The following is a 576,716-nucleotide window of genomic DNA, read 5'->3' as shown; positions in this document are numbered from 1 at the left end:
ATGACTTGCTGTATAATTCTATTTATATGACATTCCTGAAATGACAAAATTATGGAAATGGAAAACAGAATAGTAGCTGCAAAGGATTAAGAAGGGGAGGCAGAAGGGAAGTGGGCGTAACCATAAAGGAACAACAGGATGGTCCTCTTGGTGATGGCATGTGGAATGACGGAATGATGAAATGGTCGGTATTGCGACTGTATCTACGTCAGCTTCCTGGCTTTGTGATATTGTACTAAAGTTTTGCAACATGTTACCGTTACATAGGGTCTCTATCATTTCTTACAACTGCATGGGAATCAACAATTGTCTCAAAATAAAGATTTTAATTAGAAATAAACAAAAATACATTCAAAATGCAACTTAATGAAGCGGGTGCTCTCCACTGTGAAGAAGGCACCTCCGCACGTTGTGACATTGGAAGAAGCAGTGACTGACATGGGGGAGCTTGGGGACGTGTGTGTGATCACAGCTGCACCTTTAGGAACGGCGTGACCTTCAGCTCGTCACTGCCCTGCTTTGGGTGTCGCCCCTTTTCATGTGAGAGATGAAAGAACTCATGATTTTAAAAGGCTCCAAAATCTTCCAAACTGTTTTCCTTCCACGTTGGAAGCACCATCTAGGCATCTGTGCTTGTTGATGTCATAAGCAACGCTCCTTCATGAGGCACAAGAGGACAAGGGGCAGAGCCTGCCTCTGCTCTTCTGCCTTATTGGTCTGTGTTCATTAATTGCAGCTTAAGCCGCATGAGGGTCTGGTCATTGTCTGATTTGTTCCCTGCTGGTTCTCCAGGCCCTAGCACGGGGCGCAGCCTACAGGACTTGCTCAATGACATCCAATGGTCCAGCGTGCCAGCCAGACGGCCAATCCAAGGCGGAGGGCTCAACCACTCTCGGGAGAGCCTCCCTGCGCCTGTGTGTTGCCCATCGGTTCCTGTCTAATTTCTCCCAGCACCAGACAACGAGTGCACCAACCAGTCACGGCTGAATGAAAAGGGCACACACACAGGTGAACACGGCGAGTCCTGGAGTAGCACAGCCATGCTGGTCACACCCTTTCACCCCCAGGTCCCCCCCAAGGCTCAATGCCCACTTAGAGGTTCATTCTCCACCTGTGTACTCGTCCCCGTGGTTCCCAGGTGTCAGCCCTTCTCACTTCCCATCGAGCTGCCCTCCCCTTTTTAAGGCAAAGTCCAATATTTACCATAGTATTTCTGGATTAGTCAGAATTCTCCAGAAAAAACAGTATCAACAGCACATAGTTGTAGATATAGGTATATAGATACGGATACAGATACAGATATATAAGAGGGGATCTGTTATAGGAATTAGCTCACATGATCATGGAGAGTGAGAAATCCCACAGTCTGCTGTCTGCAGGCTGGGGAACCAGGAAAGCCGGTGGTATAATTCAGTCCAAGTGGAAGACCGGGCAGCTGGGGCAGCTGATGCCCGAGGGCAAGAGAAGACGGGTGTCTCAGCTCAAGCAAAGAGCAGCTTCACTCTTCCTCCGCCTGTTTGTTCTCCTCAAGTCTCAAGGGATTGGATGACGCCCACCTGCATTGGGAGGATGATCGGTCCTCAGTCCTTCAGATGCTCACATCTGTTTGGGAAACACCCTCCCAGACACACCCAGAAATAATGTCTTACCAGCTATCTGCGCATCCCCTAGCCCAGTGAAGCTGACGTGTAAGGTTACCCATCACAATTTCTTGAGGTATGAAGAATTTAAGATGCCTTTGTGACTGTTAGTATTTTTTTTTAGGTTTTGATATAGATGAGTATTATTTTTTATTTTTTAAATTGAAATGTAGTTGCTGTACAATATTATATGTTACAGATGTACAATATAGTGATTAATAATTTCTAAAGGTTATGCTCCATTTATAGTTACTATAAAATATTGGCTATATTCCCCATGCTGTACAATATATCCTTGTACCTTATTTTATACCTAATAGTTTGTACCTTTTACTCTCCTGCCCCTACATTGCCCTCTTCTCCTTTTTAATTATGATTTTAAAAATTATCGTTCCTGTGTTGGCTGTTTGGTTACAAACTTGTGAAGTTTTTTGCGTTTGGATCACGCGCCCCTGTGGATTCTCACGCCCACTGCGGCGTGAAGCTTGCGGCCCTCCGCAGTCCACAGCACAGACCGGCGCATCTGACTCCAGCCAGCCTGAGATGCTCCCCAGCGTGACGGCTGAGTGCTTGCCGTGGGCTGCGCCTTCTTCCCATCCGTCTGCTGTACAGGCTCCTGTGGGCCCGTACACACTGTCCTTGCCCACGGGTTGAAGAGCTGAACCCACACGGGTTAATTACTAGCCAGGGTTCTAGGATGGGCAGAAGCGAGAGTCAGAGCCCTTGCTCTTGACTCCCATGTTTTCCCGTCTCGGTTTTTAACACACACACACGCACATGCACGCACACACACACACACACACACACACACACCCCCGAAGCTGTGAAAGCTTCAACCACATGCAGCCCTTCACGGGTTTGCACGTGGATGTTACCTGTGCCCGAAGAGCACGCTGGTTCTTATCTGTACTCACACCGTGACCCAGGGATCAAGGGTGAAGACACAGGACCTCGTTTGAGTGTAATACATCTCTGTCACCCACAGGAGGACCCTGAGGGCCCGTGCACCAGGACGTCTGCAGGCAGGCGAGCTTGCTCCCAGCCTGGAACTGAGAGCCACGGAGGGGGCCGTCCTCCAGCCCTGACCGGCAGAGGAGGCCCAAGCCGTCGTTCCTCAGAGGCACAACCGGGTGGCCGCCAGCTCTGCGGCCACAGCGTCCCATCAGGGCAGGGCCTGAGGCGCCTCGTCACTTGGAGAGGAAACGTACGTTTGGGTGTCCTCCTCAGCTGTCACACCCTCCAGGTCTGAGGCAGGAGGCGGACGGTTCTGCCTGGTCCCATCCCCACAGCATCTGGAGGATGAATGGCTCTCTTCTCCACCATTCAAGCTTCCAAGGCAAAGCTCGGTCAGCCAACACGGCCTTGCGTGGTTGGGTCCAGCTGGGAGAGGCGACGTCCAGCCCGTGGTGGTGGTGGGTTGGGTCGCCCAGTGGTGTCCTCAGGACCAGCTTCTGCTGTTTTCCTGGGAATCGAAACCCCAGAGCGCCCGTCTGGTTCATCAGTCTCCCGCAGGGTGACCCCCTCCAGGAAGAGTGCCTGCCAGATGTCCCTGCCAGCTCTTCTTGAGAACACACACCCAGAGCCTGTGCACGTGTGCACTCACATGTGCACACACACACGCATTAATCAGAGCTCTGTCTCCATTATCTCCTTGACCTCACGCCAAAGCTGCCTGATCAAGGCGGTTCCCATCGCATGAGGACCGCGGATGCTTTCCGAGGGCTGGGAAGGTTTCGTCAGTTGGGTTCCTTCCAGCATGAGTCACTGCCCGCCTCTTCTCTGTAATTAGTGTTCTGGGAGTTGCTGGTGTAACTCTGGTGAAGTCTAGAGAAATTAATCAAAGTGTATCTTACACTTGAAATGCAGTCAGAGCCACCATCCGGCCAAATCCCCCGGCACTGGCACACAGACAGCTCGAGCTTCCCTCCTCTCCGCTTTTTGAAAATTAGTTTGTAATTTCCCACGTGCTCAGCTTGCCTCCTCTGTTGGTCTAGCACTTTCCTCTTCAGTATTTTGTTCTGGGAGGTTTTTTTTCATTGTTTTCCCAACCACAGCAATTTCTCAACCCACTGCATACCATCCATCTCAATAAAACGGTTCTCACGGAACCTGGGCCCGGGAGGACCTGGGCACAGGCCTCTCCTTGGACTCGGCTCCAGTGTGTCCATCCGTGCATGTGGGTGCGGCCCACGTTTGTGGCCACATCGGATCCGGGACAGAGGAGGTCCCCGTCAACTGCCAAGCGAGACTTGCGCCCCCTGCTGACCCCGAGCCATGCTCTAGCCTCCAGGTGCCAGAACGTGGGGGGTTTCTAGCGTGATGACTACGCTGTCCGAAAAAAATAGCCCATTTCACTGGAGAGACTGAAACACAAGCAGACAATGGCCAGGCCATCCACGTATGCAAACAGAACCCTGACCCACAACCTGCTGTGACCAGCCCAGGAAACCAACCCCTTCTCTGCAGTAACCAGCCCAGGAAGGCAGCTGCTGTAAGTCGGACTCTACTATATAGGAAATCAGACAACTGTCTCTAGGAACCAGGAAGTGAAACAATAACCCCTGTAACAATTGGCCCCAAACAACCAGGACATGATTAATAACTGGCAGCATCTCTCCTATACTGTGGGGTCTCTCGAACTCAGTCTCTAATGTTTTGGGAGGCAAGCTGTGGCTTTGTAGGAGACCTTACTTGGTGGCACGGGGCCGGAAAGAGAGGACTCGGGCTCCCCAAGCCCCCCGCACGGCACATAGGACCACTGTGTCCCGAGCCCCAGCCCTGGCCCCAGCCCTTCCTGCATTTCACAGGCTCAGCTCACCTGCCTGTCACCTGCCTGTGCTCAGTCTACTCCCCCTTCAGGGATGGCCTCCTGCTTTCCCACCTGGCCACTCCTTATACCTTACAAGACAGGCTTAGTACCCCCTCCTCCAGGAAGCCTGCCTGTGCTCGGCGGGGCTCCACACCTCTCATGTGTCCACAGCCCCTGCGCACTCCTGCACCTGGGCAAGGACTCTGTACCTGAAGCCCTTCTCCCCCTCCAGGTAAGGATTGCATCCACCCACTCGGCGCCTGCACCCTCAGCCCCATCAGGTCCGGGCCCAGCAGGCATCCATCCACGGAGGTCGAATTACACGAAATGACTCACCCGCCAGGGGAGACGGTACAGCTTTCACACAGGGGACGGGCCACGGTTCAACCTGCAGATACAACTCGGTGTGGTGGACAGAGAGATACAGCGGGAAGAAAAGAGAGATGTTCTTACTGGGAGCCAGGCGAGCCCCAGGGGCTGGCACAGGGCAGGGCAGGGCGCAGAATCCGGAGTCATCAAGGACCTGGTCCTCGTCCCGAGCCAGACTCCATGTGACCTCCAGATTTCTACACAAAATGGCCCGAAACTGTCTTCATGCTTCGGTGCTTAAAGGGTGAACTTTGCCAGGTGTCTTGAGAAGGATTTCTGGGACCCAGGGCATGACTGGGAGGGTGTGAGCAGAGGGGTTGACACACCAGGTCACTCCTGAGAGTGAAAGGGTAAAATAACGATTACACGGGGCCAACGGACGAAGACTGAAGTCCTGGCCACTCACCTATTGGACCACCTCAGTGGACAGGTGAGCTGCTCTCTGTGGAGTTGTTTTTATTCCCTTTTTATTATTCTGCAGTTTGGAGAGCCTGGTGTTGTTTTTTATTATTATTTTTATTTTATTTTATTTATTTACTCAGGCTGCACCGGGTCTTAGTTGCGGCATGCAGGACCTAGTTCTCTGACCAGGGATCGAACCCCAGGCCCCCTGCATTGGGAGCAAGGATTCTTACTCAATGGACCACCAGGGAAGTACCCCCTGTGGAGTTAAATTAACTATGGGAACGGTTAAAAAATAAACTCTAGGGCTTCCCTGGTGGCGCAGTGGCTGAGAGTCCGCCTGCCGATGCAGTGGACTCGGGTTCGTGCCCCGGTCCGGGAGGATCCCACATGCGGAGCGGCTGGGCCCGTGAGCCATGGCCGCTGAGCCTGCGCGTCCAGGGCCTGTGCTCCGCGGCGGGAGGGGCCGCAACAGTGAGGGGCCCGCGTACCGCAAAAAAAAAAAAAACCTTGGGTATTTTCCCAATTTTGCTTGAAAAAGGAAGCAAGATGTACCCGCTGGTCTCTCATACTCTCTCTAAATAATAATCTTGCACCTTAGATCTTCTTCTGGTTTTCTTACCCCATGATATGTACCTGAAAGAATGTCCAGAAACTAATGACATACCATGAAAATGACTGGTCCTTGAAAGGGTGAGATCAACAAGGTGACCCATCAGATAAAGGCTCCGGGGGCTTGTGACCTTTTCTTATTCTAGAGCTGTGCGTGGTTCTCTGCCACGGGGCATTTTTTCCCCTGGGGACATTTGGCAGTATCGGGACGCGTATTAGGTCGTCCCATCTCGGGGGTGTTGCCAGTCGTAGATGCTACTCAACACCCTACGGGGCACAGGGCGGCCCTCACAGCAAAACATGATGTCAGTAGTGCAGAGGCGGAGGAACCCTGTTCTAGGTTAATTCCAAATATCCTCTCATTTGTTTTGCTTGGATGAGCTCTTGGCTTTAGTGACTGATTTCAGCTTTTTCCATATTCAGATACGCTTATTTCCACTCTCCATACAATGTATGTTTGTTTCTACTAATATGATCTGTTGCCATTTTTATTACTTTCCCTACAATTTCCTTCAACCCTTTTGAGATCACAGATTGTAGACCCAGCGTGATCATTTTCTTTGGTTGATAGAGAAGGCATCACAAGCCCTCCAACTGCTGCTACGGCCATAACCTTCTATTTTACACGCAATTTTTTTCAGTATCTTCCAACTTAAGAAGTCGGACTGTATTTTTCTACATGTATAGTTTTATTAATTCTTCATTTCCTCGTGGATCCACTTGCTCCCGATGAAAGTGTCTTTCATCCCCACGTGGCCGGGTGCCGTGTTTGCATTTTTGTGCTAATGTGTGTTTCAGCGTCTGCGGCCAGCGAAGGGAGTGTGTGCTCTGGCCTCTGTGCTTGCCGATGTGCTGTGTGTCCTCGCGTCCATCAGCTGGGGGGTGGTCTTGCCCTATCTCACTTTTCCTGAACATCTATTCGTTCTCCCCCAGCAGTTACCTTCACGTGGATGCTATGAGACCACGTGTAATGGGCAGAGACAGTGTTTCCAATCTCCATCCGCTCTGACCAGGTCCCACCCAGGTCATGCGCACCCCTCCTGGGCCACGCCGCGGGCCCCGTCTACCTGGGCCTACACCTAGGCCAGCCCTCCTTTCTCAACCCAGGTCAGGGTCCTGTCGGGAGCAAAGACGGGGCCCTGATACAGGATGGGGACAGCCATGTCGATGCCCTAGAAAGCAGGCAGGCTCCGGATTCCCGAAGAAGCAGCCACTCCTCCCTGTTAACCACGAGTGCTTGTCTGTGGCTGAAGAGGACACGGCGGCTTCTGCCTGCAGAGACAGCACGGCCCCCCAGGCCCTTCCCCCCAGCGTCGCCAGAGCAGTAAGTAGATTCAAGTCGCAATGTCACCTGACCAGGGCCATGGAACTTGGCCAACAAGACCCACAGGTGCCGGGAGGGCACCGTGGGAGCTAGACCACAGGGTGGATGCTGGAGAGCAAGCGTAGTGACAGGAGGGGACTGGGAGAAGCCCCTGGCAGCCGTGCTCTTGCAGAGGCTGGAGAAACCCTGGTCCTGACGATGTTGGAGACGAGCCAGGGGCATCAAAGGAGCCTGAGGCCCGCAAAGCCACCCGGGAGCCGCGCTGCACCGAAGACAGAAGGCACGTGCACCTGCTGGTGGGGCCCCAGCGTCACTGAGCTGGGGGGACTGTCCTCTGGGGGCCTGGGTGATGGGGGCAGAAGTTCAGAGCTGGGGCCCCAGATCGCTGTGGGGATGGCAGAATCCTGGGAGGTCAGAAGCTGGGGACACAAATACGTGGTGAGTGGGAAGTCAGAGCTGCACTGAGAGCTGCAGGCACAGGATGGCTGGGAGAACGTGACGCCTCCAGGCAAGACAGATGGGCAGCCATTGCGCGTTTCCTACAAGTCACCGCCCCTTGCCCGGCTTATGGGGTGTAGGTGGGGAGCCCCGCACATTCGAATAGTAAAGCTTAAAGCTGAGAATCGGAGGAGGGCGAGAGACGGCAGATCCCACCCGACCCGGCTTTGCAGCCTGGCGCCTCCACTGTCCTGGCTGGGCTGCCCTGGTGTCCACTCTGAGCCTCAGTTTCCTCATCAGAACACGGAGATAATAATAACGGCAACCCAACCTTCCTACATACTTGTTGCGAGAGGCATTCTCAGTGCTCCTGGGGACTGTATGATGTGGCCCCAGGGCAAAGACACACCCCAGGGCAGCATTAGGCCAGCTGCTTCAGGTCCACGCCCTCCAGAATCCTGACTATAAATGTCCCTGGGCATTGTCTTCCCAGAGAACAAAAGCCCCTTCCAAGTGTTTATTCTAACGTGAGCCCCTTCTAATGTGAGGTCTACTCTCTGGCAGGAATTGACCTCCTACCACCCAGCCGGGGTGCAGGCTGCAAGCTCCCAGCTCCACAGCTGGGAAAGAGGAGAAATGTCCCAGACGGTGGCTTTCCCTCTATGAAAATTTTGTTCTTGTCCTGGACCTTCCTTGTAATAAGCCTCGGGAAATTCCCAGAGATAGCGCTCTCCCACTAGGCATTAGTGCAAAACCTGGATGTCACTGAAGGTTTTGCAGGGAAAGGCAGAGGGAGGGATTCCTCCAGTCTTCCCAGTGGCGAGTTCCTGATCCCCTGCCTGCCTCGCTCTCCAGAGCCACCATCAGGAGGGCCCCTTCCTTCCCTCCCTCCTTGAGTCTGAGATTTGCTGCTTACGGGCCCTGTAATATGGCTCTGCCTCAACCCTGCAAAACCCTGGAGGAACCTCACCAGCCCCCTTAAAACAGCGGCTTATTGTTACCGGTCACTGGTGCTGAGGTTGCCCCGGTTTCTCACCGCCCACCCAAGCTGGTTATCGGTGTGTTCCCACCAGCTGCATTAACTATGTCCCCTGAGAAAAGGTTGGGTAGATACCACTTTCTCCATCTTGACACAGAAATGGGTAAAACAGACACGCGACAAGCTTAGGTGTCTCGCTGAGGGTTGAACAGTAGTGTCTCCCCAGATTCATGTCAACACAGAACCAGACCGCGACAGGGTCTTTGCAGATGCAGTTAAGGTAAGAATGTTGAAATAAGGTTATCCTGGATGTAGGTTGGGTCCTACATCCAGTAAACCGTGTCCTTACAAGAAGAGGCTAGGACACAGACACGGAGGGAAGGCCACGTGAAGAAAAGGCAGAAACTGGAAAGATGCAACCACAAGGCAAGGAACGAACGGCCAGAAGTTGGAGGAGGCAGGGAAGGACCCTCCCCTGGAGCCACGGGAGGGAGCGTGGCCCTGCCCACACCTGGACTGGGGGCTCTGGCCTCCCGGCTGGGAGACGATACATTTCTGCTGTTTTAAGACCCCTGGTTTGTGGTCACTGGTTACAGCAGCCCCAGGAAACGAATATCCGTGCACACGAGCGAACAAAGAGAACAGACAGTGCTGCTGAGGTCGGGACCCTCTTGCCCGTGAGGGTCACCTTGGTGATGTCCCAGGTTCACCCCTGCACTCTTGACACTTGTGGACCCAAACTGTCTCCCAGTGGACGACACAAGAAACAGCTCACTCTCCTTCCGTGACCTGACCGTTCTGAGCGTGCCCTTCGTTGTCACCTAAATGTCTGCAGGTTTAACTCTGGGTGCCTTGCAAGCCCGCCCACGCCATGCCCAGCAGGTGCTCGGCCGAGCCCAGGAAGGGTTGGTGCCTGGAGGCTCCACCCCTCGGCAAGGCGGGAGGAGCTGGACAACCTTCCCGGCGTGAGGCAGGGACAGAAAATCTTGCAGTCCAGCACTGCCCCAGAGAACCTTCCGGATCACCCTCCACCAGCCACTCAGTGGTAACTTCCCGGGTCTTTGACCCTGCGTTCCACAGCTTCCCCACCCCGGCAGGCAGCCTTCAGGGAGGTTTGCAGTGACTGTTTCTTTCTATCTCTCTGTGGCTACTAAAAGGACTTTGGCAATGGGAGGTCCCTCAGAAACACTAGCTGTCGCTGGGACAGGGTGATTTTCCCTAGCAATCTGGGTGCAGTATCCCCTCGGGGGCTGAGCACCTGGGGGGCGTCTGGCCAGCTCCCACAGATGCTGCCGCCGATTGGAACCTCGTGGGTTTTGCCCAGGATGCAGGCTTCCACCAGAGCCGCCATCTGCGGGACGAGGGTCCCCGCCTCCCAGGTGGCTGCAGGGGCAGACCTCCACCGCACTTCTCCGGCCCCTCTGCAGCCTGAATCACTTCGTTTCTCTTTCCTCTCAGATCAGCCCTATGGCTGAAATCCTGGCGGCCACTTCTTTCAGGTCCTTTTCCTGTCGTAAAAGGCATCCCTGTTTCGTACAAACTTTGTTTCCGGCGATGTTAAAGAACACAGTAAAAAAGTACCTTCCTTTAAAAAAAAAGTCAAAAGTAAGAATCGGCCCTAATTCCCCACCAGGGAGAAGGCCCCGAGCCCTTCCTGGAACATTACCTGCTCTCATCTTTCCTCTAGGGTTGGGTCAGTGTCTTCTCCAAGAGGCATGGCGTACGCATCCTGGGCTCACACTTTGGCCATGATCTGGTCCCTGGAGCCCCGGGGACCCTGAGATCGGCTTCCCTCCCAGCCTGTCCGGGCCTCGCTTGGGTGTGCAGGTTGGTTGGGCCCCTCGAGGGCTCCATGGGTGGGCACTTGGAAGGTCTCTTTACTGCAGTTATGGGGGTGCACTGTCTGGAGGTGCTGCATGGGGGATCCCAGTAAATGGTCCCAGGCGGCAGGCATATCCACGCTCCTCCCAGCCAGGGCCCAAGTTTCAGAACCTGCCCCTCACCCTGTCCTTTGTCCCTGTGCCCACCTGCCCAGGATAGCAGAGGGCACTCCCCACTCTGGCATTTGAGGCTTTGTGCCCTTCTGGTCCCAAAGGCGCTGATTTAAGCAGATGACTTCACTGACACCCCTTGGACTTTGGAACACCTCTGTCCTCTCTGATTAATCCTGCAGGGGTCCCGGGAAGCAAAACGACCCTGTGGAAAGCCTGCTGACCTTGGAGGCAAGGAGCTGAATGGTTACCCCACAGATTAGTTCTCTGCTTAGGACAAGTTCATTAACCTATCGGACTCTCAGGTTTTTCATCTGGGATGCGGGGTGAAGCCTAAAGTTAACCTGGTGGAGGGCCTTCCCTGCCTCCCACTGAAATAGTGATGAAAGTTCACAAAAACACTAAAACCGTCTGGCTGCACTAGAAACTTTGTATATGTTTTGAGGTAAGGATAGAGCTCATTTTTTTGTGTGTAGATACCCAATGGTTCCAGCATCCTTGCTTAAAGACTGTCTTTTCTTCCAATGAATTATCTTGGCTTCTCTTGAAAATTAAATGACCATATCTGCTCGAGCCTTTTTCTAGATTCTCTTCTGTTCTATGTATCTGTATGGTCATCTGTATGCCGATGTCACAGTCTCGATTTCTGTGGTTTTATTGAAAGCCTTGAAATGAGGTGGTGTGAATCCTTCAACTCTGTCCTTTTTACCTTTTTTCAAAATTATTTGGGCTATTGTAGGTCCTTTGTACTTTTTATATAAATAGAAAATCAGCTTTGTGATTTCTACCCCCAAAACATCTGCTTGAGTTTTTATTGGGGTTGCATTAGATCATTGATCAGTTTGAGGAGAACTGACATCTCAACAGTACTGAATCTTCTGATTCAGGAACAGGATATAACATTCCACTAAGATAGATCTCCTTGGGCTTCCCTGGAGGTGCAGTGGTTGAGAGTCCGCCTGCCGATGCAGGGGATGTGGGTTCGTGCCCCGGTCCGGGAAGATCCCACATGCCGCGGAGCGGCTGCGCCCGTGAGCCATGGCCGCTGAGCCTGCGCGTCCGGAGCCTGTTGCTCCACAACGGGAGAGGCCACAACAGTGAAAGGCCCGCGTACCACAAAAAAAAAGATAGATCTCCTTTAACTCGTGAATATTTTCTGCTTTTTATCACACCAGTCTTGCACATTTTTTTGTTAAATGTATTCATAGTATTTCATATTTTATGCTCTTGTAAGTGGCACTATTTTTTTAAATTTTCAATTCCCATTTGATTCTCAATAGTGTACAGAAATGCAATTGATTTTTGAACACTGATCTGCTATTTTGCAACCTGCCAAACTTACTTCTTACTTCTGGTAGCTCTGTTATAGATCTTTTAGGATTTTCTATATAGACAACCTTTTCACGTGTGCATATAGACGGTTCTTCTTCTTTCTTTCCCATCAGTATGAGTTTCATTTCTTTCGATTGCCTCGTTGCCATGGTGGAGCCCCCAGAGCATGTTAAACAGCAGTGTGAGAGCAGACTTTCTTGCCTGGTTCCTGATCACAGAAAGAAAGCATTCTATTTTCTTACCATAAATGATGTTAGCCATGGATTTTTAGTAAATCTCATTTGTTGAGTTGAAAAGTTCTTTGCTATTCCTAGTTTTCTGGTTTTAAAAAAATCATAAGTACACGCTAAGTTTTGTCAGATGCTTTCTCTGCATCTATTGAGATGTGACTTTGGTGGGTCCTTCCTGGCACCCTCCTCTGGTGACCTGCTCTCCTCCACTAACTAACCAGCCCCTCCCCTGCCCAGATTTGGTCAGAGGGGTCTGTGTGATGTGGGGCAATTGCCTGACCTATTGAATCTGAACCCGGGCAAGGGCCTACATTTCCCAGTGGGTGACTCTTCAGAACAGACCTGTCCCAATCAAGGCCCCAGGCTGTGGGCAGGTGCAGCCCCTGATAGATACCTCTGGGGCTGGAGGGCAATGGGCGGAAAGCCTGACTCAAACCAAAGGCTGATTCCCTGTGCCCTCAACAAGGACAGAGCCACTCAAAGCGGAAGTCCTTGGGCTGAAGGGGATTTTCCTGGACCCTGCCTGAGCCCCCAGGAGCTGTTTTCCCCCTTTGCAAATAAAACCAGGGCACTCACCCATCTGGGGTGGGAAAACATCCCGGACCCCTCCTGCAAGGAAGCCTGCTTTTAATAATGAATCCAGGAACCATCAGCCCCTCAGGCACCAGCATTTCCCAGCCAGACACCTGTAAAAGGGGAGGCGTGGCTAGTGATGTGCTCACTGGGGGCGTTACGAAGGGGTGGCAGAAACATTGATGACTTCTGTTTCCTACCTTCCTTCTTTCATCCCTCAATCGATATCAAATAATACATTCTTGCTAAGAAAGAATCTGGGAAAAGCAGAGAAAACATCACTAGGGTTATCAGGTACTGAAAATAGGTCTTATCTCATCTAATTAAGCAAAAACAATTGGCCAGGATGTGTCCTTAGCTGGGGAGAAGGCAGCTTTAAGCAGCTCTGGAGTGTGGATGAAACGGGCTGATTCTGCTAAATGCAGCTGAAGTCTGGTCCAGGAAGCCCCACTTGTTTAAGTTATGTTTGTGGTAGATGACTTCATCAGGTGTGATCACTCGCCCCTCCTTCCTGGCAGACACACTGCTGCCTTCAGGTGTGAGTGCGTGTCCTGTGCCCCACCCAACCTGCTCACACCAGCCCTCTTCCTCCTGGTCCACAGCCAGGACGATGGGGGTCCTGGAAAGGGGCCGCCTCACTCAGCCTGGGTCCTGGGCTGTGAAGACACACAGAGGAGCCTGAGCAAGAAATGAGAGCTGTGAGCATTTTGGGCTCATTTGTTATGCGGCTTAACCCAGCAGAAGCTGACGAATACCACTCTGGAAACACCGTGGATAAATGTTTCACATGATTTTTTTCAGATGGGGTATTTGTTCCTTAATGAGATAGTTAAAACATATTTTCCATACATTGGATTAAAATGTATTCTGACTTCAGTTAATTGTTACCTTATCCGTTTTAGAAAATTCTTCAATTTTTCTATCTTATATTAGCAAAAGGTTAAAAGAATAGTCCAGGTGTCAGGCCAATTCTTTTTGGCAATACATATCTTTCCTTTATTAAATACATAGAAAAAGTTTGAGCACAATTTGTGAGAAAATGTTCCTTTTTTTTTGCTTAATAATTATCAATATTTAAATCATATTTATATAATTTTGATCATTAGTAATTAATATTAACTGCAATGATATTTTAATCTACAAGAAAAAAGTTTTAATACTTAGAGCTTCATGGTCATAGGAAAAAACGTATTTTTAATTTACAATATATGTAAGTATCTTCATTTGTGATAGGATTAATAGGAAACAAAATAATAACAGGGTGATCTGTAAGAGGCTTTCAAGCATGAGAATATGCTATATTAAGATAGACATTGGTGGAGGAAATGGAAAAGAATTACGGGTTAAAGAAGAAAAAGGAAACATGCACATTTTCTGATAGGTAGAGCTTATTATGTATTTTCTAAGTTGATATTAGTAAGGGATTCGTTATGTCATTTACATTCTAATGAGTACGTTTGAAAGAGAAAAGCAGCAGTTTTTGCTTAAATCTATTATTTATAATATCCTGGAAATTATAGGCTTTGAAACTTTTTAATACCTCACCAAAATTTTTAGATGTCAACTTAAAACGTATGAGGGGTACCCAGTTTCTCCAAAATCTTTCAGAGGAAAGTTTGAGGACCACGGATCCACAGCTTGCCTGTCCACTCCAGAAAGAAAGACCCCAGTGAGCCAGCCTTTAACCCTTTGAAAACTTGACCCCCTGAGTCACAGTCTGGAATCTGGCCCTGAACCCTCGGAGACAGTGAAATGCACTGAGAGGTGGAAGGAGGGCGCCCAGAGGAGGTTTCAGCATCCTTGGGGACCATCCTTTCTCCTGGAAGCCACGGCGGGCTCCTTCCCTTCTTCCCCATCCTCTGCCCGCATCATCTTACTGACATTTCCTTGTTTGAAACCCTTCCGCAGTTTTCCCCTTGCCCTCCTGATGGAGATGCATTCCTTAGTTTGGACCGCAGCCCTTTCCCACTGTGCTTTGCATATCCCTAAAGGCTTGTCTTCCACCACCCCACGTAGGTGACATTCAGAGTGGACAGTAGGAGGAGTCAGCCAAGGCCACGAGGGAAGGAAGGATGCACAGCCTAGAGGGTGAGGAATAGGCTGATGGGGACACGAGGGGCAGATGCAGACAGGGAGGCGGGCTGGGTCCCCGAGGGCAGAGGACCAGAGAGTCGGCACCACCGCTGCCGCCTCCAGGGCTTCATGGTGCCTCCTGGCCCCATCACTTTGCAACTTCCTGTCTGCCCATTCAGTGTCCCACGAGGGCTGACGTTCTTACTGCCACACATGCATTAAACAAAACCCCTCTGTGCTTGATGTGAAATGAAACTTTCTTGCCAAAAAATATATATATATTTTTTTTTGACTAATGAACTTTAGAATCATCAGAATTCTCCTTGTGTCTTTCTCCCTGAACCCACTGGGACCTAAATTCAAATAGTAGAAAATCTACTGGTTAATTTGGGGGAATTTTTGTATTTTCAATATGGAGTCTTCCACTTATGGACAGGGATGCCTCTCCTTTCCTTCGAGTGTCCTGCTGGCTCACAACAAAGTACTGTGATTCTATTCACAAAGGTCTTGCACATTTCTTATTACTATCTTCTTGCCTTTTTCTGTCCACGGTGGACAGATTTTTAGCTCCTACCTGTTCAAATGTTTACTGAGTCAGCAAGTGAGTTTGCACATCCTTGGCACTGGGTGTTCTCATGAGAAGATGCTATTTTATCATTCCAATCATTTAACTGATTCTTTCACCTCTTAATACGGAAAGGACGTAATTTGCCCACATTCTATAAAGGGCTGATGGAAAGGACACAGTTATAGGTCTCTCTTTTCCTCTGTGCTGGCTTCAAATAAGACAATTAAAAGTTTTCTTTCTCAGCTCTGTTTTGCAACCTGTAACCTTTTCTTCTCTGTTTCTTTTCATGTTTCATTTTCTTGCCATTAGGAAGTAAATCTGTGGCTTATCCCGCACAGAATACATGCCAGACATTCCTTCCAGGCCCCGGGCCCTGCTGGCAGTCTCCTGACCTCCGCTTCTTGGCCGGAACCAGGGATGGGACTTCAAACCTTTCACAGTTCCAGCTACGATCGGAACACCCAGGTGTCTGAGAAACAAAATGAAAAAATATTTTGGCGACCTGTCCCCCCCTTCCTTCACTTCCCACGAAAGGCAGGGAGGCCTCCCCATCTCCCAGCGAGCATGGCTTGGGAGGTTAAGTCAGACCATGGTGGGAAAGTGCTTTGGACATCAGCTGTGACGCATCTGTGTCCTGATTCTAATATACGGACGGGACCACCGACCTCTGGTGCCCTTAACCCCAAATGCATCCTTCATGATCCTCCCAGGTGACCCATCTATCACACAGTGGACCCGAGCCTGGATCCCACCTAAGACCCCAGGGTAGGGCCCATCCCAGCCCTGCCGGTCAGGATCCCCGAGATCAGCCCCTGCCCGGCTCTCCAGCCTCATGTCTCACCACCACCAGCCCGCCGTCACCTCCACGCTCCCCGCTGTGTCCCCACTGCCTGCAACACCCTCCCACACGCTGGTCCTTGTAGAGCTGACTTCGACCCCCAGACCCCTGTGGGGGCCAGGCCGAGCCCCTCACCCAGGCTTCTGCAGGCTCAGCACACCCCCCTCTTTGCCCCGAGCCTTCTCCATTGCCGTCACCAGTGGGCGGTAGGCAGCGTCGCTCCCGTTGGACAGGGCTTGTCCACCTCTTGTTGTAACCACAGTGCCCACACGCGGTGGAGGTTGCTGACGCCTACTGAGCGTGTGCACAAGTGCTCTCACTGTGTAGAATCCTCTGGGTCATCTGAGCATAAATGAGGACCAGCAGAGCACCCCCTAACCGCCCTGTACCCTGACTGCACCTGCCCAGCAGATGGGGACAGCCCACGGCGGGACTCAAGGCCCAGGACCACCTAGCTCCCAGCTCACACTAGGGTGTGGCCTTGGACCAATTTGGTCTAGAGCCTTCTCCACCCTCCCCCGCTGAGAATCCAGGGTTCCCACACTTACCATGCTACCTCCAACCAGGACTCACAGATTTCTAATCCCATTCATCTGACAAACCTGCAGTGCATTGAATGGTGGCCCCCCAAAAAGAGGTGTCCAAGTCCTAACCTCCGGTATGTGACCATGTTTGGAGAAAGGGTCTTTGCAAATAGGATTAGTTAAGCCCCTCGAGATGAGATTATCTCGGTGTAACTGGATGGGCCCTAAATCCAATGACAAGTAACCGTATCAGAAGAGAAGAAGCGGAGGAGAGACCAGCGAGGGTGGCCTGGTGAGGTGCGAGGCAGAGACGGAGCGACGCATCTAAGGACTGCCCGCCAGAAGCCGGAGAGAGGCGAGGAAGCATCCTTCCCGGGGCCTCTGGAGGGGTCACGGCCCTGCTGACACTTTGATTTCGAGCTTCTGGCCTCCAGAACTGTGAGAAAATAAATTTCTGTTGTTTTAAGCCACCCGGTTTGTGGTCATTCGTTACAGCAGCCCCAGGAAACTAATACGTGGACCCTCTGTGGTCCTGGCCTGCCACCTCTCCTCCCCGTCCTGCTGGTCGCCTTCCTCCACGGTGAGGGACCCACATCCAAACCCCAACGTCCCTCCCCAGATTTCCACATGGTGGCTTCCTTCCCACCGAGGCCCACCGGCCCGCCCCGGCCAAGATGCAGCCCACCTGCACTCCCTCACCTGCTCTGCTTTGCCTCTGTCCCCAGCACTCACCACCCTCTAGGTCACTGGTGCCCTTTGCTGGCGAGCCGACCCCCTTCACCCACCAGAACGCAGTTCCACCGGGACACGGACCTTGATCTGTGTTGGTTTCTTCACTGATGCGTCCCGAGCACCTGGAACAAAGCCTAGCTCATAGTAGGTGCACAGTAAACACTGGTGAATGAATGAATGAGAAGTCCAAGGGCAAAGAAGCAGGCTCTCGTGGGAGAAGCCAGAGGGAGAGGAAGGGCAGTCTAGTGGTTGGGGGCTGAAGCCCCCGACGTGCTGGGTCGCGGCAATGCTCTCCGACGGCACTGAGGGCTATCACCCCTCCTCGGCCCGCGTGAGGCTCCTGGAACCTCCGGCTCACTCAGATCAGACGTTCTTCATGTGCAGAGGAAAGCCTGCCCCCTTTACTAAATATCCCCTTGTTTTCGTGTGGATCCGTTTCAAATATTAAGTGTAATAGCAGATGGGGAGGCATGTGATATTTTCTCAGTAAATACCGATCGGGGCTGGGATCGGCTTCCATGCCAGCTGACCTGCAAGTGGAAGGGCCCCAAGGGCTCTTTATGGCTAAAATAATGTGTTGTAAATTTTTGGTGCTCACTGCAGTCGGAGCTCTGTCTTCCCCCTGCTCTGCTCTCCATCCCATTAATTACTTCAGTGGAGGAAGCCAGTTCAGGACTCCCACCAAGGTGATTTAACTTACAGGGTTGCTCCTCAGTATTTGGTATTCGGGAAGGTGTTTTTCTTATCCACAGCACCTCCCCTCTGAAGCCAAGAAATTCCTTAGAAGGGGAAGGCAGGGGAGTGAGGGAGAAGCCACATCTGGGGAAGCGCCTTGGAGTCACAGAGGCAGGCAAAGCGCCCGGGTGTCCAAGAGCACTACCTGCCCACTCCGAGCCCCGCAGGGCCAGGCTCCGTGCTAAATGCGGGAAGGGGCAGGGGGCACGGTGCCTTAATCCTCCTGGAGGGGCCGTGGGAGGGCACCATGACAGCCCCAGCATAAAATTAGGAGACAAGCTTGAAGAGGCTGAGACCCGCATCACTGAGTGGCCAGCCACGATGCGGCCCCAACTTCCCGTGGTGCCGAGGGGACAGCTGCGGGCCCTGGGCAGCCCCGGTGAGCCCCGCACGACTCCCGCTTGTCGCCACCCTCCAGGGTCTTTTGGGCTCCTGCAGGCAAGACCACCTTTGCAAAGGACCATAAGCTTGCCCGCGTCAGCTGGGTCCTGAGCCCCGGGACAGGCAGGAGGCTGTCATCAGCCCTCGGTGGCTGGCTCTTTGTTTAATTAAGTGTTCCCGAGGCCACCCAGGGTGCTTCGAGCCCCCAGCTCTGGGCTGTGCTTTCCAGAGCTACAACTGCTGCTGGGAGATGATTAGAAAATCCACCCGGATTGAAATAATGTCCCGTATTTCATCATGGAGATCGTGATTGCAGTCACTGTTCAAACATCTTGTCTTCACCTAAAGCTGGGGGTGTCGGCTCCTTGGATGCGGGCCCACGGGGCTCTGCTGTGTTGTTTCCAAGTTCTCTCTCTAACCCGCTCCGGTCTGTGGCCTCTGGCCCCAGGGTTCCCCCTCCGAATCCCCGTCACCTCCCCCCACCGATGGGCCCCGTTCTCGGCACTTTCTCACCAGTTGGCGTTTTCTTTCCTCTGCGGCTTCCTGAGCTGAGATTTGTGTTACGTACACGTGGACTTGCTCACGGTTGGTGCTCGGAGCCCGTGACGGGCTTACGAAGACATGTGATTGTATGTCTATCTCTCTCGTCTACCTCCCATCCCCCGCCAGCACCACTAAAATAACTAGATGTTTCCACTCTTCCCAACCACAGAAGGCTTTATACTCACCGACTCCCAGGCAAGCCTCTCAGCCTCTCTGCACACACTCGCATACACTCAAAGTCCGGGCAAGTGTTTTTTTAAACCCACTGACCTACATTCTCCTATCACGCAGCCATCCAATGGAGAATGGATCCAGCAGCTATGCTGCCAACAGAAACACGCTTCTCAGGGCGCCCGCTCTGCCCTCGCTCAGCGTGGCTCTGCCCAGCCTTCCTCACCGTCTCTGCCTGCACAGCCAGGCACCTTCGAGGCTGGGCTCCTGGGACACCTCCTCCATGAGGTCCTCCTGGATTCCCGGGGGCAGACCACCTCCCTTTTCCCACTGCAGGGCCTTTAGACCCAGCTCGGCCCCAAGCCTGTGGTACGTGTTCATCTCCATAAATATTTGGTGAATTTAATCGCTTACGTTGAAGAGGCCCGGCTGGCAGGGGAAATCCTTATGCCTCTCTCCTCCTGGGTTGAAGGTTCTAGGGCAGATTCAGCATTCAAGGTGAGGGACAGACCCTTTGGCGTTGTAGGGTGTGGTAGGGAAGGCCAACACCCCAGCGCTCTTGTCCATTGTGGGTGTGGGTCCTGGGTGGGGGACGCCAGACCCACGAGCTCCCGCTGCCTCATTTCTAGTGGGGAAAAGAAGTCTTTAGTTTATGCACATATTGTAAGGTTTTATGTGCACGTAAAATGATGACTTGGGGTGAGCATTACCTGAGGAAATGCTTACCAGATCGGCAGGGGGCAGCTAGCCACTCCGGGCCCCTCTCCGTACGTGACCTCGGGGCCTCCCCCACCTCCACGGAGCCTCGGTCTCCTCACCTGCACAAGGGGATACTCGCTCCTGCCCTGTTTCCCTCTCAGGGTGGTTGTGAGGACCGGATAAGATGGTGTGTGAGAAAGCACCTTGACCACGGGAAGTCCCTACAAATAGGGGGCCTCGTGCTTCCAAGCCGCCATCCGCAGACCTTAGGGCGAAGGAGGGTCATCTTGAAGTCCTCACTGCCCTCCCCTCTGTGGGTCTGCACATTCAGGAAAGGGGGGGACACTCGCGGCCCCTCCGACATAAAACCACAGTGGTCGCTTCTCGCCTTCAGGCTCAGCCTGGAGGCTGGGGCTGAAGGCCCTCGGTCAACCCTCTGGCAGCGCCACCCTGAGGGCCCTGCAGGACACAGCCTGTGGGCCGGGCCCCCTTTGTCTTACCCAAGTCTGGCGTCCAGCCCGAGCTGTAATTCGCGCCGCCGCTGAAGCCCGACCATCTGACCTCCCAGTTCCTTCTCAAAATACCCCTGACAGCTCCCTGGATGAAAATGCAATGGCACTAAATGAAAATTTATGGGACAAGGCCTTCCAGGAAAGAGTCGGGGCTGTGGTGAGTTTGTTTAAAAGTGAATTCATCAAACTGGGGCCTGACGGGCCACCTCTGCCGCCCTGGCCCTGACCCTGGGGAGGGGGACCCCAGGCTGCAGCCACAGGCCCCAGCGGCAGCCCAGGGGCCCCCGTTTCCTGGATCCCCAAGGAAAGGTGGGATCCTCCCCAGGTTCCTGGCCGCCCAGAGGCCCCGGGCCGCGTCCAGCTTCCTCCCTGCATTCCTGCTCCTTCGGCCTCGTCTCCCCAGACCTTTCCCCGGCAGAAATGTCCTCCTCGGGTGCCTCTACCCAGAGGGCCCCGCTCCTGGGAGGGCAGCAGCCCGTTCCTCGAGGACCCCATGGAGGTGCCGCACCTCCAGGAACTGCTTCTCACCTTGTCATCAATTCTCCACGATTCTGCAAGACAGTGAAGCCGCCTCCCAGAAATCACAGGCAGAGTGGGTCCCACAGGGACTCTGGACCTGAAAAAAGAGAGAGAGAAGCAGTGCATCTGGTAAACTGTCCTCGCGTTTGTGACCCACCACGGGGCTGAGTGCACGTGCTCACGTGCGCACGCACGCAGACACAGAAACACACAAGTTCCTGGTGAAAGAGGAGCCCTTCCAGACCCGAGGGCAGATTGCTCAGAGAATGAATGATTTGGACTGACAGGTGCCACATTTCCTTGATAAAGTTAAGAATGTTCAATAATGTGGAAAATCAGAAAAGGATTCCGCAGGATTCATTCCAATGACCGGAACACGGCGTGGACTTGGACATCCTGGGCGGAGGGTCCCAGCTTGTCCCCTCCCCTCCCCTCCTGTCTTTCCTTCTCCTCTACTTTTGGGGCTTTTCCACTTTGTTCCTTTGCCTCCTGCCTCTGCCTCTGGTACCGGGTGTGGGGAGGGGCTCCTGGTCGCCTCCATTCTCGGGATCTTCATGCCACCCCCCAGTACCCCAGTCATGCCAGGACCCAGTTAATCAGATGCCACCAGAACACACAAAAGATGTCAGCGGGCGGGCCTCGCCTCACCTGGGGAGGCCGTGCAGTGGGCAAGGGGCAGGGAGCGGCCGAGTCTGGAACCCCGGGCTCCCGCGTCCTCCTGGGCAGCCGGCAGGACACTCGGCCACGGCTGTCCAAGCTGGACTCTCCTATGCCACCTGGTGGCTGTCATCTGCAACTGTGGCCGGCCTCGCACTGCCCGAGGTGCCGACCCTGTGGGCCGCTTCCAGGTCTGCGAGGCTGACCTGGGCTCCCCTGCTTACCCCAGTCTGGGCAGTATTGCCCGCACACCCCCAGCTGCCGACAGAGGCTGTGTGGCTCTTCTGTGGCCGGGGTGGAGCCCCCTGCCTTTAGATGGTGGGCAGGGACTCTCTTGCCCCCAAGGTTAAAGCTGTCCTGTCTGCCCCAAAAGGCGCCCTCTCTTTCCACCGTCTTGCTGGTCCTGGGTGCCCTGTCCTACTCGGCACCCTGACGTGTCTCAGGCTCCACACTGAGCAAATCAGAGGCCTGCAAAACCTGGAGCGCCTGACAGACCCCCGCCCAGTGCACACCCTGAGCCCTCATCGCCCCTACAACCATTCCCCAGAGCCAGACAGCACGCATGCCCCTGGCCTCCCATCCACCTAGGAAGACCCCAGAGAGACAGAGTGACTTCCATCCCATCTTTACTCAAAAATCTTAGTCTCGATCAGCAGCCCCAAGATGCCATCCACATGGCTCCTGCCAGGCCCAACCAGCGTCCGTGCGCACAGCATTCCTGACACGAGTCCCCTGATGACCCTGGCCCTCCATGGTCTTTGCTGCACATCATGTGTTTCAGGAACTTGCAGGCTGTGCACTGCACACCCCACGGGTCCCTGGCGCCTGGCACGGCCCTTGTGCCCTGGGGGCCAGCGAGCGTGCCATTAGTCCATGCCTGACCCAGAGCCCACCGGCCTCTGCTCCCAGAGCTTGACGGCCACGCCCCTCCTGTAGGACAGCGACCTCAAGGCCCCGCAGCCTCGCCCAGGACAGCTGGAGGGGCTGGGTCAGGTTCCAGTGGGACCACAGTGGGTACAGACCTCCTGCCAAGGCTGGAGGCAAGTGAGGAGAAGCCCCCTGCCTGGTGCAAAGCTGAGGACGGCCCTGTGCTCACCCACAGCCCGCCCCCTCCTGTCCACACAGACCAGGCCAGGGTCACAAAGCCCCTGCAGTCTGCCCTCCCCGGGGACCATGAGCTTCGTGTGAGGCTGTCAGCTGACTCTTGGTGTCCAGCAGCCCTTGTGTCCCTGACCCCAGAGTCCAGAGAAGGAGCGTGCAAACCCCAGCAGACGCAGCTCCCAGGACCCCTTTGTCGCCCTAGGAGCGGGGAGGATGAGAGGTCAGGGCGTGGGGAGTGGAGCGGTTGCCCAGCACCCATGACCCCAGGACCCCCCTCAGACCCCATAACCTTGCAGCCTGAGTTTCCTGTCTGGGGAGGACTCCTTCACCCTAGCCTGGTCCCTGGAAGGTGGAAAAGCCCCCAGCCCCTGTGTGCACGCCCCATGCTGCGGAGACACAAGGAGACCAAAGCAGGGCTGTACTAAGCTCCCTGTGGGTTTTGTTCACAGCTCACGACAGCTGCGGGTCATGTGGCAGGGGGCGGGATGACTGTGCCTTCTGTAGACAGCAGTGGAGAAGGTAAGGTGAGAACACCTGGCCAGCAGGCAACCCCAGATCCTGCACAGCCCCCAACCATGAAGGTGTCAGGGGCTGCACCTACGGACATCTCAGCAAGGATGTCCCACCACACCACCTGGGGAATGAGAGCTCAGAACAAGCTGGGTGTCCAGGCGAAAGGCAACCCTCCCTGTGGCCCCTCTGTGGGCCCAGGGGTCTGCCTTCCTGGGACCAGGAGCACGCATGCCCCTTCCCTGTGTCCGGTGGTTGGGTTGGGGCGGGCGGCCAGTACTCATCCTTGGCCATCACAGCCCTTGGCACGGCCGGTTCTGTGCAGATGGAGGGCCCTTAAGCTGCTAACCCCACGACTTCCTCTCCCCTAAGAGCACCTTGGAGAGGACCACCCTGGCCATGTGGCAGCTTTCCACTCTCTTACTCCAGGGAAGAGGAAAGGACGGCCACGATTCCCTCCCTTCCAGAAGATGTCCACAGCCCACTCATCTCCAGACGCCTTTAAGTTCCCTAGATCAGTGTTCTCTTTCTTTAATTTAAAAGAGAGAGAGAGAATTTCAGCGGTTACACCAGGGGCGGTTTGCCTTGGGTATGTGTGTGCATACACCACATGGCATGAGACTCTCACAAGTCCTGTAGCAAATATTGGGTTGGCCAAAAAGTTCATTTGGTTAATGAATACATTGTTCAATAAAGTTCTTGGTGAAAATGAAAAACGTGTCTTTTATTTCTACTTAAAACCAAAAGAACTTTTTGGCCACAACCCAATATACCTGTGTGACTTTGCCCAGTCCAGTATTTTGCCAACTGGTATGATCCTGGAACCATTTTCAAATACTACTTATGAGCCTCCCACTAAGCTAGAGATTCATGGAACTAGGGAGACCAACTCCTTCATCTCAGGACTTGGCCCAGGACCTGCTGATTTTAGCAGTAAAATTTCTGTGTTCTAGAAAAACCCAATCTCAGGCAAACCAGGACAGCTGGTCAACCTACACGGAACCCACTTTGGGAAATTATTTCCCACTCTGACAAATGATTCCCACAGAATATTCCATTTGATTCTTCCTTCCCCTTCAGACACTTTAAATAAACAAATAAATAAAAGGACAGAAACACAGGATGACAGCTCTGGACTACTGACTGCAGCCGAAAGACCCCCAAATCAGGAGGAGGGAGTGGAAGGGGAGTAGGGGTGGAGTGGGGTGGTCACCCATTATCATCAGGAAGGGAGTGCCCCTGCAGGAGATGTGGGCCTCCGTCAGAAGCCTCGGTGACCCTGTCCAGACACTGAAAGATTCCTGGATCCCCCAAAGGCCAAATAATTCATGAGGCTTATATTTCATTTGAGACTTCATAGTTATTAATTGGAAAAACATCTCCTCTGCCAGGAGGAAAGGGACGAGAACTTTCTCCTCCTCCTTCTCCCCCTCCGAGCAGCTTGGCAAGGAGCTGCACTCCATCCCGTCCTGGTCCCTGGGGCCCATCTCTGTAGCTGAGGAGGCAGAGCTCTGTGCCCAGGTCACATCACAAAGGAATCACCTTGGCCTCTTGCAGCCCCTGCCATCGATGCCTCTGACCTGTGCCATGTCCAGCGTGGAAGTGCGGTGGTGAAATAAATCTTTCTATTAGACACGCTGACCTACTTTTTTAACTTCATATTTATTGCACTCATAGCACAACAGTAAGGTGGAAAAACATTTAATTTAAAAACACCCACAGTTCTCTCCACCCTAACAAATTGTATTCATTTTTCTCTCTGCCCTTCTGGCGATTGTACATGCACATATATAATTGTTCCAAAGTTATAACTATGGTGCAAATAGGAGTTTGCACTTTGCTTTTTCAATAAACACATCCTAAAAAGTTCTCCATGCTACTCTTAGTCTTCATAATTACTTCAGAGAATGGGTACGTGCCATGCCAGTGAGACAATGCAGGGTCCTTGAGCTACCCTTTCCCCTAACTCAGACTTCGGGATTGATTCTAGTTTTTTACTCTATGACTAATGTTGTAATGAGCATTGTTGCACATAGAGCCTTTCCTCCGTCTGGATTATTTACTGACATCAGTATCTAACAATGAAATTTGGATCCGCTACCATATGGCGTCGCAGACTCCTTTGAACACCCCGAAGACGGAATGGCATTATTTATTAGTGTGGCTGAGCGCAAGAGGACGACACACGGATTTTGTTTATGTTCTCCTTTTTATAAGCACAAATGACTACGTAAGCCATATGCAAAACCGAGAATAATTGCAGAGTGATGTCTGTGGGAACATCAGCACAAGGACCTCTGAACATTTTTGGTATAAAAGCTATGAGAACGCTGGCAAAATTGTCAAAATCAATGCTTTCAGAACTCTGGAAATTAACCAAAGACCTGCAACAATCTAGGGGGCATTTATGCAAGAACATAGCTGAATCTCAGTAAGAACAGAGAACTTGGTGGCATTTTCAATTGCCCTGTTCCTATCTCCCTTGTCCCAGCTCTGTGGTAGCTTTGAAAGTCAATAGTCCCACAACCCCATGAAAACCGTAGCCTGGCAGCTACTGCAGGTGGCAAGATTGAGTTGGAGCTCTTCCAGAGCCCCATTCCCTGAGAACTGTCATCACTCAGCCTGTTTATTGCAGTTTCCTGGAAAATGGTAATAGTTTATCATCACAACAACCTGAGGCGGTGATAACAATTAGGACAAACAATAAGATGACGGAAAAACGTACAAAGAAGAGCTGGAGAGAGAGAAGTTCAGAACGGGGCTTGGAAAAACTCTGACATGTTCCTGGGAATCTGAAGGCCACATGCGTGTGCAGGGTTGTGTGCACACTCAGAGCTGTGCACATGCCCAGGAGAGACCTGACAAGGACTTAGTTCTCATCCCTGGCTGCACTGAGGCTCTGTGCAAGCAGGAAGTGAAGTCTTATGCAGTGTGTAACCTGCTTGCCTGAGAATTGAAAGATTGCCCCCAACACACAGAGTCCCTCGAAGAAGGCTGTGAGATGTATTGGTTCCAGGAACTTAAGAAAACCTCTGTCCAATCATGAGCCGCCCTCTAAGCTAACTGAGCACAGGCTTCAGTGGTCACACGTGATAAAGAATATGGAATTAGCTCAGGAAAGTCGCAAAACAAGCAAATAGAAACACAAACCCTGAGGAGGAGATTTTAATTTCTGGAATTGCCATATTATATTATTTAAAACTTCAGTTTTTAACAACAAAAAAGTATCAGGCAAGCAAAGAAACAAATAAGTATGACCAATACAGAGGAGTAAAGGCAGCCAATAGAAATCGCCCTTGAGGAAGCCCAGATGTTGGACTTACTAGACTAAGAATTGAAGTCAGCTATTTTAGACATGTTTAAAAAACTAAAGGAAACCATGTGTAAAGAACTAAAAGAAAATATGAGAACTTGGTCTCACGAAAACACAAGACCAATAAAGAACTACAAAGTATTTAAAAAAGAAGAACCTCATAAAAATTCTGTAATTGAAAAGTACAACTGAAACACAGCACATTTAGGCTATAAGCAGAAAGAATCAACCAGCTTGGAGATAGGTCAATAAAGTTTTTCTGGTCTGAGGACAGAAAGAATAAAAGAATGAAGAAAAATGAACAGCGCCTCAGCGACCTAAGGAACGCTATCAAGCATAACATTTGCATACTGGGAGTTCCTGAAGAAAAGGAGAAGGAAAAGGGGCGGAAAGAACCCTTGAAAAACAATGTGCAGAGCTTCTAAACTTGATGACAACCCTCCGCCTACACATCTGTGAAGCTTAATTAACTCTAAGTAGGTTAAACTGAGAAAGATCCACACCTAGCCACGTCATAATAAAAGTGTCAACGCCAAAGATAAAGAGGAATCTTGAAAGCAGTCATAAAGGATCAACTCATCACAGGCATGGGACCCTCGACAAGAGTGACAGCTGATTTCACATCAAATACCATAGAAGCCAGAAGGCATTAGGGTGATACACTCAATGTGCTGAAAGGAGACTGTCAACCAAGAATTCTATATTCAGCAAAACTAACCTTCAAAAATGAGAAAAAAATAAGACATTCCTAGATAGAAAAAATTAATAGAACTTTTCACTCACAGAACCGCCTACAAAAAACACTAAAGGAAATTATTCAGGTTAAAATGATAGGACAACACACAGTATCTGAAATCCACATGAAAAAATAAACACCAATAAAGGTAACTACATCAGAAAATATAAAAGATGGTATGCATGTATCTTTCTTTGTAACTGTTTTTTTCTATCTTAAAAACAACTGTGTACAACAATAATTATCTGCATTACTGTATGAATAGGTAATTTGTATGAGAATCATAGCATAAAGGAAGGAGAAAGTAATGGTTCTATGTAAGAGCAAAGTTTTTGTATACTATTAAAATTAAGTTTGTAGTAACCTGAACTAGATTGCTATACATTAAGATGTTAATGTAATCCTCAGTGTAACCACTAATAAAATACCTCAAAAATATACACTAAAAGAAATGGTAAAAGAATTAAAATGGTACACAGAAAAACACCTCTTTAATACATGAAAGAAGGCAGAAATAGAGAAACAAAAAAGACATTAGACATATAGAGAAGGATGGCAAAACAAATCAATGGGAAAAGAATAGTCATTCCAACAAATGGTGCTGGGACAATTGGATAGTCACAAGCAGGAGAATAAAATTGTACCCCTACCTCATACCATATACAAAAAAAATTACTAAAAATGGATTAGCTTAAATGTAAGAGCTAAAATTATAAAGCATTTAGAAGAAAATACAGGTGTAAATCTTCATGACTTTGGATTAGGCAAGGGTTTCTTAGATATGACACCAAAAGCACAAGCAACCAAAGAAAACAATACACAAACTGGACTTCATCAAAATTTAAAACTTTTGTGATTTAAAGCACCCTATTAATAAAGTTAAAATGCAGCCCGCAGAATGGGAGAAAATATTAGCAAATCATCTATCTGATAAGGGACTAGTATCTAGAATATATAAGGAATTCTTGCAACTCAACAACAAAGACAAATAACAAATTTAAAAAGTGCAAAAGGTCTGAATATACATTTCTCCAAAGAAGATATACAAATGGTCAATAAGCATATGAAAAGATGTTCAACATCATAAGTCATTTAGGAAATGCAAACAAAATCACAATGAGATACCATACCTACTAGGGGGGCTATATCAAAAAGATGGACACTAACAAGTACTGACGAGGATGTGGAGAAATTGGAACCTTCATATGCAGCCAGTGCGAAGGTAAAGTGACGCAGGTACTTTGGAAAACAGTTTGGAAGCTCCTCAGAATGTTAAACATATAGTTACCATATGACCCAGACAAATTCCACTCCTATGTATATACCCAACAGAAATGAAAACATGTACATATTAAAGCTTGCACATGTATGTTCATAGCAGCATTAATCATACTAGCCAAAGAGTGAAAACAACCCAATTTCCCATCAATTGATGAACAGAAATATAAAATGTGGCATATCCATACAATGGGATATTATTATTTTTTTAACATTTTTATGGGAGTATAATTGCTTTACAATGGTGTGTTAGTTTCTGCTTTATAACAAAATGAATCAGTTATACATATACATATATCCCCCTATCTCTTCCCTCTTGCGTCTCCCTCCCTCCCACCCTCCCTATCCCACCCCTCCAGGCGGTCACAAAGCACCGAGCTGATCTCCCTGTGCTATGCGACTGCTTCCCACTAGCTATCTATTTTACATTTGGTAGTGTATATATGTCCACATATACACTACCACTCTCTCACTTTGTCCCAGCTTACCCTTCCCTCTCTGGGATATTATTCAGCCATAAAAAGGATGATGTACTGATAACATGCCACCACATGGATAAGCCTCAAAAACATTATACAAAATGAAACAAGCCAGACACAAAAGGCCACATACTGTGATGCCATTTATATAAAATACCCAGAATAGGAAAATCCAGAGGCAGAACTTAGATTAGTAATTGTCAGGGACTGGGGGAGGTGGAAGGTGAGTGTAACTACTAATGAGTATGAGGCTTCTTTTTCAAGTGATGGGAATGTTCTGGGATTAGATAGGAGTGATGGTTGCACAACTTTCTGAATATACTTAAAAACCACAGAATTGTGCAATGGATGGGTGAAAACATTATGTACAGTATGATCTCATTTGGGTAGAAAATGCGTTTGTGTATTATACATATTTAGAAAAATGTGGAAGGATATAACAAACTACTAACAGTGGCAATTTCTAGGTGATGGGAATATAAGGTTTCCGTTTACTTATTTTTGTTTTCTAACTTTCTACAATAAGCATACACTGTATAAGAAAAAGAGAGAGATTAGTTCTAATAAAAAAAACAAATGTAATGGCAAAAAATAACTGCAAAGCTAATTCCTATGTCACCAAGAAATAGGGCATTGTCAGCCCCTGGAAGCCTTTCCTAATTACAACCTCCTCCATCCACCCACCTGTTAGGGTGGCCACTGTCCTAACTTTTGCAAAGACCATCCCTTGCTTTTCTGTTTGTTCCCAAACATGTACAGTTTCACCTGGTTTTGAACCGTATATTAATGGAATTGTATCGTATGTACTTTTTTGGTTCTTGCCCCTTTAGCGCATCATGTGTGTGTGTTCCTCTATATTGTTGCATGTAACTATAGTTCATTGAGTGTTTTACCTACTGAATGAATATACCAAAATTTATGTATCCATTATACACTGAAGGACATTTGGGGTAATTATGAGGAATACTGCTCTGAAAATTCTGGAACAACCTCCTAGGACCCATGGGCACACGTTTCTCTAGGGCATATAGGGAGTGACACAGCAGTTCACAAGGATGCATAGCCTCAATAGTGGGCCACACCCTCAGTGACATCTGGCATTGTTGGGCTTGTTTCTGTCAGTCTGGTGGGTGTGTGGCGGTATCTCACTGTGGTTTAAATTGGATTTTTCTGACCACTGAGGAAGTAGAGCACATTCTCATCAATTTATTGGCATTTGAATGTCTTCCTTTATGAAGTGCCTCTTAAGAATTTTGCTCACTTTTGTCTCCTGGGCTCTCTGGTTTTTAGTATTATTACTTCGTAGAAATTCTTTATGTATCCCGCATACGAGCCCTTTGTGAATTGTGTGTGTGGCTCCTGGGCATATATCCAGAGAAAACTCTAATTCGAAAAGATACATCACCCCATTGTTCATAGCAGCACTGTTTACAATAGCCAAGACATGGAAGAAACCTAAATATCCGTCAACAGATGAATGGATAAGGAAGATGTGGCACATATATACAGTGGAATACTACTCAGCCATAAAAAAGAGGGAAATAATGTCATCTGTAGCAACATGGATGGACCTAGAGAATATCGTACTAAGTGAAGTAAGTCAGAGAAAGACAAATATATGATATCACTTAAATGTGGAATCTAAAAAAATGATACAGCTGAACTTATTTACAAAACAGAAATAGACTCGCAGACAGAAAAAAGGCTTATGGTTACCAAAGGCGAAAGTGGGAGAGGGATAAATTGGGAATTGGGGATTAACAGATACACACTACCATATATAAAGTGGATAAACAACAAGGGCCTACTGTATAGCACAGGGAACTCTATTCAACATCTTGTAATAACCTATAATGGAAAAGAATCTGAAAAAGAATAGATAGATATAACGGAATCACTTTGCTGTACACCTAAAACACTGTAAATCAGCTCTACTTCAGTTTAAACAATTATGTGTGTGGCACAGATCGTGTCACTCTGTGGCTTGTCTTTTCACTCCCTTAGTGACATCTTATGATAAAGTAGAAGGGCCTACATTTATTGTAGAGCAATATAACTATCTTTGCCTTAAGTTAGTTCTTCCTGTGTCTTATTTAAGAAATAATTTCCTACTCCAAGGTCATGAAGATAATTCCCCTATCATCCTCCGAAAATTTTATAGTTCATCTTTTGTTTTTAGCTTATAATCTATCTGGAATCGATTTTTGTGTATGACGTGAGGTAGGGGGTCTATCTAGTTACTAGGGCAATGTAACAAATTATCCCCAAACTTTGTGGAGTAAAACAATCATATATTATGGGCCCAGATTTTGTGGGTAAGGAATTCATAAAGAGCCAGCAGAAAAAGATTTTCCATGTCTTGTTTCGTTTGACGTCCTGCAGTGTCTGGGTTTGGAGGAACTTTGGAAGGCTGAAAGCTGGAACCATCTGAGGCTCATTCACTCACGTATCTTGCATTTGATGCTAGAGCTGGAGATCTCAGTTTCCCTTCACATGGGGTGGGTTTTTTCTCCATACTGGCTAGTTCTGGCTTCCTCTCAGCGTGGTGGCTGGGTATCAAAGGTGAGCATACTGACAATGAGAGAGCGACAGCCGAGTGGGTGTTGTGTTGTCTATAATGACCGAGCCTCAGCAGCGCCCCCTAGAGAAGCTTCTGCACATGCTGTGGGTCAGGGTAATTACCAAGGTGTGCCCTGGTCCAAGGGAAGAGAACATAGACCCAGCTCTCAATGGAGGAGTGTCAATGTACCATGGAAAGAAGAGCATGTGGGGTGGGAGGTATATCGGTGCAACCATCTTAGAAAAATGGCATCAGCTCCACTGTTTCATGTGACTCTTCAGTTGTCCCAGGACTGTTTACGGAAAAGTTCATCCTTTTCTCAATTATCTGAAATGCCACTTCTTGCACATACCAAGGATGGGAGGTTCTGTTTGGAGATGTTGCCGTCTATTCCATTGATCTATTTATCCATCCCTAGACCAGTATTACACTATATTCATTATTATTGCTTTATAATAAGTATGGATATTTTCATAAGGCAAGTACCCACTGTGTGGTTGTTTCTTCAAAAATGTATTTTTCTTGACTCTTAGTGCTTTCATATATATTTTAGTGTTATTTGGTGTCAAATTCCACAACCCCCGCCCCCCCCCCCAAAAAAAAACTATGGACATTTTTATTGGGATTGCCTGAAATCTACATTACCTATTTAGGAAGAATTTACATCTTTACATGTTAAGTATTTCAGATCCGTGAGCATAATATATGCTTCCATTTATTTATATCTTTTAAAAAATGTCTTTGTAAAAAATTCTAGTTTTCCTCCATAAAATTCTTTTGCATTTTAAACTTGTTCCTAAGAATATCACTTTAAAAATGCTATTTAGAAATGCATCTCTTTCTGTGTCTTTTTCTAGAAATGTATGTAGGTAGAAACGTAATTGATTTTTGTATATTGATTTTATATCCAGCAAATTTGTTAGATTCTTATTAATTCTAATAAATTTATCTTAGATTCTTTTGTGTGCTTTAGGTATGAAATCATAACGTCTGTGAGTTAGCAGTTTTGTCTCTCTTTTTTTTTTTTTCAGTACGCGGGCCTCTCACCGCTGTGGCCTCTCCCGTTGCGGAGCACAGGCTCTGGACGTGCAGGCTCAGTGGCCATGGCTCACGGGCCCAGCCGCTCCGCGGCATGTGGGATCTTCCCGGACCGGAGCACGAACCCGTGTCCCCTGCATCGGCAGGCGGACTCTCAACCACTGCGCCACCAAGGAAGCCCCAGTTTTGTCTCTTGACTTTCAGTCCTCTTATTGCTTGTCTATTCCTGGCTTTACCACACTGGCTAGGACTCCCAGGTCAACGCTGACCAGGAGTGAAGGGAGAGAGCGTTTTTGCCTTCTTCCTGATCTTAAGGAAGAGGTTTTCATTTTTTCATTATTAAGAATGATGTTTAAATATAGGTCATCTTGTTATCACGTTAGATTTTTCCCTTCTATTCCTAGTTTGCTAAAGGTTTTTAATGGATGCTGGATTTTACCACAACTGTTTTCTAGACTATGATGTGGTCATCTGTCTCCTTTAGTCTGCTCATTAATTTTCTATGTTAAACTTTACCTTAGTGAAATAAGCCTACCTTGGTATTCCCATTTCAAAATGGTGACTCCTAAGGACACTGTCCAGAGCTCAGTGTCTCTGCCCAGGTAGGCGTTCCCCCCCATGGCTGCCTCAGCCTACCTGAGGATGCTCTCCAAGAAATGCCTTGGTATATCTGTCAGGGTTCTCCAGAGAAATACAACCAGTACAGTGTGAGGCTGACAAGTCCCAGGGTCTGCAGGGTGAGAAGATGAGCTGGAGCCCCAGGACAGCCAATGATGTAAGTCCCAGTCTGAAGGCTGGTAGGTTCAAGTCCCAGGAACAGTCAGTCAAAGGCGTGGGGGAAAATGTTACCAAGTCCAAGCTTGTACTGCTCGTCCCACGACAGGCCAGTAAATCTAGATATGATTTGTTGGGGCAAGGAATAGTGACTTTATTCAGAAAGTCAGCAGACCAAGAAGATGGTGGACTGGTGTCCCAAAGAACCGTCTTACCTGAGTTAGATTTCAGGCTTCTTTTATATTAAAACGGGAGGGAATGTTGTTGGTTGTTGTGAACTTCTTGGTGTTGGAATCCTTTGTTCTTGCAGCTGTCCAGGTAGGCCAGGTCATGATGTTCCTGTAAACCTCCAACAAGACAAATGCTATTCTCTGTTCCGCAACTTTTTGTCTCTATATAGATGGGAAAGTGTTATACCTTTAAAGGTCAGAGCCTTGAGAATGGGTTATTCTGTATATGTCAGGCTATAGGCAACATTCTTAAATTGTAACAAGAGCAATAGAATACAATGGTTAAAGTAAAAGAAACAGACCCAATATGGAGTCAGATTTGTTCTTCTCTATTACAGAAATGATGCTCCAGTTTGAAAGCAGTCAGGCAAGAGAAATTCCATCTTTGCGAGAGAGGGTCAACCATCTTTTTCCTATTCGGGCCTTCAACTGATTGGATGAGGCCCACCCACATTAGGCAGGGCAGTCTGCTTGACTCAGCCTATTGATTTAAATGTTAAGCTCACTGAAAACACTTTCCCAGAAATCCCCAGAATAATGTTTTATCGAATATCTGGGCAGACCATAGCCTAGTCGAGTCGGCACACAACATTAAGCATGATGACCAGGCAGTTACGTTTACTGCAATTGTTTTCTGACCTGTCAACTCTGCTCTTAGATGAGCCCCCCAGATGCTGTTATTTTTAGCCAATTGGTCCCCCTGTTTCCTCAGAGCACTCTCTCCTGTGGAAATAAACAAAGACCACCCAAATGAAAACAGTAAAGGCTGGCTCTAGCAAGACAGTCAACCAGTGCCACCTGGGTTTGGCAGGGACTCACAGCAGGCAGAGGACTGGGGAAGCTTTATGGTGGACAGAGGGATGGCCCCCGAGCACACTGCTCAGAGGCTGGGGGCCTGGGAAAGTAAGAGTGGGCCAACTACAGGTGGGGCGTCCCATGTCATTGGTCGGGGTGCATAGTTGGCTTCCTCTGGTTGGTCTTAATTTTGAAGCAGGGACAAAAATTAGGAAAGCTGTCAGTTATTAACCCCATCCTGGTCATTTTGGGCTGATTGTTACAGGGGTGGTGGTTTCACTGCCTGAATTGTCACTAGAGACGGAGGTCTGACTCCCTAAGGTACTTGTGGATGGCAGGATGGTTTTTGTAGAGAAGGTGTTGGTTGCCTGGGCTGGTTGCTGCAGGTTGTGGGTCAGAGTTCTGTTTTCATATATGGACGGTCAGGCCATCGTCTGCTTCTATAATCAGCCTGTCGCTCCTTCACAGGTAACTAAGGAAAGCACAGAGCCCACTTGGCATCCAGCCTGGTTTATGGGTGTTTAGCTGTAAAATTAAGTCAGGATCAGGCATCTGACTCAAAGGTGGGGAAGATAAGTACTAAGTGATCCATATTGGCTTAAATGTTTGTCACGTGACTTCCAAAAAAGGGCCTGGATGATTTGAAGATAGGAACTTTGGTTAGGGAAATAATATTTTAAAATAATGTAGCTTGAAGTTTGAGGAAACCAAATATTCAAGGTCTCTCACTTCCTGAAGTACGCTTTAATGTGTTATATCTCCATCGTGACACCAACATTCACTTTTTTTTGGCGGGGGAGGAAAGCTGCTTTTCCTAAAAACAAAAGTACAGGAATTGCTGAGACTGGTACAATTCAGGTAAATGAGTACGTACTTAACCACGATTTAAAAATACATATTTTGATTTGTGCAAACAGTTTTCATCTTCGGTTCTTTTCTAAACGTCACACAGCATTTTTCTACAGATGTGGATTGAGTTCATTCAGGTTAGCTTTCATCAAACTTTCCTGGAGTGTATCAGCCCAGAAAAGTCCCCTCCAGGACGCTTCAGAGGTACCTCCAGAGCAGTAATCAGGGGTAAAGCTTAATTAGAGAGCGGTGTCTCCAGAGAAACTTCCAGAGAGGGCAACTTCATCCCCTCTCATGGCAAATAAACACGGCTCCAGGGGGCCTTTCCTTCCATATCATCCTCTCTTTGCGGCGACTGCTTGGGAGTTATTTCTATGTACGTGAGTTTAAGAAGATGTATGTACGTAGAGGTGACATCACATCTGGAGTGACCGGCGTTTCTAAGGCCAGGTTTATGAGTTTAGTGCCTTGCAAGCCAGCTACCTTCATACCAGAAAAAATGAAGTCAGCCTCTGAGCCTCTGACTCCCCAGCCCCAAGCATTTCATAACAACAGGCGGTCCAGTCGGGCGGACCTTGTGAGAAACATACGGACAGAAACTTTCCATCCAGAAACTGAGCAGGAATGCGGGGGATCTGGGCAGCCTGTCCCTGACCTTCGGGCATGAGGCCCCACCACGGAGTCTGGGCCCAGAAGTTAACCTCCATAGGCGGGGGCAGCCCTGGGGTGCGGTGCTCAGAGCCCATGTGTTCCTCTGGAGAGGGTCTTGGCTTTCCTGCTCTCATCTCCACTGTGGGAGCCACATCTGGGGCTTCTCCACCACACCCACCAAATGACGGGACCCTGGAGCCTGTTCCTAAGGGGCTCACCAGGGGCCGGCCAGGGGCTGGGCTCCAGGAGACGCTCTTGCTCCAAGAACTACTGTGTTTTGCCCTGTGCTCCTTCAAGCATTTTCCTACAAATTTGGATTGAGTTCATTCAGGTTAGCAAATATGGATTTTCTAATTTAACTCTCCTCTCTCCCACTTCCACCAAATGTTAGCGCCCAGGGGCCCTCCTATGGCTGTCGCGTAGGTCATCATCTGAAGTCACCTGTGTCACACCAGGAGCTCAGGTGGGGGCCCAGGGGATGACCCCCCCAACCCTAATCATTCCCCCCTCTGATGAAAACAGCGTGAGGAAGGGCCCCGCTCTGGCGCACCTGCACTCCCCCGCCTGCAGTGCAATAGTGGGCACCTTGACCGCTTACTAGCAAACCTGCAGGGACTCCAAGCACACGGTCCCTGGGGAGCCAGGGTGCCCCCCAGGTGTGCGGAAGGCTGCCTGCCACGGGGCCTCAATGGGACTCCAGCCCAAAGGGGGCCATTAGGGACAATGTTCCTGGGAAGCTTCTAGGACCCAGGACACGGTCCACAGCCTTGCACTTTGGACCCCCTAGAAATGTCAGTCCTCCCCACAGCCTTCCCGCTGCCCACTGCCCTCACCTCTGCCATCGCCGCCACCCTTACCTCCTCCCCTGGCCTGCGGTCCCAGCTCAGCCCCCTCGGGGCCCTTCCCCTCGGGACTTAAATACAAGCCCCTCCCATTAAAACAGCAGGTGGGGGACAGGGGGCGGTGGGCGGTGTCTGGCAGTGGTCAGCCTGCCCAGCTGGTGGGAGGTGCAGGAAAAGGGGCCTTGAATGGGCCCACCAGGTAATTATTCCGGAGGGCGTCCTCGGCTGGCCCCGCCTGACACCACGCGCTCTCACTCGGGACAGGTGGCCCTGCAAAGCCCTGGCCACGTGGGCTGTGCACAGGGTCCAGTCTCTGCAGGTACATGTGCAGGTGCGCCTCCCTTCTCCGTGATCCAGATGGGCTCAGGTTACCCCAAAAGCCCCAATTAAAGAGGACCTCAGGTAATTTAGGGAAAAACGCTGGCTTGGGCCACATGGGATGCGCCCCATGCAAGGGCAAGGGGCGGGGTCAGGCGAGGGGTGGAACCTGAGGCTGGTGAAGGGCGGGGCCAGGGTGAGGGGGCGGGGGTGGGGCGGACCTGGGGGGTGGGCCCACACGCAGGGCACCTGACCAGCAACGAGCGTGGTGTATCCAGGAGTCTCCCCCAAGGACCCCTTTTGGACTCCTGTGCCGCGGGGTCAGCAGCTGGTTCCACGTTTGTCCTTCTGAGTAGGAAGCCAAGCGCTCGGTCGTCTCTATGCCACGCCCTGCGTCCCCCTGACTGCCCAGCCCCAGGCTCAGGGCAGGTGAGGTTTGGAGTCGAGCTGAGTGGAGGCGGGCACAACCCCGAGAAACCCTCTCGTGCGCAGCAGGGCCTGCCGTGACACTGGCACCTGCACCACTTTCCAGGTGTACCTGGGGACTGTCACCTGGGCGGGACCAGGAAGAGGGAAGCAGACCATTTGGCGACGCCTCCGAGGCCCACGCCTCGTGCTTTAGCTCCCACTGGGCTTCAGAGCCGCATGATCACCTTGAGGCGGCGCTGCCTGTCCCTCTGGGGAGACCACGCCTCATCTGCCTGGTTTCTGCGGTGGAGTCGCGGGCAGGCCGGGCCCACAGAGCAGCTGATCTCTGAGATCCCCCAGCCCCTCTGATCTTGTGAAATGTGTGTCCGCTTTAAGTGCAAGAAGAGCCCAAAGATTAATTAACATGCAGGCCGCTCCAACCACCCTATATGGTCCCCACCATCACCAGGGCCCCCCTGAGCAATGGGAGAGGCAGGGCTCTATTGAAACCTAATTTGGCAACCTAAAATACAAGGTGAAGCTGATGTCTTAGCTTGTCCAGTGGAGAGACGGTCAAAACAAAACAAAAACCCCAAACAAAATAGATTTTGCAACTGGACGAGGAAGCAGCCTGTAAGTGCCCAACAAGGGTCTAATTAGAGACTTCAAGTGGAGTTCTGCAGATGAATTATTTACAGTTCTTCAAAGGGCAATGATGATAATAATAACCTTCGCAATTCCAAAATTAAGCTTGTTATGCTCTTTTCCTCTGCTCCAGAAACTCTCTGAGGTCTGTCATCAAGCAAAACGTGAGGAGTGAAGCCAGCTCTCCCTCAGGGGTGACACCCGTGGGCCAGCGCTGGGCCCGCTCTGCGCTGCCATCCCTCCTCCCCCCACCTGGGGGGACCAGTGCAGCCCGCGTTCGAAAGGGAAAGCTGCATAAGTGTCCTCTGTCCCCACCCCCTCACCCCCCGTTTCTTCTGGGACTTAAGGATGGTCTGCTTGTTCATTCAGGACTCAAAAAGTTGTAGAGGCTCAAAGAAGAAACCAAAGTCTCTATTCCCATCAGAGAGAGACCCTGGAACTGCCAAATTTAAAACAAAATAACAACACAGCTGTTATGAAAAAGTCACCAAAAAGTGAATGGCGACTGACCGCGTCTTCTTGGGCCTGTAGCGGCAGCTGTCTGACTGGAAATTAAGGGTTTGTCTGTTTAGGATGCACAGCTGCAGAGTTGAGGCTTCAGGGGGGTGGGAACTCCTGGCTCATCCTGATAGACACCTCCCGGGGCTGCAGAGCGTTCTCTGGTCCCCAAAGGGTAACCTCGCCCTCCCTGCAGCGGTGAGGAGACCCTGCCACGCATACCTCAGGCCTGCGGCCACGCCTGTCCCGTTGGCTCCCTCATCCCCCATCCTCAACCCACTTGCACCCGGAGCTTGTGTGGGGCAGGCCTCTGGCTGCCAGCAACAGACTCTCACTACCCCCCGCGTCAGCCCAGGGTCGCCTTCATACGCTCGAGAACCTCCCACGATGGCACAGAAGCCTCTGGCAGGAGGAACTAGGGCCATCTCGCCAGTTCAAGCCAGAAAACCTGATGGGCCTGTGATGGGCCCCACTTGGGGCATGCACCCTTGCCTGTGTCCTGCCCCTGGGGCAGTGAGATGGTACCACGGATGGGGATGGCCCTGTCCTGCCCAGGCCATGCAGACGGCTGGGGGCTGCTGAGGAGGCGGGCATAGCACAGCCCCGGGGGAGCTGCAGCTGCACAGTGTGCCCACCTCCAGCATTATGCCAGGCCCAGCACTCCTGTCTTTTGCTGGTTCTTTCTCCCCCTTTCCCTGGGAATCCCCACCACACAGCATCTTTCCACCCAAGGTCCCTAAGTCAGCCTTAGGCTGGCCGCACACACCCTGCTCTCCCCAGCCACACTCACCTGTGCAGGATCCAGGGTTAACCTCAGTGGAACCTCACCATTTCCCTCTCTTGCTACCACTCTGCCCTCTGCCCCAGTGGTGACCCTGCACATGTGGATCTGCCCCCTGAGCAGGTGGGTGCGGACACTGACTTTTGGGATCAGTTTCTCCGGCTCTCGCCACTCATGCCACCTGTCATCCTCGGACAGCCCCCACCGACCCGAGGGAGAAGGACATCTCCCAGAGGACGCCTCCTCTCCCCAACCATTCTGCACTCGTCTCTTTGAACTGCCTGTCCTAAATGCTGTTGTCTTCACATCTTCTCTTTGCAGTGGTGTCCCCTTGGTGTGGCCGCACTGTGGCCCCTAAGTTAGAGAAGGTCCCCTTCTGCCCCTCCCTCCCAGAAGCCATGGAGGTAACGGCGGTGATAAAGGTGAAGGATGTGATGACCACAGGACAACGTGGATGATGGCTCGTGAAGCGATATCCAGAAAACATAGGAAATGAGGTATGTTTACGTGATGACCATGGTGTATGGAAGCTATGTACTCCTGTGGACAGGAATTGGGACAAAACATGAAAACCGTTAAGTGAAGGTGCTACGTTTGTTTCCTTCCAAAATATATATGGTGAAACCCTAATGCCCAGTGTGATGGTGTTAGGAGGTGGGGCCCTTGGAGATGCTTAAGCCTTGAGGGTGGAGACCTCCGGAATGGGATTAGTGCCCTTATAAAAATGGTTCAGAGAGCTCCCTGCTCCTTCAGTGTGTGAGGACACAGTGAGAAGGAGCTGGCTGAACAAGGAGTCGGGCCCCCACCAGAACCTGACTGCTGGTGCCTTGGTCTCAGACTTCCCAGCCTTCAAGATGGTGAGTGATGAATTCCTGTCGTTTGTAAGCCACCCGTCAGTGGCATTTATTATAGCAACCAAAATGGACGACTACAGAGAGTTTTCTATTTTCAATGCCATTATTGTTGTTATAATGTTGTTTGCACAAAATAAAAATCATCTCTTGGCTCTGATCTGTCGCTGGTGGGTGTTGTTCTCTCACATATCAACACCGAGCAGCTGGCACTGGTTTATTTTCTGTTTGTTTTCTGGTTTTGTTAGTTTTTTCAATAGAAACCCCAGGCCTGTCAGAGGATAACCCAGAAAACCAGCTTTAATTCCAAACCCATAAGGGCAGGAAGAGTGGACTCAGCAGCTACCATGGGTCCCAGGTCTGCAGGGAACCAACATGGGGACACCTCAGTGACTCTGGAACCCTCTGCAGTGAGATGGATTCCAGATGGCTGGGCATCCATCACTTTCAGCATCAAAACTGTGTTGGATTTTGATGGAAAACTTCCTTTCAAAAGGGAATTTTTTTGCTTCCCACCTCTTAAGGGAAGCAAACTAAGCAGTATCCTTTTCTCCGAGGACTCAAGGTCGCCAGCATGAGCACAAGTCCTCTATAGGACCGAGACCCAGCACCACCATGACCTCAGGCCTCAGTTGATGGGGATTCACCCAAGACCTTGGGAGACGTTGGGTGCTGGGCGCCCTGGCAGGGAGCTTCCTGAATTTTTCTCTCTGAATCAGTATCGCAAAGTAGAGACGTTTGTTGAAGCGGGGTGATGGGTAAGTGGAGGTTTGTGGTATTCCCTACTTTTTACATGTTTGGAATTTTTCATAATAAAAAATCTTAATTCTTTTTCCTGTTTTGTGTCGTTTTTCCTGCCTTCTAGGGAGAACTGTGGTGTCAGGCTGGTCAGATGTCACTTGCTGCTGTTTCCAGCATATTCTCCTTCAAACTTGCTTCTCCTCCTCAATCAGGAGGCGGCAACCTGGATATTCACATCTGTGAGCATCTCACAGGCTCGGCCTGAAAGAGGGACTGGCTCTTGCTGCCTGGACTTTCTTCCATCTCCCCAAGGGCGTTTCCTGGTTCGCCAGGATTCCAGCTGGGTGAGGTGTCCTTAAACTTCCTTCCTCACCCTAGGAGGGAGGGATGGAGAAAAGGGAGTGAAGTCAGCAAAGTTCAAAATGTCCTAGAAAAGAATACATGTGGCTTTTTCTTTAGAACCGTGGGTGGGAAAAGGCTTTCTGGCCATGACTAAAAATCCAGATACAATGAAAGAAAACATGTTCTTAAAGAAAAGAGGAGTTGAAAAGATAAATAGCAAACTGAGGGAAAATATTCACAACATATATCACAGATAACGGGCCAATATCCCTGATGTATAAAGAACTCTTAAAACTCCCCAGGAAAAGAAGCCACAGATCTGGTGGAGCAATGAGCAAAAACATAAACAGATCATTCAGAAGAAGATAAACAGCCCTTAATCACAGGAAAAGATGTTCCACTTTACCCATGATTAACTAAAACAATAATTAAAATGACACTAGCTACCATTTCTCATCTATCAGACTGGCAAAAAAAAAAAAAGTGAAGATCTTGATAATATACACTGTGGGCGATGAGGCTGTGGGGAAACAGACATTCATGCATTGTTGGTAGGACTGCACACTGGGGTACCCTTCTGCAGGAGACATGGCAATATCTAACAGAACTATACCTTATTCCAGGAATTTACCCCAAAGATATACCCCAACTACACAAAAATACATTTATACAAAGTTATTTAATATAGGAGCGCCATTATATTTTTTGCTTTTATAATTACAAAACATTGGAAACAACCTAAATGCCACATAGGAAATGTTTTGAAGAAACATCTGTACAGTAGTTCCGTGCAGCTGGGGAAAGAACGAGGAAGATCGTACGGACAGACACGGAGCAGGTGTCAAAGGTGTTGAGTGATAAAAGCAAAGTGCAAAGCAGTGTACGTAGTATGCTAACTTCTGTGTGAAAGATAAAAGGAAATACAAAAAATACCTATCCTTATTTTTGCAAAAAGAAACCAAAATAAGACAGAAACAAATGAAATCAGTTTCCTAAAGGGCGCTTGGGCTGTGGGGGTGGGATCAGGAAGGATCCAGGCTTCTCTGAGGATACCATATCCTTTTGGCATAGTTTTTGACTTTTGGAATCAAGTTAAGTTTTCTACATATTCAAAAAATTAAATTAAGTCAATAAAGAAGGAAGGAAACAACTTAAAATTGTATGCAAACAGACAAAGGAATTGCCAGGCCAATTAAGGCCTATTCCAGAGCTGGCCCCGCATCATTTCTGCCATATTCTATTCAGACAAATGAATCCAACTGCACATCATATCGCTGACATAACAGTGGCAGATTGTATTTTCCAGAGATGACTGTGACCTTCTCCCTCACCCCACAAACCCTTCTGTGATGGACCCTGACGTGGCCCCTATCAAGAGGCGGCATCTATTTGTCCACCACCTTGGAAAGGCGAGGTTCCTGTGATTATTTGGATGAACAGACTATGGCAGAAGTGATGCTGGGCCAGCTCCGGAATAGGCCTTAATTGGCCTGGCAGCCTCCACTTCCTCTCTCAGAGCCCCGAGACTCCATATAAGAAATCTAGGCTCCTGTGCTGGAGAATCAGGCCATGAGGAGGGGCCCTGAGGGACCAGATGTGTGAGTGATGAGGCTGTCTTGGACATCCAGCCCAGGTGGACCCTAGCCTCAGCCCCTATCTGGCAGAAGGGCTACCAGATAGGGACTAGTTCCCTATGTAGCTGAAAATTCACCTGGCAGCCTCCACTTTCTCCCTCTTAGAGGGCTGAGCTGCTATGTGAGAGGGGCCGGTAGACAGTATATGCCTGTGTTCACCTGAATCACTGAAGCCACCTTGGACAGACAGCCGGGTTGAGTCGTTGGATGACGCCAACCTCAACCTCTAATTGACCACCTGCAGCAGAAACCTCAAGCCAGAATCACTCAGCTGAATACCTGCAATTCACAGAACTGCCAGGGACAGTAATAAAACATTGTAAAGCCTCTAAGCTTTGGGTGGTCTGTTATAGGGCTGCAGACGATCAGAACAATAACCGCATAGACGGGGAAAGAAAGAACTTATTTAAGTAACTTTTGAGGATAACCTCAGTCTAAAGAGAAAAAGATATTTTTGCTGGGTATAAATCTTGAACATTACTCAGGACAGTTATTGTTGAAACTGTTTCGTATGTATTCTATATTTGTGTAAATGAGTAATTATACTGAAATTGTGGGGAAAGGCAGGAACAAATGTGGAACAGTAGAAGGCAAAGAAGAGCTCTGTGGTGTTGGACTTACACGGAAGTGTCAGAGTGAGATCATGATTTTATTTTGTTTTTATTTTTTTAACATCTTTATTGGAGTATAATTGTTTTACAATGGTGTGCTAGTTTCTGCGTTATAACAAAGTGAATCAGCTATACATATACATATATTTCCATATCTCCTCCCTCTTGCGTCTCCCTCCCACCCTCCCTATCCCACCCTGCTAGGTGGTCAAATCACCGAGCTGATCTCCCTGTTCTATATGGCTGCTTCCCACTAGCTATCTATTTTACATTTGGTAGTGTATATATGTCCATGCCACTGTCTCACTTCTTCCCAGCTTACCCTTCCCCCTCCCCATATCCTCAAGTCCATTCTCTAGTAGGTCTGTGTCTTTATTCCCATCTTGCCCCTAGGTTCTTCATGACCTTTTTTTTTTATTTTTTTAGATTCCATATATGTTAGCAAACAGTATTTCTCTTTCTCTTTCTGACTTACTTCACTCTGTATGACAGACTCTAGGTCCATCCAGCTCCCTACAAATAACTCAGTGTTGTTTTTTTTTATGTCTGAGTAATATTCCATTGTATATATGTGCCACATCTTCTTTATCCATTCATTTGTTGATGGACACTTAGGTTGCTTCCATGTCCTGGCTTTTGTAAATAGAGCTGCAATGAACATTGTGGTACATGACTCTTTTTGAACTATGGTTTTCTCTGGGTATATGCTCAGTAGTGGGATTGCTGGGTCATATGGTAGCTCTATTTTTAGTTTTTTAAGGAACCTCCATACTGTTCTCTATAGTGACTGTATCAATTTACATTCCCACCAACAGTGCAAGAGGATTCCCTTATCTCCACGCCCTCTCCAGCATTTGTTGTTTGTAGATTTTCTGATGATGGCCATTCCAACTGGTGTGAGGTGATACCTCATTGTAGTTATGATTTGCATTTCTCTAGTGATTAGTGATGTTGAGCATTCTTTCATGTGTTTGTTGGCAATTTGTATATCTCCTGTGGAGAAATGTCTATTTAGGTCTTCTGCCCATTTTTGGATTGGATTGGTTTTTTTAATTTTGACTTTGAGCTGCATGAGCTGCTTGTAAATTTTGGAGATTAATCCTTTGTCGGTTGCTTCATTTACAAATATTTTCTCCCATTCTGAGGGTTGTCTTTTCGTCTTGTTTATGTTTTCCTTTGCTGTGCGAAAGCTTTTAAGTTTCATTAGGTCCCATTTGTTTACTTTTGTTTTTATTTCCATTTCTTTAGGAGGTGGATCAGAAAAGGATCCTGCTGTGATTTATGTCATAGAGTGTTCTGCCTATATTTTCCTCTAAGAGTTTTATAGAATCTGGCCTTACAAGTAGGTCTTTAATCCATTTTGAGTTTATTCTTGTGCATGGTGTTAGGGAGTGTTCTAATTTCATTCTTTTACATGTAGCTGGCCAGTTTTCCCAGCACCACTTATTGAAGAGGCTGTGTTTTCTCCATTGTATATTCTTGCCTCCTTTATCAAAGATAAGGTGACCATATGTGCGTGGGTTTATCTCTGGGCTTTCTATCCTATTCCATTGATGTATATTTCTGTTTTTGTGCCAGTACCACACTGTCTTGATTACTGTAGCTTTGTAGTATAGTCTGAAGTCAGGGAGCCTGATTCCTCCAGCTTCATTTTTCTTTCTCAAGATTGCTTTGGCTATTTGGGGTCTTTTTTGTTTCCATACAAATTGTGAAATTTTTTGTTCTAGTTCTGTGAAAAATGCCATTGGTAGTTTGATAGGGATTGCATTGAATCTGTAGATTGCTTTGGGTAGTAGAGTCATTTTCATAATGTTGATTCTTCCAATCCAAAAACATGGTATATCTCTCCATCTGTTTGTGTCATCTTTAATTTCTTTCATCAGTGTCTTATAATTTTCTGCATACAGGTCTTTTGTCTCCTTAGGTAGGTTTATTCCTAGGTATTTTATTCTTTTGTTGCAATGGTAAATGAGAGTGTTTCCTTAATTTCTCTTTCAGATTTTTCATCATTAGTGTATAGGAATGCAAGAGATTTCTGTGCATTAATTTTGTATCCTGCTACTTTATCAAATTCATTGTTTAGTTCTAATAGTTTTCTGGTAGCATCTTTAGGATTCTCTGTGTATAGTATCATGTCATCTGAAAACAGTGACAGCTTTACTTCTTCTTTTCTGATTTGGATTCCTTTTATTTCCTTTTCTTCTCTGATTGCTGTGGCTAAAACTTCCAAAACTATGTTGAATAATAATGGTGAGAGTGGACAGCCTTGTCTTAATCCTGATCTTAGAGGTAATGGTTTCAGTTTTTCACCATTGAGAATGATGTTGGTTGTGGGTTTGTCATATATGGCCTTTATTATGTTGAGGCAAGTTCCCTCTATGCTTACTTTCTGGAGAGTTTTTATCATAAATGGGTGTTGAATTTTGTCAAAAACTTTTCTGCATCTATTGAGATGATCATATGGTTTTTCTCCTTTAATTTGTTAATATGGTGTATCACATTGATTGATTTGTATATATCGAAGAATCCTTGCATTCCTGGGATAAACCCAACTTGATCATGGTGTATGATCCTTTTAATGTGCTGTTGGATTCTGTTTGCTAGTATTTTGTTGAGGATTTTTGCGTCTATGTTCATCAGTGATATTGGCCTGGAGTTTTCTTTCTTTGTGACAGCCTTGTCTGGTTTTGGTATCAGGGTGATGGTGGCCTCGTAGAATGAGTTTGGGAGTGTTCCTCCCTCTGTTATATTTTGGAAGAGTTTGAGAAGGATAGGTGTTAGCTCTTCTCTAAATGTTTGGTAGAATATGCCTGTGAAGCCATCTGGTCCTGGGCTTTTGCTTGTTGGAAGATTTTTAATCACAGTTTCAATTTCAGTGCTTGTGATTGGTCTGTTCATATTTTCTATTTCTTCCTGATTCAGTCTTGGCAGGTTGTGCCTTTCTAAGAATTTGTCCATTTCTTCCAGGTTGTCCATTTTATTGGCATGGAGTTGCTTGTAGTAATCTCTCATGATCTTTTGTATTTCTGCAGTGTCAGTTGTTACTTCTCCTTTTTCATTTCTAATTCTATTGATTTGAGTCTTCTCCCTTTTTTTCTTGATGAGTCTGGCTAATGGTTTATCAATTTTTTTTATCTTCTCAAAGAGCCAGCTTTTAGTTTTATTGATCTTTGCTGTTGTTTCCTTCATTTCTTTTTCACTTATTTCTGATCTGATCTTTATGATTTCTTTCCTTCTGCTAACTTTGGGGTTTTTGGTTCTTTCTCTAATTGCTTTAGGTGTAAATTTAGGTTGTTTATTTGAGATGTTTCTTGAGGTAGGATTGTATTGTTATAAACTTCCCTCTTAGAACTGCTTTTGCTGAATCCCATAGGTTTTGCTTCATTGTGTTTTCACTGTCATTTGTTTCTAGGTGTTTTTTGATTTCCTCTTTGATTTCTTCAGTGGAGATCATGATTTTAAAATGTGTGTGTGTGTTTCCTTTTTCGTATCAGTGTCTTGGCTCTGTACACTGCAAAGGCCTAGAAACAGTGACTCCCATCAGCAATAAGCACACTAGCACTCAGACTTTGTCCCTAACTGCCATCCATTCTCCAATGAAATCAACGAGGTTTCCCTGGGGAAAAGTTTGATTCCAGGACTGAAGCAAACCAGATGAGCCTAGAAAGTCTTGTTCTGCCAGCAGGTTAAAAACGGCTCAAAATATGATGAAAGTGGAGTAGAAGGAAGGGGCTCCCACTGCTTGAATCTGAGACACTTTGAGCATGAAGATGAATACTGACAGCAAAGCACTATAATGCATTACGTTTTTAAAGAGAGTGAGAGAGAGAGAGAGAGAGAGAGAGAGAGAGGGAGACCAAGTTTCCATATTAATTTTAGAAAGCAAACCAACGAGAAGGGAAATTTCCTCTCTACAGTAGAATATCAATGAATAAATGTGGAAGGAATGGCAAGAATTAGGAAATCATAGTTTTGCAATCAATATAGTAGTGAATGATTCATGCAAGAGTCATAAGTGGATGCTAAGACCACTGAATCAGAGAATATTAGGAAATAGTTTATTTCCGTCAGTTCAATGTACCCCCCACAGGCTATGAACTACTAAGGGGAAAATGTCTTTTCATAGTGGGGAAATCTGGAAATGCCCCCGACCAGGTGATTGAGGTCCATCATTGACCATGGGACAAGGTGAGTTCACCTGTGTCCTGAAGTGATGCACTGAGGACACACCAATCGTGTTGTTTCCTTGCCAAAAACGCTAAACACACATCAAATCATAAAGAAACCATCAAACAAACCCAAGTTGAAGGACATTCTACAACATGGCTGACCTATACTCTTCAAAAATGTCAATGATAGAAAACAAAGGACACGTGTTCACAGCAGCATTATTCACAAGAGCCAGAAGGTGGAAGCCCCCCAGGTGGGCCCACCCAGCTCTTTGCTGCCCTTGGGAGGCTGATGGATGCTGACAGCTTTAGAGGGACACCTGCAGATCTCAGCTCCTTCTGTCGCTGATGAGCACCCTGTGTGTCTGTTTAGAGCTTCACACCCTCACAGCCCCCAGGGAGGAACGAGAACAGTGAGGCTGAATTTCAGAGGAGGGGGTCTGCCCAAGGTTGAGACATCTACCCAGTGAGTGATGGGGCTGGCTCTGCAATCAGTCTCTGAAACCCCCAAACCTCCTCCTCCACCCCATTCCTCCAGGTTGGAGATCAGAGCTGGCATCGGAGCAGAGACCCAGGGCCCCAGGCTGCCCTCCCCATCTCCCTGCAGGTTGGCAGGAAGGCAGGGAGGCAGCCTGGAGTGGCGAGTGTGTTCCCGGTGCTTCAAGAGACTGCTTCCTCCTAGGCCTGGCCAATGTCAGCCCTCCAAAGATTGCCTGGTGGCTCTAATGTTGCTGAGGGCATCTGTGGGGTCTGCTCCCAGGGGTACCTGCACATCCCTACACAGGGGAAGTTGAGTGACCTGGGTTCCCTGGGAGCAGGACATGCCCCTGGGTTCCTTTTCCTAAAAACACTGTAATAAGGAAGAACAAATCTGACTCCATGTTGGATCTATTTTTTTTACTTTAACCTTTGTGCTCTGTTGCCTGGGCTTAGTCCTGCTGGCTCTGCAACTTTTGTACAAGAATGTTGCCTAAAGCCTGAAATATACAGGATAGCCTGTTCTCAAGGCTCTGACCTTTCAAGTATAACACTTTCCATTCATATAGCGATACAAAGTTGCAGAACAGAGAATAACATTTGTCTTGTGAGAGGTTTACAGGTACATCACAACCTGACCTACCTGGGCAGCTGCAAGAACAAAGGATTCCTACACCAAGAGGTCTGCAACAACCAGCCACATCTCCTCCCCTTTTAGTATAAAAGAATCTGAATTCTAACTTGGGTAAGATGGTTCTTTGGGACACTAGCCCACCGTCTTCTTGGTCTGCTGGCTTTCCAGATAAAGTCGCTATTCCTTGTCCCAACAACTCATCTCACGATTTATTGGCCTGTTGTGCGGCGAGCAGCAAGAGCTTGGAGTCGGAAACAACACCACACTGGGAAAGCTGTCACTTGTCTGTTTGTCCCCTGCTCTGCGGTCCCTGGTCCCCTCCAGGTCAGAGAGCTGCAGCCTGCACCCCTCCCCCCCCATGTCCCCTGTTTGTCACCTCTGCAGGCTCAGCACAGGCTGTTTGCAGGCTCCTCACCTGCTCCGGGGGCTCTGCTTCAGCAGGCTTTCATCAGTGGTCCAGCGAGAGCTTCTTCCTGGGGTGCTGGGCTGAATTCCTTTTAAGGACAAAACGGGAGAAATGTGGTATAAGAATAGAAGATGGCAAAGTGCTGGTGCCCAGAGGCTTCCTGGCTGCCTTGTAAAAACCATGCCAGCCTCTTGGCAGACTCGCCAGGGCCCGGAGGCTCGACGTTCTACCACATTTAATAGTAAGAATTTCTGAACTCACAGATCATCCGTGGCTAGCTGATTGATTTCCAAAGCTAGCTGTTTCGGTCAACGTGCACAGCAAGGAGATTTCATAACATTCCTATTGTTTTGGAAAGGGCCCACTTGACCGTTCTGCAGCCTAAAATTAACACTCGGAGAGCTCAAAAGCTCTGTTACTTTTCTCCTCCAACCCTGAAGCTTTGGTGGGCTTTTCTACCAAGGCCCCGTGCTTAGACCTGGAGCCCCGTGCGGCTGGAGTTCCCGGAGGACCCTGCAGGAAAGCACTTCTCTCATCTATACCCAGTGCCTTTGGAATTCTCTAGTAACACCAAAGAGATTAACACTGTTAATCGCATCCTGGACCCAAAACTGCTGCCCTTGGCTACAGAACAACAAAGTGAGAGTAATTGATGGAGGGCCAGAGACTTAGGGAAACAAGCACTGGTTAAATGAAGGCGGAGAGGACCCTTCCTGAGGGCCACGGGACCTCCTCCTCCCAGGATGGCCTGTGACTGTTCCCGACACCCGGCTGCAAAGGCACAGGAAGGGGTTCACCGTGCCTTTAAGCCAAAGGCTGGAAGCATTTGTGAACTTCGAGCAATTAAATGCCAAAACCTTGGGCTTCCCTGGTGGCGCAGTGGTTGAGAGTCCGCCTGCCGATGCAGGGGACATGGGTTCGTGCCCCGGTCCGGGAAGATCCCACATGCCACGGAGCGGCTGGGCCCATGAGCCATGGCCGCTGAGCCTGCACGTCCGGAGCCTGTGCTCCGCAACGGGAGAGGCCACAGCAGTGAGAGACCCGCGTACCGCAAAACAAACAAACAAACAAACAAAATGGCAAAACCTCCCATGAAGGCAGGAGCCCTGGAAGGGAAGACAGTTCAGTCACAGTTAAGGGAGGAGGTGGGAGGAGCCAGGCCCTCTGCGTTCGGGGGGTCACCTGCTTTAACTTCACCAGAGCTGGACGTGCTGTCGGCTTCGGGGGGGGGGGGGAAGGGCCGGCGGTGGGGGGGCCCTGGCAGCACGTCCCCACGAAAGAGCAGCCCCTGTGTGCGTGTGCATGCTCCCCACCAAAGCAGCCAAGGCGTGGCTTTATGTTTTTAAAATAGGTATTTAAAAATATTAGATTATTTAAGTGCTGTGTATCTTCTAAGCGTAGCCATTGTCCAAGTGTGAGGAGGAGAAGAATCTGGCTGTGGGTTCTGAGAAGTGGAGGCCGAGAGGGAGGAAGGCCCCAGAAGAGAGAAATCATGTGACTGTGTGACGGCGGAGCTGGGAAGTGGTGGTCTTGGCTGGCTCTGAGGCCACCCAGCTTCCCGATCCCCAAATTAGCTCCATCCCCCCCGTGTCTGCACGATGCTTGCGCACACGGGGCTCCTCAAGCAGGTGGGGAAGGGGTTCCCATTACAAGAAGAGAATGAAGTCGAGAGATTAAATCCTGGTCAAGGTCACAGGCTAAAAGCTGGAGGAGCCAGAATAACAGTCAAGCCCGGCGCCTCCAGGCCCTGGGCTCCTGCACCGGCACCCGGCTTCCAGGAACCCTGAGCTGCTGTGAGGCCATGAAAAGGGGAGTAACTTTTGCAGTCCCCTGCCCGCCAGGCAGCCCCACCCTGAGCCCCCAGGGGATGCATTAAGTGTGATACTGAGATCCTGAAGGGACCAGGCCTGCTGTTTGCTGCCCTCGTTCCTGTCTGGGAGCAAAGACGAGCCCCAGTTACCAAGATAACGAGGTTCCGTGCCGAGCCGGAGGCACACAGGCGGTTGGAGAAGAGACAGGGCTCCGGGTCGGGGGAGACCTCTCAGAGGACTGACGGTCACCCAGGACACGCTTGCTTGCCACTCGCTGGGGGGACTCCTGGGTCAGGCCCTGGCCGCCGCAGACGGCCCTTCTCCCCGGCCTGCAGTCTCCACACGCGGCCTCCGTCTGTGTTTTGCCTTTGCTGTGCTCAGCTTCTGATGTGTATCTTGAGGTCTTACTCCCTCATGAAGGTCTGATGGCCTCTGTTGTGACCCACTATGTGATGTCCCCTTCGAGCAGAGCTCTCAGGCCAGGCCAGGCCAGTGGTCATGCTGGTCCAGGTGGCCGTAGCCGGTGTGATTCTGTCATGGGGCCAACACCCTCGGGAGGAAGATTTGGGCCCGGTGGGCCCCCAGAAGGAATAGAGTGGGTGCTCTGACCTCCTCTGAGGGTGACCTTCAGAGGTCAGCGGGAGGAACAGGAAGGGGGGCAAACCTCCCGAAGTGCCAGGCCCCATGGGGTGAAAGAGCACGTTGGTGCACGAATGCTGGTTCTTAGGTGCGCGTTCAGCCTTCGGACCGGCCGGGCTCCCTTTCTGCGTGGTGGCCCTGGTTGTCACTGTGGGGTGAGCTGTTGCTGTTCACAATCCTTTGCTTCTCCTCTCCAAGGTGAGTTAGGGGGTCCCCCTGCTGACCTCAGGAGCCCTGGTGACTTGCTCCGGCCAGTGACATGTGGGCGGTGACATCGGACCCTTCTGGGCAGAAGTGCTCAGAGTCAGCCTGTGGTTCTGGGTGTCTCTGTCCAGCAACGGCGCAGGTAGAGGCCACTCTGACTCCCTGGGTCCTGGTCCCAGGGCCAGGATGACAGGCAGCGGGCTGCCACCTGCCAAAGCAGGTGCGGAGGCTGGCTGAGAGTCAAGCCTTGGGGTCTCAGCATGACTTGGCCCATCCTGTCCGAGGGCCTGCGAAGGTCTTGCCTTAAACTGAACTGTCTTACTACTGATCCATCAGTTTTCTTTCATTTGTGTTTGCTTTATATCCTTCTGTCATTCATTTTTTTGGCCTGTCTCCGTCATTTGTTTTATGTGTATCTTTGTAAGAGGCATTTAGCCACATTTGGGGGAGAGAGATTTAGTCCTATAGTCTCCAGCCTTTATGCATGAGTTTAATCCCTTTTATTTACAGTGAATACTAAATTCATAGAATTATTTCTCCCATTTTATGTGCTATTTCATGTACTGTGAATTTCCTTTGCTTTCTTTGATTTTTTCTGCCTCTTCCAGGCGTCGGGATGTCTTTTGAATCCTTCTTTTCTTCTCTGCAGTGGTGTGGAGGCTATAGGTTTTTTTTCCAGGCTTGTACTGACTACCGTTTATTTTCCGTCTACATTCCTAACTCTAACTTTTTTCTAGTGAAGTCTAAAGTATTTACATCTTTCTGAACAAGGAAAGAGATTTGATATCTTTTACTGTATCTTTGTCATTATGATTGTTTACAAATGCAAAATGTATTGAATAGTAGTCTTACAATGAACAGTTCATTTTTTCAAATTGATGAATTTATTTATTCTTGGCTGCGCTGGGTCTTCGTTGCTGCGCGTGGGCTTCCTCTAGTTGCGGCGAGCGGGGGCTACACTTCATTGCAGTGTGTGGGCTTCTCATTGCGGTGGCTTCTGTTGTTACAGAGCACGGGCTCTAGGTGAGTGGGCTTCAGTAGTTTTGGTGCACGGGCTCAGTAGTTGTGGCACATGGGCTTAGTTGCTCCGCAGCATGTGGGATCTTCCCATACCAGGGCTCGAACCCCTGTCACCTGCATTGGCAGGCAGATTCTCAACAACTGCACCACCAGGGAAGTCCCAACAGTTCATTTTCTGGATGTACCCCACAATGTACAGCAGAGATAGATGAAGGTCCGTTTTATTCTCCAGCTCGATTCTCAGAGGGGGCTGCAGTCTGAGGACTTGCATGTCTTTTCAGTCTTGGCTCATTCTTGGTGTCTTTTCAAATAGGACCTCTCCTCTCTTCCTCCTGCTCTCCCCTCCCTGAGCTCCTCTCCTCTGGCCAGAACTGCCCAGCCACGCCTGCATGGCTCTGAGCTGCTCTTTCATGTTGGGTGACCTCTGAACCTCTCTTTTTCTGAGATGCATTCTTGGTGAATCCCTTGCATCCGTCTTCCAGTTCACCTACTATCTCTCTGACTGCGTTTAACTGGGTTTTATTCCATCTACTGGCTTCTTCTCTATTTTGGTGACCATCTTTTCCATTTCCACGTTTCTAGGTAGATCTTTTCCATTTCTATCCGTTCAGATCTTTTTTTTGTTTCTGCCAATTTTTTTGTTTATAGCTTATTGCCGTTCATAGGCTGTTGCTTTTCGAGATGTTAACCATCTACCTGGAGATTGCTCTAATGTTTTCATTTGATAGGGGATGAGTTTGTGGATTTTACTTGGCTACTTGGGGGTGGGGTGTGCTAGTTATTTCAACAGATTTGTGCATGTGGGTTTCCAGATGCATCTTGAGTAGAAGGAGGTTTCCTCTCTCCTCTGTCTCTCACTCCCCCACCTCTGTCTACATATCTCCTTCTCTCTCCACCCTTCCTCCTTCTCTCCCTATCCATGCCTCAGCCCACCCACACTCAATCCTGTCTGCCTAGAGGTTCTACAGGTTTCCGCCCAGCCTCCGGGGACACCCTCCCTGACACAGGTCTCACATCACTGGCTCTGGGCTCTCATCCACCTGAGCACTGAGTATATCACAGGCGCAGGTGGTCTCCACCCACGTTCTCTATATGCTTCCTGACCTTGGGTCCTCACCTCTATAGAAAGTAGTCAACTGGAACTTTCTTTCCGCTTCCTCTTATGGGTGGGGGGGTTCTGAGCAGTGGGCCAGCCTCTGTCTTCCCACCGTCCCCCCGCCCAGGTGGGGCTCTTTCAGTCACTGTTACTATCTCTGCTGATTCTGAATCTGAAGCCCAGTGCACACCCAGCCCGCACCCCACTCACTGCTTTACGCCTTCTGTTTCTGCCTCTGGGATGTTTGTCTTGTTTACAGTGTGGCTGTGACTTTTAAAAATGTGTTTTATCTGTGGTTGCTATGGATTTGGAGCAGAGAAGAGGCCTCAAAACACCAGCTTACAATGTCATGCTGTCCAGAAATCCGGGAGGTTCATTTCTGTATCTTCTTATGTCAACTTAAGCCCAACTTTGAGCCCCACCCTATGGGGCTGGCAGAAAATGCAACCCCTCCCCTCCCCTCCCAGGGTCACTCCAGAATTATAAGGCTTCCACGGTGCCCAGAAGAGCCTGGAGAGCCTTTAGTGATCGTCTGCTGTGGAGGCCCCTCACCGACGTCCTTCTCCTGCGCTCGGGTTAGCAGCTGTTCCTCTGCCGTGCTTTGCGCTCAGGAATCCTCACCAAAACCCACAGTGCCTGGGTTTAGCCTCCCCGGGGGCACAGCCTGGCCGGCCCGGCCCCTTCCTGGACTCTTCTCCTGGGCTCTGCTCAGATCCTGGGCCCTCGAGACTGCCAATGTCTCTCCTCTTCCAAATCTCAGGGACTCGCTTTCTCCCTCCCACTCAGCCTCCGGGATTAGGGCTTCATGAAATGGGTTTAGGTTTTTATAAAAGACAGAAAGAGCCTTTGGCTTCAAGCTGCTTTGGCTTTCTGCCTGGAAAAAAAAATCCCTGGGGCAAAAAAATTACAAAGAGCTGAGTGATATGCTTGAAATAGGATGAAGATGAGAAATACAGAAAGCAAATAAGGATTAATATCCCCCCCAAAAATATGGCGTGTCTATGAATTTTACGGCTCATTGAAGCTTATGTCTGTAAGAGACGAATGTCCTACAAGAGCCGGTGATGAATGAATGAGCTGTCTTTCTGAGAATTGACAACTCTTGGGGAAAGGTCTGACAGGCACCCAGTCGGGGAAGCTCAGGAATGTGTAGGGCTGCAGCCCGCCCGGCTGAGCTGGATCTGAAGGCATCACCTCATTGCAACCTCACTTATTAATGCCTCCTCACAGCAATGACGAAATGACCAACAAAATGACAAAATGGTGACGGACTTTTTAAAAAATTCTGTTTAGTAAGTGGGGGAGTACCTTTATATGGTTTAGAATGCTTGTCTTCAAAACAGTATTTTTTTTAGAAGTTTGTCTCTGAAAAAGGTAAGCTTCAGTCATCTGAGAAATTCTTGGAAACACCAGCAATGCAGGTGTCACTGCATCTATCCTGTGGCCTCATAGCATTGCTGTACATTCCCCTCACTAACTCGCTGGGGACCCCTTGGCAAACCCCTTCCTTTCATACTCCACTGGATTCATCTGTAAGGTACAGAGGAGTAGTGGGGTGAACAGAGTCACCTCCAAGAGCTGTGTCCACCAGCAGCATCAGAATGTGACCTTAGTTGGAATAAGGGCCTTTGTAGATATAATTAAGGTAAGGATCGCAAGATGAAATCCTCCTGGTTTCAGGTGGGCCCTAAATCCAATGATGAGAGTCCTCAGAAGAGAAGAGAGGAACAAGGACACAAAGGAACAGGGAGAAGACCATGTGAAGAGCTGGAGCGACGCCCTACAAGCCGAAGGGTCCCCCTGAATTGCCAGCAGCTTCTGTGAGCTGGAGAGAGGCCCAGAGTGGCTTATCCCCAGAGCCTCCAGAGGGAACCAACCCTGCCATGACTGTAATTTTGGACTTCCAACCTCCAGAACTGTGGGAGCATCAATTTCTGTTACGGTGGCCCTAGAAAACTAAGACTGGAGGTTGACCTAAATAGTCTTAAAGGGTCCTCTCGGATCCTCAGTCTGTAAGTAGGAAATGGGGTCGTACTTGGGGAACACCTCTGAGGGACCTTGCACAAAGCTTGCTGTTATCATCAGCTCATCTTATCTTGGTTCTTTTTATTTAGCTCTCCATGTGACTTTATTTATTTTTTAATTTTTATTTTATATTGGACTATAGTTGATTTATAGTGTTGTGTTAATTTCAGGTGTACAGCAAAGTGGTTCTGTTATACACATATCTATTCTTTTTCAAATTCTTTTCCCATTTAGGTATTACAGAATATTGTGCAGAGTTACCTGTGCTATACAGTAGGTCCTTGTTGATTATCTATTTTAAATACAGTAGTGTGTGTATATCAATCCAAAACTCCCAATATATCTCTCCCCCAAACCTTTCCCCTTTGGTAACCGTAAGTTTGTTTTCTAAGTCTGTGAGTCTGTTTCTATTTTGTAAACAAGTCCATTTGTACCATTTTTTAAAATATTCTGCATATAAGCGGTATATGAATTTGTCTTTCTCTGTCTGACTTACTTCACTTAGTATGATAATCTCCAGGTCCATCCATGTTGCTGCAAATGGCATTATTCCATTCCTTTTTAATGGCTGAGTAATATCCCATTGTGTATATACACCACATTTTCTTTATCCATTAGGTTGCTTCCATGTTTTGGCTATTATAAACAGTGCTGCTATGAACATTGGGGCGCATGTATCTTTCAGATTAGAGCTTTTGTCTTTTCCTGATATATGCCCAGTAGTGGGATTGCTGGATCATATGGTAATTCTACGTTTAGTTTTTTAAGTAACCTCCATACTGTTCTCCATAGTGGCTGTACCAGTTTACATTCTCATCAACAGTGCAAGAGGGTTCCCTTTTCTCCACACCCTCTCCAGCATTTACTGTTTGTAGACTTTCTGATGATGGCCATCTGACTGGTGTGAGGTGATACCTCATTGTGGTTTTGATTTGCATTTCTCTAATGATTAGTGTTGCTGAGCTGGCTTGGAGAAGAGGCTGCCCTTGCTAAGCTGCTGCCCCAGAAGGCTGAGCTTCAGCCAGTTAAGCTCATAAAGAGAAATGGCTGCAGGTTTTGAGGACATTCAACCAGGAAAAGGGGAGAATTATGGGTTGTGGTAAGTGACCTCACGTGGTTGAAATCTTCTCGTTTGGAAAAGAGATTCATCTTATCTTCAGGAGTCCAGAGGAAGTACTAGAAAAGGGGTCAGATTCCAGTTCAATACAATACAATCTCTTATCTGGGAGGGGGCTGTCCTGCAGGAAGTCCAGGGCCCTCTGCCAGAGGGTGGGAGGGGTCTCAGGCTGCTGGAAGGGGTTGGACCAGATGAACTTGAGGCCCTTGAATCTGAGCTTCTGGAAGCCTGTGTCCCTTGGGCTGTTAGATTCCATCAACACTAATGCAATCTCATGAAATCAGAAACCTCCAGCAGGCAGGGCCCATGAATCTGCATTTTTGCCAAGAGTGCTAGCATCACCCTGGCTGTGGAGACCCGGGGCCAGTGACTGGGCGTTCCCTGAGATGGACACACCCTGACCAAAGCCAGCTGCAACTCCAGGGGCTGCCCCAGCAGAGGACCACCCCGGGACCACGTCCCCACACTCGAGAGCCCCTCACCTTCCACAGCTCAGGTACCGTGCCATCCCTTCAGTGATGCCCTGGTCAGTCACAGGTGGATCCCCCATCTCTTCCGGTTCTGACTTTTGACCAGTTCCCTGTAACCAATGCCATGTTCTCCTCATCCCATTTTTCTAGAACCCACCTCCTTTAGGCAGACTTCCCCAGCTGCTCTCCCGTCTCTGCTTCTCTCTAACTTTGCGAGTTATTTCGTTACTTCCTTGAATCTATCAGCTTTTGTAAAGATGCGTCTTTGCTGGTTTGTTACCTGGTCGTTCTCTGTGTCTCGTGCTTGAGTGAAAGCTGCCCGGGAGCAGGAACTGTCTCTATCTTCTGTGTTCTCACAGCTCCGGTCCTTCACACGGCGTCCCGACACAGAGCAGGTGCTTTCATTAGAACTGGTTTACTGCAGGCGGCAGGAATCCGCTGGGATTGCCCTGGCTCCACCATGCACAGCTTTGTTCCTACAGGCCGGAGCTCCTGGGATTGCCCTGGCTCCACCGTGCACAGCTTTGTTCTTGCAGGCCGGAGCTCTGGGAGCAATCGTCCAGAATGCTTGGGAGCTTCGCTCCACGTGGTCACTGGGGACCCAGGCTGCTTCCTCTCTGCTCCAGTGTTGCCAGGCAACCTTCATGGCCTAAGACAGCTGTCCAAGCTCTGACTAGTCTGCCCCTGTGCTGGCCGGCAGGAAAGGGAAAGGGAAGGTTTAGGGCCGAGGCAATTCCCTGAGGACACCTCTCAGAAGGTGACATCACATGCCCATTCACAGCCGCCGGCCAGGCCCTAGTCACAGAGCCCTGCGGGGATGCACGTGAGGCCGCAAAGTGTGGTTTTATCGCAGGCAGCCATGCGTGTGGCTGAAAAAGATTTCATTTCTAGGAAATACGGTACAACTGGCAGCCTCTGCAGTGGGACTCCGCGATTACTTCTTGAAGGAATCACTGAATCGGAGCCCGTGCTGGACCGGTAGAATTTTTTGGCTCCATATTCTTCATTCGTCTGGGAGGGTCTGCTGTTGATCACAGTTGGTCCCTCTGCACGTGCCTTGTCTACACCAGGGGATGGCAGACTCCTGAGAACAGAGGTGGCTTCTCTCTCTCCTCTAGTATGTCCTTTCTGCCCTCACCCCTCTTTCTGTCCCCACCGTGCCGGGCCCAGTGCCTGCACACAGCGCACACAGTAGGTGGCTGCAGATATCACGCGCTGGTGATGATGGTGGAGGGACGGTGCTCACGGCGGGAGAGCATCGGCCTTGAATGGCTCCAGATGTGCTCTTACTGTCCTGTAAAGTCCCGGATAAATACACTGGAGAAACAGGGCAGGGCCGCTGTCACAGTCCACTCAGGAAAGGACTTCTATATCCTGGCAACAGTGCCCCATTAATCACTGCATCAATAAACAGACGCTCGGGTAGAGACAGAAACACCACCAATCTCAGTTCTTGTTGGTAAATAAGGGCAGTGTGGCCCCCTGGGCCCTGGGCAAACCCTCTCTGGTTACAGAATGATCCATCTTCTTTGCTCTGGCCCATGACTCTGTGTTCATCTTCCCCACAGCCATCTCCTCCCTACTCTTCATGAATCAAATACTTTTTTACAAACAGACTTCTCCGTTTGCCCTGAAGAGGATTTGTTACTCCATTATAACAGGCTTGGATGGGAGCACATTTAAACTGTTATTGCCTAGGGCTTCCCTGGTGGTACAGTGGTTAAGAATCCGCCTGCCCATGCGGGGGACACGGGTTCGATCCCTGGTCCGGGAAGATCTCACATACTGCGGAGCAACTAAGCCCATGCGCCCCAACTACTGAGCCTGCGCTCTAGAGCCCACGAGCCACAACTACTGAGCCCGTGCTCCTAGAGCCCGTGCTCCACAACAAGAGAGGCCACCGCAATGAGAACCCTGCGCACGACAGCGAAGAGTAGCCGCCACTCGCCACAACTAGAGTAAGCCCGCGCACTGCAACCGAAGCAGCCAAAAAAAAAAAAAAAAACACTTTTATTGCCTATATGGATAATGTGTATGTATTTTTTTTAATCTCCACAATAAGGAGCTCTGCATGCTTGGCCCCGAGTTCCCTGGTTCTCTGGGCTCCTGGGGGCCCCACCTCCGCCGCTCCATCCTGCCCCCCAGGCAGTACCTCAGCCTGTGCCCATCGATGGCAATCCCTCCACTGTCTTTCTGGTGTCTTTCTGATGCCAGGGGCAATCCAGGTGTCCACGTGACCGGACTCAGCACGCATCCCGGAATTCCTGCTTTGTTCAGCAAATGATGGTGAGCCTCTGTTACAGGTCAGGCACGGCGCTGGGCCCTTGGACACAGCAGTACCCACACTGGAGGTGGCCTCTGCCCTCCTGGGTCTCACAGTCCAGTGGGGAGGACCGATGCTCCCCAAACAAGACACAGAGATGTAGGGGAATTTGAATGGGGCTGACTGCTTGTTGGGGGGGTGCATCTGAGACTAGGGGTGGGGTGGGGGGAAGGCCTTCCGAGGAGATGACCCCGCATCTGAGGCCTGAAGGTGTTAACGAGATGAAGGGCCCTGGGGTCGGGGTGGGAGCAGTGCTGTGGGGCTCTCAGGGGAGGCGGGCAGCAGCAGGCTGAGGTGTCTGTGGGTGGCTGGCGGGGGCGTCCCGTGGGCACTTCCTAGTTTACTCTGGGTCATCAGAAGCCGCCAGGGGATTAGCAAGCAGGGGGGACGAACAAGAGCCAGCCGGCATGTGTCCAGTGTCCAGCGGTACAGCTCAGAGAACCGTCACGAGAAAGCGGGTTCCAGGCAGAAAGCGGAGGGGTGGGAAGGCCCAGAAGAGCCCAGGATGGAAGGCAGCACAGCGGGCAGACCTGAGACCCCCACGGACCCCGAAGGGAGCATCAGGGCGGGGAGGGAAACCGCCTGCTTCACGGCTGTCCTCGGCGTCTCTGGGAGCCCAGCCGCGGTGCACCTGCCACGCATCCTTGCTCTCCGCTGGTCCCAGGGCGTCTCCTGAACGTGTACGGCAGGCTGGGGGGCATCATTTTGTGCTTGGAGGGCTACTAATCAGCTTCCAGCCGCCCCTTATGCGAAGAAGACAGACAAAGAAGGGCCTGGGTCTCTGGGACAATGTGCTTCTCCACACTCCACCCACTTGATAGGTGTAAAACTACATTTCACGGCTTTTGCTCCGAGTTCTCGAGACCCCCTGGGCTTTTTACATCTCTCACTCTCTGAAGGGGAGAATGACACCCTGCGTAAGCGAGCAGGCTCTGGGTTCAAACCCGCCTTCCCGCCAGCACCTCAGTCTGCTCATCTGTGAGGAGGGTTAACAGGCCGTCCCTCCCAGGGCAGCCGTGGGTCAGGGGGTCTGGCACGTGGGATTCCAGCCGTGGTACCTGGCCTGGGCCGTGACAGAGCTTAGCTCCAAGTGTCAATGTTGTCCTTTTTTATTGGAGTGCGCTTTTGAATCAGTTTTCAGAGCCAAATATGGATTGAGCACAGTGCCCTTTGTCTATCATAGATTTTGCAAATAATTTCGGTTTTTAGGTTGCCAGTTTTTTCTAATGTATGCTTTATTATTATTTTTTTTTGTAAATTGAGATATAATGGACATATATTAGCTTGCCGGGTTTTATTTATTTATTTTTCTGGCTGCACCAGGCTGTAGTTGCGGCATGTGGGCTCTTTTAGTTGCGGCACGCAGGATCTAGTTCCCTGACCAGGGATTGAACCCCAGGCCCCCTGAATTGGGAGCACGGAGTCTTAGTCACTGGACCACAAGGGAAGTCCCTAGCATGCCAGTTTTAATTTCTTTAGATATAAGGGAGTTTGTTTGTTTTTATATAATCGAATATAAGGGGTCCTTTCCTTTAGAGAAAATCTTAGAAAGGATTTTCTTACTTGATATCAGGTCCGTGTTCACATACATTTGTTCGAGTTGTTTTAGGGTTTAAGACCGTTTGTTGAATGAATCACCTTCTTTATTAGTCTATCAAATACTAAATTCAGACATGTTATGATCCATATCTGGACTTTCTTGGGCGTTTTAGAGTTGCTTCCTTCTAACTGTGCACTACTACCACACAGTTTAATTATTATAGTTTCACAGTATATTTTAATAGATTTCAAATTTCTATTCTCCAATTATCCTAACTTTAAACAAAGCTGTCGCTCCTCCTTTCAATTTTTCATTCCAGTGGGCAATGAGCATCATTCAGAAGTATTTTATAAGTTTCCCTCAGGAAAATAAAAGAAAGAAAGAAAAAAGTTCTATAACATTTTAATTGAAATTTAATTAAACATATAGATCAAGAAACTTGGAGGAATTTATACCTTTACAATAAAGACTTTTTATATCTAAGAATGTGATATGTTTCTCCACTTATTAAATTTTTCTTTCATATCTTTCATAAAAATGGTGTGGTCTCCTTCTTATAAGACCTATATGTTTCTAATGGAATGAATTCCTACTTTCAAAATATTTTGTTGCTCTTGTCAATATAATTTTTTGATTATTATAAAATATTTCCCGGTGTAAGAAAGCAAATGATTTTCACATATTCCATATGTAACATACTAAACTGTCTCATAGGTTGTAACACCTTTCAGATCATTTTTTGGATCTCCTTCAGACAGCTAAATCGTCATCGAGTGGTGATTATTTTCTCCTCTACTTTTTCCTATTTAGGCTGCTTTATTTTTCTTGTCTTATTGTGTTGGCTAAGATTCCAGAACATACTCATGGACAGGCATGGGCACTCATGTCCCGTTCCTGACTTTAACAGAAAACTTCTAATAAGTTCCACATATTAAATGTGATATTGTTTATTGGTACAATATATACTTTCTTGATTAGATTAGGAAAGAATTCATTGATGTTAACTAGACTTGCTGTGATCATCATTTCTCAGTACATACAAATACTGAATCATTAGGTTGTTTTTCAAAAAAGAAAAAGAGGTACATCCCTGGAGGTCCAGTGGTTAAGACTCTGTGCTCCCAGTGCAGGTGGCACGGGTTCGATCCCTGGTCAGAGAACTAAGATCCCGCATGACGTGGCCAAAAAAAAGGAAAAAAAGAAAAACAAAGACTCCATTTATTCCTGGTTTTCTAAGAACTTCCATATTAATACCTGTATCCACTCAGAATGTTTCAACAGCAAGTAACAGAATATATGACTAATAATTTCTTAAATAAACGGGAGCTTATTTTCTTAGATGGAGTACTTAGGTGCTAAACCCTGTGAGATATTTTTATATCTTTGTATATCTTTCACTCTGATGACAAAATAATATCACTGCTGGGAACAGGGGTTCCTGGGTCATGGTCCCTTTGCTCTGATATCTGTCAATGCTGCTCCACTGTTGTTAGCATCTAGTGCTGTATCAGATGAGATGTCTCACACTGTCCTGACTGCTTTGCTTTTTTAGGTAACCTATTCTTTTTGATTGAAAATTTGTTGGATTATTTTCCTTTATGGAGAAACCCTAGAATTTGTCATTTTTATTCATATATATTTAGGTAAAGTTTGCATACAACAAAATCGACCCATTTTAATTATACATGTCAATGATTTCTGATAAGTTTACGCATCACATATTCATTAAAATTTCCATTACAATCCCCTGGCCCCTGACAATGACTGGTCTGCTTTCTGTTACTATAGATTCGATGTGCTGTTTCTAGAAATTTCATATAAATGAAATAATACCATATGTTTGCAGAGTCTGTAACTTTTCACATGATACAGCACAGATTATGTTTTTTCTCACCGGTCGAGCCTGGAACTGATGAACCCTTAATTGTGTAGCCTCCAGACTTTCCTCAACTCAGAGTTTTCCAATGTTTAGCTGTTGCCTTTCTCCCACCTGCTATTTTTCTCTACTTCTAGAACTTCTATGGTTCTTGCATTAGACCTCCTGCTCTATCTTCCAAGTCACTCGTATTTTCCTTTGTTGCATCTCTTTATCTTTCCACTTTGTCTGTTGAGATATTTCTTGTCCTTGTCTCCCAGGGCCACTCATTTAGGTCTGCAACACAATCTCTTCTTTAATCAATCTGCTGGAGGTTTACATTTTGAATTGTGTTTTTAAGCTTCTGGCATTCTTTTCAGTGCTGGGATTTGGATCTTCTACATGTAAACTTGGCTTGCAGGTGCCCATCTGACTATTCTCACTGCTCTGTTTTGCTTTGTCACATTTTCGGACGGTTCACCCTGAGAGTCTTCTCTCTGGTAGCTAGGGTCTCCCTCCCACCCTATTCCATCCTCCCTCACCCCATCCGCATACAGGCCACTCTTTGTTTTTTCCCTCTGTCAGAAATTTGGGGCTCAGATCTGCTGCTGGAATAGCTTTAATATCCAACTGGTAGAAAAAGCAAAGGAATCTCCCATCCTGTGGCTCTCAGCCCCTCCTGAGCCACCCTGGAGGAGCTCTCTTTGCCCCCTCACTTCATGGGTAGAGAAGACCCAATACACTCATTCAGCTCCTGGATGCGCTGCATGAGACCCTTTTTCTCAGGTGAGCTGCCCTCAGACCCTCAGTTCTCCCCCAGGGCTCTGACTCTGCCAATGCTAAACACTCCGTCCCCAGGGGGTTAGTGTGCCCACCCACCTCACAGCTCAAAGGCCCAGGCCCAGCGGCCACTGCTCTCTGCAGAGGAGCTGGGAGAAAAAGGGGACTCGTTCAGGCCTTAGTCATCCCTGAACACCCTCCTAACCTTCCTCTCCACTGTCGGGATGATATGACACCCTTTTCTTTTAAAAAATACAAGTGTTTTCTATTTGCTGACCTTTTCTAGAAGACAAGTAGCTGAAAGCTGTATGCTATTTGTAGATATTTTTGGAAAAATAAACACAGTCTGCCCTTCAAGCTGAAGTTGAAATTTTAGTAAAGAGTGAGAAAAATAGCTTCTTTAGAAAATGGTTCTATGGTGACTGTACTTAGAACAATAATGTTTTGAAATTTTTCCACTGTTACGTAATCTTGAGACTTAATATTTTACATCTACAAAAATTCTTACATCTGAATGCTTTAAAGACTTAAGGACAGGATTTTCTAACCTGTTTGAAAATCTTTCAAATGATGGGATTGAGTGAGATTTAAATCCATTGGCTAAATAATGTAAAAACACAACTCCACCCAATTAATTTACGAGAGCAAAGTATTAACACCAGGGGAGAGGAGCATTCACTAGGCAAAATTTTAACAAAAACCTTTGCATAATTGATGGATGGCATTGAAAATTGATCGCATGATTTAATAAGTAGAGCCAATTAACGCATTATTCCGCTTGTATCTACAGAACTTCGTAAGCAACACAATGAAGTTAGAAACAGACCCTGAATCATGATGTGACAAGCTATTAAACCAGACACGGTCGACAGCACCGCTCACACTGAAGATAAACATTTCTGTGCCGTGTTTCTAAAGCACAGGAGTGCCACCGTCTACGTGTATACAGTAATAAAAAATGTATTGGCCGGGCATCGCACGACTGCCCCTCCCTCAGCTCCAAATCCACGCTTGTTGCTCTGGCTTTGTGATCCTGGGCTGCACCCTGCAAACACATCCCTTTTCCACTGGCTCACGTTAGGCTTTGTCATGCGGGAGCTGTTGGGATGCCATGAGGCTCAGCAGAGGAAGGGGTTTCTCCTCCTGGCCCCAGCGTGTCCTTCCCAGCAGGGCGTGGACACCACCACATGGGGGTTGCCTCCCAGCCGGTCGGCGAGCCCCCTGGAGTGCAGGTCTCCTGGGAATTGCTGTGCCCCCCCGCGCCCCCCCCCCCCGAACGCAGGTTCTCTGATCCCTGCTCTCTTCAGGGCTCTCTCGGGCCCTCGGTAGTTCACCCCATTACCAGATCGTAATTCCTCACAGTAAACTTTCCCTCTCAAATCACTCTGCCGCTGATGTTTCCTGACCAGAGTGAGCTGCTCACCCAGGCCTGGGCAGGGAAAGGCTTAGCAGGGCTGCTCGAGGGGACCTGCAGGGGCTTGGGTGGGTGCTGGCTGGTTTCTTAAGGAGCTTTCTTTCTGTGCACGTGTGGTCTGGTCGGAAAGTGGCTGGGCTCTCACACCAGAGACACAGGTTACACAGACACTCATTGCTTTAGCTTCAGGCGGGGCATGTGCTCTTCCCTTATCTCCGACCGACTTTGGCCCAGTCATTCCACCTCCGCTCCAGGACTCCCCCTTCTCTGCAGCTTTGGCAGGGAATGTGAGCACCGGAGAGCGGGTGCAGGGGGCGGAGCCATGGAGAGAGGGGCCGTGTGGCCGGCAAAGGCTGTTCTGGGCTGCATGGGCCTTTAAAGGGAGCCGGGTGCATGGGGGGCGGGCAGAAGCCGGCAGGAGCCGGGCTCGGGAAGAGTGCACAGGCCACGGGCAGAAAGGGCTGGTGGGCGGAGCTCTGTACACCTGAGCTGGGGCTAAAGGATGAAGCGGCTCTCTAACCCCAGGCCCCCGCGGCCAGCCCTGTGCCGGCCAAGTGCAGGTTCCCCAGGGCTTGGGGAGCGGCCAGAGCGGAGAGGCGGCACAGTAAAGTCCAAGCTCCCGGCAAGGCCCACACCGGGGTCACCTGTGCCCACTGCGGGGCTGGGCTGGTCCAGGGCCACCCTCCCTCCCAACTGTAGAAAGAGCGGGAAGACGCAGAGCGGCCGCTGCTGGAGAGCCGACCGCGGGGGAGCCGGGGGCTGCCGCGTCCAGCCGTGCCGGTGAGTACTGACGCTTGGTGCTTGGTGAGGACCCGTAGGTACGGCCAAGTACCTGTAGGTACTGCCAGCTGCTGCGGGGTAGGCTGGGTGCTGCTGGGGACGTGTGGGGACTGCCAGGTACAGGTGGGCACTGCCCGCGGCCATTCGGGGGGGGAGGGGCTTCCAGCATGATTTTAAAGGCAGCTCACTTGTCAGGATGCCAAGCTTGGTCCCAGTAGAAGCAGCTTCGTTCACCCCGTCAGAGACCCGGTGCTGTGCAGGCACCTGAGGCGTCAGCGCCCGGCATCGTGCATCTCCTCAAAGTGGTGCGTCTGAGCGTCACCCAGGGCATTTCAGACACTCTTCTCTGCACCAGATGCCACAGGGAGCACAGTTCTGGTGGACATTCCCCTGAAAGCAGGGGAGGTCAGTCCTTGTTCAAAAGTGCAGGGGAAGCCTTATGCCGCATCCCTGGGAGGCTGCCCCGGCTCACCACGGGGCACCAAAGGTTCTGAGAAGCCCTTCAACCAATACCATAAACCCTTTCGGTGCAGCAAACCTGTGTGAGTAAGAAAACTGTTAACCACCCAGTGGACCAGTGTTTCAGGGAACCCCAGTGAGAAGCCCTGGTTTGGACCATCTCCCTTTCTCAGGGGAGAACAAATCATTTCATATGTTTGGGGAAATTCTTTAGAAGACCGGGCAGTGGAGGGTGATAAGTAGATTCAAAAAGACAGTGGGCATGACGTCATCGGACTGACAGCTCCTTCCCCTGAGCTAGTGCCTTCCTCTAGTATATACAACCGTTCACAATGATTTCACCCATAAAGAGAGGGAGGAGGCAGAGAGAGAGGAGACGCTGTTGAGAAGGTGAGATTGCACGTCCTCGTGGAGAGACCTGATGGCCACGGGAGGGTCGACGGTTCTCTCAAGCCCCGTGTCTTCTCCGGCAACGTCTTCCTCAGGCCCCACCTGCCCGAGTCACACAGGTACCCACGCCAGTTACACAGTCTCGTGTACTCAGTGAGAACCTCACCGTTGCTCTCCCCTCCGCTGGGAAATCTGCCCTTTCCTCTAGTAAAATTCCACATTCAGATTGTTCTCAGGGACCAGAATCAAGTCGGATCTGCCCCCCAGGTCCCCACTCATCCAGCTGCCCCTACCGCTGCCCCGAGCCCAAGCCCTGCCCTCCAGCTGGCTGTCTGGCAGGTGGGGAGTCAGGACGTGTACACCCAGAACATCAACGCCAAGTTCATCACTGTGCAAGACAAAGGGAAATCTGGGGAGGCTGGAGGGAGGATGCCCAGGTGAGCCCGGGATGAGGCGGCCTTGGGCTGGGCCTGGGCTGTGGCCCTTTGGAGATGGCCATTCCCAGCAGAGGGAAGAGGCCTAGCCTGAGGTGGAAGGAGGGTCCCGGGGAGGGGCGGGGGTGGGGAGCCCATGGCAGGGTGGCTGCCGGCTGGAGGACCAATGAAGTTGGAAAGGAGGTTGATGCCCTGGTGATGGTCAGCCGGGCTCAGAACCCACAGCCCCTAGGCTTCCGACCAGGGGGTGACCTGAGGCTGCCCCGGGTTACCCCCCTGGGTCACAGGTTCCTTAAGGTGCTGAGCCTGGTGGGGCGGTGCTCACAGAGCCCCAGCTCCTCCATGTGTCAGGGAAGGACCTTGGTATGGAGAGCGGCCGTTCCTAGCTACTCCTGGGGATGCCACCTTGGGCCGGGGCAAGCCAGCAGGGAGTTGGGGGTCCAGGGAAAACGGGGGGAGTTGGGAGGCTGGAGCAAGCCAGGGGGGAGTTGGGGGTCCAGGGAAACAGGTGAATTGAGTTGGGGGGGTCCGGGGAAACTGGGGGGAGTCGGGGCCCCAGCTCAGAGGTTCTGCGCGACCCATCTGGCCACCCTGCGTTTCCTGATGACGAGGTGAGCCAGCCGCAGACGAGGCTCTGAAGTGACCCCTTTGCCATTTCCTCGCAGGAGCGGCTCTTCCCAGCCGACGCAGGTTAGTTAATCTTGAATCATTTTGATACGGTCAGCGAAGTATTTCCACCTTTGGGATTTGGACGATTCGTAAAAGAGACAGAACTCTCCCCTCTACGAAGAAGAGCTGTGCATTAAGCATTTGACTTATGGGGGCAAATCCAAACATACATAATTTTTCTGCTAAAATTGGGGTTGGAGGAGGAACATACGTGACCTCAAAGTTGCTTTATTTTCTTCCTCAAGGACAGACATTTATTTGGCTTTTTAAAGTCTCTTTTAAAAACTGATGGGAAATGTGTATGTAGGTAAAGCTTCAATGAAAAGTTGAAAAAGGTCGGGGGGTGCGGCATGGAAATAACTCAGATCTCCAGCACTAAAGGAAATTTACACAGCTTGTGGTGTACGCGTGCAAAGGTGTGCCACGCAGTCCTTAGGAAGGACCAGGGTGTTTACTAGAACCCGATAAACAGCGTCATGAAATAATGGTGAACACAAACATACGATACATAGCAGGATAGCCTGGGGCTCTTCAGTCCCTGTGCCGGGACCACGGCAGGTCCTCGGCGTGACCTCAGGGATGACCTTTCTAGTGGGGGCGGGGCACGACACGTGGCTGCGGCTGCCTGTCCCCTGCCGCCCTCAGCAGCTTGTGTGCGTTGACCCTCTCATCAAGGCTTCTCTTTAAGAAATGTGTCCCTCCCTGGGGGAAATGATTTTCAGCCCCTGCTGGCTGGCAGAAAAGCACTGGGCTTGCGGTGCAGAGACCCGAGCTCCAATGTCATGTGACTCGTGACATGGGCTGGGTCACTGCCCCAAGGAGCCTCTGTTCTGGTGTGGCAGTGGGAAATGGTGTTGAGTGCAGGGTCCCAGGGTAGGGACATGTCGCAACCATAGACTGAGGAGCCCCTTCGTGCTGACAGCAGCTTGAGGAATTGGGGGAGGGGCAGCTTGGAGATTCAGGAGACAGGAAGGGTGTCTCTGAGTGGGAGCAGAGGGGCAGATCCAGGCTGTGTCTGGTGCAGAGGGACAAAATGGGTCGAAGGTACCAGACAGAGGCTCGTCGAACTGAACCACACTGGCAGCGGCACTCTCCAGTGACGGCGTGGGGCCCAAGAAGCATGTGGACCTGCTGCTGGGAGTGTGGACTCGGGGATTCAACAAGGCAGAGCGGCCGTCTCTGTGGATTTGAAGTCCGTCCCTCCGGTGAGCATGGCAGGCCTCCAAGCCCTGGCCCTCGGGTTACCGTGATGACCCCGGAAACGGATGTGCAGGGAGGGGATAACTTGTGTCATCTCTGTGCACAGCACCTGCCACACGTGGATGGACGGTAGTGATGCTGTGTCCAGTCCTTAGAGGAAGAGAGACCATAGGCAAGGTGCGTCCTGGGAGGGGCGAGGGTCACAGGTGGCGAAGGGGTGAAGGTGAGTGTTGTCCCCCTTTACCTCTCCCTGCATGGGGCCCCGCACATTCCTCCTCCTGGCACAAGGCTACAGCGCAATCGCAAGCTGACAAGGGTTTTTGTGACCACCTAGAGGGGAGGGATAGGGAGGGTGGGAGGGAGACGCGAGAGGGCGGGGATATGGGGATATATGTATATGTATAGCTGATTCACTTTGTTATACAGCAGAAACTAACACACCATCGTAAAGCAATTATACTCCAATAAAGATGTTAAACAAAATAAAATCAAACAAACCCTGAAACTTCTTTTCCCCCCTCCTCCCTCCCAGCGGAAGAGCCCAGGGCCCTCGCTGAGTCCCTGCAGCCTCCCGCCCGCCCTCCACCTGCCACACGTTGTCTCCCATGCCTTCCCGTGCTTCTCCCCCATCCTCGCTCCCCAAGGGGGCGTCTTGGCCCTGGCCTGGCCTGTTGCTTTTCTGAGAGGATGTCAGAAATCTGGCCACAGGTCCCGGCAGCCTCCCTTGTTGCCTGCCCTGCCGACGCCAGCATCCCTCCCCGTCGCGAACATCTGGCTGTATCTGCAGGGCTGAGTGCAGGCTAGCTTGCATTCCAGGCAACTACCGCCCCAGCCAGGATGGACCCCAGCCCCCAGTACTTGGCCTGACCCTGAAGTTTGGCTGTGGGAGACGCTGCTGCCCACACGCCCACCTCGCCCCATTTATCCCCATCCTGCACGGTTCCCATCCAATCAGACAGCTGCCCTCGACTCTCCAGAGCTGTTGCAGGGCGCCGGAGTCTGTTCAGGCCATGAGGTAATCGCTTGGACGGCAGCTCCAAGTTTGATGCTTGCCAGTATCGACCCTGCAAACAGGTCAGGACATTGCAAGTCTCCCTCGGGAAGCCATCCCTCTGCAGGAGGACTTCCCAGGAGCAAAGGGTGCGGTGGTGGGGGCCCTGCAGAGGGCCTGGGATAGGCCTGAGCTGCGACGGTCACCGGTTGCCCTCCGACGGGCCCCCCCGAGCATTCCGGGAGGGCGCTGGGCCTCAGGGCCTCGGACAGCTCCTGCTGCCCCTCCGGGGTGACCGGGCTGCCCCCGCACCCAGGCTCCCAGAAGGATGTGACCCCGAGCTGAATGGGCCCCCATGGTCGACAGCTTGACCCTCTAAGGGGAGGCGTGAGCGTCCATCGGAGATGAGTGAATCACCACACAGGAGAGGCCGGGGGCCAGATTCAAAACTGGACCGCATATGCCCCCCTGCACCACGTGGGGAGGGGTCAGAGCAGCAGGGCCATGTCTCCAAGTGTCTGTCCGAGCTCTTCCCGGGTCCTGCCTCTCCTAAGGGCACCCCCAGCCCACAAGGAGAAGAAACAGAGACTCAGAGAGACCACCGACCCAGGGATGCTTCCCCAACCAGCAGCCAGGTGAGGCGGGCAGGATGTGCTTCTGCTGTAGACAGGGTGGGGCTGGGGAGGGAGAGGAGGGCGCGCAGGTGGGCGAGGGGATGGAGAGGACAGTGCAGGTTTGGACACACAGCTGTCCTTCCTTGGGGACCCCCACACGGACCCCTCCCTGGGGACAAGCCACCTCCAAAGGCCCAGGATAGGGCTGGGGGACCTGAGGGACCCCTCGCTGTGGGTGCGGGTGAAGGCAGCGCTCACCCCTCCCAGGGAAGCTGAGTGGCCTTTTGGGGATGCCCCCAACCCCCCCCCCCCCCCCCCGCCAAGCTCCATGGGCTTTGATGCAAACATGCATGTCCTGCCGGGAAGGTCACAGCCTCACAGGCACACACGCGCAGTCACACACATGCACACGTGCATACGCGTGCAGTCACATAGGTGTGCACACACACACAGGTGCCCACGCATGTGTGCACTGCCACGGACAACCACATGCATGCACACGTGCTCACACGAGCACGCTCTTCAGAGCGCTACCCTTCCCAGAGAGCAAACCTTTTCAAGTCAGAGCCCCACGCCCACCCGTCCTCCCGCCTTCCCGCCTCCTCCCACTCTGATTTACCGGCCCCGAGGCGGCTCCCCGCAGAGTGTGAGGAAGCCCAGACTTCCCAGATTTCCTCGTGGATTTCACTTCCTTGCCAGAAAAGTTCAGGGTTGGGTCAGATGCTTCCCCGCGGCACCGTGAGCTGAGTGTTCCCAGCCCCCACCTATCCAGGTCTGGGCGTCCCTTTGGGGGAGGCACAGCCTACGAGGGGAGGGTCCCATTGCTGAGGGCAGTGATGACACACCCTGTGTGGTGGCCTCTGTGCAGTGCCACATCCCCTGCGTAGGTTGCAGTGGAGCCCCGGCAGACGCCGAGTGTGGTGGGCAGGGAAGGTGGGGGGCTGTCCATCGGTGAGTCATTCAGCAAACGTTTCTGGAGCCTCTTCTGTGTCAGCCCAGGCTGGATACTGGGCGTGAAGATGGACAGGACAGCATGGCCCTCACCTCGTGGGGCGTGAGGTCTCTGCCTGGACCGCCCGTGCCGGCCCCTGCCTGCCTTTCTCCACAGGGTGGCCGCCCGGGCTCTGTTCTTCCCGCAGCCGGTGGCTCCTTGGGCTGGACGTGTCGTGAGGGCAGGCCCCGCGTCTGCCTCTGCACAGATGTTTGTGGCCCCCAGCACGCTCTGGTCTCAGCAAGCACTGCCGTTCCCAGTGGGAGACTTTTTCCCAGAAAAGTCGTCGGAGGTAGAATCTGAGAGCTCTTTGGTGACAGAGACGATCTCCAGCTGGTTGTGGGTCAGTTGGATTTTGCAGGTGAACTTGGTCAAGCACTATTTAGGGTCCAGCCCCAGCCCTGCCATCACCTCAGCTTAACACTGGTTGTTTTGAATGAACAACATTTTTTCTTATTAAAAAGCAAGATGCATTTATTGTTGAAATTTTAAGAAGCACGATTAGAAAAGCAAAGGAAAACACTCAAATACACTAATAAACTCGCCATGCAGAGGTAAACAATGGGAACTTAAAAATAATTTTTTCTTAATGGTAACTTTTTTTTTTTTTTTTTTGCGGTACGCGGGCTTCTCACACTTGTGGCCTCTCCCGTTGCGGAGCACAGGCTCCGGACGCGCAGGCTCAGCGGCCATGGCTCACGGGCCCAGCCGCTCCGCGGCATGTGGGATCTTTCCGGACCGGGGCACGAACCCGTGTCCCCTGCATCCCAACCACTGCGCCACCCGGGAAGCCCGATGGTAACGTTTTGATGATTACACTTTCAAACTTTTGTCAACATGGAAATCACTAGCTATCCTGACACTCCCTCCATATCATATATTTCTGTAAAACTGACATTTTGTTGGATATTTAACCTGCTTCGTTTTTTTACTAATAGAAGCAAACTCCCTTGTAAGTGGATTGCAGTCCACGTCCTCCGTTATTTCCTTGAGTAATATTCTAGGTGTCGGCGTCACTGGGCTTCTGGTGCCCTTTTCTGTAAACGTCTGGGGTCGCACCAGATGCCCCCCAGCCTCGCATTCACGAGAGGAGGCTGGAACACCTTCGTAAGGTGGGAGGATTATTTTTCCTTATTTTTCAAGGGCTGAGGACTGTATTTCCACAATACACGGCTCATGGCCAAGGCCCTGGTGGGTGATACACCCAGGAAGAGAACCCCTGTCTCCCCAAGAGCAGAGGAAAAAGCGTCCCCTAGAGACAGTGGGCTGTGTCCACATGTCCACCGCCTCCTCCCCGAACCCCAGTGAAATGACGGAAGAGTGCTCGAAATAAGAGCCAGTCCATGGTTAGGCTGGGAAAATCTCCCCTCCCGGGGATGGAGAGGAATTTCTAGAAACAAGAGTGGATGGGACCCACCTGGAGAAGAATTGATCCAAGTTGACCAGCTGACGGTGCCTGGAAGGCAGCTTCTCCGTGAGGCCCAGGAGCCCCAGGAACTACTCCGCGGGGCCCCCCCTGAGCATGGGAGAAGCGGGGCTCAGCGGTCAGACCACACGGGCTGGAATATGGCACGTGGGGAGGCAGGGTGGGTGTGGGGTTTGCACCCCCGGGAGGGCCCTGAGGCTGAGAGCAGAGGGGAGCTGAGCCCCAGGGACTCGAGGGCCACCCACCAGCAGGAAGAGGTGGGCCCACCAGGGGCCGCCTCTCAGAGACCCTCTTTCTGCCTCCATCCCAGGGCCCTCCTCCTATGTCTCAAGGCCGGGGGACGCCCCTCCCTTCTGCCTAATCCGGGGCCCGGTCTCTTCTGGCCCTTGGACAGCTTTTCAGCTTAGACATGGTTTTCTCTGCCATCGATGGCTGTACTTTTTACAAGCTTATAGAAGTCCTCCAGGATTGCTAGTGCGCACAGAGACGTGTAGAGAACAACGGGCTGTGAGGACACGTGGGTGTCGGGCCCAGCTTGGCTCCCGCCCCGGCCCAGTGACTCATGGAGAGCATCGCTGGACCACCCGGAATCTGGTCTTGTCACCGAGGCGACAGCTTCCTGCCTGCCTCCGCGATCGCATGGGAGGGGCGAGGGGGGATGGAGGGGTGCGGCCCTGGGACCCCACCCGCTACCCTCCAGGACCCAGGGACTGACCTATGGTTTGGGGGTTCGTTCCTGCCGCCCACTTTCCTCTCTCTCCTGAAAATATTCCGAATGCAGATGTCCTACGTTTGTGTGCATGTCTAACAAATACAAAAAGCCAAACTTGGGAAGGAAAAACGTTTGAAATCCTACCACTTACAGTTCAGGTTTGCCTTTTTCGTTCACAGACTTTGCTTGAAGCACGTCAGAACCACCAAATCAACCTAACATGTGTCGGCCGATGAGGTCACCCCAAAATAACCGAGTGTGCCCAGCGTTCACCGAGGGAGGCGGGGGGCGGGGCCGTGGAGACACCATCTACTTCCAGCTCGTTCCCTGGGTCAACAAGGGACCGTCACTCGTGGCCAGCCGACGGTGTTATGGGGGGTGGGGAGCACAGCCCTTGGTCCAGAGGCCCCAGTACTGCCCGCAGAGTCAGGAGCCCCGCTCCCCAGAGCCCCACAGCCGTGGCCATGAGCCGTTCACCCTGAGGTTGGACAAAACCAAGAGTAAGCCGTGGGTGCTTCGTCAGCTCTCGTTCTGGCCGTGATATTTCGGTCCCCAGGGGACTGGCGATTTTAAAATGCTGGGGGCTTCCCTGGTGGCGCAGTGGTTGAGAGTCCGCCTGCCGATGCAGGGGACACAGGTTCGTGCCCCGGTCCGGGAAGATCCCACGTGCCGCGGAGCGGCTGGGCCCGTGAGCCATGGCCACTGAGCCTGCGCGTCCGGAGCCTGTGCTCCGCAACGGGAGAGGCCACAACAGTGAGAGGCCCGCGTACCGCAAAAAAAAAAAAAAAACAGAACAAAAAAAAGTATGCTGGTCTTTCATCACATACGGTTTGAGAAACACTCGTTTGAAATACGGTAAATAATAACAGAATCAACCCCAGTAATAGTAACAGTATCACGTGCACTTGAGATGCCCATCTTTGGCAGAGCCTCTACCTCGGTGGGCATAGCGGGCGAAGAAATCCATCTAGCTCATTTCTCGTAGTGTCGTGGAGACGTTGCCCTGAATCAACTGATTCACCGGTAGATAACGCCCCCTCTTGGTTTTATCAATGATGATTTATAAAGACAAATTCGACACTTGGATAAAAAATAACTTTTACATTTCAAAGAACAAGATGACAAACCAGTAGACACGAGTTCTCGAGGGGTACTGGGCGCCTCCTGCCGGGGGCTCCCCTCTGCATGTTCTCCTGTGGTGGGGGTCAAGGCTTCCCTTCTAGGAAGGAGGTGCACTCGCTGTCTGCACCATCCTCCCCTCTTCCCCAAATCTTGTGGCAAAATGACTGTGGAAAGCTGTCAGGTTGGCGCTAAAATATTGGATGGTTTGGATAAGTTGTCTGAGCTGAGACCTGGGTGGCAGGACACTGCAGCCGTGCACTGTGTGGGGAAGCGAGGTCCCCGCGGGGCATCTGGGCAGTGCAAGCAGACAAGGGGAGACCACTTAGGAGATGGGGGCAGACACACTGCTGATGGGGGAGGCTGGCTTGGACAAGGGCAATGGCGGAGATGGAGAGAAAATCTACTTCCAGAAATATTTATGCATCACTCCCCAGTTGTGCAACCCTGTGCCATGACTCTGGGGGGTACAAGATAATTACAAAATGCCATCCTTTCCCAAGAGTATTAGTCTTGTTTCTACGTTAAGTAATTTCTTTCCTTTCCCTCTTTCTTGTTTTAAACCCAAAGCCCAAGAACAATGAACTAAGACCTTAAGGTCTCTGTGGGTCATCCTGGAGGCTTCCAGGGAAAAGGGGCAAAGCTAGTTTCCCTTTTTGCTTTGACTGCTAGGAAGCTCAGAGCCAAATCTGCAACCTCCACCCTCACCCCCAGCAACTGTACAGGGACACAAAGTGTTCATTCTGGACTCTGTTTGGACTCTTGTCTTCATCCTTTTCTCTTATTTATTCCCTTCACCCCGATTTCACTCCCAGCATCCATGTTCTTGGCTTGTAGTGCCAATACAGTCCGGGGAGGGAGGTGGAGACATTGCTCAGGACCCCGTGGCGGCCAGGGTGCTCGATGCTTGAATCCTGTGGGTTGTCACCTAGGTTCGTCCAAATGGCAATTGTCACCAAGCCTGAAGGGCGCTGGGGGCAGGAAAATCCCACCTTTTCTCTACTCCAGCAGCCATACCTGTGGCGGCCGGCGTGGGCCCCGAGGGGAGCCCCGCCCTGGGGGACCCTGTCTGGGCAGGGTTCCTCATCCTCCGTGGAGCAACCAGAGTTCAGAGCCGGGGCGCGGCCGCGCTGTCTTCTCTCAACCCCAAACCCATCCCGGCTGTCGGGCAGGGTTGGGGAACCACCTCTGTGTCTGTGCACTGGGACAGGGCATATATATATATATATATATATATATATATATATATATTTTTTTTTTTTTTTTTTTGCGGTACGCAGGCCTCTCACTGCTGTGGCCTCTCCCGTTGTGGAGCACAGGCTCCGGACGCACAGGCTCAGCGGCCATGGCTCACGGGCCCAGCCGCTCCGCGGCACGTGGGATCCTCCCGGACCGGGGCACGAACCCGCGTCCCCTGCGTCGGCAGGCGGACTCTCGACCACTGCGCCACCAGGGAAGCCCCGAGACAGGGCATATTGATGACTATGAGCTCTTGTCCCTCAGCTCGAACGGGGTCCTGAGGGGAAACCCAGCTCCGGGTGAGGGGACTTTCACCACCAGCGCAGTTTCATCAGAAAACTGATCGGGCCACCCAGAGCCCGCAGGAAGGATGCTCCGCCGCTTCCAGCCCTCGGAGATTGTGTGAGGGACAGACACCCTCATCCTTCCCCGTCACCAGGTCCAGCTTCACGGTCCCAGCAGTGCGTGGTGGCCGGCAGAGAGCGTAGGCTGCCCGGGGTGTCCACAAAGCTGGCCTGCCCTTTAAAGCCTTTCGCCTCCGTGCGTCTATGCCTGGGAGACGGCCGTGTGCATGCACGAGTCTGTCCCTGACCCTGGGTGACGGGGCCTTCCCGCCTGCTCCGGCCCCACTGGTCCTGTGGCCACGGAACACGGCTGCAGCCTCAGCTACACAGGCTAATTCTGGGCCACAGGATCTGAGATGAGAACACATCCTGTAAGACTGAGAAGCTTCACAGTATTTGCTTTCTGGTGTGTTGTTTGGGAACTGGTTTTGTCTCAGCCCCTAACTGAAGCTTTGTAAATGCCCAGGAACTCCTTGGGGTCTTGCTGAGATGCTGTGTCTGTGTGAGGTGTGGTCCCCAATCTCTTGCTGCAGACACACCTATTACAGCTATTGATCTCCACGCCCTGAGGGTACGTTATGTGAGAAGAAATGGGTCCTTAACTGTGGCACAAACCTATAACCTATCGAATAGGAAGAAACCCACGTCTCTAAGTTAATTGCTGGTCATAATATCTTATCTTAAGAATTACGTTTATGATCAACCCTTATAATCATCTCAGATAAATAGAGCAAGTTTTACACAAATAAATGGAGCCATTTCACGGAGACGTTTAATGACTTTTCTCCCTCGACGTTTCCACAGTGAGTCACGTGATGACAAACTGAGTCAAGAGGAATTTTGCTGAATCAGGGCTTTACCCAGATAATATTCATCATGATACAGACCCGTTAACACTCTCAGGCTTTCCCGAAACAAGAGTTTACAGGCAGTTGTAAAAGGCGGCCAGGAAACCCAGACCCCCTGATTGCAGCGTCATTCACCACCACATTCTGAAAGACCTGCTGGCTCCCCCACGGGTGTTGCTCAATACCTACCCCTGCAGCGCCCGGGCCTGCCTGCTCCACGGCCCAGCGGGGAGACGGCTCAGAGGGCCCGGAGCTGCTGCCCAGGGCAGCGTCCCAGCCAGGGTGGCCCACCACCTAGCGCCAGGCCCCCCAAGGGCACCGCCTCTCACAGCTGGCGTCCTGGCCGTGCGAGGTCTGCCCCGCAGTGTCCTGCCGTCGGGCAAGACAGAGGCTCTTCTCGTTACCCTCTTTGACTTCGTCTCCCCGCAGATGGAGAGAGAGACAGGAGGGTTCCGTTGACCAGCTCTGCTCGGGAAACCTGCCGATTTCAGAGCCCCGCGCCGGCCAGGCCTTATCAGCTGATCTTCCACGAAGTGAGGTCCTCCGAGGTCTCCCGGCTCATCTGGAGGGGAGGGGGGAGGGGAAGGACACAGCAGCCTTATGCAGCTTCCTGTGCTTTTCATAAAAGAAAAACATCATCTCCATCTCCATCTGTTTTCTTTTTCAGATAAAATCTATTTTAGGACAGAAGTATGCGCTCCGCTTTACCACGCTCGCCTCCCCAGCGTTTGGACGTGGCCTCCTCTGTGGGTGGCTGCAGCTGCGGCCCGTCTGTCCCTCCAGCGCGCTCAGAGCCGGGCAGGGGGTCAGTCCCAGGGAGCGCGGCCCGCGCAGGCGAGCCCAGGAACGGTCATAAATAAAAGTGCGTGAGCCCTCACAGGTGGCCTGCGCTGTCCAGGGCCCCTGCCCCCAAATCCCCACGGGCTCTGGGACCCCCGTGAGCTCCCAGGGCTTTGTCTGGACTGATGACTCCCCCAGCAGGGGTGTCCCACGGGGCAGCGCCCTGAGGCTGGGAGAGCACCGGGAGCTTCCGATGGGTACCACTTCCTGCACCAGCACATTCAGCTCATGACTCCAGAGCAGAGGAGGTCAGGGGTCAGGGCCTCTGGTGAAACAGACTCTAACTCGCATCACTGTCTTAGGGCTTCTCAGCAAGAGCGATGGGGTCCCTGTAATTCCAGGCCTGAGGTCTGGTGGTTCTTCTGGACCACGATTCTCAGACAGAGGCTGGTCACACACGCAGAGCTTCAGGACGTGTTTGCCTACAGTTGAGGTGGTCACACATCCCAGGGGGCTGGAAGAGAGCTCTGCGTGTGCCCACCCCGGGTGCTCTTCACTGGTGCACCAGGCCCTTTTCCCAGTTACACCATCCCGTCCCCACCACCACGGCCTTGGAGGATCATCGCGCAGCAAACCCTGTCTGCTGGGCTACCATGAACTGAAATCAACCGCAAGCCCTCTGGGTAGCGTGGCCTGAAATCCAGCTGCACTGAGTTGAGGGGCTGAAAGCAAATGTTAAGTCAACGCTGGCGATAGGAAGAAAACTATATAGCTAAATACATGAGAAAAGAAAAAAATTCTTCCAGCCCGTTTTTAGCAACAAGGACACACATTTTCTTAGGCAGTATATTAAGGCATTTCTGGGGTCTTCCCTGGAGGTCGTCAGCCCGCAGGAACACTGGTGTGGGAACAGGAGGGCTGGAGGCCCCGGGGCAAACCCTCCCGGGGAGGCCCCTCCGTCCATTTCTATTCTCGCCCGGAACACACGGAGCCTGACGGCGCCTCACTGAGTTCAAGGGTGATTCAAGGTGGTGTGTTTTGAAATATTGGCAGGACTTTTAGGGCACTAGGAAAAACCAAGAAAAGTAAAAATAACAAAGGGTTTAGACAATAAGTAAAAGTGGCCTGAGCTACCCAGAATAAGTGTCTCTCTCTGATAACGGAAAGAGCTGGAATGCCCCGCCCTGCAGCCCCCGCCAGGCCAGCCTGGGTCTTGGCCTCCGCACAGACACCCAGAGGGCCAGTCACGGGGTAGAAGTTCTCAGCATCATCAGTATGACCTTCCCCGGGGGTGAGAAGAGGATTTTCTCCGGTAGGAAACTGACTCAGTTCAGGACCCACTTCTAGGCCCCGGCGTCAGGAGCGCGTCAGCCCCGCCCCGGCCGCCACCGCCAGCACCTCCGGGTCTGTGTTTCCCCCCAAACTTGGCATTTCTCGACTTCTCAGCCTTGCGCGCAGCCCCACCGCGCCCTGCCCAGCTCCCCACGCGGCCACCGCACGCAGTGAGGTCCTGCCGGCCAGGTGGCCCTCGGGGGTCCTGGCCGGCCGTGTCTGCACATGGTGAGGGTGCCAGGCCACCAGGCCACCAGGCCCAGCCCTCCTCGTCACCCCAGGAGAGTTTTCGTCTTCTAGGATGGCAGTTGGAACCAGATGCTTCTCCAAACGGGGGAAGGGCCACGGCAGGCCCTGGGTGCCGCGCCCCTGCTTTTGTCGGGGGTGGGGGGACCCTGCAGGGCCCAGGGCTGCCCTCAGGCGGGCCCAGGGGCACAGACTCCCAGGTGGGCACAGGCTTGCATGCGGCGGGGCCTGCGGCTCCACCCTCAGGTGTCTTCTCCTGGCCTCTGGGCTCTGTCCCTCCCTGTCCCCTCGCCGGTCCCAGTGTGTCCGGAGCCTCCCAGCTCCAAGCCGGCCCCATGATCGCGCCTGACTCAGCCCTCGGCTCTCTGTTGCCAAACTCTGCTGCTCGTCACTGTGAGCCAGGCTGGGGAAGTCACGGGGACAGGGCTGCCGGTCAGGGCATCGGAAGGCTGTCCTCAGGACGCGGAAGGGGGTGTGCAGGACCTGCAGACTCCGGGCCAGCGGCAGGAGGCAGCGCCCAGAGACAGCGAGCAAGTTCCCCGTGCAGCCCAGCCTGCGCCCCTTGCTCGTCGCCGCCCGCCCCCAGCCTCCTCTCTGCCTGCTGGCCCAGAGCCCGCTTGCCCACATCAGCAACTCTCAGTGCCCCTGCCTTCCCCAGCCAACGGCCCTCCAACCACCCCTTCCTTTGGGAATCATGGGCGAGGGCTTGCCCGGTGCCCACCAAGGTAAGACACACTCACCGTCCTCCAGGAAGTCGTTTCTCAAAGAGAAATGAGCAAATAATTGCAGAGGCTGAGCGACTGCCAAGGTAATGCCACGTGAGCAGGGAAACCTATCATTTGGAGCAGTGCTGCCCACAGACCCCTCTGTGTCCTGTCCCTGCAGCGTCCAGTGTGGCCGCCACTAGCCACATGCCGTGGGGGGCTGAGATGTGGCCTGTGGGACCGAGGAACTGGGTCTTCCATTTAGTGTCACTCCAGTTAATTTGGATTTAAATTAAATAGCCTCATGTAGCCAGTGGCCACCATATGGGACAAAGCAAGCCCTAGGGGATCCGCGGACAATGCCACCAAAACATCAGAATCAAGACGTTTTCAAATACGAGATTAAGAAGTGAACAGCTGTTAAGATGCTGGGAATGCTGCTACTGGAGAGCGCAGCGTCCCTCCTGCCCACACTGCCGGGGTGACCTCACTGAGAGGAAACCTGTCAGATGGGGGTGCCGCTGCGGGAGTAGGCCTTTGCCCCAGACAGGCAAAACCTTCCAGCCAGTGATTAAAGACGGAGCCCCAAACCACTCCAAGGAAGCACCGCACACCTAGAATTTGGAAACCTAAGCACAGACATTCACCCCAATATTACGAAGGGTGTGCGACCATGCCCCGGCCCATCTGGGTGACCTGAAGGTCGAGGAGACCAGATCGAGAGCTGAGAGCTGCCTTCCCTTCATCCTGGCCACGCTGCTCCAGGAGGTCCAAGGTGCGGATCACAGAGGTTTGAGACTGCAGGGTTCAGGAATGCACATCACAGGGTTTGGGATGCAAGGTGCAGGGCGTGGGCACCATTTGGGGCAGGGAGGCATTTATTTAACGAGTAAATGCTTGGTTAATGTCTCCCGGAAGCATTGTTCTGAATAGAATGACTTTGTCAATAAACTTTCATCACCGTCCCCACTTCCTGAAGAGGCGCCACAGCACAGAGGATGAGATCGAGGCCCCTGGGCTCAGAGGTTTCTCCAGGGGCCAGTGTAACCTTGGGCTGTGCTTCCAAAGCCTCACCTGTGAAATGGGGTGGTGACGGTGACACCTGCTCCAGGGCAGGGACAGCACAGGACGAGGGGGTGCTGGCCAGCTCCCCGAGCGTGGTGCACAGGGCTGGGGTGGGGAAGGTCTCCATGAGCCTCCTGTGCCGTGGTGTTTCTACACTGGGGTGCTGCTGAGTCAACAGCAAAGGAAGGGGGTGGTCCCCACGCCTGGATGAGGGGTGCTGCACTGCCAGCAGAGGCCCCCGGGGAGGGACTCCCTCCCCTGCGAGCCTCCACATCTCCCTGGGTGGACTGCGGTGGGGATGAGCTTCCCCTGGGGAGTGAGGCCTGGGCTGTGAGCCCAGCACCTGGGTTTGGAAGCGCCAGACCCTTGTGCTGCAGCACCTCGCATGTGTTCTCTGCTTCCTGGGTAAGGGGTCCCGGCTGGGCAGCCTCCTGGGACCTGGGCCACTTGAGGATGGACTCAGAGCCGGTGAGCCTGAGGTCCAGCTTGGAACATGACACTTGAGCCGTAAGCATCTCATTCTTAATATGGGCTTTCTTCCTCCTGGAAAGACCCAAGTGGTCTTGGTCCCCACCTTGACTCCCCAGGAACACGAAGTCCCCCGTCACCATGAAAAGTGAGACTGGATCTTCTAATTAACTTCTGTAAGCATTCACTCAGCGTTCACTTGACAGAGTCTAGAAAAACTGCAACAGAGGTTATGTTCCGATATTGATCTTACGGAGTCTTCTTTTATAGTTATTTTCATTGAGGTATAATTTTTGCACCATAGAATTCATAAGTGTACAATTCGATAATTTTCAGTAAATTTATAGAGTTGTGCAACCATCACCACAATCCAATTTTAAAACATTTCCATCACCCCAGACCAGAACGTTCTCTCGTGCCTGCTTGCAGCCAGTCTCTGCCCCAACACCTAGCTCCAGGCAAATACTGTTACGTGCTCTGTCACCATAGACTTGCCTCTCTGACGTTTTATATGAATGGACTCATACAATGTTTTTTAATATAATTTTTATTGGATCTATAATTGATTTACAATGTTGTGTTAGTTTCAGGTGTACAGCAAAGTGAATCAGTTATACGTACGCATATATCCACTCTTTTTTAGATTCTTTTCCCATAGAAGTCATTACAGAGTATCGAGGAGAGTTCCCTGTGCTCTGCGTAGGGCCGTATTATTACCCATTTTATATACAGTAGTGTGAATATGTCACCCCCTCATGCAATGCTTTTACTAAGCGTAGTGTCCTTGACATACATCTAGGCTATCATGTATCAGTACTTTGTTCCTTTCATTCCGTTGTACGAATCCACCACATTTCGTTTGTTCAGTCACCAGCTAGTGGACACTTGGATTCTTTTCAGTCTCTTATGAATAATGCCATTTTGAACATTCTCATACAAGTTCTTGTGAGGACCTGTGTTTTCATTTCTTCGGGGTGTTGTATTAGCCTACTTTGGCTGTTATAACAAATACCACAGACCGGGTGGCTTGTAGACAGCAAACATTTATTTCTCACAGTTCTGGAGGCTGGAAGTCCAAGTTCAGGGTGCAGGCAGATTCAGTGTCTGGTGGGGGCCTGCTTCCTGGTTCATAGATGGCTGTCTTCTCGCTGTGTCCACACATGGTGGAGGGGGCCAGGGAGCTCTCTGGGGTCCCTTTTAAAAAGGCACTAATCTCATCATGACCTACCCACCTCCCAAAGCCCCAACTCCTAATACCATCACCTTGGGAGTTAGGATTGCAACATACGAATTTTGTGGGGACTCGAACTTTCAGAAGATGGCGGGTAGATACCTATGGTGACTCAATTCTCAACATTTTGGAGAGCTGCCAACCTGTTTTCCATAGTGGAAGCATTTGACATTCCCACCGGCCATGAACTAGGCTCCCAGTTCCTCCACATTCTGCTCATCGCTTAGGATGGTCTGTCCCTTTGACGGCAGCCGTTCTAGCAGATGTGAAGGGACCACCACTGTGGTTTGGTTGCATTAACCGTCATGTCTAACGAGCCCGAGCAGCTCTTCATGGGCTTCTTAGCCATTTGCACATCTTCTTTGGTGAAACAGCTATTTATGTTTTTCACCCATCTTTAATTGAAGTCTTTATCTTCTTAGGGAATTGTAAAAGTTCTTTATATATCCTGGAGACAAGTCCTTTACCAGATACATAATTTCTAAGTAATTTTTCCCTGTCCGTGGCTTGTCTCTTCCTTTTCGTGATGATGTCTTATGACCTGCAGAAGTTTTTAATCTTGATGAAGTTCAATTTATCACTTTATTTCATAGATCATGCTTTTAGCATCAAGATTAAGCCAAACTCCCAAAGATTTTCTCCTGTGTTTCCTTCCCGGAGTTTTAAGTTAGGTCTACGATCCACTTTGAGTTAATTTTTGTGGATGTTGGGTGATAAGGGCCTAAATTCATCTTTTTTGCCTGTGGATATCCAATTGCCCCAGCACTTTTGTTGAGAAGACTCTTTTCCCTATTGATTTTCCTTAGCACTTTTGATGAAAATGAAGTGACCGTAACTGTAAGCATTTATTCATGAACGCTTAATTTTTGTTCCATTGATCTATGTCTACCCTATGCCAATAGCATATAGCCAGGATTACTGTGGCTTTAGGGAAAGCTTTAAGATCCTCCTTTAAATATAAACTCTCCTTTTGTTCTTCTGTTTCAAAATTGTTTTGGATATTCTGAGTCCTCTGCATTTCCAAGTAAATTTTATGGTCAGTTTGCCAATTTCTACCAAAAAATTCTGCTGGGATATCTGTAAGGTTTAATTGATGATAAATCAATTTAGGGAGAATTAAAATCTTGAGGATCTTGGGTCTTCCAATCCCTAAATATGGACTATTTCTCCAATTTTCTAGATCTTCTTTACTTTCTTTCAGCAATATTTTAGTTTACAATGTAAAAGACTTGCCCTTCCTTTGTTGAATTTATTCCTAAATGTCCGTATTCCTTTTTGACACAATTGTGAATGGAATTATTTTCTTCATTTCATTTTTTATTGTTTGTTGCTAGTATATAGAAATAAAAACATTTTTGTATGTTGATCTTATATCCAGTAACCTTACCGAACTCACTGATTAGATTTATTAGTTTTTGTGGATTCATTAGGATTTCCTATCATGTCATCTTGAATAAAGACAGTTTTACTTCTTCCTTTTAATCCAGATGCATTCAATTTTTTTCTAGCCTTATTTCATAAGCTAGAACCTCTAGGAAAGGTTAAATAAGCATAGAGTGAGTGGACATCCTTGCTTTTCTCCCAATCCTGTGTGGAAAGCATTCAGTCTCCTACCATTAAGTATAATATTTGCTGTAGGATTTTTTAGTATCCTGTATAGAAATGAGGAAGTTTCTTTCTATTCCTAGTTTGTTGAGAATTTTTATCATAAACGGGTTTTGGATTGTGTCAAAGGTTCTGTCTGTGTATATTGAGATGACCATGTGTTTTTTCCCCTTTGTTAATGTGATATATTACTGTGTTGGAAAAACTCACTGCTTCCCTTTACATACTCACACAGAACACTTCTGTGACTAGATGTGTAGGTTTTCCACACTTCAAGCAGTACTGTGACACTAGCTGGGTGTCCTACAACTTAATTCAATTCTGACACTAACCTGAATTAGACCCCACAGGTCGAGGACTCAGTCCTGAAAGACTGACCGCCCCCCCCCCACTTCACATTCCAACTGCAAGTCCAGGTTGTCACCTGTGCTTCTGACCAACTGGTTGTAAATCGGGGCTCACACGACATCCTCCTCAGATACAATAACTTGCTGGGACAGCTCTCGGAACTCAGGGAAACACTTATGTTCACCAGTTTATTATAAAGAACGTGATAAAGGATACAGGTGACTATCCAGAGAGTAGAGATGCCTAGGGCAAGATATGGGGCCCCCATGCCCTCTCCAGGTGGGCCACCCTCCCCATATCTCCACGTGTTCAGCAATTTGGAAATGCTACGAACCCCATACTTTCAGGATTTGTAGGGAGCCTTCATGAACACAGGCATGATCGCTTATTAATGCAATTTCCAGCCCCTCTTCCCTCTCCAGAGAATGGGGCAGGGAGCAGAAAGTAATAAACTTCTGAGCATGGCTTGGTCTTTCTGGTGACCGGCCCCCATTCAAGAGCTACCTCATTAAAACAAAAGATGTGCCTATCATCCAGGAAATTCCAAGGGATTTAAGAGCTCTGTGTCAGACACTTCTATCACTTAGGAAATGACAAGGGTTTGAGGAGCTCTGTGTCAGGAAGTAGGGTCAAAGATCAAAAATTAGCAGGAACCGAGGGTGAAGACCAATTTATATATTTCTTACATTCCGCAATTACATTAATTGATCTTCAAATGTGAAACCAACCTTGCATTCTTGGGATAAATGTCGCTTGGTCATGGTGTAGAATCCTTTCTACATGTTGCTGGATTCAGTTTGCTGATGTCTTGTTAAGGATCTTGGTATCTATGTCAGTGAATGTTATTGGTCTATAGTCTCCTTTCCTTGTGATATCTTTGCTTGGTTTCTATACGAGAGTAATACTGGCCTCATTTCCCAATAGAGTCTATGAGGAATTCGTACGTTTCTTTGTTCAATATTTGATAAGATTCACCAGTGAAGCCATGAGTTTGGGCTTTTTTGTGGGAAGCTCTGTAATTACTAATTCTTTTAAAGAATTTTGCTCTAGAATTATTCAGTATGAGTGAATTTTAACTTTTTTGGGGGGTAATTTCCTTTAAGGTTTTAATGTTGGTGGTATGAAGTGGGGTGTTTTTGAGAAATTATAAACATACAATAAATAAGTAAATAAAAACGACAAATATTCTTTCCCATTAACCAGAATATTATAGTGTTAAAATTTATTCATATTTGTTTCCAATAAAAACCAGGAGAGAAAAGAATTTCAACAATATGCTAATTATGTTGATAAATGAGGGTGAGCTTACAAAATAATGCTGAGTCAATTAAACTAAACACACAAAAAGCACATACGCACTTATGGGAATCACCCAAAATATACGTACCACAGGGATACAGAATAGTGCTGAGGGGTGTTACCAGGAGAAGAGAAAACAGAAAAGCCTTCACAGGAGGTCGTGCAACAATTTTAAATTATCGGGAACCCTAAAGATGAGACAGACATATTTTTTGCATGGCTGATTGGCTGACTCCCAAGACTGTCTGGAAGGTTAGGGGATTTTCAAAAGGCAGACTGGATGTTCCTGTATTTTGAAGTGCGTGGAAGCAGAGCCCTGCTCCAGGAAGGAGGCCTGCTTCAAATGTGTCACTGGTTTGCTCCTCAAGACTTCTGCCAAAGTTTGAAAGTAGCCGGGCAAGAGACTGTAGTATGAAACCTCCAACTGTGGAGGACAGGCTGAATTCCACGTCCACCCCCAAGTCTTTCTGGGCAGGGAAATGGGTTTGTTATCCTCATAGTCCTAAGCTCAGAAGCATCTCCTCTCAAAACACTGCAACCAGAGGTAAACTGAAGCTACCTAAAGCCGTTGTCTAGCCCTGACATACCTTGATTCTTAAGGAGATGTGGTGAACAGAGAAAAGGAGGCACTGTCTCTCGGGAGAAAAGAAACACCCACCTCAGATTTTGTGGTTCCTTTACATACAATGTCCAGAAACAACCACAACTTAGGAAACAGATAAAGAAACAGGAAAATGGCTTCACAATCAAGAGAAAAAACAGCCCATAGAAGCAGACCCTCAGGTAATCTAAAATCAATGGTAGAATTTAGACAAGAAACTTAGTATAACTACAAATAGATGTCCATCCAAATAGATGGACAAATGTATAGAAAATATTGAGAAACTTGAGAAAGGAATTTTCCAAAGCCATAGCAAACTGGGAGGCAAGGAATGGTGAAAAGAGTCAGGATAAAAAAGTTCCAAGGAAACCAACAGTTGCTTGCCTTTCTCCTGCAGCTGGACCTGTGGAACTCTATCCCAGTCCTATTGACGTCCCTGCTTCTGGATGTGAGTGAGGCCTGTCTCCACATTCCTAGAAGCCCTTTGATTCCCAGGATGCTGCAGGTGCACTCACTGCCCCGTTTATGCCTGACCCAACAGGGCTGCCCCATCACCTCTGCCGTGTCCCATCCTGCAATTGAAACAGTCTGGGACCTGGGACTGGGGACCCTTTGCTGCAGGGCTTGCACCTGGACAGATGTCCCCTCTCCTCCAGCAACAAAATACAAAGAAACTATAAGGGACTAAAACTAACTGCACGCATGAGCAGTGGGGACAGATTATGGACAAGGAGATACCAGAAAACCGAAAACCCAACTGCTACTTCTGAAGAGCCGGGAGCAAAAATAAGGTACTAGGAGCAAAAACAGGGTTCTGCACATGCGCCCTGCACTCAACACCACCAAACGGGTGGGCAAACCACCTAAGCTACCCCTCCCACCTCTACGTTCGCCCCATATAAGGAACCAGCTCACGCACCCCTCCCCGCAGGGAGCAGCAAGGGAAGCTGTTACTTGTTTTCTCTCCCCCTCTGCTGCAGCAGGGGCCCCAATAAAGCCTTGCCTGAATTTCTCGTCTGACCTCTGATCAATTTCTATTGATTAAGGAGGCCAAGAACCCGGGTCAGTGATACAATCACATCTATGCCTTCCCCTGGCCAGAGGCTCTTTCCATGGGGCATCTGTGTCCTTCCCTTTTCCTCTCCTTGGCTGAATTCGTCTCCCAGAGAACCAAACTCCTGTTTCATAACAAGCCCAAACTGTATTTCCCATCTGGTTACCACCATGCCCTGGAACACTGCACTTCCCAGAGTCCCTTACAGCTGGCGTTCTGGACTCAGTTTAGGTGCAGCTCCATTGCAAGTGCTCTGGTTGGACTGGAAAGGCAGACGTGGCCACTGCAGGCAAGGCTGGCAAACGTGTGTGTCCTGGTGGCCGGATCCCACGTCCTGGTGTCTGGAGACCAGCTTTGTGGGCACAGAAGGCAAACGTGGTGAGGGTCGTAGCAACGGCGGTGGGTTCCTGGACTCTGGGTCTTGGCTTCAGTGGTGGGACAGCTATATCGCCTGTGTGAGCAGACGCCCACATTCACTGCTCCAGCCCGCAGTGATTTTTAAATCCTTACAGCCTAGGCTGAATCCCTTTCTGCTTCAAATGCCGGAAGTGATTTATTTGAACCTGCAGGTTGCTACATCCCCTGTGAAGAATTGTCTGGAAAATCCCACACTCATTTCTGCTTGCCTACCATCGGCCAAACTTAGTCTCATGGCCACAGCTATCTGGTGGGAAATGGGCATCTGTGGCCCTGAACACAGTCAAGGTTCTGTTTCTAAGGAGGGGATGGGGCAGATGATTTTAAATAGGCAACAAGCCTTGGCCACCGAGTCCCAGCTGGTTCACCCCCTTCTGAGTCTGGTCAGCAGACCCGTGGCCTGAGGGCATCTCTGAGGTCAACCTCAAGGTTTGTCCTCTTGCCTATTCTGTTTTTTTTGGTTTTTTTTTAAAAATCAAAACCTTGAATGAAGACATTCAAAAAGTTGTTTACTAAATGTCCAGGTGGCAAGATCAGTAACAGTTGGAAAATGGAATTGAGAGTCCGGAAAGTGTTGACTGACCGCAATGGGGGCCTGTAACCAGAAGCTGAAATCTTAGGGGATGTGGAGTCGATCCTGCATTTCGTCAATCTCCCGGCAGAGCAGGGTCTGCGGTCGCGGGCTCTCCCTCTGCTGGCTGCCTGGGGACCCGGGCTGGCCAGCAACCCCTTGGGGATCACTTTCCTCACAGCTGCAGGGAGGGGTTTATTGGTTTCGGGGGCTGCCGTAACACATGGCCACAGACTTAGTGGCTTACAGCAATAGGGATTTACTCTCTCACGGTTCTGGAGGCCAGAGGTCCTAGATCAAGCTGTCGCAGGGCCACACGTGTGTGAAAACTCTGAGGGAGGGTCCTTCCTTCCTCTTCAGTTTCTGGTGGCTCCAGGTGGCCGCCTTGCTCCAGTCTCTGCCCGTCTCCACGTGGCCTCCTGGGTGATTCCGCTGTGAGTCTCTTATAGGGACACCTGTCGTCGGATTTGGGGCCCACCCAGTTAATCCGGAATGAGTTCGTGTTGAGATCCTTCATTTAGTTACATCTACAAAGACTGTTTTCTCAAACAGTGTCACAGCTACTGGTTCCATGGAGTACCTTTTTGCTAGCAGCTCACGAAAAGGGGTGTAGATGATAGAATCTGCAGCTGAAGAGGAAAACGTGGCAAGCGCCTGACACAATTCGTACTTGTGCCTAGGACTCCCCCCACCAAGCCTCCGCAGCTCTGTAAAGACTGACTGATCTCCACTATTTGGGGGGCGCCAGTAATACAAAGTTCCACCTTATAAAGTTCTATTTGAAGTTTAGGACTTATTAATAATCGGTGCGAAGAGGCTGTGAGGATTTTAAAGCCTTCTGGCTCCAAAGGAGCTGATGGGGAGCTGCGAGCACCCAGATGGGGCAGAGTCGGCGTCCCCCGCTCTGGAGCCGGCGGGCAGCCCTGGGACCGGAAGCAGCGCTGCGGCTGAAAACCGGGCGCTGGGATTCAGTCTCCCAGCCTCTTGGAGGCCCAGTTTGTCCTTCTGTAAAGACGAACGCCCACTTCTCTGGGCCCTTGCTAGTTTTAATCGAGTCAAATATCAAAATGGGTAGTGTAGCTCCTGGAGTATTGTAAACCCCCAATAAACAGAAGCTCTTACTACAACCATCGGGTTGAAATCATAGACACACAGGGTCCCCGAGGGAAGGCCCGCTTGGGGTCAGGTGTGCAGGGACCAGGCTATTTGCGGATTCTGGGCGCTGGGCGTTCGTCTCCCAGGATGGCGGCCCCGGGGGACCCGTGGGCACGGTGCTCATGCCCCTTGCCGACCTCCCCGGGCTTCCGGCCGCCAGCATCCTGGTTCCCTTCCTCCCTGAGCTGACTGGGCACTGGCCCGGGATCGCGCCCTCCTCCTTGCTGTCCCCAGGGCTCCTGGAGCCCCAGGCTCTGTGGGTGCCTGACTCTGCCCTTCTTTTTCTCACTCCGAGCACATCTCACCCTCCAGCACACAGACAGGTACCTTTTTAGGTGTTGTGTCTGCCTTCCCGTCCCTGCCGGGATGTGAGCCCTGCCACGCACGTCTCTCCTGTCCACCCGACAGGGCCCGGCATGCGGCCGGCACCCGGTACATTCATACAGAGCGAGGGAAGGCAGAATTCACGGCTGAGCAGCGGGGTGACCGGCAACACAGCCGTCATGGGGGCCGGGGCCACCGTCAGCCCTGCGTCTGGAAGAGCGCCCGGGGGGGTCTTGCTGCCCGGAACTCAACGGCTGCTCCCTGGGGTGGTGGGCTCTACCTGGGTCTCCCAGCAGAGCAGGGGACGTTAGGTGAACCCCACCAAAGCACCCTAAGCCTCCCCACCAGGGAGAAGCGTGTCACTTTTTAAGTTGGCTTTTTCCGTGGGATATCGGGGGTGGTTTGTGATGTCTCACAAGCTGCTCCACTGTCACGTCCAGCATCTAACCAGGGTCAGGGCTCAGGTCTGGGGGGCGAGGTGGGGCGGGGAGGGCCGTCTGGGTGGTGCTGCAGTTCCGGGAATCACCACCAGGTGGCGCTGGAAATGGCAAGGCTCCCCCACCCCCACCCCCACGCAGCCTGGGCTGCTGGGAGGGGCGCCCCGTGCACCGCAGCCTCCTCTCCTTTGCGGTGCCCTTCGGTGGTGATGCCTCCCCAGATCTCAGAAAGCCTCCCGTGTTGCTGCCCTCTTGCCCCACGGCCCCCAGCCCCTGGGGGGAGAGAAGCCTTGAGAAAACAGCCCCTCCCCGCCGGCTCCTGGCTGGGACTTCTGCACAGCCATCAGGTTAAGTTAACAGCGTGCGAAAGTGTCTTTCACACTTGGTCAAAGGGACTGGACATATTTAATTACGAAAACCTGTCTGGGGTCGACCTTAATCTCCACGTCCCCAAGGCCCCAGGGCTGCTCTGCTCCCGCAGCCACGCGTTCCGGGGTGGGGGAGGGCGAGGGTCGGGTGGGAGCTGGAGGTCAGCAGAGCCCGACCCAGGGAGGGGCTGTGGCTTCCGGGGGAAGCAGCGGAGAGGGGCTCCCGTCCCTCCAGCACGAGACGGGCCCGGGGGTGTCTTGTAGGCCCCCGTGCCACGCGGTCCGGAAGGGGCCCAACAGACGGCGGCATCGCGTTGCCCCCCAGGAAGGCCTCCTCTCCCCGTGCACCAGTGTTTTCAGGACTCTCTCCAGGGCCTTGCGGGGGTCAGCGTGCCCGTTCCTCTCCTGGCGGCGCAGACACGTGCATCGCTGGCGACCCGGCAGCATCCCGGGTCCTGGATCTCCGCCTGGTTTCCCTGTCTGACCCACAGCAGGGGCTGAGGCACACCCATCCCCGAGGACGGGGCGGGGGGTCCAGGGGCGGTCCCCCACCTGCCTTCCGGTGCTGTCTTGTCAGTACACCCTCCTCTGGCTCACCTCTGGTTTCCCCTTCGTGTCACACAGGCCCGGCCCTCGTCCAGGGGACGTTATCTGACATCCCGCCCCACCCCGGGGCTTGGAGCTCCAAGGCGCAGGGCGGCACCCACCTGTTCCCACCATCAGTCGAGTCCAGCAGGCCCCGCAGGCCGCAGCTGGGTGCCCGTGCTGGCCATGCAGGACGATGTGGGGCAGAGGGTCCCAGGCCGGGTGGGGAGGTGACACTTGTCTTCTGTGCCCCAAATACTCTGTGAACCCCTCCCACCTGTCGCATTCTGCTTGGACCTGGGAACATAGACCCAGGGCCCAGCCCTGTACTCAGGCACCCCTGGAGGGGTGGAGGACGGTCATCACCCTTCCTGTGGGGCTTCCAAGGAGGGGGACAGAGGCTTAGAATCGTCCTGAGATGCGGGGGGCTGCTGAAAGCCCCTTGCCCTTCCCCCAGAGAACACTGCACAAAATGTCAAGGGGGTCCCAAAGCTCCGAAGCCTCCAGATTCCCTGGGGGGACTCCAGGTCAAGAGCCCTGATGTAATGGACCCCCTCAGACGCTAACCCAGCTGTGCCAGTGGCCCCGGCTCTCCCACAAAGGCTCTGCCTGAGTCTCCCGGGGCTATGGTAACAAACTACCAGAAAATTGGGGGCTTCAAACAACCGACATTTATTCCCTCACAGTTTGTAAAGCAGAAGCCGGAAATCGAGGTGCCGGCAGGGCCACACTCCCTCCAAGGCTCTGGGGAGCGTCCTTCCTGCCTCTTCAGCGTCTGGGTCCCGAGCACCCCTCGGCTTGCGGCCGCATCACCCCAGTCTCTGCCTCTGTCTCCACGTGGCTTCTCCTCTGTCTCTGTGCACCTGAACGATCTGGGATGATCTTATCCTGAGATCACTGGTTCCAGGAATTAGGAGGTGGGCATCTCTTTCAGGGACCACCACTCACCCACTGCTGCCTGTCTCAGGTCAGAAGGGGCTGCCCGCCAGGAATGAGTGTCTCCTGGCAAGTGCCGGGCAGTGTCCCGGCCCCACCCAGCTCAGTGCAGGGAGGGGCTGAAGGATGTTTACGACTTGTGTGGAGCATTAGGGGAAGCCGAGCCCAGCCTGCTGGGGCTGCCACGCCACGAACCTGAGCGTCCAGTCCCCTCCCCAGAGGGTCTGGTGCAAGGTCTCCAGGGGAGATCAGAGGGCAGGACTCGGCCAGGGGTCACTGTCCCGACAGAGGAAGAAACGCCACCCTGAGGCTGGAGAACAGCCCCGCCCTCCCAGCCACCTCTGTGTCTCCGGAGAGTATTGGGGGAGGGGAAGGGAAGGCTTCGCAGAGGAAGCGCCACTTAAACTGGGTTTCAGGGGGAGAAGAGGGTCACGGGAAGGTGGGGGAGGGGACGGCCATTCCTGGCGGAGGGCGTAGCAGGGGCCAGGAAGCAGGGCTTGCGCCGTGCCTTCCCGGAGGCCTTCCCGCAAGAGGGGGCAAGGTCCCGAGCTGATGGTCAGGGCAAGCTGGTGCCTGAGATGTTAGTGGGGCTCGTGTGTGAAAGCTTGTTCTGTGCTCAGGGCAGCCACCCAGGCCCCGGGCAGGATCCTCGTTCTTCGGGGCTGCGTGGGCACTTGGATGGGACTCAGGAGGCCCTTCGGCCCAGGCAGCTGACAGCAAGCGGGGTGCCACTCGATGAAGCAGGAGGGCGAGCAGAGGTGCGGGCCGCCTCCCCCGGGCTCAGCTCACCTGTGTGTGCGTGCACGGGACGCCGGGGAGGCCCGTTCTCGGTTCAGCACGCCCTCCTCACCCGCCCCTGCACGGGCGACTCTGTCCTTCCTACCTGAGAGGCTTGACCGAGAGCAAGCGTCTTTCTGCTCTTGTTCTGAGATGTGCATTTGCCTTATTTTCACCTTCCTAAAATGCATCCCCCAGTTGGTACCACACCATATGGCAGTGGCAACGTGGGTTCCCCAGGAAGCAGACCGGTGAGGCTGGATGTACTGGGAGGTGTGGGTGCCTGCACAGAGGGAGGGAGGGAGGGGGCAGGGCCGGGCAGAGGGGGACCCCAAGCTGTGACGAGGCCTCTACAAAGGCCTCAGCCACCCTCCAGCTCTAAGGCTGGACGGCCCTCCACCCTGCCGGCCACTGGGCGAGGGGCTGCCTTCCATGGTCCCCCACGAACGGCCCCTGGTGCGGGCTGCAGGCTGCTGCAGGGCATGGGGACACGGTCCTTCCGTCCCGCAGGCGTCTGGGCGGCACCCATGTCACCTCCCCTCCAAGAACTGAGTTTAACCCCTTTAACTGTGTTGAGCAGCTTGTGAACAAATGATGCTGCAGGACAGAGAAAATACTGTGGGACAGAAACATTGGCGACAGTCTCTTACGGCCGGTCTGTGCTCAGAGCTTTTATACCTCATCGAAGGTGGTCCTTACAGCAGTCTGTGCGACGATCAGGCTGCCCCTCCCTGGACCTTGCGGCTGGGCGTCCTGATGCTCCCCGGTAGCTGGCTTCTCTGGGGTGGGCCCCAGGGTGGGCCCCTCCAGGGGCCTTCTGCACACAGGAGGGTGGGACGGGGATGCCCCTCTGGGCTTGGGGCGGAGCTCAGTGGAACGTGCTAAAAAATACTTTCCCTGCATTTTACGTTTTTCTCCAAACAGCTATCTCATTCCTTGAGGAAACTGCTCTGTGGGACAGAAGTTGGGAAAGATGGCTTTCAAATCAACCTTCATTCATGTAAATGAGGTGAATTCAGAGCACTGTGTACTCCTTTCTATCACAAAAGGGAAAAAGAACCATCCTCAGTGCACTGCTGGCGATGACCCCTTCCCTGTCCTCTTTGGATGCCAAGTTCAAAGGCACAGCTTGGCTTTCTTCATTAGGTTTATGCCGAATACAATGCTTTTTCCACTCTCCAGCCCCAAAAGGCGCGCTCCTCGCGGCGGCCAGCAGTGACGGTCAGCCCAGCCCCGGTGGACACCGCCCACATGCCCAGCACCTAGGTACCAACCGGCTCCCAACTGTTAAATATTTCCAGGTGTTTCCAACTTTTCACTAAAAAATGCTGAAGTGAGCATCTCCACACAGAAAACATTTTCTGTAATTAGATTTATGTCCCTGGGACCGAGTCCCAGGGTGAAATTACCAGGTCAAGGCGAGGTTCTGAGCAAATATTCTCCCGTCTGTCTGTAGCCGTGACCTTCCACCAGCAGCGAGCTGTGAGCGGCCCAGGTCCACACACCCTCCTTTGAATGGACACACGCAGCCCACTCGCACCCACCTCCCGCCAGCGACGCTTCTCTTTCAGTGGGTTTTTAGGTTACTCACGGGGCTTCCTAGTTTTCTGTGTGGTTATTGAACAATTGTGTCTCATCTGGGACTCGTCTGTTCATGATTTTTAAAAGAAAATTTGTATGAGTTCGCATAGATTGTAAACACTGAACCTTTGTTGTATTGGCTTCCTGGTTTGTTTGGTAAGTTCAGTGTCATTGGATTGGAAGGTTTTGTATTTTCTTTAGTCGCATTTATCAACGTTCTTCCTTTGTGATTTCTCATTTCTATCACTTCTTTTCATTACGGAAAAATTCAGAGACAGGAGAGGAGAGTATAATGGAGACGCCCATACTCCTGGCTCATCTCCCTTGACCCTCTCACCCACCTGGTCCCCTACACGTGGTGGGGTAACCGTGCAGACGGCCCTCGTCCTGAGAATCCCACGCTCTGGCTTACGTCCCCAGCCCTGCTTTCAACGAGCACACTCAGTGACTTTCAAACACGTTCAGTCCCGCCATCACTGCAGAGATGAAGATACACACTTGAACCTTCTTTCAAAACAGGTTTACGGCTCCATGTGGTAGATTTGATGCACCTGGATTTATTTTTAATCATTATTTTTTTAATACATTTATTTATTTATTTTTGGCTGCATTGGGTGTTCGTTGCTGTGCGCGGGCTTTCTCTAGTTGCGGCGGGTGGGGGCTACTCTTCGTTGTGGTGCACGAGCTTCTCATTGCGGTGGCTTCTCTTGTTGCGGAGCACGGGCTCTAGCCGCCTGGGCTTCAGTAGTTGTGGCTTGTGGACTCAGTAGCTGCGGCTCGCGGGCTCTAGAGCGCAGGCTCAGTAGTTGTGGTGCACGGGCTTAGTTGCTCCGCGGCACGTGAGATCTTCCCGGACCAGGGCTCGAACCCGTGTCCCCTGCATTGGCAGGCGGATTCTTAACCACTGCGCACCATGGAAGTCCTATTTAGATATATTGATACAAAATGGAAAAGTGGTTTTTCTCTGGACAGTGTAAGTAGTAACTCCAATACAGTGCGTTCACTACATTTGCTAATCTTTTTATTTTGAATTCATAAGAAATAGTTTGCATTTCTACCGCGGGATGGTCCTGAGTTCACACGTCTTATAACATATATTCCTGGACCTTGGCGGGTCTTGCCTCCTACTTGCCTTTCTCCAAGATTTTTTTAAATTTCTACTGGAGTGTAATTGATTTACAATGTTGTGTTAGTTTCTGCTGCATAGCAAAGTGAATTAATTATACATGCACATATATCCACTCCTTTTTAGAGTCTTTTCCCATATAGGTCATTACAGAGTACTGAGTAGAGTTCCCTGTGCTATACCATAGGTCCTTATTAGTTATCTCTTTTATATATAGCAGAGTGTATATATCAATCCCAATCTCCCACTTTATCCCTCCCCTCCCCTTCCCCCCTGATATCCATAAGTTTGTTTTCTACATCTGTGACTCTATTTCTGTTTTGTAAATAAGTTCATTTGTACCATTTTTTTAGATTCCACATATACGTGACATCATACGATATTTGTCCTTCTCTGTCTGACTTACTTCTCTCAGTGTGACAATCTCTAGGTCCCTCCATGTTGCTGCAAATGGCACTATTGCATTCTTTTTTTATGGCTGAGTAATATTCCACTATATCTATGGACCACATCTTCTTTATTCATTCCTCTGCCTTTTCCAAGTTTTGACTGCCATTCCTGGCTGTGAACTGCTCAGGGACTTGTAACCCCAGCTCTACCCCAGGCCACTTTAACTTACTGAGTCCCCACATGAAGGCAAGTGGGGCTGGCATCTTTCTATCAGGGTCTTGGTTTATTTAGGGGGTCCCGGCCTCTTCATTGTCACTGCAGCCCTTCTTCTAGGGGGAAATCACAGGAGTGGAGGGGGAGGGGGAGGGATGGGAGTGGCACAGAAGGGTCGGGGTTACAGCAGGAGGTGGGAGGAGGGCAGACGGAGGAGGAAAGAGGGAGAGGCGTGGATCCCACCCTCCCCATCAGGGCTGGGGGTCAGGCCTGCAAGTCAGAGCTGACCCCACCCTGCCCGGGCAGCCCCCAGCCCCCAGGCCCACCCCCTCCCTGCCAGGGGACACTTTCATCTCCTCCTCTCGGGGCCTCTGAACCCCACCCCTCTACCTCTCCAGTACCTGCCTCCAATGTTCGTTGAAATCTTGACCTGAAGTCGCATCAGCAATTGTGCTGTTAGGAAAGTGCCGTGCGGCAGTAACTACACGTGTCGCTCTGAGAGCGACAACTGAAAATCAGAAACAAGCCAGTTTCTTCTCACACGTCAGGAGCCGCCCCTTGACTATGCGGACAGCAGGGGACTTGAGGGGCCACCTGCACACCTGCTCCTTTTACAGAGGAAACTGAGGTCCCGTGAGGTCAAAGGTCACACCCCCGTTCAAGGCCATCTCTGCCTGACCCCCCTTCCAGGCAAGAGCTCTGGGAAGGTTAGCCGGGAAGGGGGAGGCCTAGAGGGACGTTCTCCTGGGAGGGATGGTGGGCTTTGCCCACACCTGGTCTGCACAAGAACACCTGGGCGCCTAGCATGGGCTCCACACGTGGGGCCTCTTGGGTGGATGACCTGAGCCCCCGGGGCCCACGAGGAGGAAGGGTCTTCTCCTGGCTGGGCTTGTCCAGCAGGGAAACGGGGCACCTGGAGGTGGTGAGGTCCGTCCTTGGAGGCTCCGTGCAGAGGCTGGAGCTGTGGAGTTTCTGGTTCTGAGCGGAGCTGGGAAGCCGGACCCAGGGCGCTCTGTCTCTGGGGATTCTGTCCCTGATCCAATTTCAGCGAGGATGGCTGGGTGGGGGAAGGGAGAAGCCCAGGGCCCCATCCTTTCCCACTGGGGAGGGCAGAGAGTGCAAGGAGGAGTTTGGAGGCATCTGGGGGTGGAGGCCAGGACCCTGCCCTACACCCCATGGTGCCTCCTGTGCAGGGCGCTCCCACGGAGAACGACCGGCCCCAGACGTCCTTGCAACGAGTGTACAAGCCCTGGTCGAGACGCCGCAGTCAACGGTCCCCGTGGTGTCCATCCTGCTCCAGAGTCAGCTGTGGCCTGTGCGTCAGAGTGTGGTCTGGGGAGCAGAAAGTGAGGATTCACACAAGAGGCTTGACGTGAGGACCGTCCTGCGTCCAGGGCCTCGTGCTGCCTCTCGTGGATGTGCAAACTTGGGCAAAGTATTTGAATTTTCTGAGCCTCAGTTTCCTCGTGTGTAAATGGGTGTAACCACATTACCCACCGAACGGTTCCTGGGGGATTAAGTCAATGCAGGCCCTGATCCGTGAGCCCTTGGTGAGGTGGGACCACCACCGAGAGTCCCATGTTGTGTGGGACCCATCGTCTCCAGGCTCAGGGACTCCGGAGGGTGCTCTCTGTTAGAATAACTTACGCCTTCACCTCCTAACTCCTTAAATTTGGATTTCAGACTTTGTCATGACACCGTCTGGGTGGATGTTCGTCTGAAGTGGGCCAGCCTGGGGGGCGATGGTGACAACTCAGGTCACGCCCGTTGGCTCGGCGCTCAGGACGTCGCAAAGCCAAGCTCCGCACTGTGCCCTGGAGATAGGCAGCCACCACGTTTCCCATGGAAATAATGCATTTCACTTGGCAGAACCGTGCAGTCAGCCACACTCCTCCTTTGAGTGAAGCTGAGATGCGATGAGCTCGTGAGAGCTCGCGCTTCAAGCCTCGCGATGGCCGCTTCCCCAGAGCATCTCCCGCTGCAAATGTCTGCGCGGCCGCAGCCAGCAGTTCTTGGAACTGTCAGAACAAGCCTCCTAATGTTGTGGGAACCTCCTTCTCACCAGACTTGGCCCTGGCTAACCCGCTTTCACGATGAGACCCAGAGTGAGAGCAGACAGAAAATACAGTGACCGCCCATGGCTCCTCTCTAAGCCTCTCCTGGTCTCTGACCACACGCCTGGCCGCTGCCCCTCACTCACTTCCCCCTCCCAGGCCGGCGGCTTCTCCTCCCCACCAGCCCCGCGGGGGTCGAAACAAAGCCGGGGGTGTAGCTCCCTTTTGTGGTGCCTCTTCGTCAGCACATCACCCTGAAACCGTGGGAGAGTCAACGACTCCCATGCTCTGGGTGACTTTTCTTCACCGGTGGTGACCCTGAGAGCCCTGGGCTAACGGCTCTTTGAAGCGCCCTCTGTGTTTCTGTGGTGATTCGGGCTAAGCAGCGTCCATCGGCATCACTGCTCCACGTGAGCAAAGTCCCAGGAGGCTTTCCGTCCTGCGTCTCGCCCTGAGCCCCCAGTCCCTGGCCGGCAGGAGCCCACAGCCCTAGCTCTTGGCCTGGCGTCACCTGGTGGCTTACTTTAGGATCCGAGTACCTCTCTGCCCATCAGTATTGGGTGCCACGTCCTCTTCTGGGGATGGAACACGCCGGAGTGATTCCAGGAAGGGTGAAGGGTGAGCGTCTCCGATGTGTTAGGGCACAGTGGTGGCAGCCGCCCTCCTGTTGTCCTTCGTGGGCTGTGCCCACGCAGCCCCCAGCGGCCCCACACCTGACCTCGTACCTTTCCACCGACACAGAGGTCTTTCAGGTAGAGATACTGACCTTGTGGAAAAGCCCCCAGTGCCATGAGGTCGAGGGTACGGTGGTCCTGGCGAGGTTTATGGAGACTGGCCTGGGCTCCGTGGCAGAGGGGCAGTGTCTGTCAACACCCCTTCTCCCTCCTGTAAAAACAGAGCCCGCCTTTCCAGGTTCACCTGCAGGGAAGACTGCACTTCCCAGCCTACCTTGCAGCTAGGGGCAGCCACCTTCTGGCCCCGGGGATTAAGCAGAAATGGTGTGGGCGATGCCCGGGAAGTGTCCCGAGGAGCCATTCTGGGCTCTGGGGCAGGCCCTGGAAGCGCCTAGAAGCACCTGGGAGAGGTGTGGGCTGGCCCAGTGCCACCTGCCATATCCCGCCCCGGCCAGCAGGGATGCAGGGAGGGGAGAACAGGGCGATGTGGGCAGCAGCGCTTCTGGGGGTCTAAAAATGCCACCTCTAACCTGGCCTCCCAGGTCTTGCAGGAAGTGTACTTGTCAAGAAGGGGGTTGCGGGGGGAGAAGATATTTTTATTGAATACCTTTGGAACTTGATTTATAACCTCAACTCACACACGTGAGTCTCCATTTGGACTCTTGCCTCAGGCTCTGCAAGCTCCTGGTGGATGTGGTAGGTCCCCAGGGATCCACCCATGCAGAGATTAGCTGTGTCGTCATGTATCACTTTGTCATGTATTCGACTGTCGGTTACTCGCCTTTGTTTCATCTCCAAGTGGCCTTTATCGATTGGGTCATTTGTAGAGACATGGATGGATCTATAGACTGTCATACAGAGTGAAGTAAGTCAGAAAGACGAAAACAAATATCGTATATTAACACATATATGTGGAACCTAGAAAAATGGTACCGATGAACTGGTTTGCAGGGCAGAAACAGAGACACAGATGTAGAGAACAAACGTATGGACACCAAGGGGGGAAGGTGGCTGTGGTCGGGGGTGGTGGTGGGATGAATTGGGAGATTGGGATTGACATGTATACACTAATATGTATAAAATGGATAACTAATAAAAACCTGCTGTATAAAAAAATAAACAAATTCAAAAATTCAAAAAACCCCCCAAAACTTCATTAGCCTGAAGTCCCGACTCTGATTTCAGAGGGTGACTGAATTCTTGTTGCTATTAAGGATGTGTCAGGAAATATAACACCCTAAAAGTGCACCCAAAAGGTTTAAGTGCGCCAACTTTCTTGGTCTTTTTAACTTGAAATATTAGCTGTGTTTCACGAGAATCAGATTTAAAAGACGCTGAGTACATAGATTAGAAAACGATTTGGTTGCAAACCCGTTTTTTTTATACACTCAAATATCAGATAAAGGGATTTTAATTGGCCTAAGAAACTGGGAACTTTGCACCCATTTTAGTTTTTGTGCACAAATCCCAGTACTTGCATGAATCAAAATGCAGTTTCGTCCCCGTTTTCCAAATTGGAGCTTGCGCCACCGGCAGAGAAATAAAATGTTACTTTTAAATTCAAACCAACGTAGTTTAACACATCAAAGGGTGTATTTTAAACAGGAATATTAAGTGCATTTTAAAATTAAACTTCAAGTCTTATATATTTATTTAAGCCATATAATATTACCCTTTCAACATTGCTTAAAATACTTAGCATGAGTGAGGAACTGAATGGGCAATTTTTCATTTTGTAACTGTAACCTTTCAGTGCTTTTCCTTTTTTTCCTGTAAGCTCTGTAACCAACCGTAAAAAGCAAGCAAGGAAACAAAACAAAAAATGAGACAGTTGGGGGAGCTTCAACTTTGACTGGATATCTGACGACATTAAGGAACGGTCCATTTTTGAAGCAGGATGTGGTATATTGTGTCCTGTTTAAGAAAACAGTCCTTATCTTTGAGGGATGTCTACTGAAATATATACAGGTGGGAGATGTGCTGTCGGGGTTTGCTTCCAAGTCGCCCTGTTCGGGGGGAGAGGTGCAGCCTACACGGATGTGGGAGTGTTTGTAGTGAATGAATAGGTGGGGGACACATAGGGTCTCAGTACTCTTCTTCCTGCTGCTCTCTATTTGGCCAAACTTCTGATCCAATCCATGCTGGTGGGAGTGAAAATCAGTAAACTGCTTTGGGGAGTGACTGTTCTGATTTAACAGAGATGATACCATGCAGGGCCAGCAACTCCTCTTGGAGAGACAGCCCCCATCGATACCCAGTGCAGTGTAATTTGTGGAGGAGAAAAGCCAGCAGCAGCTTACGTGCCTGTCACGTCAAGAGGGCTGGGTTGTGCATGTGGGGGACAGTCATGTAACGAAATAGCACATGGCCCTTGTAATGAATGCCCTAGAGGTGTGTGCACAGAGGAGTTGAGTCCCAATAACACACTATGGGATGAAAAAGGCATTTACCGTAAATACTTGCACCATATGCACTAACTTCTACTTTTATGGAGATAAAATTATGCAGCAAAGATGCAAAAACTTGGACAAGATGTCCACACACCAGTTTCAGGGAAGCGTTTACTCTGGGGAGGGAAGAGAAGGGAAAGGAAGGGAAGGGAAGGGAAGAGCATACTGGGCTGACCTTCATCCTCCATGTCTATTTGTGACGTTTACGGCAAAATGTGACCATGTGCCACATGTGACGTGTGTTGTTTTCTCTCCTCAATGTGGTTGAGGTATTTAATACTTTCAAAAGGCAAAAAATATCAGTGCTTTATAACACATTAAAAAATAATTTTCAGATAAAATGATCCAAAAGATATGTTACAAAAAACCTACAGTGTGATAAAACTGAAGAAAAGCTGCCCTCAGGAATCTCCTTGCCCTAGAGCTGGAAACGCTTTCTCAAGGTTTCTTTTCATTTGCGTCTGTTTTAAAAAAGAGAATTCCTGTTAGAGTAAGAGCCTCTCATTTGGGGTAAATTAATAAATATATCCTCATAAAAATCAGCTTAAGCATGAAAAGGCTCAAGTCACATTGGAGCTCCCTGTCTCTTCACATTGCCTGCATCAGTCAGCTATTGCTGCAATGACACTGCGTAACAAATACCCCCAACTCAGTGACTCCAACTCCTAGTTTCTTGCCTGGGGCAGCTCTGCTTGTGTCTGGAGGTGGCTGTGCTCCACAGGCCTCACCCTGGGGGCTCAGGCAAGGGGGTCAGAGGCCCCTGGGTATTGCAGGCTGTTCCCAGAAAGCAGACCCTGGGTGGAGTCTGGTGAGCACTGTGCTTTTCAAATCGTGTCCTTGGGGTAAACAGCTGAGAAAGGAGAGGAAGGGAACAGGACTTGACAGAGGGAGAGTCCAGCTAGGGGGCAGGCCGACCCCACCAGGAGTAGCTAGAGGGGCCCCTGAGTTGGGCCAAGGGGGCTGGACCCTTAACCCCCCCACCCCCATTATTAGTCACTGGACGTGGGGGCCTGGGAAGGGGTGTGACCATTGGGGAAGTATGGTGGTCACCTGGGGGTGGCAGTGTTGCTGGGGGCCGTGTTTGCTGACTCACGGCCTCAGGGAGAGAGTGCCCGGCTGTGGGGAGGCCGGGCCTCTGGTCCCTTCCCTTCAGCCTCGTTCACCTACGCGGTCATTTCCAGACCAGGATTTTGGGAGAAAATAGTGCAAGGACTTGAATTATTGGACATTTAAGTGAAGACACTCCTGTAGGCCATCTGTACGGGTGGAGGGTGACAGGGCTGCAGATGGGCTGGGTCCTAGGAGCCACCCCCCGGGGTCCCCGGCACAGAGTCAGCGAGGATGAGAGCACACGGCAGAAACCACAGGTGGGAGGGAAAGTAATGCTTTTTATTTACACCACAAGAGTGACAAGTCGTATGATGAGGTACAAACACTGGACTCCGGGTGAAGTGGAGTCGGCCGTCAGGGGAGGACACCTCAGTCGGTGAAAATCCACCCACAGAGAAGGAAACAAGGATGAGAAAACCAAGAACAAAACCTCCAACTCCACTGAGCAAAGGAAAGAACCACTGGGAGGTCCAGACGATCAGAGAACTGATTAAGTTACAGATGAGACGGGTCTCTGCTACCAGCGCGGCGCCTGCATTAGCGCGAACAGGCGTCGGGTGGGACAGGAAGTCGTCACCACTGCGTTTTCCACGACACCGTGAGGAGCTCTTGGGTGAATAGGGCCAACCCCCTCCTGTAGACATAGGGTGACATGCTTGTCACTCTCGTAAATTGGAAAATAGCGCCTCCACTGTGGAGCACACACACCAAAACAACAACAAAAACAAACAGAAACTGTCTGCTTTCTTTTTCCTTCAACAGGAGGCTTTTAATCATGTCAAAGACAGAGTGAGCTGAGCTGGGAAAGCTCTGCTTCGTTACAAGGAAGAAATGGTTTCCTCTCGATGCAAAGTACGATTTGAAACCACAGTGCAGCACAGTTCACGACTGCTGAGTTTAAAGTGAAATCTTAGCCATACGTGATCTAAAAGTCAGGAAAAGTCGGCACAGCTGTGCGGAAACGGCCGCTGGGGCCTCGGGTTCCCCAGCAGAACCGACGGCCACCAGGGCTGGGGGTCGGGGGGCGGCGCTCGCCTTGCCCTGAGCAAGGAGAGAAGGGAAGAAACCAAACAGAACAAATCCCTCTAAATCAACCCGAGGGAGACAGGCAGTTCACTTTGAATTCTGCGTAGTTTCCCTAAAACACTGTTTCCACATAAATACAATAAACTCTATTATTGGTATGTCACAAGTGCTAGATAAACTTTTTTCTTAATATGACAAATGTTTAAGTAGTCCTTTTTATTTTTCTTACATTAAAAAGTACAATTTCTTAAGAATAAGTTCAATAAGATGCAAACGTTCCCCCCTCCCTCACTCTCCTTCAAGGTTTTGTTTCGTTTTACAGAAAAATTCCCATCTTTTGTGTCTGCAAATGTCATGGGAGGGGAACAAAAAGGCATTTCTCTTCTTCCCCAAGCTGCCGCGTTTGGCGTGCAAAATCCATATACGATATAAAGACATGCCGCTCGTAACAGCCCATGCAACCTCGGTGTAGGAAACTTAAAAAAATATATTCATATGTATTTATATATATATTTATATATGTATCAATACCCATAAAACACGTGGGCCAAAAGTCTACAAAAAGAAGAATGGAATGAACGCATGGCTGTGACCAGGAGAGAAGGAATGTTCTGATCGAAAATTAAAAACAAGGAATTCCATTGCAATGCTGCAAAAATCAGACCAGTACAAAACGGTCCTTCCTCTGGAAACAAACTTTGAAAAGAAGTAAAGAAAAACCCAAACACTTTGACAAAGTGGCCCTTCAGAACCGGAGGGGCGGCCAGTCCCAGGGGCTCGGACGGCCGCCTGCTGGTGGGGCTTGGGCACCGCGTGGCGCAGCTGGAAGGCCCAAAGGCAGGGTGACACCACGAGTCCCGGGGCATCACGGGGTTTCCCGCAAAGGGATATAAAGTGCTCACTTGCTGACCCCCGGCCAGTGCCCCCAAGGCCTCTGCAAAGGAACAAAAAGGCCAGAGGTCCAGGGACCACAGAGGGAAGGTGTGAGGGGCCCTCCCTGAGGCGGTGGGCCTGCGGGCACCCCAGGTGGGCCCTCCGCCATCTGCCCTGGACGGCTGGCCGTCGAGAAGGGCTGTGTCTTTAAAGAAAAGAAAAGGCTACACGGTACTGCTTTAAGCACGCCTGTGAAGCTGGAGTGAGCTGACAAATGACAACGTTCCCCCTACCGGGCCTTCCGCAGAGGAAGTCTCTGTTGAATGAGATTAGAAGTAAATCCCCCCAAAGATAACTTGGCCACCAGGGTCCGTGTTACCCACCACCTGTAAAGAATGCCAGATGAGGTGTTCCTCCCCAGGAGCCACGGCTGGCGGGAAGTGGGCAGGCAGCGGAGGGGGGGTGGGGTGGGGGGATCCCCGCAGTAAAAGGGGGCCGAGAAGGCCAGAAAAGCCAGCCGGCTGGGCCCTGCCACCGCTGTGGCCGCTGGGTGGATCCAGCTGCCCGCACACTCCAGCACCCCCTGCCAGCTTGGGCCTCAGGGCAAAAGGCCAGGAGGGGAGAGAACATCAGACGTGTCCCAAGGCCTTCCTGTCCCGCTCTCCACCACCATCCCAAGTCTGACCAACAGCAGCCGGTGGTGACCAAGCCAGTCCAAGGAGCTGGATTCTCTTGGTCCAAGTCCGGCTGCGTCAGAGTCTCTTTCAGAAGCTACCCTGTAAACGTTGCCAAACTTGAGACTTGGCTGGGGGCCCCCGGCTGCGGGCAAGCTGTTCTGCACTCCCTCGACTCAGAACCTGACGGACACTTTGGAATGACACTTGGTGGCTTCAGGTGCTGGAAAATAAGTTACCAGTGAAAAGTGACTTTCAGTTACTGTCAAAAGAGAAAAAGAGCAAAGGCTGGCTGTCCCGGTCAGGAGTCTGCCGTCCCTGCGGGCCCAGGCTCCCTGCAGCCACAGGCTCCGAGCTCCAGGCCTCCCGGCCGGGGCCCTACCATGCGGCTGCAGCAGAAGAACCCAGAGAGGGTGCCGGGCCCCCCAGCCCCACACGTTGCGGACATGCTTACAAGGTCTTTGGAAAAGTGAAATGAAAATTCTATCCTGACCATGTGGTCAGAGAAGTTTAAACAAAAGCTTTGAGAATGCTGACGGCCCATGGTGTCTGGCAAGCCCCCCCAAGTCAGCGCTGCGATGACTCCCGCCCCCTCCCGGGCCCACAACGCGCAGACGGCAAGAAGGGCCCTGCACTCTATGTCCAGCTGAGGGCGGGGCCAGGGGGGCAGACCTCAGACCCTGTGGCACATTTGGTGCTCACTCTGAAAATAAACTCTGTGCTCACTGTACAAAAATAAACAGAATGAAAATAAGAAAGAAAGAAAACACCTTCCAAAGTTAAAAAAAATGTACAAGCAAAAATTCAGAAAGGAAGAAGTTCAGATGTTATTACCATTCAGAAAACCGCTAAATGGTGAGAAAAAATGTAAAATTCACAAAACAATGCTTATTCAGGATCTTTTTGTGAAAAATTCATACAAAATCAACAGCAAATTTATATTCTTTGCTATAAAAACTCATTAGGTACACATGTGCATGGAGGCTTGGAGTGGGAAGGGGCTGGGTCAGAAAATAATTAAAATGAAAGTACAATCTTGCAGGGTAGTTGCCCCGTGGCGAATGTGTGACTGAAAGCTCTCCAATCTGGAGTTCAGAAATACGTGAGCTTCAAACTAGATCCCTTTCCATAAGCACCTTGATAGCTAATTCACAAGTCGTTCATTCGCCAGGGACCTTTACAATTTGCATTTATTATATATATATACTTTTTCTATAAATGCATTATAAATATTTTATCAAGATTTCATAAGAATCAAGTTTCTTAGCTTGGAATACATTGGAATATATATTATACATATATATATTTATTTATACCTAAAATTTAAGCAATACTTCATGCTACTTGCTTTTAATAAAAAGCATTCCGATCGTAACACTGAAAGTGTGCCTAGGACATGCTTCACAACCAAATGGAGATGCTCAATTGTTATATGATGTACGAGAAAAGAACACTTTGGATTCATTTAAAATTTGTTGGACTTCAAAACCCCCAACAGTATTTGCCACTTTTTTGGAACTACCTCCATTTTTCAACAGCAATAAAGTGAAACAGGGTGGCAGGACCTCAGCCCTCCGGAGCTGCTGGCCACGGCCGGGCTGCTCGCGGAGGGCCCGGCCAGCACGCACCGGCCTCTGGTCCCACCGGCCACAGGGAACTGTCCCACCGACTCCTGCTGTTTATTTTTTCTTAAGGCATTGTTCCTCAGACTTCAGAAAACCCAGCCACAAAAATCCATCAGAGCAATAAAAAGAAAGGCACAAACGCGCGTCTTCCACCGGCTTTGAGAAACCGAAGCCAGCTCCCGCGGGCTCACGTTTCTGTCTCGTCCAGTTTCTCTCCTTAAACGCTCGCCCACTCTGTGCCCCACCCCACTGTGCACCGCGGTGTTCGGAGGCCGGCCAGGGCCATGGCGACTTTCTCTTCAAAAGAAATAAGCTACAGGATGAGTTGAGTGGTTTACACGGAGACTGTGGAATTGTGGGAATCACCAAACCGTAAGCACCAGTTTTAATCAAGTTTGCTTTGTGTCGTGAGAGCTTTGATTTCCATTTTCTTTTTCTCGTGTCGGCTAGATCAGCAGCTCTGCCCCGAGCCACCACAGGCTTCCTTCCTCTGCGGCTTCCCTGGGGAGCCCAGAGCGCCTGTTTCCGCGTGTCCCTGTGTCCGCGCGTCCCGGCGTCTGTCCGGGTCCTGGCAGGCAGAGGGCCGCCCGCTGCCGCCGGCCCCGCCGCACCTGCGGGCTCGGAGAAGCCGTGGCAGGACGCAGGGCGACAGCAACTTTTCTCGGCGGAGCTTCAAGACGGAGACAAACGAACAAGAGAACCGCAGCCTCGGGCGCACCTACAGGGGGGGCTCCTCTTCCATGGGCTCCTCGTCGGGCCTGTGGGGCAGCCCCGGGGAGGGGGAGGGGGAGGGGGGAGGGGGAAGGGAGGGGGAAGGGAGGGGGAGGGGAGGGGGAAGGGAGGGGGAAGGGAGGGGGAGGGGAGGGGAGGGGGAGGGGGAGGGGGGAGGGGGAGGGGGGAGGGGAGGGGGAGGGGAGAGGGGGAGGGGGAGGGGGAGGGGGGAGGGGGAGGGGGAGGGGGGAGGGGGAGGGGGAAGGGGGAGGGGGAGGGGAGGGGGAGGGGGAGGGGAGGGGGAGGGGGAGGGGGAGGGTGAGGGGAGGGGGAGGGGGAAGGGGAGGGGAGGGGAGGGGGAGGGGAGGGGAGGGGAGGGGTGCAGGTGCATGGCAGCGGAGGAGAGAAGAGCAGACCGTGCGTGGGCGGAGATCCCCACCCATGAGGGCTGCTGCCACCCCGCTGCCCCGCCCTCGACTCCCAGCTACCCCTGCCACGGTAAGTGTTCTGGGTCCAGACGCCCTTCGAGTGTTTCTGAGGGTCTTGCGCTCTGGAGAGAGGTGGCCATGCCGTCCGGTCCTGGACTAGGGTGGGGACACCTGCCCGCCCTCCCTCCTTCCCTCCCGGCCCTGCTGAGCTTGGCAGGGCCTACGGGGAGAAACCACGTGCATCTGATGGCGCCCAGGAGCAAAGACCTGGGGGGTCCGCAGACCACGTCAGCGCTCACGACAGGGCGGTGCCCACGCTCACCTCTTCTCGGGGGCCTTCACGCCCACAGACAGCGAGGCCATGGCAGTGACAGTCTCGGCCTCTTCGTTCTCGCACTTCTGGGCCTCAACCAGAGAGTAGCCGGCGGTGGAGGCGAGCCTCTGCAGGGAGCGCCAGTACTGGCCTGCGGGAGGGCACGGTTACTCGCTTACGGGGCCGGCCAGCAGCCTCCGCGCCGAGGGGCTCAAGCAGAACCCGTCACTCTCTCCAGAGACGGAAGCCAGGGAATCACCTGGTTACAAACCCACAGAGGCTGGGGCTCTTCGGAAAAGCTTCTGCGTGGCCCGCAGACCCAAGCCCTCCAGAGGCAGCACGTCTGGGATGGGGGCGGCCTCCCAGGAGGGCCCCTCCCTCGGGGTGCCGTGGGGCACTTCCCAACTCCCACCTGGAGCCACCGAGATGACGGGGGCGGGGGCGCAGTGCTGCGAGGGCCGGGGGGTCCAGGCAGCCTCTCCCCCCATCGGGGAGGCTGGGGGGGAATGACCCCGAGGCCCGGAGCTTGAGGCCGCAGCAGGGAAACCCTGGCTTCCACCCACTCACACGGACAGTCTTATGACTGGGTCACCCTGAAGACCCAGGACAAGCAGCTGTGTGATGCGGGCAGGGCAGGAGTCCCTGCTGTGCGCCGGCCTCCTGGGCCCCCAGGCCGGCTGGGAAGGGGGCTGCACCCGGGGCTGGGTCTCTGCAGGCTGAGCGTCTCTGAGCTATGGGGTGGGATCCTCTGGTCCAGGGGTAGGGGCCAGACCCGAGGACACAGGCTCACACGCAAGGCCCAGCCCTGCCAGCTGGGGACCCAGAGCAAGTGACCCCACAGACTCCTTGAGCCTCGGTTCTTTCACCCCCTAAAGCAGAGCCGATGACGTGACTGTAGCAGGTTGTGGGGAAATGAATGGGGGTAAAACGAAGAGTCTCTGCCAGCTCGTTGCCTTCTAGCTGAACGCAAGTCCCTGTCATGTCGGCCTGGGGGAGCAGCTGGCAGTGAGACAGACAGAAGGCCACGGGTGGGAGATGGGGCCACGGAGTCCTCCCTCCTCCCTTGGGTCTCTCCCCCAGGAGGGTCTCCCAGCTGAGCACCGGACCAGGCCACTTACTGTGGATTTCAATGACCTTCTCCATCGACCGGACAGCGTTCGCATTGGGTCTCTGCTGTAAAACCTTTTCTGGGAGAGGATCAAGCTGGAGAAAAAAAGAAGAATACATACTGAATTAATATCAGTATAATCCCCGTGTGTGTTAAGATGGGATGTCCAGAGTCAGCGTCTTTCTGAAGTGTACTTGCTACTGAGCAAACAAAACAGCTTTAAGAAGCCAAATGTGGTTTTGGCATTTCTTACGGAAATTTTTTACAAGACTAGATTTATTTTCCTTAAGGTATTTTTCTTAGGAGGCTATCAGGTATATTTGTGGGTTCCTCTGTGAGCAGAACGACGGATGGTGTCCACAAGTGCCTGGTACAGAAAGGCAGCAACTTGGCCTCCACTGTTGATACCACAGCATAACATCAGGGGAGGCATCATTACTTTTTGGAAATATCAGTTTCAAATCCCCTATAAATAAGGGTTTTACTAAGAGTGCTTGAATATCCCCCATTCAGGGTTTCCTTCCAGTAATGGGGAAAAAGGTAAGCGGAAGGGAGCGCGCAGCACCTCAGCGAGGGAACCTGTGCTCTGCGTTCCTCCGCAAGTCCCGCAGCAGATGTTGTCAGAAGGCACGCACGCGCCCGCCCGTCAGCAGCCACAGAACCGCCCAAAACGTGGGATGAAATAGCTCACAAATACGGGAACAGTGTAAACAACCAGACAAGCCTACAGAACTGGGGGAGACCTGCTGGGTTCTGGGACAAAGCTGGGAAAGCCCGGGGAGGTCAGATAACGGGGGACAGGTCCTGGGTTGTGCACGCCTGGCCGTGATGGCCACCGCCCCGCCAAGGATGAGTGGACAGAGCGGGCGCGCACGGACCACAGGTCCCACCAGTGCTCGAGGGACACGTGTATCCCCAAGCCAGGCCGCCAGTTAGCACTGCCAGTTCACTTCTAGGAAGCATGGATTCCCAATCACAAAAATCACAAGACACACAAGTAAGTGAGCATGAACTTGGGTCAGGAAGAACAGACAAGGTCTCTAATACCTCTCTCCAATAAAAGGAACCAGGCTTCTTGGAGAAATGGCTTGCTCCAGGGCTGGGGCGGGGAAGATGCAGGATGAGCCTGGAGCACCCTGAATGCAGAGGGTAGGGAAGGACCCGCTCAAAGACAAAACAGCGGGCGTGTCAAAGGGACACACGCGGGGCCAAGGGGGAAATGAAGTACGTACAGGTATTGAATTATATCTCAGAATGTAAAATTAATATCCACTAGTCCATACTGGCGTGATAAGTGACTGAGTAAACAAATAAACAGTGAGAAGAGATGGATCTTCCTTAAGAGGGATTCCAAATAACTTATGTGCACACCCTGTCTCTGCGAGGTGGAGCCTGCCACCTGCCACCCTGCCCCCCCGTCCTAGCTGAGCTGTGTGATGTCCATCGAAGAGTCCACGTGGGAAGAGGAAACACGGAAGCTCGCTGCAGACGCCTGACCAGCACACTCTAACTCAGCGCCCACGTCAGCTCCAGCGGAGGTGAACCACATGGACGGCACCACGTGGATGGGAAGGGCGCCCGACCACGGGGTCTTCCTCCTCCAGCCCCTTGTTCCAGTCCAGTCACGAGGGAGAGAATCAGACATTCTACAAAACACCTGGCCAGCCTGCCTCCAAACAGAGGCCAGCCTGCCTCCAAGAATAACAGAAGATTGAGAAAGTGTCATGGCCCAGAGGGGACTAAGGAGAAGGACCCTGAAACAGAAAAAGGGGAAAATGAGTGAAAGCTTCCTCCGTCCTGGAGCTCACTCAACGGCAATGTGCCAGGGTTGGTTTCTCAGCTGTGAGAAACGCCCCATGCTGAGTACGACCGCAATAACAGAGGGAATTATTTGCGGGTCTGCAGGGACACGTGTGCGGCCCTGCAACTTTCCTGTAAATCTGAAAGTATCCCCAAGTGGAAATTTTTTTAAAAAAATGAAGATTTAGATCCTCCAAGACTTTAATTATTGAAATGATCAGCTTTAAACTATAAAGTAAGCATGTTTAATATATTAAAAATAAAAATAAGATACTACTGAATGGTGAAAGGACCAGAGATCACTGAAACTGAAACGGAATATTTGAGAGAAAGCCAAATGGAACTTCTAGAAATGAAAACATAATTTCCTAGAAATTAGGAACACAGTGAGACGAGCTGGAGAGCAAACTGGTAACCTGGAAGCAACAGCTGAAGAAATGAGCCTGAACGGGGCCCAGAGACAAGGGACAGAGGAGGTCAGTGTCCCCACGAGACTGGGGGGTGGGTAACGGACGGTGCCGACGGCCGAGGATTTTCCGTGACTAATAGAGGCATCATCCTCAGTTGCACGTAAAACACAGACGGTTGGACAGGACGTGACACATGACAATGGAATCCAGCCTTACGCTATTTGCCAAAGGACATACCTGGGACACTGGAAGAAGGCTAAAAACCACACATCAGGCACACCCGATAAAGAGGGGCCGGTGCAGCACCTTACGTGTTTGGTACAACACACTTCAGGACAAAAACCATAACCGGACACAAAGAAGGTCACTACACGATGATAAAAATTTCAACTCATCAAAAGGATACAATGATTTAAAATTTGTATATATTTAGTAAAACTGCTTTCAAATGTATGAAGTGAAAGTGGACAGAACTAAAAGGAGAGACGGATAAACGTACCATCCTAGTAGGAGATTTTGACACGTCCTTCTCAGATCACGCAGACAAGCGGACAACAATCAATAGGGAAAACCAAAACATGAACAGCACAGTTAGCAAGGGTGGTTTCGTGGGAATAAATGGAACACTCTGTAAAGCAGACGGGGGACGGAATGTTCTCACATTTAACGGATGTGGAAGCGTCCACACAGACTGACCACGTACTAGCCCGTGAAGCACGTCTCCACAAAGGATGCCTGCCACCCAGACCACCTCTTCTTAGCACAGTGCCATCTGTTAGATACTGAAAACAAAAAGAGAGTCACGAGCCCTCTGGCTGGACATTGTAAACACACCCATCGTGGGTCAAAGAAGAAATCATAACAGAAATTATGAAATGCATAGAAATAAGAAGTAATGAAAATGCCACACACGACGGTGTGTGAGATGCGGCTAAACACGGTGCTGGGGGACATTTAGAACTTCAAGGTACATATTGGAAAGCAAGACTGAGAACTAAGAACTGAATTTAAGAAATGAGCACCAGAGCAGAACAGCCCCAGAGAAAGAAGGTAAGAAAATGCACAGAATGGGGCAGAAATACATTTTGGAAGAAAAGAAGGTACTGTAGCTGGAAGGTGATTCTTCGAAATGACTAATTCAATCGACAAGCTCTGGCAGGGCGGATCAAGAACACGAAAGAGGGCCACAAATAACACACTAGGATAAGAAGCACCACAACTACAGGAATAGCAGAGATGAAAGACAGTGAGAGAACAATATTAATTCTGCCAAAAATTCTGAAAACGTGGCTGATGTGGAAAAACTTCCCGGTAAAATGTAGCCTTCCAAAGTTAATTCAAGAAGGGACCAAAAATGACGAGATCGGCCACTTAGAAGTTTCATCCACAGGGGACCCGGAGCCCGGGAGAGCCCTCCCAGTCAAGGGACAGAGTATTCTGATCCTGCACTCACTCTTCCAGAGAAGAGAGAAAGAGGGGACTCCCAACCTCCACGCGTCCACCTGCCCATCCATCCCCCCATCCCTCCCTCCCTCCATCCAATTCCTCCCCCCAAGAATAAATTGGAAAAAGATGGTCTAATAGAAAAATGGGCAAAAGACACAAAGAGAAAGGCTGGGTGGTCAAGAGACACGTGAAAAGGTGCTTGGCCTCCAGGGCACGAGGACGCGATCCTCTACCACAGCTGGTGCCGTGCCGCCCTGCAGACTGGCAGGGATCAAACGTGAGACACCGTGTCGCTGAGGGTCGTCCCCCACTGCTGAGGGCCCGCAGGACAAAGACCCTGATGCCACCTCGTAAACGTGGGACTCACCCCTCCCTCCACCAGGATCTGCCTCAGAGATGCAGCTGCCCTCCTGTCCCAGGAGACTGCACGGGCGTGACTCTCAGACGACCCGGTGAGTCCGGGGCCAGAGATTCAGCAATGGAGCCTCCTGCTGTGCCCACTGCCGGGCAGCCCCGTGACGACGGGAGTGTCCCCGAGTGCCCTGGCCACCTGAGGCTGAGGGTGATGAGGGGCAGAGCCCAGGCCCCTCACGGGCACGGAGCTGGAGCAGAAAACACACCTTTTAGGTTTGGGGTCCTCACTGCAGCATAACTTGCTGTGTCCTGACTGTTATGGCCCAACTCTAAGAGTCTGCTAGAATTTTAGTTTTATCACTTTTAAGAAAAAACAATTCTTTAAAAAGTAACTCATTCCCAAAATCACCTATCACTTCGAGGCAGAGGGGTGTGTCAGAGCGTGGCACCAGGAATTTTCTCACATTTAAACCCAGGTCCTGCTGTTCCCCGTCCCGGGCGGGGGGGATCCCCACGGCTCATGTCCCCAGCAGAACCCACACGCGGCTGGCGGCTGGCCCTCCTCCCAGCACCCTCTGCCACGGTCACGTCCAGCGAGCACCTCGAGCCCACGTCTGCCCCCTCGCATTTCCACGGCGGCCCCTTGTCTCCAGCCGGCCCCGGGGCTTCGCACGCTCCCAGCCTTGACTTACAGCAAAACGTCCGGGAAGCGGGGAGAATTCACATCTCAAAATATCAAAATCCCCTGCTGCCTGGGATTTTATTCTTTCATTTAATAGATATTACTGAGCAGCCCCGTAAGAACCAACAGGGAACAAAACAGACAAACCTCCCCCTGGCCTCACAGAGTGTCTTTCTAGTGGGAAACACAGAGCAGGGTCCCGGGTCTGCGGGGCGGGCGGGGGTGGGTGGCGATGCTCATGCAGGGGCCCGAGTGGAGACGGCAGGGAAGGGGTGGGGAGAGGAGGTCAGGCGCGCTGAGCGGGGTGGGGGCCGCAGAGTGACGCGGAGCAGAGCGGTGGGCAGCTTGCGGGGAGATCTGAAGGACAGAGAGGCGTCCAGCAGCCCCAGGTGGAGAGCAAACAGGTGGCCGCAGCCCTGCTCGGCCAGAAGGAGCTGGTGGGAAGTCTGGTCCAGGCCGCGTGAGCTCAGAGAGCTGGGCCGTGTGCCCTCGCACGCCCGCCTTTGTCTGGAAGGCGCCAAGCTGGGGAACCTTCGAGGGCCTCCCCTGGGAGAGAAGAGGGGGCCAGCTGTGGACAACGTCGTGTCCCGAGCGACAGACAGGGAGCCCTCAGCCGCCCTGTGGCACGTGTACCTCGTGTGTTGGACGTCAGAACCAAACTGGAAAGGAGGCGTATCCTAAGCTCAACCTTTAAGAAGCCGGCCTCGGGGGAGGTGGGCGAGAAAACACTCGGGGGAACGTCCGAGCTCCAGGGCGAGAAAGCCCTGCACCCTTGGATCGGTCTGGGGCTGCGCTGGTCGTAGCAGGTGTGGAGGTGGCTTCCTGCTCTGTAGTCTACGAGGGCCCACGCCGCAAGTGGGAAGAGTCACGAGGTTACAGCACCAAAGAAAACAGTCCTTAGGATATCCCGGAGGAAGCTAGGCCAGAGTTTGTGTTTTTCAGAATACACAGAACTCCACTTTGCTGGGAGTATCTGGGCCGGCCAGGAAACTGTGAGATGATGTAGGCCCAGGCCCCTGTCCTCAGGTGCACACGCCCCATCGCCCCCTCAGAGCCCCTCGGGGCAGCCACACAGCCGCCGTCCCAGCCCAGCAGTAACCTTCCCGCATCTCACAGCCCCGCTCCAGGTTCAGGCCCCCGGCCACTCCAGCAGGTGCCCCTGCCCTCCTTTCTTCTTAAGGAGACAGAAGATGTCTAGCAGGGCCCCCTGTAGCTCTCCAGCTGACCCACACCCACTGCCCGCAGGCCGGCTCTGCTGACCTGCTCTCCTCTGTGTCCGCGGACCCTCCGGACAGACGCACCTGCAAACTCTCTCCCACGTGAGAGTCAGAGCAGACGGGACCTGTGGGCCGTCCCTACCTGCGCGCCCGCATCTCCCCTCCTCTCTGTGGCCGTTTCCGCGGTCTCACCAGGGCTGTTGCCCAAGGTCCGTTTCCGGTCCTCCTCTTCCGCCCCAGTCCTCTGCCCTCAGCCTCAGTCCCAGCCTTCCTGCTGGCTCCCCTCGGGAGCGGCCGGGGGCCCCGCCTGCTCACTCCCTGTGGCTTCAGTGACCGCCAGCTGCCCACCAGCCCGAGCTCTCCCGTGGGCACTCAGGAAGCACAGCGCCAGCCGGGGCCCAGCGGTGACAGCCTCCCCCTAGAGGCGCCCGCCTTGGGGTTCCCGCAGGGCTGGGAGGTGGGTGCGGTGCCCGTCTGCCGGTTCAGGCTTCACGGCCTCGGCACTTTTAACTGCATCTGGTGACACTGCCAGACTCGGCAATTATCTGGGACCAGTCGGCATCATGTTCTCACAGCCCTTCTAGTGAAAACGCAAAGGCTTATGGACCTGGTCAGGTTGGTTCTCAACACAGTGTTTAAACAGCAAAAATAAACCATAAGGGTCTAAAGGTCGTGACTCCTTTCAATAAGAGGTGGAAGGACTGAGACTCAGCGGACAGTGGAGGGCATGCGCCCAGGACGACATCCCCAGGGCTCGGGAGGCAGGTTCAGGCCCCTCCCCCCAGCTCCTCTGTCCCTGCAGGGGGGCTGCGGTGAGGCAGGCACCCCTCCCGGTGGGGGGGGCCCTCGCCTGCAGAGGGCGCAGGGCAGCTTCTCAAGGGGCGAGCGCCCGTCCTGTGGGAGAGGCGGGGGAGCCAACCAGGGGACAGGCGGCCCACACCCCCGATGCAGCGCAGGCTCTGGCCGGGAAACTCGACTGGCGTGGTGGGTGGCCTGCTCCGCCGTCACGCTCCGGGGAAGCCGCTGGGTGCCACGGCCGACTTAGTCTAGTGACCAAATGTTCACGACACTTTCCGAGATGTGTCAGCCCTGCCCCCATAGCTGAGGGGGTCACAGGCCCGGGTTCCCTCCCCCACTGCAGAGAACATCCTCTGTGTCCTTGCACTGACCTCCGGCCAGCCCACTGCTGGCCCGAGGTCTGTCTCATTGGTATTTTTGTCACTGCTGAAATCCTCTTGAAAGAGGACAAGGCATTAAAAAAAAAACAAAACAACCACAAGGGCCAAGCACTGTGAACACAGGAGTTTCCTGATGCCCGAGCCCCATAGTGAGAGCCCGGCCGTCAGCGCTGGACAAGTGGGGACACGGGCCGGAGCTCAGCGGCCCTGGGAGTTGCCCTGCTGCTGGGTCGGGCAGTCAGCGCCTCATCCCTATTCCCCGTGACCGTGATGGCCAGCCCCCTGTGGGCACGGCTCCCTCGACTTTTAAGGACAGGGGCTCGGGCCCAGCTTCTGAACATTGGTGAGCTCGGGTCTGGGAGACTAGGTGGAGGCGGCTCACTGCCCTCACCTGGGCCACGAACCTGGGCCATGCACCTGGGCCCATGCACCCCGCAGGCGGCCACTGGGTGAGGTGTGCGCCAGTGAGCTGGAGCGAATGAGGGAGGAGAAGCCTGGCGGGCTGGAGGCGGACCATGGGCTCCGCGGCCCCCGTCTCACATACGCAGCTACTGCTGTCGCCCTCCGCACCCTCACAGAGCATGACGACGTGACAAAGGAGAGACATTCCTGCGTGAAAGCCTCTTCCCCAAGGCTGTGGGTCACCTGGCCCCCCGTGACCTTCTCCACTGATCATGAACTTGGGCTGAATGAAAGGGTGGCATTTATCCCTGAAAAGCCACACGATTAAACAGAGAACTGGCCCCAAAGAAACCTTCCCTTGGGGGTGACATGTAATGGCAGAAGTGACTACCCACCTGCCCAGGGCCCCTCCCTGGGCTCTGCCCAGCGGGCTCCCCGCAGGTCTGCACGCACCACGCACTTTGAGTAAGTGACATTTCACTGTCACTGTCACCGAGGGTTGCAAATGGCTTGAAGCTCAAACTGTCCAACACAGTGACTCTGGGAGCAAGGCCGACCTTCAGCCCCAGCCCCGCAGGGGCCCCTCTGCTGTCCCCCCGTGGGCGGCCGGCTCCGGGGGCGGCGCGCCCAGCACAAGCCGCCGTCCGCAGCTGGCTGCCCCGTCATCAGCATCATCAAAGGCCGCGGGGCAGAGGGGTGAAGCGCCGTCCAACTTCCCGGCATTAAAAAGATTTTTAAGAGACCTTGATAAAACTAGCGCGTCCTGCTTTTTGATGTGTTTCAGTAAAAGAACACTTTCTTGCTAGAAGTGCAGGAACAGGCCTAGTTGAAAGCCGGGTTCTCTATTGTTATTATAAAATAACTGGCTCTAAAAATCAAAAGGCTTCAGGATGGTTTGAATATATAAACCAGCTGCCTCCTACTGGTAAAATTTACGGGGGACATTGCTTTAAACGACGAGAGGGAAGGTGAAAAGCCGTGGACGCTTTGGGAAGCAAACGGGTATTTGCTGGGGAATATTCACGCGTGTGGCTAACCAGCCGACCGGGAAGGAGAGATGCCACCAGGACCTTGGATCCAGGACCTGTGACTTAGATTAAAATGAACACCATCCATGACACACAAAGGCTGTCAGGGGAAAACGGAGCCATCCCGGGTGCCCGCCCACCGGAGCCCACTGCCCACACCCCCGTTGCCAGCCAGTGGCCTGTCCTAGTGGACGGCCAGGGAGCCCGTGAGCTCCGGCCCGTGTCCCCACTTGTCCAGCGCTGATGGCCGGGCTCTCACTATGGGGCTCGGGCATCAGGAAACTCCTGTGTTCACAGTGCTTGGATCTTGTGGTTGTTTGTTTGTTTGTTGTTTTAATGCCTTGTCCTCTTTCATCATGAGCCCAGGCTGTGGACAGCCACGGGCAGGTGGCCGCACAGGCAGTGCCTCACAGGGAGCCGGGCCTGCGACTCTGGCTGCGGGTCCTACTCTCGGCCTCCGTGCCGGGGGTCCAGCCCTCCCCATCCGCCCCTGAGCTCGGCCATCGGCGGTGCTGTTCCAGAAAGCACACACCCGTCCTACGGCTGGACTCGGCCACCCCCACTGGGCACCAGGTAACCCTGACCCTGCTGGGAGAACGTCCTTGCGCTTTGCAAACCTGGAGAAGCCCCGCTTCGCCTGATGGGGTGAGGGAGGTGAGTCCCAGGGGTGGCACGAGAGCAGGGCTCACAGCTGTCTCTGGGTGTCCCCGCTTGGGCCCGGAGCCCCCCACGAGGCCCTCTGTGTCTGGAGAGCTTGGGCCCCGGGCACCTCCCTGCTGCAGGCTGGGCCGGTGACCCAGGGCACTTGGCCCGCGCTGCCCAAACACCAGCGGCTCTCTCCTTGGACCTTCATGGTGACACCACAGCACGCAGCAAGAGAAAGCCACGCCGTGGGCGGGCGGGAACCTCCCAGGCTCCTTTGATGGGGTCAGGAGGTTGGTATATGACCCCACGTCCAAAGGCCATGGATGGATTTAAAGTTTCAGGAAGAGCACATTTCTGAAATTCAAGGTGGGACCTACAAATCAGGCCCGTCACGAACTTCAGGTTCCCAGCAGCAACCCCGGCAGCACCTCGCCCGCCCTGTCCCGTCTGCCCGCGGCTGGGAGGCTTCCTCCACCAGGAGTACCGGTGGGCGTGAGAAGCCCCGGCTGGACCGCACGGCGCTCTGGGCTGGAATGCTCCCAGTGGCCCGCCCCCCCTCGAACCCTGAGAAGTGCTCCCTCCTGGTCCAGACCCGACCCCCTGAGCCCGGGCCGTCAGGCCACAGTGCCGAGCCCAGCCCTGGGCGTCTCCCGAGGGTCAGAGCAGCAGGAGAGCCACAGTGAATCGGGGCCCCAGGCCCCGGCCCCCGAGATGGCGTGGTGACTCCTCCCCCAGAACTTGCCTTAGAACGCCCCAGAGACCCGTCCGTCCACGAGCAGGACACCAGTGAAGGCGTTCTCCCCGTAACCCACACGTGAAGCTGAGTGCCTTTGAAAGGCAGATCCTGAACCGTCTTCCCAAGAGAAATGGGCTCTGCCTTTGAAACGGGTCCTGTCTTTCTCCCCACCTCCTTCCGGCCACAACTGGATGGCCTGGTCAGGCGTGTGACAGTCCTCCTAGGTGTGGGCGGCAGAGAGCGCGAACACCGCGGGGACAGCTGAGCAGAGCAGCCCCGGCCCTGAGCTGCGTGGGCCCCGAGCCGCCGTCTCCTGTTCTCCTACCTCGTTTCCCAGCAAAGCAGAGACGCAGGCTTCTGAGGCGTCGCAAATGGCTGTGAGGTCGTGGCCCCCCTCCAGCGCCAGAATGATCCGGCCGCCAGCCAAGCCCATCAGCTGCTTCGTCAGGTACCCGAAACCTGCAAGGGAAACGGGATCCAAGTCGAGGGCAAGGCCGGGCCGTGGCGCTGACACCTGGCAGTGGATCAAAGCGTCCAGGAGTGCATCACATCACGCTGCAGAGACCCAGGGGCTGGCACACGGAGACACCTGATAGAAGCCAGGCCGGACTGTAATCCATTCATTGAAGAATTTGGGTTCGGGATTCTTTCTGATCTCCTTGGGAATAGGAATTACGATTTCGGAGCTTTGATTTCACGATGCCGCAAACCATCCCGTTTGGGGGCGGGGAGGACCCCGGGGGGAGCCCCTCCTCTCTCTCCTGCTGGAACCGCGGAGGCCAGGAGGCAAGAGCAGAGCAGGCAGCTGCTAGGCACAGCCACGTCCACCCCGGAGCCCGAGGGCTTCTGGGCAGCCGACGTGCCAGCACATGCGTGTGAGTGAGCACCAGCTCTCACATCAGCACCACGTGTGCCCCTCCAGGGCTCTCGTACATCCGTGTCTGGGACACCTGGCTTTCATCGATAGCCGCAGTCCTTCCACCGCACCCACGTCATCCTCCCCCGGCAGAAAACGCCCGATGGGTAACGATGTTACCACCCTCGGCCAGAACAGTCTGACGTTTACTAGGGAGCCAGGGAGAACGAGGCTGCGGGACTAGCCCCGTCACAGGCTGGCCGGCGGCAGAGCGGGCCCGACGTCGGGCTCTGCTCCCTGGTACTTCTGCCCTCGGCCCGGTCACCTCGTCAGCCCCTCGCCCCCCCACCCCCGGGCGGTGGACTCCGAGAGGCTGCCCTTTGTTTCCGTCGTTCTCCTCCACGGACCCACGCTCTCCCCTTGCTGGGTGAGGGACAGGCTCTCCTTCACCATCTGCACTGACGGCCAGCACAGGGCCCCCCGGGCCTCGCGTGAGTCACCAGCGCTGCGTCTAGGAGTCCCGTAAGAGCCCCAGGCACCTGGACCACTGCGACCCCCGGGGGGCCGGCAGGGGCGGAGCTTCCATTTCTTCACAATTTGCTGTGACGGAGCAGAAGCAGAGGCCCGGCTACGCCCGTCTTCCCGGGTTTGAGGGTCTCCCTTCCCACCCCCCCCCACCCCACGTGGGAGGACAGGTCTCTCAGGAGCGCTGTGGACCCGGCCGCCGGCTGACAGCGCCAGCACGCGGGCCCCGCACTGGCGGGCTGTACAACCTCACGCCAGCACGACCTCTGGGCAGAGCCCCCCGCGGCGGCTTCCCGGTCTACGTGGGCTGTTCACTCCGCGTTCTGTGGGGGCGCCGGCGTCGTGCTTTTGGTGAGATGTAACATGGAGTTTCCTTCCGCTGCCACTAAAGAGGAAGCCTGGCGTGCCCAGCGCCTCTGACGTCTGATCCCCAAAACACCAGCACCCCCGCCCCATGCTCTTGGTCACCCGCAAACCCGACTTACATTTGGCGGAGAGGTTGTAGCCTCCGAGGGGCGTGGGGTGGCCCTCCACGGCGTCGAAGCCCGACGACACCAGCACCACATCTGGGGCAAACTCATTGGCGATCGGCATGACCACAGTTCTGCGAAGGGCGGGAGGAGGTGACACAGCGTCAGCCGAGGACGCAGCTGGGGAGGGGACTGGACGCCACCAAGGCCAGCCGTCAGGGCCTCGAGGTCACCGCCCAGCACCGGGGACGCAGGGCTGCGTGGCTGAGCGGGGGCTCTCCTTCCACTGCCCCCTCCCCCCCACCAGGCCACACCGCGGCTACGGACGACTGACCAAAGACCCACTGCTCGTGGGCCAGGGGGACGTGTTAGGCTAATTAAAAGAAATCTAACACAGAATCGCTAAAGGGAAAACCGACGACCAAACTTAAGAGCACGGACCGATTAGAAATCTAAACACAGAGCAGCTCAGTGGTCACGTTACATTCGGGAAACAAGCGGAAGGGTCTACCTGAAAGGCGGGGCGAAAGCGTTGTTAACACGATGCCCCGGCGCCCCCAGCTCGCAGCCTAACTGCACCGGCTCGTTCTGTAAATCACGCTTTGGCTGAGACTGGAGAGACCCACGGCAAGTCAAGCGCTCGTGTCCGTGCCCTGAGCCGGCTTCACTGCGTCTGGAAAGCCATCCCTGACTTCCCGTCTCCTTCCTGCCCCATGCGGGTGGGGTGGGCAGATCACGGCACGGGGCCGGGGCTCCAGGGCAGGCCAAGCAGGGGCCACGTGGCTGCCGGCGCTGGCAGCCTCTGTCGACTCGGCCCCCCCATCCCTGGCCGGAGGAGCCTGGGCGTCGCACTGCGTGTGGGAAAGCCCTGCCTGCTGCCCTGAGCCACTGCACAGAGGCGCCGCCCTCGCCCCGCAGCCTCCCCGGCACGTGAGCCCAGCTCGTCACCTCTGAGGCCCCCTCCCACCCCAGGTCTTCAGAGGCCCGCGTGGGAGCGCGTCAGCGCACTGGGCACGGCTGGCGGTCCCGCCACGTGCTGAACTCCAGAGAGCGCCACGGCCACAGGGTGCAAGGCGGCCCGTGAAAGCTCCCACGGGTTCTTGTTCAGCTTTTACTGAAGGGTGAGGCTGCCACTTACGCTGGCAAAGTCAACCCCAGAAGACAACTTTGACCGAAGAAACAAAATGCTCAAGAGACTGACTGTTTCTCCATCCAGGAGGTATTCTGAATGCAACCCTGTTGAGGAATTGCTCTGATTTCAGGTGGTGGAAGGGCCGAGAGCCCCAGAGAGCCACACACAGGTGAAAACCCAGCCGTCCTTCTCTGCAGGATCTGTGGTGCGGAGCCAGGACGCCCCGGCCCGGCTCCAGGGACCATGCACCACCTGGCGCTGGGAGACCCCAGGGGTGCCTCCCAGGGAGCGTCTGTCCTGCGGTGGGTCAGGCGCTGGTCGAGTCTCTGCCATGAAGACCCGCGCCGACCACACGCCTGGCACTTTGCCCACCAAGAAACCCACCTCCGGAAGCAGGGAGCCACGGCCCAGGTGGGCCTTTCGACATCTCCCTGCTTTTATTTTTCTTTCTTCTGAGGCTGCACCCAGTTCAGTTCCCTCCGGAACTGTCTCTGCACAGCCGATAAAAGCAGCTTCAAAGGACCCAGGCTCTGTGCCTCAGGGACCACACCCCGCTTTGGGGGCCCAGGGACACGGCGTGTGACTCTAGACCAGGGGCTGGAAAGCGTTCCTGCCAAGAGCTAGAGAGTATTTCCGTCTTTGGGCCACGTGGTCTCAACACCACCCTTGTCACGGGCAAGCAGCCTCACATGATGCGTGAGCACATCGCCGTGGCTGTGTTCCAATAAAACTTTACTTAAAAAACACATGCTGGGTGGTTGAGAGTCCGCCTGCCGATGCAGGGGACACGGGTTCGTGCCCCGGTCCGGGAAGATCCCACATGCCGCAGGGCGGCTGGGCCCGTGAGCCATGGCCGCTGAGCCTGTGCTCCGCAACGGGAGAGGCCACAACAGTGAGAGGCCCGCGTACTGCAAAAACAAAAACCACATGCTGGGACTCGGCCCATGGGCCGCAGTTTGCCAACCTCGCTCCAGACTCCTGTCATTACAACTCTGGTAAAGTTCTACCACGCATGACAACAGCCCCAGCTTTTAATGTTTCTCTGTGCCACTGGGACGCTGTCACAAACGTTCCCAGAATCTGTAAACACAAAGTAGAGAAGAGCGCCGTCTTTTAAACACAGCATCTGGGTCAGAGCAGGCCTGGAGTACGTGTTAGCAATCCTGCCACGGGGCCGGAAGTGGGGAAATTCCTGGTCCAGGCAGGGAGGAGGGAGAGAATGCCTCGGGGATCCAGGAAGAACTGTCCTCTTTCATCTCCACGCCCAGCAGATGTGGTCTGTCTTCCCAAAGGTACAGGCCACCGTGAGGGCCTGGCGGGGCTCCTCCACAAGGACCTCCATCATTCCAGGGAGGCTGGTTTTCAATTATTTTAACGAAATTCTTGTCACATAAACTTTGTCTTCAGGCCAGAGGCCAGTTTCAGCCGTGGTCTCGGTATGGATTTTAAAGCCAAGACCATTTTTCAGTGAAAACCGCAGACATCTCAATGCAGACACCAGCTCATTCACCAAGAGCTCCGGCAGCCGTTTTGAAGCAAGTTCACGTTGGGGGGGCTTTAGATCTCTGCTTTGAAGTATCGCTGAGCTATTGCATTTCTAATCCCCCCACAAAATTAAAAAAACAGCCCTGTTAGAATCATCATTAAAGGAAGTTAATACCAAGAGGGTCTCTGGTGTCTGTGCTTGGTGTGTGGCTTCACCCCAAAGCCAATCATAACGAATTGTAAAGCGCAGTTGATCCCATGTGTGAGTGTGTGGTAGGGTGTGTGTGTGTGTGTGTGTGTGCGTGCAGGGTGGCAGGTGTGGGTACATCGTCAGGCACGAGTGTAAGCAGCTGAGACAGCTGATGTACGTGTACACACATACTCACTGCCTTTTCCTGATTTGGGACCCTCTAGGTTGTAATCCCAAACACTTGCTGAAGTAAGAAAATCTGAAATGGTGCTGTATGCCAGGCGTGTGCCGAGTGGGTCGCCAGCACTGACTTTCAGTGAGCCCTGAGCCCCGACAAATGTCACCTCCCCTCGACGGGACTTGGCCTCCTTGCAGGTGAGAAGAGGGCTGACGGCGGCCCTCCGGACAATCCCACCGGCCTGCCTTCTAAACCCTGCAGCACCGCCCCACCCAGGACCCTCGTGCCGGAGGGAAGCTGAAAGCGCACCACCAATTACTAGGCTCTGCAGAAGAAATGGGAAACTGGCCTTACATTTTATTTCTAGAATGACATTCTAAGGGACAGCTTAGCCTGAAAATAATAAGATGTGAGTATTTGCTGGAGGTCTTCTCTCAAACCACTGCTTTAAGGTGAGTGTGTCCATGGGGTCCCCTGTGGCCTTCTGCAGGGCAACCGAGGGCAGAGAGGGGTGGGCTGGGAGCTTCCCCGGGTAGCAGACCACTGATCGTCCGCTCACAAGGAGGCGAATGCGCCAACCCCCGAGAGAAGAGGTGGCCGGGTGCAGCCCTCCGAGTGGGAAAGCGGGGAGGAGATGGTTGTAGGGACGAGCAGCGTGTGTCCCAGAGCCTCTGCACCCCTGGGGCTCATGCCGGGGGTGGAGCTCAGGTGGGCAGAGCCGTGCAACCCACATGTGCAGCTGCCCGTCGCCCTCCTGAGGCCTCCTCTGGGCCCAATCCTGGGGCCTCTGCTCCGGACACCACACTGTGCCCGCCCCTCTGTCCTTAGCTCGCCGGCCGGGCCACACCTGCGGCCACGTTGCCACGGGGAAAAGCTGGGCTGGGCGTCCGCTGAGGGGCAGGCTGGGCAATGGGGCGGATGTCTCTGACGAGCCAGTTCCCTCTCCGGGAAGGTGGCAGTGCCAGGTGGTGCTATGGGGCGCTTACAGCTCCCAGAATCGTTTCTTACAAGCCACCCTATAACCTCAGGTGATCAGATTATGGGGCGTACCAACGTGCCGTCTCCAAAACTCACAGTGGAATCTAAACGCAAGAGCTGATTCAATAATCTGCTTCAACTTATAGAAAGAAAGGAACTTTCGATTCATCCCCCAACCAGGGCCCTGCACAAAACCCACCGCACCTGTGGTCCGCACGCACTGGGGGCACAGCCTGGCGTGGCCAGCGGGCCGAGGCGCCGTCTTTGGGGGCTGTGCTCACCCACGCCGGGGCCTCCGCCGGAGCCGGGGTTCAGGCCGGGTCGCTGCCCCTGGGTTCCTGCTGCCCCTCCAAGTGCCCCGGAGGCATGGTCCACACACACTGGCCCCTGGAAGCTTCACCCACACAGGCCTCCTCCCTCACTGCCGTGCTTTTGGCTGGTCTCGCAGTTAAGCATCCCCAGCCGGGAGAGCGCCCGTGAGCTGGAAGCACCAGGCAGAGGCTACCAGCTGTGGCTTTACAGGAGGCTGTGGCCTGGGTGGTGCCTGACAACACCGTTGCAGTAATCACAGCATTCTGATCGTTGAGAACTTCCTTTTGTTGTACGTTGCGCAGGTTCTTGCTTTGAGGGCCACGGCGAGGGCAGGTGCGTTCCCTCTGGGATCTGGGATCTCCGCACACCTGCACGGTGGGCGTGGCCTCTGAGCCTCCCTGCTTTGGGGTCCCCCGCGTCCCTTCAAGACCCCTCTCCACCAGGACCGCCCGGCGAGTGTCCGGAGCACCTGCTCGTCCAGCAGCTGAACTCTGCTGCGAGTCAGAATCAGAACAAAGACGGTGATGACGGAAACTCAGCGGCCCCGGCCTGGCCGTCCGGACGTCGGGACAGAGCTGGACCTGGCGGGCAGGCTGAAACCCGTCCACAGTGGACGCCGTCCCGCTCCTGCCCCTCTAGGCCCGGCCGCCCTTGCCCGCGGCCCCCCTCCCACTCCGGAGCTGCTGCCCCACAGGCCGCGGGTCTCCTCGCACTTGGCTCGCCCCGCCTCCACCTGCTGAGGTGGGGACGCTCCTCCCCCTGCCCCTGCAGCCTCCTGGAAGGGGGGGTCGGTGCATGCCTACTCCAGACCCTAACGTACCCTTGCCCCCACCCGCCCCTGCACTCCAGGTCCCTCCCGTCACCCCCCAGGAGGCCCCGTGCCCGCCCAGCCTCCCACCACCGCCAGGCACCATCCTCGGGCCTTCACACAGGTGGCACGGAGGCTCTCAGAGCACGCAGCCCCCCCCACTGCTCCCTTAGTCCCCCAGCACTCGGCACCCCTTCCCTTTGCGTGCCCCGGGAACGAATGCCAGAGGCGGTGAGCCTGCCGAGGGGCCTGTGACCCACCCAGCCTGAGGAGCGGGGTCTCTGCAGGGCCAGGCGGGACCTCGACGGGGGGCGGCCCACCAGGCACCTCCCGGACCTCTCCCGCCGCCCCACGGGGATGCTCACCTGCCCGCCTGCACCCCCAGCTCCTGTTCCCCAACCAGGTGCTCGGAACCGCAGTCTTCGCTGTCTCTTCTCCCCACAACACTTTCGCTCCCGCACCCAGCACATTCTGTCCCCGCCCCATCCCCCCCCAAGGCTGTCCTTCCTGGGGTGCCAGTGGTCGCCCAGCTGCCACACTGGGAACACGTTCCGGCTTTCTGCGTGAAAATCTGCTAAGGCTGAGGGTCCCGAGCCCCACCTGGAGCCCGCTCCTCCTGGCGTGCCCACCCTCCTCCCACGCCAGTGCCCTGAGACCTTGCTGGACCCCCCGCCCTACTCCCCGTCCCGGCCAGGTGCCCTCAACCTTCCTGGGCTTGCCTAGGCAACCCAGCGTGGTCCCCCGACTCCCAGGACCGAGCCTGTCACCGAGCTGCTGCGAGACTGCTGGTGACCGTGCTGGCCAGGCCCTCGAAGGCTCCAGAACCGTCGGGGTCAGACAGGCGGGTTCCACCGTCAGGCCTGCTCCTGCGGGCACGTCACCCTCCCCGACACCCCATGCCGGCTCTTCCTCCGGGGCCTGGCTGGGAAGCTCCCTCACCTGCGGGCAGGTGTGAGTCCCCCTCCATCATCACATGCTCGCCTCACCTGCTCGGGGCCCTGCCACCCACGAGGACGGTACCGTGTGTGCCCCCTTTTATGCAAGTACAGTGACGGCTTGCTGAACACAGGATTGCAAAACTCTGAGTTTTTAGCTAATATTTTTTTGCTTCTAAAATCACTGCAGAATGTCCTCAGACAAACTCTCTACATAGGAAAAGACGTGGATGCCCTTAAAGAGATATAGAATCGCCTCTAGCAGTTTTCAAGTCAATATCTTCACAGCAGCAAGCGCTGGGCCCTCGGGGCACAACATTTCTGGAACAGATGCGCCATCGTGAATGCAGCCAGCGCCACCAAACTGTACGCTCGCACGTGGTTCAAACAGTATGTTTTATATATATTTTAGCACAACAGAAAAAACCTGTTAAAAAACCCAAAACACACCTTACGCAAGAAACAAAAGAGCCTCGACCTTCGTGCCAGGCTGGAAAGGTCAGGGTAAGTGAAATGAACCTGCCCAGCTGCTCAGTTTAAAGGCAACTCGCACTCACTAAGAGATTAAAGCTTCCACTCTCGAATATCCAGCTTCACCGCCATCTCTGATAACCTTTATGATATCGCATTTAAACCCAAACTACGACCTAAGAGCACGAACAATCCCAGCTCCATCTCTGCACTGCCGGGCGGCAGGTAAGTGAGGGGTTAAGAAAAGTGCATCATTATCTCCTGGCCCGGAGGCCTCAGCCCTGCTCAGCAAACTTCAAAGCCGCTGGCCTGGCTGGTTTGAATTAAGGTTCCCTTTTCTCCTACAAGTCTCCAAGCCCAGGAGAAAGTGCGGCTGCCTCTGGATTTCATTAGGGGCAATTTTCTTATCTCTTCTTCATCTCGGGCTTGATCTCCTGAAATGCAACGAGGCAGGCGTGGGTCTGAGCACAAGGTGCTGCCTCGAAAGCATGAAGGCACGCATGGCCTGGGGCCCCCGGGGAGCGGGGCAGAAGGAGGGAAAACGGATCCTGACCCTCCTTCCCCCATCCGATCGATGCCCAGGGAACCATAAATCGTAAACTTCAAAGTGCTACTTTACATTAAAATCAATAAAAAAAAAATCCTGAAACAATCTTCCTTTTCAAAGAGGCTATCTGAGCTTTACAAAGTTCATTCGATAGGGCGTCATCGTGTACATGCCTGGCAGAAGACTAAAACGGAATGTCAACAGAGACTCAGAGTGAAAGGTCCATCTCAAAGCTGGCGGGGTGGCGGGGTGGGGGGACCTCCAGGACCCGCCTCGCCTGCCCGCTGGGCCGGGTGCGGGCCTTTCCACCCCGATCAGAGTGCCCAGGGCACACTGAGACAGGCCCTGGGAGCCGATCCAGTCGGAACCTGGCCTGAAGGAAGACAGAACCACCGTTTTTATCGCTTTAATCCACAGTTTAAAGAAAGCCCCTCCTTCTCTGCCTTCACCAGAATTCAGCGACACTGGGTCCCCCGAGGCCCCAGAGTTCACTCGGGCTCTATCTATGCCTCTTACACGGAGTCCAGACCCTTTACCTCTAAGGAAGCCCCCTAAGAGGGCCGGTTCTCCTGGGGGAGGTGACAACGTGCTGGTGGTCGGAGGGCATCTCAGGACAGGCAGGGACAACCCCGGCCAGTGATGGTGGGTTCAGATTTCCTAAAGCTGATACTTAACTATGTACATGAGCAGCTTTCAGATGTGGTATCCGTTTGGGGGAGTCCTTCTCCCCTAAATAAGGGAGGGCAAATGTCAACATTACATTACGTCTGATCAAGAGGAAGAACAAACAACAAAATTAAACCACTGAGATCAGAGGAAAAAGTGGTCCAGGCGATGACCGGGGCAGGCCTTCTACGGAGGTGATGGACTCCCATTTGCACAGACCAGTTTCATCGTCGAGCCGTTATTTCTATGAACTAAGCGGTTGGGGAAGAGGCCTCATGTCGGCCGAGCCACCCTTGGGGCCAGGCCTTTGCCTCACCAGACCCGGACACCCACCCGGAGGCCGGGGACCAGGACCCAGTTTCCAGATGAGGGAAGCAGACGCTGCGAGGGGTCACGTGACCCATGACCTCTGCTGCCCCCCGTGCCCCAGCACGAGGCAGGGTCCTCGGCCAAACTTTTACGGGTGTGTCCTCTGCTGGAATCTCACCCGCCAGACACGACACACTTGTGCTTACACGCACACGTGCACACGCACCCACAGACACACACACACAACACAGGCGCACACGTGTCCACACAGAGGCGTGGGCATCACACATACACACACCACACACGCCTGCATGCAGGAAAGGAAGAGCACGTAGTCAAAGAGAAAAGGGAGAAAAGTCCTCTGGAAGCTTCATGGGATTCCAACGCCCGGTGCAGACACGGTGCTTTTAACAAAGACTGAAGGTCTGTCGGCTTCACCACCAAACAGAGCTCCCCTCCTCCCGAGGGGCCCTGGGACCCGCACTTGGGCAGGTGCTGACCCACAGGCCACTTGCTCCTCCTCCAGCAGGAGAAGGAAACCTATGCTCTGAGCACCCACTTCTGGCCACAGGAATCCCTTCAATCCGGCCCAGATCAAAGCAGAAATCACCATTTGATGACAAAGGCAAACACTGTGTTTTACAACATCACCCTGCAGCCGGAGTCTACCGGCCCCGCATAACGTGAAGGAACTGGGATGAATGGGGAGTCGTCTCTCGATTTTTATGTCGATAAAGGAGGGATATTTATTTCTGTTTCCCATTATCTCACAAAAGGTTTTGTGGAAGAAAAATTAGGAGATTATGAGCCCATTCAGATTCGAGCACCCGCTTTTCATTAACCTAACACTTTCTGACACCTTGCCTCGGTCTCCATCACTTTCTTACTGTTAAGACGCGAGACAGATTCCTGTTTTTCATTTAATGCACAAGACAGGAACACTGCAGACAGAAGGTGAGAAGACAGACTTGAAGATGCCACCTTTGGCTTAAAGAGCAAACTGGGAGAAGCCCCAGAGCCCGTTCCTCCAAAACACAGAGACAGAAAGGTTGGTCCCTGCAGGCGCATGCTCACGGCACTGAGGGCCCTGCCCGGGGACTGTGTCAGGCGGGGGGCGGGGGGCGGGTGGGGGCTTGCTCACGAAGGAAGATGAAGGTCAAAGGAAAACAGTAAACCCCGCAAGAGCTGGAGCCACCGTCGGGGAATTCCCGATTGTTCCCCAAATGCCCCATGGGGCAGGAAGCCGGGACTCTTACCTGAAGGCCGCCAAGTACTCTGCGTCTCCCATGGGGGGGTCAAGGCCGCCGGTGAAAGCCATGTTGACGTTGAAGCCCACGCCGGGCCCCGTGCCCACCTGCATGGGGGAGAGAGATGAGCGTCACAGACCATGACCCCGGCGGCCCTGCCGGTGCGCCCCTAGCCCGCCCGGGTCCCCAAGGCCCCGACACACGGCCTTCTACGATGGAGCATTTTCAGAGGCAGGGCCCCCGTCCCCCTCCACGGGTGCAGCGTGTGGGGCTGCCCTGCCCAGGGGAGGGGCCAGCAATGTGCGCCCACAGGGCCCTGCGAGCAAGGCTGTCCTTCCCAACTTCCTTCCCAGAAGGAGACCCAGAGGCAGACGATCCTTTTTCCTTGGGTGGGATTCCCCACTGTCGGGGCCTCTTTGTTCAGAGTGTGGGGCTCTGCTGGGGCATCGGGGTGTCCCACAGGATCCTGACACTCCGGGGTCCACTGTGTGGCACTGGACAGGCGAGAGGACGGCCCCCGCCCGAGGGACAGGACGAAAGGCGTGGCTTGGAGGTGCGCTGTGACTGCACACAGCAGCGCCTCCTGCAGGACAAGGGCACCCCACTCTCACCCGTTCATAAATCCTGCAGTCTGTTTGGATTAGAACCAGAATCCTCTCCTGTTTTCCATCTTTACTTGGAACAAGATAAAGCCCACGTGGGCACACGTGATGGAATCGAGGCTGACGGCTGCCCCCCATCGCCGCTGAGAGCCCTTGCTCTGCATTGCAGGTGTGGCCACACCTGTTCTCACGCCCCCTCCAAGGCCCAGCACGGGATGGAGCCCCGCTCACCTCGTCAGGTGCCCCGCTGCCCGGGAAGAAGTTCCCGTCGTCGTAGCGGTGCAGCGAGATGTACAGCACGCTGGGGTCACTGTAGAAGGCCTGCTGGGTCCCGTTCCCATGGTGCACGTCCTGGAAGGGCGGGGGGGTGGTCAGGGGTGGGGGCTGACTCAGCGCAGGTGCCCTCAGGCCCTGGCTGATGAGCCCTGTAGCTCGGGGCCCTTGGGGCCCTGGGAAGAGAAGGAAGAGGCCCCAGGTGGCATCCTCCTCGCCCGCGCGGCACCCCATGGGGCAGGTTCGGCGGGTGTCTCAGCTTCCCCGGAGGCCGCGATTTTCCAGGCAAAGTCATTTGATTAATTTCTTGTCACAGCCTGGCGGGTGAGGGCCGGGGAGGTCGCTGACCACGGCCGTTCACCTGCTCCGCACCGGACCCTGGGGTACACGGGAGGCCGTCCCCGGGGTGGAGCGATGGGGGTGCCAGGGCCCAAACAGGAACGACAAGCCGCTTCTCCAAATCACAGTGACCACGTGTTGAAACGGGGTGGCCCGCTGCATAGAGCGTGCACGCTTGAGGGCCGCACACGAGTCTGTGATTTTAAACCCCGGGGAACTGCTTAGAATCCTTACCCTACTTATGAGAGCTACCTGTGCTCATCATAGAAAAGTGGAGGGACAGCTGCAAGTGAGGAACCAGCTGGGTCCCACTGAGGCCCACCGCCGCCGAGGGGCGCACACCAGGGCCTTGGCACTCACGCACCACTTGTGCGCTGTTCCACGTGACAGCGGAGCCCTTACACGCGGTTCTGCGACAGCACCAGACGGATCACCCACTTTCCGCAGTGCTTCCGGCACGCCCACCTTCTCCAGCACTCAGCTGTTATACGTGCCCAGCATCTCTGACTGCTCCACAAGGGGCGCTAAAGGAAGGGCCCCCTGGGGCCAAGGCACCGGCTGTGTGAACACCGGGCTCCGCAGTCCACGCTGTGCGGCCGTGGCACCCAAGGGCCCCTTGACCAGTGCCCGCCGCCCGGAGCTTGGGGGTGTCCTGGGCTGTGTTTTGGTGTTTCTCTTCCCAAAGGAGAAGGACTTCGCAGCATAAAAGATAATCCCACCCAATGTATCTGATCTTTTTAACTAGAAAAAATGATGAAATAAATCTTAAATACCAAAGAGAATGTTCCCCCTGCCCCCTTCATATATGGCTTAAAAAAGAAGAAAAAAGTGAACACCTAGAATCCCCATGTCCAGCATAGGACTCCGTATACCTATTTTTGGAGTTCAGTTATTCTATAGCGTTTTTCATAGAGTTTACCTTTGAGGCAGTGCGATTGTCAGATGTGGCCCCTCCCAAGGGAAAATGGGAAGGAGGTTAAACCAGTGTCAATTGGCTCCCCTCTGCAGAAGCAGGGAGGGCCTTTACGCCGGGAGTGACAGTGATGCAAAGCTGCCGCGTTGGCTCGGGGAGGGCGGGCCACACCCTTGATCCCTGTCGAGGCCCAGGCTCCACCCCTTCCCGCACTCCCGCCTCCCAGCGAGGTTTTGCAAGGATTGCCCTTCGGCTGCTGCCCTCGACCACAGGCCTATTTCTAGACCCTTCAGGAGCCGGGTTATTGGCAGGATTGGGTTATTGGCAGGATCGGCTGGCTGAAGCTGTCAAACAGACTCCTAACAGGTTTGGGCTTTTCCTTTCTGCATCTTTGAGGTAGTTTCCAGAAAGGTAAGGCCCCCAAATCCCATGGCCAGTGGAGATGGAAAAGCTCACCTCCGCCTCCCACTGTCTGCGGGGGAGACAAGGACGGGCCACTCACCCAGTCCACCACGAGGGTCTTGGTCACACTCAACCTCTGCTGGAGAAGCTTGGCTGCGACAGCCACGGAATTGAAGTAGCAGAACCCCCTGGCAGGTGAGAATCAGGAGAAATAGAGACAAATTCCGGGCTCTGATTAGTTTTTATTCAACGTGCGATAGAACATTCTAGAATCCCACGAGGGTCTAAGGCGGCGGTTTGGAAACGTTAACTGATGCTGATCACTGACACACACACACGGTCCCTGCGTGCAGGCCGCCAGCGCTCCCAGGGTGAGAGAGTCCCTCTCACTTTATGCCCCAGGACGTCTCCCAGAACACGCACTGACCGACCTGTCAGAGGCACCGAGGCCCACAGACACGGAAGTTACTCATTTGACTTTCTCACTGCGCGTCTTTCCACAGTCTAAGGTGGATAACAGTGATTCTAGAGGGTCTCTGAGAGAACGGGAAAAACGAGCTGAGAAAGTGAGTCAAGTGAAAACGAAAATCTCCTAAACCTGAATTTCCCTTTGCCTGAATCACCAAAGAAAATGAGAAGCCCGGGTGGGTCTGTTTTCGGGCTGTAGGCTGCCCGGCGGGAAGCCTCGCGTCCCAGCAGCCACCGCCTCTCTGGCCGCGCTGGCCCCAGGACTGAACTATGCAGTCTCTAAGAGCCTCCACGGACGTGTCCCTCCATATTCCATCTCGGTCCATCTGCGCCCACCCTTCAGAATATCTGACAGCTCAGAGTCGAATTAGAAAGGTGACCTCAGCGAAATGCTACAATCAGCGCCTGCCCCTCGGTCACGTGGACTGTTCCGGGCCAGGGAGTGACCGCACGGTGGTGACGACAGCTCCCTTTACGGTGAAGGGTCCCTTCCTGAAGCCCGGCCCCGATGTCCTCACTGGGGATTCGAGGCGGCCGAGGGCTCCGCCGTCAATTGGCTGAAAGCCAGGCTCCCGGTCCAGCACCGCCCCCGCGCTTCCTGCTTCTGCCCACAGCTCTGTCTGCACCATCCGTGCTTCACCAGCCGACAAACCAGCGCTCATTCCCCCAGCCACCGCCCGTCCCCTCGTCCTGACGACCTACAACACGGTGTCTGCTGCAGCGGGGCCCGAGGGCGAGCCCCAGACATCATGCTCACTGAGGGTTTTCTGCGTCCACTCCATGCACAACTGCCCGGGTCAAGTCCTGTGGCTGCCCCCGGGCGGCTTCTCCTCGACCAGGACGGACCCTGAATCTGCACGTCAACCCCGCCACCTCGGCCAGCTTCTCATGTGCACGGTCAGGGGTGTCTACAACCCGAAACACAGGCCAGAGAGCTGCCCCCTGTGGTCATGACCTTGGGACTTCTGCCTCGCGGTGCCAAGCCGTGAGCAGGTCAGCTGGAAGGCCACCCGCGAGCAGACCTGAGGCCTGACTGGTAAAGCTCTAGAACGAGGAAGCACCAGAGAACTCCTTCCGGGGCAGCTGAAGTTCCCTCTCCCAGGCCAGACGAGACGACTCCTCTGGACTCGCTTCTGCACACACGGCCTCCCATTCTGCACACCTCCACGCGCCGCCCCCGCATCTCTTCACCGGGACCAACCCTAACCAACTCGAGCTGCACGTACGGTTACGCCCTGCTGGACCGGCCTCTCGGGGACCGTGCACGGGCAGGCTCGAGAATGCCGCAAGTCCCCTGCCTGAGAGTGACCGTGTGTGTACTTACATGGGCGTGCTCTCCTCCGCGTGGTGTCCTGGGGGGCGGACCACGGCAAAGCCATTCTACGCGCGACACCAAAAAGGAGACATGGGGACAAAAGATTGGTTTCAGGTCAGTGAGAAAAGGCAGAGTGTGCGTGAGGACACGGTTTCCAGCTGCCTTCCGGGCGCACAGACGTAGGGCAGGATACAGGGCTGGCTGTGAGCACTTCAAAGACATCTAGGTCCCTTCTCTGAACGAGCCCTGCTGGTTATCACAAATTACTAAGATAAAAGGTGAGTCTGTCCCCGATTTTCTATCTTTGACAGCCTGCTGGCAAGGCTGGGAGCTGCTCAGCTGGGGAAGCAGGGTAGGAGTGGAAGGGGCACCGCGGCCCCCCTCTGATCGTAACCAGCCTCCCCAGGAAGCAGCTTGACGGGAGCCCTGGACGCAGATGAAACGGAGAAGGCTCGGCCGCTGCACAGATGCTGTGCCCTAGTTTGGCCTTAACGTGAATCTCTCTGCTGTCAGTGCAGCTCAGTTCCCAGGGGACTGAGCGAGGCAGAAAACAATCACTAACGCTTAGAAAGAAAATCTCAGAAGCTGGAGAGGAGCTTCAGTCCCCACCCCTGCTTAGGACCCCTGAGTCACTTATGCTTTAAAAGAACCATCTGCAAACCATCCTGCAGCCACCATAATAAAAATGGTTTAGACCGGCACCCCGGGTCTCACAAGCGCAGGAAGCCGTGCGATCGAGGTCTGTAACAGAGACCCATGGGTCGCGGACCATGCTGACCGGGTGTGGGAAGTGTACCCAGCCGGCTGCAGAGACCAGCTCAGGGGGGGACGGGGGGGCACACTTAGTGGGAGCCCCGCCTCGGCACGCTTGGCGCTGCCAACTATCTCCCCTCTCCTGCACAGGACCCAGCGCTGCGGTTCTGCATGGGGACGTGGGCCCCAGGGGTCCCGTGCCCCGGGGGCCTTTGCATAGCAACCCCAAGGCTCTGTGCCCTTCCCGCGGAGCTGAGAGCTGACCGGCGGCGGGCAGCGATGGCGGGTGGCCTTCGGGTACGGTAGCAGGAGGAGGCCCGGGCACACACGTTTGCAGGGAAAAGGAAGCTCCGTGTCAGTGCCCCGAAGAAGCAGTAAAACTTATCAATTTCATTAAACCTCGACGTCTTTCTAACACCCGTGCAAAGAGGTGGGGAGGCGTGCAAATAACCCGCGGGGCTGTCACCTCAACGAAAACGACAGACAGTGGCTGTGTCAGGGGTGGGATTTGAGCTTTCCCGTGAAACCGAGAACTCTGGACAACTTGTATTCGGCCCAGCTCTTCCCAGCACTGAGAAGACCTTCCTGATGAGATGGGCGGTGACATTCATGGTTTCAAAGATTGGTGATGCTTTGGACGCCGTATAATAAAATGTGTCCAGATTTGGAAGACCTACGTGATCCAGTGAGTCCCTATTTCCAAACAACCACGCACTGTGCAAACGTCAGGATAAATGAGCGGCTCCACGTGCGAGGCCGACGGCATTTCTCGCACAGGAGGACAAGCTCGCTGACGCTGTTCTGGGGGCCACACTGTAGCTCATCTTCAAGAAGCTGCCACTTGTTGAATTTTGGCAAAGCGTCAAAGAAGAATGCCCACAATTATCTGGAAAAGCTCTTAAAATACTCCCCATTCCCCAGTTCTGCACCTGCGCGAGGCCAGATTTTCTTCGTGTGCTTCAACTAAAACAACACGTCACCAGACACGGAAGCAGAAGCAGGTGTGAGAGTCCCGCTGAGCGACTAAGCTCTTATCATTATATTTAAATTAATAAATATTTTAAAAGCCTCCGTTTTAAACTCTAGTGAGTGGTCAAGGCTGATGACACAACTCATAAAGACAAAAGCTCTTCGGGATTTTTCAGCCACTGTAAGAACGTAGCATGTTCCCGAGATCGAATTCTTTGAGAAATGCTGTATCATTACACGTGTTTTCACAAGCGTGGGAAAAGTCCCCTTGGGTTCAACAGTGATGACAGAGCTGGGTCCGCCCATACTCCCCATCACAGCCACCAGGTGCCTGTCCAGAGGGGGAGCGAAGCGGGCGGGCTGTCCCTCCCCACCTCCTCCTACCCCCCCACCCCCGGGCTGTGTCCTCCCAGGACCCCTCCCGCTGGTCCGCACTGACCTTCAGTTCCCCTGTGGCCACCTTGAAGACCAGCTCCACCACGCAGCCCACGGCCAGGCGGGCTGCCCCTGACGAGTGGACCTCGTTCCATATGGTGTCACTGTCTACCTGTGAAGACATCAGGCCCGCAATAAGGCCGGCGTCCTTGGTCAGTCACCCCCCCATCGCGGCCAGGTGGCCGTGCAGCCGGGGGCCCCTGTGCTTTGCCTCTAAAACCAGAGCCTGCCATCTCTCCTTGACTAATTACAGAACGTACCCAGCTCACATTCGGGCTTTTTTTTTGAAGACATGCCAAAAAATACTAAACAGAGAAAGAACAGTGCGTGCACCGAAAATAGCACGCCTGCGTTTTTACCCCTTTCTGAGGTGTCATTTCTTTTCTCAATTGCTCCAAAATACTCCATGCTAGGAGTCACGATGTCAAGGTTACCTAGTTCCCTTCTTTTTTTAACTGCAACTGCAGCTGAGTTACACTAACAGTTAGCAAAAGCAAATGTGGCAAGTGTTAGAATTAGAGGTCCCTCCAAATTATGACTTTATTTCTTGCTGAACTGAAGGAGAAGCCCTGCGTGTTTGACAGGAGTCGTTAACAGGGACGGCACGTGGAAGGGTGAGGGGAGGAGAATCCAGGCTCTTGGACACACGCCAGGGGCTCAGCCCAGGGGATAGCACACCTGCCCAGGTAGCTGTTCCCCTTCAAAGAGAAAAACCCGTGTGGGGCACAAACCTGTCAGGTAACGTGTTTGTGTGTTGGTTTATTTACTTACACATTAGATATGTTTTTTAAACTCTAGCTAACGTGGGCAGGAAGGAAGACACAGACTTGACGAGTCGGTTCTGCGGAGGCTGAGTCTCCTGCGGGAGACTGGGGGGCAGGGAGCAGGGGCCCCTGGCTCCAGGTCAAGGGCGCTGCCATCCCCAGGGCAGGGCAGCTGGTGCCTCGGCCACACACACCTGGGACTCGCGTGCCCTTCCTGTGGGTGCCCGAGCCTAGAGAGGGTCTGGGAAACTGTGAGGAATAAGCCCTTCCACCTGCAGCAGAGTCGGCCGGGCCTGGGTGAGACACTCCTTCCCACGGCAACCTCTTCCAAGCGCTGAACGCTTGGGGCCCCGGACACAGAGGCTGAGCCGCAGGTGAGGGCCCGGCACCCCCTCTCCGGCCCAGCCAGGGTCAGCGCCCAGGCCCCTGTCCACCTGACAAAGGCCCTGATCATTACGTGGTGCGGATGGATTTCTTTCAATGAAGTCTTGGGGCTTCATCTTCAAAGCGAGATGATTTAAAATACATTTACGAGCAGCTCGAGCTATTTCCTGAGGAGTGTTATTCCGTGCGGGCTCTTCTCTTCAATGACCAAACCTCTATGTTCTTTAAATAGCTTCCAAATGTCAGCAGAACGCTCTGCACTTAGCGCACTCTCCGCAGCATTAATATTCAACGTTCAAAGACCGGCTTCTGTTCTAAATAATACTGTGCTGTTATTCATTGAAGTAGCCACTCAACTAGAAGATTCTGGACCAGTTGCTTCAGCCGAAGAACCAATTCAATAAAACCAAAGCAAGAGCTGGCAGGAGGGTCCGACCGGTCGCCTGGGCCTCGCGAGAGGCCGCACCCCTGAGCACCAAAGCGGGTTTGGGCAAAACTACGCAGATTACTTCTCCTCCAAATGCAATGATTTGGGTTTCAGGCTAATAACCGGAGCCAGGTGGGGAAAGGGACTGACCCCCCCGTGTGCCCTGAAGGATCTCTGTGCTCTGTTCTCCTCCCGCATGACCCCAGGGTCCACAAGGTCCTGGAACATCGTGTCCAGGGTGAGGGACAGACCCCCAGCCCCACTGCAGTGTCTCCAGAGAACCTGACAGCACTTTCCACTGCTTCGGGGTCTCAGCCCCCCAGCTTCTGGCCACCAGCTCCCCAGGGACCAACGTGGGATGGTCGGACTGGAGCCCCGAGTTCCAGAAGTACGAGGCGGCCCTGCTTGGGGCACCCACAAATACAGAAGCAGGAAACAAGGGAAAGAGCCACGGGCTATACTCCACAATCCCTCCAGCAAAGACGGAGACAAGGTGAAGACGGGGGTGGGGAGACCCCTTACAGAGATTTCAAGTGGACACTCGGGGTGGCCACTCTGAGTGGGCCGTGGACCTTAGAAGCCATGGCACTTGGGGTCCCCAGGGCCTACCAGGGCAGGGCTGGGAGGGAAATGCAATAATCAGGAGGTGAGCAAAACAGAAGTTTCTCTTATTTGGCTTGGGAAAAAAAGGTAAAACCATTTAAAAGCTCCATTACAGAACCTAGATGTAAATTCAAGCAGCTTCGGGGGAAGCAACGCACCCTCTCCTTCCCTGCTTCACCAGCCGACCTGCACCCTCCCAGCCACACCTGGGCCCCTGGGGTCTCCTCTGCTTCCCTGACAACACCCCGGGGGGCTGGCCCCCAGCTCTGGAAGGAGATCCAGAGGCCCAAGAGGGCTGCAGCTGCACCAGCGACATGGCGAGTCCACGCTGAGCCAGGCGGGAGGGCGGGCACTGCGATTCTCTGCCCTCCTATTGGGGCAGTTATAGAAAACAACTGAAAGGGAACGATCCCTTGAGGTGCCCTATGGTTCACACTTCCCACTAATTATTCTGATGGACTCCTCTCTCGACCGGGTTCGACTTGGCGAGATTTTCCACGTCTCTGTGTTCCAGAGCATTTTTGTGTCTGGATGTGGAGGTGGGCGCTGGTAGCCTGCTGGGGGCTGGATCTGGACTTCACACCGGGGAGGGGCCACCTGGCTCAAGGCCCCAGGCCCAGTCCCCATTGCGCTTTCATTTGCCGATTATAAATCCTGCCTCGCAGAGCGTGCTGCTGCAGGGCAGTGCAAAGCCAGCCTTTTCAAGTCTGGCCAAAAATTCGCCCGCATTAAGAGATTGCAGCCTCTTTACGGTACAAAATGCAATAACTCTAGGAGGCCCTGGTGGTGGTATGAACAAACGCCGTTTATGCTCGTTCTGACGGGGTAATTTTCAAAGCAGCGATTTTTGTAAAGACTCAGGAAGAAAACAATTTTGTTTCATTTCCATAACGGAATCCAGACCCCGAGCTTCACCCCGCGCTCTGTCGTTACGCTCACGTTCGGCTGAAGCGCGCTTCCAGCCGAGATGCCTTTGTCGTCCACTAGGTCCTCCGGCCTCTCTGTGACTGAGACCGGCTGCAGCGCTTCCCGGGCTGGGGAGCTCCACGGCTAGCAGACTGGCCAGGAGGGGGCTGGTCCTTGCCCTCACCCTCCCTCATCCAGAGGGCAGCGGGGGGCGGGGGGAACAGCCCCTCCTGATGGAAGGAGCAGCTCTGGCTGCGGAGACCTGGCCTCCGCTGTGCTGAGGTAGGGGTGGGTGCCCAGAGGGGTCCTGCGCCCCCATCCCGGGCAGGGAAAGCCCAAGTTAAATCAAGATGCTGGTTCTCCTGCGTGTCTACCTGCCCAGGTCTGCTCAAGAGCTCCATCTCCCGGAGAAGCAGCTCTACCCCCCTGACGTGGCCCAGAAACCTCACGCCCACGGTCAGAGCCGCACTGGGGGCTTCGGGTTGGAGCTCGGATACGGGATCAACACACACCCCGTGAGGGGATGGATTCACGACCTGAGCCGGGACGAGTGGACTGTTGCTCGGTGGGTCAGACGAGACAGACCCACACACCAGATCCCGTTTCCTAAAGCCAGCCGTGGTGCCAGACGACCTTCCCCGGAGAACGGTGCCCCAGACCCGCCATCAAAACGCTCACAGGCTCACAGGGCCTTTGAAGCCACACGTGTGAGCGGTGGGGCAGCCCCGCCCAGCAGGCCCTGTTTATGGAAAACACCTGGCAACAATTACCTGCTCTGCGGAGAGCAAGGCCGCGATTTCTGTGACCACCAGGACCCTGAGAACAAACAGGACGTTATTTACACATTAAAGAAATACTTACCCCGACACCACCGCAGGGCAGCCTGACAAACACCGATGTTAGCGAGCCTGCAGGGAGAAGGAGAGCCGAGGTCAGGCGGGCAGGGTCACCCAGCGCCCCAGCCTGCAGGGGGCACGGCCTGGCGGTGCCGCAACAGCACTCTGACACTTGTGGAAGATGCACAGTGCGTCCCACGCACGCAGGGGCGAACGGCCCTCAAAGGTACCACTGTATCACCGCGTGACCGGGGGTGGGTCCTGGGCTGAGCGGGCCCAGCCCCTGCGGAGCCCTTGCATTCTCCATGGCAACAGCCCACTCCTCACGGGGTGGGGAGACCACACGGAAGCTTCTGCTTCCAGCCCGAGCTGTGCACCTGGCAGGGAACCACCCTGAGCTCCCTGCCCCCGACACTGGCTCTCAGGGCTGAGCTCTGGCCGCCCTCCCCAGCTGCAAGCAAGAGACAGAGGCCTGGGGTTAAACCCCCGGGTGAGCTCTTTAGACACGAGGGGTCTTTGGGGCTATAACAGCAGCCCTCCCCCATGTACAAGTGTTCCAAGGTCACTAGGACGGTGCACAGCTAAGAAACCACACAGCCTTGAACCTGGCCGTCTAGGAAGGCCTGCCCGAGCCCACGCTGCAGACACAAGGCCCCGTCCCACGAGGCTCAGGCCTGCCTCGGTGACAAGAACGGGAACTGTCTTCTTCCTCAGTGTGATCCGGGTGCTGGCTGATGACTAGCCTAAAACCTGCCTGTCATGCAGGACCAGAGGGCGGCACAGCTGCCCAGCCCCCCCTCCCCGGGCTGGCGGAGTGTGAAGCCCAGGCTCCAGCTGGCCAACCCCCCCTTCAGGAGCTGCCCCCATCCGGGAGAGACTCTCTGTGCAGCCGGGCGCTCCCTGCCCCGCTTCCACCTCGCTCCCACTGCGACCCCCAGGCCTTTCCTGGCAGGTTCCACAGCCCAGCTTGGGAGCCTGCTTTCTGGACCTGGCAGAGCCGGGCCCGGTGCTGGGAGGGCTCACTCCCAACACTGCCCTCTCCCCAACCCGAGCACCAGCTCTGCTTGGGTGGCCATGAGCTGCTCCCGGGGCCCCAGGAAGGAAGCAGGCCTTCGGTCACAGGGTCCAGATGGCTCACCAGGGGAGCAGCCCTGGTGAGGTCTGTGCCCGCCTCATCCCGGCTCCTGGCCTGGACCACACACCGTGGACCCTCCCCGTCATGCCCCATCCCCTCCGAGATGCCCGGATGGTGGGTCCTGCCCCGGGCCTGCCCTGCCTGCGCCCACGGCTCTCCTCCAGGTCACGCCCCCCCAGCCGCCTGCATCCCCGTCTTCTGACTGTGGTTCCCCTGCCGTGCCTTCTGACATCAGTTAAACTGATCCTCGCGGAGCCACGCAGCCTCTGGCCCCATCCCCGTGAGGCTGGGGCCATGCCTGCCTTCTCCTCCTTGTGCCACGACTGCAGGGGAATCAGCGGGTGCGCAGGTGGGTGGAGGGGCCGGCGGGCAGGGAAGTGATGTCCAAGGAGAGCAGCCCTGGGAGGGGCTTGCCAGGCCTGCCTGAGCCCCCCGTGGGCGGTCCTGGGGCCGGAGGGACAGGGTGGGCTGCAGTGCATGGCGGGGGGCGGGGGAGAGGGGAGCCGGCACCACGCTGTCCTGCCACAGATTCACCCGATGGCCTGAATCAGGGAGGGCGGCACCAGCCCCCCGTGCCCCCACTGGCCCTGCCCTTGACACGCGGCAGTGGCTCTAGGTGACCACGGGCTGGGAATGGCTTCAAGATGGTTCTCGTAACACTAACTATTCCAGCACACAGGATCATGATGCTAGGGATGTAAGAGCTTCCCCCCAAAGAATCCAAGCGCCCGTGTGAATCCATGTACATCCATCAGTGTGTGTGTAAATACGAGTGAGAGGGGCTCTGCTGAGACTGGATTCCTGTGTTTGAAATTACAGACTGATGCATTAAAACCATAAATCGTTTGAGTATTTTGATTTTGCTCATTATCCGGCCAGGAAAGACCACAATAATAAAAAAGGTAGAGGATACCCTGAATTCGGACACAAGCCTGTGCTCGGATGGGCAGCAGGGAAACAGGGAAGCTGTCCTGGCCCAGAGCTCCGGAGCGGCCCAGCGGTGGCCTCTCCGCACAGCTGGTCTCCTCCCGGCCTGGCCCCAGCCGCCTCGGCCGAGGCCCCAGTTGGTCAGCGAGTCCCTCCCCCACTGGCGTCCTGTGTTGCGGGGCCACCGCTGCCTAGTCCAGGTCACAAAATGTTCAAGCCGAGAGACGGGGGTCTGACGCTTGAGGGGCACCGTTGCTCTCCCAGTCCTGGCAGGTTAGCCGACAGGCAGGCTGGGATGCCGACGGGCGCGGGGAAGATGCTGGCTTTCTTCCGCCGCTCCTGCTGCTATGCTGTGAGCAGAGGGTCGCCTAGTAACCCTTCACCTGAGCTCGGAGAGGCACTCATGAGGTGCTCTGCAGCCCTGGGTCCGCACTCCTCAGCCACCAGGCCAGCCTCCCTCCCCAGGTCGCTGCCGTCAGAAGATGAACCCTGACTTCCAGGAACACCTAAGGTGGTGAACAGGTAGCCCCCTGCAGCCCGGCCAAGCTGTGTCACTGCCCCACACTCACTACACAGGCCTCTTTGCACAAGGCTTGGAAATTTGTGGATTCAATTAAAGAGGAAGGGAGATCACCCAGTAGTGTTTAAACACCAAATCAGGGCACTGTTAACATCATCAACTCTCACCACGTCTGGAATGGTCAGACTGACATAATGACGCTAGAACAGTCATCAGAAATGTAAATAGGGCTCAAGTGGTAGGAAGGTATCTGCTTGGGCATCCTCACGGCAACGTGAGTAGACTTCACAACACAAAACTCAGTAGGAGAGAAAAAGGAAACAGAATGGGTTATAATACCATTATGGTAAATGGAACACACGCTCACAACACGTGTGTTTGTGACAACACACTTGGCTCATAAAAGAAACACTAAATACACTCCCGCGGCTGCCTATGGGCGGAGCGGGGTCTGAGGTGGTGGACGAACACTTCAACAAAGAAGCCACGAGCAGCAGAGGGGCTTCCAGGGACGGAGATGCTAGAACTGAGGGGGACCCCCCATGTGGTCACGGACACGGCTTGGCGGGAGGAAAGCGCCGTCTCCTGGCTCACCCACCGTTTACTCTTCCCCAAGGACTCCCGGCTCCGGCGTCTCTCTCATTTCCGATCACCCGTCTTAAGCCTAGTTTGGCACCAGACTGGAAGCCTCACCCGTCCTCCTGGCAGGGGACCCGAGCCTCCGTGCCTGCAGGGAGACCATCCTCCCGTCACGCGATCCCCTGCCCCATGGAGCAGCGCACACCCAGGAGACGGGCTTGCAGGACTCCTGGCGGGCTGACCGGGGGAGGGACATGGAGAGTGCGTGGACTCTGGGCCACACGGTGCGCTCAGGGGGAGGCCGGCTGCTCTCCAGGCTGAGGCCCCCGGACGCTCCTGGAGACTGGTGAGGCAGGGTCTACCGGTCCCGGGACCCACGGGCAGCCCCTCCCGTGCGGGAGAACGGTCTAGGAGCCGGGCTCTGCGTCTCCTGGGGGATCCCGGGGCCCTGCCGGACGTGCCGGCCTGAAGACCCTGCACTTGGCCCCCTCGGCCCCTCCCTCCGAGCCCGCTGACCTTCTCCCCCATCCACATCGTCCTCGTCCTTGATGCCTCCTTTCCACAAAGCCCTGCCTGGGCCCAGGCCAGACCCCGTCCTCTGGGCCCGGCCGGCGCTCTGTCTCATTTCTGGACATTCTTGCTCCGATCCACACCCCTCCCTGTGCCTTGGGCCCAGCCTCTGGGCTCTCCCGGGTGTCACCTGTCCTCCGGAGCCCTGGGCCCCTTCCTGGGGGCAGCCGGCTTAGACCTCCCTGCCCTCCCGAGTCCATGACTCTGGGTGCGGGGCCTGGGCACCCCCAACAAGCCCTCTCAGCTCAGAGGACACAGATGCGTTTTGGGGGCGCCAAGTGGAGGACGTTGTACACTCTGAAGAGTCTATTCCGTATCTGTGTCCAGTCTGCATCGTAGACGCCCCTCGGCCGAGGGAGAGAAGAGAGCAGCGTGCCCCCTTCCACAGGGAATGGGGACCCCCTCCTCGGGCCAGTCGCCCCCATACACCTCCTGGTTTCCTGTGTGTTATCCTAACCCACGTGGCCGAGCTTTGGAAAACCAAACTGAGTAGCAGGGACGAACCTCGCTGAGTGAGGACACAGGGCCCTTGGGGGGCAGCAGTTCCCGGGACAGGAGCCGGAGTGTCTACTTCCCTGGAGTCCACGTGTGTCTGCAGAGCAGGGCTCACAACAGCCAGGGCACCTGGCCGGGCCAGGGACCAGGCCCAGGGACCAGGCCCGGGACGTGGCTGTGGGGGGAGCGGCTCTGGAGGTCTTCCTCGGCCCACTGTGACCACTCCCACTCCCGGGGGCGGGCGAAGTGAGCCCCCAGCTGGCCCAGGCAGCAGAGCCTGAGTGAGGAACAGGGGCTGCACGGCCAAGACAAGAGGAGACCCTGGGCAGGCTATCGCGGGCCCTGGTCTGGCCACCGTGGCGGTCCGGCTCGGTGGACACTTTGGTGGAGACAGCCCGACAGGAGGCCTCTCAGCCTCACTGGTCCCGGCTGTCCTGGGGGCTTCCACACGGGGAACGGGCGGCCTCCTGACCTGCCTTCACCATCCTCGGGGGTGCCTCTGTGACTGACATGGCTTCAGTGTTTTTGTCCCCCCAAATTCACATGTTGGAACCCTCACCCTCAATGTGATATTAGGAGGTGGGGCCTTCGGCAGGTGATTAAGCCGCAAAGATGGAGCCCTCGTGAATGGGGTTAGTGCCCTTATAAAAGAGACCCGGGAGAGCTCCCTCACCCCTCCCACCATGAGGACCCAGCAAAAGGCACCGGCTGTGAACCGGCAAGAGGCCCTCACCCACCACGCTGGCACCCTGAGCTCGCATGTCCAGCCTCGGGGCAGGGAGCAAGCCTGGATGCGCCCTGATTCACCCTCATACTTGACCAAGTCTGGCTGGGTGAAAACTTCAGGCTAGAAAGAACCTTCCCCCAGAACGGGCCAGGCGCTGCACTGCTACCGAGGGGCCTGACGTCGTCCTGGTTCCTGGCAGACCTGGCCCCCTCCCTGGAACATCGCAGCACCCTTGCATCTCGTCCCTGTGCTCTGAGATTTCCCAGCGGTGCTCCCTGGCAGGGTTCTCGCGGCCGGCGGCTGGTCCTCCGGTCCTGGGACCTTCTCGTGATCACCCCAGATGCTTTCCTTTCCTTTCCGTGTCCTCCGGAAGCCCCTGCTCCCTGGGCCCTGAGTGCGAGGAACGTTCCTTGGATTTTCTTCTTTTCTCCCGTCTCCTGGTTTCCAGCTCTGGTCACCTTCCTGCTCCACTTTCCGGGACCTTGACTCACCGTTCCTTCCAGCCCCAGAACTCGATTCTGTGACCATGTTTCACTTTCCTCTCTGTTCTGTTTCCTCCCTTCTCTATGGCCCTTGCTCACGTTCTGTGGATGTGGAATCGCCCTCTTTAAGGGTTTTAATGCTGTTCTTGGCTCCCTCTGCAGCGCCCCCTCCGGTCCCCGCACCCACCCAGGAGTCTGGCCTCCGAGCTGCCGCTGAGCACCTTCCCAGGTGCCGATAGTCCTTGGTCTTCTGTCCGTGGCCCAGAGTGAGGACGTAAAGCCAGTGGAAGGTGCGGGGACACGGCGGGGACACGGTGGCCTTCTGAACCATCAGTACCACGTCCAGGACCTTAGGGGGCCATCTGCTGCGGGGCCCCTGATGACAGCTTCCTTTGGGCTAGTCAGTCCCTGAAGGAGGTGCCCATCTCTGCCCGGGGGTAAAGGTCAGTGTGCCGGGAGCCCAGCATGGGGCGGGGGGCGGTGGCCTCACCGTGCTCTATGCCTGTGTCTGTCCCAGCCCAGGGACCCCGTGCCTTTCTGTCCAGGGCTGTGGGGCTGGCAGGGCGTCGGGACGGAGGCCTCTCAGGCCCCTGTGGCCCGGTCCCCTGTCTGAGCCCCGTCTGTCCTGCACCCCGGGGCCAGGGTCCCTGCGGTCACTGTCCCTGGGCTGTCCGAGTCAGCGGGCGGAGTGGGGGGTGTCCGTCCCCGTGCCGCTCTGCAGCCCACTGCCTGGCACCGGCCGTCCAGCCCCCGGTCTCCTGCTCCTTCCCTGCCTCCCAGGTGCGAGGGTTTCTGTCTTTTAAAAGCCCTGTTGCTACACACGACCCCCACTCCCCAGGCCAGAGCCCGAGTGTCTCCTCGCGGCCTCCGCCACCCCAGCTCCCCGCTCTAGGGGGGCTCAGCGCCTACCGGGCGCACAGCAGAGGAGAAGACGTGCTCCCCGGGCACGCGAATGAGCGAAGGGGCGCATGAGTGCCCGGGGAGGGAGCACAGCCGCGCTGCAGGATCCCCAGGAGGGTCAAGCCGGTCCAGTGCAGGGCCGGGCACAGAGATGACCTTCGCAGCACCTGGCACGGAGACCAGAGGAAACAGCGCACAGCCCACCCCTCCCCCCGCCACATCTGGGCCCCAGCGGCTGTGATTCCTAGGCCCCTGCTGCCTGCTTTGGCTCGGCTCAGGGAGGAGCCCCAGGGGGCTTCTCTCCCCAGGGGGCAAAGGCAGGGATGGGGAAGGAAACCCACGGTTGGCGACTGCCCCGGTTCCAGGCGGCTGGGAAGCGGGGGAGGGAATTACCCAGCAGGGGTCCTGCCCGGAGGGGGGCGGGCGCCTGCGCCCAGGAGCCTGGGGGACCCTGCCCTTCTGTCAGACCCCCCCTGCCTTATGGGGAGACTCTCACCACCTCCCAAAGCAGAAGATGCCTGTGAGGAGGTTCCTTCCGTCAGGCCCAGATCCCGCCCCCCCATCTGGGGGGCTGCCTTCCAAAGCCGAAGCCCCTGGCCCCCGGGGAGGAGGGGCCCGGTGTGGGGCGGGGGGCTCGGGTTGCCACGGTGCCCCCCCGAGCCTCGAAGAGCGTCCCCCAGACCGACTCCAGGCCCGGTGCCGGGTGGCCGGGTGGCCTCCAGCAACCCAGCTCTACTATTTGACATTCTGCAAAACCACTGGTTCTCAGCCCATTTTCTCCCCAAGACACCAGACACAAAGCAAGAAACCAACTGCCCACGTGAATGCCGAGCGTGGAAATCTCTCCTCCGGCCCCTCACCTGAGAGCCTGGCCCGGGCACCACGGAGAAGGGGCATCCCTGCCCCAGCTGCCCGCACAGAGCCTGGCGGGCGACACTCGCCTGTGCAGCGGGGGGCATGCAGGTGGGACGGCGGGGCCTCGGGCGAGGGCAGGGCTGGAAACAGCCTCGGCAGTAAAGGTAAAGAGGGTCTTGAAATACCTAGAAGTTTCTTACTGTCCAGTTTCTGCCTGTTGAGGGGGTTTGTGCCGTAGAGCAGGGCGTGCGCCTCTGAGTGCACCGTCTGCAGCTCCTCCAGGGTGGCCTTGCGTCCGCGGATGCACTGCGGGGACAGAACAAGACAGGATACTGCAGGGGTGAGCCTCAGCAGAAAACTGGCACCCAGGAGGAGATGCAATTCTATACGGGCACGAGCGCAAAATTATTCGGTTATTGTGAAATCCAAAGCAAACATCACCTGACGCGACATTTGAGAAAAATATTTAAGAAATATCTTACAGGGTTTGCACTTTAATTGAGACTTGGGAAAACTAAGACTTAAAAAAAGATAATCCCAGCCTTCAACGCGTTAGCCTTCACAGTCACACAACCGATTTGGCATCAAATTACTGCGTTGCTTTCCAACTGGGGGGTCTGGTCTTAAAAGAGAGACGAGCTGCCTGGGGGTGGACCTGCTCTCAGGAAGCGGGGGCCAGACCCCAGCTCCTTGGGCACCTCCGAGCCTTCCCGCGAGCCTGAGACGGCCCGCAGTCGTCTGACACCCCGATCTGCGTGTCCGTCCGCACTTTTCTTCGGTTGGGAAATTCCTCACATCTGGACGCCTCGGCTGTTTTCAGACGTTCTCCAGAAATTATCTTGAGCTGAGCCACATTTACTTAACCTCTGAGAAGGAGGCTGTTTGTGAAGCGGGATTCCAGTTGACACTTCTTTATACTTTCCGAGGGCCAGAGCGACACAGGAAGAGCCAACAGGACCCTGGGGGCCCAGGGGGAGCCCGTGGGCTCGCCGGGCCGGACGCACTCCCGTGCAGCGGCAGGCCAGGAGCTGTGCTCCCCCCGGGAACCTCCAGGGAGGCCCCAGAACCGCTCCTAACGGTACAACAGGCCTCCCAGCGACGCCTGCCGACGCAGGAGCACAGGGCAGGGGAACCGGAGGCCGGCTGTGACCGGGGCTTTGCCGGCCTGGTCTCCTCCTCGTGGAGGGGCCACGAGGCCGCAGAGAAGGTTGTCCACCCCGTGGAGTGAGGGGCGCTGGCCGGGAGGCCTGGGCACCGGGGGGTCGCCTGGTCCCTCTGCTTCTCCTCTGTCAGGGGCCCCTCCAACAACCCGTGTTCCCTCGGCCGAGGGAACATGTGTCACCCTCTGGACCTGCAGGTGCCCCGTGTGGTGAGCGTCCCCGCACGTCGAGGGCACGCCTGGCCCTTCACCCCGGGTCTCCTCGGTACCCGGGGGCCCCTGCGGCCATCGGCGCCGGCCCTCAGTGCCAGGGGGCTGGACGAGCAGCTCGGTCTGCTCCCCTCGCCTCCGTCTCCTGCCTTGAAACTACCCTGGAGGCCCCAGGCCCGAGGGGACCCTCCTGGGGGCGAAGGAAGCGGCGCCTGGGAAGCGGGGTGGGGGTGGGGGGCGGGGGGTGGTGGTGGTCCTGCAGCGGAGGAGGAGGGTGCGTCCGCCAGGGCGATGCTGCCCCCCAGTGGTGCAGCCTCACGGGATCCGGGAGCAGGTGCCCAGGGCTCCAGCCCACAACCTCGGGGTCCCCCTCTTCTCCAGAGGGACTCCAGGACAGGATTCTGGACCCAGGCCCCATGCTTTCCCCTCCAAACACCATGTATCGCCATAAACTGGCAGAGAGATGGGGTCACGCGGGACAACTGACCTCAACTCCTAAATACTGGCTTCTGGGGAAGGGGGGCTGGATGGGGGGCAGAGTGGGGTTCGGGCCACGCCCGCCCTCCAGACGGGCTGCACTGGGCTGTGAAGGACGGACGCGGACGTTCTGCTCATCCACGGGGCTCTAGCTTTCCAGGGCCACGCTGTAGGGCAGCACACGCCACACTGCTCCCCATCCCCGGCTTCACGGGGTTCCCAGTGTGTGGGGAGACAGCAGGCCCCCACTTGGTGGGCACGTGGGGGGCTGGCTGCCACTGTCCTAGAGGGCTCCTGGGAGGGGGTGCCACCTGCCCCGCTCCACGGATGATGATGCTGTGGCGCCCACGGCCTGGAGCTCCCCCCACCCCCCTCCCCGTGCACCCGCACAAACGGTCCTCTGTTTCCTCTCACCCCAGAGCTCAAGACCCTCTTGATGGCCGCATGCCAGGAAATGTCTCTCCCCCATCAGAAGGATGGAGGAGGCTCAGCGGTCCTTCAGCAGAGCCTTCCTGTCCTCACGGGCCTGGGGCCACCGCAACGGTGGGTGGGCAGCGTGAGTCCCAGGCCCCGACGGGCCGGAACACAGGCAGCTCAGCCCGCCTTGTCGGCAGGCAGCGTGGTCCCCTTGCCAGGTGGCAGGGACAGACGTGAGGGCCTGCCGCTCAGAGGGGTAGAGGCAGGGGCAGTGCTGCGCTTGGGAACCAACGCCAAGCAGACCAGACCGGCCCGCGCACCCTCCCTGCCTCGGGGTCCGGAGGCTCCCCACACCCTGGGAGAGGCTCTCGGAAAAAATCAAGTAAGAGAACTTCCAAGGGAAAGCCAACAGGATGACGGATCCCCCGGACCCCGCCCTTGCGGCAGAGGCCCTGGGACGGCCTGGCCGTGTGACCTGGGTGCTGACGGGGAGCCTGGCTAGGGGCTGGCTTCCCAGAGAACAGGAGCGTGCGAGAGGAGGTGCAGGACAGGAGAGCTCGGCATTCCTCCGGAAGCCAGGCCCGTGCGCCCGCCTGCAGGGCCCGTGTCCTCCCCCAGGCCTCCCCCGCTCAAGCCCTGGCTCACTCGCCCGCGTGGGCCGTCCTCCTTGCTGCCCGCGGGGCGGGCCTCACCTCGCATCTGCCTCGAAGGCCGGTCTCCTGCAGCCGGGACCAGATGCTCTGGATGCGGCCGGCGTGCTCGGGGTGGCTGTTGGTGTTCCCACACGTGCACTGGTGTTTCAGCATCAGCGTGTCGTACACGAGGCCTGCGGCAGAGGTGGAGGCGGCCGCCGTCAGACGAGCCCTCGGGGTCCCGGGCAGCTGCCCCCACCCACCGCCTGCTCACGGCACTCGCCAACGGTCAGAGTCCCCGCCACCCAGGGTGTGGAGGGAGCTGAGCGGCCTGCGGTGCGGGGGGGCAGGCGGGGCAGGAAGAACCGAGAAGGCAGGCGGCCCGCCCCCAGGTCTCTCGGCTGTGAGCCCTGTGGCACTCACGTCCAGGGGACTGCGCTGACCCAGAAACAAGGGAGATTTGGGTCCAAAACTCGAGTCTCTCTGTCAGGGGACTTCTCTATCGAGCGGTTCAACCTTGTGGACTGAGATCCGTCCAAGGTTCTTGGGGCCCAGAGGCTCAGTTCTGCCCTCAGAACCTTGCAGAGCAGCTGGGCAGGCGCGTGGAGCTCACATACGCGCTCGCACACACACACGGACGCAAGCACATTTAAAATCACCCTAGAAACGGACGTAAATGGAGGAGTCCAGGAACTCGCACTCACTCCCCAGCTCTGCACTCTCCGCTTGGGACAGCGCTGGAAGCTGTTCAAGCCTGAGGGTGCCCAGCACAGAGCCGGCCCAGCGGCGGGGTCGCCCTCAGGAGGGAAGTGCCGCAGCCTCACCAGCCTGGGCTCCGCCGCAGGGAAGCGGTGGCCCTTCCAGCTGATCAAAGTGACTGATGTCACCTGGCAGCTGCGTGGAAGGTGGTGGAACCTGCATGTCTGGGGGGGGGGGGGCGGGTGGGTGTGGTCACCTTCAGCTTCCACCAGGAGCCCCCCCGTGCCGTGCCCCTCCTGGGGCGGGGGGGGGGGGTCAGCCCCTGGTGACATCTGCCAGGAGGCGGCCCTGTTGTCCCCGACACAGCACAGTCACACACCTGGTCTCCCAGGGTTGGGACAGTGGGAAGGTGGCTGGGTGAGTGGACGCCCTGGCAGCCACTGGCACCTGTCACTAACACCTGCTCGTTCAGGTGGAGAAGGGAGGGAGCGCCAGGCAAAGAGCAGGGGCCGCAGAGTCAGAGGCCCACGGCCGCTCCTTCTCCATGTCTGATGCTGCCAAGTGGAGGCATTAGCACCAGCCTCCGGGGGAACGAGCTTCGAGGTGAGCCTGTTCCTACAGGTCTAGCTGGACACGGCAGTGCCCGAGCCTCCTCGCTCAGTCTCTTAGAAGTTGGGCTAATGGGAGTCAGTCCCCTTGCATTGGAGGGATTCTGGGTCCACCAGCAAAACTGAGCGGTGGGACAGGGGAGAGTGGGGTTGGACTTCTGGTAAAAAAGCAGTAGGACAGGGGCAGGTTTACAGTCAGTGCGCTAACGAGGGTGTGCCTGGTAGCGCGTAACAGATGCACACACACGTCTACGTGGACGGCACGGACGTATGTATGTGCACAGCTTAGAGGCCCATCAGTGCCACGACACGGCCACCCGCCCCTCCACAGCATCGTCGTGGTGATAAAATCGCCTCCTGACGTTTACTGGCCACGATGCCAGGAACTTCAAGGTGATGCCACTGTCATCCCCTTTCACAGACGGGAAACGGCAGCAGAGCCGGCCTGCAGAGTGAGCGGGGAGCGGCCAGCATGCTGGGCAGACGCGCGTGGGCTCGGAAGACGCCAAGAATGGCCGACAGCAGTGCAGGGGCCCCAGAGTCCTGGCTTCGTAAAATGCACAACGTCTGTGTCTACCTGTCGGCCTGGCTACGCGCAGAAACAACCCAGGAGATGTGACCTGAACGCCGACAATGGCTCCTCCGGGGGGCAGGGTTGGGGCACCCGTTAGCTTCTCAGGTTTCCATCACATGTCCTTTTTTTTTTTTTTTAAGTATTTATTTATTTATTTGGCAGCGCCGGTTCTTAGTTGCAGCACGTGGGATCTTAGTTCCCTGACCGAGGATAGAACCCAGGGCCCCTGCCTTGGGAGCGCGGTGTCTTAGCCACTGGACCGCTAGGGAACTCCCATGTGTGCTTTCTTACAGTGAATATGCACTGTTTTATACATTAAAAAAAACTGATAACGAAGACAAACTAAGGAGGTCCATCAACAGAGCAGGGTCCAGCGGCCGGGCCACTGCTGGTGACGTCATGCCGGCCCGCAGGCTCCCTGGTGGGACCGCTGACCGCCCGGGGGCACATCTGACACAGGAGCGTTTCCACTGTGGTCCTGGGGTCTGTCACGGGAGCTGCGCCCTTCTAACAATGGACCTACCTCAGCCAATGGCCAGGGCCTCACACTTTAAAGAGTCACCTGCTGATCCTATTGGTGATACTTGGCAGTTTTCTGGTTTTCCTTCTGAAAAGCAAGAACTTAACTTCTGGAGATACTGACTATGAAAGTTTTCCCTGAATGTGAGCAGTATCCTGAGACCTGACAGAGAGAACACGGCCACGTCTGCACATCCCAGTGTGCAGAAAAACAGGGCGTTTTATGAGAACTGTTTGGAGGAGGATGAAACTGTTGTGTATTTAGATAACTTTACCTTAACGTGCCACCAAGAAGAAACATCCAATGAGTTAGATGAGAACATGTGAGGCGCTATCCCGGCCACCCTCCCGTCCCAGGCGGGGTGGGGCAGGGTGGAGGCTGCCCCGGGAGCAGCCTCGGCCCGACAGAGGCCAGTGCCTCAGACCCTGGTGGATGCCTCACTTGGCTACCGTTCTCAGCCCTGACTTGCAGGGAGCGCCCTTCAGGCGGAGGCAGAGGGTCCTGCCCGCAGACTTCTCCCCGGCCGGGCGGGGCAGTGAGGCAGCACAGGTGGAGGACAGCTCGGTGCAGAGAGCAAGCGTCCAGGGCTGGCCGAGCCCTGCTCTCACGCGATGCGCAAACACCGCACGGGGTCACCTGGGCCTCACAGGCGAGGTCCTGGCCGAGCACTCAGTTCGAGGTCGGGAAGGATGAGAAAGGGCAAGGTCGCTGCCCTGCTGACCGCGGACAGGAAGCCGCCCGGCCCGCGCAGGCCCCGCAGTGACGCCTCCCGCCCCCTCACGTCTGCCCGGGCCACAGCCCCGACCCCCTGCCCCACGTTACCTGTGGTGAACCGCGGCTTGGTCGGGGGCTCCTGCACAGACATGGGGAAGGTGGCGGACGCGGGGGAGGACTGCGCTCGGGACAGAGGCCGGTGGCTGCCGAAGGACACGGGGATGCCGGCCGCCTCCATTGACGCCTGGTAGCTCCTCAGCTGGTGGACCCGTTGCTGCTCCAGGAGGAGGGCTTGCTGGGGGAGAGGAGACAAGAGCCATTTTTGTTGCTTCCAGGCAGCTCCTGCCCCTGGCTGGAGGGCTACGTGTGTCCCCTCCTCCCAAGTCGCTCATCCACCCGGCCCTTGGCCCTCGGGTGGCACCGGGTGGACAGCCTGCGCTGGCCCCGACCAGACCGGACATCCCCGTGGGAAGACAGACCATCAGCGGAGACGCCCGGCGAGTCCGGTCAGGGCTGACAGGGAGGCCCGGCCCAGCCGGGGGGCCGCGGGGGGTCCCTGAGGAGGTGGCACCCAGGGAGGCAGGGCGGCCGGGCAGAGGGTGCTCGGGGCGGGGCTCGGAGGTGTGAAGAAAGGCACTGGCGCAGGAAGCCACGCCGACGGGGCTCGACAGCACTCCCGGCCAGTCTGGTTTCGACCAGGACCACTTGGTCTGCACGCCAGAAACTTGGATGAAAAGCACATCACGGCGGAAATGCGACTTCTTCTCCATCCCCGACCTCTTCCCTCTCCTGGTCTCACACGTCCTCACGCCAGGACGGGAAGGACGGCTGAGGCAGAGACGGCCAGGGCCCAGCGGTCTGGGCGTCAGGGCCGGGGGGTGTGGGTGCACCTCTCCGAGGCTTGGACCCAGAGCGCAATCCCCCGGACCCCACTTTAGCCAAAAATAACCAGAGTAAAAGTGGGTGGGTTAAACACACACTTTACAAGCTCCTTTTTCACAGAAGGTATCTTCCATGTGAAGAACGGGCTTCTGTGAGAATGCCAAAAGGTCCGAAAGCGGGAAGTTTGCAAACCAAAGGGCCTCCGCCGGATGAGACTCTAGGGCTCGGAAGCAGGGAGCCACAGCCCCTCTGCTGAAGCTGGACAGGCCCCCCCATCACCCCTTCCCTGCTCTGGACTCTGAGCCAGCGGACAAGCACACACAGGAAGACGCCACGGGGACCGTGGGCTGCGCGGGAGAGAGGCGCTGCGCCCACGGGGAGGTGGGTGCTGGATCTGGGGTGGAGTCAGGGGAGAGGTGGAGGTACCAGCGGTGCGGGCGGCCGCCCAGCCCCTGCCAGAAGCGCGGGGAGCGGGGGCTTCCTCCCCGGGCGGCCACGGAGGGGAGGGCAGGACACCCTGTTCAGAGGTGCTGGAGAAAGCAGGGCTCCTGGGCGACTGCAGGCTCCACGGCCAGCCCTGCCCTTGTTCCTGGGGGAAACGCTGTCCTTTGGGAAGCGCGGGCCCCGGTGAGCAGCAGACCCCCTGGACGAGGGCCCATGGCTGTGCCGCGGCCCTGGGGGCGGCCTCTGTCCGGGCTCCTGACCTCCTGCCTTTAGGAAGCAGAGTGGAGAGGAGAGAGCCCGGAGCCCCTCCCAGGCGCTTCCTCCCCTTCTGCTGACGGGGCGCCCAGTCTCTCCAGATACGAGCCGCCTACAGAACGTGGTGCCCGTCTTAAGCTGAGACCTGCACGTTGTTGCGTGTGCACCAAGCTCCCCCGAGAGGGGCTCTGCTTGTGGTTCCCCAAAGCACACAGAAAGCAGGTGTTTCTGATAACTGTCTCAGGCTTGGAGTACAACGAGGATAATTTTCCTTAGTGAACGCTGGCCACTTTATCATTGACAAGACACTAGCCCTAAAAAATTGTCGCAACGCCTTCCAATTTCATACGAGCGTACGAACAGCAAGCTGAATTCCAGTTATAATGAGAGGCTGGCTTCCTTCAAAAACGTGCGAGGCCCACGCCCCCCAGCACGGGAACAAGGCCCCAGCTCAGGCCCCGTCACCTGCAGGAGTCTGCACAGCACAAAAGACAGCGGCTTCCTCCTGCTGGGACCTCCCTGTTTTCATTAAGCATTGGTTCCCGTGCACTTTGCAGAGTGGTGTTTAGCGCTGAGGCTGTGGCCCGAGACAGGAGACCGGCTGCCCTCCGAATGACAAATAAGAAAAGCAACACAGCGCCAGCCACCCGCGGTGCCCGCCCTGGCGTGTGGAGCCCGCAGAGAGGGCTGAGCTGCGGCCTGTGCGGGGTCTCCAGAGAAACCTATGAGCTGATCCCGTGTGTCACCTCCCGCCCCAGTCCAGATGCCCCCGGGTGGGCAGACGAGCAGCAGAGGCGCCTGGCCTGGGCTGCCGGGCCAGAGGAGGAGCTTGGCTGGGCAGCCGGCACCAGCAAGGAGGGGGTGGGCAGCAAGGCCCAGCAAGGGCCCAGCAAGGAGGGGGTGGGCAAGCCGGGGCCCTGCACGTCGGGTGCTGAGCTCCAGCACCGATGAAGGACACGATTTGATATCAGATCCCACTCCTCAGATGCCCTGGGCCGGATTCCGACTTGCTGGCCGGCCGCGCTAGCGTTTCCCTGACCTGGCAGTTTTCCTTTTCACTCAAAGTCAATGAATCATCCCTCAGATTTAGTCATCAGTCTTGTGAGTTTGTTCATTGCATGTCAGTGCCAGGGAACCTGACCCGCTCTGGATACCCGGGCCAGGCTGCTGTGCTGCACCTGTAAGGCTGGTCGCTGGTGGCTTCTTGGCCCCCGAGGTCCTGGCTCCTGATCAGATGCCACCCAGCTTTCTGATCAGTTAAAAAACCAGCCTCCCTCCCCACGTTTATGCTGATCCCACCAGCATGTGCATCCGTGTTCAGCTACAGCCTGTGAACCTGAAGGAAAAGCATCCCTAAGGAGTTCAGGGCCTGTGCTTAGCCGGAAAGCAGGCGCGTAAGTGCCCACAGCGGGCAAAGGGCCAGTGGCCCTGGGCGTGACCCGCTATAACACAGACGTCGCACCACACCTCCCTCCCGCATCGCCAGGGAGACGGGGCCTGGGCGGCGGGTGTGGAGGAGGGCACCGCCCCCAGGGCCCGGCCCTGCTCAGCGGGGTCACCTGTCTGAACAGCAGCTCCTGCTCCGTGGGCTGCCGCTGGCCCGGCGCCACGTCGTCCTCGTCGCTCTCAACGGGCTCCTGCTTCACCTGCACCCCGGCCAGCGTGTGCGCCTCCTTCGGCCCTGAGGGCCGGTCCAGGAACGGCTCCTCCAGGAGGGCCTGGTGCTCGCGCAGCTCCTCCTCGGTCTCCTCGGGGTGGCTCTCGGGCTGCCGGGCCGGCTCGCTCGCTTTGGGGATGATCTGCAGCACAGAGGGTGGGGACGGAGCGCGGTGTGACGTGGGGCGAGCGAGATCGCGGGACAGGAGAAGGCTGGTCACAAAGCCCACACCTCAGAAACACCGGGGCCAGCCCCTGAGGGCGCTGGCACACGCGCACGCCCGCACACGCGCACGCACAAAGCCCACACCTCAGAAACACCGGGGCCAGCCTCTGAGGGCGCTGTTACACACACACACACGCACACACACGTATGTGCACACACGCATGCGCACACGCACACACAAAGCCCACACCTCAGAAACACGGGCCAACCTGAGGACGCTGTTACACACACACGCACGCACGCACACCCACCCACACAGACGCGCACACACGCACACGCACACGGGTGGCAGGTGCTGTCCGAGGTGCTGAGAAAGGACACAGCCCGGCATTTGGTACCTGCTCTTAAGCACGTGTGTGCCTGGCACAGCGAAGTGCAATGCAAGTTACAGGTGTGGACCCACGTCCACACCTGGGCGTGAAGAGGGAGGCCTCCTTCCTTCGCGGTCACAGCTGCTGGGAGAAACCTCGCCCGTGCCCCTCCCCTGCCACCTCAAGAACACGCGCGTCCCAGACGCCGTGATGACCCTGCCTGCCAGCCCCCGACGGGGCACACGTGGCTCCCCTGCTCTCCCCTGGCCTCTGCGCCCACTCACGCCTCGCTGTCCGGTCTGCCCTGGGCCTGCTGCCCGGACACCACGCTCCTCAGCAGCGCGGTCCTTTCCCTGCTGAAGGTCCCACACGTCGGTAACCCCCAGACGCAGGTGCCCGGCCCGGGCCTCGCTCCTCATCCCCAGACCCACCGCCCGACGGCCTGGTACGCATCCTGGCTCAGCACGGACCCCCGGGGCACCGGCTCTCGCTGGCCCTCCCCCTTCCGTGCCTGCCCAGCACTGCCCATCTCACGTCTCTGGAGAGCACACTTCTCTCCATCCTCACGCTCTGCTCCCGTCCTGCACCGGGCAGCCTGCATCTCCTGCTAGATCACAGCCACGGCCTTCTGAGGCCCCTGTCCCGTCCACCTCCGTGTGGCAGTGACAGTGGGCTCTCAACGTGCCACCACCCTGTCTAAGCCCCTGCAACTCTTCCTCTCATCCTTACTTTGCTCCTCTGCCGTCGGCCCCGCTCACCCTCCCCTCCACCACGCCATGGCCGTCCTGACATCACTGCAGTTTCCTCCTGACGGGCTCCCCACGGCTTCCCTCCCTCCCGGACGCCCCTGGGCTGACGCCTCGACACCCCTTAGACCTCCAGTCTTCTCCGGGAGGCGTCCTTTGGCCTTCCGGGTGGGGGCTGGGTGATGCTCACCTGCGTCCGCACCCCCAGGCTTTTCCAGCCACAGGAGTCATTGCAGCTCTGCAGCTGCCGTTTACATGGCCGCCTGACCTGCAGCCGTTCAGGTGAGGGTAGGGGCCACTGCTGACTTACCCACGGGGCACGTGGTAATTATCCATTAAACGTTCACCTGAACGACTGGGTAAGTGAATGAGCCGTCCAGGGAGTGGGAGGGTCAAGGTGGAAAGTGAGCAAGGCCAGCAAGGCCAGCACACCGGGGGCCGCAGGACAGCAAGGGCCGGCCCGACAGGGACGAGGCGGGGACCTGGCCCGGCGTGCGGGGGACCAGCAGACGTGCAGCCCAGAAGTAGGCGCTGTGGTCGGCCGGCCCGCCAGGGCCTGGGAGGACAAGGGCCTGCCCTAGCCGCTGCGACGTGGGGGAAGGACAGGGCCATGCAGCAGCAAGGGGGCAGCATGTCCAGGCCCGGGACACTGCAGAGGGAGGGCCGTCCAGGATGGCGCCCTGGGTCTCGGGTGACGAGGCTGCTGTCCTGGGCACGGGGGCCAGAAGACAGACAGGTGCTGGGGGCACAGAGGTCTCGGCCGTGCCCGGCCTGAGGGGAAGTGGTGAGCTGGGAGGAAGCTGAGAAAGAGGAACAGACGCGGGGGCCCCTCCTGTGACGCGGGGCCCCCTCCTGTGACGCGGGGGCCCCTCCTCTGACGCGGGGACCCCTCCTCTGACGCGGGGACTCGGGCACAAGGAATGTCTCAGAGCAAATTAATACCTGAACTGCTTGACTTTCTGTAAACTGTGGAAGAACGTGCCCCAAATTTCAAAGCCCCCGGCCTGAAGGCCGCTCTCCACGCACGATCCGTCCATTCGCCGTGGGGCAGATGTGACTGGTGTCGGGGCTCTAAGGAGACGCGACGCTCTCGAAAGCCCCTGTTTAGGTCCCTGCCATGCGAGAGACCTGCCCTGCAGGGGAGAACGAATCTTGCCACCACTCCTGACTCTGTTTCTAGAAGGAAACCGAGGTCTTCCAGGAAGCCTAGTGTTTTCTCGTCCTGGGCGTTTGTATTTTAAAAAGTCCTTACAGAGCCACCTGTGCCCTCACCCACACCTGGATGCGGTGAAGCCTGGCCCACGAGGGATGGATTCGGGACACCTGTGCCAGTGCTGGTATTCCATTAGCTTGTAACCAGCCAGGGGTCAGCTGTACCCGGCGGGTACCAGGGCTCAGCCCCAGAGGAAGACTGAGCTATAGAGGCCCTCCTCAGCACCTGCCTTACTTTGCTGAGAAAATAGAGTTTTGACTGGGCTAGGGGTTTCTTTTATGTGATCATCCCCTAAGTTGTCTGTAATGAACACTGTAAAGGAAAGCAACCTACGAAAGCCAAGCCGTGGGGACCCCAGGCCCTTTCTTTACACCTGCCCATGGCAGCTTCTCATCAGGAAGTCCCAGTCCAGCCGGAACAAGGTGGCCACAGCTCCGGGAGCAGGTCAGCGCCGCTTCAGCGGAAGGCAATGGGGTGTGAGTGGAGAGGAAGCCGGGGCGGGAGGGTGCTGGCTGGCAGACAGGCTCAAAACCCTAGTAAACCATCCGGCAACCTCACATCCAGGCACTTCGACAGAAGAGGGCGCTGGGCCTCTCCCGGGCCCCGACATGTCCGCAGGTGCCTCGAAACCTCAGCAAATGGCGTTATAAGCCTTGGCTTTAGGACCCACGGGGTCAAAGCTCTCTCGTTTCCGCTGTCCCCCAGGGCCTGGCGCAGAGTCTGATAGGTAACAGGGTGGGGTTTGTGGGAGGTTTATTGAGCGTGGGGCCTGAGAAGGTGGCTGGGGAACAGACCCGGTGAGAGGACGCCACGGCAGAGGGATGGGGAGGGAAACAGGAAGGGGGGACAGCAGCCAGGACGGATATGGGAGTGGCCAAGGCCCCTTGCGATGCGCTGGAGGGCAAGGGTGTGAAAGAATTGGCAACAATGGACAGCGCGGTGGAGGTCAGGGAGAGGGACATGGGGACAGGGACGGGGGGTGGACAGCAGGGGGCGGGCATGGGGCTGGGGGCTCCCAACACCATGGACTTCACCCTCCAGGTGAAGGTCCCGGAGGTGCTTTCTCAGAGCGGGTGGCAACCTCCTCTCCGCTCCGTGGAAAGATCCCAAAGGGTCAGGGGACTGCCTGCAGGGAAATGACCCTTGGGGGCTCAGCCAGGAGGGGGCCGAAGGTCAGCAGAGAGGTGGGTCCTGGCACAGTGAGGGGAGGGCGGGGCAGATGGAAAACGGAAGCGGGGAGCACAGATGCTCCAGGCCAGGCTCGCGGAGGGAGCCCGGGCGGCTGAGGGCCGGGGAGTGGGTACTTCGGGGGAGGTGGGGACGCCACGTGGACAGAGGGGGCAGGAGAGAGGCTCCCGCAGGGGAGGCCGAGGGGGAGGGCGGGGCCCCTGCAGGGGACTTGGAGAAGCAAGGTCTCTGTCGGGAGGGAGGCCGCGCGCCGTGGCCCGAGGGTGGCCTGCAGGGGGGTCACCCGGAGGCTGCGCCTGGTCCTCAGGACGCCAGGCCTGCTCCAGGCCCTACGGCAGGCGGCCCCTGAGTGGGTAAGTATATCCGGGGACGCAGTGGAGGTGGAGGCCCCGGGAGCAGCGACCGAAGGGTAGAGGGTCCTCGTCGTCCGGGAGGAAACGGGGTTGTGACAAAGCTGAGAACATGATCACCGAGGAGACGAGGAGAGCAGCCACGGGAAGGTGCACTGTGGACAGAAGCTCAGTCCTCGCTCTCTTCCGGCATCTTCCTTCCAAATCCAAACCTACAGCGCGGTTTCGAGAACAGTGCAAGACCCTTCACATGCCCTTCGCCTGGACGTCAGCGGACGGCGGCCATGGAAACAGGCAGAGGCGCCTGTCCTTCTGCTGACCCACGGCGGGCTGTCGGGCTGCCGGACCCAGCCGGCAGACGTGTCAGCACGACGCTCTCCCCAGAACCCCGGGGAAACTGTCCACCGTGGGGCTTTGAGGGACGGGCTTAGCAACCGTACCTGCTGTATCTGCTGTGTTCCACAGATGAATTCAGTACCCGTACCCACTGTGTGTTACGTGTGAACTTAGTAACTGTGTATGATCCCGGTGACCTGTATTTAAGTTTCCTCCATTGTTCCAATAACGCCACTCGTGGCCTTTTTGGTCTGATTTGGGTCCAGCTACAGGTGAGAATTTGTCTTCAGGTGTCCTGTACGAGGCTGACATTTCGGGAGAGTCCACGTACTCTGTAAAGTGCCCTGGAGGTGGAGGAGGGCTGCCCCCTCAGGAGAGACGTGGGCGGTGCCCCCCGCGGGGCCCTCGGGTCGGGCGTGTGTCCGTCGGCGTGGAGCCGGGCCGTCAGGGGTTGGGGTGGTGTGATCGTGTTGCCTGCGGACGTCAGTGCGAGGTCTGTGGGCTGTGTTCTACTTCTTTCCATGAATGACGGGCAGAGGGGTTCAAGGGCTGGATGTGCAAGCCTCAGGTTTCCACGTGCGTCCTCTGTCCCGTGTGGTGGGGTTCCTGCCCCCAGCCCGGGCACACTCGCCCTCGCCTCCCAGGTCGGCCTGGGTGAGGAGTGTCCCCGCCCTTCCCCCTGCAGCTTCACTGTCAGGGATCCCAGGGGCACGACCCCCATCCCTGCGGCCCGTCCTGGCAGGGCCTGGCAGGATGCAGCACCTCTCGGGGGGCGGAAACTCCACACTGGGGTGGGGGGGAGGGCTGTCCCTACGTGGCGGCCTCCCTGTGACGCCGAAGGGCCTGCCACACACCTGCCAGGGGTCTTCTCTCAGCAGTGACACCGGTGTGTGTGCAGCCAGTCTCCTTGGGCCATGGCCACAGGCAGAGGTCTGTTTCTCTCCCTGTCCATCTGTGAAACGCAGCTCTGCATCCACAGGCTGGGCCGGTCACTCAGCAGATCTGGCTCCGTGAGAGGAAGGAAGGCTCGCTGCGAGTGAGTGCGACAGCGGAGGTGTCGGCGGTGATGCCGCAGCAGACGGGACAAATGCAGCAGCTCTTTGTCTCCCAAAGACCCTTAGGATCTCGGGAGCACCCTCTCATCGATTAAACGAGAACAGATGTAAGCCACGTTCATAACAAGAAGCTTCTAAAAGCCAGACTAGAGTTCAGGGCCCAGACCTAACTGGTGAGCAGGCCAGTATTTAAAGGGCATTGGGTACACTCACCATTAGACACGCAAACAAACGAGGCCCCGTTTTCGTATTCACAGTGGAGGCTGAACAAGCAGTGAAGCACGCGAGGAATGGCTGCCATCCCGGCGCACGCTGGCCAGGGCTGCAGGGAGCCGCTCGGGGGCCGTCAGGGTACAAGCCCCCGGAGATGAAGGGCAGAAACGTCAGTGCTGGCGGTACTAGATGTGACTGTCAGCTCCCTGAGCATCCCAGGGGAACAGCGTACAAACACTTCAGCCAACTGTCGTTCGCTATGGCAAATCACTCAGAACAAAACCCAGGGGATCAGCCAGCTTCTAACTCCCTCTGTGAAGAAGGCACCACACACGGACAGGTGCTTCCTGTCTCCCTAGAACCTCCTACCCATCCATCACTCGGTCAATGACGTAGTACAATAAGAAGCCGGTTGGGGGCTTCCCTGGTGGCGCAGTGGTTGAGAGTCCGCCTGCCGATGCAGGGGACACGGGTTCGTGCCCCGGTCCGGGAAGATCCTACATGCTGTGGAGCGGCTGGGCCCGTGAGCCATGGCCGCTGAGCCTGCGCGTCCGGAGCCTGTGCTCCGCAACGGGAGAGGCCACAGCAGTGAGAGGCCCGCGTAGCGCAGAAAAAAAAAAAAAAAAAGAAAAGAAGCCCGTCAGTATTAGGAAGGTGACGTGAAGTGCCTTTGACGCTTCTGACACTTGGCGATGCCCCGCTCGTCCACCCTGACCAGGGGCCTTTCCTGCCCGAGTGGGGGGCTGGCTTCAGTGGCCCCTCCCACTACTGACACCTCCCTGTGCTGCCTGGTAGGAAAGCCCGCGCAGCCAAGGGGGCTCCGGGGCAGGGCTGGTGAGCCTGTGTCCCAGCACCTGGTGGGCGGCAGGGGTCTGGGCTTGGCCTGCCCTGAGCGTCTGGCCTCATCCCTGGAGAGGGCAGGGTCCCTCCTCACCTCTCCACCTTGCACCTGCCAGGCACGTCCCACCTGCCGGGCACCTCACCTGCCGGGCACCTCGACACATGACCCTTCCCTCGTCCCTGGGACCCTCCCATCCCTGACCCTTCCATCCCCCAGGGAAGCAGACAGAGGCCTATGCGCACCTGACAAGTGGAGCACAGGTGACCCACCCGAAAGGGGAAATGACGGGTGAGTTTTCACAGGAAGCAGACACGTCCACAATCAGGGCTCGCTGCCCCCGATCCACCAGCGTTCTCACGTTTCCTTCAGAAAATGCCCAAAGTTGCTTCCTATCACCTCAACCTCTTATTTTTTTAACAGCTTTATTGAGATGTAATTCATATAGCATAAAATTCACGCCCTTTAAATTGTATAACACAGTGGTTTTTAGTATGTTTACAGAGTTATGCAACCATCACCATAAGCTGCTTTTAGAACGCTTCCACGCTCTCATAAAGAAGCGTCGCACCCCCAGCCCCTGGTGACCACCAAGCTGCTTTCTGTCTATGGGTCTGCCTGTTCTGGACGTTTCACGTGAATGCAATCACGCACCATGTGTTTATTAGTCTTTTGTGCCTGGTCTTTTTCACTCAGCACCACGTTTTTGGGGTTTACCCACGTGCAGCCTGTGTCGGTGCTTCTTCCCTCTTTGTGGCTGAGCAACGTCCCGTCGTATGGACGTGACACGCTGTTTATCACGCACCATGTGATGGGCATGGGGGCTGCCCCCGGCCCACCCATCCGGAGCAGCGCTGCTGTGAGTGCTTGTGGCCAGGCCCTCGCCCTGAGTTCTCCCGGACAGATGCCCCCGAGCTGCCAGGCAACGTGGTCGCTCCACGGTTAACCTTCGGAGGAACCGCTGGACCACGTTCCGAAGTGGCTCGTCTCCTCTGACAGAAGGAGGCTTCACTTCGAATGTAAGCATTAGAAACAAGCCACTCAGAGCTGCTGCCCCTCCATCCCCATAACCAGCAGGGCCCCGCTAGCCTCGCCGCTGCTTCCCGCCGGAAGGGGGCCCCGAGTGACCGTCCAGACCGTGGAGGGATGCAGACCTCTGGGCGGGAGCCCTTCCGACGAGGCTGCTGCAACAGGTGGGCAGGGCACGAGTGCCAAGGGGCTCAGAACCCGTGCTTTGGGGGCCCCGTGCCTCCGTTGGGGCCTCTCTGCTGCGGGTCTGCTTAAGAGGGTTAAGTGCCCTTAAGAGACCCCAGAGAACCGTGCGGGCCAAGTAGAATAACCCCCCGGGAAAGAGACGCTTCACGCGCACAGCGCGCTGCAGCCGCGCCCAAGCCCGCAGGCCCCACCGCCCGCCGCAGCCCGGCCTCACCTTGCTGAGGTGCAGCTGCGGCTGCTGCAAGTGCTGCTTGTGCTTCTCCAGGAACTGCTGATGCTGCTGCTGGACCACCAGGTGCTGCAGTGCCTGCGCGCTCTGGGGCAGCGGCGCCGACTGCGTGCGGCCCAGCGGGCGGTGCTGCCGCAGCTTGTGCACCGACGGGGACACGCGCTCCGCCCCCACCAGGGGCTGCGCGTGCAGGGGCAGCGCTCCCAGGCCTGCAAGATAGCGGTCTGAAGAGAACACAGGGGGGAGAGGCAGCAGAGGGGAGGGGAGAGGGCCGTTGAGTGACTGTTGGAGGCCGGCCGGTCTGGCACCGCCTCCCTGCAGCCCGCCGGGCCTGCTCTAAGCTTGGGCTTCAGGGCAGAGGCCTTCCATCATCTGGTCCCCGGACAGCCAGGTCCAGGCCGTAAACGAGAATGGTCCCGGCACAAATGCCCTCAGAGGGGCCCCGGTCCGGCTGAGGAAGGGGCCAGGGTTCTGGTGGCTCCAGAGTGTCCTGGAAGAGCAGGCTCCTCCCCGACAGCCCACAGAACCAGGGTCTGAGGATCGGTGGTCCCTAGGGCTCAAACCATCCTAAAGTTCTCTTAAAGCATAGATTTTGTACACACAGAGGGCATTAACACTTTAAAAAATCCTGATGCACATTGCCAAAATCTCTTTCTATGAATTTCTGGAAAGCTTTTGCTACCAGCTGATAGGAAAAGGGCAGCTTGGCTGTACCCGTGCCTGGACTAAGTTTTTCAGTTAAGAATCTATATTGATGGGACAGGGTCTTGTTTGAATCTGTGTTTGAATCTTGTTTTAAAATGCAACCTCTTCACGCAAAACCCAGGAAGGTAAACGTTTTTCCTCCTGTATTGCTTTGTATTCCAACCATCAGTATTTTTTTTTTAATGAGTGTTGATTGATTTTTATTTATTTATTTTTGGCTGCGTTGGGTCTTTGTTGCTGTGCGCGGGCCTTCTCTAGTTGCGGCGAGCGGGGGCTACTCTTTGTTGCGGTGCACGGGCTTCTCATTGCGGTGGCTTCTCTTGTTGCAGAGCATGGGTTCTAGGGCACGTGGGCTTCAGTAGTTGTGGCGCATGCGCTCAGTAGTTGTGGCGCACGGGCTTAGTTGCTCTGCGGCATGTGGGATCTTCCCGGACCAGGGCTCGAACCCATGTTCCCTGCATTGGCAGGCAGATTCTTAACCACTGCGTCACCAGGGAAGTCCCAGTATTTTTTTCTTTCACAAATTGTTGGTTTAGATAGTTTACCATTTTTCCCCAGTTCCATGGGCAAAAGGGTATAACAAACCCATCCCAGGCCACCTGAGTGTCTGTTCCCTGGCACCTGAACAACATTTAAACATCACTCAGGCAGACTATGACCCCAGATCAGGGTGTCTGACCAGGAGAAACAGCAGGTAAACTGAAATGCCAGCTCTTGGCTTCTGCGACGGGGCACCTGCCTGAGGTGGCCCTGCTGACAGGTGGGTGGCTCCTGCCCTCCCCCAGGGTCTCCAAAGCCAGTGGGGCTGTGTCGCTATGTTTAGTCGAGGCTGAGACCCCCGGTGGGTACGGACTCTCAGTCTTTTCCTGGTCCCTTCATGGGGCTATTTTTGAATTAAAAATACTACTTTGTGCCAACAGGAAAAAACCCTCAACCCTAGCAAAACTGTCCCTTGTTACCTTTTCAAAAAGTTAATCAACCACAGTTCCCTAAGCCACCATCTCTTTTTATCCAAACCAGTAGTTTTCTGGAAAGGTAAGTTATCTTAAACTTTACTGTCTGCTTGACTACTAAATTAAAGTGAATAACTCAAAATGCATTCGAGATAGAATAGAATCGTTCTCTCCCCAGCTTTCTAGAAAAGTATTTTTAAAAAGAACGGCATCATCGTAAAGAAGTCTTTCAGAATTCGTCAATTGTTGATGTAGGTATTGTGGGGGATTAAACCATTTCACGGAGATAAGGACACGCCACACAACGCTGCATTTATGGGGTTAAAAGGCTACTTAGTTACTGAAAAGGTCCCTTCTTGGAAAACATCCCTTGTTGTTTTTAAAGCTCCTGTGGGCCCCCAAGGACGAGGGTGTAACAGGTGATGGGACAGCAGAGCCCTGCGCTGGGGTGATCTGGGCCGACCCCACATCATATCCCGCAGAGAAGCTTCTCTCGCTTCTAGAGGAGGGAATACTAATTCCATGGAGATCTGACGTCCGGTTGGACACAGGCTCAGGAACAAGGAGCTCAAGTGGGCCAGCGAGGCTGGGACTCCGGTTCCTGCTGCTGTTGCGGGTTCTCCAGGGCTCCCTTCTCTCTGATCTGGGCCTCCAGCAGCTTGACGACGGCGCAGACGCCTGCCTTCACCGGGCGACGCCTCCCAGAGGACACAGGCCGTGGTTCCCGCGGGGCCGTGGGCGTGCGCTGACAGTGGAGAGGTCTTACACACCCCGACGCCGGCGATGCTTGGGTTGGACACGGAGCTGCCCGGGGCGCAGGCCTTTCGGGCTGGAGCCCAGTTTTGTTCTGCCTCCGTTCCTCACCTCTCACCCCCATCCCACTCACCCCAAATTTGACCCCAGTGCCCCTGGAGGGTAAAACTGTGGGGCTACCACGCTCGGGGACAAATGCAGTGATCAGCATCACTGAAAACTGGACACCCTGACCTTCCAGTAGCAAAGCCATCAGCTGGCAGCTAGCTTCCGGTTCAGAACCTAAAGATGACCCCTTAGATCATTAACGAGAGTTTTTGATGATAACTCAAAAGCAGTTGGTTTTCAGTATATGTTGTAAAACTTTCAAGCACGAGGGCACAGTAAATTAGGATCAAATTCTGTCCTGGATGGCCAGCTGCCTGCAGAGGCCGGCTGGGTTGGGCGGGGGGAGGGCCCAGGCTGCCCCGCCCATAGGGACCTGCTTCTGAGTATTTGTGAAATGATGCGGTTCTAGCTCTGACACTGTCTGTCTGTCCATAGTGACCACCAGCAAGCAGGCAGGTCTGTGGGCCGACCACTGGGGAACCTCAGGGAACCTGCCGGAGGCAAACCTGCAATGACCCTTCCTGACTCTGCTCAGACACCCCTCCTGGCACATGACTCCATTGCAGAAATGTCTACCGTGTACCTTCCAGCACAAAACACCGCGGGGGGTGGCAAGGTCGTAGGAAAGAAAAGCCCAGCGTCTGTTCTCCAGGGGGAAGGAAGCATGCCCAGAAACTGCCTGCAGAGTGCCCGGGAGGAGGGCTGGGGGGCACCGGAGTGGGGCCTGATGCAGAGGAAGGGCTCTGAGAAAAGGGCGGTGGGTGCGGAAGGTGTCGTGCGGGCCCTGCCAGTGCTGGGCGAGCGGCATCCCGCGTGCTGCGCGGGAGGAGAGAGGGAGGCCTACGCAGGCTGCTTCCACGCTGAGAGCTGGGGCTACGCGCCACGCCGGAGCTGTCCGACAGAGCTTCCTGGGCTGACGGAGTGTTCCACGTTCCTACTGCCCCACAGCCAGCGGCCACGTGAGCATCTGATGAGTCGCGTGTGGGACTCCCCGTCAAATCTCTCCCTCTGCTGTTAGCCTTCAGTTTCAATGTGGGTGGCCACACTGGCCCCGCTCTGGACCCTGGCAGGGCTTCCCGGGCCTTCCTACGAGTGTAGGGTGACTCCAGAGATCCCAGGATCAGGGAGGGGGCGGGGAAGGGCCCATGAGACCCCCAGGAAGGACAGACAGGCCAGCAGGGAAGTGAGGGAGAGAGCGAGGTTGAAGGTTAAAAACGATGAAAGACCAAGAGTCACCACCACAACCAGAGCACCTAACAGCTGAGGAGGGAGTGAGGTCAGGGCCACCCCGCTGATCCTCAGGGCTCAGCAGGCCCCTGTAAAAGCCAGGGAGGAAGCTGAACACCCCGCTGGGTGGTGCCTGGACCCGGGGTGATGACCCTACGGCAGGGCCCCCTCATTTCATGGCGAGCCCCACGCACGCCGTCACTCGGAAGGTAACACTCTTACACTGTTGTTGCTAGGCAAATTTCACAGCAACTCTATTTTTTTCTAAATATAACCACCCCTTAGATGGGGCACATTAACAAAAATGTTACTGCTAATAGAAACCCGCTGCCCACCAGAGCCAGCCCTGGGCTTCCATCACGTGTCCGACGACCCGAAGGGCAGACCCATGAGGGGCTGCCAGCCTGCTCTCGGGAAAGTAACCAGGAAGTGTGTCTGATGCTCCTGCTTCCACGCACCTGGCTCTGCGAGTGGACTTGGTCTATCCAGCCACAGCCGGGCATGCGAGGGGCAAGTCCAGAAGTTCTGGGGGGACAAGCCACCCCGCCGTCCCTCCCGGGGAGCCCACGACGGCCTGACGCGGCCTGCAGCATGCTCACCTGTGACGAGGGGCGTCTGCGCGGGCGGCTGCTCCAGGAGGACCACGTGCTGCAGAAGGGAGCTGGGAGTCGCCCCCGAGTCGCGCTCCAGGGGTGCAGTGCCCAGGTAGGAGGTGAGGTGGGTGCCGGGGAAGAGCGAGATGCGTTGCTGGAGGGCCGGGAGGGCCAGTCTCTCGGCCTCCTGCTGGCTGGCCGCCCCCTGGAGAGGCACAACCAGGCTCCCAGGGTCAAGGGCCTGGGACAGCCGCCCCACGCCACTGCCACCCAGACCCGTGGGCACCCACTTACCGCGGAGGGGCCGGTGGCGGGAAGTCCCAGCGTGATGTTGGGCAGGGATGGTGACGTGTACAGGGGCAGCGGGCCCACCGAGCCTTCTCGCGTCACGAGTCTGTGTGCCAGGCTGGTCTGGGGACAGAGCACACAGGGCCATCACACAGGCTCTGCACTGCCAAGCCTGGGTGACACTTGCCAAGGCAAACGACCACAGAAAACACTTGGCGGCAGACCATGCCCAGTTCTGAGATCCCCGGTACAGAAATCTATTAACGAGGACAGCACGGGGGCAAACACGGCATTCAAAGCAGGCTACAAGCACTGCAGCCTGATTCACAATTCTTCACTCTCTTGTTTTGTTCTTATTCAATTCACTCATCGTTGTAAACTATCAGAATAAAATCTAGGACAATATATTTATCATGAGAGGTAGAAACCAGAGAAGAAAGTATTGATTAAAAAAGAAATCCCGGGCTTCCCTGGTGGCGCAGTGGTTGAGAGTCCGCCTGCCGATGCAGGGGACGCGGGTTCGTGCCCCAGTCCGGGAAGATCCCACATGCTGCGGAGTGGCTGGGCCCGTGAGCCATGGCCACTGAGCCTGCATGTCCGGAGCCTGTGCTCCGCAACGGGAGAGGCCACAGCAGTGAGAGGCCCGCGTACCGCAAAAAAAAAAAAAAAAATCCCCTTACATAAAAGGCAAATAATGGTCACAACAAGGTTGGCAACGTATAGTAGAGACAAAGACCAATATATAAAGAACATGCAAATCAAACAAGTAGTGAGAAATGACAAAGAAGAACCCGTATGGAGAAAAAAACTCATAGAAAAAAAATACTCAACATCATCAGTAATCTAAAAACATACCTAAAAATCTAAAAACATTTAAAAACCTATCCAGTTGGCAAAGATTTTCAAAAACGACTACAGCACCTTGACCCAGAGAAACAGAAACACACTGCTGGCTGGCTCATAAATCGGTGTGCTCCTTCTGCAGGACAATTTGGCAATCCGTGTCAAAAGCCTTAAAACCGGATCGAACCTTAAATCCTAAAATCCCACTCCACCCTCAGAATGCACCCTTAGGAGATAAAGCTGGACGCACACAGACTTGGCCACAGGAGCGCTCTCTGCAGCAGCGTCCACGCTGTGCTACAGCGTGTCAGAGGATAAATCCATGAGGGCATGTTTACACATGGGGACGTTCAGGTTGGAAAAATCTTGTTGATGACTTGGGAACTTATTTATCACGTGCGGGTAAGTACCCGTCCCCGAGGACTTGAACTGCTGTCGTATTTCACATCTTTTTGCTTCTAGAATGAAGGTTCTTTGCTAAAAGGACACTGTCCTATTCACACGGTATCCTCCCTCACTAGACGCCCAGTGACGTGTGCAGGGCCAAGGGCACAGGAAGAAGAGGACGAGAAGGTGGTTGCCGTGACGCTAGCTGGTGGTGTCATGGAAAATAACACTAGCGATGGATACCTAACCAGTTCTCTCCTAGCTCTTCTCACAATGGACTATATAATTAAGGATGAGAAACATTTTGGGTGCTTTAAAATTTCACTTTTGCAAGGTTAAAAAAAAACATGAGCTGAAAGTTGTCACAAGTTACTGTAAACAATGGCAGGCTGCCTGTAGCCCCGGCTGGAAAGTCCATCAGAGGACTGGGCGATTACCACCCCAGGGCACGTGCGCAGGTATTCAGTGCTTTGCAGAATTTCCTAGGTGGCTTAATGGTGTCATACTTGGTGTTACTTGGAAACACACACGCACGTGATAAACTCCGTCCTCATGCTCTAAGGGCAGAGCAGGAAGGACCGGCGTTCCTCACCTGGGAGGGAAGTTAGTGCATCTTCCCCAGAGAGATGGCTGCGGCCACCTTTAGTTCATTCATATATTCAATTGTACAGTAATGATTAAAGGGCTACCTTAAAAAGTAGCCCTTTTTCTAGATACAAAAAATATCAGCAAGCTATGATTTAGAGAAAGTGATTGAGATTGGCAAGGAAAGCACGATTTTGTTCCTGGCTTTGTCCAGGAACAAAATAAGCAAACATTTAATGTTTGAAAGTTGTCATTTCCTCTTTATAACCAAGGCTTTTTTTTTTTTTTAAACCTGATTTATTTTTAGAACTAAAGCAGCCTTCTGGGAATTGCCTGGTATGTTGATTTGTCCGCATTTCCGGTGCCGGCCATCTCCATCTGCCCTAGGACGTGCTTCTCAGCTGCCCAGCTGCCCAGGAAGGCCGGGGCCAGGGCAGCGTGCCCTCTGCACGCCCCCGAATCACACTTGGCTTTCGGCATCGGCTGAATGTCTTCCCCTGGGGAGAGGCTGTCCACGGGTCAGGGGAGCCCTGCTTCCTCCATGTAAGCGGGGCGGGGGAGGGGTGGAGGATGCTGAGAGTCCCTCAGTCAAGCAGGGAAAGGGGGCGCCGGGCCAGCGGGCCTCGCTCCCACATGAGCACCCCACCTCACCTCTGGACTGGAGAAGGAGAGCAGACAGAATGGAGCTCTCAGAGAGAATGTCCAGTTCTGACTGTACTTGAAATCCACAAAGGACATCCAATCGCCATCAAACTTTCAAAGACCCGCCGGTTACCAGGAATGTCTAACGCAAAACGTGAAAGCTGCACTCTTCACCTTTCTTGTGAGCCCTCTGACATCTATTAATCCGCAGCAGCTTAATTCACATTAACATGTGATGTGTAAACATTAACACGTAATTTAAACTGGCATCCGCCCAAATAAGGCACCTCTACAGTATGAACCATTAGGTACCTAACTGCCCGTTTTAGATAAAATCAGGCTCTACGACAGCGATTGACAAGCCACACGCAGCATTCACATCTCACTCCAGGGAGCGATTTCTAGGCCAAGTTCTAAGGCTAATTACAGGTAGACCTCAGCTGTGAACTCAGTCTCACAGAGAAGCGTTGTTAAAACTTTTAATAATGTAAACAAGTATTTAAACCGGTAGGTTGAAATGCACAGGTACTAAAAGAAGTAGCACATAAAGGAAAAGAATAAAAGGAAATGGGGATTCGGCAGGCTAGAGGCAGTAGCACAAAATCATTTCCAGCAGTCACCTTAGTTTCCAAAAATCTGCTTATACCTTAAGTGTCTAGAAACTGGAAATGAAAACGGAGTGGACACGTGCGCCTGTGTCCTCCAACTAAGACTTGTCAACCCTCTGGAAGGGCAGGACTCATTTCTAAATATTTAAGGAAGAAAGTAAATACCAGTATTTGATAAATTATAGCCTCCTGTACGTTGGAAGGAACGTAGAAAACCTCATGAGAACCTTGCAGCCAGTAGGACCGTCTGAGCAGAAAGGACACGGCACAGCTGGCTCAGTCCAGGGAAACGAGGTGTGCAGCCGGCTCCCCAGCGGTCGCCCCCGCCCTCGGGCCCCTGATACCGGTCAGCACCTGCCCATCCCAGTGGGCACGGGAGAGACTGGAAGCCGGCCTTCGGGGGGGAGGGTGCCTGGCACAGGGCTGGCACGAGGCAGGAGCGCCAGAGACACTTGTGGGATGAGCCGGGGGAGAGAAAGTGAATAAGGAGGGAAATGAATGCATATGGAGCAAAGGTTCTGGAACCTCCGGCCCGGAACATGGCCCTGACCGAGGTCTGGTCCAGGGCACGACCTGCAGCCAGCCTTGGGGCCCCTCCACCTGGCCGGAGCAGCCCCCCAGAGAGAGCTCTCCCGGAACTCTCTCTGCACCCACATCCCTCCCAACCTGCAGCACCCTGGGGTCTGACCGGCAGAGGTGAGGGTCGCTGACCCTGTGGTCAGAGGCTCCTGGTTCCTGAGATGCTTCTGAAATGCTGCCCCTGACAGTCAAGATTGAAGGGCAGCTGGAAACTGCTCTTTGGAGCCAAAAAACCAGACGTGGACAGGCGCGCTGGGCACTGACCTCAGTCGGGACGCTGGGGACGGCGGGCGCGATCCCATTCTCCGCGCTGGCGTTCCCGGAGCTGTTGTTGGGTGAGCTGGGTGCGGAGCCCGGGGCGCTGCTGCAGGCCGAGTCTGGGGGCGGGAGAGACACCTGTGAGCCTGACTCAGGTCAGGCAAGGACACCGCTTCCCAGGCCCTGAGCTGCGCTGGCCGCCTGTCCTCAGAGCTGCACTTCTGCTTTGAGCTGGCTGACGGCAGAAGTCCCAGCAAGGAAGAACAGGACCACGGCCCCCAACAAGGGCCATGGAGCCAATTCCTTGCTCTGTTTTGCCAGCGACCCCTTGTGAGCTTCGCAAGCCTGTGGCTCGTGGAGGCCCCACCGGCACCTTCTCAGCTGTGCACACTCTCGACTTTATTCCCCTTTTGAAAAGTCTCAAGATGATCGTAAACCCCAGAAAAGGAGACCCTGAACACTTACTGATATTCTAACAACAAAAGGCAAGAAAATACAGAGGCCAAATGACTGTGAACAGGGGAAGGTCAGATTCACTGTACTTGCTTATAGAGCCCCCTCGGTCAACATTTGCTTTGAGCTAATCTTTGCATTTTTCAAACATCCAAGGAAGAGCACAGCTGGTGGCTTCTGTCATTGATTAGGGTTATCTGAAAACCCACCTCAAGATACTCTCCAGGTAGCTGTGACGGGGCGGGGGGTGGCCCCAGCCCACGCATCGGGGCTGGGACCGAGGCGGCCGTGTGTCCCAGCCGGGTCTGCCCCTCAGTTCCAAAGGAGCCACTGTGGCTGTGTGTGCAAACACGTGACGTAACAGGAGGGTCTTGTCTGGCTGAACGCTGTTTATCAATGGCAGCCTCTGGTTAAGACCTTCCAGAGGGAGCCGGCCTGAGCCATTTGCCTTTGCCTCCTGAGTACTCACTGACCACGGGCACTGCTGACCTAAGACTCTGCCCTGATCTGGGCTCCCAGGCTCGAGGAGGGGAGGCCTGGGCCACCTGCCTAAGCTGGCACGCCGAGGGCGCTCAGCAGGCCACCCTCCAGCGCACGAGACCACGGAGCTGCCCGCGGGGCCTGGCCGACTCTGAGACCTGATTCCAGCCGAACTCGGGGTAACAGTGAGAAGGCTGAGGGTGCTGGTGTGGATGGCAGTGCCCATACCCCAGCGCCCAACCCCACAGGCCCGGCTCACGCGGGGAAGGAGACCTGACCCCAGGGGCACACGCACGACCCCCTCAACCCAGGGGACCGTGAGCGCTCTCATCCTCTCCACCGAGCAGCGGTCCCCCTGGGGACACCCTGGCAGCAAGTGACTCTGTCCACTCGAGGGCCCGCCCCGCCCTCCGGGGCACTGATGGTGAACTCAGGCCCCGGCTCCCCTCCCTCCTCCCACCAGATCCAGAGCCTGGTCTCCGCCCAGTGAAGTCCCATTCACACGCGCCCCACCTGACTGGGCTGGCAGGTGTCACACTTCACGCGTGAAGACAGGGCTTGTTTCCCCGACCCCCACGGCAGCCATCCCCCTGCCTCGGACGCCCACATGGTGAGGCCCTCCCCCTTCCTGTAAGCGGGCCTGTGTCAGCAGCATCGGCAGGTACGCTCTCCTAGGTGTGTGTGTGAAAGCACAACAACTTCGGGGGCAATAAAAATATATATATACTATCTCTCCAACTTTTCACCCGTTTTCAACTCGAGAACGTTGATTATTTTTTCATTCCACTTCAAGGAATCTGGTCTAAGAAAATAAATATAAACGCGTAACCGTCACGATATTATTTGTGTCAGCACGATGGAATGCCACTAAAGGTGCCAGCAAGTGTTGTGACTACCGTCAAGGGAGGAGAGGATACGAGTGCACACAGGGCGTGTGACAACTGCACAGAAGAAGGACTGGAAGGAAACATGCTCAGATGCTGACGGCAATTTTCTCTGGACAGTGTTGGAGGGCAGCTGATTCCCTCCTTTGCTTTCCCTGATGGGCACGGCTTTGACGAGGGACTGGGAACAGGCAGAGTGACGCTGCCACGTCCCGGGACCTGTCTCACCATCATCCCAGTGCCACCTCTGGCCCCCGTCTCACCGCCGTCCCCCTGTACCAGCCGGCGGAGCTGCTTCGGCGACGCTGTGCACCTCTCCCGCTCAGGAACCTTCACCACCTCCCCGGTACCCCGGGGGAGGTGCCCCCGCTCTCTCTGGGAGCCTCCCTGCCTGGAACTCCTTATTTTCCAGTCTTGTGGAAAGCCAGCTCTGCTCAGAGCACCCTGCCTCTCCAGCCGCCGGGAGGTGTGCTGGCCGGGAAATCCATCCCTCATCTCCGTGCTGCCTGCATTCACCCGTCGAGCTTCCCCGGGCCCGGCGTGGCCTCCACCGCTGCCCTGCCCCGCTGCCTTCGTGGTGCCCTCTTTGGGTAACACAGCCCAGGGCCAAGCTGGGGCCACGTGTGGTGCGTTAGTTGCCCCACGCGTGACGTCTGGGCTCTGGAGTTAGACTGGAAGCTCCCTGGAGGTGAGCACGCAGCTCACCATTTTGGTGCCCAGCCCGGTCCTGACACAGTCACAGGCTGACAGCACGGACGCCAGAGCCGGCGCTCAGAAAGAAGCCGCCGGGGACTGCGTCCCACCAGAGGCGGGACTGGAAATAGACGCAGGGGCCCGCCGTCCGCGGCCTGGCATCCCCCAGAGAGGCGAGGCCCACGTGTGGTGAGACACACGCTCTAACTCATTCGAGGCCTGAGTCTGAACGGAATCCCCCAGGCAGAGGATCCTGAGGTGACACCCTTCCGTGATCTCTCTACCAGGATGAGCACACGATGACAAAGATGGGCCCCCGGGCATGAGGCCTCAGGCTCCGCTTCACACAAACCCACGAAGTCCAGAGGCAGACCCTCGGACTAGGGGTTTCAGCCCCGGGCTGCGGGACAGGGGTGAGGGCACTCCGGCTCTCATCCCATCCCAGACCCTGGACTCAAATCTGAGGGTGAGGTTACCGGCCCCTCACCAGCACCAGCACCCAGGAGCCCCTCCTCCTTCCCTGGGAACTTGACCCTGAAGGACGCTGCCGAGAGCCCTGGTTTTCCCACCAAACCCTGCACTTGGTGCAAACATGGTCCCGCCCCTCCTGTTACCAGGCCGCCTGAGCAGCCCCTTTGTCCCGTGATTTTAGGGCTGGTGGATGTGCACCCTCTGGAAGTGGGGTGCACGCCCAGGAAGTGAGGTGCGTCCTAGGGACTGGGGTGTGTGTCGGGAAGTGGGGTGCATCCCAGGACGGGGCTCTGCCTGGTGGGTGTGCTCCCCCGAGTCGGCCGCTAGGTGGGGGCCGAGAGCAGTGCGTGAACGGAGACTCGGAAACTCCCAAGCTCCCTCCTCCTTCCCCCGCCCCTGTCCCTCCCACTGTTCCCAGGAAGATTCTCACGCTTTCCAGCGGTTCAGACACTGTTTAATGGGCAGTGGGGCAGGGAGGAAACGTGGCATTCACCACTGAGAGGGCAGGATCAGTTAAAACCCCACCTTCAGAGAAGCCTCCACTTAAAATTCCTGAAAGTCTCCTGTGACGTCAGGAGGTCTGACTGCTCTCACCTGCCCGGCTGGGTCAAGGTCGGCTGGGTCAAGGTCGGGAACAGGACACGCCGTACAGCGATAGGGACGGGCCTGAGACCCCCTGCTGGGGTGCCAACCGTGGCCCTGGGACTCCCGCGGCTGGCACTGCGGGTACAAGAGCCCTTGGGGCAGGGGGCAGGCGGCGATGGGGACATGCGCAGAGGCAGGTTTCGGTGCTGAAGGGACAGCGCACAGGAGAGCCTCTCAGAGGGCAGCCAGGTTTGCACGAACATACCTGTGACATCCAAAGGACGCTTTTTTAGAGCCGTGACCACTGGCCCATCTTTCCTGCGTAACAGGGGGCTGCTCCGTCTTTCAGCCACTTTCTGCTTTAGCCTGGAGCGTAATTTCAGATTGGGTTCAGATGCTGCACGGAAAGGAGACACCATTACAAGCAGGCAGACACAGCTGGGGTCACGGTTATCTCGTGGGCAGTGTAAGAATATGCTCACTGGGTAAATATTAGCTTAACACAGATGCACTGTTCCAGGCTGGAGCAAGGTGGCAACCTGAGGCCTCGGGCAGAAGACGTCCAGCCCCATCCGTCAGTCCAAACACCGACGCAAGTGCACCTGATGCCTTTAGTGAACCGTCTGCGGACAGAGGGTTGCATACATGTTGGAGCGGCACCGCATTTACAAGTAGCTGGGAGGAAACCCGGCCATCGGGGATGGTTTGGGGGCTCTGGGCCACGAATGTTACTATTACCCCTACATTACAGACTTTCCCGTTCACCTGAGAATCACAAATTCCTCCCTCACGTAACAGGCCAGGAGCCAGCTGCCCACTCGAGCTCCCGGCCACTGAGAGGGTGCTAAGGTCAACCCGCCCCGGCGAGAGGCTTAGCCATGCTGCCTGCAGGTGTTCGCCTGACCCCTGGGCACAGGTGCTTAGGCTTGGTTTGGTTTTGGTTAACAGCTCTGCTTGTGTGCGTGGAGCCCTTTGCAAACCCGCATCTTTAAGCCCACGGTGGTCCCAGCCTCTGCGCCTGGAGCCCAGACACTCCCGCCCCCGGGCCAGTCCAGTCCCACACTGGGGGTGGGCCGTCTTGGGAAGACGGCAGCCTCACACAGCCGGGCCCTCCCGGTGGCCTCCAGACACAGGAAGGCAGCTCGGGAGTCCAGGGCAGTGGTGAGACCACCACCCAGGAGACGCGTGTGTTCCGAGGCTTTGCTCAACTACATTCAAGCTTCTGCTACTTGTGGATTTGCAAACTGGAGAGTTTTTACCTTTTGTTTTTGTTTTTAATCAGCTACCCTGCTGTTTTTAATCTTTCTGGAACAGGAAGTTTACTGCTGTCTAGAGCAACAAGCAACATAACCAAATGCCCCCCAGAATCGGACGTAAGCTGGTTTGGGTTATAAGAACCGGGCCATGTGTGTGTCTCACGGCCACTGTGACTCTGCCCTTTGTGGAGCACAGCAGGCAGGGCTGGGGGTCCCAGCTGCCGGGTGACCCTGAAGGAGGCTGGGAGGCAAAGGACGGTTGCTCTGTGGATCTTGGGAAGAGGAGAGAAGCAGGCCCCCTAAACGACGCTCCCCAGAGAAATCAAAGATGGGCAAGGAAGGTGCCAGCCCTTCCCAGAGGCTCAACCTGCTCTGGAGGCGCTGGTTCTGGGAGAGACGCCCTCTGCTTTGCAGCATATTTGTGTATAAAGCAAGGTTCCCGGCAAGACTTTCATGTCGAAAGATGGAGAGGATCCAACTACAGAGCAGCCTTCCCCATGGCTAGAGGATCCACTTCTATTGTCTTTAATACTATTTTTACATTGTGGAGATAACTGTAGATTCACTTTCATTTGTTTCTATTTCTACACTGAGTTTCTTACTTTATCATTATTTAAAAAGAAAAAAGAAAGCCCAAACCCCACCAGACTAACAGGCAAGGAAACAACAACCCTCCTCCTACTAAGATCTCAGCTGAACCGACACAGGGTTTCCACAAACACAGGTCCGGCCCGGGGACGGAAGCCGCTCCTGAGATCCAGGGCGGTGCAGCCCCCACAACAGGGAACGCGCGGCCCCCGGACCCAGTGGGGGCCCCTCTCAGGGGCACTGAGGTCAGGCTGTCTGGAAGCAACACTGCCGTGTCCTGACATCACGCCCAGCAGCGAGTGAGGAAAGCAGAGACTGAGCCGCCAAGGGTGCCCAGCACGTGGCGGGGGCAGCGGCACAGAATTCAGAGAGTTCTGTGTGTGTGTGTGTGTGTGTGTGTGTGTGCGTGTGTGCTCAGAGCTGCCCTTTTCGGAATCCTGAAAGGACAGTGAAGGACGCTTCAAACAAAGGTGAAAGAGCGGAAAGGAGATATCTGAAGAAGAAGCTGAGAAATCTGAAAATTGGGAGTAAAAAGGCCCGACATCAAATTAACAGAAACACCAGGAGAGGACAGAGCAAACGGAGCAGGGAAAAGCACTGGCAAAGTAACTGGAGGTGTGCTGCTGCATCAGAGGAGACCCAGTGCCCAAAAGGGTCAGCGTGGGCTCGCTGTGGCCTGCAGCCCCTCGCCGGGGGGTGTCCGGAGAGGTTTCAGAGCTGCAGGGCCCAAGGGTCTACCTTGTGAGCAGTGTCGGGTTCTGCAGGGCCCACTCCCGGGGCGAGATGAGGACCTGAAAGTCCCGAAGGAAAGTGGCTTCTAGACCCGACCGCATCATGCATCACGTGGGAGCCAGAATGAGTGCATTTACCAGCACGTGAGGACTCAAAAAACTCACATTCCGCGCGCCATTTCTCAGAAAGCTTGGAAGAGCTGCACCACCAAGATGAAGGAGACCACACACAAAGGAGCACGTGGAGTCCAGGGGAGAGAGGCCGAGGCTCCCAGGACACCGTGCAGCGGGGCCCAGGGGCCGCGGGGGGCCTCCGGGCTGCAGCAGAGCTGCGGACTACCTGCCCTGGAAGAGCAGCTCCCCCATCTGTCAAAGCGTGGGGGTGAATTGAAAGCAAGTACAGGGACACATGGGGAATACAGCCAACGTTTTATAGTAACGACAAACGACAAAATATGACCTTTAAAAACTGTCCAGTGTACAATACTGTACATCAACGGTACCTCAACTAAAAAAACAACAACAACCCGGGCACACAGGAAAGTAAGCAAATGAAAGGGCTGGGCAGGGCTGGGCGGGGTGGGGCAGCTGTTCCCCAAGTGAGCCTGCGCGGCTCTTTGATTTACGGACATTTATTTCCCTCGATAACAATAAAAAGAGAACTCTAGAAAGACAAAAGACAGACTAGAATACTAAAATTTTTTGTAGCATACATGACAGAGACAGGATTGGTATGAACGTATAAAGCAACAAGGAAAGAAAAAACAGCTGACAGAAAAGCGATTGGGTGAGCTGCCTTTAAACACTGGACATTTAGGGCCCCTCCCTGTGTGACCGGTATGGTTGCAGACGCTGGGCACAGGGGGTGGGCAAGAGAGACACGGTCTGGCCGGCACCCCTGCTGCCTGTCTCAGGAGCGTCGGCCACCCTGCGCCGTGGGAGCGCGGCAGAGGGGTTCTGCAACACAGCACTCAGCTTACTCCCTGGTAGGGAAGATGGAAAGTAAACAGAGACACCCAAACCCCACTAGCGATGACAGAACTGCTCTTTGAAACATCAGAGACATTGTGACTTCCGCACCCATCACACCTGCTTGAGCGACCCTACGAGTGACGTGGGGGAGGGGCCTCTCCTAAGCGGCTGGCAGGGTCCCGCGTGCTCCGCTCTTCACGCTACGCACACTCATTTGAACTGGCAGCTCCATTTTCAGGAGTCCATCCTACAAAAACAGTGAGCAGAGGGACCTATATTTGTGGGCAAAATAAAAACTAGAAAACTGTTACAACTGCTGTAATCTTCGCATGTTGGGATAATATAGAAAAAGGTGCTGCTCTTGATACACTGAAATGGAGTGGTACCCACGATACAGTGTTAACTGAAAAATAAAGTTGCAGCCAAAGGGCAAAGCAGGTGTTTTTCTTGACAAAGAGACTGTCCGTACACATCATACACACACACACAGACGCACACCCTACACACAGGCATAGACCACATCTGCGCAGAGAGATGCCAAACCCGTAACGGGAGCTGTCTCTGGGGGTAACACGCACGTGTGTGCGCTCTACTTGTGTTCTAATTTGTCGTATGTGCGCCTTCCTTCTGGGATTTTTAATTAACAAAGCACTCTACTTGATGCTTAGGACTGGTATTTTCCTACACCCTCTTTCCTACTCAGTAGTTTCAACAGCGTATTTCAGGTGGCCATCAAGCTCAGGTATGAACAGGGCGTGTCTGAAAAAGATTCGTTCAAGTCTCACTTCTCAAGTGAGGAGGAGTCCAAGTTTGATAGAAATCAAAGTTTGAAGCGAGGCCCTTCTCAGCGTAGACACTGCCTAGTACTTGACCGTACTCGCCATCTCTGCAAGTTTCCTTGGAAAAGCACAACAAAGCCTTTTTGAAAACCTTCTGAGCACTTTCACACCTACTGTTTAATGAGCACAAAGTTGATGGAAGACAACCCAGTACAAAAGCCCCGTGCGGGGGCTGGAAGCAGAGGGGGCCCGGCAGGGCCAGGCACTGTGGAGTGAACCCCCTTCTCTCCGCCCGGGCAGCTCAGAAAGGGCCGATTCCCCGGCCCGGCCCTGAGCAACAGCCGCAGGGCACCTACCACCCTGTACCTGATGCATATAAAAGACACCCAGGCACAACTATGCAGGGTGCGGGCGTTGCCCACCACTGCCCAGGCCACCAGGATGCCACGGGTTCCGCAAACTGCAACAGAACAACACGTGGACCACGCGGCTACCGGCCCCTTCCCACACTGCAGAGACGAGCATCACGTGACAAAGGCGGCTGTGACCTCCTCCCTGCTGACCTCGACCCACGCTACACGTGGACGTAAAATAAACTAGCACAACTACTGTTCAGCTCACCAGGAGGCAGGGAGAGCTTTGCTTGCTCACTGACACATGTGGCCACAGTGCTCAGAGACGCCCCGCTCTCCACCGGCTGCTGCATGCCGCCTTGCCTCCGGTAGACCCTTGTCAGGCGGTGGAGGCCCTGCTGGGGTGCAGGCTGAGGAGTGGGGCCAGGGCCTCTGCAGAGACCTGAGACGGGGCCTCGGTCCACTCTATCTGTACTGGGGTGAAAACCTAGCTTTGCCCTCCACGTGCCCGGGGCCCCTCCCTGGCTGGGCCCCACAGGCGGAACCTGAGGTCCACCCTGGGCCTGGACCCTGCCGTTCACCTCCTCTGGCGGGACTGGAGGAGGCTGAGGACTGTGGCCCGTCCCCCCGCCTGCCATAGCAGCTCAGGGCTCGGCACCCAGGAAGCGCCCGGCCACTGCTCGCTCACTCATCGCAGGGAAGACACAGGCGGGCGGCAGCCGTTGCTTGGGCTCGGGCACGAGGCACCGCCTTGGAGTGAGCGCACCCCCTGCAGGCTAAGTGCCAGGAACCCAGAGGACCCCGGCTTACTGTCCTGTGACTCGGCAAGGCACCCAGCGCGAGTGTCCACCCAGGGGCCACCGCCAGCCCTGAGCTGGTAACAGACACACGGCTCCCTGCAGACCTGGACTCTGTCCCCTGGGGCCGTCAAGGAACCACTGGGACAGCAGTCGCTGACAGCAGGGCCGTAAAGGCTCATTGAGGGGTCTTCAGTGACTGGATTGGGTAAAACGGGCCACAGGTATGCCCCACACTCACTCTACAAACCGGACCCTGCCACCCCCGAGGGAACGCTGACAGGGAAGGGTGGGGGAGGGGCTGGAGGGCGCGGCTCCGTGTCCCTGGTGGCCTCACTGGAGGCTGTGCACACGGTCCACGAGCGGCCAAATCCTCCCTTCTGCTCCTGACCCCCACCCGCCCCCTGACCTGCCCTCTGAGGCAGCAGCCCCACACGGATCCACCCCTGAAGTAGCGGCACTGCTGCCCCATTTCACAGATGTGCAAACTCGCTCGGCGAGGCTGTCTGCCAAGGACGCTGGACGGTGAGGGCCAGGCTGACTGCAGAGCTGTCCCTCGTGAAGCAGGGCGGCTTCAGCCAGCGATGGAGAGAAACCCGTCACGTTTCCCGTGTCTCAGCAACCAACCAGTGTTTCCTGTGAACAGCTGCTTCCCTCGGGGGAAGCTGTGCTCTCCAGAGAGGAAGGGCCCTGAGGGAGGGGGACGGCTCCACCCGGCGGCCAGGAGCCCAGTTCTCCGTGTCCTCCGGAGTCTGCTGCTCCAGGGGCCGTGGGCACCACGCCTGCCACGCCCAGGGCGGGAGGAAGCACGGTGCGCCCAGTGCACCCACTTTACTGATGAGAGACTGAGGCCAGGAGAGCCTCAGGAATCTGTCCTGGGGCACGGAGCTGCAAACCAGGCGGGAGAGCCCGCCAGGCTGCAGGACCAGCGCCCACTCGCGCAGAGCCCTGCCACCCGGCTGCGCCCCCACAGGGCCAGGCTTCCCGGGGCAGGCGCGGCCTTTGTCTCCTCGCCCAGGGCCTTCCCAAGCACAGGCCCCGGCTTCGCTGATTGGAGCGTGGCTGATCTCAGCCCAGGCTCCAGAAGGGGGGCGTGGAGGGCAACCTGGGGGAGCCGGCCGGGGTGCCGACAGACGCCCCTCTCTACGGAGCCCGCAGGCTCTCAGGGTGAAGCCCACGCCCTTCTTGGGGGACCATGGGTGACAGCCGTGCACTCGAACTGGAGAGAAGAGGACAGAAGCTGCACTTTCACCTTGGATGAAACCCCGCCCACGTGGGCAGACGCCTCCCCTCTGACACGGGGGCGGGGTGGGGGGCCTCTGCCAACCCGTTGCACCCTGGGGCCCCTGCCCCCCACACCTGTGCTGGGGTCAAGTCCACGGAGGCTGAGCTGAACTCCCCCTCCCTTCACCTCCGGCTCCCGTTCGGGCTTTGCTACACCACGTGCTCTCCGGGGCGCAGCTCTGCCCCTCGAGAGGCCCCACGCCTTCTGTCCTTAGGACAGAGCGGCAGGGGAGCCTCCGGCCCCCAATACCTCATCCCCAGGGTGAGGAAGCTGCTTTAGAGCGTTTCTGTCCAGAATGGACCAAAATCCTTTGGAGGAAACAAAATTCGTCTTCACGAAGAAAAAGCTGTGTCGCACATTCCCATGCCGTGAAGCAGGCGCCTGGCATCTCCCACGCGGCCCTGTGGCCGTGGGCTCCATCTGCCACCTCTGAGACCAGGGCAGCTGGCCCTCCGCAGCCCAGGCCCTCACTTCTCGGGGGCAAAGCTTCCGGAAACACCTCTCCTCCGGCCCCTGGCCTTCTGGCCGCCCTAACGCACGGCCCACCGCCCATCTGATTTTTCTTAAAAGGCGTTGCCGCTTAAACCACCACCACTAGGAGAAAATCCAAGCGCCCTGGGAGCCCTGCTTGTGTCTGACACGCTTATCCTTCTGGTCCGTGAGGGAACTGCTGACGTAACCTGAGACGCGCACCTGAGGGGCCTCCCAGGACACGGTGAGCTCCCTCCTCGTACAGGTTTCCCTCCCCGCCTGGGACCCCCTCCCCGCCCGCTGCAGCCCCTGCACCGACCTGTCTTTCTGAGAGGAAAGTCATCTTTGGCGTCGTACATGCCCAGGACCGGGTGGCTGTAGGAGACCGACGCCCCGCTCTGGGGCGGGGAGCTCTGGTCCAGGGAGCTGTGCTGCGTCTTCCTGCAGAGAACGGGCAGGACAGAGTCTTAGTGACCCGCACGCACGGGCACACATGGCCGTGCAGAGGGAGCGCGCACGGGAGCCCTGCACAGGTCCCCACGACGCCGGTCCTTCCTCTGACGCGCCAGCCCAGCTCGCAGCCGGCCTCCTGGGCAGACTGGCCTCCTCTCTGGGGCAAGACTGAAACGACACAAAACCAACACTGAACAAGCGAACAGACGCCGACCGCAGCCTCCCCTGCCGGGCCCTCGGCGCCGGGGACAGCAGGCTGGCACGACCGCATGCCCGTGGTCCCGGCGCCTGGGCTCTGCACAGCCTCTTCCTCTCGGGTGTCTCCTGACTGGGTCTGTTCTCAGGCTGGCGGGGGGGGGCGCGGGTTGTCACCACTGGCCACAGAGGGGACGGTCCTCAGGACACAGGGGACAGAGGGAGACAGGTGGGCTCCAGGTGCAAGGGACACAGGCGTGCCGGACGCAGCTGAGACCTGGCGGGGGACTTCGGGGACAGTGCTGGTGACGTCTGGTTCTTGAGGGCAGGAGCCACGTGGGGACTCCCTTCAGCAGAAGTGCCTTTACGGGGACGGTGGTCCCAGCCATCTCCCCTCCCCTGGGGAGGGAGGGGCTGGCGGCAACACCTCTGCCCTGGGAGCTGATTCATGAAATTTACTTGCTTTATGAGGGGCTGGGCACAACACAAAATCCTTGAAATGGCTGGACAGGGGCGGCCGCCAGGAGGAGGCTGAACGTGGGGATCAGACCTCGGGAAGAGGAGGGTGCCGGCCGCGCCTGACCGTCAGCAAACGTTCTGGGGGCGCGGCCGCCTCTGCTCGGCCTCCTGGAGGCTCAGAAGGTGTAATGAATTCTGTGAGTCCCTAAACTGTGTAATCTGCTTAATGACGTGAAACGAATTTGCCAACTTACTTATGTGGAATTTGTTAGACTATTTATTTGAATACACAGTACTCCACATGTACGCACCTGGTGTTATTTGAATTAAGAATGTGAGCACTTAAATGCTTACAGGTGGATGTTTAAATATTTGAGAGCAAACCGGTGCAGAGCACGTGGTGATCACGGAGCCCAATCCCAGGATCCCAGCTGGCAGCATCATGGGAAGCGCCCAGAGAGCCCCGGAGAACCGCCCTGCCAGGCTGTGCACCCCCTCTGCCCAGGGCACAGCACTTCCCAATTGGGACGCATGTCAAGGGGGCCAGGGCCGGGGATCAGGGCCGGACCGGCCACCCTCACTCTGGCTGTGCCCTCTTCGTGTCGTGCCGCCAGGCCTCACCTCGGGGGGCCACCCTTGCACAACCCCATTAGAGGTCTGAGGGCAACTCTCTCTGCATCTGACATCTTCAGGCCGCATCCTCCAGGGAGCATGGCCTTGGCCGGTCCCAAACCTCTCCTTCAGTGCCAAGTTCTAACCTGGGCAAGAGTTCACTTGCTCCTTCATAAGAAACATGGAAAGGCCTGTGTGTGTATTACATGATTTAAAAAAATAGACAATTATGATTAATAAAATATTATAGGTAATAATAACTCTTATAGTTATACTTTAATGGTAGAGTTTGTTTGTAATTAAGCCAGAAGTAGGAGAAGCTATTTGTTTAAGATTTTCTAATAGATTTTCTCTTCTGATTTGATCTCTTGAGTTGCTGTCAGTATTCAAATCCTCACTTTCTTGTCCAGCCTTAAAATGAGCTAGAACAGGAGGCAGCTGGCATGAATCTGCCTGTGTGCTGGCCTGAGAGCTCTCAGCAGACCTGCTCTGCGTCGTCCAAGAGTGTGTGGCCCAGAGTAGGCAGCCGGACTGATCCAGCTGGTACCAGAGCAGATGAACCCAGACGTCAAGAGGGACGCACGTCACGCACAGCAGCCTGGCTTCCCCAAACCGCGCAAAACCGAGGGAAACCAACTCATCACTAGATGCCCCGCGCTCAGGGCTCCCAAGGAAAACACAGGCCACCTGCCCTCCAGGGGTGGGGGGCCACCCGTCCCTCATCACACAGCCCAGGGCTCACACCTGCCCCCAGCAAGCAAGAGTCTGGACGTGTGAGCCAACGCCAAGTCCTGTCCCTGGCTGCATGCACTTACACACACACACACACACACACACACACACACACACACACGCATGCGCGCGCGCGCACACACACACACACACACACACGCATGCGCGCGCGCGCACACACCCGCCCCCCACCCTTGTACCCCGGGGGCAGAACCTGAATTGCCGCTCTCCTGTCTAACTCAGCCCCAACCAGAATCGTCTTCCAGGTTTTCAAGCCTTCATTCCCGCCAGGGGAGGAAGCACAGGCGGGTGTGTCTGCTGTGACCCTGGCTGATGGGAGGGGCACCTTGTCTTAAAGACAATCCTTCCTGATGAAGATGGAAAAACAAATATGCCTTGTTTGCTTTCTAAACGTCCCTCTGATTGTAGTACAGAATAAAGCTAAACACAAGTTCGGCCATTTCAATTCTATCAACCGTTGGCCTTTCCTATTACCTCAGATTTATGCAGGTGATTTAAAATAAATACAACTTGTAATCACTCACACCAGCGCTGTCCAAAGGAAGTAACACCGGCTACATGTGCAATTTAAAATTCTCTCATAGACATGTGCACACGAGCAAAAAGGAAGCAGTGAAATCAACTTCCGTGTTCTCCTTAACCCAATTTATCCCCAATCCTATCGTTTCAACATGTAATCAATCTAAAAAGTATTAATGAAATAGTCCCCGTTCTTTTTTCCCATGAGGCTCTGAGATCCAGCGTGTCTGACATTCACAGCTTGTCTCAATCTGAACAGCTCGCTTCAACGCCCTGGAGCCCACGTGGCTGGTGGCTGCCACACGGACAGCCACCACGGTCTCATACGATGAGCTTAAAGCTGGGGTTTTTCACACATGTACACCATGGAACCAGCACCCAGTAACGATACAGAGCAGCGCCGCCTTCACAGAAGGCCCACTGTCCTCTGGCAAGGGATCTCCACCCCCAGCCCCTGCCGCCTGGCTTCCTGTCACTACAGCTCAGCTGTGCTGACCCTAGAACTGCTGGCAAAGGCATCGCAATGCACAGACGCTGCGTCTTCGACCAAGCTTGATGTTTCTAGGTGTTGGCGGGCAGCCCTGGGCCTCGCTGAGCAGCAGACCAGGGAGCGGGTGCCCCTGTGTTTCACCACTCACCTGCTGGTGGGCACTCAGCTGCTTCCGTTCTCTGGCGATAATGAATAAAGCTGCTATGACCATGGGGACACAAGTCTTTGCCCGGATGGAAGACTTTACTTCTCTTGGAGAAACACCTAGGAGCGTGGCCAGGTCATGGGGTGGGAGTATGTTTACCTTCATAGGAAACTGCCACGGTGGCTGTGCCACTTCAATCCCCACTGGCCACGTGTAGGGGTCCAGGGCCTCCACGCTTTGGCCAACACTGGGTTTGTTCAATTTCAAACCCACTGGGTGTGAGGGGGCACCTTGCTGCGCACTGCATTTCCCGGGTGACTCACCATCTTTTCATGTGCTTACTGACCATTTGCATCTTTATTTTGTGAGGTATCGGGTCACGTCTTTTGCCCATACTTTTTCAGGAGGTTGCCTGTTTTTTTGTTATTGACTTGTAGAAGCTCTTTATATGTTTTGGATCAAGTGCTCTGTCAGATACATGCATGGCGAATATTTTCTTCCTGCCTGCGCCCTGCCTTTTTATTTTCTTAAGGGTGGCTTTCAAAGAGTGAAAGTTTTACATTTTGATTAAGTTTATGTTTTTTGGTTTATGCTTGAAGATTTTAGTGTTTTAAGAAGTCTTTGCCTACCTCTTCCCCAAGGTCATGAAAACTTTTTCCTATGTTTCCTTCTGGAAGTTTTAACAACTTAGCTTTTACGTCAGGTCCATGACATTTAAGCTGACTGTCATGTGTGGCACGAAGCCAGGGTCAAGGTGCGGCTCTTCCCCATCAAGATTGGTTCTTTGCTGGATTGGTTTTCCAGCAAAGTTTTGCCTTTATGCAGCAAGTGAATGTGGTCCATGATCTGGTTTGGTTTTGGGTGACAAAACGAGAAAGGTGCCAAACCCAACACAAACAAACCCATCCCTGGCTGACTCTGCTGAGACAAGTCCTTCCCCACTGCAGCCTGCACAGCCCAGTCCCCCGGGGAAGAGGGAGCTCCCCACGAAACGCTGGACCCGGGCAAGCAAGCCTCCGCCAGGTCTCAGCTGCCCTGCTCACCAGGGAGCGGCGTGTCAGCCCCTTCTGGCACCCTGCCCCCAGGCCTAGCCACCCTGCATGCCCCCACCTGCCCCTTCTCGGCTCCCAGGTGCTCCTTGCTGACCCTCCTCCCCAAAGCCCTTTCTCCCTTCCAACCTCCTGGCACGTGCAGCTCTGCGGAGACCACCCCTCCCCGGCAGCCGCCAGCACTTTCCCATCCTGCAGGCTCCGTCCTCCCCGTCATGTACAAGCACATCATCATGGCCTCTACTCCTGCCAGCCCGAACACCTCGCCCCACCACTCATGGGGTGTCCTGGGCCTCTACTCCTGCCAGTCCGAACACCTCACCCCTCACCCCACCACTCACGGGGTGTCCTGGGCCTCTACTCCTGCCAGCCCGAACACCTCGCCCCACCACTCACGGGGTGTCCTGGCACTGGCCGCCCCGATCTCTTCACATCACTGTGGCCACTGTCAGAGGACCCCAGTGTGGTCAACCATGACCTCTGCTCTCACCACCCAACCTCCTTTGGGCCCACAGCGCTCTTACCGCTGCTCCCAAAGCCCCCCAGCTGGTCTCGCCTCCCCAGGATAGACCCTCTCCTGAAACGGCTCCTGGCATCCGACCCTCGGATCCCATCCCCTCCCCCATGGAGGATCTAGGAGCACCTCCTCACCCCTGCCCTACCGGCTACTCCTGGGTGGTGCCCACATCCTCGCCCACCCGCCCACCCTACCTAACCCACTGCACTGCAGGGCGTCTGCCCGGCAACCTGCCCCAAAGGGGGAAACGGAGCTTTCCCACTGCAACACCCAGGGGGCTGCCACTAGCGGGGGAGACCACGGATCGGCGCCACCACATTGTGGGGTCCCCAGGTGTGCTGCCCCAGAACTCTCCACCGCTCCGGGGCACACGGCTGCTGTGTATGGCTTTTCGGGGACCACCGCTGCCGTCTCTGCTCTGGGCGAGGCGTGCCGCTGGCTGAACGGCAGACAGCCTGCTCGTGTGAGCGCGGCCTGAGGGGCTGCAGACACTCGGAGCAGAGGTGGCCTCGGAACAGAAATGCCCTTCATGTTATACCACGATGACCAGCGTCATCTACTGAAACAAACGGGTTCATTCCAGTGGGATCTGGCGGCGTTTTAGCAGAACTGCTGCCTGTCTGGGGGCTCCAGAAGAGCTACATTCCCCCCAATGAATTAACGATGATCACATTTTCATTTATGAAAACTGCCCTGTGAGGTTTCTTCTAGAACAGAAAAAAGCCCTTGAAAAGTTGTAGAAAAGTAGAGTCAAAGCGAAAATCTGAGGCACCTTTGACCATGGTTTAAAGCCACATAACTTTGTCACTCGCTTCCAACTCGGCATGTGTCGACTGCCAGCCCTGCTGAGCCGCGCACAGGCCCAGAGGAAAGGGCCCCGGCACACGCGCATCCTCGCCACAAAGTGAAAGACCTCTTTGGCTTTCAGTTCTGAGCACGAACAAGGCACTTGGTGGTCTCTGTCCATTAAGCGGGCTCTGGGAGAGGGTTCTTAGTATAAAAACAATGAAAAGACCACAGGTGCTTTTGACTTGCCTGGGAATCAATAACACACCGGGTGGAAATTTGGGAGGTGCCTACGGACGATTTAGACCAGAGTTCCTTTTTAAGAGGTTCTTTCTGTGGCCAAAGAACTGCGTGAGAAGCCAAGAATAATGGTTAGGCACTGGCCCCACGAACGTCTCTTTAAGGTTTGTTTAAAGACAGGCCCCCTCCGCACCTGGACGACGCTGGTCTGACCACATGTGCTGCTGGCTCACGGAGTTTCTAATTCCACGCCCTCCAGGGTGAAGAACTGAGCACCACTCCGGTCTACCCCCAGACCCTGTGCACCCGGGCGCAGGGGAGACCCAGCCCCTCCACTTACCCATACCAGTAGCGAGGGTCACTGGACATGCAGTGGTTCAGGTTCCGGTGGGCCAGCGCCTTCTTTTTATTGAGGACAAACTCCTGCAGCTTCATCTTCACTTCTGTGCTGGCCACAGCACCTGGCGCGGGAGAAAGCAGAGGCGGGTGAGTCGAGGCTCTGCCCCAGGGGACCCTGAACCATGTGCCAGGAAAGGCAGGCAGGGATGGAGAGGGTGGGATTCCCATTCAGGACGCTGCCGACGCCAGAGAGCATCTCCAGGAAAAGAGACGGACAGGAGGGCTTGAAGGAACAGACCTTCCTCCCAGGAGTATTTTACGTAATTGCACCCTATTTAAAATGCAGCACAAAATCCTATTGTAACCTAACACGAACCCACTGCTGAAGGGAGTTCTAATCCTCTTACATAGAAGGAGGTCCTGAATCAGGCAGAGCAGCTGGGTGGTTTCTTTCTCGCTGCAGCAAGAAGGAACAGAGCCTCAGAGAAAAGGTGCCTGCGACCCGTGTGACAGGGGTGAGGCGTGCCTCCCGGGACCTGGGCAGAGGGCAGGGGCAGGGCAGCTGGGGCCCTTTCCAGCCCTGTCAGGGGATGTTCCTGCTCTTTCCAGCCTACAGCCACCTACTGAGACAAAGCGCATTTCACCAAGCCGGACTAAAGCTGAAATCTTGGGTTCTGTGTTTTTTTTCTGGTGGTCGTAGCGGTTGTTCACAGCCCCGTTAGAGAAAACTGGCCAATTTGAGAAACAGACACACACAACTAAAGTCCAAGCCCACCACGCTGACTCAAGGTCTGCCGGCACCTCATGTGTTTTCCTCAGAGCTGCAATCAGACTCCAGGGCACTTCGGACCCATCCTTCCATTAGAGATGGCGGTGAGTGTTTTCCCCGTTGTCACACAGAATTCAAACAGCATTTGTAATGGCGGGAAAACGCTTCACGAGGTGAGCGATGCAGAGTTTCCAAAACCCTTTCCCAACCGGGAGACACTTTTAGACATTTCCTTTTGTTGTTCTTGTTAGAAACCACGTCGTGTCAACATTTATAAGTAAATATCATCCCCCACGCTTAGGATTCTGTCCTCTGAAGAGATGAGCAAAATGCCTGCATCCAACAAAACGATATTAACAGCCCCTGAAGCAGCTTCTAAGTTGTTTTCCAAAATGCCTCTATACATGACCACCAAGTGCAACCCCATTGGCCATAGACCAGGTACCCTGTGTCTCTATCAGTACTCAGGAGCACCACCTGACCCACGTCTCTATCTCTGATAGTATTTGGGAGCACCACCTGACCCTTGTCTATCAGTACTCGGGAGCACCACCTGACCCACGTCTCTATCTCTCATAGTATTTGGGAGCACCACCTGACCCTTGTCTATCAGTACTCGGGAGCACCACCTGACCCACGTCTCTATCTCTCATAGTATCTGGGAGCACCACCTGACCCTTGTCTATCGGTACTCGGGAGCACCACCTGACCCACGTCTCTATCTCTAATAGTATCTGGGAGCACCACCTGACCCTTGTCTATCGGTACTCGGGAGCACCACCTGACCCACGTCTCTATCTCTAATAGTATCTGGGAGCACCACCTGACCCTTGTCTATCGGTACTCGGGAGTACTACCTTCACCCTGTGTCTCTATCTAGTAGTACTCAGGAGCACCACCTGACCCACGTCTCTATCTCTCATAGTATCTGGGAGCACCACCTGACCCACGTCTCTATCTCTGATAGTATCTGGGAGCACCACCTGACCCTTGTCTATCGGTACTCGGGAGTACTACCTTCACCCTGTGTCTCTATCTAGTAGTACTCAGGAGCACCACCTGACCCACGTCTCTATCTCTGATAGTATCTGGGAGCACCACCTGACCCACGTCTCTATCTCTGATAGCACTCAGGAGCACCACCTGACCCTTGTCTATCGGTACTCGGGAGCACTACTTGCTGCAAATGAGAAGACCGCCTGGTTCCCCCTGCCAGGCCCTGACGACCCCGGGGACGTACACTGGTTCTCCTCTCCAGTGATGCACCGTTACGTCCTTGGCTCGCTTTTCTTCCAGAGTCTTCCTGTCGCGTGTGGTGCCGCTGTGGGTCTGTGTGTCCACTTTGGATGTGCAGCCTTCAGTGCGTGTGGCTTTTCCTCAGTGATACATCTACTGGCAGCCGCCACATGCTGGCGCGGTGCATTTAAGCCTCACACGAATGCTACAAGCGCCACGTGGCCCGGGGGGGTGCGCTGAGGGTGGACAGCGCCAGGCGAGGTTGTTCGGATGCTCGGTCTCGCCAGCGTCCCGGCTCCCGGCTCTGCGTTCTGCTTGCACATGCAAGGTCTGTCCTGGTCTCTCACTTCCCTTTAAAATGTGGATTATATTCTGAAGCTGTGAGATAACAGAAAACAGTGGTCTCTGCCCTGGTCCAGGCACAAAGCTCCTAAAACGCTTGCAATTCCCTAAGGGATCAGAGCATGAGAAGCATCTCGTGTTCTCATGGGGCTCCTGGGTGGGTGATGGTCACCAGGAACACCAAGCCTTGACAAGAAGCTTGGCATTCTCAGCTCCACCCTCACGCTCCAGAGTGGGGAGAGGGGCTGTAAGCGGAGCTAGTAATTGATCATATCCACGTGAGGAAGCCTCCACAACACCCCAACTGTACGCAGTTCAGAGAGCTTCCGGGTTGGTGAGCACATCTGCACTGGGAGGGGGACCCCGACCCCACGGAGACAGAGTCTCCTGTGCCTGGGACCCTCCCAGACCTCACCCTCGGTATCTCTTTATCTGGCTGTTCATCTTCCTATGGGACTGAGTCCTGAACCTGCGAGATCTGATGCTTGCTCTGGGGAGATAGTGTCAGAATTGAGTGAAACTGTAGGACACTCACCCGGTGTTGCAGAGAATTGCCTGTTATGGGGAAATCCTACACATGTCTGGTGACCAGAAGTGTCAGGAGTGAAGTGCTCTGTGGGAGCGTGGTGTCTACGTAAGGCTGAAGGAGAAACACAAGACGAGAGCGCTGCGTTTTCCCAGCACTGGAAGGAAAAGACTTAAGTGTTTCCTAATTCAGATGTTCCAGTGCTTGTTTTTACGGCATCTATTCTAGTTTATCCATTGTGATTTTTTTTCCATTTCCTGGAAGCTTTGAATTTGATCTTTTCACTGGTTTGGGAAACAATCAGTTTCATTTTATCCTTGTTTTTCTGGTGTTGGATTTTCATTCATTTAGTGGTTTTCTATTATTTTTCTTTCACATTTCACTCTGATGTATGAAATGAATTTTGGTGTATAAGACTCTACAGATATTTTGAGAAATTGCTCATAAATTGTTAACATCATTAGAGAAATATCTTTCTCGTCACCTTTATCCAATTCCAAACATAACTGTTATCATTCGCGAGTTGAATTTCTGTCTATAAATAGGTCTGCGTTAAAGGCAGCATCCCACTGTGGCCGTTTCATGATGGACTTCAGGGTCAGGCAGAACAAACCCCTCAGGAACAGGGTCCTCCACGCTGCAGAGGGACCTGAACTAGACCAGCCAGGGAAGCACCAGGAAAGTGCCCTAAAGCGAGTCCAGAGCGCATCTGGAAGGGTCCGTCGGGACACACGGGCTTTTGTCTCAGGCCTTCTCGGCGTCCAAGGAGACAACTCATCACCTCTTGAGCAGGGAGGCTTGCCCGAGCTCCATGTGCTATGTGACGTTTACGTGTGGGTGCACCAGCCAGTAGGCAGAGCAGCCCAGACCCAGCGACACCCAGCACGAAGGGCCACGGGAGTGGTGACCAGAGCAGGCGGTGGGAAGTGACTGGAGGTATAAACTCACACCTCCGCTTCTGAGCAAGGCCCCTGGGTTCCCTCCAAATGCAGCCAGGGCTGGACTTGGACCGTCCTGAACACTTTCAGCCTGTCTGTCTCGTCTGAAAAATCACACTCGTGGAAACACTGAAATCTGTGTATAACGTGCCTGACACGCAGCCCCCGGCATTCCTGACGGCCTCTCAGCCCCAGGCGGACACCTGACAAAATACGCAAAGTGTGGACCGTGTCACAACACAAAGTGCCCCCCAACCAGGGAATGGAGGGGGTGGTGCGGGAGGCAGGGAACGGGGCGCACAGAGGGCCCTTTACAGCAGGGAGTGGGCAAGGTAGGTTCAACCCTGCCAGGAAAGAAACGGGAGCCAGATGAGGGGCTTGGTGTCTGGCTCCAGTGAGCTGGCAGTGCGGGGACGGGGCAAGGTCAACGAGGTCAACACGACCCAGAGGGCCCGTCTGAGGAGCTGACCCTCAGGTCCTTCTGAAAGGACCGGAAGGAGTAAATGATGCAAAGCAGGGTTCTCGGGGGGCAGGAGCCGGCAGGCTGGGGGTCAGCTGGCCCGACCTGCTCAGAAAGCCCCCTTGACGTGGAGGCACCCTGCCCTGCAGAGCGAGCCACGCTGAGGAAGAGCTCACTCTCCCTGCTCTGGCCACACCCCAGGCTCACACCATGGGCTCCTGAGCTCCAAGAAGGGACAAGGACAGACGCCCAGTTCCAGCAGGGAGGGCACGTGCACGATAAGTGCACAGACGGGCAAGGGCAGCTGCCCTGTCCGGGGGGACGCTGGCCCATCCCTGGCGGGGGCTGAGGAGGCACTCCAAGGCACCTGCTGGGCTGGGAGGTGGACAGTACCCTTGTCCCCTGGGCCGCCTGCAGGGCCCTCACAGGAGGAGGTGTGCCTGAGGGGTCCCCGCGCGGTCACGGACACACATGGCCCTCAGCCAGCTCTAGGGTGGGTGAGTGCTCCTTGCCAGGCTCTTATGGAGTCAGAAGAAAACAAACCCACGTCCCCACACCCTGACTTCCTTCCCCATAAAATGACCCGGAAGGTTCCTTGACAGGGAGAGAATTCCCAGCGGAAGACGCTGATTCTAATCCTCGTCATTCTAGTTACACACCCGCCTCTCAAAAGACTTCTTCACTTTAAATGAAACTTCCAGCATTAACAAAACACCTTCAGCAGATGAATAAATACCAAATGTTTCCATCTTTACTTAAAAAAATCAATTCCTGTCGATGATCATTTATTCATTTGACAGGCTTTACAGAGAACGTACTGTGTGCCAGCACTGAACCAGCCAGCAGGGCTGGAGGTAAATAAAAGCCCCGGGGAGCGATCAGAGGACGAGCCCTGGAGGGAGCCCAGGAAGGGAAGGGGGATCTGGGCGGGGCCCACCTGCTGGGGACAGAGACCCAGGGGCTCAGCGGCCCCGGAGGCCCTGCAGCATGTGACACCAGACCCGAGTGGGGACACGTCTGCCAGGTTTGCGCCTCTGAGGAACGCGCGACTTCCCCAGCAAACGGGGCAAAGAACTTCTCTTGGGGTCCGGTGTTCCATCTTTTATCTCCACCCTTTTGAGCCATTTTTTAGACAAAGTGAACGACTTCCCTCAAGCAATGGCACCTTCTTCCCCAACAGGCTGTACCTGTAACTAACAGTGAAAAACACGTAGCTGTATGAGTTCCAAACTGCCCAGGGGGCGAAGACTCGTCTTCCGTTGGATTTTTCCTTTCGATATGATTTAAAGACAGTGTATCATGGAGTCTTAAACACGGTTAATTTAAATAAAACTGACTGAAGATGAGTGTTCGTGCTGAACAAGATGAAAATTGCCATAAACTCTAAGAAGTCACTGTTCTACCAAATCAACAGCATTCACTGGTATCGATAAGTACAAGAAGGGGCTTCCCCGGTGGCGCAGTGGTTGAGACTCTGCCTGCCGATGCGGGGGACGCGGGTTCGTGCCCCTGTCCGGGAAGATCCCACGTGCCGCGGAGCGCCTGGGCCCGTGAGCCATGGCTGCTGAGCCTGCACGTCCGGAGCCTGTGCTCCGCAACGGGAGAGGCCACAACAGTGAGAGGCCCGCGTACGGCAAAAAAAAAAAAAAAAAGTACAAGAAAGCTGCAGGATTACTTAAAAGTACAGTAGATGTTCAGTGTAACAAAACTTTTGATTAAATATTCAAAAAGAAATTCATTTTTAAAAAAACCCAAGAAACTAAACAACGGAAGCTCTGCACTGCCTTTTCAAACGCTTACAAAGTGGAGATGCTGAACGCCACACGCGCGCTCCCCGCCCCACGCTCCGTAAGCTGCACAAACAAGACTCTCGTTCATCGGTGAGGCCCCACGCGCTCAGGAGCCCAAGCGGCGTCCAGCGCGCGGCCTGCCAGGCCTGCCTTCTCTCAAGGCCACACTCTGAGGGCTGCACAGCTGACGCAAGCATGCCAAGGACCCAACTGTACACAGTCCGTTATTAATAATAAAACCCGACCAACCCAAACCCACAAGCTGAAAACCGCCAGGGCTGCCACTGGGACCAGCTTGGAGGGGAGCAGAGAACATTCCTTCGCCCCGTCAAGGGCCTGCTCAGCAGGCAGCAGAAGTCGTTTTTTACTTAAACGTGTTTTCTGAAGTCAAATCTTTTCATATTTTGTGAGGCTGAAGACGTTATTTTTATTGGAACTTTCTGGCCAACTAGGAGGAGTTACTGTAGACCAAGCTGGTGAACTGGGGTTTACCGGCACGCCGGGTGCACAGCGACTCGCCGATCCTAGCAATCTAAGCCCTCCATCCTCTGTAAACCGCCATTCCCTCGCTCCAAAGAAAAGCACGTGGACGAGGCACACTGAGGGGAGGGCAAGGAACAGGGGTCGGGCAGGGAGCGGGGCCACGTCAGGGCCAGGTGCGCGGGGCTCAGCAGGTGCGCCTTAGCTCTGGACCCCACGCACCATCCTGCCCGCAGCAGAGCCCCTCCCGAGGGCACCTGTGAGGACCGGGGTGCTGTCGTCCACGGGGCAGCTTCTATGGAAGCCACGGAGGGAGACCACTGAGCCGCCAAGACGCTCAGGCCCCTAACCCGGAGAGAGGACATGGACCCCGACCCTGGTTCTCAGCCTCCATTGCACCTTATAGAGTCGTCCCAGGAGTTTTAGAAATGAGAGCACAGGCACCTGTCCTCTGCTCCAGGTCAGTGCGTCACGACTGGGGGGCTGGTTCCTGACACCGTGTGCTACAGGCTCAGGTGTGGTCAGCGCCCTGGCCGCACCCTCAGCGCAAAGCAAGTGGTGGTGAGACCAGCTTGGCTGTGTGGACCAGCTGGGCAGGTGGCAGGCGGATGCCATGGGAGCCAGCAGGCCAGGGAGTGAGAGCCGTGAGTGTGATGGACCCCACCTGGCACATCAGCCCACTGCGGGGCCGCAAGGTGGCCCACAGACCACGGTGCAAGCAGCCAACCCAAACCTGCAATTCCGCTTCTCCCGATGCCTTTCTGTCCTCGTTTCTGGAATCTCGACTGTGGGCCATCACTGAGCCTGTGCATCACCATCTCACCAAATTGTTGTGATCCAACGAGATGCACCATTCAGATTTAGTAATTACTTTCAAATACTAATAGAAAAATCAGATTTCACGTGGAATAAAAACTCTCTTGACCTGCTTTCTAAATTGAAACTCTATCAGACAGTTGCAGTGAAAATACATTTAAAGTGTATTTATTTCAAGAGTGAAAAGCTGTAGTAACTGTTGGCAAAGCTGTTAATTTTATGTAAAAAAACAACTAAGAACGTACAAATACTGGGTTCAAGAGGGTGGAGTAGAAGGATGTGCGCTCACTACCTCTTGCGAGAGCACTGGTGTCACAACTAACGGCTGAACAATCAACGACAGGAAGACACTGGAACTCACCAGAAAGGATGCCCCACATCCGAAGACAAAGGAGAAGGTGCAGTGAGACGGTAGGAGGGGCGCAATCACAGCAAAATCAAATCCCATAACCGCTGGGTGGGTGAGTTACAAACTGGAGAACACTTATACCACGGAAGTCCACCCACGGGAGAGAAGGTTCTGAGCCCCACGTCAGGCTTCCCAACCTGGGGGTCCGGCAATGGAGGAGGAATTCCCAGAGAATCAGACTTAGAAGGCTAGCGGGATTTGATTGCAGGGCTAACCATTTTCAGTAGTTGAGGATAAAGAATTTTTGAGGTTTTTTGAGGTTAATATGTACTGGTAGGGGGCTTCGCTGGTGGCACAGCGGTTAAGAATCTGCCTGCCAATGCAGGGGACACGGGTTCGAGCCCTGGTCTGGGAAGATCCCACACGCCACGGAGCAACTAAGCCCGTGCGCCACAACTACTGAGCCTGCGCGTCTGGAGCCCGTGCTCCGCGATGGTAGAGGCCGCGACAGTGAGAGGCCCGTGCACTGCGATGAAGAGTGGCCCCCGCTCGCCGCAACTGGAGAAGCCCTCGCGCAGAAACGAAGACCCAACACAGCCAAAATAAATAAGTATGTACTGGTCAAGTGCCTAAAGTTCTAGTTTCACTCACGGGCACAGGCAGAGGAAATCACCATACAGTCACGACATCAAATCCCGACCCAGGAGAGAAACGCATGTCGTGACTTACTGACACGCGGGATTAACAGGGGGCCAGTGCGTTCACCTGAGCTCTGAGGTCTTGGGCAGAAAGGACCAGAGCCTGGGGATGTGAGAGTGGGTTCACTCGCCCCGCCTTAGGTCCTGGGGGTATCGCTGCAAACGACAAACTACCAAAACAAAGGGGCCCAAATACACACGAGGGAGTGTTTGTTCAGCCACAGCCTGGGAGGGACACGGCACCCTGCGGGTGGAACGCCGAACCGCGTCCATCCTTTCGTGCGAGCCCCAGGCGCTCTGCCCGGCGCCGACATGGGGAATTCCGCCTAATTTTCAAAGGGGGAACGGCACCCAGAGGAGTCCCCTGGCTAAGATCCAGTTGGGTGTCTCCTGGAGGATAACAGACCAGGCTGGTGTTTGCACAAGCACGGCCGCAATGGAAAGAAAAAACTGGGGTCAAAGGGCAAATGTGCCACCTGAGAGGTGGGTCATCGCGTCTCCTCTCAGCCCAGGGGCGTCCTAGCAGCTGCCACCTGGTGTTGGGTGCTCACTGACGCCCTCAAAACAAAACAGCTTTGAAGAAGTTAAGGCTGAACACAGGTGAGGCTCACTATGCTTCTGGGGTGCTTTCTGGTTCTTAGTATCTTTTCAGCCCACGAGGAGTCTGCAAACACTCCTGCAAATGCTTAAGTCAAACCCAAAGTGGGGCTGCATGCCCCCTGCAGCTCCCAAGTGAAGACAGAGCTGCGGACCAGCCCTGAGGCTGGGGCGCCCAGAAGCACAGCCCCGGGAGGGACACCAGCCAGGCGGCTCCTGCCCCAGCTCCGCTTCTGGGGCCTGGGCCGCGGGGAGAGCCGCCTGGCGAGGGAGCCCACGCCGCTAACCCGCCGGCTCCGCCACGCACTCACTCTCTTTGCCTTTCTCCTTGTGCTTGAGCTGCTGCAGCTTCTGCTCCCGCTGCTGCTTCGCCAGCTCCTGCTCTTGGCGGTGTCTCTCCAGCTTCCGCTGATGCTCCAGCAGCTCCTGCTGGTGCTTCACGGCCAGCAGCTCCTGCTGTTGCTGCGGGCAGGGAGGGAGGAGACAGAGACGGTCAGAGCCTCGCCCCGAAGCAAGACGACGAGACAGACACACACGCGAGAAGGTCGGCAGAGGGCCAGCCCGTCCCCGCGCCGCTGTGGCCGTGGGGACCTCGCGCCCTGCGCACGGCCCGCATCTCCAAGGAGGTCCCCTCGTTCAGTCTGTCCAGGAAGCAGGGCTGCTCGGGGATGTCTCCTAACCACTCCACGCTAAATGCCAAAAATGAAAATAAAAATGACCGAATCGCTAGAAGAAAATACGCCTGAAGATTTGCACAATCTCATACGTTGGGAATGCCTTTTGGAGAATGACGCAAAAGCGTACGAAATGGTGTGGCAGCTTCGGGAAATTGTTTGGCCCATCCTTACGAGGCTAAACACGCACCCACGCGAGACCCAGCAACCCCACGCCCACGACTGACCCAAGAGACATGGAAACACATCTGCGCAAAGCCCTGCACGGGACTGTGCGTGGCAGCTGTGCGCACGGCAGCCCAGACCGACACACCCCAGACGTCCCTCAGACGTGAACCCAGCGGCAGAAGTGTGTGTCTGCACGTGAGAATCCCACCCGGCAATGAAAAAGAATAAACCGCCCATACGGGAAAAAACACGCATGGGCTGCAAGACAAGCGAAGCGAGCGGGTCCGGCGTCGACAGGGCTGTGGGATACGGGCCAGAGAAGAGTCAACATGCAAAGGGTCTATTCACACGAAGTTCTGGAACAGGAAATCCTAAGACGTGGTGATAAAAATCAGAAGAAGGCAGCTTCTTGGGTGAGGCAGGAAGATGAGGCAGGAGGGAGCTGTGTAGGGTGTGGACTGCCTGACAGAGACGGCATTTGCTCAGATGCTCAGGACTGTCGAAGCGCGGCGGACAGACACTCAAGGCCCGTGCGTTTCATCGTGTGTAAATGATATCACGTATTTTCAGAAATGACATAATTGACAACATAAAAAGTTACCTTCCTAATAAATACTGTAAACAAAATTAAAATGCAAAAGATGAATGAGGAAACCTCTGTGCAGTGTTCGCAGCACAGAGACGGCCGTGGTAAGTTACTAAGGCTACGGTAAGCAGCCCCTAAGAAGGTGAGCAAAAAGACCAAGAGATTCACCAAAAAGCGGTTCAAAATAAATGGGGGACAAGGGCTCAAGCTCACCAGCAATCAAATCCCGCTGTCACTTATCGCCCTGGAAAAGCTGAGAAAGAACGAGCCGGCCAGCGCGGACCAGGGCTGCGGGAAAGGCTCAATTATGCCGACACGCCGGACACCGGTTTTCCTCAAACCTCAACCAGCAAAAGCCCCCGGGGGGTGGTCTGTGCTGCCTCCTCCCGCCCCACGGCTCCTCCATCCCCGTGTCTTCCCCCTCGCTCTCTCTCTCGCTGTCTGTCTCTGTCCCCCTCTCTGCCCATCCCTCTCTCTCGCTGTCTCTGTCCCCCTCTCTGCCCATCCCTCTCTCTCGCTGTCTGTCTCTGTCCCCCTCTCTGCTCATCCCTCTCTCTCTCTCTCTCTCTCTCTCTCGCTGTCTCTGTCCCCCTCTCTGCCTACCCCTCGCTCTCCCTCTCAGTCTGTCTCTGTCCCCCCTCTGCCCATCCCTCTCTCTCTCTCTCTCTCTCTCTCTCTCTCTTGCTGTCTGTCTCTGTCCCCCTCTCTGCCTACCCCTCGCTCTCCCTTTCAGTCTGTCTCTGTCCCCCTCTCTGCCCATCCCTCTCTCTCTCTATCTCTCTCTCTCTCTCTTGCTGTCTGTCTCTGTCCCCCTCTCTGCCTATCCCTCTCTCCCTTTCAGTCTGTCTCTGTCCCCCTCTCTGCCTACCCCTCGCTCTCCCTCTGTCTCCCTGCACCTGCCCCTCGCTCTGCCTGTCTCCCCACCCCTGCCTGCCCCCGCTCTCCAGGGCTCTGGCCACGCGCACTTGCCACCATGGAAGGACCTGAGTGGGGTCAGCCTGGCTGCCCACACCCTCCACCCCGGCCACCTGCACGGAGCCGCCCTCGTCCACGGCACCTTCCAGGGGGCCCCCCGTGTCCCCCTCGCTGCTGGGCGGGGCGGGCCCACCCCCTCCCTGTCCCCGGGTGGAGGGACGGGCTGGGGGGGAGCCAGCAATCTGTCACCCAAGAGGCCCCGGGACTCTCCGTCGAGAACGCTTCACCGACGAGCGAGCTCCCTGTCATGGACCACGCGTGTGAGACACAGCACGACTGAAACAGCTTGTGGCCGCTCCCGGGGACCGCGGCAGACACCTCCCTGCGGCCCCGCTGGCCCACGTGGGAGCCTCCGCAGACGGCATGGCCGGCCTCCCGGCCCTGCTGCAGTGGAAGGGACCTGAGAGCAGGGCCCCTACGGAGCCTGGCGGGCTGGTCAGACCTGTGCCCACACGCGCAGCAGGGGACCCACGGCCCTGCCCACAAGCCCTGCCGCGAAGGGGAGGGGGTTCCTTTCCAGCTGGGACCACAGGGACAGAATGGCAGAGGGGTGGGTGCAGCTAAGCCCAAAACCCGCGCAGGAGGGAGGGAGAGGGAGGCGGCCGCGGACCACCCAGAGGAGCCAGTGTCTGGACCCCACGCAGCAGCTCGCACCTCCCGCGGGTGACTCTGCTCCTCTGCCGTTTCCCAGACTCTGCGTCATGCAGCAGGGCGTGCAGGGGCGTGGCCGCCAGGAGTGGGTACACCCAGCTCAGCACCCACCCGTGGCGTCCCTGCACACTGAGTGCCACTGCTGAGAGCTGTCTGTGGAAAACAAAATTACCTTCCAAAACCCGGCTAATATATTTTGCTAATATATTTCAAAACAGTGATGTTTTCTTCTCTTTTAAAAGGAAAACCGAATGACACCACTGGGAAAGAAGAGTAAATGAGGTGGGGCTAAACCATGTCCCTTGTCATCATTAGTTTTCTTCCAGGAGGCAGTACTCAGAGCTGCACTACCTGCTCTTCTCAGAACAGGGTCGCACACCGAGGAAGGTGCCTCTGCCAGAAGTACTTGTTGATCCGTACGGATTCAGAGAATCCTGCCTGGGGGCCCCATGGCTGTGTCTGTGGGCAAAGGCCCCTAGCGGCTGTCACCAGGCCACTGCCCACCGCTCTGGGATTCCGCCCGCGTGGCCAGCCTCCAGAGGCGGACGACTCAGAGGGCTGCCTGGTCAGGAAGCCAAGGCCATGTCCTGAACAACGGATCTCGGAAGGAAGAACCTCGCCCCCGTGGCATTCCCTGCACCCCCAGATTGCCTTAGGTACAGCCCCGGGTTCCCTTTCAGCTGCTCAGTGCTCATTTAACGTGTAAAGGAGGCGCAGGCAGAAAGGTCTCACGATATTTACTTTTCACCCAGAGCCCAGAAGGAAAGTGAGGTCTCTCAGTTGTCATTACAAAGACACTAGAAACAACTACCCCAGACCCAAGGATTAAAGTTCACAGGAAGACAAAACTCCCAGAAAAACGATATCGTCATTGAGTGTTAATGAAAGGAGCAATTAGAAACCACAACTCTGATTCCCCAAAATGCCCCAGAGCACGACACTGCAGAAGCCTGGCACGGACAGTGCGGAGCCGGGACTGCTGTGGGGACACGGGGCTGCCACGGTGAAGTCCACGTCCACCTGGGACTGGAACCCGGAAGTTCTGTGCATCAAAGGCCCAACGGGCTTGCCGTGTAGGTTTTTCAAAGATGGTCAAGAAATTTCGAAGGCATCACGTGGCCCACGATCTGAGGGGAGTGCAGGGCAGACCCGCCGACCCTCGGAGGTCCCTTCTGATAGAGAGCATCCTCTCCTGGGTGCTCACGTGCTACCTGGCCACGGTTTCTAGGGACCATTTGCGACTAAACCATTCTTCCCTATGGGATCCTCAGAACGGACCCATGTCCATCTTTATCTCACTGGACTCCTGGCTCAGCTCGAAGAGGCACTCTCACTTCAGTGCAGTCAGAACCCCTCTTCTCTCTGGCCTCATGGCACACCAGCCTTATCAGAAGGTCCCCTGGATGGGTCATTCACGTTCCCACCCAAATCTGGATACTCAAATGCCGCAAAGACAAAAAGGCCAGCCATCAACATGCCGGTCAGCAAGAGGAAGGCCGGCATCACAGACACCCGGCACTCTGGACTCTGCGGAAGCTGCGGACTGGACATCGCCGTGTGCGCTGGGGGGAGGGGAGAAGTGATGGGTGAAAGTGGTCAAGGGAGAGCCTGGCCGGCCTCCCCTTCCTCCGCCCTCACCACCCAGTCTCCATTCATGTGACACGCGTTTTCCTCCCAGGTGGGGTGTCTTGGAAGCTGCATCCCCTTGAGACCAGTGGCGGGTCCCCTCCGTCCGCAGGGCATCCTGGCTCCTTCCCTCCATGGGCTCACCACCACCGGGACACACTTCCTGTGGCGGCTCAGGGCTGACTGAACACTCAGGCTGTGTCTGACTCCGTCTTCTCTCTGCAGAGAGCAGGTCTGAGCGAGCCCGTGAGGGTACTGGGCCAGATCAAAGCCAGTGTATTTATCAGCAAGAGCCAGTGAGGAGGAATGAGATAAAAACCATGTTGCAAGCCAACGCAAGAGACGGTTTTCTTTGTAGAACAAACTTCTGCAGCTGCCACCTTTGGAAATACACAAAACGACCCTTCTCTTCTACAACTGCAGGCAGCCTACAGCACAGAGGGCACTGTCAAAGGTGAGCAGGACGCCTTACAAAGCACGGCACTCTCGTGTGCCACGAATGCTTGGTGGCAAAGGAAAAGCCGGGCCCAGCGTGGCAGCCCGAGTGGCCATCAATGCCCCCTGGGGCAGCAGGTCAAACAAGGCCATCCACCTGCCCGTAAACAACTTCCTAGAAACCCAGAGTGCCGGGTTTATGAGCAATTCCTGCCGTAAGCCCGTTAATTAGGCACAGACGGGCTCAGGGATGACGCAGGGCTTCTGGCTGCCACGCGCTTTCCCAGGTACCAGGCTTATGGCAACCTAAGTGCGTCCTGCAGGCTCATTAAAAGTTGCCTCAGGTGACCCGGAAGCCGGGGCCCCAGGTAACATCTCTCCAGCTACCTGGGACAGGTAATAAAGAGAGTAAACATGATGGCCTGGCTCCCAGGGCCATAAAACCAGGTTCCTTTCAATGTTATCCCTTTCCCTTCAAGGAAAAGAGTCACATGCTCAACTAAATAGCTCTTAGAGCTCTCTCCTGTCCATGGAGATGGCACAAATCACACCGACAGACTTTACACACACACACACACACACACACATGTATAAAAATTCAGCCTCACTAGTAAAAAAGGACATGCAAATAAAAGAGTAGAAATCGTTTTTAGTTTTTGCCCATTAGACTGGAAATACCCTGCGAGACCTGGGAAAGGGACATCCAGGCTGAACACAGCTTTGGAAGGAGCAGGAACTCTTCTGGAGGGCGGCCCGGTGAGACGCTTTAGAATGTGTAATGTGCACACAGGCGTTTTCATCTGAAGCGATTTATTCTGAGGAGACCTGCCCGAAGGACGGGGCCTGCGGTCTGGTCCACAAGCAGGAACTGTGGGAGATGAGCCTCCGTCTCCCAGGATGGCACCTGGGACAGACGTGTCAGGACAGGTTCCCGCCGTGCAGTGCGGACGGGGAGGCTGCAGCGCCAGGGTCACAGGATTCAGCCCCGACTCTGGACTCTGTCTGCTTCGGAGCCGCAGCGGGGGTGGCATCCACGCCAGGAGCACCCCCAGCTCCTCGCCCACTCACAGCCCGTGGACCCACGGGCTCCTGGTGCCGGCAGGATGGACCCGTCTAAAACCCCGCCCGGCGCAGGGGTCCTTCACGGGGTGATGAGGATGGTTTGGAACCAGACAGCGGTGACGGTTGTACCATATTGCAAACGTGCTAAATGTCACTGAATTGTACACTTTAAAATGGTCAAGTGATGAGCTTTATGTTATATGAATTTTACCACAATGAAAAAACTGAGTAAGGGAAAAACTAAGTATTTTCCATAAAGAAAAGGAAAAAAACGAGCAGCCACTTCTCTCTGGCTCCGTCGGGTCAGGAGGACCACAGCCCTGAGACTGAGGATGAGCAAGGTCCCCGTGTGTGTGCCCCGGGCCCTCGGGGTCCCTGGACGGCCGCTGGGGACGAAGGCGGAGCCTGGTTCTCCTCCACGCTCCCCGCGTCCTACCTGACGGCCCCAGGAGGGAGCAGCCTGCGTCGGCAAAGGGAACGGGCAAACTCACCTGCGATGAAAATGACCAGAACCCGCTGAGCCCTAGAAAACTACAAAACAGCTCAGGTGGTGATTAAACTGTATCCAGCGCCGACCCTGCCAACAACCTCTTCTAGGAGAAAAAGGCCAGGTCTCTCCACACAGGACCCAGGAAAGGCCTTTTGTCCCTGGGGGAGTCACCTGCCCCGGAGTGCGGCTGCCTGATCTCACACCACAGGAAAGTGGTTACAGGCCTGGAGAGGGCGCCTACCATGCAACCCAAGGGAGACCCCAGCACAGGGAGCAGAGGCCCGGCTTTGCCTAGCTCTCCTGCAAGCCCTCACCCAGGGTCCAGCCTCAGCCACACAACCGCAGTCCATGGCGTGGGCAGGGCCCCTGGCGCACGTGCTGTCACAGACAGCTTTCCAAGATCCCAACATGGTTACAGAAGTTTTGGTCAATGCATGGAAACAAAAAGGGAGGAAACAATTATAATTTGCAGATGACATTACTGTCTACTTAGAGAACATGAAATAACCAATTACAAATTACTTAGGACTAAGAAGAAAATTCTAGACATTGGTTGGCTAACAAATAATAATGAAACCAAGGGCTCTACACGGACAGTGACCAAGTAGAGAATAAAATGAAGAAACATTCTGTTCATAACAGGAGAAAATATATAAAATACCCAAGAATAATTAAATATAAAATCTACAGCCCTTATATGAAGCAAATAAGACAAGACTTTTCGTAAGGACAGAAGAAGCTTCAAATCACAGGTGGTAATTCCACATTCCCGGATTAGACAGTTAACAGTAGAAAGTTACTAGTACATGTCCTGCTGATTTATTAACTTGCGGCAACTTCAATTAAGCTTCCAGAGCAACTCTGGGGGACGTTATGAGAAAGGGTTCTGATGCTCACCTGGAAAAATGAAAGCTCACCCGGAGACAAGCCGAGGGAATTAAAAATGAAGAACAAATGTGTGGGGAGTGGAGACGTGCACGGCCGGATCCTGAAACACCAGCACAGGCTCCTGCTGACACAGGGTGGGGCCGGTACGAGGAACAGAGGGGGCCGGAGGCAGACTCGGCCAGATAAACACGTGCTGATTATGGGACAGAGCTGGCATTTTTTACATCGTTTAGAAAACTACTTTGCTTTGTGAAGGAGGCGAGGCCAAGCAGATAACGGACAAAATATAATGGACGTTGAAATAACGCCAGTTTATAAAGAACACTCATACACTGATGAGAAAAAGGCAAGCACTGCAACAGAAAAACAGCAAAGAAAACGATAATTGGTAGAAGAAATGCAGACAGAATCAAAATAGAACAAGTTCCACGAATGCATCAGACTGCGGGGTCAGCCCTGGCCCCTCTCCTCTGGGAGGGCAGTCACTGATCGGCCAGCCCGCTGGGTGCGGACCGTGGAAGAGGGAAAAGGCGGGGGCGGGTAGCGACCCGCGCAGCAGGCTGTGGGTGGGAGGGAGGGTGCCCTGCAGCGCCCCGCAGAGGCAGCTACCACCTAGGACAGGTCAGCGAGTGCTGGCTGCATGGTTACTGCTGCTTTACTATTCCGCTCTCGGAGTAAGCAAGGGGGGTGTGTGTGTGAGAGACAGAGAGAGACAGGCAGACAGAGACACAGGCATACCCAGGACCTGGTGTAGCTTTTGGAAAGAAACATGGCAAGAAATAAAAGCCACAGAAAAGGACTTATCCTGGGTCAGCAATACCATTTCTGTTTTGTTTAGACAAAGGCATATGATTCATGAACGAGGACACTAAAAACAGAAGAAAAACTGGAAATGACCTTAATGTTCAACTCTTCAACTATTAGCACTTATTTAAATTCATTGGGGTTCATTGTAAGACTACAATAAAACCGTTAAAATCATGCTTTTGAAGTGTATGTAATGGTAAAGGGAAATGTTAACAGTAAATAAAAACCACATGTCAGTATAATCCCAATTCCATAAAACTACAGATACACACACGCACAATGTACACAATACAAGGTTACGGGAATCCACTACAGAATGCAACAGCCGTCCTAGCCAACAGCGCTGGAATCACATCTTCCCTGTGATTTGCAATTATTCGATAATTAACGTTAATGACTGTGGCGATCAGAAAGAGATCATGATGAAAACATCCTTGTAAAAAACGACACTGTCTGGGACGCAAACAGCAGGGCCCTGCTCCTCTCTGGTACACAAGCCTTGGGGAGTCCGGGGGCCCGGGACCTTCCCCCTCCTCCTCCCGTTTACCTACACAGGTGTTCCTCCCGGGGTGCAGGAGGCTCCAGGGAGATCTGTGGGGAGGACGCTGTGAGCAAACGGTTAATGAGGAGGTCAGACGTGTGGGTGAGCGTGGCTGAGTGGACACAGCCATTCACTCCCACTCCTCCCGGAACCACGAAGAGGAACGGCGCTTTTTAGGAGACATGGATTCACAGGAACAAAGCCTGCAGGAAGGACTGGAGAGCAGGTTTGTCATCAGAACTCTGGAGATGAGAGCCGGCAGCACCCCAGAGGCACAGCCCAGACGGCACGGTCAGCGTCGCGTTCTACTCCGAAGTGCTCACCACGTCTCCATCAGTGAAATGGAATACTCGATACATTCCCAATACAAAATTGTCAGTATTTACCAAACAGCAAAAAACCACATTTATGGAAACATCACTGCCGTGGACGGAGGTCAAGGGGCGGCATGCCCGAACCCAGAACCTTCAGAAGGTGGCCAAGGGATTCTGGCTTGCACAGAGGGCTCCCAGCGTGCAGACCCCCAGCCCTGTCCCCTTCCTCCTCTCTTCACGGTGCACCCCGACTTCTCACTGTCCCCCTACCCGAGCCCTCCTCATGTGCACCCGACTCTTGTCAGAATCACTGTTACCACGCCCTCTCCCGCCTTCCCTGGACTACGGTGAGGATCCCTCCTGGAGAAGATGACTGCGTTCCAGGCCGCGTCTGTCACAGCCCTGCAATATCTATTCCTCTGGGTGTATTCCCATACGAGCTCTCACCCTGGCCTTCAGACTTGCCTTGGCCAGCGAGGCAAGAGCATCCATGACTTACGGAGGCTTAAACCACTCTTGCCCTCTTGCTGAGCTTGGAACTCAGAAAGCAGCACATAATCCAGCTGCCAAGCACCAGACTGGAAGTGAGGCTACTGTAGTAAGCACTATATTTGGGGTAGTTTGTTATGCAGCCAAAGCTGACTGAGACACTCATGTAACAGATTCTTTGTGGTCTTATAAAACAGTGGCCATCACCACTCAAGCAGGAAGGGCTTTGTGCTGGCTTATATGCTGTAATTGTTTTCCTTTTTGCAAAAAGCAAATATTTAAACCATTGATCCTGATCTAGAGGTATAACAGATTCATATTTCAGATACTTTGAAATGCAAAAATCATGTTACTACATCATTATACTTAAAGACAGTCTGCAGTACAAGACTGAAACTGTAGCCATGATCACCAGCGTTTGCCCACAGTGAGAAGAGCTTACAGGTTTCTCAAACTGTGGGACTGGATTTGCACTGGAACATAGGGAGCTCAGCCAATAGGAAGGGAGGAAATCGCTAACTCCAGGGAAAGCTAAGAGCTGTATCAGAGGTCATGAAGCCATGGCACGGTGTGTGTCGGCAACAGGCACCCACACAGACACAGGAATGGAGCCCCTGATGGTCCTTTAATCAGAAGGCTGGTCTCAGTATGTGAAGCATCCGAAAAGCGGCAGTGTATGTGGGGGGGGGGGGGGCGGGGATGGAGGGCGGCAGTGTGTGCGTGGGGGGGGGCGGGGATGGAGGGCGAAGGCCTAGTCTCTCCAGCAAGCGGGAAGTAATCACCCCATGGGATCTTTAACGCAAGGACGAAGCAGACCATCTACAAACTTCTACTGGCAGAAGCCGGCAGAGACCTGGGCCTGGGGAGTCAGATGGGAGAGCAGGGAGGGCCAGCTTCTGCTTGTTCACACTGTACTACATTTCCATTAGAAACACTGGAAATAGGGATTCCCTTGATAACATTTTAAAACAATTTAAAATGACACACGACAAACCCCCAAAGCAGCAGATCTAGGTAATGCTACACTTGCCAGGTGATCACCTGGGCTATCCCAGCTGACATACATTTGCCAGGTGATCACCTGGGCTATCCCAGCTGACATACACTTGCCAGGTGATCACCTGGGCTATCCCAGCTGACATACATTTGCCAGGTGATCACCTGGGCTATCCCAGCTGACATACATTTGCCAGGTGATCACCTGGGCTATCCCAGCTGACATACACTTGCCAGGTGATCACCTGGGCTATCCCAGCTGACATACATTTGCCAGGTGATCACCTGGGCCATCCCAGCTGACATACATTTGCCAGGTGATCACCTGGGCCATCCCAGCTGACATACATTTGCCAGGTGATCACCTGGGCTATCCCAGCTGACATACATTTGCCAGGTGATCACCTAGGCTACACCAGCTGACATAAACACCCGGACACCACACTCTCTACTCTCACAGCCCTGGGCCTCAGTGATCATGCTGCCTGGACCCCATTCTGGGGAGAAGAAAACTAACTGTGCAGGACAGAAAGGGGAACGGGGCTCCCGAATCAGCCATGACCAACAAAGACACTGCGTCTAGTACAAGTGCAACACTGAGTGTCGAAACCCTAGGAAAGATCTTCTTTACCCAGGGTTAACAATTTTAGTTACATTTTAAAAATTATTCCCTTTTTAACTATAAAATCCTACTCAAATTCACTGATGATTTAATGACACTAATTCGACTGTGTGCTCCAGAAATCCGTCTGACAAACACCACTGGCAAATGTCACTAACAATATGATACCTTGTGAAGAGCGTAAATCATCAAAGCAGAAGCCGACTGATGGGACGATACAGTTACATCGTTTAAATGGCTTCAGACGAATGATCTCCATTTCAAGTGGAGAAACAACAAACGATTAGAATGCAGAGAGCATGTAACCTTGAGATGCTTCCTGAGCTGCGTCTCTGGGGCTCCCACCATCTCTGGGAGCACCCAGCCTGTGGGTCAGGGGGAGCTCGTCGGGGTACCCCTGACTTCCGAGCCCTCTCTGCACAGTCTGCAGGTGCTGACAGGAGGACCCAGGAGGCAGATTCTGTTCCTTTTCAAAGAGGTGACACAAACTCCTGGAACCCCAGATGAGGAGAGAAACTGGGGGTCAGGGAGAAAAAGCCCCCGCAGGCCGAGGCCCCAGGACAGTGGGAAGCCCGGTCTCACCCTGAGGGGGAAGCACCAACCGGGCTCAGGCAGTGATCCTAATGTTTCTTGCTGATTTGTGCAACCCCTCACACACGAGAGGTCGCTGATGTCGCAATTTCTCATTTTTGTCTTGTAAAAGCTACAGACTCAACCAACACAGACACGAGAACATAAGCAACTAGCATCTTCCTTAACCCTGGTCAGCACAAAACCCACCATCGCCAGTTTCCGGTACAGTCTCTCAATCAGGGGCTGTTTGAGTGAGGACGACGGTGCGAGGGGGAGTGAAAACAGAGAAGTGCAAATCCCGAGTTCCTTCTTCAGCCAGGCGCCGTGCCGGGCCCGCAGATGCCAGAGGTGGGTGGCTGCCTGCTACCAGGTAGGCACGTGGATGGGTGACCTACGGCGGGGAGGGGCACACACAGGGCTCCACCTCCCAAGATGAAGGGCAGTGTGGGCCCCCTGGTCACCAGGAGCCCGATTAAAGGGGGACGTATCTGAGAGGACCGGAAAGACACAAGACTGCAGTGATCCTTCAGGCTTCTGAGATGAGATCAAGATACGGGGCAGTTGGGCTTCCCTGGTGGCGCAGTGGTTGAGAGTCCGCCTGCCGATGCAGGGGACACGGGTTCGTTACCCGGTCCGGGAGGATCCCACATGCCGCGGAGCGGCTGGGCCCGTGAGCCATGGCCGCTGAGCCTACACGTCCGGAGCCTGTGCTCCGCAATGGGAGAGGCCACAACAGTGAGAGGTCCGCGTACCACAAAAAAAAAAAAAAAAAAAAAAAAAAAAAAAAGATACGGGGCAGTGAGGGCCAAAGTCCAAAACGCCGGCTGGCGAGGAGGCGAGGAAGTCCGCTCTGCGTGGGCGAGCAGCGCTACTGGTCGGGAGAGAGCCAAGGATGAGCTTCTAAATTGCTTTTAGGGGTCACAGAAATGTGAGGCTGCAGCTTCAAAGACAAAAGGAAAGGGGCGGCCTGTGGGGGGCTTCTGTCAGTACTGAAAGGCAGGCACCTTGTCGGGCGCTGCTCAGAGCCAGACCCCTCGGGGCGGGGCCTCAGCGGGAAGCCCCAACCCCGTCCCGGCCCCCCCACCCCCACCCCTGCCGCATCCCCGTTTCCCCTGCACCGCACAGAGCAGCAGCAGTGAGCAAGGCGCTGGCTTCCCCACCGGCGCGGCAGGTCCAGGCTGCATCCCACAGCACATCCCACGGGGCTTCCCTCTCCTCCCAACAGCCAGGGGGAGCCGGCGCTTCACATCAGGGGAGCAAAGCGCATCGCGCTCGCTCCCACGGACCCTCGACCACTCCACCCCAAACTCTAGAGCGCTTATTAAACAGCAAAGGACCACGATGGCCGCGGGGGCGTCTCCACGGAGACAGGTGACCTCTCAGGCAGGAGGACTCACTGGCTCAGAACGCTACAAGCAAAGCCATGAGGCCTGGACTTCCAGCAGCTCTGGACAGTGTTCTCTCCTTGGTTTGTCCACTGCCAACCTCAGAAGCCCCACGGGGTCAGGGCAAAAGGCAGCAGTGGCAGCAACAAAACTGCCAAGACCCACGGCCTCGGGTGCAGCTGTCAGCTGGCCAGAGGCAGAAACAGACAGTGCGCGGCTACTCTGCACGGCACCGGGCGCAGGCTAACGAGGAAGCCGAGGCCGGCCTCGGCGACGTCCCGCCGTAGGTGGTGTTGGTCTCCATGGAAAGGGCATCTCAGAAGCATGTGGGCTTTTAATTCTCCAGATCCCTGCTGTCCAATCCAGTAGCCACTAATCACATGTGGCTGCAATGCAGCTGGTCCAAACGGAGATGTGCTCCACGTGTCTTGTCTGCGACGGTTCACTAAGACTTAGCGTGAACGAAACCATTTATATGGATCACAGGTTGAAATAATATTTTAGAAATATGAGGTTAAATAGAATACATTAAAGTTAGTTTACCTGTGCAGCCAGGTTCCCAGTGACCCCAGAGATCCCTGCCTCCTGGTACTCACCCCTTGTCTGGGCCCCTCCTGGGAGGGCTGGTCGTATGACAGTAGAATAAGGGAGCAGGGTTGGGGGCTGTCACTTCCAAGATTTGGCCGGAAGACACCGAGGCCGCCTTCTTGGTCACCTGGATCTTGGGTGTCCACTTTGGGGAAGCTGCTGTTAGAGGCCCACGTGAGGAGGACCTGAGGCCTCCGGCCCACAACCACGGGAGTCAGCTGGGAAGTGGGTCCTGCAGCCCCACCCAGCCCTCAGATGAGCCCACAGCCCTGACTGGCAGCTCAGCAGCACCTCACGAGAGACCCTGAGGCACAGCCAGCAGTGAGGCTGCTCCTGGATTCCTGACGCCCGGAAGCCATCAGCTAGTTCACGTTGGTTATTTTACCCAGCTCAGAGCTTTTGGGTGATTGGTTACATAGCAATAAGTAACTTACACAAGCTGGTTTCTTTGGCTGTTTCAAGGTGGCTATGGAAAATGTAAAATTACCTATATAATTTTAGTATATACACATCTCTATTGGACAGCACTGCTCTCCACGTTCCCAAGTACAGTGAGCATGCGTTATGATCACAGATGTCATAACTGGTCCCTCAACCACATGACGTGACTTCTCTATGCATCACTAATGCGTGTTTCTTTCTAACAGGTTGACTTTTGAAGTCTGAGATCAGATTAAATACATGCAGAGAGTATGTGCCAAAAACAACCTATGTTAGTTTTCTTCTTATTCCATTTAAATTAGAAGTAAATATTAATATCTTTTTCAAATCATAAAGAGTCAGTGGGAAAAATGAAGAGTGGACAGACGAGTCCCAAGAAGAAAATAAAGATGATTGGCAAACACAGGTGTTTCTTCTTGCCGGTAATGTTGCTATTTACGGACACACCTTATCTTTGTGGATGAAGTCAGATGATAAGCACCTCCCCTAATTTAAGCTTCCACAGCCTGACTTTAAGTGCTGTTCCCGCCATTGGCCACATCTGCCCCAATTTACTCAACCAGTGCCCAAGCGCTGGACACGCAGGTATTAACTGCACAGCAAGGAATAGGGCTGTGTGTCAATCTCAGCGCTACCGCTGGTTATCAGGGACGGTCCTCATTAGCACGGGAACCACGGGGCCACAAAGAGCGCGCGGGCTCTGAGGGCTCCCGGGGGCGGATGGCAGGCGACTTACTTTGATGTGCTCATGGAGCTGGGCTTCGTGCTGCCGGGACAGCTGCTCGTGCTGCCTCTGGAACTCGGCGATGAGGATCTGCCTCTGGAGCTGCTGCTTCTGCTTGAGGGCCAGGAGCTCCTGCTGCAGCTGCTGCTCCCGGATGCCGGGCTCCGTCGCGGGCAGCGGAAACTGGTGGTCCAGGCGCAGGTCCATGGGCACCGCCGGGGGGGCCACTGGCAAAGGCAGCGCCGAGGCCACATCCACTGCGGGACAGAGCACAGCACAGAGCGCCGGTCACCTTGGAGCCCCCAGCCCCGCCCACCCTCGCAGAGAGCCGCCGCCAACAGTCGGGGTGCCCACACGCTGAGGGCCACTGTACGCTTTGGACGCCTCTGCACCCCCTCCCTCAACAGGCTCAAAAGGCACGACCCGGAGGCCTTTGAGGTTTCTATCCCTCGGGCCCAAATCAGTGGACGTTTGGACCAGGACACACACTCCTGCAAACTCTCTTCCCTCCACCCGACCCTCCGCGAAGGGGCCCCTGCTCTCTCAAAGGACCTTGCTGCAGCCCCAGCAGCCTTTTCTGACATCCTTTTTGAAAGTCGACGAAGAGAAAAGGCAAGAAAAAGGCTCTAAAGAGCCCTGAACACCCGTAAGTAGAGAGGCAAATTGCCCATGCTTTTCTTCTCCTTCTCACAAAGACACAGAAGAGTTGTATGCAGGGACCACAGGACAGTGTATGCCACTTAAGTGGTCCAGACGGACGCTCCGGACGGGGAGAGCGTTTCCATGGTGAAGCGAGCGCCCTCTGGAAAACAGGTTTACCGGCTGCAGCCAATAAAACGCTCCCCCGGCTCGCCCGCACCGCTTGCGCATCAGGGTTACGTGCTTCTGCGCTGTGCCAGGAAACGGACTGTCTTCACTGCACTGATGTATGGCCGAGAAAGAGCCACAAGTGACTCTGATTAGGAACAGAAGCTGAATCGATCCTAAGGCTTACAAATCAATACCAAACTAAAGTGAGAAAAAGAACGCAGAAAGTGAGCCTTAAATTACGGACCTCACAAAATAACCCGACGTGGGTGCTCCTACCGTGACAGGACAGCGTGTGAAAGGCCGAGGGGCGCCGGCGGGGAGCCCCTTACTTCCTGCGAGGCTCCTGTGCTGCTTCCCCTCCTCGCAGGTGAGCGCCCCGGGCGCTGCTCGTAGAGAGAGGAGGGAAGACAGCCCAGCACCGAGGCCCATGGTCCCTGTCCCTTCCAAAAAGCCCCCCTCACAACTTGCTCTGGGCTCACGCAACGGCACAGACCAGACCCGGGGACCGGAGGCTGGGGCCTCGCCCTCCGGGGGGCTCAGGGCTCCAGTGGGAGCCCAGACTCAACACCCACGGGCCCCGCCAATGCCAGCCCCTCACCACCTGGCACGGGGCCTCATCCTAGCACCTCTGCCTAGACCCTCTGAAGGTCAGGCCTTGCGACAGACACACCTGGCCTCGTCCTGGGGGCTCCCTAAGTGAGCGTGGGCCACTCACAGGCCGGACATAACCCAGTCCCTCAGGAAGTCTGTGCCCCACAGTCCACAGATTCTGGAAAAACAGCCCATAAGTGGAACCACCCCTCAGGAGAGGGCATTTCTGTGGTCACTGCCAGGCGGCAGGTCCCATGCCAACCATCCTTCTGATGAGTGAGGCGAGGTGGGGCGAGGCCCAGGCGAAGCCCTGGGTTCTAACCCCCGAGCTGACTCCCTGAGCCCTGGCGTCCTGGACTAGAACGTGGCCTCACACCTGCAGGGCCGCTCACCTTGGAAGAGTGCAGGGCGCTGCCTGGGGCAGAGCGGGGCCCTGGCTCTGGGGCTGAAGTCACTGTCTCTCCCACCCCCGGGACCAAGCCTTGGCCTCCACCCCAGGCCCCCAGGGCCTGGAGCAGCTTCCATGCAAGGAATGCCTGGGACCTGGCCACAGGGAATGGAGAAAAATCCTCAATATTCAAGCAGTTTCAGAAAATATTTAATTCTCCTCTTTGAAGCCCTAACAAGCCTGGGATAAATACCAGCTGACTGTTTTTCTTCGGTTTCTTCCCCCAACTTTTTAAATGTATGTATTTCTTTTTTTCTAGTGGGGGATGAGGCTTGATGTGTGGCGAGGTCTTTATTTGATATTTACGTGAGAAAAATCTGCACAAATGAACTGTTTCGGTGAACAGGCCTGAGGACCGGTGGATCCCACCAACCTCCACTGCACACCAGCTGGTAAAGACTGGCTTTTATTAATTTCCTTTTTCTTTTTTGTTTTGATCATTTTTATCATGTAATATAAGAAAATGGAAAAAGAGTGCAAACAACACCAGTTGTATAAAACCTCAATCAATATTTTCCCCCATTTGCTTCAGACGTTCTTTTAAGGAACAGAATACTATGGAGGGCGAGGAGGAGGGCTCAGGAAAGAGACTTAGAGAAAAGAGAAAGTGACCTGACGTCTTAAAGGAAATTCAGTTCGTGTTTTTCCTCCTCCGGCGGGGAGAGGTGGTGCGCATCCCCTGCTCTCACTGATGACAGGACTGCACGCTTCCTGAGAAACACTGTAACTGTGAACGATGGCAGGTTTTTCCAGCTCCCTTTCTGCATCCACAGACGGGCTCAAGAAGTTTTTCTATTAACCGGTTAACCTGCCCAGTTCCTTCATGGATTACAGGTGAGTTACTTAGCAGACCTCCTCAGGTTAGTTGGCCTTTGCTTTCTTTTTTTTTTGGTCTGCGTTGGGTCTTTATTGCTACGTGTGGGCTTTTCTCTCTAGTTGTGGCGACCGGGGGCTACTCTTTGCTGCCGTGCGCAGGCTTCTCACTGTGGTGGCTTCTCTTGTTGCGGAGCACGGGCTCAAGACCCGTGGGCTCAGTAGTTGGGGCACACGGGCCCCAGAGCACACGGGCTTCAGTAGTTGGGGCACATGAGCTCAGTAGTTGCGGCGTGTGGGCTCTAGGGCGTGCGGGCTTCAGTAGTTGTGGCGTGCTGGCTCAGTAGCTGTGGCTCACAGGCTCTAGAGCACAGGTTCAGTAGTTGTGGCACATGGGCTTAGTGGCTCCGCGGCATGTGGGATCTTCCCGGACCAGGGCTCGAACCCGTGTCCCCTGCACTGGCAGGTGGATTCTTAACCACTGCGCCACCAGGGAAGTCCCAGTTGGCCTTTGCTTTCTAAGGATAAACCCGACTCTTGGTCTTCCTGGGTTACACACACACACACACACACACACACACACACACACACACACACACACACAAAGAGTCGCTGATGCCTTCAGCCTATGACCGTTTCATTACGCACATTTGAATCCACAGTCACAGGTGAGACTGGCCTGCGGTGTCTCTTACACTCTGCTTGTCTGGTCAGGGAGCGGAATTTTAGCTTAAGGAAATAACCACAGAGAATCTGTGAAATAACCATATTGCCTGCATTTTGTAGCAGTATCATCTCACTTGCCCTGACAGCAGGGGTGGTCAGACGTGGTCCCCGCTCATGTGACGTGCCAAGGTGACCTAAGACACTATGTAGGAAAAAGGCCATCCCCACAATGCTGGGCAGAAGACGACCCATCCACCACTCACTGTCGCACACCCTCTCCCTACTTCTAATTCTTCCTAGGCGGGGTCAGGAGGACCACCAGAAATGTCTAGTAGTTATAACGTCTTCAGAAACTGAACACAGAGCTTCCCTGGTGGCGCAGTGGTTGAGAGTCCGCCTGCCGATGCAGGGGATGCGGGTTCGTGCCCCGGTCCGGGAAGATCCCACATGCCGCGGAGCGGCTGGGCCTGTGAGCCATGGCCGCTGAGCCTGCGCGTCCGGAGCCTGTGCTCCACAATGGGAGAGGCCACAACAATGAGAGGCCCGTGTACTGCAAAAAAAAAAAAAAAAAACAAAAACTGAACATAAAACAACTTTAAGGGATCCTTTTTATTGACTCCAAAAATAAGATGGGCCAAACGTTTCTAAGTGTGCGTTCACGTACTGCGGAAACACTCCTGCTCTGTGCTGGGCACTGGCCTGCGGCAGGTCTGATGTGAAGACAGGCAGGAGGGGGCAGTGGGGCCGATGGAAGGCCTGGGGAAGGGTTCACACCTTCCCCAGGTGTGAGGACGGGGCTGCGTCTCTGAGGCGGGAGGGGCGCTGGGGGTGAAAGAGGTGGGGCGGTGGCCGCAGGGGCAGCGCGGGAGGACTCGAGGAGGGCTGGGCAGGGCCAGGCCCTGGGATGGGGGCAGGGCGGGGAGGGGCGCCACAGCCACCGCCCGCCAGCTGAGCCTCGCTTTGTTTACTGCACCTTTCCTTCGCCTCCTCTGTGTCTGGAGGCGCAGGGAACCTTAGAAGGAACCGCCCCTGGTCATGCCACAGACACCGGAGCGGATGCACCCTGGGGGTGGGCGCGCAGGCTGGCGAGGAGACCCCCCACCCCGGCCAGCCCCTTCTGCCTGCAGTGAACACACAGAAGGGAACAGGGGGGCACGGGGGGCACGTGCTGTCCTCGGCCCAAGGCATCCCTGTTCTCACCACGTTCCCTCCACAGTTACTGTGAGAAAGGGATGCAGGTCCTGCCTGGGTTGACCCTTCTGAGGTTTCACATGAAACTTCATTGCTCTGCTAGAGAAAGTCAAACGCAGAGCAAAGAGAACGCAAAGCTAGACATCCCCTCCGTCAGACGCACCGCGACCAGCTCCCGCCATTTCTTCACCTCTGAAAACAGCACTGCGTTTACAGACACGCAAACCAACACTGCAACTTACACGAGGCCGGGGGGCCCAGGCAGGGTCCTCCTCCCGCTTCGTGCGCCCAGCCTCGGGAAGCCAGGCGGGTGGGGAAGTGGCCGCGCGGTCCCCAGGCCTGGCCTGAGCGCCAGCTGCGGCATCAGACCCACAGTCCCCATTCATTCCCGTCGCTGGCGGGTGCGTCAAACATGACTCGGACTATTTCTGTATCAAAAACTCTCTGAAATGCCATGAGTTCCCAACAGAAGCTGCTGGTGCTTTTGACCCAAAGAGCCCTGAAGAAACAATGAAAGCTTCTCTACTTAAAGAATGCAGCATCAAGACAAAAAAGCCTGTATTCTCATGAATATTTTATGGCAGAGTAGAAAATTGCTTTTATAGGTTGCGCCTTGAGAAACATATTAATACAATCAGACTCATGACGTTAGTAGAAGCACAAAGGCCATATTCAGAGTTTCAGTAAGAAATGGCCAAGCCCGGGCCGTGAGTTATAAGTTCTCAATCAGAAATAGAAAAAATCTGCTAGTCTCTATTTTTTTAAAATAAATGATCAGAAAAAAGGAAGGACACTGTAATTTTCCATTACATGGGTTGGGTCCTCTTTTCATAACACCATTTCATGTCATCATATAGACAGGAAAGAAAGAGAAGGACTATTCTTGAGAAAACAGGGCCGACGTTTAGGGTCTGTTCAAGTAAAGAACGACTCATTCAAATCTAGGGGACAATAAAAGATATTTCATCCACGGAGCCACGGTTTCCCCTTACCATGACGTTTGTCTGTGTGTGTGGTTAGGGAGAGAAAAGACTGCAGGGGGCGGCGGAGGAAGGGAAAGAAAGGGATGGGTAGATAGGAAACGTAGAACTGAGTTCAAAATATTTTCATCTTTTATGGTGAAATGTGTCACACACCCTGGAGAACAGAAGGTTAAGGGTGACACAGTCACCCCCCCCACCTCAACCAGAACCAGAGCATCGCCCTCCGTGCCCCACACGTCACACGCCTGTGCCCCCAGCAACGTTCTGACTTCGTTCAGCATCCCTGCTTTTCTTTCTGGTTATAACATCTACAGATGTATCCCTAAACATGTGTCCTCCACGTGACCGCGGTGAGTGCAGGAGCAGTGGGATGGGAGGTGACAAAGGTTCCCAGGAAAAGACAGAGTCGCAGTTCAGGCTGCCTTCAGCTTCTAGGACAGGTGACAAAAAAGAGCTCTGTCCGGGAGAGGTCAAGAGTGACCCCCGGGAAACCAAGGGCCACCCCCAGTGCAGCACCCGGTGGGGCCGTCTGCGGGCCAGCACTGCCCTGTGTCCTGCCGCTGCTCCACCCAGGCTGTCCTCCAGGTGAGAGGCTCGCAGGAGGCCCCACGGAGAGACCTGCCTCGCCTGGTAAGTAAGGTCCGCACAGGTCAGCCCCCTTCCCACACCCGCCCCAGCGGCTGCTGAGCTCTGGTCCAGCCGGGCGGCCCAGAATCTCCTGCAGAGCCGCCCTCTGAGGCCGGCCCCCTCCCCCTCCCTGGGATCCATCCCACTGGTCTCTGTCCCAGAGTCGATCACCTGATCCCTTTACCCCACTCTTCATTCTTCTTTCTCAGTTCATTCTTTTTCTACAGGAACTCAGGCTCCAAGAGGCATGTGAGGTTTCACGTCCGAAGATGCCTTTACTTCCCTGTCAACGTTATCAGTACCTGGGCTGTGTACAGAATTGCAGCCCGGAAGTCACCTTCTCCAGGGCGGTGAAGGCAGTGATCCACGGCCTTGCTCTCAACACTGTCATGAGAAAAGCACGGAGCGGCTCTGGCTCTGGACCCTTTGTGCTTGCCCTTTCCTCTGGATGTTCAGAAGCCCTTCTCCCTGTCCCCAGTGTTCTGAGATTTGAGAAGCAGGCGGCCTGGTGAGGCTCTTCCCTCCTCCGCCGTGGGGGGCATGCAGCTGGCCTGCTCAGTTTCTCCAGTCGCGGGGAATTTCCCTGAGTTACTGGGTTGGGCAGAAAGTTTGTCTGGGTTTTTCCGTAAGATGTTACGGCTGTTTTGCTCATCTCCTTGTTTCTGTTTCCCCTTCCGAAACTTCCTGGGTGGTAAACCTCCTGGAGCGATGCTCTGATTCTCTCTTTCACTCTCTCCATTTTCCTTTTCTGTGTCTAGCGCTCAGCTTTACTCGAGATTTCCTTAAATGTCTGCTCTAAGCTTTTCACCGAGTTTTGCATATTTTCTGCAGATGTGTCCCTGAGTACGAGTGGAGGCATGAACCCTAGCTGGAAGCTGCGAGCAGAGAGGGGTTCTCAACGCTGAGCTTCGCTGGACGGTGTGGGGAGCTGGCCTTAGTCAGGACGCACCAGGCACCCTGGTTCGAGGCTCAGGCGCCCAGCACAGCGGGGCGTCTGCTTCTCTGCCAGCCTGCGTTCCACCTGGCCCAGCCCCCTTTTGCTCCTGTCCCGGAGGGCAGGACGTGGGGCTGCTCTTCGAGGATGCTGTGGCATCTATCCCCCGGGGCTCTTGGTTGCACTGACAGGAGGCTCGGAATCTGGCTTTTTCTGCCCAAACTGCCAAATCGGTTAAGACTTATGGCTCTCCTTTCCAACTTTCGGACTGCTGGTGATGTTGTTCCCTTTTCTGTTCCCCCAACTTTGTGAGCTGATAACATCTCTCTGGAATATATATTTTTATGTTTTAGGGAAAAATTTCAAAAACACACAAAGGCAGAGAGAACAGTATAATCAACTCCCAAGGATCCATCAGCCACCTGCCACCTCATGGCCAACCTTTTCTTCTCACACCCACCAGCTGCACTTCCTTCTAGATCATCCGGAAGCCTACCAGCCAGCCCAGCATGTTATCCATAAGGCCTTCGGTATCTCTAAATGACCTCTTAAAAAACAGTCGAGGGCTTCCCTGGTGGCGCAGTGGTTGGGAGTCCGCCTGCCGATGCAGGGGACACAGGTTCGTGCCCCAGTCCGGGAAGATCCCACGTGCCGCAGAACAGCTAAACCCGTGAGCCATGGCCGCTGAGCCTGCGCGTCCGGAGCCTGTGCTCCGCAACGGGAGAGGCCACAGCAGTGAGAGGCCCGCGTACCGCAAAACAACAAAACAAAACAAAACAAACACACAGTGGAATACCATCAACCTACCCAGAACAAATTAACAACTCCACGACATTATCAAATAGCCAGAAGGTATTCCCATTTTTTCAGAGAGTCTCATACACATTTTTGAAACTTTATTCAAATCAAAACCCAATTAAGGTCCATTCACTGCAACTGGCTGACATACCCTTTGAATTCTTTTTAATCTAAAGGTCCCCCACCTTCTCCCTCACCCCTGCACCCTCCAGGTGACGGGCTGAAGACACTGGTCACCCGTCCTGTGCTGACTGAGCCTGATGTATAGATTCCCTGGGAGCTGGAAGGGGGTCTGAAGGCCCAGAGGATGCAGCTCTGGTTGCTGTCAGGGCCGCCTCCCTGGAGAGGTCCTGTGCCCCTCGGGCTCCTGTGTTACCGGCAGCTAACGCGCTCACCGATGATGTCTTCATTGTTGTAAACAGGGCTTTTCTAGCTCCATCCACCCCTCTTGATTTGCTAGCTACATTACTTCTACAGTGAGAAAGGGTCCCAAGTCAACTAGCTTGTTATTCTCACAAAGGGTTTTTAGAAGAAAGGCAGGGCGAGCGCTTGATTCTCTTCCTTTATTTGTCAATTTTTAAAAAGAACAAGCTGGCCCTTAGCATGCTCCACGTGTGATCAGGGAGGAGGGTTTTGGTTCTCGGGACCATGGTGAACTAAGTCTCTGTATTCCTGTCCTAAGGCTGCCGTGTCACTGTGAGTCCACAGGCCGCCCGGGAGCAGCTCTCTGTGCAGCTGAGACAAGGTGTCCCGGGCTCTCCCTGCACTTCCTGGGCCACACAAGGAAACAGACGTGTCTCCAAGGATAACTGGGTCCCTTTAGTGGGAAACAGTAGAGACCATCATCTAGGTTTCGGGGTGACATGGTTTATAACGAATATACCTTTACTGGCGCTTTTGTGAATTTCAGAAGTGAGTGAAATTAGATACCCGTGTTCAACCTGTCATCTCACCGTGGAACTCTGGTGCACAATTTATTAAAAACACCATTCAAAAGGGCTGAGCAGTCGCAATCAAGTTCCATTCAAAATACTGATTTATATGCAATATCATTTTCCCCAAAGGTGCTCTTAACTGAATTACAATTATTTAACTGTGTGTGTGTGTGTGTGTGCGCGCGCGCACGCCCGTGCGTGTGTGTGAAAGGGAAATGAGGTACAGAAGTGCTTTTTAATGTAAACATTTAAAAATATTCTGTAGGGAATGTAAAAACACAAGTGACCCCCACTTCAGCTTCTTACGCAGATGAGCACGTATCTCATTTCTTTTTGCCTCCTTCAGATGTATATAAGCAATGCCAAAGAGATAGCTTATGCGAACAACCCACTATCATATAAATTATGCTTGAAACATAAAGATAAAAAATATTATGGTGCAAGAACAGGCTGTTATGTTTTACATTGTTTTGTTTTCAGTTGAGATCAAAATGTAAAGAAAGAAATAAACGTATAATACATGGAAGTATTTATACGTGTACATATAGGAGGGTTTTTTTAATCTGTTCTGGGGCAGGGAGAGAGATGTGACACACGTGGAGTCTATTAAACATAACCCTCTGAGGGCTTCCCTGGTAGCGCAGTGGTTGGGGGTCCGCCTGCTGATGCAGGGGATGCGGGTTCGTGCCCCGGTCTGGGAGGATCCCGTGTGCCACGGAGTGGCTGGGCCCGTGGGCCACGGCCGCTGGGCCTGCGCGTCCGGAGCCTGTGCTCCGCAACGAGAGAGGCCGCGGCAGTGAGAGGCCCGCGTACCGCAAAAAAAAAACAACAAACACATAACCCTCTGAGCTGTGTTTTCTGTGCACGCGGTTTCCTTGAACACATCTAGACGTCAAGAAGGGAGCGGCCCTGGCTTACCCATGCTTCTGCCTTCCAGACAAGAAGGGAGTTGATTCCTCTTCAAAAGCAATGAGAAATATACCGGAGCAGGGCACGGGGTCCTCCAAGCTGGAGGTAGGAGGGGATATCTGGGGCAGGCACACCTCCCCCCGCTTCCTCCAGGTCAGTAAAAACATCACGACGGGATCACAGTCCTGTGGGCTGCTGGCCTGGGCTCACTCAACGTGTGAACAGGCACACTGTAGGATATGGATGGATACCAGCGTTATCCCCATTTGACAGGTGGCGAAACGGAAGTTCGGGGACTCTAAGTGACTTGCTCGAGGCCACACAGCAAATGTCACCGGCAGACTCCAAAATGGATGCTAACCACAGGTACCCCAACAGTGACACAAGGCAGAGCAGGGAGAGCTGGGGGCCCGCAGGTCACCCTGGGGTGGTGGTTCTCATCTCAGGCTGGGCGGCGGCAGCAGCTTGGGGACTTGGAAACAACAGGGCCCGCGCCCTGCTCAGCTACAGTGCACGGCGACCCTGGGGACTCCAGCAGCTCTCGGGCGATCAGGACCCCCTGCGGCCCGAGAACCACCCCCCCGCTCCGGAGCTCTGAGAGCGCCTCCCACACCAGCGGGCCTGCTGACCCCTGGCCTCCACGCCCACGGCTCCGGCTTTGGACTCCATCCTGACCACAGGCCGGGTGTCCCCCACGATCGCCGGCTCACTCTAGCACCCTGCAGTCCAGTGCTGTCCATGGGAGAAAACTCTACTTTTCCTGAAGAGCTCCTGGGGCTGGGGCAGCCACAGGAATCAGCTCTGCGAGCTTCTTCTCACGGCCGAGACAATGGCCCCAAAGGCACAGCCAGGCCGGGTCTGCACCACCCAACGGGCACCAGGAAACAGGTGGAAAAGCACAGCCGCGCCACACGCGGCCTGCTGAGCAGAGGCAGAGACCGAAAATCCCAGAAATCTTATCTTCACTGCTAAAAAGATAAAGCCACCGTGAACGCCAGGGTGATGTTTCACACCAGTCTCTTCACCTAAGTCAGATTTCACCAGCACCCACTCATACCACGCCCCCGAGCGACAAGTTTTCAAAGTGCTTCTCCCTGGCAGAGAGTCTAAGGCCATCAATACCCTGACGCCTGGCCTCCCAGTCAGTGCCTCCACCAGGGGGGTCTTTCCTACAGCCACTTTGATCCTCCCTAGAGGTCCCCGCTGGGCTGCCCTGAGTGTCCGCAGACACCAGCGAGAACACCACAAGGCACCATGGGGGTAGCAGAGCGGGAGGGGGGACTGTTCGTGGAAACCAGCTCTGCGGCCTCCACTTCCAGGCACCAGGGAGGTGTTTCCAAGGAAAGCTAGTGAGAGAAATCCAGTCCAGGCCCCCTGCGTCAGCGGCTCCTGGGGCCCGCGGCACACAGACCTGGTCCCTCAAACATCCAGTGTGGGTCAGAGCGCGAGGACACGATCACACACGCAGCAGGGGGGCGGGGCCGGTGCGAGTTCAAATCCTACCAGGGGACCAGCAGGCGCGTGGCCGGGGCCGTGCGTGTGGCCCAGTGTCCATCACGGGGCCAGGATGCAGCCTCGAGCCTGGAGGCCTCTGTCGCAGGGGCCGCGCAAACGCAGGGAGAAGAGCCCAGGGCGGCTGACACAGCCGGATGGGCATCCAGGCAAGGCGGGCGGAGCTGAGCCCATCTTGCCTCCCGGGCTCCTGAACACCTTTCCCCCAAAAGTGGGCCCAGAAAGTGCTTTTCACCGAGGGTGGTGAAGACCCAAGGTGAAGCCTTGCGGTCAGGATGCGGGAGAGACCCCCAGAAGGGCGCCAGCTCACCCTCAGCATCCCCACAAGTGACAACTGAAGACAGAGGTCACGGACATGTGTGAGGACACGTGCCCACGGCGCCCGGGCTCTGGCTCCCGGCAGCCCAGACGTGAGGCCCCAGAGAACAAGCCCGCTGCCCTCTGCCACCAGCACTGTCCGCTCTGCAGTCCGCAGGGCGCCAAGCCCTGCCCTGGAGGGTCCAGCCCTCGGGCCGCTCAGCCCTACAGAAGCTTCCAGGAGCTCCCACAGAGCGAGGAGAAGAGGGGAGGAGACCCGGGCCCGGCGTCAGGTTGGATCAGCCAGCGCTACAGCCTTGCCCTCCCAGGCCGCAGGGCCCACAGGGCCCACCGGGCAGACTGCCCTCTGCCCCCAGAACACGAGGACGGGATCCCGGAGTGTCACCGTCTGAGGGAAGCGCGCTTCGCTCGCAGGCACGGGGCAGCAGCAGGGGCCGGCGACCTAAGGACGAAAATTCTCCTTCTCACGTGAACAGGAACTTCCCTTTGTGATGATCAGGTTAATTTTAGCAAAATCAACTGTAGATTCATAAAGGATAAAAACAGAGGGCTGAACGTGCTCAGATACTGGAAGACTCCATTTTGGTCCTTAACCAGAAGTGAAGGTGCCTGATGGGAAACCTTGGTAACGAGGGATCACGATGTGAGGACCCCAAAGGGAAGGAGCTGCAGCCTCTTCTCCCTCTCCTAGAAATACAAACCCACAAGCGTCCTTTGGGTCCTAGGCTGGAAACCCCGTCAACTGAAACAGACTTGGGGTTTGCAAACAAACAGACTGGAGCTGACAGTCCCAGGACCGTCTGCAAAGGGCAGGCAGTGTGGTCACCCGCGTGGAGGACAGTGGCCTAAACACTGGGAGGAAAAGGAAAGACGGGAGCCGTCCTCCATCCTCCCTGGCTGTGACCCCGTGGGGGGGCCTCACCCAGATCTCCGCACCCCTCTAACGCCAGGAGCGCAGAGTCAGGCCTGCAGGGAGCAGCCCGCCGCCTGCCCGTTTCCAGTGGCGCTGGCCCGGCCCCGGCCCGGCCTCCGCTCCGCCAACTTGCTGTGTTCACAGCAGCACAGGTGAGGGGTCCCTGGGTGCCCGCAGACACGGAGCCAAAACGGATTCTCAGCTTCAGGTGTTGTGAACAGGACGCAGAGACACGCCAGCTTTATGAGGCACCGAAGAACGAGAATGCGTCTACTTAATGCAGAGGGAGAAACAGGGCCTCCTCAAGGCCGGGTGCTGATCCCACAGCAGCGGCTGACAAGGAGTTAGGTCAGATCTTCCCCCCTCCCACACTCGCTTCTCTTCCTTTGTCAAAGAAATAAAAAGCTCTTTGTAGGATAGGAGCACATAGGGAAGAGAAGTAAGACACCAGGGCAGAATCTAGGTGATGTCAATGTTTCTGTTTAAATCAGACCGTCATTTCAGTGAGGCCCCTGCTCCTCTCCTTTCTCACTCACTGCACCCCACACCAGCCCCCCCATCCTCCAGCCCAGCTCCCCAACCCAGCAGGGAGGTCAGAGCTGCAATTCAGGCCCGGTGTCGGTTCCAAAGTGTGGGCCCCCGACTGACTGTGAAGGTCAGAGGTCAGACCTCAGAGGCAGCATCTGAAGACAGATGGCTGAGCATTTCCAGGACTGGTGGGAGACAGGGAAGGCACAACCAAGCGGGGAGACAAACCAATAACAGCAACAATCAAGACAATTTCAAAGTGGAACCACAGACACTAGAGAGAAAGGTCAGCAGACCCTGAGGACGAGTGAGGCTGCCCGACAAGGGACGCACAGAAACAGCCAGAAAACAGTGAACCAGCTCTGAGCGTGCAGAGACACCTGCCAAGCTAGAACTATGTGCTCGGGGAAACTGCGATCAAGGTTGAATGCAGGGGCTTCCCTGGTGGCGCAGTGGTTGAGAGTCCGCCTGCCGATGCAGGGGACACGGGTTCGACCCTGGTCCGGGAAGATCCCACATGCCGCGGAGCGGCTGGGCCCGTGTGCCACAACTACTGAGCCTGCGCTCTAGAGCCCCCGAGCCACAACCACTGAACCTGTGTGCCACAACTACTGAGCCTGCACTCTAGAGCCCGTGAGCCACAACTACTGAAGCCCGTGTGCCTAGAGCCTGTGCTCCACAAGAAGAGAAGCCACCGCACTGAGAAGCCCACGCACCGCAACTTAGAGTAGCCCCCGCTCGCCGCAGCTAGAGAAAGCCTGTGCGCAACGAAGACCCAACGCAGCCAAAAATAAATAAATAAAATAAAGTTTAAAAAAATTATATATATATAAAAAAAAGAGTGAATGCAGAACATGCACAGATGGAGGCAGATCAAAGACCAAGACAGGTTACAGACTCGCCGACAAGCCTTTGGTTAAGAGAAAAGCCCACAGAGCGTCTGAGATGAGGGAGAGAAGATGAGTGCAGAGTGTGACAAACCTGAAGCTGAGTCCAGACAAACAGGCAGGAGACGGGGAAGAGCATCTAACTTGGGAGCTGAACTGACAGTGAAAACCGTGGCTGGTGGGGAGGGAGGAGAGCATCCGGGGGCCCCGGGACACCTGCCCGCCGTGGGCGCCGGCGTAACGGTTCACACTTAACTGCTGGGGACAGAGGGGAGGCCTCCCAAAGCAGTGGCTGGGCACGGCAAGATCAATAAAGAGATTTTAAGGAGAAAACAAGACACGTGGCTGCTAACCTCCCCCCACCCCACTCCCGAGTTGGGTCCTCCTGGTGGACGTAGACAACTGCATCTAGAGTCGGGCCCAAAATAATCATACCTGAATCGGATCAAACCTCCAGCTCTAACCACCAACGTACAGGAAACACAGGCAACAGAGGTCCATTTTAAATGACAAGACGGGGATGAAATCAAGCAGAACCTAGAACACAGGGAAACCCTACAGGACAAACAACCCAGTATCTTCAGAGATAAACTGCAAAGGTCAAAAAAGGGAGGGGAGACACAGATGAACTGGAGACAGACCAGTCACCATGCATGAGCATTAAATGGACCCCAAGTCAAACAGTGAACTAAAGAAGCACATGTTTTATTAAACACCATCAGGGTGAATGGATAAAGAGGACGTGGTATTTAAATACAGCGGAATATTAACCATAAGAAAGAATAAAATCTTGACATTTGTGAAAACACGGATGGACCTAGAGGGTGTTACTATGCTAAATGAAATAAGTCAGACAGAGAAAGGCAAAAATACCGTATGACTTCACATATGTGAAATCTAAAAAACAAAACAAATGAACAAACATAACAGAAAGAGATTCACAGATACAAGAACAGACTGGTGGGTGCAAGAGGGGAGGGAGTTAGGGACGTGAGGGAAACAGGTGAGGGAGTCACGGGTCTGAACTTCCAGGTTCAAAATGAACAGGTCACAGGGTTGTAACGTACAGCACAGGGAACAGAGTCAGCAAGACTGCAATATCTTTCTATGGTGGCAGATGGTGACATCTTTTAATGCCTAGAAATACCGAAACGCTATGTGGTGTACCTGGAACCGACACAGTGCTGTATGTCGATTTCACTTCAATTAAAACACACACACACACACACACACACACACACACACCAGGGACATATAAATACTAGGTGAACATTAAATAAAATTTAAGAATTGCTGACCTTGTTTAAACATGAAAATGGCATTGTACTTACGTTGAAAACAAAGAGTCCCTACCTTTCAGGGAGACAGGTAGGTACTGGGATAGTTACAGATGATATGATACAATGAGTGGAATTTGATTCAAAATGACTGTGAGGGTAGAGGTGGAGGGGTGAGGTGGGACACAGATAAAACACAGCTGGGCACGACCCGACCCTGCTACGTTCGCTGATAAGAACCTGAGGGCTCCTTCTACGAGCCTCTCCACTTTTAAGTGTGTCTAAGATTTTTTATGATACAAAGTTAAAAAAAATTTTTAATTACATTTCTAAATATCTTCTGTGTCAAAGAAGAAATCCTAACAATCACTTAAAAATAATTAGAATCGAAAGATAATGGAAAAAGTACATATAATAAGTTGAAAGGTTCTGCTCTTACTATACTTAGAGGAAAACTGATAACCTTAAACGATTATATTTGACAATAATGAGGATACAATTAGTAAGCTAGACAGATGTATCTTCAGAAAAAACACTAGAACGAATCCTAGGAAAACAGAGGGAAGGAGATAATAAACACATAAGTAAATGGAAAATGTTCATTACACTCACACATACCAACACAATAAGAAATTGGTTCTGCGAAAAGACCAACAAAATAGATAACCTTCCAAGAAGAGTGATTTAGAAAATGAGAGAAAAGCACAAACTTAAAACATTAGGAATTTAAAAGGTCACCAAAGTTCAGATATGGCAGAAATTGAAAAGACTTGAACAACTTCAGGCCAATCAATTTTAAAACCTACATAAAATAGATACATTTCTAGAAAAACATAACTTTTCCAAGTTGACAAAAAATAGAAAATACAGCAACTCTATAATCATAAACTAAAGTGAAACAATACTTGAAAATCTTTCCACACAGATCATATTAGAGACAGTATTATCAACCTTTGGACTAACTGATCATTCAATTTTAAACAAAACTTTAAAGAGAACAGAGAAATAAAGAGAACTCCCGGCTCGTCCTGTGAGGCTAGTGCAAAACCTTGCTACAAATACCAAAGACAGTATAAAAAAGAAAAATTACAGTCCTGGTCATGAATATAGCCACAAAATTCCCAAATGAACTATTAGCAAGCTTGATCCAGCAGTCCATAAAAAAGATAATAGACTAAAATAAGCAGTATTTTAAAATGAACAATGCAACATCTACATAGAACATCTATAAATGTAATTCACTGAATTAATCATGAGCATCATCATAATAGAAATAAGTACAATATAAAATCCAACAACTATAAAAGCCCTTAGCAAACTACGAATAAAAGAGAATTTCTTTAACCTGAAAAAAGGGATCTATTAAAAAAACACGGCAGACTGGCGCCGGGGCGCTCGTTTAGCGTGCGCGCCCTAAGCTTTGGGGCTGAGCTAGCGTCTTGGGTTTTCTCTTATTTCTCCTTGCTTTTTGACTTTCTCCGGTCGCTGGTGTCTCCGATTTTCGATATGCCGTCTTCTTTGCTGGGCTCGGCAATGCCGGCTTCCACGTCACAGCCCTGCAGGAAGCTTTGGAAAATGCCGAGTGGCTCATGGACCATCAGTTGCAAGGAGACCGCGTGTACCCAGACCTTTCCCATCTGCTCATGGGGTCTGCCCCAAATAATCCCACTGTTTCTGGCATGTCAGATATGGTTTATCCCCTACAAGGACCTGGTTTGCTGTCAGCACCCAACCTGCCAGAGATCAGTTCCACTCGAAGAGTTCCTCTCCCACCTGAACTTGTTGAACAGTTTGGACGTATCCTATTACTTTGTATGTCCTGTTACTTTGTATGTAACTCTTTAAAAAATTTAAAAATTGGTATCCTCATTATTATAATTCTAGTTTTGTGTTTAATTAGTGTATTGTGTGTAAGTTCATATAAGGGTTTTATTTAAAATGCATTTAAGTATGTGGGTAGTTTGCCACGTGCCTAGAATATTTCATGTAAAATTGAATGTTGAAAATTGTCACATTTTAATTGTTTGGGGACACTGAGGAGAATAAATTGCTTACAAGCAACTCTGCATTTTTAGATGATATATGGCAAGGCATTACTTTCTAATTAAGTGCTATACAGGGAATTTCTTAACTACCACGCTTTTTCAGTTCAAAGACCCATGATTTTTGTTTTTATTTTTTCCTGTATTTTAACATTTTAAAACTGCGTAGTGGCTCTGAAAATGTTTAAAACAAATCTGCAAGTTTCTGGTGTGTTTTTATACTTACTGGTGTCTTAGAATTGAAGTTTATAAGTTATTGTATTTCTAAGGATTACAGCAAGAATTTGTATCTAAAGCTATAAGAAACTGAAGTATTGATACTAATGCCATCTTCACAGACTGAGAAGTTAGATGAGTTTTCTTATCCCCTAAAAATTAGATTTTATTTGTTTTTCTTAAAGGGTGGCATACCCTATAAAAGGACTATGTTTATAGTTCTTTGCTAGGAAGCTTTTCTGAAGAGCAGCCTGTAACTCTCATAATAAAGACATCGAGATGCTATACAGAAGTGTAGCCTGAGACTTTTAGAAGTATGTTCATCTGTTCAGGGGGAAAGGGTTTCATATTTCAAAACAGTGTGATTTAGAAAAAAAAGAAATGACAAGTTAGGGAAAACGCTTATAAAATAAATAGAAAAACTAGTAAAATCTAATCTATATGTTCCCTAAAATTTTCATTGTTTCTCTGAGACTTTGTAAAATAGTGTTATTAAATAAATAATACATCCTATCATAGACTCAAAAAAAACCCCGCAGCAAATATTGCTTTTAATGGCGAACCTTGACCGAGACAAGATTTTCCAGGCAACACCACCGCAGAGGAGCTGGCTGATAGGCGAATAATGCAAGCAGAGAGGCAAGACACACCACCACGCCTCACAGACGCTGTGATCAAAATATAGAACCCTTCTCCCGTTAAAAAACAAAAAAGAATTACAGAGAAGTTAATGAGGTCATTTAACAAAGTGCTGGGTAAGGTCAACATACAGAAAAACCCACCTACATTTCAATATTAATGCAACAAGTAGAGAATCCCAGTATTTTAAAAAGTACAAAGTGCCAAGAATTATATGTAACAAAAGATAGAAGAGACCTTTATGGATAAAAAATTATAAAAGATTACTGATAGATATTTTAAATGACCGAAGGACAAGAAGACTTACTACCATAAAGATATCAGTTCTCTTCAAACTGATGTATTTCGTGAACTTGAGAAGGTGATTCTCAAACGATATAGGAGAACAAGACTGAAGCAGTCAGAGCAGTCCTGAAGAAGATGGTGTGAGTCCTCCGCACATGACTATGGGAAAGACGGGGTATCCCATGTTTCTTACGGAAAGAAGATGGAACTCATTCCTATTCACACTGTACACCAAAATTAATTCCACATGGATTAACACTCGAATGTGAAAAAGGCAAAAGTTTAAAACTTTTTGAAGACACTCTTTGGAAAATATCCTCATGACCTTGGAAAGAAAAACTCAAGATCCAAAACGTGCTCACCACAAAAGAAACAACCGATCGCTCTGACTACATTTACATTAAGAATTTCTGCTCAAAGGCAGAAATAGAAACACAGATGTAGAGAACAAACGTATGGACACCAAGGGGGGAAATCGGGGGCAGGGGGGGTGGGGGTGGGATGAATTGGGAGATTGGGATTGACAATATATACACTAATAGGTATAAAATAGATAATAGGAACCTGCTGTATAAAAAAATAATAAAATAAGATTTGAAAAAAAAAGAATTTCTGCTCATTAGACACTGTTTAAAAGTGAAAGCCTGAGTCCTGAAGAAGGTGGTCCACACTGTATATAACTGACAAAGTACCTGACAAAGGACTTGGCTCTGTAACATATACGTAACTCCTACAAGTCAGTACAAGAAAGATCGAAGAAAAATGGCAAAAAGGACAAGTAGGCTTTTCACAGAAGAAGGGCTCTTAGTGGCTGAAAAAAAATAGGTTAAAATGCAGGACCCCATCAGTAATGCAGGAGAGGCAATCAGACCACTGTGAAATGGGAGACGGACATCCACCCCCTTCTGGAGCTATCAAGTGTCGGAAAGGCTACGGATGAGGATGGACTTTCTGGAAACTCATCAGCTTTCTCTTATAATGCTGAAGCTTGGTCCTATGACCCACTCCCAGGCATACCCACGCTTGAAAAATGCCTGCCTGTGTGTACCAAGAGCACACCCACGCCTGCCTGTGTGTCCCAGGCATACCCACACAAGAAAAATGCCTGCCTGTGCGTACCAAGAGAATAGTGCAAGAACTGTCATTACAGCACTACTAACTGGAAACAGCCCAGAGAGCCGTCAACAGGTCAGCTGCGGGATATTAAGAGTGTGTAAGTGTATTTAGCAGCGAAAATGAATGATTTACAGCTAAAAAAGAAATGATGTCATGAGTCTTGGAAACAATACTGAATTTTTTTAAAAAAAGCAAGCGGCAGAAGGCTGTATCTGTATGATGACACTTTAAAAATCTCAGAAAAATAAACCTAAACAGGATGCTGTCTAAGGAAGCAGACATATATGGCAAAGTCGTTTCTAAAAGAAAGTAAGTTAAAAAAAAAAAAAAAAACTCCACTGCATCCCTAAATAAATAAATAAATGAAAGCAAGTCAGTGACAAACACAAAACTGAAAACAGGTTTCTGCTAGTGGCGAATGGCCGACTGCACATCCCGGCACTCATTACTGGGCCTGGGAGGAAAAGGGCCGCGTGTGTGTGGCTGGCAATGGGGGTGCCCCCTTGGGGGAGATGAGCCCAGTGGAAACCAGCCCAAGACAACGTCTCTCTCCACTTTTCACCACGTGTGATCATAAAGGACCCAACGACAGTCCGCAATTCTATCGCCCTGACTTCTTAGGAACAGAGGGCGTTCAGCAGGCCCGTTTACACAATGGTCACCAGGATTCCTAGCTGGAAGGAGGCTGGGCCAAGGGGCTGGAACCTCCCCAGTGGAAACCAACCCTTGTTCGTGGAGGCTTGGAAGGAGGCACAAGACAGGGCACATTCCTTTAATGCCTTATGTTGCACTAACCCCATCACAGAACCTTTAAATCACATTCCGCAAGTACCGAAACTCCTTTATAAAATACTTAAATACATCCTCAAGAAAAGGGGCAGGCATTGGCTGTTAAGATCTATTTATACATTTCTTAAAAGGAGGAGATGAAGAAATCGTAACTGCTACATAATTAGGAATTAGAAACACGACTGCATGATGAAACCCTCTAGCTTTAATCCCCTAAAACCACTTGCTCCCAAAATAAGTCATTAAAATTCCACTTTACATTGACCTACTCAAAACGAATTTTAAGTGGAAATTCTTGACAGAAGGAAATATACTGTTTCTTCCATCTTTTTTTTAATGGTATAAACACGGAATTGGTGCCCTCACAATACAGAATCACTAAGGAGCACGAGATCCAGCTTCCTGGAAGCCGGAAATAATTAAGGAAAGCTCTGTCCTCCCTGAGGGCCCGGCCTTGCTGCTTCTCCCAGAGGGCTCAAAGTCCCTTTTCCAAGAGTGACAGCCCCCGGGGACCGTCCAGGGGCCCCGACAATCCCCCCCAGTGGGTGTGCAGTGAAGATGAATAAGGAAACTGAGAGCACTGAGCCTTCACACGAAAGAAACCGCAAGGCTATCGCTGTCTGCATTTGCTGAACTTGGACGACGGGCTCACGGCCAGCTCCTGGAGACTCCAGTCCTGTGGCTCCGTCTGAAGGAAGGGCTGGGTCTCTAACCCCAGTCACTCAGCAGCTAAAGCTACAAAAACAGCTTTCAATCCAGGCAGGGACTTCTGCCCCTTGGCGTTTATTGAGCTGTGGGACGCTCCTCGGCCCCTGACACATTCCCCAGAATCTGGCATCTTAAAACATCTTCGAGGACTTTTCTTTCAAATACAAGCAAAGGAAACCCCCCCGAACAAGCAGGCAGAAGGTGGTGACAGCGAGCATCGCGGACTGGCCCTGTGGGGAGCAGGTACGTTCTCTGTGGCACCAGATTCAGGGTGAAGATAAAACGCGGTCCCTTCCCCTCAGCACGGGATTTCACCACATCGTTGCACAGGGTCTGGGGTCCTTTTGAACAACATCTCCTTTGCAGATGAAGCGTGCTCGTGAAGACTTCGAAAGTTCCTCCGGGGCCGGTGAGGACGTGGGGAGACAGCTTTCATTGTTTCGTGGGTGTTTTAACTTTGCAGCCCAGCAACCAGTGGGTTCAAAAAGAAATGGATGAAAGTGATTGTGAACTGGGGTGTTTAAACTCTCTGGAGTGTTATGTGGAGTCCAATTAATCTTCAACTTAAACTGTGAAAGTACAAATTTAAAGGGTCTCTACACTCACCACCTCCTGGCTCAGCTGAGGCTGGGGTTCATTCTCGACATTCAAAGAGCTGCATGTTGTGAAGGACACAGCCTGACGGCGCCCAACCCACCCCCTCCCTCCGAAACTTCCACCCCAGGGACAGCAAAAAGACATCAATCTTTCCCCCAAGCCCCGTCCCTCAAGGAGACCACAGCCATAGGGTTCTTGAAGCTGGGAAGGGACCTGGCTGACCAGGGACTTCTGAGGCTGGGGAAGGTCAGGGTCCAGTCACCTCTGGCCACCACAGCCCGCCCGCCACACACGGGGACTGTTGCTTACCACCCCCCAGAGAAGCTCCCCGCTGAGGGCAGGAGCTGGGTGCCGGCCTAAAACGGGGCACTCCAAGCTGATTCACCGAGGGTTGGCGCGGGGGCCAGGCAGGGACCCGCAGGAAGGAGTTGAGAGGGTGCTGTCCGGGTAAAAGGATCAGGCCAAGACGAAGGACAGCAGGTCTCGGCTTCTGAGACACTAGGAAACGGCGAGGCCCTGCCCATCAACTGGGCAGGGAGGCAGCCAGTCCGTCAGCCCTGCTGGCTTGTGGGAGACTCACCGTGAGCTGTGGGCCAGCCCTGAACGTGAAGACGGAGCAGCCAACCAAAACAAGGCTCCACAAGCCTTCCCGTGCTCACCGTCTGCTGCCCCTCACCTGCCCCCGAGAAGGCAGGGGCGTTCACGTGGCTCCCTGTGGCCCCCCAGAACCCAGAGCAGTGCCAGGAAGAGGGAGGTGGCCGTGAGCCTGGGGGGGTGACCGGGGCGAGGGAGGGCCTGGCCCTGCTCACCAGCCCCCGAGCCGTACAAGGACTTCCTGCCAAGCTGGGGCCGGGCGGGGGAGGGGCCCATGGCCACTGCATCACAGACAGATGCCGCTCACCTGGCCCAGACGCTGCGGACTCAGCCAGGGGGAGTTTAGAAAGAACACATGCTACTGGAAAATCCAAGTCGACAGTACCGGCCAAGCGCAAGCATGTGAGAAAGCACAAGGTGAGAATGAGGGGCCGGCCACCCGCTGCCTGCTCTCTGAAGCTGGCTACCAGATCAACCCCACCCAGGGGCCCAACTCTCCGGAAGAAGGTCCCCCTCAGGCAAGCCCCCTGCTGCAGCTGCAGCCGCTGGGTCCTGGAGACCATCTATTTCTCCTCCGAAGAGCCAGGACAAGACAAGAGCCCCAGACCAGCCTGGCCAACCAAAGCAGGAAGAGAGCCCCGACCGGCCGGCCGGCTGACCGGACCAGTGTCCTCCTACAGCGCTCTCACCGAGGGGCCACACTGCAGCTGCACCGGCTCCACAATGGCGGTCAGAGTCACTAGATCTTAGCTCATCAGAACCCACCGTGAATAAACAAGAGTGGAGCAGCCTCTCTGGAAGGCAATTTGGGGATGTGCATGAAAATCCCTAAATAAATATTTACACCCTTGACTCCACTCATAAAAATTATGATCTGTCCACAGCAGGCACCCAAATTTATTTTAGATACATAATCCTAATTGTTCAAACGGTCAAATGCATAAACTCTTAAGTATTTACATATACTTCTGATTATGTTCTGTATAGTTTATGCATTTCGGTTAGGACCACATTATGCACAGTTTCACCTTAGCGGTCATGTGAACACTTCCCACATCACTGAATACAGAAATACACATATATGTTTATGTTTATATTTATATATACACACATGTACATATATATGTAATATTTATACTGAAAATTCCGTTCAAGAACAAAAATGGAATGTTCTCATTGACTTTCCTAGAGGAGAAAAGAAAAAAGGGAAAAGTTTCCAAAACACGTTGGCTCTAAATGATTAGATTGTACTCACACCGCCCTGAGAATAAACAGTACTGATGACATGGCATTTGCTGAGCACTCACACCTGCGCATCCCGGGCGCCTGGACAGGGCAGTGCCAGGCTGCCCCGGTCGAGGTGCTCTGACGCCCACACGTGCTGCGCCCCCGCCCACCGATAGTCAAGCCTTCTGAAGGTGAAGGCTCCCTTAGTCTGGTTCTTAAATTTGATGGGTCTCCTCAGCAGGGGCAGAGCCTGCACGTGAAGCAAGGTCTGTCCGGGCACCTACATCCTCAACAATTTCTAAATGTCACCATCCCTGGTTTGGCAGAAGAGGAGTAAGCAGCAAGACTTGTTTAAACAGGGGCTCCATTTCAGGCCGTTTTCCCCTAGCCCTGGCACGTCATCCCCGTGAGGGGGTCACTGAAAGCTCTCCTCATAAAAATGGAACCCCTTGGCCACCTTGAGGACTTGGGGGCAACCACCAGACAACCCCGAGGCCATGGCAGAGACCAGGCACATCCTCAGCCAGGGTCACTGGCCTCAGAGCGGGGACGGGAACACACCTCTGTGGCCCTGGAGGCCGAGACCAGCCCAGTACTGGCAGGTGGAGGGTTCCCAGCAGCCGACAGCATCACTGCGAAGAGCAAGGGGTCGTGCCCTCCCCTCAGTGAGGACCAAAGTGATGCGATCTTTAGACCCTATTGGTAGAAACCTTAGGCTGAACTTAAAATTCCTTACATTTTAAAAGGAAAGTCATAAAACAAACCAAGAGGTGGGAGAAGAAACTTAACGTATTCATTTTCTCACCCTTCTTAGTGGTCAACAATTACCATTTTAAGGTTAAGAAATCAGTAAATGATAGGTAGTAAGCATATTATTATATGTTACAAAGAGAATAACCTGAACTCAGAATAACACTGCAACTAACAAAATCAGAAAGCGAGCAAGAGCAAAGAGGCCAGAGATCCTGCAGTTTGCTAATGATCTGAGCTCTCATGAGGGACTCACAAACACTGCCAAAAGTTGCCATATCAAGAAACAGCCATAGAGCTAAATATAGGGGCTTATAAACGGTCCCGGAGTAAGATGTGGAAAGAGGACACGGCCTCCCAAGTGACCAAAAGGACAACACAACTACTGACACTAAACCAAAGAAAAGGCCGGAAAACCCACAAACAAGAAGCCCAGAACCAGAAGCGCTGAATACAGAAAACAGAACATCAAAACTGGATGAAAAGCTTAGAACTAAACACATCTGTTGTGTCACCAAATGTAAATGGGATCTGTTCACACAAAGGTGATCAGATTAGGTAAAAAACAAAACGGAACAGTTACTGTCTACATAGAAAGCAACCAGAACACAACGGGCAAACAGTAACCGAAAGAAATCTGAGGTCAAACTATCAGTACCACAAAGATTAAATCTAAAGCAAATGCTACACAAGATAAGGGCCATTTCACATGTATAAGGTACGCAATTCACCTTAGACAAGAGTGTCCTGGAGATGTGTGCTTTCTAATAAAAGACAACACAGAGAATGCAGAGAAATAAGAAGAAAGGGACAGACACACAGAACTAGCCGGTGATGTGAACTTGCTGTGGTACACCTGACAACAGTGTCATGCGAGGATTTAAAAAATATGACGAACGCTTCAGCTAAGCTACACTTCAAATGCTGCACGATGAAAGAATTTATGCTTTCTTTTTCGGACCCCCCCACAAAACATTTACGAAAACCAATGCCACATAAACACAGAAAGTTTCCAAATACATACACAAATGCCCAACATACAGGCCACGATCCCTGAGCACACGGCAACAGAGTCAGAAATGAATAAAACCAGAAGAAAAACAGAAGTCCAACTACAGGAAAGCAGAACACCTTTCTCCTGAATACTCCAAATCCAAAATGAAAGTGAAGAACCTTTATGAAGATAATGAGCACATCACCTACTGAAAATTTCAGAAACTGCTTACAGTGAGCTCAGAGACTTAATCCATAGTCTTGTGCACTTAAGTAATTTTTTTAAAAAGTAACTGAAACAAATAAATTAAGTATTGGACTCAAAGAGTTAGAAAAAGAACTCAAAAATTAAGCCCTATGTTGTTCAAGAAAAAAGAGGAAGAAGATAATAAAGCTTAAAAAAATTAAAGGAGTTACAGAGTCAGGAAACAGGAAATCCATGGAATGGCTAAAACCCGCCATGGAACGAAGCTTGCCTGTGCTTCCTGGGGGCAAAAACACAGGGATGACAGTTGAAGGAGGCTTCACAAACAAAACGAGAAAAACCCTTCCGTTATGAAAATCTTCAAAGACACACAAAATCAGAGAGGGCTATCGCGAACACCCTCGTATACAGCTTTAACAAGTAATCAAGATTTTGTTTCCTCTATTAACATCCATTTTGGGGGTAACTGCATGGAATAAAATATCTCAACTTTAAACTGATAAAAGAGGCAAAGAATGAGTCATTTTTTAAAAACACAGATTTTTCTCATTAACATTACGAAGCGAAAAAGTTAAGTATAGAGTCACAGGACGTTGCAAAGCTAGCACGGAGCGGGCCCCAAGCATCCTTCAAGCAGGCTCACTTCCAGCTGCATCTCAGTGTGCGCTGAGAGCAGGACACAGGAGTACTTGGAACTGAACAGCAGCCATTCCCATACACTGTTAGGACTGCTTGAAATGTACGATCAACTCAAAACGCTTATTTTCCGCCAAACTTCGCTGGTGGAGAGCCGCCTCTATACCGCCCACCAACTTGGTTTGATTCTCTTCTGGCGCGTGTTTTTCCAAAGGTCCTATTAAATGACAAGCTGAAACTACTGAAGTTGTTATGAGCTTGGAAGAGACAGAGCTTTCCTTAACAGGTCCCTTAAATGGCTTTTTCTCCAGAGTAATAAATACACTGTAACAACAATGCAGAAAGCGTTCCAAACCTGAGTCTACAGAAAACAAAGTGACTTAGATGTAAACGTGGCCCTACACGTGCAGCCCTCCAGGGCCCCAACGACCCCTCCTCTCCCGGGTGGTTCTAAAGGACCCGTAATTCTGGTTCAGGAACACATCCATCATGTCGCTGCAATTTTCCTGGCTTTCCTGAAGCCCGTGATGTTCTTTTCACGGAATCTGGTACGCATAACGGGGCAGGCCATCTGCACTCCTGTGCTCTGTGATTTCAGATGAAGCCAAGTGTTAGATCCCCCCCACTCCCTATTTCAGAACTTCTCCTTAAAGCTCTTTGGAAAATCCTTGGACTGTTTCTAATTTGTTCTGTATCCCCCAAGAAGAGAAACTGTCTTTGGGAAATATTTGCAAGCTCCAATGGAGCAAGAGCTGTAAATAAAAGCCTGGCGTGCAGTTGGGAACTTGGCTTTCGAGAAGCGCACAAATGTGCTTCCGGGAAACTGTAAATAGAAGCGGGCCTGCCCGGTGCAAAACACGGGGCGATGCGCTGTAAGTGCTCCCGTACGGAGGCAGCCACCAAAGACAAACGCGAGCCCTGGAAAAAGCGCTGGGCGGAGCAGTCCGTCTGAGACTCTGCGGCGTAATTTTATAAACGGGTGTTACTGAGAACTCTAAGATTATACAACTACAATGCAAAGGCAGTAAAACAGAAACAACAGCAGAATACCCAAGGTCTCATCATTGAGCACCTATTAAAAGCACACCCCCCGGCATTATCTCCTTTGGCCCCCGTGACCCCACGCTGGGGCCCCAGTGGTGACAGGATACACAGATGGGGGACCCAGGCTGGAGAGCTGTCAGCACCTTGCCCAGGTCGCTCAGGCAGTAACTGCACACCTGGGTTCAATCCGGTCGCACCGCCGCAGCCCCTGCACACCTCCACAACCTGCCCACACCTTGGGCCTGGGCTGTGCTCGCCCCAGCAGAACTCACAAGTTACTCTCTGAAAGCCATTTTGCTTACCCTAAGCCCCATGGCTAAAAGCACATTATCTGAAAGTTAAAAATAGTTCCAGTGGTCCAGGAAGGCCACAGATCGCCTTTGCAATCGTCCTTGCCGTTTCAGTTACGCAAGGTCGAGTTTACATGATACAAGGAAGAAAGCATTTCAGAATTTCTGTCTTAGCAACCTCCAGACGTTTGGTTATGTAGTTCACCTAACAGCTGGGCTGCAGTAGGAGCCAATATTACTTAATAGTAACAGCTGAAATATTTAAAAATAGAAGGTGTTTCTTCCACTTGGCAGAAGGAGGGGAGAGGGCAGCAGAGGGCCGCCTGAAGCAGGGCTGCGTTTCTGAAGGTGAGCATCCCCCCCGGGGGTTTCTGGAAACCAATGTGCCCAACGAGGAATGCAGCATCCTTTCAGGGCTCTGTGGGCCATGGGGGGCAGGAAGGAGGTCAGGTTCAGACTGTAGTGTGTAGAAGGAATACCTGGGATGCTCGTCAAAAAGTCAGGCACTTAACGAACGTGCAGGGAGGTTGGGAAAGTGACTTAGCCTCTGCAGCTACTACCGCCGGTCATGGACGGAGGGCCAGCAGCGCCAGGCAAGCTCCCCGTTACCATCGCTACCGCCATGACTACCGCCAGCACCAGCGAGCCAGTGCGGGGCCCCAAGCTCTGCTACGGAAGGCGGCGGGTGGCCTGTTCCACAACGTGGACCCTCACTCACCTCACCCTGGAGCAGGCGCTCCCGGTTAGGAGAAGTCCACCCAGCAAGCATGACGTGGGGAGAAATGCACTGGTACCTCTAAGAGATCATGGCCTGTAGGACAACATTATAAACAATGTCCAGGACACAGACGGTGCAGGGAGAACCACGCCCTCGGGAGACTTCATTTCCACACTGTCTCGATGCCAACGACTCAAGATTCTCAAAGATGCTCAGCTCCAGCCCCAGTCCCCTCCCGCGCTGGGGCTCAGAGTCCCTTTTCAACACGCCCATGTCCCACACCAGCCCTCACCCTCGCCCATGGGCAGTTCGTGTTCCCCACCTCAATTCACAGCAACTCTGCCATCGAGACGCTCAAAGACGAAACCCTGTGGGACCTGGGACCCTTTGCTGCACTGCTGGCACCTGGACACACCTCTCCCTGAGCCACAAAATACAAAAAAAACTATATGGGACTAAAAATAACGGCATGCCTGCGCAGTTGGGGCAAATCATGGACAAAAAGATACAGAAGACCAAAAAACCCAGCCGTCACTTCTGAACGGCCAGGAGCAAAAGCTGGGTACTGGGCAGGCCCCCTGCACACACCATCACCAAAGGGGTGGGCAGACCACCTAAGCCACACCTCCCGCCCGACCCCATATAAGGAACCAGCTCACGCCCCCTCCCCCCAGGGAGCGAGCAAGGGGAACTTACTTGTTTTCTCTCCCCGCCTGCTGCAGCAGGGGCCCCAGTAAAGCCTGGCCTGAATTTCTCGTCGGGCCTCCAGTCAATTTCTATTGATTGCGGAGGGCCGCGAGCCCTGGTCAGTGTCACCTGGAGTTACTGTCTGCTCCTCTGCACCCCTCCCAGCTCACCTGCCACCTCAGGAAATCCCGCTTACTTCTAAACAGCTCTAGACTCGGAGCAGTTTCAGCCCGCCCACTGTGTCCACGCCAACTCACTGTCTTTACTGGTCGTCTTCTGCTCCCTCCACTCTGATCTGAGCTCCACAAACACAGGGATCTTTGCTTTATTCATAAAGACATGTATCCCAAGTGCCAAGGGAGGTGACGGGCACCTAGAAGGGCTGATCCCTACGAAAGAGTGGGCGAGTGAGCCCAAAGCCTGCCTTGACAGGGAGGCCTTCCCTGACCACTTCATTTAAAACTGCAGAAGGCCATCTCACAAGAACTCAGCTGCCCTTAATGGCTTCTTCCTCGCCACAGCATGGAGCACCTTCTAGCATCGTCTGGCGTTCCACACCATCTCCTGCCACCAGGTTGGATTTAATGAGCATGTTTAGAATCCTGCGCCTGACAACCAGAGGATACAGCTCTTCTAAGGCACATACTGAAGAGTCATCAACACGGGCCATAAGGCAAGTCTCAAACAAGTTCAAAGGCTCAGTAATCTCTAACCATAACACAGTATATTAGAAATCAATAACAAAAAGATTACTTGAAAAAGTCTGTACTTCCAGATGAAAAACACTTCTAAATATCTCATTTTTTCAAAGGAAAAAGAATCATCAAACAAATTTTCAAGAGGCTACAAATTAACTACTGTAAACTACAACTTGAATACTACAAATAGAAGTTACCAAAGCATTTCCATTTGTCTCCAGAGAGAACCACAGAACCTTAAATGCTTACAGCAAGAGGAGGAAAGGCTAAAAATTAACGTGCTAAATGTTCAACCTAAGAATTTAGTACAAGAATATCCACATAAACCCCTCCACCAAAAAAAGCAGAATGGAAATAAGAACAGGAATGAAAGGAGGAGAAAATAAATGTACACGAGTGTCACCAGAGGCAGAGAAGCTGGTTCTTGGAAAGATGACTGAAACAGACAAAGCTGGACCAGACTGACAGCGTGTCCCCGGCTCCGACGACACCAGGTCTGTGTGTACCCTGTCCCGCTAGAAACACAGGCGGTGGGTGGAGGGCAGGCTTGCTCGGGGAAAGACGGACACGGCCAGCTGCTGGACACCGCAGCCTCCCCAACCCTCCGCAGGATTCCCTGGCTGACCATACACAGCGTGCTCAGTGGGCACCGGTGGGACCGAAAGGAGGACCAGCCCCCTCCCCTTGGGCTCCTGACTCAACCAGCAATACTCCCTCTGCTTCTCCCCGTCTGCCCCGACCAGGCACCACTGCCCAAGGACACCTGGTCAGACCCCAGCCCCACCATGGCGCTTGGGAGCCAGCCTGCCAGGGACACGGAGGGCCAGGGCTTGGGTCTAACGGCTGCTGGACGGTACGAGCTGCTGTGAGGTTTCTCCTTAAACGACCACACTTTACCCTCCTAGGGGGCAGGCTGCTGGCAGGGCTGAATGATACAGCATGTTAAGTGTGACCACTTTCCCAGAAACAATAACAGCCATGGACAAGAGTTAACAAGAGTTGTCTTCCTGACCCTGTGGAGACACAGTTAAGCACTTTTAGACACATTTAAGGGGTTCCCAGACTCTGGATATATCTCATTCACACCGCGTAGCCCTGAAGTACAGAACACAAAACCTGGTAATAAAGAGACAAAAAGATAAAAAGTGCTTTGCCCGCAAATGATGCGCTCACGCATCCAGACCTTCCTGGCATCAGTGATGCTTCCAATGCACAAACAGCAAAACTCCGAGTTGGAAAAATACTGTATCTTCCGCCTAAAAAGCACTTTCAAATACACCATGAGGACATCAAGGTTTAATGCTCTATTTTCTGTATCAACACATATCTTAGGGTCACCACTGCCGGTACCACACCTATTCCTATAAGATGGAGAAACGGGGAGTCGCCGACCTCATCCCGTTGGGCTCGTGCGGACGTGTGGCCAGCTTCAGGCGCAACTGAGCACGCGAGACACCTCCCAGCCAGCCTCCGAGGGCCCGCTACGCCGTGACCGGTAAATGTTTGCTTCTCGTGGTTCCTGTTCCCTCCCCTTCAGGCCCCACAGCAAGCTCCTTCTAACTCTCCGCGTCTATGGCAACAATCACAAAACAAACTTAATGGGGTGCGACAGCTGGTGATAAACATAAATAACCCAAACAATCTAATTTCCACCCTGGTTGGGAAGGCCTTCATCTTCCTCCCTCAAGTGCTGAGGCTACTGAAAGGACACAGCTGGGGAACCAGGAGGATCCTGAAAGGACACAGCTGGGGAACCCGCCATGTGGGGCAGAGTGGGCCTTGGTCGGGTGCCAGGGGTGAGCTCGGCCAGCCAGCCCGTTACGGGGCACCTGAGAGGCACAGGCGGGGCATTTCTGGTGGAAGATGGCAGACCAAACACCATCATTTATCCCCACTCCTCCAGAGCCCACTAAAAAAAATCACCAACACAACTGCAGATAAAAGGCAAATGAGAGAGAACCAAGTCCTACGAGAAAAAACATGGGTGAATAAGGGGCACCTGCCTCACCAGACGTAAGAAACCGAATCAAAGCACCCCGAGGCTCAGGAGTGGCCGCACCAGGACCCCCGACGCAGGAGACGGACCTGTTCCGGGAGCACAGAGGTCCCCAGACCCCTGCGCACCCCACAGAGCAGGAGACTCATCTTCCGGGAAGGGCGAGGGTGCTGCAGTGACAGCGCTGCTCGCCGGCTGCGGGTGGCCTGGGTCACGCCTCCCAGCGGGGTGACCAGCCCCACGGAAGACGTGTCAGAGCAGGGCACGGAGCCCCGGCTGCCAGCACCCCCGAACCCCCGAGGGTCCCCAGCCTCTGGTGCTCTGTCCTAAACATGAGTGGACAGGCCAGGAAAACCGTCACCATGGAAGGCAGAGCCCAGGCGGACAGACAACGGCACCAGGGTAGCAACCCGCTGCTCAGGAAGAAGGGCAGCCCCACTGCCCAGACGGCCCTCAGGGTGGAAGGCAGGCCTCGGGCAGACAAGGGAACCGGGCCTCGGTGTCCGGAGGGAAAGCTGTTTCCAAACCCATAATCGCACCCCCTGGTTTGGTGAGATTTGAGTGAACATAACAGGGAAACACAAGGAAGAAGAAGAAAAGAGAAAGTAGGAAAAGAGAAAAGCAACAGAGACAGAGCCCAGCCGGTCCCTCCGGCTCCTGGCGCATTCGGAGCGGACAGCTCCATGGAAGCCCAGACGACGCAGACCATGTAACAGGCGCAGCTCTGTGCCCCGACGGGCTCGCAGCTGCAGGAACCCACACAGCTCCCAGCCTCGGGGCCCTTGCGACCGGCTGTTAGGGCCAAAGGCAGTGAGCGACAGCGGGACGAACGAGGGACGGGGCTGGATTTACGGTACATGACGCAGAAACGCGAGGAGGGCTTGGCTCGCTCTCCTCTGCAAACACCACCGAGAGGCACAGGACCCAAAACCTGGTCCCGTTAAGAACTACTGGGGGGATGATCCATTTCCTAGTGGGTAAATTCCACCGCCAGTGAAGTTATCAGACTCGAGAGGCAGAGGCCTCTGAGGGGAGCGGGCCGGCGCCGAGGCCTGAGTTCCGAAGTACAGCCTCTGTCCCTCTCTCTCTGGAGCTCGGTCCCCAGGCAGAAGGGTGGTTCCTGGGGGCACTTCCTCAGCCTGGGTCCTGAGGGCCGGCGCCGCCACTCTGGTTGTACTGCTGAGGTTCTCGTGGCCACAAATCAAACCCACACGTGCACCTGCACAGCCGTCGGCAGAGAGGCGGGGACTGCCAGCTCATCCGCGGCGACGGGAGTCCTCTCTCCATGGGCCAGGCCCACGTGCCAGGCTCAGCATTAAAGATGGATACGTCAGCATTAAACATTGAGTAGGTCCGGGAGCTCGATGTAGCAAAAAAGCAGGCAGGCTTCTAACCTGATAATACACAGCATTCAGAGAAAAGCCTGAGCAGATGTGGGGCCTCGTTCTCAACATGACTCCAAGCATTTTTGTTGTTAGGCCTCTCTACACCGGCTGGTTTTGCTTCGTTTTAAACAGCAGTCCTAGGGGCCATCACAAAGGCCTCTGGGCTGGTTGGGGGCGGCAGTCATGCTGGAGGGATCAGCAGAGCCGGGGCGGTGGGCGGGCAGACCACAGGGTACCAGAGAGGCGGAGCGCGGTGAAACAGAAGAGGGACAGACAGCATCGCGGGGCCTCCCGTGTGCCAGATGCCCGCCTGCTTCCCGGGCGCCCGATGCCTCTGCCAGGCCGAGCAGCCACATGGCGCCAGACAGGCAGCCCGGGCTCCGAGGAAGCGCCACACGGCCGAGGGGAGGCAGGTTCTGCTGCCCGGCCCCCAGGCCTCGCGGTAGCTCTGCTGGGCCCAGCCCTGCCCCTGCCCTCACTTCTCCTAACACGGAGCCCCGAGTGGGGGCGCAGGGATGGAGCTCTCGGCAACGGGGTGAGGAGGAGAAGGAACAGGACAAAAAGACATCCTGCGTCTGTACCACGTGCGATGCTGCCCCTGGCTGGCACGGCGGCGTTCCCAGACAGAGGCACTGCCCACGGGCGCTCACCAATCTGGTGGGAGAGGGGACAGGTGTAGGGGCTGGGAGTGAAGCAAGTGGCCAGAGAGAAAACGGGGAGGCTCTGAAGACTCCCAGGAGGACAGCCCGGGAGACCAAGAGGGGCTGGGGAAGGGCAGCCTTGGGAATTCTGCGTGGTGATGGGGAACCTGGAACCTGGGGATGGATCCCTGGGTGTGACACCTGGGGAACAAGGCGGTGACACAGGAGAACAGTGCAGGACGGCGCCCCCTGGTCCAGAACCACTCTTGGCTGTAAATCTACCTGTTCCCCCAGGCGACCCTGAGGCGTTTCCAAACAGCTCATAGATGCACGCAGCAAGGCAGGGCCTCCACGGCCGGGGCCGTGATGACACTCGGGCTCTGAAGCCACGTGGGCTACAGACGCTGAAACCTGGCCTTTACGTCATGACGACTCACCAGGCCCGCACATGAACTTGAAGGAGGGAAGTGGAAAAATTCTCAACCTTTGTTTAAACTAAGCAAACAAACTATAGGAATCCTTTTCTAATTTTTCAAACTGTTGGAATTTACTTTATGTCTCTGTGTTCTATATTTTCATTTTCCTCCACAAATTAAAACAAGCTCATAGGAAAAGCAAGGCAGGCAACCGCTTTGGCTCGAGCACGTGCTCTGTGCCCCACTGCGCGCCTGCCCGCTCTCTGCTGCAGCCAGAGGGCAGCCGGCCTGCGGGCCAGCGGGGAGCTGTCACCCAGCGATGGGCCCCTGGCCTGCAGAGAAGAGCAATGTGCAGAGTCAGGCCTGGCCCCAGAACGAGGAGACCAAGGTCCGCTCCCCTCCCGGTGTGCAGCAGGCGGCAGCCTTAGGGGCCCCCAAAGGTGGCCCACGACGCTTTACTGTGCTACACCTCAACCCCAGAAACCCAGCTTTGCATGAAAAACACACAGAGGAGGATCCGGTGAGAAGTAGGACAAGTAAGGTTTTACGGGGGATTTATGGTCACCGTGATGAACGCTTCCTGTGCCATGAAGGGGCGTCTGCAGCCTCCCCCGAGGTCACGTGTGTCCTCACGCTGGCGTCTGCTTCGCATCCTCTCTCGCCAAACCAAACCGAACAACAAGAACAACACGACATGCCCGGGAGGCGTGGGAAGTTTCAGGCACCAGCTAACCTCAGGTAGCTCCTGTTCTAAAATTCGAGGACGGTCAAGCCATTCAATAACCCCTTTGACAGTGCAGTGGTCAAATACTCTGTAAGATTTGGGAATCCGTGGCTAGAGCCAAACCTCACTTTTTAAAAATTAGTTTGGATAAGTTCTCTAGAGTTGGGGTAGTTTCTTCAAGTTTCCAGAATTTTCTTTTAAAAATTATACCCCTGTTATACAGCCTTGAAAGAAAACCTCGATAACTCTGACTGAAACCCATGTTTACGATGAGGGCGATGGAGCCCGTAGCAGAGGCTCCTCTCCAGTCAACACCCCATCCTTAAAGACCCGCTGGTCCAGAGGTCCCCAGCATTCCCCAGTGATCGTTTGCTCCAGCGGCACCCCTGGAGAGCAGAAATGGGTCCCTGCCCCGTAACTGACACGCCAGGTGACCCTGGGGAAGCGGCCCTGCCACTCGCCTCTGGCGGGGAACAGGCAGGAAGGGCGCGGGGCCCTGCAGCAGGCCACCACGGTGGGCGCCTCGACATGCCTCCCGCTGCCCCTCAGGGCTGCTTTCCTCCCCCTTCCTCCTGGGCACTGAGGCTTCTCCTCCAGCCGCTTCACTCCACCCAGGCGCTGAGCACCTACACTATCCAGCTCCGAGGGAGCTCAACTTCCAGGTCTGGAACCAGCATCCTACACACTCACTACAATGTCTCTTTTCTATACTAAACATGCCTTGCTTTTATAATCAGGGAAAAAGTATGTTACTTCCCAAAAAAGTCGAAGTGATTCAGAAATGAAGGACTGAAGTGTTTTTCAAGTCCGCCGGCACAGGCAAGTGTGTGATCTCTCTCCTAGAGGGCCACCTCTCACCTCTTCCTCTGACCTCAAGCCCCACCGTCTCTCCCGACCGAACTCCGAGCTTCCAGGGAACCCTCCACGGCTCCCGCCACCCTGTCTGCGCCCCCAAGTCCCCACCCGGGAAGGAAAAGGACAACCTCCCAGGAAGGGTGAAATGGTGTACCCTCATTCATAACTTGTGACACTCCATTTAGTCCAAAACAGATGAAGAAACATGCTGCACACACAGAACAAGAGTAATGAAGAAGTTGCAACGAAGTGTAGGCAAATGGTTATGTTTTCTCGCTTTTGTGACAGAGCTATTTCACAGCGAAAAACTTTAAAACAAGAAAAAAAGAAACACAAAAAGAAGGGAAGGCTTGTTTGCATATAAAAAGGGGGAAGGTGGAGGAATCAGAATGAATCCAAAATAAAGAGCATTTTAGCCTGTTCCTTCTACAAGACAAACTTTTCTAGTAAGAGATATTCTTGTAGGAATTACCTCAAGTCTCAAGTCAAAATGGCCCCAAAATAGAAGGTATGAATAGTGCTTTTTTATTTGAAGTAAGACTTCACAAGGACTAACGTATTTAAAGAGAACCATTATCAGAAAGATGGTCGAGCATGCTGCCACGAATGGCCAGGAACAGACGAGACATGAGCAGAGATCCAGGAGAGGAGGGCCCCGTGGGCCCTCCTCCACGCACAGCAAAAGCTGTACATTCAAAGGAACAAGCTCCCACGGTGAATGTCTGAGTGATTCCTGCAAATTATACGCATGTATCAGTTTGTTTTCGGACCACCGAGAGTCAAAAGAGTACTTAAGATTAAACTCAATGGTTGGAAAATGTGCAACAGCAAACTGGGATCGACATAAAAATACATCTAAAAATGTTTCCACTCCCCTATCATAAAAATGCGGCTTTACAGAAATCGTTGTACCAATTTTCAAATTATTACGTAAGCTGAGATTCACGTTTCTCTGTAGAACGTAATTTACAGGCGTTGGAATGACCAAAGCGGAGTGTAGAGAATGCCCTTCACTTCAGCAGCTTCTAAGGCTCAGCTCACGGAGAAGCCTCCGCAGCCGGCCTGGGGAGCGCAGCCCCGTGTACACCCCTCCTTCTGCTGCCGGCTGCTCACAGGCATCGCGCCCCCCCAGCAGAGTCACCCTGAAAACACTGACCCCCGATGACACCAGCAAGCACAGCCTCGTCCTCTGACTTTGACCAATGGAATCTGGAGGTGCAGTGTTACCGGCTCCAATCTCACCGGGGCCCCCTCCCCGATATGCCGTCTCTCAAGTGGGGCACTTCCTCCAAAAGAAGAGAAGGGGTGTAACAGACCCCAGGGGCTGTCCTAGCATCTGAACACCAGCACTGTCACAGCCACGTCCCATGCGTGTTCAGTACCCGCCCACAGGACATTAAGAGATGACGTTTCTCCAGGAACTACTAAAAATCAGACACGTAGACTTGATCTCTGTCAGAATCCTGCGGAGTCGGCATTACGATCCCATCGAGGAAACAAAACCGAGACACTCGGCGGCTTGCCTAGAGTCACACGGTCAGCGGGTCACCAGGATTCCAGGTCCCATCCGTCCAGGACTGCAGTCCATGGTCGGTCTGTACGTGGAGCCGGGAAGCCCATACGAAGTCTCAACCAGCAGGGTGCGCTTCTCAAGCCAGAAGACGAACTTGAAGCCCACCCACTTTCTGGTTCACTTGGAAACCACCTTTTCACAGTCTATCAAGCTACTGAAAAGCTTCTTCCTCCATCCCACACTGGGCGAGCACCAGGAAACTGTCTGAAAATGCCCAAGCTACACAAGGCACCGGCAAATGAACTCAAGAGAAAGGGAAATCAGCACTGCTTCCCTTGCTGGGGCCCAAATGAGAGAGAGCATCTTGGTCTTCAGCTGCTGTTTCCAAGCCCTCTCCCCTGCCCTGCCCCCAGCGTCCTCAGTTAACAAGTACCCTGCTCCACGGGTGGGTGGAGGGTGAGGGAGAGGCGTGGGCACCGCTGCAGGAGGCCGGAGCGCCGCAGACAAACAACCCGAGCTTCGCGTCGGGGAGATGCCAAAAGCGATCCCTGGCAGGCTTCAGAGAATCTCTATGCGAAGAAAGAAATCTCTTCTCTGACACTTCCAGCCCTGCCTCAAGCTTTGGTTTCTTTTTAAGAGGATGGGGAAGGTGAGGCGACGGGTGGGTCAGCCGGGCGCTGGGGCAGAGGCAGGCATCTATGTGCCCCCCCATCTCTGCCAGGCCTGCCCACGGAGAGAGCGGGCAGAGGGGGGACAGGAAGGCTGGGGTTCAGGAGGTGCCGCGAGGAACAAACCACAGAGACGGAGGCCTCCGGACACAGCAAAGGCGAGGGGCCAGCAGTGTCGCCCTCAAAACACCGGCTTAGGAGCATATGTGGAACGCTGACAACGGTTCCCTTCCATACACCCTAGGCCTTCAAGAGGCTCGTTTTAGTCTCAATAAGGCGAAGGAGCCCATGAAGAACGGCATCTGGGCTCTGAGTTGAAATCCTGGAGGACAGTAGATGGAGGGTTAGTGTTGTACAAAAAGAAAAAGAAAAAGCTCCCACGGCCGTGTGGATTCGGAAAACATTGCCTATGGCGTGATATTTAGGAATATCATATATGGAATGAGAGATTTCTAATCACGGCTGATGCTTTTTCGTCAATTACACATGGAAAGCTGCTTAGGAGACATCACTGACTCACTCTCCCCCGAGGAGCCTGGGGCCCTGGACCCAGCGTGACCTGCCCTGCAGTGTCCCCCAGCTCAAGCTCAGCGCTCTTCCCCCAGACTCTCGTACAGCTCAGGGCCTGGAGTTAGACCCAAAACAAGCAGTTCTTACCTTTGGGAAGGACACACCCCATCGGAGCTCAAGACAGAAAAGAGGCCCTGCGTGTCTGTGCCACTTACTTAGGAAGCATTAAGCAAAGCCCACGACATTTCCAAAACCAGTGGCCTATTTTTACCCCAGGAAAGAGCAGCCAACTTCCGTGGGCCTGAGACCCCACCCCCTTCTCTCCAGAGCCCCCCAGGACAGCGGAGACCCAAACACCCCTTCCGTGGCGCCTGGTGCGCAGCAGGGCTGGGCGTGCCGACTTACCCGAGCCGGGCATGTGGTTCACGCGGGCAGGGTTGAGCAGCTCCACCGGCTGGTCTCGGCCAGAAAGTCCATCTGGAGGACAGAGAAAGCATTTGGCTTCAGAAACTGCTCGCATCTCAATTAAAACACTTTACACTCCTGGCCTGCAAGGAGCACTTCCTTGCAAACAATGGAAGTGCACGTGTCCTTCTCACTTTTAAAGGAGACCGGTGTCATTTTTATTTGCGGAGTCAGAAAATAAAAGACCCTTTGTCGAACATCCCAACCGGTCCCCATCTCGAAAATGGCAAACACCAATTCCTGGCCTGAGGGCGTCCGGCCGAGCTGCTGTGTTTTGACTTCTTTTCAGCAGCCACCTGATACCACTCAGCGTTTCTGCAGAGACCACAAGCAGTAAGATGAAGGCAGAAGAGTTACTCATCCTCTTCCCAGATATGGACCCGTGGCCTGAGGGCCACAGCGACACAGCCCCCGGAGGCTCCGGCGGCGAGGGCAGCCGTGGCTGTTGCCCGCTTGCGGGACAGTCAAGGAAACTAAGACAAACAAACCCACTCTTAGGAAGACACTGGGCCAGGTTCTCACAATGGAAGGAATCGTTTCTTCCAGGTCCATCTTTCCATCGTGTTCTGACTGCAAAGATGGCACCGAAACCACACCCCCTCCACCTGGCACAGGCTGCCTTTAGACCACATTCCCTCAGACAGACAAGAAGGAAACTTCGGCAAAACTTCCAGGAATCACACTTTTGGTGTAAAATTAGCTTCTAACAACTGGTGTGAACGCCCGCAGGGACAAGCGCGTCATTACTGACGCTGACGTGTGGTCGGTCACACTCGTTACTGATTTTACGAAGAAAGCACTGGTTTCCCAGAGCAGCCATCGGCCCCCTCGGGCCGACTTGCAAATCATGACAAAAACACTTAAGAGCGCAGGTCTACTGACTCTGTACTAAAACTCTGCTTTTTGCCCCAAATGGACAGCACCTCAGGCAGCCTTCGAATGCAGTGTTCCATGACCCGTGTGTGTCTCTGGAGAGGTTCAAAGTCCAAGGACGAGAACAATGACCCCGAGGAGACCCCAAAGCGTCTCCTGAGAACTGCAGACCCTCCCAAGTAAGCGGGGAGGCCTGTGAGCCGCGCTCCCACACCCTCGGGGAAAACGAGCTGCTCCCATGCAGTGCCCGGCCACTCCCGAGCCACGATGCGGGGACTCAAACGCTGGGATCCGGGGTCTCCTCTCCACAGCCAGCCACCCCTTCCCCATTCTGGCAGCTCACAAGACACTGGGCATATGTGGGGTTAGGACAGTCCAGGCTCCCCGAGGCAGGACGAGGACTGGGGGCCACACTCATGCCCAGAAGCAGACCAGGCCCGACCGTCTGCACCAAGGCTTCTCTCCAGGCATATGACCCGCCCTGACATGGTCTGACGCTGACCTGTGGGCCTAATGCCATGTCCTGTGAGCCCCTTCACTGCCCCTCAGAAAGGGGCCTCAAGAGCTTCCCTGGTGGCGCAGTGGTTGAGAGTCCGCCTGCCGATGCAGGGGACGCGGGTTCGTGCCCCGGTCCGGGAAGATCCCACATGCCGCGGAGCGGCTGGGCCCGTGAGCCATGGCCGCTGAGCCTGCGCGTCCGGAGCCTGTGCTCCGCAACGGGAGAGACCACAGCAGTGAGAGGCCCGCGTACCACAAAAACAACAACAACAAAAAAAAGGGGCCTCAAGACAGTGATAGAAAGCACTTTCAAGCCTTTCTTTCTGAGCGTGAATAAGTGAAATGAAAATTTCATTTTCAGAACTAGAAGATTCAGGAAAGTCTAAACATATTTTTAAAAATCCTAATCCCACAGTAAATACTTTCAGAAACACCAAAAATGGCTTTTGAACATCCTAGTCCTGCCGCCATTTTCTGAGGGCAGGGCCAGGAGCTGGGTGCTAGAGGGCCACCCTGCCGGCCCTGCAGCTGCGTCCGACCAAGCCCAGGGCGTTCCCTCTGGTGCCACCACACCTGGCGCGTCCCAAAACCGTCGCCTCCTCAGTGTGCTCCTTGAGCTTCCACCTGAGCCAGTTCTAGAACCAGACACAGTTTAGAGACCCAGAACCCAGAACCCAGCACAGCTGCCTCGTTTGGCAAACGAGGAAATTCCAGCTTCCGGGCCGGCAGTAGCGCTGGGCCTGCACCCCGGCTCGTGTGAAGGCCTTTCTGGAGTCTGGATCGAGCTGCTTGTGTCTGCCCCAAGCCCTGCAGGTCCACTTGCTCCAGAGCCACATGCCCGATGATGCCTGATAACACACGACTTTCAGCCACACTGAAGCGGGAAGACACGTCAAGTAGCGAGAGCCCGTGATGCTGGTACGCCGCCAGCAGCCCGTGCCCGTCCCTCGCCCTGCTCCTCTGCAGACCCCACCCACCACCCTGACGCCCCCAGCACACCGCACGTTCCTCACTCTGAATGGAGGATCACAGAAGCCAAACAGTAAGAGGTCTTTTCACAGAAGGCAGTAGATAGAACGGCACTGGGCAGAGACCTGAACCAAGAAGGGACCGGGCACCAGGAGACGAGGCCAGAGAAGGGACGATAACACCAGCCTCCCAGTCCCGGCCCCGGAGTCTCCCGCTAGCTTGTCTGGGTGCTCGAGGCTGGCAGGCCCGGGTGTGCGGCCCTGGGCACGCGGTGAGGACCCTGACATCACAGGGTGAAGACCCAGTCTGAGAACACGGAGGCATGCAGGGCCCTCTCGAGTCCCTGGAGGATTCAGATCTAAACATGGAGGGAAGATATACCAAGTCCACGGACACCTGTAGCAGGGCCCTGCGCGGCAGGGGCTGCTCAGCACGTACACGACAGTTTGAGGCACAAACGTCAGCTGTGGGGACAGATGTGATGCAGCATTGTTGCTCCGTGTCACGGGGACCAGAGCTGGTGACAAATACCACCGAGGGCCTTACACGTCCAATTGCGTATCACAGGGCTCACAAAACAAACCTGAGGCTGTGAAGCTGGACAAAACCCCAGAACAGAGCAGGGACAGAGAAACCGCGTTTGAAGGGGCAGGGGCTACAAGGGCCGGGGAAGACAGCTTAGAGCCCAGACGTAAGCGCCACCAGCACGTGACCACGTAGCCACGGAGCACAGAGCAGCCAAGAAAGCAACGCAAGGAACCAAGGAGAAGGGATGGGAGCACGGCCTCCTCTCGGCCCGCGGAACACCCCTGCAAGCAGGCTTCCGCCCTAACCCCTCTCCACTTCAGAGTCTAATTTTGGAAACATCGCTGCATGGGACTGCGGTACTTCGTGTCCTCAAGCGGCATTTTATTTGGCGCAGGGAGCTGGCGGAGGAGCACACATGCGGAAGAGAAGCAGGGAGCACGAGGGTCCTCCGTGTCTCCCTCACCACGTGACTCTTCCGTGAGTGACCACAACGCACACGGTGGCACACGGGACGGCAGCGGACACGTGATCACGCTCGCACAGAAACAGCACGGCCCACTTAGAGACGATGGGGTCCAACTTAAAAGCAACGCTTGGCTGTAATTCAGTGTGATGGGCAGGGGGTATCTCTAACTAGAATCGTAGCCTTTGGAGCCAAAGGAACCTAACTCGCAACTCTTCTGGCCTATTCCCCGCCTTTACACATGGGAAAGCAGCCCTGCAGGGCTGAGCAATGTCCGCGAGATCATGTACTTAGCACCCCAGAACCTGGCTCTGTTGCAACTAGGCCAGACACAAGCCTGAACTGGGCCTTGTACTCTGTACTCTGGTACTTAGCCAGACCTGTGCCGTTCAACCAGGCCTTCCAGTCACCAAGACCGAGTCCCCCCACAACCCCTAGGAATTTGCCCTCATCTGGATTAAGAAAGAAAGAGAGGGAAGAAAGTTGAGAAAGATAGGAAAACAGCAGAAAAAAAAAAAAGAAAAGGGGGGAGAAAAAGAAATGAAAGCATATCATAGTTGTAATTCCCCACTTTCCAGGTTCAGTCTTCTAAAATTTCTAGAAAACAGCAAAAGAGTTCATAGAATCTTCTCTGGAAGGAGAGGTAAGTGACAATATTAACACTATTATGCCTCCCAATCCATGAACATGGAATGGAATATCACTTCATTTCATTTCTCTCAAGAATGTTTTAGAATTTTGAGTGTAGAGATCTTGAACACCTTCAGATTTATTACCAGACATTTGATGTTTTAAGTAAAATATTATAGATAGTATTTTCAATGTCAGTTTCTCTCTGCTGATATACAGAAATACAATCAAGTTTTATATATTGGCTTGGTGCTATAGCATCTGGTTAAACTCATATTCATTCTAATCGCTTACCTGAAGTTAGTCTGAATTTTCTACATGCAGAATCATGTCACCTACGATAATGACAGTTTGTTCTTCCTCTCCAGACCTGATGCTTTTTCTTTCTTTTTCTTGCCTTATTCTACAGCTCACATCTATGGTACATTATTGAATGGAAATAGCAAAAGAGGACACCCCTGTCTTGTTTCTGATCTTACTGGGAATGTTTTCAATACTTCACCTAGCGTAAGTATAACACTTGCTGTAAGTTTCTGACAGATAACTTTATTAAGTTAAGCAAAGTCCCTTCTATTTCTACTTTGCAAAGGCTACTTTAAAATCATGTATGTGTGCTTAACTTTATGAAGCTTTTCTGTATCGATTCATATTGTTAAATAATTTCCCCTTTCATCTGGTAACTTCCTTTTCTCATGTCAAACCAACCTGCATTCCTGGGATAAACCGACTTGGTTGTGTCCAGTGAGTTCTGAGGCAAAGGAAAGGAACTAAGTCGTACAGATATAGGGGATTCGAGTGCGGCCTGAAATCTTTCCTACTTTTGATTCCAGAGAGTTGGAGCCCTAGCCACACATGCCAGCCTTAGTTCCACACTTGTTCTTTGGTCAGGTGCATAAAAGAGCTGGAAAATTAATATTATAAAATGTGCTTAGTGGGGCTTCTTCGATGTAGGTCACCAAAATGAAATGGGGGTGACGAGGCTGCCTGTCACCCACTTTATATGACAGCAGGGCACGCACACCTCATCCTTCTCACAGAGCTGTTTCCAGACCGGCGGCCGCGGAATCTTCGGTATTTGGCAGCAGTAATAACTCAAAGTCTTCATTCCAGCCCATTTTCCTGTCCCTTTTTATCATACAAGCCTTTTATTTTAGAACAGGTGTGGATTTACAGAAAAATTTAAGAAGTACAGAGAGTCCTCACATACTCTGCACCCTGCTTCCCCTGTGATGAACATCTTACATTAGTATGTCTGGGGTGTCGTTAACTGAAGTCCATGCTTCTCTCAGGTTTCCTTGGCTGTCCCCTAGTGCTCTCTTGCCGTCCCAGGACCCCACCCAGGACCCTGCATGACATTCAGTCATCACCTCCCCTCAGCCTCCTCTGGGCTGTGATGGTTCCTAGCACGTTCCTTGTTTTTGATGACCTTGGCAGTGGAGGAGTACGGGTCAGGTGGTTTGTCGAATGCCCCTCAATTGGGATTGTCTGATGTGCTCCTGATTGGACCAGGGCTGTGTGTTTAGCAAGAAGACCACAGAGGGGAAGTGCCACGTCCATCCTGTGGCACCACATCCCACCGACATGGCGCACCCACTGATGCTGACCTTGACCACCCGGCAGAGGTGTGTCCATCAGGTCTCTGCACAGTAAGACCTGTGGCATTCTTTCCATATGACATTCTTTGGAAGAAAGCCACTACACACTGCCCACACTTGTGAAAAGGCCCGAGCTTTCCTTGCCGCACGACTTCTCAGGAGTTAGTACGAGTGGACCTGCTCCCAAGTAGGTAGTGGGAACACCGGGGACAGAGGGCAGCCCAGTTTTGGGTCCCAAGGGAGGAAGCAGAAGCCCGGGTACAGAGGGGCAGGGCTCAGCCAGAACTGCAGCTGGTGCTCAGGGGGGCGGGCGGGAGGCCAGGCCCTTGGTCTGCATTTCCCAGACTCATCTTTGAAGGCTTGTGTGAGAATTAATTCTTATCTTGAGGGCTTCCCGGGGCCTGGGGAGAAGCTGGAATATTTTCTCGCAGTAAGAATGATGGTATGCCTCCCCTTCATCCCGTTTCCTCTTCCTTCTGATCTGTCGTGAATTCAGATCTTACAGAGAACTTGCCAGAAGGTCTGCAAAGGAAAGGGGGTTCCGCCCTAACAGATGTCTGAGTCTGGGTTTTCCCTCTGCCGCCCAGATCCTTAAGGCTCCTGTACGTCTGTGATGAGGGTCTGGAGGGTGAGGTGGCCCCGTTTCCTGGACACGGAGCCTCAGCCGAGAAGCAGGAGGCTTTCAGATCTGGAGCCGCACGTGGGCCAGGCCTGGGGAGACCAGTGCTGGGGGGCGGAGGCGCTGAGCTCCCTCATTTGGGGCCACTTCAAGGGCTGATCCTGCAGGACAGAAGCCCCGGGTCCCTACACACCAACTTAAGGAGGAAAGGCAGAATTCCTGCGGTGGTGATATTTGCGTTGCTGTGTGTGTGCTACTGTAAAACTTGATGGAGAACAGTATGGAGGTTCCTGAAAAAACTAAAAATAGAACTACCATACGAGCCAGCCACCCCCCCATGGGGCATATACCCTGAGAAAACCGTAATCCAAGAGTCATGTAGGGCTTCCCTGGTGGTGCAGTGGTTAAGAATCCTCCTGCCAATGCAGGGGACATGAGTTCGAGCCCTGGTCCGGGAAGATCCTACATGCTGGGGAGCAGCTAAGCCTGTGCATCACAACTACCGAGCCTGCACTCTAGAGCCTGTGAGCCACAACTACTGAGCCTGTGCTCTACAACCTGCAAGCCACAACTACTGAGCCCGTGCGTCACAACTACTGAGCCTGTGCTCTAGAGCCCTTGAGCCACAACTACTGAAGCCCACGTGCCACAACTACTGAAGCCCACGTGCCACAACTACTGAAGCCCATGTGCCTAGAGCCCGTGCTCTGCGACAAGAGAAGCCACCGCAATAAGAAGCCCACGCACCGCAATGAAGAGTAGCCCCCGCTCGCCGCAACTAGAGAAAGCCCGCATGCAGCAATGAAGACCCAACACAGCCATAAATAAATTAATTAAAAATATATATATATATTTTTTTGTTTTAAAAAAAGAGAGTCATGTACCCCAATGTTCATTGCAGCTCTATTTACAATAGCCAGGACATGGAAGCAACCTAAGTGTCCATCAACAGATGAATGGATAAAGAAGATGTGGCACATATATACAATGGAATACTACTCAGCCATAAAAAGAAACAAAATTGAGTTATTTGTAGTGAGGTGGATGGACCTAGAGTCTGTCATACAGAGTGAAGTAAGTCAGAAAGAGAAAAACAAATACCGTATGCTAACACATATATATGGAATCTAAAAAACAAAAACAAAAAAAACTGGTTCTGAAGAACCTAGGGGCAGGACGGGAATAAAGAGTCAAACCTACTAGAGAATGGACTTGAGGACACGGGGAGGGGGAAGGGTAAGCTGGGAAGAAGTGAGAGAGAGGCATGGACACATACACACTACCGAATGTAAAATAGAGAGCTAGTGGGAAGCAGCCGCATAGCACAGGGAGATCAGCTCGGTGCTTTGTGACCACCTAGAGGGGTGGGATAGGGAGGGTGGGAGGGAGACGCGAGAGGGAGGAGATATGGGGATATATGTATATGCATAGCTGATTCACTTTGTTATAAAGCAGAAACTAACACACCATTGTAAAGCAATTATACTCCAATAAAGATGTTAATAAACTAATTAATTAATTAATTTAAAAAACCCTCGATGGAAAGAAAGTTTTTTAAAAATCGGTTACCCTTTGTAAGAATGACGGAAAAGTACGCAGTTCTCGCGCCTGGTGAAAGGTGCTGACCCTGCCTGAACGAAGATGGAAAGGACCAGCCAGCTGCTCGGAGGCCTGGCCGCCAGGATGGGAGCACAGGGCAGGGTCTGCAGGCCAGGCTCGCCCGCTGACCCCCACCCGGGGCCCTCTCATGTCATGTGAGTCTGTGCAGAGCTCTCGGGGGTGTCCCGGGACGCTCAGGTGAGGCCAGCATTCCCTGCACCAGACCTGTGGACCTGTGGAACCCTCCTACTGGAAGCTTGACCCTCTTGTTCATTTAAATCATAAAAGGGGGCTCAGTACACTGAAATGTCACAAACGGAAATGATTCATCAGGTCAGCAAAATACTCATATTTCCCCAGGGCCCTTCCCCTGACACCGCAGGGGGTCTCAAACTCCCCCCAGCACCTGGCCTCCCTCCCCTCTGCTTCCCGCGTCCTTTGCTGAAGGGCCCCCCATCCCTCTGGCATCCTCCACCCTCCTTCAGAGCCACATCCAACAAAGCCCCCGCCGGACTGATACCGGCACCACTCAGGTGCTGCATACACTCAGGCGGACCAGACGGGCACCTCCCCTGTGAGTTCTGCTAAGAGCCTCCAGCATCTCAGTCCATTAAATGCTTCTTTTCCTCATCGTGCAAGCTGTGGAAACATAGCAAAGTTCTATAATAAAGCTTGTGTGTACCCATTAATAGGAATTAAACTTTAATGAGCTAAGCGTTATGAATTCCTGAGGCACGCACGTCCAATACAGTTTACGTGTGTTTATCAGAGAAAATGAAAATGGAAGCTAGACCCTTTTTCTCTAGGCAATACTTTTCCTTCAGGAAAAAGGCAGACTTTGCAAAGGTCAGGGCTGATCTTTGAGGTTTTCTTGTCCTTCCCCTGGAAATCAAATCTAGCTCCAGCTACCAGTTTATAGGAAATACGTGTTTAAAGGAACAGGTTCAAAGGCCCCAGGAGGCTCTGATCAGTCAGGTGTGGAAGGACAAAATCGAAGGGCAAAAGCCCCAGCTCCTCGGGACGGGTAGGTGAGCCGCTACAGAGTAAACCCTGCAGAGCCGTCCCTCAGTCCCGGGTTTGCATCCTGATTTGAACACATGACAGCACCGAGACTCCTTTAAAGACAACGAGCAAACATGGACACAGCTTGGGTATAAGATGATAGTTGGGAATTATTATTCATTTTGTTGAGTGTGACAATGGGATTGTACCTGTTAGAAACACACACTGAAGTATTTATGGGAAAATGGTGTGGCATCTGGAGCTTGTTTTAAATTCTCCAGGGGATAGAGCTTGGAGAGGGGGCACCTGATGAAGTGGGAATGGTCAGGAAGCTCAGTGTTTCTATGGGCACAGGGGATCTCACTATATGGACTACAGTTCATCTTTTTAAAAAAAATTTTTCATGGTAAGAGTTTTCGAGAGATGCCAAGACAAGCCCCTCCCTTCCTGTTCCTAAGCACCTGTCCTCGCTTCACATCCACCAGCCCATCAGTCTAACTGGTTCTCTCAGTAACATTCCTACCAACCTCCAGTTTATTACCAGCCCCTAGCTGTGCAAGCAAGCAAACCCTCCCGGCTCACGTTCAGCCCAACAGACGGGTCCTGAGCATCTGAGATGTGACCATGGGCAGGACACAGGCCCCAGCTGGGGTCAGGCAGAGCTCAGCCCTGGCGAGGGTGGACCGGCCCTCACCGATTTGAGATACGACCCACAGACCGGAAAGCTCTGGTAATGAGGACGACACACAGCGAGTGTGACCACGGGCCACCAGGAGGGGCCTCGACCACAGCTGCCCGGGGCGAAGCAGGCTCTTTCCGGTCCCCAGGTCCCAGGTCCAGCTCGGAGCTGCATCACGGGAAGGAGCGAGGGCCAGGGAGGGATGAGCGAGGGAGAGAGTTAAGAAAACAGCTTCGCGGGTGGGCAGCGCTGGAACCCAGGCCGCTGTGCCCTGGGAGGCCAGACAAAGGCCGGCTCTGTTCTCCCTGGTCCCGGGCAGCCTTTCCTGAGGGGAGTTTCTCAGCTGCCTTTCAGATGGTCCTCCAGGGACGGTCTGCCCCTCCTCCCCCCTCCCGAGTGAGCTGACAGCTCTCAGCTGTCCCCATCGCGTGGCCCGGCCCAGCTCAACCGTTAATAAGAGACTTAGAAAATCAGGAGAAAATGTCCTTGCCCGCCTTTGAAAACAGATCCGTCTCTGCTCCAGAGACGCTGTCCATCTGCCCCCTGGGGAGGACATAACTGAGTGAGTCATTCCAAAGCCGTTGGTACAGCTCTGGAGACGCAGGAGGGGAAAGAACCTCGGATGCAAAAGGTGCAGATTTCTCAGACTCTGTGTAACAAATAACGGACCACAGAGTCCCATGGGAGCCCCGCACACGAGCACGCAGTGGACCCGCATCTCTGCGCTGACGCAAACTAGCTTTCTGGACAGATACCCCCGGCTCACATCAGTAATGACGAGAAGTAGCACAGTTACCGGAAAGGCTGAAAACTAGCTCTGAAGCCCACTTGTCCATAACCACGCTTCCTCTGGTTGCTCAGACCAACCCACACGCCTGTGAAAATCCACAGGCAATCCCACCACCACTGTTTTCTGCCGCTGTCCTACCTTCTGAACCAACACCTGTTAACTGCCGAGCAGTCCAGTGAGCAAAGCTCCCACCTGAGTTCATCCCCTCACAGACAGAGCAGACCTCTCCCGGGAAGGAGGCCGTGTGGCCCCGGGGGACTCGGGGTCGGACAGGCCTGGCTTCCCCAACACGCAAAGCTTCATTAGTGATCATGTCGTTTCAACCCAGCCTCAGTTTCCTCATGTGTTCAGCGGAGAGGTAAACTGACACAGGAGTAGATGAAATAAAGTAAATAAAGAAAAAGATACAAAATGTGCCCCTCCCACCTCATCTGTCCCTCTGTGATGCTAGCGGGCAGTCCCGCCTGCACAGAGAACGCACATCTCATCCCACAGCAAGACGCCTGATGGGGCAAAGCATCTCCTGAAACTGTGAGTCCGCCACTAAAACCACTGGCTGGATGACCAGCTCCCCACACGCTTTCCACACTGTTGAGCATTAAAGATTAGCTGAGAGGTGTTTGTGGTTAAGTGACAGGAAGCCGGAAAAGAGGTACATGTTAATAAGCAGCTCACGAGAAATGAGTCACTAACTCAAAACAATAAACCCCAAACGGCCACTTGGAACAAGTCCGCGCAGGCAAGTTCACAGTGTGGCTGGAGAGCGTTTGCGGGGAGCGTGCCCCGGAGGCCCGGGCAACATGGACACCCGAGCTGCGGCCCTACTCACCCTCCCGGCCACGTCGGACTCGAAAGAACTGCTAGTTCTTTGTCTCGAAAAAGGGCTCCTTTGCCCTTTCCCTTTACTGCAATGGGAGGGCCCAGAGGGACTGAGAGAGGCCGGACTGACGCAGCAGCAGCTGCCCCAGGGACACGCGGCCCTCGTGTCCCCCCGGCTGACGTCTGCTGATGTGTGCAGTGGCCACAGCACCTTGGGTGGAGACACTTTCTCCCCAGCTCTCTTTAGGACGATATTTAGTGTGGATATAGTTCATTGTTTCTAAACCACTGTTCTGGCCAGCTCCTCAACACCATCGGTCAGGTTTGCCTTCTAACTTAGAAATAACAGCTAACCAGTAACAGGCACTGATTAGGGGTCAGGTACCCGTCCAAGTCCTTCCTTCACATCAGCTCGGTCAGTCCTCACCAGGAAACGAATGGCATAAATACTATTATTGTCCGCATTTTAAAGATGAAGAAAGTCAGCAAGAGAGATGGTGACGGTTGTCTTGATCAAGGTCAGGAAGTTCTGCCTCTAAGCGCTGACCCACCAAGACACAAGGTCCAAATCACATCACTCAGTCATTCAGCAAATTTTACTGAACGAGTTATGGAGCGATTGTCCTCATTCCAGGGGATACAGCCTCGAGTGACATCGAGTTCCAGCACCCCAAACTGCCACTAGTGAAGAGGAGGTGACACACATAAACAGGTCGTGTGGGATCATGTGCTGAGCGGGATGTGATGGGGGTTATTCCTCAGATAGGTCCTTGGGAGGTGGAGACATCTGAGCAGTGCCTGAATGGCAGGTGAGAAGCAGCCGTGTAAACTATCCCAAGAGCATCCTAGGCATGGGGACAGCACGTGCAAAGGCCCTGAGGTGGAACAAACTTGGTGGGTCCCAGGCAGTGGAGCTGAGTAACCGGGTCTCAGTGAGAGCCCCAGGCCTGGAGGCAGAGAGTATTGACCAGGGCCAGGAGGGACCGAAGAGGGGACAGAAGCAGGAAGAAGAGCTGGGAGGCTGTCTCTGAGGCCTGGAGGAGAACGGTGGCCATGGAGCTGGGAGCAACGGTCTGATTTGCGATCTACTTTGAAGGTGATCCGTCAGGACTTCCGGCCAGATGGGAGGTGGGTGGCTGGAAGGCAAGGCCCCTCTCGGAGCATGAAGGACACAGAGGGGACTGCGGTGGGCTCACGCGTGCGGGGGGAGAGGCGGGAGATGACGAACACAGATCGCTGGCCTTGCTGGCTCTAAGAGACCTACTTTGAAGAGCAAACAGAACTTCGAAACCCCCTCTGCTCCTTTCTTTATGACTTTCTCAGAAAAAAAGAAAAGTTCAGGATTTGTCAGTGGCTCAAAATTCAAGTAAATAAATATTCGCATGTGGTTTATTCCACTCATTTTGCCAGTTTGTAAGTTTCCCGTCCTTAGCAGCGTCTTTACTGCTGTGCTAATTTCTGCCATCCAGACTCTCAGCATCTTGGGTGGGGCTGCAGACTTCTGAACTACTAAGTTCTCTAGCTGAGCTGCTAAAGAAATAAAAAAAGAACTGGATATTAGATGACACCTACCCCACCCAGAAGTCTTTTGTCAGGAAACGGTTCTTAAAATACACACCAGCGGAGAAAGTATGTTTCATGGATCTTGCTGGTTTTAGTTTCTCTCGTGCCTTTCTGAAATGCACAATCCTACAGAGGCTCTTCATTTTAGAACTTAACCCTCGTCTGGAGGACGAGACCCGGCCATGCCCTGTGGCCGAGCAGGTGTCCGCCAGGGCAGCCTGAGCACGGGCCACCGTGAGGACGCTGCACGCTTCCCACCGGGCCGCACGTACGGCCTCCAGTTACGTGGACCGCCCTGGCTTAGCTCCATTTCTCTGGTCAGCGCACCGCCAGGAGCCCAGTGTGCTCCGGGCCCCGCCTCAGGTGCTGGCAGCCCCGCGCTGACGGGAGGCCTGCCCGCAAGGACCGCGGGACGGAGGAGACGTGCAACTCGTGACACCATTTCACCCTCGGCACCCAGGTCTCCAGAGACCCTGGGCCTCCTCACCAGAACCAGCGGGGTGACAGTGAATTGGAGATTGGGCAGTTGTGACCAGACACGCGTGTCGTGTGGCCCGAGAACCGCCCGCCCTCCCGGCGGCTGTCAGGGCAGCTCCGCACGGTGGCTGCCTGTCCCCACTGCCAGCCCCCAGGAGCTCCATCAGGCACCGAACAGAAGGCACTCGATTGCAGGCGTGGCGGGGCAGCACCACAAGTCCTTCCCGATGGTTCCGGGGCTCATGCTCAGCACTGACGTGTGACCCTCCACCAGGAAAAGGGAAAATCTCAAGGGCGCCGGCCCTGAGGGGGCCGGGAAAGAAGCCTCCTCCCCAACGCCGCCCTGCTCTGCGGCCCTGGACGGGAAGGGGCCTGACATCCGACTGCCACGTTCGGGCGGGCCCTGCTGCCGGGGGTCACGGCCAAAGGAAGACAGCAGCCGACTGGCTCGTGAGTGGCGCCAGGAGAAAAGCTGCCGGATCTGGGACTGGGAAACAGGCTTCCTCCGTCCACATGGTGCCCCCTCCACCCCTCCCCCGTGCACCCCACATCGCATCTCAACTGACAAGTGCAGCCCAAGAGCCTGCAATGGGCCTCCTCACGGGCACGCGGTCCTTCTGGAGCGTGGAGCTCACAGATGCGCCAGCGGTGAGTGGACGCCGGCTGAGGGGCCACCGTGGAGGGCGGGGGGCCTGCAACATGAGCTTTGAACCGTCTCAGGAAGCTCGACTTTCTCTCATTTCCGTACTGCCTAATAACATACAGCACGTTGTTCTTAAAATTAGATCCACCGTCTTAACTTTTTAAAAGATAACTTCACAGAAACAAGAGCTGGGCACACAAGTCACGCCCTGCAGATGCACAGCTGTCAGCATCTTAGCTGATGCGCAGAGAGCCTTCCGGTCTCCCAGGCAGGTTCGTGCAGCCACAGCCCCACCGTCACCTGCTCCACGCCTCGCACGTGCCCCTCGTAGCCTAGAGGACGGGCTCCCACTGCACGAGGAGGTGGCCGGTTATTCAAAGGTGTCCACGCACGCAAGAGAATTTCACCATTATTATCTAATGCAAAAACACCCCAGCACACCCCTTCCTCCAACAAAACTGGCTTTCCTGGGTCCTCTGAAAAGATGGTAGACAAGCCGTAGAAATCACTGTTACATTTTTGTTACACGCAATACGGATACACTCTACAGAGCACAGCTTCCCCCAAGTCAAGACGAACTAAACCTTATCATTATTCCTCTTATAACCATTTTTATACAACACAAACTTCAGTTTCTAAAAATACACTGATTACACTCTATCGTGTTCTATTTAACCTTCTAAAAATAGAGGTACTGACAGGAGCAGCAATTTGCTGTGAGATGTTAACTGCGCTGATGTCAGTGACAGGATACGGGTTTCTGTCCTTTGCATTCTTTTCAGCCTGTGGTTTCTGCGCGATTGCCGGGGAGTCCCGGGCACCCTGGTGGCTGGCGCCGAGGTTCTGACTGTGAGTGTAGAGACCGGGCACCAAAGCCCAGATTTGCTCCTGGGTGCCCCTGACCTCACACCGACAACCTAACCTCATTTTCCACATCTGTAAAATTGGTGAATGGCTTCACCTCACAGGACTGACAGGATGCGACGAGGCTCCCCGAGTAAAGCACCCCTGACTGACACCGGCTCACAGGAACATGTGCCTCAGACACCCCCGCCACGGGAGTAAGCCCTCCTGCCCTCTCTCCCGGCAGCAGGCTCGTTAGTTCCCAGGGCATTCAGCAGCAACTACGGAGGAAAATCAAAAGGCACAGGGGAAGAGCAGAACAGGAGGGAAGCTCTTGCTCCCAGGGCTCCAGGGTTCCGTGCAGTCCTTCTCGGGCGGGTCCAGTGCCCTGTGGAGTCCTTCTTGGGCGGCCCAGGGGCCTGTGCAGCCCACCTCCCCTCCCCCTTCTCCTCCAAAGCACAGACGTGGCCCCAGAGGCCACACTGGAAAGTAGCAGACTGCTTTCCAATTGCCAGTGTGTTAAAAATGGCTGTTTTAAACAACCTGCCAAACTTTGAAAGCTTTATAGTTCTAAGAACAGATACATCCAAAATTTTAGACGACAATCCCTTATCTTCCCTGTTCTGTAACGGAGTAATTTTTTTTTTTTTTTTTTTTTTTTGCGGTATGTGGGCCTCTCACTGTTGCAGCCTCTCCCCTTGCGGAGCACAGGCTCCGGACGTGCAGGCCCAGCCAGCCACGGCTCATGGGCCCAGCTGCTCCGCAGCACGTGGGATCTTCCCGGACCGGGGCACGAACCCGTGTCCCCTGCATTGGCAGGCGGACTCTCAACCACTGTACCACCAGGGAAGCCCTGTAACGGAGTAATTTTTGAATGAAGAAAAAAGTAGAAGCAAAGCATTTCTCTCCTCCCTCCCCGCCGCAGACATGCAAGCGAGTAACCGGGTCTGAGTGAGAGAGACAGGGTCAGGGGGGCCCTGACCCTGTGTCTCTCACTCTTGCAGAGAACTATCCAGATTCTTCCCTACGAGCAAATGACCGGTTAATGCTCTGCTGGCCCTTGGTTTTGAAACTGCACAGTCCAGACTGGGACTTGAACCCACGGTCTTTTACCTGAGCTCACCCATGTAGTCTCATAGTCTCAGGACTTAAGGACTTAAGCTCAGGTTCTTGAGGTCTCGTCGCAGCAAGAATTCAGTGAGAGACTAAGTGATAGGTAAGAAGTGGATTTATTTAGAGAGAGACCCATTCCATAGGCAGAGTGTGGTCCGTCTCAGAAGGCGAGAGGCCCCGGAATATGGGGCGGCTAGTTTTTACGGGCTGGATGATTTCACAGGCTGACGAGTGGGAGGATTATTCCAACTACCTCGGAGAAGGGGCAGGGATTTCCAGGAACTGGGCCACCACCTGCTTTTGGGGCCTTTTTTGGTCGTGGAGCCTGTGGGTGTGTCATTTAGATGCTGATGCATGTACTACAATGAGCGTATAGCGAGGCTCAAGGTTACGGGAAGCCGAATCTTCTGCCATCTTGGACCTAATTGGTTCTAACCAGTTTTTATGGTGTCCTACGGCTATGTCACTCTTTTAAAGGTTGTGCCCTGCCCCCTGCCCTCCTCTTTCAGTTTCAGGATGAACAGCCCCCTGGCCTAGGCAGCCAGAGCTCCACCTGGCTAGGCCACCCACACCTCACACCCCCCAGCGAGTCCTGAGCACCCGCAGCAGGTAGAGTAAAGCGAGAGCTTGAGGCGCGTTTCCACCCCCAAGGTTCACCTCTTTTCCAGATTACGCTGAATTGATGACATAGCTTAACCTTCTCATGAGATATGATGATTCTTGGAACAGTTATTTCCTGTCAAAGTTCAACTCAGATGAGAAATCACGTACACTCCCCCCACCCCGTATTAGTTTGCTGACAATGAGTAGAATCGTGGGGAGAAGGAAATCTGTAGAAATTACACCAACCCCCCCCCCCAAGAAAAGCAGCCTTCCTTAATCTATAACCAATTTCTTTGGCTCTTATACCTGTATAGACAGAGTATGTCCAACTACTTAGGCATGACAGCAATCTGTAATGAAAATCAGCACCATTAGGTGGGTACTCGGTTATCACTGGTCGATCATTAAAGTAACCACAGACAATGAGAAAGAAGGGCAAACCTTTTAGCTCAACTGCAGGAAAGAGGAACTGGAAAACAACAGTGGTCAAATCCGGGCTGCTTGGTTGATGTTCTGAATTAACAGGGGCACCTGTGGCAAAAACCAATTTCACACTTTGGGAAACAAAGATACCACTAGCGTACAAAGTACAGAGTTGAACAATATACAAAATTAATCACAACCTCAGGCTTCTGAACCTTGCTAGACTCAAGTCATCCAGAGAATTATATATAATTCTCGGATTACTTCAGAAGAAACAGCACTGGACTGAGAGCTAACTTTTCGACCAAAAAAGCCAGAAGACAATAAAATACCTTAAAACTGCTGAGTGAAATACAAGTCACCTACAGTTCTATACCCAGCTAAACTACCACTCAAGAAAAAGGGAGAAAAAGACATCTTCTGTCAAACAAAAATTAAGAATGTTTACTACGAAGAAACCATTGCTGAAATAACAACTAATGCGTTATTTCAGACAGAAGGAAGCCATTTCCAAAGTGAAAGAGTAAGATGCTAGGAGTAAGGGTAAGGTAATACACTATTAACGTGTAAGCCAATACAGATAAGGACTGAATACTAAGTTAATACAAACCATCATACAGTTACTGAGACTACTTTCATTATGGGCGATACTGTTTCCTCAAACTTCTGCTTCAGTACCTCTGTGTATGTGTGTTTCAAAGCCACTGCCTAAAACACCTAGTTGGTTTCCTCTTCAGAATGATGAAAATCCTAAAAATAAACAAGGTTCCCTCTTCACTTTAACAGGGTAGGAAACTCATGGCCAAATTTTAGTTTGTTTTTGAATAATTATGCAGGACTTAAAACACGCATTTCTGGGCTCTCCTTCTCTTTGATAGACCATTATTTGTCCTTTGCTCTGATTTCTTTACCTTTATTCATATAGCCCTCCTGAGTGAAATAAGAATTAACTATAGCTATCCTTGAAATTGCACTGACTAGGTCCCAAAGCACTCCACACACCAATCGTCTGGCTTTTTCTCATTACAAAGAGGAGGCAGCCAGTGAAATAAGGCCCAGTTTGGGTAACTCTTTACAAAACTCTTTGCAGAAGCAGTTCAGTAGCACTGAGAACAAGGTAATAGCTCATCAATCCGACTTTAAACACAAAAAGCTACCAAGAATATGACTGACGGCAATCAATGCAGTGTTCCACCTGACACCGTATTTGCATGTTGGAGAGCCCTTCTCTGAAATCAGCTACACGTGTGCAAAAGCAACTCTTTGTGAGACATAATCAGCAAAAGATTGCTTATCCTTTGCTCCACTCAGAAATTAGCAGAAAGTAGCCAGCTCTTGGAAGAGGATAAACCACTTTATGCAAATACTTTTGCAAAGGCTCTCTATTAATGCAAATATTATGTTTGTCTTTTATTTGAATGCAAACAGCATCTGTTTTGCACAGTCGATGGCATCGCTTTGTAGTTTGTGCTGAGCGACTCAAGTGTGTTCCAGCTGCTTTTTTTAGAGTTTGAAACAGATTTCGTCACAAAAGGAAGTGTACTGAAGAGTGCAGAAGGCAAGCGAGTGTGGGGCGGGTCCTGAGGAGACACCTTCACTTTTAAGGCAAGAGAGAAACAAATCCAAGAATGAATTCCGGAATTCACTTCGGGAACGGTTTGGCTTTGTGGGTGGGATTTTCCTTTTTAATAGTTTTGACTAAGGAAAAAATTAGGATTGCCTTTGATAAATTCCTCTGTTGGGAAAATATACTCAGAAGACCAACACATGCTGGAAAGGAACAACTCGGTGGCATAAGGCTGCCATCAGCGCACCCAACCCAGAACCAAGGCTGGCCTCCGCGGAAAGCACTGACCTTACCCGCTGCATTCTCCTCATGCAATGAGGGTGGTGATGAGGAAGGCTCCTTGCCAACGTGGCCATCCTAACAACACTGGATTAATTGTCTGCCTCTGCCACAAAATCAAGAGCTCCTAAGAGGGATGAAAAGTTGACAGTTTTTTTGTTTTCAATCCACGACGCTAAAACAATGACCAGTTCAGTACGGGTAGAGACCGGATGGATGGGTGAGTGGATGGGTGTGTGGATGAATCATGCTATAAATGAGGAAACAAATAATAAGAAATAACTGACCTGAGAGCCTTCAGATTTCAAATATATTCAACTTCCAGATCTCTATCCAACCAACAGCACCTGGAAAGAGTGTGACCTCAAAATAACACTAATTTTATCATCCATTTGTATGGAATGCAGATATATTACCAATCACATCCATTAGACCAATATCTTCATGGAATGGGCTGTGGAAGAAGGGGGAGAGCCTTGATACCTTCAGATGCCCCTCAAAATAAACATCTACTCTCGCATAAACTTGCCATTAAAACTCCAAAATACCTCTTTGGACACATAACTCTAAACCTCCTAACAATCCCTCTACTAATTAACTTAGTTATTAATTACATTTCAAATTGACTAATTTCCCCAGATACACCGCTAAACATCTTCTGCTATTCACGCCTGCCTCTAATTCGTATAGGAAGAGATCTGTTTTTGACCAAATACACTCTGAGCATCAATATTTGATGGATAAACATGCTTTCTCCAAGAAACGCAAGTTGCAAGATAAGGTGAAACAGGTCATTTGACCAAGTTTCAACACAGACGACAACCAGAAAAACTGAAGCTGTGCAGAGAGGAAAACTGCCTTCAAATGCCTGTTAGGGCCCATCCAAGGGCTTACGGATGAACAGCAAATCAAACTCAAGGGAAGTGAAAGGGAATAATAAAGAGCAAAAAGTAATGAAATAGAAAAGAGATACAAACCCTTAGGATTAACAAAACAAAAAACTGGTACTTTAAAAAGACTAATAGAATAGAAAGAGCTCTAGTGAGAATGATAAAAAGAGAAGATTTTGATTGTCACAACCGGGAAAGGGGAATTCTACTGGCACCTAGTGGGCAGATTCCAGACTTGCTGCTAAACATCCTATAATGTACAGGACAGCACCTCCAAACAAAGAATTAACTGCCCCAAATAACAACAGTGCCAAGACGAAGAAACTCTGCTATACCTCCTACAGATATTAAAAAGGTTAACAGGAGGATCTTATAAAAATCTTTATGCAAATATTGATTGAAATTAAAAACTGCTTGAAAAACACAACTTACCAAAGCTGACATCTGAAGAAATAGAAGACCTGAATAGTCCAATTTCTTTTAAAGAAATATAATCTGGAATTTAAAACTGTCCCACAAAGAAAACTCCAGACAGAGATGACTTCACCCAAAAGTTCTATCAAGTTTTCAATTAAGAAATACTTCCGGGCTTCCCTGGTGGTGCAGTGGTTGAGAATCTGCCTGCTAACGCAGGGGACACGGGTTCGAGCCCTGGTCTGGGAGGATCCCACATGCCGCAGAGCAACTAGGCCCGTGAGCCACAACTACTGAGCCTGCGCGTCTGGAGCCTGTGCTCTGCAACAAGAGAGGCCGCGACAGTGAGAGGCCGCGACAGTGAGAGGCCCACACACCACGATGAAGAGTGGCTCCCGCTTGCCGCAACTAGAGAAAGCCCTTGCACAGAAACGTAGCCCCAACACAGCAAAACTTAATTAACTAATTAATAAAAAACTCCTACCCCCAACATCTTCTAAAAAAAAAAAGAAGAAAGAAATATTTCCAATGTTACACAGAGCCGTTCAGAGAAAATAAAGAAAGGAAACAATTCTCAACTTTTTTCATGAGACAGCATTACCTTGATATCAAAAATTGACAAGAAAAATATTACAAGTTAAACATATTCATTAACACAAAAGCAAAAATCATAAAATATTAGCAAACTAATATACTAAAAGATGCAGTATAGAAAGGATACTACTACATCTTGGTCAATGTGAATTCAGTTCAGAAATGAAGGGTTGGTTTAATTTTTAAAAATTAGTATAATTAACCACATTAACAAAATAAAGAAGAAAATTTATATCACCTCAACGGAGAGAAAAGAAGCATTTGATAAAATTCAACATACATTTACGGGGGGAAAAAAAACCCTCACAGAGACTAGGAACAGAAAGCACAACACTGATTTGATAATGGGTCCTTAGGAAAAAAACAAAGAGAAGAACCACAGCAATATCATGTCAGCTGTGATACAAGGAAAGTTTTCCTTTGACGTCTAGAACCAGAGGAGGACAGCCGCTATTCAAGCAGTAGCAGTGCCCCTGGCCGATGCACTGAGGCAGGAAAAAGAAATGAAAGACATAAGAAATGGAAAGGAAAAATAAAACTGCCATTGTTTGCAATCAGCATGTAGAAAATTCCGAAGAATTTACAGATGCTACTAGAATTCAACAAGGTCAGTCAAAGGTCAGTATACAAAAATTTTTTATTTCTGCATAAAAATAGAAAATAAAATTTACTAATAGTTACCAATATAATAGCATCAACTAGCTAGGAATAACTCTAACAAAAGTTGTGGATGACCTCTGTGCACAAAATAAGGGAACAAGGCTGAAGAACACGGGAGACCTAGGGGACAGGTCACTCCTCTGGTTCTGGGCCTCCTTGCTCAGACATTTACCATGATCCCCCCCCAACCCTGCCTGGCCTCGCCTGAATCCTTCCCTCCTCCTAATCCATTTAAAACACTCTGGCCAGTGTAATCTTTCTAAAACAATAGCTTGAACACTCTTTGACCACGACCCACGGTACATACATTTCTAGGTGCAGCCCAGGTCCCGAGGTCCGAGTGCCTGGCACACCCAGCAGAGGTGTGGCCAGGCCCAGGCGTTATGCAGGGGCCACACGAGAATACCCAGTCACACGTGCAGGAGAAAGACTCTGGGGCCTGCCCTCACACACTAAGGCACCTGGACTGTTTCCAGAACCGGCCCAGCACCCCTTGGATGGGCTGGTGTCTTGGGTAAACAGGAGCGTCCGGCCCAGCAGGGGCTCCCCCACTGCAGGTCAGTCAGTGCACCCACTCCTGAGACGCTCTGGGAGCCTCTGTGCCCCACAGAAGGCCACACGTAAGCCCCCAGGGCAGCCAAGACCTGGGCGGGGCTCAGGTGGAGACACCTGAGCCTGAAGGATTGCGAGCTCGCCCTGCAGACAGACCGCCTGGCACACACTGCCAGTCACTGCGGGAATCCATATCCAACATATAAAATGCTACATTTCTTCAGTGTCTGTTCACTGTCTGGGCTCCAGCCTCTGCGCCCAGAAATCAGAGCTGTTCCAACCACACAGGGGCCCTGATGCCTGCTTGATGGAATGCCAGGCCCACCCCTCAGCCCGCCAAGAAGCTTACTGCCTGCTCTGTGCAGCACAGGCCACGGTGCAGAGCAGGGAGCTCCCCAGGCAGGGTGGCTCTTGGCACTGATATGCCAGTGTCCTGCTGGGTCTGGTGGATCCACTGCAGGAGGACAGGGGAGCTGGCGGACGGCAGCAAGGGAAGGAAGGCCCCATGCACGCAGCTCACGAGGAACTGCCGAGGGTACGTTCTCGAAGGACACACAGGGCCAGCAGGATCCCGAGGGCCTTGGGTGGCGTCAGCCACCTGCGAAGGGATTTACCAGAGGCTGGGGAGGAGAGGAGGTGGACACTGCACGCACTCTGTCCCTGGGAGAGGAACCATGAGCTGGTGTCTGGCCTGGGTCACCCAGTGCTCAGCTGGCATCATCCAATCTACCATGGCTGCCCAGGGCCCCCGAGGAGGGCTGGGTGAAGGGCAGGTGAGGATACACGGCCCTGGCGAGGAAGAGCTGTTCACTTCACCGATTCACACAGGGCAGCTGGGGGTGGGAGGAGGGTGTCAACCCAGCCTGGCCTGAGGTCCCTCCTGGCGCCCACCTTCCCAAAGCCCACGCGCCGTGGGAGCTCCCTGAAGCGCTCTGGGACTGGGGGAAAGGAAGCAGGTCCCGCAGCACAGTCACCTCCGTCCATTCGGCCAGAACTCTGGAGCATCGCAAAGGTGAAATCAGGCTTTGGTTTTAAATGTAAGCACAGGCATTTCCAAATGCAATTTACATTTATGAGGGCGCCGAGAGGGTATGGAGGCAGACGATGGGTTTCCTTGGGTTGGTTTTCCAGTGTCTGCAAGGGCAGTGCTAATGCAAGCGTCCTCGTGGAAGTCACTCAGCAGACGCGGTGGTCTATCCTGGAAAAAGAAACGTGGTGTCCACTGCACCACGGGGCGGCCAACCACACGTGACTCACCAAGAACACGCCCTGTGGCTGGACGAAGGCTCCATCCCATTCAGCCAACAGAGGACCTTTGCCCAGCACTGTTCTTACACACCAGCCCCAGCCTGCAGAGGAGCAGGAGGGTGCTGGTGCCACGGTTGTGAGACTCAATCAGCATTTCTCAGTGGGACCCTTGGGTCACTTTGTATGCACCTCTGTCCCCGTTCACCCCCCAGAAGAGAGGGGGCACAGTTTCCAGGCCTGGCAGGCTCTCTCTCCTAAGAGGGCTGCTGTGCTGTGCTGCAGGTCCACGTGGGGACCCAGGGACTGCCCGTCACCCTTGGTGGGGCGCTGTGGCCATACCTCCCCTTTCCTTACTTCCTACAGACGTGACACTGATCGGGACACCCCCATGCTGACTGCGGCAACTTGTTTCTCTTTTGTCCACAAGCTGGAAACTTCCTCAGAACTTTCCAGGTTCAGAGAAGCCCTCTGCTACCACACAGCAGGTCAGAGGCCAAATATGGGCGCTAAGGCACAGGCCGCAGAGGTGGGCAGGGCTGCGGCCTGGCAGCCAAGGTCCCACGGAAGCCAAGGGCTGGGAGTGAGTCCTGGGCCCCCCGGATCCCCTGCCTGCATCACCCAAGGAAAGGACGCCACTGTCCCAGGTCAGCCTGTGCACTAGCACACAGCCACCTGACCCTAGGTGACAAGAGGTCCTCCGCACAAAGTATGCTGCCCCCAGGGTCAAGCACGCCTCTCAGAAAAAAAAAAAAAAAAAAATCACAACTTCTAAAAATGCTCCTTCATAAAAGGAACCGTGAAATGCTTCCTTTTCAAACTTGTGATTTCTCAGCAAATACAACAGACTTTCTTATCAGGAAATCACTCTGAGACCAACAATGGGTGTGGTTTCAAAAAAAAAAAAAAAAAATCCCTCCTCCCAAGAAGCCAAGGGCTCATGCTTCACGCTCAGAAGCAGGCCTTCCAGAAACAAAAAGCCCACTGTTTGCCCCCAGCCCTCAAAGGCTTTCCAAAAGCCATCCAAGCAGCTCTGCTCTCCCGGGTGCCTTCAGGGTAGAGCAAGGGCAGCCCTAGTCGGGATGAGTGACGGCTGACCGGGCAGCTACCTGCTTCTGGGTCTCTGTCCCCATCTGGACAAGCTGTCCCTCTCTTGCCTGCGGCACCCAGACACCCTCCAGGTCAGAGCTGAAGCCTCACAGGGAAGCTGATCGAGTCTGCGGTGCACCAGGGCCCAATGGCTCCACCAGGGGCACCAGGCCGTGTCCAGCGCCGCCCAGGGTCCACAGCACAGCAGTTAGCAGAGACTTCCTGACCCCTCAGGATGCCATGGAGGCAGCTGCAACCTCTAACTGTTCCCAGAAGGGCTCCACACACGATGGCAGCTATAGAGAGAGTCTTTTACTCACAAAACTAACCGCACCGGAAATGTCAAACCACAGCTCCGTAGCGCTCACTTCCTCAGGAGGAGTGCGGGAAGGGTGTGAGTGGCCAAGGGGACCATGAGGGCTCTCACACGAAAGGGCGTGCGCACAAGCAGCCCTCCGCCTCCATGTGGTTGCTGCAGGGCTACAGGGATGAGGTCCTGCGGAGGAAGCAGACGGCGGCCCCTCCCCGGAGCCTCCGCCTCTGCACACAGGCCTCCTGCACTGTCCTCGCCAAGGACCAGGGACCTCTCTAGGTCAGCTGGTCACTTTTCCACACAAAGTCTGCTGTTACTCATTGTTTCCAGCGTCTTGATTTTTAGACAGTAACTCCTCATGTTCCTAACGCGTAGTCTTTCAAATGCCACCTCACCTAAGAATAAAGATGTTTCCCTAAAAAGACAAAGATCATCAAACATTTTAAAAACTGCACAGCAAACTACAAGCTGTACTTGAATTCCATACATTCATCAGCCTTTTCTCCAACTCCTGTCTAATTAAATTCAAAAGTTTACCAAAGCAGTCAGGAAATATCTATTTGATTGTCATTTTTAAGTTTACCTAACCTTTCACTCATTCCCTCTCCTTTCGAGGCACGAACAGGCACCGGGTGGAGGTGGCCAGGCCAGGCTGCTGACTGCCCACCGCAGGCCTGAGCCTCCTGGGGACGGGCAAGGGGCCTGCAGACAAGCGAAGAGGTCACAGAGACTGGAAGAGGTTTAGAATTTCTCGAGCTAAGTGCGATTTTGAAAAGATGTTGAGTCAACATGCTGCATGTCAGGAACAAAGATACTCATCAGAAAAGTGAACACATTTCTCTCCCCGAGTCTGACTTATCACGAAGAGGAATCAAAATACTCCATCCGTGTTCACTTTCACCAAGCGTTCCACAAACAAACATGCCTTATCTGGGAACAGCGTGGGGCACGGCCCCACCCCCGTCATCAAGAAGCACCTGGAGGCCTTGGGAAGGCAGGGGTCCCCAGGGTGGCCAGCCGACCGCCCAGCGTCCTGTCAGAGGCAAGGCCCCTCTTGAGGCTGCGGCAGAAAAGGGAACAGGATTTCCCAGGAAACCACATCACCCGGGGCAGGACAGCGGAATTTCTCTTTGCTTTTTCATCTTCACCAGCCAAGAGCAGATCAGACAAAAGTGGGGAAAATGAGAGGCTCTGGGCGGAGACAAGCGTCCAGCTTCGCGCAGAGGCCAGTGGGGACCCCAGGGCACTGGGGCCCTGACAGGCTTGGGGCCGAGGGGCCGAGCGGGGGAAGGCCCAGGACCGCCGCAGCAGCCCCCAAAGACAGGGCAGGCAGACGCGAGCTCTGCAGCTGGGAAGGAAGGAGGGAAGGGGCTGGCTCAGGGGAGCTGAGGGCCAGTCACGTCCACGGCCGAGCTTAAAGCAGAACTCTGCCCTAAGCCGCTGCCCGCGGAAAACGTCAATTAGAAAACACCCCCGACGTGCACACCAACACTTAACTCAGGAACAGATGAAAGACATCCATGCACCCTCACCGCCCATCCGGGCCAACAGACAGACGCCGACACAGCCGGCAGCCGCGGGCGGCATCCACGTGCCCTCCCAAGGCCGGGCGGCCTCCGGGCCTGGGATGCTTGGGCCGGTGACGGCAGGACGACGCCCTCCCGCTGGCTCAGGAGGGAGACAGTCTCTCCCGCGGCTCGGCCGCTGTGATGCCCTCCAGCCCTACCAACCCACCACGTGCTCAGAAGACGGGCCACTGGACTGTGTATGGGCAACGCAGGAAGACGACTCTAAGCGGGGACACCTGCGGACAAGCACGCGGTCATCGCGACAGCGCGCTGTCCCCACGCCATGTGCGAGGAGGAGCCGGCGGCCACGGGCTCAGCCCCTTCCTGCCGCTTCCCGCGTGGCCCAGCAGGACTGGCCGAGGCTTCCTGGACACATGCCCCCCAGACCTGCCCTCTCCCCTTAAAGGAGGCCCTGACACAAAACACAAACAGGTGACTTCAAGAAAAGAGCTCGTTCCCTACGGTGGCCCTGGAGGCCACAGTCACACTGCCTTCCAGGAGCCCGGACACCCCCAGGGCAGCCAACGAGGAACCTGGTCCCAGAGGTGGCACCATCGGCTGGGACGCAGCCTCACCAGGGCACCCACGCCAACACTTTGCTGCCTGTCCCACATCAGTAAGTGTGAAAACAAATGGAGAATCAAAGCGGAAATGCACGGGTGCTGACGACAGCACAGTGGGGACAGGGAGGGAATTCTCGGCGAGCCAAAGGGACCATCAGTAGTAGCCTCAACGGGACTGGGCAGTCGTCCTCCGTGTGCCCCACTGGAAAGGGAAGGGTGAGCTGACGATGCGCAAAAACGCAGAAAATACTGCAGCGAAACAGCTGAGCACAGAGATAAAGAAAAGAAGGAGAATCGTTGAAAACGAGAATCGAGATTAAGTACTAAGCTGTTGGGAGCTAAGAAACTAAACATTTACACCTTAATTAGGGACTTGATAATACTCCTGGGAATTGAACCAAGCTCCCCGTCCCAAACAAGTAAGTTCCACTTATACTCAAAATTTTCATAATGTATTATGCATGCAAATAGAGAACCATCTGTATATTTTAAATCACTAAAACAGTCACTTAATACGAAGAAGTTAGCCAGCCAGCTGACAGATTATCGTGGACGTGAACACTGCCTGTGAGCTGTCCAGGCACATTTAAGCGGCTTAGAGTTCAGACCAATACATACACAGACTTTGGAAAAGCTAAGTATAGCGTAAATTACGTACTGGTAGGCTAGCTTTTGGCAAGGAAAATGCAAAGGGACCCTTCCTCACTGCGAAACATGGTGAATATTTGGATTAATACTAAGTAGACCCTAATTAGTTATGTCGCTCAAAAAAAGTCTTGCGAATCAAAGGATTGGGTTTACCCGACGAAGACACATAGCTCTTTACTTTCTCATCAAACTGTATCTGAAGGAAATGAAAGATCCAGAGTTTAACCTAGTAAAAAGCTGATGTTTACTATGTTTTGTTTTCAGACGGTCAGAGAAGAAGCAGCCGGTTCGGAAGTTACCCCCATTTCACAAGCTGCTAAGTGTCAAACATTGTCACTTTCCGAGTGGCCCGGAATACCCAACAGGATTGAAAAGCAGTTCAGAAAACGCCCCCTTTTTGGGGTGACTGTTCACAAGGCCAACAGCTTCCATCCCCGACAGCGAGTCCTCCTGACTCTCGGGCAGAGGCTGCCATCACCCCCGTTTTACGGACATGAAGCCTGGGTGGGCGGCCGAGGCTGGTGACAATGAGTGACTGGGGGCCAGGTGTGCACCCCCCAGGCAGGTCAGAGCCCCTACTCCCAGCCTCGCCTCTCAGGATGCCCGTCTCCCCACGTGGAGCTCCGACGGCTCTGTGCCCCACAATTAAACTTCCAACCGGGGGAAGTAGCCATCCGTACAGAACACAGGGCCTTCAGAACGCTTTGGAATTTTTGTGTGGGCAGAGAAGGAACCTCTCTAATGCTGGGATATTCAGCAAGACCAGCAATGCTGATCTCAATGAAAATTCACAACTGAGGCCAAATTCCAACCAACTGCGCGCAGGAACGATGAAAAACCACGGTCGAAAAAAATCAGCAAAGAACCTCGGTTCTCTCTGTGAAACTCCAATTTACTTGGCCATCTTCCCGTGGACATTCAATTAAAAACAACTGTGGGAAGGAGAATCATGGTTAGAACACAGCAGAACCCAGCAAGGCAATGAAAAAAGCATCTCATAACAGCCAGAGAAGCCTTTCAGCATCTACATGTGACACAAGCAGAAAGTCAGGAGCCCGGAGAGGGGGCCTCCACACCATCACTGTCTATCCCATTCGACTATAATAAACAGCTTTGATATGACACCAAAAACACAAAGAGAAAATAAACTGGACCTCACTGAAATTAAAACCTTGTGCTTCAAAACTTGTGCATCCAGAAAATGAAAAAACAGCCCACAGAAGGGGACAGAATATTTGCAAATCATTTATCTGATAAAGGAGTTTATATATGCTAGATAGATATATCTAGAATATATACAAAACCCTCACCTCTCAACAATAAAAAGCCCAATTAAAAAAACTGGCAAAGGGGCTTCCCTGGTGGCGCAGCGGTTGAGAGTCCACCTGCCGATGCAGGGGACGCGGGTTCGTGCCCCGGTCCGGGAAGGTCCCACATGCCGCGGAGCGGCTGGGCCCGTGAGCCATGGCCGCTGAGCCTGTGTGTCCGGAGCTTGTGCTCCGCAACGGAGAGGCCACAACAGTGAGAGGCCTGCGTACCGCTAAAAAAAAAAAATTAAAATAAATAAATAAATTTTAGAAAACTGGCAAAGAATTGGAATAGACATTTCTCCAAGGAGGACATAGAAATGGCCAATAAGTCCATGAAAAAATACTCAACATCATTAGTCACCAGAGAAACTCATGTCAAAACTACAATGAGATACCACCTCACACCCAGTAGGATGACTAGAGTCAGAAAGTCAGACAACAACCAGAGTTGGTCGGGATATGAGGCAATCAAAGCCCTCACAAGGCTGATGGGAATGGAAAGTGGTGGGAAACAGTCTGCAGTGCCCCAAACAGTGAAACATAAAGTTATCACCTGATCCAGCAATTCCACTCCTAGGCATATTTCCATGACAAAGGATAACATATATCCATGCAAAAGCCTGTCCAAGAACGTTCACAACAATTATTCGTAACAGCCAAAATGTACAAACAAATGCCCGTCAACGGATGATCAAACTAGCAAAATGTGGTCTATCCACACCTGGAGCACCGGAAAGGCTGCAGCGTGGGGGACCGACCGGAAACACGCTAGTAAGTCAGACACAGAAAGACCGCACGCTGTATCAGTCCAGTTAGATGAAATGCCCAGCATAGACACATGTGTAGAGACAGAAAGTAGACTGATGGTTGCCCAGGGCTGGCGAGGGGTCGGGAGGAATGGGGAGACACTGCTAACGGGCAGCAGGATCTAACACGGCTGTGCTGACGGCTGCACAGCCCCGCGGACACGCTGAAAACTACGTGAACTCGGCTCAACAGAGTTCGAGTTACATCAGTAAGTCAATGTCACATCAGTAAGTAAGTCAATGTCTCCCCCTCCGTGTCCTTGTTAGTCACGAGGCAAAAAGCCCCGTCCTTTGTCCTTCCGCCCCAGGAGCACTTCTCTTTTATCACAGTTCACCCAGAGGCCCAGGACCCCAACTGCGGCTCCGGCCTCGGTCTCCCCGCACCAGGAGGCCTGCCCGGCGCTGGATGGAGAGGCTGGCGGAGCCCAGGCCCCCGCAGAGCCCTGCAGCCAGCGCAGCACGAGCCGGGGCCCCAGGAGCTTCCAGCTCCTCCCAGGTCCCCCGGGGCACCCACCCCTCCTGCCTGTTCCGGCTTCCAGACTGGACCCCTGGGCTGCCAGAAACAGGGACAGGGACACACTGTGGGCACCACAGGGTACAAGCAGTGACGTCCCACCTGGGGACACTCAACAGGACAACCAGCCAGTTTCTTCAACGAATCAACTTCAAGGAAAAAGAGAGAGGGAGAGAGACCACAAGTGGACCTCAGTTAACACTTACCTGAACAACAACCAGGAAAACCATCTTCTGAGACAATCAGGGATTTTAAACAGTGACTATCTGACAGCATTAAAGCATCAGGGTTTCAGCTGAGAAAATGGTATAAGGGTCACGTGGCATAAAGGGTCCTCATCTTTTAAGACATACGAATGACAGCCGGGGGAGGGAGACAGGCCACACACGAGCAAGACTGGCCTGGCGGTGGTTGTGGAGACGTGGGGTGGCCACCTGGCCATTCATGCGTCTGTTTTCTTTCACTTTTGTAAATGTTGGAAACTTTACATGATAAATAAACAGAAAGATGCTGGATGGAAGGGCTGGATTTGGACTCAGGTGCTCCTCTGCTCTGCTTCCTGGCCATTGCTGACTGGCTGTTGGCAGGTCCCTGCAGATGCGAACCTGAGCTCCGGGGATGGGAAGGTCGCCCCCTCTAAGCCGGTCCAGAGAGAAGCTTCAGAAGACACCGCCCCGGAGCGGCGCCGTACTCCTCTCCTTCCCTGGAGCCGTCATACCTGAGCAAATTTCCGGCCGCTGCCAAAGGGGGCAGAACCCAGGGTCAGCTCCGCGTGCGCGGGGGCCCCAACTCCCTCTAAGGGCAGAGAGACAGGATTCGCTGGGCGATGCCACGCTGGGAAGCAGGGCAGGGCACGTGCTCCCAAGATGCGACTCAAGCTGGGAGTAGCCAGGAACGAGGACGTCAGCTACAGTTTAAACTACAAGAATAATAACAGTAACCTTTACGGTAAAAATGAGAACCTCACGTGCCTACTTCAAACAAAACTCACCGAGCCAAGCCAGGAAACCAGCGATGCCACGGGCCTCACCCCAGCGGGCCCTGGGCGCAGGGCTTCCTTGCGGGCACAGGACATCCAGCTGCTGGGCGACTCCACGAGGGCAGACCTCCACCCAGGGGCTGCTCTGCAAGGTTCTGAGTCCCGGAGGTGCAGACCAAAGCCCCCTGCTGTCCCACGGTCTCCCAGGGCCGTGGGGCCCTGCCCCTCCCCGTTCTGGAAGAGCCCCTCCACCAGGTGCATCAAGGGCGGGGAGCAGTCACAGCCCCTTTTTTTAAATTTTTATTTGATATTGGAGTCTAGTTGATTTACTATGGCATGTTAGTTTCAGGTATGCAGCAAAGTGGTCCAGTTATACACAGGACAGCTCTTTTTAATTAAGCCTTCCTTACGAGGAATCTTTTCAAAGAGCTGCGTTCTAAAATCATTCTGTGACAAAGAAGAGGCCGCGGCTCTCCCTGGAACTGTCAACATTCCCGGAACCGTGACCCTCTCCCGCGGCCGCAGGATCACCAGGAGGAAACCAGCAAAGAGCAGAGGCAGCCCGATCACCGCTGCGGGGAAGGGGCCGGGTGGGGGGGGAGGGGCAGTGACCACAGGGCCGGGTGGGGGGAGGGGGCGGGGACCGCAGGGCTGGCTGGGGGGGGGGGGCCCTGAGGCTGTCCCTGGCCAGTGTCCCCGCGCTGGATGCCCAGCTGCCAGCAAAGCCTCGCTCGCTGCTGCTTCCTTCACATGTGGTTTGACTGACGCAAATCAAGAGGCAAGCGGGTGATTCATAACTGTCCGAGCCCAGGGCGCACACAGACGGGGCAGGCACGGGAACCTGCTGAGTCACTGAGAAGCGTCCCGGTCCAGGAGGTGCTGCCGGTTTGAACTTCCACGTGGATGCGTGCATTCGGCTTCTGAGAGTGTGACAGGGCGGCTGCGCGGAGCACAGAGGAAGCATCGCCAGCCTCTGCCCCGCAGCGGACAGCAGGGCAGGGGGGACAGCGACCACCAGGCCCGGACCTGCCCGGCTGCGCATGCATGTCCCTGTGCGGGGCACTGGTGCCCTTCTACGCCAGCTCCAGCCCCAGGCTTCCCGGTACCTGCAGCCCCTGGTCCCACTTCCCAGCGCCATGGGTGCCACACACACCTGGGAGGGCGACGAGGCAGCATGGAAAGCCAGGACCCTGTCTTCCAGAAACTCAGTGAGGTGAAGAGCTGGGGGCCCCAGAAATCCCCCCCGAGATGCCAAGGGCTACCCTGAGGGGCCACGTAAGGGGCGGGGAAGATGCAGCCGCTGCTGCCTGCCTTGCTTGGGAAACGTCCCAGAGGAGAGGAGGCTTGACGAATGAGCAGGAACCTACCAGGTGACAGGTGGGCAAGCTCCTTCCGGGCACACGGAGCAGCACGTGCGAGAGGCTCAGAGAGCAGGGATGGGGGCCCCGCAGGGCGGCAGGGTGGCAGACGGGGCTGGAGGGCCACACGCAGTCATGAGGGACCCTGGATGCCCTCCTCCGCAGGTGGAGAGAACCAGGGACGGGCCCGACACAGGAAGCCACCCAACCCGATGCTGGGAAGGTCACGGTGGTGGCAACTCAGAGAACACCAGAGACGGCAGACTAGGCGGCAGAGGCTGCGCCAGTCCCATGTAGACGGGGAGGCCTGACCCGCAGCACTGAGGGGGGCCGGAAGAGAAGGAGAAGGCGTGAAAAATGTCTATTAGCAAGGAAACCAAGTCAGCTGTACTGCCCGGGTCTGCCCTGCTTCCTGCGTCCTCTCCCCTCCGTCTCTGGGGCAGGGCTGTCAGATCACAGCTCTGCTCACCTGGACCCCAGGTCTCTAGTGCAGCAGGACCAGGAGGGAAAGGCAGCCTGAGGGTTCTGCACGTCCGACGGGCGCTGCCATCTCAGAGGCCCTGGTGGCCCCCACAAGGCCATGGGCGCCTCCCCCAAACTGATTCATGACTGATGGAGAGAGAAGGCCCTCCAGCTGGAAGTGAGGCCACTCCAGGGACACGGTCCTGCCGCAGAAGGGAACTGAGGAACAAAGCCTGGGAAGGGCAGAGTGGGCCTGGGGCCTAAAACCATCAGTGCACCGTCAGGCCTGAGGGCCGTCTCCACTCTCGCAACTTCTTCCACCAGCTCACAGGACACCCCAACCCTGACCAGAACCCCTGCACACACGCCCCGCTGGTACTTGGGGACACGTTCAGAAGTCAGCTCTGCGGTGCCCTCCTGCTTCTCTGCGGCCCGTAGGCAGCGACCCCCGACCCCGGGGCCCCCGTCTGCCCCTGCAGACGCACGGGACTCTGCACTGACGGCATTCTCGGCCATCCTTCCCTTCGCTGTTCGGGGCGCCATGAAAGCAGGGCCCGGGTGCCGCCACCTTGGTGTCGCCATGCTGCCCCTCGCCAGGCACAGCAGGGGCTGCACAACTGCTGGAGGAGAAACAGAAGAAGCCGCACAGAACTTCCTCTGCGTGGTTAGCGGACAACCAAGCTCCAGCCGCTGACAGCCCACCTCCAGCATCTCGGCTGTTCGAGCTCCCCCAGAGAACGGGCACAGCGACTTCCTTCCTGTTTCCTGTCCCCTTCGGCCTTCCCACAGACACAGGGGTGGGACCAATGCGGGGAGGGGAGGTAGGCAGAGGAGGGGGGGTCCTCCAGTCTGACTCAAGTGGGCACAGGGGCCACACCCTCGGCGGGGGGGAGGGGAGGCAGGCCGAGCGGAAAAGAGCACGTTTAAGGTCTCTGAAACGTTGACATCTCCAGCACAACTGTGACCACCTCGGGCCCCATCACACATCCAAAGGCAAATTTCTTAACATCCTTTATGAAATTTTATGAAACGCTCCAAAGCAGGGACCTCTGTTTCTGGGGGCGTTTCTGCATGCCCACCGGGCCTGTCCGGGCACCTTAAAAGACCCCCAGGGGCACGCAGCCAGCCCGGCCTGAGCACCCTGGCCCACTGCTCCCACCAGCGCTGGGTCCTCGGACAGAAGGCCCCGCTGTTTTCCCATAGCGATGCCATCAGGCCAGGACGGCCTGAAGTAACGCGAGCACTCAGGCTCTCCCGCCTGGAGGACGCAGAATAAATAAGACAACTCTTCTCCCAACAGGCCCACCTCCACACCCAGCTCCCCGCTGGCCGAGGCCACCTGGAGGCTGCGGGGTTTCTGAGAAATCAGTGTGCGCTCACCACCGGCTGCAGACCGTTATGTCTTCAAACCCTCCACAACAGATGGGAAAGAAGGAAAAAACAGATCAGCAAGAGAGGGTCAGGCCCAGGGGCCAGGAAGGGCACGGCTCAGTTAACTCTGCGTGAGCTCCTGGCCGGGAAGGAGGCGGGGGGGTCCCCAAGAAGAGCTGTCTCTGCGACCAGAAGCATTTAAAAAACACTTGACAATCTAATTTGCAAAGAAAAAGAAAAATGCTTAAGTACAGAGACATATCTCAAAACACGTACCAAAGTAACTCGCCAGGCTGGCTTCAACTTACCATCTAAGAAGTTTCTAGACCCTTCCTCAAAACTTAGGCAGCATTTTAACAGAATGGCCATGATTTTAAACAGAAAAGGCCATGATTCAGGAGCAACTGCCGAAACCCGACAAGAAGGGCAGAGCAGGTGTGAGGCCACACACCCCAAGGCAGGGAAAGAGGCCCAGAGGTGCCTTCACGACAGTAGCGGCCCACCTGCACTGGGGCTCTCCTCCAGATTACAGGACTCTGATCTCAGAACCTTGTCACATTCAAAAACAGCCTTTACTTGCAAAAACAAAGTCATGATGTGCAGTCCCCCATGAGACTTGCCCCTTCGAGGCCCAAGCCTGAGATCTGTGCCTACAGAGGTGGTGAAAATACCCAGTGACTGAAAAAGCGAACTATTAATGATTCGGTGAACAGACTGTCTACACGGCACCAAGCTACAAGCTTATGCTCAGTCCCCTAAGCCTCATAATGCACGTCCGAGGTGGGTCTCATTACACCCATCTTACAGATGAGGAAAGTCGAGGCTCAGAGAAACTAAGTAATACCCCCAAGAGCTACGCTGGGGTTCAGACCTGGCCTTGCTGACTCTGTTCCAGCAGAAACCGCCGTCCCCTACCCCAGACGGAGCACAGAGGGAGATGGCCCAACCAGAGGGTGGGGCGTGGCCAGCACAGGGAGGAGTGAGCTTGAAAAAGAAACAGCAGCAGCAGCAGCAAAAGCAGCAAATCTCCAGTGCAGCCCCCACGCGCCTGACAAAGGCTCCCTGCGAGCAGGTGACACGTAGGACCTGAAATCGGCCAGGCAGCAGGGCTGCAGGGGAGAAATGGGAAGACCCCGAAATGAAGGTGTGTCTCCGCTCTCAGAGCCGGGGTGCGTAACTGACCAGCGGTATTCACTCTGGGGGAGGGGGCCAGGCCCTCTCCGGCGTTGCTCCACACTTTGTGGAGGGCTGTATACAAATGTTTTCAAAGAAACCAAAAGCTGTGAGTACAGCGCTTCTGAGTTTCCCTCCCCACGTTTCAGAACCACTAACGATGGTCCGTGGAGAGTGGGCGGTCCCCACTCAGGAGTGGTTCACTGTTACATGCACCCAAAGGGGAGAGGACCCTGGGACCGTCTCCCCAAAGCACCCTGATCTCCAAGAACTCTGGGATTCCCAGCTTGTCAGCTAAGGAACTGGCCACACCGTGACGAAAGTTCTTACACACCTGAGACACAGCCGGCTCTGCTTTGTCAACCCTGGAAAACGTGTTGGTCCAAAAAAAAAAAGGCATCTGGAAATTTTTCTTTTGTTTTTATGTTTTTGTTTTTGTTTTTTTGCAGTACTCGGGCCTCTCACTGTCGTGGCCTCTCCCGTTGTGGAGCACAGGCTCCGGACGCGCAGGCTCAGCGGCCATGGCTCACGGGCCCAGCCGCTCCGCAGCATGTGGGATCTTCCCGGACTGGAGCACGAACCCGTGTCCCCTGCATCGGCAGGCAGACTCTCAACCACTGCGCCACCAGGGAAGCCCTGGAAATTTTTACTTTACATCCTCTCCTTTGTGATCATGCCAATAACCCCTGAGGCTGGGACAAAGGCCAGAGGCCAGCATGCCACGCCCTCCTGAGACGCTCAGCCTAAGAAAGCTGGCCTCGGACCCTAAACGCCTTTGTCCCACGTCCCCAGGATGTGGAAGGGCACAGAACCGCTTCCGGGCAGCGGCCTGGGCGAGCATCACTAAGCCAAGCCCGCTGGTCCCTCCGAGAGGTGAGAGCACGTGACAGCTGACACAGGCACCACCTACAAGGGCCCGACAAGGCGGCCTCACGTAACGTAAGAGGAGAGGCGTGACCCAAGAGGCATCCCCCAAGGTGCCCACTGTTACCAGTGACTACCCGAGTCCTCCAAGTTTTGTCCGTGTGTGTGTGTGTGTGTGTGTGTGTGTGATGTTTTAAAAAGGCACGCTTTCACCCAAGGGAGTGGTCCACGTGCACACAGGCCCAGTGGCGGCAGCTGAGGGCATGGGACACTCGCAGCCCGGAGCCCACGCTCCGGAACCTGATGGTAAACGAATGAGTCGAGATGATCACAGGGGGCAGACAGCCCCTGGGAAGTGGGCTACAGGGGAGCAGATAGGGGTGCGGCCAGGGAGGCGTCTCTAGGAGCTGAGATTCAAGCTAAAACCTGAATGCAGGTGAGTCCTCAGGTGTCCCTGAAGTCAGGAGGGAAGGGGTTCCAGGCAGCCGGGCAGAAGGCCCCGAGGCCGGGAGTGCTGGGTTCCCCAGCAGCAGGGAGCCTGGTGTCTGGAGCGGGGCAGGCAGGCTGGAGTGACAGCCCTCACCAGGGCGAGGCCTGGGAAGTCACCGAGGCCATGTGAGAAGGGGCTTGACCACACCTGGGCGTCTGCCATACACACAGAGGACCCGAGGGCAGGTCGGAGAGCAACGCACCCAGTAACTGGGAAGCATGGTCTTCAGCTCCAGGGACCTCTGTTTGTGTGTCTCAGTGCGCTTGGCTGCAAGGTACCGTGATTTCAGTTTCACGAGGGCCGTGCTGGGCAGCTGGCTCTCGAGAGACGGCGGGGGCAGCACCTGGCCATCCCCCCACCCGGAGAGAAAGGGACGGAGGAGGAGGTGAGCCTGCAGAGTCTGGGGGAGGAGCCCCAGGAAGGGGGCACCGAGTGCACCTCGGGGTCGGGGAAAGAGAAAGACGAGAGGCGTCTCCTGGACTCACAGCCTGAACGCCTGGGCTGGGGACGGGGGCTCCACGGGGACGCTCCTGCCGCGGTGTGGCCGCGACTGCACACCAAAGCTCGTGTAAACTGTCCAACTATACCAACACCTCTCGGTGTCCACTCTCCCCTCCTTGTCGTGGGAAGACCAATGGAGGGGGACCAGAAAGGAGTCCCCAGGAGTGGGCTGCTGTAGTCAGGGGGTTGGGGACCCTGAAGGTGACGTCAGGGAGCTGACAGGGAATGGCAGACGAGGAACCCCCCTGGGGGCACAGCTGGGGGCACTCTCCGTGGACGTGGCCTGAGCATCCTGGGTTCCCCGGATGCAGCGTTAGTAACGACTAATGAACCGCAGGGATACGTTATCATTAAGCGAAGTCCATGCTTCGTTCAGGTTTCCTTGGCTGTCCCCTAGTGCTCTCTTGCCGTCCCAGAACCCCACGCAGGACCCCGCATGACATTCAGTCATCACCTCCCCTCAGCCTCCTCTGGGCTGTGATGGTTCCTAGCACGTTCCTTATTTTTGATGACCTTGGCAGTGGAGGAGTACGGGTCAGGTGGTTTGTGGAATGTCCCTCTGTTGGGACTGTCTGATGTGCTCCTGATCGGACCGGGGCTGTGTGTTTAGCAGGGAGACCACGGAGGCGAGTGCCTGGTCCTGTCGGCATACCAAGGATGGATACACGATCACTGTGACTTTCAAAAACCAGAATGTAAATAAAAATACTAAGTGTCAAAACCTGTTGGCTGCACGTCACGCTGTATTTCAAGGACACATGTGACTTATCATGGGAGGAAGGCTGAGAATTAGTGAGCTGCATACTCAATGGCAGAAGTTAGATAAAGAACACAGACAATAATACCCAGAGCAAGGAGGAAGAGGACGAGAGCAGAAATGGTAAAACCTATTACTAACAGCTACGCAAGTCAGGTGTCAAAAGTTGGTTCTTAAAAATTTAACAAAGATAAATCAAAAAGAAGGATATATAATGTTTGAAATGAAAAAGGGTACATAACTGCAAATCCAGCAGAGATTCAAAAAGATAAGAAAATATCACTGAAAACCTCCGTGGCTATAAACATGAAAATTTCGATGAAATGGACAAATTGCTAAAAAATGAACTAACACTCTAAGAATGAGGCACTCAGACTACTAGTAACTATTAAAGACATTACAACCAGCAGGTAAAGATCAACCGACCAAGAAAACATGAGCCCCAAGTACTCTGAGATAAATTATTCTAAACTTTCAAGGAATAACTCATTCTAGTCTTATACAAACTCTTCCAGAGAATGAAAAAGTATCTGACATTAAAAATGGAAAATTACAGGCCAATACAACTCAAGAACACAGAAAAAACTCCTAAAGTACTACTAAGCCTAACGCAGCCAGGTATGAAAACAACAGTATTTACCAAAATCAAGGTGGACGTGTTGCAAGAAGTCGAGGGACGTTTGACAGTCAAGAATCTGTAGGTGTAATTCAACACATTGAAAAATTAAAGGGGGAGCCATGCGATCATCACAGTAGGTTCAGTGAAAGCACTCAGCTCCCGAAACAGCCATCCATCCTGAAAAGGGAAATCTACAAAAACCTATGGCAACCGTCACTCAAATTGGGAAATGTCAGAAGCCTTCCCGTTAAATGTCAAGGACAACAGAAGGAAGACCAGCGTTTCTGCTCCCGTTTGAGGCTGAACTGGGATCCTCAGCCAGCACGGGCAGACAAGGAAAATAAATACAGTCACTAGAAGAAAGAGGCAGAACGGTCATCTGCCTTCGCCCACTGGACACAGGAGCCCATGAGGACCTGGAATGACGTCCCCAGGTCACCCAGCCCACAAGGGGGGCCCGGGACTGCCAACCCTGAGCCGGCTCTGCCCGGCCTCTGAGAACGCCCCCTTCATACACTCCGTCCCCGCTCCCAGCGGGGGTGCTCAAACCCACACTAACGCCTGCTGTGTAACCATCCTTCAGACTATCCCAGAACCCCTCCTCTCCGGGTTCACCACTTGTGGTTTTTAGAAAGCATCCATCTTTATTCAGCACTGTAGCTTTAAGTAAAGTGAGCAGGGCTCTGTCAGCTACAGAGAAGGCGTGTTGTTTTCTCATCAGAGCACCCCAAACAGAAAAAGCTATCAAGAGTTAAAAACACAAGTTTACACGTATCGACACAGTCTCTTCATTTAAAATCTCAAACGTATCAACGACTTTTACTAAATTTAATTCATCATTTCTTTTCCAAATGAGAGCTAACATTTTCCAAATTATCAGACCTGCCTCGTCCTCACTTCCCTGCCTTCTGAGTCAACTTCTCAACTATAACAAGGTCAGACTATGGGGACACCCAGCGCCACGGACGTGGCACACATAGGACCCACGAGCAGCCCGTTTCACCGGGCGAAGGGCAGCGGGTGGTAAAGGGACGAGCCGGAGCCTTCGATGTCACCCAGAAAGTGACTGGAGGGACCAGGACAAAGGACCTGGACGACTGATCTCCAGGGCGCACAGAAGGCCAGGCAGGCAGGGCAGGCTGCAGCATGGAGGGCGGCGCCCGCCAACACACACACACACACACACACACACACACACACACACACACACACACACACACACACACACACACACACACACACACACACACACACACACACGACGACATTAGTCACCAGGCTGTTTCTGCACAGCCACTGGGGACGGGAGGGGCGGGAGGAGGAACCACATCATTCATTCAGCAATTATTCATTGTTCAGGGAGGACTGGGGTCGAGGTTTTTACTTCAAGGGTTTTATCCAGTCACGACTGATGGAAACAGGAAAGAAGCAACTCAGAAGTCCCGCTTACACCTGGTGGTGTCACACAGGACAGGGCCAGCCCCATGTTCTAATAGCACTTCCACGCGGAAAGCCATGTTCCGAACAAAGAAAAAGCCCAACAGAATCATCCCAAGGCCCTGCTGGACAGAGTTCTTATTGTGAAGCCTATTTCAAGAAGGCTGTAGGTCATCGCCGCCTGCCAGAGCTGGCCCGAGCCGGCTGGGGCCAACTGCGGGGCGGGGCGCGGGCCAGGCCCCAACAGCTGTGACACCAACCGGGCCTGCTGAAAATAGCTGGGTGTTTGTTTATGTCGCCTGTGCTGAGAGTGAGCCTCGTAGCCCCTGGGAGGGGGAGGGGAAGGAGGCGGGGCTTGCCGGGGCGAGGGGTCTGGGGGGACACGCAGCCAACGGCGGGGACTTTGGGATGCGTCACCAGATGCGTCCGTGTCGCGAGAGCAGGGCTCGGGAAACGACGGAATTCAACCGCTGCTTTCCGGAACCGTGGGCCCGGGTGCCAGCGTGCAGTAAGGTGCGGGCGGCCCGAAGCCAGCCTGCCGCCGCTGAGACCTTGCAAGTGAAAACAGCTCCGAAGGACAACCTGCAATTAACACGGGAACAATTATCTCCCTAATTTAGGTTAATGTCTACTTCACAGCACTGGTTGGCAGGTGGGGAGGCAGCCCTGGAGACATCTATGTGGGTGCTTTTCGCTTTGTTCTTCCAAGTCCACACGTCTTAAATGTCGTAAGGAAGATTTCCAACACCCGCCAGCACCTTCTAGAAGAGGACCTGACTCGGGCTGGCTGCGTCTGCATGAGAAGAGCTCCTACTGGCACTGCTCAGTCCTTGGTCTGCAGCACCCCAAAGGGTCCCTGGAGGGCAGGAGGGGCCGGGCTCCCACTGCGGTGGGGCAGGCGGGCAGGGCCCTGGACGCGGGCACTGGGTGGGTCCCGGAGCACCGCAGGGCCTCTCCTGCAGGGCCTCAGCACAGGCACGGCGAGGCCCAGAGGGCCCTGCCGGCCACACATAAACCAGGCACTCCGGCTGCTCTTGCGTGGTGAGAACACAAACGCTTTCAGCGCTTGTCGTTTGTTCGAGCCGTGACGCAGAGGCTGTCAGAGCACCTGGGACGAGGAGGGTGGTGGAGGGTAAACACCACCAGCCCGGGGCAGCGCGGAGGGGCACTAAACCAAAGCATCTGATGAGCCGCCTGGACCAGGCACCCCCCGCACTGAAGCAGAGCGGCCCGGGGCCGGCAGGGTCTGAGGGGAACAGCTCCCCGCCCCCTTGTTTCAGATGCTTATCTTTAGCTCCGGAGGAGCAAATAACAGGATCCCACCTGTTCAGTAAAATAACAGGTCGGTCAAATACTGTGTAATTCAGGACCACCCTGCTCTTCCACTCACTGGTAGCAGTGAGTCGCGGGGGTAGGCAGGGAAGATACCGGTTCTGGTTTTTTCTTTCTTTATTGGGAATAGGGGAAGGACGGAGGCAAGCTCCCGGGAGCCAGGGGCCATGATTCCTAGGGATTTGGGGTGGGCAGCCCCCTTCAAAAGCCAGCGCATCAGCACTGAAAGCAGAGCCCACTCAGGACTCTCGGCAGGAAGTGAACTTTCCAACTTGAGTTACCATCCGAACAACAAACAGGAGGCCCAGTACACACAGTTTTACCTTTTTTTTTTTTCATAAAAAGGAGCTGCACATCCGTCTAGAAAGAGAACGGGCTGCCCACCTGGCCAGTGGCAGCTCCCTGGGGTCCTGGGGTCCCGTGCTTCCCAGGAAATGCTGGTCCTGGGGCCAGCACCAGTCAGCCTCGGAAGTGGCTTCTTTCTTCGTGCTTCCTTCTTCTCAGGCCACCCTCAGACCCATTCTTCCCAGACAGTGTCCCTGGAGAGGGCCAGGGGCTCCCCGGGCTACAGGCTCCCTGAAATAACAGACTGGCGTAGGCTCTTTCAGACGGAGCTCTGCTGGGTTTTAGACTCCAGGGCCTGCCTTCCCGGCAAGATTTTCAGGTGATCAAGTGTAAACATCCTGTAAGACCCTGGGTTCCAGAAAACCCCATTTGATAAGTGCTGCCCTGCCCTCACCAGGTGGATGCGAACCCCTGGGGGCGGCTCCCATCAACCATGGGGGAGGTGCAGGTAGGGTCCCCAACTGGCGGGCACACAGAAAAGCGGGGCCGGGTGGGACCTCAGACACAGGGGCCTTGGGCGCTCAAGCAGTGCGGCCCTACCTCTGCACTCAAAGCGGGTTAAGACTAGCCCAGGCAGGGCAGGACCTGATGACGGCCGAGGTACGGAAGGACCACGTAGAGGGAGAGGGTCAAGACGAAGCTGCGGAGGCGCATGAGGCCACCAGGGCCCTCCGTGAAGGGCTGGCCCCATCCCTCCTCCTGAAGCGGCCCCCCGCCCAGCCGCCCTTCCCTCGGGCCCCCAACCCGCACTGAGACGCCCAGACACAGGGTTCGGGCGTGTGTCCTAACGCGTCCGAGTGGACATCGTCGTGAACACCTTGAAGGCAAGGACACTGGCTCCATCCTTCCCCAGAAGACCTCAGTGGGAAAACATTGAATTACAAGCACTTGTTAAGCACCTGCTAGGGCCCCGGCAGCTAAAGGTAACAGGAAAACACTAAGTCTTCCAGGCACAGCAAGAAAAAGGAATGCAGGTTTACTAGAAGTTGTTTCTGGAAAGAGCTGGGCCACTCAACGGGTCCCCTTCCCCTATCCCACCCTCCACGTTCCACCACACGCAGAGCAGGCTCTTCTCAAATGCAGGGGTTTGGGGTCACATTTATGTGCTCTGTCGCCCCCCTCCGACTCAGACGAGGACCACTAAACACACGGGGACCGCCCGACGGGAGGTGAGCGAGGCCGAGGCTGGGGGCAGGCCAGTCACGGGGGCCCTGTCCCTGCTTCCAGGGGCGACGGCAACCTGCCCATCGGCTCTGCATTTCGGAAGGGTTCTCCGGCAGCCGTGGGAGGGGATGGTGGGAAATCCAGAATCTCTGTGCCTCCTGGTTGAGAGGCGGTGGTAGCCATGGCACAGAAAAGGCAGAGGGAGGAAACAGATTTTTAGGAGAAGGACAGCTACATTTGGGAAACTGATGAAATGTCAAGGGTGGAGATAAAGGGAAGGTCTGATCAGGCCAGGTTCTGGTGGGTGGGACTGTCTTTCCTCGGGGCGGAGGGACGGAGAGGGGGGTGGTGAGAACAATGGTGGGGAACAATTAGGGACACAGAGCTGTGTCCATGGGCGCCCCAAAGCCCACCACGGGCGAGGATCGGGCCAGGCGCAGGGCTGGGCATGGAAGGGAGAGGCCAGGGAGCGGCCAGGGCTGAGCCTGCCCGGGAGCAGGGGCAGGAGAGGGCAGGTGGGCAACAGCCTCAGAGGTGGCTCTGCTCCGGCCTCAGCTCCTGCGTGTCTTCCTCAGGGACACGGTGGGCATCACTGTTCAGTCCTGGTGACACCGGGCACCAGGGCAGGGGGCCAGAAAAGCTCTGCTCCAGTTCTTATTCCACAATCAACCTCCAAGACTCTCCACGTCCAACAGCGGAGAAAGCGTCAGGCCGGCTCCGGGATGACACCCAACGGCACAACTTGCACCCCCGACCGTTCTCAAAGCGTGCCCATGCCGTACAGAGACATCATCACAGCAATGTGTGAGTGTAAGGTGCAAGCTAGCAAAACTTTACAGTCATCAAGAAGCCAGCCTGTAGAAGCACCAGCACACAAGGAGGACGCAAGAGAAGGGACTGGGAAAAGCCGTGCCCACGTGTTCGCAGCGCTGACCAGCGGGCACCGGGTCAGGAGAGGACGGTGAGGGACCTTCCTCCCCGTCTGCAAATACTTTTACCCTCTTACGAATTTCCTAAGATAAACAGTTCCCACCTTTACGATTAGAAGAGGACAAAGCATCGTTGTTTTTTCACAGAGAATGCACTGGTCATAATCATTTTATAATTTGCTGCCTCCTTTCACGCTTGTACTTGCCTAAAGCTTTTCTGTCTTGTGTTTAGTTTACTGTTCCTGTTGAGTTTCATTTTATTTTTTAAATAAAATGTCCTCGTCCAAACCAACAGCAACAACAAGTCACTACGGACGATTTTCCTGCATGAACAGACACCTGTATTCCTAAGGCCACCTTCCTTCCAAAGCAGGTAGGGAGCTGTGCAGGAACCGGGAACCCAGGGACCTACATTCTCTTTCTAAGACACTTCCCTGCTCGACCGCAAACTCGCACTTCACTTACAGTGGCTTCTCATGGGGCCCCTGGCTCCAACCTTGCTCTCAAGTCAGAGACGGGGACCGGAGCTCAGAAGCACGGACCCTGATCTCACACGAGAGAGACCCGAGGACATGAGCACCCTCATGCCCCATTCTACAGATGACACCGCTGAGGCCCAAAGAGGCTGGGGGCTGCCCCAGGTGCCCGGGCGGGGAAGGACAGCAGCCTTGCGGGAGCCTAGGCGTGGGGACGCCAGCACCTGCCCCGGGCACTCCGTTGGCACGGACGGAAAGGAAGCATGTCCGCAGACACGTGTCACACGCACACACAGGCACACACGGCACGCTCGGCCACAGGTGTGCCTCAGGCACGGAGGTCTCACTGTCCCACGGAGGAGCCTTCCTCCTCAGCCCCGGTGCAGGGTCCCTGCCTCACAGCCACGCAAGGCAGGCACGCTCAGCCCCCATCCCGGAGCACCACTGCCCGCTGGCCACTGCCCACTGGTTTCTCCTGGTTTCACTGGTTACTGTCTCTGTATGTTAAACGCAGATAGCCGGCTGAGTGCTGACACTCAGCTTCTAAGGGTCATCACTTGCTTCCTGGGATCAGGGTCACAGCACTGGCTGGCATTGACAAGAACCCTCACTGTTTCTTTAGGACTTAGCATTTTTCTGATCATCTCTGGCTCTTTTTCTTGAACATCAGTCATTAAAAAAGAAACCTGGGCAGGACTTCCCGATCCACCTGGGGACAGTGAAATGGGTGTTTGTCACACACCAGACTCTGTAGCTGAGCTTCATGGGGCCAGGGTGGGTCGAGGGTGGAGCACAGGAATCAGGGTTCTGTACCTGAACGGAGGGGCCTTTGGTAGCAGATACATCAGGAAAACACTGGATGAATGGTCAAACTCGCTCACCAGGCCTAAATCAGACAATTTCTTGGAACTATATGCTCTAATTTCCCCTGACATTCAGTATTTGATTATTCTTGTCAAAGAAACGAAACAGTGATCTCGAAGGAACATTCCAAAAGATGTTCCCTGGGGTACAGGCAAAAAAAAAGAACAAAATTCTCACTTGTGTTTATTTTTATATTTTAGAAAAGGAACTAGCTTTATGCTACTTAGCATAAAGGCTGAGCCGTGCCCTCACCCGGGTCCCTGTCAAGGACATGGGGAGGGGCCCCTGGAAGCCAGGATGGGAGCATCGGATGCCCTCTGGGCCTGGGTCCCCTCCCGGCCTCAGGGGCCTGACTGAGCCGCACTGTTGGCTCTGCAGGAACCAGGGTCCAGGATGAGCAAGCAGGGGGGCATCTGACGCCTCAAGCTTCCCATGAGCAGCAGGTACTTTCCCCAGCCTCTGAAATGGGGACTGGGGCACCCACAGCTCCGTGGACACAGCGGTCTGCTCAGAGAATGGGCCTCTGAAGAACACCACCCTGCCCGGAGGGCTGTGCCTGGCGCCCCTGGCCTCTGGGGAGCCACAAACCAACCTCATTCATGATGTGAGCTCAGTGCAGGGGCTCAGGGGACCAGAGCTCGGGTGAGGACACCCTTCTGCGACTTGGGGCACGGCAGGGTCACGAGCTGACCCGCAGGTGAAGCTCTCGGCCTTTGTCTCTGTCTGGTTCACTGATGTCGTCGTTTCCGACACGGGGCAGCCCAGTGTTGAGACAGAGGCTCCGGAGTTGAGGCCCAGACTCTGCTGGTCAGTGCACGCGACCACGAGCCCTCGGTCCCTGCGCCGTGCCTGCAGCTCCCCTACCTAGAGGGCAGCACCTTCGCCTGGGCCGCTTCCTCACCAGCTGACGAGCCTCTGCGGCGCCAGGTCACGCGAGCATCACCCAGACCCTCCCCACAGAAATCCCGCTACACCTCGGAGACACCGGCCACTGTGGCTCCAGGCCTCGCTCGGGACAGTGCCTCCCTGCTCAAGCCCACCGGACACAGGCTGGGCCAGGCCTGCTCAGGCTGCCCCACCTCAGACGCCACAGACACACAAGGAGACCTTCGGGAGGCTGTGTTCCTCCTGCCAGAACGCTGGAGAAAGCTGAGACCCACTGAGTGACGGCTCACTCTCAACACAGAAAGGTCAAAGGTCTTCTCCCAACCCAGGCGCTGCCGTGGGCCCATCTCACAGCCACCACAAAGCCAACCATCGTGCCCACTGCCACTATGCACGCGTCTACCCCACAGCACTGCCGTCATAAGAAGATGCTGTAAGAAGACAGGGATCAGGAAAATACGGAAGAGAGACCTGTGCATCCCGGATTTTAAGTCCGCTGAAACCATCATGGGTGAATGTATTCAATATACTCACACAAGATATTCATATGATTAAAAGGACTCGGCAGACTAAAGCATAAACAAGAAACACCAAACCAAATACTCTTCCTCGCCAAACGCTGGGAGGACAGCAAGCCAGGGGCATGGCAGGACAATGCCTGGGCACTCCGGAAGCAGACAGGCTGGGACCCAATCCGGGCTTCGTGACTGGTTTGGCGGGTCCCCTGGACGAGCTGCGGCTGCAGACCCCCGGGCATCACGAGGGAGGAGACAGCGGCCTCCAGGGCCCGACTCACAGGCGGGACCCATAGACACGACAGCCCTCGCATCTCAGGGGAGACCCGGGGCCTCTTCTGCTCAAGCGTGTACACCCTGCAGACCCGCCAGAGCCGAAGCCCTTTTGTCACCACCGTCCCTCGAGCTGACGAGTCTCCGTGTGCCAAGCGCTTTACAGGAGACTCCTCGTTTATCTGCACAGCGTGTCCTCGTTCTGAACTCTGCCTTATCTAAATCCCAGCGAGCAGCACAGGGACGGGCAACGCAGACACTCGGCCACGTTTGGCCAAGCCCTGAATTCGCAGTCGCAGCTCACGTATCCGGAGCCGACAGCGGCGAGGTCATCACGCTTCACCCACGGGGGCTGGATACGACACTTCCCTTAATGAAGCAGAACGTCCGTCTTCGAATTATTTTCATGTGATTGCTGAGAATCTCTCACAGACTTAAACATGTCACACGACGAATAACATGATTTACTCAAAAAAAAAAAAAAGAGACTGTGTCAGGAAAATCCCGTTCTTTGTCAAATATTTAAAAATTGGGATTGGGTGGCAGCCTGCCACCGAGAAGTCTCCACACGCCAGAACATCAATGCCAACACATCAATGATCCTTTTTTTTTTTTTCTTTCAATGGTAGAAAGAACAGCTACCACCAAGCACAGCTATTTCGGGCAGGGACATCGAATGGCGCCACAGGAGCACAAAAGGGGCTAGAAGTTATCTCAGCAGCTTAAGAAAAACACGTGCGTGGTCTGATCCCAGGCAGACGCTCTGGGGATCAGAAACGAGAAGAGGCGAGCGGGGCTGGAGGGTGCCCTTGGCCACACGTGTGCCAGGCAAGGACGGCTGCACATATTTACCGGCACTGACGTTTCAGTACGCTGATAACCAGCGTTTACTTACCGGCTAAGTCACTTCCAAACGTCCACACAGCAGCAGAAGATGAATCCCTGAGGGACCGAGGGGCCCAGGGTGGGATCATGGAGTGGGTCTGTCTACACTGACGGATCCTTGTGAGTTTCCAGACCCTGGCCTGCACAAGCCCATCTGGACACCTGTCGGCCTGCATGTCCAGCATCCCAACCCTGCGCGAGCCGCATGCTCCTGGCTGTAACCCGAGAGGGACGCACCGGCCAAGCCAGACCAGTGACGGGACACAGCTGAGGATGGAGCAGATGGGAGGGGAGGGGACCAACCGGGGGGAGGGGACAGAAGAGTGGGTGATGCCACCTTGGGGCTTCCGCAGTTGTGTCCTGTGAACTTCTCCCCAGTTCCACCAGTGACCCCCCGGTTTCTGTTGCACCACTGAGGCCAGATGAACCCCCGCCCCAGAAGGGTGGGTGGCCCTCTCGGCAGCACGGGACTTCCACTGCCCCACCTTCCAAACAGCCTCGAGAAGGGGCCTAAATTCAGTGACCGCTGCCCGGGCTGCTCCTGTCAAAAGCGTCCCATTCCCACACAAGCACCCTCTTTTTTTATCCCCACCAGGAAATTCAGAAGGAGTAAGCCTTGCACCTTTAAATAGCTGCACAACGCCCTCAGCCTGGAGCCTTCCTCAGTGCTGGACTCTGGGAGCCACCAGCCACCTGGGGCGACTTACACGGAAATTAACTACAATGAAATAAGATGCAAGACTGGCTCCTCGGTCGTACTTGGCCACATCAGAGGTGCTTGACGGCCACACGTGGCTCGTGGCCTCCATTGCGGAGCTGAGGTCGCCCCACCACACAGTTGTCCCTGATCAGAGGCCCGAGGAGGGCTCTTCTTTGCAAAGCTGTCTTTGTACCAGTGTCTTTCCTCTTCCTCCAGGTGAGCACGAAAAAACCCTCCCCAGAGGACTCGACTCTGTGTCAGCAAACGTGGATTAATCCGACTGAGTTTTCCTGCCAAATGGACGTGAAAACACAGAGTGGGACCAGCACACCTCTGGCGCCCAGCGAAGCTCTGGGAGCTGCTACCGTACCCAATCCCTCTCCAGTCCTTACAGAGCTTTCCAGACGGCCCTTTCCCCCTCCTCCCTTGTCATGACTGCACCCTGCTTGATGGTGGGAGAAATGAGGCATGGGAAAAGCACAGAGCCCACTTTCCTCACCCCGCCCATCTGCACCGGGCTGTCCCAGGACTGCAGGGCCCAGTCTCCACAAGCAAGGGCCCTCGCTCTGGGCATCCCTCTGCCCTGGGAGCATCCCTCCAGGGCTGCTCCTGTCTCTTCCCAGCCCCAGGGCAGAACCAGCCCCTGCACCTGAGCCCCTCAGGCAGACACCCAGCAGCCCTCGAGGGAGGCGACCTGTCTCCTACCACCATTACCTACCAGCCGAAGGCACTCTCTGGAGAAAGGAGCCCTCCTGTCCCCGTGCCCTCATTCTGAAAAGTCAGCCCCCCTTCCAGCCTCTATCAGAAACGACCGTCGGCTCAGGGGTGTGTTCCTACGGTTTGTGAGTTTCTCACTCCTGCGGGATGTTCTTTCTGCCTGTTTGGCCCAAACGGGACCGTCCTCTAGCTGCTCTTAAAGTAGCCACGAGTCTCCAGGAGAGCAGCGGGCGACGCCACCCTGGGCCCTCTACACTGGCCGGCCCGCGCGTCTGGATCCTGCTGACGCTTCATTTGTCTCCTCGTGAAAAATGTGGAGAGGAAGATGGAGTCATCGCCACTGTGCGACTGCAGGTGAGGCTGCTGGACGAAGCATCTGACCGGGGCTCGTCTCTCCGGCAGGACGGGATGATCCCAGTGTCTGTGAACATGCCCACCGGTGCTTCCCCAGAGGGTCCCGCTGAGTGTTTAGGACAAGAAGGCTGGTACCCCAAGCAGGGAGAGAGAAGGAGCCCGAGTCATGGCCACGGAGACAGAGGGGTCCTGATGGGGCACCTGGAGGCCAGGGCAGCAGCGGGGGCGGGGACCCTCCTCAGTGTGGGGGACGCCGGCCATGCCTGTCCCCCAGTGTGAGGTCCAGCCCTGGGGACAGGAGCGAGGACGGACATGAGGTGGGCTGAGGACTGGGCTCCCAGGAAGCCACCAGGGCTTGACGACTGGAAAGAACTGTTTCTTTCTTTTTATCTATTCTAATGATTTATTTTTGTCTTTCTGTAGTGCCTGGTTAACGTTTCACTTCCTCTCATCGAGACCTGTCCTCCACGGAAAGGGAAATAGTTCCCATCCTTTTGCAATCAATGCCAAACAACTCTGGCAGGGCCTGGGGTGCGGGGTCCTGGGGTGCGGGGCCCTGGGGTGCGGGCCCTGGGGTGCGGGGCCCTGGGGTGCGGGCCCTGGGGTGCGGGGCCCTGGGGTGCGGGGCCCTGGGCTGAGGGGCCCTGGGCTGTGGTGCCCTGGGCTGCGGGCCCTGGGCTGCGGGCCCTGGGGTGCGGGCCAGCCTCTCCTAAGCACGCCGGGAACTGGACAAGCAGCAGTGAGCCCGCGTTCGCTCTTCTGTTTATTTTCTCACTCCAGCTGTTCTGCTTTGTTCACCTCTTGAAATCGCTTGTCATCACAATGTTTTCAGCTTTTTTAACTCACAGTTGAGAAAACCAACCCGTTGAGTCACTGCCTCCACGATCTTCTCATCAAGTGAAAGCTTCCAGTCGGCCCCGAACGCCATCCGAGTTACTGGTGCAAATGGCTCATCTGTAAACTGCATACTGGAGCCCCCAGAGGCCTCGTTCCTCATTCTTCAAAAGAAGCTTCAGCAGCTGCGTGTCTGTCACTGAAGCGGGACCTGCACTCACCCAGCCTCCAGGGTAGGCCCAGGCCCCAGAGTTTCTGCCGGGAACTCTGGAAGCGCCTCCAGCGCCCCGATACCCAAGGCCCCCTTCCCCTGGTGTCACCATCAAAGTCCAGCATCAAGCCCCCATCGCGCACCCACTAAGGACGTGTGCGCCTCTGAGTCCGAGGCCTCGCGGGCCCTCCCCGCCCAGCTCCCACCTCGGCCCCTCCCTCACTGAAGCACCCAAGGCGGGCACAGCCCGCCGCTGCGACCAGATGGCCTGCACCCCAGCCTGGCCGCCCCACAGGTGACAGCTGGCCTCAGCCACGTGCCTCACACGTGATGGGATCAGTGCAGCAAAGGCACACGGTGGGGCCGGAGGCCTCAGTCTCCACGGCCCGGCAGGAGCCCGCCAGCCCAGCACCTGGCGCAGGAATTTCAGTACCTGCTGTGAGGATCACACAAGCTGAGCCATGTAAACTGGCCGTAAGCATGAAGTGATACTTGGTGGTGGCCTGGTGTCACTTTCATTATTAATAATTTGAAAAAGCAGATTAACGCACCAGGGCCGGCTTAACTCTCAGGGCCGCCGTGAAGCTCAGATGGAATAACGTGACATACAGGAAAACATCATAAAAACTCAGGATGAATTAACTGTTCAAGTCCTTTAAACTTCCCGCTCCTTCTAAAGGCTGTTTTAAAAGGGGAGCTGGGCCAAAGGCAGAGTTTTGCACAGAGGACGATGTCCCCCTTTGCCAGGCCCCGTAAACACTGGGTCCCAACAGGAGGCCCCAGGAGTCAGGAGCCCACTGGGCTGCTCTCGTGCCTGCCGACACAGGGGATGACTGTTTCCTAAACCATCTAATAGGGATTAGGAAGGACAGTGAGAGCCTCCGCCCTCAAGTGGGAACAGGATTCCAAGTGTCATCTTCTAAATTAGCAAAAAAGAAAAGAAAAGAAAAAAACATATAAAAACGCAAATGACTTGGAGCAAGGTCTTCAGGGTGAGCCCCCCAGCCCAGCAAACGGCTTCAGGGTGAGCCCCCCTGGCCCAGCAAACGGCACCGGGGTGGTCGGCCGGGGCATGGCGGGGCCTGGCCTGCAGCCCCTCTTCTTAGCAAGACCTTCGCGTGGGGCAGCACACACTGAAGGCAGTAAGGGGTCCTTCGATCAAGGGCGACGATAAATCAATCTGATGGCATGAATACAGCCACGTTCATCTGACCGTTAGTTTGCTATGTTTTCTAACTGCGATGACGATAACCGAGTAGTTGGTTCTCACGCGTGCTGCAGTCTGTCGGTTTCTCAACGCGGGGGCAGATACACGGTACACAGGCAGGCGACACAGTATGTGGCAAACCTTAGTCCTCATTACGTTTTCGGGGTGATGGCAGGAACATTCCTCACTCCTTCCTCCCAACAGCTGTGCTGCGCCCGCCTCGGTCTATGTCCGCTTTCCTGGGGAGTCTGAGCGCCCCCCAAAGGCCATACCGTGGGAGCATCCTCCCCCCCGCACTGCAGCCGGTAGCAGGACGACCCTGCTTCTGACCCCTTTCTCTGGAGAAACCGCTCTGTCAGAGTCTGGAAAGGGGCAAGGAGCTTTCTCACTTTTATTTTTGTTTCTTTTGTATTTTTGTATATATAACACTATTTCTGCATGATCTATTTTCAAATGAGAATTCCAAAATAACTTCTAGAAGTTTCCAGATTGGTAGGCAGAATAAATAAAAACTTCGTTTGGTTTTCAATCATGTTCAAATTATTTGCATATGTGCAGCTTAGTTTCATTTAGTTACTAAATTCTAGCCATCCCTAGACAAAAATGGACCAATGAAACCTTTATCTCCAAATTTAACTATATTTATAGACACACACACACTTGAATTTGTACAGATGAATCTTCAGCAAACACTTATCTGACGCCCTTTTATCTAAACACATTTGGGGACACAGCTGTCACTGCCCTCAGGCTGACCCTGCAGGCAGCAGCTCTACAGAAATATGCAGATGAATGAACAACTGTGGGTAAACTCGACGGGACAGTGATTCCCCAAAGCGGAAATTATCCGTGGTGTTCTGGACTGCCCAGCTTACTGCGTAAGGATTTAAATAATTATTTGGGGATTCAAGATCTCAGAATGCTGCCGACTGCAGTCAGTCTTGCTTCTAGAAATTGACAATGGGTCTGGGGTCACAGGGACCCCAGTTCTTCCCCGGGAACTCTCTTTTCTGAATAACCCCGTTTTCCACTTGTTTTCCTCGTCTCCCATCTCTTCACGCATGAGAAGGCAGGGGACGCTCAGCACTCGGGGTGACTCCCAGGGCCCGTCGGTCGGATGTGAGCCGCTGACCCGGGTCCCGAGGTCAGCAGCTGTAGCTGCAGAGCCGACTTCCCGATGGGCACAAGGACCTCAGAGGCCGTCCTGGCCAGGCTGCTCACTGAGTGTCTCCGCGACGCGCTGAGCGCTCGACTAACACCTGCTCCAAGGCAGGCGCTCCCGTGGGACACGCGCCTGGGCCCCGCACTCGGCCTGTCTTACCGCCACCGAGGCCGCTCTGACCGCACTCCAGCATCGCAGCCTTCACGATTCCACGCAAAACGTAAGCTGGAAAACATGCTCTTCACTTCAAACAAGCCGTAGGACATCATGGCAGGGTCCCGGCCCCCAGGAGTCCCCACGGGTCCGGCTGACAGCGGGACAGCAGGACCCAGGCCCTCGGGCACAGCACAGCCTGGCCCCAGTGCCCGCCTGGCTTTAAATGGTGACTAGGGGGTGGGGGTGGTCAGTGAGAGCCAAGGCAGGGCCCCCATCCCCAGACGACAACTGGGGACCCAGCCTTGCTTCCCACAGAGTCTCGCCCTGGGCCGGGACTGTTCAGTGAGAGAACCTTCTGGAAGGGGCTCCTGAGAAGCACGGGATGTCACGAGCCCGGCGTGACGGGGGGAGCAGGGGCCACGGGGGCTGCAGGACAGGGGGTGGGCCTGTCCGTGCCCTCAAGTCCATGCTCCGGCCATCGACACCGCAGAGAACCCTCCAAGGGCCGAGCTGTCAGGGTGCCCCTTTTCAGGCCCGGCCCCGGCACAGTCTGCTTTCTTTTGGCCTCAGGTGCTCAGAAGGGTCTGGAACCCTGACACGAAGGAGGAGAAGGGCCCTGGGCACAGCCCGGGTCCCGGAATGGGCTCCACACCCTCGGCCAGGCAGGGGCTTTGCCCAGAACCCTCCGGGCAACAGGGCTACTTTTAGAAGTATGAAGAAGGGGTCGCATTTAGAAAAAAAGCCCCACAGAGCCCGAGGCCAAGATGACAGCAGCCTCCCAGTGATGCCCAGGGCCACTGCTGGGACCCGGGGTGAGGAGCCTGCGAGGGCAGAGGGCTGGACAGCCAGGTACTGGGACCCAGGGTCAGAAGGACACGTCCTCCGCATCACTTGGGCCGTCCCCGCTCGCACCTACAAAACGTACACCACTGCTCCGTAGCCCCGTCACCACCCGTGATGCTAAACGTGCTTTTCTAGATGGTCAAAGGGCAACTCCTGCTCGAGAGAATGATTTTAGGAGAAGTTCTCATTACTGAGATAATTTTCTGACAACCACATCTGGACGGCCAAACGCAGCCGGTGGATTTTTTTTCAAGTTCTGTTCTAGAACAAGCAAAATGGAATAAGGATGTTCGAGGGTTTTACACTTTCTTCCCAGGACCCAGATTTAGGAACTGCTGCCCACTCTCCTACAGCATCCCACTTCGTCAGCGTCCGGATTCCTGCCCTCATTTCTGAGGTTCACACGCAGACAGCACGGAAGGCTCGGCTGCAGGCGCCCAGGGAGGCCCCTCGGCCACCCGGATGCAAGTGGCCGCACAACGTCCAGGCCCTGCCTGGGCAGGACCCTGCTGTGAGACGGCCCGGGGGCAAGTCATTCACCCTCTCTGAGCCTCAGTTTCCTCATCTGTGAAATAGGGGTCATAAAAGCACAGATCTCCCTCGACTTTCAATGGGGTTACGTCCTGATAAACCCATCCTACGTTGAAAATATCGTCAGTTGAAAATGCACTTAATACCCCTGACCTACTGACCATCACAGCTTAGCCTCATACCTTAAAGGTGCTCAGAAGACTTACGTCAGCCTACAATCGGGCAAAACCATTGAACACCAAGCCTATTTCACAGTAAAGTGCTGACTGTCTCATGTGGTTTATTGAACACCGTCCTGAGAGTGAAAAACAGAACAGCTGTCAGTGTATCGGTTGTTCACCTGGTGATCACGGGGCCGACGGGGAGGTGCACTGCCCGGCATCACGAGAGGGGATCGGACCACGTACCACTGCCCAGGAGAAACGCAAAAGCCAAAATTCAAAGTACGGTTTCTACTGAACCCGAATCACTTTCACACCATCGTAAAGTCGACACACCTTAGGTCGCGCCATCTTAAGTCGAGGACCATCTGTACCTAATTTTACAGGTGTTTTGAGGACTATGTAAGCAATTTCAACACATTCAGCACAACCGAGCACCCAGAAAGCACTCGAAACACTAGCTGTCGTTTTATAGACGTGAAAGTGAGGACCCAGAGGGGAGTCCTACTCAGGACTAGAAGCAGCGACCCCTCCGTGCCTCAGGGCGACGGTTCCCTGGACACAGTGCAACGCTGTAACCTGAGTGCCACTCAGCACGGATTTTCCTAATGAGAGTGTAACACTTCCATGAGGCTTTAAAGCAACCCAGGAGGGAAGCTCACAGCCAAGAACCCCAGGCTTGTTTCCAGAGGGTCTTCATAGAGAATTCTCAAGTCTGCAGATCTCTCTGGAAGATGAACTTTCAGAAAATACCAATAACAGAGATATTTCTGGTTGTTAGGCAAGAGCAAAAAACCACCATCCACGGCCAGCCATCACTTCCAGCGGGGAGGCGCTACGCTTCTGATCCAGGTGAGTTTGCTGTTCATATTTCACAAGGGCAAAGGTCCGTGTCCACGGTGCGGGCCAGGTGGAGGTGGTCAGCAAAGCCTCTGGGTGTCCGGAAGGGACCAGACTGGGCAGGGGCTGCCACCGAGACACCCAGAGTTGGACCCCTGAGTCCCCCTGCCCCGAGAGCCCCCGGCTGCCAGAGCGCCCCCCAGCCTGCTCCCCCCCAGGCTCTCTAGCCCCTTCCCAGCCAGAGGCGGACGTCCTCCACTCTCAAACCCAAGCTGGGCCTGAGCACGTGAAGGCCGCTCACCCCTTGACGGGTCTCATCGTTCCAAGCGGATCCCAGGGAGCAAGTCGCCGGGTCTCCCAGAACTGTTGTCACAAAACCGCGCGTGGGAAGCCCTTCACGAGCTTCTCAAGAAAGAGTTAACCACGTGGAGTCTGTACGGTACCTGCCGCCAGGGCTTCGTTTAGAGCCCAGGAGCCCCTCCAGAGCCGGTCCTCCCAGGGCACCGGGCCTGGGTCGGAGGAGAGAACGGGAGCGGTGCCGCCGCGCTCCCTGGCGAGGAATTCGTGGCTCCGCCCAACATCTGGTTTCTATTTCATACCTGTGCTGTCACATTACATAACAAGCAGATGATACGCGGGGTCACTGCGGACTCGGCCGGCACGCCATTTACACTCGGCCCGCAGCCACCAGACCGTGGCTGGCACTGAGGCCGCACATCCCAGCTGAACCCCGCGCGTCCCAGCCGAACCCCGCGCATCCCAGCCGAACCCCGCACACCCTGCTGAAAACCACACCGCCTGGCCAGCGCTGGGGCTGGCGGGATTTCAGATCTCACTCTCCTCGCTGTGGCAGGGACCTCGGACGTAACTAGGGAAGAGCTACTTCAAGGGCAACATCCCACAGGCCACGGGCACGGTTTAGCTGTAAGACAGGCACTGCCCCGGGGAGCCTGGGGCTGGCTAAGGAGAGGCCCTGAGCCCCAAGGTCAGAGTGGGCTGAACTTCACCGGCAGCGCTGGCCCTCTGCCCCCACCTGCCCCCTGCTCCTGGGTAGTGTCGTATGAGAGCGCTGGACGGAGCCGCTGGCCTGAGCCGGTGGGCAGGTCCCCGGGGGGCACTACTGGTGTCTGACCTCCGGCTTCATCCCCGCAGGCCTCTCTCTCCAGGAGGCTGAGCCTGGGCAGGGTCACCAGGCAGACCTCAGGGCAAAGGCGACAGTCACTGGTATCTGCCACCACGCACTACACAAACAGCCAACCGAGAGAGAAGGAATCCCCGCCCGGTCGCACTGCGAACCCAACCCACGATTGTCTCTGCAAGAGACGTCAACGGTGTTTACCTACGTTTAAAAAAAATCACACAGGCACGGGATGAACTGTCTGCCTCCTAATATTTCTTCCAGTTCAAGAAGAGTAAATTCTATTTTACAAAGAAAAAAACGGAATCTCCCAGAGTGGAACGGGTGCTGGGCAGCCGGACGCCAGAGCTAGGTAGCCTCCCCCAGGGCGCTCTGCACACCTGGGCGCCAGGACGCCCGTGCTGGCACTCAGCAGCCTCCGCGGCATGTGAGTAAGGATGACTGCAGCCATCAGCACACTGGCTTTGCCCTGTGTTGCAACGCTTGGCACAGGCGCACCGGGCAGCATGTGTCACGGGTCACACAGAGAGCAGCATGAAGCGTCCTCACGGGCATCAGCTGTCTCTGTCCACAGACATCTAACACCCAGGGCTGCTTGGGAACATCCGGGAAATGGACAAGTCTGAGTGTTACCAGCAAGCTGAAAATGACAGACTCTCGAAATGGAAGACACTGAGGACCGAGGGCCTGGGGAGAACGGAAGCCCCCGACCCATGCGCCCAGGGCTGGGCTCTGTGCTGCTGCACAGGAAGGGACAGAGGGGCGCCCGACGGGAGGGGACAGCCCAGGCCCTCAAGGTCACACGCGAGACTCAGCTTTTATGGAACTTCGTGCTTGTATTTTAAACTGCATTTTCATGCAGAAGTCCCCTGCTGAGACGCTTCCCCGGGGGTGATGTGCTGGGGGAGCTCTGGGCCAGGGCCAGCCAGGTCCCACAGGTGCTCTGGGCCTCCCCGCAGGACCCAGAGCTCAGAGAGGAGAGAAGATGCCGTGGTTCCCGCAAGCGCTAAACTAACGTGGTGGCGAGACAGACAGAGAAGTCACGAAAATCAAAACCAGATATTCTCAGCCGACGCTGGAGGGAGTTCAGCAATAAGGTAAAGTCATCACTATCAAAGGCACCACGATGCCAGTGCCCACTGCTGGCCTGACGCTCGGCCACGGCAAAGGAGGCCACGCAGGGCGCCAGGCGGACAAGGGCTGGACACCAGACCTGGCGGGCAAGCCCGCGACGCAGAGGGGCCCGGGGCTGGGGGCCGCTCAGCAGGGCCTCAGCCGTCACCCCCTCCTAAGCGACCTCAGGCCAGGGTCGCGACCCCTGACCTGGTCTCCAGTCCACAAGGGGCCAACAAGGAGGACGCTGTCAGCACAGCTAAGAGACACCACCGTCCCTCCCGCAAAGAGCCCTGAGGGCCCCGCAGGCGCATCTCCTCAGACTGTGCACGCCCTGCGTGGGACGCAGCCACTGAGGGGCAAGCCCACGCTTCACGTTTTGCCCTTTCTTCCTCAACTATCTGAAGGAAGGCCAAAGCCAGATGGTAAAATCCTGCAGGGAAAAACGTCCCCTCCTGTCCTCACTCTACAGCAAACACCAGACTGTTACTTAGTTTTGATAAGAAAAATGAACCGCTCTACTGACACGCGGGAAAGCCAAATTCATTCTTTTCTTTGTGTGTCCAACTAAATTAAAGCCTTCATGTTCACCCTCCATAAAAAAGGAAAACAGGGCTTCCCTGGTGGCGCAGTGGTTGAGAGTCCGCCTGCCGATGCAGGGGACGCAGGTTCGTGCCCCAGTCCGGGAAGATCCCACATGCCGCGGAGCGGCTGGGCCCATGAGCCATGGCCGCTGAGCCTGTGCTCCGCAGCGGGAGAGGCCGCGATAGTGAGAGGCCCGCGTACCGCAAAAAAAAAAAAAGGAAAACAGCCCCTAAACAAGGACCATGGCGCGTCACCAACACGGCCCAAGGACGTGCAGCTATTTCCTGTGACCGCCCCGGGCACCCTCCCCGCGGCAGCAGACAACAGGGGTCGTTGCTGGCCCATCACTCTGGCCCCCAGAACGTGGCCTGGCCACATGGAAAGAGGGCTTCAGTGGAGGGCACGCCCTTGGTGCCGGGCCCAGGCTGACGCGAGCAGTGACCTTGGGCAAACCGAGTCCTTCTGGGCTTCATGTGTAGAATGAAGCTTTACGGTCCCTCCTGGCTCTGAACTTTGAGGAGGGATGCTCTGATGGTCCCCTGTGTTCCTCTCTCTGGCCCGCACGTTCTCCCCTCCAACGGGGGTTGGGGGCAAGGAGCCAAGGAGGAAATGTCCTGGGAAGCTGGGGGTGGGTGGCCCAGCACAGGGGGTGCCCGAGGGCCGGGACTAAAAAAGAAGCTGATGGTAAGAAGTTCCCTTGCTCAGGCTTGACCTCTGTACGTGGGAATGTGGAGAGGTCGCAGGTCAGAAGCTCTGCCCCATCATCCAGGCCCAGCCTCTCCCTCTGACCAGCGGACAGATGTGCTGAGCACCAGAGTCTGGCTTCTGCTTGGATTCACTTCGTATTTTTAACTATACTCTGAATGGAAAGAAATAAAAGTACTTGACAAAACCAGCCGATGTCAATGTCCCTGCAGCAGTCAGTGACTAATTTTAGCAGCGGAAAGGCAAGGGTCTTAGAACCCAAGAGATGATCACCCCCGGGAACGTCCTCCTCTCCGAGAATGTAAATAAAGATCAGGACAGCTCACCCCGGGCCCATCCTCCACGTCAGAGTGTGACATTAAACAGAACTTTGACAGAGCAGCTTGGACCCTTCCTAAACTATCAGGAGGCCGACGACAGCAGTTATGGGCGGTTCTCCACGTCACGTAACAGCATCCCGCACCCCAGATCTTCCAGGCTCTCCACCTGAAATCACGTACAAAGTGTGTTTCTTGTGAAAATAAGTGCCCTTGAAAGAAAGCCAGCTGAGGGCACTGGTGCCAGAGTGGGGAGTGAGAGAAGCCTCTGTCCCGCCAGGCGGCAGATGACTCTCTAAAGGCTGCATCCAGCTGAGGTGGCAGGAGAGCGAGGAAGGCCCTCTGAGGGCAGGAACTCGCGGGAGGGTGAGCGGAGAGGGAGGGACGGGTGTGGAGCTGAGGGCACGTCCTGAAGCTGCCCTCAGGCCACCTGGCTCGGCTGCAGCTCGCTGGGTCACTGTTTAAGGTCCCCAGGGCCCGGAGGACAAGCTGGGGGTCCGAGCAGTAGGGAGTGCGGCCGAGGCTCCCCTTTAGGGATGTGTCCACGCCCGGGCCTGATGCTGGCTGGGAGGGGGCAGATCGAGAAAGAATACTCCCTGGGAAGCCATAATCACAGACCACTCGTGAGGCTCAAGGGGGAATCCAGGTAACCCCGGGACCTGACGAACACCATGGCAACCGCATCCCGAAGTGCCTCCCAGGTGGGGCCACCGCGGCTGTGACTAACCCCGGCACCAGACACACGTCCTCCCTGGCTAAGCACGCTATCTATCAACCCCGAAAGAACATCTGTAAAAAGTTATATGGGCGTAAAGTCACAATCGAAAATCACAATGCAGGGGGAAAAACCCAGGCAGTGGGACAACCTGCAATTACAGGAAAATCTAACATGACCACGATGTCATCTCAACAGCAGGCTTGAGGAAACAAACAGGGTCATCCAAGGATCACAGCGGAGAAAGTGACCATCCAGGACCCTCACTCAGTAGCTGCACGACCCTGGGTCCCATAACCTCTCTGTGCCTCTGTTTCTCATCTGCCAAAGAGCGATGGTAACAGCTGAAGCTCCCCCCGGAGAAACGTGTAAGGGGTAAAGGAGATCATCACTGATGTTCTCTATTTATCATTAACTATTATTACTAATACAAAACATGGCCAGGCATATTTGAAAACAATCTAAATAGAACTTGTAGAAATAAAAACTGTGATAATTAAAACAAAATGAATGAGTTAAATAATCAATTAGATAGAGCTGGAGAGAGAATCGGAGAATAGTAAACCAGCACTGAGAAAATAAATGGGAATGCAGCACAGAGAGACAAGGAGACGAAAGGTGTGAGAGGCTGAGGGCTGAAGGGCAGGGGGAGGCGAGCTATCACACTTCTGATCCAGGAGGAAGAAGAGGACACACAGGCCAAATGCACGAGGACTGCGAGCGCATCCTAGGAAGCCCCTGTGCTCGAGACAGCACAGGGCTGACACATCTGGCAGACAGAGAGCAGGACATCCAGAAAGAGGCCCAGGGCTCATGGAGCTCCGGTGCAGGACAAGCTGGCATCTCAACCACTGCACAAAGAGGGGCCGTTTATCAACGGCGGCCACCCGGGCGAAGATAAAATTAGATCCGAACGAAGCACATACAAGAGCGAGCTCCACGCGGATCAGGGACCTACCTGCCGAGGGCGGGACAGACGCCCCAGAAGGAGACGCGGTGGGAACACAGGAAGGCCTTCTAACTGCAACTCAAAATCCGGATGCAGTTGAAAAAAAAAACAAACTTGATAAGTTTGAACCACTCCGGGGGGGGGGGGGAGGTTTATAGGGCAAAAGCACAAAGAATATGAAGAATTCACCCTAAAGAATTCAAAAAATAACTGACACACTGAGAGAAATTACTTGCGATCTCTCTCACAGATAAAAGCTAATACCCCTTCCATATAAAGAACTCTTAAAAATTGTGGGAACGAAGGCCAAATTCCTGACAGAAAACCAGGCCGAAGGCGTAAAGACAGAAAAGGCCTCTCACTGAGACCCCTCTCCTATCTATCAGATTGCCAAAAAGTAACATCCTCTGCTCTCCGCTGTGTGGGAACAGGCAGCTCGCACCGCTACTCCTGGGGATGCACGTCCCCTGCGCCCGCTTCGCCCCGGAAGGCGTGGCAAATTCTATTAAAATTGCATATCTGCTTTTCTGACAGCAATCGCTTCTGTACACGAAGTGAACAACAGGGCAGTGCATGAGCACCAGGTCCCTCGGGGAGCACAGTCCTCCAGGGCGATGCTGGCCCCCACCTTGGTGCCTGACGCAGGAAGCCAGGGGCACACAGGCACGCACGGTGCAGGGAACGGGGAGGAGCTCCGTGGAGGGAGGGGGTGGATTCCAGGACACGCTCTGGGGTGGAAAAGCCAAGCGCCAGAGAGATACCTGTAGGATGTCTGCTTTGTGTAAGGAAGAAGGCAAAATAAAGTCCATTAATTTGCTCATTTGTCCAGAAGGGCAACGTGGGAGGGCAAGGGGTGGCGGTGGGGCGGGGACGGGAGGAGGAGGGGGAGGGGAGGGGGGAGGCAGGGACGCAGGCACCGGGCGGGGAACCACATTCATGCTTTACGTATGCAGAAGTAAAAATAAAACCCAAAAAATCTCTAAAATGAAATACGGGCAGAAACACGGGAACCAAACCACATTGCAAATGAACAATATAACCACCCTGGGCCCGGGGAGGGGCGGGTAAGAACCATGCCACGTAGCTTCGGGATGTGGTATTTGGACAGTACTCGGACTCCACACCCTAAACAAGTACTGGACTCTAGGTAGTGGGTGTCCTTCTCACAAAGGCAAAGATGGGCAGCTTCTTCCTGAGCGTTTCGGGACTGAATAAGTAAATCTACCGTGCAGACCGGGAGCTCCCCTTCCCAGTGTCGGAGGAGGGAGTGACGGATACGGCGAAGGGCAGCTGAGGGGCCTCGCGAGGCTGGAGTGGAAGCAGGGCTGGGGGCTCATGGAGCTCTAGGTGGTGTGTGGCGTGCGTGTGTGTGTGCGCGTGCCCGTGCGTGCACAGACATCCACGTCCTAGCTCCGTCCGCTGGGCGGCCGAGGACCAGTGAGCACATCCAGCACGCAGGGCTTGCTTCCTATATAGCAGCCCCTGAAAACAGACACGAGGCCTCCTTGGAGAATCAGCTGCCGCCCGGGCAGGGGCAGGGAAGGCTCAGGGAGAGATGAGAACATCTTACTGTATCACAGACAGTAAGAGGGGCTCAAAAGTGCTGGGGGTCTGGCAGGGGAGCCAGCACGGGAGGCTCCCCTCAGCCAAACCAGGACGATCCGGGCACCGAAAGAGATAATGGTAACCAAGGGTAACAGTGAGAACAAACCCCGTTAATAAAACAGGCCATTAGTCCAAACTGACGTAAATAAACACGTAAACAAATAAGAAAGGCAAGTTCCTTTTTACAGGAAAAAAGCCAACTACTGAATTAACAAGAATGACAGGACTAGAAAATCACCAAGACTACCATCATCACAATCCCAAGTTCAGGCGAGAGTCCTCACCGGATACTGAAACCAGGGGTCACTGAATGCCATGTAGGACTCTCTTGAGATCTAGGACATTGTTAGGACAACTGGCAAAATAGGAATCGGGCCTCTGAGGAGACAACACTGTTGTATGGTTGGTAGTTTTCTGAGGCTGACTGCTGTGCTGAGCAGCTGATGACAGGCTGCCCTTGTTTCTGGGCAATAGATTAGTTGGGGGGGTGGGGGGAAGGGTGTCATCCCAACCACTAACTTCTAAATGATTCTGGAAAAAAAATTATTTTAAAAAATATAAACGTATACAGTAATTCTCTGTACTATTCTTGCAGCTTTTAAGTCTGAAATTACAGCAAAATTAAAAGTTAAAAGGACAAACAGAAAAAGTTAAGGGCTAAAATGTTCCCAGAATTTTTCAAAGCCACTCATCTCCACATTCAGCAAGTCAAAAAATATCAAGACGGATAAATGAAAACGCTTAGTGGAAATGCAGAACACGCTTAGAAGACTTCGATCATAAAAGCACCAAGAGAAGTAGCAGATTCCTACAAAGAAGACACGAATGTGGGCAGGGAACTTTGAACAGTGACAGTGGAATTTAGTGGGCCGACAGTATTTTCAAAGTGCTGGGAAAAACAACTGTCCACTTAGAAGTGTCCACCTGTCATAGCAGACCAGAGTGCTGGGGAAATAATGCCATTTCAGACAGACAGAAAATGACAGAATTTACTACTGCAGGAACTTCTAAAGAAACTTCTAAAGGATGTTACTTTCAGCAGAGTAAGATCAAAAAAGAAGAAATGGTATGCAAATAAAATAAACATAAGATTAAAACTAAGAAGCTGTATTCATCAAGAAAGACCACAGAGTAAAAGGACAAGACATCTGCAAAAAGCAACATACACATGTAACCATGTCTTTGTTACAATACACATGCACACACAGACACACAGAACAGACACACACAGAAAGATCGGTTTTACAGATGAATAAGAAAAGAGAACACACAACTGAACAGAAAAATAGGGACTTCAAATCAGAAGCTACAAATGCCCAAAACAAGATGCCCAGGTTCGCTGGCAGTCTAGGGCAAGCACGGTGAGATCCAGTTTCATGAGCCATCTGGCAGGAGGCCATGGTGGGGGTCAGGGAAAGAGGACGCTGTGCAGCCACGCCGGGGACGGACTGGCATCGTGACCCAGCATCCCATTCCCAGGGAGGGACCCCCAAAAGACCCTGCAGGTGTGTGCCAGAAAACACTGAGGAGGATGTTACCACGCCATGATTGAAGGCAGCGACACCCCAAGGCCAGCTGCAGGGCCATCCTTAGGAAAACCAGTAAGTGGTGAAAATTACTCAGTTACAGCTACATGCACAAACATGAATCAGCCCCTAAAACAGTTTTGTTTAAAAAAATCATAAAGCATACAGTATGATTCCATTTACATCAAGGTCAAAAACATGTAATAAAACTGAAGTCATATTGTTGAGGAACACGTACATATACATTTTTTTAAAGCCAAGGAATGAGAAGCAAACACGTAAAAGCCCTGATGATGACCTCTACCTTACAGAGGGGAGTCAGCCCACTGCTCTTGGCTCTATTTTCTCCTTTAAATGATGCTCAATACATTCTTTAGTGGGTAAAATGTTTCATAATTAAAATTTAAAATAAATATGTGTGGAAAAAATGTTAAAGGTACAACTGAAGTGGGCTAGAAAGTGATAAATCAATACAAAAAATAAATTTGGAGGGAATTACAGAGAATGGAATGCTGGACCCCACCAGCCCCTGACAGACGACATGGGTAGGACCAAATGGACCAAATATGGAAATAAGGAAATGTAATTTTTGAGACCCTTTTGCTATGCAGAAATCTGGAATTTTATGTAATCAAAACTATCCACTTTGTTATCGAACTTTTAATTATTGGCAAATACAAAATAGACTGATTATAGTGGGTTTCTTATAATCCATGAATGCACTGAGTCTTTGCAGGTTTTCTGTTACTCTGTTTTGGTTTTCACATCTTACTGAAATTGTCGACATCTCTCCTGTATTGAATAGATGGCTGAGTACCCTGCTCTTGTTAGAACAAGGTCCTCTGGAGTTTCCCACCATGAAAAAGGCTTGCTACTGCTTTCAAATCATCCTTAGCTATTTATACAAACTGCTTACTTCCTCCCAATTTGGGGATTTATTTTTGTATTCACTATGAAAACTGGAGTACTTATTTATCTCTTTTATTTTTTAAAGAACATTCTCCCGTATTTCCATGAATTCTGTACTTTCCCTGTGTGAAAGCTCTTACAACAGAACCCTTGCTGAGGAACAGCTATAGAACGTGCTCTCACATTCTTTCCCCCAATGTTCTGTGTAGGGTTTTATGTCTCTGTTCGTAAGTACCATTTGCATATAATTTTTGTTTCATTGTTGTCTCCAGCAGGTTCTAGAATTTAAGGCACTATCAGTTTCACAAAATTTGATAACATTTTTCTAGGTTTAGAGGCAATCTTAAAGAGGGTTGACATCACATAAACTTTGGGAAAATATTGAGTAATATCCTAAGTATTAGGTGCTTTCAAGAAACATTCAGGCAAACTAATATATATAAGGTGGATAAACAACGAGGTCCTACCGTATAGCACACGGAACTGTATTCAATATCCTGTGACAAACCATACTGGAAAAGAATGTAAAAAAGAATATATATATGTATAACTGAGTCACTTTGCTGCACAGAAGAAATTAACACAACACTGTAAATCAACTAGACTTCAATAAAATTTTAAAAAAACAAAAGAAACACTCAGTCGGGTCCTTTACCAGCAAACCACCGGCCCCCAGCACACTGTCATGGGCCCGTGAAGTCCAGGGAGGCTGTGCTTAAAAGTTTCTGGGAGCACTGCAAATTCTCACTTTTACAAAAGGGAGAAAACGTTCATTTACTGAGAGTGTTTCTATCTAAACTTCTTATTGGGTGGATCTTCTTCTGTGCTCTCAGATTTCTCCCTGCTCTTCCCGTTTGTTTTCTTTATTGCTTGGCACTTTGAACATTGTTATTTATCTTCAATGTGACTATATTCATTCTGACAGCTTGGGTTCAGAAGCAGCTTTCTGGTCCACTGTCTTCCCTGAAGTTTCGCCTTTTTGCAAAGTGACAAAATGTTCAGTGAGAACAAACAATCTAGCAAATTCATCCTTCATCGACTAGTATTTATTTATGGAATAAGCCCTAATAATCTATTATTCAATGTAACCTAAATATAATGCATGCACAGCTAACTGATCCCTTCAGACAGCTACAAATCCTATTCTATTTAGCAGCATCTGTGGGCCCCCCACGGGGCTCCCGTCACCCTCGAGACCGCCTGCCCACCCAGGCGGGCCCCAGAAAAACCCTGACCTGCCAGGTCTGTGTACCACCCCCCATCCCCGCACAGGCGCACACGCGCCCGCTAAGGTCAACAATTCCCCTTGACAGCCCAGCACACCTCCTCGGCCTCCTCAGGGCCTTAGGATCAGAACACCAAGGAGAAAGTCCTTTTAAGTGTCTTAAAAAAAATATATGATTGTCCACACCAGATGGCTTAGCACAGCAGATCCCACAATTTCTAGTCTCAGGGCCCCTCCACCCTCTTAAAAATTATTCAGGACGCCAAAGAGCTTTCGTTATGTGGTTGTACCCATCAATATTTACCATATTAGAAGTTAAAACTGAGAGTTTTTAAAAATATTTACCTAATTCATTTAAAAATAATGCCGAACATCATTGAATGTTAACACAGCGCCTCTTTTTAGGAAAAAAGAAGCGCCTTTTCCAAAACCGAAAACAACGGGTGGAAGGAGGCGGCGCCTGCAAACCCCTGCGGCATCGCTCAGGAGGGGAGCTGTCACCTCCGCTTCGGAGATCCGCGTGTTGTGACAGGTGTTTGGGTGGCAGCGATGCAGGAAACCACCTCGCAGAGACACGGCTGGAATAGGGGGAGCATCTCCGCGGCTCCGGGACAGCTGTGGGCGTGCTCGTCTGATGCTGCGCGGAAGCCAGGCCCGGGGGCAGCGTGGCGACCGCAGGTGGGACACTGCCCTGGGCGAGCTCTGTGCACTTGGCCGTGCTCTTGACCACACCACAGCCCCGCACTGTGTCTGCGACGTCAGGACGCATCCTGGGAAAGAGCTGCTTCTGTGAGGGCTTCCCAAGGTGACACGGGTCAGCAGACACCAAGTGGGGAATGCACGTGCTCCAGAACGACAATTTCCACTTGAAAGCTGAAATGTCATCATTGGCAGGTGTCTTCCTTAAAGTGACAGCCTAACTTCCTTCTAGAGGAAATATCTGGCAGGTACTCAAGTCTGAAAAACCACAGTTTACCTGTAAGTCGTTCTTTCCGGTAAGAATGGTGTCCCTTGAAAAAAGTGGTTAGTTCAGCTGGCAACTGGCTCGCTGAGCCGATCATGGTACTTCCCTCTGCAGAAGTGCTTTACGTGCATGTCCCCTTCTTCACTCAGAATGTTCAAAAGACTGCACCTCCAGGGTAGAGACTTAGACACCGCACAGAAGTAACAATCGTCCTGCCTCAGCAAGAATATTCCTAACTGAAACTGGCTCTTCCGTGCAATGCCGGCGGGGAGGAAGCCCAGGGCTGTGCAGTGTGACACCAGGCCTGTTGCCGGCTGGGGCACCCGCACTATCACCACTGTTGCTGCCCCCACCCCCCCCCCCACCAGCAGACACGTCAGCACAGTGAGAAGGAAAGCCACATCTCAGAACTCTTACAGGCCACCCCAAGGGGCTTGGGGACCCCTCTTCCCATTTATTAAATAAAATGCTTTCAGGAAAACAGAAACAATAAGATATATCTGGACGATCCTTTGAGAGGCTGCTCTGTAGAAGGGCCTCTGCTGGGTGCGAGGTAAGCTCACAGAGGCACAAAGCTCACTTCCCGACTTCGAGCATGTGCAGCCTGACAGTGCAACACATCGTGCAGAAATGGGGGAGGAAGGCCTGCGTCCACACCCCTCTCTCTGTCTCCTCCCCAGGCGGGACTGGAAGGGAAGGCCGATCTGGCAGGAGAGCGGAAGGCATCTGAAGGACAAGAGCTCGGGCCCAGTGCCAGAGAGGGACGTGCTCGGGGACAGCCAGGTCACACACCCACCGGGCCTCCCGGGCAGGCTGAAGTGTCATAAAACTCAGTTTAAAAAAAAGGCAAGAACATGCATTGCTCTTAAAAGGTTTCACTTATAAGCAACAGTGACAATTTCAGAACAAAATAAATCTTCTGTGGCTGCCCTATAATCTAAGCCACAGGATGTCTGTGTGATCGGGGACACACACAATGGTGTGCATTCATTAAGCACTGACAAGGGCTGATGCAACCTGTTAAAGGCTAAGGACTAGCACAATTGAAAGTGTGAAATTAGATGGAAGCTAAAAAAAAAAAAAGGAAAAGAAATAGCTGTAGTATAACAACAGGAAACTTTTGGTATCTGAGGAATATTTTCAGACAGAAAGTACTCAGAAGATCCTGAATTTCAAACCCAAATAGGACATGCAAAGCCCAAAATTTAACCACAATTAGCGGAAAGAAACACAGCCCGGAGGCAGCCGACAAGAAAACCAATCCTGCTACAAATCCCCACAGTGAAGAGAGATCAGCTCTGCACATTCTCGGAAACGGAAAGGTTAGCAGAAGAAGGAAAAGGAAAGCCAAGAGGACATAACAACTTGGGTCTTTAAATAGTTTCAATTAAATATAAGAACAGCCATACTGAAACTCATTTAAATAAAATAAATAAATCCTGTATAAATAAAGTTCCCTGTGAAGGCCGTTGCTATCGCGTGCTTGCCCTGGCAGGCACTGGGCAAGTCCAAGGGGTCTGTGTGTGTACCCCGCAGCTTCCCCGCCCAGCAGCCCACCTGCCACCGTGTACTGGCCACAAGCCCTGGGTCCCTGGGCAGATACCAATCAGATCCCATAGGAGCAAACTGAGAAAGTGGCCTGCAGAGCCTCGATTCTGTGAGGCAATGGGTAACAGTTGGCATCGGCAGCGAGCCTAAGCTGAACTCCGCCTCTTCTGTCTTCTATATGAAGCTGTGTCAGCCATTCTCAAACACTCCATCCCTGGAGAGGTGGGCAAAACATAAGGCGGGTGGGAGGTGTGGATAAGGTGTGGACTCAGGTACACAGTGGCAGGGATTGGAGCCGGAGAAGGAGAAATTGTAAATGTGGGTACAACACCCCCGTTTAAGAAAAGCAAGATCTATACTGACCTGGGATTGTAGCTCAGGATGCTTCCAAAGAAAAACTTTAAACAAGCCACGTCCTCTGCAACCAACGGTGCTGAAACAACCGGATATCCAAAAGACACAGAATGCAGCTGGACCCCTACCTCACACCATATGCAAAAATGAACTCCAAACAGATCAAGGGCCTAAATATAAGAACTAAAACCATAAAACTCTTAGAAGAAAACGGGGAAAGCTTCATGACATTAGATTGGCAGTGGGAGCTTGGACATGACAGGAAAAGGATGGGCAAGAAAAGAAAAAGATAGATAAATTGGACTGCATCAAAATTAGAAACTTTTGTGCATCAAAGGACACTCACTATACAGTGAAAAGACAGCCCACGGGATGGGAGGAAATATATGCAAAACATAAATCCAGAATATATGGAAAACTCCAACTCAACAACAAAATAACAAACCACTCAATTCAAAAAGGAACAAAGGACTTGAATAAACATTTCTCCAAAGGAGAGATACACATGGCCAACAAGCACAGGAAAAGACGCTCAATTCATTAGACATCAAGGAAGTGCACATTAAAACCACGGTCAGATACCACTTCACGTTACCAGAATGGTTCTTATCAACAAACAAACAAACCAACAAACAAACCAAGAAGGAAAATAACAAATGTGGGGGAAATACGGAGAAACTGGAACCCTCTGGTATTGCTGGAGAGAACGTAAAATGATACAGTCACTGTTTGGAAAACAGTTCAGTGGTTTCTCAAAAGTTAAACAGAATTCCCATAGGACCCAGCAGTTCTATTCCTAGGTATCTACCCAAAAGATGCAGAAGCAGAGAGTCTGACAGACAGGTGCACATCAGTGTTCACAGCAGCACTATTCACAATAGCCCAAAAGTGGAAACAGCCCAAGTGTCCATCCATGGATGAATGGATAAACAAAATGTTATCGATACACACCATGCAATATTATTCAGCCTTAAAAAAGGCATGAAATTCTCACATACGGTACAACATGGATGAACCCTCAAAATACTATACCAAGTGAAATAAGCCAGACACGAAAGGGTAAATAATGTAGGATTCCACCTGTATGGGATCCCCAGAACAGACAGATTCTTAGAGACAGAAAGCAGACCAGAGGTTATTAGCGCCGAAGAGGAGAAAGGAACGGAGAGTCACTGTTTATGGGGAAAGAGTTTCTGTTTGGGATGAGGAAAAAGTTCTGGAAACAGATGGTGGTCATGAGCACACAACACTGAAGGCATCTCACGTCATGGAACTGTACACTTAAAACTGGTTCAAATGGTCAATTTTATGTTATTTATATTTCACAACAATTAAAAAACCACAGTGAACAAAGAAACTGGTCTATCTGTTTTATGCATGTATACAGTCTATAGATAAAGAGACTGAAATAATACCCAAGCATCAAAAGAGGATAAGGGACCATTTTATTAACTGATATGAAATAATCTTCAGGATGTAACGAATGAACAAAGCAAGGGGTCGGGGAAAGGAAACAGATGCAGTATTTTTTTTGGCCTCTGTGATTTTCTCAAGAGCTCCTGGGCCTTTCCACTGGGCCTCCCCGAAGCCAGCAGCTTGCAGCCAGAGCACTGCGTCCACAACACCGGAGGACACTCCCAACGGCCACCTGGGGCAGGTGAGCAGTCCACACACCAACCCCGACCACACGGAAGACACTCCCGGCTGTGTTCCTAAAGCGACACACGACACAAACCCAGAGGCACACACAAGACACAGAGAACAAGGGCGACCACATCACTCACCAATGGTTCCTAGCAGCCTGCCCCTGTCTCTGGAGATCGCCACGCTTAACTCCAGCGATGAACTAACGTCCTTCCTGGGCAAATGTCTCCCAGCTCTGATGCGCGGAGCCCCAAGGAAGCCCACGCCAGCCCGCCATTGTCCCTGAGCACACGGTCCAGCAGCAGCGGCCATCCCACTTGGGTGAGCTGATGCATAAATGAGGCTCAGAAGCATCTCCTCCTTCACGAAGGGCCGGAGGACACAGCAGAGAAGTGTGGCCTTTCCCTCCTGCAGCGGAAGGCGCACGGGGTTCCAGACCCCTGCTCCCCGGCTGCTCTGTGGGGCGTGGTGCTGCGCACCTGGAACAGTCTCTTATCAGCGTTCCACAAGTCAGTGTTGTGGACACCTCGCCTTTGTTTTTCATTTACAGACCCTCCTTGAAAGCACGGTCCTTACCCCAGCTTGCGTGCACAGGCAGAAAACAAGCAGAAACTGAAGACCCTGAAATCAAGATGGGCTCAGCTTCTGGGCTGCTGTGGACTTGACCTCGGGGCTGCTGCTCTACCTAAGGGTGTCCTGCAGGGAACTGCGCCTGGCTCACAGGACGGGAATCAGGATATGGGGCCTGGACACAACTCCCCAGAGCGCACTCTGTGCCCTGCGGGCGCCTAGAGACCCACGGCCCAAGTTCAAGGGCAGGCCACACCCTGCCCACACCTCCCGCCTCTGCTAGCAAGCATCCCACAGGCCGCCTGGGTGGCCAGCACTGCCTTCTTACTGCTTCACCTGCACGTCCACCACCCAGGGGCCCAGATGGCCCATCACTTCTTCTCCTGAAGGTGAATGCAGGCCCACCCCAGGCCTGTCCATCGGACCCCTCACTGCACATCCCTCAGCGGCTGCTGCCTTCCCAAGCCATCCTCTCACGTGCCCACTAGGGATGCGAGCTCCCTGAAGACTTCCTGGAGGCCACGATTTTTGCATCGCCCACATGTAGCAGGGCTCAAATATTATCGGCCAACTGCCCGAGTCACCCATGAGCCCCATGGGGGCTCAAGCGCTTTCTTCTAGTAAGCCCGGAGGAGCCGTGACACAGGCCCGAGCCCGCCAGCGAGTAAACCGGGGACTGGGGACAGCATTTCCTTTGTTTCCGGCCCCTTCTGATGACACAGGAGGAGCACTGCCGGGGCACCCCAGCTGAAAAGGGCTCCACGAAAAGAACATCAGGATGAATTCAGCCCAGGGACTCTCAGAAGATCTCTAGTGCCGATGAAAACGCCTTAGAATGAGGTTTACAGAACGCTACAGGAAGCCTTAGGATCCGAAGGGTGAGGGTTTCAGAGAGGCTGAAATGACGCCCTGAAACCTCACACACAGACGACCCACTGGAGGGAGGTAAATATTCCTGATGATGAAGCCGTCGTGTCAATAAGACAGAAGAACGGGGTGAAGAAACACAAACATTCCAGTGCATAGATCACATGTGTGCCCGGCACACGCCTCAACAACAGAACGTGCGTCTGTGGAGCTCGGTGCCCTCGGAGAAAGGGCCTCGCCACGAGCACAGAGGTGCTGGCTCCTCTCCTCCAGCCGCCCCCCCCCCTGCAGTTCCAACAGTGGCCTGAGCTGGCCGGGTGTCAGGAGCGGTGGCGCTGGGCTTGCTGTTTATGTCGGCTCCAGACAACGCAGGGTTTATGACGATTTACTGACGCAAGAGCTCCCCGACGCTGCGTGCCAGAAATTAATCAGGGGAGGAGGAATTCTTTTTAAGAAACCACTTGGCAGCCGCCGCCCTGCCTGATGGGCTGAGACTGTAAGCTGAGCTCTTCTTCCAGGCCCCGGGCCGCCAGGGAGCAGCAGCCCACCCAGCACCCACAGGCCACAGGGTCAAGCTTGGGCGGAGCTCACGGGCAGGGAAACCAAGGGCCCCGGCACCGGGTGGAGAGTCCTGCTGCGTGGCTGGCCCTGCCCACCACTAGCCACTTCTCCCCAGACAGAAGCAGGGCTGCGCACCGGCCTCTCTGGGCCCAGGCACTCCGGAAGGCCGCATCCTGACATCCAAGTAGACCGCTGTTGGCTAAGCAGAGCCTGCAGCGGGTTCTCCCATTCAGAGCTTGTCATGTTGGCAAAATGCCTTTCTCAAGAGGTGGGTTTTACACCTTACGATCCTATCACCAAAGAGAAAAACGTTCAAATACACACGTTTGGCCCTGGTCCCTGGTCTCAGTGCAGCAGGTCTTCCTGCGGACCTGAGAGTCGTGCGCCCAGGCAGGCAGGGGGAGCAAGGCCACACCAGCCCCCGTCCCGCGGACCTCTCTGTGCCCCTCCTCTCGCTGGGCTCCCCAGCAGCTCACAGCCCCTCTCTGTGCCGCCCGTGCCCTGGGACGGTTTGGTCCAGGCGGGCAGCTGGCTCTAGCTGGGGGATGGGAGGCCGCTGGCCTGACATGCAAACACCCTCGCTGGAATCTGCTTTGAGAAATGATGTCAGCTATTCTGAAGTTTTAAACACTAAAAGACACAGGGTATTTATGTTTATCAAAAAGGGCCTGAGTCTGACAAGGGTGACTAAAGTGAAACTTGCCAGATGCTCCGGGCTGGGCGCTGGGCCCCCGAGGGCTCTGGGTGCCCTGATGAGGACGACCGCTCCCATCCCGGGCACACGCACACCACACGGGACCCGGCTGCACACCTGCCTCTGTTAATCCTCCCCCACCCCACCCCCGGGGCCAAAGCTTCTTCTCCGCAGGTCCTCAACCCTCAGAGAGAAGCCAAGCGCAGAGGGAGGGGCGCCAGCCACCCAGGGAGGGCCAGGGTCTGCGTCCCCACAGCCCACTGCCAGAGGCCACACACAGAGCAGAGCGGAGCTGGCAGAAGGATGCTGTGAGGGCCTGAGTGCGGCGTACCGGGCCCCGACTCGGGCCCCCCTGTCACCCAAGTGCTGCCATCCTTCCGGCTGTGGTGGGGACAGTGAGAGGGACAAGGGCAGCCAGGCCACTGCCGTGCTGCCACCCGGAAGGCACCACCGCCCCTTCACGAACAAACGACCTACCAACTGCCAACCCCTCCAGCGAAGCCCCCCCGTGTCACGATGGCGTGTCACCCGCCACCATGGGCGCTGGCTTCAGCACCTCCCAGACCACACGTGGAGGCTTGTTTGTGGGGACTCCGGGGACCTGGACGAGGTACTCCAGGAGGCCGTGGCAAGGGAGGAGTTCCCGTGCGAGAGCAGGAGCCACCTTGGCCAGCGGAAGTGGCACATCCCGCCTGGTTCCCAGGGCCTGAACGAGGACCACAGGGGGCCCTCACCAGCTGCCCGGATACGGGCCTCAGCGCCCGTGCTGGGCATCCAGGACTGCAGGAGGCCACCAGGAGGAGTGTAGCCACGCAGGTCTGCCTGGGCTCTGGCCCTCTGTGACCACCACACTCAGTCACCCTTCCAGGTGTCTGTTCTCCACCACAAAGTAGACACGGACTGCCATTAACCCCGAGGAGGGGCAAGGGTTCCCACGTCCGCTAATCGGCACTTGCTATCTCTAGGGAGGACTCGCATTCCAGAAAGGCAAAATAACTGTTTGACTGCAACGCTGTTTGAGATGGTCATAGAGCCTCACCTCCTGTGGGGAGGAAAACGCTGGCTTCCTTAAAACTAGCACTCTGTAATTCAATTATTTGCAGGTAAAATCATATTTATTTTTAAGTGATTTAAATTAGCAACTATAGGAATAAAATGTACTTCTTTGTTATAAACCAAATGTTATAAACCAAACATGGCACTTATAACCTGACTATATTATATGAAAAGCATGGGTTACAAAACAGAAGAGGTAAATTTTAATGTGGAAAAGCAGATTCCACCCACAGCCTCCCCCGGCCCCAAAAAGCCATTAAAGAAGAGAAGCTGTCTTACACCCCTGCCCCTACATATAAAAATTCCCAGGCAGTTATTTGCTGACCTGTGGCTTACTTCCAACCTTTCCAGCCTTGGCTGCCACGTGAATGTGAGAATCATGGAATCTCAGAGGCAGAAGGAACTAAAATATCACTTAATACCGCCCCCCCCCTTGACACATGATGAAAAGGAGGCCAAGAGAGACCTGGTGCTGCGTCTCAGCTCTGCTCTGCCGAGCAGGGAAACCACTGCTGGTGTAGTCATAACATTAATGGCATGAAAAGCAATGTCCTACAAAATATTTCTCAAGCTAAATCTAGAATGAATTTTTCATTCACATTGGAGGGAAAACAACTTGGTGAAAACCAAGGGGAGGAGGAGGAGAAGGCAGACTGGCAGGAAGGCGCTCCCCGAGTGCGCTGCATTCAGATAGGGGCACTTGACATTTGTAAGGTGCGACATCCATCACCTCATAAAACATCCGAGGAAAAGTGCTACAAGAGCAGCCAGAGGCTGCAGGTATGTTTCAGTCCACTTTAAAATACGCCCAGCAGTTATTTCACTGAAATGTGAAGGTCAGCGCAAACCCGGACAGTCACCTGGGAAACCTTACACACATTACGTGGCGCCGCTAAGTAAACCTCATCGTCCACTTTGGCTACAGCAAACTAGCTCATGTCGGGCCAGCGCTGCAGCAGACTGGTTAACGTGAAAAACATGTAGGTACTACGAAGGCTTTGGAGTCAGAGAGCTACCAAGGCAGCCAGGACTTGACGGGCCAAAACAAGAGAGAGAAGGAAAGAGAGAGGAGGGCGTATTTTGAGTCCATTTTCCCCCGAGAGGCATTTGCTGACATATAAGCTTCCACCAGGAGGGTGAGAAGCCAACCCTGGGACGTGAAATGGGTTCAGAGCCTGCCAAGGGGGATGGTTCACGTAAACACCCGGGGCTCCCAGCTGAGATCCTTACATACTAGGAGTAAGTACAAGGGGAAGACCGGCCCTCAGGGAAACTGAAACCAGACGCTTCATAATAAAATGGTGGTTATTCCAACAAGAAAGCATAAAGTTCTAAATTTGCACGGGCTTAAAATAGCTTCAAAATACACAAAAGCAAAAACTGACAACTGAAATGAGAAATAATACCAATCCACAATTACAAAAAGGGATTTTAAAATATTCTCAGTAACTGAGAGAGAAAGCAGACAATAAAATCAGTAAAGTAACAGAAGATCTGAGCATCATGATTAATAAATTTAACTTGACATATACAGAATGGACAATCTTAATTGACATATCCTCTTCAAATATATAAAATATTTATAAAACTGACCATATAACGATAAAGCAAAACTCAAAGAATTTTCAAAAATTGAAATTATATACAGTAAATTCTGTGACCACAGTGAAATTAAAGTAGAAGTCAATAACAAAAGCAAAATACTAAGAAATTCACAAAAGTCTTAAATAAAGAAATAAAATAACCCATGGGTCAAAGAAGAAATCAGATGTTATTCTAAACCGAATTATAATGAAAAATGACATTTAAATACCTGTGCAACCCAGCAAAGTCAGGCATAGGTGAAAATCATAACCTTAAGTGCATGTATTACAAAAGAAGAAAATCTGAAAAAAAAATTCAATATCCTAAATATTTACCTCAATTAGCTAAAAGTAAAAGCAAAGTAAGCCCAGAGAATAAAAGGAAATAACAGCAATAAGATCAGAAATTGAGTTTTTAAAAATCCAGTAGAATCAAGAAAATCAAATATGGTTGTTTAAAAATATGAATACAACTATCCTAGCAAGTCCAGCGGGGAAAAAGAGAAAAAAAACAAATAAACAATATGAATGAAGAAGATGTCAGTACAAATCCTACAAACAGTAAAAGATAACAAGAGAGTATTTTAAAAACTGTATCGATACATTTGAAATTTTAGATAGAATGAAAAAAATTCTGAGAATAACTAAACATCAAAACTGACACGAGAAAAAATAGAAAATTTGAATAGTCCTACGTCAGTTGGCGGTGTAATTTACAAATCTTCCTACAAAGAGAATGCCAATGTAGGTTTGCCAGTGAGTTCTTCCAGATACTTAAAAAAAGAAATTAACAACATCAACCTTATATAAACTCTTCAAGAGAATCCAACAGGGGTCAGCAAACAATGGCCCAAATCAATCTGTGGCCTCATTTTGTACAATTTGCTAATTTAGACTGGTTTTTACATTTTTAAATGATTGTTTAAAAAGAAAAAGAAGAAGAAAAATAGGCAACAGAGACCATATGTGTTCCACAAAACCTAAAATATTTACCATCTGACTCTTTAAAGAAAAACTCTGCCAACTCTAGGAATAAAAAAGAGGATAATCTCATTCCATTTTAAGAGGCCAGTATAACCTTCATATTAAAACCTAACAAAGACATTTCAAGAAAAGAAAACCACAGGCCAATCTCACTCATGAATTTAGATGAAAAAAATTAAGCCAGATATAAGCAAAATGAATGCAGTAGTATAAAAGAAGAGTAATATATTAGAACCAAGTTGGATTTACTAAGAAATGTACGGCTGGTTGACATTCAAAAAGCATTCAAGAAAATTCATCACATTAATCAAACACAGGGGAAAAATCATTTGATTAACAGATGCAGAACAAAGTATATTAAGTTGAACCAAATGAAAGTGCCACTTTTGTAGACTGAAAAAGATCAAATATCTGCACACCATATGGTGCAGCCTAATATCTTAACACCTACTCGTGAGAGAATGCAGCAAACTAGGAACAGAAGAGAACTGCGTTCGTCTGATAAAGACTATTATAGGAAACCTATAGCAAATTTCATACATAATGATGAAATGTTGCCAAATTTTCCCTTGATATTCTAATAAGACATAGATGGTCACAATCACTAATTCTGTTTAACATTTGACTGAAGGTCCTAGACAATGCAATAAAGCAAGAAAAACACACAAAAATTTTAAAAATTAGCAACAAAAATAAAATGTCTACTATCCACAGACAGGATACATAAAAATCCCAAAGAATCTACAAACTAGTATAGTAATAAGCCAAGTCTAAAAGCTGTTTACAAAGTGGCTACACAAAAATTAATTGTATTTCTAAATACAAACAAAAAAAATAAAAAATTTTAAAACGCATCCCAAAAAATGCCTAGAAGTAAATCTAACAAAAGAAATGAAAGAATTCTACACTGAAAACTACAAAAAATGTTACAGAAGAAATTAAAGAAGACCCAAACAAATAGAAAGCAATATCATATTCATGGATTGGAAGATTCAAATAAACTGATTTTATATGCAAATCAATGCAGTCCCAATCGAGATCCCAGTAGTTATTCTGTTGAAATTGAAAAGCTGATTTTAAAATTCATATGGAAATGCAATGGGCCAAGAAAAACCAAGACAGTCTTTAAAATGATCAAAAAAAAAAAGCTGGAGGACGCACATTACCAGCTGTTATAACTAATTATAAAGCTCCGTTAGTTATGACCATGTTCACTGGCACACAGGTTAAGGCCAGGAGCAGACCCAGATGTATGTTCATGACTGAGGACAAGGTGGCATCACAGAGCAGTGGAGAAAGGATAGAGCTGTTTAACGAACTGTTGAGCCAACTGAATATCCAAATGGGAAGATTAACCCTCAGTTATTACCACACATCGTATTTTTTTAAAACATCAATTCCAGGTAGACCATAGATCCACCTGGTAAAACAATGAAGCTTCTAGAAGATAATAGGCTATCTCCATGGCATTCAAGCAGGCATAAATAAAATGACCAGTAGTTGGACTGTGTTGAAATTAAGAACATCTGTTCATCAAAGAGCATCATTAAGAAAGTGAAGAGGCAACCCACAGACTTAGAGAAGGCATCCAAGGAAATAACCAACAAAGGACTCATCTCTCTCCTATAAAAATAACTCCTACCAATCAGGAGAAAAACTAAAGACAATGCAAGTTTTTAAATGAGCAAAAAACTTAAGCAGGCACTTCACCAGAAAGGATATCCAGCTGTTTGATCACATACGACAAGATGCTCAGCAGCTTCGGTACTAGGGGAAATACGAGGTAAGTCACAGTGGCCAGAACGAAGAGTAATGAGCGTCCCAAGCACCAGCAAGGGTGCAGCCAGTGGGTCTCTCAGAGTGTAAACTGGTAGGAGAAATCTGAGAATCTGTTTGGCCCACACACACCTTATCAAAAGAAATGTGGCCCAGCAGACACCCGAGAATGTAACAGTAGCATTATATGTAAAAACCCCAGCCTGAAACCACCCAGGTGTCATCAACAATTGAATAGATCAATTGTGATCTGCTCAAACAAGGAAATGTTACACACCCATGTAAATGAACAAACAACCCTGGGTCACATGACCTCAGTAAATCTCACAAACATATTGTTGAGAGAAAGAAGCCAGACAGAAAGAGTAAATGTTCTGTGGCTACATTAATATAAAGTTCAAAACCAGGAAAAACTAATCCAAGGTGTCAGAAGCTGGAAAGGAGATTCCCGGGGGCAGGGGAGGGGCCCCGTAAAGGCTGCTGGGCTGCCGGGGTTCTCCTCTTCTCGCTCTGTGTAGCAGTCACAGGTGTCTTCCTCTTGTCATAATTCAAGCTAAGCACTGATGGTTTGTGCATCTAGAAAAAGATGCCTATCACACTCCAGTAAAGTCCACTTAGGAATGGGAACCCTCAGGGCAGCACTGTCTGGGGCAGCAACAGTGGGAAGGCTGGAAACAAAACCCAGGTTCCACCAAGAGTGACTTGTTGAATGAATGATATCACATCCACGTACAACCATAAAAGAAAAGGAAACTGGTGTGTACTAATTTAGAATAATCCCCCAATGAAAAAAATTTAAAAGCTGGGTGCCTAAGTATCTACAGTATACTATCATTCCTAAATAGAGACTGAGCAAGAGAGAATATGTACAGATTTATTTTTTTTAGTTCAAAGTTTATCAATAGACTTTATTACAAATTGAGTAGACGGTACAGAGTTCCTATGTACTCCACCAACAACCACTGCACTCAGCTTCTGCTGTTAGTAACATCTGACACCACTACGGTACATCCTATACTGATATGTACATATATCCTTCACTGAAGTATAGTTAGCTTACAATGTTTCAGGGGTACAGCAAAGTGATGCAGTTACACATGTATACATATCTATTCTTTTTCAGATTATTTTCCCTTATAGGTTATTACAAGATACTGAATAGAGTTCCCTGTGCTATACAGTAGGTCCTTGTCGCTTATTTTGTCAATAGTGGTGTGCATCTGTTACTCCCAAACTCCTAATTTATCCCTGCCCCCCCCTTCCCCCTCTGGTAACCATAAGATTGTTGTCTGTGAGTCTATTTCTGTTTTACAAATAAGTCCATTGGTGTCACTATTTTAGATTCCACATCTAAGTGGTGTCATAGGATGTTTGTCTTTCTCGATCTGACTTACTTCACTTAGGGTGATCATCTCTAGGTCCATCCCTGTTGCTGCACATGGCATGATTCCATTCTTTATACTGATACAGGGTTATTAACTAAGGTCACCATTTGCTTCAGATCCCCTTGTCTCCCCTGATGTCTTTTCTCCACCCCAGGGTCCCACCCAGGACCCCACGCTGCATTTAGTCCTCAAGTCTCCTCAGGCTCCCCTGGGCGGTGACAGCTTCTCAGACGTCCCTGACAGGCTCGCGGGGCTGGGCAGGGATTATCAGAAGGTACGCCTCTCCTGGAAACGGATGTCTTTCTCGTGCTGAGACTGGGCTTACAGGGCAGGAAGATCACACGGGCAAAGCGCCATTCTGCATATACACAAATGTATTTGAAATTCACAGCCTAGAATGAACACACCCTCATTCCACTGCACCAGTTGTACTGAACAGTGAGCTGTCACACAAAGAGCCCCGAGGGAGTGGGGCAAACAGCAGTTCTCCGAAGACACTGCCATCAGGTGCACCTGGGGCCTCCACTGGCCTCAGCGGCACGATATACACTCCAGGTCTGGGAAGGCGGACAGTGTCCGCCGTGCCTGAACCGACGCCAGCACAACTCAGCGTTCCCCACCCCACCCCCCTCCCGCCTCCCCGTGCCGTCTCACCCACAGGAGCCGCATCAATGGAAAACTCCACTGGAAGCTTGTTACCTGTCTTCTAAAGGGAAGAAATCAGGACCCATCAGAGCAAACAAAGTGAGGCCTAAGTTTGGCAGACAAGGAAAAAGCCAGTGCTTCCATCTTAACTACACACTTGGTGATTAGCAACCGAGTCAGATGGGCTGTGCCGGGTCTGCCGTCTCCTGGCTCGTCCTTTCCTGGGAGTCCCCACCTGCTTCCCAGAATGAGGATGAATGAGCAGCACATCCGCCGGCCGCCCAGAGCCGACTTCTGCTCCCAAACAGATGGCGACAGAGGAGACAGGACGCACCCCACGGCCCCGGCTTTCCAGGAACAGCACGAGCCCGGCAGGACAAGCGCTTCAGCCCAGGGCTGCAGACCCGGCCCCAGAGGAATACAAGAGCAGCTTGGACCCAGCCCAGGCTCGGGATAAGCGACAAATCACAAGGACGAGGAGTGCTGGCTTGTTTTCCTGCACTGCTATCTCTGCAGGGGGAAAGGAAAACGACAGAGGGGAGGGAACCGCTCGGATGTCTCATCCCAGGGGCCAGGCTTGGAGAGGAAGAACCGGAGATGGCTCTGCGTGACTCTGGCCCGGAAGTCCAAGGAGGGCTGCAGAAGGGCACGCCTCCACAGCACCCATGGCCTTGGGGAAGCTGCGTCTCCATCCCACCCACGACCAGGTGCCCAGGCTGCTCACAAAGAACAGCCAGGGGCCGAGGAGGAGCGGGGTGAAGTCTCAGCTCTCCGCGGGGTGGGCCATGCCCCCAGCCACACACATTTTACCTTGTTCCCCAAGCAAACTGCTCTGTGACCTCCCGGGGCGCCTCCCGTGCAACCCAGAGCCGGTGTGTCCCAGAGGCCTGGGGGCTTCCTCTCCGTCACCTCCCTCTGCTTGGCCCATCACCCCTCCTCTCACCCGAGCAGGCCCCAGCTCCCACTGGAATTCCCACCTGGAATTCCGTGATTCTCCAGGCTGACCCTCAGCTGCCCACCCCCCCCCCCACCCAGGACTGGAGTAGACATCAAACAGCATGAACTTTCTAACCCATGTGCTGCTAAATAACAAGGTCGCATTTGAAGTTCGAAGTCTGCTTGAATTTTGAATGTTTAGACGCAAAACCAGCAGTGCAATTTCACTCTATAAAATGCGAGGAAATGTCACACTTTTTCCGGCAGTTTCCTAAATCTGTCGCAGCTGTCACGGGATGTCCCTGGATTTTAATGACTGTAGTTTAGAAGTGACAGAGACCACTGCATTCAGTGAGATTCTGAGCCCAGTCCACCCAGAAGATTCCAGAAGCATCCAAAGCAAAAGGGAGACTCACCACGAAGAGCATTCAAAGCCACTGATGGAAGATTCTGGAGCAGGATTCTCAGGTCATGGGGGGCAGGCCTAGCAGCTCTTGCACCCGCCCAGGGTCTACCAGGAGCTGAGTCTCAGCTCCCCAGTGGTAGAGTTTTGTTTCCAGCAAGAACGTACTGTGGACACACAGCTGCCTCTGCCCAGTGGCTAAGCCAGCCTCCCCCTGCCCACCCCCAGTGCAGCCCAACCGTTTCAGAACTGGAAATTGTTGAGAAACGCTAGTATAATGTTCTCTCGGACAAGTTAAGCAACTTGAGAAAGACCCAAATTGCTTTTTTTCCCACAGATAATATTGATGTTGGAAACCATATACCTCAGCCAGAGCAGACTCAGCCCATAGGGTCACACGCGGCCCAGGGTCCCCCAGAATCTCCTGGGAAAGTCATTAAGAACAGCATCTCCTTTGGAACCACAATCGTTGACGCCGAATCCACGCCAATCGGTCACCACATCCACCCGTAACAGGAGCCACGTAACGTCAAGAGAAATCAGAGCACCTACAAACATGAAGAAACACCCTGCCCCGTGGTTCACGGGCACCAAGTCCTCTGGCCCCGCAGGGAGCTCAAAGAAAGCCCAGCTGAGACCCCAACAAGTCAGGTCTCCGTTCAGGCCAGGGCCACCTGGCCACGTGAGCTTCACCCTGGCCAGTCGAGCATGAGGTATTGAGATGGGACAGGAAGGGACTGGACGCCTGAACACGGAACAGACAAGAGTGGGAACCACGCCCTGGGTCCCCCTCTGCAGCACGTCCAGGGCCTGGGGTCTCCCAGCCCCACACAGCAGCTCGTCACCTGCCAGGCACTGCTGCTCCCCGACCTCCAGGACCCCTCCCGGCCCTCCCGTGAAAGCCGGCTGTGCCCGGTGAGGCCCCTAGAGGCCGACCTATGCCACTCACCTGCCAGCGGGGCCAGCCCTGCCTTTCCACGCCACCAGGAGAAGGAACGTTTTACAAAACGCTACGGATGATGGGGGAATAACAAAAGGGAACCAAATCCCAGAAGAGCAGACAGACAGTTGGACTGTTCTCAGAGGCCCAAGGCCCCCGTGGGGACGGCCGAACGGAACCCCTAGGCAGCCACGCAGATCCCAGCTGGTGTGTGTCCTAAAGGCTGGGCTCCTTGGGACAGAAAACCCACAGTGGGGTCTCAGCGCTTCCAGGCCAGCTCCCCTGTGCACACAGTTCAGATTTGCCCTGTGTCCCTCCAGCCAGCAATGGCCTTGGCTCCTTACCCTCCCGTTGGAGCTGATGAACTGGAGACAACACCTCCTACCAAAAAGTCTTCAAGGACACTGACACCCAAACCCGTATTTAGAAAAGAACCACCTTCCTATGCTGAAGCATCACCTGCGAAGATGCAGGGCTCCCCACGACAAGGACCCCACTGATGAGGACGCCCACGTGCAAATCCGCCAGGCTGCAGCCACTCCGCACGCACCGCCTCCACTCCAGAGCGTTAGACCCACAGCAAGGAGCCTACCGGAGAGGAAGGCCACTGCCGATCTGGTCCCCTCTTCAGCAGCCACAACTTCGTCCCTGTCACTCGAAAAACGGGGCTCATCGACAGCTCACGGGTGTCCATGGTCACCCGTCATCAATATCTCCGATGCGATGTTGACCTCCCCTTCTCCACCACCTTCCTCACCACCACATCACCATCAGTGACTCGACTGCAACATGTACAGAGGCTCCGGCACCACAAAACACAAAGGTCCTCATCTCCGGCTTCTGCTAAAACTTCCCAGTGAAAACCTCTGCTCTCCATGCCTCCACCCTCCATGCCTGCCCAGCACCTTCTCGAAGTTTCTAAAAACCCTTTCTGTGTACTGGCACCAAAGAAAGAGATCAATGACCCCGCCTTCCTCCCGTCCCCTGATCCTTTCAAGTGAGACTGAAACAAACAAAGCCGTCAGCTCCCCGGGCCCAGGCGACTGGTGTGGATGAAGAGCCACGTGGAGACTGCAGGTGTTTTTGGGCAAAGACTGCGGCACGGGGATGGGCGGCTGTTTGGGCACCAAAGAACAGCAAGCGGGTTTGCATTCTCTGGGTCAGACCCTGGTGAGGGGGGCAGGGCTGTAAGAAGCAGTCAATCAGACCTGATTTGGATTAACTCAACATGAACGTGAAAATGAGGAGCACAGGGAATTCCGAATCACACCGTCCAACACGGAGGAACTGCCACTAAGTACACTCAGCGTAACAGACGCGAACGGCTTAGAAAGGGCTCTTCATACAAAGTCCAGAAAACCGGTGTTAGGAACAGATTCCATGGAATTCTCTTAGAACTCCAACAGCATCACACAAATCCTACTGAATCAACAAGTCGATGAGAGACACAGTTGTAACAAAAGTTCAATTTCTACAAAGGACTGCCTAGGAAAATTCATAGACTGCACTTAAAAAGGAATAAACTTGGCTATGAATGCAAACAAGTCAAAATATTGACAGAACCTTTAGCCCTTAAAACGTGAGGCATTCTCTTGGCTTCCGCACCTTGAACAATTACATTGTAAGGAGCAATCTTCTCCAAAATGGCCTAAGAGTTTAGAGTTTAAAAAAATAAACTGCATGGGGCTTCCCTGGTGGCACACTGGTTGAGAATCCGCCCGCCAATGCAGGGGCCACTGGTTCGAGCCTTGGTCCAGGAAGATCCCACGTGCCGTGGAGCAACTAAGCCCGTGTGCCACAACTACTGAGCCTGCGCTCTAGAGTCCGTGCGCCGCAACTACCGAGCCCGTGTGCTGCAACTACTGAAGCCCGTGCGCCTAGAGCCCATGCTCTGCAACAAGAGAAGCCACCGCAATGAGAAGCCCGCGCACCGCAACGAGAGAAGCCACCGCTCGCCGCAACTAGAGGAAGCCCGCACACAGCAACGGAGATCCAACCCAGCCATAAATAAATAAATAATAAATAGATAAATGTTAAAATAATAATAAATAAATAACTAAATTGCCATCAGTCACAAAAGCTCCCTCAGTGAAAGGTCTAAAGACAATCTCTTAACAATAACAAATCAAACGAGAATACAGAATCAGAGAGCACGTGTGAGCCCTGGGCGAACACAGCTACGAGCAGACGACAAATCCCCAGTTAGCGGCCGCTCAGTAGTTCCCATCAAGATGCCGACACCAAGCTTGCAGGACTCTTTACGATGCTACGGCAAAAGGCGTAAACATAAGCATATGTGAGGCATGACGCATTCATTTAAACCACCTTTAAATAAGCCTCCCCACTACTCTCAAAAAGTATACAGTATTAGAAGAAGTTAGAAAAATGGCTATAACGTCGAACACTGCTGTTCATCTTAAAATCCCAAAAGCTCTGAAGCTGCGCTGCGGCCTGGACGGTTCCAGTTCCGAGTCGGGACCACTGCATTCAGGCGGCAGCAGCGGGAACCCCGGGCCGCTGGGAGGAGGAGAAGGGCTGGGGGGACACAGGGCCTGAAGTCCAACAGGACGAGGCCACTGTTGGCCATCCCAGCTCAGGACCCGAACAGACGGTCAGAAAACCCAGAACCTGACGCAGCCTCTAGGGAGCGGCCACCTCCCTGCCCACCTGGGCCGAGCACGCCCGGAGACCAGGCTCCGGCCGAGTTCATCCCTCCTATTTCCGCTTGTTTTGTGGGAAGCGGGGGGAAGCGGGGGGCAAACATGAAAATCCCACAATCAGGTCTCTTTCCATCATACGCTGCTTAGCACTCCCTCTCACAGGCCAATATTCCCAGCACCTTACTAAGTGGGGAAAAGCAAACCCATGTAAAAACACAAGGCCAGACATGATTCTAAAAAGTTTACAGTCATTTGCCTCATTTGATTTTTTTCTTGATTATAATTTTCCCAAAAGTGTCCATTTTTTATCATGGTCTCACGAAATACGCAAATAAAAGGCTCTTAGGTGGAAGTAACATGAGACGTTTCAACCAAGATCTCCCAAATTAACCTGGTCGGCCAGCCCCCCAGTCAGCTCTCAGGACCGGCAAAGAGAAGCTCAAAGAAGTTCAGAAATACACTGGTGACATGCTGTGAGCACTGCAAATGCCAAGAAGTTCAGCCACGGCCAACCCACGCACGTTTAAACCACGGGGACACAAAGCACGTGTCCCAGGAGGGCACAGAGCGCACGCCCGGATGCGAGGCCCATACCCCTTCTCCACGCCAACAGGGTCTCGGAACCGAGAGGGGATGGGCCCGCGTGGACCTGGGTACAGCTGCCCCTCCTGGTCAGGACCCCGTCCCCGACGCACACCTCTCCACTCCCATCTCCCACCTCTGCCAGCCCAGCTCTCCCCTCCGGGCCCCTCTGGGGCATCTCAGCCTCTGTGCTCCACGGGGCAGGCGAGCTCCTGCCCTGCTCCCCACTCAGCTCACACGTCCTGACCTCACACACCCCTTCTGAGGGACCCCTGCCCCCCCGGCCCATCCCCTCTTCACATGAACCACACCGTACCAAGGGGGCCAGTGCCTCCGTCTTGCCTGGCCCAGGGACCCCACGCAGGTCAGCAGGATGGATTCCTAACTGGCCCGGCGTGGCCAGCATCTGCCCAGCAGAGGGGCACACATCCCTCAAGGGAAGATGACTGATTCCAGTTCCAGGATGGCCTCTGAGTAGATACCTGGCCTTAGGCGGGGCACTGGATGGCAGTCAAGACTGGGTTCCTCATGGACAGAACAGGAATAACAGTGTTCTAGCTCACTTCCCGGGGCCGTCACACAAAATGAACGAAATAACCCGTAAAGCACAATTCAGAACCGAGTCGCTATTCATTCTGGGCCCCTAAGAGCACAGCAGAGTTTGACTTGCAGTTAGAGAGCAACCGGTGTTGATTCGTTACTATTATAAGCTTTAAACATCTACGGTTTTTTAAACAGAGCAGCCCCGGCCCTTCACAGCCCAGCGTCTGGGGGTGGCCGCCCAGCACCCACCTGTCCACCTTCCACCTGTCCCCACCGCTGGGCGCCTCAATCACGGCCTTTCTGTTCCGCCGACAAGCTGCGCTCGGTGGTTTCTAATGATCCTGGTACAGGGCTTTCTATGTCAAATACATACCGGGAGTTCATTCTTAAATTTCAATATCGTTAATCATCTAACATTCAGCATCTCAGAATTCAGAAATTTGCATTTCTACAATGGTGGCTTTGAAAAAAAGGACATAAATGCAAATGTTCCACAAACCGTATAAGAATTTTCAGAGAATTGCCAAAACAAACCATCAATGCTCCATTGACAGTGAATTTTCTGAGCTCTTCATAACGACTGAGTATTCGTGATTTTTAAAAGACAAAACACAATTTGAGAATTTTTTTTTAAAAAGGAGGTTGAAAAAGAAGTCGTTATGTCTCCATGATTTCCAGAACAAACCTTGACTGATTAAGCCCCAGATAATGATGGCGTGGAGGATCCGGGGCCAAGACAACTCAAGGGCTGCGACTGCAGCGCGGGTGCCCGGAGGAGCCTGGGGGACGCTCGCAGACAGGAAACGCACAGGGTGTTTCTGAACCTACCCTTGAGAAAGCAGAAGCGGGCGGTACCAGGGGCCCGCGAGTACCTCCCACCCCAGGGTCCATCTGAACAATGAGGCTCCCCGCCGTCCCCCCGAGACACCTGCGTTCGGCACGACTTCGGGAACCCAGCTCCTCTCCCTGCTCTCCCCGCGCAGAACCCCAGGCCCGGCAGCCGCTGGGGACTCTCCATGCCTCCCAGAAATGTCATGAACAAGCTCTTCTCCAGCTGCTCCCCGTCTTCCGATGGGCGTGATCACAGCCTCCATCTCCTGGCCTAAGCTCCCAGGACTCTGCAGGCCGCACCTGCTGGCTCCACACCCCACCTCCCGAAAGCCCAGGCCTGGGCCTCCCCGGGCCTTGTCCAAGGCCACTCCCGGCTCCCCAGCTCTCCTCCTGTGGCCCAGGGCCTCGCACAGGGTCCACGACCCACCCCCAACAGCTCAGAATCAATGTCTTCCTCGTGTTAATTGCAAGTCCTTAAAATTCACTTCTCCCCTTAAAACTTCGCAGTATGCCTGAAACACTGAATCCTTGCAAAGCACAATTTAAATGATATAAAAATGTGTCTTTCTGAGATCATTTCTATATTAAAATATAACACCCTTGGTGGCCAAACTGGTTGAAATAAACAGGCTCGAGATCCAACAAAGCAATACCAGGGCTCCGGCTCAGACCAGCGGAGGCCAAGAGCCTTCTCCTGGGAGACTTACAGGATTAGAACTTTACGACGGCCTGAAGAAATCAAACTATGTTGCAACTCATTAATCACCAAGTTACTGTTGACACAGACTTTTTAGCTGCTTTTATGTGGACGGGGCATTTCACACTGAAGAGGATACTGAGAAATCAGAGTATGGTCCAAATTAAAACACGGATCAGAAACATACCAGTTTCCCTCAAAACAGTTACCCTGCTTTTAACACGATACGTGCCTCTTACCAAGATACAGGGAGGGATGGGGCACCTGAATGACAGTCAGCCAGCTCTCCGTTGAGGGCGTGGTTTGGATGCCCACACACAGGTCCAGGAGGCTCCGTACGGGGCTCCCTAAGGCTTACAGTCCCTCCTCCAGACTTGCTCTAGGCAGAAACGTTACTGCAAAGAAGGTGAGTTGCACTGGGTGGGGTGGGAGTGGCAGAAAGGTGGCCGAGCGACAGCGTCTGGTTCTCCTGTAAGCCAGCCGAGGCCCCCATATCCTAGCACAGTCCAACCACAAGGAACTCTACAGTGTTCATCTGAGGAAAACAAAGGAAGAGGGAGCAACGAAGGAGCCCGTGTCTGTCCTGCCAGCAGACCCACGGACTGTCTACAGTCGCTCAGTCCGGCCGGGGACTCGGCTTCGAAGCGAGGCCCTGCGTCCTAGTAGCCCCCGACCGCTTGGGCACATCCCAGCAGGGAAAGGCTTGGAGCGCTGGGGTAGACAGGAAGCACAACATCTCAGAGGCTCTTTTCATTCTTCCTGCTCTCAAAGAAGAGTTCTCTTAGACTAAATCAAGCCAGGCCCTTTCCTCAGGCTGCACGCATCATTAGAAATAGTTATCCAGAGCAATAAAACCCAACAGTTAACAGTTTTACGTCAGAGAACCAGGGCCTGGCTCTGGCAAAGTTCAGAAAGAACGGCAATAAAATCATAATGCATACCTCACCCAACACCAGAGGGAGTGTTCAAGGCAAACGGGGGAGAGAAAAATTCTACACATCAAATGAAAAGGTCGTTTTATCATCGGGCCGAAGCCAGCCGGCACTGCAAGCGTGAGAGGAGGGGCCCACAGCGGCTGGCCTCCCCCGGCCCGGCGCCGAGGGCCACACAGGAGCTGGCAGAGCCGCAGCTGGGACAAGGAGGCACCCAGGTGCCGCAGGGGGAGGGAGGGTGCGCGGCCAGGAGAGACCGGCACCGCACGTCCCAGGGATGCAGAGACTGAAACAGGACTCGTCTGCTCGGGCTGAAGACAAGACAGAGAACGGCGAGAAATGCCTGTTCAGAAGAGCGAATTGAACAAGTCAGTATTAATTAGTTCTCTTCCTCCCTCAAATCCACTAAAATGACAAAAGATAAATATAAGCATGAAGGGATTTGCAGCGAGGCTAGACAGTGGGAAAGCAGTAGCGTCAACTGACAAGAAACCTGGAGGAATTTCCTAGAAAATGTACATCCCAGGGGGTCCAAGTGATGGGAAAACCATCACTGGTGAGCAGACCGTCGCCCCAGGCTGGCAACGGCCTTGTGGAGGAGGGGGTGTGCAGACCCACAGCTCAGCCCAAAACGGCCCGGGGGAAGCGGCAGGGCAGCCAGGGGCGGAGGGCGACCGACCGGCCAGCGTGCGGACCCTCGTGGTGGCAGGCACTGTTTGCAGTCCCTTGCTGCAGCTCCAGGGGCTGCTCAGGGAAGGAGGGCGGGCCCCTGAAGGAGAGCTTCAGGCCCCAAGCGCACCACTCCCTACATCAGAGGGAAGAGGAGGGAAGAGGCTCAGGCCACAAGGCAGCCCTGCCTCGCCAGCTCCACCCACTGAGAGAGACAGAGCTTCCAGCGTCAAGAACGACGCACACACACCAGGCAGGACACGACGGCAGTCAACAGCCACGGGTGAACTCCCCACGTGAGACGCAAGACTCTGGGAAGGAGAAAAAAGCAAAACCCAACTAGATCTCTGCTGTTCACGGGGACCAGGCCTGTGAGGGTAAGAAAAGTGGGTGGAGAAGCGTTTCTCAGCCCAAAGAAACCAAGGGCAGAAATACTTTTAGGAGACTGATTAACTTTGGGGCGAAGAAACATGAAACAAAGAGAAATACATTGTATTTTGTTAAGAGAACAGGGAAATACGTTGTATTTTGTTAAGAGACCAGGGCCACCAAGAGATAACAGTCATGAGTTTTTTAGCGCTGAAAAACACACTGGAATACATAAAGCCAAAAAACGGTCCATAAAATGGTCTTTTTGTAAAAAGAATATTACAAACTAGAATCATAATGGAAAGCACACATTTCTCTAGAAATCGAGGAGACAAAAAAGATAAAGCCATACTGATTTAGATAACTCAATTAACTTAATATGTATAGACAAAATAACATATAGAGAAAAAAATACATACATATACTCCTATGTATAAATATATTTGACACTTGAACAACACGGGATTGAACTGTGCCAACCACTTATGGTGGATTTTTTCATAGTAAGTACCACGGTACCACACCATCCGTGATGGGCTGAATTCCCGGACGGGGAATTGCAGACACGGAGGAGCCAGCTGTGGATGCAGGGAGCTGACTATAAACTACACGTGGATTGTCGAATGCGGACAGGCTCGGCACCCCCGACCCCCGTGCTGTTTGAGGGTCAACTGTATGTAATACTTATGAATGAGAAAACTTTACATACAATATTGATGTATACAGAGAGACTTCTTTAGACCAAAAAAAAACTAACAACGACAAGAAAAAAGAAAACAATAAGGGGAAGAAGAGTACTCTTTCTCTTCAAATGCCCGGTGGCATGTACAAGATCTGATTACATCTATGGCAGCTCACGCAAAGCAGTGCACCCCATGTGTACAGGAACGTAAATTCAAACCATAATTTCTCCCGAGACTGCTGACAGGAATGAAACAGACTGAACTCACCTAGTGCAGGTGCCAATGAAGGAAAGTATCTATGTTCATAAACTACGATTAAGAAAAGTTGAGGCAGAGTTTCTGGAGCAATTTGAGAGTAACCTTAGAAGTTTTACATGCACATGCCCACCAACCCAGCAATTCTACCTCTTGGAGTTGATCCAGTGGAGACACTTACAGAAGCGTACGTTCAAAATATATGTATATAGTAATTGTTTGATGCCGGCTTGGGGCTGTTATAAATACCGCTGCAGCCACATACCACATAAATATCCATCTTCGAGCTACCAAAAGTAAGTCTGTCTGATGCTCAAACTGCACTAAAACGGGAAAAATAAAACAGAGCCCCAGAGACAGAACGCTTACACTCTGTTAAAACTGACACACACACCCTACCTGTTCAGACACAGGAGAAAGGCATGTCCCCAACTCTGAGTGGGAGGGAGAGTCCACGGTCTACCTCACCCACTTCCATCCAGACTGCTGAATTTTGTTTGACACTTTGTATCAAGCAATACAGGAACGATTTAAATCAATAAAGCCTCTTCATACCTAAATACAACCGGGAATCCTGCTCTCGGGAGCTTCAGACAACTCTGATCGGGCCAAGGAGAGGGGTGTGAACGTGCGGGGGGCCAATCCCCACGGGAGAGACCACACCAAGCCCCGCCCCTCTCTGCTGAGCCGGACCCACGGCCGCACTGACGGATGCGGTGCCTCAAGGATGCCCTGCACCTGCCCAGGCAGACTCAGGACAACTGACAGCTAAGTGGCCCAAGGCCACACTGCGCTGGACGGTGCGGCGGGACAAGGCAGGGCTCCCAGCTTGGTCGGAGCGAGCACGGTGACTCTGCGACGGGGGAGACGGGGGAGGAGGAGCCCCGAACGCGTGTGTCCGCAACACGCTTCTGAAGCTAAGAGCCGTGCAAACGTGGCTCCCGGCCCCATCTGGCCACTTACTAGCCCTGTGACCTGGGGCAAGTCACTTCTTCCCGCCAGGTGGGAGACGTTTAGGGCCTAGTGAGGAGTCAATGCACATAAGATGCTTAGTGCAGCGCCTAATAAAAAGCCTCGGGCACCAGGAGCGATGCCCCTTGGCCACCGCTGATGGGCACCGATCGTGCTTCTTCTCAGAGTCGGACCAGAGGCCCTCCCACCCCCACGGCCCCCAGAAACAGAGCAGCTGGAGACGAAGACCGCAAGTGGACGCGTACCCGTCACCTCCCTGAAGCACCAGAGAAACGGGTGCCGCTCAAGTCGGCATGCAGGTCCCGGCGGAGGCTGGACCCCACGTCTCGGTGAGGCCCTCCTCAGCCTTCGGCCACTGAGACGAAGAGCAGCCTACTGTGCCCTCGGGGCCGTCGTAAACCGACGGCGGTCATGATGGAGGACCCAGTGGGAGACCCAGGACCAGCTGTGAGGGCAGCGCGTCCGCCAAGAGGACCCAGGGCCCCGCTTACCTGGATGGCTTTGGGAGCTCATTGCGAGCAGCGGCTTCTCCTTTAAGGGATTCAAAAGGGCTCAAAACTTCCACATGAACGGGAGCTCCAAAGAGCCCCAGGGTCCCACCGGCACATACAAATCCAGCGACGCGCACGGCTGGTCCACGGCCACGAAAACTCCCCGTCTCGCCGACCACGTAGTGGGCCCAGTAATCCGAAGGAGGGCAGGGGTCTCCCCGGGCTCTCAGGAGACGACCTGTCTGGGGAGAGAAAGGGGAGGCTTCGGTTAGGAGGTGAAGGCCCCCCGGACACCACGTGGAGCACGGAATCAATCATTCACGCTCCACCCCCGTCTCTACAATCCATGGAACCATCATTTGCAAACTGTACAAACTACTTGGACGTTCTGTTAGTAAATGTATGTAGGTACGTGTGACAGCGTATCTGTGGCACAACCTCGACACTGAGGACGGAAAGCGTTTCAAACAGGAAATCACTTTAAGCCCACTCCCCACGCACACTTTCATTTTCGCTATGTCCCCGACTGCTCCCATTTTACGTGGCGGCCACCTCAGAGTTTAAGTTTAAATTCAGCTTCCCTCACTTACACCCTAAACCATTCCCCAGGTTTCCATCTTCCTAATAACCACTTCCTCAATTTATTTCCATTTTCTGATCGTAAAAGCAAAACCTGCTCATCACAGGAAGTGTTTAAAAGGTGATCGTGATGCCGTGACACAGAGGCAGACACGTGGCAATGCTGTGATGCATTTCCTGGCCGTCCTTCTTCGCCTTTCGCCCACACTGGCTACTAGCTCTACAGCGGGACACCCTATTCCCTTTGCTGACACGATAGTCAGGCATTTTCCAATGTCATGAACAACGCCTGGTTAACAGCGCTTTGAAGGCCGTTTCCCTCTGCGTCTGTGACGGAGCTGCCTGCCGCCTCCCTGGGAGGACCTGCTCCTGCCCCACTCCAGGTGGCTCTGATGAGCTCTGCCAATCACAGGTCCGTCCCCAGACGGGAGGGTGGCACGTACTGTAAGCGGAGCTCATCAAATCCTCTTCCCAAGACCACCCTTTTCCGTAGGTCACAGGCACCTAACAGAGGAGGAGCCCAAAGAAACCAGGGCACGAATCCCCACCGCCAAGCGTCTGCCTCTGTGGGATGGCGTCACCAATGACTTTTTAAATACTTTGCTGCGATGAGCATGGTTTACTCTACCATCGGAATACAGAGATAAACTGAGGAAATGGTAATTATGAACATCCTCCCGCTGACCTTGGCTCAGGGGTCCTCTGAGGCCTATCACCCGCTCCTTTAGTAGTGTGACAAATTCCTGTTCTTGATTAAATTATTCAAGGATTTTCTTTTTCCCCCTATTGCTTATAACCAAAGAACCCTAAACCATTCATCATGTAAAGGATTAAACCCCAATTATACGTTATCTATAACTCTGTGATTAATATCTTTCTGATTACTGTTCTATATCTGTTTATTTCCTTAGGAAACACAGTAACTTATTTATTCATCTCTTAAATGGATAAAGAAGATGTGGCATATATATATATATGGAATAGTAGCCATAAAAGGTGAATGAAATAATGCCATTTGCAGCAACATGGATGGACCTAGAGATGATCCTATTAAGTGAAGTCAGTCAGAAAGACAAATCTCATATGATATCATTTATATGTGGAATCTAAACTATGACACGAATGAACTTATCTACAAAACAGAAACAGACGCACAGACATAGAGAACAAGTCGTTGCCAAGCAGGGGAGAGGGGAGGGATGGAGTGGGAGGCTGGGATTAGCAGATGAAAACTATTATATATAGAATGGATAAACAACAAGGTCCTACTGTATAGCACAGGGAACTATATTCAATATTCTGCGATAAACCAGAATGGAAAAGAACATGAAAAAGAATACATATATGTATAACTGAGTCACTTTGCTGTACAACAGAAATTCATACAACATGGTAAATCAACTACACTTCAATAAAATTTTAGAAAAAATGGAATTTTTACTCCTCTCTCAACCAGAAAGAAACACCATTGTCTTGAAAGCAATGCAGATGGTGTATTTTGCAAACCCCTGCAAGCCTCGGATGGCTCTGTATCCTTCACACAAAAATCACAACTTGGCTGGGTATAAAAGTCTTGGATCACAAATATTTCTCCCTCAAAATCTTAGCCACTGCCCCACCCTCAGATACAGAAAACGCGGGCCCAGCGAAGCAGCACGTCCTTTCCAGGGAGCCTTTGGGGCTGAGTTCTGAGGCTTTCTTCTGTCTGGATTCTGCCAGGATTTTTTTTTACTTTAATCTTGAAATTCAAAAATGTTGTCAGAAGATGTGTGGTCAGTCTCTTTCCCTTTATTTTGTTCCAAACATGAACCTTTCAATACACACAGGTCTTTTTTTCTGCTCAGGAAAATGCTCTTCAATCACGTTTTGACAATTGTTTTGTTACATTTGTTTTGTCATCTCCAGAGCTTCCCACACCGTCTGGCTGAAACCTCCCCATCGTATCTGGCCTCTCGCAGCACCGGCACATCGTCGTTCACTCTGCATCCCAAGAGCCTTCGCCAGCGTGTTCTCCACAGCACTGCTCCTAGTTTCCATGATATCCGTTTTACTCCTATGGCTTTTCATACAGATTTTAACTAAACCTTAAGCTCTTTGTTTCAAACGTTTCCCTTTACAGCTCATTCCATTATCTTTTCCTCTCAGCTGATTCCCTCCTCATGACCTTCTGTTCTGTTTGTCTTCCTAGTCAAAGTCTTTTCAAAATTTCTTTTTTCTGATTCTGACTATAAATTGTTTTCAGAGGTATATCTGTCTTCTGCCTTTCAGGATAGCTCCCTTTCCCCCACATTCTGGGATACCTTTTAAGACCCCATGGTGGGGATTATTTATTTATCCTCAAATAAGAACAGCTGTGGTCCAGGGACTTCCCAGGTGGTCCAGTGGTTAAGACTGCACTCCCAATGCAGGGGGCCCAGGTATGATCCCTGGTCAGGGAACTAGATCCCACATGCCACAACTAAAAAAAGATTCTGCATGCCACAACTAAAGATTCCGCAGGCCGCAACCGAAGACCCTGCGTGCCGCAACTAAAAGACCTCACACACAGCAACGAAGATCCCATGTGCTGCAACTAAGACCCAGCACAGCCAAATAAATAAATATTAAAAAAAAAAAAAAAGAATAGCTGTGGTCCAGACCTGAGTTTTGCCCAAAGACTCTGTCCTCTGCTCCTACCCGCTCCTCTGTCTACTGCAATAGTGGCTAAAACGCTTCTCAGAGCCACCCCCTCTGCAGCTGACATGCACAGCCCCAAACCAAACGGCTAGTGTCCAGCAGGCTCTCACCTAGTGCGAGGCTGCCAGACTGAGACGGCTCTCTTCCCAGATGCAGACTGAACAGAACACAGAAGCTTCTGCTATAATACAATATACACGCTCTGGAAGAACCTCACACTCCAAAAACCTGCATACTAAAAATACCTGGGCTTATGAAAAAAAAATAAGGTTGGAGCAGACTATTCAAAACTGCAATTTAATAACCAGGGTACTACAAAAATCAACACTAACTCTAATGTTTAAAGTACCATAGTTTAAAAAAAGACATGTAAAATTCCTAATAAATAAAAAGTCCTTATAAAAGCTGGCAACGTTTTGATGAGAGAGGTTAAAAGGAAGAATTGAAGCTTCTGAGTTATGGAATCGGGGACAGAACATACAAAGATGGAGAAAACCGTGCAGTGAACATTTCTGAGAAGGCGCAGTCTGCCGAAACAAGCAAGAGGCAGAGCTGAGGTGGTGGGAGGAGAGTGCACACAGACACAGGGCATCCCTCCAGGGTCCCACGTCCAGCCTGCGGGTGTCCTTAACAGTCAAACCCTGTTCCTTGATGGTAAGAAGCATCAGTGAAGCAGGAAGAATCCAGTGTGACCCAGCTCAACCTCTGCACTACACTGACACCTCTCCCCCATGTACCAGTAGGACATGAGCTACTTCAAGTCATAAGAACATGCCCTGGGACTTCCCTGGCAGTCCAGCAGTTAAGACTTCACCTTCCAATGCAGGGGGTGTGGGTTCGATCCTTGGTAGGGGAGCTAAGATCCCACATGCTTCACAGCCAAAAAACGAAAACGTAAAACAAAAGCAACACTGTAACAAATTCAACAAAGACTTTAAAAATGGTCCATATCAAAAAAAAAAAAACCTTTAAAAAAAGAACATGCCTTGTTACAGGGCGGGATGTATATGAAAGAACCTACACAACCCCAGTGGGCTCATTTCCTACGGCTTAATATGTATAGACAAAGGGCCACAGACTGAGCGGTTTAAAAACCACAGAAGTGTATTGTTCACAGTCTGGAGGCAAGAAAGTTTCAGAGTCTGAAACCCAGGTGTCAGCGAGGCCGTCCCCGAAAGCCGCGGGGAAATCCCTCCCGGCCTCCTCCAGCCTCCGGCAGTTGTGGCATCTTGGGTGCCCTTGCGCTGGCAGCTGCAGGGCTCCAACCCTGCTTTCTCCCGTGGGTCTGCCTCCACGCGGCCGTCTTCTTAGAAGGACACAGTCACAGCGGGTTAGGGGCTCAACCGACTTCAGTGCGACTTTATCTTAACGAGTTACATCTGCAAAGACCCCATTCCCAAATGAGTTCACACTCTGAGGTACTGGGGGTCAGGATTTCAATACAACTTTTGGGTGGGGGCGACACAATCCAACACCTAACGCCCAGTACGCACTGCACCCAGGCCTCTTCCCTGACAGGTCCCCTACCCGCCCTCACCAGTGCTGTGTGAGCGCGGACGGTTCCAGAGAGAAATGTGCCTCCGTCACTTCACAATCCTCTGCATCATAACCAGACCGCATTCCACATAGGCCAGCTCCCTCAGGACGCTCTCAACACCGTGAGACGGAGAGGCATGGGGTCTGGAAAGCAGCCCCCTGCAGCATAGGGACAGACGCCCAGTGTCCTGGCTGGGTCAGAGGGTGACTCTGTAAGTCCCAGGGGAGACAGTGGGGCAGGGGATCTCCCTCTCGGCTCTCAGCTGAACCTCCAGCTGCATCATTTAGCCCAGTTCCTCCGACCTCAGCCACACCAGGTCTATCAGGAGACTCTGCAGCCTGGGTCTCTGAGAGGAGCCATAAACTTCCGGTCAGTTGTCGGCTGGCAGAGTCCAGCTCACAGCTGAGAGCGCTGGCATGAGAGCCAAGGCCACCAGCATCCTGGGCTCCGGGTGTGAATCTCAGGTCACATTATAATACAAACATGACCTTGAGCAAGCAGCCGGACCGCTCTCTGCCCCACCTCCTAACCTATGGGAATGGGGATGAGATGGGAAACAGCACTGTGACCATCACAGGAGTGCCGCAAGGACTAACTGCGTTAGCACAGGAGAAGCACCGTGACAGGGCCGGCACACAGCTAACACCCAGGTACCAGCCATTGATCCGATCATTATCTATCTTAAACCAAAAGCTTCTAATAAAGTTTTGACAATTTCCCTGGGGACGATCAGAATTCTGCTTCTAGTCAAAATAGAATACTACAGTCCAGATTTACTCTCCTACACAAAGCAGCTCCAACAGACAAAACACATGCAACTGTGGCTTCCAGACACTGGACATCAGGCACGTGACCCTTGAGGAGACACAAACATGATGAGCTGCCCAGTCGTCCCAGCTGACTGCTCGGAGACAGTTTCCAGGTACCAGCGCAGGGAGGACACAGAAAACATGTGAAGAAATAATGGCTTAAATTTCCCAAATTTGGTGAAACTATAAACCCATAGACCCAAGAGTGCAACCAACTCCAAGCACAAACACATAATGAAGATTACACCTGGACAGAACATAGTCAAGTTACTTAAAACCAGTTTTAAGATAATGTCTCAAAAGCAGTTGGGAAGGAAAAGTCACATCACAGACAGAAAAACAAAAATAGGAACAACAGCGGATTTCTCAGTGCAAAGAATGCAAAAGCCAGAAGACACTGGAGCAGCACCTTTCAAAGGGACACACACACACACAAATGCTGCACCACGCGAAAAACACATCTTTCAAAAACAAAGGTGAAATAGAGACGTTTTCCGGTATTCAGAAGCGAAAATATTCATCACCAGCAGACCTACACTAAAAGAAATCTCAAAGGCAAAAGGAAAATCGTACCAGATGGAAACACAGATCTACACAGAGGAGTGAAGAGCTTCAGAAATGGGAACCATACAGGTAAATAGAAAAGATTCTTCTCTGATGCTGAATCTCTTTTAAAGAGAACTGTTTAATGCAAAAGTAATAACATATTACAAAGTTTCTATCATATGTACTGAGAAAACATATGTCAAAAATAACACAAAGGGGCTTCCCTGGTGGCGCAGTGGTCGAGAGTCCGCCTGCCGACGCAGGGGACGCGGGTTCGTGCCCCGGTCCGGGAGGATCCCACATGCCGCGGAGCGACTGGGCCCGTGAGCCACGGCCGCTGAGCCTGCGCGTCCGGAGCCTGTGCTCCGCAACGGGAGAGGCCACAACAGTGAGAGGCCCGTGTACCGCTAAAAAAATAAATAAACAAATAAAAATAACACAAAGACTGGGAGGGGACGAACAGAAGTATACTGTAGTATGTTCTTACATTAGACATGAAGTAGTTTAACCTTGAAGATAAGACTGTGATAAGCTGAAGATGTAGACTATAAACCTGAAGTCCCACGTAAAAAAGAAATGATTATAATTAACAAGCCAATAAGGAAAATTAATACAATCATAAAATAATATAATATAATAAAATTAATACAATCATAAAAATACTCAATCCAAATGAAGGCAGAAGAAGAGAAAAACAGAACACAAAAGTGACAAGTAGAAAACAAAAAGCAAGATGGTAGCTTTAAACGAAACAATATCAATGACCAGATCAAATGATCTAAACGCCCCAATTAAAGAGGTTGTCAGATTGGATGAAAAAGCAAGACCCGGCTTCCAGAGTATAAAGAGGAATTATGTGAGGTAGGACTAAAAATGGTTTAGAGAGAAGAGGTCATGCATTTTAGTGTAAAATAAATCTTCCCCAAGCATCACGGACCCAAACATATGCTGCCTACAAGGAACGTGTTTTAAGTAGTGAAAGATGGAAAAAGATATACCATGCAAATACTAATCAAAAGAAAGCTATAATGTTCACATGAATATCAGACAAAGTAAATGTTAACGGAAGAATATCACCAGGGATAAAGAAGGTCATTTCATAACGATCAAGGGGTCAATTCATTAAAAGGACATAACATTCCTAAACACGTATGCACCTGATAACAGAGCTTCATACATGAAGCAGAAACTAGTAGAAGTGTAAGGAGAAATGGACAAACCTGTAGGTGGAAATTTCAACACCCTGCTCTTAATAGTGGTTAGAACAGGGAGACAGAAAATTAGCAAGAGCAGAGAAGACACGAACAGCACCATCACGCACCCTGACCAAGATGAGGTTTATAGAACACTTCATGCACAACAGCAGAATACATACTCTTCACATTCTTTTTAAATCCACACAGAATAGTTACCAAGACAGACCATCTTTTGGTCTCAATAAATTTTAAAAGACTCAAGTCAAGATATACAAAGTATGTTTTCTGACTTGAAATTAGAAATCAGTAACAGAAAGATATCTGGAAAACCAGATATCTGGAAACTAAATAATACACTTCATGGGTCAAAGAAGAAATGAAAACAGAAATGATGAAGCATTTTGAAATGAATGAAAATGAAGCACAACATGCTTGTAGTGCTGAGAGGGAAGTTTATAGCACTGAATGCCTGTATGAGAGAAGAAGGTCCTAAGTCAGTGACCGCAGGTTTTACTGTTAGAAACTAGAAAAAGGATAAACCGGACCCAAAATAGCAGAAAAAAGACAATAACAAAGAGCAGAAATCAGTGAAATAGAAAAATCAATGAAACTAAACGCTGATTCTTTGAGATAGTAAAATTGATAAACCTCTAGCTAAACTGCTCAGGAAAAACAGAGAAAGAAGACCCAAATTAACAACATCCAGAATGAGAGGGGATTAACGGTAGACCATACAGATAGGAAATGAATGACAAGGAAACATGATGAACAACTTTATGCCAAGAAATCTGACAATTTAGACGAAATAAACAAATGTCCTAAAAGACCCAAACTATAAAAGTGGACTCAAGAAGAGAGAGACCAGGCTCGCTGCACTGGGCTTCTCTGCAGCTCTGGGACCCACCGGGGGAATCCGGTCTACAACTCTCACTGTCTTGCTTATTGCCCAATGGTGATGCCTAACTTCCCTCCTTTCTTCTGCATGTGTTAATTAGAACTCCACTGCAAGGATGAGCTATCACTTGTCCATCTCGCTGTTTAATCATTTATTTATATCAGTGTGAATTTACGGATTTTCATTTTATTCTGTGCATGACAATCCAACACCACCATTACTTATTTTGTCATCCAAGCTTAGGCCACTGGAAGCGCCTATGTTTTTCTGACAAGCCCCCACCCCATCTTTTATTTTTTTTAGCACTTCCTTACTTTCTACTTCCACAAGGTGTCCCTGTCACAAGCTTGGAATCAGCCACTCCTCCTGGGAGCCCTGGTTCCCTTTTTTGGAGAACTGTGTGTAGACACTAAGATCTGGGTGCCGGAGGTGCTTGTTACTGGTGGGTGTCACTGCTGTAGGACCCTCCCTGCACACAGTACATTTGACACTAACACACACATTTATATTTTAGTGCCTATCTATTGGTTTATATTTTTTTTAATCATAAGTTTACACTGACACCTCAGATTCCAACCCAACATCACAGGTGGATTTTAGTCTCCCCCTTTCCTGATTTTCAACTTATTTCTCCAGCAGTGAGAAACCTGGTTCTTACGAGCCACAGTCTGTTTGCTTACTTGCTGTACTCTAGTATACATTCTAGTATAAAGTACTTTCACAACTGCTGACCCCCACACGACAATTCACGTCCGGTTCTTGCCTCCAGCCTCACAGTATGTGGTCAGGACGCAGGTTCCCACAGTGACCCGGGCAGCTCCTCCCTTCCGAGCCCCTTCAGTGCGGTGGCTTATGTATTTATTATGTGATAGAACTCGACCCATTTGTCAGTATTTGTATTTCATTTCGGTTTCCCCCACATCCTTGTTGGTTTTAACGGCTTATTTTCTGGATATGCGAAGAGTGAGAAATACAAATTTTTAAGAAAAAAGAATGTTCGCATTGATATTTGCGATTACATTAAGATTTTACAGGGTTTTAATGTAAATTTCTCTTGCTTAAAGAAAAAAAGCTCTTGTATTATGGAAATTTCAAATTATACGAAGTAAACACTATAGTATGAGCCCACAGCCCCCAGCTTCAACGATTACTGGCCCTACCAGGCTGGCTTCACCTGTACCTCCTTTACACACTGACATGTCCAAGTGTGCTGTGCAGCATAAATGGGCAAACCTGTGTAACCCATCTTTCCTCCTCTGACGTTTCCTTTGATATGATCTAGTCAGAATGCAGTCTGTTATAAACAGTGGCCTTTGCGTAATATCATGTCCTCTATTTTGGGGGAAGCAGAAGCCCCTGAAGGTTTCTGAGCAGTACAGAGAGTTGGGGCAGGGTCCGGGGCAGGCCAAGGCGACAGCACCAACCCAGACATGGCCTCCCTCCCCAGAGCCAGGGCTCGGGCCCCTGAGGAGGGTGTGATGAGAACACTCCCTCCACTTGGTCCCTTCCCAGCCTCTGGGCTCCTCTGTGGCCATCGGCGGCCTCTGCCAGCCCAGATACGTCAGCCCATGGCTGCATCTGGTGATGGCCGTCTCAGAGCCAGGTCGTGCGTGGGCCCCCAGCCCCCTGGGAGAAAGGCAGTGGGAGCCGGGCTTGGAGAAAAAGACCGGGGAGAGTCTGGAACAGCAGACCTGGAACTAGGAGGCTGAAGAACCAGCTCTAGAACCCGACAGGCACAACCTCAATGCCTGGTCTGTGAACGCTTCTCTCTAGAATACAGAGGGAGGTAAGAACTCGGGCTCTAGAACACAGGCATGTTAGGAGGAAGGCGTATCCACCAGTGGTTCAAGTTTACAAGCAACAGAAGTGGCCCCTGGATGAACTAGGTAAACAAAGACCTCCCAGAAGGATCTAGAGGGCTGGGCGTGGGGGGGATCTGGAGGGGGGCCTGGAGGCAGGACTTAACAGACGGCGGACAGTCCCTGCAGGAACACTGCCTGAGACTCGTTTGCCAAGGGGCCCATATCGGCCGGGCCGTGAGTCACACCTCTTGGCAGGGCCGGGGCTGGACACCTTGACGGGCAGCCCCCCCAAAGGGAACCCAGTGGGAAAGGGGTCATTCCCCAGAGGCAGGCTAGGGGCTGTGACAGGACAGGAGGACACTGGACTGGGCAGGCAAGGCCGCAGGGGAGCTGGGGGCTGAAGCAGGGCCCCGACAGCCAGGACTATGGGGCCTCCCCAGCTGCCCGACTTCCCTTTCCTGATGAACATTAACGTCTGTCTCCCGTGCTCGGGGGAAGCGCCAGGGGAACCGGTGGGCACACGTGTCCCTGAACAGCACCGCGTCCGGCATGGGAGGCCTGGGCCCCATCAGCCCAGCATGCCCCTGGCGAGCTGCACGACCTTGGCCCAGTCTTTCGTCCTCCCTGGGCTGCTTCTCCCTGTAAGACTCCAGGCTGGGGTAAACCAGCGCTCACTGGGGTGTTTTCAGCTGCACTCACAGGAGAAGCTTTACGAAGAAAGGCTCAGCGGCCAAAGGCCACAGCGAAAGCAGGACCCAGCGCTGCCTCCGGCCCTTTGCACACACGTGGACCGCGGCCCCAGGGCCGGGCACCAAGCAGCCATCAACTCCCCAGCCGTCGCCCCTCTGCAGCCCTGTACCCATGTGTCTGTGGGCTCACTCCCCCACTTTTCTCCACTGTATCTCCCCAGAGGGGCGTTCCCTGACAGCACTGCCCCGCCGCTGCCGTCACCCTGCTCTTTCCCTTCCAAGCCCCTTTCTTCCTCTGATATCGTATGAGATGCCAACCTGATATCTTTATGTGATCATTTCCTCACCGTCAGTCCCGCTGCCCCAGCGTGGAGCGTAAAGCTCCGTGACCTCTGTGACCCACGGCCCTTCTCGCACCCTAGAGGGCGGCGCACAGCAGGCCCGCAACGGAAAGGGGCCAAGCTGAATGAACTTTTGAAACGTTTTCCTGACTCCACCTCAGAAATCACCTCGGAAGGGGCTGAGGTCAAAGTCGAACTGCAAAAGCAACAGCACTCTGCCTTTCGGAGATGAAAGGAAGAAATCAAGGACCACGTCTCAGGCGGGAGATTCCAGAAGTGCAAAAGCGCGTGGGGCCTCAGGACACCCACTGCCTCAGAGAGGGCCCGGGACTGCGACCAGAAAAGCAAAGCAAGGGTAACTCAAGGAGCCCTTTCAACCCTCAGGACACCTCGGTTAAATAAGGACCCATGCAAGTCATGAAGATGCTGGGGCAGAGAAGAAAATGCCAAATTAACTCCTGACAAAGGGAGCAGAAACACCTGGGCCCCACAAGGAGCGCCAAGTCGTTAATATTCAGTCTAAGAGGATAACCGACCATGAAAGCTGCCCGACTTGTTTAACGACGTTTCTCCTCCGTCCCCCACTCCATCAGCGTCTCTTTAGGGAGAAGGTCTCTGAACAACCCCATGGAATATTCACAGTATAAAAATAAACTAGGAATTTAACCTTTTAATAAAATAAAATTCAAGTGTGAAATAGTTCTTTTCATCTTGACATAAACGTCTAATGACACTTTACTAACCAGTAGATTATCGCTTTTCTAAGAAAACACACAGACAACACATGGTATTAAGATCTCAAAAATTAGAGGAGTTTAAGGTTTCTGAAACCTTTTCATGAATAACATGTGAAATTTATATCTGTACATCTCTAACTAAAGTATATACTTCTGATAAATATTAGACAAATGTTGAACATATTATGACTGGAAACACAACTGCTTTTAGGATTACATTCATTCCTGATTTAGGACATAAATTAGAAGCCTACACGTGGGACAGTGAATGGTAGCAAGGAATCTGTAATTCTGACTTGCACTTTTAGAAAGACGGGCATGATCATTCCACTAAGTAAACAGTCTCTGACACTAAGCATGCACTTATACAAAGACATCTCTTTATTTTTATTTCTGTTCCATACAGAATAAATGAAACTAAACGCATCACTACGGCCTGTGTGTGCTAATATTTCCTTCGCCAAACACTTTGAATCTAGAATTACCTACAGTTATTCCCTCCTGCAGCTGCCCTTGGAAATTTTAGTTGACCTAATTTCAGGGAATAAGCCATAAACTTTCCAAAGAATAAAAGTCTTAGAAACTATAAATCATTAAGAGAACATTCTTTTAAAAATCTTGTTACGAGACCACATAGCAATGTGGGAGCGCAAAGAGGACATGTTTTCTCACTCACCACAATCCTCTGCATCCCGTCACATGGGCAAAGAAGGACCACAGCTCGAAGTCCATATTCCTCCCCACCACGGCCGCAGCCTGCCAGGCTGCTGGGGGAACAGCGAGCTGTTCAAGAGACCAAAAAGAGAACCAAGAGCCACACAGCCTGCAGCACCCCAAAGCGGGATGAAGGACGCGAGTCATCAGCTGAAGACAACAGAGAGCCATTGCCAGAATCACGAATGAGGTCAGGATGTCCCCTCTCACCACATCCATCCAGCACCATACTGGTGATGCTAACCAGGACGACAAGGCAAGAAAAAGAAATGAGAGGAACAAGGATGGGAAAGGAAAAAGATACGCACTGTTCACAGGCGATACACTGTGTACACGGGAAACCCAAATCGATTTACCAATAACTACTGTCAAAACTCCTAAATGAACTTAACAAGACCACGGGGTACAATGTCGATATACAAAAATCCACTGTATTTCTACATACCGGCAATAAACAAATTGAAAATAAGCTTTAAAAGAGATACCATCTGCAATAATGGCAAATATCCAGGGCTAAATCTACCAAAAAATAGATAAGGACTCTACACATTAAACTACGAAACATTATAAGTAAATTTAAAGATCTAAATAAATGGAGGAATACCCTGTACACAGACTGGAAGACCCAATATGGTTAAATGTCAGTGTTAATGTTAATGTTCCCCAAACTAATTGGTAGTCGATGCAGTCTCAATCAAAATCCCACCAGAAGTTTTTTGAAAATTGACAAGTCAATTTCAAATTTTACATGGAAGTACAACGGTCCTAGAATAGCAATCTCGAGGAGAAACAGGCCTGGACAACTTACACTACTAAATATCAAGATTTATTATAAACCTATGTAATTAAGACACTGTGTAAGAATACACAGTGAGACCATCACAAACATGGTAATATGATTATAGCAAAGGCTGCACTCCAGATCACAGGGAAACAGGCCAGGTCTTCTCAATAAACAATGCCTGAGTCAACCACAGTCTCTATGGAAACAGAAGTGAACCACGACATAGGCAGCACACCATCAAGAAAATTAGTGTGGGGTGGATCAAAGACCTAAATGTTAAAGGAAGGACAAGAAAGCCTCGCCTAAAGGACAAAAAAGATCTGCAGGTAGACAGAGATTTCTTAAATCTATTTCATGATAACAAAATTTTAAGGCACTGACCATAGAGGAAAAAAAATGACACATCATACTGCATCAAAATTAGGAACTTCAGTTCATCAAAAGACCCAGCAGAAGAGTGAAAAGGCAGCCCAGAGAGCAGAAGATAATCTGCCCAACACATCCAAGAAAGGTCCAGAATCCAAAATGAATAATTCTCACAAATCGTTAAGAAAAAGGCAGACAGCCCAAATGAAAAAATGGGCAAAAGCTATGAATAGGTACTTTCACAGAAGAGGATTCCAAGTGGTCAATCACCATATGAAGAGGAGCTCAGCACCCGTATTAACAGGGAAATGCAAATTAAAGCCTCAGCGGGATCCCACAAATGGCTAAAGTGCAAAAGCAAAGCAGGACCCAGCGCTGACAAGGAGGGGAACGACCGGACCTCGACTCTGCCGTGAGAGCGTGCGGGAGACAACGACCTCGGGAAAGTGATACCTGAAGAGCCACGCTGGGCACACCGCTCCCCAAAGCCATTCACAGGATGACACAGCAGCATCGTCCGCAGTGGCCGGAAGCTGGAAACCTGCCACACGTCCATCAGCAGTAGAATAAATAAACTGTGAATCGTAGCACAGTCATACCAGAGAACACGGTCTAGCAACAAGAATAAACAAAGCACACCTAAAAGCAGAAACACAGAGGAGAGATAGTGCTGGGTGGGCCAGAGCAGACAGACACTCAGGAGTATGATGTACTGGGCGACTCCACGGTGTGAAATTTGAAACCAGGTCAAACTAACCTGTGCTGTTAGAAGCTGAGACAGGTTACCCTTGGGCGTGGAAGGAGGAACCAGAGGGCGTAAAGTAATGGTCTGTTTCCTGATCCAAGTGAAAAACCAGTGAAAGGGCGGAAATTCACCCACCTGAATGCTTCCGGCTGGAAGACAGAATCAACCACTCAAAGATCACCTTGCGTCAAAGAAAGATTCAAAATAATACCCATGTGGTTGATTCACTCCACCGGCACTATTCCACTTTGCCTTGCTGGGCAATGGAGGAACATTTTATAGCTCTTGCTACTATATGCTCACAATCAGCACGTACACGGGAAATATTTGCCAAATTACTTCCTCTTAAAACAACAAAACCTCCCAGACACAGCGCAGAACGCGTGATTCCAAGTTCGCGATGCAGACAGAGGGCGGGCAATTCAAACCAAGGGGCTACGTGGAAGACCCAGGAGGCTCTAAGTCAGGCTAGCAGACGGAAAAATGTATATGAAATCATTTTAATTCAAATATTTTTCAATTAAGTAGTTAGTTTAATTTGAATTAATTAAGATCAATTTAAATAAATTTTAATGAAAAAACAAACTGTTGACTATGATTTTTCTGAGTCCATTTTATATAGTAAGCTTTTCAAATAAGCGTTGTTTTGTTCACCAGACACCCTTCATAAACTACGGGCGGTAAGGTCTAGCAATTATGTTTTGTAAGAGTGCCATTTTATGACTGACAGTCGCATAGCAGAAGACAAGATGTTTTCCCCATAATCTGTTGGGACAGGTTTATTATATTTTAGTTTCAAAACAGGCTCTATACTTGAACGTAATAAAACTCCATTTCCGTGTGTTCTAACAGGAATTTCCCTAAATCTGAGAGCAGGCTCCGCTGAGCAGAGGGCTAGGATTCTACCGGCCCCGACCCCCTCCACCCATTCTGGAGGGGCCAGAAAGTCAGACCTTGAGGGGAGAAAGGGGACGGGCACTGGGTCATCGGGGCCCTTGCGCGCGCACACAGGAACAGCTGTCCATCAGCAGCGTCACAGCATCGATCCTCTCCACCGAGAAAACAACCTCCCAGCTGTCTAGATCCTTCTTCCACGTGGCTACGTCCGTTCATTGACAAACAGCCACATAAATAAACTCTTCAGATTAAGGGTCCAAGTGGATAAAGCGTCCAGATAAAACAACACTTGTTTCCTTAGCTGCTAAATAAAATAAGTTTAGAGGAGAAGATTCCAGCAGGCAGGCAGGCAGGGGACCTGGAGATCTGACTTTTAAGTGTAAAACTCAGGCAGGGCGGGGACAGGCGGGCAGGCGGGTGGAGGGCGGGTGCTATGATCCCAGTACCTCCCAGGGCATTTTGCATCAGGATGGTGAGCTGAGCTCCTGGGTGCTCCCTGCCTTGTCTCATTAAATGGGGGTCAAGGGAGAAAACCAGTATAAACCCAAGACAGTGAAGAATCCATGGGGGTGAGGAGGCACTGGCCGTCAGATTTCGACAAAGTTCCACTAAGGCCTGAAGACAGGTGCAAGCCGGTGGGAGCGAGCAGGAATCCAAGAGTCCAGCCCTGCCCCCAGCTCCCCTCGCTCCTTTAGGAAGCGATTCTTCATCCTTGTCCTTCAATTTACAAAGTGCGAGGATGCAGCAGAGATGTCCAAGGGCCGTCTGTCTCCCCGGCCACTGCTCCCACGGATGGATGAGCCCGCAAAGCCCCGGGCAGCCTGCCCTGTCTTCACCAGAAGAGAATCACCCCACGCGTCACTCTGCAACCTCAGGGCCAGCAGCCGGGCTACGTCTTCTTTCTATGTTACTTACACACAAATGCACACAGCATTCTGTTTACATAAATGGATGGTAAACGCACCGCTTTATTTTTAGAGCAATTGTCTTTTTCTTGCTTTTTTTCTCCTCTCTCTGCCATCAACCACAACAGGTAATCTTTGTGTGGGTACAGCCCATACTTTTCTCCATTTTCGCTCACCCATACCCACACACACAGATACACAAAGACACACCCACATACCCCCCCACACACATACACACACCCAGGTGGTCACTCTCTGCCTTACAAAAATGAGATTTTATCATAGAGATTTCTCAGTATCTGACTTTTTTCCTCTTTCAACAATACTTCTAGGAATAGTCCATCGTGTGGCTGCACAAAGTTTAGCCAACCTCGGCCCCAGTGGGCACAGACTTACTCCAAATCCTTCCCTGCCGGGGAGCCTCAGTACAAACATCCTTACGTGCTTGTGCTTGCACTCCCGAGGAGCACAGTCCCGGGAGTGGAAGCCGAGTCTGCGGCCCTGTGCATTTCCCATCTCAGAAAATGTCAGCGGGATGATTTCCAAAGACGTGCCACTGTTCACACCTGCCCCAGCCCTGTGTCTGAAGGTGCGGCCTTCCACCGCCCCTCCAGCAACAGATGTCATGTCTCTGCTTTCTGCCGCTCTGGGTGAAAAGCGAAATCCCTTTCCACTTGTATTTGCGTCTCCCCATGACGCAAATAGGGAGTTTGAGCATCTCCTCGTTTTGGTTTGTCCTCTGCGCTGCCCAGTCTGTGTTCTGTTTCTAAACTTGCCCTCCTCTCCAGTTTCTAAGAGGCCTCTGGATAACAGAAACTTATTCTTTACCTGTCAAATGTTACACACATTTTCCCAAAACGCTCCTTGACCCCTGGACTCTGTTGATAGTATATTTATCCAATCAAAAGTTTTAAATTTTAAACTGTCAAATGTGTCCTTTGCAGCTTCTGGGGATCCCGGACCAATGAGGAGGGTGAGGGTCGCTTGCAGATTTCTACTGCTTTACCTTTTTCTACATTGACACCTTGAATCCGTCTGGAATTCATCTTCCCTTCATCCTTAAATACGAACAGACAACTCCCCAGCCTTTTAAGGAAAAGTTGAAACAAGGAAAAAAAAAAAAAGACCAAGATAAATAGGAAACCTGACCCCAGAAGAAACCGAGGTAACTGGAGTCCCTCTAACGAGACACAGAGAGAATGGAGACATGAGGGACGAAACACAGCCCTGACCATGGCCGGCAGGAGCGGCCAGGCCACAAGGAGGAACCCTGGGACCTCAAGCAGGCAAGTGCCAAAAGAAGCCAGCCACGGAGGAACCGGGAGGCCCAGCTGAGCAAACCTTAGAGAACAAGGTCGGCACCCTGGATGGAGTCACAGGAACTCCACCAACGGGGAACTGGAGACGCAAACACCGGAAGGAAATGACGATGATGATGCTGACGAGAGAAGGAAGAGAAGGACACCACCCCCAAAAGGAACATATAACGAGACCTAAAAAGGAGTCCCCTGTATGCCACCTGGGATAAATTTTTAAAATTCCACATTATAAAATTTCAGAACACCAAAGTGAAGAGAAGCTCCTACAGTTTCAGAGAAAATCAAAGCAAGACCCCTAAAAGTGAGTGAGAAACGGGGTGGTACTACGCTTCTCATCAGCAACCCCAGACCGGCATGCCTGAGAACCCTTCCGGCCCCAAGGAAGGCACGTCTGGTCACGGCCCCCTCGGCGGAATCTTCTAGACAGTGTCGCTGCCTGCGCGATAGCCGGGAGATGCTGGCCCTAAGGTGTGTGGCCACTGCGGTCAGTGATGCGGGCTTCCACCGCCATGCCCAGGACCTGTCCCAGCCACTGCGCGCGGTGACCCAGGTGGAGGTGACTAATGCCAGTCAGCCACGGACCAGACCGACAGCAGGCAGGGACCGGGGCCTAGGTCCTGCCCCTCTGCCTCGCCATCACGTCATTTGCCTCGGACCCTGATACTTCTCAGCTCCACTGTGTCCCTGGACACAGCCGAGCAACCATACTTGAGTGACGCTTAAGAAAACCGCAGGAAGGGGCTGGGGTGGGGACACTTCCAGTCGTGAGACAGCGAAGCTGGACAGTGTGACGTGCCGTGTGGTGGTGACAGTTAATCGCACTGCACTGTACCCCGGAAATTTGCTGAGAGCAGCCGTAAGCCTTCTCCCCACACACAAAGAGAAGTAACTGCACGAGGTGATGCACGTCTTAATGAACCTGACCACGGGAATCATTTCACAATGTGTACGTGTGTTAAAGGTACACAACTCTGTCAAGTACACCTCAGTGAAGCAGAGGGAAAACCCAGCAGAGGCCAAGGAACACTGCATTGCTGTTACAATCATGAATAAGCCCCAGGCAAACGCTGCTGGCTACCGAGGGCGCTGCAGGACGGCGACGAGAAAGCGCCGGCGCGCTCGCGTGTGGCCGTTCAGCGGAGGTGGAGGTCCTCATTGAAAAGGGAAGTGACTCTGAGTCAGCTCGCCCTGGACAGAGGCCGCCCCTCACTACCTCCCAACCCCACCCAGTAGCCAGGTCCGGCCAGACACGCGAAGCGTAGACACCCAGGGGGCCCACTGACCTGAGTCACCTCTGACATCGGCTATACAAGCCCAGGAAAACACACAAGCCCAGACAGCTCTGCCTGCGCCTGACGCGCCTGCTAACTGCGTGTCCACGTGCCAAGGACGGAGCACAGTCCCCCCAGGCCCTGACCCCCAGCGGCACACCGTCACTGGGAGGCCCCAGGTGTCCGCGGGCACCTCCCCCTCGCGCGAGTCCACGTGCAGTTGGTTCGAGAAGCACCGTTCAGACCCCCCGAAATAAAGCACTCCTGTCCAGCTGGCTGCGCCCGGACTCAAGGCCCTCCCGGCCACTGACGGGGCCTACGCATCTCTGTCACCTCGAGTAAGGGAAGGCGGGCCCCCGGGGTCCTGCCCCGGACCCACGGAGACCCCCAGTGCGTCCCAGCGGGGGCCAACCTGCCCTCAGCCCGGAGGTGAGCGGGCAGGGAGCCCCAGCGCCCCCCTTGCCCGCCGTCATCTTCCAACGAGGGGCAGAGACGGCAGCACATCCGGCAGGTGCCAGACCTCGGCTCAGAGGTCAAGGGGTGAAGAGACCACCCCGATCCTCAGATACAGGCCCCACCCTGGGGCAGGACACGACCCGTGAGCGCAAGCCGGAGGACAGGCCCCGGGCCCGAGACAGACAGCCACGCTGAGCTCAGCCCCAGCTTCCGCCCGCGCCGCTGAGCTGCGGGCCGGGAGGCTATCTCCACACACCTGCTCAACTTCTGGTCCCCTCAAGGAGCTCTCGTTTTCCCTGGAAACTGAACTTCTATGGAAATCAAAGTGCCTGGTGTTCAAACTTTCCTCGTGTTTCAAAAAGGCGGGGGCAAGGCAGTGTAGACATCAGCGGTGGCTGTGGGGAAACAGAGCAACACCTGTACCCGAGACACTGCACCCTCCACCTGGCCCGCGGAGGGGACACCAGGGGGCACACAGGGTGGCCCTACGAGCGCGGATCCGACTGCCCGTGTGGCTCACGGCCGAGCCGGGGCATCCACAGGAGGGAAGGCGGCCCCAAAGGTAAGCGGCGCTCTGGGCCTCGGGAAGGAGACAGACAAGCAGACTCAGAATGTCGGGGTGATGAGGGCTGGGAGAAGGCCGGGGCAGTCAGGACGGGGGAGGGGGCGGGGCTGGTCCAGGGATGGCGGGGTGCGTGGGGAGAGGGCAGGAGCCCTGGGGACCTGGGGGGCGAGGGTCCAGTCGCAGTGTGATGTTGACACGGCTGCTCTCGGCAGCCCCCCGTCGTCCCCGGGCCCCCCTCTCGCGACAGCTCATCTACAGCTCACCTTCTCCTTGGCCTCGGCAGAGCCAGACAACCGGGCCTTGGGTAAAACTGCCTTTCAGAAACGAACCAGAGACAAACAGGCCTCTCTGCAGACTGCCAACGTCCGCCCAGCTTCCCAGGAACCGGCTCTTCTTCCCTCGCATCCCAAAGGAAAACAACCCCGCGCTCGGCCTAACCACTAGCTTGGCCAATCTGAGAAGGTGCAGCAGCAGACCCAGAGCGGCAGGGCAGGAGGGCGGCACCGAGGCGGCCGTCCCAGGTCCAGGGGAAGGAAAGCACCCCGACAGGGAAGCATCTTAAAGGGGACAGGGAGCCCCAAGGAGCAACTGTCCCCCTGGAAGGGCAGGGAGTGGAGGCAGGTGAGCCCAGAGGAAAGCTGGGCCTCTGCAAGGAAGGAAAGGGAGCCCAGCCCAAGGGAAGACGCTGCACGTATGCTCGGGGGACGGACGGCTGGGGAGGTCAGCGGCAGGGGTCAGGGGCTGGGCTGGCCAATGGAGGGTCTCCTGCTGTCCTGGGGCCCCACCGCAGGTGTGTGAGCACCAGAGAGACAATCAGGCTGCACCCACGGAAAAGAGAGAACCCGGTGACATCCACCATGCTGGCAATCATCAGGACAGGACACCAGGACCTCCATGTCCCACGTCGGCAGAACCCACTCACCCCCAGGCCTCCCTGCAGGTCCCAAACTCCAATTCCAGCCACGCACAGCCCTCTGCACCCCTGGAAAGCCCCCCCAGGCCCACTCCCTGTGCCCGCAGGAGAAAGCCTTCGCTCCGTCCAGGGCCACCAGAGGCTCCTCAGCCTGAGCTCGCCCAGCACCCACCCAAGCTCTCAGGCCACCAGCAGCCCGGCTGAGCCCCCAGGCCGGGTGCCGCCCTGGTAACTGCAGGGCCGCTCAGCCACCCTCTCCACGGAGACTCTGAGCCTTCGACAGCTGCACTGCCTCAGGGATGGGGGGGGTACAGAATGAGCCCCCGAAACCAAGGTGCTGATGGGCCTGGCTGTGGGGCATCAGGCTTGGGAGAGGAGGGGCTCGGACCCAAGGCTCCAGCTTGGCGGGACACAGGCCAAGCAGGCACACCACCAGCCAGGAGCACAAATGCTTCACTGGGCTGGGAGGTCAGGCGTGAAAAGGGAGAATGGGGCACGGGGTCTTGGACCCGGCCTACGCCAAGTTGGCACCCAAGAGCTGGGTCATTGAAGGAAAGAAGATGACGTGATCAGGCCTGAGAATCTGGACCACGATAATAAGGAAAAATGCTGCAGAAGGGCCCAAGCTCTACAGTGACCCTCGCAACTGACAGTCCCCAAAGGCTCCCTGTAAATTACATATGTGAATATGCACACGTGTGCATATTCAATGTACTACCTAGTTACTATTGTATTAACTTCATATAGAATATGTTACATATATTTATTGTATATAAGTGATGGTAATATGTATACATACATATACTTTATGTATCTGCATATATGTATAGTTATTGCGTTTACAGACATTTGTCTCTCCCCTCTTTTCCTTTAGAGCTGGCAAATGTTAGAATGATAAGAACCACCTATCTTTAAAAACATCTAATAGAACTGATGTTGAACGCGTACAGAGTATGAGTTTTGCAAGATGAAGACGTTCTGGAGAGCTGTTGTACAACAATGTGAATTCACCTGACACCACTGAACTATGCACTTGCTAATGGTTAAGATGCTAAATTTTAGGTTATGTATTAACTACCACAATTAAAAATAATTTTGTTAAAAGCTGGACATGGTACAGGGAAAAAATGGGGTGCAAGAGGATGGTCACGTCCCAGGCCTCGGATGAGTCCCTGGGATAGGCGGCCAAGGGAGGGTCCTTGGCTTCGCGCAGGAAGGAATTCAACAGCAGCCACAGAAAAGGGAAAGCAGGCTTATTTAGAGATGCACACTCCATAGTCAGAGTGTGGGCCAGCTCAGAAGACGAGAGGTAGCCCCAGGCCATGGGATCATCTGGAAAGTGACAGGGGCCCCAAGGTATGGGGGTGGTTAGTTTTTATGGGCTGGGTAATTTCACAGGATAAAAAGTGGGAGGAATATTCTAACTACCTTGGAGAAGGGGTGGGGATTTCCAGAATTGGGGCACCACTCACTTTTTGCCCTTTTATGGTCATGGAGCCTGCAGGTGTGTCCTTTAGATGCTAATGTATTACGAGTGTATAACCAGGCTCCTGGTCTACTGGAAGTTGAACCTTCTGCTGTGTCTTGGGCCTAACTGGCTCTAACCAGTTTTTGTCATATCCTGTTCTTCTTAATGGTTGTGTCATTATTTGAATGACTGTGCCCTGCTCCCTGCCCTTCTGTCTCCTTCCTGCCTCAGAGATTTTAGTCTCATAATGTTATGGGAAGCAGAGGGGCAATGGTCCATCTTCTGTAGCTGCTTCAGGGCTCAGCAGGGGTGCTGACCCTGCCTGCCAGGGAGTAAAAACCTCAGGATGCCTCATCTAGGGGCCCTGGGGGCAGGAGAGCTTCTTGTTTTAAGTCTGTGTGGGGGGCACGGGGTGGCGGGGGGGACAGGTATGGGCTGGAATCCTCACAGCCATCATCTTGATGTGGAGCTGTTGTAACCGCTTCCATGGCCTTCCTATGAATCTTCTTGATGAAGCACCTGTACAGTAGCATCAGATTATAACAGTAACGGTCTGTAAATGACAAAAGACTTAAAAGCCAAGTTACACATCTGATTAGAGTGTAATCGATAAAGAAACTTGGCTACAATCACCAGAATTAGGACTGATAACCTTATACACCAGGACATATCCAAATTTTAGAAATTTCATATAAATTCTAGAATGTCTATATTAATAACATTTACCCACGGTATAACCTGAGGCTTATCACTCCTTTGACAATGCTTCCCATGGAATGTAACATATCAAATAATCCTACTTAATTTAACATCTCTCTGAGATGTCTCAGGGTTTCTCTTCCACGAACCTTCTACAACTTCCTGTACTGATATTATTTCGTCCCTTATTTTTCCCCATTCTGAAACAACCAGCTCCAGAACAAATTACTCTCTTTCTCCCTCTAACAAATGCACTCCGGTCCCCGTGCTGTCTGCTCCTGGAGACACCCCTTACTTTCCTGGCACACGAAGCGCTCCTCCTTCTTTAGCAGCTTTAATTACATTACACAATTGTAACCCTGAAGAACCTTAATCTCTAGATAAACCAACAAGCAGCAAGTAATCGTAAACTGTTTGTCATACCCACGTTTCCTGACTGGAAAACTTATGTTTTAGTTTTCCTCTCCTAAGGCAAAGTAGGTAAACTCAGACCCACCCCACCCAGCAATTAATATTCCAACATACATCCTATTTGAAATGACCCAGAGAGTCAATGAGTTCTCACCATTTACCTTAGTTTAGTCTTAAGTTACCAAAATCTGGAGAGACTATTTTAGATAGACATTCCCAAAACATAATTATTTCTATAGAGTTTACCTAAAAGTCCTTACCTCATTTACATTTACTTTCCTTAAAAGCTTTTGTCACTTACAAGTTACTTAGTCTCCTTGCTGACAAGTTTGCAACAGATATAATAAGGCCTTATTTGACCTCTAGTAAACCTAGGTACAACAGAAGTATTGTACTTAACATTGATGACTCTAAAGACATGTACTGTATATGAGTCAAACCTTCAATACCAGGTATCAATTCAGTACTGAATATTTCCCAGATCGTGTGAACCTGAAATGCATTCTGGCCAGATCTGTTTATATCTGAGTATTTATGTAAGTGCTTAATTTCTTTAAGCCAATTAAATACAGCTGTTTTATGAATTAGTTTTGGCAACACCACGTATCTACAACACACATATAGATGTGTATAAACATACAAAACACAGAGACCTCATAGTTCCCATTCCAAAATTTCAGCCATGATTCAGATCCAACAACGTAAAACCCATCAGTTACCAGAGGTTGGATTCAAATTGGGTTTCTAGAAGATGAAACAAATCATGGTCACCTGTCTAGATGACTAAACCCTTTTTACTAATATTTATGGAAAAGATACTGAAGCTTTCTATTTGTCCTTGACAAGTTCCAAATCACCTACCCCCTTTCCTGAAATTTGCATCTTAAAAGGACAGGGGAGACAAGAGTTCCCGGAGAAAACCAGGTAGAATATTTGCATATCTAAGGCATAGAAGAAAGGCTAGTTCCTCCTTGGATGACTTTTTCCCTTAAGGCCACAAAAAAGAAGGTTTTTTCCAGTACTTAGAAGTCTCTGAGGACCAGCGGGGAGGCGTGGGGGCAGGAGAAGGACGGGTGGGCTTAGGATTGTTTCTGGAGCCACGCCTCCGGGCCTGTAAAGACTAGGTTTGTAAAACAAGGACATCCAAAGAATTGGATGGTCACCTCAATGATTATCAAAGGACTGACACACCCATTCACCTATGTTGGAAAGTTTACTTTATCACTCAAGATATGTTATCACTCAAGATATCACTCAAGATAAAGTTTTACTTTACCACTCAAAGATAAAGACATACGGGGTGTCTGGGTGCAGGGAGATGCAGAAGACAGCAACCATCAGTTCTAGCGCTGCGAGCCACTTTAACAGCCCATAGGTTAAAAACTTAGATGGGATGGAATGGAGACATCCTCTGGCTTGAGACTGAGGCAGGCTCTCCCCGGCCAAGAGCAATCATTTTTCGTGGTCAAATTTCCTAGCAAGGAACTGAAGAGAGCTGGGGGGCACGGTGAATCGCTTGGTTTGGGGGCCTTCCCTCCCCTCCCCCCATTATCATACAGGATCGGGAGGACAAGGGTCCAGGGAAATCAGTCAGCACAGAGTAGACAGCCCCCATATCTAGTAAGAAAATAACTTTCCTACTTGCCACATCAAGAGCTACCCAAGGAGAAATGACCAGGTGTCCTTCGGGAGCCAGGGAAGGTCACAGGCTCCATCAGTCTTCGGTCCCCTCAGCCATCACTGGTTTGGGAGCCCTGAATCCCCTTCAGGCCTAGGGGCAGTCCCGCTTCCAGTAGCCCCTGAAACCGAGCAGGACCCTGTGGGGCTCCTGGGCACGGATGCCTTTCCATATCCCCTGCTTCTTGTTTGTAGGGACAAGACTCCAGCCTCCATGACCTTCCCTGAGTTCTGAAGCACAGATTCAAACAGTGGCTAATCAGGGAAGGGAGGGGATGCAGAGACAAGGGAGGAGCGGCCAGGAAGCAGTAGAGCAGCCTTGGGCCAGGGTCCTGGTCCCTCCTCAAGGGACACATATAACAATGTATTTGAGATCTTTACAGAACTATAACCCCCAACAAATGGAAGATGTTGGCATTCTTCATTCCAGAGAACATCACAGTTTGATAACCTCATCAAGGGACCACCTGAGGCCAGATTAAAGGAACCAGAGCAGCTCATTAGGAGGAGAGCACCTGAGGCCAGAAAGGAGGGCAGCCTCGCAAGCACCCTGATCCTTATCAGCTACTGCACCCCTGATCCATGGCTATGAAACTCCTCACCAGATCCTCCCGGGCTGGGACACGCAGTTTGTCAGGGCACAAGCCCGCTGTGTCCCCCTCTGCCTGGCAAAGCAATAAAGCTATTCTCTTCTACTTCACCCAAAACTCTGTCTCCGAGATTCAATTCGGCACCTGTGCACAGAGGCCGAGCTTTCAGCATCACCGTCTCATTTGTATATCGGGCAGGTTCCCAGGGGACTTTTCCCACACAGGAGGTATTCGTCCTTCCAGTGGCTCTCCTAGCCACACTTAAAACAGATCCATCCTTTCTTGGCGAGACAGTGGCTCTGATCCAGGCTTCCTGGATCCGGCCCCCGCCACTGGGCTTTCGTAAGGGAGGGTAACCCTGAGGTGGTGCAGGGGTTAGCACTGCCGCCAGTCACTGTGCCATTAGCTGTTGTCCCTGAACCCTGTTTGCCTCTTCCACCCTATCTCTGTCGTTGAACACTCCAACGGCCAAGTCCATGGGCTGATTCATGGGGGTCTGGGGTCTCCAGCTGCCCAGATGGGGCGTTAGGGGTAAATGGTCTGGAAGACTGTCCCTCCTCAGAATTGGGGTGGGGGGCGTGTAGGAGTTCCCAGTTGTGGACCTCAGGGAGGTGGTCTCATAAGGGGATCATCTAAAACATCAGGCTCCCGTGGGGGAAGAAGCCACTTTGAAAGGGGTGTGAGCCAGGCACACCCGGCAGGAGCTCTTTAGACCTGGATCTTGGAATAGCGTCATGGACATTTGGACGTGTGGGACTTCCCCCCATTTTTGGTTAGTATGTCACGACAAGACAGGGGTCTGATGAGTCTTTGTCCTGGCACTCTCCCAGTGTCCCTGATATCCCAAAAATGTAAGAAGGGGGTATGCTGCCAGGGACCTTACTGGGTGGACCCCCTCAAGGGAGTGTCACAGAAAGTCCTGATGGCATTTAGGAGATGGTATAATTGGCCTGATCTGTAACAGCCCCTGACTCCTGGGATCTGGGGATTCAGCAGAAAAGGTGTTTAATTAAGTATGGAAAACTGGGCCTGTGGCCATCTGGTCATGATAAAGGGTCTGTTTGGCAAAAGCAACAGTGGGGTCCCTGCAGGCACCCTGAATCTGTCTGGTGAGCCTGAGAAGGCCCCTTGGATTAGTCAGGGAAAGGAACAAGAGCCAGTGGGAGAAAAAGCAACCAGGGTCCCAGGGCCTGAATCCTTCAGAGAGGGAGGGTGGAGACCTAGGCCCTGAGTCACATAAATGCACTACGCGGCTGGGGACAGTACCAGCCACCCTCCACAGGGGGAGCCACAGCCTAACAAGCAGACTGACATTATGCCCTTTAAGGTCCCTTCATGGTCGCCAGAAAAGATGTTGCAGGAAAAAGAATGGGGCACGAGAGGATGGTCACGTCCCAGGTCTCCAGTGCGTCCCTGGGATAGGCTGCCAAGGGGGGGTCCTTGGCTTCGCGCAGGTACGAATTCAACAGCAGCCACAGAAAAGGGAACGCAGGCTTATTTAGAGATGCACACTCCATAGTCAGAGTGTGGGCCAGCTCAGAAGACGAGAGGCGGCCCCAGGCCACGGGATCATCTGCAAAGTGACAGGGGCCCCAAGGTATGGGGGTGGTTAGCTTTTATGGGCTGGGTAATTTCACAGGATAACAAGTGGGAGGAATATTCTAACTACCTTGGAGAAGGGGTGGGGATTTCCAGAAGTTGGGGCACCACCCACTTTTTGGCCTTTTATGGTCATGGAGCCTGTGGGTGTGTCCTTTAGATGCTAATGTATTACAATGAGCGTATAATGCAGCTCCTGGTCTACCAGAAGTCAAACCTGCTATCTTAGGCCTAGGTAGCTCTGACCAGTTTATGTTGTATCCTCTTCTTCTTAATGGTTGTGTCATTCTTTTTATGGTTGTGCCCCCTGTCCCCTTCCTTCCTAAGATATACACACACACACATCCAGTGAATTGCCCAAACTCTTTACCACATGGACTATTTCCCTTCTTTGTCCTCAACTTCACAGAAGCCCGCTGAGTGTCATTCTCCACTGAGCCCTGCAATCCCGTTCCAAAACCTAAGGAAATGCACCAGATCTAAACTTCCCAGTGCACAGCGGCTACTTACTATTCATCAAAGGCCACCGTTCGGTGTGATCTCCAGGATGCGACAGAGCAAACGAATGTCTGTGCCCTGATAACCCGAGAAAATGACCGAAAGTGACTAAAACACCTCCATCCAGCACACACAACATAAAATAGATTCGTGGTAACTGAGCTGTCACCTGAACACGTGACACACATGCAAAGTATGATGACAGAGGCAGATGCTAAGAATTAAGAATAAGGGTGTTGCCTCCCTGGACTGCCTTTCTCGGTCATTACAATGAGAACACGCAGCCAGCTGAGGCTGCAGTGAGAGACAAATGACCCTCGCACTTCAGTTTAGCGCGTTCTAAAAATACAATTTACAATTCAGCAATATCCTTGCTTTCTCTTTAGTCACGACAACACAAGCATGCCTCTTTGTTATCTCTAACTACATCTGCATGCAAAACATGCTCTCGCTACGAAAATTTAAGTTCTGGAGAATCTAAACCCATTTTTCAAATTTGAAAGAGATGAAAAGAAAGGGAAAGGAGAGAGTAAAGGTGCATTTTATTCACGTGCAAAAAACGTAACTGAAAGCTGACTTCAGGTCCTCACCCCAACCTGGTAAATGAGGTATGTAACGTGTCCCCAAGTGGTTTCAAAATTACTATTTCGGCTATACGACTGTGCAGTGGAACCAAATCCGTCTTGACCCAAAAGCCGTGCCACTTACTTTCATGCGTAAGGAAATGCCAGTATTCTGCATGCGTGCGACAAGAAGGTTTCTCAGCCTTGGCACTGGCAACACCCAAATCACCTCAGGGTGAGAACCCCGAAGTAGCCTCTGGCCTGTGCGCCTCTCTGAAGCCACCACCCAGTCCATGAGCACACGCAGACTCCGTCCGCTGAGGCTGGCAGCTCCCCAGGTTGCCCGGGCCCCCAGGGCAGGCAGAGAGATGCGAGGCTCACACAGCCCCACGGGCAACAGGCTCTGACCTCACCCGAGGTCCCCGAACCTCTGTACTCTTCACCGCGCAGAACCACACCAACAGCAGCTGGTTTCCCAAGCCAGGCAGGGCAGGCACCCACAGAACAGATTAAAACTGTCACTGCAAAAGCCGGGGATACCATTTTTTTAGAAAATGAATAGGAGAATTAACGGAATTCTTCATTTGCTTGCATTTGTGGTACTCAGCCTGTCTTTTATTATCCAGGCAGTCATAAAAAAAATGCTTCAGCCACGTATGCAAATTAAATCATTAGTATTTTTCCCAATTACAGTTAACTGCTTATTTGTATTGCTTATCTCCTCTCCCAATTTCATTCCCTTAATATTAGTGATATCGGAAATGCTTTAATAAAACAATCTCAGGCAATACAAGAGAAATAATCTCTATTACACACTTCTCCAATCCTACAGCTGCAGGACCACCCAGTAGTGACCTAGATCAGTCACCCAAGGATTGGCTACACCCCGGGAGCCGCAGGGCTCTCATTTCTGTGGGTCCAACAAGAGCTTGAGCACAGAGGGCCACGGGCAGGAGGTCTCCCTGGCTCCTTCCCAGAGCCGCCCCACCCCCCAAAATGGGAGACAGAGCCCAGAGCTCCCCCAGGCAGGTGGGTCCAGACGAGGAGAAGCGAGCCCACCCCAGGTGGGAGCTTTCTGTAACAGCTTCGATTTTATCTAAGAAATCAGGTGAGACGTACATTCTGCTGCAAAATGTTATATGCATGCATCCATGTTATATGCATGTTTGTTTTAACGTTAAGGCGCTTTACGTAAGTGTCCAGCTCACGGATTTCACCCCCTTCTGGCCAGTCTTCTGATGCCCAGGAAGACGTGCCCACTTCCTGTGGCCACGCCCCCACCTGATCCCGCCCAGCAGCTTCCAGGGGCCCACGTTCCCTGCAGCGCCCTCACCGGCCAGAGGTCCTGCACTGCTCTGAGCCTCGCTAAGCAGACCCCTGTCACTCACACTGCAACTCTGAGGTTTGCCCGTTTGTGAGCAAGCTTTCCCGTCTATGAGCTACGATCCCGAAAGGACGAGAATAAGGCTGGCAGGTGGGAGACTGAGCCAGGCTTGGAGAACAGATGTGATGGAGGGCGGGCCAGGGACCAAGGCAGGGCCAGGGACCGGGAGCCAGAGCAGGGCCAGAGGCTGAGGGCAGGCACAGGAATAGGGGCCAGCAGAGGTGCCTCAGCACCTGGCTCCTCCAAGAACCAGAAAACTCCACAGCACGTACACAGTCCACGGTGAAGCGACAAAGAAAAGTTCGTATTCCAGTCCAACCACCGAAAGATGGTCTGACAACCAATGACAATTTATTCCTTTCTCCTCCAGGTGAAGCCCCAGGAACACCAACTCCAGCTCGGCAAGCAGCTACGAGCCCCGGCACTGAGGGCCCAAAACTGCGAGTGGCCACCGCTGTATGACCAAAGGGGGCGGGGGTGGGGTCACCGCCAGAGCCAGATGAGGCTGTCCTGGCCAGGGGAGGAACCATGTGACATGGGCCCACTGCCACCTCCTCGAGGACTTGTGGGTTGAGGGATGCAGGGGAAGAGGGGCACCCCCCACTGGTGGGCTCGGAAGATGATGCTGGTCCCATGGGAGCTGGGGGAGGGTGCGGGGCCGGGGACCTGGATGCCTGGCTGATCGACAGGTCCGAGCCCTGCTGCAGCTGCCCTGGTCACTTTGGGACGCACCTCCGGACCAGCCTGAGCCCTGGAACGTGGCGACACAACTGCAAGACAAGAGAGCTGCTGCCGAGGGCCTGCCACACGGCAGCTGCGGGAGCGGCTGCTCGACCTTCCCGAGAACCAGCAGTCTGGAAGCGGGAGCAGCACATCCCAGGGCGGCGGGCAGCCTGGCCTCAGACGTCCCAGCCCGACGGAGCCCCCGGCCCTTTGTTGGGACAACACTCAAAACTCAAGTGCCCGAGAACGCCCAGCTTGCAAGGATCAAAAAACAAAGTATCTCCGCTTACAGATGAGGAACCGGGTGAGAAACGCACTCCACGGAGGGAGGATTTCATCACCCCAACCGCCATCAGATGCACCCTCGTTCCAGAAACTCTGCTGTTCCTCATTAAGTGGGGGATGGCCAGAGGTGAGCAGCTCAAGCCAGTCCAACAGGGGTCCCAAGAGGGGCTGACTTTCCCGGTTCACAGAGCTCGCGCGTGTGCACGTCTGCTTGTGTGCATGTGTGCACACGCGTCCTGTGTGCAGAGGAGGGTGCCCTGGCCAAGGCTGCACATCCCAGAACTTAGCCGTGAGCTGAAGAAGCTGCGAAGCAGAGGGCACGGGTGACAGACGGCCCAGAGGAGATGACCTGCTTCAAGGGCTGCCCTGCCCCCGGCCCCGGGGCAGCCCCGCCCTCCCAGGCTCAGAGGCCACCTCCAGCTTCCCTCCGCCATACGGGCTGCTGGTTCCTCACACTGTCTGACAGGGCTCTGCCCAGCAAAGAGCACAGGGCCAGCCACACCAACTTGATGCCCAGGAGAGCTTCCATCTCCAGCCCCGGTGAAAGCCCCCCCTCCCCCAGAAGGAAAACCTCCGAAGGGGGGTGGTGCAGGTCTGAGGTCCTCTGCCTCTTGCTCTGGCTGGGCCACCTTCCATCCCTGGGGACGTGCATCTGTACCAGGCCTGCGCCCCCAGCTGTCAGGGTGTCACACTTAATCCTCACAACACGCTCTGACCGTGCAGCAGAGGAAAGCGAGGCGGGGGACGGTGGGTAAACGCCACGGAGCAGCCTGGCTGCATCAGGACACGCATCCGGGCCCCTTTCCACGACGCCAAGCCCCTCGCCACCCTGCTTTTGTGATCCAGCAGTGCATCCCAGCGTGAGGCCTGCGCCTCCTGCCTAGGGGTGGGCAGCTTGACTGTGCGTTCCAACTCGTGCGTACACAGGACGGCAAGGGCTCAGAGCACCGCCTGGCTCAAACCTAAGTCCCCACCGCCAAGCTACCTGCGCCGGGTGTCAGCTTCCCAGCAGTCAGCTGGGAGTGGTAAGGAGAGCCAAGCCGCAGGGGCGCAGCGCGCTAGCAGAGAGCGTCAACAGCAGCACAGAGCCCGGCACTAAAGCGGCACCACAGGACACCGGTGGGCGCTCCCAGCCGGGGGCACGGGGACTGAGCAAGGCCAGCGGAGCTGCTTCCTCTCACGCCGCACCGCAGGTCTGGGGGCCGGGCCCTCCACCTCGTCATCTTATCCGACCTGAGCCCGAAAACATCCCTCCACGACAGAAATTCTCGTGCCCACTTTGCAGATGGGAGGACTGAGGCACAGGGGGACTGAGGCTGTGGAGCCCAGATCTGTCGGAGCCTCTGGGCCCTGCACACGGGCAGATGTTACCGGCGGGGCTCGGCCGACATGCCCTGCACTGTACCTTCTCAGGACACCCCAGCATCTGCCCACCCCTGCCCAGGGCAGGAAAGCTGACGTGGGCTCAGCCCCTCCGCAGAGCATCCTCAGACACCGCACTGGGCCTCTCAGGTTGCCTGGAATCAGCCCTGAGGGCAGCAGGTCAGTCAGCTGGCAGGGCCCAGTCCCCTCCATCTCATGGCTCCACTGCCCCCACTCTAAGGGCTTCTCCACGAGACTGTCACATCCTGCGGAGGGAGAGACCAGAGGACTCACCCTGATGAGCTTCTGTTACCTCTAACCCACCTTGCCAACTGGCCAGCTGCCCCTGACCTCCAGGGCCCAGGGTACGACCAGGAAGAAGGAAATGCCAGGAGACTGGGGGGCCCACGTCCGCTGCCACAGAAGGCCTGGTCAAGGCCTCACGTCCAGACCCTCCTGAGCTCTCGACTCCCCCCTCGGTGAACGGGGACCAGCTCCCTCCAGAGCTGCCGCAGGATTCCGTGAGATGAGGTCTGTGAAATGGTCGGCATGGCCCTGCGCACAGTGGGCCCACACGAAAGGCCATTCTGGAACTGAGGCTGGGGCTGCGGAGAACAAGGGGCCCCGTGCAGGGCGCTGCCCACCGGTTCGCACCTCAGCATCTGTCCCCTCCCTCTCCTTCCCACCACCAGCGACTGCCCTAGGCGGGAAGCTGACTCCCCAGCCAGCTTCTGCAAGAGGCTGACACTCAGCGCATTCCATACCCTTGACCAAAGTGACGGTTCAGCGTGGACCAGTGACCTAAGCCAAACCAAGCAAGCGAAGGACGTTTTGCTGAGGCGAAGATGCCGTCTGTCCTGGCGGGCAGGAAGCAGCAAGTGTGGAGTCCTGCGAGGAGCCGGCAGGGCCGTCTCCGGACCAGGAAGCAGACTCTCCCAAGACGGGAAAGAAACAAGGTCTTGATGAGGCCGCAGCGGAGCTGGATCAAGCCCTGCCTGAACCCTACATTCACCTGCGCTTTCCCAGAAAGCAGCTCAGTCAACTCCCTGCAGCACACAGTGCTCTCTGAACCTGCCATGGAGAGATCCCTTCTAATGGAGGGCTACCAGAACAACTTTCTGCTCAATACTGAGAGCTGCTCACAAAAAATCCTGTTAAAGTGCAGGTCCCATGATCCCAGGGAGGACACAACCTGACCCTGGCCTGTTTCTCCATCCACCAGAGGCCACCTGATCCTACAACACGGTCACCTGCCATCCATGGAGGGCTGCGCCCATGGAGTGCCAGAAGCACCCAGCCTCTCCCGTCTCTAAATCCTACACTGCCCTCCTCCTGGGAGCACTGCCCCTTCACCCTGCCACCAGCAGCCGGCCCCGTCTCCACCCACCATCTGAGCACTCAGGCCATGCAGCTTTCCTCGAGCCACTTACTGCCACGTGGGGCAGCCTTCTGAGGCCAGCTGCAGGTGAGGGGCATGCTGTCCTTAAGGGCCCTGCTGCTGCTTGATAAACAACAGTGAAGAGGAGGGGAAGCGAGCAAACTCGCTACTGGGTTTGTAACACACATTCACACTGTCCCAGGACGCCCCCTTTTCTGGACACCAGGAAGCACCACGGACAGCAAAGACGGTGTGAAACGCCCATCACCCCTGTTCACGGATCACCCTCGGGGCGGGACCTCAGCACCTCTGACCCAGGGACGAATCACGCAGCAGCCACGGCCCAAGTGCAGCAGGGCAGCCACTGCCCCGTCCAGGCCCCGCGCGCCGAGCGCCTAACACGCAGGGCAGCGCCCTCGGAGCGGACGGCGCTCCACGCACAGCTGAAGGGATGCTGCTGAGCTTTCAAGAACGGGGTCTCTGTGAGCTACGAGAGTGCCTGCGAGGACAAACAGAAAACAACTCACTCCCAAACTGACTGAGGTCCTTCGGGGACGCACTCACCTGGCCGTGACTTCGGCAGACGCAGGCGCGGGGTTAGGGTCAGGGTAACTGACATCAAAGGCCCAGTCACCAGCCCTCCCCTTGCAGACAACATCCCACCTGAGACCTGCCTGCAGAAATGGGGAGAGGAGCCGCGCCTCAGGGGAGGCTCGTGGGCCCACCACCCCTTTCGGTCTCCAGGGAGGAGCCCTCCTCCCATCCTCCTGAAGAGACAGGCAATGCCAGCCAGGTGAGGTCACGGTGAAGCTGAGCTCTCAGGCCCGGCCTCCTGCCGCAACACCCACTTTCTGCCCTCGGCACCCCCGAGCCTTGGAAAGCAAAGCACCCTCTCGTACGCTGCAGGCCAACCAGCGCCACGATAACCAGAATTAACGCGTCCACAAGCCAGACCCTTAGCCCCACACACATAAGGCGACCCGAGGAGCCACAAGGAGAAGAAGGCCCCTGAAACGAGAGCAGAGGCCCACCTCACGCGTCCTTGCTCTTTCAGCTCTGTCCCCTCCTTACTTAGAGGAATCCTGAAAACCAGAGCTCCACCAAAATGCAACCCACATTTGGATGAACACAATCCACTCCGACACAGGAAGACATTCTTATCCGGGGAAGGATTCAGGGGATGCGCTTTAACACTACTGTCTGTTAACTCCAAATCCCAAAAGCTCAGCTCTGCGTCAGCCCCGGGAGGTGAGGTGGATGCTCCTCCAGTGGGGCGGATCCCACCCAAGGCTCGGGCTGCTGGGGCAGAGGAGGCCGCCTGCAGCTGCCCGGCCCAGCCCGTGCTCCTTGGGGGCTCTCAGCAGAAACGACACTGAGGATGTCGCAGGTCGACTGCTGCCCAGGCTGACGGCGGGCGGGCGGGCGGGCGGTGGGGAGCGGCAGGGGATGCGCTCAGGCTGCTGCGAAACTGGCTAGACCTGGCCCATAAAAGTGAAAGGAAAACAAGGCGCACACGAGGAAACAGAATTCGGCACTAAGTGCTCCCGTGACGTGTCCTTCAATGGGTCCCTCCAACCCAGAGGGCCGGGAAGGAATTACACCACAGCCCCTACGCTGGCAAAGGAAGGTTTTTCCAAAGAATGGGACTGAAACCTCCTCTTACGGCCTTTTCAGTGCACAATCCAAGTGAACTTTATAGCAGTGAGGCTTGATCCACTGTGGCGCCTCCCTACCGCTTCTTTACGACTCTGTAAAGGTCCACAATGGCTGAGAGCCACAGCCCCGGAGAGTGGTTATACTCTTAATTTTCATTCATCAACCACAGGCCCCTGCCCTGGAGGGTCGCAAGCCCCGGCGGACAACTCCGCTCCCACCCCCAGTGTCCACGGCCCCAGAGGTGGAGTGCGGGCAGGCTCACCAGGCCCCTCTGACCCCTCAGCCCTCTTGGGGCTGGAATGTCAGTTCTGCGGGGAGCCCTGAGCACCACCTCGGAAGACCTACGCCCCCCACCAACTTGCTCATCACCCTTCACCACGTTCTGCCGACCTCCTGGGGTCCTGCTTCAGCCAAGGCACCCGATGACACAGTGTCTGCCAGGAAAGCCCCTGCGGGGGGCTCAGAAGCAGGTTTTCACTCCTAATGGAGGAGAAGCTGGCTCAAGTCCCTTCCAGAATGTTCCCAACACTGACCCCCGGGGTCCAAGTCCTGACAGCTACTCTAAGGAGTCCCGGACCTAGAAGGGGGCTCTCAGCCACACTGGCGGAAGGAAGGGAGGAAGGAAGGAGGGAGGAAGGGAGGGAAGGAGGGAGGGAGGGAGGAGGGAGGGAGGGGGGAGGGAGGAGGGAGGGGGAGGGAGGGAGGGGGGAGGGAGGAGGGAGGGGGGAGGGAGGAGGGAGGGGGGAGGGAGGAGGGAGGGGGAGGGGGAGGGAGGAGGGAGGGGGAGGGGGAGGGAGGAGGGAGGGAGGGAGGAGGGAGGGAGGGAGGGAGGAGGGAGGGAGGGAGGGAGGAGGGAGGGAGGGAGGGAGGAGGGAGGAAGAGCCACCTCACTTGAGGATACTCCAGCCCCCCTTGCTGTGGGCAGCCCTAGCTTCTTGCCAGAGCCTGGGGGACAGCGCCACGCTGCAAGCACGCACTCCAGAGAGGGACCGGCTGGGCCACAGGCCGCGGGGGCCTCGACCAGGTTAGGCTAGCAGAGGCCAGGCACGTGGCACCTCGCAGGAAGCAGCGAGCACAGAGGGTCAGAAGCCTTGGTTGCGCATAGCAGCCTGCACACACGTGGAGCGGCAAGGCAGCCAGCCCGTCTGTCGGTCCAGCTCATCCCTCCTCCTGCGCTGCGGCCCTGGAGCCCTCAGGGCCGGGCCACCATCCTGCCCGCCGGCCTTTCCACCCTGCGGCAGCCCCGCTGCTCCGGCTGAAGAGGACCACGCTCCACTCCCAGCCCTCCCGTCTTCCCCCATCTGAGCCTGGGTCCTCCACCCTGCTGCCCGCCACAGGCCCCCTGCCCCCCAGCCTCCCACGGCCTGGTGCCCCTGTGTGTGGTTATGCCCATGCCTACCCCGTCCCCACCGATGTCTAAGCTCCTTGCGGCTCAGGGCTTCCTGCCCGCGACGGGGCCACAGGGCCTGCCTGGGCCCGCCCCAGTGCAGGAGCATCTGTGCAACTCCTCCGCTCCCACGGAAGACTTCCCACATGCGTTAGGTGCGCGCTTAGTATTTGCAAAATTATAACCGACCAATCAGAAATGTTCAAGAGACAGGCTCCCTACCACCGCCACCGCCACGGCTCCACCACCCAAGACAGGCCGGTGGGAGCGGCGGGGGGAGCCACCAAAATTTCTCTTCCCAAGTTTGCGGAAGACCCACAGCAGCCAACAGTGGCACGCGAACCAGCCGATGGTCGCTCCCACGAGGTCGCACAGCTCCGCCAACCACGGGCAGAACAGCACTCCCAGCGGGGAGGCCAGCTCAAGGCTCCCAGGCCCTAAGAGCTGCCCAACCGTCGCAAGCTCAAACACCGACCCAACGAAAGCGCTTGACCCACGCAGACAGAACACCTCGCAAACAGCAGTAAACTAACAGCTTGACCCACGCAGACAGAACACCTCCTAAACAACAGCAAACTAACAGCCTGACATTCGCATTTTTAAACACAGCGGACTCCAAAATGTTTACAGACGCGACCATAGGAAGGTATCATGTTAAAACTATGAGGTTGAATAAGAAATGATTAAATAACGTCATTAATTCCAATTTGAAACAAGCAGGGGAGCGGCTGGCCGCCTGGAACACTGGCCCCCTGGGCGATCCGGCGGAGGGACAAGCCATGCGCACCGGCTGGGCCCCAGGCACAATGGCCCCATTTGCCACTTGATGGCTGGGTGTTTAAGGCCCTTCTTCCTCTCTTCCTCTCTGCATCACAAAACCCACTTCAGTTGTATTTACTGTAGCTACTTAAAAGCACATAATCTCCAAAATCAGAACCTAGAAGTTCCCAGATTGAGGCAGAAAGGAAGCAGGCAATCCCAGAGCACAGGCAGATACCCAGAAGGTGCTATGAGGCCAGAGGACCAGTCCACATCTAGGCTCTCCTCCCAAGGCCTTCGCTGTGCCGTGCATCCAGCCACACATTCGTTCATTCATTCAGGCACTGCCAAGCACTGGGCACAAAGCAGGCAGGAGGCCCTCGGGGCCCCTCCACCCTGTGGAGCCCCACCCCCCCACCACCGCTGGTAAGAGAGGTGACATTAAACCACTAATGTCGCAATGAGCTATTGAAATTACACAAGCGGATCCTGTTGGGAAGGAGTAAAAAGGATGTGAGGCCATGTTTAACAGGGGACCAAAGGCTGAGCATGGACTGAGGGATCAGAGAAGACAGAGGTGAAGAGAGGAAGTTCCAAGAACTGGAAACAGTGTGTGCAAAGGCCCTGGGGCCAAAGGGGGCTTACTGGAGAGCAAGGAAGCAAAGCAGGTAGAGACTGAAGCTCAGCGAGAAGGACAGGTGCTATCAGACGAGGCAGGCCTTCCAGGATCCTAAGACATGACAGGGTTTTGAGCGTGGTAATGACGGGTACGGCTCTGCCTTGGTCAAGACTACATAGGTGCCGTCGGCAGCACAACCTGGGCCAGAGCCCGCCCAGACCCAGGAGGCCAGCACTGCCTTGGAGAGCTTACGAGAGTCAGAGAAACAAATCCCCTAAATTCTTCCAATGTTAAGCATGTGTATCAACTTACCAAGGACTTGGTTTTCCTCCTTTATAAATACTGGGGTTGAAGAGTATTTCCCCCCCATGGAAATATCAGCCTTTTTTAAAAAAGTATTACTATTAAAAAGTCACACAGGCTTACAGAAAAATTTATACAATACCAACATGTATAAAAAGACAATGAAAGTCACTCACATACCATTTTCCTGACACCCCAGAAGGCCACTGTTATCACTTTAGAGATCCAAGTTCCTAAAAAACAGAAGGGGTGGGTCCTGTTCCGGACCTGCTTTTTTCACTTAACACTTCTGCTGACCTTTGAGCCTGTGCATAGATTTCCACAGGATGAAAAGACCACAATGTATTTAATAAGTATCACCTTTATAAATAATGTAGCAATAACATCCTGTATGTATCTGGATATCCATGTGCTTATCATACCCCTTCCTAAGAATAAATTCCAATAAGTAAAATTGCTGGAACAAAAGGAATGACCATTTAAAAATTTGACACATAAAACTTTTCTGGAGAGTAACTAAATAATTAATAATTAACAATAGCCAAAACTTATATTGTGCTTACTGTGTGCCAGGCCCTATTCTAAGCACTTTCCGTGTATTAACTTAAATTTTACAAAACCCATGTAAGATAAAAATTATTATCACCACCAAGAGGCACCACCAAACTTAGCCTGTGCTAACATGGTAGCATAAACAAAATCTTTCAGCTAAATCTCTTTATTAGTAAAGCTAAGTCTTTTTTATTATTAGCCACTGGGATTTGCAGATTTATGTGCTTTGCTCATCATGCAAGAGGGATGCTCATCCTTTTCTTATTGGTTTGCAAAAGCTCTTTACATATTGACTATTGAGCATATATAGGCATAATAAGTTGTAGATTTTTTTTCTCTGTCACTTAACCTCACTTATAGAGTCTTTTGACAAAGAGAATTTTCTTTAATTCTTATACTGTTAAATCTATCGATATTTTCTTTAAAGTTTCTGGCTTGGTGTTAAAGGAGAATGGATTAAGTCAGTGATTTTTCAAAGTTTCTGAAACTTTCTTCCAAGATAATCGTACAGACAAGAGTGAAGGCCAGCCTACTCTGGCTGAAGTGGACGTGGGGCACCAGGTGCCCTCCACTACCCTCACCTGCCCCCATGCAGCCTCAGGAGAAGATCCAAGCGTGGGACACAGCCAACCCCGGCCAACAGCATTATTCAGATCCTTTCCAGTTCTACAATGCCACACACAGCAGAGGACAGCATGAGAAAGCCAGGATTATTTCCCAGACCCTACTGAAACACAGAATCACATATGACAGCTCCGACACCACCCAACGCAACACTAAAAGGTATTCCAAACTGTCCTCTTCTCAAAGAGGCTACACTCTCCCAAACGCCTCGATGGGCAATGCTGAACTTCAAATTCAAGACTGTCAGGGGCCCAGAAGCGGAGGCACGGAAGAGAGAGAATCAACATTTGGGACTCAACACTGCAAGGGGTACCAGATGCTACATTTTCATATCTGTCTCAGGTTCCTCCTCTGCAAAATGGGTGTGGTAGCAGCCACCTCCTGAGGCTGTGGAGAGAGAGAAAGGGGGTACACATGGCAAGTACTTATGTCAGCTTGTAGCCCCAAGTAGGTGCTCATTAAACAGTCGCTACTGGTCTATGTTACATTTACAGTTGACCCTTGAACTGCCTGGGGGTAAGGGGTGCCGACAGCCCCCACAGTGGCAAACCTGAGTTATCAGTCAGCCCTCCGTATCCACAGTTCCACGTCCCAGATTCAATCAACCACAGATTGTACAGTACTACAGTACAAACTGAAAAAAAGTGCACAGGTAAGTGGACCTGCACGGTTCAAGCCCATGTTGTTCAAGGGTCAACTGTACGAATATCATGATCTCCCCACCAGGAAAGAGGAAAACTAGTCTGGTTTCCACATCTGCTGCTACAGAAGCTGATCTGTCCCCACGGTGACGTGGAGGGTCGCTGTGGAGGCAGCCTGTGGAGGGCCCTGGCCCTTCCTCCCCAGAAGTGAGGAGAAGGCACGTCAGTCAGAAAAGGCAGCAGAGGCGCCACCCGCTCCCTAAACAGGTCCGCCCACCCCACCTCCTCGCTCACACAAGCCCAAGAGGAGAAAATGACCTTATGAACAGAACTCGCTGATCTTAGATCAGTGATGCTTCTCCCAAAAGAAACGTTCCGTGAACACACGCTGCTAAGGTGTGTGAAGGTGCAGCATCACTTCTGACACGGGGCCCCTCATCTGACTTGAACCAGAGATGCTGTTGCTTCCTCTAAGGCGAGGCCAGAAGCCCTGAGCCCACCGCACACCAGAGCACACGCGGACTGACAGTCCTGAGACTGAAACCAAGCCCCCTCCAGACTGGCTCCCCGGGCCCCACCCCAGGACCAGCGGGGGCTGCAACCACCAGGGCAGGAACTCGCCCTCTGCCTAGAACAGTGGGGGCTCAGGCTCAGCTTCTCAGGCCGCGGAGTGGGAGAGCAACCACAGAGGCGGGGCCGGCGTGGACCCCCAGCCGCACAGGCAGTGATTCTGGTCCAGGGACCCAAAGCCCGGCCACAGCCTGTCGCCCCGCGACCCCCAGTGGCAGTTGTCTCCCGTCCTCTGCATCTCCCACGCTCCCTCCCTCCATCAGGTATCAATCTATTTCTCATGGTAGCTTCCGAGTGATGAAAACCCAGCGTTTTCAATAGAGAACGGTATGGACGAATTCTCCAGGAGTGATGAAATGTTTCTTCTGCTCTGGCAATTACGACGGCAGAAAGTCGCCTTTCCTCGGGTGCCACCCCCAACATCAAAGGATGAGAATTCAAAGCTATTCATGCTGCATTGAAACCTCACAATGCAGCTGGAAAATGGAAGTCGATTACTGGACATAAATATGCAGTAGTTAAAAGGAAAGAGTTATAACGAAATTCAACTGCAGCTACCCCACAATGTGCGGAAACTTCCAGAACTAGAGTCCTCCTGGGAAACGTCAAGAGGGGCATCCTTAGAAAGCAGGCTTCTGACCACTGAGTCAAGATCTGCACTCAGGTGGCACATGGCCTGGGTGCCATGTTGTCTTGTCCATCTGGCTCCAGCAACAGGGCCCAAGGCCGCTGAGAACATGGCATTGAGAGATTTTTATTTTGCATGGCTGTGAAGCCGCTGGCCACAGAACAGTCTCTCTTGGCTCAGGGCTGCTTAGGCCACATCTGTCCTTGGTCCCTAGGCCTCGCAGGCCTCCGTGTAGACCACAGCCATCCGCCCGCGCACACACCCCCGGCCCAGGGCTCTCCCGGGGGCACGCTCGCTGCCAGCTCCCCTCAAAGGAGAGAGAACTAACCCTAAAGAGGGCAGTGTTACATCTGCCTGCCGCATAAATCCTTCTCCTTTTCTAATTGATTACTGCTCTCTTTAGGAAGGTACGTGATCTTTAAAATAAAAGCCCAGAACACAGAAAGCTCTAGGAGTCTAACAATGTGTCAGGGTGTGTGTGTTTAAGGCAGGAAAATACTTCCCTCCCACACAAATGTGAGTTCTGGGGAAAGATGCCACGGATCCAAGGGAGGAGAATATCTGGGAAGGCTTCATGGGTCTTAAAAATAGATAATTGAACACAGATTTTAGAATTCTCAGGAGCTACCTGAAAAAAAGAAAAAAAAATGAAATCTCACATATTTTTGATATCCAAAACTCCATTCTGATGAAACTTCTAAGAGGGTGGCATTTTGCATTTCCAATTATAATGGAGTAATGGTGTTGCCATAGTTACTGCAAAATTCTGCAATAACTTTTGTTGCTTTGTAATTGCTGTAGTGTATATTTGTGTACAAGCAGCTGAGTTTTGTTAATTCAATCCCTCTCCCTCCCTCCCCACCCCGCCCGCCCAATCACCACCACCACCTTTCCTGGCCCCATCCAAAGCACAGAATTATCAGAAGAAACGCAAACTCCAAGCAACCACCATCATATTACAAAAGAAAAAGTGAAACCAGGCCAAGGTGCAAACCCACCAGTATCCCCCCAGTCTTGCTGGGCTGGCGCTGGGCGAGGGCTGTTTACATGTTTACTCCCAGACCTCCTGTGCTTAGGTGGTCTGTGGGAATAAACAGAAAAGCCTAAATAGAGAAAAGAAGGGAAGCAAAGTAACTACACAGGCCCTTTCCTCCCTCACCGAGGGCAGGCAGAGCCGCTGCAAGCAATTAGGTAGGTCTCCACAGTAATGCAATTAGGATTTAGTTAAGAAAGTCATTAGTTTTAAAATAACTTGAGTTTAATTCATGCAACACTTTATTTGAAAATTGTGTCACAGCAGGTCAATTTACAACATGCAATAAAGGAAACATTCATATCAGCTGCTGCAAGTTATTACAAATTTTTGATGTGCATTAAATGAGTACACTGGGTTCCACCCCCGGCCTTTCCAACTGATACGCACGATCTCCTGCTATAACAGTGTCAAATAATTCAACGCTAAATGTAAATACGAGATAATTTCCTTCTAATTCCATGGTGTGTGCTTGCAATGCCGGGAAACGCGGCTCCCGTCATCTGGGCAGGACGGGGCCGCAGCTCGGCCTGTGGGAAGCCTGCGGGCACCCACTCGGGTCGTGGACACCCCCACCCCTGCCGTTCCGGTCCGGGGCACACACCAGGCGACGGCGCACCCCGCCCGCCAGCCCCGGGAGGGACGTTTTTCTGCAAACTCACAGCCTCGACAAAGTTACATAAACGGCGCCCGCCCGGGCTCGGGAGCCCCCGGCCCACCTGCCGAGGGCTCGGCCTGGACCGGTGCGGGCGCCCGGGGCCCGCCGGCCGTCCTGCCCCCGCCCCGCGGCGGCCCTCGCCGGCCGGGGCTGCAGGGGAAGGTCCGGGACGGGCTCCGGCTCAGCTCCGGACACCCGCGGGCCGGCGCCACGCGCGGCCTGGGCGCAAGGGCCGGACCGGGCCGGCCGGGCGGACCCCGGCGTCCACCTGCCGGGCCGGGCGGCGGGGGCGTGGAGGCCGGCGGGCGGCCTGCGGGCGGGCGGGGGGCGGACAATGGCCCGCGGGCCGGGCCGGGGCAGCGCTTACCGCGGCGGCGGCGGCGGCGGCGGGCGCTCTAGCCCAGCGCGGACGCTCCGAGCCGCATCTCCTCAGCCTGCGCCGCCACCACCACCACCGCGGGCGGCGGGCGGGCGCTCGGGCGGCGGCGACAGCGGGGACGCGGCCGCGGCGCGCCGGGCCCAGGCGGCTGAGGCGGCGGCGCGGGCGGGCGGGCGGCGGACGTGCGCGCGGGCTCGGGCGAGGCGGCGGCGGGGACGGTGCTCCGCGGCGGCGGCCCCACAACCTCCCCTCCTCATTCACAAAAAATTGACCCACGTTGAACCATGATGCTGCTCCCCCCGCCAGCACCGAGCCGAGCGCTGATAGGCCAACCCCGACGCCCGTCAGCCGCCCCGGCCCCTCCTCCCCGCCGGCGGCCCTGCAGCCATTGGCCGCGGCGGCCTTGCATCACCTCCCCTCTCGGGCCCCTCCCTCCCGCCCGGTTTCTAATGAAGAGCTCGTCAATTACGGCTCGGCCCCGCCCTCCGCCCGCCCTCCCCGGGTGCCCGGCCGCCCTTCCATTGGCCCGCTGGGGCTGTGGGTACAGCCCCGCTTGCGCCCGCCCCTCGGCCCGCGGCAGCCAACCGCCAGGCCAGACGCCCTACGAAAGGCAGGGATGCTCCACCCCCCGCCCGCCTTCCCGTACCCGTCCCGATCCCCATTGGCTACCGGAGTTGCCAGTCCCAGGGGCGGGGCTATCAGAGGACGCGCCAGGCGCCAGCCGCTGGGCGCTTGGCGGTTGAGAGAGTGCAGGGAGCCTGGTCGGGTGGTGACTGTAAACACGGGCCCTGGCAAGCCCCACTCGCAGCCCCCAGAGAGCTGCCCCGCGCCGGCCCATTGGTCAGGACTGCGTGTCTGCGCGCCTGCTTGGCCCAGGCCGGGGCGCAGGCTCAGGCGGGGAGCCGGTAGGGCCCGGCCGCGGTCTCCATCTTGGGTACTGGCAGTGGTCACGTGGTGCTGCCTGCTCCCGGAGACGCAGGGGCGGTGCGAAGGGCGAGTGCGCAGGCGCGGCGGGCTCCGCCCTGCCCCGCGGCGGGAACGCGGCCTTTGGGGTGGGGGGCCGGGCCGGTTGGCCTTCCCGGCGGGCGTGGGGCGGGCGCAGCGCGCCTGCGCCGGCGGGAGGGCCTGGTCTGCGCGAGCGCGCTGTGGGCGTGAGTCCGAGTCCGAGTTCCTCGGCCCGGGGCGGTGGCGAAGGTCGACCCCCTAGGTGGTCCCAGCCGCGTGCACGCCGCGCGGGGGTCCCGGCCGGCCCGTTCACCCCCAATGCTCAGCATTTGAAGGTTTTGTGCTAAGTGACCGCGTGGTCCCTCGCCATGCCCTTCGGAGATCTGTTGGGCTGTCCCCCCGGAGGGCGTGGTGGGGTCTCCGGTGACCACCCCCCTGGCAATTCCTTTTCCACGGGGGTGTGACGCAGCCTCCCAGCCTCTGGGCGCCTAACGCTTTTCAAGATCCCGTGTGTCCACCGAGTGGGGAAAGCGCTGACTGCGCGGAGTTGTGATGCCCCTGGAGCAGCCCGTCCTTAGTGTCAGACCTGCGTGGGGACAGCCCTGCCGGGGGATGCTGGAGAATGTAGTCTCCGGAGAATAAAAGGCTAGGGCAATGGTGTTCAAACTGACGCGCTTTGGAACTGTTTTGTTTGTTTATAAAACACTTCCTTTAATAGAAGTGCTGTATGGGATCTATATTTTAAATTGAAATGGTTCTAGAATTAATTTGCTTCCATGAAACTTGATACCATGCAGGAGACTGGAACCTCAGGATGTTTCACACCACTGCTCAAAAATCTTGAGATTGAACAGCCAAATTTTGTTAAATATGTTGTCTCTTAACTAAAGCTGCTTCTTTCCCAGAAAGCAGAATATGGGGAACTCATTTAAGAGCTGCATCCCAGGGTGTTTTTTCCCTCAGATATACAATGTTCTTGCATGACAGGCTCTGTATCATGAACCCAGAGACCAGAATTGTACTGAAGGCCATATGCAGGCAGGCCAAATAGAACACGAACATTACTTATCTTGAGAACTTGGTCATGAAAGAAGAAAAAGCGGTGGAGAAACTTCCAGAAGTGAGGAGGTTATCAGAAATTGTCTGCGGGGTTAAGGGAGAGTCCTGATCTGACACCCTCTGCTCATTGTTACATCGAGAAAAAAGGCGCTGATAAACCTTCATCACTGATTGACTTAAACTTGAGCTTTTACAAATTTCACGGCCCAAGTGCTTTTTCAGAAGAGAAAAGTAGAAGCCATTCTGTTTTAATAAAAATCACTGCTTTGTGTTATCTTCTTTTGTTTTGTAATAAGGAAATTTTGATTTTTTTAAGCTCTCCAAAACTTAAAGTCGTATCGGAGAATAGGCCAGTTTAATTATCGATCTTAGAATAATCCTAGAGGCAAACAGAGCTGAAACGTGATGGAGTATCTGACAAAGTCGACCTGTAGGATGCCGACAGAAATGTGAGGTTCCTTAATTGTGAGGGCCTTTCCTTATAGAAATGAGCAGAGATTAATTTTAATATTCTTGATCAGTGATTCTTGGAGGAAAAAATGTGGTTATATGGATTTAAATACTATTTTCAAAAGGAAAATGGACAATTTTGCAATATGTATAATATCTTGAAATAATAAGTAATGGTTAGAAAACCTTGGGCATTCTAAGTAGAAATGCCTAAGATAGCTTAACTTTGAAGCAGATAAATGGTGAATTGCAGATTTTTAAAACAAAGACATAGCTGAAGAAAATGACCACTAGTGACCTGGCCAATGATGGAAGCAGTACGCTAATCAAATTTTCATGGAAGGTGAAATAAGATCAGTGGCTGAGAAGCATTTAGATGATAAAAATTAAGGTACAAAGTTATTTCACAGATTATTCAATGTGTACAACAATCGGGAGAAAATACAGGGGAAATGCTGCCTGTGCATCTAGTAAAACTCAGTTAATGAGTACAAAATGAGAGAGACATGCCTGCATAAAAAGTCCCATGAAGGAGGAGATCTGGGATGTGGATCGCAGGCGGGATTAATTAAAAGGTAGAATCCTATCCAGAGAAATGAGTAGGCCCCTAGTCGGCCTCCCCTGAAGTCCTAAGAGCTCCTCCGGGGGAGTGAGGTATCTGGGAAATGTCGGGCCCCGATGGGGAGAAGACCCCCAATGCCCTTTTCTGGAGAAGAGGAACACGGGGGCCTGGGTGACTGTGCGGGTCTGCAGGTCTCTGAGGGGCCGTCTGGCCAAAGGAGACCTGTTCACAGCCAGTAAGAAGAACTCAATATGACAGAGGTCTGCACAATAAAAGGGTGGTCTCTAACACTGCGGCTGAGGGCAAAGGGGAAGTGACAGCTGGAACGCCAAGTAACATCCCCTTGAGGCATCCTACAAAGGCATTGTGCAGAGTTCCAACTCGAAGGGTTTTGTTTCAGAAGAAAACGAATCCCAGTGTTAATAGAATGAAACAAATCCTTCGATCAGAAATAAAGATAGACCCAAAGACTCAAAAAAATTTTTTAAATCTTGAATTAGAAGTTCAGCAAAGTGGCCAATTATAAAGATACAAAAAATAGACAAACTAAAAAACCCAGTAATTTTCAGATATACTAAACAATAGTTATAAATGTTAATATTTATAAATGTTAATATTTATTGAGCATTTGCTATGTGGCAAGCATTGTGCTAAGCACTCGATATGCATTAGAAACACATGATGGAAGATTCCCAATCTACATTAGCAAAAGAACATTTTCAATACCTAAATGTAATATGACATCCCAGTGGAACTTCGTGGGAATTGACAAAATGGTTGAATAGTTCAGCTGGAAGGATAAACATTTGAGAACAGCCCAAAAGAAGAGTAATGAGGGAGAAACTGTGCTCCCAGAAAGCAAAACATATTATCCAGGCTCCATAATGACAACTACATGGTCCTGGCTGAGATTGATGGAAAATGATAGAAAGTAAAGGAATGGCCCCAAGCAAGCAGAAGAACTCCATCAGATATCCAGCCAGTAGGTGCACTCTGTGCGAGTACCGTTAGCTAAATATTTTGAACATCACTCCTGTAAGGATTTAAAATATAATAAAGGCAGCTTTTCAAATCAGTGAGAAAACAGTGTGATAGAACGCTTGTTAATAATTTGGAGAGAAAAGAATAATGTTGGATTCCTACCTCATCAAATGGAATAAAGATTTAAGTGTTAAAAAATAAAAGCCATAGAAATACTAAGAAAAAGCTGTCAGTGGACATCTGTATAGGGTTACGGAATAGAATACCACCAACAATTGTAAAGGGGAATGTTGATAAATTTGACTATGTTACAATTAAAATTTGGGGTACAATCAGCAAGGAACTAGATAAATCCCAATTGCAGCATATTCATACAAGGGAATATTACTCAGCAATAAAAAAAGGGTGAACTACTGATACAGATGAATGGATGTCAAATACATCATAATAAATGCCTGATACAAAAGATTATATACTCTATGACTCCATTAATATGAAATCCAGGAACTAGCCTAAAGAATCTATAGGGATGTCAATCAGAAGCCTGGTCCTCTTTGAGGGTGGGGGGCAGGCAGAGGACCGACTGGGAAACCTGGCGTAAGAGAGCTCTCCAAGGCAATGGAGATGACTATACATACATCTTGACTGGGGTGGAAGTCACTTAGCAAAACTCATGGGATTGGAGAGCTGTGCCTTTTATAGAGAGATTTTAACCTCAAAAGAAAAAGTGCTGGTTGCAGTAGCTGCCCCCCAGTATGGGGGTGGGGTGGGGAGGAATGGAACCTCTTGCTGCATTAAAAACACAAATAAGTTTAAAAGACAAATGATTGGAAGGTCACCATGTTTCAGAAAAGCTTGGTCCCCTTCACAGGTAAGCAGCTTTCAAAGAAGAAAAAGCAGGAAAAAACCCATCCAAAAGCAGGATGGGCACGACAGGAAGAGGGAACACAAAAGGAGAAATGTCCGGGAAACAGGACAAAAAGCTCCACTCCCTAATAATAAGAGAAGCGTGACGTTTTATCTACCTCCGTGATAAGAGCAAATGTGAAGAAGTAAACACTGTTACACGTTTTAACAGCGGGTGTCAACGGGGAGAAACCTTTAGACAGCTACCAAACTAGACACACAAATAAACCGGAAAAGTTTGCGTATCCTTTCATCTCATGACTCCACCTCTAGAACTTCATTCTAATGAAATAAACATGGATGTTGATAAAGATTTAGCTAAAAGTGTCCGACATTGATTGGAAGATATATGGATATCTGTATCTCCAAGTTTACAAAAATAGGGGATTTAATATCATGGAAAGAAATTCACATTATAGTTTTAAGTGACAAGGAAGACTATTAAACATCATCACAATTTGGTACAGTTTTTATGAATGCGAACATGTATAGACACAGAAGAGACAGGAAGATGTCCATCAAAATATTCCAGGGCTTTCTCCTAAGTGTATGGGATGTTTTTGTTCTCCTTTTGCTCATCCCAGCTTTCTGGGTTCTCCAGTGAACATGGATTGCTTTCATGTTAAAAAACAAAAATTCTCCAAAAGGACATGAAGTTAACCCAGAAACACGCGGGGCAAGTAGCTGAGAGAATCTGTCAGGCCGGTCAGTGATGTGCAGGGCTGCAGGACACGTGGGGAGAAGCGGCCAAGTTAGAGGGGAGGCAGCAAAGACGGATCAAGGTGTGTGTTTGGGCGGCGGGGGGAGGGTAGCTCAAGGCTCATACTGAGATTTCCGTCTCCTCCAGGTACCTTTTCTCTGCAGCTTGAAGCCCCACCCGCAAGCCTCTCTCCCCAGACTCAGTGCAGACAAGGAGGCTCAGCCAGGCAACTGAAGTCAGTAGTGAGCAGAGTCCTGAACCACCACGGACCAGACAGCGGATGCGGAGCGTCACACGGATCCTCCCGGCCACGTGTCGGGCTTGGATCATTGATTAGGTGGAGGAGACCTTGACTGGGCCGGTCCAAGCAAAACCTGCCAAAGATGGAGATCCCGTCTTGTTTGTTTTCCCTTGTTATGTGTTTTGAGAGACAATTTGCAGGTCCGCAGCATATATAATAGGAAGTAGGTGCAGTGGTGGGAGGGGGCGAGGAGCACGGAAGTGTAGAAACTGCAGGAGGAAGAGGGCCCGGAGGCTGGAGGCTGGAGGCTGGAGGCTGGAAAGGGCTGGCGTCAGAGGCCATTGACGTCTCAGGGAAGCAGAGAGGTGAGTGAATGGGAGGCGAGAATATCAGTTTGAACGTGATTGTATTTTGAGAAATTTAATTGCCGAGTGTCTTAGCCTAGGTCCCCCAGAGCAGAGCCTGACACAGGGCGTAAGTGCCAGCAGCTGCTTGGGATTGCGATCCCAAGGGGCAGGGGTGATGGAAAGGGGGGCTGGGGACGGGGACGGAGAGGGAAGGAGTGTCGGTGCCAGGCTGTGCCGTCCAGCTGGCCAGAACTGTCCACCTGGGGGGAGGGAAGAGCGGAGTGCTCTCCTGGGGAAGAGACCCCTGTGTGCGTGCAGGAAACAGGTTCTGCCGTTTGGACAGGGAATCCTAGGAATCCTCCTCCCTGGTTACCTAGAGCAGGATCTAGAACGGGGAGCATGGGCCCCAGGTGAGTACCACCGCTCAGCCCCACACACTTCCCACCCTGGGGGATATATCTGCTGGGAAGAGGGCCAGAGTGTGTCCTGGAGAGCGTGAGCCCAGGCCAGGGGCCCCTCTTCTCAGGTGGAAGGGAGGGTCTGAAAAGTTCAGGCAGGAAAACCCTTGACCGGGAGGAGACTCCAAAGGGAAAGAGGAGAGGTGTGCACGAAGAGAGACTTGTTTCTAGGGGCAGGGGCAGGGTGCTGGGGAAGGCACCTTAACTGTGTAATAGATAAGGTCACAGCGGAGACACAGGGGCCAGCGCAGGCTGGTTGCAATAACAACAGGCAGCGTTCGTGTGCCTGCTACAAGCCTGGCGTGTCGGAAACAGCTCAGGTGGGTGTTGGAAAGGGGGCTGAAAGGCATGGCCCAGTGGTGCCAAGTGCCCGGCCAGAGCCAGAGGTGGTGCATTTGTGATGGCTCCAGGCCCTTTGTTTTTGCAAAGAACCTGTATGGTTGGACGGATGCAGGCTGGGACGAGGCGCCAAGGAATGAGGAGGCTGAGTGTTGGCCACAGTGGGGGACGTGACTCACTACGGGGTCAGGAAGGAGCGAGAGACAGAAGGAGGGCAGAAGGGAGGAACTGGGGGTTTCATGAGCTGTATCAGCAGGTGGGCTCAGGTCAGGGGCAGAAAGAACTGGAGATGTGGAAGGTTATGGAAAGACGTTGTTACTTGCAGTTTGATTTCAGCAGCAGAGGAGAGGGCAGAGAGCAGGATTCAGACAACCTGAAAGCATTCTCCTTACAAGAGCCCTAGGAATGATGCCTAGAAGATAAGATTTTTAAAACCACATGGCTAAGTGCACAAGAAAGTAAGGGAAATCCCCAGAGGCCCAAAGTGAAGGAGGAAATAAAGATTAGCAAGCTCCTCAATGCTGTCTTAATTAGGAGGAGCCCTTCGCTGGGGCTCTCTATCTCAGGGCTTTGGTTTCAATGCCCAGCTGGAGAGTTGGGGGTGAGGCTTCTGTGTGGAGCTGGGGTTCTCAAGCTCTGTGTCCTTGGTGAAAGGACAGACTAGGGAGAAGTCTGCCCACTGGAACAGAGACCAAGGAACAGCATCTCTCTCCACCTTGGCTCTCGGTGGGAAAATTGGTCCCCTGGGAACTTGCTGCAGGGCTGCCCTCTCTTGGGTTCGAATTCACACCACCTGCAGGATCTTGGAACCCTCAGGCCAAGAAGGTCACAAAAAAGTAGTCCAGGGGTGGGGTACTCTTGGGGGTGTCTGGCAGAAGCCAATAGCTCTAACGACAGAAACACTGCAACCCACAGCCAAAGCATCATCAGAATGAGCTCACAACCTACAATTACAAAATGCGAAGGCAGTGGTTCACCATGGGCAACAGTCAGCATATAAATAAAGAGCAGGATCGTACTTCCACCCAAGAAATTGAGGTCCTGGAAGAGAGCTTAGTATACGTGTGTGTGAGAAATAACTAGGGAAGTTAAGGAAGAATAAGCAACAAAAGAATAAGACAAGAAAAGGACAAGATGAATTTTTGAAACAAGTAAAATTTTCAGATAGGCAGAGTGAAGTAATTAAAATTTAAAATTCAGTGGGGAAGATAAAAATCACATTAGAATAACAGAAAACATCGTTAGCAAACCAGAAGATAGCTCTGAGGAAATTATCCCAATGAAGACCAGAGAGAAGAGGAGATGGAAGCAGAGGTTCAGGAGGAGAGCGCGAGCTGCATCAGTGCCCTGAGCCCATCTTCTCTGCTGGGGGACGCTCCCAACCCCAGCTGCTGGAAGAGTTGCCTGCTGGTGGCTCACAGCTGTGTCCTTCTCCAGAGAGCTGTCCTTGGTCAAAGGGAGTCACCTCACCTGGAAATACTTGGGAGGTTACCCCCTCCGCTCCCAGAGGGGGAGCCCCCAAGGCCAACGTCTGACTGATAGCAGTAGAAAAGACCAGCAGTCCCCCGACTGAGTTCCCCCTGGGATTGGGCCAAGCTGAGGCTTGAGCCTAAATCACAGGTCTGTTAAGTTTCTCGCCTGCCCTACTGTGCTACCCTCAGTATGAATCCTTTGCACAAGCATCCTTGCCTCCTTCCAGCTCTGCTTCTTGGGTATCTGATCCGCTGCGAGGCATTCCAGCAGGAGAGAGCGGAGGAGGGGCAAGATAACAGTGAGAAGTTCCTAGAACTAATGAAGGAGGAGGATCCGCAGATTCAGGAAGTCCTCCAAGTCCTGAGGATGGGAAATAAGAGTAATTACACACTGTTCATTCGATGGTAGTATTGCTCAATGCCAACAAGAAAGAAGCTTTCTGAAAAGCAACCCGAAAGAAATGACAGATTCCCTCCTAAGGAATGACAGTTGGACTGATCGCCCACAGTCCTCCAGACTTTTTAGTACCCCACGATAGAAGCCAAAATCATGTTTTCAAAGTGCTAAGAGAAAATATGGATTAGGCTACAATTCTGGGCCAGCTAAACTTTCATTCAATGATGAAGGTAAAATCATGACACTTTCCAGACAAACACTGAGAGCATCTACCACTGAAAGACTCACTGACAGAACTAAGCAAGGACATTAGACCAGGTAGCAGACATCGTGGGTGCCCCCCCCCCCACCGCAAATCCGTGGCTACTCACAGCTCGGGACCAGCAGCACCCAGGGGTCCCACTGCTGCACCTGCTGCCTTCTGCCTGAGGGCAGCCTGGACATGCTAAGAGATGGTGCCCTGGACCAACTTCTAGTGACCAAGAGGAGTGGGTACCACCAGGCTTCTCTCCTCACAGTGGTGACACTCTGAGGGATGCTCTGGGCATTTTCCAGAGGCCCCATCAGGATGAGCCCCAGTTGCCCAAAGCGATGAGCTGTGCATTCAAGCACCCTGTGTTGGCCGCCTTCCTTCCCTCTCTCAGGTCCCCGCTCCCCTATCCCATGCCCGGGGGTCACCTCCCCAAATAAACTGCATGTGCTCAAACCCTTTTCTTTGGGACAGGCGGGGACCCAACCTGAGACATGGCACCAGAACTGGTCCTAGGAAGCTGACCTTCAGAATGGGGTCCTCTCGCTGGTGGGACGTGACGCAGCCGTAACGCTGGTGTGTGCAGGCACCGTGGTTACTGAGATTGGCATCCTAGTGGCACAGTTACTGAGATTGGCATCCTAGGGGCACAGAGCAAAGAGGAAGAGAGCACTCTGAGTAATGTGGGGATCCAGCACTTGGGAGATGGGGAGCAAAGCGCAATTGTAAGGATGGTGGAGTTGTTTTCATGGAAAGAAAGAAAACAAAAGGCCAACCAGCCAGTGGACGCCTTGGGGCATCGTGCAGAAGGCGGCGCTGGAAGAGGGCCAACTGTGCCCCCAAATCAGCCTGACCTCTGAGCGCAGGGACGTGAGTGTTTCTGCTGCTAAAGCCAAGAGGCTGGCGGAGAAGGAAGAGATTCTGAAGGCAGAGGGTGCCGGAGAAAATGTGCCGAGAACCTCAACCTCTGCATTCTCCTAAAAGGAGCGGCCTCGCCCCGGGCAGGAGGAGGGGTCTCTGAAGCCTCAGCTGGCACAATGCCCCGCCCCCCACCCCGTGCCCAACCCAAGACCCGCCTCACCAGCCCTCTTTGCTTCTAGAGCAAAAGTCAACTCCACGCGTGGGCCGGACTGAGGACTCACAGCTCCCACTGCAGGAGTGGACTCCGATCACGTGGGCAGGAACGGAGACCTTGAGGGTGCAGAGCAGCAAGAGCAGAGCAGAGCTCTCCTCGCACAGAGGAGGGGTGTTGACAGGGGGTCCTCTTCTGCCACTCAGGGTTCAGCATCCTGGTAAGGAGCCAGAGCCGTTAGGAGGCCAGAGTGTCCCCTGGAAACGTGGGGTAGTGGCCAGCAGCGAAAGAGGGATGGGGCCAGACCTGCTGTGGCCCCGAGAGGTGGGCAAGCTGGAGAGGGTTTGGGGGCTCTGGATCTCGGGGCCACACAGGGATTCTTCTCCCACCCCAAGTCTCCCCCACAGGGGCTCTGGGTTTGCAGACCCACCCTGGGGTCTTTCCTCAGTTCCATTCATAGTAGGTGGTAAGATTTGCTTTGTGGCCCGGTATGTGGTCATGGCCAGTGTTCATCAATGTTCCGTATATGACTGAAAAGAAATGCTAATTTAGGAGTGCAGAAATCTTTCTATACTTGAACTTTAGTTGAAGCTTGGGATGGGCTTACCTCGAAGATGACAGAGCCCTTCCCTTGGTTCCTTCACATGTAGAATAACAGTAGTCATGGTAGGAAAGGCCACAGGGAAGCCCTTGCATGCGCTTCCCTATCCCTTTGCCCCTTGACTCTTGCTTCTGCCCCCTGCCCCATGCCCCCTGCTCTGGCCAAGGCCATACGTCAGCTGAAAAAAAATGCTGAGCAAGAAATTGTAAAAGTGTGAGTAAGTCAAAGCCGGCAGGAGCTGTAGCAAGCAGAGATATAAAATAAAATGATAGGTGCTTTCCGGTGGAGGACAGCGAGGTGGAGCTGGTAAGGCAGCGGGGGACCCTGGAACTTAGGCATTTGAAGATCCTCGTATTGTCTGAGGGGTTTAACTTCAGATTTTGTTCAGTGAAAAGTATTTGTTACAAACTTTAAAGAAAACACGTAAAGACTTGAAGAGAATATACTACTTCCATGGCAGTAGAGGTGGGGGGGGAGAGGGGAGAAAAGAAGAAAACAGGGGAAAAAATGATCAGTCCAATAGAAATTAAAGAAGAAGAATGAAAGAATCACAGAAAGATCAGGTTCAATAGAAAACCCAGAATAACACTGGGAACAAGTCCAAATAGATCAGTTATCACAATGAACGTAAATAGGTTAAATTTTCCAGTTAAAGACAGATTGTCAGATTGGGTTTAAAAACACAGTCATCTCCCAAATGTTTACAAGTGGTGGCCTTAAACATGAGAATACTAAAAATTGATAGTCTGCAGAGGCAAAAAATGATGTTTTAGGCCGATGCCCATCAAAAAAGTCCCTGTTATTATAGTATCAGTTAAAATTGACTCTAAGGAAAGAACACATTAGTGACAAAAGTGGCCACTGCATAATGGCAACAGGGGCATTCATTAGGGAGATTGTCAGTTTAAACTTTTTTCCGTATAGTAATCATAGCCTCCAAATAGTATAAAGCAACAATTTTCAATGTTCCTAGGAGAAATTTATCATAACTGATATATAAGATCTGAATAATAAAATGAGCAAGTTTATACTAATGTTCATGTAGCAAAAGAATTCTGCATTCCTATATAGCAAACACATTCTTTTCAGGTACATGTAGAAGGTGTATGAACACTGACCATGGCCACACGCTAGGCTACAAAGGAAATCTCAATAGGTTCCAAAGAACCAACCACGTAGATCACCTTCTTTTACTAAAATATAATTGAGTTAGAAACCAATTAAAAAGAAATAACTCCAAGATCATCTATAAGCAAACTATTAGAACTAATAAGAAAGCTTGGTAAGGTTGCTGGATATGAGACCCATTTATCAAAATTCATTGTGTTCCTACACACCAGGTAGAAACACTCAGAACTGTAGAGAAGGTCCCATTTATGATGCAAAAACCTTATCATACCTAGGCATAGATCTAACAAAAGGTATGTAAGATATTTATGGAGACACTTATGAAACTTTATTGAAAAACATCTAAAAAGGATGCAAATAACCGGAGACATATACCAAGTTTCATCGATTCTGAAACATGCATTTTTTCACACTTTTATCATCTCAGAAATCAGATACGTCTTGAAATTGATGGTCCCTTACTCTGTGTCATAGGTCATAGATCAATTGGCAGTACTTTTTCTTTCTCTGAAGCACATCAAATAATGGTGTGTCTTTCACTCAATGGCATCAGTTAGATGAATACCATGTCGATGGATGGAAAGGCTCAAAACTGTAAAAGTGGCTATGCTTGCCAAAGTGTTTTGTAACTTAAGTGCAATTTTTGGCAAGCTGCTTCTGAAAATCATTGATTAGCAAGGAACCCAGTACAGGCAAGGCAATTTTGATAAATACACGGTAGTGGGGGAAGGTGTATTTACCAGATATCAAGCTTTAGGAGTTTGATCACGTGGTATTGGCTGGGGGATATAGCCATGTAGCAGAGTCAAGTCCCGACAGTGACACACATGATATAGAAACTTGATCTCTGACAGCGATTGCATTACAGAGCAGTGGAGAAGGACTGCTAAATAATTGATGCTTGGAAAACTGGTTAACCATATTGAAAAAAAAAATACAATTCCTCTCTCACACCGAAAACTTAAACTTGGCAGAAAAACAATCTATATGTAAAAAGCAAAACTTTAAAGTTTTAGCAGTAAATGTGGGACAGATAGTTTCATGATCCATGGAAGGATTTTTTTAATAAAGATTTCTTATCTAGGACACAAAAAGCATAAACTGTAAAGGAAAATATCAATAAATTTGGCATCAATAGGCATTAGGAAATGCAAATTAAACCACAGTGAGGTACCACTTCACACCTCTCTGAGTGGCTAGGGTGAAAGTTAGTGAAGACAGCAAGCACTGGTGAGGATGCACAGCAATTACAACTCACATACGGCTGGTAGGAATGCAAAATGGTGCAGCCACTGCGAAAAATGGCTTTGCAGCTTTTTCTCCAAAGGTAAACATACACCTACCATGTGACCCAGCAATCCTGCTCTCAAGTATTCACCCTAGAGAAATGAAAATGATGCTCACATGAAAATCTATACACACATGTTTATAGCAGCTCTATTCATCACAGCCCCAAACTGGAGACAACCCACAGGTCTTTCAACAATTGAATGAATAAACAAACAGTAGTACATCTGCACAGTGGCACCCTACACGACAACAAAACAGAATGAACATGTAGCAACACACACGAACACGTGTGTTTGTTATCCTTTCTACTTTTCTGTAAGCTTGAAACATTTAATAGGGATACACAAAATAAAATACGTACCTACATAATAAAATTATGGAGGGCATTTAAAGACCAGAACCTTTCTTTTTCAAGACACTGTTAGTATTTAAACACCCAGTGGTTTTTTCCTCAATGCCTGTCTTCCACACCAGACAAGAAGCTCTCTGGAACTGACTCTCTCCACCTCACTCATTCCTGGTCCTCAATAAATGTATCCCGAGTGGACAACATCATTGTTATGATCCAGAAAAGACAAGACATTATGTGTTAATCACATTCAGAAGCATCTCCATTTGCACAATTGAAACATAAAATTTCATTGGCTACCAGTCTTCAATGTTCAATTCTATGGACGCTCCTTGAGCAAGTTATTTCTATATGAAAATCAAATTACATGTTCACTAACAAGTAGTTTCTAATTTTAGACGAAAAAGAAATTCCAGAATATCATAATGATCATTCAAATGAATATCTAAATGTGGGCAAACAGTTTACTTTTCAGGTGACCATGTCGTGTTGAATTATTTTTGTTTAGAAGGAAGAAACTTACTAGGAGACATGGTGTTTTATCATGATTTCACTTTTAAGTAAAAATGTTTATTTTTCTGAAAATCTTTTAAACATTTGACCCCCAAAACATTGCCATGGTTTATAGCTTGGGCCGACTGAGCTGCCTGATTATAGTTTAGACATTTGAGCGGTGGCTACGTGCAAGGCACACAGGCAGGCCTTTACCCATTTAATCCTCACAACAACTTCCGCATAGGAACTCATATTATCTGTGGTACAGATGAGGACAGAGAGACGTGGGAACATGAGAACCTGCCTACAGACATGTGTCTCGACCAGGGGTCCCCAGCCCCACGGGCTGAGGACCGCTGCTGGTCCATGACCTGTTAGGAACCCAGCCTCACAGCAGGAGGTGAGCGGCAGGCAAGCAAGCAAAGCTTCATCTGCCGCTCCCCATTGCTCCCCGTTGCTCCCTGTCGCTCCCCATCTCTCCCCATCACTCCCCATCTCTCCCCATCGCTCCCCATCACTCCCAATTGCTCCCCATCGCTTCCCGTCGCTCCCCGTCGCTCCCCGTCTCTCCCCGTCACTCCCCATCTCTCCCCGTCACTCCCCGTCGCTCCCCATCCTTCCCCATCGCTCCCCATCATTCCCCATCGCTCCCCATCGCTCCCCATCACTCCCCGGCGCTCCCCATCACTCCCCATCACTCGCCATCTCTCCCCATCTCTCCCCATCACTCCCCATCGCTCCCCATCGTTCCCCATCGCTCGTATTACCGCCTGAACCACCCCCCCCCCCCCGAACCATCCCCCCCCAACCCCGTCATCAGTGGAAAAATTGTCTTCCACGAAACTGGTTTCTGGTGAGGAAAAGGTTGGGGACAGCTGATCTAGACTACAAGTTCCATGGGGGGTGGGGAAACAAATCTATCTTATAGTCACAGTTGTAACCCTAGCACCTAGCATACTGCCCAGCACGTAGTAAACACTCAGAGAACACCTGCTGAGTGAATTATTCAAGGAGTGTCTGTTATGAGGTGGAAGTAGAGTCTGCACCCAAGTTCTAGCTGATTCAAAGCACGTGCTTTTTTTTTTTTTTAAATCAGCACCATAAATTTTGTTATTTCTCTCTTCAATCCCAACCCGCTGGGCATTTTCTCCCTAAAATGCTCCAGTAGAATAGGAAGAATTAGATAACCTTTCATTTACTAAAGGGAAAAATCGCTCTCTGCTCCTTAAACCAAAGGTAAGATTCGCCTAGAAAGGGTTTCCCCTTCTGCTCTCACACAGCTTGGAGCCTGTCCTTGGAGACTGACACAGCATCTTCAAGCTTCACACAAGACCTCCTCCAGCCAAAAACTGGAGGACTCACATCCCTAAACCGTCGCTGAACTTGCTGGACTACCCAGGAGGGCTACAAAGCAACCCAGGCATTCACTATGTAAACATAATAATAGGGCATCTGTTTTTTAATTTTAATTTTATTTTTTCCCCACTAAAATATTCAAGTGAGAAACATTTGGAGATTTATATTCAGGGCACAGGACCAAATGGCATCTTTGTTAAATATAATTAATTTTTCCTGGCTTTTTTCCTCCATCATGACAAAGCCAGATCTGTACCATTCACCCTATTTATAGGTGAATATTTCCCTTCCCCAAAGAGTCTCAGCGTCAACCACCGAGGTGCTGAAGGGGAGAGAGCAGAGCTGTTTCCTTTCCTGTCTTCGTATCATAAAATGGAGAAACGTCTTGAGCCGTGTACTTTGGGTTCCTGACTTAAATTTTGAAAAACGAACAACAACGACCACCAAAGAAAAAAATCAGCCTCAGTCAGCTTTCCTCTCATCTAAGAAGGTGACTGAGCTTATTCTATTTCACTTTGAATGGGCAAGGGAAAGCAACTTCCAGCAGCTGGGGGAAAAGCGTGGGTTGGAGATATTGTGTGTGTAAGGGGAGAGACAAAGAAAATATTGCTACTGTCTTTTCCTAGAAAAAAAGACCTCTTTGTTATACATACATATATATATCACCAAAAACAAAAAAACGCTCACAATTAGAATCTAAAGAACTGTAGGAAGGAAAGCTGTACAGAGAATGTTATTTTTCCAATAAAAGATATATGTGATCTGGCCCCTGGGTGTTGGTTTTAAGTGGAGATATTGACTTCCAGCTGACTGATGAGTAGAACATCTTTCTCCTGAAATATTGATAGTAGATTACACGAAACCACAAACTCTCTCCATAAAGCACATCACTTCTAATACTAATGGTGTTTTCTTTCCTCGGGATGACTGCTACATTCATGATATGATGGCTGTATTCTATCTTGGGGAAAAACTTTTTACCATACTGCTAAATTAACTTGTCAAAAGGCTTCAAACTTCGGAAGCGTTTACAGCTCAATTCAGTGCTATTATTCAAGATTGAATGGGAAGGCCATGGACTGTAAAAGCCTGCAAAAAATAAATTTCACAGGCTTTCATAGACTGAGTGAAATACTTACCTTTTGTTCATGTTGTGTATCTTTATTGAGGAGTCTCAGAAGGGCTGCGTTTTGCCCATAAATCCTCGCTCTTCCCCTGAAAGACTGTGTGTTTTGTCTGTTGCCCTTGAAGGCCCTCTCCAGCGCCGGCCCTGTTGATAGCAATTCATTCCCACGGAGGACGTTATGGACTGGAACACTCTCCAAAACACGGGGCAGGAGGTGAGACAAAGGCTCCCAGCTCCCAGAATGAAACTTGGGTTTTTACAATTCTTTTATTCTCGAAACAGATTCACAAGGGGTTTGATAGCCAATTACTGCTTGTAAATGCAAGCCAAGTGCACATGTCTGCGTGAATGGAGTCTCAGGCCAGCCTGAAGGACGCTCAGACCACTGGGCCGTCAGGTCAATGACACAAACATGAACTGGTCCGGTGGCCTCCTGTAGGTGTAGCCCGAGACTGATGTTGGGCGAGCCCATGCCTGTCCTCTTGGGCTCTAAAAGATTTCTAACAGTGGGATGGGAAGACACTTGGTAGGCTGTGCCTTTCCCTTCTACATGGAGCGTCTGTTTTCACTGAATCACTTCTTAAGCAAAGGCCATGAGTAGAAGCTGGATTTTTTTTAGTCATCTGAGGTGATTAGTTAGATGGGTAGCCTACCCTATCATCTTGTGGACCGAGGTTTTTAATTCTTTCTTCAATCAGTAAGAACTTATTTCAATGCGAACTCAAAATACTCAAGATACTAACAAAAAATATGTGGATTTTGTGTGCCCATCCCCCAAGGATTTGACAAGATGGTTGGGAAGACAAGGTATAGACACATATATCCCCATATTTCTCATGCTTAAAGGCAAGTTTAAATGCCTTCTCTTGCATAAAGCCTCTTTGATTCCTCAACTGGAAGAAATCTTTACTCTGAACTTGTTTTGCAACGTAGCATAACTTCCTTTCAACACTTGACAATTCCCATCTTGTGTAATGGTCATTTGCATGCATGCGTTATTCCTCTGTCAGACTGTAGATGTCTGTGGCTTGGACCTTCTCTTATTCATCTTCCCCTCCCCCAGCACTTGTTCCAATAGCTCTCACGCGCACACTATACCTGTGCCGATGGGGCTCGGGAATGAGTAATTTTGGAAGTTTATCAGGGAATCTGCTGGGAAGCCAAGATTGCAAACCACTGTGCTGGGTGACCTGCAGATGAGGACATCTCCCAGGGTTTCTGTGAAGTGCCCAGGAAAGCTTACGAAAGGATGAGGATTGGAGCTGGGCTTTAGAGGATGGGTGTAGCTGAAACACTTGCCCTGGGGAGGGGGCCCGAGAGGTCTGGGCAGAAGTGGAGAGTGAGGGCTTGTTCTCAGGACCCTCCTTCTTGGGCGGCATCCTTTGGAAACAGCACTGGATTATCAACCCCAGAGGAGGAGTCGGGCTCACCCTGCTGCCAGGTGATCTGAGTGATTCTGAGCTGGAGGATTCTGATGGGGGATGGCAGCAGCGGTGGGGCGGGGATGGGGGTGGGAGTCTCCCCAGGGCCCCTCACTTCTCATTCCCAGCCTCCTTCATGGCAATTTCACAGGGTCCCCACTCTTGTTCAGATAAAGTTCTCAGGCTTGGGCTTCTGATGTGGCATCTTTCTGGATCTCAGTTCTTGAATGTCAAAGTCAACTGGTTGTGATCCTACCAGTTAGAGGGTTGGTGGGGAGAGATAGCATTGGGAATTTTGAGGACAGGAGGGTCACACTGCAGGATTATGTGGGAAGACTTCTTGCTGAGTAAGGTTCTTATTTTTTATTCTGAGTGGTTTAAGGGAAATAGGAGGAACAGGAAAGGGAACTTATATTTACATGAGCGTCTATGCTTTGCCGGGCCCCATGGTGCATCTCACATATGGACCACATGACTCTTCGCTGCAACCCAGAAGCTATCTATTATTATTCCTCTTTTCCAGAGAGGAAAACTGAGTACTCAGGGACTCTGAGCGGCTTTCCAAAGTCACACAGCTAAACAGGTAAGAGCCAGAGGTGGGCCATCTATGTTCCCACACATCACATGACCTATGGCTACACATGGGTAGAAACCATGGCCGCTGGGGGTGAAATGGTAAATCTTAGCATATGAAAATCTGGACTCTTATTAAAGTCACGGACGATTTTTTTATGTATGTATTAACAATAGACTTTAATTTACCAGAGATTCTCTTAAATATTAAATGTTGTTTTTTTCCAGTAGAGGTTTCCTGGTGAATTCAAAATATAATTGGGAAATTAGAAATGTGATTTGCCAAGCTACCTTTGTTAAGAGTATCAGTTTGGGCAAAGCGTGCTGTGTACACTTGGGTAGCACGTGCAAATAGATGAACTCGGTGGGAAGATGCAAAACATAGCCTCTCCACAGTGACTGCATCTGGTGTCCTGGCCTTTGCACTGTTGGTCAGGCAACAAGAACATGGGCAATTGTGGGAAACAGGGCAGACTAGGAAAAGGAATCAAGTTTTTAAAAATGCTCTCCATATTTTGAGAATATTAAAAGCAGAAGGTAAGTCAAGAAAGAGGAGAGGAAAATATCTTCAAACAGGTAAAGAGAGTCAGTACAAATGTGTACAGATATGGGCACATGTGTTGATCATATAAAAGACATCTGCATGTACTTTATGGAAAAGATGGATGCCAGGTTCCGAATTCAATCAGTGCCTTGTACCCGTTCGCTTCTTTCATCGCTTGCTAAAGCTCGCGGTCCTTGGCACAGAGGGTAGAAGCACTGGCTGGCTTCTGGGCTCCCCTCTCAGCTTCTGGGCTCCGGTTTTCCTTGGTTACAGCCCTGAGTTGCTTCCTTCAGAGAACTTGTCAAAAGCACCCTTAATCATGGTCACGTGTGCCTTCACTGTGACTCCCTCTGGCTGCAAGGGAGCTCCATGGCAGGTGTCCTCCCCGCCAGGGACCTCAATGTTTAGGGGCATGCTCACTGGTGGGGGGAACAAGCACCTCAAAGAGGCTCAACACCCCCCAGAGCTCAGAAAGGGGTCTGCACCTCAGATTCATCAGGACCCACGTGAGGGCTGCTCCACTGTCTTGATACTGGCTTTCTGACTACTGGGCACTGCACGCCGGCCCTTAGCACCCGGGTCGGGACACCAAAGTGTGCCCAGCATGAGCCCCAGGGAGCCCAGCCCGGGTGCGCTGTGAGCCAGACCTTGGCTGTCCGGGGTGCCTGTCCCCAGGGCCGGCCCAGGAAGGGGGCTGGGTGACCAGGACTGAGCGGTGGGTGAAGCCTAGTGGCTGAGGCAGGGATTCAGGGGTCCAACCTGGTGGAAAATGACTTTCCCTAGGTGTTTTTTAACCACAGTGCATGAGACCTGCAAGCATTATTTGTGAGACAAGACTGAGGTCTCAAAAGAGAAAAAGTTGATGTCAAACAGGTAGTTTTAGAGGGAGGACAGAGAAAGATGGTTTTGAGAAGACCTAAGACTTACACATCACTCAAGACGAGGATGGTATGAAAGGCAGCACTGCACGGGGGTGTATACAGCACCGGGGTGAGATTGGCTGGAAAGCATCTGGAGACAGAAGGGCGAATCCGGAGGCTGAGGAGGACACTGCGGGAGCGAGTACCCATCGTACTCTTTAGGACGACCTTTTTAACAGAGGCAGGAACAACCGTCGACCGTCAGCCGTGGCGCACACGCGATAGCCTGTTTCAGATTTAGAGAAAGCTGGACCAGCCGCTGAAACGACGAAACGATGTCACCACGGCATCACTCCTGGCACTCAACTGCTTTCCTGTGAGCTGACTCGTCTGCCGACACGATGTCCCCAAACACATCCAAAGGCAAAGGTCGGTGTTCCCCGGACGTTTGCTCTGAGAGGTCCTGGTGATGGTTGGGTGGGCACCTCCTGTAGAGGCCTGAGGAGTGCCCCACCCCAGCCCACGTAGGAGTAACACTGACCCTGAGGCCTGAAGTCTCGGTACAGACGTTCTAATGCTCCGACACCACCTGCCCTGGGGACCCCGCACTCTCCCCCTTCTCCCCTTCAGCTGCCCCCAGGCACCCGCTGGCTTTTGTGGGGGCTCTCGGTTCCTGTGCTCACGATTTAGAGCCCTGAGCCCTCCTCCCACCACCCCCACCTTGGCTGCCTGGGCAACACTGACATTTTAATTTCCTTTTCCATTATGGTTTATCACAGGATATTGAATATAGTTCCCTGTGCTCTACAGTAGGACCTTGTTGTTTATCCATCTTATATATACTAGCTTGCCCCTGCCAATCTCAAACTCCCAGTCCTTCCCTCCCCTCCCTCCCCTCCCCCTTGGCAACCACAAGTCTCTTTCTGTTTTGCAGGTAAGTCCATTCGTGTCATATTTTAGATTCCACATATAAGTGATATCATATGGTATTTGTTTTTCTCTTTCTGACTTACTTCACTTAGTATGACAATCTCTAGATCCATCCATTTTGCTGCAAATGGCATTATTTCATTCATTTTTATTGCTAATATTCCACTGTATATATATACCATGTCTTCTTTATCCATTCATCTGAACATTGATATCTTTTTACTTTGGATTCCAAGGGACTTGAGAAGGGACAGTGAGAGGCTTGGAGTTTGTGGTACCCATAACATCTTTTGTAAGTAGAGTGTCACAGCGGTGAACGAGGTACAAAGACCACACCTTTGAAACTTTCACTCCGCTCATGTCAGGTGAACCTAGCTCGCCGGGGCAGCTGCATCCCTGTGTCCTCCCTCCAAGCCCAATCAACGTGTAGCAAGCCCCCGGACAGAGCCCAGTTGGGCCCGTGTCCTTCACGGAGCTGGTCCAACCTGATGAAAACTCAAATTCCATGATTTTAGGTCCAGAACCAGTGAGACAGCTTCCCTGCATCCTCGTCACTGTCCTTTCCCCGCTTCTCAAGGCTGTAGGCTCACTGCCCCTTCCTTCACCAATTTCCACTCAGACGTTTGTGAGCTCAGCCCTCACAGGAGATGCAGGGAGAGCTCTGCGAGGGGGGTGGGGGAGGAGGGTGGGTCCCCTCTCCACTTTTCTCTGCCCCTTTGGAGGTCAGAGCACAAACGCCCGGCCTCGGGCACCAGCACTGAGCTGTGAGGTTGAGAAGTTAATGCATCTCTCCGGCATCAAGTTCCTCATTGAATAGTGCCTCACAGCGCTATTGGGAGGATTAAGAAAGTTAGTACACCACACAACTCAGAGCACAGTCTAAGAACTCGGTCCTTCCTGGGATTTAGAGCCCCGAGCCCTCCTCTGTCTCCAGAGGAGCCCTCCCCTTGTCGCACGCGGGACAGTCCCACCCACACTCGCGCCCCCTGGCTCTCACTTTCTACCTGAGCCCTCTCCCAGCAAATGCAGCTCCCTCCCTAAGAATTCTGGTTAACGGTTTGCAGGGCAGAAATAGAGACGCAGATGTAGAGAACAAACGTATGGATACCAAGGGGCGGGGGAATGGCAGGGGGTGGTGGTGACGGTGGGATGAATTGGACGATTGGGATTGACATGTATACACTGATGTGTATAAAGTTGATGACTAATAAGAACCTGCTGTATAAAAAAATAAATAAAATAAAATTCAAAAAAAAAGAATTCTGGTTAATACAATTTGCTACCTTTTTTAAAGCTAATTAAGTTTCATACAGTTGAACCGTCTTGCACAAGAGTTATTCCCCTCCAGCTCCTTTGGAGCAGCGACACAGAGTTGATTCAGTAGAACAAGAGCCTCCGCGTGGTTGATGAGAAAGAAAGGCAGACGTTGCTCCCCCGACCACCTCATCCTTATGCTCCTTCTCTGATAACAGAAGGCCATTTGTCCAGATCTGGGTGGCCATCTCTAGATCTCAGGAACATTCCACTCACCTCAGTCTGAGGTTCAAATCTGGTTGATCTAACCCGTGATTAGCATCTCATCTCTCTTGGCCAGTATACAGTAGAGGGGCAGCCAGGAGTCCTAATGCCGACAAGAGGTAATGGAAGTCAGTTAGGTCGGTTACCAGGGATGCCTTTTCTTTTTTGATAAAAAGTGATAGACTGGGATGCCTTCCCCATTTTGCCCTTTGCTCTTCCCTTTTTTTAAACTGAGTATGATGAATCACATGAATGTGAGGCTGGAGGTGCAGGAGCCTGTTGTAATCAGGAGGCAACAAACATAAAGATGAAAGTTGATCTGCTAAGGATGCTGGAGTCCTGGATAGCACCAGTGAGGAGCTGTGGCAGCCTTGGGCCGTCCACCTCCAGACTTTGTGTGTGAGAAAAATACACACAGTGGTTTAAGCTGCTGAGGCTGAGTAAACTTTACAGGCAGCCGAAAGCATTCCTAAGCGATTGAAAGGATAATTTAAAATGATTCCACATATACTCAGAGGTAGCAGGACCATGGTGGACATTACTTAGCTCTCTGAAACCTAGAAAAGTCCTACTGAATTCAGTCACATTTTCATCTAGTATAGATACACTTAGTACAAACCTGAATCAGTGGGCACGTCTGTATCTTAGATGGAAATGAATGCAGATCTGACCCTGAGAACCAAGAATGGGTGTCTCAGAGTGATGGGGCTCTGTGCACTAAAGGATACGCTTTCCCGGAAAGCGGTATTAACATTTGTGTGTCTGTTCTTCATAATCTTCTAACACCACTGGAAGATGGCCCTGCTTAGGAGGGAATGCAGCAGCCTGGGACTCAGTCACTTTAAGATCAAAGAGCTTCCCAGTTTGCACCAGTTTGTTTTTCAGTCTTGCAATGTAAGTGCTGCCTCCAGTCTGTCTTTTTCCAGCAAAGTCAGAATCAGAATCGGGGCAGATGACCCACGGGATGTCCCTGCACAATCTTTCTTCATTTAACTGTCCCACTGGTTCTATTTTCTCTCCTTTGATGCATTTTGTGTTCAAGGGAATGAGAAGCAAACATGATCACTTTTTCTCTGGGCCATTACCTCAGAGAACAATTGTACCACTGAGATCCCCTCTATCTTGGAAACAGATATTTGAATACAACATGTTCTTATAAGTGGTTCCTTACTCATGGAGTGGTTTCAATTACAATAAAAAGGGAAACACTGTCAGAAACCATAATGAAATTATCTCAGATTGGGACACCAACGCCAACATTTCAAATTTAATTTTTTTCAGCCTTTTTCTTTGAAACGAAAAATTTTCCTATCTGATTCCTTCCCAACGTTCTAAAAGAAAGTTAAGTAAAGGAAGGGAAACATTGTGAATTCACAGACAATGCACATTTTTATATGTGAACAAGTCCCTTATGACTTCCTTTGCTTTTATTTTCCTCTATTGATTTTCGGTTAGAGATGATTTGGGGTTTGTAAATATATAAAGTTTTTAACCTAATTCGAGTAACATGTGTTTATACATATGTGATCAACCAGATTTAATAATTTAAATTAAATTAATTGTAATTGAAATTTTTAATAGCTTAAATCGTTACCTGAAATTATATTATTTATTGGTTTTCTTGTTAATTTTGGTTTTCCTGTGGGAGAGGGATTTTGATTTTCCTTTTCACTGCTGGGTGCCCAGAACTGAGTAGAATGCCTGGCACATACTAACTGCTCAGTAAATCTTGGTGTATATTAATTATCGACAGTACAAATGTATTATACTATCATAGTGGTTTCTTATAGCATCACACTTAATTCCATGCCCAGTATTAAAAAAAAAAAAACTTTTGGCTTTTGCTGGAATTGCAACATTCCACAATATTTCCTAATTCTTAGATTCCAGTAGGATTCTTCGTAGAGGATTTCTGCTCTCGGGTGTTGTCAGGCAGAAAGCACAGGATTATTTATTTTGCCGCTGACACGGGTGACTGTGAACCCGCGGCCTCCTGGGCGGGCTCTGCTTGCTCACTTACCCATGCTAACTACAGCTGCCAGTGTGTTTATTTTGGTCATGTATTTCAAAGGACCATTTCTATCCTAAAGTAAACAAACATAATGGAACAGCTGTGGCTGATAAAAACTCCCAGGCATAATCATCACCCTCTTGTACATATCCTGTGGTTTCAGATTTAATTTTAAAAATTCCCTTTAACTCTTGATTCACGACTGGTTCTGTGGATTCAATGGAAAACGGATGCATGACGGTTCTCCTCCCAAGTTGGGCACAGATGAGGGAGAGCAACCCACGCCGGCTTCTCTCCTCCCACAAAGGTAGGAGAGCGGCTCCGAGGCTGCCATTCCTCGGCTGCAAGAGTAGCTGGAACACGCATGCGCGTGGACTAGCCGCGCAGCGTGGGCGGCGGGGCTTGCTGAGGGCCAGGCGTGCACGTGGTCCCGAGGACCAGCCTGGGAGATGCTCCCAGGGGGCCAGGCCAGGCTCTGAGGCCACCCAGCTCCTCAGTCCACTGGGGAGGAGGCCCTTGGCTGGACCAAGCCTGCACAAGGGGCTGCCATTTCCCTATCATTTCGTTCAGACTCCACATGCAACAGTAAAGTATAAATGATCAGCTTCAGAAAATATAGATGATCTGTTTTGATGAAAGTTGTGAGATCGCTGAGCATTTGTTTGTTCTGTGAATGCTGCATCATATTATACCTTACTTATATCTGAAAAAAAAAAGTGTTCCTTTCCTAAACCATCCCTAGCGTTGGGATTCTTTCTGAAACCACAAAAATGGATACTTTTGATACAACACATTGTGGTAGATTAATAGCGCATTTAAACATTGAAATATTCCTCAAAATATTAAACATCGAATTACCATGTAATCTAGCAATTCCACTTCCGGGTACATACCGCAAAGAATTGAAAGCAGGGACTCAATGAGATTCTTGTACACCCACGTTCACAGCAGCTGAAAGGTGGAAACAAGTGTCCATCAAAGGAGGAAAGGGAAAGCATCCGTATAATGGAATATTACTGAGCCTTAAAAAGGAAGGAAATTCTGACACAGGCCTCATCATGGATGAACCTTGAGGACATTAGGCTGAGTGAAACAAGCCAGTCACAAAAGGACAAATACTGTATGTAAATTCCATGTATATAAGGTCCCTAGAATAGTGAAGTTCATAGAGGAAGGAAGGAGAATGGGGGTTGTCAGGGGCGGGGGGAGGGAGATCGGGGAGCTGTTTAATGGGGACACAGTTTCAGTTTGGGACGTGGACGAAGTTCCGAAGGTGGATATGGGTGCTGGCTGTACAACAATGTGAATGCACTTAATGCCACCGAATTGGACACTCAGAAATGGTTAAAATGGTGAATTTTATGTTAAGCATGTTTTACCGCAATAAAAAAGTAATACAATTTAAAAATTGAAATAAATATTTGAAAAAGAAATTTCAGAAAATTCTTATGATGGTGAATGAAGGTCATATGATTATTAATCAGTTCTCTATCTCATGGGGTCCCATATGATTTTTACATCTGTTTTAATGCTGGACACATGTGCTAGGCTCCCACGTCAGCTGGGAGCCTCCTGCCCTTTGCATAAAGAAAGAAACTTCTCTGAAGGACCCCATTTTCCTACTTCCCAATTCCAGGTTCTAATAAAGTCCAGAATCTTCAGCAAGATTTCTGAGCACACCTAAGGACTCAGAGCCGCAGGAACCCCTGCAGCTCCTGCCCACGACTCAGCTGGTATGTCTCGTCCACTCCCACGTCCCCCTGGGGGCGGAACCCAACTCTTCCACAGGGATCCCGGGAAACAGAACCAGAACCGACGTGTCAGTTCATGGCTGATTCCACGCTGTGTCACTTATAATGGCTTCCCAACGTATCTTGATATCTGGCTGGCAAGTGTCCCACACTGTGCTTTTCCCAAACCTTCCTAACTATTTGTGAGACTTATACTTGTACACGAATTTTAGGAACCGTTTGCCAGGGTCCAAGTGAAATCTTGGTGGAATTTTGGTCAGAATTTCACTGAATTTTTAGGTTAATTTAGGGGAGAGTTTTTGTCTGTATGATTTGAGTCTTCTCATCAATGAACGTACTATTTTTCTCTATTTTCTTGAGGTCCAATTAAACAAACAAAATCCTTCCATGCACTCTCATAGTTTCCTTTAGACAGTCAAAGCACACTTCCTATTGGATTTGTTCTGAGGCTTTTTCCAGGTTTTGTTGATGTTGTGAATGAGAGCTCCTTTCCTATCACATCTTCAAGGGGAATGCTGTGTGTCTCGGTCTGCGACCCTGTCTCCTTGCACACTCCTGTTAATTCTAGTAGTTTCCTAGCTGCTCAGGGCCTCTGGACAGCATCACACACATGTGTTCTGTTAGATGGCAGCCCTGAGGGGCGAGCATCTGGGCAGAACCACCTGATTCTCCCGGGTTTTCTATACAGATAACTATATACTGCAAAGAATGACCATTTTTTTTTCTCTTCTGTTTGAACGGTTAGTCTCTGTATTCCTTTTACTTACCATTGTATTGGCTGAAACTTCTAGTAAAATGCTGCGTGATATGAAGATAATGAGCACAGTTTCCTTTTTTCCTGACGTTAATGAAAGATGCTTCTGCTGCTTCACCATTAAGTATGGTCATCGCTTTAGATATCTGCTAGATGCTTTTTAACAAGTAGAGAAGTTTTCTTTTATTCTTAGTTTCCTAAGAGTTTTGTTTTCAGTCACACACATGTGGTTTCAATCCATCAAACCCCTTTTATTTGGCAAATAAAAATTGAGATTCTTTACTGCATTGATCTATTATAGAGATGACACTGATATATTTTGCAAATGTTGAATTACCTCTGGGTTACTTGGATAAAGACTCCTTGGACATAATGAACTATTTTTAAACTTTTTTTCTGTGAAATAGAATATGAAGAGAAAAATGCATAAAACATACATTTCCAGTTTAATAAATTACTATGCATTGAGCACCAGGTCATCACCACTCAGGAGAAGAAACAGAATCTTCCTGCATGTCCATTCCCAGGCACAGCCCCTTCTCATCCCCCAAACCAGACACAATCCTGGTTTTTTTGTATTCACTTCCTATTTTCTTTATAGTTTTCAACCCAAATATGTATCTGCAAACACTGTAATTTCATTTTGCCATTTGACCGCTGCATAAATGGAATCAACCATCCAGTAGTCCTTCCACTGGCTTCTTTCCTGCTTATTCCATTCTTGGAGTATCTGGAGGCCGGTTGCTTTAGTCTGTTTGTGCTGGTTCTTGTTCACGTGGTCTTGCTTACTTACCTGCCTGGTTATCTTTGCTGGTGTGGTGGACAGTGCTTTTTTTTTTTCTGGAAATTTTTCTTCTGGAAATTTTATTTCCAGAAGAAAATTGAGAACTATACTATGTTTTCTTCTTTCAGAGGAGTTTCATTTCTTTATGAGTCATGCGTGAGGCCCTGTGAGTCACTGGCAGCCTACAATCACTTTAATCCAGTCTCAGGATTTGAGAGATTTTCTGCACCATCCTAATGATTCAGAGCTAGTACCAGAGGTGGCTTACTCATGTTCATCCTGACTTCTAGGAAGTGGTGTGCTGGGGCCAGCTAGCACTGGCTCATCAGAGCCGATTATGTGTGTCTTTTCCCAACGACGTGTTCAGTGAGGTCATACTGGTAGCTTGAAATTGGCTCTGCTGGGAGTATTTACACCATGTAAATTAGCAAATGTTACGAATCAGGGCATTTTATCTTGGAGAGCCAGTTGTTAAAAATTTATCACCATATGAGTGCTCCTAGGGTTCAGCCCTTTGGGGTTTCCACCTAAAGTGTGGGGCTGTTTACTTGGCTCCCTGCCCTTGGCAGGACCCAGACTCCAATTTTTGTCCCCTAAGTCGGACAAGGTTGTTAAATGTACAAACCAGCCTCTTAACCTCCTTTTCCACACCCAAGTCCATCAGCACAGAAGCAACCCTAAATGTTGGTCCCACTTGAGTTGTTTCCTAGTTTAGGCGGTTATGAACAGAGCTGCTATAAACACTAACGTATAGGTTTTGGAGTGAGCACACGTTTTCATTTCTCTAGGACGAGCGCAGTGAGATTGCTGGGTCAGATGGTGAGTGAGTGTTCAGATCTGAAAGGAGCTCCAAGCTGTTTTCCAGACTGACTGTACAATTTTTCATTCCCATTAGCAGTGTATGAACGTGCCAGCTGCTGTGCCCCCTCGTCAGCACTGGATGCTGTCAGGCTCTATTTACTTACTTACTTATGTATGTGTATATGTTTTTATTTTATTTTTATTTTAGCTATTCCAGTAAGTGTGTAGTGGTATCCCATTATAGTTTAAAATTGTATTTCTGTAATTCCTCGTGATGGTGAGGACCTTTTCACGTGCTCGTTTTCCATTCATATAGCCTCTTCATATAGCCTCTTTGGTTGAGTCTCTCCAATTCTTTTGTCCTTTTAAAAATTGGATTGTTTGTTCTCTCATTGTTGAATTTTAAATGCTTTTTATATATTCTGGATACAAGTCGTTTGTTGGATATGTGATTTGAAAATATTTCCTCTCTGATGTCTATGTTTTATATGGTTTCTTTTTATTTCTTCCACTGATTTAGAAAAATAGATAAATGACACAGAAAACGGAACACAGAAGAACAAAACCCCGTTTATACAGAAACACAGGGAAGGACTAAAAGGTTGTATACCAAAGCTATGACTTAGATTACCTTTGGGAGGGTGATGGTGACTGGGGGTAGTTGTCGAGGGGAGCTGTAGCTTTTTCTGTAATTCATGAAATTTTTACAAAGAGAAAGTTTTATTTATTTATTTAACAAGAAACACATAAATATGTGAATACAATATACCATCTACCATCACCAACACATCACTAAAAAAAGGACTGTTTTTGAATTTTATTTTATTCATTTTTTATACAGCGTGTTCTTATTGGTTCCCTATTTTATACATATTAGTGTATATATGTCAATCAAAATCTCCCAATGCATCTCCCATTCATTGGAAGACAATTTTTCCATGGATGGGGGTGGGGCGGTGGTTCAGGCAGTAATAACGCAAGTGATGGGTAGTGAGGGGGAGCGGCAGATGAAGCTTCGCTCGCTCGCTCGCCTGCGACTCTCCTCCTGCTGTGCGGCCCAGAGGCTGGGGACCCCTGGCCTCTTGCCGCTTTCCTCACTCTTGCAAACTAAGTGCTGGCACTTAATCCTTGCCTCAGGCTCTGTTTTCTAAGGAAACCAGGGTAAGAAAGAGCATTTACTTTTCTCACTTAACAAGAAGTCTAGAGCTAAACAGGGTAAGGATAGGGAAGTTACTCAAGTGTTTCCTTAACACCCAGCCTCTTTCCACCTTCCTGCTCCACCATTCTTAACCTGTGTCTTTTACCCTCATGGTTACCATAGGGATGCTGCCTCTCCATCTTTCATCCACATTTCAGGAAGGAAGAAAGGAGAAGGAAAAATGGGTAAAGTGCTGTGCTTTGGTAAGTTTGTATCTTTTTATTCAGAAGTGCTACTCAGCTATCACATGGCAACTATGATCTTCAGGGGAGGCTGGGAGATTGAATTTTTAATTTCCATTCTCTATAGTAGCGGGGGTTTGAAGTGGGTGGTGAAAGACCCAGCCTGAAGGATCTTCTGGAAGTGGAAGTGGGGGCTCGAGGACAGAAACCCCTCATGACATTGTGTGTTTCCTTCTCTGCTTTTCCTGTGCTCTGGCAGGAGCAAAGTCCTCTGGGCCTCACTCAGATCAGATTTTCTCTCTTCAAATCTGAAAAGTAGCATTCTGTACTAGAAACTTATATTTTATTTTATTGTATTTAAAAAATTTTATTTTGTAACTCCACTTCTTATTTCCTTTATGAGTTTTTTTTGAAGTCCCTCCTACTGTCTTTAAAAAAATTTTTTTTAATTAAAAAAATTTTTTTATATCTTTATTGGAGTATAATTGCTTTACAATGTTGTGTTAGTTTCTGTTATACAACAAAGTGAATCAGCTATATGTATACATATATCCCCCTATCCCCTCCCTCTGGGGCCTCCCTCCCACCCTTCCTATCCCACCCCTCTAGATCGTCACAAAGCACCGAGCTGATCTCCCTGTGCTATGCAGCAGCTTCCCACTAGTCATCCGTTTTACATTTGGTAGCGTATATATGTCAACACTACTCTCTCACTTTGTCCCAGCTTCCCCATCCCCCCTGGGTCCTCAAGTCCATTCTCTACATCTGTGTCTTTATTCCTGCCCTGCCCCTAGGTTCTTCAGAACCTTTTTTTTTTTTTTTTAGATTCCATATATGTGCATTAGCGTACAGTATTTGTTTTTCTCTTTCTGACTTACTTCACTCTGTATGACAGACTCTAGGTCCATCCACCTCATTACAAATAACTCAATTTCATTCCTTTTTATGGCTGAGTAATATTCCCTTGTATATATGTGACACATCTTCTTTATCTATTCATCTGTCGATGGACATTTAGGTTGGTTCCATGTCCTGGTTATTGTAAATTAGTGCTGCATTGAACATTGTAGTACATGACTCTTTTTGAATTATGGTTTTCTCAGGGTATATGCCCAGTGGTGGGATTGCTTGGTCATATGGTAGTTCTATTTTTAGTTTTTAAGGAACCTCCATACTGTTCTCCATAGTGGCTGTATCACTTTACATTCCCACCAACAGTGCAGGAGGGTTCCCTTTTCTCCACACACTCTCCAGCATTTATTGTTTCTAGATATTTTGATGATGGCCATTTTGGTGTGAGGTGATACCTCATTGTGGTTTTGATTTGCATTTCTCTAATGATTAGTGTTGTTGAGCATCTTTTCATGTGTTTGTTGGCAATCTGTATGTCTTCTTTGGAGAAATGTCTATTTAGGTCTTCCACCCATTTTTGGATTGGGTTGTTTGTTTTTTTGATAATGAGCTGCTTGTATATTTTGGAGATTAATCCTTTGTCAGTTGCTTCGTTTGCAAATATTTTCTCCCATTCTGAGGGTTGTCTTTTCATCTTGTTTATGGTTTCCTTTGCTGTGCAAAAGCTTTTATGTTTCATTAGGTCCCATTTGTTTATTTTTGATTTTATTTCCATTACTCTAGGAGGTGGGTCAAAAACAGATCTTGCTGTGATTTATGTCATAGAGTGTTCTGCCTATGTTTTCCTCTAAGATTTTTACCATGTCTGGCCTTACATCTAGGTCTTTGATCCATTTTGAGTATATTTGTGTGTATAGTGCTAGGGAATATTCTAATTTCATTCTTTTACATGTAGCTGTCCAGTTTTCCCAGCACCACTTATTGAAGAGGTTGTCTTCTCTCCATTGTATAAGCTTACCTCCTTTGTCAAAGATAAGGTGACCATGTGTACGTGAGTTTATCTCTGGGCTTTCTATCCTGCTCCATTGATCTATATTTCTGTTTTTGTGCCAGTACCATACTGTCTTCATTACTGTAGCTTTGTAGTATGGTCTGAAGTCAGGGAGCCTGATTCTTCCAGCTTTGTTTTTCTTTCTCAAGATTGCTTTGGCTATTTGGGGTCTTTTGTGTTTCCATACAAATTGTGAATTTTTTTGTTCTAGTTCTGTGAAAAATGTTATTGGTAGTTTGATAGGGATTGTGTTGAATCTGTAGATTGCTTTGGGTAGTATAGTCATTTTCACAATGTTGATTCTTCCAATCCGAGGACATGGTATATCTCTCCATCTGTTTGTGTCATCTTTAATTTCTTTCATCAGTGTCTTATAGTTTTCTGAGTACAGGTCTTTTGTCTCCTTAGGTAGGTTTATTCCTAGGTATTTTATTCTTTTTGTTGCAATGGTAAATGGGCGTGTTTCCTTAATTTCCCTTCCTGATTTTTCATTGTTAGTGTGTAGGAATGCAAGAGATTTCTGTGCATTAATTTTGTATCCTGCTACTTTACCAAATTCATCCATTAGCTCTAATAGTTTTCTTTAGGATTTTCTATGTATAATATCATGTCATCTGCAAACAGTGACAGTTCTACTTCTTTTCCAATTTGGATTCCTTTTATTTCTTTTTCTTCTCTGATTGCCATGGCTAGAACTTCCAAAACTATGTTGAATAATAGTGGTGAGAGTGGGTACCCTTGTTCCTGATCTTAGAGGAAATGCTTTCAGTTTTTCACCATTGAGAATGATGTTGGCTGTGGGTTTGTCATATATATCTTTTATTATGTTGAGGAAATGTGTGTTGAATTTTGCCTTTATGACTTTTTAAAAATTGAAGTATAGTTGCTTTACAATATCATGTTAGTTTCATATGTACAGCACAGTGATTCAGTTTTATATATATATAAAATATATATAGGATATATATATATATTATTTTTCAGATTCCTTTCCCTTATAGGTTATTACAGAACACTGAGTAGAGTTCCCGGTGCTGTATAGTAGGACCTTGTTGTTTCTCTATTTTATATATAGTGGTTTGTATATGTCAATCCCATCCTCCTAATTTATCCTTCCCCCCACCTCCTTTCCCCTTTGGTAACTGTAAGTTTGTAGAAACTTATATTTTTAAAATGTGAGTGAATGTTTAAAAAGTGAAAGATCTCTCAGAGACACCTACATTCCTGGATTTCCTGGAAAAAGATGGGAGAATTAGCCAGGTTCCTCCAAAAATTGATTGGAGCTGAGGAGCGACTCCCCCTCCAGATAGTGCAGGTCAGCACCTCCCCCCGCTCCCCACACCCTTACTTACCTGGCTGGATTCAAGAGCTTCTGACTTCCCACACCTCTCCCATGAGGATTCACCTTCTGCAAGAAAGTTTGCAGTAAAACTGGTTTCTTTCCTAAAAACAGTTCTGATGCTAGCTGCTGGGAGAGTTGTATTCCCTCCATCTCCTTACACACACTTGAAGTCTGGTTCTATTTTCCTTAAAGTGATTTTTAAGGAGTCTGATAAAATTTTTAAAAAATCTCCTGGATTTAGTCCCAGAAGAATAAGAAAGTCATATTATAGAAAGAAAGTTATGACTTCACCATCTGGACCAGTTCATTGCTTTTCTTAAAGTCAACATCTTCATTCATAGGCATGAAAGATTCACTGTTGAATATTAATTTGCCTAAAAAATATTCATTCTGACTTGTTAAAATTGTTTTATATTATTATCTTTTCCTATTTACTTTCATTTATTTCAAGGGAAAATACCTAACAGAGGTGGCACACAGATTGATTTTGTAATGTTGACAAACCTAAAATGTTGATAAGGGGGGATTCTGACCAGAGTTGACAAGTACAATAACAATCAGAGAAATTGTCCATGACCTCTCTTTCTCTTTTGTGTTTATATTTTGAGTTCCAGAGTTGTGTATAAAAACAATATTTTCAGTAACTTTTTTTACTAAAAGTTCAGCAAAAAAATTATTACCTTTGTTTTCTTGGCTGTCCTTAGAATATTATAAAGCATATCTCTTACTCTGTAGTAGCAGATAAGATGCTATTTTTAAAATTTACTTATTTATTTTTCCAGTGTTAAAAAACTTTTTAGGGGTTTCTTTTTATTTATTTTTATTGAGATAACACTGATTTATAACATTACATAAGTTTCATGTGTACACCATTATATTTCTACTTCTGTATGCCTTACAGCGTGCTCACCACCAAAAATTTAGTTTCTACCATCACCATACAGTTAATCCCCTTTACCCATTTCACCCTCCACTGACCCCTTCCCCTCTAGTAACCACTGCTCTGCTCTCTGTATCTACATGTTTGTTTTTGCTTGGTTTGGTTTGTTCATGTATTTTATTTTATTTTATTTTATTTTATTTTTTTCGGTATGTGGGCCTCTCACTGTTGTGGCCTCTCCCGTTGCGGAGCACAGGCTCCGAACGCGCAGGCTCAGCGGCCATGGCTCACGGGCCCAGCCGCTCTGCGGCACGTGGGATCTTCCCGGACCGGGGCACGAACCCGCGTCCTCTGCATCGGCAGGCGGACTCTCAACCTCTGCGCCACCAGGGAAGCCCGTTCATGTATTTTATTTTATCTGTTTTGTATATTCCACATATGAGTGAAATCATACGGTATTTGTCTTTCTCCTTCTGACTTATTTCACTTAGCATAATACCCTCTAGTTCCATACAGTTTGCTGCAAGTGACAAGATTTCATAATTTTATGGCTGAGTAGTATTCTACTGTATATATTTATCTATATCTGTATCTATATCTATCTATCCATGTTTCTATATATATATCACATCTTCTTCATCCATTCACCCACTGATAGGCACTTAGATTGTTTCCGTATCTTGGGTACTGTTAATAATGCTGCAGTGAACAGAGGGGCACATATATCTTTTCAAATTAGTGTTTTTGTATTCTTTGTATAAATACCCAGAAGTGGGATAGCTGGATCATATAGTGGTTCTATTCTTAATTTTTTGAGGAACCTCCATACTGTTTTCCATAGTGGCTGCACCAATTTACATTCCCATCAACAATGTATCAGGGTTCCCTCCTTTCCACATCCTTGCCAACACTTGTTATTCTTGCCTTTTTGATAACAGCAGTTCTGACAAGTGTGAGGTGATAGCTCATTGTGTTTTTGATTTGCATTTCCCTGATAATTAGTGAGGTTGAACATCTTTTCACATGCTTTTTGGCCATCTGTATGTCTTCATTAAAAAAAAGTCTATTCAGCTCCTCTGCCTATTTAAAAAATCTGGTTGTTTGTTTTTTTGTCAACTGGTATCAGTTCTTTATATAATTTTGATATTAACCCCTTATAGGATATATTATTTGCAAATATCTTCTCCCATTTGGTAGGTTATCTTTTCATTTTATTGATGGTTTCCTTTTCTGTGCAGGAGCTTTTTAGTTTATGTAATCCCATTTGTTTATTTTGCTTTTGTTTGCCTTGCCTGAGGAGACAGATCCAGAAAGATATTGCTAAGACTGATGTCGAAGAACATACTGCCTATGTTTTCTTCCAGGAGTTTCATGGTTTCAGGCCTTACATTCAAGTCTTTAATCCATTTTGAATTAATTTTTGTATACAGTGTGAGATAGGGGTCTAGTTTCATTCTTTTTCATGTGGCCGTCCAGTTTTCCCAGCACCATTTATTGAAGAGACTGTCTTTTCTCCATTGTATGTTGTTTGCTCCTTTGTCACAAATTAATTATACATATACACGTGGGTTTGTTTCTGGGCTCTCAATTCTGTTCCATTGATCTATGTATCTGTTTTTCTGCCAATCCCATGCTGTTTTATTACTATGGCTTTGTAATATAGTTAGAAATTAGGGCGCATAATACCTCCAGCTTTGTTCTTTTCTCTCAGGACTTCTCTGGCTATTTGGGGTCTTTTGTGGTTCCATATACATTTTAGAATTTTTTGTTCTATTTCTGTGAAAAACGTCCTTGGGATTTTGATAGTGATTGCATTGAATCTGTATATTCCTTTAGGTAATATAAACTTTTTGACAATGTTAATTCTACTAATCCATGAGCACAGAATAGCTTTCCATTTACCTGTGTCTTCTTCAATCTTTTTCCAGAATATCTTATAGTTTTCTGTGTACAGGTCTTATTTTATTCTTTTTGTTGTGATTCAAAATGGGATTGTTTTCTTAATTTCTCTTTCTGCTAGCTCACTGTTAGACACTATTTTAGAATGTATTTGTCATATTGATGCTTGAAAAATGCCAGATGAAAATTATTTCTAAACTTCACAAAGGTTTCCTTTTCTATACATGCTTTAAAATCCATAGTCAATTTTAGTTCATGCTAATTGAAAAGTCTTAAATTTATTTTACATAATCAAACATGAATATAATGACAGAATATTATTCAGTATCATCTTGTTAGGATTATATGACTATGCCTTATGGAAAAACTATCCAGGTTATAATGAACATGCTATTTCTGTATGACAAAAATTATTCTTTCTGAGGAATCATGAAACGTAAAGAATTATTGAAACAATCCCTGTCTCATATAGTACAATTATGCAATGCAATTATGCAGTAAATTCCAATAATTATATTTCTAAATATAAATATTTAGAAAATATTTAATATTTAAATATTTAAATATTTAATTGAACTCAGGTATTATCACAGACTATTTTCAAATATCACACATATTTTAAATTTCCTCTCATGTACTTACCAAGAGAGCTTAATATTGACCTAGCAATAATCACATATGCTATTTTGATCTGAGCTGGGGCTGGGGTTTATGATTTTAGAAATTACTGAATTTATATAAGAAGGTGAATTTTATATGGTCATTTGTTAAAATATAGAGTCACATTTATCTTTTAAGCTTTCCAGAAATGCCCAGGCAGGTCCTACGACACAAATCTGAGAGCAGCTTGGATGACACCGGCAGGTTCCGTAACAGCACATTTCAAGGCCTGTCCCACCTGAGGTCGGCCGTGGCTGCCGACACACTGAAGCTGCTGGTAATCATGGTTTTTCATTCATAAAAATTTCATAAGTGAAAGAGTAGCTTTGGGCAGATTGAGAGCAGGAGAGAGACTAGATCAGCTACTCATTTCATTCGAAATAATTTCCCCAGAAAATTTCCAGTGTTTCTGTAAATGTGGAACTAACCGGCTTAATTCAAAATTTTCTGGGGAATTGGGTATTGAAAGTCAGAACTTCTATGATATGTTAACACAGTGTTCTGTGTTTCATTTCCTTAGGGATCTTCTCTAATGACCTTGTTTTTTAAAAGTGAGAAAAAGCCAAGTGAAAAGGAACAAGGGAGAGAAAGGGAAAAATCCTCTCACCGAAATCACGTGCAATCTTGGAGACATTTTAGTCAATACACATTTCTGAAGCTTTTAATTTGCAGCTGCACCAGGCAGAATGCTGAGCCGCTGCAATCCACAACCTTTAGAAGATGGCGCACCACATGTGCACAAAATTGCTTCGTTATCACATCTCTTTTGGAGGCTTAATGTGCGGACCATTCCAGGAAGGATGGCGTGGGAGATGCTCTAGGAAGTGGACCTCCAATTCTAGGGTACTCTGAGCACGTGCTGGACTGGCGGTAACGTGGGTGCCGCGCTCCTACAGGCACCGAGCTGGCGGCAGCACTGCTCTGCTCTGTAGCCAGTAGGAAACCTCCAGCAGGCCTGGCACTGTGGCCCCTCGGGACACTGGCAGGGGCCATGCCAGCATGAGTTGGTTGGCCCTGACGGAGAAGAGGCAGGGTTCTCCTCCCTGTCAGGAGATGAGAAGGGATACAGGGAGGAAAAGCAGGAGGCAGCTGGAACAGGAGGTGCTGGAACCCTGCTGGGCCTCAGCCAGCTGCTCACCCACCTCCACCCCCAGCACTTCTCTGAGGCCCTCGTTGGGGTGGGCCTAGCTCAGGTGGGCACTACACCCCATTAGGCAGTGGGGGTCCAGAGAAGTCAGAGGACCTGTCCAAGCAGCACACCTGGGCGCTGTCCCTCTTGCTTCACCTCCCTGTCAAAGCTTTGGCTGGGACTGACTTTCTGGAGGCATCCCAACCCTCTTGGAGAGACCGGCTAGGACCCACAGTACCTCCCCCAGAAGACAAGGTTTCCTTACAGGCCACGATGCTATGACACGTGTGTGGGACGCTGTGCCAGGCAGGTAACACGGGGGTTACCTGTCAAACATCTGTGCGGAGACCCCAGAGATTCCATGTGGCCCCGTCTGCAGCAGGGTTGGCCCCAGAAGACCACAACTGGGTCTTCTGGGCCCAACTCTGGACGCAGGGTGTGAGGAGGATCCATTATCTGGGGAGAATTGATTCAAGCCTATTTTTCGCGCCCAGCCACTGTCCTCTCACTGCCCTGCTCCTTCATGTCTCTTCCTAAATCTCCTGGAAGGGATCCCCCCTCCCCTGGCCCTGGGCTTTCTCTCTGCCTTTGCTCCTCTCCCCAGTTCTCCTGGTTCTCAGCGAAAAACCACAGACAAGAACACAGGTCAGGGGGACAGTCAGTGGTGGGTGGGGCGAGGTGGTGGAGAGAAGCAGAAAGGGTGGTGGGCTGAGGCACTGGGAAGGTGCACAGATGAATCATGCTTCTTTTGTCACATGTGTACACAGAGACAAAAGCCTGGAAGGAAGTGCATCAAACTACTGACAGTGTCTGTTTTTAAATAAACTGTTATTTCTTTCTTACTACAAAAGCAGTACAAACTTATTGGAAAACTGCATAAAATAGATTAGCAAGAAGAATAAAATTCTAAGCATCTATAATTTTATTGCCCCGAGATAACCCACTTTTAATACATCCTCCTTGCCGCCCTCCTCCCTCCCCCTCCCACCTTTCCTTCCTTTCTTTCTCGCTCTCTCTATTCTGCGTCTATCAATTTGTCTATTTAACCTACCTACCTACACGTGCTTTCTGAATTACCTGTCTCCTAACATATTCTGTCACAGAAATATGGTACTGCATGCCACAACTTGTTTTTCTTGGTACATAGACATTGAGAAGTTCTTTTCAGGTCATGAAACATTTTCCACCATCTCATCTTTCGTAACTACATAGTGTTCCATTGCATGGTTACCACACCTTATTTAATCAATTTCCTGTTATTGGACATCTAGGTCACTTCTCAAAATTTTGCAATGATAAATAACATTGTAACGAACATGCTTAGAGTGAAATCCACGATTTTGAATTTAAATTTTAACGTCTCAAAAAGTTGAAAAATTTCAAACACATAGATATATATGCAAAATGTATACATGTGCGTATGTGTGTGTGTGAGTGTGTATGTATATATAAAGAACACCTAGGTACTCATCACTCACCTTCAACAACCATGAACTTAGACAATCTTGGTTTTCCTATAACAGGGCGTGGCAAGTGCAGCCTATAGGTCAAATCCAGCCCACTGGCTTTCATCTTTTTTGTGAATAAAGTTTTATTGGCACACAGCCAGTTATGAAAGAGTGACAGGCAGGGCAGGCAGAACTTACCAGGCCTTCCTGGGTTCACAAAAGAAGTGACATTTAAAACCCCAGGCATGAACTACCCTGGCAGTCATTATGGTTGGAGGTTGCTGGGCACCCACATCGCACAGCTGGAGGCCGGCGGATGAAGGGCAGCCCTGTCCTGGGAGCGGATGCTGCACGCTCCGGCCTCGCCTGGGCCGCTGATGCTCGCGCTGCAGCACTGCCCACCCGCTGCCGCCTCCCACGTGCCGCACCTTCCCCGTCTGTGCTTGGCCTTCCGGACGCTGCAGGCGGGCTCTGCTCTGGGAGGGGCCCATGGGGGAGGGGCAGGCCGGGTGGGGTGAAGAACCCATTCTGGGCTGGGGAGGGGCTTCGGGGGAGCCCTAGCAGGAGGCGGGGTGCCTGCTCTCCGCCCAGCCCCCTTTGCTGGCTTTAAACCCTGACAGTGGGGGTGGGAACCCCGTTAAACCTAGGGGCTCATACGGACTGTGGATGTGTAGCTCACTGCCCAGGTGGAGCCTGGGGGTGAGGGCTTCTCCTGGGAGCCCAGCCTGGTCTGGGCCGGGATGGGGGCCAGAGGTGGGACAGTGGTCCCAGCTGCAGAGAAGGTCCAGGCAGGCCCCAGAGAAGGGCCGGGTGGGACGAGGCGGGGTCCTGACGGCCGAGGGGCAGGCAGAGTCTGGCTGAGGGCACAGCAGCCCTGGGGAGGGTCAGGGAGACACCAGCAGGGCAGCCTCGTGTGCTCTGGGGGCCTTGCCAGGCCATAAGCCCGAGCCAGCTGCAGATACGCCGGGACCCAGGTTGCACACTCTCTGAGGCTGGACAGGAGTCATGCTTTCTGGAAGCCAATACCCCCGCAGGTGGCCCCCGGGATCTGGTGTGGACTTGAGGCCCCCCTGGGACCTGAGCTTCACCTGGTGAGCAGGGAAGGATTGGGGGGCATCTTGGACCAATGGACACTGAGTTTTAAACCAGAGTGATTGACTTACCTTCCACTGGAACAGTTAAGTTCCCCCCAGTAGTGGAGACCCCAAAATGAAGTTAAATTCAGTTTTAATGAACAAGAAAAGTGATACCCCCCTCCCACCTGAGTTGTAGTTAATAGTGCCTAGCCCTGTGCTAACATGGGTGGAGGGCTACTGAAGCCCCAGAGGCTGCCTGGTCTAGCTGTGGGCCAGCTCTCCCAGACCTGCTTGTCTAGCCCCTGGGTTGGAGGGCGCTGTCCAGGATGGAGTCTCCTTTGAGAGCCTGAATTACAAACGGACAATGGCCAGACCAACCGCATATGCAAACAGAACCCTGACCCACAACCTGCTGTGACCAGCCCAGGAAACCAGCCCCTTCTCTGCAGTAACCAGCCCAGGAAGGCAGCTGCTGTAAGTCGGACTCTACTGTATAGGAAATCAGACAACTGTCTCTAGGAACCAGGAAGTGAAACAATAACCCCTGTAACAATTGGCCCCAAACAACCAGGACATGATTAGTAACTGGCAGCATCTCTAATTTCTGTCCCTGTTTCCAACCTTCCAGAGGAAGCCAAATATGCACCCCAACCAATGACATGGACGCCCCACTGGTAGTTAGCCCACCCCCGCTTCCCTGGGCCCCCAGCCTCCGAGCGGGGCGCTCTGGAGCCGTCCCTCTGTCCACCGTACAGCTCCCCCCTCCCCTGCCTGCCTCAAGTCTCTGCCAAACCCAGGTGGTGGTGGCGGAGTCCCTCGCTAGAGCCAGCTCTGGGTGAGCAGCCCTTGCCTCATTTGGGTGGACTTTGTTCATTCCACACCAGTGCAAGGAGGACGACGAGAGGAGGGAGGACCAGGCCACAGGCTCTGCACAAGCGCTCCTGACTCTTCACCTCTGCAGAGGACACAGAGGCGACAAGAACCTCTGAAATACTCTGGACAGCTCACCCAGCCTCATCAAGTCGGGGTTCTGGGGCTAAGTCCTTGGCATCTGAAGAGTTCGATCACTGTGGATGCCACAGGAAGTCCTGAGAAGGACCCACGTACAGGGCAGATGATCTGGGCTTGTCCTATCAGGTACCTTCTGGCAAAATTACTGACCTGCTAGAGCCTCTGTCTCCACCTCTCTGCAATCGGGATGCCACACTCTTCCCTACCAGGGGGCGGTGGTGCCGATGGGGAGCTGATGGTATAGCTCATGGAAGACCCTGAGCCGTGGTCGTCTTGGTCTCCCCGGTGTGATAGAAACAGCACACGCTGACATCAGCACGAGGTGTTGGACACATGATGCTGCTGGTGTGCTAGGTCATTTCCAAGCAGGCCCAGAAGGGGACTCAGAGACCTCTCATCCCTAAGACGGTACCACTGCACCTTTGTCTGTCCCCAGGGGCCCTTGGCTGTGGCTCTCAGGTGTGGCTGGAGCTCGGTCCCAACCAGGCCCCTCTGCCACTTGCCTGTCTCCCCATGGCCTTCAGGCTCCACGAGGCCGGCAAGTACACATCCTGTCCAAATCCCAGCTCCCGGGTGGTATTGGGTAGAGGACCGAGACCCCGTCCTGTCCAAATCCCAGCTCCCGAGCGGTGTTGGGTAGAGGGCCGAGACCTCTCAGTGCCATTGAATCGCTGAGTGGACGTGCCAGCCGCCATCCCTGGGCCCAGACGGTGGCTCCTTCCTGCACAATCAGTCCTCAGGCCACCTCCCAAGGAGCTGGCAGGCAGAATTCCTCGGCGAGTTCACAGAAAACTGGGAGGGCATCTTCCCAGGAAAATGACCCACGTCCTCACACAGCTGATCTGGAAAATTACTGAACTGCATAGAAAATGCCCCTCTGAGTCCCCAGACCTGTCGTCTCATCACCCACCAGTGGTCCAGCCTTGGTAGAGGGGCAAAGAGAAGAACGAGGAGGGGTGAGCTCACAGCACCACAGCCCCTCTGCTCCCACCCCACCCCGGGCTTGCCCGGGGGCTCAGCTGCGTGGGCTCCGCTTCTGACCAGCACGAGCAGCAGACTTGCTTTGCACACCGTTGTCGGTCTTTAAACGGCTTCCTGCCGCACTGCAGGATGGAGTGTGAGATGCACTTGGATCGACAATTAGGTGGGCCTCGGCCTCAGATGCCAGGTCAGGGGGCGCAGCTCTGGTGGGGAGTCCGGCCCAGGGAGGAAAGACTGTCTCCCTGCCCACTCCCCGCACCCGCCTCTGCCCAGCTGCACTCTCTCTGAAGCTGGATCTTGGCAGGCGTGAGGCCTCTCTGCTGGCCAAACAAGGCTGGCAGACCCCTGGGGCTGAGCTGTTGAATACCCCTCAGGCAGGGGGGCTGTCCCTCCCCCTCCAGCACAGCTCAGACTCTGAGACGCCCCGGAAGACCACCTGGTGGGAGTGACGTCAGACCCTCAGGAGCCGCGTACTGACTGAGGCTGGGTTTGGCTGGCGGACAAGGCGCAAACAGAGCACGCCGGTGACTGAACCTCTTTCGGTTGGAAGGAGATGTGGGCTTTACTTGCATCACTCCTCTGGGGATGGTGGAGGGCAGCTGGAGGGATGACAACCTATTTTTAAAGACTCCAGTGGAAAAGTCTTCTCACAGCTGTGAAAATATTCTCCAGGGTCAGTCCTCCTGGCCCGCGCTTGGAGTCTCTGTTACCGTTGGTGGCAGTGTTTGTTCCAGAGCCTGGGAAGCTTTCCCCTCTTCCCTGAGAGAGCCCGAGGTGGAACCACGACCCAGAGGCCTACAACACCGAATGATTTTCATGCCCCCCCGTGGACCGTAAAGTGAGCTCAGGCACCGCCCGCCAGCTCTTTCCCGTTGGCATCTTTCTGAACATCCAGAGCAATCGCGCAGATTCCGATGCTGACCCCCCTTGGAGGGAGCGATCACTGTTTTGTTCTATACGTTTGCAGTGCTCCCCTTGTAAGCACTTTATCAGAGAGCTGGACAAATAGAATCTGGGCCTCTGGATAAACGTCCATAAACATCTGAACTCCAAAGCGCCCTTTGATCCCTGCTCTGCTGCTCCACCTGGGACATCTGGGAGCGCCCACTGCCTGCATTTTCTAGCTTAAGCTCTAAGCTCTCATTACAGATTGCCTCGCAAAACCTCCAGCTAGGTCCTCAGAATCACATTCATGGAGGGTTTTTAATCCGCGCGGTATCTTCATGTGCATTTTTCTGCTTCCGTTCCTTCCATGGTGCTGGAGGAGGGGGGAGGGCACACTATCTTGTCTCACACGTGAAGGAGAAGAAACTCAGAGGTTTTCGGAGCCGCCCACACCACTCGTTCCTACAAGTCAAAAGATGTCTCAGATACAAAGAGGCACCTGTGTGGTCAGAGGGGAAGCATCTGAAGGGAACTCGTTCTTGTTCCCGGGTACGAGTGTTAAAACGGGCTTCCGCTAGGCTTTGCGTGTATCTATGATCGCTTTAATTGGTCCCCATATAAAACGGTCCTTTCTGGTGGTTTTCTTCAGCAAGTTGTAACCATAGGCTCTCTCCTGTCTCTTTCTCAGGGGGAATACAGTCTCACTCAGGGAGAGGATAAAGCACAAGTTATCGGGGGCTAAACCTGCACCGCAATTATGTGACGTATTCCACCCCTCCCCCAAAGAAAAGCCAACTTTCGATTAAGCACTCTTGTGGGTTACCTGGATTTTGTGTCTTTTATGGCAAGTTGTTGAGCATTCCTGGACCCCAGGCCCCCCCTCTGCAGCCCGGGGGCAGTGCTAGGAGAGGACCTGCCCTGAGTTCAGCTGGGGAGATGCAGTGAGCTCACACGTGTGCAGTGATCACCTTAGTGGCTGCTGACTGTCTCGTGTGTGTAGTGAGGCAGTGTGAGTGGGTGGAGAGGGCAGAGGCAGAGCAGAGAGGAGCCAGAGGCAGTTTCCTGACCGAGGCTGAACGGGAGCTCCGGGGTCAGACGTGGACGTGGAGACAGGACCAGGCAGGACGGTGCGGAGAAGTGACACTCTGGCACTTTGGGTTCCCGTGGATTTTGCCCTGGAGCCAGTGGTGTGCTGGTAAATGCTTTCTGACAAGCTCTCTGAAAAGTAAAAAGCCCTGATTTGTAGCATCTGCCGCTTTCTCTGGTGTAAATGCTCCCAGGGTGGCAGATGTCAGGCTACTAACAGCAGAGCTGGGAAGATGCACGGGCAGCTCTTAGGAGCCCAGGCTGCCTCTGGGACGGCACTGGAAGGGCACCTGACACCAAGGGCAGGGGTCAAGGGAGGGAGTCCATGGCCACTTCACATCCATTGTCTCATGGGGTCCTCTTCATGGCCTCACAGGGAGGGGCCCTTGGAGCACGAGCAAGTGAGCTCTTGGGCTCCCCTGCTGGGTGCACCTGGTGTGCACACTGGCTGTGACCAGCTTCTCTGTGCCCAGGGGTGGCCATGGCACCTAGGCACCAAGGAGCTTGCGAGTCACTTGTTTCATCTCTGGATCAAAGCGGGACTGTCTTTTTTAAGCGATGCGCTGGGGAGGTGGTCCTGTAGCTCCCTGCCTTTCGTGAGGCCCTGGTGTTGCCGGACAGTCTGGCTCATTGGAGGAATTCCTTCATCTTTCCTTTCCTCCCTCCCACCCTCTGGGGGCTGCAGCTCCACCAAACGTCCCCTCCGTCTTCCACGCAAAAAGCCTCTGATGTTTGACAGCAGAGTATCAACCCAAATAGGGGCCTCGAGACTGGGAAGAAGGCGTTGCTAAGGGAACTGATGCTTCTCCCCAAGCCATGTTGCTGAAGTTAAATGCATTCCCCCGTGTACACAGATCAACAATCTGGAAAATTTAAACATCCTTTTACAGATTGAATTTTTGCAGTAAACGAGCTTTGAAAATCGCCCATGATAACAGCCAGGGGCCAGTCCCCGTCTTCCTGACACCCTTTCCCTGCCTGTTCTTCATCGGGGCCCTGCGGGCAGGTCACAGAGTCCCCATCATTGACATCCTTGGGCTGATTTTCCAGACTCTGTTATTCTTTTTTCCTCTCACCTTCTCACATGGCTGTTTCCCTAACCATAGCCTCTGGCCAGTGCCCTCTACCTGGGGCTGCCTTAGCACCTTTTCTAGCTGCCCTCGGTCTGGTGGCCTCTTTTGTGCCATCCTTCAAGGCCCAGTCCAAGGCCCAGCTCTTTCTTTTTTTTTTTTTTACATCTTTATTGGCGTATAATTGCTTTACAATGGTGTGTTAGTTTCTGCTTTATAACAAAGTGAATCAGTTATACATATACATATGTTCCCATATCTCTTCCCTCTTGCGTCTTCCTCCCTCCCACCCTCCCTATCCCACCCCTCCAGGCAGTCACAAAGCACCGAGCTGATCTCCCTGTGCTATGCGGCTGCTTCCCACTAGCTATCTACCTTATGCGTAGTAGTGTATATATGTCCATGCCTCTCTCTAGCTTTGTCACAGCTTACCCGCCCCCCTCCCCATATCCTCAAGTCCGTTCTCTAGTAGGTCTGTGTCTTTATTCCTGTCTTACCCCTAGGTTCTTCATGACATTTTTTTCCTTAATTTCCATATATATGTGTTAGCATACGGTATTTGTCTTTCTCTTTCTGACTTACTTCACTCTGTATGACAGACTCTAGGTCTCTCCACCTCATTACACATAGCCCAGCTCTTTCATTCATAAACACCGGAGGCTGTGTCTTCACGTGGCTCCTTCCCGACTGCTGTGAGGTCACGTGGAGTCCTGCCTCACCAGGCAGGGAAGACTGGTTTGCTCACCGATGGCTCACCCTCTGGGGAGTCCTGACAGCTCTTCTCCCATATTCATCGGCGTCCAGGATACCAGCCCTGGAGTCAGATGGGCGGGGCCCCGGCCCTCCACCTCCACGCTCTGTGTTTAAACCTCGTCTGTTGTGAAAAAGAACACACTTGAGAAAGACGAGTCAAATGTCAGTGTCTGGAGTCGTGGATTATGTGGCGTGAACCACCCAGGTGGAGAAATGAAGCCCCAGAAGCACAGGAGGTCGCTGTCTAAATGGGTAAGGCCGGGGGAAGGGTGAGGAATTTGAGAGCTCCCTTGTGCTATGTCAATAAAGCTCTTTTTGGCCAGCGTAGTTCACTGAGCACTGACTCGGTTTCCCCATCCAGCAAACGGAGTCAGCCGCTGTCACTACCTGATCCATCCTTGGGTGTACTGGGCAAATCACTGAAAGTAAGGAAACCTCTGATGTCGGTGCCAGGAGCCAGGTGTCATCTTAATTCTGTTATAGGTGGCCCCTTCGGCCGAAATAGCAGAGAGCAATTTAGATTCCCTTCAAACCATCAGAAGCCTCTTCCTTTCTTACTTCAGGAGGCCTTGATTTCTATATCCTTGAAGGAATACTGGTGTTTTGAAACAGACCAGCCTCTGACTTTGTGAAATCCAACCTGAATCCCCCTGTTAATGAAGTGAATCATATTTGGGCTAACGATCCCTTTGTTCCAGGGAGAAAATGATTTCTACTGAGTGATAATCTATTTAAAAATGATCACATCTGATTAGCCATTCTTTTATCTTCCACCAGTGCTTATACTTTAATAATGTCTTAAGGAAGAACATTTAGTAGGGGTGTGCAAGAAAAAGGAGACGTTTTCCTCGGCTGACCTTGAAGGAGTCCTCTGGGATTGGTTCATCTTCCGGAATGCCTAATGCTTGGAGCTGTGAAATATATTACGCCTCCCTGACTCGTGGGCACCTAAACTTTGCCTGCTACATACGGCAGACGTCTTTTGCCCTCCTGCCGATGCGAGCATGTCGCAGTGAGCTTGGGTGCTGTGAGATCCCCTCCCAGCTGAAAGCCTTCTGCACCAGAGAAGGTTGGTATTTGCATAGCAATTAGTTTGTATTCCTACACAAATTTTCATGGATTCAAGTTCTTCATAGAAAGAATGAACCAAAGGGTAAACTGCACCACAGATTAAAGGGCTCATGTCAGGCAATTCTTTGAACAGTTTTTTATGATTTGGAACCATCATTATTTGTAATATTCTCTGAAAAGCCAGCAAATAATTGTTTTCCCCCTACTGATTTCGTTCTTCTCCTCCTAGCAAATATTGATTCTCTTCCCCCCCTCCAAACTCGGTCCTGAATGGAACTGAAATTAACAGGGCTGCTTTTGTTTTAATACAATGAACAAAAACTTGTGTTTGGAGGGTTCTTGTCCTGCCAAAACATCTGTGCGTGGCCCAGATGGCAACCGGGTTCTGGAAATAGGGCCTGTGAGTTAGACGCTTCTGCCGCGTCAGCAGAGAGAGGGAATATGCTGAATTTTTATAGGCTCTACAAAAATAGTAACTTTTGAAAACTTCTTGGCAACAGAGGGCTTTTTTTTTCTTCTAATGTGCTAAGAATGTGGGACTTCCCCATTAGATAACTAAGTAGAGAAAAGCCCAATTTATCATCAGAAAGTCTGCTCGTAAGTAGTGCTTTAACACTTTGTATCTTTAACATATATTAACGTGAATGATGTCACTGTGTAAGAGGTATCGATATTTCCTACTTACTGGTGGTAGAGCTATTCTAATCTCTAGGAATTTTTCCTTGCATTAAAAGGAAGTTATAAAGGGGGGCTTTATTTGTCAGGAACGTCAAGTGGGGAGATTTTTGTAAAAGATATAGAGGAATTCCCAGGTTGTGTCTTGGAAACTTTTTCTTTGTTATTCCCAGCATTTCCCAAACTGCCAAAACTTTCAACTTCTTGGATGGGACCCGTAGCTTAAGTTATGTCTGAGAAGTGGCAAGAGGCCCTGATGGTTTTTTCTTCAACCTGCAAAACTTTATTGAGTGCCAGATGTGTACCATAGGCCATGAGTAAATGGCAAAGGACAGAGAAAGGAGGGTACAAACTCATCATGTTGCATGCAGTTCAGTTTCCTAGACAGTGTCAGGTCCTGGAGTTAATTGTGTGATTTAATTCTTAAAAAGACGAGTGTCTTAATGCTGTCCTGGTTGTGGGAGAATGGTCTGCCCTTCCTTCTCAGAAAGCAAGTGTCTCTCAATTCATTATGACAGGGTTTTGAACTTCAAATCAAATTATTCTAGGTATACTTTTGTATTTCACTCCTTTGGTTTAAAATTGTATTTGTGAGTCTTATTCAAGTGTAGTTGTTGTTTGTTTATTTTTATTGCTGTAAGTATTCCAGTATGTTGGATTCATACAGTTTACTTATCTGTTCTGTTTTTTGATTGAATTTTCCAGTGAAGTTCTCTAGATCTGGAGTTTTATTTGAGGCAGAAATTTTTACCTATAAGTCAGTTTCCTTAATGATTATAGGCTTTCCATTTCTTCTTAAGTGTTGACAAGTTTTTATAAATTTCCCATTTCATCTAAATTTTCAAACTTATTTGCAAAAATTATTGGATTTCTTAAATAATATCGTTATTATCTTTCCCATATCTGAAGACCTGTAATGATGTCCCTTTCTCATTTTTGACATTACCTATTTATGCCTTCTTTCTTTATTCCTAACGAATCTCACCAGAGTATTGACACTAATAGTTTTTTCAAATAACCAATGTGTATATCTGCTCTAATAAATGTTTTCTTTTTTATTCTCTTAATCCGTAGTCCTTTTATTATTCTTTGTTGTATTTATTTTGGTGTTCTTTTCCAAATATCCTGAGATGAATGGTTAGCTCATTAATTTTTAGTGCTTTTTTCCCTCAGAGACATTATGAGGCTATATTTTGCCCTCTAAATACAGCACTAGCTACATCTCACAATTCTGTTAAGTAATGTTTTTTGTTGTTCAGTACAAATAATTTCCTATTTCTCTTGTGATTGTTTCAAACCCATGGGTTATTCAGAAGCATATTAATTTCCAATAGTATGTGGGTTTCTAGCTATCTTGCTATTATTCCAGGCATACTTTGTTCTAGTGCATTTCACTGTATTGTGCTTTGCACATATTATGTTTTGCAAATTGAAGGTTTGCGGCACCCCTGCTTTGAGCAAATCTATTGGTGTCATTTTTCTAATAGCATTTGCTCACTTTGTGTCTCTATGTCACATTTTGGTAATTCTCAAAATATTTCAAAACTCTCATTATTATTTTGTTATGTGATCTGTGATCAGTGATCATTGATGCTACTACTGTAATTGTTTTGGGGCACCATAAAAGATGGTGAACTTAATTGTTAAATGTGTGAATCTGCTCTACTGAACTGCTCTACTGAATGGCTGTCTCCTCATCTCTCTTGCTTCCTTCCAGCCTCCTTATTCCCTGAGACACAACAATATTGAAATTAGGCCAATTAAAAACCCTACAATGATCCCTAAGTGCTCAAGTGAAAGGAAGAGTCACAAGTTTCTCACTTTAAGTCAAAAGCTAGAAATGATTAAGCTGAGTGAGGAAGGCCTGTCGAAATCTGAGATAGGCCTAGAGCTAGGCCTCCTGTGCCAAATTGTGAAAGCAAAGGACAAGTTCTTGAAGGAAATTAAAAGTGCTGCTCTGAGGAACACACGGACAATGCGAAAGTAAAACAGCCTTATTAGGAGAAAGTTTTAGTTGTCTGGATAGAAGATCAAACCAGCTACAACAATCTCTGAAGCCAAAGCCTAAGCCAGAGCAAGATCCTAACTCCCTTCAATTCTGTGAAGGGCAAGAGAGATGAGAAAGGTGCAGATGAAAAGTTTGAAACTAGCAGAAGTTGGATCATGAAATTGAAGGAAAGAAGCCATTTTTATAATGTAAAAGTGCAAGTTGAAGCAACAGGTGCTGATGTAGGAGCTGTAGTGAGTTATCCAGAATTATCTTATCTAGCTAAGATAATTCATGAAGGTGGCTACACCGTACAATAGATTTTCAATGTAGATGAAACAACCTTCTATTGGAAGAAGATGCCATCTAGTACTTCCATAGATAGGAGATTCAATGCTTGGCATCATAGCTTCAAAGGACAGGCTGACTCTCTTGTTAGGGGCTAATGCAGCCAGTGACGTTAAGGTGGAGCCAATCTTCTTTTATCATTACAAAAATCCTAGGGTCCTTAAGAATTATGCTAAATATACTCTGCCTGTGCTCTAGAAATGGAACAACAAAGCCTGGTTTGCTGTTTACAATGTGGTTTACTGAATATTTTAAGCCCACTGTTGAGATCTGTTGCTCAGAAAAAAAGGTTCCTTTCAAAATATTACTGCTCATTGACAGGGCACCTGGTCACTCAAGAGCTCTGATGGAGATGTACAATGAGGTTAATGTTGTTTTTATGTCTGCTAACACACATCCATTCTGTAGCCCATGGGTCAAGGGGTAATTTTGAGTTTCAAGTCTTATTATTTAAGAAATACCTTTTGCAAGGCTATAGCTGCCATTGATGGTGATTCCTCTGATGGATCTGGGCAAAGTCAACTGAAAACCTTCTGGAAAGGATACACCATTCTAGATACCATTAATAACATTTGTGAGTCATAGGAAGCAGTCAAAATATTAACACCAATAGGAGTTTGGAAGAATTTGATTCCAACCCTCATGGATGACTTTGAGGGGTTCAAGACTTCAGTGGAAGAAGTAACTGCAGATGTGGTGGAAACAGCAAGAGAGCTAGAATTAGAAGTGGAGCCTCAAGATGTCACTGAATTGCTGCAATCTCATGATACAACTTAAAGGAGATGACGCGTTGCTTCTCATGGATGAGCAAAGAAAGTGGTTTCTTGAGATGGATCTACTCCTGGTGACAATGCTGTGAAGACTGTTGAAATTACAACAAAGGATTTAGAATATTACAGAAACTTGGGTGATGAAGCCGCAGCAGGGTCTGAGAGGATTGACTTTAATTTTGAAAGAAGTTCTACCGTGGGTAAAATGCTATCAAACAGCATTGCATGCTACAGGGAATTCTTTCATGAAAGAAAGTGTCAATCGATGCAGCAAACGTCATTGTCTTATTTTAAGAAATTCCCACAGTGACCCCAACCTTTAGCAACCACCACCTTGATCAGTCAGTAGCCATCAACATCGAGGCAGGACCCTACACCAGCAAACAGATTATGATTAGTTGAAGGCCCAGATGATGGTTAGCATTTTTCAGCGATAAAGTATTTTTAATTAAGGTATGAACTTTTAAAAATATATAATGGGGCTTCCCTGGTGGCGCAGTGGTTGAGAGTCTGCCTGCCGATGCAGGAGACACGGGTTCGTGCCCCGGTCCGGGAAGATCCCACATGCCGCGGAGCGCCTGGGCCCCTGAGCCATGGCCGCTGAGCCTGCGCGTCCGGAGCCTGTTGCTCCGCAACGGGAGAGGCCACAACAGTGAGAGGTCCACGTACTGCAAAATAAATAAATAATAAATAAATAAAAATATATAATTATATTGCACACTTAATAGACTGCAGTATGGTGTTAACATAACTTTTACATGCACTGGGAAACCAAGATATTCATGACTCACTTTATTGTGATATTTGCTTTATTATGGTGGTCTGGAAGCAAACCCACAATATCTTTGAGGTCTACCTGTACTTTGTAGCTTAATCTCTGTAGTGAGAGAACTTGCCCTCTGTAATTCATCCCTTGCTCTATGGCGCAGTATATGGTCAATTAGAAAAAGTGTCCCATATGGATTTGAGAAAAATGTGTATTCTGCTGTTGATGGGCAGAATTCTTGATATATGTTCATTAAATTTGTTAATTTTACTGTACAAACCTGTATACTCACTAATTATTGATCTGCTTTATTTATCTATTACTGAAAAAAGTGTGTTGAAATCTCCTATTATGAGTATATATTTGTCTGTTTCTCTGAGATCCTGTTAACATTCCCTTTGTATGTTTCAACGCTATGTTATGAGGTGCATATAAATGTAACACTTCGTTGTCATGTATTTTATTTCTATTTTTTAACTCCATAGTACGTTGTTATGGTCATTTAGTCAGTTTATTTACATCCCCCATATATGTTCTTTGCTCCTTGAGGTTTAGATCATTCATCTGAGATTATTTTCCCTTAAAAATTTCCTTTAGTGAGGGTCTGCTGGTGGGAAATTCTCTGTTGTGTTTTATTTGTTTATCCTAAAATGTCTTTATTTCTTCCTCATTCTTGAAAGATATATTTTCTGATTATAGCATTCTAGAATTCTATATTGCCATTTTTTCCCCTCAATACACTGAAGATTTCATTCCACTGTTATCTGGCTTCTGTTGTTAAGAAGTTAGCTAACTTACATTCCTTTGAATAAACTACTTTTTTTTTCCTCTTTTAGATTTTAGATATTTTCCCCTTGTCTTTAGTGAAATGCAGTCTCATTAGAGAATGTGTCTAGCTTTAATACTTAAACTTAATGTTCATTTACCAACTGTTCTATTAAATATTTTACTTCTCTGCTTCTCTGTGGTACATTTTGGATAATTTCTTCTGAGTTTCCTTCCAGCTTTCTCATTCTCTCCTCAGCGGTATCAAATAACTTGCTAATTATATCCTGTATTTTTGACGTTGATTATTGTATTTTAAACTTCTATAAGTTCTGAATCTTTTTCATATCTGCTAAGCCACATGCTCCAGTTTCCTGTGTGCTGTAGAGATTTTCAAGCTTGTGTTTTACTTCTTTGAACATAGTACAGACGTATATTAAAATCTGTGACTGAAAATGACAGTCACAGAAAAAGACTGAATCTTTTCAGGTCAGATTTCACAATTTATTGTTTCTACATGCCTCACTGATGGTGACTTGTTTTGTCTTGTGTTTGATCAGTTTTTATGGGAAGGACTCTTTTCTTAAAAATTTATGTGGACATTCTTTGAGGCTTAAAATGAAGATGTACTCCTCCAGAGACAATATGCATTCTTTTCTGTACAATTTTTAGGGGAATTTATAGTACAGGAACACCTTAAAATAAATTCAAAACTTGTGGATTTATGAACCACACAGGTGACGTAAATTTGGGCTGCAAATTCTACTAGGGCTGGTATCGTTATACTTTCTCAGGGACTGTATTACCCCTGCTTTGATCAGGACCAGAACAGTTTTTCTGCTATAGCTTTTTCTGTTTTTTCCTTACCTAGGAAGATATAGTCCTTTGTAGACCAAACTTTGCAGACATGAATAATGGGAGTCTTCAGTCATACTTCTCCATGTGGTGGGGCTGATCTTTGACTTCAACTTCCCCATTCACAACCCCATCCTCTTACTTACACGATCTTATCTCATACGTTGAATTCTCCCTCTATTTAAAACCCCATTAATTTGTTCTTAATATTTTTAAAATCAATGTTTATTTAGGTTTATGTACATACTTATTAATTTTGTTGCTCTTTATTCCTACCTGTATTTCTAGCTTTCTCTCTGAAATCATTTTCTTCTTCTTGAGGAAAATTTTAGCATTTTCTTCAATAATAGAGTGATGTTGTTGAAGTTTCTCAGTTTTTGTCTGCGAGTGGGTAGTCATTATTTTACTTTCGTTCTTAAAAGATTTTTTCACTGAGAATGTGACATTAGGTTCATAGTTATTTTCTTTGAGTACCTTAAAGGCACCTTAAAAACTCTTTCTCTTCTAACTTTCACTGTTTCTGTTGGGACTGTTCAGTTGTCCATATAATAGTTGCTCTTTTGCAGATAATAATTTCTGTTTCCAGTTGTTGTTAAAATAGTTTTTCTTGTCTTTGTTCTTCTGCATTTTCATTGTGAAGTGTCTAGGTATGATTTACTTTTTCTTTATCTAGTTTGGAGTTCACTAAACTTTGTGAATCATTTGTAAATTGATGTCTTTCATCAGTTATGGAAAATTCTCAGTTATTATCTTTTCAAATATTGCTTCTGCCCTACTCTTTCTTCTCGTCTCTCCTCTTCTCTCCTCTCCTCTCCTCTCCTCTTCTCTTTTCTTCTCTTCACTCTCTCTGGAACTTAAACTTAACATACATTAAATTTCTCACTCAATTCTCTATATATCTTATCTTTTTAATTTTTCTTCCTTTGTACTTCATACTTCATTTTGGATATTTGTTTCTTATCTGTCTTCTAGTTCACCAATTCTCTCTTCAGCTATGCATTTCAAAACTGCTGTTAAACCCATCCATTCAGTTTTTTTGAAAAGAAAATCAGTTATATCAGTTATTCTATTTGTCAATACTTTTTAAATTTTGGAGGTCCTTCGGGAGTATTTTCCAGGTCTCTGCCAAAATTTTCACTCTTATCTTTATCCTCCTTGAGCACAATTATTTTAGAGCCTGTGTCTTTTCATCTCAGTATTTGAAGCACATGCTTATCTTTTTAAATTGACTGCTGTTTCTGCTGGGTTTTGTTTACATTGTCTTATCTCCTATGCTTGGTTATCTTTGATTTTGTGCTGGGCATTGTGTTTGAAAAGTTGTTGTAGAATTAATTGGAGAGCTAGGGATGATGCTATTTTCATTCAGAAAATATTTTTATTGTGTCTGTCAGGCACCTAGGGATACTAGCAAGGGGGGAATTACCTGAGATTTTTTGAGTGATTCAGATGACTCACAACCAACTACAGTCTGTTCAAGGGCTCGTTTACTTCTAATTCACCCTTAACTTCAGATACAGCATGTTTGATTCCTGTTCTAAATGATGGGGGCTTAACAGTGCCTCCAGTCTCACTGGGCTCTGGTCTCTAATTTTTGAATCCTAACCCTGGAGGCTGTCAAAAGCATGAACATGGATCCAAACGCTGGGCTCAGCTCTGTGGAATTCTTTCTTCTTCCAGATCATAGTCTGGTAATTTTTCATTACCTGTCATTTTATATTTGCTATCTTATGTTCATTATTTTGCTAACACCTCTAAGTAGATGGTTTTCTTATATTTTATCTAGCTTTTCCATTTGTCCTCAGAGTGGAAGGTTTTTTACAATTACCTAGTTTGCCATTTCTGGCATTGTAAGTCATTGTATCATTAAACATATATATCTTTTGGTTAAAGGCTTCTAATTTAATTGCTCTGTGCTAAGAAAACTTTATTTGTGTGACAGTTTTTGAAATTTGATAAAACTTGGTTTATGATCTAGCTCATGGTCAATTTTTATGTAAGTGCTTCATGTGTGCTTGGGGAAAATGCATCTTCTCTAACTGTTAAGGATCTATTTCTACATGTGCCTTATAAATAAAGCATTTTATGATTACATTCTAATAGTCTATATACTTATGAACTTTAATTTTTAAAGCTATCAAGAAAGGTATACTGAAGACTATTACTATAAAGTTTATTTAATCAAAATTTCCTTATAGTTCTCAAAATATATAAAGCAAAAGTCAGTAGACTGTTTTATTAGGTTCCTAAATGTTCCCAGTCTGCCATACTTTCAGAATGCGTTTATCCTCTCAAATTTCTTGGTGACTATGAACTTGGCTTCCTAAATAGTTTTTTTCATATTTTATGCATGTTTGTCTCACTGGAGTCATTGCTCTTGCCACCCACCTGCCTCTTCTTCACCCTGGTGCTGCATCCCACGCTTCTGCTGAGTCTGTGTTGCCTGTCCACACGGGCAGCCCATGCGGGCTGTATTGCATTTCTTCACCAAGCTGTCTCTCTCCTTTCCCCACCCCCGCCACGTGGGCTGCATGGCTGGGCTGAGTCTAGTGCGTGTGTGGATGTGTGGGTTTGCTGGAGACTTCCCTCTAAACGCATGGCCAGGAATGGTCCCCCAGCAAGCCCGGGTGTTGTGGAGGTTCCTTGTGGCAAAGACCTCACTTCACTCACTGTGCTGTCCTTTCCCAGTCGCCTTGGTGCGAGTGCTTGGCCAGCTGCTCTGGACACGGGTCGCTGGTGGAATTCCCACGTCCTGCCTTTGCTTCCCAGTAGCTGCTTCCAGATCGTCCTTCCATGTGTCTCCTTTGCTGGTGCAATCTCAGGGGCTTCTGTGTCTGCAATGAGATACCTTTGCAGAGGCATGGAAGGAAGGCATGGCCGTGGAGGCCAGGCATTAGGGAGGCCCTTTGCTTTCCCTGCATTTGCCCTGGTGGCCTCTGTCATAGAGGGGATGCCCACTCTTCTCCGTATCTTTGCTCAGCAGGGGCTGTGCCTGGGGGAGCAGGAGCCACTGACCGCTGCCCCCTGCTGCTTGGCATGGCTCACAAAGTGTGTCCATGTGGACCTCTCAGACCGTCCCCAGCCTGCCCTGGCCTCCAGGCCCTCCAGTTCCAGGCTGGGGGGGTTCCCATAGTTACCATCGCAGTGCACCCTCTCTGGGCCTGCGCGGACCATGGGTCAGATTCAGATTGCCCCGAGCCATTTCGTGCTCAACTCATCCTATCTGTGTCATGCGTTGCAGAGGTTTCTCAAAGTCTGCTTCATTTGCAATCCTCTGTTTCCAGGTGTTACTACAGATTGTATTTCAGTTTACATTTATTTGATCATTTCAGTGGGTTTTCAGACAATGGAAGCACACACACGGGTACAAGATGTTTGAGGCCCCGAGTGGTCTTTTTGGATGAGAAAAATAAACAGCAAATGAGCACACCCCTGATCGCTGACAAGAGCCTCAAAATAGCAAATTGATGCCCCACGTGATTCTGTGAATGGAGAACAGGGCCTGAGCACCAAGCTCCCTCCCCACGCCCCTCCCTGGAGCCTCAGCTTACCTGTCTTTCCAGCTGCACAGAAGCACCAAAGGAGAAAGCCCAGGTTAAAGGTAAAACCCAGACAGGCTGGTTTCAATTCTAGCTGCTACTCCAGGGAGGTATTTAATAATGGGAAATGGGAAAAATCAGAGGAGAAATTGCATATAAGGAAAGTAGGGGCAGTCAGCTCAGACTGAACCTGGCTGCGCCTGAAGCCCAGGCAGCCATCCCTTCCCGGCTGGAGACGTCCACATGCTCCGCAGAGTGACTCCCAAGGGCCATGTGTGTTCCGGGGGGCGGCGGGCCCAGGCTCGAGGAACGGAAGTAGCTGAACAGACCTCGGATGGATGGAGTCTGTCTACACACCACCCTCTGTTGACCAGGGAAACGGAAGGTGTGCGGAGGAGGGAGGAGGTTCCACAAAACCCCAGACCTGGCAAAACAGACCATGGTCAGCTCCGGGTCATCTGCTTGGGTGTTGATTGTGGGGAAGACACAGCAGAGTCCTCTAGATCGGCGGTTCTCAAGCCCAAACCTGCACACAAATATCTTAGGGATCTTGTCAAAATGCACATCCTGATTGGGTGGGTGTGAGGGTGTGGACCTGGGCCAGGGGCCCGAGAATCTGCATTGCTCACACGCTCCCAGGTGATGCGGAGGCTGCTGGTCTGGGGACCACAAGGCTGTTCCTGAGCGCAGGGTACCCCAGGAGCCCCTCCGTCGTGGGGCTGAGCTCCGCACAGACCAGTGATTCCTCAGCCTGGTCCTCACTCTTCCTGTAACCATGTGGACGCAAAACATTTGGTCTATTTGTTTGAAAACAGCCTCACTGCTTGAGATCCGTCCTATTTTCTAGATGACAGAATTGTTTGTGGATATTCTCTGGAAATATTATTACTACCTTTGGATCCTCAAAGGCGTCCACAGCTGCGATCATTGCCCTCAACGTCATTGATGTTGGCATAATCACTAAATGCCTTTGTAATTCTGCAAATTACTCCTCATCTTTAGAAATAACACTAGGTAATTGTAACAACGCAGCCCGCCTTCCCCTGGGCCTCGGGTGGCCTAACGGATCACTCCGGTCCCATTAAGCGGAGATAATAATCACAAGATAATTCCCGCCCAAAGCTTAGGGAGGAGCTGGGGAGAATGGAGCCATTTCCCTTCCTGGAATTCCCTGGCTGCTTTTAATCCCGGCAGACAGAAGACAGCGCCCTGCGTGTGTCCGCGCTTCCCACCTTAACCAGGGAACACGCGCCCTGCTTGGCATTTTATTGCTGGAGCAGAGGTCACAGGTCAGTCATTCGAATCAAGTGATCGTGGCCACTGGGGACTCATTTGTAATAGGAAATCCTCCCATTTCCTGGCAAAATTGTCCAATGGTAGATAACAAATTGCTCCTGCAGTCTCCCGACTTCCCACCCAGCGGACGGAGGGGCTGGTGGCACAAGGTTTGGAAAACACAGAGCAGGTTCTCAGGCCAGCACGTGTGCTCTTGTGGCCCCAGGAGGTGCATCCAGGACCCCAAGAAGAGTGGCTCCGGGCCGGTCCCCAGCGCCCTGCCGTGTCCGAGCCTGGAGCTCCCTGCGGGTGTAACCAGTGTTCCAATTCCACGCTGGGCGCTGCCCCCGATGGCCGACTTCAAACACAGGGCTCTTCATTTTGCTGCAGCCGCGGCTCCGGTGACATGAGAAGCTGCCACGATGCGGGTGGCTGGGGGCTCTCGTGCTTCTTATTTGGACGCTCCGTGGGCCCATCACTGCTGCAATCCTGCCTGGAGAGTGGTCATGGGCCCCCTCGCCTGGTGGCCCTGCATCGCTGGGCCCCAGGAGCGCAGGGCGAGGGCTGTTGTTGTAGGGGGGCCGCCCCCAGGCTCATTCTGCCCTGGGTTTGTGTTTTAAATTACCTTCCTCCCTAAGAGTGTGTTTTATCCCCACTCCAAATGCCGTTGTCAGATGTGTTAATTCACGTATTTAAGCAGATATTTAGCAACCGGCAGAAGATCAGCTACACGTAGGGCGTCTTTCTAAACAGGCTCTTGAATGTCAGGCTGCGCTCACGGCTCCTGACACGGAGCTCGGGTGGCCACTATCCGTGGGAAACCGCTTTGCGGCGCAGGAGGGCCCGGGCGCATGCGCAAGAGGTGTGAGCTGGGAACACGGAGGCCCCGGGGCCCGCAGAGAGGAGCTGGGCATCACGCTGCACGTGCATCCTACCCTGCTTGTTGGGCCTGTGTCGGGGTCTCTGTTTCCGGGGTCCTGCACCATCACAGTGGCTCCAGAGCTCCCCTTTGCTTCTTGACCTTGCTACTTGTAAGACAAGGGGTTTGGACTGCATGTCTCAGAAACTCCCTTTAAATGAAGCCCCTGTGGACCCCGGAAAGTGGGGTGGGGCACACTGAGAGGTGGGGACCTCTCGGAGGGAGTCAGGGCTGGCCCAGGCGCATCTGAGGTGCTGGGGACCAGCCCCGGACCCTTTGTTCCAGGCCAGGACGATGCTCCCGGCTGCTCCTTGGGGAGGGTGCGCCTCGTTTCTTCGGGCGCACCGCCCTCCCGGGAGGAGAGACTGTCTCCCAGGGGTGCAGGAGACACCCTTGCTCCCCGCCACCTGGAATGGAGAAAGTATGGACTCTGAGCTGGGGCCGGAGCTGTTGCCACCACTCTGGCAGGGTGACATGGTAGAGATGGCTCCTTGCTCCCCCGCCCACTCGGTCACAAGCCTAGAAACTCCACTTGGCGGAAGCAGGAGAGCTGACACAGGTGAGAACGCCCCGTGGATTCTAGGGGCTCCCAGGGACCAAGAGCCTGGACCGCAGGGTGGCCTCAGCCCTTGCTCCCAATCCTGTGACAGGTGGATATCCCGCAGGTGCTCCCTCAGAATCCTTCTCCACCCAAGGCTCCAGGAGGCCTCCCCCGATCAGTCAGAATTGGCAAACACGTTGAAACCCATTTGCCGTCTCAGCAGAGATGGGGGGCTGCCACCCTGGGGGTCCTCACAGCTGCCATCCTGGAGGAGGAGGGGTCGGCGCCTGCAAGGCAGCGGAGGGTGGGGCTGTGACCGAAACCCGGGGGAGTGGGAGGGTGGCTGAACTGCGGTGACAGCGGGGGCGGAGCCGAGAGTGGTGGGGGCTGCCTTGCCCTGGACCTCGGGACCCGGAGCCAAGGGGTGCCCCGCAGTGACGAAGGAGCCTGGAGAGGGGGCAGATGTGTGGGGTGGAGACCTCCGCTCCAGGGGCCGTGGGCCCTCCTCGTGAGCTCCGAGGAAAGGCTGGGTGGGGTTGTCTATGCTGGGAGATCCCAGCAGAAGGCCCAGGAGGAGGTCAGTGAGGGCAGCCTCAGGGTAAAGGGAGAGACCCACGCGGGCACGTAGCTGCCTGGGGGCGGGAGCAGGACGAGGTGGAGACGGTGATGGGGGGCACAGAGGTGGCATTTCTAAGCGCTCCCAAGTGGCACTTATGCTGCTGGCCATCAAGAAGCCACTTGGAGTAGAAAACTCTGGGCTGCTCCTCTGTGGGCTGGGGCTGGGAGATAAGAGGCTCTGGGGAGGGAGATGGCAGGGGACAGGCAGCGTGCCCAGAAGCCCTCAAAGACACCTGCGGGTACCTGGTGGGCACCTGGGGGGAACCTGAGGGCACCTGCTGGGCACCTGGTGGGCACCCGGCTGACCCGCGTGCAGACCTCATCGCTCCCTTAACCCCCATCCACGTCACCCCAGGACTTTTGTGAGTTGTGAGGAGCTCAAGGTTGGGAAGCAGAGAGGCTGTAGTCTCTCATCTCTCCCTTCTGAATAAGCCACATGGAGTAAGTTAAGACCAAAGTTCTCAGGTTTTGTGCCTCTCAGCAAGGGTTTGTCAAAGCCCACACAAGGTGGTGGTTTGAAGCACCCGTGCCACTTTAATCTTTTACAGCCAGTTTCCACTTGGTTCCACACGCTCCAGGGCCGCCCTTCCCCACTACTCCGTGTCCTTGGCCCTATCATCAGGGGAGAAACTCATTCAGAGAGGCGGGTGCTGAGCAGAGGGGCTGAGCCATGCCGGTGGGTGTGGCTTTCATCTCAGGACCGGCTGGCGGACACCAAGGACCTTTCCTGACTGTGGTCCCCTACGGCGCCCCCCTCCAGCGTTCATCTCTGGTCCTGGAGCAGGCGGCCTGGGTACGCCCTGCTCACTTCTCCCCCACTTGGTAGACGTCAAGGTGCTAGTTACTTGTAGCAGGACTCAGCTTTACTCGGAGCAAAGGAACCAGCACAGGAGAGGGACAACAGCCCCTGGGGACACTCCGTGGGGAGCCTAGTGGGGGCCCCTTGGGTCCTAGACTGACAGGCAGGCGCTCCTGCCCTGCCTGGGCTTGGGTGTGTCCATGGCTGAGTCATGGAATGAGGGGCCGGGCCGAGGGTGACAGAGGTGGCCTTCGCGGTGGTGGGCGGGTAGGCCTCTCTGAGGAGGTGGCGTTGGCGCTGGGACCTCACCTCGTGCAGAGTGCACGGCTTAGCAAGGCCTGGGGCGGATGACGTCCTGTGTGTTCCCAGTCCCAGGAGGAAGGAGCTGGGGCTGAAGGAGCGAGAGTGGCGGATGCGGCGGGAGGGGTGAGCCGGAGCTGATGCATGTTCTCCGAGGGACGGTAGGGACCGGGGGGGGGGGCCACAGGGGGTTGGGGACCGAGGGGGAATTTGAAGCAGAGGGGTGACATGATCTAATTTTGTGCTAAAATGTCCACCTGTGTTGCTCTGGGAAGAATCGCCCGTGTGCGTGTGTGTGCACGCGCGTGTGTGTCTGTGTGTGCGTGTGTGGTGCCTGGTCAAGAGTGGGGCGCCGGATGGACCTTGAGATGATCATAGTAAGTGAAGTGAGTCAGCCAGACAAAGGCAACTGTCATATGACATCATTTACATGTGAAATCTACAAAAATGATACTAACGGATTTGTATACAGGACAGCAGCAGACACGTAGACATAGAAAACAAACTCATGGTTTCCAAAGGGAAAAGGAGGGGGGAGGGATCACTTAGGAGTTTGGGATTAATATATACACACTACTATATATAAAATAGATAAACAACAGGTCCTGCTCTATAGCACAGGGAACCATCCTCAATATCTTGTAATAACCTATAACGGAAAAGAATCTGAAAAAAATGTATAATATATATATGTATATGTATAATTGAATCACTTTGCTGAGTACCTGAAACTAACACACTGTAAATCAACTATACTTCAACAAAAATTAAAAAAAAAAAAGAGTGGGGTGCAGGGCCACCCTGGTGAGAGACGCCAGAAGGTCCATCGAAGAGGTCATGAGTCACGGGGACCACATTCTGTGCCGGTTTTGAAGTTCGTTCTGGGACCGTTGGCTCATGGGGCAGGTGTAGCTGTGAGAGGAGGAGGGAGGTCAACACCGGTGCCCAGATTTCATGTCTGAGCAAACGAAGGTAGGGTGTGAGCCAGAGCAGACGTGTGGGGGAAGCAGGTATGGGATGGAAAGCCAGGAGCTCCCTTCTGGGTGTTTTCCTCGACTGGGTTCCCTGGAAACCGGCCCTGAGATGGAGGCTGCGGAGCTCAGGAGGTCTGTGCGGGGCAGGGCCAGTCCCTGTTCCCTCCCTGGTGTCAGTGGGTGCGGATAGGAGAGGGGGTGCACCTTGAAAGTACCTTGGTCCCAAAGGGAGATGTAGGGGTGCCCCAAGATCTGCTCATCTGCCCCCCAGGTCTCCTCGTGTCCTATGGTGAGTTCACCCCATCTGGGAACACATCCTTCTGAATCGGTCCATATTGTTTTCTGGACAACGGTATAGGGAAGGTTAGTGAGGTGAACTGTAGCCGCAGGTAGGGCTGTCTTTGTCCCTTTAATATCGAAAATGAACAGGAAGAGCTAAAATGTGCCCCAGAGCATCACCTGGGCTTCTGTTGAAGGTGTCTTTGGGGAAGGACGGGGGTCATCACCGTAGGGACTGGCCGTGGGGTTGCTGGGCTGTAGCCCTTTATGGGGGCCGCCCTCAGCCCCCTAATCATCCTTCTTGGCTGCTCATCTACGTTTTTTGAGGTGCAAAACACGTAACTTAAAATTTACCGCCTCCATTTCCAAGTGTAGAGTTCAGCCGTGTGAAGCCTACTTACGTGGTCTGCAACTATCTCCAGAACTCTCATTTTGCAAAACCGAGTATCTGTCCCCATTAAATAACATCTCCCCACTTTCCCCCTCCTTGCAGCCCCTGACAGCACCATTCCACTCTCTGCTTCCAGGAGTCTGACTGTCCTGCACAGGCCGCGTAAGTGGAGTCGTAAAGCATCTGTCCTTTTGAGTCTGGCTTATTTCAAGGCCCATTTATGCCTGTGTCAGAACTGCCTTCCTTTTAAAGGATGAACAATGTTCCCTGTCCGGATGCAGCACATGCTGTTTATCCATTCATCCCTCAGCGGACACTTGAATTACTTCCACCTTTTGGCTATTGTGAGCAATGCTGTTGTGAATACAAGTGTGCAGATACCTCTTTGAGACCTTTGGGTGCACGCCCAGTGGTGGATGGAGGCTCATCTCTTTTGGCCCTAAGAATACTGTGTTCTGTTAGCCATGTCATAGCTCTCTGCAGGTCAGTGGCTCGGGGCTCCTGGCCTCTCCTCACTTGGCTGCTCCTCGGTATCTATGCCTATACCTTTCTAGCGACGTGCAGGTGCCAGCACTCTGCTTCTACTCATCACTTGGGGGTCCTGTCTTCCCTCCTGCTGTGAGGAGGGGCGGGTCTGGGAGCCACACTCTGAAACAGCAGCTCCTACTGTCATCCCAGTCCTACACAGCACAGCCACCACCGGGCTTCTGGACGATGTGGTCCCCTTGCCATGCGTCCCCTACTGCTTTGGTGGATGACCTGTCCTCCAGGCCTTCCCGTGGCCCACGGTTCGCTGGTGGGCTTTCCAGCCTCATGTAGTTTATCAGCTCCTGGGTTCCCACTTCTCCCAGCCCTTTGAGCCCTTCCTCAGCCATCTGACGTGGGGATTCGGGCTTTTTTGGTGTGGGCCACTGATTTTCCCACTGTCTCCTGGTATCCTTATTGGGGTGTGACATCCTGTGTTACAGATGGTGCCCCAGATCCACGCCCCCTGTCGTTCCCTGCTGGGCCTAGCACCTGGGGGTGCAGCCCCGTGTGTGCTCTCCTGCCTCTGCCCGTGGGTGCCGGCCGGTCCTGCAGCTCCTTCAGGGCTAGTCCTCTCCTTCCTTCTCAGGCCCGGCACGTCTGTAACCAGGTTATGTGTGCCTGGACCCTGGTGATTGGCCTGGTGGCCAGAAGGGAACGGGGTGGCTACCGTGGGGGGAGGGACACTGTTTCTTGTGGAAGAGAGGCTTCTGCGTTGTCTCCAGCACAGGAGATCACCGGACTTCGATGGCAAGGAGGGAGCCTCTTTTGTAGACTCAGAGAGCTCAGGGGGACCTGGGTATGCAAGGTCTTGAGCACTTCAACCCAGATTTTCCCATGCTAAGTCTCAGGTCCCATTTCTTCCCAAGCAGGATCCTGACCTTGATTCAGAAGACTTGCCCTGGATGGGAATTCATACTTGACTGGAGCACTATGGGAGACAGAATAATGGCTCCCAGGACCTACAAACATGCTGTCACAGGGCGAAGTTTTCCCTTGGAGTTGCAGATGGAATTAGGTTGTTAATCAGCTGACCTTAAAGTAAATAAATGATCCTGGATCATCTGGGTGGGCCCAGTAATATCACAAGGGTCCCTATAGGTGGAAGAGGGGACAGAAGGATGAGAGTCGGATTAGATGTGCTGAAGGGAAGAGGTCAGAGGGTTGAGATGTGAGCACTGGACCTGTCTCTGCTGGATCTGAAGATGGAGGAGGGGCGGCAAGCCAAGGAATGTGGGGGCTTCTAGAAGCTGGTAAAGGCCAGGAAATGGATCCTCCTCTAGAGCCTTCGGGAGGAATGCAGCCCTGCCCACACCGTGATTTTCGTCCAGGGAGACTCATTTCCGACTCCTAGAACTGTAAAATACTACATTTGGGTCAAGCCTCTAAGTTTGTGGCAACTCGTTACAGCGGCCATAGGGAACTGATACACCATGATGAAGCCCTGCCACGGTCCTCGGTGTTTTCTGCCCTCTGGCTGCAGGAGATGAAAATCTCGTTATGGGCTGTCACGGAAGCCCTCCAACTTTCTTGCTTTGCCCGAAAATGGTGATTAATGACGTTTGGTCTTTCATGATCTGTCTCTAACACATCCATAGCTCCGGCAATAGCTCCCTGGTTCTGCAACCCCTACTGGTCCACTTCCCGGAACCTCTCAAATGCCTGAGACGTTGCCCCACCAGCACACTCATTTTCATGGAGATCCCTCTGGTTCGAAACCAGGAAAGACTTCACAACAGTGCGGTCACAGCTGCAGGGCCACGAGGGAGTCACCCACTGCCTGGGATGGCCCTTCAGGTCCAGCCGGCCAGTAGGTGATCTGGATCCAAACTGCCTGTAGAGCCTGCTTCCTTGGGTACCCTCCTGGTACCCACAGCCCTAGATCTGCTTTCCCAGGAAACAAACTTCATACACAGTCTCCATGTCAGAGTCTCTCCCAGAAAGAACACGTGTAAGGGAGAGAGGGAAGCAGGACCAGGTGCAGAGAGAAGTGAGCTGGGATGCCGTTGCAGCTGTGGCCTGGCTGGTCCCACAGGGAGCTCTGCAGAGGGCAGCCCCTTTCCATCTGTCACACAAGGAGGCAGGGTCTGGGCCTTTGGGTGCCGGCATGATCCAGTCCTTGGGTGGGTGATGCCTGGAGGGGTTCCCTGTGGCCTGTGCTGGGGGCAGTCTCGGGTGAGGGCAACTCCCAGAGAGGGCTTCGGTGTCAGCCACCAACACTCCTGGCAGCTGGGATGACCGTTGTCTTGCTGTGAAGAGGGCTCTGGGCGGCACCCACTAGACACCTGCCAGGTTTGGGACGCATATTCGACATTTAGGTGGGAGATGTCACATAGACCACTTGGAATACGCCTGCAGTTCAGAAGGGAGAGGAGAACGGAGGTAGAAGTCTGGAAATAACTGGTGTAAAGATGATGTCTAAACAATGTGGCTGGAAGTGGGATCACCAGTGGGTGGGGGCAGCCGGAACGGGAGGCGCTTGGTATTCTGGAAGAGGAGGCGAACTGGACCCCAGGGGAGCACAGAGCCCAGAGGCCAAGGGAAGGATGTGGACCTCGGAGGAGGGCGTGATCATGTATGGTACCTGCTCCTGGAAGATAGAGCAAGTGAGGGCCAAGTGGGGGCTTTGCCTTTGCTGACACGGAGGTCCTCTACTGACCAGCACCTTCTTCACTGACCACCTGGTCATGCACGTTTCTGCCGTGGCCCCAGGGGGTCCCCCCGGATTTGAAGGACCTGAGGCCTGTCCCTGGGTCTGTGTCACCCTCTGGGGTTTTGGAGGCCCCAGGAAGAGACCCCAGTCTCCAATCAGACAAGTGGTGTGCATGGCTCAGCAGAGCGAGGCTCTGTCCCCACTGGAGGACTCATGGTCATGGGATGGGATGGGAGTGGGATGGAGTAGGACAGGAGGACGTCCGCCCCGTGCCCTCGCTTTGTTGGTGAAGCAGGGGAAGTTGAGGTCAGGGCTTGGCCAATTGCATCCAAGGTGGTCAAGCGTGGGGTGTCTGCTGCCTGGCCTTGTCCTCAGGGTGCCTGCCACCCTGGCTCTCAGGGTGTGGGGACGCAAGAAAGAACTTCCCCTCTCCTCTGACGTCTGGAGGGCCTGGGACCTTGCAGAAGTAGAATAGAAATCTTGAGTTGCTGAACTCAGGAACTTTTTTCCCTGGAAAAGAGAGGGTCCTCCTTAGGACATTTTGTCGGAAGGTCTGAAATGAATTCCCTTTAAAACTAAGATCCCAAAGGCACGGCCAAACTATAATAACACAGTCCATGAGCTTGGCTGGCACTGTACAGTTTACAAAAGGCTCTGCATGTGGTGCCTGGTCTGCTCCTTCAGGGACACCCACGGGATCATCTTTGCTTGGGGCTTCTTGATCTGCTCCCCCCTGTCCCACACCTGCGAACCGACATTGGCCATGGCATCTTCCTCCTTCCTGAGGGTCTGTCGATGTTTTTCCAATCCTGTGTTTTCTATATCTGCCAACCAACTCTTTTCCATTCAACACTTTGAAATTAAAATGAGTGTGTAGGGCTGTTTAAGCCACAGACACATCCATGGAAGCCATGTTTATGTGGCAACTGGTGACCAGTTAACTACATGGTAATTACAGCGTAGAGGTAGGGTGATCACACAGTAAGTGCCGTGTCATTAGCCCTGATTATTTCCGTCTTCTGCGCACAGGAAGGCTCGTGGTAATTGCTTTGGGACCTTCCAAAGGAGGGTGAGATGGGTCCACAGCAGCCTGTAATTATCGAGGGCGAGTGTGACGTGTATCAAGTACGCAAACATGGGATGGGGTCTGCATGTGTAACGTGAGTAAGAGCCGAGCCCCCGGGAGGCAGAATCCTGACGCGGGGCCCGGGGTGGGGGCGGGGCACTTCATCCACTGAGTCCGTGAAGCTCCTTTATGTCCCCTGGCCCAACGCCGAGTGAAGGGACACAGGACTGAAGGCTGAGTCTGATTCTGTCCATTTATTGAAAGCCTACTGTGTGCTTGAATGGGCTGCACACAGGAGAGAGCAAGGAGAACCCAGAGCCGTTGTCCTTGAAGAGGCCGTATGTTCCTGGAGGAAGTGAGTGTGTGAAAAAAAATACTTACGATACACTAAAAGAGGCACAAACATGATCTTCGAAATCCCAGAGGATGGAGGGGACCCTGCTTAGGGAAGTTACTGGGGGACCTCTTGGAGGAGGTAGCACTCATGGGTCTTGAGGAATGAATAAGAGTTTGATAAGTGGAAGTGAGGTTGAGGGAGGACATACTAGGTAGAATCCCAGTTCCTGCTTCTGAAACTCCAAGTCCCGCAGCTCTCTCTTCAGTCCTGTGAGGTCCCAAGGTCCTTCCTAGCCGAGGGAGACAAAGAATTCCCTCTCTGGCTTAAGCTGCTTTGAGTAGAGATTCTGTCATCTGCAACTGAAACGGTCCTCATGAGTAATTGAGCTCAGGGAGCTGTGAGAGCGTTCTAGTGGCTTGAGCCCTGGGTATAGATGGGGGAGGTTGTGGAGGGGAGGGGAGGGGAGGGGAATGAGGGGCGTTCAGACCATAGGATGCAAAGGCAGCTTACAGTGGGGAGCTGCAGTGCTGCCCAGTACTGAAGAATGTTCTGAAAGCAACTAGAGAAAGAAGAATAAATGAACCCAAAGTTAGTAGAAGGAAAGAAACCATAAAGATCAGAGCTGAAATAAATGAAATAGGAACAGAGAAAACAATAGCAAAGAACAATAAAACTAAAAGCTGGTTCTTTGAAAAGATAAACAAAATTGATAAACCTTTAGCTAAACTCATTAAGAAAAAAAGGAAGAGGGCCCAAATCAATAAAATCAGAAATGAAAAAGGAGAAGTTACAACTGACACCACAGAAATACAAAGGATCATAAGAGACTACTACAGGCAACTGTAAGTCAATAAAGTGGACAACCTGGACGAAATGGACAAATTCTTAGAAAGGAAAATATCCCAAGATTGAACCAGGAAGAAATAGAAAATATGAACAGACAAATTACCAGTACTGAAATTCAATCAGTAATATAAAAACTCCCAACAAGCAAAAGTACAGGACCAGATGGCTTCACAGGTGAATTCTATCAAACATTTAGAGAAGAGTTAACACCTAACCTTCTGAAACTACTCCAAAAAACCGCAGAGAAAGGAACACTTCTGAACTCATTCTGTGAGGCCGCCATCACACTGATACCAAAACCAGACAAAGATATCACAACAAAAGAAAATTATAGGCCAATAACACTGATTTAAAAAGATGCAAAAATCCTCAACCAAATACTAGCAAACTGAATCCAACAATACATTAAAAAGATCATACAACATGATCAAGTGGGATTTATCCCAGGGATGCAAGGATTTCTCAATATCCACAAATAATTAATCCATGTGATACACCACGTTAACAAATTGAAGAATAAAAACCATGTGATCATCTCAATAGATGCAGAAAAAACTTTGGATAAAATTCAAATCTTTTTATGGTAAAAACTCTCTAGAAAGTGGGCATAGAGGGAACATACCTTGAACATACATAATAAGGGCCACATATGACAAACTCACAGCTAACATCGCTCTCAACAGTGAAAAGCTGAAAGCATTTCCTTTAAGATCGAGAACAAGGCAAGGATGTCCACTCTCACCACATTTATTCAATGTAGTTTTGGAAGTTCTAGCTGCAGCAATTAGAGAAGAAAAAGAAATAAAAGGAATCCAGATTGGAAAAGAAGAAGTAAAACTGTCACTGTTTGCAGATGACATGATACTATACATAGAAAATCCTAAAGATGCCTCCAGAAGACTACTAGAGCTCATCAATGAATTTGGTAAAGTTTCAGGATACAAAATTAATACACAAAAGTCTGTTGCATTTCTATACACAAACAACAAAATATCAGAAAGAGAAATTAAGGACACAATCTCATTTACCATCACATCAAAAAGAATAAAATACCTAAGAGTAAACCTAGGATGCAAAAGACCTACACTCTGAAAAACTATAAGACGCTGATGAAAGAAATTGAAAACACAAACAGATGGAAAGATATACCATGTTCTTGGATTAGAATAAGCAATATTTTAAAAATGATCATACTACCCAAGGCAATCTACAGATTCAAAGCAAACTGTACCAAATTACCAATGGTATTTTTCACAGAACTAGAACAAAAAAAATTTAAATTTGCATGGAAACACAAAAGACCCCAAATAGCCAAAACAATCTTGAGAAAGAAAAATGGAGCTTGAAGATTCAGGTTCCCTGACTTCAGACTATACTACAAAGCTACAGTCATCAAAATGGTATGGTATTGGCACAAAAACAGAAATATAGATCAATGGAACAGGATAGAAAGCCCAGAAATAAACCTGTGCACCTATGATCAATTAATCTATGACAAAGTAAGCAAGAACATACAATGGAGAAAAGACCATCTCTTCAATAAGTGGTGCTGGGAAAAGTGGACAGCTACATGTAAAAGAATGGTATTGGAACATTCTATAACACCATACACAAAAATAAATTCAAAATGGATTAAAGACCTAAATGTAAGACCAGATACTATAAAACTCTTAGAAGAAAACATAGGCAGAACACTCTTTGACATAAATCACAGCAATATTTTTTGGATTTGTCTCCTAGAGTAATGGAAATAAAAACAAAAATAAACAAATGGGATATAATTACACTTATAAACTTTGCATGAAAGGTAACCATAAACAAAATGAAAAGACAACCTATAGAATGGGAGAAAATATTTGCAAACGATGCAACCGACAAGGGATTAATTTCCAAAATATACAAACAGCTTATAGAGCTCAATATCAAAAAAAATCAAACAACCCAATCAAATGACACATGCACCCCAATGTTCATAACATCACTATTTACAATGACCAAGATGTGGAAGCCACCTAAATGCCCATTGATAGATGAATGGATAAACAAGATGTGGTACATGTATTCAATGGAATATTACTCAGCCATAAAAAAGAATGAAATAATGCCATTTGCAGTAATATGGATGGACTTAGAACTTATCACACTAAGTGAAGTAAGTCAGACAAAGACAAATATCATGTGATATCACTTATATGTGGAATCTAAAAAGAAAGATACAAATGAACTTATTTACAAAACAGAAACAGACTCACAGACATCGGAAACAAACTTGTGGTTACCAAAGGGGAAAAGGGTAGGAGGGATAAATTAGGAATTTGGGATTAAAAGATACACACTACTATATATAAAATAGATTAGCAACAAGGATCTACTGCATAGCACAGGGAACTATATTCAATATCTTGTAATAACCTATAATGGAAAAGAATCTGGCAAAGAATAGATATATAGATATAGATATATAGAGATATATATAAATAAAAAACTGAATCTCTTTGCTGTGCGCCTGAAACATTGTAGGTCAACTCTACTTCAAGAGTAACTGTTCTCAGATGTGGAGAGATGCTGCCCGTGTGTGCTCAGTGAGTCCATCAGGTTATCCAGCAACACGTTCTCAGGTCCTCTTGCCTCAGTTCTGGGGGTTGCAGGTAGCTCCCTTGATCATCCTGAGAAGGATGGACCACAGTTAGGACCAGGAGACGGCCCAAGGTCAGCAGGGAGAGCAATGTCATGGGACAACGTGGGGCCTGTTTCTCCAGCAAACGGAGCAGGAGTGTGTGTGGTGGGTCTATGTAGCCAGGCTCCTGGTGGGTGGGTGGGTGGAGGGACTCCTCACACAGGTGGCGTTGAAGGTGGGGCGAGCGGTGGTGGTTTGGATGGGCTGAAGTGAGGGCCAGGAGCTGAGGAAGTGAGGAGGGAGACCCAGGGTGCAGGGCGCATGGAGGGGCCTGGGCGCAAAGGCTCCTGGGAGAGCTGGGAGCAACCTGCGCTCCCCCATTAGCTTCAGAGCCTGGTTTGGTTTGGAAGGACATAGGGAGCCAGTGAAAGTTCTAGAGCAGGGCAGTGCGTGGCTGGACTGGTGCCTGCAGAAGATGGATGTGGCCGTCGATGGGAGAGCTCCTACTCAGCTCTTCCCTCAGCACTTTGCTGAGGGCGCGGCCAGGCCGTGTTCCATGTGGCCCAGGCTGCTGTGTGGACCACTGCGGATCCGGTTTACACGGGTCTGCGGAAGTAAGTCACTTCAACGGCCAGCTGAACTTAATTGTTAGAAGTTAAAAACGGAAGCAGTGTGACTCTCTGAAGAATAAATCATTCATTGATACTTCCTCGTTTTCAGATTGAAAAGTATTTAGATTACCTTTGCCTCAGGGGAGTTCAAAAGACGGGATGTTGGGTTCCTGGCCTGAGGCTGGTGAGAAGTTGGAGATCACAAGTGATGTCATATCCCCCATGCTTGTCCCTGTGCCTCCTCCCTGGCCCTGCCTCCATGGCCCCCCCCCCAGGACCTGTCGCCTTCCCGAGGTTGGGGTGGAGGTGGGCGGGGGCCCTGGAGAGCCCTGCATGCTGTCTTATGGAAGCAAAGGTCCAGCCACCATGGAAAATCATATGACGGTTCCACAGAAGGCTGCACATGGAACTCCCATGGGACCCAGCCATCCCACTCCCAGGAACAGACTCCAAAGAACTGATCACAGACTCAGACACGTGCTTGAACGCGAATGTTCCCAGAAGCACTGTTCACATCACCAAAGCAAATGTCCGCAATGAATGAATAAATAAGTGTGCAGCGTCCAGACAGCGGGAGGGACGCCATTAGCCACAGGGAGGGATGAAGGGCTGGCGCAGGGAACCTGGGGGAGGAACCTTGGAAGCACGGTGCTCAGTGACGGACGTCCAGCACAGAAGGCACACAGCATGCAGCTCTGCTCTTAGGAAACGTCCAGCTCAGGCAAATCCACAGACAGAAAGCAAATCAGCGGTTCCTTAGGGCTGTGGGGAGGGCAGAATGGGGAGCGACTACTTAACGGGACGGGCTTCCTTTCGGGGATGAGACGTCTTGGAACTGGGCAGAGGTGCTGGTTGCAGAGCGTTGCGAACGTGCTAAATGCCGCGGAACTGTATGTTTAAAAATGGTTAATCTGATGTTACATGAATTTCACTTTAATTAAAGAAAAGCAGCCTAAAACCCTGGCACCTCGAGGGGATTTGGAAACTTCAGGGCTGGTGTGCAGGGCATCCATGCCCACCTGGGGGCAGGCTCGAGTGGCAGAGCCTGGGGGGCTGATGGTGGGGTCACTGGAGCCTGGGCACTGCCAAGGGGTCCTGGCTGGGGACGCTTTGGGTAGGGGGGCTCTAACGGCCCCTGGCTTGTTCTGAGCCACCCCAGGGCCCCCTGTGGGCTCCAGGTGTCCCCTCCCCTGCTCTCTCCTCCTGCCCTCACTGCCTCTCTTCACGGGGTTACCCCCGGGCCCCAGACTGAATCACCCCCGCCTTCCACAGGGGCCTGACTGTGGGGTGGGTGGTGACGCATGGGGAGTCCTGTCCCCGAGGGGCTCTGCGTGAGGTCCCCCCTCCCCGCACAAGGACAGACGCAGAGCTGTTTGGGACACAACTGCTGTCCCCTCTGCTGGTGGCAGGTGACGGAGGACCAAGAGCTCGCACACGAGGAAGCTTCTGAGTCGGGGTTATGCAGCCCCACCAGTCCCTCGGGGGGCCTTGGGAGTCTATCCCGCACGTCGCTCTAACTGAAACTTTAAAAACAACGGAAAGAGGTAACACACACCACAGAGTCTACTCAACACGTGGGTGATGAAGCCTAACAGTGAGCAGAGCGCCTGGGAGACCAGCACTGAACCCAAGAACCGGCACTGAGGAGCTCAAGGTGTGGTCCCGACACACAGCATCAGTACCACGGGGCTTGCTAGGAATGCAGGTTCTCAGGCCCCAGCCCGGACCCGCTGCAGCAGGCGCCCTGGGGCAGCGCCGGCCCTCTCTGCTGTAGGAAGGCCCCACCCCTCTGCCGGCTGCCGTGGTGCAGACCCTCTGGCTGAGAGCAGCCCCGGAACCTCCACGGCACTCCCGCCTCTACCTGGGAGCTCCTGGGGGTCCCGCTCTGCCTCTCCTCACATTTCCCAGCTCTCCTGTTCACTGCCACAGAGCTTCCTGCCATCATTTTCTAGAAGGGTTTTTTTTTAAAAAAATAAAACAATTCCTTTTTCCATGATGAAAGCACCATTGACTTAATTTTTTTTATTTATCTATCTATTTATTATCTATCTATTTATTTATTTTTGGCTATGTTAGGTCTTTGTTGCTGCGCGTGGGCTTTCTCTGGTTGTGGTGAGCGGGGGCTGCTCTTTGTTGTGGTGCGTGGGCTTCTCATTGCGGTGGCTTCTCTTGTTGCGGAGCACGGGCTCTAGGTGTGCGGGCTTCAGGGGTTGCGGTGCGTGGGCTCAGTAGTTGTGGCTCGTGGGCTCTAGAGCGCAGGCTCAGTAGCTGTGACGCACGGGCTTAGTTGCTCCATGGCATGTGGGATCTTCCCGGACCAGGAATCAAACCCATGTCCGCTGTGTTGGCAGGCGGATTCTTAACCACTGAGCCACCAGGGAAGCCCCTAGAAGGGTTTATCATCTCCAGGGGGACTCCTCTTTCTGCGGCTGCAGGATTTGCAAAATGAGGAAAGGTCACAATATTACCAGCGTTCTTTGAGCCTGAGGCATTGCTTCCCAGTCCAAGGGCTGGGCCTGTCACTGGCCTCCCAAGGCGACCAGGCACTGCCACCGCTCCCCGGTGACCCAGAGGGGGGCATGGGTGGGGTGCTGTCTGCACGCAGCACCCCCTGCAGTCGCCCTGGGGGGGCTCACGGCCAGTCACCGCCCAGCGTGTGCCACGTGTGTAATTTTGGAAGAACAGAGCGCAGAGGCCGAGCTTATCAACGGCCTGTGCTGGCGCAGCCCCCACCCTCGTGATCACTTCAGATCTTTGTTCTTTTCTTTTAAACCCTTTTGAGCCCCTTTATCAAATACGAGTTCACTGGGAGAGACCTACTCATGAAACAGCGGAGGGCGGCTGCCGGCTGGAGGGGCAGGTGGCCCAGATTAGCCAGCATCCCCCATGGCTCCCGCGTGGAGCCGGGCCGGCTGCAGCCTGGGGGCCCCCCACCAGCTTGCTGGAGCCGATGGCTCTGCATCTGCCGCATTTTCCTGCTTTTTGTTACTTCCTTTGGCTATTGCCACTTGGAGCTGAAGGAACTCACCAGGCGTGGATTTCACTGTCATGAAGTGTCCACGATGATGTTTAGATATGCCCCTTAGGAAAGCTCGCTGTGGGTCACCCCAGACCATTCATCGCCCCCTCCATGCAGGCCCCCCTGCTTCTGTCTGCATCTTCTTAGCCAACCCCCCCTCCCCTCCGCCTTTCCAGACCTCCAGGGCTCAGGGTCACCTCTGCACTGGGTGCTCAGGGTGGTCCTTCCAGAGCCTCCAGCCCTGCCTCCCTCCCGACCCACAGGTGCAGGTGGTGCCCAGGCAGCATGGATAGAGCTGGCCAGCTTCTGAATTGGTTCCCATCCGCACCCCCCTACTGTGACCCAGACTTTTCTTCTTGCCAGGAAAGCACCTGGGACCTTCTATTCTACCTGTGGTCTCAGGTCTGTCCCTGCCTTGTGTCGCCTGGCCTGTCCCTCAGCATACAGCAGGCAGTCACAAATATTTGTTGACAAGAAAGAATTCGCTTGATTTCGTAAAATCTAAAAGCTAATTCCTGCCACTAGTGCCCTGCAGAAACAGTTCTGCAGCACAGTAATCTGTTATCATCCTTGGCCATGGAGCCTGTTGTCTTATCTAAGAAAATATGCCTCCTTCAAGACTCTCTTCTTCTAGGACAGACCCTGCAGCTGGCATTTACACTCCCCATTACATCTGTGGTCTTCATGATCTGGGCTGGTCGCCGTTGTGGGTTAAGTTGTGTCCCCTGAAGACATAGGTTCAAATCCTAACCCCTAGAACCTGTAAATGTGACTTCTTTGGAAATAGGGTCTTTGCAGATGTAATCGAGTTAAAATGAGGTCATATTGGGTGAGGGGGTGGGCCCTGAATTCTATGACCAGTGTCCTTCTAAGGAGAGAGACCCAGAGACAGACAGACACCCAAGGAGCTCGCCGTGTGATGATGGGGTAGAGCTTGGAGGGATGTGGCCAAAGGCCAAGGACTGCCTGCAGCCGCCAGAGGCTGGGAGGGGCAGGAAGGACCCTCCCCAGAGCCTTCAGAGGGCAGGAGCCCCACCGGCACCTTGGTTTCCGATTTCCAGCCTCCATTCTGGGAGAGAGAAACTTGTGAGGTTCAAAGCTGTCCCTGTCACAGTGGCCACAGGACACTGCGTGACCACTGAGGCCTGAGAGGGAACAGGATGGGGTCCTCTGCATTTTGCCTTGGCCTGCTGGCCGAGGTTTCAGCTCATTCTCAGTCTATGGACAAAACCCTCACATGCATTCTCCCCTCAAAGGGCTGATTTTAAACGCACGCGAGAAGGTTCTCTTGCATTTCACGTCCTGTCACCGACAGGGTTTACAGGAACAAGTGAGTGGAATCAGGGCCATGGGACACCTGGCAGAGCGCAGACTGGTTGTTTGGGTTCAGATTCACCAGACCAGTTTGGGTTCATCCGCCTCTCAAAGGGCTCTTGCTCCTTAGATGCACTATTTCCTCAGTCCTCTGATGCCCAGAGCCTTACTTTCTTTTCCGTATAAGCTCAGTGTATCTCCCTCCTACTGCACTGTCTATTATGTTTTAAAATAGATTTCTGTGTGTCTTTTAATTAAAAGTGTTATATAAATATTTTCTGACCACAGGAAAATGGCTTTTCTTCTCAGTTATTGTGTCCATTATTCCCAAGATGATGTATTTTTGACCGTGTCAGCATGTGCCTCGTGAGAAACACCCCGAGGGGACTTGCCTGCAGCTGGCCTGTCTCCGGCTGCCTTTCTTAGATGCCCGCAGACCCCGCACACCCAGCAGGGGCCCAGCTGAGTTTCCCCTTCACACCCAAGTTCGTTGTCCCCAACATGCCCACCTGCGGAGCCAGCCTCTGACAGCACACGTACCTCGGCACCGCACCCAGGAGCTCGTCCTGTTCTTCCTTTCCCGGACCCCACCCCACATCCAGCTCCCGTCTCCAAAGGCTACTCTGCATCCGGCCACTCCGGCCACCGCCGGGGCCTCCGTCATAGTGAGCTCCGGCCCCACCACCTCTTGTCTAGACACAGGGATGCCCTTGACTTGTCTGCTAGCCTCATGCTTCCCTCTATAGCCCACTGCTTGCTTAGTAACTCGAGGGCTTTTTTTAATTTAGGATTTTTTTTAATGTGGTAAAATACGCAAAACACAGAATTCACCATCGTAACCACTTTTAAGTGTACGGTTCTGCGGCACTGAGCACACTTACCATCTTTAAGTGCACAGTCCTGTGGCGCTGAGCACACTTACTTTGTTGTGCAACCGCCACCCCGTCCTCTCCAGAACTTTTTCATCTTCCCAGAAGGAAACTCTGTCCCTATTAACTACACTCACTCCCCACCTCCCCTCTCCCAGCCCCTGACAAGCCCCATTCGACTCTGTTTCTTTGAATTTATCTGCTCCAGGGACCTCTTCTTATAAGTGGAATCAGTCAGTATTAGTCCTTTGGTGGCTGGCTTATTACACTCAGCACAATGTCCACAAGGCTCCTGCACGCTGTAGCAGGTGGCAGGATTTCCCTCCTTTCTACGGCGGAATCATATTCCATCGTATGGACGGAGCGCATTTTCTTTCTCCATTCACTTGGGTTGTCTCTACCTTTTGGCCAGTGTGAATAATGCTGCTATAAATGTTGGTGCACAAATATCTGAGTCCCTGCTTTCAGTTATTTTGGGCATATGCCCAGAAGTGGAATTGTGGGATCATATGGTAATTCTGTTCAATTTTCGGAGGAACCACCCCACTGATTTCCATAGGGTGGTTCTTTAAAGAGCCCAAAGCAGATCACATCACTCCCCAGTTCAAGAACGAAGACCTGTCTTTGGTCTGTCCCTGCCTTTCCTGCCTGGCTCCTGCTCTCTCATCTCAGTCCCCCTGCTCTGTCCACCTGTCCTTCAGGTGCATCCCTGCCTCCATCCTCTGCACTTGGAGGCCTGTCTGCTGTCGTACCCATGGTTCCTCCCGTGCCCACTGCTTTCCTGCTCCTCGCTGGCTTCATTTCAATTCCTTCATAGGATGAGTCGCGCCCTGGGGCTGAATGTTCACTGCTTCCTTATTTGTCTCCTGCAAAAGGGCAGAGTCACCTGAAGGAAAGAACCTGGTCTGTTGGTCACCTTTGTCCACATGGCCTGGACCCTGACACATACTTTTGTTGAATGAAGGAAAGAATAACTGGATAAAGATACCTGAGGAAATTATTTGCAATGCAGAGAAGTATAATATGATAAAAATATCTCTGCAAACGGAGGATTGGTAATTTTGGTCTCTGATTACATTTTTAAAAGTTATTATTGGGGCTTCCCTGGTGACACAGTGGTTAAGAATCCACCTTCCAATGCAGGGGACACAGGTTTGAGCTCTGGTCTGGGAGGATCCCACATGCCGTGGAGCAAATAAGCCTGTGCGCCACAGCTACTGAGCCTGAACTCTAAAGCCCATGAGCCACAACTACTGAACCCACATGCCACAACTACTGAAGCATGCATGCCTAGAGCCCATACTCCGCAACAAGAGAAGCCACTGCAATGAGAAGCCCGTGCACCACAACGAAGAGTAGCCCCCACTCACTGCAACTAGAGAAAGCCCGTGTGCAGCAACAAAGACCCAATGCAGCCAAAAATAAAATAAATACATTTTTAAAAAGTTATTATTAAAAAAATCAGTTCAGTAATTGGAATAGTGACTTAGTGTTTCCAATTACCATCAGGAGGTCTGTGTCAGATCATCAGGGTTTTCATCAGAGGGAAGGACTTTTACCAAGGATCTCCACACTGAAGTTTTGTCAGGGCACGAGGCTGGGTGTATCCTAGATGGGAACTTCCTGTAGAGAACAATCTTCTCCTGAACCACCAAAGTGTGAAAAGTTGATGTTTTGCATATAAATCTTGGTAGGAATTTTTTTCTTTGACTTCTTGATTTAATGGCATCTTGTATTTCTGAACTTGATGCTGGAGGCCTGTGGATGGGGAGATCCTTAAAGCCAGTGATAGACAATGTCCCTGATTAACATTGATGTAAAAATCCTCTCTGAAATACTAGTAAACTGAATTCAACAACACATTAAAAGGATCATACACTATGGCCAAGTGGGATTTATCCCTGGGATGCAAGGATGGTTCAACATATGTAAATCAAGCACTAGATGCACCACATTTACAGAATGAAAGATAAAAACCACATGACCATCTCAGTAGATGCAGAAAAAGTATTTGACAAAATTCAACATTCATTTATGAAAAAAAATTCTCAACAAAATTGGTATAGAAGGAGCTAACCTCAACACAATAAAGGCTACATGTGAAAAGCTCACAACTAACATCATAATGAATGGGGAAAACTGAAAGCTTTTCCTCTAAGATCTGGACAAGGCAAGGATGCCCACTCTCACCTCTTCTGTTCAACACAGTACTGGAAGTTCTAGCCATAGCAATTAGGCAAGAAAAAGAAATAAAAGAAATCCAAATCAGAAAGGAAGAAGTAAAATTATCTCTCTTTTCAGATGACATGATCATATGTGTAGAAATCTCTGAAGACTATTAGAGCTAATAAATAAATTCAGTAAAGTTGTAGGATACAAAAATCAAAATACAAAAATCGGTGGCATTTTTATAGATAAACAGTGAACTATACAAAATGGAAATTAAGAAAAGAATCTCTTTCATAGTAGCAACAGAAAAATAAAATACTTAGGGATAAACTTAAAGAGGTAAAAAACTTGTACAGTGGAAACTTTAAAACATTGATGAAAGAAATTAAAGAAAACACATGGGAAGAAGTTCTGTGTCCATGGGTTAGAAGAATCAATATTGTTAAAATGTCCATACTACTCAAAGTGATCTATAGATTCAGTGCAGTCTGTATCAAAATCCTAATAGCATTCTTTTATAAAAAATAGAAAAAACCCCCTAAAATTCACATGGAACCACAAAAGACCCAGAAGAGCCAAAACAATCTTGTGAAAGAAGAAAAAATATGGAAGCATACTTCCTGATTTCAAAATATATTACAAAGCTACAGTAATCAAAACAGTCTGGCACTAGAGTAAAAAACGACATGTGGACTAATGGAACAGAATAGACAGTACAGAAGTAACTCCACGCATGGTCAATTCATGGTCAATTTATGGTCAATTCATCTTCAGCAAGGGTGCCAAGAACAATGGGGAAAGTATAGTCTCTTCAACAAATGGTGTTGAGAAAGCTGGATATCTACATGTAGAAGAATGAAATTGAACCCTTCTCTCACACCATAGACAAACATCAACTCAAAGTGGGTTAAAGACATAACAGAAGGGGACGTCCCTGGCGGTCCAGTGGTTAAGACTTCGCCTTCCAATGCAGGGGGTGTGGGTTCAATCCCTGGTCAGAGAGCTAAGATCCACATGCCTTGGAGCCAAAAACACAAAACATAAAACAGAAGCACTATTGTAACAAATTCAATAAAGACATGAAAAAAAAAGGAATAAACATAAGACCTGAAACTGTAAAACTAGTAGAAGAAAACATAGGAAAAAAGCTTCATGACATTGGTCTTGGCACTGATTTTTTTGGATGTGATCCTCAAAACACAGACAACAAAAGCAAAAATAAACAAGTGGGATTTCATCAAACTAAAACGCTTCTGCACAGCAAAGGAAACAATCAACTGAGTGAAAAGGCAACCTACGGATGGGAGAAAATATTTGCAGACTATATATCTAATAAGGGGTTAATCTCCAAAATATATAAGGAACTCATACAATTCAATAGCAAAGCACAAAAACCTGATTAAAAAATGGGCAAAGGATGTAAATAGACATTTCTCAAAAGAAGACATACAAGTGGCCAACAGGTATATGAGTAAGTGTTCAACATCATTAATCATCAGGGAAATGGAAAGCAAAACCACGAGGAAATATCACCTTGTACCTGTTAGGATAGCTATTATCAAAAAGGTAAAAGATAACAAGTGCTGGTGAGACTGTAGAGAAAAGGGAACACTTGCACTCTCTTGGCGGGAATATAAATTGGTGCAGCCGTTATGGAAAATAGTATGGAGGGTCCTCAAAAAATTAAAAATAGAACGGCCATATGATCGTATGATCACAGCAATTCCACTTCTAGGATTTTACCCGAAAAATGAAATCAGGATCTCAGAGATATCTGCACTCCCATGTTCACTGAAGCATTATTCACAAAAGCTAAGATATGGAAACAAACTAAATGTCCATCGAAAGATGAATGGATAAAGAAAATGCGATATAGCTATATCTATATATAGATATATATTATTCAGCCTTAAAAAAGAAGGAAAGTCTGCACTTCGTGACAACATGGATTAACCTTGAGAACATTATGATAAGTGAAGTAAACCAGACACAGAGGACAAGTACTGCATGACACTACTTATTTGTGGAATCTTAAACAGTCCAGCTCACAGAAGCAGAGTAGAATGGTGGTTTCCAGGGGCTGGGGGAGGGGAAATAGAGAGACGTTTGCCAAATGGTGCAAAGTTTCAGTTATGCAAGATGGGTTTGGAGAGCTCATGTGCAGCCTGGTGGCTATAGTTAACAATACCGTTTTATATACTTGAAATTTGCTCAGTGAGTAGATAAGTGTTCTCAACTTGGAAGGAAAAAAAAGAAAGAAAGAAGATGGTTGACTGTGTGTGGTGATGGGCATGTTAATTAACTTGATCATGGTGATCATTTCACAGTATGTACATCTATAAACTCATCAAGATGAACACCTTAAATATATGCTCTTTTAATTTGTCAGTTATACCTCAATGAAGCTAAAAAACGGTACTAATAGACTAAAAATAGTATATATTTTTGAATCAGTTAGGTCCCTATACTCCTGGGAAAATGACGTCTCCTGACCTGCCTTATCAATCTGGTATTTTCAATGGATTCATGTTAGAAAAATGCACGGTGATTACTTGAACTTTGTCCCGCTGATATAAAATACCTAATATGTGAGCCAAGTTGTAGCCATGGTGAATATCTGTGACACTGTAAGTCAATCTGTTTCCCTGATAATCTCCATATCGGTAGACGTATCATTCATTCTGCATTAAAAATCGTCCAGGAATGCTATTTAGACCCTCGTTTTCGTGGGCATGAGTCATTTTCTTAGCAACCGTAATGTAGCGTGAGCTTGCCGTCGCACACACTGTGTAATGAACGCTGGGTGGCTTTTGGAGGGCAAAGCATGGGCACTACGTCAACAACGGTTTTGGCCCCGATGCTGCCATCAGCATCTGCAGAGGGAGAGCTGGCTGTGGGTGCCCTTGTTGGTCCCAACTGTCAACACTGAAATGAACCTGCAAAGAAACAACCAGGGCAAGGAGAATGTATGAAGAAATGCAGGCACCAGGAACCTTTCTGGCATTCTTGTAGACCTATCCTGTGTGCAGTAGAAAACATTCTAAATCGGAAATCTGAAATTTAGATTTCATGAGGTCCACACCCTGTAGCACTGTTCTGACGGGGCTGAGGCCAGAGGGTGTCAGGATTGATGTTAAGAGGGCGCCTACAAGCCCGGGGGATCCATCGGGTGACGTGTTAGGGTCGTCGTGTCGTGTTGTGTGCTCCTCCGAGCCGCCAGGGGTGGCCCCTTCACTCCGGCTGAGGGTGCGGGCATTCTGGGCAAACTGTCGCCTTTGTTGGAGTCTGCCCTCTGGGGCTCTGGGGTGCATGGCCAAAGACCAAGGCCAGTGTCAGCTTTCTGCTCTGTCCAGCTGTGTGTGGACAGAAAAAGAAAGTGTGACCACTTTCTGCTGTGGTCATTGTGTCCTGAGAAACCTACGGTTCTGGGAGGGCGGCCTGTGCAGGAGAGCCTTCTCCGAGGAAGGCTTAGCTGGTCAACCTGGGGGCCCCTGGAGAGGCTGAACGAACAATGATGAGGTGAACTTAACCTTCGGTTACATTAGAACATCTAATAGATGGACTTGGACAGCCTCTTCAGTGATGAGCAGCAGTGACGCGCACTGTGCATTCATCGTGCGTTAGGTACAGTGCTGAGCGCTCCCCTTGCATGCTGGGTAACCAAACCACCATGGGAACCAGCAAGCAAACCTCAAGGAAGTATGAATAAACAAAGAGAGAGAACTTCTGTATTAACATAAAAGCTTTTCCTAAAGTGAGAAGAGAAAAAGCAGTGAGTTGGAACCTGCAACCGGCAACCATACTCTCAATGTTTCTCGGACAAGGATAGCCTGGAGGATGGGAATAATTTACCTGGAAGAAATGCAGGCATGTCTGACGCCAGCTAAATAAACAGCAGAGTCTGGACCCAAAAGGTGCCTCATCGGAGCACCATGGTCGTTACCATCAGCACGGGAGGCACGAAAACCCAGCCGACAGCACCGACGCCTCAGTGAGTAAAACAGAAGATAAACTCGGACAACGGACCCAGGACAAAAAAGAATAAGAATACATTGAAACACAGCAGTGGGGCTCCGGAGATCCCTGAGACTGGAGCCTAGAAAGCAGCTCTTTCAAAAGAAGCCAAACAGGGCTTCCCTGGTGGCACAGTGGTTGAGAGTCCGCCTGCCGATGCAGGGGACGCGGGTTCGTGCCCCGGTCCGGGAAGATCCCACATGCCGCGGAGCGGCTGGGCCCCTGAGTCATGGCCGCTGAGCCTGCGTGTCCGGAGCCTGTGCTCCGCAACGGAAGAGGCCACAACAGTGAGAGGCCCGCGTACCACAAAAAAAAAAAAAAAAAAAAAAAAGGAAAGGAGCCAAACAGCACAGAAATCGTGGAGCCATCGTTAAAGGGTGTTTCTGGAACTGGACAAACAACCAAGGTTGGAAAAAGCAGAGTCACACCATCCCTATGATGCTGAGTCAGCACCAAAGACCTGACGAGATGCTTCCTCGTAAAATGTTCAACATCAGAGAGAATCTGCCGGAAGACAAGTGCAATGAACTGGGCCCCGGAGGCTGCCCTGGCCCGTCCAGCCCCCTGCCCTACACACCTTTGCTCCACGAGCCCCTGTGCAGTGAGTGAGCGAACCCAGAAGAAGGTCTGCGGCTTTCTGGCAAAACAAGAGCCGAAGGTGGCGGGATGCTGTGTGTGGAGAAAGATGGTCTGCCTGCAGGGGTGTCGCTCCAAATGTCCCCCCAGATCCCCTTCCTCCTGGGAGCACCCCAAACACCCGGGGGGGCACTGCCACCGATGAGGTGATGGGCAGTACTGTCAACCACTCTGGGCAAGTGACCAGGACCTCAAACTGAATGGGATGTGATGGTGCTCCACGGAGCCAGGCAAAAGCAAGGAGACGAGCAGGGACTCCCGAGGGCCGGGAGAGCCTCGACGGGCAGACGGTTTCTCATGAAAAGCAGGCTGACATACTGCGTTCTTTTGAAATAGAATCTATGTCCACAGATGGAGAATTGAGGAAGTCTGCTTCGTGTCCTCACCAGCAGAGTTACAAAGAGTATTTACTTTCTAAGTTCAAGCAAAAAAGGCAAGAACACAGAGACTCTGTAAGAATGGAGGGAAGGCAGCAGCAGGATGGGGCGGGGACCCTGCCCCAGGTGGGGGTCCCAGAGAAGCAAGGAGGTGACAGGAAGTTGCCAAGGCCCCAGTGGCTGATGTACCCTGTGTCTGGCCCGGCCAAACCACACCGCCTCCCCCTCCCCCAGCCTGGACGGGTCCCTTTACGGCAGGGCCGGCCTGGGTTCGTGGGGCCCATCATGCTTGGATGGACCTGAAATCCCCCGGGGTTCGAACAGGCATCATCCGTGAACAACCAACAGAGGAGAACAGCTGAGCTCGGCCCAGAGGGATGTGAGGGGCCCCGCGGAGGCAGCCCCATGGTTGGTCCTAATGCTGGAGACTGGCTCCCACCGGGGTGAGCCAGGATGCTTGGGCGGCCTGGGACTCAGTGCCCCAGGCAGGGCCGCAGGCCTGGAAGGCAGGGAGCATGTCCTCCAGGTCGGGAGGTTGGGGCCCAAGATACCTTCTCTTCCTTCCTTTCGCTATTGATATCCAGAGAGCTGTTGCCAACCTGTTTTCCAAATGAGAGAACACACTGGAAGATTTATTTTCTGCAGAAAGGCAGAAAACAAATAGGAAATATTATTTCAGAGAACTCGCCCAGGGTAATTATTTAAGAACGTATTACCGACCATATGGTTTCCCACGCTGGTTTGAGGGGTAATGATTTTTATAATTACCTGTGTTTAGAAATACCTTCACGCAAAGAAGTAAATATGCCTCCTGCTGAGAACAGAGACAGTCTCTCCTCTTCCATAATGAGTGAGCTTGTCTTCAGCCAAAGCCTGACATTACTTTTGCTTTCTCAGGGCCGATGTGGGACAGAGGCCCCGGGCCGGGATCCAGCCGGCGGGGCGTCAGGTCTCTCCCAAGTGTCGTCCATATGCTGCCCTCTGGTGTGACAGAGGTGACCATGGGTGGGGGGGGCGGGCCAGGCACAGACCTGCCCTCAGGGCACAGGTCCCCCTCCCCTGTCCACACGAGAGTCTGCCATCCCCACCGCTCCAGCCACCTGCCTCAGGTCCGTGTCCCGTGTCCAGAGCCATCTCCTGTCACATGTGACCCTTCACTTCCCTGACCGGAGCCCCACTCGCCTGCACCCATGGTCCACGGTGGGACCCCCAGAGCCAGTGGGATGAGACGCAGGCAGACCAGGACAGAGTGGTGAGGCGACGAAAAGAGCAGGATGGTCGGAAAGCTCTGTCCTTTATTCTTTTTTCTTGTGGTACGCGGGCCTCTCACTGCTGTGGCCTCTCCCCTTGCGGAGCACAGGTTCCGGACGCGCAGGCTCAGAGGCCATGGCTCACGGGCCCAGCCGCTCCGCGGCATGTGGGATCCTCCCGGACCGGGGCACGAACCCGCGTCCCCTGCATTGGCAGGCGGACTCTCAACCACTGCACCACCAGAGAAGCCCTGTCCTCTATTCTTGGATGATGTCTTTCCTACTTTGGGGGGCTAAAATCTTTTTTTAATGGATTGATGGGCATTTGTGATTTGAATAGTCATTTCTTGTCCCTTCTCCCAAAGTCTTGTGTCAGTTTTCTGAATCAGCAATGTGTGTGCATGTGTTTGCGTGTGTGTGTGTGGGGGGGTGATGGGTGAGAGGGAAGTGGGAGGAGGCCTGGGGCCTGCAATTGGCTGGGCTTGAACTTGGGACCACAGGCCCATCGCTGAACCCCTGACTCCACGGCCACTGCTGGTGCTGGCTGCGGGGCACCAGCTGTGTGGGGCAGCGGTAGGGCCCCCGTGCGGCGGGGCAGGCCACTGGACTGTCCTGTGTCTCCACTCCTTCACTGTGAAGCAGGGTGGTGGTAGCGGCAGCCTCCTTGGGAGGAGGAGACCTGCGTTCACGTCTGTAAGAGGTCTGGCCGCGGTGAGTGCTGCGTGCATGCACGCTCACACGTATGCATGTGTGCACACGTGCCCGCGCACACCTGTGGGAGTAGGGGTGCCCTTGAGGAGGTAATAGCTGCTTTGCCTGGGAGTCCGCTCTGGATCACCTGAAGGGGAGAAGGGGGGCAGCGAGCTCGTGGGGCCCAGCAGCTCCAGCAGCTCCAGCAGCTCCAGCAGCTCCAGCAGCTCCAGCGTCTGCCCTTCTCTGCCTCCTGGCAACCTGGGGCTCGCAAACGTTTTAGTGGCTCCGGATAAATATTTCAGGCTCGAGCTGTGACGCTGCCTGGTGTGAAGCCACGCCCCCTGCGGTGAGAGAAACCATTTCTCCAGAGTTTCCAGAAACGCCTTCCAGGTCTGGGTTGACACTTTTATTTTCCAGGAGCTGCTTGTGATGACCTGTGAGCCTGTGCCTTCGGTGGCTCCTTTGACCACGATGCCTGGCTTCGTGCAGTTAAAACACCTGTTTTCTCTGGTTGTGCCACATAAGCTTATGAGTTTTACATGGAAATGTGACCTGCTTTCTTTAACGAGCCTCTGCCCCATAGGGGGCCCCCAGTGAACAGGTTCCCATCGGGCCGCAGCTCCCGCTGGGCAGGAAACGGGGCGCCCGCTCTGTCCTGTGCCCCGGGAAGATGTATCGGGCTTAGTGAGGCCAGTGGCTCCCAGGCTGGATTTAGAGCTCCTCTCTCCTGTTGAGTGAGCCCTGTTACAGGGTTTCCCACACTAACACTCATGCTGGGAGCATCTGCTGAGCGCCTGCCGTGTGCCACGCATGATGTGAAGGGCAGTAAAGGCTGATTGCATCCGTGCCCAGGCTCTGGTTGTAGCAGTGTGTGTGTACCATATCTGCACATGCAAGGATCCCTGCTTCTCACTCCAGCGTGTGACCACTCAGCCCCAGCCCGGCCATTCTCAGGGCTCACCAAGCAAGGCCTCCACCCGGAGCCCCAGGTCTCGGTTCTGCTACTTCTGATTCAAGGCCAGTTAACAGAGAAGCTTCAGTCCACCCCTCACATCACCACTGACGAAGCATCTGCTCGACTGACTGTTTCCGAGACCCTGTGGTGTGACAGGCATCTGTTGGCTTCGAAAGATCCAGAACGTCCTAGACTTGGCTCTTCCCTGCGAGGGACTCACTGCTTCCTGCTGGAATCGGACAAACACAAATAACCCCAATCTAATGAGATAAGAACACAGATGGCTTAGAGCTCGGTTCAGGGTTAGGCATAATTAAGGTGGCAGATGGGGAAATTCAAGTGAAAATTCAGTAAAATTTTAATTGAAAGATGATGTATTTCCACCCTAAGATCCTTTAAAGGTGAGCTCAAATTTCACGCCCCTGCCCCCTCCCCAGCAAACACACACAATCCCAGTAAAGCTATGTGGTCACCTCCCCTCCCCCTCTCAGCCTGAAGAGCTCCACCTGGTCACTCTTCCTGTAACTCTTCCCTGTTGCTGGCCCCAGGAAGAGATGCACACGTCCCTCTTAGGGTGGGCAGGGAGGGCGGGACGCAGGGGAGAGAGGAGGGTAGTTGGAGGGCGCCCGGTGCAGCAGAGGCAGGGACCTGGCCTAAACAGCTACCCCTGCTCGGCCCCCTCGGTGGCCCCATACGTCCTAGGTCTCGGGCTGTCTTCCTCTTGGATGTGCTGGGCTGTCTGTCTCTGCCATCGTCTTGGGGATCTGCCCCCCAGCCACTGCCGGGAAGCTCTCTTCACCCTGGAAGGGGAGGTCCCCAAGGTCCTTGTCCATAGGGGGACACTGTAACCACTATGTCTTTCTCCATAAACGAGGTATTAGTAAAATTTTATGTAATTTTGTCAAAGTTAAGTCACAGATGGAAATCCTGTATATCTCTATGGCGTATCCTTTCCAGCTAGGGTTTCAAGACGCAACATCACCCATCATGGAAGAATTACTACACTTTCATGAGCACACACTAATAACTGTCTCCTTCATTAGCTCTCTGGTTCTTTATATCATTTCACTAACGCCAACAGCTAAGCTAACACCTACCAGCACAACAGAGGCACGAGAAGTAGAAAAGCATCTGAACCGTCTTACCGGCCGTTATCTTGAGTGTAATTGCCCTGCGATCGTTGCAAGTCCTCTACACGATAGATGAAATCAACAACGCGTCTCTTACTGTAAAAACTATAGGCCACCAGTGACACTGAAGTTATAAGTACATTGACTACAAAGACTTAAATTTTGACTCCTATAGAATCCCAACATCAGACTTAAAACCAGGGGAGCTACGACTGCTCGAAGTAGATAACCGAGTAGTGTTGCCCATAGAAATGACAATCTCTGAATAATAATCTCCTCCGAAGATGTGTACGCTCAGGAGCCGTACCTCCCCAGGCCTGACAACGGGCGCAATCCCAGGGCGTCTAGATCAAACAACCCTGATATCAGCGCGACAGGTTTGCATTAAGGACACAGGGTTCGGAGATTCGTGGGTCAAACCACAGCTTCAAGCCAATTGTCGCTCAATTAGTATCCTTAAAATACTTTGAAAAATGATCCACATCAATATTGTAAACTCATTAAGAAGCTAGGTAGCGTTAACCTTTCAAGTTAAAGACCGAGAGCTAAGACTCTCCTTAATGGCATGCCACAGTTAGATACATCAACGTGATTCACTACCATTTCATCTATGTTTCTAACACTGTTTATTATATCTCAACTAAAAGTCTCAAAGTACACTTACTACCCCAACCCGGAGTCAACACTCACCAAAGTGCAAAAACAGTCCACTCCTTGAGAAACAAAATGACCGAAAATCTATTTGCCTCTTTCATAACCCCAACAATGATAGGCCCTCCTTGTAGTCATTTTAATTATTATGTTTCCAAGTATTTTATTTCTAACATCAAAACGACTAATTAATAATCGCATAATTTCCCTAAAACAATGACTAGTCCAACTTACATCAAAATAATAAGCACACACAATCACAAGGGACAGAGTTGATCACTGATACTAATATCATTCATTTTATTTATTGGGTTGACCAACCTTCTGGGACCACTACCCCCACCTGTTTACACTCACCCCGCAGCTCTCAATAAATGTGGAATAGCCATTCCCCTATGAGCCGGCGCCGTGGTTACAGGTTTTTGAAACAAAACAGAAGTGTCTTTAGCTCACTTCTTACCACAAGGCACACCCACCTCTCTTACCGCCATACTAGTGATTATTGAACTATCAGCCTGTTTATCTAGCCGGTAGCACTAGCTGTGCGATTAACAGCCAATATTACAGCAGGACATGTATTAATACATCTAATCGGAGGGACAACTTTAGCACTAATAAGTATCAACACTGCCACAGCTTTTATTACATTCACCGTCTCACCCTACTCACCATCTTCGAATTTGCCATTGCTATAATTCCAGCCTATGTGTTTACCCTCCTAGTAAGCCTATATCTGCATTACAGCACATAATGACCTACCAGCCCCACGCATACCACATGGTAAACCCCAGTCCTTGACCTCTTGCAGGAGCCCTTTCAGCCCTCCTCATAACATCAGGCCTAATCATGTGATTCCACTTCAACTCAATAATACTACTAATATTAGGCCTACTAACTAATCCTCTAACAATATATCAGTGATGACGAGTTTTATTGGAGAGAGCACCTTCCAAGGCCATCACACACCAATCGTCCAAAAAGGGCTTGGATATGGGATACTCTTATTTATCATCTCAGAAGTCCTCTTTTTTTTTTTTTACTGGCTTCTTTTGAGCCTTCTATCACTCAAGCCTCGCCCCTACTCCTGAATTAGGCGGGTGCTGGGCGCCAACAGGCATTCGCCCTCCAAATCCTCTAGAGGTGCCGCTTCTCAACACTTTCGTGCTATCAGCCTCTGGGTGTCTATCACCTGGGCCCACCACAGCCTTATGGAAGGAAATCGCAAGCACATTCTCCGAGCCCTCTTTATCACAATTGCCCTGGGCGTATATTTCACACCCCTACAAGCCTTGGGGTATTATGAAGCCCCATTTACAATCTCAGATGGAGTATGTGGACCAACTTTCTTCATGGCCACGGGGTTCCACGGACTGCGCATAATCACTGGGTCCACCTTCCTTATTGTTTGTTTCCTGCACCAATGAAAATTCCACTTCACGTCCAACCACCACAGCGGCTCTGAAGCCACTGCTTGATACTGACATTCTGTAGATGTTTTATGACTCTTCCTTTTCGTATCTATCTATCGATGAGGCGCATAATTCTTATAGTATTAATTGGTGCAACTGACTTGTAATCAGTTAGTTTCGGTACACCCCGAAAAAGAATAATAAACTTATACTGACCCTATTAACACATACTGCACTGGCCTCATTGCTTGTACTCATCGCCTTCTGACTCCCCCAGCTAAACATGTATGCAGAGAAAACAAGCCCTTATGAATGCGGGTTTGACCTCATAGGATCCGCCCGCCTGCCTTTTTCCATAAAATTTTTCCTAGTAGCAATCCCATTCCTCCTTTTCCACCTAGAAATTGCCCTCCTACTGCCCCTCCCCTGAGCAACTCAAACAAGTAATCTAAAAACAATACTCACCATGGTTTTACTTTTAATCTCATTATTGGCAATTAGTCTGGCCTACAGTGAGCTCAAAAAGGACTGGAGTGGACTGAAGATGGTATTTCGTTTAAAACAAAACAAATAATTTCGACTCATTAGATGATGACTAAACTCATAATTACCAAGTGTCTTTAGTGGACATAAATATTATTATAGCTTTCACGGTATCCCTTGTAGGGCTGCTAATATATCTATCCCACTTACTGTCCTCACTATCATGTCTCGAAGGCGTAATATTATCACTATACATCCTGGTGACCCTAATAATCTGAAACTCACACCTCACCTTCACCAGCACAATACCCATCACCCCACCGGTGTTCACAGCCCGTGAAGCCGCGCTCAGATTATCCCTGTTAGTAATAGTATCAACACGTATGGCTCCAACTACATACAAAACCGTAACCTCCTCCAATGCTAAAATTTATTATCCCTACGATTATACTAACACCACTGACTTGATTATCAAAAAACAATATAATCTGAATTAACACTACAACCCATAGCCTGCTAGTTAGCCCCACAAGCCTGCTTCTTCTTAACCAGTTTAATAACAATAGCTTTAATTTCTCATTAATATTTTTTTCCGACTCCCTAGCTGCACTGCTACTGATCTTGACAATATACTCCTACCTCTGATATTATAGCCAGTCAGTCTCACCTGCTCAAAGAATCGCTGACCCGAAAAAACTACACATCATTAGACTAATTATATTACAAGCATTTGTAATCCTAACATTTACCGCCACAGAACTAACTCTATGTGACATCACATTCGAGGCCACACTGGTTCCTACACTCATCATCGTCACTCGATGAGGTAACCAAACAACGACTCAACGCAGGGCTCTATTTTCTATTCTACACACCAGCAGGATCACTCCCGCGGCTAGTGGCATTAGTAGAGATCCAAAACACCACGGGCTCTCTGAATTCCCTCGTACTTCAATATTGAACCCAAGCATTACCCAACTCCTGATCCAACGTTTTTATAGGACTAGCCTGCACAGTAGGCTTTATGGTAAAAACACCCCTCTATGGCCTCCACCTTTGACTACCAAAGCACACGGAGAAGCTCCCACCACAGGCTCTATAGTCCTTGCAGCCGCATAACTAAAACTCGGGGACTACGGCGTGCTATGAGCTACAGCAATACTCAATCCCCAGATAGACTTCGTGGCGTACCCTTTTCTGATGCTCTCCTCATGAGGGATAATCGTAACCAGTTCAATCTGTCTACGTCAAACAGACCTAAAATCACTCATCGCGTATTCTTCCGTCAGCCGCACAGCCCTTGAGGTCTCCTCCCACTGATGGCCACTTGACGACTACCGGCGAGCCTGACCAACGTAGCCCCGCCCCCAACTATTAACGTAATCGGAGAACTGTTTGTAGTTATGTCAACCTTCTCATGATCAAACTTGACCATTATCTTAATGGGAACTAACATTGTAATTACAGCCCTATATTCTATATACATACTAATTACGACACAACACAGTAAATACACACACCATATTAATAATATCACACCCTCCTTCACACGAGAACACGCTCCTGTAGCCCTCCGCGTTCTACCCCTCCTACTCCTGTCACTAAATCCCAACATCATCCTGGGCCCCCTGTATTGTAAGTAGAGTTAAAAAAACCACTAGATTGTGAATCTAGCGACAGAAGACTGAGACTTCTTATTTACCGAGAAAGTACCGGAAGAACTGCTACTTCCTGCTCCCATGCCTAACAGATGGCTTTTTCAGGCTTTTAGAGGATAGCAGTTATCCATTGGTCTTAGGAGCCCAAAAACTGGTGCAGTTCCAAGTAATAAACCTATTTTCCTCTTTTGCTCTGGTCACACACTAACACTAATTAACCCAATTATAATAACTAACACAGATTTCTACAGAAGGGACAAAAATCCACCATACGTAAAAAATACCGTCTCACGTGCTTGTATCACCAGCCTAGTTCCAGCAATAATATTCCTCCACACAGGCCAAGAAATAATTATTTCAAACTGACATTGAATCACTGTCCAAACCCTTAAATTAACACTTAGCTTCAAAATAGATTACTTCTCGGGCTTCCCTGGTGGCGCAGTGGTTGAGAGTCCGCCTGCCGATGCAGGGGACACGGGTTCATGCCCCGGTCCGAGAGGATCCCACATGCCGCGGAGCGGCTGGGCCCGTGAGCCATGGCCGCTGAGGTTGCGCATCCGGAGCCTGTGCTCCACAACGGGAGAGGCCACAACAGTGAGAGGCCCGCGTACCGCAAAAAAAAAAAAAAAAGATTACTTCTCAATAATATTCGTACCAGTAGCATTATCTGTTCCGTGGTCCATTATGGAGCTCTCAGTATGGTACCTACACTTAGACCCTTACATTAACCGGTTCTCCAAGTACCCACTCCTCTTCCTCATCACCATGCTAATCCTCGTTACGGTCAATGACCTCGTCCAGCGTTTTATTGGATGGGGGGGGGTTGGAATGATACCCTTCCTACTCCTTGCGTGGTGGTGTGGAGGCGCAGATGCAAACACAGCTGCTCTCCGAGCAACCTTACATAACTGCATTGGGGATATCGGGCTCATTATATCAACAGCATGATTCCTGTTTGACTCAAACACAGGAGACCTGCAACAAATTTTTATACTCGACCTAAATCCCTCGAACCTCCCCCTTATAGGACTCGTACTAGCCACAGCCGGAAAATCAGCCCAATGTGGACTCCACCCTTGACTCCCCTCAGCAATAGAGGGCCCCACCCCTGTGTCACCCCTGCTCCACTCAAGCACAATAGTTGTGGCAGGAGCCTTCCTACTTATTCGATTTCACCCTTTAACAGAAAACAGCAAACTTATTCCAGCAATAGCACTGTGCCTAGGATCCCTCACCACCCTATTCACAGCTATATGTGCTCTCACCCAAAATGACATTAAAAAAATGATCACTTTCTCCACTTCAGGCCAATTAGGCCGACTAACGGTAACGATCGGCATCAGCAAACCCTATCCAGCATTCTTGCACCTCTGCACGCATGCTTTCCTTAAGGCCATGCTATTCATATGCTCCAGATCCATTAGTCACAGGCTGAACGACAAACCAGATATTCGAAACATAGGAGGCCTGTTCAAGGCTTTACCTTCACCACAACAGCCCTCGTTACCGGGTGTCTGGCGTTAACAGGAAGGCCTCTCCTCACCGGCTTCTATCCTAAAGACTTGGTCATCGAAGCCGCTCATACGTCTTACACCAGCGCCTGAGCCCTGTTAATAACTCTAATTGCCGCCTCCCTCACAGCTGTCTATAGCACCCACATTGTCTTCTTCTCTCTGTTAGGACAACCCCGCTTCTTTCCCCGAACCCCCATCAATGAAAACGACCCCCTCTTAATTAATGCCATCAAACGCCTACTAATTGGAAATGTCTTTGCTGGGCTCATTATCTCCAACCACATCCCCCTAATAACCACACCCTTACATCTAGAACTAACTGCGCTTGCAGTAACCATCCTAGGCTTCGCACTGGCGCTCGAAATCAACCTTAACACACAGAATTTAAATTCATCCACCCCTCAAATACCCTTGAATTCTCTAGTCTCTTAGGATATTTCTCCACCATCATGTACTGTCTTCCTCCTTACCGAAACCTAAGCCAGAAGTCAGCATCCTCCCTTTTGGACTTAATCTGACTAGAAAACAAACATTTTACCAAAACCCACATCCCTTACTCAACTAAAGTTCTCCATGCTAATCTCAAGCCAAAAAGGCCTTATCAGACTATACTTCCTATCGTTCCTCATTACTCTCACCCTTAGTGTGCTTTTATTTAATTACCACAAGTAATCTCCATGACAACCACAACGCCAATAAGCAACGACCAACGAGTAACAATCACCAGCCAGGTACCGTAACTATACAATGCCGCAGTCCCTATAGCCGCCTCACTAAAAAAGCCAGAGTCACCAGTATCATAAATAACTCAGTCTCCCAACCCATTGAACTGAATCACAACTTCCACCTCCTCGTCCTTTAAAGTATAAAATACCATCAAAAATTCTATTATCAACCCTGAAAGAAACGCTCCCAAGACAGTCTTATTAGAACCCCAAACCTCAGGATGCTGCTCAGTGGTCATAGCCGTCGTATAGCCAAATGCAACTAATATCCTCCCTGAATAAGCCCAAAATGCCATCAAACCTAAAAATGAACCACCAAAGTTCAACACGATCCCACACCCAATACCACCACTCACAATCCACCCAAAGCCCCCATAAATAGGCGAAGGTTTTGAAGAAACCCTCACAGAACTGATCACAAAAATAACACTTAAAATAAATACGTCATCATCATTCTCACATGGATTCCAACCATGACCAATGACATGAAAAATCATCATTGTCATTCAACTATAAGAACACCAAGGACCAACATCCGAAAAACACACCCCTAACAAAAATCAACAATACATTTATTGACCTCCCAACCCCATCAAACATTTCATCATGATGGAACCTTGGCTCTCTACTAGGCATTGGCCTGATCAGACTTATTCCCAGCAATACACCTCACAGCAGACACAACAACTGCCTTCTCGTCGGTAGCACACATCTGTTGAGACGTTAACTAGGGATGAATCATTCAATATCTACATGCAAACGGAGCTTCCATGTTCTTTATCTGCCTTTATATTCATGTAGGACGTGACCTATGTTATGGGTCCTATGCCTTTCTAGAAACATGAAACATCGGAATTATTCTACTGCTTACAGTTATAGCTACTGCATTTATAGCCTGTGTACTACCATGAGGACAAATGTCATTCTGAGGGGCAAGAGTCATTACAAACCTGCTCTCAGCAACCCAGTACATTGGCACTACTCTTGTCGAATGGGTTTGAGGTGGCTTTTCTGTACACAGAGCAGCACTCATGCAATTCTTCGCTTTTCATTTTATTCTCCCCTTCATCATCACAGTGCTAGCAGCTGTCCACCTACTATTTTTCCACGAAACGGGATCCAACAACCCCACAGGAATCCCATCTGACACAGGCAAAATTCCATCCCACCCCTATTACACAATCAAAGACATCCTAGGTGCCCTACTACTAATCCTAGCCTCACCAATACTAGTCCTATTTTCACTGAACTTGCTAGGCAACCCCGACAACTACACTCTAGCAAACCCGCTCGACACACGACCACACATTAAATCAGAGTGATACTTTCTATTCACATATGCAATCCCACGATTGCAATGGGATGCAATCCCAACCAACTAGGAGGAGGCTTAGCCCTATTCCTCTCAACCCTGATTCTAACATTTATCCCAGTACTCCACAAATCCAAACGATGAAGCATAACGTTCCGACCCCTTAGCCAGATCGTATTTTGAGTGCTAGTGGCACACCTACTAACACTCACATGGGTTGGAGGACACTCCTTCATCATTATCGGACAACTCGCATCTATTTTATACTTTCTTTTAATTCTAGTGCTAATACCAGTAACTAGCATCATTGAAAACAATCTCCTGAAATGGAGTCTTTGTAGTACATCCCATTATCCTGGTCTTGTAAACCAGAAGAGGAGAATAACACACCTCCCTAACACTCAAGGAAGAAGCCCTAAGCTTCGCCACCAGCACCCAAAGCTGAAATTCTACTTAAACTATTCCCTGAAATTATGACATTTACAAAATTATTAAGTACTGTATCAGTATTAAAACAGTCCATTTTATCACAAACTACTATGTACATCGTTCATACTTGTACTACCACATTAATAAGTACATATACTTTATATGTACATATTACATTATAGGGATAATTGTACATTACACTATCTACCCCATGCTTATAGGCATATACATCTTATTATTAGTATTGCATATACATATAGATTATTAATAGTACATAGTACATTCAGTCAAATCAATTCTAGTCAACATGCATATCCTGTCCATTAGACCATGAGCTTAATCACCAGGCTGCGTGAAACCACCAACCCGCTCGGCAGGTGTCCCTCTTCTGATAAACCCCACCGGCCCTTGCTAATTCAGTCTATATACCGCCATCTTCAGCAGACCCTAAAAAGGAGCAAAAGTAAGCACAACTATAACACATAAAAATGTTAGGTCAAGGTTAACCCATGGGGTGGGAAGAAATGAGCTACATTTTCTGCACCAAGAACACTCTCTTACCTGCGTGAAAGTTTTTATGAAACCTAAAAACCAAAGGAGGATTTAGTAGTAAATTAAGAATAGAGTGCTTGAAAACCATAATTCAAAAAGAGTCATGTACCACAATGTTCATTGCATCTCTATTTATAATAGCCAGGACACGGAAGCAACCTAATTGTCCATCGACAGATGAATGAATAAAGAAGATGTGGTACATATATACAATGGAATATTACTCAGCCATAAAAAAGAAATGAAATTGAGTTACTTGTAGTGAGGTGGATGGACATAGAGTCTGTCATACAGAGTGAAGTAAGTCAGAATGAAAAACAAATACTGTAGGCTAATGCATATATATGGAATCTAAAAAAAAAAAAGGTTCTGAAGAACTTAAGGGCAGGACAGGAATAAAGATGCAGACGTAGAGAATGGGTTTGAGGACACGGGGAGGAGGAAGGGTAAGCTGGGACAAAGTGAGAGAGTGGCATGGACTTATATATACTACCAAATGTAAAATAGATAGCTAGTGGGAAGTAGCCGCATAGCACAGGGAGATCAGCTCGGTGCTTTGTGACCACCTAGAGGGGTGGGATAGGGAGGGTGGGAGATATGGGGATATATGTATATGTATAGCTGATTCACTTTGTTATAAAGCAGAAACTAACACACCACTGTAAAGCAATTATACTCCAATAAAGATGTTTAAAAAAGAAGAATAGAGTGCTTAATTGAATAAGGCCACGAAACACACACACACCACCCGTCACCCTCCCCAGGTACTATGACAAAACCACAACTTATTAACAAATGCTAGTCAATTATATGAGAGGAGATAAGTCGTAACAAGGTAAGCATACTGGAAGATGTACCTGGATACACCAAAGCGTAGCTTAAATAAAGCACCTAGTTTACACCTAGAAGGTTTCATAGCCTATGAATGCCTTGAACTAAACCTGACCCACAGCCCTCCCACCATACTAACACGAACCAAACAAATAAAACCTTCACCCAACACCTAAAGTATCGGAGATAGAAATTTAAATACTAATGGTACCATGGAGAAAGCACCGTAAGGGAATGAGGAAAGAAAATTACAAGTAACAAAAAGCAAAGCTTATCCCTTGTACCTTTTGCATAATGATTTAACTAGCGATATTTTAACAAAGAGAACTTAAGTTAAACCACCCGAAACCAGACGAGCTACTTATGAACAGTTACTAGAACAAACTCATCTATGTGGCAAAATAGTGAGAAGATTTACAAGTAGAGGTGCCAAGCCTAGTCAGCCTGGTGATAGCTGGTTGTCCAGGAAAAGAATTTCGGTTGAACGTTAAATAATACTAAGGACCTCTTATAAGTTTCAATGTATATTTAAATGTTAGTCTAAAAAGGTACAGCTTTTTAGAAACGGGTACAACCTTAACTAGAGAGTAAAAACAAACGGCACCATAATTGGCTTAAAAGCAGCCACCAATTCAGAAAGAATTCAAGCTCAACAATAAATGTATCTTAATTTCAATATTAAATAAATCAGCTCCTAGGCTTATTGCTGGACTAATCTATAAAATTATAGAAGCGATACTGTTAATATGAGTAACAGGAAGTATTTCTCCTTGCACAGGTTTACATCAGCTACTAATAATATACGATCGTTAACAGTAAATAAATATAACCCAACACTAGACTATTTATTAAACATACTGTTAATCCAACACAGGTGTGCGCCCAAGGAAAGATTAAAACATGTAAAAGGAACTTGGCAAACACAAACCCCGCCTGTTTACCAAAACCATCACCTCTAGCATCACTAGTATTAGAGGCACCGCCTGCCAGTGACAGTTGTTAAACGGCCGTGGTATCCTGACAGTGCAAAGGTAGCATAATCATTTGTTCTCTAAATAAGGACTTGTATGAATGGCCACTCTAGGGTTTTACTGTCTCTTACTTTTAATCAGCGAAATTGACCTCCCTGTGAAGAGGTAGAAGTGATGACAAAATAAGGCGAGAAGAGCCTGTGGAGCTTCAATTAATCAACCCCCAAAACACAGTTAAACCGCCAAGGGATAACAAAACTGCACATGGGTTGACAATTTTGGTTGGGGTGACCTCAGAGCACAAAAAAACCTACGAGTGATTAAAGCTTAGACCCACTAGTCAAAGCATAATATCACTTATTGATCCAAAAACTGATCAGTGGAACAAGTTACCCCAGGGATAACAGCGCAATCCTATTCTAGAGTCCATATCGACAATAGGGTTTACAACCTCGATGTTGGATCAGGACACCCCAATGGTGTAACTGCTATTAAAGTTTTGTTTGTTCAATGATTAAAGTCCTACGTGATCTGAGCTCAGACCGGAGCAATCCAGGTCAGTTTCTATCTATTATGTATTTCCCCCGGTATGAAAGGACAAGAGAAATATGGCCCACTTTAAACAAGCACCTTCAAAGCAATTAATGATATAATCTCAACTTAGTAAGCAAACACTGAAGAACCACCCGAGAGCAGGGTTTAGTTAGGGTAGCAGAGCCCGGTAATTGCATAAAACTTAAGCCTTTATACTCAGAGTTTCAAACCCTCTCCCTAACAAAATGTTTATAATCAACATCCTAATGCTTGTTATTCCTATTCTTTTAGAAGTAACATTCTGTTTTTTAAAAAAATTATTTATTTATTTATTTAATTTATTTATTTTGGCTGCGTTGGGTCTTCATTGCTGCTTTCTCTAGCTGCAGTGAGCGGGGGCTACTCTTCATTGCCGTGCGCAGGATTCTCACTGTGGTGGCTTCTCTTGTTGCAAAGCATGGGCTCTAGGCAGGTGGGCTTCAGTAGTTGTGGCACACGGGCTTAGTTGCTCTGCAGCATGTGGGATCTTCCTGGCCCAGGGCTCGAACCCGTGTCCCCTGCATTGGCAGGCGGATTCTTAACCACTGAATCACAGGGAAGCCCAGCTGTAGCATTCTTAACATTAGTAGAGCAAAAAATCCTAGTCTACGTACAATTCCGAAAAGGACAAAATATTGTGGGGCCACACGGCCTACTTCAACCCACTGCCGACACGATCAAACTAGTCACTAAAGAGCCACTCGGACCAGCTGCATCCTTCACCTCCATATTTATCATCACACCAATCCTAGCTCCGACTCTAGCCCTAACGGTACGGATCCCCCTACCCCTGTGGGAGGGCAATGTCCGACTGATGGCACAGGGGACAGGGGAGCAGTGAGGGGCCGCCTCCCCTGGGGCTGTGGTCCTCTGGGCCAAGCTTACTGGAGAGGGTGCATGAAATTGCCCCTTTGGGTTCAGTTGCTGTTGTGTGGTCCTCTCTCCACAGGATATGGACATGAGCTCACGGAGCATCCACTCCCCTCTGTGTCTGCCCTTGCGTTTGGACCAGTCTGTGCTCCTCCGGTCTGCCCTTCACAAGGCTCCTCTGTCCCTCCTCCAGGCCACTGTCCATCTGCCCTCAGGAACTCTGCATGCTGGGGCCTGGACAAAAGGCTGGGTCCTCATCTCGGGGGCTCGCAGGCCGCAGTGAAGGTGTTGGCCAGGGCTGGCGTCTTCTCTGAAGACTGGACTGGGGGTGGAGCTACTTCCAGGTTCTTGAGGTTGTTGGCAGCATTTTGTGCCTGTGGACTGTTGGACTGAGGGCTTTGGCTCCTTGCTGGTTGTTGGCTGGGGACTGTCCTCAGTTCCTGGCCATGTGGGGTCACTCCTCTCAACTTGGAGCTTGCTCCATGGAAGCATGAAAACAGAGAAGGCAATAGAGAGAATGCTAGCAAGTGGACGTTGGTCTTACGTAGAGTAATTGCAGACGTGCCAGCCATCTCCTGTGTTGTGTTCTCCTGGTTGGAAGCAAGTCATGGGTCCCCTCACACTCACGGGGAGGGGGACACAGAAGGACATGAACACCATGGGGGTGGGGGTCATTCGGGGTCATCTTGGAGACTGCCAACCACATTATTCATGTGCAAGTTTTATTTCAATATTAATGATATTAAACCTTTGTTATGTGTGTTGAAGATATTTTTTTCCTAGATCGCTCTTTGCATTTTTATTTAATTACTTTTGAAGTAATGACTTTTTGTCATTATGTAGCTGGGTTTCTTCGTGTTTCCTTTTTTGGAATTTGCGCAAACAAAAGCTTTTCTCTCCCCTAGGTCAGGTGGCTACTCATCCACGTGGTACACGCGTTCAGAATTAACCTCCTCATCTATCTGGGTTTATTTTGCTGTCTCTGGATCTACCTTTTTTCCCAAGTAGTAAACCAGTTTTCCCAGCACCACGTTTGAATAAACCATCCTTTCTCCCACTGATTTAAGTTGTCAGTTTTCTAAAGAGTGAAATGTTCTTTACGTTACAGGTAGTTGAGAAGGTAGGTATTAAATACTGAAGCTAGACCTCCCCTCTGTTACAGGTAGCTGAGAAGGTAGGTATTAAATACTGAAGCTAGACCTACCCTGTTACAGGTAGCTGAGAAGGTAGGTATTAAATACTGAAGCTAGACCTACTCTCTGAAGGACTTGCAGGAAGTGGATGGTTAAGGATGGCTGATGATGCTTTGACCCCTCCAGTGGAGCAGATGAGGGAGGATCTGAGAGGGCAGCTTTTGGAGCTGCTGCTGTGGGCTTGGAGCCCTCCCCAGCCGAGGGGCGGGGCACTGGAGGGCATCTCAGAGAGCTCAAGTGCGTCCCTGCAGTTGGGAGTCAGAGTGATCCCTCCCGAGGCATATAAAGGGTGATGACCAGGCTGGCATCGAAGGAGGAGCCGGTGCTGAGCCGGGGGGCAGCCTGCAGGGGCACGTTAGGGGGTGTGGAAGATGGCTGTCTGCCGCTCCTGGGACCACTGACTGTGAGGTCCACAGACCATATGTTACCCTTAGGGTTATATCCTTAAGCCCCCTCGGTGGGCAACGTCCCCAACAGAGAGAACTTGGAGGTTCTGTGGGAATTTGAGGGCCTGAGGGACAGGGAGGGACTCGTCAGAACAGAGACATCAAATAGCCATTCTTGACTCCCGCCTGTTCGGAGACCAGTGGTATCTGTTTCCTTGGCCCCCTAACAAATGACCACACGCCGGTGGCTCACAACAACAGAAATTTACCCTCTCCCAGCTCTGGAGGCCAGAAGTCCTCCATCAAGGTGTGGACAGGGCCGTGCTCCCTCCAGAGGCCTCCCTCTTTCCTGCCTCTTCCAGCTTCCGGGGGCCCCAAGTGTTCCTTGGCTCGTGGCCCCATCGTTCTGGTCTTCGCGTGGCCTCTTCCACATCTTGCTGCGTCTACTCTTTCGTTTCTTCTAAAGGATCTGTCCTTGGATCTAGGGCTCACCTGGGTCAGCCAGGAGGACTGCATCTTGAGACCCTTAGTTACCTCTGCAAAAACTCTTTTTGCAAAAGCAAGGTCACATTCACAGGTTCTGGGGCTTAGGGCTTGGATGCATCATTTTGGGGCCACCGTTCAACCCACTACAGCACCTTAGGAGGACGTCGCTCAGAGGTTTTTCTGCCCACCTCACCTCGTTCCCTGTCTACCCAGAGGGAGAGCAATGGAAGGTGGGAAATTGGGGGAGGAGCAGAGGAAGCTTCCTGGCTGCCCCCTGGTTTCACTGCTGCTGACGTGCTCACCTGGGCCTTTATGAGACTAATATTAACACCTGGCGCTATTCACATCACTCCTATCCATCCCTCCTAGCCTGAAGTTTTGTTTCTTGGCCAATCTTACTTGTTTATTTTTTTCAAATAAAATTTGGAATTATTTTATCAAATTCTCCCCAATATTTGATTAGACTCTTTATTGGAATGGCACCAAACATACCCATTAATTCCGAGGGGATAGACATTTTCTCAACATTGAGCCCTCCTCTGCAGGAACCAGCAAGTCTCCATTTAGTCACGTGTTCTTCACGTGCCTCAATGCAGTTTGCCCGGATTTATAGGTTCTGCTTCTTTTCTGTTAGATTCGCTCCTCGTTGTTTGGCTACTTCTCAGTAATAGAAACTTGTTTTAACTTTGCTAACTAATAGTTGCTAATATACAGGAATGCCCATGACTTTTTATTTTATTTATTTTTTATTGGGGTGTAGTTTTCTACCATGTTGTGTTAGTTTCTACTGTACAGTGAAGTGGAGTTCGCTGTGCTATACAGCAGGTTCTCATTAGTTATCTATTTTATACATATTAGTGTATCTATGTCAATCCCAGTCTCCCAGTTCATCCCGTCCCACCCCCTTCCCCCCTTGGTGTCCATACGTTTGTTCTCTACGTCTGTGTCTCTGTTTCTGCCTCACAAACCAGTTCATCGGTACCATTTTTCTGTGTTCTACATATATGCGTTCATAAACGATATTTGTTTTTCTCTTTCTGACTTACTTCACTCTGTATGACAGCCTCTAGATCCATCCACGTCTCTACAAATGACCCAGTTTTGTTCCTTTTCATGGCTAATATTCCATTGTATATATGTACCACATCTTCTTTATCCATTAGTCTGTCGATGGACATCTACGTTGCTTCCATGACCTGAATGCCCATGATTTTGATATTTTTTAGTTTCTTAGTTGGCACACTTACTGGTTTTGAGAATTTTTCAATTTACTATTTGGGATTTTGGGGGGGGGTTGATAATGATATCACCAGGTTCTTCTAGACAGTGATGTTGGATTTATTTCCAGCAGAGTCTTTGCCTCCTTGCTGAAGCATTGAATCCTCTGTAAGGAATTATTGGTAACGTTTGTGCATTGTGTAGCCACGTTTGTAGTAAATATTTAGACTTAGACCCGTGGTCAGATGGTTTCAGTGCTTCCGAGCAGAACTTTTATTCAATAACTTTCCACGCTCAAGCTTTAAATTGTGATTGCACTTTGAGCATGTTTGCATGTGCCTCTGGAGAAGTCTATGTTTAGGAAGGATCCCTGGGTACATACTTGAAGAAATCTTGCGGGTATGAGAAAGCCCTTCTGTCGAATGAAAACGGCCCCTGCAGAATCCCATAAAGGAGACTCCACAATCGCGTCCTCACGTCCACGTTGTCTGTCCTGATGTCAGAGGCCCCGTTTTGTCCTTCGCGTCTTCTGCCTTGTAGTTTCTCTTAACACAAACCTTTTTTCCTCTTTATGTTCTCACTGTGAGGAACCCGTCTCTGCTGGCTCCGTCCCTGTGGCCACGTGTCTGGGAGGCCTGGCAGGCTGTCTTTCTGCCTACTGCCTGTCCTATGCCTCAGAGACGGGGTAGCAGTGGGGCGATGCGAGGCACCCTCCTTCTAACTCTGAACCACATCGCTCTTTCAGGGACTGGCTGGCTGTGGATCAGTCCCTTTTCTCTCACTGACACAGTCATACCTCAGTCTTCCCAGCAGAGATTCCCAGAGCGCATGGCATTAGTTTCTGTGTGATGCAGGCATCCCCAGCTTCAAAATCATTTCCACTGACTCTGTGAGCTAAACACCTGCTCTCCCTATGCCATTTACGTAAAAGTCACCAAGGGAAGGGTTTCGTTTTGTTTTTAATAGATTTTGTTTTTCAGAGCGTTTTTAGGTTCACAGCAAAATTGTCCAGAAAGTACAGAGAGTTAGTTCCCAAGTGTCTCCACCCTCCCCCACAGCTTCCATGATTAAAACACACATTAGTGCAGGACGTTTGTTACAACGATGAACCAACGTTGATAGCTTATTATTAACTACAGTTCCGAGTCTACTTTGAGGTTCACTCTCTGTGCCGTAAAGTTCTGCGGTTTTGACAGAGGCAGGCTGTTGTACATCCACCATTAGAGCATCATACAGACTAGCTGCTCCTTCCTAAAAATGTCCTGTGCCGCCTGTTCTTCCTCTCCCCCTGCCCTGAACCCTGGTGGCCACCGATCTTCTTCTGTCCCTGTAGTTTTGCCTTCTTTGTTTGTTTTGTAGGAAGGGGGAATGTATTGTACGTATAGGATGAGGGGAGACAGCCACGAGAAGAGAGCCTGGAGATGTCAGGAGAGAGAGTGTGCTTGGAGGATGAGGCCCCTGGGAAGCCAGGAGAAGCGGGGCATGAAGCAGAGGCGAGGAGGAATCTGCGATGGAAGGGAGAGAGACTTCGTCTCGGAGACAGGGGCTTCGGGAAGGCGGAAGGCAGCCGTGTGGAGGCATGGGACTGTCTGCGGGGGGAAGGGAGGGTGAGCAAAAGCAGATGACGGACATGGAAACGCCTGGCTGGGCAGCAAGAAACCGTGGCTCACAAGTGACTGAAACCCAGTGAAATTCAGAGCCGTGTTGGCCAGGCTTACGTGACAGAAGGACAGAGGCAAGAGCATCATGGATGCCAGTGGGCGATGGGGAGATGAGGCCTGTAAGGGGCTGGAAGGACCCACCTGGGAGCGTGGTCTCCACTTCTGAGGTCTCCAGTGTCACTAATCCTGGTCACACCCGCACAGCGCAGGAGAATCAGGTGTCACTTCCACTTTGGGGAGAGTGGGATTTGCTCTACGCTTCTCTAAGCTGGAGATTTGAAAGAGCCAGAACTAATGCGATGACTCCCCTCCAAGTGCTTTCAGTCCCCTGAAATACGTGCTCAGGACAAATGTGTCTTTGCAAAACATCTCTTTCCAAAGAAGTCTTTAATTTTTTTTTGGTAACATTCTGTGTTTTCATGAAAGCCATATTCCATCCGTGATATTCTGTAGCACTCTTTCAGAGCCAGATCTATTTTTTAAAAAGCAGTTGGCACCCTGAAGTGTTACATGTGGCTTAGTGAAAACAGCAATATGCAGAGATTCAAAAGATGTCACTCCACGTTGGGTACAAAACGTGATCAGCCTTAGTTATCATCCAGCACAAACACGGAATTCAGACGTGATGCTGTGAGGAGGAGAGACCTCCTTCGCACGTGGCCCTTAGGGCTTGAATTCTCAGCACTTCTGAACAGCTCACCAGCAGAAAGAGCGGGGGATGTAAGGCCCTCTCTTGGGCACGTCCTGAGGTAAGAATAGCCTCTCAGGGAAGACCAGTTGGGGTAGGGAGGATTCCCTGAACGCAGCCTTGCATCCGCCAGACCACACCGACCGGCCACGGCACGTCTGTTGCCTCGTAGATGATGGTGTTGCCTTGAAGTCAGGAGCCTGGGTGGCCTCCCTCCACCTGCCCCTCTGGCTAAGCCCTCAGACGTTTGTCGCCTGGCTGAATCTCTGCAGCTGTCCCCGCAGAGAGTCATTGCCACCACCTACAGATGAGTGAACTGGGTTCCAGGGCTGAGAGCTGAGCTGAGGTTTTCCTCCCAGAGTCCATGTGTATGTTCAGCCACATGTGGCCGCCACCCCCACAATAAGGAAAACGCTAACCATCATCATGGCTGTCACCTGGCCCAGGTATGCACTAGACCAACGCATCTCTTAGGATTTCGGGTCAAGGTCACTCTCAGCCGCATCTGGGGGCTAGGTAGGCAGCCTATGATATTCTTGCGGGAAACCTGTGTGTGAATCGGAAGAGCCTGTCCATCTAGGGAAATACCACTGCTGTTCTGGCCACAGTGAAACATTAGCCATCAGGTCTGCATTGAAACTGAACCTAGTAGGTTAACAGCTTCCCGCCAGTACCCAGCGCTTCAGAAAGCCAGCCAATCAGTGACAGATTACCCTTCGGAAAACCAACCAATCAGTGACAGCATACCCTTCTGAAAGCCAATCAGTGACAGCTCACCCTTCTGAAAGCCATCCAATCAGTGACAGTCACACGGTTATAAGAGCCAGCCCATGAAAACAGTCTCACTTTGGTAACTGAGATGCCACAGCTGCAGGTCGTCCTGAGCCTACCCATTGCGTGTTGGGCTCTTCACTGGCGGGGAGGCGGCCTACTCTTCCTTGCTTCATGCAGGTGTTTGTGCCGTGCTGAGGCCCTACTGCAAAAAGCCTCCCCACCAGGCAGCAGCTCAGGCTGTGCAGGGGGGCCCGGCACTCAGATGGACCCGGCACTCAAGTGGGACCTCACACTCAGGTGGGCCCAGCACTCAGGTGGGGACCAAGACAGGCCACAGGGAGCGCACCTGTGTCCTGGCGCCTGTGGCTTCCTGAGAGGGTGGGGGAGGACCTGTTTGAGCACCTCCCGTACAAGGAAATCCACCAGGTCAGGCGCTCTAACTTTATCAAATATGGCCAAGGGAGTAAGCGCAGATGACGAGGGAACGCTCCATCAAAGCCAAAACAACAGACACGCCCTCCACCCTCTGCGCACAAATATCCCGGGGCTTCCGGTTTGTTAAGCGTCTTCTCCCAGCTGTTCTCTGCAGCAGCTCCAAGTGGTCCAGCAGCTCCAGAGAACTCAGCACAGCAAGCAGCCAGGAGGGTAACCCGAGGGATGACGCTCAGACTAAAGTGGGCGCTGTGGCCACCAGAGTCGCATTGTTTGGTCTGGGAAGCCACAGTGGTTGACCTGAGTCTCGCTAGGATGGAGGACCTCCAGCATCCCAGCCGAGTCCCTGTGCAGCTGACCCACCCTTAAGGCCTCGGGTGCCCCCTGGACCGACCTCTATACTGGAGACCCCACACGTCTGCTGCGTTCCCCACGTCTGCGGTCTTGACCACTGACCTGTAGCCTCACCCCTCTGTCCTCAGCCGCCTGCTCCCTGCAGGCCCATCATCCTTCCCACGGGCACACCACCACCTGTCCCACCTGTATCCCAAGTCCATGGTGAGGGTCCACCAGGCGGAGAGTGCAGGGTCCTCTGCAGCTGACGATTAGCTGTACAGACATCCAGTGTCACTGAGGCTGTGGCACTGATGTCCCCGCTGGGATCTGTGAGGGCGGCAGAAGGACGTAAAGGAAAGCAGGCCTGGAGAGCGGCCGGGTGTGTCCAGAGGCTGAGCGAGAAGGTGCCGGAACCCTGCAGACTCAGCTGCTCCGGCCCAGCCACCTCCAGTTTCCCGGTTGGCGGTCCCTGTGCGACATAAATGTACGCGACGCGAGGGCCTTCGGGAATTACTTCGGTGGAAGCCGCCCAGCCGGCGCGGTGCAGGGCTCCGCTGTCCCAGCGCATCACCGGGCCCTTATGCTTGATCCATACAGAGGAGACCTTAAGGGCGGCCTAAATGATGTAACTACGCAGCATCAGTAGTGCAGTCAAGGCCGAGTTGGATCCTGCGTGTGTTTACGGAGCACCTGTGATTCACGGGGCCCCACGCTGGGTTCTGAGAACAATCCGGATGTGATTACACAGTCGTTTAGAGCAAGATTTGAAGAAATATAAACTCCTAGGTGTGACCGATACATCGCTCACTTGTGTGTTGCCGGCACCTCTGTGTCCACCTTGAAGGAACACTTGCGCTACATGGAGGGTGGGCCCGAGGGGGCTCTGAGGCTCGGGACCCAGTGGCTGGACCACGGGGAGCAGAAGGGTGGCCCATTCTGCTGACCACACGAAAGGGCAGCGTGAAGGAACCCAGGAGGGACAGGCCCCCAGGACACCGTTTGAGCGGGAAGCAGGACGTGCCAGAGCCTTGGCTCCCTGGAAGCGACACAGGGCTGTTCTTTCGTCTCCTCTGCAGCCCAAGGGCAAGGCTCAGCAGGTGTTGGTGTGAAAGTTAATGACTGCTGCCCTTCATCTGCCCCTACAGGCCATGTCTGGGAGCCCCAGCTTGGGGTCTAAATGCAAGCATCCCTAGCTCCAGGTCAAGAGGACTCGGGACTCAGAGGAAGGACGAGCAGCTTGGCGTGCCATCTCGGTCTTTATTTCTACAGCACTGATCCAGTTACTCGGAATTCGGTGGGAATTGGTGCAAATAAACCTGGGACGAGCCGTGGTTGGGTCTGGAGCCCCCAGCCCCACTGGCTGCTCAGGGAACAGACACAGCAGCAAGTTTCAAGGAGACAGCCTGGGACGTGGTTATGCTGGCTCTCTCAACCCATTTTCCTTCCCTTGGGCACAGGTTGGGCGGGACTCAGCTTCCCTGCCTGAAGCATGAGGTTGGCGGGATTGAGACACGTAAGGTCTGTCCCAGCTGCAAAATTCTCCTTCCATGAGTCTTTGGCAGAACAGGACCGTGGACTGGCAGGACTCTGCCGGAAGCCAAGATCTGGATGATGATTCTGGAATGGCTCCGGAGGCAGGTGAGGCCAGCATCTCTCCAGAACGTTCCAGCATGGGGGACGGAAAGGGGGGCCAGGGCGGCTGCGCTCGCCCCTGTGGTCCAGCAGGGCCTGGCCGCCTGCTTCACTTTCCCCTCCTCCTTGGGTTTCAGTCTCTGACTTGCTAGCAGTTGGCTCTGGACCGGCCAGCTGCATACGACAAGGAGCTGGGTATGGCCCTGCGGAGATGAAGGGAGAATGACAGGCGGTGGGTACCCGCCAGGAAACTGGCCTTTTCAGCTTCGTCTTAATTTGCCAGAAAGCGCTCCCCTTCTCACCCCGAGCATCTCACTAAGACGCTGAAAGCCTCATGCCCTAATGTAGTGGATTGCAATTATTCTAAATTAGGCAAACTAGCACATTTCTGAGAGTTTTTCCCCATCTGTCTAACTTGAAGATTCTGCTGTTTGTAATGAGTCATTTCTTTAGCACAGAAGCCTGGACCAAGAAGAATTTTTACATGGAATCTTTGCTCTTCCATTGTCTGGAGGCTGAGACCTTTCCTGCCCCCTCCCAGGGCCAGGGCGTTAGCTTTGAGGATGGACCCAGGGCTCTCGGGCCGCGGGGTCCTGCTGGGTCTCCAAGGAGCTCTGCCTGGAATGTGGGCCCTTTCTGGGCGAGTCGTGTGGTAGGGCAGCCTGGTGGAGGGAGGGAGGGGAGCTGGGTGGGTTTAAGGCATGCTGTCACTACTCCTGATGTCCTCACGTCACAGGTTTTAGGGACGCTCACAAGTGATATGGCAGTTCACGCCCGTCTTATCAGCCCCAAAGGATAGCTCAGTGAGGTGCCCGCTCTTCTCTCCCGAGAGTCTGGGGCCATGTCACCTGCTCTGGGTCAGGGCTGGACGATGGCGGGATGACCCTCAGGGAGCCCTGGACCCCATGATCAGATTGACCCAAGAAGCCCACAGAAGGCCTTCTCTCCTGTTCTCTTCCCGAGGAGCTGGCTGTCCATCCTTTCAGTCTGCCGGTGTAGAGACAGCTCTCCTGGGATCCTCACGTCACTTGACCCAGAGACGGGAGGAAACCTGGGGGGCAGGCTTCTGCTAGGAGACCCCAGGAGCTGGGTCACTTGCCCTTCCTGTGACCGACTCACCCAGAAGGTGGGTTCAAAGCATACACGGATTCACCCTCATCGGCATCCATTGATATCACCCTGATTTCCCGCAGAGCCTTGGGGCACAGGTGGGGGCAGGGCAAGGACAGCTTTGGAAAGGGGAGAGGCAAAGTCTGACCGTGGTGATTCTGCTCCCTCTGTGTGGGAAGGATGTCCCCCTCCCCCAGAACTCAAGCTCCTGGATGCAGGCGTGCATTCTGCTCTGCCCATGGCCGCAGCCCTGGGCTGGAGCAGGGCCTGGGTGACTGGGCGAATGCATCCCCAGGGGGGGTCTCTGAAGTCGGCCCCATTCCATCCCAGCCAGGACTAGCCCAGACGGGTGACGTGGCAGCAGCATGCCAGCCCCTGCAGAGAGGAGGGGTGGGAGCCCACCCATGGGAGGATGGTGGGGTCTGGGTGGGCAGATGGCCAGGCTGGGCCACTGTAGCCAGGAGCTCTGAGGGGGCACCAGGTGGGTGAAGGGACGGGTGTCCACTTTCTAGTGGGATGGCAGGAGCTGGGTTGGAGTACTGGCCAGACGGGTGCCAAGATGGACTCCCACCTCAGACCTCACTGGGTCTCACTGGTACCCATGCGGGAAGCCCTGGTGTGAGACTCAGGGCCATTGGTCAGCCAGCTGTGACCTTGAGGTACTTGACGCCTGTGTCAGTGAGTGTTCTCCAGGGAAACAGGACTGTACACACACACACACACACACACACACACACACACACACACATTATTATATATATGTTATAATATATATTATATACATATATTACACACACACGTATAGGATACGTGATATATAATATGTGATATTTATTATAAGGAACTGGCTCATGCAACAGTGGCGTCCCAGCCCCCAGATCAGCAGTCTGCAGGCTGAACACCCAGGAGAGCCAATGGTGTAAGTTCCAGTCCAAAGGCTGGAGGTTCAGGACTATGGAAAAGCTGATAGTTCAGTTCAAGTCCAAAGGCAGGAAAAATCTGATGTCCCAGCTGGAAGGCAGTCAGGTGGGAGTAATTCGCTCTTATTAAGGGCAGGTCAGCCCTTTCTGTTCAGGCCTTCAACTGATTGGACGAGTTCCACCACACTGGGTAGGGCAATCTGCTTTCCTCTGTCTACTGACTTAAATGTCAGTCTCACCCAAAACCCTCACAGAAACACCCAGAGTCATGTTTGGTCAACTCTCTGGGTGCCTGTGGCCTGGTTGAACTGACATGTACAGTTAACCCTTACACCCCCATCTGTGCCCACCCCTGCTGGTCCCCTGGCTGCACCCCACTCTGGTGTGGAGCGGGGAGGTCAGGAGTGGCAGACTAATGGCGTGTTGTGCTGGAACGGCCCCAGGTGTCCACAGATCTATCCCAGACAGGCCCGCGTCCTGCCTGAGTCCACACAGCCAGTGACCAGGAGAGCTGGTGCCGCCTGAGAGGCTCTGACTTCACTATGCCCCACTGCCGGCAGGGTCCCTCAGGCTGGATTTCTTTGCCAAAGAAAAGATCTGTTAAGATGCGAGGGTTTTCTGTGTCTCAGAAGCTTAGGCGTTTCGCTAGGCAAGGCTCTCTGAGTCCTCAGAGAGCAAAGCGAATCTGATTCACCCAGAAAATCCAACACAGCCTGAGCTTCAGCCCAGGTGATTCAGTTTTGTCCCAGCAGCTGCATCCCTCGGTCTGCCTTAGGAAGCAACTCCTGACAGCGTCTACAATGTGCTAACACGCAACGCTCAAGGGGTTATTGTTCAAAAACGAGATTTGCCACGTGGTAAGTACTTTGTGAGCAGGTTTAGTCTTTGCTGCTGCGCTGAATACCCATAAATGAAAACATAGATTTTACAACATTTCATACACGCACACGCACACTCACCGCAGACCTGTCAGCTCGTTCTCAGAAGGTGTCTAATCTGTATTTTAAATATTTACCCCTCATCGTGCAAACAATAGAATGAGTATAACAGGTGACACACTGGCCTTCTGTCTTAACTTTTTTTTTGTTTAAACATCTTTATTGGAGTATAACTGCTTTACAATGGTGTGTTAGTTTCTGCTTTATAACAAAGTGAATCAGTTATACATATACATATGTTCCCATATCTCTTCCCTCTTGCGTCTCCCTCCCTCCCACCCTCCCTCTCCCACCCCCTAGGTGGTCACAAAGCACTGTCTCCCTGTGCTATGCAGCTGCTTCCCACTAGCTATCTATTTTACACTTGGTAGTGTCTATATGTCCATGCCACTCTCTCACTTTGTCCCAACGTACACTTCCCCCTCCTCATGTCCTCAGGTGCATTCTCTATGTCTGCGTCCTTATTCCTGTCCTGTCCTTAGGTTCTTCAGAACCTTTTTTTTTTTTTTTTTAGATTCCGTATATATGTGTTAGCATACAGTGTTTATTTTTCTCTTTCTGACTTACTTCACTCTGTATGACAGACTCTAGGTCCATCCACCTCACTACAAATAACTCAATTTCGTTTCTTTTTATGGCTGAGTAATATTCCATTGTATATATGTGCCACACCTTCTTTATCCATTCATCTGTCGATGGACACTTAGGTTGCTTCCATGTCCTGGCTATTGTAAATAGAGCTGCAATGAACATTGTGGTACATGACTCTTTATGGTGTTCTCAGGGTATATGCCCAGTAGTGGGATTGCTGGGTCTTAACTTTTTAAGAGAAGATGTTATTATCAAAAAGTGCTGTGGGTAGAAACCACACCCTGGCTGTCACTGGTGCTGAAGGAGGCAACCACGGGCAGGGAAGATTCTCCAGGAGCCCAGAAAGCTGCCTCCGAGCTCAAGCCCTCAGCACCTCAGGCCAGGACAACCATCATGCTGAGGGCAGAGCTTACCAACTGTTTAGGAAAAGTGGAATGGTCTACCTCTGCAAGGCTGTTTTACTGGGGTTTTTTTCCCCCCTGGAAACCCCCAGTTCTGCTCTTGCTTCTTGAGACAGCAAGAAGACCTTGCATCTGTTAACCTGGAAGACAGCTGTCCAGAAGGGACCGGATTATCCTGGGGGGGCCCAAGCCTGTGATGTGCTGTTTTTGCCTCGTGCCGATTTCTGTAGGGTAACTACACCTCCTGTGGCTGCTTTCCAGCGGTCAATGGGAGGTCCTCACCGTGGATGTGGGAAGACATCACGTACAACATGTTCTTGCTGGTGGTAGCGGCCAGCCCCAGCAAACCACTGCACCTCTAGCCCTGGGAAAGAAGTCCTTGCTTCTCCTAGGTGAAGCCTGCCATCCAGTTACCTGCGACCTGAGAGGGCTTGTGCGTGAGTGACACGCAGAGGGACAGAGAGAGGAAGGGAGTCTGCTCGTGAGGGGCTGGTCGTGCAGCCCTGGGGGGCAGGGGTGGGCCTGTGTATTCACGACTCACCTGCACCACGGGCGGCCCGTCCCTGGGGCACTGCAGTCTGCGCAGACCTGCTTACACAGGCTTGGGAGCACATCGTGGCCGTGATTTCCCAGGGGATACTGCCCAAGGGCTGGACCCAGATCCCTTAGCTAGGACGTGGGAAGAGCCTTCTGTGTTCTATCTGTCCAAGAGGAGACCACTCAGCTCCCCAGCCTCCCTGTGGGGCAGTGAAGTATCCACAAGCCGAGGAGTGCCAGGGGCTGCTGGCGACCCAGAAGCTAGGTAGGAGCACAGACGCAATTCTCTAGAAGGAACCAGCCCTGACACCGTCTTGATCTCGGGCTTCTGGCCTCGAGAGCTGTGAGCCAATAAATTCCTGTTGTTCTAAGCCGCCCCATTTGTGGACTTTTGTTACGACAGCCTTAGGAAATTAACACAGACTCCAACATAAACTCTGCCCCAGGCGGGCTCTGTGACCCCAGGCACCCATTTCTGGCCCCCCCCAAGTGGAGTAAGGACTCCAGAGATGTGATGGCGACGAGCTGTGACGTTGGCACAGGCCCTGGAGCGGCACCTGGCCTGGCTGTGTGTGTCCCACGTGTGCACAGGTGGAGGGGAGGCGGCACCAGCAGGCCCCAGAACCCCAGAGCCCCAGGAGGGGCGGGAGACCCTGGCAGAGCCAGGCAGGTGGTTTGAAGGCCCAGAAGGAGCGTTGGGGGGGAGCAGAGAGACCCTCGACACCCAAAAGAGAAGATGGCTTCAGACGGCTGCAGCTTCTCGAGGAGCTCAGGGAATTCTGGGAAAGGTGCCCGTGTTGGTTACTTGTCTGCTGATCTCAGCCCTGCTTAGCCTGAGAAGTCAGGATGGGATGGTGAGGAAGGGGTGGGTAGGAGGCTGCTATCCTCCATGCCTCCGTCTCTGCAAGGAGGGAGGAGACCGGGCGACAGGCTGGGCCCACGGGCCTGTGACTGTGGGAAGAAAAGGGCCCCGGAGCCGCCGGGAGGCCTCACGTACACACAGGAGGGCAGACGCGCCTGACCTGACTGCTCACCTCCCTGCCCAGCTCCAGATCTCACAGGGAGGACTGTGCCAGCCTGCAGCCCAGGACCTGTGGCTTCATTTCTGTCCCTCAGCACACAGACATGCTCTTCAGAACGTGTCTGATTGAAACTCATAGAGAGTGTCACAGTGACAGGGTGATCCTGGACCAGATCTGCCTGCACGGACAGCACGGATGTGCCACACGCCCTGCGGGTTCTCAGTCCCCAGCGCCCACCGCACGCTCTGCCGTTATAACTTCCACTTGCCGCCGAGTGACATGATGACACTGGATGATCTGACCATTTTCTCCAAGCCTCAAACCCCACAGCTTTTTTTTTTTCTTTTTTTGAGGTACTCGGGCCTCTCACTGCTGTGGCCTCTCCCACTGCGGAGCACAGGCCCCGGACGCGCAGGCCCAGCTGCCATGGCCCACGGGCCCAGCCGCTCCGCGGCATGTGGGATCTTCCTGGATCGGGGCACGAACCCGTGTCCCCTGCACCGGCAGGCAGACTCTCAACCACTGCGCCACCAGGGAAGCACCCCCGCATCTTTTTTAGCAGGTACGAAATTGCCCCTCCAGCTGCTGAATGTAATTAGCTCCATTAGCATCACAACAGCTGTAATTTTTGAGGAAAAGGAAAACATTAATAACCACTACCAAGCTGAAAACCAAAGCCAAACAGAAAACACAGCATCTCCCAGTGCTGAACTTGCCAACAGGGGAGAAAACGGTCCCAGGGATCAGACAGGCTCGCAGACCCCTGGGGGGCGGGGAGGGTCTCACCCTCCCTGTATGGCGGTGACCTCCCGCCCACCCTGGGGAGAACCGGCAATCAGGGTGACCCCTTCCAGGTCGGACTGACCAGCACACCAGATGGGTCCAAGAAAGGGAAGTGGACGGAATAAGAGGAAACCCCACAGGGCGTGTATCCTAACGCACTGGGGATGGAGTCGAGTCTAGGGCAGAGCACGAGCAATTCTGGCTGGTCACCCTTCCTGTCTACACCACAGTCATACTCATGCGTGCAGGCACACGTGTGCAACTCTGCAGACATGTGTACACAACACGCACACCCTCACACATGTGTGTGCACTCAGGCACACACGTCCACGTGATACACACATATACACACAGGCACAGCCCTCATATATGTGCACACACCATGCACCTCGGACACGCAGGTGCACACCCTCCATGCACACACATGCATTCACATGATGCACACAGACGCATATCCTCACATGTGTGTGCATGGAACACACATAGGTTACCACCCTTAGACCCAGCCACCGGGGCCCCTGCCCTGGGCCCTGCACTGTGGTGAGGACCCTTCATGACACACGTGTACAGGCATGCTTACACACTCACACACAGGGTATGAGAGCACACTCAGCCGCCCAGGCCCCAGAGGAACGCCCTCTGTCCTGGAAACAGAAGGTGGTCGTGTCACGGCTGTGTGGTCTGTGCACTGAGGACGGTGTGGGTGGAGACGCTTCCACAGTGAGGGGATCCGGGGGCTGAGGCGCTTCAGTAAAATAAGGCGAACTGGGCTTCCCTGGTGGCGCAGCGGTTGAGAGTCCGCCTGCCAATGCAGGGGACGCGGGTTCATGCCCCGGTCTGGGAGGATCCCACATGCCGCAGAGCGGCTGGGCCCGTGAGCCATGGCCGCCGAGTCTGCGCGTCCAGAGCCTGTGCTCTGTGGCAGGGGAGGTCACATCAGTGAGAGCCCATGTACCGCAAAAAAGAAAGAAAAAAAAAAAAAAAAAATAAGGCGAACTAACGTGCCCCAGCTTCCTCCTCAGAGCGCGTGAGCGGAAGTGATTCCTGCACAACAAAATACCATTTCCAAGTAGCGATTTAATCGTCAGAAAATTAAATAATCATCAACTTTGTTGAAGTAACTTTGATGTGAAATCTCAATATTTATTATAGGTTGCATTTGCCATTAATTTTAATAAACCATTTTAAATTTTAGATTATGCCTTTGAAAAATGCATATGGCTTTGTCTTTAATGTATATATATGATTAAAATATTTGATAAAACACTTGCACGTGTGCATATGTCCACACGTGTGCCTTAACAGGCACATGGGCGCACAGGACCTATGTGGACACACACGCACACGCATGCTCACAGGGCACGGGCACAAAGGCATGTGTGTGTGCACATGCATCTGTCTTTGCCAGCCCTGCGCTGGACGACTGGCCTGGGGAATCAGGAGTGGCTGAGCCTGGTAGGTGGGGCGCAGGGAGGGAAGAGACGCGGAACAGAAGCGGAACAGAGGCGGAGGCTAAGCTGGGGTTGGAGCTGGAGAGGGCAGGGCTCCACAGTGAGTGCTCTGAGCAGCTGGGGTGTGGGATGATTGGGAAGCAAGGGCAGGGGGCCCAGAAGGGTTGCTGTGCTGTGGTGATACCCCTCCCTTCAAAACCCTTGGGAGGAGATGTGGTGCCACACCGGGGGGACCAGCCGCTTCCCGCCACCTCCTGCAGAGCGGAAGCTGCCTGTCCTCCTTTCGGTTCCTTTCCTTGGATTTATCTGTGGACACAGCACTGCAGGGTGAACCTCAGGGTCATCCCGGTCGCCTTCCTTGCTTCCTGCTCCTTTGGGAGAGGCAGACGTTCTCCAGGAATAAAACGCACACTCCAGGCTTCGTGCGGAATCTCCCGATCATGTTATTTAGAAGAGCAATATCATGGTGGGGCTAAATTAGTCCCCTTCTAAATTTGCATTTTTCAGGAAAAAGAATTTTGCCTCGTGCCAACTTGCAGATTCCATAAGTTTCTGTTTGATTGTATACTAAATTTAAAAAGGATTTAATTAGCAAATCATTTCTTTATTTACATTGTGTTTCTCTTGAAATGATATTTGAAACGCATTCTATTTTTGTCCCAGGGCATGGTGTTAAGTATGATTCTGAGCAGTGATAATGGGGAAACTGTGCCGTGTGGCACCTCTCTTCACATGGACGTGTGTGTGTGAAACTGAGCTTTTTCTTTTATAAACGGAATCACAGAGGCCCCTCCACGCCTGTCCCGGCCAGCTGGCTCTCAGGGTGCAGGCCTCACCTGCACCTCTGCTTCTCTGTGCTCCCAGCTCTGCCCCGGCTCCTTCCTCATCTGCCCCCTCAGGGACATTTCCTGGTTCCCCGAGGGATGCTGACTGCAGTGCCCTTGGTCCATGCCTTGGCCTCTCCTGGGCTGAAAGTAGGTCGGCCTCTCTCTGGTCTCCCAGCTGCAGGTGGGCATTTGTTGCCCACTCTGGTCCATCTCGCTCTCCGCCATCCTCTCTGGTCTCCAGGCTGCAGGTGGGCATTCGTTGCCCACTCTGGTCCATCTCGCTCTCCGCCATCCTCTCTGGTCTCCAGGCTGCAGGTGGGCATTCGTTGCCCACTCTGGTCCATCTCGCTCTCCGGCCACCTTCGCTGTGAGGGCTCCTCTTAGTGGTCAGTGTGATGTAGGGCCGTGAGCTTGTTAGCACCTCTGGGAGCTGGACGCCTGGAACACAGCCCCCCGACCTAACCTGGGGGTCTTCCACACCCCACGCAGGAGTGGATGAGTGCAGTGTGTGTATGTGTCCACAGGTATGCGAGCATACGTGTGCAGGCGCGTATGTTGCACATGTGGTTGCGTGTGTGTGCAGTGGGACTCCAGCTCTGAGAGCAGCTGGGTGGTGAGGCAGGCCAGCTGCAGTGACTTTTGACCACACCCTCCTTGCTTTGGCTGACCTGCCCCTTGCTGTGCAAACATCCCTTTCCTCCTTGTTTTAATGCCCTCTGGGCTGGGGACCATCTTCTGCTCTGGGCAGGTTCCCAGGTGGGTGCAGAGGAGCAGAGTCTTGTCCTGGACGTGAGGCCAGAAGCTGTCTCACGGCTATCTGATATGCTGTTCCTTTTTTTTTCCCCAGTTTTTTTCTGTGTTTCGTTTTGGAAAGTTCCTGTTGCTGTGTTTCAAGTTCACTAATCTTTTCCTTTGCAGTGTCTAATCTGCTGTTAATCGCATCCAGAGCATTTTCCACCTTAGTCATTGTAATTGTTTTATCTCTGAAGGTTCTCTGGTTATTTGTTTAGTTTTTGTATCTTTCATGCCTTTACTTAACATGCCCAATCTCTCCTCTAGCTTCTTGAGCAGTTATCAGAGCTCTCTTGTCCCCATCTACTGTATCATTTGTGCGAGTTCTGGGCTGGTCTCGAATGATTTTTCTCCTCATTATGGGTCATATTTTCCTGGTTCTTTGTATGTCTGGTAATTTTTGATTGGATGCTGGACGTTGTAAATTTCACCTTTTGGGTGCTGGCTATTTTTGTATTGTAGGAACATTCTTGGACTTTGTGCTGGGAAACAGTAAAGTTATTGGAAGCACTTTGACCTTTTTGTGTCTTACTCATAAACTTGATCAGGTGGGACCAGGGCAGCATTCAGCCTCTGGTACATTTTGCTTCACTGCTGAGCACTGCACCTGATGCCCTATGAATGGTGAGGTTTTGTACTCTGGCCAGAGTGAATGGGAGCTACTCCTGGCGCTGAGTGAGTGTTGGGCACTCTTCCCCCTAATCTTTCAGGTGGTTCTTTCTCCAATTTGGGGCAGTTCCCTCACAAGTAGGCACTCATTGGTCTTCACCTGAGTATCCAAGGGGCCTCTGACAATCTCCAGAGTTGCCTGCCTTTGCAGCTCCTTCATCTCCAGTACTCTGACGTGAGAACTGTAGCTGCCTTAGTCTGCCTGGACCCTCAGTGCCTAATCTGGGGGGTCCACCAGGCTCGGTCTGTATCTCCCCACCCCCCCACCCCACCCTGTACCGTGGCCTGGAGGCAACCACAGGACTCCCATCACTTGTTCCCATCTCAGAATCATTGTCCTTTGTTGCCTTATGTCCAGTGTCTTGAGAACTTGTGTTTTTTATCGTTTAACTGTTTTTTTTCAGTTGCTTCAGGCCAGAAGCGGAAGTCCTACGTGCGATTTCATGGAGTCCAGATTGTCCTGAAGGTCACGGAAGCCGCAGAGTGAGTGGCTCCATCCCTTAGCCCGAGGCTGTGCTGGCAGATGCACACAAGACAGTTTCCTTCTCCTGTGGTTTCGGGTGTTCCACCCACAATGGGCAACTTCACGGCTGGGGTTCTATGGGGACCTTTACTTGTGGAGGGGGGTTAGGGCCCCAGTGCATGAATTTGGGGCGACCCAGACATTCAGTCTCGGACATCTCATTTTCCCATGAGCTCTGAGGTGTTGGAGGGGCTGCTCCTGTGAGAAGGACGCTGAGACCCCTCGGATCTTCAGGAGAAGTTCCTGCAGGACACTGGAGGCAGGAGAGGAGGTGGCAGGAGCTCTGTGTTGAGCAGGGGGCCGCACGGCACCTTCGTCCTGGAGAACTTTGGTGCGTCTAGAGTGCCTTGTTGGTGACCACGGATGAGCGCGGCAGCCCCTCGAGGCTGTGCGCAGCTTGGGTTCCCAGTAGGCAGAGAGATGGAGTTTGGCTTCCCGAGTATGTACTGAAGGGCTGACATCCCAGGGGTCGGGGAGGGAGGCTGGGGTGGGTGAAGGCAGAAGCCGAGCTGTGATGGAGCTGGGACAGCCTTGGGAGCCTTCCAGGAGCTGCAAGGAAGAGCCGCCCTACAGGCTTGGGCTGAGATGGCCCAGGTGCCAGGGCTTTACACCCCACCACTGCTGGGCACTGGATCTGGTGGTGCCGGAAAGGCCATGCCCTTGGGGGACGAGGCCACTCTGGAGGGGCCGGCAGGGGCCGGCGATGTGCCCAGCAGCCCTGCCTTGGAGTGTGACCGTGACGTGGGTGCGTGAGCGTTTGTCTCTGGGGGGCGGGCTGGGACTGACTTGGGAGAAGACCTCCCGGCGTGGGAGTGTCGCCACAAGATCCCCACGGAGAGGATCGGAGGTTCTGGAGGGGATGAGCTTTGGGGTCCAGGAAGACACGGCACATCCGTTCTGGGAGGGCAGTGGGACAAAGGCCAGCCCCGCCGCCCTGAGGACGCCCCTAGAGGGGCCGGCTTGCAGACCCCTCCCCGCCCCGCTCGTCTCCCCTCCTGGGCACTAGGGGCTTATACAGACCCAGGCCCCTCCAGTAACAGCAGAAGCAGTGTGAGACCTCCAGCCCTAGTGTCTGTACATATATTTCTTCATGTTTAAATCTTCTCCCAATAACCCTGCATCAAGGGGCTGTATCAGCCAAGGGCTCTCCAGGGAAACAACCACCAGGACACACACACACACGCGCGCGCGTGCGCACACACACACACGCACGCACACACACGCCCGTCTGAAATCTGCATGCATGTTGTTGCTGTGGCCTTAAGGCAGAATTTCTTCTTCTCTTGGGAACCTCAGTCTTTTCTGTTTGACCAAACATCCGGGCACCATGGCCTGGCCAAGCCAACACGTGGGATCAGCCATCACAGGGGTGAATGGGGTTTGGACAATGACCCTGCCTGACCCCCTGCCCCATAGCTGTGCCCTTGGTGCCTGGGGGGCAAACCTCCGGCTTCCTGACTGGCTGGACCCTGGGGGCCTCCCCGGTGGGCAGGCTGCCTCCTCACCTTCCCACACCCTGGACACCGAGCCCAGATGCATGGGCAGGACAAAGGGGTGCCAGGGCTTGGGACCAGGCAGCACCGGGGCTCGATCACTGAGATGGGCAGAGAAGGAAGCCGCTGATTCCAGAAACTTCCCTGGACTCTTCTTCGTGGCCTGGTGCCACGGGACACTCCCTCCACCGCCCTGTTCTGTTGAGTCTGGGCTCGGGGGTGGAGATCACCAGGGCACCAGCACCGTCACCCTGACCCCGAGAACCTTGTAAAGCCCAGGATTCCTGAAGCACATTTAGGGCAGCAGGTGGGTGCCTTGAAATCTGAGAAACTGTTACTTCAGCTCTTAACATGGCTGTGGATTAACAAAAGTTTCCCCTCCACGCCTCCACCTTTGGAATGAGACTCTTTGCACTGGACTGATTTGCCTGCTTCACGGCGACCAGCTGGTTCTGGTGCCGAGGCCCCTGAGGGCCCAGTGTGAGCAGCCATGCCCTCAGCGGGGATGCGGCCACACGAGCCACCTGTCCCTGGATCTCAACCCTGGAACTCCGTCCTCATCTCAGGGTTTGGGAATTTAAAGCTGTTTGCAATGTGCAACTAGGGTGCAGAATACAATTCCAGGTGGGTGTCCAAAGCCATCAGAGCAGTCCCTGTGCAGGAGCCCCGCCGCTGTCCCTGGAGCCTGGGGCCCGAGGGGCTGGAGCCTTCTCGCTGGGTACCACGCTCGCCTTCACGCTGAGCCTACAGCTGCAGCCACAGGGCGCTGTCGAGAAGGTGGGTGACGGCCCTACCAGGGGGCAGGTTCCTCCCCACCCTGCGAGGCACGCGGGCCTGGGAGCAGACTCTCTTCCCAGCAAGAGGCAGAGGGACGTGTCTCTCGAGATGTGGGGGCGTGTCTGGAGGATGCCCCACTGCCCCCGGGCTGAGGAGCTGACTCTTCCCAACCGCTGCTCCCGCAGTGACCACTGGGAAAGCCGGGGGGACGTATACAGCCATGCAGAGGAAGTGTTCCTTTCACATTCGGCTTCAGGTGCCACTCGAGGGCGGGTGGTGTGACCCTGGGACCCCACTTCAATTGCCGTTCCTCACATCCACTCGCAGGTGCCCAGGTTACATGTTGGATGAATGTCTGGTGTGTCCTCAGTTCATCCTCTAGTCAACCTTTGCTGATGCGCGGACTCGAGCGGCATCGCGTACTTCTACAGCACGAGACAAAGGCAGGTGGGCTCTGGGCAGGTGCGGGATGGGGCTGGCTCCGGGGTGGCATGCCTCCCCGTCACAGGGCGGTGGAGATCCGACACAGAAGGTGAAAACCAGAAAGAGCCAGGAATGGGCTCACGCTGCCCCCGTAACCACGGGCTCTGTTGTTTGCCTCCTGCCTTCTATGTGTAATCACCCCAGAAGACAACGTCGGAGGTTTACGTCTTATTGCTCAGTATCTCCCATCTTTTAAAGGCATAATCAGGACCCATCTGAGGGGGAGGAGGGCTCGATTCTGCTCTGCCCCACGCCGCCTGTCTTGTTGTCAAGAGGAAAGACCCACGATGGTTTTATTTGAGATGCTGCTTCCCTGGAGCACCCGGAGACGGGCTCTCCTCTGTGTTGTGCTAAATCTCTAATAGCTTTTGACTGTAATACAGGCCAGGAGGATTCTTATCAGGCTGGGCCCAGGTACTTCGTTCTCCTCTTAGTGGAGAAAACAGAGGGTGGATGCAGCTGCTTCGTGAATGATTCGTAAAGTTGGCCTTGCTCGTGCTGGAGGTGGAGCAGAGGATCCTGGGGAGGACGCAGCTCAGAGACGAAGTCTTCTTTCTTTGCAAAGACACAGCTCTCTCGCGGGTGCACGCAGACTCGAGAGTTTGGACGTGAAACAAGGTTCGGGCTCCAGGCCCCAGACCCACTGCCAGAGATGGGCTAGCCACCTGGAAACGGCCCGAGGTGCTGCTAGGGCTGCAGGAAGGTTCTGGGTCCACCTGGAAAGATCCTGAAAGAAGTGAGACCTTCTCCTACACAGCGAAGGGACAAGGAAAAAGAGTCATGGACTTGTGGACCAGGGACCACACCCTGATGTCCAGATTCCTTTCCCATCAGCCCCTGATGATGCACCTTGACCCACGTGGTTTCTGAAAATAGTGCAAAGGCCCAGGAGAGCCAGAAGGAAGCTTTGAGACCATCTAGTCCCACAGCCCGACTTCTGGGGAGAGAACTGAGGCTTGGAGGGTCCCATCTCTGCTTCTGGGGGTGGGGAGCAGCCCTGTGGGCTCCCCCCGGCAAGCTGGGCACTCACACCTGAGGCTTGAAGCCCTGCCCTCCTTCCTGCGAGAGGCACACCGGGAGTCCCTGGTCCCCGGGGTCCACCAGGGCCAGGTCTTCCCTCCTTCACTGCCACTGCGTGCTCACGAACCCTCCATCTGAACCCTCCCGCTCTCTGCCCCACGGTGGTCACTATGCCCTCTGCAAGTTCAGAGTCTGTGAGGGAGACACTTTGTCCTGTGTCACGCGTGGAACAGAAGCCCCCAATTCCAGGGCTAGATTCCCTGCGGACAAGTGTGGAGGCCGAGGGATCAGGGACCCAGGGAGGAAATGGAAGGAGGGGGGCTCCGTCCAGCCGGCCGCCCCTGTGCAGGCGCTGCCTGGGACGCGGCCTCAGACTGTACCTAGGGGCTGCAGGTGGGGCGGGGCTGTGAGGGAGAGAGCGTCCCCGAGTCTCTGTGTCCCTGGGGTCTCTGCCCCGGCCACTGCCAGCCCTGGCTGGAGCTCGGCGGTGCAGGAATGGGGTGCAGGGTGGTCCTTCTGCCCGTTTCCCTCCTCTCCTCCTAAAGCCCCCAGACCCCGTGCTGCCTGTTGTGCCCCCTCCGGCCTCTTCCGTGGACCACCCCCTGCTCCTTCATCAGCTTCAGGGGCCCTGCATCCCGCCCTCCTCAGCACCCCCACCGCGTCCTCTTTCTCCAAGACCAGAGGGGCTACACGGCGACCCTCCCACGACCTCCTCACTGGATGACCCTGTCCTCTTCCCCTCAGCCGTGCCGTCCTGTGGCCACCTCTCGACCTCGCCATCAACCGTCCAGCACCTTCCTGTCGGCGTCTGGCTCTCGAGCCTGCACTCCCCTTCCCCAGCCCCTGACTCCCAAGACTTCCCTTCCCCCACTGTATTGGCCCCGCCTCTTCCATCCTACGGGCCGCAAAACCCCACCCACTCAGCCCCACTAGCGTCCGACTTCACGCCTGCACCCAGGCAGCTGAATATTTCTGCAGGAAATCTGCTTCCTGGTTGTAGTTTTTAAAAACAGCTTTAATAACGTGTGTAATCTGATAAGTTTTCACCCACGCATGTATCTGTGAAACCGTCACTACAGCCAAGATAGTGACCGTTTACACCACTCCCCAGGCTTTCCTCACACCTCTTTGTCATCCTTCCTGCTTGCCTGGACCCCAAACTTGTGCCCAATTTGCTTTGGTGGCTGTGAAATTCAGATTAAATTCAGTTCCGTCTCGTTCAGAACTAACCACGCCAGACACTTCCACGGGCGTCGTTTAAGCCACCCGACTGCAGCTACTCGCGTTTCCCCTTCAGGGACGTTTGGTCTATTTTTTAAAATAAAAATTGTATATATTGAAGGTGTACTCCACTGTACTTTGATTTGTCCGCACACTGTGAAATGACCGCCCTGGTCATGCTAAGGAGCAAATCCACCTCCTCGCATAGTTACCTTTCGTGGGCGGTGAAAGCAGGTGAGATCCAGTCTCGGGAAATTTCCAGCACACGGTGCAGTGTTGTGAGTATGCTGCTCGCTAGATCTCTAGGACTTATTCATACGCATCACAGAAGCTTGGTGTCTTTGACCAATACACTGTCGGTGGGAAAGTAAAATAGTGCAGCCGCTATAGAAGATAGTACGGAGAGCTCTCAAAAAAATAAAAATAGAAAAACCACGATGTGACCCAGCAATCCCAGAACCACCATGTGACCCAGCAATCCCAGAACCACCATGTGACCCAGCAGTCCCAGAACCACCATGTGACCCAGCAATCCCAGAACCACCATGTGACCCAGCAGTCCCAGAACTACCATGTGACCCAGCAATCCCAGAACCACCATGTGACCCAGCAGTCCCAGAACCACCATGTGACCCAGAAATCCCAGAACCACCATGTGACCCAGCAGTCCCAGAACCACCATGTGACCCAGCAGTCCCAGAACCACCATGTGACCCAGAAATCCCAGAACCACCATGTGACCCAGCAGTCCCAGAACCACCATGTGATCCAGCAGTCCCAGAACCACCATGTGACCCAGCAGTCCCAGAACCACCATGTGATCCAGCAGTCCCAGAACCACCATGTGATCCAGCAATCCCAGAACCACCATGTGATCCAGCAGTCCCAGAACCACCATGTGATCCAGCAGTTCCAGTTTTGGATATTTATCTGAGAGAAATGAAATCTTTTCTTGAATCTGTCTTGAAGAGATGTCTTCACCCTATACTCATTGCATCGGTTTGGCCAAAAAGTGCCTTCCGTTATTAAGTAAAAATAAAAGACACATTTTTCATTTTCACCAAGAACTTTATTGAACAACACATTAACACTTTTGTTTCACCAACTTCTGTCATTTTTCAGGCAACTTCATAATTCCATCTTCCCAAAACTTTTTATCTTTTTGAGCAAAGAACTGTTCCAGGTGCCTCTTACAGTCTTCCAGGGAATTGAAATTTTTTCCATTAAAAGAATTTTCTAAAGACTGAAATAAATGGAAATCTGAGGTGCAATGTCCGGTGAATACGGCGGATGAATCAGAACTTCCCAGCCGAGCTGTAACAGCTTTTGCCTGGTCATCAAAGAAACATGAGATCTTGCGTTTTCCTGATGTAAGAATATGTGTTTTCTGTTGACTAATTCTGGACGCTTTTCATCAAGTGCTGCTTTCAGTTGGTGTAATTGGGAGCAGTACTTGTTGGAATTAATCTTTTGGTTTTCTGGAAGGAGCTCATAATAGAGGACTCCCTTCCAATCCCACCATATACACAACATCACCTTCTTTGGATGAAGACCAGCCTCTGGTGTGGTTGGTGGTGGTTCATTTCACTTGCTTCACGATCTCTTCCGTTCCACATTATTGTAAGGTATCCACTTTTTATCGCCCATCACAATTTGTTTTAAAAGTGGAACGTTTTCATTACGTTTAAGTAGAGAGTCGCATGTGGAAATACGGTCAAGGTTTTTTTCACTTAACTTATGCGGAACCCAAACGTCAAAGCGATGAACACAACCAAGCTGGTGCAAATGATTTTCAACACAGGATTTGGTATTTCGAGTGTGTCGGCTGTCACCAGCGTGGTATAACATTGATTGTTCTCAATTAATGTCTCGATTTGATCACTATCAACTTCAACTGGTCTACCCGACCGTGGAGCAACGTCCAGCGAGAAATCACCAGCATGAAACTTCGCAAACCGCTTCTGACACGTTCGATCAGTCACAGCACCTTCTCCATACACTGCACAAATCTTTTTTTGTGTTTCAGTTGCATTTTTACCTTTCTTAAAATAATAAAGCATGATATGCCGAAAATGTTGCTTTTTTCTTCCATCTTTGATATTAAAATGGCTACATAAAAATTTACGAATTTTGATAAGTCTGTTTTTAAGTACACGCTGATATGACAGCTGTCACATAGAAGCCAGGACGGGCCACCTCACAACATCCCCTGAGTGGAGCAAGACAAACCATAATGGGGACTTGAACGGACTTTTTTCCTGCCCAGTGAGGCTTTTAGAGGAAAACTCTCTGGCTCCCACTTCTTAGGGACCCAGAATTCCAGTCCAGCCAGAGCATTCCCAGCCTGGAGAGTAAAGCTGCCACCTCTCCAGAGTCTCAGAAGGGGTGGTTATGAAGAGACGTGAGGTCCCCTGAATCACCTCATGGCCTGATGGTAATGACCCCTGCCCCTCACGTACATGGCCAGGGCTCTGAGGAGGCCCCCAGGGAGCACGTACGAGCGTGCAAGGTGGCCTTTTAACAAGGGTGGCGTGCTGTTTCTTCACTGCAGGACTTCTCAGTGCCTTTGAGAAGCTCATGTGCCCTGGGATTCTCCCAGAGGGGGTGGAGCTTGTAGGTGTCATGATGCAATTTCTCCAAGGAAACTTTTGTCAAGAAAAATAAGGTCATGAAGAACCTAGGGATAAGACGGGAATAAAGACACAGACCTACTAGAGCATGGACTTGAGGATATGGGGAGGGGGAAGGGTAAGCTGTGACAAAGTGAGAGAGTGGCATGGACATATGTACACTACCAAACGTAAAATAGATAGCTAGTGGGAAGCAGCCGCATAGCACAGGGAGATCAGCTCGGTGCTTTGTGACCGCCTAGAGGGGTGGGAGAGGGAGGGTGGGAGGGAGGGAGACACAAGAGGGAAGAGATATGGGAACATATGTATAACTGATTCACTTTGCTATACAGCAGAAACTAACACACCACTGTAAAGCAATTATACTCCAATAAAGATGTTAAAAAAAAAAAAAAAAGAAGCAGTCTGTGGCGTGTGCTCTGTGGAACCCAGTTTGGGAAAGGCTGCTCTACTGACCAGTCTGCAAATAGCTGCGGAGACAGAGCCGGGGGTCCAAGTAGGACCAAGGGCACAGGAAGGAGCCAGGCTTCCAGCTGCCCTGGGCTGTGGGTCTGGCCCCTGTCCTGCTTGTACCCACTCTTCACTCCTTAAGGCTCCTCCCTGCCTCGAGCTTGCGTTTACCCTCTCCCCCTCCTTCCCCTGTGACCCCGAGCCACCCTAAAATCATCACCTTCCACCTCCTTCCCTGATGGACACCCCAGAGGAGGCCGGCGCTCCCAATGCACTGCTCTGGGTGTCCCGCACGTCTGTCACTTTGTAGTCGTGGCGTTATGTGTGTGTCTGTTCTGTGTCTGCCCCTCCTGCTGGCCTGTCAGCAGGGACCTTCAGGGTCGCTGACCACTGACCCAGGCACCTGAAGTGAGCAGGTGCTTAGCTGGGCAGAGCACAGAACTGCACCCGGTGCTGCCCATGTGCCAGGCCCAGGGCCCCGATCCGGCCACCCTCTGGGGCTCTGCGGGCCAGGAAGTTTGGAGGTGAGCGGCGGGGACCCTCAGATGACACCAAAGAGGCGGGGCAGCAGGAGACCAGGCTATAATGGGGAAGACACTGGCGTCAGAGCCCTGCCTGTGTCCCTTGCCATCCTCACGCCAGCCTGGGGCCACAGGCGGAGCCAGGCCCGTGGAGCTCAGAAAGGCCATGCCGCCCCCAGTCCTGGGCCTGGTACCCTCATGGCTCATCCCGGCGTGGGTGACTGGATGTGGGTGCAGCTGTGGCAGTCCCGCTGTGGGAGAGATGGGGTCCCGGGAAAGGCCAGAAGCTCCCTCTCTGCTGGTGGCTGCTGTCGCTGGCCTTTGCTCTGGGGCCATAGAGATGGTCCAGATAATAAACAGTCTTGTCGTGATGATTTAAATTGTGCACGAGCAGGATGGAAAACTCAGGTATGGTGAGTTTGGCCTGGAGGGTCTCCTCAGAACTGAGCCAGACCCTGCAGGGAAGGTGGGTGAGGTCGTGGGAGACACCTGGGGTGCGGCAGCCAGGGCAATGCACGTCCGCCTCCACTCACACCCCCGAGGGCCCCAGACAGCAGCTGCTTCGCCTCTTGACATGGCCGCATGGGGACAGAGTCTCAGCCCCCTCCTGGTTGCCGCTCACTTGGGACCCTGCCTCGGCCTGTCCGTGCCTCCCCATTCCTGGGCTCGGGACAGTGGGCGTGAGCTGTGCGGTGCCGGCCATCCCCATGTCCCCCAGGCCTGAAGCAGGAGCCGTGGCCCAGGGCCTGGGATCGGGCCGCTGGGGTGTCTTCCTTCCTCTGTCTCATGTTCTCACCTCAGGGGCTTGATTCCAAGGTAGGCTGCTGGGAAGCAAGGGCCAGGCCGGTGCTGCCACGCCACCTCTCCCCTGTCCCTCCAGGTCACTGCGTCCCGAGGATGTAGGTGCCACCTGGCAGCAGGGAGCGCACGTAGGCTGGGGGCATGGGCTTCGGTCTCAGCTCCTCTGTTGCTGCCTTTGCGACCTCGGGGAAGTGGCTCAATGTCTCTGGGTCTGTCTCTTCACCCCTCAGCTGGGGCAGCCAGCAGGGGTGCTCCGAGCAGAGTAAGTGGCACAAGCCTGGCAGACAGTAGGTGCTCATGAAAGTTCCTTCCTATGTCCCTATGAATGCAGATCAACGGAACCCAGACCCCAGGACGCCCTCCCACGGCCACGCTGGAGCCCCTCCCCCCTGCTGTTTAGAATGTCCTGTGCACCCCGCAGGTGACACAGGGAGCGGCCAGCCCTCTAGTGTGGTGAGCACAAGGGTGGGTGAAAACAGCCCAAGTTCTGTTTCTAAATGACACCGAATGGCGGCTCAGGTGTGGTCTGTCCTAATCCCTGAGAGCACCTGGGGGTGGACAAGACGCAGATCCACCCTGCAGAGAATGGAGGGAGATGGAGGGGGTGCTGCTGAGCGCAAAACCCATGGGCAACACGTTGGGATGCGGAGACCCCTGCAAACAGTCAGGGACCCTTCCCACATGACCCCAGGGACCTGCCCCAACAGGCAGCCCACCTGTGTCACCTGCAGGGAGGCATCCCCAGGGTCCTCCTCCCTCCCATCTTCCTAAATCCATCAGAGCTGTCACTTCTCAGAAACCACGCGAGAAAGAACTAGAGAGGGTGGCGCAGGGGATGGGGTAGTCCCCCACACTGAGGTCCACCCGGAACCTCAGGCATGACCTTACTTGCAAATAGGTTCTTTGTAAACATAATCTTAAGGATCTCGGATGAAATCATCTTAGGTTTAGGTGGGTCTTAAAGCCAATGACTGACATCCCTCTAGGAGGAGGAGGGGACCCAGACAGAGGGGAGGGGGCCATGAGAAGATGGAGGCAGAGACGGGAGGGATGTGGCCATGGGCCAAGGACTCCAGGAGCCCCCAGCAGCTGGAAGAGGCAGGGAGGGTCCTCCCCTACAGCCTTAGGAGAGGGCATGAATGCTGGACTTCCAGACTCCAGAACTGTGAGAGAATAGCTTCCTGTTGTTTTAAGTCACCCAGCTGGTGGTAATTTGTCACCGTGGCCCCAGGAAACTCATACAGGGGGAAGCCATATAGAGGGTGAGGGGAGCAGATAGAGAGAAGCCTGGGACAGGTGGGCAGGGCTGTGCAGTTGTAAATGTGGATCCCATTCAGCAGGTGTGCCCACTGATATGGGCAGAGAGGAGGTCCCCTCTGCAGAGCCAAAAAGCTCATGGGTGGAATCCTGCTGGGAGTGCGAACTACACTGGGAAATAAATACAGGAGAGGAATAGAAGACAACATCAGAGCTAAAAAGGAGAATCAAGAGAGTGGAAAATCCACCATGAGGGTACGCTCAGAAGTGTAAGCAAAGATTGAAGTGGAGGAAGAGAAGGTACCAGTTCTGGGGGCAGAGAGGGAGGGGCCAGCAAGGAACTCATCCCTGCTCATCAAGACACAGCCACATAGCATCCTGGCTGAGAGGGTGGGATGACTGGATTCTGTTCTATCACTGCTGGCTTTGTGACCTCAGGTAACTTACTTGACTTCTCTGTGTCTCTAGGGTCTCATCTGTAAAGGGATAATGATAGCTGTCCTTCAGGCTTGTTGTGAGGAGTAAATAAAATACACACATAAGGAGCTTCGAATAGCTCCTGGCAGATGGACACAATCAATGTCAGCTGTTTATGAGAACAGGAGAAACAGAAGTCAAAGATATAACAGAAGAAAATTCCCCAGGCTGCAGAGAGGCCAGGCATGAAGATTTGAAATGCACATCCCTGGTGGAAGAGAAACACACTGAAGCATGTGTTTGAATTACAAAGAATAAGAACGGATCCGGGTATGTCTACATTATGCTACACCACAGAGCTGTGAAGAGAAAGCTAAGTGCACATGCTGACTTGGGAGAGACCTACGAAATACGCTGTTGACGGAATAAACAAGCTGCAGAGAAAATGCAGCAGAGCGAGCCCATTTATAAAACTCCTTGTCCTCGTGTCTCCTGCTGGACCGGCACTGAGGGCCTCCTGAGAGGTGACGCGTGTGAAGGCACAGAGCTGGGAGCAGGGAGGAAAGGGCCTCGTTCCTGCAGCATTCTGTGGCCCAGAATCACCTCATTTGGTATTTGACAGCCACCTGGGAGGGCGAGCGTGGCAATTTACAGCCCCTCTGTAAATGAGCAATTACCAACCTCTCATTTACAGAGGGGCTAAGTAAGCTCCCAAACTCTCAGCGCCGGCTGGAAGCTGCCCTGGGTCCCTTCTCTGTCCCTTGCACACCGTACCAAGCCACCCGGGAGGCCCAGAGTTCCCTGGGGTCCAGCACTGGGCAGGTGGGGGCATCCAGGGGCCAGAGCTGACTTTGTAGCCAGGCAACACCAATGACTTCTAAGCTGGTTGATGACCCAGAAAAAAATCAAATGCCCCATCAGATCCCATCTCTGCATCTTTGACAGGAAACATCTTTGGTTGCCAGGCAACAGCTGGGTGCCCGCACAGTCAGAAGGCAGAGCTGGCCTGGCTCCCTCCCTGGACACTGGCTTTCCATATACCCTCCACCCCGCCCGAGTTGCTGACCTGGGTGACGGCGCATGGCCGTGCCCCTGGACCTCTGCCAGATGTGCAGAGGCTGCAGGCAGGGTTAACGTCTCCTGCGCCGTGAAAGTCCAACTCCGCTCTCACCACAGCTCCTCCATCAGCTGCCCCTGGGGGAGGCATGCCGTGAACTATGCATTTCTTATTGACCTCCCCAAACCACTGTTGCCTTTCTTTGCAGTTCATGTCATGCCGTCACTTGCTGACTGGAAGGTGGCCTCCAGTGAAGGAGCTGGGGTCAGAGGGGCGCTGGGGAGCGACCGGCCCAACGCCTGTCACCAACGGGGTTTTCTCTTTTCTTAACACCAGAACTTCCTGTGTGTGCTCGTGTGTGTATGTGTGTGCACTGTACGTGTGTATGTGTGTGTGTGCGTGGAGACTTGATATATAAAGCAGACCCGGGAGGACCTGGGTTGGCTGAGCCTGGGGAGGGGCTCGTGGCCGTCCACCAGCCCCCAGGTTGCCCCCTGGCCTCGGAGGCTCCCCGGGGAGACCGTTAGGGATTCTTTGCTCTTGTCCCATCATCTCATCTCACGGATGGGGAAACTGGCCCCAGACAGGGAGGTTAACTGTCCTAACACTCATCAGGGCAGAGGTGTATGGGGGTCCAGGTGTCTGGTGTGTCCTGCAGGGAGTTGGGGGTGTACAGCATTCTTTCTGGGGAGCAAGAGCCACCCTGACATGAGGACTCTTTCCAACACCAGGCCAGGCCCCTTCTGGGAAGAGCGTTGTGCATGACTGAGTCTGGAGAAAAAGAGGCTCCCTTATCTCTTTTACAGCTGGCATGAAGGGACAGCAGGACAGTGGTCTGGTATGACGTGGGGATCAGGAACAGTGAGATCAAGGTGACTCAGCAGCCCTTGACTATGGAAGAGTAAGAAGTTTCCTTCCCTGTTTCTCCATCCCAGGGTTAGGAAGAGCTCTGGTCTGAGTGGCTGGTCACCCGGAAGCCTGGTGCTCTGTCCTGGCAACATGCCCCAGTACCTTTGCATGTGCTGTGCCCCTGGCCTTGGAGTACCCTTCTCCTGTCCCTCCTGGGCAACTCACTCAAGTCCTCCAGGACCCGACTGCATTCTTCTCCCGTATCTTTCTCAGCTTCCCTGGGCAGCACCAGGTCTCCAGGTGGCACCCTCTGTCCCCCAGCACTTCTTGAACCAGCGACTGCTCTGTTATTAATTTTTTTCATACGTGTGCAGTTGCTTGAAGAGCCTGGACTACAGAAGATTGCTTATTGCTCTACGTACTATAGATGATATTTTCAAACACTGGACCATGTGTCCTGAGAATAGTTTTCTTGGAGAGCTGGGCGGGCATAGGGAAGGCGTGGGGGGCGGGTGTACAATCTTTAGCAGCTTCAAGGCGCCAACAAGTTCATGCCTCCTGCCTGCAAATGGGCTTGCTGAGGCTCTGCGGGTGAGCTCAGAGGAGCCCTGTGTGTGAGGGTGGGGAGGGGGGGGACTCTAGCATGCTTGCTCCGGCCCCTCTTCCCCTGTGCACTCTGCCCTCCGGCTGCAGGGAGGTGATTTCAGGTCCCCGAATGCGCCACGTGCCCTTTCTGCCCTCCTTAGCACGTGGCTTCCCTCTGTCTGGAACACACCTCTCCCTCCACCCCCATCCCACCAAATTCCACTCGCCTTTCACCTCCCCGCTGAGCTGCCCCTTCTTCCAGGGGCCTTTCCCGAGCCCCTCTGGGTGCACCGGTCCCATCCTGTCTGTGGCTCCCCAGCACTGTGGCCAAGCCCCGAGTCCACACCGTAGAGTGGGAAGCAGTGCCTGGAGGTTGAGAGGCTCTTGCTAGTCCTTCCCGCAGGACAGACCAGCACGCCTCCATGATGCTTTTCTCCTGTCTGGGGGTCACGTGACCGTCCATCTTCCTGCCCAAGGCCACGCGTCCGTCTTCTGGACACGCCTCTTCATTGCCCTCGGGGTGGATGGGTCCCCTGGGTGAAGCTCAGCCTGGTCCCTCTCACGTTTACGGCCGTGACTGAAGGGATGAAGCTTGACTGGTTTCTCCTCCGTCCACTTGCCTGTGTGGCCAGTCAGTTACCCGGCTTGAGCTCCACGTACAAGGATGGAGAAGCGGCAGGGGGTGTGGCAAGTGTGACCCTGGACCCCGACGGCCTGAGCTCTACCCCCGTGTCTGCTACCCATCGGCCCCGTGACAAGTGACTCCATGTCTTAGCCTCAGTTTCGCAAGTGTGAAACGCGATTGCCTCTTAGGGCTGCCGTGAGGATCACACGTGTTCAGCTACGTGCCTAGAACCCAGCTATGTGCAGAGTAAACCCAGACATGTTAGCTACCATTAATTTGATTGTTTTAAAAAATAATTTCAAAGTGTGATACAAAGAAGTTAATTGTTTTGCCCAGAGTCATCATCAAAAGATGCTTTTTTTATCCATGTGCTGCTTTTGAAACATGGTCTCAAAATTCTCAGATACTTTCTCCATGGAGAGGTGGGATCTAAATTCCTTCCTCTTGAAGCTGGCTTTGTGACAACTTGACCAATTAAAATAGGGTGGATGCCGTGACATTTCAGCAGCTGTCACTTCCTGTCGCTTGGGACAATCTCTGCAGAACCCACCTGCCATGTTGTAAGGGAGCTCAAGCTGCCCGTGGAGAGGCTCCTGGAGAGGAGGCCGGGCCCAGCCCCCAGCCCCCAGCTCCCTCTGGAGCAGCTCCCACCCACCTGCCGGCCCTGTGATGGAGCTGTTTTGAAGGGGGAGTCCTCCAGCCCCAGTCAAGCCACGACACTGTGAAGCAGAGGTGAGTTGTCCCCATGGAGACCCTCCCACACTGGACATTTGTAAATAAAGAGATGATGTGGCTCTTTGAAGCCGCCCTGTTGGGGGTGGTTTTCACGCAGCGACAGTAAGTAGAACCCAACCACACGTCCTGTGAGAATCACTGAAGAGCCCAAACAGATGCGTCCAGCCTGAGCCCCCTCCCTCCCTCTTAACTGCCGGCCACTCCCACCCTCACCCCCTGGAGGAAACGCCGCTCCAGGAGACCATTGTCCCTCTGAAATGCTAAAGGCCACCACCCGCTCTGCTAGGAGGCCAGCGCTCGAGCCACACTGTCCAGTCCGTCCGATGTTGGCCGAGCCCCGGTCAGCGTCCCAGGCCAGCGTCTGCTGGAATCCTGAGCCACGACCACAGCCTGCCCGGCACGTGCTCTCCCCGGGGTGATCACGGCACCTGGAGACGCCGCTCTCCCTGCCCAGAGGGAGTCCTTCAGGTCGCCCGCCTTTTCACCTGCTGCATGTCTCTTCCCTAAACCATCCTTCCTCTGCAGACTGAGGCAAGGATGATTCGGTCCTCCACATCACAGCCCAGCTGACCTCGGGCTCACGCACCATGAGATGCTCCATTTTCTATCTCATGTCCTAGACGCACACGGGGTGCATCAATGCAGTAGGTCAGTGGGAGGGCCCTGGAGGCTGAGCTGACGTCAGGACCAGCCCCTCCACTGACAGCAGTGAGCAGACTGGTTTTTCCTCTGGAACCCCCATTATCCAGCATGAAACCTGGGAAACAGTAGGTGCTCAATAAACGCACGTAGTCTGATGGACTGACCGGCTGAGTGAATGGCAATCTGGGGCCCAGCAGGCGTCTGCACACAGGTCTTGTTCCTCCAGGTGCCCCCTCCTGCCCTCCCTGAAATGAACCACACGGGCCCTTGACCCCGAGCTGTGACCTCAGATCAGGTCAGAAGAAAGGGAAGTGGGGGTCCCTGGGGGGCTGTGGAGGAGGCCGGAGTGGGGCACCTTCTCTCCTGCCTCACTCTGGTGTGACCCTTCCATGCCACCCCCCCTGTTGGGCCCGAAGCTCCCTCCCCTGCACCCCCATCGACTCAGTCCTGCCTGTTGAAATGCAGATCCCCAGGCTCTGCTTTGGGGCTTCTGCGGTCTGGCTGGGACACCTGGGGCTGTGATGTAGGTGGGGGGAAGGCGCTGCCCTGAGCAGAGTAATTGCCCTGCCCCGTCCTGGCCCCCAGGTCCCTCCGGCACGCACGTCATGGTGCTGTGGCTCCAATACCTGCTTCTCCGGGAACCGTGTCCTCTGTATCCCTTGGACCAGAGCACCTGTGCGTCCCAGGTGGGTGCCCAGCGTGCGCTGGCTGAATGAACGCAGGATGCACGAGGTTAAAGAGATGTTAAGCCGCAGGGACAGCTTTGATGACACTGACGTGATTTCCATTTCTCACTGCAAGTTTACCTGAGGCTCTTCCTTTTTCAAAGAGTCCTCAAAGTAGGTGCACTGACATCTTCCAAACACCTCCGTTCCGTCCTGGGTACAAAGCACGCGAGCGTGTCAGACCCCACGCTCCCAGCCAGCTCCTGAGTCAGCATCCTACACCCACTCTTGATGCTAAGCTCTGACTTTCAGGGCAGTCTTGGGGGGCACCCCGAGCTAAACTTGAGGTGCAGAGAGGAATCCCCTGGAGAGGTTTCTATGGGGAGGAAACACGTGAGCCAGGAGGGTTCAACTCATCTGCAGAAAGCTGGATGGGCGCACAGCCTCTCCTTGCAAGTCCTGGCTGGTTAGCGGGCGGCCTGCAGGCTGGGCTGGGACAGGCTGACATCTGGCCAGGCCTGCAGACCAAAGGAAAGGTCTGCGCCCATGCCTTCTCGTGTTTTCTGACCCTGACTTAGCTGATCCGGCCCCTTTTCTGCTTTGAATGAGGTGTTCTTAAGAGTGGGACATCAGACAGCGGGTGAGGACAAACAAGGGGTAGGCGTTGGAGGACCGGAAGAGTATTGTTTGGGCCACAGCCCCAAATGATGACGTCATGGTCCTCGTTGCCGTGGCTGTCACCTGGGTGCACGCTAGGTGCTTGTGCAAGATCGCCTTTATCCCAGAACAGCTAATGGGGTAGGCTGTTATCACCCCCATTTCACAGGTGTGGACACTGAGACTCAGACAGGCTGAGTAACGTGCCCAGGGCTGCACAGATACTAAGAGGCAGAGTCAGAACTTGAGTCCAAGCAGGCCAATTCCAAAGCCTGTTACCTGCCAGGCAAATGCCAGGGGTGGTGTTTCCAAAATAAGAAGGAATTTGGCGCAATGAGGAACCGGGGAAAGCATTACGGTCACCTCCCTCTTTTCAGTTAAATTGAAGAAGGGACTTGTGCTGGGTCCTGAGCTCCACGAGGCCCCGACACAGCAAGATCTCAGCTTCCCAGCCGAGGCTGCTTGGGTCTGTTTGCTCACGAAAGCTGCAGCGTAAGCAGCCACTGAGCTGTAATTAACTTTTCCTGGAGTAATTAAAACGTGAACTATCCCAAAGGGTTGTAGTTGCCTCGTTGGCGGTTTACATTCAATGTGGCGAGCCAGTCCAGGAAGGGTTTATTGGCAAACGCCTGCAAGGAGCAGGTCTGTTCGCCCAGGCCAGACCCATGTGTGCTTCTGCTTAAGGTCGTCAGAGGAACCCCCCATCCCAAACCAGATTGCTCTCAGTGTCCTGTTTTTGTACACTTGGCAATGAGACCCTAGGGGCATTTCAGGAGATCTGGCCAAAGGGGCCATTCAGCCAAAGGAGAGCCCAGGCCCCCGCAGCCCACCAACTGCTAGCCTTTCCTTGAGAACTTGACAATGAGCACGTGGGGACGCGGTGGGTTGGGTGTGGGGCCGGATCCTTTCTGAGGTCGCACAGATTTCTTTGCATTATTGGCGTCCCACCCTCCCTGGGGTCCTCAAAAACAAGGGCGCAGATGGCTTCATCCATGCAGTGTGTGGAACAGTAGCTCCCCCCAAAAGACATGCCCACATCCTAATCCCCGGAACCTGTAAACGTTATCTTATCTGCAAAAAGATCCTTTGCAGAAGTAATTAAAAATCTTGAGATGAGATCATCCTGAATTATCCAGCTGAGTCCTCAATCCAATGGCAAGCGTCCTTGTAAGAGAAAGCAGAGGAGATTTTGGACAGAAGAAGGAAGATCGAGGGACGAGGAGGAGGCCCTGGGCCATGGGGCAGAGATCAAAGCCATGTGGCTACAGTCTCCCCTCGACGCCTTCCTAGATTTCTGGTATCTGCCCTCCGGAACGGTGAGATGATAAATTCCTGTTGTTTTAAGCCACTAAGTTTGTGGTAATTTGTTACAGCAGCTGCAAGAAACTAATACAGTCCACATGCTGGATGTCTGTAAATATTGCTTTAGGCACGTCTCTGCTACTGAAGTTATGCCATCTTAGTTTCCTTTTAAAAACTATTTTATTTTGAGATGATTGTAGATTCACATGCACTTGTAAGAAACAGTACAGAGACCCCCACACCCTTCACCCCTTTTCCCCCAAAGGTAACATCTTGGGTAACTAGGGTACAGGAGCAGAACCACGAAATTGACATCAACACAAAACACCCAGGGATGCAGATTTGCCAGTTTCACATGCCCACCCGCCCCATGAGGGTATTTAGTTCTGTGAATTTAATCGCACGTGTAGATTCCGGAATCCACCAGCACAGGCTCCCTCGGGCTCCTTCCACAGCCTCACCACCTCCCTCCTGCTCCCTAAGCCCCGTCACCACTATCTGCTCTCCCGTCTCTGTAATCTCATCACTGTAAGCGGGTTACACACCATGTAACCTTCTGAGACTGGCTTCTTCCACTCAGCATAACTTCCTTTGATCCATTCCTGTTGTTGAGTGTATCAGTAATTTGTTCCTTTTTATTGTTGAATAGTGTTCCACGGTGGGGATGGACCACTGCTTGCTGTGTGTGTGTGCGTGTGTGTATGAGTATGTGAGAGATATTTGTGGCGATTAGATTTTTTATTTTATGGGCCACTGCTTGTTTATCCACTCACCTGTTGAAGGACATGTGGGTTGTTTCCAGTTTTTGGCTATTGTGAATGAAGCTGCTGTGAATATGTACAGGATTTCATGTGAATGTACGTCTTCATTTCTCCGGGATGAATGCCCAGGAGTGCAATTGTTGGGCCACCGGTGATGGTGAGAAGCCGCCACCCTCTTTCGGAGCAGCTGCACGTTGTGTGTCCCCACCAGCAACGTAGGAGGTTTCTCTGCCTCATGGCCAGTATTTGGTGTTGTCACTAATTTCACTTTAGCCATTCTGATAGATAGCTGGGTAGTGAAATCTCACTGTAGTTTTATTATAATTAGTTTTTAAACAATTCCTCTTCCCTATTAGGCTGCCGATCTTCTGGAGGGAGGAACTGTGGCTAATTCATTGTTCTGGCCGTGGTATCCAGCTTCATGGCAGTTCATTCAATGTTTGCGTTTCATGTCAATGTTTAATGGCTCAGCAGGGCCGCTCTGGAGGAGCCCTTGGGTCCCTTGAGGCTCATCTGTAAGATCTCCGAGCCTTTGCCATGCAGCTGCGAAAGAGGTGACGCCAGCAGGTAGGGCTGTGAGCACCTGGGGGACAGACAGGTACCAGGCGCTTTAGGAACCGTCTTGATCTATCCTCACAGGTGAGAAAAACGAGCCACAAAGAGATTAAAGAAGCCGTGGTCCGTAACCTTGCCTTGCTTTCAGTCAAGTTAAGGAGTGAATAGGCAGCATCAGATGTTAAAACACGCAGCAATCACGGTGCAGGGACTGGAACACAGGTCAGAGCTGGCTGGACCCCCACAGCGGGTGCACAGAAGCTGCGCCCTTGCTCTGGTCTTCATCCTGGGAATTCTCCTGCTAGTTCACCTTCAAGCATAGATCTTTAGCCCACTAATTGTTAGCCCTTCCTCTTACTATACACATTTTAGGGCCACACATTTTCTTAAAAATTTAAGTACATCTGTAAGTTTTGACATGTAGCCTTTTCATAATTTTTCAGTTCTAAGAATTTTTCAATAATTTTTTTTTTTTTTTTTGCGGTACACGGGCCTCTCACTGCTGTGGCCTCTCCCATTGCGGAGAACAGGCTCCGGACGTGCAGGCTCAGCGGCCATGGCTCACGGGCCCAGCCGCTCCGTGGCATGTGGGATCCTCCCGGACTGGGGCACGAACCCGTGTCCCCTGCATCGGCAGGTGGACTCTCAACCACTGAGCCACCAGGGAAGCCCTAAAAATTATTTTTTAAAGTTTAATCCAGGAGTACTGAAGTAATTATTTAGAAATGTGCTTTTAAATTTCCAAAATAAAGTATATTGCTTTTATGCTAGATTTCTAACGCAAGTGAATTATGGTCAGAGAAAGCGTTCTTTTTGAAACTGGTATTTAAGAAGTGTTTGAAACTTGACCTCGCACACGGTCAAGTCTCAGAAATGCTGCATATGTACGTGAGAAGAGTATATATTTTCCAGTTGTTGGGTGTAGAGTTCTATATATTTTCATCAGACTCAGCTTATGGTATTATTGAAAATTTCCATATTTGTGTTTGATTTTTCCACTACTGAGAGAGACGTGTTAAAAGTTCTTACTATGATGGTAGATGTATTATTTTCTTCAAGGGACGTCTCTTAGTTTCTGCCGTATATCTTAAGGTCATGTTATTAGGTCCATTTTGTTTAGAATTTTCCTGTCTTCCTGGCGAACTGAACTTTTACGATTATTCGCCAGTAACTCCGTCTAGTCTCATCATATTTTAGCGTTCAAATCTAGTTTTCCATATATGTGGCTAATATTTGTCTGATATCTCTCTTTTACAACTTATTTATATAAGTTTTAAATATCTGTAGACAAAATAGAACTGAATTAAAAGTCTAATCTGACCATTTTTTAGCTGTTGAATTTTGTCCATTTGCTTATTTATTTTTTGTGGCTGCTGATAAATGTTGCATTGTTTGGTGATTTCTCTTTGTTCTGCGTTTCTCAAGTCCCTTCCAGCCTTCTTTTGAATTGATTACATATTTAAAATCCACGTTCCCTTTTCTTTTTTGACCTCTACAAAACTACAATCCTTTTTATCCCTCTGGTGGTTACCTTTAGAATTTTAACGTACAAACTTAACTCAGAACCTAGCCTCCGTGGAAACATCTTCCCTCCTTCTGAACAATCCAAAACACTTAGACTATTTTAAATTTAATTGTATCGCCAACAGCATTATCGAGGTTCATATTTTATTCTGTCTTCTACTCAGTTAAGATTTATTACCATGACTTTAATGTCAGTGTTTATGTAGATTTGCCTACGGTTTGGTCCTTCCTCACCCCTTCTCTTGCCGCCCAGGACCTTACTCCGGCGCATCTTCCTTGACAGCTTCTCCAGGGGTTTGTCTGTGGGTGGCAGAGACTCTTGCAGTTTCTGGCTGTTCCGAGATTCTGGAGCTCAGGACGCGACCTGGTGTCATGAGCCTGGGACAAGCCGTGTAGACGAAAGTTGTCCCTCCCGAACGACCGTCGCCCCGAGGATGCCCTACGTATTCAAGGCACCACGAGCACGTGAAAGAAGGTCGGGGGTGGTCCCCTTCCCTTGAATTCTCCGTGTGGCTTGACTGGCCAACCGAGGACCACCGGGTACAGTCTCTGCCCCCCTCCCGTAAGTGGACGGGGCTGGCCGCAGGAAGGAAGCCTGTGACCTGGCTGTCCCATGGGGTGGAGCCCTCTCCACCCGCCGTGAGCTCGGTGCATTTGTCTCTCGAGGTCTCCACCCTGGGGCTGCCCCTTCCACCCAGTGTTCCCTGTGGGTCCAGCCTCTGCATTTGTCAGTTTCCCCAGCAGGAAGGAGCAGACGGGTCCAACGCTCATCCGGAGGGGCCTTTGGGCTCCCGCATGGGATGGGAGGAAATGGGCTTGTGGTGCAGGCCGGACCCCCTACCACCTGCGGGCCCACACTGCTACCTCCTCTCTCACCTTCATCTCTTCCCACTCCTGGTGGCGAAGCCCTGCAGGCTGGACCTGCGATCCCATCATGTTTGCTTTCTTGAAGCCTGCAGCAAACACGATGCCGACACCAAAGCCAAGAGCTGCTTGCATTGTTTGAGATCCGGATAAACTAATTGTCTTCCCCAGAAGCAGACTGTCACTTTCTCTTACTTAAAGAGGGTTGAGTGATGGAATATAAATTGGAAAAGAAGTTTATCTCTGATGAATGAGGTTTGGCTGGTGTGAATAATTGCTGCATAGGAAAAGGATTTCAACCTCCTTTGTGTCTCCTGGCAAATCCTGCTGATTTAAGAGGATGAAGGAGAATTTAGAGATAATTGGGTGCATGGAAAATGGACTTGGTCAGCACAACAGGCCGGAAGTCAAGAACTGAGGTGTATTCTTGGCCTCACCACGGACTCTCTGGGGTCACGAGTTCGTAATTTCTATTACCGCTCTGAGGCTCTCGTGAGCTGCAAGAAATGCCTCTCTCAAAATAGCTCTGTGGGTAGTGAGGACCCAACCATAGCTGCCTGGGCCCTTGGTCCAATTTTAGGCAAGAGGGCTTCGCTCTGGTGCAGAAGGACTCTGAATGTACCCTTGGAAACCTGGATTTGAGACCCAGGACTGCCCCAGCTCCAGGGACACAGTGAAGCCACTCACAGTCTGAATACATTTGAAAAACACCCCTTTGTAATAGAAACACTTTCATTTGATGATACATTACAATTTCTTGTTTGGAGTAAACTGAGAAGGATAAATTGTGAAATGGATAAAGGAATACGCTCTCTGCAGGACAACTTAATGGACACAGTACTTGGTGACTTTTAGAGTAGATACGTCTAATTGGAATATAATGGAAAAGTGCTCAAATGCCGGTGTCAGATCAATGTGTAATCACGCAATGGACATCTCTACGTAGCCACCACCTACATGGAGAAATAGGTCATTGCCAGGGCCCACAGTCTTCATCCCCCTTCCCAGGTCCTTCCCACGCACCCCCTCAAAGGTAACCGCTGTCTTGCCTTTAAACGTTTTTACTGACTGTACCATTAACATCAAACACTGTGTATGTATAATTGATATCACACACTATGTATTCTCTTGACTCCGGTGCTTTGTAAGTAGCATTTTGTTGGTGAGATATACTTGTGCTGTGTGGAGCAGTGCTTTGCCCACTCTGCATTTTTTTGTAAAATGGACGCAGTAACCCTCATAGGTGGGTTCTGGGGAGGATGGGACAAGGTGGGCCACAGGGGCCCTGAGAGGAGGGTGCAGGGGACCGTTGCTTCGGCACAGCTTCCATGGAGTCTCCACCTTCAATCACACGGACCCTGGGACTAAAGGTTCAGTATTTAGGATTCTAGAACTCAACCCACTCCTTGTGCTCCAATGGGCTTGACAGTAAATCCAGAGCCAACTTGCCAGCGTCCCCAGAAGCCTCTGGGGAAACGGTCAGGACCCCTCGACCAGCAGAGCTTCCAGAGCCTCTGTCAGGCTGCTCTTTCCCTACGGCCGCTTGCCCACAAGGGTCAGCGCCTCTCCATGAGCTCCATGCACACTTCATTCCTCCCTCCCTCCCAGAGCCCTCGGGAAAAAGCGCGGAGAGGAATCCCTGTGGGCTCAGCCAACGCCGAGCCCAGGCAGGACGTGAGCCAATGACTTTGAACGTGGTGCTAAGCCTGGTGGGGACCGACCACGTCTCACCCCAAATTCCAAAGGAGAACCGAGGGAGGCCGGGTCTGTCTGCAGCCTGGGGTGCTCGGCCGCTACCTCTGCTGTGGAGGATGCAGCAGAAGCCTTCACTGCTTCTCAAGGGGGCAGGGCCATACATTTCCACCCCCTTCCCATCACAGCAGGCCTGCTCTGTTATGTGTCCAGTGGGAATTCTTTCCATTATCTTCCCTCTCAACTTAATTAATCCACATTCCATAATGAACCCTGGAATTTCTATTAAACACACCATTACTAACCAGCGCAGAGCTGGTGGCGGCTTCTTACGGCCGTCGGGGTGTCTGGCGGTGCGGGCTGCCTTGCTGGACTTGGGGCCTGGGCGCCGGCCCCCAGGCCAGCTGGGGCTCAGGAGCAGTCCTGGGACCCCACCTCTTCTCGGGAAGGTCGAGAGTGACCCGTGTGGTGGTTCCCGTGGGGGTGTCACCACCCTGGGCGTGGTGCTCACTGGCCCTTCCTGTGGGGCTGGCAGCTCCATCTCACCGGGGCATCGTGCTGGGCTCCGGGGTAGGGGGGAGTCAAGAGCGACCCATGGACCTCGCCCTCCGTCTCAGGAAGATGCTGTCACGTCGTGGCTGTGCTGGATGGCTTGACAAATAGCGAAGGTGGGTCCCCGCAGCGACCCCTCTGAGGCTCAGTTTCTTTGAGTAACAGAGCAAATCTGCATTTACGCCTCTCCTCGCTCTTTCCCACGAGGGCTCCCATTGACGCCCTGTGACCCCCCCCCAGACAGGACTTCCTAAGCCCGAGTCTTGTACCACGTGGATGGGACAGGTAGGCGCCACGTAAGCATCGTCCATGCAACTCAGGCTGTGCCTGGCCCCGCTCAGCCCTGCACGGCTTCCTGCCTGGGCCCCATTGCCCCAGCTGTGACCTGCAGCCCCGAGAACAGCTGCTCAAGGCCCTTCCTCTCCTCCCTTCTTCTCCTGATCACGCCTCCTGATGAAACCCGACCCGAGAGAGGCCAGCTCCTCCCCTTTCCTGGTGTAGTTGAAGCTACAGTAGTGACCGTAACCCTCAGAGGGCACCTGTCCGGGCCCTGCTCATCCTTGCCCTGTGGGTGCCTGTGTTGTTCTCTCTCTTCCCTCCTCCCACTTCACTCCCTCAGTTTCCTCTGACAGAGGAAGTGGAAGCTTCCAGAGGCTCCTTCCCGCTCCTCCCCCTGACCTGGAACCCGCCTGCCCACCTTCCCTCTCGTGGAGCCTCCGCTGTCCCTGGAGCCTGTGCCTCTCATGTCCTCAAGGGCATGGCCCATCGCCCATCTTACGGGGTCATCCCCACCCTGGCACACGCCACCCTGCTCTCTGCTGGGAAATGCTCTCATCCCACCTTGTCTTCTGTCTCCTTGCCTCCCTTTCTGTGTCCAGCCCTCCTCACTGGGGCCTCTGTCCCACCCGCACGGAAGTGGGTCTGCCCGGGGATGCCCCTGACCCACACGGACGAAAGCCAGCTCCTTCGTGCCCCCGACTTGGCCTCTCCAGCTCATCCCTGCCTCCCTGGCCTTGGTCGTCCTACTCGCCGACCCCTCCAGTGCTGCCCCAGCAGTTTGGGCAGAGCCGGCCCCCCTCCCAGCCAGAGCAGGGTCACCACCCACCCTCTGCCTGGACGCGTCCTGGCACAGCCTCCAGCTCCGAGGAAGCCGTCACTGATGCTGTGGTCCCCACAGGGTCCCTTCCCAGAATACGGCGGAGAGCGGGGCGCCGGCTGGGTTCTGGGTCAGACTTCCGGCCCCTCCGGTGGAAGACAGACTTGCTCTGTCACTGCTCTCCTGGAGCGTCACTTGCTGCGAAGGCTAAGCTGTCAAAGGACACAGTCTTGCTCTGCCTCGTCCGCACGTCCCTCTTCCAGGCCCCCCCCGTCCGTGCTCCCACTTTCAGTTTAAGCGTCAAGATGTTGTGTGGGACTCGTCTGATGGTGAAAAGCTTCTAAGGAGACAAATGGGAGGCAGGCTGGTGGAGAGTCTGGGGCAGGCCTGATGCAGGTGGATGCCGGCTCCCTGGAGGGCAGCTGGAGTGACCGCAGGGCCTGGCCTCCTTCCTCACGGAGAAAAGCAGGGCAGCTCCTTGCAGCCAGTTGCTGGCAACCTGTGTCTCCTGCAGTCAGCAGTTAATGCCTCTTAAAGAACCGCGTCTCACTGGGCTGGAATCCAGGTGTCGGCGGGGCTGCCTTCACTCTGGAGGCTCCAGGGGAGAAGCCTTTTCCTCGCTGCCTCCACCTTTTAGGAGCTGCCTGCCATCCTTGGCTTGTGGACCCTTCCTCCTTCTCCAGTCAGCAGAGTTCCCTCCTCAAATCGCTCTCTCTCACCTCTGCTTCCACGGTCACACCTCTTTCTCTGACTCTGACCCTCCTGCCCGCCTCTCCCCCCGTAAGGATGCTTGTGATGACAGTGGACCCACCAGGACAAACATCTCAGACACTTGAGCTCAACTGCCTCTGCACAGCCCCTTTGCTTTGTAAGGCCCCGTGTTCCCAGGCTCCGGAGATCGGGATGTGGACCTCTTCGGGGGACCATCACTCCGCCGACCGTACGCAGTGGGCAGGAGACACAGTCCCACCTGTGTTCAGTGCTGGAAGCCAGGTGTAAGAAGCACGTCAGAGGTGGGGCACAGACAAGGTTCCTGTCTGGGTGGGTCCCGCACTTCCTGCATCTGACTGATGAGCTGAAAATATACGTCTTCCTTTCTCCGTGTCTCAACTCTCCTTCTCCAGCGATTACACGCTCAGGCTCTCGATGAGGCGGTGGCAGCTGGCAGCTGGGACCATAACCTTCTCTCCTAAAGTTCAGAGGAGCCCCTGACCCTTGCCAGACACTTGGCCCCATCAACACACGATAGCAGCACCCCATCCACTTGGAGACTGGAGCGGTTACTGCTTCCCTTCTGCACGTCTTCGCAAAATGGTGGGATGTTCTGGTCAGAATGCACCTGTCACTCCAAGCTCTCACCGTCTTCTCTCTCTGATCATCTCAAGACATGGGCTGGACTCTGCTGGTCTCTAGTTGACCAGTCGGGAAGGGGTCTTCCCTCCCCGAGAGGTTAAAACACCCCTCCTGTGGCCACAGAGAACAGAGGCTGATCAGTCCGGGGACCAGCCTCTGCAGAAGGAGGTCCACTGGCTCCTTCTGAATCAGGCAGCCACCATTTTACAAGATGACACTGAAGACAACTGGTGATTTTATAAAATTCTCTGAGTAAAGACCGGGAGCTGGTGAGCAGGCTAAACCGTCTCCCAAAGGTAGAAAATTTGTTACAAACTAAAGAGTTTCCCAAGAGTCTTGCAGATGACTCAGCCTACCCTTTGCACTTTCTTCAAAAACGTGGATGAGAGGACCCCAGGAGAGAGCAGGACCCTGGTGCCGTCCTGTGCAAACAGGCCAGTTCATTTAACCTACTAAATGCTGTAGCTTGATCCCCATCTCAGTGAACACACACACACACACACACACACACACACAACCAGGAAATGCTTTCATAGATCATGAGACTGATAAACTCTTAAGGTGCAAAGTCCAGTGCTCTGAATTAAACCTGGACAAAGTGTCCACGGGCTCACCTGAGAGCTGTAGCCAAGGGCGCATCTCCCTCTTTGGAAGGATATTCAGGCCTCTGCCCACCCCGGACACTGCATCCCTTTGTGTCTCAGGCAGTCGTCACAGGCTCAAGAGGAAAACAAAGTACCAGGGTTGTTGACTGAGGACGTGCATACGGTCAAGGACGCCTCTCCAATGGATGGGTCACCTCTGTTGTTTCTTTAGAGAACATGAAAGATATGGGTTTTTTTTTTTTTTTCCACGATGAAGTACGTCACCACTGGTTTGCTTCTGTGACTGTGAAGATGCGCGAAGGGAGCACGGGCCTCACAGCCTGTGATCTGTTCCATGTTTGTCCTGTCAGACAGCTGAGCGCCGACTGCAGCACCATGTCCGTGAACATGTGGGCCGTGTACCTAGGATCACAGACCCGCCGACCCTCGCAGCGTCGGGGATGGGACCCAGCTTGCCTTTACTTTCTAATAAAGAAGCAGACAGCTGTCACTCAGGGTGAAAATCTCCTCCTGTGTTTTATATTGAAATTTTATGTCAGCTAATATATTTATTTTAGCAAACTACCACATTAATTAATGTTTGGGGGAGCTGTTAATTTTATGTCCATTATCCAGAACTTTAAGATGTTAAATGAATAGAAAACTAGATTGACTGTTATTATGAGCATGGCGGTAGAGAGTGCATTGTCTAGATAACTTCGGAAAAAAACACCAGGACTTTTCCAAATGAACATTTCAATAATAATACCAGGCAGAAAAATGGGCAGTAGATACCATTATAATTCTAGTCCTTGTAGGTTTTTTTGGGGGATGCTATCTTTTACAAAACTAAATAACCTTTAAAAACTGTGTCTGGGGCTTCCCTGGTGGCGCAGTGGTTGGGAGTCCGCCTGCCAATGCAGGGGACGTGGGTTCGTGCCCCGGTCCGGGAGGATCTCACGTGCCGCGGAGCGGCTGGGCCCGTGAGCCATGGCCGCTGAGCCTGCGCGTCCGGAGCCTGTGCTCCGCAACAGGAGAGGCCACAGCAGTGAGAGGCCCGCGTACCGAAAAAAAAGAAAAACAAAAACAGAAACAAAAACTGTGTCTACTTTTCAGTCTTTTAAGCAAAGCTCATCGGTATTCTTTGCATTTTATGAGGCTGAATTAAAAACAAAATGTTAGTTTTGCCTCCTCATATCCTGAGGAAGAAAATCCAAAATCATCTCTGTCAATATCAGTGATGAACCATCTTTGGTGCCAGGTACCTGACGGGCTTCCACCAATTATTTGTTGCATGAGTGGAAACCATTTTTGCGCCACAATGGCAAGCTTTGGGAATATTCCGTTATAGTATATTGAATATCTAACAATAATAATTGCTGCTACTACTGCCCAAACCACTTCTGAGAAGTTTCCCGAGTCAGCCTGCGTCCCGGAGGTTCCTCTGGCTCAGCATGGGTTCAAGTCCTGGCCATCAGGCCCAGGCCCACGTGGGTGCTCCGGGCACCTCTGGGTTTTAAGATCCTGCCTCTAGCTGTTAAGAGAGCCATCTGTATGGCTTTGAGTTCCTCGGGCCACTTTCCCCTTCTAGGGCTCCGCTTCCTTGTCTGACACCTGAGCAGCTGATCTAGATGTTTCTGGGGCCCCTGCATGGGAATTCAGGACCTCTGAGTGCAAAGGGTTGGCCTTCCCTCCTACCAAAGCCACAGTGTGTTGAGACTTTGGTCTGAGCTCCTCAGCATTTTGTAACTAGTGCCATCTCTTACTCCCCAGAGCAATAGAGGGACCGCTTCCTCCCTTCCCCCCTCCCTCCCTCCTTCTTCCCTTTCTTCCAACCAAGTTCCATGGGAGCCTACTCTGTTCCAGGCCCCGTGATCAGGGCTGGGAACACAGCATCACACGTGAGCTCCATGTGGACCCTTGACCATGTGGAATCCCAGTCGGAAGGGGAGAGCTGCAATGCAGACACGAGATTTCAGGATAGTGCAGTGAGAGCTTCCTGGGGCCTGGGGATGAGCTGGGAGTCTCCCCTCTGTGCAGGATTATGGGGGGAGCTGACCAGTGCTTTGGGCCTGGAAGCAGAGAAGGGCGGGGAGGTTTGGGCGGGGGAGCAGCATTAGGAAGGTGTGGCACGGGGGATGCTTGCTGGGTCTGGGGCCGGCGTGAGCTGGTGAGGGGTGAGTAAGGCACAGAGAGAGACACGTGTGCCGGCCCGCAGCCCAGCAAGAGAGGGGACCGAACCGAACCTTATTTCCTCCATCTCCTTTTGGTTTCTTGCTTGGACTGGACGGGCAAAGTCATTGGGAGTTTGTGTGAGCAGATTTCCAGGTCATAAGTACTGCCCCACCCATGACCCAGCTGGCGCAAAGGCTCTGGGACCAGGGCTGTGCTTCTCCTCTCCTTTGGAACTTTACAGCCCTAACCTGCACTGGCAGACACCTGACCACATGCTGGGTGCCAATGACCGGCCATCCCAGAATGCGGACTCTGCAAGGCTGGCAGCATTCTGCTTTGAAGCTCCACATGGAAACGCTGGTCACGGAGGGACGTCCTGCGGTGTCCCAGAACACTTGGAAGCAGCCCCATATCTCTGGCAACCCTAGGGACCGCCGAGCCTTTTCAGCAGATGGTTCACCATTTCGGTGTTGCACGGGGCAGGGTCAAGCCCGGCCTTCGATGCCTCCTTGTGTCTTAATGGGCTCCAGACTTTCTTTGTCATCCTTCCTGAGCTGAGGCAGGTTTAGAACATTTTTCAAATGACTGTGTCGTGTGACTCCTGGCTGATTAAGCAGCCATCAGCATCAACCAGGAGAAAAACTGGGCACTTCCTTCCATCCCTATGGAGGGCGGTGACCTGAGGCTACCTTGTGATGGTCAGGCTCCAACGTCCATCCAGCTATTTACAAAAGCTGGGTCACACACTCCTTGGCATTTGCCAGGTGGGGACATTTGCCATATTGTGTAACTGGTTGTGCCCCCAAGGGTGCCCACACCCTGTACTTCTTTCTCATGGAAATGGTATGAGGTCCTTCGAAAGACACCCTGAAAAAATAAATAACTTCTTTTAAATGAAGTCAAGCATAACAGCGAAATGCAACATGAGATCCTGGAACAGAAAAGGGACATTTGTGGAAAACACATGAAGCCCAAAAAATGTTTGTGATTTAGCTAATCCTATGGTCCTAATGTTAATTTCTCAGTTTTCTCACTGTGCCCTGGGTGATGGAAGATGCCGACATTAGGGTGAGCTGGGTGAAAGGTATGCAGGAGCTCTCTGTGCTAGTGTTTGCAACTTTTTCATAAGTTTAAAATTATTTAAAAATAGAAAGTTTTTTTTAAAGTCTTGTTACTGATATTTACGACACAAGGAACCTTCTCATTTGATCCTCAGGCAGCCCCGTGAGGCGGCCACGGTTCCCATTTTTGTCACCGAGGAAATGAGCCTGCAGTGACCAGGCAGGTTAGTGATGGGGACGCAGGTCCGTGAGAGTCCAAAGCTGGCCACTGGCAACTCCATCTGTCCGAGGAGGTGATGGGGGCTCGTTCCCCAGTGGGGGCTTGGCTCAGAGCTGAGACCTGGGTCCTCTGGGGAGAGCCTCCACGGGTGGCAGGCCTGTGGGTGCCCCCAGCTCCCTTTCGTCTGTTTTAAATGAACCCTCAGCCACTTCCTCCAACTCCTTACCGTGCCACTGCAGTGCTATTATTATTTATTACGATTATTTAAAATTTCCGTCTGGTCCACGTCTCACAAAGGATCTCTGAGAACAAGCGGCACGCACGCAGAGAACGGCTCCCAAGGATCGCCCGCTGTCTCGGACGGGGACCTCCCTGAAGGCCCAGCCCGGGCCTCACGCCCTCTGCGATGCTCCCCCAGGCCCAGAGCGGGGGCGGGGAAATTGCTCCCCTCGTGGGTTTCTCTCATCCCCACTGTGGGTATTTTGGGTTCTGCTCCACGGTGGGACCACCACACAGACCAGAGAAAGGTGAACATCCCCTGGGTCTGCCCTTATGCGGCAACGTCCCTGCAGGAGCCCAGAAGCCCCCCCACTAGGCATCTCTCGATCCTCGTGAATCTCTGCAGGGGGCGTGTGAGGGAGGAGCATCCCTATAGCCCGGAGAAGAGGCATCACCCCAGGCTTGGACCTCCTTCCAAGACCCGGCCGAGGGCCAGGCCGGCCGTGGGATCTCCCCCCGTGGGTGGGTGGTCCTGGGCCGGGTCCTGAGACTCGCACGTACCATCAGGCAGCAGGGGGACATCAAAGGATTGACTCAGGGAGTACGTCCGGGGCGGAGTCCCAGGGGCACGCATGGGTGAGGGGAGGCTGCAAAAATATTAAGAATAAAACGGCAGGAGCCACGTGCGTGGCTGTCGTAGCAGAACAAAGGCTAACTTAAAAGGCAGGGTCGTGGGCCTTCCCGGTCGGGGCTGGATCGACCAGCTACAGGATCGAAAGCCTGGGGGCCGGCCCAGGGGTAGACTGACAGGCGGATCCATCAACTGGGAATCCTTAAGAGTTTTCTCAGTTATTAAGGTGATATTTCAGGTCGTGGCACAACGATTGATTTGTCGATAAGCGGAAGTGGGATTCCACCTGAGCCTTTGGGAAAAGATGAAGTTAGATTCTCTACAGCTTATGCCCTATACGTTCCAGGTGCGTTAAAGCGCTAAGTCTAAATATTTAACGTTCACATAATCTTGGGAACGCAGGAAAACCTTCAACGGAGTCAACAGAGGCAAAACCTGTGACACAGACTAACAGCTTTGACGACACAGCGCTGGTCAGGGTGGGCGCCCGGGTGCAGCGTCCGGCGTGGAGATGAGCTGACGGGACGTTCACTCGGGGGCCTCTGGGGACCACAGCGGCGAGGGAGGGGGAGGGCAGGCCTGGGCAGAGGGAGAAGGTGGATCCCGCCGCAGGATCCGCGGAGGCCCTTTCAAGCCCAGAGAGAGGTCTGAGCAGGTGGCTCTTCCGCGGTGCCCTGAATTGGGCTGGGGGCTGGGCATCATGTCCCTACACCCACTGGTCACTGGAAGAGCCAAGAAGGGGGCACCGCCACCCACACTGCACTCAGGAGACAGTGGAGATTCTGGGACAATAGGTTCAGAATGCACCAGAGAAAGAAATAAATCTTTAATAAGTAGAGAGTTTACAAACTACGTGACAAATCACTGAGAGAAGCTGTGATCAGCCCAACAGGAGGATGGGCAACAGACAGGAACAGGAAGCTCGTTAAAGAAGCAGGACAAATGTACAATAAAGAGATGAAAACATGCCCCGCCTCACACGAAAAAGTTGTGATTTGTTATTTGTCAAGGTAGGAAAACTTTTAAAAACTGACGTTATGTGGTGACGATGAGCAGTTTAGCAGGTTGTAAGTTTGCACAGCTTTTCCCGAAGGCCGTGTGCTCAAATGCACACAGTATTTTAAATGTCTGTCTACAAGTGGGCTCTGCCCCATTTATGAAGGAAAAACCCTTTCTCTCCCACACTGACTGTGTGTGTGTGTGTGTGTGTGTGTCTGTTGCTGGACCCTACTCTGTGCACTGCGCCTGTCTGTCCTTGGCCAGTATCACACTTTCTCAATTACTACAGCATAAGATTTGTTTCTTTTTCAAGATTACCTGGGACTAATCTGAGTTTTTGACTCAGCTTATGAATTTCTGCAAGTTATCTGCTGGGATTTCAGTTGGGCTCCATTGAATTTATAGATTGATTTGGGGAGAAATGTTCTCACCAAGGGAAGGCTTTCCATTTATTTAGGACATTAGAATTTTCTCTCAATACCATTTTGCAGATTTCTGTGAAGAGCTTCTGTACATCTTTTGTTAGAACTTCTTCAGTTTCTCTCAATAATGTTTTGTAGATTTCTGCTAAAGGTTCTGTGCCTCTTTTGTTAGATTTATTCCAGGATAAATACTGTCTTCTGTAAATTTCTTTTTCTGTCTCTGTGCTACTCACATGGAAATACAGTTGGTTTCTGCACACTGATTTTACAACGGGCAAGTTTACCAAATTCAATTATTAATTATAATAGTTTGTCATTAAATTCTTTTAGATATATAAGTAGGGGAGTATTTAAAATTTTTATAAGGCCAAATTATTTAATACTTTTCTTAATCGTTTCTGGCTTTGGCATTAGGGTCAGAAAATCCTCCTTTATTCCAACATTTTAAAAAAGGCCTACTCGGGGCTTCCCTGGTGGCGCAGTGGTTGAGAGTCCGCCTGCCGATGCAGGGGACGCGGGTTCGTGCCCCGGTCCGGGAAGATCCCACATGCCGCGGAGCGGCTGGGCCCGTGAGCCATGGCCGCTGAGCCTGCGCGTCCGAAGCCTGTGCTCCGCGACGGGAGAGGCCACAACAGTGAGAGGCCCGCGTACAGAAAAAAAAAAAAAAAAGGCCTACTCTTTCTGACAGCACTTTTTATGGCTTTAAGGTTTCATCAAACTTGTCCTCTTTCTCAAATGCTTCTTGGCAATTTTAATGTGCTTTTTTTTATCTGCCTAAATTCTAGAATTATTTTGACAGTGGGAAAAAAGTCCCTTCGGAATTTTTTGTTGGGATGACGGCTGATCTTATTTAAAAATTGTTGCCATTTTTATAACGTTCACATTGACTCTCTGGTATGTTTGCAGAATACGTTTGCGTGGCTTCAGGTGCTCAGTTCGTTTATCTCACTCTGCTGTGGTTTTGAGAAGAGGGAACAGTAAGATACAGGAAGCAGTGCAAGACGCTGATACACATGGATGCTGGATGACAGGCTCCCGGGAATTCATCATGCCGACTTCTCTGCTCTGGTGCGCCTTTGAAAATATCCTTGGAAATTAAAAAAAGAAAAAATCTACCTGTCTACCTACTGACCCAGTCGTTTGCTTCATCGGCTCTGCAGCTTTCTTTTATATTTTTTTTTCTTTTTTTCTCTTTTTCTTCTTCTTTTCTTCTGCAGCTCTCTTTTAAAAGCCACTCTTTATTTATTGCAACTGGGACGGCTGTCCTTGTGTATTTGATGTTGTTGGTTTCCACCATCTTTATAAACCTTGAGCAGCAAAGCAAAGGTTGAACGTAGCTCTCTGTTCATTGATTCGTATAAATGGAACACGGTTCTCGAGGGCTTTTCAATAATTCATGGTTTTATAAACATGGAAATTCATTTCAGTGTGTCCAGGAGGACGCTGCTCTCGAATGGACGGCAACGCCTGGGAACCAAGGTGTGCTCTGCTTCCTGGGTTGGGGCCCTCTCCTCCTCCCCTCCATGCGTCCCCAGATCATGCCTTCTGGGGAGGCCTTGGAGCTGTTTCTTGTGGGAACCTTGTTTAGACACTGAGGTGCGCTGACCGAAGCCTGGATAGGGAGGCTCACCTCCCGGGGTGGCTGAGGGGCATCCGACAAGGTGCTGATGGCTTTGCGCCTTCAGCAGGGCCAGTCTTGAGGCCCCATGGGGTCCAGGTGCATCTGAGCATCCCGGGAACTGTGTGCCTCCCAGAGGTTAGTGTCCCCAGAGCCACCGGGTCCTGTAACTCTTGGTTGTGCTTGGATCTTCCCCTTGCTGTGTGGCTCAGGCAACAATATTAAATTTCAGAACCCCTGGGTTTTTAGATATGAAATATCTATTTTAATATCTGCCATTAGAGCATTTGTGAGATGATACATACTCGATAGATTTGTAGAGAATTTGTGCAGAGAATTCAAAGGGGGACATTTCATGTTAATTTAGTTTTGTTATTTAGTGTTACAGACACACCACTGGCCATTAGAGGCTCAGGAGAATGACGACCAGGTAACACAGATGACCTCCTTGCCCTGAAAACAGAGGTGCTGAAGCCCTCTGGGCAATCCCAGTATCTCTTCTTCTCCATCAGTTAGGCGTAAGGTTATAGGGAAAGATGCCTTTCTTAATAAAAACAGCACTTTTCTTAATAAAAATAGCACCCAGATGCTCTGAGGTCGGGAGAGTTTCCAGGGCTGGGAGTAGCCTAACTTCTCCTCCAGGTGGGAACTTCTCTTCGGATCCACTGCTGCGGGTCACCTTCTCCATCACAAGGCCATGCTTTACACCCAGGGAACCACCACCCAGGTCAAGATTTAGAACATCTGCAGTGATCCAGACAATTTTCCCAACACACTTCTAAATTTTTCTTAATGATGTATAAAACTTTCTTGTCAATCTTTAGATATTTATGCCTTCATTAGGAATTCAGAATCAAAAGTTTCAGTTATAAAACCTTCTTAGGATACAAATTGGATTTAAAAGATATTGACCCCTTGCCTGTTATAATCATTACATGTTTCCTCACGGTCTGTCATTTTAACTTTTACTCTTTGGAAATTTCAAAGATGCCTGAGGCCAAATCTGCCAATGTTTTCTCTTAAGAATTTCGAGTTTCACATCCTGGTTATGAAGACCTTCCTTACGCCAGGGTTGTAAACATTGATTTCCCTATATTTTCTTCTGCTAATAGCTAAACATATTTAGATATTTTCTTTGTCAGGAATTAAGTTTTGTATTTTTGAATTTATTTTTGAATATGATGTGAATAGGAATAAGAATGTTTTTCAAATGGGAAACCTATTTTTCCAATTCTATTTTTTTTAAGTTTTAACTGGCTCAGTCTTTTTTTTTTAATTGAAGTGTAGTTAATTTACAATGTTGTGTCCAATTCTATTTTAATGAATACTTTCCATACTGAATTGCCACCTATATTATATATATATTAAGATAAACTAAGTGGCCACTGTGGAATACCTTTTGAACTGTTGCTCCATCTGCGTACTTCTGTGCCAGCCTCTAATTGTTTTGATTAGCATCACTCTGTAATTTGGTTACAGGGAAAGTCTCCACTGATAGTCTCAATTTTCATAAATTTCTTGGCAATATTTATATATTTATTCTTCCAGTAGAATTTTATTATTGATTGATTGATTGATTGATTGATTTTTTGGGCCGCACCACCCAGCTTGTGGGATCTAGTTCCCTGACCAGGGATCAAACCCGCAACCCCTGCAGTGGAAGCGCAGAGTCCTAACCACTGGACAGCCAGGGAAGCCCCAATTCTTCCAGTAGAATTTTAGAAACAACTTTTCAAGTAAAAAATATTCTCATGGTGTTAATGGGAGTTGGGTTGAATGCCACATTTAGTCTGGGACACTCCACATCTTTACCCAGCACATTTTCACATCCAGAAACAAGATGTGTCTTTCTTTATTTAAACAAGCCTCTCAGTATATACTCCAAGAAAAGTTGTATAATTTTCTTTATAAGATCATGCAAGTGTCTTGTTAAACGTGTTGCCAGATATTTCACAATTTCTCCCCTGTAACATTTTACATTGGTCAGTGGGGAGCTTCAGCCTTTCGTACCTTCTGGCGCCCCTGCTCACAGGTGCAGCTGGTCTGCACAGTGTGGAAGGCACTGGCCCTGGAGGAGACAGGCCCACACTGAGGAGAGGGGAGGGCAGTGGGGTGTGGGTGCATCTCCGTTTGCCACTCCGCAGGGCTCTCTGCACCCCTAGACATGCTGGCCCTGACTCATCACACTTGGTGATGTTCTCTGTATTAGTCTGCCAGGGCTGCTGTGTAACAAATACCACACACTGGGCAGCTTAAGCAACAGACATTTGTTGTCTCACTGTCCTGGAGGCTGGAAGTCCACGATCAAGGTGTCAGCAGGGCTGGTTCCCCTGAGGCTTCTCTTCTGGGCGTGTGGATGGCTGTCTTCTCCCTGTGTGCTCATGTGGTCGTCCCTCTGTGTGTGTCTCTGTCTTGATTTCCTCTTCTTACAAGGACACCTGCTGTACAGGATTACAGCTCACCTCTCTACAGGTTTAATCCAAATGCAATCTGAGGTACTGGGTTACAACGTTCGCATATGAATTTGGGAGAACAATACAGAATACAGCCCATAATGGGCTCAGAAGGCTCCTCAGTGACTCCTTTGAATTGTCTGTGTCTAAATAATATCATCTTAAAATAAGGTCATTTTATTTCCTCTTTTCTAACATTCTGCTAAGAAAAAAGTATTTTTAGAAACCTTGTAAATAAAGTATAAGGGTGGCTGACCTTCCTTCAGTGTCATACTGGGCATTGTCCCACAGGCCTATGGAAGGTTGTTTAACTCTTTAAAGGAATAAACTCGTTATTGACACATTATTTACCTAGCAGTGCCAAGACTTTGTGAAATTTCACTTGAACTTGAAGACTTTTGTGCAGTAGGGATGCAAATGATTACTGATGCTTAGAAAAAACTCCAAAACTGACGGTGCAGCAGCCCTGTAGGACATGAACAAGTTTTACATCTAACCTAGCAATCTCTCTCAGCATCCTTGCTCCTTTGCTTGTAAACACTCAATTCCCACAATGCTCTTTTACCAACTTGGCTACCTATGGGTTCTGTCATTAATGACTTGAATAAACCTTTGACATGTGCTCACTGTTTATTGGCAAGAGAGACTTTCTTTAAATCATACTCTGACAGGTTATACATGCATACTGCATTTAAGGCTGACCAGAGAAGTGTTGATTTGCCTCTGAAATTATAGCTCTGTTTGTCTCTGGAGTAATTCCTGTGAAGCAGCACATCAATCCATTCTGCACACTTGTGACCCGTGCTCCTACGTGTGTGCTCTCCTGTATGTCAGCCAGCGAGGGCAGCACGCTCTTCCCGGTGAGCACCTGTTTGCTCTCACGTGGTAAGGTAACCGCGCAGCCAGTGAGTTGCTGCCTGTGCCCTGAGCCGAGGGAATTCTGCAGCATGACGTGGTGGGCAGATTCATCCTGTGGCTGTGGATCCTCCTTCTCTATTTCTTCTCGTGGCACATGTTTTTGACCTGTGTTGTCTGGCAAGAGGTATGCAATGGATGGCATTGACCCAGTGCAGAGAAACACAGAGCAGTGAGCTGCAGGTTAGGGTGCAATGTCATGGCAACTCTGCAGCATTTAAGGATAAGCAAGGGGACCAGAGGGCGGGGACCAGTGGGTCATGAGGAAGGGGGTGAGCAGAAGGCCTCATAATGATCATAATCATCAATGAGCAAGCGCTTCTCCCACACCGTTCAGTCCCCAGGATGGTCCACACCTGAGGATAGAAGAGCTCAGGTCTACCGCGACGTGACCATCTGACCTTCCCCAGGAGGTGGTCCCGCCCCCTCTCCACTCCATCCTCCTGCTTTCTGCTCCTCCTTCCACCCTCTGGAGAGAGTTGAGCACCCACAGGTGGTGTCTCCTCAGTCACCCCTTGCCACCCTGAAGAGGTGACACTTTTTCCAGGGCACTCCTGAAGGCGTGATGGGACTCCTCGGGGTGGGGGTGCTGAGCCAGCAAGGCGCGGCTTGACCCTGAGGAGCTGACAGAGACCCTTGCCCCATTTCCATGGAAACTTGCTCCACATTCCCTCTCCTGCTTCTGACCACACATGTAAACAAAGTGGTAAAAGTAATATCATTAATTGTGATAGGTGCTCTGAAAACAGTGAACATGGTGCCAGGATGGAAAGCCACAGACGCGATGGTCAGGGGAGGCCTGACTGAGGAAGGGACTGTGACATTTAAGATATGGAGCAGGCAATTAGGCAAGAGAAAGAAATAAAAGGCAGCCAGATTGTAAAGGAAGAAGTAAAACTCTCTCTGTTTGCAGATGACAGAATCTTACATGTAGAAAACCGTAAGATTCATCAAAGCAACTGTTAGAACTAATAAATCAATTCAATAAAGTTGCAGGATACAAAATCAACATAAAAAAATCTTGTGTTTTGATACACTAGTAATGAACCACCTGAAAAGGAAATTAAGAAAACAATCCCATATACAACAACAACAAAAAGAATAAGGGCTTCCCTGGTGGCGCAGTGGTTGAGAATCTGCCTGCCAGTGCAGGGGACATGGGTTCGAGCCCTGGTCTGGGAAGATCCCACATGCCGCGGAGCAACTAGGCCCGTGAGCCACAACTGCTGAGCCTGCGCGTCTGGAGCCTGTGCTCTGCAACAAGAGAGGCCGCAAAAGTAAGAGGCCCATGCACCGCGATGAAGAGCGGCCCCCGCTCGCCACAACTAGAGAAAGCCCACGCACAGAAACGAAGACCCAACACAGCCAAAAATAAATAAATTTTTAAAAAAAATAATAAAATACTTAGGAATAAACTTGACCAAGGAGGTAAAAGACTTGTACACTGAAAATTATAAAACATTGGTGAAATAAATTAAAAGAAGGCACAAATAAATGGAAACATATCCTATGTTCACGGATTGGATGACCTAATATTGTTAAAATGTCCCCACTACCCAAAGTAATCTACAGATTCACTATCAAAATCCCAGTGACATTTTTTACAGAAATAGAAAAACCCATCCTTAAATTCATATGGAACCATAAAGGACCACAAATGGCCAAAACAATCTTGAGAAAGGTTACCAAAGCTAAAGGCTTCACACTTCCTGATTTCCAAATATATTAAAAACTTACAGTAATTCAAACAGTACAGTATGACATAGAAACAGACATGTAGGCCAGTGGAACAGAATAGAGAGTCTAGAAATAAATCCATGCACATATGGTCATTTGATCTTTGACAGGATGCCAAGAATACACTATGGGGAAAGCATTATCTCTTCACCAAATGGTGCTGGGAAAAACTGGATTTCCACATGCAAAGGAATTAAATTGGACCCTTATCTTACATCATACACAAAACTCAACTCAAACTGAATTAAACATGTAAAGATAACACCTGAAACTGTAAAAAAAATCCTAGAAGAAGACATAGAGGGAAAGCTTCCTGATATTGGTCTTGGCAATGATTTCTTGGATTTTACACAAAAAGTACAAGCAACAAAAGCAAAAATAGACAAGTGGGACTACATCAAAATAAAAGGCATCTGTGCCACAAAAGAAACAACCAACAGAGCAAAAAGACAACCTATTGAATGGGAAAAATATTTGCAAACCACATATCTGATAGGGGTTTAATATCCAAAATATGTAAGGAACTCATACAACTCAATAATGAAAAAAAAAAAGAAACCAAATAACTAGATTTAAAAATGGGCAAAGGACTTGAATAGACAGGTCTCCAAAGAAGACATGCAAATGGCCAACAGGTATGCAAATAGAGGCTCAACGTCACTAATTATCATGGAAACGCAAATCAAAACCACTTTGAGATATCACCTCATTCCTGTCAGGATGCCCATTACCAAAAAAAAGGAAAAAAAACGAGAGAGAGAGGGGGGAAAGAAAGAAAAAGGACAACAAGTGTTGGCAAGGATGCAAAGAAATTAGAATACTTGTGCACCGTTGGGAGGGATGTAAAATGTAAATTAAACATAGAACTACCATAGGGTCCAGCAATCCCACTTCTGGGTACCAGTATCCCGAAGCGACATCTGAGCTCCCACGTTCATTGCAGCATCATTCACAAAGTCAAGGTGCGGAGAAACCTCAATGTCCACTGAGCGATAAATGGATGAAGAAAGTGTGGTTTATACACATAATGGAATAGTATTCAGCCATGAGAAATAAGGAAACCCAGCCACGTGTGACAACATGGATGAACCTTGAGGACATTAGGCTAAGTGAGACAAGCCAGTCACAGAGGGATAAATACTGTATGATTCCACTTATATGGGGTTTCTAAAATAGTCAAACTCCTAGAAGCTGAGGGCAGAGTGGTGGTTGCCAGGGCCTGGGAGGAGGGGGATGGGGAGATGTTGTTCAATGGTGTGAAGGTTCAGTTACACAAGAGAAATTGGGTCTAGAGTTCTGCTCCCCAGCACTGCTTATAGCCGACCATGCTGAATTGTACACTTCAGTTTTGTTAAGAGGATAGATCGCATGTGAAGTGCTCCTGTCACACATACCCCAAAGTCTCCCTAAAGGATGAGTGCGACCAGCCTCTTCCTTCCAGGATGAGGGGATGGTTTGTGGAAGTTCTCAGGCTGCCAGAGCTGGGTGTTCAGGAGTGTGAGAGGGGTCCGCAGCCTTGGGATCCTGTGGAAGATGGAGCCAGGGGTCACATGGGAGCCTCAAAGGCCATGGAGTGTGGCGTGTTGATGTTTCTCTGAGCGTAGGTGAGAATCCACTGGACGATGTTGAGCAAGAGAGAAACCTGATCCAGTTTTCCTTCTTCAGTGGCTGCGGACAGAGAAGCAATTGACGCAGACAAAGACATGGTGTGTGGTGCTGGGAGTGTGTGATAAACGGCGAGTTTGACCTGGTCAAGGAGGCTGGAAACCTTTGCAGGGAAACCTGGACGAATAGAGTGCATTAGGCGAAGGAGGAGGACCAGGTCCTGCTGGTGGGGCTGGTGCAAAGCATGTGGAAGCGTGTAGAAGGCAGGTAAGGAAAGGGCTGCAGGTATGGGATGGGGGCTGGGGGCACAGTGCAGGAGGAGGCAGCGGACCCCGCAGGGGCTGCTGGATAGGTCAAGGGGGGCCTTTCCCCTTACCTGGAGAGCCTTGGGAAGGGTTTGCAAGGGAAGAAGCTGACATCATCGACTTGGCTTGTTGAGATCAGCTGGGCTGCAGTGCGGAGGACAGAAGGCAGAGGGCGGATCATTTTAGAGGCGATCGTAGATGTCAAGGTGAGAGAAGGTGGGGTTAATTGTATTAAGAGGTCATCAGTGGAGATGAAGAGAAATAGGTGAATCTGAGAAGAACTCAGTAGCTAAAGTGAACATCATTTGGTGTTAGATTAGATATGTGGAGAGAGAGAGAGAAAGAGTGTGTGTGTGTGTGTGTGTGTGTGTGTGTGTGTCTGTGTGAAGGATGACTTCTGAGACGCTGGTTTGTGAACTGGATAGATGGTGGAGCCTCACCTCCAGGTGGAGACCCCACAGGAGGATCCACATCAGGGAGGTACATGGCGGTGACGTTGGGAGTTCAGTCTCAGGTGCCTTTGCAACCTTCACAGGCAGGTGCCAAGCAGGCTGTCGGGTAGTTGGGTCTGGTACTCATAGGAGGAGTTTGGACTAAACATGAATCTATGAGTCACGCCTGTCCAGGTGGTGATGGAGGCCCCAGGATGGATGAGCACGCTTGGGGACAGAGCAGAGGGAGGGAGGAGATGGTGCAGGGCGGGTCCTGGCGGAGTTACTCAGGGGCCGCTACGTGGTGGAGGGGAAGGGAACTTGGTTTGGGGGCGGCCCTGGAGGAGCGTGCAGGAGGCTGTTTCCAGACGGACGGCATGGATCCAGTGTTGAAGATGAGGACGAAGAGTGTCTTTGGACTTGGCTGACGTCTGAGCCAACCCTGAGAAGCAGAGGCTGAGGGGTGGGTTAGGGGAGGAGAAAGCTGGGGGAACAAACAGGGCCTCCTCCTTGTAGAAGTTTGACCGTGAAGGAGAAGAAAGAGCTTGGGTGGTGCCTAGTGGGGAGTGCTGGGGCGAAAGGAGGCTTTCATTTAAAATCCAGGGGCAAGAGCCAGTAGAAAGAAGGTTTTGGATTTAAGAGGTGAGAGGAATAAATTAGAACGATAGAATCACAGGGCCCACCACCCCCTGAGGCGATCCGTCTACTTTCGGACACTTCAGCTTCTAGATTTCCTTATACCAAGTGAATAAACCACCCTTCTGTCATTTCCACCTGCCGGGCCTGGTTCTCCACAGCGGAATCACACTGCGGAAAAGCCACCCCTTCCTCTAGGATTTCCACGCGAGTCCTTCCAGCCTCTCTCTGCTCGGCGCTGGGTTTCCTTGTTTGCGCGTTTGTTTTCGCGTTTTCAATTTTCAGGCCATTTCTTTCTTCCTGATGGGGCTTTATTTAGGTTTTCCATGTTCCTCCTTCAACCAGAGTTTCCAACAATGGACCCGATTCTCCCGTGGGGGTCTACGCACACATGATATTTGACTTATTGGTCCCAGGTACCCTGGTTCTGAGTAGATAGTTGACCTTTGACATACTCAAGCACGAGTAATTGAAGGTCAGCACAAAGGGCAAATTTCCGTAGCCATTAATTCCATCACCAAAGCCCTTTCCTGATAAAAATTCACATCGTGTTTACTTGTGCGCCCAAAGCAAGACCAGGAAGAACTGGGCGAACGGGTCAGACACATCTGGCTGAACAAGAGGGCACCAGGGACTTATTAAAGCTCCAACTCTGTGTTGTGGAGTCTTAGGCACCACCGACACATCCTGGGGTGTTGGCGAGACTGGAGATAATCTGGGCTAACACACATTTAACATGTGAAAGGAAGTACCAGCTCGGGCTAACGGTCCATGCCTGAGCTGGAGGCTGCTGGAGGCTGAAGTGGACGCTGGGCCTCTTCTAACAAAAGCAGAGTCCAAGGACCACTGACACATCCCAGGGTGTTGGTGAGATTGGAGATAATCTGGGCTAACATGCATTAACACGTGAAAGGAAGCACCGGCTCAGGCTAACTGTCCATGCCTGAGCCAGAGGCTGGGCTGGAGGCTGAAGTGGAGGCTGGCCCTCTTCTAACAAAAGCAGAGTCCAAGGACAAAAGTGCTGAGGCTTCTGACCCTGGAAGGTGAACTCTAGGGAAGCAGGGTCCCCGCTGCTGTGTTCCATGGGCCTGTGTGTGGCAGGCTCTAGGCACTCCTTGAAATTGTTGGATGAATGATGAAATAAAGTTGGGGTGGCTGATGCCTGCTCAATCCTATTTTCCCTACATAAGTGGACTGTATTTCTAGAACCATCCGCGTAGGACAAATGGGGCTTCCAATGGTCCATAACCAGCGTGCCGAGAATTTCTTGGCTATCCCCAGATCTGATAACTGGGACAAGAGCAAACGAACACCACACAAGACAATCCTAAATGTCCTTGTTGCTTTCTAGTACCATATCAAGGTCACCGATTCATTTAAAGAATCCCAAAGGGTCTTTGACCTCAATTTTTATAATTTCCTCACTGAAATTCAAGAGAAACTTTCTAGCTGTTCCCTATTATTCCTTTGTTGCTCAGAAAAGTTGAAGTTTAAATGGCAATTCTCTTTAGAATTTAATATCTGTTCCCAAACATTCTCAGTTTAATTGCTAGCTGATCCTTTAGAAAATTGAGTCACTCTATTACATTGTTTTCCTGCACCAATGGCCTGGGAAGAGTTGGCAGAAGTCCCACAGAAGTTAACAGCGTCTGGGTACCAAGCTGTGAGTGCTTTATTAGAAAAGCTTCTGGCCGAGGTTTTCCTTCTTTTAAATTTTTGTTCCTTTTTATGTTTATGTCCAAAAGCCCTGCATTGGGTCCATATATGTTAAAACCAGGATTTGAGTACCTAAACTTCTCTTCAGCTGCCTTTCTAGTTGTTACCACTTATCTTTTCAGATACATAAAGGAGCTTGCCAGGAAATTTGGGCAAAACTATCTTGGTTGAAAGAGCAGTGAGGTAGTGGCTCGCAGATCCAGCTTCAGTCCGGTTCTCCCCTGGGGATGCCCAGCCTTGGGGAAGTCGCCTCTCTCCTTGGAATCCATGTCCTGTCTGTAAGGTAAGGGGTTGCACCTGAGGACTCCTGCAATTACAGTCCAGGCTTCCATCTGGATGAACCACTGCTTCCAGGAAAAATGCCTGCTGACGATGGGCCGCTAGTCAAAACCAGACCAGTCTTGTCACTTAGATACACAGCAGATGCTGGTCGACTGGCTAATTCTTTTCCTCCAGACAAACCTGAGGTCATTACTTTCCAGTAAAAACCTCGAAGGCTCTCCAGTGTCTGTAGCTGCTGTGCTCTGCAGTGCAGTATATGGAAAAGATGCTGTGATTCTCTACCTCTCCTTGCAATGAACTTGGGGCTCCTGCCACTGTGGAGGGCGGTCCACCCCTGACTCTGGGCTGACCCGCGGCTGACCCTGTGGCTTGCCCCAGCTGCAGAACACATGGGAAGGGAGGTGTGCTCGAGGGCCTCTCTGTAGACTTCTGCCTCTACTGTGAGAACCAGCCAGGGTGAGCCTTCTGGAGGATGAGGTGCCTGGAGAGGGGTGAGACCCCCCACACACAGCCCAGACCCGGCAGTGCTCAGCAAGAGCTTGGGGCAGGCGAGAGGACTCTGCCCAGGTCAGCCGTGCTGTCTGGTCTACTGCAGACATGTGCTGCATGGCGAAGAGCTGTCGTGTGAGCCAGTAGGCTTGGGCTGTTCCTTACCAGGCAATAGCTAGCTGATACACTTCGTAGGACACACCAGGCACTACAAATCTGGCCCTGCTTCCAGTTTCTTCTCGGGCCAAACCTTTCCCCACTCTACACTCTGACATGTGATATGCCTAACAGTGCCCCTGTCCTCTGTCCTTTGTCACCACTCTGTGCTGAGCTGCCCACAGTCTCTGAAGCGCCCCTTCCTAGGTCTGCTTTGCAAATACCTTTCATCCTAAGAGTCTCCTTGGGTGTCATCTCCTCTTTGAGGGCCTCCCTTCCTCTCCAGGAAAAATTGGCTAATACCTTGAGTTGTTCTTTCCTCCACCAAACAAATACTAAACATCTTTAGACCTTTTCCACTCTTCTTGATTTTCATGCTTAACTGTCTTTTCCAGACTGGGAGCCTCTCATACTCACATCTGGATTCCAGTGCCTGTGTGAGGCATACAGAGATGCTCAGTGCTTGTGGGGCTGGCAGGGCTCCTGGTGCTGGTGGTGTCAGTGCCCACTGCTTCTACAGCTTTGAGTTTTGCTGGCCCCCCTGGGGCCCCTGAGTCTGTCACTTTGAGTCACTGGTGGCTGATGTAGTGGCAACACTGCCCTGTGGATGGACAGCCGGGCTCTCCTGGTTTCTCTGTTTTCTCTGCCTTTTAGCTTCACTTCCCTGGGCCTGAACGTCCTCACCCACTGTATGGAGCGCCTCTGCACCCAGCTTCATGTGTTCTCCTGGGCCTGAACGTCCTCACCCACTGTATGGAGCGCCTCTGCACCCAGCTTCATGTGTTCTCCTGGGCCTGAACGTCCTCACCCACTGTATGGAGCACGCCTGCACCAGCTTCATGTGTTCTCCTGGGCCTGAACGTCCTCACCCACTGTATGGAGCACGCCTGCACCAGCTTCATGTGTTCTCCTGGGCCTGAATGTCCTCACCCACTGTATGGAGCACGCCTGCACCAGCTTCATGTGTTCTCCTGGGCCTGAACGTCCTCACCCACTGTATGGAGCGCCTCTGCACCCAGCTTCATGTGTTCTCCTGGGCCTGAACGTCCTCACCCACTGTATGGAGCACGCCTGCACCCATCTTCATGTGTTCTCCTGGGCCTGAACGTCCTCACCCACTGTATGGAGCGCCTCTGCACCCAGCTTCATGTGTTCTCCTGGGCCTGAACGTCCTCACCCACTGTATGGAGCACACCTGCACCAGCTTCATGTGTTCTCCTGGGCCTGAACGTCCTCACCCACTGTATGGAGCACGCCTGCACCAGCTTCATGTGTTCTCCTGGGCCTGAACGTCCTCACCCACTGTATGGAGCGCCTCTGCACCCAGCTTCATGTGTTCTCCTGGGCCTGAACGTCCTCACCCACTGTATGGAGCACGCCTGCACCCATCTTCATGTGTTCTCCTGGGCCTGAACGTCCTCACCCACTGTATGGAGCGCCTCTGCACCCAGCTTCATGTGTTCTCCTGGGCCTGAACGTCCTCACCCACTGTATGGAGCGCCTCTGCACCCAGCTTCATGTGTTCTCCTGGGCCTGAATGTCCTCACCCACTGTATGGAGCACGCCTGCACCAGCTTCATGTGTTCTCCTGGGCCTGAATGTCCTCACCCACTGTATGGAGCACGCCTGCACCAGCTTCATGTGTTCTCCTGGGCCTGAATGTCCTCACCCACTGTATGGAGCATGCCTGCACCAGCTTCATGTGTTCTCCTGGGCCTGAACGTCCTCACCCACTGTATGGAGCACGCCTGCACCAGCTTCATGTGTTCTCCTGGGCCTGAACGTCCTCACCCACTGTATGGAGCGCCTCTGCACCCAGCTTCATGTGTTCTCCATACACCTTTTTACCTCAGCCGTTGCTGGCAGCCACCAGTGCGCAGGTGTGACCCAGCGGTACCTCACCTCTGCCGCCCCTCCTGGCTCCCTGCTGCAGGGGCTTCTCTGCTGCTGGATGCCCCCCTCAGCCATCCTCTTCATGCCTAGCCTGAGGGACCTGATGCCCATGGGCCCCCCTTGTCCAGCAGGGTCCTGGGGCTGGTGGACTAACATCTCGCAGTGCTGGCCAGCTCCACTGCACCCTGGATCTGCCCCCTCCTTCCATTTCCATCACCTTAGGGCCTCTCCAGTCCCCTGGGATTGCTCCTCAAATAGACCACCTACTCCCAAGTCCATGACTCAGCACTGTCTCTGGGGGTCCCCAGGGTAAGATGTCCAAGATGGCTGCGAAGGGCCCAGAGTTCAGGGGGTGGGCGTAGCTGCCCTCTGCAGAAAACGACAGGGGGATGTACACCCTGGCTCAGCCGCTCTAGGTGGTCCCTTGACCTCCTGGGCTCCTGCTTCCTCCTCGATAAGGTAGGGGCAGGGCCCTGGCTGACACAACACTGTCCGATGCCTCCAGGTGCCACTGCTGCGTGGCTCTGGGGACCCCAGGGAGAATCCGTCTTGTTCCCCGAAGCTCTCTCGCTCCAGCGCAGTGTCGGGCACGGAACGGCCCTACGTTAGCTGTGGAAGGAGTAGGGCTGGTGCTGCAGTCCTGAGTGCAGCCCTGGAGAGAAGCCCTCGGAGTCCCCCGACCCACCCCAGGGTTGGAGTGTGGCCACATGGGGACTGCGCTGTCCCAGCTCCAAGCTTCTGAGGCCTGGTGTGAAAGATGAGGTCTCGGTGTGTGGGTGGAAGTGTTGTCTCCACCGGGACCCAACTTGTAATGACTTTCCCGCGTTCCCTTTTCCCAGCAAATTGAGTTTTAATACCTGTATTAGAACCTGTGGCCCTGTTTGCCTTAGTGGCGGCTCCCTGTGAACAAGGGCTGAAGGTGGCGGAGGTGAAATATGTCTTCTCCTCCGCCCCCCCCCAACCCTACCCCAGAAGCTCTAACCTTCTAGAAAACTGAAAAAGGGGAAATCACCTTTCTTAAAAGCTAACTCACTCTGTGACTGGTGACTGACTTCATTAAAGGGGAAGCTCCTAGGACGGGATGGAAGAGGAGCCAGCACAGGTGAGCCTATTATGGGGAGGAAGGAGGGAAGGAGGGAAGGAAGGAGGGAAGGAAGGAAGGAGGGAAGGAGGGAAGGAGGGAAGGAGGGAAGGAGGGAAGGAGGGAAGGAGGGAAGGAAGGAGGGAAGGAGGGAAGGAGGGAAGGAAGGAGGGAAGGAGGGAAGGAGGGAAGGAGGGAAGGAAGGAGGGAAGGAGGGAAGGAAGGAAGGAAGGAGGGAAGGAAGGAAGGAGGGAAGGAGGGAAGGAGGGAAGGAAGGAGGGAAGGAAGGAAGGAAGGAAGGAAGGAAGGGGGGAACGAAGGAAGGAGGGAAGGAAGGAGGGAAGGAAGGAAGGAGAGAAGGAAGGAAGTAAGGAAGGAAGGAAGGAAGGAAGGAGGGAAGGAAGGAAGGAGGGAAGGAAGGAAGTAAGGAAGGAAGGAAGGAGGGAAGGAAGGAGGGAAGGAAGGAAGGAGGGAAGGAAGGAAGTAAGGAAGGAAGGAAGGAGGGAAGGAAGGAGGGAAGGAGGGAAGGAAGGAAGGAGAGAAGGAAGGGAGGGGGCCCACCATCTCATCAACACCCTGCAGATGGGATGGCCAGGGCCCAGCGCTGGGCTGTTATTCAGGTCTGTGGCCATGTCTTAAAGGGCTCCCATCTGTCTTTTTACAAGCTGGGGAAGAAATTGACGCATCGTTGCTGCCACGGCCAGGGTGGACTTGCGTGCTGCGACTCACGCCAGCTCCCAAGTGCTTTACGAATGGTTTTTCAGTTTAAAGAGGGCGCTTTTCATCAAATATGCTTTTTAAAAAGTATTTATTTATTTATTAAAAATATTATTGGGGCTTCCCTGATGGCGCAGTGGTTAAGAGTCTGCCTGCTAATACAGGGGACACGGGTTCGAGCCCTGGTCTGAGAGGATCCCACATGCCGCGGAGCAACTAGGACCGTGCACCACAACTACTGAGCCTGCGCGTCTGGAGCCTGTGCTCCGCAACAAGAGAGGCTGCGACAGTGAGAGGCCCGCGTACCGCGATGAAGAGTGGCCCCCGCTCACCGCAACTAGAGAAAGCCCTCGCACAGAAACGAAGACCCAACACAGCCAAAAATAAATAAATAAATTTAAAATCTTAAAAAATATATATATATTATTGAAATCTAGTTGATTTACCATGTTGTGTTAGTTTCAGCATAGCACAGTGATTCAGTTATACACACACACATATATTTTCTTTTCCCTCATAGGTTATTACAAAATGTTGAGCGGGGTTCCCTGTGCTATACAGCAGGTCCTTGTTGATCACCTGTTTTATATGTAGTGGTGTGTATCTGTTAATCCCAGCCTCCTAATTTATCCCCCCTGTAAATTGCTTTCTATGTTTGTGGGTCTATTTCTGTTCTGTAAATAAGTTCGTTTGTATCTTTTTAAAATAGATTTTTTCGATTTAAGAAATGCTGTGGCAAAATGTTCATAACTTAAAATTTACCATTTTAACTGTTTTCCGGTGTCCAGTTCAGTGGTAGTAAGTACACTTACATTACTGTGTAACCATCCCAACATCTGTCTCTAGAACTGAAACTCCATCTCCATTAAACACTCCCCATCCCCCCTCCCCCTGCCCCTGGCACCCAGCCTTCTACTTTCTCTGTGACTTTGGGGACCTCACGTAAGTGATATCACACAGTACTTGTCATTCTGTTTCTGGCTTATTCACTAAGTGTCATATCTTTAAGGTCCATCCCTATTGTAACATGTGTTAGAATTTCCTTCCTTTTCGGGGCTGAATAATGTTCCCTTGTATGGATGGACCACATTTTCTTATCCACTCAGCCGTCAACGGAAACTTGGGTTGTTTCCACATTTTAGCTATTATGAATAACACTGCTCTGAACACTGATGTGCAAATATCTGTTTGAATCTCTGCCTTCAGTTCTTCTGGATATATACCCAGAAGTGGAAAGGCTGGATCACCTGGAAGTTCTATGTTTATTTTTTTAAGAAATTGTCGTACTGTTTTTCACAGCTTGAATATGTTTTTTTTAACTGGAAAAAAGGAGCTCTGATGGTGCATCGTTCGGGGAATTTTGATCAGTCTGTGCTTAGAGCATATGCATTCCTGCGTGTTTTTAGTGTGGGAAACAATGCCATCTTTTCCTTTCGGCTCTTGAAGAGCAAGCCCTGATGCTTCAAGGTTATGATGTTTGCCATTTGATATTACAAAGGAAGTTTGTGGGAATAATTTTGAATTCTTCCTTTCAGGTAAGAGGAGCCCATGAAAAGGAATCAGATTGGAGAATGGGTGATAGAAACATGACCATCGTTTTATTTACATAAGGCTCACCCTGTAAAAATCAAATTGATTTTAATAAGTAATAATTCACCTGGAACAAAATTCAAAAGGTGTAAAAGGGGCCACAGTGGAAAGAAGCATCTTTCTCTCGGCCCTGTGCTCACCCACCAAGATTACCTTCCCGAGGCGCCCAGAGTTCTCAGCTCCTTATGCCCTGGGGACCTCTACGCACATACAATCAACAATGTACACGTTATTTCTTCATTGTTTGAATAATGCAAATGATACCCTATTATATACCTGACTCTATACCCTAACAGTGCACTTTGAAGACTTGTTTATATCAGTTCATAAAGAGCTGTCATATTCTTTGTAATAGTTGCCCAGCACTCCATAAATCGTTTTAAAGGGAAATCATTCTTTAAATATTGTGTTTCTGATTTAAATGAGGACTGAGGTTCTAGCTACCTGAAGCCTCGGGGCAGGAGTGGAATAGCTAAGAAGCAGCTGGGAGGAAGGCCTTTCTAGGGAAAATTGCCTTGAAATGTAGTTTTGTTTTTAAAACGTTTTATTGAGATCAATTTAATGCAGAAACGCGAACATATCATAGGTGTATAGCTCCTGAGCTTTTATGAAGTGAACACGCCGTGAAAGCAGCATTCGTGTAAAAAGTGGAATGTGATTAGCGCCCAAAGTGAGGTTGTTTTTAGGCAGGGGTATTTCTCTGCTCTATGTCTGAGAAAACGGAAACTTCAATTCTGAGGCAGACTTGTTTAGAACCACATGTTGGTGGGATCTAGGTCTCCCTGCTGGATGTGATATCCCACCAGGGTTCCTGGCTTCCTCAATCAACAGAAATTGACCAGAGGCCAGACGAGAAATTCAGGCCAGGCTTTACTGGGGCTCCTGCTGCAGCAGAGGGGGAGGGAGAATAAGTTCCAGGTTCCCTTGCTGCTCCCTGAGGGGCAGGAGCTGGTTCCTTATACGGGGTGAGCACAGGGGTGCGTCCAGGCACGGGTCGGGCCGGAGGGGTGGCTTAGGCAGTCTGCGCATCCCTGGGTGGTGTCACGTGCAGGGCCATGCTCAGTACCCTGATTTTCCTGGCTCTTCGGAAGTGGCAGTTGGGTTTTTGGTCTTTTTGTATCTTCTTGTCCATAATTTGCTCCAAAATAGCATATGCACAGCAGCTAGTTTTAGTCCCTTATAGGTTCTTTGTATTTTGTTGCCTGGACACATTTGTCCAGGTGCAAGCACGGCAGCAAAGGGTCCCAGGTCCCAGCCTGTCTCAGACGGACTCTCCCCCCAAGACCATAGTAACGTTGCCCAGGGACCAGGGCCAGGACTGGGTGCCAGCTGCAGGGAGGACAGAGGCCCCAGGGTCTGTGACCCCACGTTACACCCCACCCCACCCCCTGCCAAGAACTACGTCTCCCCACGATGGAGACCTCGGGCCCAGCCTCTGCAGCGTGCTGGCTGTGTGATCTCAAGAATGCTACTTAACCGTTCTGGGCTGCCGTTTTCTCACCTATAAAATGGGGTAACCATGGGTGGCCAGGTGACAGAGGTGAGATGCAGAGCTGGGGACACAGTGGCGTCTACCTGAGGGAAGAGATTACACCGCCCTGCACGTCGGTCAGACTTGCCGGTCGTTGCTGCCACTTGATGGCTCAAACCTCATCCCCTGCTTGCTGGTGGCTCAGGGCGACGAGAAAGGGGGTCGTTCCGGGAAGACAGAAAATCATCGGAAGGTGTGTCTGTTGTGCAGCGGGGGAGCTGGGCCTGCTTGGCTGACGCAGGGGACAGGGGCGCTGGAGTCCGCGTGTGTAGCATCCCAGGGTCCCAGAGAGCCTTCTGCCGCAGCCTCATCAGGACGATCCTGACCAAGCCCAGGGTGGGAGGAACGGACCCCCAGGAAGCTCTGGGACCTGTACCTGTGTCCTCCCGACCCCCCATCTCCCCCTGCAGGGCTGTACGAGGAGGAACAGGTGGGGGCTTTGCGGTAGGGGCTGCCCCAGGGCATGTTGCATCCTTGGTCGCCGCTGTCCTCCAGTCCCTGCTGCGGAGCAGCCAGCCCGGCCAGGGGTCTCAGGCCCCTCACTGAGCCCAGACTTTCCATCTGTTCGTCCCGCATCCTCTGTGTCTCTAAGCTGCTGCCCGGTCATCAGTTTGCCCCTGGGCTGCTCGTCATCTCTCCCTTTTCTCTCCAAGCCCAGGAAAGTCTCTTTAGCTCTTTCCTCCTGGGGTGCGTGCAGCGGGGGGAGGACTGCGGATTCCCCAGAGATTAGTAAGGAAACATCAAGGCGCACCTTGGGCTCTGCTCGACATCTGGCCATGCAGCCGGCAGCCAGGACTTGCACAGCACACTGGGGGCTGGACTTGAACGTGCAGCGGTTCTGTGGGGCTGCCAGGTCTGTGCTGTGCTCTGGAGCAGAACCCGTCTCGGAGTTGGGGCAGTCCCGGCGGAGTGAGGTCCCGCGCACCCTCGTGCCCAGCTCCCGGTGCTGGGCGTGGGGCCTGTCTGCCTTCCAGGACTTAGGTGTGGTGGGAGTGCAGACCCCAGCCAGATACCCTCCGGCAAACGGCAGGAGGGGTGCGGGCAGACCTCAGCCTCAGAGCTGGAGGTGGGAGGGACCCAGGCTGTGCTGGGCAGGACAGACATCTGGTGGACCCGGCCCTCTTGGGAGCCCTTCCCAAGCTCCTCATGGGGGCGGGGGGACAGGAGGCTGCACTCTGTCCAGTGCTGTAGCCAGGCCTGCGAATGTGAGGGGCAAGGAGTGTGGCTGGTCACACCCGGGAGGGTCTGCGGGAGAAGGTGACCCCCGGCTGGACTGCAGAGTGGACCAGGAGGTGGAGGTGTTAGGCAGAGGGAATGGCGTGGGGTGGCCCGGTGTGGGGTGGCCCGGTGAGGGGTGGCCGGTGTGGGGTGGCCCGGTGAGGGGTGGCACGGTGCAGGGTGGCACAGTGTGGGGAAGGGCTTTGCTGGGGCATGAGCGCCGTGGAGGACAGTTACTCCGGTTACTTTGGTCACTTCCCATCGTCTGTGTGGAGTCTTGGGAATTCCAGGTGGGAAGGAAGGACGCTCACGCTCTGTATTCACTGTTGTCCTCTTTTTGATCATTTATTGTCGGAGCCATAATAGATGCCCCCACTGTTTAGGTCCAGGAGAGGAAAAACTTGTCATGGCTTCTGATGCTGACAGCACAATCTTTTCACAGTTGCTTCACCACTGAATCCTTGATATGATAAAGTTACACACCCGGAAATCTGTCTTTCCATGAACCATATTGTCCTGCTTATAACTCTAGTAAATGTTACATTAAATGCAATTGTGTTTCAAAAGTTAACTATTGTCATTAATTCAAGTTAAATTAAATTCTCGGTTTTATTTACAAACTTAGCTAGTGAAATTCCCTGTGTGATTAAAGTGCATTTCTAAGCTACATAATTTGACTTTCTCTTTAAGAGCTTCAGACACCCAATAGGGCAAGTGCAGAAACCTAACAAGGAAAAATTTCCTGAGTTATTGCAAATTGAACGATTAAGTAACAGTCTTAGGTCTCGCAAACATCCGCATCCAATTCCTCTGAAATGTCAAGGGCGCACGGATGACGCCGCCCTCGGGAGCGCTCGCTGCTGGACGCGAAGCCACTGGGTTTGGCCTCCTTCCCGTCCTCATCCACGCCCGCAGCCCCATCGCCATCTGATGCAGCCCTCTGGGGCCGAGTGATGCTCAGAGAGCAGTCGTGTCCTCCTACTGGGATCTGGTCTGGGGGATCACGCCGGTACCACAGAAGGACACACAGAACCCTTTACACGGTTGCCCTGGAAACCAGGGACCCCACGTCCACACGTTGGAGGGTTAGCTCCAGTGAGGCCCCCAGACGTCCTTCTACGACTGATGTGTGGGTCTGGAGCTCAGGGGAGAAGGCGGGTGTTGGTACCGATTTCTGAGTCATAGGAGGAGATGCCATTTACGCCCCAAGAGGGTAGAGCTTGCCCAGGGCAGAGCAGGGTCAGGTGGTGAAGGTGGACAAGGCCTCTGGTCACAGCAGGTTTAGGATCAGGCAGGGAGAAAGAGCCAGTAAAGAAAGCCCTAGAAAGGTCAGCCTGGGGGAGGGGGCGAGGGGCAGGCCAGAGGGTCTCCTGCCCCGGGGTCTCCCGGGATGAGCTGGGGGCCGGAAGCACGTGGAGCCTGGACCCTGGGACTCAGGATGTGGGGTGACCTTCTAGAATCTGCACTTTGAACTGCCTCCCTGCGGACCCCAGGACCACACGGGGAGGAGCTCCTCTCTCCTCTGCCGGCTGCCTTTTCCGGAACTTTCTCTGCTGGTCCCAACAGCCGTCTATCTGCCCAACGCCCCTGCCTTCACCTCTGCCTAATTTCCTCTCGTTTTTTTTTTTTTTCCTTTTGACCCACCCACTGCTTTCTGGTAAGGTTTTGTTTCTTTTTATAAGAAGAAAACTGACATTCATTTAGCTCTTTCATAACATTTAAGGGAACTGAGCCCAGCTGCTCGGCGTCCTATAATTAGGCCTCTGGGCAGTTTTAGAAAAGAAATAACCGCATGTTCCCAAGCCCCTTACAGAATTTCCTGGGAAAATGTGACCGTGTTTCCTTGGGAAGCCAGAGCACCCCCACGTGAGAGTCAGCGAGCGGGCGGGGCCCATCCTACGTCCCTTCTCCTTGGCCTGTGCTGTGACAGGGACGGCCCGGCCTGCAAGGCCTCCCTGCAGCCTGCAGGGCCGCAGGGGGTGTTCTCAGGCTCAGGTCTTGACCGTGGGCGGGGTCAGAGCTGACATGGAGCTCCCACTCTAGGCGAGGTGACGGGAAGCCCAGGATGAGGGTCGTTTCCCTTTCTTGCCCCGTGTGGCCCCGTTTCCATCCCGCCCCCTCTCCCCAGGTTGGAGCACATTGACCATAGAGGTGGGACCCCCGTCCTGGTGGTCTGGCTGCTCTGTTGCCCTGCCCACCCTGGGAACAGCCAGCTGGCCAGCCAGCCAGGAGGAGACCCCTCGGTCTTCAGGTCAACCTGGCAGCGACCACGTGCCGCCCAGCTCGGGGCGGAGACAGTCGTGCGAGTCTCCATTGGAGGGGCCGGGGCTGCCGCACCCCGTACCCCCGGCCCTACTGCGCATCCCAGAGCACCTGACCGTCCCCCGGCCATCGGGTTCCCCTGCCGTTAGGACCCACCCAGCACCTCAGCCGTGGTAAACGAGTGTGTGTCCTGTGTCCTGCCACCTGGGCCGTCCTGGAGGCCAGGGTGCTTGTGGGCCTGGGGCAGAGCTTGGGCCCGGGAAGCCCTGGGTTGGCCTCCTGGCTGGGTGTGGGCCTTGCTCCTCCAGCCTGAGCCTTCTCACGGAGACTCTCAGGCCCCCCCGGCTGGGCCTCCCATAGCCCCGTCTTACAGAACCGCCTCTGGCCCAACTGGCGCCACATGGGGGCTTCTGGCTGCCGCTGGCCCTCCTCACCTGCAGGGGAGGCTGGCCACGGCTTGGTGTTGCAGGGGTGACCCGAGCGCCCCGGAGCCTGTGCTGGGGCTCCATTTGCCTCTGGAAAGGGAGAATTTCACACAGTGGGGTCCTCGGGCTGTTCCGTGATGGGGATATGTAGCTGCCTGTCCTCGTGCTTCCCTGGGGAGGCACAGGCTCAGAGGGGGCCTGCAGGACACCCACTGGGTCAGCCCAGAGCCAGCGGGGCGCACGCTCGGCCGCCAGCTGCAGAGAACGTGGCTCCCGCGGCACGGACGGGTGGGGCTGCTTCTCACTCGCCAAGTCCCGATGGCGCGTGGCCGGCGCGGTGCAAGGTTCTCGGTGGGGGGAGGAGACAGGAGGGACGGCGTCGGCCGGGTGTGCCCCTCACGAGGAGAGCGGCAGCTGGCCAGTCTGCCACGGCCAGCTCATCGGCCAGAACCTTGCCAGGATGCCGGTCCCAGCTCTGGGGGCGGTGGTGGCTGGGAAACGAGCCTCTGGCGGGCACGCTGCTGCCTCAGCAGAACCGGGTTCCACCGGCCGGGAGGAAGGGGCGTGGGGGCCGCAGGGGGCTGGCCGTGGCTCCACGTGTGAGCTGCTCCAGGCGCTCATGGGGGCCGTGTGTCGTGTGGTCCAGGTGGTGGCCCCGTGGCGATGGTGGCACAGGATGGCTGCATCTTTGGCAAAGAAGGAGACTGTGACTCAGAGAAGTTAAGCTCCTGGCCCAAGGCGCGCCCGAGGAGGGCTGGGACTTTGGTCGGTCTCCTGTGTCCTTCCAAGCACCCCGAGTCCTCAGCTCCAGACACACATGTGCTCACATACGTACACAAACACGCGCACACACACACACATGCACAGGTGTACACACGCATCAGTACACACAGGCACGCACGCACACACATATGCATATGCATGTAAACACAAGTACATGTAGACACGTGCACACGCACACGCACGCACACGCCTACACAAGGCATGTGTGCATACGTGTACATGCACACACGCATACGCACACTCCCATACCCATACAGAACCACATAGGTACATACACACGCATGCATGCACGAATACACATCCATGCGTGTGCACCCCTCATGATATCCAGGCTCCTTGTGGTGCCCTCTGCTCCGGAGCCCTGACCCCCCACCCCCACCACACCGGGACACCCAGGGAGGTCCCCCATTCTGGTTATTTCTGCATGTTTTATTCATAGCACCTGTCAGAGAGTGATTCTCTGATTATCGATGGACGTATCTGTTTATTCCTGCCCATGCCACCCCAAAACAAGGACCACGCAGTGACACGGGACGAGACATCGGCCACAGGGAAGTTGCCGAGGCCAGGCCGGACGGTCTGGATGGACTGCGGGCCCTGCAGCTGGACTTCTGGCATTTCCACCGCTTGCTCACTGCAGTGGACTGAATGCATCCACCCAGATTCACATGTTGTGTCCTACCCCCAAAGTGGTGGTATTAGGAGGTGGGGCTCTGCTTCGTGACTAGTGTCCTGTGATAAGAGACCCCACAGAGCTCCTCAGCCCACACCCTGTGAGGACACAGCGAGAGGACAGCAGCCTATGACCCACGAAGGGGGCCTCCACCAGATGACGAATCTGCTGGCCCTTTGACCTTGGACGTCCAGCCTCTAGAACTGGGAGACATACGTGTCGGTTGTTGAAGGCCCCCTGGTCTGTGGTACTTTGTTATCGTGGCCTGAAGGGACTCCGACACTCACCATGTGACCTTGGACAATCACCCCACCCTTTTTCCTGCCTCTCTTTCTTCACCTGAAAAACCAAAATTCATTTCTTCCTTCAACAGCTACTTACGGCGCATCTCCTCTGTACTCGGCACTGAGCGCGGGACGGACGTAACCCTGAACCACTTGAGGTGCGGTTTTCAGGGACCACTTCTTCTGGAGGCAGGAGAGAGGTGTGCCAGGCGCCATCGCTCCCTGGACGAGAGCTTGGCAGGACCATGGTGGGGGCGGTGCAGACAGCTGTCAGGGACGGTCTCACTGGGCAGGTGCTGCCTCCTCTGAGGTCCAAGGCCATGAGGGGCCAGCCACAGGTACTTGGGTGAAACCCGTTCCAGGCAGAGAGAGCAGTAAGTGCAAAGGCCCTGAGGCAGGAGCCCTGCTACAGCTGGGAGGCCAGTGCGGCTGGCAAGGTCACAGGCCATAGGTCATACCTGGTTTTGTGGGCCGTGGTAAGGGTTTTGGATTTTGCTCTGAGTGAGGTGAGAAATTGGAGACAGTCTTGAGTGGAGGGGTCACATGATCTGTCTGATGGTTGAAGAGGCCCCTCTGGCCAGATGGAGGGTTGGCTTAGAGGCACAAGTGGGAGAGGGAGGTCGGGAGGTCGGGATACCCTGTGGATGTGACCCGTGAGAGGCCTCAGGGCCTGGTGTGTTTGGAGGAAGACCCGTCTGGACCCGCTGACGGACTGGCTGACAGGGTGAGAGGAGAAGGGGCGGAGCAGCTCCAAGGTTCTTGGCCGGAAGAGCCCAGCTATTTCCTGAGATGAGAGGCCGGAGGGAGCAGAGGCCGGGCGGGCGCGGGTCCATGCAAGTGTGGAGCACACAGCAGGCCGTGGTTGCTAGGGGCCTCCTGCCAGGGACAGGAGGTCGGCTGGGGGCTCTGGAAGGCAGGGCCTTGGGAGAGGTGTTTGGAGAGAGGGGTGAGGGGGTTGTCAGTGTGAGGATGGTGTTTCTCGTCACGGCGACGGTGAGCTGACCCAGGGATGGATCAAAACACCCTGTCCTGAGTTGGTCGTGAGAATCAGACGGGCCGATGCAGGGGTGCCTGGCCCGTAAGACACGCTCAGGAACGTCAGCTCAGAAAACGAACGGAAGCATCGCAGAGTCCTGGAGGAACGTTCGCTCTCTGGAGTGGGTACAGCCCTTGGCACTGGCTGGGAAGGGGCTCCTAACCGAGATCAGGGCCAGGGCCTGGTGGACCAGAGTGCAGGACACGCCGTACCAGCCCTCTGCCCGGGAGCGGCCCCGAGGCAGTCAGGCCTCCCTCGGAGGAGAGTGGAGGAGTCCCGCGGTCACATCCATCCCCTGCACAGCCGTCAGCTGTGAGCGCAGCCACGGGTGGGGGGCAGCCCATCGGTCTATCAGCACGGCCAACCTGTGGCCCCGGGTGAGCGCGAGGCCCGAGGGCAGGTGTGCACGCAGGTGGTGGTTCCGCGAGCTCGGCCTGGGTCCGGGCAGCGGCGGGGGGCTGGGCCACCGAAGGCTCTGTGAGGGGCGGCCCGAGACAGGTCGGGGTGGTCGGACTCAACTGGGCGAGTGGAGGCTCCCCGACGTGACGGGGAGGGGGCTGTGCGGCAAGCAGCGGGCGGAGCAGGTGCCCGGCCCTGGTGGGTCCAGTGTGGCCAGGGAGGAGTGAGTTGGCCGTCCTGGGCGACAGGCAGGCTGCCGGGCCTGTGTGGCGGAGACAGGTCGGGGTCACCAGTGGTCTCCCCGGCCGCACAGCAGGAGGGAGAGAATGGACGTGGGGGCGAGCCAGGATGTCCCTGCAGAAGCCCCGGAAGGACGGGAGCCACTGGGGCCGTGGTGGTGGTAGTGGGTGGACTTGGGGGCCGTCAGCAGGAGAAGTGAGCACCCGGCGCTGGGCCCGGCGTGGACTGAGCTCCGGATCGCGGGGCTGGCCCCTCTGTGCGCCCAGGAAGCCCGCGCTTGGTGCAGGGGCGGCAGGAGGGCCGGCCGCACCTCTGGCCTCACGTGCTGAGAGCGTCTGTCGGCAACGTGCGCACACAGCCAAGGCGGTCTCTGCCACATCGGGGCACTGTGGCCCGGAGCGGACGGTCTCGTGGCTTTGCAGGTGTGCCTGTGTCCTTTCTGCACACGCCTCCCAGCCCACCTGCCTGCTCTGACTTCCCGCAGGAGCTCGAAGCTTCCCCTTGACCGCACGTCAACACAACAGGCACTGTGGCCAGGGCGGGGGGCAGGGGTGCACAGCAGGGTCCCCGCCCACCTCACTCATGAACACGGTTCTCAAACTCTGCCGCCAATTCTGCTCAAGTTCCGGTGGCTAATAAACAACAACAGAACTGGGAGCAGATCTCAGGGGACGCCGAGACCCCTGGAGGCACCCTTGGCTGCCCACAGCGCGACGTGGACCCCGAGATTGAAAGTGTGGTGTGGGACCACGTGTGTATGAGCTGGGCCGCGGGCTCCCTCCTCCTGCCCTGGGTTCTAGCCAGAATGAATGGCTTGGTGTCCACACAAGTGCGTTTCTTTGTGTGAAATCTGACTCTGCTACAACCAGGACTGCCCCCAGGCTCCATGGAGCTGAGGAAACGTGGGCTCTTCAATGAGCCGGTCTGAGCTGGACCGCGGGCTCAACAGGTACTTAGGAGGGAGTCAGGAGGTTAGTCGATGGGCCGTGAGCGTCTGGAGCACGAGGCCCCTCCCGCTGACCCTGTGACGCTGGGGGAGATGGCGGGGGCGGCCGGGAAGGATGAGGCCACGCGGACAAGCTCTGCTGTCGCCAGGCCTGGGGGCCTGCTTCTCCCCATCGCACCTCCCAGTGGAAGCAGCTCAGACCCCACAAGCCTGCCTCTTCTCTGATCATTATCCTGGAACCTAAAAGTCCCCAGGGGTCTGGGAGGGTCCTCAGCCTGGAACCCAGACGCTTTGCAGCCGCCCTGGCTGGCCCGCAGCTGAAATCCAGTCTATCTCAGGACTTCGGGGGGCTTGGCCGAGGCTGGTCCATATCGTCCCCGATGCGCCGCCTCCTCTTTCCCTCCCGTAGAAAAAGGACCCGCGTTAAGGGACAGCTTGGCCAGCCGCTTGGCCACAGACACCTGCCGGGATCCCCTGCGTCTTGTCAAGGGCTCACACCGAGTGGGCCTCCAAGGCTTTGCACACGTGCTTCTCTGTTTCCAATGCCCCTCTCCCTTCACGCCCCCCCCAGGCCTGGCTCTGACGTCTCTTCCCCGAGGTGGGCGGGCTTCTGGAGCCGCTTCTCCGCAGCACGTGTGCTGCAGGGACCCACGTTCACTGGAATTGGTCTTTCCCGGAGGATGCAGGATGTCTCACCAGCTCTGCGTGCCCTGCGCCGCTGCTCAGTCGGTCACTCACTCGCTCATCCGTGGACGGGAGGGCTGCTCCAGGAAGTCCTGACTGCTCCCTCCCAGCCTCGGGGGCTGTGTCCTCCGCCCTCCTCTGCACCCCGGGGCCCTGAAGCTTGGGACGCAGACCAGCATCCACGCTCACCCCTCTACCCCTGCGACTTGGGGAAGGCTGACTTTCTCAAGAAGCATGAAATCTGTCTTGGAGACACGCTTATGTGGTGTCGTGGGCGCCCTGGTCCCTCCCTCCTGGTTCCCGGAGGGCACAGTCTGGCAGAGATGCTCTGCATGCGGCCACACGATTCTCAGCGGGGCTGGAAACCAGTTGACAAATGCACACCTCTCCCGGGAAATACATGTTTCCTCAACCTGGGGCTTCTGTCGCTGAGTTTCACTGGAAAGCGCCTGCCTGGTGCGAGATTTAGAAGGCAGGCTCTGTGGGGCTGCAGGACAAGGAGTGTTTGTGGCTGGCGGTACCCCCCGGGGCGAGGGCTGGGAACATCCCTGCAGGTGAACCGCGTGTGCAGGGGCCCCTCTGGGCAGCAGCACGGCTTGAGGGTTGCTGTGTGGCGGTCGGTAGAGGGGGAGGGGTGCTGGCACCCCAGCTCAGGTTCCCGGCTCCGCTGTCCTGCCGCTGAAAGCGGTTAATTCGTGCAGGAAGGCGCAGTGTGGGAGGGGGTGGGTGGGCATGGAGACGCTCCCAGAGGACGAGTGGATGCCTCTTGGAGAGTTCCTTGTTGCTGGTCCCATCAGCTTAGCAAATGGGAAGGGTGGGCCCCGGACGCCCTCCCCGCTCCTGGATGCGGAGGGAAGTTAGGGACATGGTGAGGTCACTTGCCTGCAGGCTCGTGGGTATCCGCCTAGACAGAGCAAAGGGAGGTTGAGCATTTTCTGGGCTGTGGCTTTCTCTCCCTTCTTCACATGAATGCGGTGGGGAAATGAGGTGTGGCCCCCAGGCAAGGCTGGGAAAGAGGCCCTCATGAGTGGGGCACGGGAACCTCAGAAGAGCCAGCAAAGGGTCAGGAGGACACGGCAGGGACCAAGCTGGCCTGTCCTGGCCCCGCTGTTCCCGCACCGCACCTCCTGGGCGGGGGGCGGGGGGGGCAGCAGTGGGAAACCTCCTCCCTTTCAGAGCCTTTCTGATCCCCTGTGGCCCCCCCACTGCCCTCCAGGGCCCCCTGAGCAGAGGAGGAGCAAAGGGCGGGGGGCCAGCCAGGCCGAGGGCCACGCTGCCTCAGGCCGCAGCCTCTGACCCCTTCCCTGCTGGGGCACAGGGACCTTGGCCCTGGGGCAGAGTCCCCGTGGCCTGCTGGCTGCAAAGCCTTTCCCTGAACCTCAAATTGGATTTCCTTTAAAGGTGCGTGTGGATTTCTGTATTCACCATAATCTCTCCGTTTTAATGTAAAATATGTTTTTTCAAAATTTTAATTTTTAAACAAACATGACCTCCGCACCCCCAGGTAACCAAGCTCCAGGTCTCCTGGCCCTTGTCCTCACCCCTGGGGTCTCTGGTCACCCCACATCGACACAGGCCCAGTAGCTCCTGGTGCTGGGCACGGCTGGTGAAGGCCAGCCTGCCACCCCCCAGCAGGTCAAGAATCTTTGCGAACGTGTCAGGTGCCCTCCAGGGCAGGCAGTGTAATTGGGGTGGTGATCCCTGGAAGCAGAGCTGGACGAGGGGAAAGGACGTGGGGAAGGGGAGAGGCCGACAGACGATGTGTCACCAGGAGGTCACTGCTGTGGACCCGGGTCCCTCTCAGGGCCCTGGGGACCACAACACAGACTTATCTCCCGAGGATGGAGAACTTGTAAATGTGAACCATGGAGGGTGGCAGGGGACAGAGATTACGCACAAAAAATACGCGTTTGGGGGGCTTACTCACCTCATCTCTTTGAAATTGACCTGCGAGTTCTGCAGCCGAAGATTTATGCCCGTCATTTATCTGGAATACAATAAAATACGCTAAGCGTAAACTACCATATAGTTGAGTCTCTATTTCCTTATTTATATTTAATCAAAAATTTCAAAGTGTTGAGAAGTGTAGTGATGCCTGGGCTGTGGTTGGGAGCTCTGAGAAACCATGGAGAAATATTAGTTATGCATTAAGGGAGATGATAATTTGGCCATGAAACTGAGACGAAGCTCCACCCCCCTGAAGATGGTACCAGCAAGGAGGAAAAGCTGTGGGTATTCTCGGGACCAGCCGAGCAGAGACTGGCATCGCTTGCGGCATTCAAGGTGGGGAGGCAGGGCTGGGGACCAGCCACCGTGTGAGCCCCTGGCACCGCATCCCTGGCAGGTACAGGCTTTGGCCTCTGGGGGGATCTTCTCTGACGCCACTCTCGGGACCAGGAGTCCATGCAGAGCCAACACGAGAAGGTGGATGAGGAACCCGCAGCCCTGCACGTGGGTGCCATTGCCACCCTGCCAGGGACTGTCTGCACAGCCTTCGCACAGCTGCCGTTCAAATCCAACCTGCTACTCGCTTGTTACTAACCCTCGAGACTCTGCTGGGGCATGAAATGCTGAGCTGGTTATCAGTAATCAATGTGGTGTCCAGTAGTTATGGCTGACAATGGGTAACATGGGGCACGTGTGAAAGGAACAGGAAATCAGTCTCTAGAGATGGTGAGGTTCCTGAGGGCTGGCCGCCTGTGCTGTCCTGAATCATTCCCTGGGTCCAGTGCAGAGCTGGGACGTGGTAGGAGGCTGGTCAGAAACCTGGTGAGGGAGGGAGGAAGGAAGGGAGGAAGGAGGGAAGAAAGGAGGGAAGGAAGGAGGGAGGGAGGGACGAAGGGAGGGAGGGAGGAGGGAGGGAGGAGGGAGGGAGGAGGGAGGGAGGGAGGGAGGGAGGAGGGAGGAGGGAGGGAGGGAGGGAGGAGGGAGGGAAGGAAGGAAGGAGAGAGAGAGTGGGGGAGGGAGGGAGGAGGGAGGAAGAAGGAAAGGAGCTAAGAGGGAGCACGGCAGAGCGGGGATGTAGCTGAGCTCGCGGCCCCGCGCCCTGCAGGGACTTCCCTCGTGTGTCCTGTGGCGGATCTGCACTGAGCATGGTGGCACCTGAAACAGGAACCATCCACTTGGGCCTTGGCTTAGCCCAAAGCTCCCCCTTCACTTGGACCTGAACCCAGATGACGGGCAGTGGCGTCTGTGCGCTGTGGCCACCGGGAGCCGCACACAGGTGCAGGGGTGGGCAGCAGGTATGCCCAGGGCTCGGGTTCCCTGGAAAGCGGCTCAGATTTCCTTTGTCCGGTGGCAGCCCGTCTGCTGGCCAGCACGGCAGCTCGGCCTCTTTGCTTGGTGTCAGGGTAGCTTGGTTTGGTGTCTCCTGTACATATGATGTCTTCTCACCTCACTCACATCTAAGCCCAGGAAACAGCGGGTGCGGCCGGAAGTTCTCTGAGAAAGCTGTCGGCGTCAATTACATTCTTCGTAATCATAGCTCTGCCTGGTCTTCAGACACTTATGTAAATCAATGGGACCTGGATTGAGATTTCTAATGAATAATGTAAACGTCTAATAAATTTTAAGATGCGAACTGCGATGCCAGTGGGACTGATTGATTCTCACTTAGAAGTCCTGCACACAAGAGGACATTCCAAACTCAGAACACTCTGTGCTTCGGTGAGATGGATGGATCAGGGCCGTGGAGAGCCAGAGATCCTAGCTTAGCTGAGACTTGCAAGCTGGGGTGAGGGGTAGAGCCCCAAATACAAGAGATGTCATTGTGCTCAGGCTGTGCTGGCCTGAGACTGAGAGAGGGAGAGAGGGGGGGCTCAGAATAGGTTGCCCACTTGGATAGAGGGGGCAAGTCCACGTCCCAGGAACCCTGGAAGGAACGAGAAGGGCCAGCAGGGAGGAGGGTGGGGTGACGGTGCCCTTTCCCCCCATCTATTTCATCAGGTCCTCCTAAAACCCTAGCAAGGTGGGATGAGCAACACGAGGCTTGAGGATTGCAAATGACTTTGTCGAGTTCAGAAGATAAGGCTGTGGACAGGGGTCACTTGACCCTGAAGCCCCAGCTTTGATCAACACAACTCCGAGAGAGGCAGTACCGAGATGTGAAGGCCATCGGTGGACATGGAGGAGGCTGTCCCTGGACACTCACCAGATGTGGATGCAGGGAGACAGGAACGACCTCTTAGGAGGGGGTGAAGTCTGTGTCGGTGGAGGTGATCTCAGCAGGTAGGGGACAGACTCTTGGTGACATTCCAAGGGCACCGGATTCCTCTGAGTGTCAGCTACCGTCTTGGAGCAGACGAGACTCTGGTTCTAAGAAGGATTACTGGTTCCCTGGTGGCCAGCTCACATCCACCCTCCAGCGGGAAGCAGGACATCTCCGTAAACTGAGGTCAGGACATATGCTCCCCTGGCCTCACCAGCCCCTGCTGCTGGGCTCCACAGCCCACCGTGGCATTCACAAGGCTGTCCCTCTACCCACTGGCTGCTTCCTGCTGACGCCCAGAAGCGGCGGGGACGGAAGGCAGGCCCGTGGCCGAGGGGCATGGGACTCTCCCTGGGGGCCACTTCCCACTGGCATTTCCGAATTCTTGAGATCCTTTTCCTGCTCCCCTCTCTCCTGCCCCCCAGAGGGTTTCCACAGCAGCGTCTCCAGACCTGAGCAGACCCCTCAGACCACAGGAAGCAGCTGCCCTGGCAGGTGCTAGCGTGGTGGACCGTGCTGGCCACCTCCAATATTTATGAGGACGTGGACAGAATGTCAGTGTTTCAGGCGCAGCTCCGAAAGGCCAGGGATGAGGTTGGGCTCCCGTTCAAGCTGGCGTCCCCGCTCGCTGCGAGGTGGAACTGCCTCCGGCCAAACACACCGTGACAGGCAGGTCCTGGGGTTGCTGCCCTTCTTAAAATAATGGAGACGGAACAGGAGATGGTGACCCCCGAGACAGGGGCACGGGGGAGACCTCACGGACAGGGTGACCCTGGGAGGTCCCAGGTGGAGGAAGCGAGAGGGGCCTTCTCCGTGGAGGTGGGCGGAGCACATGCTTGTGGGGAAGGATGGGTGGGCCTGGGCTGGGGGGAGTGGAAGGTGGTGCTGTGTTTTTGGTCCAGGAAGCCTTTGCCAGTTCCCACCAAGGTGAAGGCAGGTCTGGAGCCCTGAGGTTGGAGTCCACGGTTGCGTGCCTGCATTGCTGTCGGGCTTTGTCCAGATGCCTTGCGCACCTCTAGGACATCCGCCCTACCCGGCCTGGCACGCACACATCCTCTCCCCGAGAGGAGGGCTGGATTCCTCAGCTTGGTTTTCCGAAGGCCCAGCACACGTTCATCGTGACCATCAGTGAACAAAAACCCAGATTCTGCTCTGGCTTTTTCCCTCCAGAGATATTTGCCGTGGCCTTTAGAAACTTACAGTGACACCCCGGCAGCATCTCCTCCTGCCTGGTCACTGAGGGTGACGCCCATGTCCATGTTTACAAGGAGATGGCACCTGGGAGAATCCTGAGGAGATGGCCAGGCTTTTTGGAACAGCCCACGTTGTTACTGGACGTTCGTGGTGTGGATAATAAACTAGAAACAGTGACATTGACTGAAATTTCTGGAAGTCCTTTGATCCCCTATGTGCTCTGGAGCAGCGGTCCTGCTGACATCTGTGGTTTCTGTGAACGTCACCGGCTCGGGGTGGGGCTTCCCATATGGGGGTCTGAGTCTTGTCTGGTTTCCATCCTGAGATGGCAGCTGGTGGAACCATGTTATGAAAAGGGCCCTGTGCCTAACTTTACCAAAATGTTCAACTAAGCAAATTACGTACCATAAACGACAGATATAGTTCTGTTTGCTTCCAGCGTTCATTTTCAACCCCTACTCCCCTCTCCCCACTAGGAATGGGTGGAGTCTTGCTGGGGAGGGTCTTCCTCTGGGTGCAATTCTTTCTCCAGGTCCTGCCCTGTCTGCTGACCTCCTCTGTGCCCCTCAGCCATCCTGCCCCGCTGGTCTGAGTAGGAAGGGCCGCTTTACGTATTGAATTACG

The 576,716-nt window shown here is 52.3% G+C and overlaps 1 protein-coding gene across 3 annotated transcripts; it reads right to left on the bottom strand.

Moving 5' to 3' along the window:
* Nucleotides 1-106,117: 106,117 nt before the first annotated feature.
* On the bottom strand, nucleotides 106,118-347,442 carry HDAC4 (histone deacetylase 4). Of its 3 annotated transcripts, none has more exons than XM_082658828.1 (26): nucleotides 347,229-347,442; nucleotides 254,652-254,723; nucleotides 216,177-216,421; nucleotides 201,441-201,591; nucleotides 192,130-192,250; nucleotides 185,891-186,012; nucleotides 178,605-178,736; nucleotides 174,780-174,892; nucleotides 170,878-170,994; nucleotides 170,590-170,788; nucleotides 166,230-166,468; nucleotides 158,228-158,467; nucleotides 155,196-155,382; nucleotides 152,033-152,166; nucleotides 149,263-149,383; nucleotides 141,913-141,959; nucleotides 137,972-138,079; nucleotides 135,820-135,875; nucleotides 134,128-134,215; nucleotides 132,332-132,451; nucleotides 131,508-131,605; nucleotides 122,256-122,374; nucleotides 120,715-120,848; nucleotides 110,502-110,586; nucleotides 109,393-109,534; nucleotides 106,118-108,689 (listed from the first exon to the last, which is right to left on the bottom strand). In XM_082658828.1, exons 1-26 carry the CDS (start codon nucleotides 347,248-347,250, stop codon nucleotides 108,650-108,652), a joined length of 3,252 nt encoding a protein of 1,083 aa, XP_082514954.1. In that variant the 5' UTR covers nucleotides 347,251-347,442; the 3' UTR covers nucleotides 106,118-108,649. The 3 variants fall into 3 exon arrangements, with proteins under 3 accessions (XP_082514954.1, XP_082514955.1, XP_082514956.1); XM_082658829.1 differs by having other exon boundaries at nucleotides 149,278-149,383; XM_082658830.1 differs by lacking the exons at nucleotides 254,652-254,723; nucleotides 347,229-347,442 and adding an exon at nucleotides 245,931-246,025.
* Nucleotides 347,443-576,716: the final 229,274 nt, after the last annotated feature.

Source organism: Grampus griseus, assembly GCF_964374135.1.
Source record: "Grampus griseus genome assembly, chromosome: 7".
Taxonomy (NCBI): Eukaryota; Metazoa; Chordata; class Mammalia; order Artiodactyla; family Delphinidae; genus Grampus; species Grampus griseus.
This window is presented reverse-complemented; position numbering and strand designations above follow the sequence as displayed.

What these genes read in the sequence shown, in the direction of transcription:
- HDAC4 (XM_082658828.1), bottom strand. Translation starts at nt 347,250, where the DNA reads ATGAGCTCCCAAAGCCATCCAG. An exon ending in AGCTCCATGAGCACATCAAA is followed by an intron (nt 201,592 to 216,176) that starts GTAAGTCGCCTG and finishes CCCTGCCCGCAG; the next exon opens with CAACAGCAGGAGCTGCTGGC. An exon ending in CTTTCCTCTCAGAAAGACAG is followed by an intron (nt 178,737 to 185,890) that starts GTCGGTGCAGGG and finishes CTTTCCGTGCAG; the next exon opens with CATCTGAACCCAATCTGAAA.